The sequence below is a fragment of the Stegodyphus dumicola genome, chromosome 5 (genome assembly GCF_044657685.1).
Source record: "Stegodyphus dumicola isolate Sdum_Otavi_A_Nest chromosome 5, ASM4465768v1".
In the NCBI taxonomy this organism is placed as follows: Eukaryota; Metazoa; Arthropoda; class Arachnida; order Araneae; family Eresidae; genus Stegodyphus; species Stegodyphus dumicola.
In genome coordinates this window covers 203,114,909-203,602,495 of record NC_140772.1, presented here as the reverse complement: position 1 = coordinate 203,602,495, position 487,587 = coordinate 203,114,909, and the positions used below count along the sequence as shown (strand labels likewise).

General features: G+C 33.4%; 2 protein-coding genes, 1 long non-coding RNA gene and 1 other non-coding gene across 11 annotated transcripts; 2 read left to right on the top strand and 2 right to left on the bottom strand.

The window, feature by feature from the left end:
* Nucleotides 1-16,030: 16,030 nt before the first annotated feature.
* LOC146997391 (uncharacterized) lies at nucleotides 16,031-294,541 on the top strand. 4 transcript variants are annotated; one of them, XM_085817566.1, is made up of 4 exons: nucleotides 21,955-27,483; nucleotides 40,732-40,797; nucleotides 160,216-160,378; nucleotides 294,389-294,541. In XM_085817566.1, the coding sequence occupies exon 1, from the start codon at nucleotides 21,996-21,998 to the stop codon at nucleotides 27,156-27,158; it is 5,163 nt and encodes a 1,720-aa protein (XP_085673692.1). In that variant the 5' UTR covers nucleotides 21,955-21,995; the 3' UTR covers nucleotides 27,159-27,483; nucleotides 40,732-40,797; nucleotides 160,216-160,378; nucleotides 294,389-294,541. The 4 variants fall into 4 exon arrangements, 3 of the variants coding, with proteins under 3 accessions (XP_085673692.1, XP_085673690.1, XP_085673691.1); XM_085817564.1 differs by lacking the exon at nucleotides 294,389-294,541 and adding an exon at nucleotides 192,476-192,627; XR_015041389.1 differs by lacking the exons at nucleotides 21,955-27,483; nucleotides 40,732-40,797; nucleotides 294,389-294,541 and adding exons at nucleotides 16,031-16,283; nucleotides 192,476-192,627.
* Nucleotides 32,407-32,479, top strand: TRNAA-UGC (transfer RNA alanine (anticodon UGC)). The gene has a single exon. It is a non-coding gene; the product is annotated as a tRNA-Ala (tRNA).
* On the bottom strand, nucleotides 64,953-267,899 carry LOC146997392 (uncharacterized). Its single transcript, XR_015041391.1, has 4 exons — nucleotides 267,659-267,899; nucleotides 261,801-261,886; nucleotides 128,189-128,249; nucleotides 64,953-65,062 (listed from the first exon to the last, which is right to left on the bottom strand). It is a non-coding gene; the product is annotated as an uncharacterized LOC146997392 (long non-coding RNA).
* Nucleotides 294,542-412,147: 117,606 nt separating the features above from the next.
* Nucleotides 412,148-451,459, bottom strand: LOC118205513 (voltage-gated hydrogen channel 1-like). Of its 5 annotated transcripts, none has more exons than XR_015041390.1 (6): nucleotides 451,282-451,456; nucleotides 450,604-450,780; nucleotides 446,889-446,990; nucleotides 431,217-431,448; nucleotides 418,009-420,112; nucleotides 412,148-415,101 (listed from the first exon to the last, which is right to left on the bottom strand). XR_015041390.1 is itself a non-coding variant. In XM_085817570.1 (6 exons), the coding sequence occupies exons 2-5, from the start codon at nucleotides 450,763-450,765 to the stop codon at nucleotides 418,018-418,020; spliced, it is 546 nt and encodes a 181-aa protein (XP_085673696.1). In that variant the 5' UTR covers nucleotides 450,766-450,780; nucleotides 451,282-451,459; the 3' UTR covers nucleotides 412,148-415,101; nucleotides 418,009-418,017. The 5 variants fall into 5 exon arrangements, 4 of the variants coding, with proteins under 4 accessions (XP_085673696.1, XP_085673695.1, XP_085673693.1 ...); XM_085817570.1 differs by having other exon boundaries at nucleotides 418,009-418,067; nucleotides 451,282-451,459; XM_085817569.1 differs by having other exon boundaries at nucleotides 412,148-418,067; nucleotides 451,282-451,459.
* Between the last annotated feature and the right edge of the window lie 36,128 nt (nucleotides 451,460-487,587).

Here is a 487,587-nt window from a genome sequence, read left to right as displayed (position 1 = left end):
AATTTGTGCTGAATATTGAAAAGAATAATAGTTATACGGTGAGATTTAAACTGAACATTATTGAATATGCTGAAAGAGAATGGAATGTAAGTAAAAAATTAATAAGAGACTGAAGGAAATCCAAACAATCGCTACAAGAGACAAATGTAAATAGCAATGCATTCAGAGGACCAAAGCATGGAATTATCCCAATGATAGAAAATGAACTTATGAACTTCTTTCTTAAGCTCGTGCAACTACGAAATTATGGATGTGTGGTTATCTCCAAAGCTTTGAACGGAAGCGAAGATGACATTTTATGGAATGACGGAGATTCTTCAGACAGCGATTCATATTACATCAGTGATACTGATACCTTCAATGAAAGGGATTTATTACGAATTATGTATTATGTTATTAGAATATTTTATCAAAATTTTTACAAAGATTATTTTTGAATTTTATGTCCATAAAAATATTACCATAAAAAGAAAAATGCCTCTTTTTTGTGTGCAACTGACGAACGGTTTATTTAGTAAACAGCAAATCATCTGGAAACATTTGGTAAGTTACTAATTTTATTATAATATATTTTTTTACTAGTAATGTTTTAGCGTTAGAGTGCACAATATTGTGTACATTATAGCCGCACCTAGACTTTCACAATGAAAAACTGGCAAAAAATGTACGATTGTTACGTGAGTAAACACGGTATTTGCAAAGAGAGGCATTGAAAAGGGGATTTAAAAAGAAAGGATTTGCAAAGAAAGGAATATAAGAAAGCTCCTACCCCCTCCACTGGAAGACAGTTTGAAGAAATTGAAGAAACAGTTTGAAATGAGAAAAAAATAATTCAGATGCATGTTTCTGTTCCTTTAAAGGATATTTGTTATGCATGCTTTTAGTAAAAGTTATAATTATTTAGAGGAGAAAATGAGTATGTCAATTTCTATGTATAAATATTTCAAATATATACCAATTTAATCATATATTTTCTCAGTTAATCAAAGTGTTCTTCTTCAAAACCTATTGTTCTTTTTCATTAAACAACTTATTAATAATATTCAAAAAACTAAGTACAAATTTAGTGCTAACAGTATAATTATGAGATATATATGTACAGTACAAGAGTTATGAATATATATGCTTATGTTTCGCGAGGTAGTATGATAAAAATCCTTCAACCAGGCATAATAACTAGTAGGATTTTACATACTAAAAGAAAGTGATACTAAGTATTTTGGTACCGCAGTGAAAGAAATCTTCAAGAGGTATTATTAGATGAAATTTAATGCACGATAAATGCAGATTAGGTTAGAACTGTACGTTTATAAATTAACGAGTTGTAAACAACTTGAATGGTAAGTGAAAAAATTAAGAAAGAAGACCAGAACCATTTTTAGATTTAAGAATCCAAACACTGAGCTAAAATATCAATTAGCTTAAAAAAGTTACCAGTTTCATAATATTTGTCTAAATAGCTTTAGATTTAGAGTTCAAAAACTGAAGAGAGAGAAATTTCTGCTAGCTTCGAAATTTCACTAGATTTATAACATTTTTTCATGACACCAACATTTACAAGTTAAAAAAAAACACCTTGCTGCATTGTAAAGCCATTAAGTTTTTTTTGGAGGGAGGGAAGTAGAAGATGTGAAAAATTTGCAATGCCCTCGAACCCGGACCTCTCGCATACGCATCGAGTGTGCTTCCAATTACACCACGAAGAAAAGGAGGGAGAAAATATCTTAAACTATAATAACTGTAGAACAAAAATTGTTAAACAATTTAATTTGTAACAAAATGCATATTTAATATCCAATGTGGAAATATTTTTCCGTTTGGTTGTTTTATGCATCATTCGAAACAATATCAACATTCTATAATGGATTTGGGTATTGCTCTCCCTTTCTGAATGTTGTGAAATATCACAATGTTTTCTTATGCGACGTATTCGTATTTGATTATGCTACGTACGGAATTATGATGCACCGGTTTCATTATATTTATATCAGAAATTTGTTTTACTGTACATTTTCGATGTCACACTCGTATATGCTATTTCAGTATAACGAAATCTATCTCTTGACACATCAGAACTACTATAGTGACTTACAGTCAAGTAATAATGTTTAGAAACTGTCAGAAAGGCAAAATATCGTGTTGCGGCGTGTATTGCCTTGTGGCGTGTATCAAAATCTGTATTGTTATCAGCGTTTGAAACTTCCTGGTTGAAAAAATCCTTCAACCAGGCATAATAACTAGTAGGATTTTACATACTAAAAGAAAGTGATACATACGCAGTGTAACACTGATTCATTACACCTTTCTGTACAGTGATCCTTGCCGCAAATGACGCAAACAGAGGTATTTGAACAAAGCTGACTATGTTGTCCAAATTGTTTTCATTGTTTTCTCTATGCAATATGGGCAACGGTCACGATCAGAAAACTAGAAATATCTTCTGGTACGCAGATAGCTGTTAATTAAATTATCTAAATTTTTCAGTGGGATTCGTGGGCGTATATTATTCTATTCAAAAGTTGAAGCTAAAGTGAAGAAGCCCTATATAATATACCCTGGTACAAATATTGGTTCTCCAAAGACTTATGTCCATCCTCGAGCTTGCTGGAGCGTGGTTCTCTGATCTTTAGAGTATTCGCTAGGGATGGTTTGATTTTCTTTTCGCATCAATTCAGTGTAGGTGTTTCTCTTTGCAACGTATTAGAAGCACTTTCGGGAGACTGAGACAGACTTTTTCGACAGAAATTCTCAACATTTTTTGCATTCATTGACACAGTAAGATACTGACGTATGTTTACGGGCATTCCTTCCATACCTGTAGCGTGAATCAACAGCACGGTGGCTGAGTGACTACATACTCCAGAAGGAAAACAAGGAAGGAGTGAATTTGTCTTGTCTTTTTTAGGATTTTTGATTTTTTTTTTCGATCAACCATTTTTATAAAGCATAGTTGTGAAATCGAAGCTGCATTAGCATGGAAATCGAAGTACTAGAACATTTTTAAGTTCATAATTGACCTTTTAGACTAGCAATGTCGTACAATGTTCTATAAGAACGTAAGAATCTCGACTTTATTATGTCTAGTTCTGAAAGCTCCGAAAAAAATTCCTCCTACAGCTTAGAAGATATATTTTCTCCAAATATCTAGAAAGACTTCAAGATAGCGAGAAATCGCCTAGTATCACCAGTTTGGCAACAAAAAGTATTTTCGAAAACCTGTCAGAAGAGTTTCTGGCTGTATTATGTGTACTGGTTGAGGTATTTTCAAAATTTAAACGTTTTTTGCATTCAGAATCACAAGATGTATAATTCTTTGTACGAAATAATGCGCTTATATAAGAAATACATAGCCACAAATTCAATTACACAAAAATACACCCAATTCAGAAAATAAATGAATCAAAAAGCAGACACTACTATAATAATATCCAAACAACAATATAATCAAACCGACTCAAATATATACAGGAATTTGAAACAAAGTATTTAACCCTATTTTAAGATTATTGTAAGAATTTCTCTGAAATCTAGCTTTTGTTATTTTATTCTCTCTCGAATGGAAACAACTGCATTTACATAGCACTGCAGTACTATATGTACTCATATATGGTGATTCAGAACGTATTTGTAACTATGGCAGTTGTCTTTCCATGTAAAAAAGTTAGAAGCCATTATAGCACAGAGCGTTTTTCATTCCTCATATGAATGTGTGTGCCACGGACATAGCCAGCTGATTAATTTTCACGTTTACAGAGTATTAAGTATAGCCATAATTTTTTTTTTCATTTGCTATGATATCTGCTTTTGGGATGTAAATTTATGAACGTATCCGAATGATTTGCTCCGAAGCTGCACAGAAATAACTAACAGAGTTGGTCGGTATTAAAGACCACCGGCGAATACTAGCAACACGTAATAATAAAGCCGAAAAGTTTAGACTTCTAGCAACAACGTGGCCAGAGGGTTTGGTTTGGTTCGGTTTATTTAATTATGGCAAAGCACACTAGGGCTATCTGCCTAAGAGGATGGATGCCTTCGTGGAGGACTTTCTAAGGGGAACTGGCTCGTATACATGTTACACATGGGGAAAACCATGAAAACGCCCATGCAGCCAGCCCGTTCGCGGGATTCGAACCTCGGACCGAACTACCAGTGTTCAGCGACTTTACCGCTCGGCCGCTGGTGGGCCGTGGCCAGAGGGAAGAACACGCTCTCATAACGCTCTTGTAGACTCTTCTGAGCTCTTCTAGTGAAATGACCGAGACTTCAACTTAAATGCTGATTTTATCTCATTTACATAAAACGCAATTCTGAAAACTCATTTTGGTAGAGAATCGTAGGTGGTAAACAAGAAAGTAAAGGAAAGGCTTTTTCCAAAATTAGACAGTTAAAATAAGCCACTACAAATTATAACACTGAAGGTCGTGCAATGAATTTTATGTTGTAAAATTCTTGTTACGCTTTTTTCAATAGCTATTTACAAATTATTTTACATATTGCCTAAGTTATAAAGATTCCCAACAAAATTTCTAAACTAAAACACTGTTTTAGGTATGTATAAACTACTATATTCGGTGCTAAGAATTGAAATCAGAAAGTTAGAAAGAGTTGCTTAATTACAATGAGTTTAAAAGGGACGATTTAGATTATCCCATTTAGTACGTAGATAATGCCGTTTGAAATTTAGATTTTTGTCATCTAAAATTTGTGTGACTCACACCTGAATCAAATTTTTACCCTTATTACCGCGAAGTGATTCACACTCACGCAATTGCATACATTCGTATGATTTTGATACAACCTTTTCAGTGACAATATGATTCCCTTCCGGGACTTAAATTGTCGCATCTTATACATTGCTATGATTTCTTGTTGCTGGCAGTAATAATACCATTTTATGGTATTATTACTGCCAGCAGCTATCTTACGGGATCATTGAAAATTCTATCTTACGTTGATTATTTCAGCATGATTAATGTATGTCTAATTATCACAAATTTATCAAATCTCAGATGCGATTTTCCTTTCTGTGCGATAGGTCCTATAGTATCAATATTTTCATCCCGCAGAAGAGCCGCAAAGACGTATTAAAATCTTACGATCCAGTAAACAGCCCCTAACCTTGTAGGATTACTTTCATATGAAGTTCCGATAACTTTTCCGATAAAGCTTTTAACCAATACATTTTGATCAGAATCTTATTTTCCTTGTTGAAGCCAAGTACCGCTGTCATCTAAGCCGTACGTTTTACGATCTCGTTTAACAATCCACTGGTGAATGTAGCAAGAGAGTGTCACGTGTTCTGGAAATGGAACTCGTAAAAATATACTGCCTCAGTGTTGACAATAAACTCGGGATATGGGAAAGACGGAACCTATTACCTTTCAATATCATTTTACCACTATTTTTCAAATAAACATATAAAGCTCTATAGCTAATTGTGGCTACGAGTGGTTATAGAAATCTGGTCCACTTAATAAATACCGAGAAACGGAATATATTATTTACAACTCTAAATAATGAACAACATGTAGTTTACTGCGATTAAAAAAATAGATTTTGGTGCATATTAAAATATGAAATCTGATCTCTCTTTTTACTATCATCCCATCAAGGGTTGAATGGATAAGATCGCTGAACAGTGTTAGGTCGACACAGGATAGTACTAGGTTAACTTCAACGATGTACTGATGTTTTGAGGGTTTTTATCATGAATACGAGATAGCTCCCTCAAAACATCCTCCACGAAGGCATAGCGCACGAGTGCTCTTCCATAAATCACTCCATTACAATCTTTTAATACCAGATAAGAAATACCTGCAACAAAACTTACAGAAATACTTGCAATGTTTATATTTATCGCATTCTCCTGGACAATATTTTGTTTTCTTCAAACAAATTACTAATGAAAAAGAAAATCACATGTTTGGAGTATTTAATTAAGCAAACTAAAAGAAGGAGGAAAAGGGAATGGATTAACTTTCATTTTATTCTTCCTGTTTTTTATGATTTTTGCTCATTTTCGTAAATATTAATAGCAAATCTAATCATAATTTAATAGTTAATATTCAACGTGTATTGAAACTTCTCTGCCGCAGTACCTACTTATGGCCCAGTGACTATAACCCCAAAAATTACAATTCTCGGCAAATAAACAGGTTAGTGGCGGGAGTTTTCCGTAGTGTTCCCATATGTAACATGAATACGAACTAATAATTTCTCATATCCAAGTTACAACTGACTTCTAGAGTAAATGTTCTCGGTAAACTCAGAATCACAATGCATAAAACATTGCTAAAAATCCTCATTCAGTACAGTCTTGACAGGGTCTCTTTAATAACCGCAGATCACAAATATCCATCTTCCGATATAACTTTACAAATTACGCTACAAATTTTAATATTGTATTGTTCAGATATTTTTGGATAGGCCTAACGACAGCATAATGCTCCATCAATTGAGTACAAATGATGATAAGCGATAAGCGATAAGCAACGGAGGACGTGGGCACTATCCCTTTACCAAAAGGTTAATCGGTATAGCACCACGTCCACCTATATCTAGAGCCTAAAGAGGAATCACAAGACGCCACGCGCCGGGCGCCCAAACCCAGAGCCAAATTCAACCCGGGGGCAGTCCAACAGACCAAATGCCCACGAAAGACAGTCCCAACAACCGCCCAGGCCCCACATTTATTAAATAAAATAACAAAAGCATGCAGGGCCAAAAAGGGCGAGTTTGGACAATAAGCAAAAATTTTACAAAGGTGTAATACACACAAATATAGAATATACATAAGCTAAAGTACAGTCTGATGTTGGGCAGCCCAATAATATACAATGAATAAAATATAGACAGTAGAATTAGACTTAATGACAATATAACATAAAAATAGAGAACATAGTGAAATAATGAATGTAAATGATTACAGCAATACAGAGAGGATATACCAAAAGAAATAAAAATAAAAGAATACAATGTAACAGAATGCAATAGCGGTACAATACACTTGATCACGTGGTATTGTGGGAAAAACATGCAATAAGGCTAATTATACGATTATGAGGAATAAAAATAACATATTTAGCCTGCATAAAAGTTAACGAATATAAGATACTATACAATACTATACAATATTACAATACAATACAATACAAAAAAAAAAATTAACATATTTAACCTGTACTAAAAGCCAACTGATATAAGATACTATACAATACTATACAATACCACAATACAATACGATACAGTAGATACAATACCACAATATAATACGATACAGTAGATGCTATACAATACTATACAATGAAAATACAAAATACATTCAGTGTTGGTGACACAAAAATACATTTAAAATTGTCATGATACCAGTGATCCTAATGCAGCAAATAAATTGATGCAGTTACCTGCATAAAAGATAACTTATATAAGATACCATACAATACTATACAATACTACAATACAATACAATACAAAAGCTAATTAAACGATTATAATGAATAAAAATTAACATATTTAACCTGTATAAAGCCAATTGATATAAGATACTATACAATACAAAAAAAAAATACCATAATACGATACGATACAGTAGATACTATACAATACTATACAATAGAAATATAAAATACATTCAGTGTTGGTAACACAAATATACATTTAAAATTATCATGACACTTGTGATCCTTATGCAGCAAATAAATTGATGCAGACAGTTAAATGTGTTACTATACATTTGCAAAGGATGAAATATAGACTTAAGTATGCCACAAATTATGAACATATATTATACCGTGAAAAACACAAAATACATTCAATGTTGGTATAAATACAATGGATATATTTAAAACAATGGATAATGGTTGGATATATTATACAATGAAAATCTCTAGCGACCCCAATACATTCAGTGTTATTATTACACAGAGAATTAAATGAATGATATTACATGGGCAATTGATGAAAAGAAGACAGTAACAGTATAATGTATAGCCAAATATGCAAGTATATGGTATACCGATGTTTAACAGCAACTGGCAAACAATGTACCATTAATACGCCCAACTAAATATGCCAAGATATTATATACTATTATACAGTGAAAAACGCAAAACACGTTCAATGTAGATATTATCATAGTGCATTATGAGGGAATACAGACAGTTATATGTTTGATAATACATGGGCAAAAGATAAAAATAAAGACAATAACATTATTATTCATAGGTAAATATGCAGATTTAATATATTCAGATATTTAACAGCACCTGGTAAAAAATGTACCATAAGTACATTGATAGCTGCTATGGACAACAAAGAGACTATTAGGACAATACATATGCAACAGATAAATATGCAAATTCAATATATACAGATATTTAACAGCACTTGATAATAAATGTGCATATGCAAAAGATAACATTATTATTCATCGGTAAATAGGCAAATGCAAGATATACAGATACTAAACAGCACCTGGTATTAAATGTACCATAGGTACAAGGACAGCTGTTATAGACAATATTACCTGGTTGCACTTAGAAAAAGATGCTGAGAGAGAATATACAAATATTTGACTGCTGCTATACACAGCGACTTATAACAGATGGATTACAATAGATTACAATGGTTACAAACACTTCAGAGCATAAAAGTAGATGGGTTATAATATATACAAGCAGTTGAAGAAGTTGAATCATATGTCGATATTATAAGGCACAAAGATCAAGTCCCAGATTCATCAGTTTGTCAATTAAACGGACTACCTTTTTGACTTGATGCCGTTGCTTAATCAAAAAACGACTAAAGGCAGTCCTATCCGTTGGTGGAAAAGGAATATGGAATTCAGTAGTAAGTGGACAATCGATTAGATAGTGTTCTGGATTGCCCAGTTGTCCACAACTACAGAGTGCTGAGGAAGAGAGTCCATGTCTCTCGAAATATAAGGGAAAAGGCCCGTGGCCCGTAATGTAGAAGATCAGCTGTGGTGGCATGATTAATCGGTCTAAATCTACTTTAGGGACATGGGCAAATGCTCGGCGACCAGTTTCCTCCGAACTCCATGCATTTTGCCACAAAGAGATGGCTGTGAGAAGTAAGTGACGCTTTAGATTAGATACTGGGCGTGAAACCGTCAAGGTCTGTGTTATCTCGTGATTCTGTGCTGCTTCTTTAGCAAGCCTATCGACAGTTTCATTACCGTAGTTCCCCACATGAGCTTTTGTCCATTCTAAACAAATGTGTAGATTTTTATGTCGAGACAAGCTAGTTTGAATGTCCACAATAATGGGGGATGAATGCAGAGGATTTAAAATGGCATACAATGTGGAGAGACTATCGGTAAGAACATAGGAATGTGAATATCGATGATTAATGATTGTTTGTATTGCTTGTCGAATAGCAATAGCCTCACTCTGGAAGACGCTGTTAAAAGAAGACAGATGGCATTTCCACTGGTGAAGAGTTGTCTGATCTTGCAGTATGGCTATATATGCACAGCCAACCTGATCTTCCAATTTAGAGCCATCAGTATAAAAGACCAGATCAGCATGAGAAACTTGATGACTCGGTTTGAGATTAACTTTAACTCCCGTACCATAGAGGGAGGGGTGTTGGTCTTCTCTGTTTATTGCTGCTTCATAATCATGGGAGGAGAAAGAGTGATCTCCAAACTGAACTGAACAGCCAAGTTGTCTAATCAACTGATAAGCTGCGTCCTTTTCAACCGCAATAGGTAAAAGCAAGACTCCAGCTGCAACTGCGAGGGCGTTAGTTGGTGATGTGCGGAAGGCACGAGTGATATTTAAGAGAAATGGTCTCTGTATACTATTTAAATGTCGGACTTTGCGTCCTTGCATTGGTGCTGCCCAAATTGCAGCACCATATGAAACAATCTTTTCAGTTACTGTTGCATATAAAACTTTAAGAAGATGTGGATTTAAGCCCCAGTGGATTCCCTTCATAAGTTTAAGGCGTTGAGCAATCACAGCAGTACGCTTCTTGAGATCTAACACATGGGGAATCCAATTGAGTTTGTCGTCGAAAATAATTCCAAGGTATTTAAGTTCACGTTTAATACGAAGACGCTTGCCATTTATGGTTATTCTCGGCTGACGAGCCATAGAACCACCCTTCTTAGGAATGATCAGAATTTGCGATTTCTCTTCAGAGATTTGCAATTTAAAATCTTCACATCTAGACTGAAACAAAGAACAGGTCTCCTGTGAGTTTGCTTGAAGTTGATCACGAGTCCTACCTCGCACTATGAATGCGGTATCATCGGCATAAGTAACCACAGTTGTATGTTCAGGCCATGGCTGCTTAAGGATAAGATTGTATGTCACATTCCAGAGAAAGGGGCTCGCACATGAACCCTGCGGGCACCCTCGAGTCTGACATCTATGTACCAGGCCTCCATTATAGGAAATGATCAAATGTCGATCGGACAGATAATGTGCAAGAGTATTATATAAATTGTGGGGGCAATTGGCATCTCTTAATGCATATAGAACTGCCGGCCACCACAACGTATCGAAGGCGCTCTTTAAATCCACTGAGATAAACGCTGTGTGGTGGCCGGAGAACTTATTGCGCAGGATGGTATCTTGAACTTCCTTTAAAGCGTGCAGTGTTGATCTTTTGGTGCGAAAACCGTATTGAAAAGGACACAGATAATTTGTTGAGTGCAAATGAAATCTCAATCGTCCCATAAGAAGTTTTTCAAAAGTTTTGCCAAAAGCTGACAACAAACAAATAGGGCGATAAGAATCGGCACGGGCTGGATCACGGTGTTTCTTTAAAAATAAGATCACCTGGCCAATTTTAAAACATTGAGGAAAAGTTCCACTATTGAATAGCTTATTAAACAGGCTTTGGAAGAGACTGAGATTGGTGCTAATAATCAATTTGACAATACGATAGTCAACACCATCTGGACCCGGTGCGCGCTTATTAGGGAGTTGGCGTAAGACTTGCCGAATTTCTTGAGTAGTAAAATAACATCGTCTGGTGTTTGAAGACTAGAAGTTTGATTTCGAATAGTCTGATGAAAGGAGGAATCAGTTGAATTATCATCTGTAGAAAAAACCGTATCAAGGACTTCTGATAGAGTTGATTCAGTCAGGTGACTATTAGGACTAACTGTAGGTAAAAGATGGAAAGTTGCTGGCTTAAACAGCTTGTCGGTCGCAATCTTATGATGAATACCATAAACAGATGTTGTCTCAGAACAAAATTTGCGCCAGCTAGTTAATTTGGCACGTATAATCATTTGTTTGTAACATGCTCTTTCCTGTCGGTAAAGAAGCAGAGTATTGGAGCTGATATTATTTCGACGCTCTTGCTTTAGCCGACGTCGAAGAGCTCTACATTTTTGTTGTTGAGTACGAAGCTGAGCATTCCACCAATTTAATGTACATAACTTCTTAGTGGTACGAATAGGCAAAACACTATCACATACTATTCGAATGGTAGCCATAAGATCACTAGTAAAATTTTGTAGATCTTCACGAGAATGCAGAGATTGAAGACGAGAATGATAAGAGGCCAAATTGGCTTGAATGGCTGCAGTAAACTGTCTGACCTTTCGGCCAGGTAAATTATAACGCCATATGATTGAGGTGGCTGTAGTTCCCGCGAGTGAAAAACGTATATAGTTATGGTCTGATAGACTTAGACCCTCAATTACTCGCCAATCTTGAAGAAGAGAGGCCATAGGCAAAGTAGACAAAGTCAAATCTGGCCAACCATGTGAATGTTGACGATCAAAAGTCGGAGGAGCATCATGTGAATTATGTTTCACGAGATTAAAACTGGATATAAAATCTTCCAGAAGTCTACCCTTTACGTCCGTAGTAGCATATCCCCACGAAACATTATGAGCATTAAAATCACCAGAAAAGAGCAAATTTGGAATTTGAATTGAGGTCAGTAAATCTTGCATCGCAGAGAGCACAGGTTCGATTTCTGAGGACGGTGAGGAATAAATGGAAACCAGAAGGACTGTCAGATGATGAACTTCCAGAAGAACAGCAACAATATCTCGCTGCGCAGTGACAAGTAAAGGAGACCAGGAAGAATTACAATTGACAATAATTGCACGGGGTGGAAGTAAAGGATCTTCCTTTTGATATAGTGTCCAGTGCAGTGGAAAGCCAACCGCCTTACCATTTAGACAATACGGCTCCTGGATTAAGATGAAGTCAATATGCTCAGAAGTAGCATATTCTACAGTCTGTGCCGTCGCAGCTCGAGCATGTTGAAGATTTATTTGTAGACATTCCGTCGGTAAAGTTCGTTGCAGAAGAGTGGTATTAAGATCTTTTTGTATATGATCCAATGAAGAATCAGATACTAAGTTACCTGATGCTAGACTATAAGGATTGAAGTTAGTAGTCTGTGTTTGCCCTGATGAGCTGGACGCGACGTTGATACTCTGGACAATCGGGGTGGTAGGCGGGATGGGCGAAGTCATATCTGGTACCGTAACGATTATTGGCTTCGCCACAGTTGATGCATTCAGGTGTTTGAGCTGTGCAATCTTTGAGCCCGTGATCTCCTGCACAGTAGGAGCAGTATTTTCGCTTACTCTTGCATTCTGTTTGCACATGGCCATATTGCTGACAGGAGTAACATCTTTTAATTCCAATAAATTCAGTGGCTCTGTGAGCTTGCCAGCCGACGAAAATTTTTCGCCGACGCATGACCGCAGCAAAACCTGGGGAGTCACATTCAACAATCCATTTAATGTATCCCTTCCGTCGCTCCCTGAGACGGAATCGCATCGTGAATGCTGTTTCTGGCAATCCCGTGGCTCCGCTGAGTTCTGAAAGTACTGTTTGCGGTGTGATTGATTCCGGCAAGTCATGGATAGCAATTCTTGGTTTTCGTCTGATTGGTCTACTGACATCTGCTGGTACATCAGAGCGCGTGAGTTCTTGTTCGAGTATCGCAACATCATCAGGTGTTTGACAGAAGACCTCCAAACCTCCGTTATTTATTTTAGTAATACGATCTATTCCAATTTTAAGTTGTGAGAGCGGAACTTTGGTATTAAGTTGTTCTTTAAGCGTATCACTAGTAGTGTCAGCTTTAGGACGAATAATAAGGCTAGGCTTTTTAGGTCGTCGAACAATATCCGCAAAAGATGGAGCAGGAGCCAAAGCCTGATCAGCTGTAGATGGGAGAACAGGTGACTGGAAAGAATGTTGTCGAACCGCTTCACAGCAAACTATGGTAGATGTATTGACTTCAGCGTCCACCAATTCTGGAATAGGTAAGCCCTCAGGCCCCTGTAAGGCCAAAGTTTGCAAAGTTGTCAGAGATTGTAACAGATGCTCTCGAAGATCCGAAGATAAGAGGATTCTGCCACCTCTGCTGGTGGTAGCTACTTTGCGTATATCAGCACAGAGTAGTGTAATTTTATCCGCATAAGGTAAGTCAGAGTCTAACAAATCGGGTGCGCTAGTAGCCCCCTGTGCTGTTTCTCTGGCAGTTGTTAAAACAGATTTACGGGACATTATAAAGTATTAAAGAGCAATAGTAAAACATAGACTAAAAGTGCAATGTCCAAAAGTCACTAAGAACGATCAGATTAAAATGTATATGTGACACGTGATAACAGAGAATAATACAAGCAAAATTCCTGTATAACTAATCAATATACACAAAGTAATGTTTAGACAGCAGAATGACTAAAATTTTAACTGACTCAAATACATATCGAGGTATATTATCAGCAGTTATAATAGCAAGACACTAAATATAGGCAGAGATTATAGATTTCAATCTTCACAATATGAAACAACTAAGTCCAGTAAAATTAATTAAATTACATAAAAAAAAAAAGTGAAACAATGCTTAAGGAATATTATAAGACAGTTGAGAGATCAAGAAATATACTTAAAACACTATTTTAATCAATACAAATGTCAAAAAACGAAAACCGAACACTTGTCGAGTGAGATTCGACAATAGTCTAATGACGAGAACTGGATCTCGACAAAAAGTTCAACTTCTCGACAATGTTAAAAATTTCGCGAAAAACAACTGCCAAAAGGACAAACCCTTTGGAGCAAATACATATGAAAATACAGTTAAGCCTATTTAAATACAGGGTGAAATTTAGCATAAGTGCATAAAAACATAGCTATTATATACTAACTCGTTAAAAATCAATACAAGATTATATTAAGTAATACAAAAAGATAGAACTTAAAATTTAACACATTTTGAACAAAACCCGGTGTGAAAATCACTAAAATTTGAAGAGTTATGGATTTTTGAAAACAATTGTCTAGTCTCTGGACTTAGAAAATTTCAAGCAAAAAGTTAAGCCTACCTCGGTGCCACGTGTTTGGCCGGCGGGAACCTTCCGTAGGGAAGGCGGCGAGGTAAGTGAACAGAAGTCCGCTGAAATTGCAGCAGCCTATAATCCTTTGTTATTGCACTAAAACACTTATATCTCCGTAAAAAATGGTCACACACACATAAACAAAGTATCCACGCATGTAGCAGATATTCATACACACTTTAAAACCAACGGCGCACTTTCGGCGGCAGAATTTCCAATAGAAAATCTTGAAAAAACAGGAGCGAAACGACACACGTCCGTTCTCTCAAACATATCCGGTTCTCCTTTTGTACAAATGATGATAGTCATTAACAGGCGATACAGTAGTTCAGCTAGTGGTAAATAAGTAAGGCATCCGTCTTTTTCAGATAACCTTTGTGCGCTTTGGCGCTCCAAGTTTGCATGCTCTTTCAGTACAATTAAAACTAACTTTAAAACTGACTTATTAAAACTCAAACTTAATGTAAGCTGCTAGAAATAGTGCTATAAAAATTCAGGATATTTGAGCAATCTGCATTGGTACAACGATGTCACGGTAAACTGCGTAACTTATATTAAAAACACTGTTAACTTGCATTTAATAATAGAGTATAATTTAGTAACGTCAACAACAATGCTTTCTGTTAATGAAGATTAAAGCAAGATAGTTACAAGTACAAACATCCTCCACGAAGGCATACTTAAGGCAATATTAATGAAATGTTAACATTGTAAACGAGGTTATCAACTCAAATATCCTGAGAGATTAGAAATTCCATCTAATGTCACAGAAGTAAATCAGATACTCAGGTAATATTCCCTCTAAAAGTACGGTTATTCAACTCTTTACATAAACAGGACCAAAAGGATCTTGTTGGTTGGAACTTCAGTATTCAATTTGATTGAAGTTCCACCTACTTCTCTTTATTTAAATCAAGCTGATTTCCTCGTTTTCCGAAAATTCAGGCCCGAATAGCAGCCGAGTGGCTAAGACCACTGAATATTGCGGGTTCGACCCAGGCAAACATATTAACTGCATTTTGGGTTTCGTGGTTTTTCTGCATGTAACTTGCATACGAGTCAGTTTTTTTAGATAGTTTTCAACGAAGGCATCTTTCGACTTATGCAGAAAGCCTTCATGAGCATCGCCATATTCAAACAACCTAACTTAACCTAAAAGTCAAAGTTTTTAAGTTTAGTGCAGGCTTCCCACGAAGTGGCAACGCCATGAGGCCCTATATGAAACCTTGGACAGGAAGGCACAGACGATTGCGTGTGTTTTAAGAAAAGCAACGGAAGAAACTTCCTGAGATTGGCAGTAATTATGCTGAAATGTATTGAAAAATTAAATTTAGAGTAAAACATTTTCAATTAGGTTTCTGAATTATTTTTTCGATATTCAGCAGATCATATATATATATGAAATGACATGATTAATTAATAGCTACTTTCTAAAGGAAAAAAAATGCACAATATTTTTGCGGGTATGTCCATTATAGCAAATGGAAAAGAATAAAGCTGATAACAAAATTACGAATTTATAATATTAAGCATAATTGCCACAGCATTTAAGGTTGGATTTCGTCTAGTGATAAAATCATCTATTATCGAAGTACATCTTTTATATCTATTATGTTCTAGATTACACATTTTGCGTTTCGTTTCCTCTTGTCACATTCTTGCCACTAGGTGGCGGGCATCTCTTCCTTTACTTTTGCTGTAATTAAGTTCCGAGAAGCAGTCGAGATTGGAACCGCTCGGAGGAGCGTAAAGACTCAGAGTTAAAAATGTACTGTCTTAAAATAATTATCACTTACCTTGTAAATAGTGTATATTAGCGTTTTCTTTGAATAAATAATTAAAAGACAAGATGGCCTGCTAATTGTAATAGAAACTCTTACTGGAAAACGTGATTATTAGAAGCCTGGCGTCGAGAACACTGAAGATGCAGCAGGTAAGGAATTTTACATTAATTTTATTGTAAATAGAAGAACCTGATGCAACACCTCTCTTGCATTATCATCTATTGCGCCAAAAGAAAGAACATTTTAATTTAAGTAAACAACAGTTTCCCGTTTTCTTTATGTTTACAGTAATACTCTTAATAGAATTATGCTGTTTCAACTGCATTCGGCTGCATCAATAGACCTATAAGAAAATCCCATTTTCAATTAGTGCTGGATGAAAGATCACAAGGTCTTTACAGTTCCTATAGAGGTTGTCAAGTAACAAAGGCAATTTTGGCAAGCGAAAACACTAGCACAGAAAGTATAGCTGTATAGAATTTAATAAGGCTAAAATACTATCTAAACAAACTGTGATTTTAGACATTTCTGTGGACGGAAAATTTCGAAACAAAACGTAGGAAGTGCAAATAAAGTTAATAATGCATTTAAACTAATATCTTTTACTAAAGGGTGTCTTTAATTGTCCCGTTTCCAAATTAATTTGTAGTTACTGACATTATTGTTGAATGAAAAATGCGAAAGCATGTCAATACCACAGCATTCGCAAAGATTTGTGTTTAATATAATTGGATCCCAAAGCAAACAGGAAGAAAGTACATGCTAGAGAAGACAGAGCACATTAATTACCTTTCTGGTTGAATAAATACAAAGCATTCATGTAAGGCAAATATTTCCATTCCTCCCTTTTTTCTCCCCCCCCCCCCGAGAAGAAAGAAAGGAACATCTTTAATTACAGTAGTATTGTTAGAGGATAGAAAAAGCCAGCATCAAAGATATTATAAAGAGAAAGGTGAAAATCGAAACAAATGAGAAAAAATTGAAAGAAAATGAGTTCTGAATATTAGGAGTTATAAAAACCAAAAACTCATAATAAAAACAATTTAAGCAATTTTCAGTTTCAATTTAAGAAAAATTTCCGCTTGCAGCATTAATTTTAAGTGGTTCTGTTAATGATAATCAAACTTACTGTATTCTATTTTAAGAAGTATATAGACAGCCTTTTATGATTTGGCCTATTTGATTATGGCAAAGCACTCAAGCACTACCTAAGAGGAGGGATGCCTTCGGAGACTAATTGCCAGGGAAATGGCTCGCATCCTGTTGGTCATGAGGAAAACTACATAAACATCAATGCAACCAACCATTAGCATGGAATCGAACTACCAGTGTTCTGAAACTTTACTTGCTCGGTCGTTGGTGGGACCATCCTTTCATGGAAAATACCGATTTGTTTATATCTTAATGAAATGTCAAAGCTCTCTATATCTCTGCAACACAGTCCGTCATTAATCTTGTTTAAGTTCAAATCATGAACCTATCAACCCCTTGCTGCCAGACGGAAAGAGATAAACAATTGAAAATATTAAAATGATGTTTCTAGACGTCTTTGAGTGTTAATTACTATGTCAGAGGTGGCCTCAAGACAACTCTGAAAATCATTTGTTATCGACTTGATTGTTCTTAACTAGAGACATCGTTCGTGATCTAAGACATTTATTACACAGATAATTTGTTGGTGAAAGATTTGTTCGTGATCCGAGGTTTCACTGTACTTTTAATTATTTAACTATAGGTATTTCTTACTAACATTTTTTATTAGTTCCTGTCAGTATCGCTCTTGTATAACATTTTTTCTAATTTTATGACTTTGAAATCTAACCTGATACAGGTGACGAGCCATTTAATTGTGGTTGGAATAAATTATATTAGTAAAAGTTTAGGCCAGATCTTACAAAGACAACAGAGATATGCTTTTAATAGTATAAGAAGAATAATATTTACTAAAAATGTTGTAATATTTAGAAAAGGATGTTGTTTTTAATGTTGTAATTAAAAAAATAATTACAGCATTTACTGTCTTCTTGAATAAGGTCGTGGACTTTAATTTTCAATATGTAAAATATCCATCAATGACAAGAGGTAAAATGTTTGAACTCTTATATTCGACTAAAGTTCAATTCCCAAAAAACAGGAAATTACGGTCTACATGAGGGATTTTGTGACTTTCTTCGTGTGTAATGTAAATATGAGCCAGCTTCTCTCAAAACGTCCATCACAAAGGCACTCTTTCCCTTGGCAAATATACGTCGTATGCTTTACCGTAATACTGTAGTCCAAATAAACCGATCAAATCCAATGTGTATACAAAATAAGTATTTTAAAATTTAAACGTTTTAGGTATGCAGTTGAAATTTATATAATATTCGATTATATTAATTCTAAAAAGATTCTTTTGAACAAATAAAGTCTTCGTGTTTATTCAGAATTATTTTTTTTATGTACTGCAGAAGTTCCATTGCACTTTTATCTTGATTCCTTATAAAAAACTTTCGGAATGAAAAAGCCCACCAGTGGCAGAGTGGACATAATCGCTGTACGCTGGTAGTTCAGTCTCGGTTCGAGTACCGGCCAATGGGCTGGCCGCGAGTGTTATTTTGTAATTTTCCTCATGTGTGACGTGAATATGATGTAAAGCTTCCTCTACAAATGCATTATTCCCTTTAGGGAGATAGCTCTCATATGCTTTGCCTTAATCAACTAAATAAACAAACTCAGAAACATAAGCTGTATAACGTTCCTCGCCAGATGGTTGAGATTATTTAAATCTTTCATTTTCCCTAATTACATTTCATACAATTTTCAGATAGAGAATCTTCCTATGCATATTTCAAGAGCAAAAACTATTTAAAAGATTAACAAAAATATATTCTGCTAATCTATGAAAATATTAGTAGAATACAGAGGTCTGGATGCACTCATAAAAAATAATTTTTTAATGTGTAGTATTTTACATACATACTTTATTTTCATACGTAATAACAAAATTATACTTTAATCGTACAATCCGTATACTAAAAGATCGGGTACGCAAGTGGCATTTACATATAATCTTCACTTCACATGCGAACATTCACATCTTCCTACTGTAATAAGAAGATATTCAAACCAAAATGACCGTAAATCTTAAAAGGTCATTAAACTGTCGTTAGTGTAATAACAAGTCATTCGAAACTAATCAAGACTATGAACATAAATGGGAAGCATGAACTTTAAGACCTCGTTAGCGTGATTATACTGTTATTCAAAATTATTCAGTAGTAAGATTATGAAAAGAAAAACTTGATTAATCCAAACTTTTGCGTAAATAACTTAATGAAATAACTTTTATTTTCTACTATTCTCAGCGCTATTCATTTTTACAAATGCTTTAAATATATTAACACACAGTAACTGTGTTTTGCAAATTTTAATTTATCTCATTTTAATTGACTATTTGAAATCTGTGCAAATACGCGATTTTAAAGATGCAAATTAAAATTTAATTGAGTGCTTTGTAAAAATTCTGCTTATGTGATGGTAATGGTTTCGAGGAAGGCAGGAGAGGGAACATGTTGTTTATTTGAGTTTTACAGCTGCTATTCTGGAAAAGGATTACTGAAAGAAACACTTGAGAAATAGACTTTTAAACTTGATTTTGAGTGATAACTTATACTTCTGTTTTTATGACGCCAACTAGAGAACATATGCACGGTCAGCCGCAGTTACATAGAAGTGTAGTACTACCGACGTCAAAATATGAGAAAACACCTGAACAGCGAACGGCTTTCCGGATCATAGCCGTGATCGTTTTCGTGGTCGATGAGGTTAGGACTGCGAGACAATTTCTCTTCGAAAGTCCTCCGTGAAGGCATTTTTCCCTTAGGCAGATCCCTCGAGGGATTTTTCATAATCAAATAAACCGAACCGGATCTCAGCAAGAAGAGTTTTCGAAAAACTATCAGCTTAACCTTATTCGGAGATGTCTGCAGCTACAATTTCGACCATAATCTACAAGCTAGCTGTTTTGTGAGACTCTGTCTGATTGATTAAATTTCATAGAATGACAGTACGCTCGTGTAATATGAGCGCTCATGTAATGTCCGCATACCAATTTTATAGATAAAATTTATGCAAAAAAAACTCAAACAGTGTCCGAACTCCAAAAACTAAAGAATTTCTTACTTTAAAATATATTCTTTTTAACATCGCCTTTTACCCTTTAGTCATAAACATATTTAAAGGAAGAATATGCATTTATTTTGTCTTTGGTTGGCGCGAAGATGGAAAGCAGAGACTTTCCTTGCATTCTGGTGCAGCTGTTCAGTCATAACATCGGCGCCAGCAATCCAGTCGGCAGACGCGATTATAAATGAAGGCAGTCCAAATAGGTTTTCACCACACTGGCTTCCAGGAAATACTATTTTGTAATGAAATTACTTTCCTTTCCTTCCACCTTGGAGCATTCGCATATTTCAAACTTTCTCTTTTCATTCATAGTATCATTTGGAATTCGTGGTAGTTAGCAAGTAGCGTGCTTGAAATGGAAAAATACAGCAGCTATACAGTGGCTTTTAAACTGAAGGTCGTAGAATTCGCGCAGAAAAATGGAAAAAGAGCAACAGCAAGAGTATATAAGGTTGACGAAAGGTGTGTGAGCTATTGGATCAAACAGCGTGATCAACTGGCAAAGAACAAATCAAGACGTGCGTTTCGTGGTTCTAAATGTAAGTTTCCGGACTTAGAAAAAATGCAGTTGCGTATTTCGTGATATGCGTGCTGAACAGTTACGCAGTAACACGGGAAATGTGCCAACTAAGAGCGCTTCCTGCAGCACGAGAAGAAGACATTACTACATCGCAATTCAAGGCGAGTAAAGGCTGGTTGCTGCGAATGATGAAACGAAATGGATTTTTATACAGCGCGTCCCAACAGGTTTTTTTTTAAACTAATGTGTGCAAGATATTGAAACAACCAACGTTTACTTAATTTGCGTAAAAGTAAATATTAAAATTGTAAGTGTTGGTTAATTTTTGTGTCTCTATTGTATCGTCCCTCCTCTGCGCATTAATACGCGGTGCGTGTTGATAAAGTAAACAGGGTAATTTATATTATATATGTGGATGGGAGAAAGTGAGTTAGTAAATTTTAGGTAGCTATTAAACAACGTTAAATTTGATACTTTTATTACTTATGCCATTTTCTTCCACTTAGAACTTAACTTGGCGGTTTGAAATAAAATTTACATCCAAACGTTACTCACGAGACAAAGCGCGTCATTGGAACGACCCGTGTAATGTCCGCACCTGCATTTTAGTGATGTAATTGTTGTGAAACTGATTAGCTGTATCTAACAAATATTAAAAACAAATCTCTTCATTTTGATGTACGAGACACAGATGGCGTTGGCTGTCATTGAAGTAGGAAGAAAAAAAGGGTTTTTCCCTTTTCGACCTCGTGACGTGAACTGATTAAGGGTGTAATAACTTTCGGGGCCAGAAAAATTTCCCGACAATTGTTAAAAAATGTATATATTTTGTAGTATAGAGAGAATATAATTAAATAAATCAACATATTAGAGTTTTTATTACAGATTCAACATCACACTACCCAGGTAAGTGAGCAAGTTTTGTCTTTAGTTTTTCTGGATTGCTCGGTATCTGGGATGAGTGAAGGAAGTATTTTTATTTTAATGATATTTAATGATAAGACTATGTTTTAGTAATAACAAAAAGTGGCGTCCGTGACAGGACTCTTAAGAAATAAACTTTAAAAAAAATATTTTAATGGTTATAGATAGTTTTTGATGTATTAAAGTATAATTAAGTTTAAATTCGAAACTATTTTTTGTAAAGCAGTTTGTTTTATTTTGAAAGTTAACTATGGAAGCTTTAAAGGCTCTGAAACTTAAACGGGCAGGTTTACGCACTTCTTTTGCAAAAACTGCTAATATTTTAAAAACGGAATTAGTAAAAGAAGATTTTTCTGTAGATTTAGTACGAGATAAACTTACTAAACTACAAAATGTATATTCAGATATAAAAAATGTAGATAATAAAATTCTTGATTTGTTAGCCGAAGACGGGAAAACTTTAGAGGATGATGTTACTAAAGAAATCGAAAGTCGCGAGGTGTATCCTGATGATTTCATAACACTAACTCGGCAAATTAATGAAAAATTGCAATTTTCAGATGAAATCAATTTAGAAACAAGACCAAGTGATGGTGCTGGTATTTGTTGTAGTAAGATTAAACAGTATAGACTTCCGAAAATCGAACTTAAGAAGTTTGATGGGGAATTGATAAATTGGTTACCGTTTTGGTCGCAGTTTGAGAAAATTCACACTGACTCTGATTTATATGAAAGTGACAAATTTTCCTATTTGATTCAGTGTATGAAGCCCGGATCACGTGCTAAAGAATTCATTGAAAGCTACCCGGTGACTTCGGAAAATTATGATAAAGCTGTTTTAGCTTTGAAGGAACGTTTTGGGAAACCTGAATTATTGGTAGAAGTGTATGTTAGGGAACTAATTAAATTAACTGTTTCTAATGTGAAGGCAGATCAAAAGGATAAATTACCTCTTGATAAACTGTATGATAAAATTGAAGCTCAGTTGAGAGCCTTAGAGTCTTTAGGTCTTAAATCGAGCGAAAACACATCGTGGTTATTTCCGATGGTGGAATCGTGTCTCACAGAGGATGTTTTAAAGGCGTGGCAAAGGAGTTCGCTCTTTAACCAGCCTGAAGGAACTGATCTTTCTCGCCTTTCCAACTTAATGAAATTTTTAAAGTCTGAAGTGGAGGGTGAGGAGAGATTAAAATTGGCGCGTAATGGACTCGATGGTGTTAGTCGTAAAGAAGGATATCATGATAAAGCAAAGAGGGAAACAAAAGGTAAATTTAAATTTAAGAAACAGGGAAATGTTCCCACTGCCACAGGTTTTCTTACAACCAGAGAACATGCATGTATTTTTTGTGGTAAAATGCATGATAGTAAAAATTGTTGCGATGCGCGTTCATTATCTCTTAATGAAAGGATTTCTAAAGTTAAGGAGAAAAAATGCTGTTTAAAATGCTTGGAACCAAATCATATGGCAAAGTTCTGTAAACAGTTTGTTAGGTGTTTTGCTTGTGGTAAATCACACTCAGTTATTTTGTGTCCGGACATTAATAATGAAACTGAACTTCCTACAGAAAAATCAGAAATAGACAACATACATACGGCTACAGCCAGGCAAACTTGTACCGCTGACGTAGCTTTAATGACTTTACGCGTAAGAGTAGCTGGTGTCAAAAAGCATAAAGATGTTAGAGTACTCTTAGATTGTGGTTCCCAGAAATCGTATATTTTGAAATCATTAGCCACTGAATTGGGGTTACCAATTATTTCCAAAGAAAATGTTGCTCTTACTTTATTTGGAGGTGCCAGAACAGAGGCAAAGATGCATAACAAATATTTGGTAAAATTATGTTCAGCCAGTCCGCGTAAGTATTCAGATCTAGAATTTGAATTTTTAGATCAAGACATAATATGTGGGGATATACCTCGGGTACCCAAGGGTCCAATATTAAAAGAATTAAAACGAAACAACATTTGGTTGTCGGATCTGGGAGCAGATTGTCCAAAAATAGAAATGCTCATCGGTAGTGATATTTATGGAAAAATTCTCACGGGATCAGTAAAACAATTAAAAGGAGGACTAACAGCAGTTTGTACAAAACTTGGTTGGACAGTTTGTGGTGTATCGGAGGAATTTGTTAATCACAAAGATAAAGATGCTTCCATTTTGTGTGCAAGTTTAGTGGGTCACGACTTTAAAATCTCCGATCTTTGGAGTTTAGAAACGATCGGAATATTAGATGCTCACCAGAATTCAACTAACGCTGCTGAGGAAGAAATTGCCCACGAACAATTTTTAAACTCTCTTTCCAGAAACGAAGATGGTCGTTATTGTGTCGGATTACCTTGGTTAGTATATAACGCAGAATTGCCATCAAATCGTCATGTAGCAGAAAAAAGATTGTTCAGTGTCACCCGAAAACTCAAGTCTTTACATAAATATGAAGAATATGATAGAATTTTTAATGAATGGATGGAGGAGGGTGTAATTGAAATAGTACCAGACAATGAACTGAATTATAAAGGGCACTACTTACTGCATCACCCAGTATTTAAACCAGACAGTGTCTCAACTAAGATAAGACCTGTTTTTGACGCATCATGTAAAGTTAATAGATCGCCCTCCCTTAATGATTACTTAGTAAAAGGACCAAATTTAATAGAAGAAATCCCTTCAATTTTGTTAAGATTTAGAGAAAAATGCATTGGCGTAACCTCTGATATCCGGCGTGCATTTTTACAGATTGAATTACGGAAAGAAGATAGGGACTTTTTAAGATTTTTATGGTGGGAGAAAGATAATGTACTGAAGGTTTTCCGCCATACGAGGGTAGTTTTTGGAGTAAGGTCTAGCCCTTTTCTATTAGGAGCGGTTATTTCAGTTCATTTGGCACAAGTACCAAAGGAACAAAGTTCTATTGCTCAGAAATTAAATAAATCCTTTTATATTGATAATTGTGTGACTTCTGTTGATAACGAAAAGGAGCTTGTGAATTTTGTGAAATCTTCTACTGAAATATTAGCTGAAGCAAAAATGGACTTACGTATGTGGACCTATGGCCCAGTAGAAAAAGATGTGGAACTAACCCAAAGTACTTTGTGCACTGAGTCCACAATGGAGAATTCTGTACCAGTTTTAGGAATTATGTGGGACAGAATAGAAGATAACCTTTATATTGAAATTGAGACTGTATTGGTTTCGGATAATTTGTCTAAAAGAGAGGTTTTGTCAGTAACGCAGACAATGTTTGATCCTTTGGGTTTCTTGACACCTGTTTTATTGCCTGCAAAGTTACTGCTACAGGAAATTTGGGCGATAAAAGCAGACTGGGATACTCCATTACCAGATAGTATCAAAAGTAAATTTTCGAGGTGGTATAATAAATTACAAATTTTGAATAAGTTGAGAATACCGCGACGTATAGGTTTTGGAGATAGAAGTTCCTGGACACTTCATGTATTTTGTGATGCTAGCCAGCATGCTTATGCCACGGTAATATTTTTGAGATGCGAAACTAAAGAAGAAACATTAGTCAGTTTTGTAATGGCTAAGTCAAGAGTCGCACCCTTACAAGAACTTACTATTCCCCGTCTAGAACGTATGGCCTGTCTTTTGGGCGTGCGTCTTTCCAAATATGTGACATTGGATGACATCCCGAAATATTTTTGGACCGATTCCACCACGGCCATATCTTGGATTCAAAGAAACGATGCGTGGGGGACTTTTGTGGGCAATCGCGTGAAGGAAATTTGCGCTTTCACTAAAGCAAATCAGTGGTCATATGTACAGGGTCATTCTAACCCAGCTGATTTACCTTCTCGTGGTTGCTCCCCTCTTCAGTTTTTCGAATTAAATTGGTGGAGAGGGCCTGTTTGGCTCAAAGACCCTAGAGATAGCTGGCCAAAATTAGAGGTTAAGCCAAATGAAACTTTAGTTTTTTCAGAGCGCAGGAAAGGCATAAATTTAAATGTAAATCTTAGTATAACTACAAAAGCGGATAAAGTTAAGTGGTGTGAGAAGTTCTCTAAATTTTCAAAAATGTTAAGAGTTTTAGGTTGGATAAAGAGATTTATGAAAAATTGTCAAAAGAAAATTGTAAATAAAGAGCCTTTTCTGTCTGCTTCCGAGATAAAGGAATCTAAAATTATACTTCTTTCACTTGTTCAAGGGGAGAGTTTTCCAGAGACTGGAGACTCCATCAATGGTCTTTTGACCGTACGAGATCAGAGTGGCTTAAGAAGAGTAAAAACGAAAATCACCGAACGAGATGATTCTTATGCATTCCGGTACCCGATTTTATTACCTTCTAAGCATTATATTGTTGACTGTTTAATTAGAGATTACCATTTAAAGCATTCTCATGCCAGCGTACAAGCATTAACTGTTATAATTAGAGAAGAATTCTGGATCATTGGTGCAAGACGCCGAATTAGATCGGTGGTGAAACAGTGCGTCCGTTGTAAACGATTTTCAGCAAAACCTCCAACTACTGCACCCATTCAATTACCATTAGACAGAGTTCGAGATGCGTTCGCATTTGAAGTTACCGGCATAGATTTATGTGGCCCTCTGATTCTCAAAAATAAAAACAAAACCTGGGTAGTACTGTTTACGTGTGCTGTATATAGATGTGTACATTTGGAACTAGTGACATCCGTAAGTACCGAATGCTTCATTCAAGCGTTTCGTCGGTTCATACCCAGAAGAGGTCGGCCATCTACAGTTTATTCAGACAACGGCACAAATTTCGTCGGTACATCTGCATTGCTGAAAAAGGTTGACTGGGTAAAGGTAATTGCTCAGGAAACTTTGCATCCCATCACTTGGAAGTTCATTCCGCCCACTGCTGCTTGGTGGGGCGGATGGTGGGAGCGTCTAATCCGCACAGCCAAGAATTTGATTGTGAGAGTCTTAGGACAAGCTGCAGTCAATTACGAAGAGTTACTCACCGTCATCTGTGATGTGGAAGCCATAATAAACTGTCGACCACTAACTTATGTGTCAAATGACTCTGAGGATCTTCTACCATTAACGCCTTCCATGTTCTTACAGGACATTAAGGTTTCAGGTATAGCAGATTTGGATGCTTTAGATCGAAATAAACTCTTGGCTCGTCAGCGTTTCTGCCAGGAACTTCGAGAACAATTTCGTAGCCGTTTCCGCAAGGAGTACCTTGGACAGTTAGTACAAAAGCATGGACAGACGGACTGTGAATTAAAATTTGGAGACATCGTGCTAATAGGTTGTGAGAACCTTAAAAGAGTGAACTGGCCAATTGCTCGTGTCCAAGAATTTTGTACAAGCAGAGATGGACGTGTAAGAGTTGTAAAAGTGAAAACTAGAAATGGCATACTGATTCGTCCTGTACGTAAACTGTACCCTCTAGAAGTGTGTTCCTGTACTAAGGATACCATTATTTGATTTTTGATTTTCCTTCTGAAAATCAAAAAGGTGGGAGTGTTGTGAAACTGATTAGCTGTATCTAACAAATATTAAAAACAAATCTCTTCATTTTGATGTACGAGACACAGATGGCGTTGGCTGTCATTGAAGTAGGAAGAAAAAAAGGGTTTTTCCCTTCTCGACCTCGTGACGTGAACTGATTAAGGGTGTAATAACTTTCGGGGCCAGAAAAATTTCCCGACAATTGTTAAAAAATGTATATATTTTGTAGTATAGAGAGAATATAATTAAATAAATCAACATATTAGAGTTTTTATTACAGATTCAACATCACACTACCCAGGTAAGTGAGCAAGTTTTGTCTTTAGGTTTTCTGGATTGCTCGGTATCTGGCATGAGTGAAGGAAGTATTTTTATTTTAATGATATTTAATGATAAGACTATGTTTTAGTAATAACAGTAATTTTAGCAAAACAATTGCGAACATTACGTGAGCGTATACGGTAAACTATTATACTATATACGGTAAACATTCAATTGAGGATCTGATTCCGAATGACTATCAAAATATCTACAAACCAATAATAGAGAAACTGAGACAAAAGAATTAAAGACTTATCTGCATATCGTTTGACTTTCTAACAGTTATCCCGTTCAGGAAAGTCTTTAGATTAATTGAGTCTGAATGCTACTTGGCAGAGCATCTCCTTTCGAAGTGAGGATGAAAGGCCAAAATGAAGACAGTTTCTCCGAGCTTCATAATTATTCTTGCAGATATAACTTTAAGCAAATATTTGACGAAGAATATACATACAGCCATCTACAAATGGAATTCTGCTGTAGCGAACTTTAAGCAAAGAGTAATGATAAACATTGCGGCGAACCACACAAAGATTAGAAATTCATGTGTGCGGTTCTCTTACAAATCGATGTCTTCGAGTTGTCGCAAGGTGTGAGACCACATGCCAGGAGAGTGCAGAAGCAATAACTTGTTCAGAAATTTCCTCATTGACATTACTGGAGTCATAATTTCATGACAGGTGTCAAGAAAGTTTAACTATCTGCTCTGTATCTGGCATCGAAGTCTTTCAGTTTCAGGGGCTTACGTACCAATGATCTTGTAGGTCTTCTGACATCGTTTTCAAATATCGGAAGTTCAAAACGATATCGCAGGATTTAAAGAATCAAAAGATGTAAAATAGAATCGAAAAACTAAACAAGCATAGACTAATTCAGTCAGGACAATTTTTATGCCTGGTCTACTATTGAAAGAAAGATGCGCGATTTTTTACTTCTTTTCGAAAAAAATTGCAAGTTGTTCGATTTCAACCAATCAGCTTGTTTGTAATGGAGTACCAGTTTCTCTTTACATGTTAACCCCTAAGTGATCTGTGGTGATTGCCTGTTGAGACAAAACAGAAAAATTGTTCCATACAGTTGTCCTTTCGTAACAAACCGATGTATGATAGCAGCCTTAAGCACGCCCAAATTTCACACCGAGTTTTAGAATAAAAGTAGTATAACTTAAATTTTGATAATTAAAATGGTAACCAATTTTTAATTTAGTATTTTTATGTGTGGATATTTAATATAGCCAGGCTGTGGAAATGGCGAAATATATATATATATTTTAATATTTGTATTGAGAAACTGAAACCTAATCATTGTAAAATGTAGTGGTGGTACTCAAGGTTTTTCAATTTTTGTTTAGATGATATGCGTTAGTCAAAAGGTTGAGAACTGCTGATCTAAATTATTCCTGATCTAAAGGGAATAAAACTTTAATTTACTCTAACTTAGAAATAAAAGTAATTGCACTTCGGTTGCTGCTAAAGGCTACGAAATTTCCGCGAAAAGACGAAATCAGTAAGATAAATATAGCTTTTTCCTCGTTTTAGAAAGCAGAGTTTTCATCTGAAACTCTTAATAGGCTGAAGTGGAAAAAGAGAAGCAATTATATTATCACATGACACAGGAAAAATATCGAACGCTTTGAAATCTAAAATAACCATATCAGAAAGCGTACAAAACCCAATATTTCATACTAACATATAATAGAAATAAAACTGATATAGTGAATTTATTTCTTGTATATATAATAAAAATTTTAGGGTAGTATATGATATTGAATATGTTGGATGTGGTGCGTAGTATCACTTCATCACTAACGGTTTATAGAAGTTTCGATTTGGTACAATCGAATAAAAAATTATACTCTCACGTTTGTTATTATGTAAATACATGCGTCATCAGCGTTATATAATAATCATATGATAGAGATTAGTATAGAACTGATGCAGTTCAGAAAGTATGTGTCAGAAAAATGTATTACAAGCATTTGACTATTTTAAGAATAGAAAACAAATAACCAAATTAAAAATAAAGCCCACTGAAGTTAAAATTTTATCTTTTGATACGATGCCCCCCCCCTAAATGGAAAAGATTTTGAGGGGGGACCAAAGCAGTAGAAACATGAACACAAAATCTATATTATATGAGATACTATAATAATTTATATTATGCTTAAATTCTTAAATACTTTTACATAACTTCGGAAAATAAAATTTAAATTTTGAGCATTATATTTTGTAAAAATAAACACAGTTATTATATTTAAACATCTTGTTCCAATTTCAACAATGAAATTGAAGAAGTTCACATTTTCTAGTGTTTTTCGCTTTTTCAAATTCTTTTTATTTCAAATCCTAATGATTGTTTTAATTCTTTCGAAATCTTTCGAAATGTTTCCTAACTTTATCTCAGATGCCACAATTTTAACACTGTTCTAGTACATGTTTTTACACATTACAATATATTATAAGAATAAATTAACATTTAGTGTTTATATTTATACCTTCTTTTTGTAACAATTAAAACATTATTGAAGTTATAATTTCGTTCGTAAATCATTCCAATTCTTAATTATACATAAATAGAAGGGTGTACAGATTTTTAGAAACGAAGCGCATTTTTCATATTCATTACAAACCGTATTCAGAATTTTTTTGTATCTTTCACATTATTATATTCAATAAAGTTAAATTTCATCCATGCCGAGATGTTTCTTTCTGCTTTTCATATTCATTCTTCAAATAAAATATTTTTATTCAAATAGAAAAAATTAAAAATTTCCTATGGTTCTTCAAATGAAATTATCATTTCTGTCAGTTTTAACAAAATGTTAAGAAACAAACCAACAGCTATTTGCAAATAGATGTTGATTTTGTATGCAAAACATGCAAGAAAAAATTAACAACATGTAAAGTATAATTTAATTTTCAAACTAGTTATTTTCAGTTAAAGTACCTTTCCTTCGGTATCGCAATCATGCTTCCCTATATAGTCTGACTATACCTTTTGGACTATACCGTCTGAGAGGTTCTGTCTCGGCTCTAAAATCCTTCATTTGCAACTTGTTTCGTTTCAATGCGTTACAACTTGGTCATTTTGGGTTTATCAGAAGTACCAACGGCGATACTAATAATTATCTTTCATTTTTCCTACCATGAGATTTATAGTGTTCTCATTTGTTATACTTCTTTTATTTTTATTGGACGGACTAGTTCTTTTGACGCCGTTTTCGTACCCTTATTTGCGACATCTTTGTTCCTCACATTACTTGCAGTCTAAGCGTTACAGACTTCCGAATATCATTGCTCATCCGTTCATGACTTTCAGAAAGATCACGTCTAGTTAGTCGCTCGATAGCGCAGATGCTCGGATGGCTACCTTGTTGCTAGCACGCTTCGACTTCCTGAACCAACGGATAAAACACAAAACTTTGTATCTGCTTCTACACGGCGTTTAACGCAGGCGCGGTTTTAATGCGGTGACTATGAGATCTTACGGAGCAAATTTATTAAATTTAACTAATCACATCAAATCATCATCAGTCTTATTTATTTCTTTAAAGAAAATGTTTTTAAAACAAAATGTATTTTTGTATTACGTATTCTCATAAGTTAACCTAGTAGGTTATGTAACATAAATCAGGAACATCAACAGTATAATCAGTTCATAAAAATACATAGGCAATATGTAACCAATTATTGAAATGCTCAATTATAGCATTTCCTAAGATTCAGTTAGTTGAAATGCAAGAGAAAACCAACAATAAAAAAGGTATTAAGTCAGGTCCGGGAAATAATTTTTAATTAATCTTTAGAAGCAAATGTAGCTTTGTAATAAAAAAAAATTTCAATTCTACACAGTATATACAAAAATAAGGAGCTATGAAATCTCAGCGTAGAAGATGTTTAGTATCTACGCAGGGTGATTCAAAAGTCTTGCCCATGAAACTTTCAAAAGTTGTAGAAACTCGAAGGTGGATATTAATGGCGATTTGTTTTAATGAATAACATTCCTAGTTTGTTACAAGTAATACTTCACTCGAAATCTCAGTTGCAATTTATGCATTAACTTTTAAAATTGCTTTCTTGGCGCAAGATGGAAAAGAGCTTTTCCCAGTCAGAAAGAATTTTTATGATTGAGTATTATTTGGTAAACGCATTCTTATGAAAAATTTGTTGACGCGTTTAAAGATAGCTTCCCAAATGTTCGTAAGCCTAACAAGAGAAAGATTTTTTCCTTCAAAAGCTTATTTCGACAAAGTGGAAATGTTCACCATCAGGAAAAATGTGGCTGCCTGCCTGCCTCTTCTGAATTTGGACAGAATGGACGAAGTCGAGAATAAAATGTTGCGATTTGAAACGGAGAATGTGTGAAAAAATTCGCAATAAAATTTTTACAGCTAACAGCACAAACTGGAACTGAAATTTTAAGTGATTAATTATATGTAACAGGCTAGAAACTGTGTAACAAAATAGAAGTGTCACCCTTTGAAACAATATTGCACTAATATTCATTTCCGAACTTTTGCAGTGCTTGAAACATTAATTTGTGCGATCCTTGAACCGCCCTGTATTGCTGATCAAAGAGTGGTACGACATAGCTGCTTGTAAGACCAACGAGAACGAAAACAGACCAGTTCTTACTTTAAGTAACACAAATATATAACGCCATTTTAATACATTATAAGGTATTTCTCCCGCCTTCGTAGTGTAGCGGTCAGCACACTCGGCGTGTATTCGAGAGGTCCGTGGTTCGAGTCCCGGCGAGGGAATTGTTCAGTTTTCATATCTTCTAACTATAACAGGGTAGTAGATGATGATTATCCACCACCAGGATTTTGCGATTGGGGTCCTCTTATCTCCAGTCGCCCTTTAAAAGGGGAGTATATAAGGTATTTCTTTCACCTTCTTAGCATGCCTTCGTGGTGTAGTGGTCAGCACACTCGGCGTGCATTCGAGAGGTCCATGGTTCGAGTCCCGGCGAGGGCAATGCTTATTTTTCATCTCATGACGCCTGCTTAAAAAAATCCTTATGTCTCTACAACATTAATAAATAAGTGTAAACGTGTTGTAGCATAATTTTGTTTAAAAATATTTTACCCACTTATTTCTACCTTTAACTGTCGAAAATCATACCCCCCCCGGAAAAAAAATAGTTTCCGAAATGGCTTTTCCTGTATACTTCACACAAATACAATTCTGTTCCACGCTCAAATAATTGTAAATTGTGAGATATTTAGCATCGAAATTATTTAAAATTATAGACTCTTTCTTTTAAACTATATACGCAGAAGACGACACTATCCTAAAACAAGCGCAGAAAAAGACGCTATGTCGTACACAAATATAACTTGCTTCTAACCGCCAAGAAAAATGGAAGCTCGTGACTATGGTGACGGCTCGTCTATTCATTAATGCTGACCGTTTTCTGTTGACAGCTTCATTCACTTTGTGCAACAGTAACTATACTCGCTTTGTGCAACGGTAACTAATTGAGCTCATTGCTTCCTCTTGTAGAAGCACTTCATTAAAAAAGAAGTATTTCTAATCCCTCCAAATTAACATTAAAGTTTTTTCGGAGGAATGTTAAGCTTCGCCAACGTTAAAGATTAATTATGGATTGTTTAAGAGCGTGACCGTGCCGTTAACATTCTCTTAGAAGATCGAAGTTTCATTCCGACTAATTAAACTCTTAAAAACTGTTCTGTCTTGTTTCACGAAGATAGCAAATGTCACGTGTAAATACCGTTAAGGAGAGTGTTCTTTGAAAACTGATGCGGAAGACATATTTCACGATGTAGCCGAGCTTTCTGAGTTATGACTGTGTTTCGTTGTTAAGGGAATATTTAAATTATCCGCAAATTCACGAAAAGAATAACGCGAATTTTTGTCGACGATGGTTTCGATGAGATAGGTATTCATTGTCGATGGACGCCTCAACGGTCTTCTTCTTCCAGATTAAATATATATAAAAAATTTTTAATTTCTCAGGAAGAAGTACTTAGAATGTTACTCAAATTATCATTGCAAAACCTTAAATTACATTACGAAATATCCCCTTTATCTCCCAAATACATCATTTCGGCAGCGAAAAGCTACATCCTGGAATATCTAAAAGACATCCTTAATAGATGCCCAGAAGTGCGTGTCTTAAAGGTCCTATTAGCCACTTATCCGAGATATACTCAGAACCAGCGTTGCCAGAAAGTTTTGGACTTAAATCGCAGGAGTAGATTCGAAATATTGCAAAAAGTCGTACACGGCGTCACAGATCACATGATTTGGGTGATATCACAGCTGCGCATGTTCACATGATCTCCGACGTCATCACAAATTTAGTGTCCATGGGTTATGCAGGTTACGGACTGTAACTTGATTCTTAGTAGTTTCAATAGCGTATCTTAGTTTTTAAAACCATATTGCTAATGATCCATAGTTTAAGCATTCATGTTTTTAATTGATTCCCAGGTTTTTATTATATAAGGTATTTCTCCCGCCTTCCTAGCGTGCCATGGTGGTGCAGTGGTTCTGCACGCTGCGCCGGTATTTCAGAGGTCCGCGGTTCGACTCCCGGCGAAGGCGTTGTTAATTTTTCATCTTGCCTACTTCCTTTAAAATCCTATTGTCTCTACAGTGGCGCCCGAACTAAAAGGGCGCAGGATGATGATTTTCCTCACCCAGGATTTGGCGATTGGGTCCCCTATAAACCCCAGTCGCCCTTTAAAAGGGGGGAGTATATAAGGTATTTCTTCCGCCTTCCTAGCGTGCCTTTGTGGTGTAGTGGTTCTGCACGCTGGGCCGGTATTCCAGAGGCCCGTGGTTCGATTCCCGACGAAGGCGATTGCTCATTTCTCATCTTACCTGCTTCCAAAAAATACCTTATAATTTTAAAATTAATTTATTCATATCCCTTCTTAAGTTTTTCCTCACTTTTGAATTGTTAGCGCTTTTGTACCAATTTTTTGAGTTGGCAGTTCCATTTACTAATTCATTATTTTTTACTTTATTTTAGCTGTTAAAGTTCTGTGAGTTTCCCGTTCTGCTTTGATGGGGTATTTATCTCTCTCTCTCTCTCTCTTTTTTTTTTTTTTTTTTTTTTTTTTAAGTTTATCTTATGACATAAATTTCAGTATTTCCTCTCGTATTTTTCCCTTTACTTACTAATTTTATCGTCCAAAAATCAAGAGAGGAAAGTCATATGAATAATTTAATTTCCAAAGGCCGCGGTTAAAGTGAGAACATAAGAAATGAAAAGTAATCATGGATAACCTAAGGCCTCAAATCGTAGGTATATAATTAGAGAAGGTGAATGTGCAGCTGATTCAGCAAATTCGTAGACTGAATGTGAGTCCATGTTTGTTTCGTTATGACTGGTCCGTTCTTGCATTACGTTAAGTTCAACAATCAGAAGGGAGAGGTTCGACGTGACTTTTGAAGGTATTATGCGAGGGTTTGTCTTTGTTAGTAAAACTAAAACGATCACTATGCGTACAAATCTATTTTAAAATTTATGGGAGCTGCTTCTCTGAGCTCAATGAGGAAGAGGAAAATTACGCGAATAAAATTTAAAATGTTTGCAAATCTGGAGGTAAAAAACTAGAAAGAAAATTCGCGACGAAATAGGGTACTTGTTATCTTTGACAAGTCATGCAAAAGTATTTCTCATCTAATGTAAACTGCTCAAAACAATTAAAGGATATTGTAAGTTTTATATAAAATAAAGATATAAGCGAAATTTTTTTTTGCCGAAAATGGAAGAAGAGAATCACAAATGCAAATTTTTCTGATTTTCAAACTGTGGAGTATGCTAATTTTGAGTTCGACGTCAAAAACGTCGCTTCAGCGGCAGCGAATGAAATTTGACTTTTAACTGAATAAAAGACAATGAAGACAAGGATGATCGGCATTCAGTGACTGCTTTGTTTCGATGAGTACGATATCTTAGCGAAGTCATTTAACCGCTTCAGAAGCTTGGAGAGTGGTTGGTAGGTTAGAAGGGGGCCAAACTCAAGCCGAAGTAGCGCAAGCCACTGGAGTGTCACAAAGTGTGATTTCCAGGATCTGGAAATGTTTTTTGGAAACTGGAAGTGCAGGCCGAAGACCAGGGCAAGGTCGTAGACGGGCAACAACACCCAATGAAGATCGTTATTTAGTGTTAATGTCTCGGAGACACCGAAATATGAATGCTACTCTTCTCCAACAACACCATCGCTCGGCTATTGACACCACGGTTTCAACTCAGACTGTCCGAAACCGGCTCCATGGTGTAGGTCTGTATGTTCGCCGACCGATGGTATGTGTTAGACTAACATCAAGGCATCGTCGCGACCGCAGGAAATGGGCAGCAGAGCATGTGAACTGGAGGAGAAATGAATGGAGCAACGTTCTTTTTTCTGACGAGTTCCGTTTTTCTGTTCATCCTGATAATAGGCGTATTTGCATCTGGAGGGACCGTGGCAGTAGGAATAATCCTGCGTTCGTGCACGAAAATGTCGGATTTGGCGGTGGGGGAGTCTTGGTGTATGGTGGTATCTCCATTGACGGGCGAAGAGACCTCTACATCATTCGAGATGGACCTCTGACTGGTCGCCGATATAGGGATGAGAACCTGAGACCTATTGTAGTCCCTTACGCTGCAGCAATCGAAAAGACTTCATTTTAATGGACGATAACTGCAGGCCACATCGTGCTAACCTGGTGGAGGATTTCCTTTTCGAGGAAGGAATCGTACGAATGGAATGGCCAGCGTGTTCTCTAGACATGAATCCAATAGAGCACGTTTGGGACACTCTAGGAAGACGAGTTGCTGGCCGCCAACCAACCCCCACAAACTCTCCAAGAACTGGAAAGATCTCTTCTGGAAGAGTGGGACAGAATACCCCAACTTGTGAGCCTCATTGACTCCATGCCTCAAAGGTGTTCAACGTTGCTGGCCGTCCGTGGAAACCACACCCCCTATTGAAAATGATTTCCTTTGAAAAAAACACCTTTTCTTATTTTTTTTTTTTTTTTTTTTTCTCATATGCACAAATTGTGTTTTTTTCCTTTTGTACACAAATGCGCAATAAAATGCATTTTTTTCTGCCGAACATGTGTAATTTATTCTCATATAACCTACTACGTCTGTCGACCATGTATCAATCAGCTAAAAAACTTTCCAGCCACAAGATTCACCTAAAACCGCAATATCCTTTAATTGTTTTGAGCAGTGTATTTTTATATGGGCATTTAACACACTAATTTTAAATACATAACAATGATTGAAATCCTTAACCCAAATAATCCGAACAATATTAAAAATCCTATTAAACAGAGCAGAAAATTCATTGTATCAATTCCTAATTTTTTAAGCAAAATGCATTATAATGTTCAGTATGTTCGAGACATAATATAAAATTTTCGAGCGAACGAATTTGATTTCATTTGTCTTTGAAATATTTATTCAAGCTTGGTTTGGTTTTATGTGATTACGGCAAAGCCTCGAGGGCCATCTGCTTAAACGAAGGGATGCCTTCGTGGAGGACTTTCAAAGGGAACTGGCTTGTATATATGTTACACTTGGGGAAAACAACGAAAACGCCTAGGAAGTCAGCCCGTTTGCGGGATTCAAACCTCGGACCGAATTACCAGTGTTCAGCGACTTTACCGCTCGGCCGCTAATGGGAATACATTTATTCAGGAATAATATAAAGCGCAAAAAATGCCTTTTGAATATTCCATTGAATACAATTCAATAACTTCCCGCCATAAACTACTGATCGCTTCCGTGAGCATTAATTTTTATTGCTTTATTATTCATTTTCTTATTTAAACAATACGAACATTACCTCTCATATAACACACAGAAAAAACTTAGACAACATAAACAAATCATGTAAATTATAATTTAGAATGTATCTGTAAAATGTCTGAAAAAAAAACGAAATAATGTATAACTGAACGGATTCATCAACAGAAGAAATTATACAAAATAACAAAATTAACAGCATTATTAAACCTACCATCCTAGAGTACCTAGAGGCATCAAAGTTTTAATAACGTAGTTCTCCACCCGAATGTGGGCGCCTGGAATTCTGAATTTAGAATATGGAATTTGTTGTATTGTCTGAAAATATTAGGAAATTTAGATGTTAGTTGCCTTTAGTTTTTTAGTACAAAAGAAGTATCAATATTCAAGCGTTTCATTAAATGTTGCAAATGCTACACATTTTGCATTTTACGAGATAAGCTCGAATAATTCAATAGTACTATCTCTCCTCGCTAAATAAATCAATTCTCTCTAAAGACGACAAAGTATTTCATCAAACTAAAAACGTTTTTTTGGCTTAGTTAGCATAAACAGGAAGTGTTTGTGTCGCAACTGCATTTTGTGCCTTAACTTAGTTTACTACGTTTCTTAAATTCATATATTTCTATTTAGCTTTCAAAAATAACTAAATAATCTTAAAAAACTGCGGCTATTCCCATTTTCTCTTATGTATTAAAATATTGCCTTATAAGGATACTATTTTCGGTTCATCGTTTCTTATCCTATTAAGATTGGCATGTTGAGAGGACGGCGTGCGCTCACTTTCTGTTACTCAATAAATTTTAAATGAATGTATTTTTGCTATTTCTTGATATTTTGTTCTCTTCTACAGAATTCTGATAAAGATAGTTCTCTTTTTCCTAAATTAAATCTGGGCAATACTCTTCAGTGAAGACTTTTCACCCCAAAGAGCATTAGCCCAGAAGGGCATATTAGTCTCAGAACGCCCTTTTACGTTGAATCACTAAAAGCGTTGTATCACTTTTCAAATTGTTGCCACCAAATAATATCTCCCTGTGTTTATATTTAAAGAAATTATATAATGAAAAATCTGCATGAATGCATGTATGTTTTTAGCATTGTGAAAACACAATGGTACCTAGAGCCATCAAAGTTTTAATAACGTAGTTCTCCACTCGAATATGAGCACCTGGAAGGCCGAATTTAGAATATGGAATTTGTTCTATTGTCTATTTCATATTTTGTAAAACTTTAGAGAATTTTCGCTCATTGATTACAAAATGAGCAATGGCAACGCTGTACGAAGAAAAAAAAATTTTTTATCTCCAGCGCGGGCGAGACTGTCTATTGGAAATTCTAAAGATATGCCGCTTTTGAATATTTTTTGCCCAAAGGGACTTTGGCCCAGATGCTCTCGAACTTGTATATGTGAGTAAATGTAAAAAATGCCCATTTCGACGTAATATAAAATCTGAAAGCTTTCGGATTTTATTAATTTTTTTAAGTACCGTCAGCTTTCGATTAACCTCGGCGGATTAACGGAGCCATCGCCTAAACTTTGACTGCCGTATCGAAGGGCACAGGTTCGAATGCCGGAAAATGCATGGATGGGATAAAATGACCCAGGTTCGAATGGCATAGATGGGTATTCGATTCGTGGATGGGATAAAATGACACAGGTTCAAATGGCACGAATAAGAATTCGATACATGAATGGGATAAAACGGCCCAGGTTCGAATGGTATGGACGGGGATTCGATGCATGGATGAGATAAAAATGGCTTAGGTTCGAATGCCGGAAAATGCATGGATGAAATAAAATGGCCCACGTTCGAATGGCATGGATGGAGGATGCATGGATGAGGGTGTAGGTTCGAATGCCGGAAACTACACGGATGGATATGTTTAGAAATTTATGCGGGAGTGGAGTGGAAAACCCTCGGACCGCTTCCCGGGGTGCTGTCCCTCAGAACTGAGGTAGAAGTCCAACTTCCTCGAGGTCAGAAAACCATTCTTTTATGAAACTAGAGTCAGCAACAAACCTTAGCCAAGTCATGTCTAAAAACTGTTCACTTCATTACAAAAATGCAAAAATTACAGTCTCAAATCATCAGCGTAAATTAACACCATCCACGAAAAATAAAAAAAAAAAAAAAAAAAAGTGCGTAAGAACACTGTGATTAAAGGTGATGGCACAGTGTATGGCAGTTGTTTCTATCCACAGTAATACGTAATTTAATTTGACACTATGCGAAATATATAAAAATTATTAAATCATCCTTTAATATTTCATTTTTTCATTTTAAAAATAAATCACATGTACACATTGCCCCTCCCCCCAAAAAAAGCTCTATATCTCCCAATCGGCTAGGCCAGCGGTTCTCAATCTTTTGATTAACGTGTACCATCTAAACAAAAATTGAAAACCTTTAGTACCACCACTACAAAATACTACTACCACCACCACTCATGAACAAAGCTCAGATCGCATAAATTTACGAGTGTTGGAGAAAAAACTCAATCAGGATGTTGGGAGTTTTAATTTTTGAATTTAATAGTTAAAAATACTTTGCTTTTTTGCGTACCACCGGTTGAGAACCTCTGTGCTAGGCCAATTAACGAAATTTAACTTGAGTTTTTCATGTTTCGAAAGCGTGACTTAGGATATATATTAGATTTATATACGGCATTGTTCTAACATAGGTATTTTGACACAAAATTGGACTTTTTCTGAAATGACCTACCGATTTTTCCATATTTCGATTCTACGACTCAAATTATTATTAATATATAATAAATATTAAATTTTATAAAATTGGTGAGAAACGTACCTAAAAATTAAACCTTTGTCTCGGCGCACTTTTCTTCAGTTTGCTCGAAGAATAATTCACTTAGCGAAATACTTAATCTATAGCAGCCTATTTCCCTTTCGTTTATCCTTGTGCACGAGCGGAAAAAAATTGCATCGTTCATTCTTTCAAATAATTTTAACAACGTGTTTAAACAAAATTTGGCGTTATTATTGCTTAGAACAAATATGCCAAATTTCGAAACGCGCCAATATATAAATTCATATATATCTTTGGAAATTTTGAATAACGAACTCTAATCTTTTTGGTGGTATGCTTAAAAATGCATATACTTTAAAGTGATAGTAAAAAGTTTATAGTTTATAATTTTAAAAATTTCTAAAAATAAAAAAATTACTAAAATATTACAATTTAAAAAATAAATCAGAAAATATTTGCGAATGACATTTGGATTGAACTAGAATTTCTGAAAGTTAAATGAAGAATCAGGTAAATGCTGTTGAAAGTGAGATATTAATAAATATATACCAAAATCAATTAAAATTGAGAAGCTAAAATGTTGAAAAAAAAAACTACTCGTGCGATTTTTAGAAAACTTTCTTTTGATAATATCCTGAGTTGAATTTAACATTTTTTTCCACTCTTCTTATATTTATTTTCAGATTGTAAGAGAATCTTGTGATGGTCATAAATCCGTTACTTAAACATTTTTTCATTGATGAAGCCAGGTTTGTATATTATTTTTTCTTTTCGTTTTGGATAATAAACAAACCTTTTTCGTTGCACTTATTAGGTTAGGTTGATATAATTCCTGGTGCAAAAAAAAAAAAAGCCAACAAAAATGATTTTGCTACGCCAAAATGCGAGTAATATTAATTCTAAATAGTTAAATCCATATAATTAAAAATCAATGAACTGATGAATACAAAAAGATGCTTAGATAAATACATGATTAAAACTCGGTAAACGAATGCAAACATAAAAACAGATAAAATCACAAAAACCATGATATTCAATAGAGATATATTAACACGCAATATCCCACATTAAAATAATTTTAAATCAACCTAAATAATAATACCTCGTTTCTTTTAGGTATTTAAATAGATTAGTAATGATCTCTTTCTCAATTAAATGGTCAAGAGGCAAGTCATAGACTTTAAAATACTTTAAGCGTAGACCCATAAAATATGAACATCCTGATTGATTGTCATCCTGATCCTGATTGACAACAAGAAACATCCTGATTGACAACAGATATCTGATATTGATTGATTGTTAATAAAATATGAACAAAAATGACATTTATTAATAATTTTGCTCTTGAGGATAGTTTTAAATCTCTTATAAGAACAAGTTGGCTCGATATTTCCATAGCTGACTTGAAATTTTTATTTATTAAACCTTGCTACGATATCTGCCATCTCATTTCCCTTAATTCCTACATGTCTAGAACCCAACAGTTAAGAATACAGTATTCATAATTTCTCAAATTTAAATTTAGCTTTAGAACGACAAATAAATTTTAGGTATGTGAAACTATTTCTTAAGCTTTTAACGCGCTAAACGAGTCAGAATAAATTATGAATCTTCTCTGCTTAGATATAAATACACGAGCATAATACAAGGCAGTTAACTCAGAAGTGAGTACATAGCAAGCACCATGAAATCAACTCCCTTCAATATGATTATCGATTATGAACGACATATCGTAGAAAGGTACGATCAGCTGATTTCGACCATCCGTATGACAGTGACTTGCGCGGGCTGTGTCTTCTGCCTGTGCTCTAAAACGTTGCTGATAAATGGTCCATTAGTATATATTTTTTGTCAAGATTGCTAAAAACACAAAGAAGCCTAATTTGCGTATTCTCTTAGAGTGGTATTTCAAGATGCTTTATTGCCTGGCTATGTACAACAGACATGCAGTACTCTTCAACAACAAAGTGAATCCTCATAGAAAATGAAGGCATACAACATGGTGGTGCTTCAAACAGAAGGTCACACATGTCATAATGCAAAAAAACGATTGGTAGGATGATCAGGTTGAGATAATATGTTGTATCTCACACCTCAAATTGAGAAGTGGCTCGTGTGAATCAACATACAAACACTCTACAAGTGAGTTGTTCTGAAGGCTCCAGAACAAATCCACAAAACCTGATGATGAACAAGATCTAATTTCAATCATATCGAAGAACTTGCTGAACATGACGGTGCTAAGCCAAAATCAAGTCTAGAGCGGATTAGCGTTCCGTAAATGTGAAGTATTATGCTACGATATTTAATAGACACTTCTTCATGTATAAGGCATGAGGAAGGTATAAGTCGGCTTGCGGTCGAAAATCACCCCTAAAACCTTACTTTAGGAAGCATTGATCCATGAAGCTGTAATTCAGGCTCAGACAGCAGATTCCGCTTTGTACGAAAGTGCACATAAACAGTCTTCTCTTTCGAAAACATAAATCCTTATTTATCTGATCAGTTCTGGATCTTGTTCAGAGCGATCTGTAATTACCTCTCTACATGTCTCATATCTGCCTCTTGGCATCTAATTTGTCTGTCGTCAACATATAATGATCCTAAAACGATGGGAGGAAGTTCCTTTAATACAGAGTTATATTTTAGCTGAACAGAGTAACACTCAGCACAGGCCTTGAGGCACATCATCTTCCTGTTCGAAAACTTTTGACAAAACAGACCCAGTCCCTAGCTGAAAAGTACTGGCATTCAAAAGTTCTGAATGAAAAATGATAGGTTGCCGCGCCAGTAACTGTCATGAAGATCACGGAATGTACCATATCTCCAAGCCTTTTCGTAAGCTTTCTCGATGGCAAAAAAGACAGAGGCAAGGTAGTTTCTTCTCGCAAAGGCTTTACGAATATATGTTTTCAAAAGAAGCATGTTATCTATGCTCGCCCATCCCTTCCAAAACCTGTTTTATAAGGCGAAGTTATGCTATTCGTTTCCAAGAACTAGACTAAGCAGCTGTTTACCAATTTTTTCAAACAGCTTACATACACAACTCGTAAGTGCGACTGGCTGATAATTCAAGGGATTCTTCGGGTCTTACCCAGGCTCAGCTCTCTGGGAAAAGGATTTTACTTCCACACCCGATTGTAAAACGAGAGAAGGGCACAGTTAGTGACTTATAGCACAGATGCTTCATCGTATCCTGATTCGCGCCATCTACAGCCAGACTAGACCTTTGTGTCTGAAACAAATCTCTTTTTATCTCAAATATTGTACAATCTCTGTTATGAAGCTCAGAGTTGGAAGAGTTGAATCCAATAAATTTCTTTCAGAACGTAGCTTGAGAGAAAGAAATGAGAATGAATAATTTCTGATGGAAGAAACTGCAGCAAATACCTCACCAATAGTTTTCAAAGTTTCTTCTATGGAACAAATCACTCGGCCATCCTTTTCCAAAAACGGAAAGTGTATAGTCATTATGTATAGCGTATGCTTTTCTAACTCTTTCCAAAACCCGCTTACTTGGCGTAGAGAACATTATTGATGTTGTGTAGCGAATTTAATTTAACTAAGTGATTAATAAAAATCAAAATTTTAAAGTTATAATTATTCAAAATTTGAGCTACACAAGTTTGGTTATATTCTTTTTGGGCCTATTAATTCTAGTGTAATATATTTTGGCTTTCCGAGTTTACGCGAACTGCGTCTTCAATCTTGTACACGCAGACAATGGATAAGTATTTTGGTTTCTGCGTAATAAACTCAGTTTTTCATGTCAAAAATTAATTTGATTCCTTAGTATTTAATATCATTAGTTGCAGAAAAATTAGCTCTTTAATTTGGCATAACTTTCATTTTTCTAACTTTAATTGCATTTCAGTTATGAGCTTTAATTAGTAGATTTTCTTCGTTTCGCTTGTGATTTAGTTAAAGGGGGATGAAATGCCTTCTTTCCGGTTGAAAAGTCACTTTTCGAGAGTTTTCAGCGTTCTTTCGTTGGGACCCTTGCAGGGTTGTTGAAATTCCTAATCTCCCCCGGTTGCAGGTGGCAGTTATTTCGCGAGGGTTTGGCGACTTGGATTTTCCGTTGAGGTTTCAAAATAGTGGTTTTGGCGAGTTTGATAACATGAGGGTATGCTGTGGTTGCAACTATTTCAACTTTCGGCGAAAAAATGGGTTGCGCCAACTTGGCAGTCCGGCGCTCTCCCTTTTAACGGGTTGTTTTAGGGGACGAGCTGACCTTTTGACACTTTTTGCACTTTACTTCTGTTGCCCTTTGAATTGGCCGGAGGCGACAGCTGACTACGACGAAGAAAATGGAGCTTCTGCCCGATAGGCCTACGGGCCTCTTGGCTAAGCGCTGTGAGCGCGGGCCGTAGGTATGGGCATCTATGTCTTCAAAAAAAAAAAAAAAATACAAATCGAAATCCTTTTATCAGTTTTTGTTGTGGGTGTTTGTATATCTCAAGGAAAATATACAGAAGTAAATTTCTAGAAAAATGATGCGCACCATTGATTCTTCGCTTCACTCGAGACCAGAGCGTTAATTAAAAACCATTGCTTTTGGAACCTCATTTGCTCATCCTAAATTCTACTAGAACTTCAAGGCTACCATAATGAATAAATTAAACACGTTGCTTTTGGAACCTCATTTGCTCATCCTAAATTCTACTAGAACTTCAAGGCTACCGTAAGGAATCCATACTGTTCTACGAACATCTTTTTCCATTCAACAGGCCGCCAGCACTGTATTTCACTTATCTTGCCGTAATGGAAACTCAATTGTTCATCCTAAAATCTACTAGAACTTCTAGGCTACAGTAATTGAATCCAAACTGTTCGACGAACATTTTTTTTTCTTTTCATTCAACAGGCTGCCAGCATTCCTCATGAGCTTCGATGGATTTCTTTTGTTTGATGATCCTTAACAGATAAGTTCCTTTTTCTTTCTGGTTAATTCTTGGTTAGTTAAATATTATAGATTTCTGCAGTTAAAATGATTGAATTAACTTAATTTGTTAATTTGTTGAACCCTAAATTTTTTTTGTAGTTGATTACTTTATCCTAACTCTATAGAAATCATTTTTCCTTGGTGTATCAATCAAGTAAAAGCTTTAAATGGAATAAAGATTTATAACCTTATTAAAATTATTGTAACTTAACTTAATGGTTAAGAAAATTAAGTTCTTCAGGAAATTATTTACCTTAATATTTTTTTTTGAATTACTCATTGGTGAGGATGATTTGAAATAGTGCTTGTATTAGAGCCTTCTTGTGTCTCAGGACGAACTTGTTTGTAGAATAGTAAATGTGTCATTACTTATCTTATCCGGTTAAAACCATATTTAATTAATCTAAGAAAAAAATTGAATAATAAAAATTATTATGTGCAATAATAGATTTAAATGATTATATTGAGTGCAATATTAAGCAATAATTTTTGTTGTATAGATGAATTCTGTGTGAAGTAGAAAGTGTAGCTTGTTAATTTTTTTTTATTATTTTCTCCCCAGGGAGGGTAGTGTTTCTTAAATTTATAGTTTATTTTGGTATGTTTTACCAGATTTGCAATATTAAATGTCATAGTAATTACAAGGATGTAAAATGTGTAAAACAATAGTTCAAATTTTGTTGAATATATTTTGATATTTTTTTTTCAACTAATGGATAGATATATATATTTATAATTGGCATTAATAATTAAATAAATAAGTTTTTCTAGATCATTCAAAGGTTAAATTTTTGTGTGTGTGCTCATGATTTTCACCCGTCTCATTCTCAAGTGATATCAGGGTTAATCCGAAAACACAACGCAAATGTACAGGGCTTATTGATATTAATATATTTATGTTAAAAAATTTTAAGTGTTATGTCAACAGAGTAGGATACCATATTGATTTTTCTATAACAATTATTGGTATCATGATTTTTCACCATAACATATTGGTGCCATTGGATTTCAACATAACATTATTAAATTATTAATATGTGTTTTAAGTCATTATTATTCTAATATTTTTATTTGTATTCATGTGTATTTTAATCTGGAAAAAAAAGTATTCTTAAGCTCTTAAGGTTTTATTTAACTCGTTGTTCTTAAGTGGGAATTGTAACAAAGGCGAGAGACGGTTGCGAGGACACACATCTGGTTTATGGCCTTTTCACTAACAATGTCGCCCTTTTAGCTCATGCGTGTGAAACGGAAGTTGTTTTCTTGTCGCTTTGTAAGTTTGCAGTTTTATTACTTCAAGACAGTGGGGGTGGCTGGTAATTGGATTTTCGTAAAAGCTTAGTTTCACTTGTTAGTTGGGGGGTCTATTTTTTTTCTCACGTTATAAGTGCAGATGTTTTTCGGATTGCATTGTTAGATTTTCTGGTGTTTGATTCGTCATGGGTGTGTCATTTTCTCAATTTAGATAACATAAACTTCCGGGATTGGTAAGATATAATTTTATGATTTTTTTGAAAGCCTATGAACTCACAGAGGCGGAGAAACCGAGTTTTCCTGGGTGCTTGCACCAGGCTAGAGTTCATTCGGATTCTGATTTACAAGAAGAGTAAGAGGAGAAAAAGTGGGAGCTTGACCCTTCGGGTCTTGCTTCTCGCGAGCCGCGTGAACAGCCGGCAGAGGGTATGATTTTTCTCTCGGCTTTTAGCTGGCGAGAATTTGCGTTGGTATAAGGCATAGAGCTCAGCAGAAGAATTTCGATTTCTCTTATCCCAAGAATTGTTCGGCAGATTCTCTTGGTGATCCTGACATCCTGATGCGGTATTCCTGTTTTTACCGGCTTTGACTTCCTAATTAGATTTTGTTCCAAAAGTGCTCTACGCTTATGGTGAGTTTCGGGGCTTCCGGAATGAAAGAGACTCGTGTAGGACCCTTCTAAGGTGTGCATTGCTGTTTATTCTGCCTGTTCCAGCTGCGTCGATTTTGTTTTCATCATTCCATGCTCTGGAATTTATTTATTGTAAGGACAGCTTCAATGGTGTTGCAACCAAGTCATCTTTAAAATTCGCAAGAACTGTCTGCCTCCATTAACGATGATTTTGTGAATAAAGGACAGCAGGAATAATGTGGTGCTCGAGTAAACTTTGGACGCTGGACGATCTGTTGAACTCTCTAAAACTCCGTATTAATCCGTCGATGATGGCATTCTCGATCTCTTCGAATGGTCAACGCAATGAGTAGGACGATCTGTTGAACTATCAGCACTCCATATTAATCAGTCGATGATGGCATAGGAGTTGAATGTATGAACTTCACCCTGTGAGTGAATTTTTTTTCTGTCTTTTGTATTTAAATTGCAACCGAGTAATGATACTATATTAATATACGGTACAACCGCCTAAATTGTGAGTTATGTAATGTTAAAAAAAAATTAGTACACCTAACATGAGTATAAGATTTAAAATAATATATATGTTAATTTACATCTTAAGGTTAATTTGTAGGGGACTGATCAGTTTACCTAGTTATCATATGTTTGAATATTCTAGAAATTAATAAATGTGTTTGATATGTATTTTATGTTTCATTTGTTTAATTTAGAGTAGTTTCTGTGGTCTGTCATGTCCCTCCATTTGTTTGAGCCGGGGGGCTTTTAAGAAACATGGAGTTTACTTGAATATGGAGTTATTGATTTTCCCTTTACATAGGTTACTCACAACACAAACCTAAAAGTTAAATTGTACTATACCACTATACGATTGATTGATAGATACGATATACGAATATTTATAAGAATGTCGAAATGATATATGAATATTATGAAATAGTTTTTGAATGTGAATTATCTGATTTTGATTTTTTTTTGTTAATTTATCTGGCACCACAGTGAGTCAGTTAAGTTTAAGTTATAATGGAATAAGGTATTTAAAATAGAAACATAATTTCTTTTGGATATAACAATGGGATGTTGTGTAGCGAACTAAGTGATTAATAAAAATCAAAATTTTAAAGTTATAATTATTCAAAATTTGAGCTACACAAGTTTGGTTATATTCTTTTTGGGCCTATTAATTCTAGTGTAATATATTTTGGCTTTCCGAGTTTACGCGAACTGCGTCTTCAATCTTGTACATGCAGACAATGGATAAGTATTTTTGTTTCTGCGTAATAAACTCAGTTTTTCATGTCAAAAATTAATTTGATTCCTTAGTATTTAATATCATTAGTTGCAGAAAAATTAGCTCTTTAATTTGGCATAACTTTCATTTTTCTAACTTTAATTGCATTTCAGTTATGAGCTTTAATTAGTAGATTTTCTTCGTTTCGCTTGTGATTTAGTTAAAGGGGGATGAAATGCCTTCTTTCCGGTTGAAAAGTCACTTTTCGAGAGTTTTCAGCGTTCTTTCGTTGGGACCCTTGCAGGATTGTTGAAATTCCTAATCTCCCCCGGTTGCAGGTGGCAGTTATTTGGCGAGGGTTTGGCGACTTGGATTTTCCGTTGAGGTTTCAAAATAGTGGTTTTGGCGAGTTTGATAACATGAGGGTATGCTGTGGTTGCAACTATTTCAACTTTCGGCGAAAAAATGGGTTGCGCCAACTTGGCAGTCCGGCGCTCTCCCTTTTAACGGGTTGTTTCAGGGGACGAGCTGACCTTTTGACACTTTTTGCACTTTCCTTCTGTTGCCCTTTGAATTGGCCGGAGGCTACAGCTGACTCCGACGAAGAAAATGGAGCTTCTGCCCGATAGGCCTACGGGCCTCTTGGCTAAGCGCTGTGAGCGCGGGCCGTAGGTATGAGCATCTATGTCTTCAAAAAAAAAAAATAATACAAATCGAAATTCTTTCATCAGTTTTTGTTGTGGGTGTTTGTATATCTCAAGGAAAATATACAGAAGTAAATTTCTAGAAAAATGATGCGCACCATTGATTCTTCGCTTCACTCGAGACCAGAGCGTTAATTAAAAACCATTGCTTTTGGAACCTCATTTGCTCATCCTAAATTCTACTAGAACTTCAAGGCTACCATAATGAATAAATTAAACACGTTGCTTTTGGAACCTCATTTGCTCATCCTAAATTCTACTAGAACTTCAAGGCTACCGTAAGGAATCCATACTGTTCTACGAACATCTTTTTCCATTCAACAGGCCGCCAGCACTGTATTTCACTTATCTTGCCGTAATGGAACCTCAATTGTTCATCCTAAAATCTACTAGAACTTCTAGGCTACAGTAATTGAATCCAAACTGTTCGACGAACATTTTTTTTTTCTTTTCATTCAACAGGCTGCCAGCATTCCTCATGAGCTTCGATGGATTTCTTTTGTTTGATGATCCTTAACAGATAAGTTCCTTTTTCTTTCTGGTTAATTCTTGGTTAGTTAAATATTATAGATTTCTGCAGTTAAAATGATTGAATTAGCTTAATTTGTTAATTTGTTGAACCCTAAATTTTTTTTGTAGTTGATTACTTTATCCTAACTCTATAGAAATCATTTTTCCTTGGTGTATCAATCAAGTAAAAGCTTTAAATGGAATAAAGATTTATAACCTTATTAAAATTATTGTAACTTAACTTAATGGTTAAGAAAATTAAGTTCTTCAGGAAATTATTTCCCTTAATATTTTTTTTGAATTACTCATTGGTGAGGATGATTTGAAATAGTGCTTGTATTAGAGCTTTCTTGTTTCTCAGGACGAACTTGTTTGTGGAATAGTAAATGAGTCAATACTTATCTTATCCGGTTAAAACCATATTTAATTAATCTAAGAAAAAAAATTAAATAAATAAAATTGTTATGTGCAATAATAGTATTTAAATGATTATATTGAGTGCAATATTAAGCAATATTTTTGTTGTATTGATGAATTCTGTGTGAAGTAGAAAGTGTAGCTTGTTAAATTTTTTTTTATTATTTTCTCCCCGGGGAGGGTAGTGTTCTTAAATTTATAGTTTATTTTGGTATGTTTTACCAGATTTGCAATATTAAATTTAATAGTAATTACAAGGATGTAAAATGTGTAAAACAATAGTTCAAATGCAATTAAAGTTAGAAAAATGAAAGTTATGCCAAATTAAAGAGCTAATTTTTCTGCAACTAATGATATTAAATACTAAGGAATCAAATTAATTTTTGACATGAAAAACTGAGTTTATTACGCAGAAACAAAAATACTTATCCATTGTCTGCATGTACAAGATTGAAGACGCAGTTCGCGTAAACTCGGAAAGCCAAAATATATTACACTAGAATTAATAGGCCCAAAAAGAATATAATCAAACTTGTGTAGCTCAAATTTTGAATAATTATAACTTTAAAATTTTGATTTTTATTAATCACTTAGTTCAATTAAATTCGCTACACAACATCCCTCCGATGATCGTGAAAAAAATTTTTTTGGCGAAGCCAAAAAAATTTTAGGACCACAGACAATGGAAAAGTTTTACATAAGTTACTAAATACGAAGAGGAAAAAAAAATACATAATGGTACCACATGTTAATTGCCAAACTAATAATCAACTCAAAACTAGTTGTCACGGAGAGCAGTGATAAAAAAAATTAAAATTTACTTACAAAGCACAAAGTTTAAATCAATTAAATTCAAAATCTAATTCCAACTCGAATAACCAATTAAACAGCAGCAGGAGTGAAGTGTCAAAAAAAAATCCATTTGCAAAACAAGTTAACAAAAGTACAGAAACCACAAAAAAAAAATCACAAGTGAGTGAAAATTACACCTTAACAAATCAGTCAACCAACAGTGACACAAAAAAGGAAATCCTAAAAATTACACACTGAACTGAACCAGAAGCTGAAACAAACGGAGAACACCCCTAGGAACGGAAAAGAGAACGTGACCAAAAAAAAATTAAGCCGAAAAAACTAGAACCCATCTAGAAGCCAAAGGGAAAAATTTAGACAAACTTACTTGGAAACAAGGAAATTAAAATTCGGACCAGCCGAAAAATCCTTAAAAACAAAACACTATTGGGTCAAGAACTCGAAACCGAAACTAAAGAAATTCACCAAATGCAGACAACTCCTAGAGCAAACCAGTTGAAAAATGTGGAAGAAAAACCTTTAACTAATCTTTTCAAGAAAACAAAACTAACACTCTTAAAAAAAATCAAATTCATAAACAATTCAAGCTCAAACCAAAAAAAAATCAAATTCCGAAAATAGCCAAAATGAATCCAACAAACCAGAACTGAAGCAGGTTACACACAGAATTTACACGTAAACAAGAAGGTGCCCAACAAAAGGTTTGCCACAATTTTTAAAGAAAACAATGCTGCCCCAATGTTCTCAAAGTCTAGATCCTGGAAAGTAATTAAAGAAAAGAAGAGTATGCATTGCACTCTAGGTAGCAATCGTAAGCATGACTACTTCAGAACAAAACTACAAAACTGCAGGCACAAAAATGCAAAAGCGGACAAGAGGGAAGTGTTTACACAAAAAAAAATCTCAACTCAAAATCTCAAAATCCATAAATCTCACAAAACCCAATTCTATATTTCTCCTTAAACCACTTCAAAACAAAAACTCCTTGAAATACACTAAGCCTCAAGAGCAATCACAAATTTTTCAGTAACCACACAGTATAACCAGAAACCAGAAAAGAAAAAGTTTTTGAAAGACAACCAACTTGAAAACAGAAACTCAATACTAAACTCAGTGGAGTTAATCACTCTTAAAATATGAAAATCGAATCAAAATACTTCTCAAAACTTTTCGCTTCCATTCGTATCAAAGTTTAAATTCCCAAAACACATTTCACATCCACTTTTAAAGTTACTGCAACACTGCAACAAGTTCAACCAAAGAAAAAAAAAATTAAATTCAAAATCAAAACAATAAGCTATTAAGCTCAAAAATTGACAAACCAAAAAAAAAAAATCACTGTTAAAACCAATGTTACACCACTCACTAGGAAACTCACTATGAATCAACCTTTAAACTACTTGAAAAGCCAAATCTATGAGTAAGAATAATATCTTTTAACTACATTTCCAAAACTTCAAACAAAACCAACTCTACCTTTCCAAAAAAAACTTTGTTTTTTCCAAAATTCACAATTCAAAAATTTTGTAAAACGCACAACTCACTATTCTACTGTTTTCAGACATTTCTCTGACAGCAATAAATGTTCACAGAATTCTCAAACTAGGTAGAAATTCAATTACTCAAACTCAGAAAAGCTAAACAAGAAACTTCACTCCCGCTGAAAACTAACTTCCAAAAAAAATTCAATCAATCCCTAAATAAACTATCACTGGTCCCAACGAACTTTACAAATCTAACCAAATTTAACCTTAAGAAACCAACATTTCAGATTTTTCAATATTTCAAATATCCAAATTTTTAACTCAATTCAATTAGGAACTGACTCCATGGAAAACAAATCCAATAACACATCTCAAGAAGTTTTAAAAGAAAATTACTAATTCCTGAACACCAAAATACCGCTCTGACACTAATTCAATTAATTAAAATTCTTCAAAATAATCACTCAAAATGCAATAAGCAAAAAAAAAATCAATTCATTAACACAAATGCAATTCTCACCAAAACTTAAAAGTGATGATAAATGGATGTCAGTAATTGCAAGCATATAAAGTAGGGATGTATCCCAATGTGTGATTAACACGCGTGCCTTTTAACCTTATGTTGCAAACATACAGTTGCAAAAGTGTGAAACAGTAATCCCCAAAATCAATATGTAAATATGCAATACAAAATTTTGCGCAAAACAAAATACTTAACTAAACAGGTACTGCGTGAAAATGTTTGTGTTGGATACAATAGTTTTAAAGTCCAAATGTGTATCAGTAGTACATATCTGGTATGCAACCTCAAACAATAAGTATAAAATAAGCACAGTAATACGACCACTGTATAGGCCTGTCACTGTAACTAACGAGTAGGGTTTCAGTAAAAAGCCTAGACATGTGGAAGAAAACTTTCACATAAATATGCAATAGTGCACATGACAATCACCAGTCTCAAGTCAAAATTAAGTTCCACTATAAGCGCAAGCCAAAAGTGATGCAAAAATAAACAGCACAACAAAATTGTTACGTGCTAAAAAAATTGGTTCGAAAGTTCACGGCACCAATAATGTTATATCTAAATCAAATGGCACCAATAATGTTATAGAGAAAAAATCACGGTACCAATAATTGTTATAGAAAAATCATATGGTTTCCTACTCTGTTGACATAACACTTAAAATTTTTTAACAGTAATATACTAATATCTATAAGCCCTGTACATTTTGCGTTGTGTTTTCGGATTAACCCTGAAATCAACTTGAGAATGAGAAGGGTGAAAATCATGAGCACACACACAAAAATTTAACCTTTGAATGATCTAGAAAAACTTATTTATTTAACTATTAATGCCAATTATAAATATATATATATCCATTAGTTAAAAAAAATATCAAAATATATTCAACAAAATTTGAACTATTGTTTTACACATTTTACATCCTTGTAATTACTATTAAATTTAATATTGCAAATCTGGTAAAACATACCAAAATAAACTATAAATTTAAGAATACTACCCTCCCCGGGGAGAAAATAATAAAAAAAAAAATTTAACAAGCTACACTTTCTACTTCACACAGAATTCATCAATACAACAAAAATATTGCTTAATATTGCACTCAATATAATCATTTAAATACTATTATTGCACATAACAATTTTATTTATTTAATTTTTTTTTCTTAGATTAATTAAATATGGTTTTAACCGGATAAGATAAGTATTGACTCATTTACTATTCTACAAACAAGTTCGTCCTGAGAAACAAGAAAGCTCTAATACAAGCACTATTTCAAATCATCCTCACCAATGAGTAATTCAAAAAAAAAAAAAAAAAAAAAAAAAAAAAAAAAAAATATTAAGGTAAATAATTTCCTGAAGAACTTAATTTTCTTAACCATTAAGTTAAGTTACAATAATTTTAATAAGGTTATAAATCTTTATTCCATTTAAAGCTTTTACTTGATTGATACACCAAGGAAAAATGATTTCTATAGAGTTACGATAAAGTAATCAACTACAAAAAAAAATTTAGGGTTCAACAAATTAACAAATTAAGTTAATTCAATCATTTTAACTGCAGAAATCTATAATATTTAACTAACCAAGAATTAACCAGAAAGAAAAAGGAACTTATCTGTTAAGGATCATCAAACAAAAGAAATCCATCGAAGCTCATGAGGAATGCTGGCAGCCTGTTGAATGAAAAGAAAAAAAAAATGTTCGTCGAACAGTTTGGATTCAATTACTGTAGCCTAGAAGTTCTAGTAGATTTTAGGATGAACAATTGAGGTTCCATTACGGCAAGATAAGTGAAATACAGTGCTGGCGGCCTGTTGAATGGAAAAAGATGTTCGTAGAACAGTATGGATTCCTTACGGTAGCCTTGAAGTTCTAGTAGAATTTAGGATGAGCAAATGAGGTTCCAAAAGCAACGTGTTTAATTTATTCATTATGGTAGCCTTGAAGTTCTAGTAGAATTTAGGATGAGCAAATGAGGTTCCAAAAGCAATGGTTTTTAATTAACGCTCTGGTCTCGAGTGAAGCGAAGAATCAATGGTGCGCATCATTTTTCTAGAAATTTACTTCTGTATATTTTCCTTGAGATATACAAACACCCACAACAAAAACTGATGAAAGAATTTCGATTTGTATTTTTTTTTTTTTTTTTTTTTGAAGACATAGATGCCCATACCTACGGCCCGCGCTCACAGCGCTTAGCCAAGAGGCCCGTAGGCCTATCGGGCAGAAGCTCCATTTTCTTCGTCGGAGTCAGCTGTAGCCTCCGGCCAATTCAAAGGGCAACAGAAGGAAAGTGCAAAAAGTGTCAAAAGGTCAGCTCGTCCCCTGAAACAACCCGTTAAAAGGGAGAGCGCCGGACTGCCAAGTTGGCGCAACCCATTTTTTCGCCGAAAGTTGAAATAGTTGCAACCACAGCATACCCTCATGTTATCAAACTCGCCAAAACCACTACTTTGAAACCTCAACGGAAAATCCAAGTCGCCAAACCCTCGCCAAATAACTGCCACCTGCAACCGGGGGAGATTAGGAATTTCAACAACCCTGCAAGGGTCCCAACGAAAGAACGCTGAAAACTCTCGAAAAGTGACTTTTCAACCGGAAAGAAGGCATTTCATCCCCCTTTAACTAAATCACAAGCGAAACGAAGAAAATCTACTAATTAAAGCTCATAACTGAAATGCAATTAAAGTTAGAAAAATGAAAGTTATGCCAAATTAAAGAGCTAATTTTTCTGCAACTAATGATATTAAATACTAAGGAATCAAATTAATTTTTGACATGAAAAACTGAGTTTATTACGCAGAAACAAAAATACTTATCCGTTGTCTGCATGTACAAGATTGAAGACGCAGTTCGCGTAAACTCGGAAAGCCAAAATATATTACACTAGAATTAATAGGCCCAAAAAGAATATAACCAAACTTGTGTAGCTCAAATTTTGAATAATTATAACTTTAAAATTTTGATTTTTATTAATCACTTAGTTAAATTAAATTCGCTACACAACATTGATGATATAAATGTTTCTGAAAAGTTTGTTAAAATATGAATACCAAAAATACATAATTATCTCATGATAATTCCTTTCCGTAGATGACCATCTCAGAAAGAAAGAAGTACTTTTCAGAAGGTAAATAAATATTGGTTCTAAATATAACCTCGTTAAGGCGGTCACCTCTTCAGAAAATCAAATTGTTTGATACTATGGATGATGTTTCTAGACAAGTTTAACTGTAGTTAATGCTTGTAATAATAAACAAAATTTTAAATACAAATTGAATATCATATGCTGATGTCAAAAGCTTTATTTATGTTAAGAGTATATTTGCGATGAAATACGATTAAACAAATTGAAGTGTGTGTCTCGACGACTTTATAATGTATTCGAAGGAAAATATCACAGAAAATGAATAAAATTAAAAGAAGTGAAGTAATGTTTCTAAAGAATTAACCTCTTTTTTCATGCATATCAGGCCTAAAATGGACGGCTTCTGATATGTTCTGAATATGTGTTCCCAGCATTTCTCGTCTGACCAACCCTTACATATTGAATACAGCAAATGTAAAATTTTACTAACAGTTATATCCATTAGACAAGCCTTTTACATCAGAATTTCTACTATGAGGTTTACGTTTCAGCTATCAATGTCACATATGTATTATGTAAACCTCTTATAAACTGCCTCCTGCGTAGCCTAGAAGAGTGGTTTAGAATTGAATTTTCAGCATTCATGTAGGATGGAGCATCATCCCCATATTGCAGGATGGTTCAGTACCACTTCATAGTGCTGTAATAAATATTCTTAATGCTTTGGAAAGGTATAAGCAAACTTTTCCAACATGACTGACATTATAGAGACCTGCAACTGAAATACCGTGATTATCAGCTGGAGCACTGTCTTAAGTCACATGCAGATAGATGTAGAGATCACGAAGAAACTGAGACATCAAGAAACTAAGAAATGCTTGTTTTGCTGTCTTTTTATAGCTTCATCTTAACGTAGTGTTCACTAGTTAAGCCTGAAATGCTAAACATTTATTATTACATCGCTTAGGCTCTTTCCAGATGACGTGCTGGCCTGAGGACTTAGTCGTCGTAAAATCTGCATAATAGAATTGCTCCTCCTTGTTGATTCTATGCATTACTAATCTTCCGATTTATATTACTATGGATTACTACAGCCAAATTCGCTTAGTTACAATTAAAAAAAAATATTTATTTATTTTTAGATTCCCGTGTATAATATAAATGAATTTAAATTCATCTCATCACATCATGGTAAACCTTGATGAATTTTCTGAACCCGTTTGTCATTCCAAACGAAACAGAAAATCTTAAAAGTGCTTTTGCAATAAACAATCTGAAAATAAACCAAGTTAAGCTTACTTAAGTACTTATGAATATGCTTTTCCCCCCTGTTTGCTTCGAAATTCTGTCTTTACGTTTATAATAAAAATTTAAACCAAGTTTAAAATAAAATGATTTTGTATAAAGCATTGAAAACTACACCGAACATGAAAAACTATCTTCCTCTGATTGATAGAAAAATACACAGCAATATACTTTCCAGTTCAATCATTTTACGATGACTGAAATTTCAGTTCAACATTCCATATTCAAACTGTTGTATTGAATTCATTAATCATATCCTGTGACATTAATATGAAAGCTCCAAGGTTAAATTGATCAGCTTCTAGTAAATGCTTCATCCCGTGTTCGTATTTATCCTTTAATTTAGTTGATTACTTCACACCACCCTATGCATCGTTTCCTTTAGGCTTAGCGATTTGGATGCATCTCTATTCATATTCTATTCGATCTTAAACAGCTAAATACATCTAGTGATTTCCACAGTTAGTAAAATGTTCGAAATTTGGAAATTAAGTTAAAATGATATAAAATTTACTGTTCAATATATTATTTAATTTATTTCAGAATGAAATATTTCTTATTATATATATATATATCTTAGCTCTTTCACGATGCACAGTAAAATATGGAATCGAAGAATTTAGCACTATAGCCTTATAAACTTGTTTCTCAGAAATTGTTTTAAAAATTTAACTAGTTTAACTATTTAGAGAAAAGATTTGAAACATTAATCTCTAAATATTTTTAAAAACGGTTTTTTAAATAAACCAGCTCAAAGTATAAGATATTTTCTCCCTTCCATCCCCATACCTCCGAGGTGTAATTGGAAGCAAACTCGACGCATATTCGAGAGGTCAGGGTTCGAGTCCCGACTACAGCACTGCATATTTTTCATGTCATCAGCAAACAAAAATCCTAGTGACTTTACAGTGGTGCCCTAACTAAAAGATGCTGAACAATAATTTTTCACAACCAGAATTTGGCGACTGGACCCCTAATCTCTAGTCCCCACTTATATGGGGGAGTATATAACGTATTTTCTCCCTCCTTCCAACATGCATTTGTGGTGTAATGGTAGCACACTAGGCGCGCATTCGAGAAGTCCAGATTCGAGTCCCAACGAGGGCATTGCTCATTTTTCATGTCTTCTGCTTCAAAATAACCTAATGGCTCTACAAATGCTTTTAGGAAACGTTTTAAAATAATAATAATAAATAACATAAATAATATAAATGTGACATAAAATATAATATGAATTTTATACACATAAAAATCAGCACAATGTTTCTTAGATGCTCCATATTCGCTCATGTTAATTTTTGTTTTCAAGATTTTCTGGGATTTGGGTGAATTAATTGCTAATAGGCTGTTTATTTCGTTGAAGCTCCATGTAGTTCAAAGTCAAACTGGCAAATGTATTATTTCGGAAATACGTTATATATTAAATGATATTATCAAATGAATTGCTAAAAGTATCGTAGGTTATATATACCTGTTCCTGAAGACATCCAAGAAATGAAGTTTTCAAAAGCTAGTCTTTTAAACTAGCATTGAAATAATTCTTATTCGAGCCAGTTAGTTTAAAAGTCCATTAAAGCAGAGAGTTTATCTAACTTGCCGAACAAATCTAATTCGAACTGCCTTCTCAATTAAACCATTTAAATGTTGTCATAAATTCGGATGTTATTCGGAGTGACAGTTTCTAACGTTAAAATTCCTAGTAATAAATCGACTCTAAACTTCAGTCAAGAAATTTAAATGATTTCGAAAAATTTATTTCGTTCTAAACTTATAGATTTATAACTCAAACATAAAAGCAAATATGTGTGTATGGAGAAATTACGTATAACTGTTACAGTCTCTAAAATGCTGTGTTCTATAAAATAATTGTTGGGTAATGACAAATTGTACCATTCTATTTTCTTATTCGCTTTAATGTTTGGGATAGGTGATGCTAAAGTAAACCCCTCGGGCGATGTATCTGTCTAAGCATTTAAAAGATAAAAAAATATGAAAGGAAACTTCTAAATTTAACTGGCTGTAACCTTTTTTATTTTTTATTTAATTCGGGGATTTCTTTTATCTATCCTAAAAAATAGCGCTATAAATCTAATTCAAATTAATCATGCGAACTTACGTAAGCCTTAATGCAGATATCTCTTGCCCAATCAAAGTAATTTGTAAACCAAAAGCTTTTTTGACTCCCTCCCTTCTTCCTCTGAAGTACTGAGACACTCTTTCTCTTTTCGCTTACGCTTTCATCCTGTTAAGACGCTGCTGCGATCATCTATATCCGCTTCTGTAGCTAGGCACGATTGGAGTGCCAAGTGAATTGTGACCACCAATATGAATTTAAATAAATATGGAATGTAATCTGGCTCGACTGTTTATTCTTCAAAATGGATACACGCTCTAAGAATCAAGTATCTACGCCATCAGCATTTCTGCACATCTACATCTCAGTGTTTTTCCCATCAGTACTTCTAAATTTGTGCTTTCATTAATTTTTTCGGCCAGTTCTAATTATGAAGAGATCTACATGGGTTTGTTATTCTTAGTTCACGGTGAATCATGAGAAAAGTCCTATTTCAGTGAAATTTTTAATGCAAGTTTATGCCGCAGTCATAATTAAATCATTCACGTCGTGTCATCAAAGCACAGTTTTATTATATATACATATATATATAATATATACATATATTGAATGATCTAAAATTCATTGAATTTGAAAACAATTTTTTCTAATACTTGCGCAATAGCTGCAAAGTAAGATAATAATAATTTATTTACTAAAGAAATATTGATTATATTATCTCCTAATATAAATTTAGTATAATGTATCAAAATGAGGGAAACTCATAACTAGGAAGTTTAATTCCGAAAATTGTTTTTAAAGAAACTGGAATGTCAATCAAGAAAAAAACTTTATAAGGGGACTTGAATTTAAATCATGAATAACAAAATTTCAAACTCTGAAAAAGAAATTAAAAATTAAAACAATAAGTAATTATCGCTATTGATCGGAAGTTAGTCGACTTTTCAAGGGGAACAAATCAACTCCCGTTCAGTGAACAACAATTAATAAATGCGATTGTGTTTCTTCTTTTACTCCAGTAAAAATGATGATGCCAAACTGGCATATAAGTTAGGGCAAAATTGTAGTTCTGTGAAGTGATGGGATTTATATCCAAAGTAGAGTATTAAAGAACTCATTCTGAATAAAACATATTTGCTAATACAAGATTCTTTAGAAATTTTGAGTGAAAAGTCAATTTATGTAGTAAAAGTTACAAGATAGAGTAAATGACCCCCGACACCTTCGCTTTTATGCATGTTAATTGAAGACTACTTTTTATAAAAATAAACATAATGAACAGTAGAAATCTTAACTGGAATTATAAAATAGAACTCAAAGTAATTGAAATAAACATAAGGAAACATAACTATGCGAACTTTGCAAAAACAAATCCAATAAAAGTTGAAAAATTGAAATACATATAAAAAGAAATAATGAAACATAAAATGTGAAATGTACATGAAATATAAAAGGCCAGAAAATGCATTAATTAACTTACGTTCTTTATAGTGGGATGTCGGTAAGTGCTTTCTTCTGTGTCTGACTCAGAAGGGGGGGTGTCCGAAATTCCTTTATCGGCAGTGGGGATTCTTTGGATTATTACAGGCGGTGAAAATTTGAGAAGCTATTTTTGGTACGTGGGAGGGACTAGGAAAGTTTGAGGGTATTTGATTATTTTTGGATTATTTTATTATTTAGATTATTATTATTTAGATTATTAGATTATTATTAGATTATTTTTATTATTTTAGGTATTAGATTATTTTTGAGAATTTTAATAAGGACCATAATTTCGCGTTGTAGATCTATCGTATGTGTGCAAATATTTTTAATATGTTGCATTTGATTTAAGATAGTATTACTAATAACTTTTTTTGGAGATGTTGGAAGTCCAATTTATTAATTTGTTAGTATTGAAACTTGAAGTTTCTTGTTTTGTCAAACAGTAAAATTTTTTGTAGTTTATTATTTGAAGATCAAGATAGTCGATATTATTTTGCGAATGATTAGTTTTATTGAGTGTAAGGCATTCTGGATAAATCTCGGAGCATTCAATCTTATTAAAATTATTAAATGTAATAAGATCATTTATATATCTGTAAGTGTGCTTGTAGTAATTCAATACTTGCTGTTGTAAATTTTTTTGGGAAGATAAATTCTTTGATAAATATAAAGAAATTACTGATGGAAATACTAGAATGTGCGCCCATTGGAAGTCCTTTGACTTGTTTAAATATATAGTTTATATCCTCTTTCTAGGACCGAAAATTTAATTTTAAAATGCTATACAAAATCTGGTTTGTTTCTAAAAATCGAAGGGTACAGATTCGAGTTCCAGCAAGGGCACTACACAATTTTGACATCTCCTAGATAAAAAATAATATAATGACGCTACAGGTTCATGTGTATGAATACAAAATACAACTATTTATGAATAGGAAATCAGCTTGTATGTAATATATAATTTCCAAGTTAAACGCGATAAATACGATTAATACGCGCATGTTATAAATAGTATGCGAGTATTTCCGATCAATCGTATGATTTATAGGAATTCTGCGCGATTTAAGACCACGCAGAACGGCTTAAATTTATTATGAAGTTTATCGAGTTCTGTTTCAAATTTTTCCTTTGCCATATCATCCACACTCAGAAAATAATTTTTAATTCAAGGAAAATATAATTGGACTCTAAAATATTAAGTAGCTGAAGAACCAAAGCATGATTATCAGAGAAACTAAATTTTCTTTTTTTTTTTTTTTTTTTTTTTAGAAAAAAAGGCACGCAGAAAGTATACTTCCCCCCCTTTATATAGTGACATATCTAATATAACAATACAGGAGTATCTTATTGTGTAATTGACATTTTTTGATTACTTTACAAGGTATTTCTCCCGCCTTCTTAGCATGCCTTCTTGGTGTAGTGGTCAGCACGCTCGACGCGTATTCGAGAGGTCCGTGGTTCGAGTCCCGGCGAGGACATTTCTCATTTTTCATGTCTCCTGCTCCGAAATAACCTAATGTTAACTAAATCATTCATCGTAAAATATATTTCATTCTCTTGCCGACATAATTGAAATAATTAATATCAAACCTCCATTTATGATTAAATTAAATTAATTTAGTACATTATTGATCTAACTATAACTTGTAACTGAAATGTTCTAAACTTAATTGCTGTTCCTTTTGTTTTATAAAATGGCAGTTTTTCAACGTTAATTCAATTATCTGTTGAAGTATACAAAGATCATTCGTCAGCAATATGTTTTACTATAATTAACTGACATATGAGTGCAATACAGCAGTGCACTGAATTTGATGTGGGAAATCATATAGAAGCAGCCATCAACCAAGCAATGGAGGTGTCATATTAATTCAGATTCCATTTCGAAATCATACAGAAACAGCTATCTTCCAGGTAATGGCGACATAATATTAATCCAGATTCCATTTCGAATGCTTCGGTACTAATATGGAGTTCTGTTATATGTCAATAATTTGATGCGATTTCACAGTTAATTTCAGTAATTCTAATATTTTTACTGGTTTCAGAAACCTGAGATAATTATTTCCGCTTTTATTTCTTCTTTGTTTGGATTCTTATCATTTGCTCATAGGCATAAAAATTAATTTAGCGTAAAAAAGGAGCTACAGCCTAGTTTAACAGTTAGATATCAGTTATTTTGCGTTTTGTTCTTCTTTTCTATTATGTTTCAATTTAACAAGTGCATTTCAAGTCTAGAAAATGTAACTACAACGCGTGTTTAAGTAGATGCAGCAGGTGTCCATATTAACTGCTTGCAGTGTGTCTGCTATGAAAGTTCTTGCAACAGTTCTCTGTTCTTACCAGAGATGAATAAAAAAAATCTAATATGTATACATGACTTGAACGGAATGTTAAATTACTCGCATTTTTTGCTGCATTTCTTTTAAACTTATTTCCACAAATTTCATTACAGATATATTTGCCATTCAATTAATTCAGCTCTGTATTCGCGGTAAGGCAAAATTTCATGAAACCTCAAAATATTTCAATTAAAAATTGAAAAATATAAAACACCAAATACAGTTAAAACAATTAAAAAAAATTTTTTTTTTGCAAATAAAGTTAGAATTTCTAAGCAAAAACCAGCAGTTCGGCCAAAGGGGAAAAAGGCAGAATTTTCGGTGCACAAAACTCAAAGTTTACGTTTGGTCCCACTCGGCAAAAAGACACTGAAGGTGCAGAAACTGAATTAACTATTAGGCTAAGTTCCAAACGTAAACAAATATGGCTGCTTTAGTAAAATAATTAGGCTTAGACAATTTTTAAATTGTGATAATTCTACAACTATTGCATGCAAATTAACTAAAGGCATAAAAAAACCTTAACCAGAAGATAAGAACAACACAATTAAATCATTTTGAAAGCAAAAATGCAGATTTTACCAACATATAATAATAAAAAAACTTGTGCTCACGCAGGCGAGTAACAGAGTGGGCACTTCAACATTCTGAGGCAGCCCGTTTTTGAGTTATATGAGATACATACATACGTACGTACATATGTCACGAAAAAATCTCTTCGGAATCCACTTCTTTTTGTAACCCGTTTTGGGAAATAGAGTCCAAAACATCGTTATATTGCATTCGATAGCGGTAAAAATGGATATTTTCGTTTAAAATATGATATCCGAAAATTTTCGCGATTACAATACTTCCTTTACCTAATACAAGGAAGTAAAAATAGATCAGAAAAGACATAACGTAAATATAACAATAAAGTTTTACAAATTTTAATAGTTTCAAAGGAACATGGGCTATAAAGTGTTTATTTTCGTTAGCAAATCGTTTGACAGTTATTCAACAGAGTGCCGAGTTTCCTGTATTCATATCTGCAGTACATTTCGAATTTCGATTCTACACTAGGGGAATTTCGGCTCTTCAGCAATATTTTGAATTTTGGTCCTTGAAAACTATAATTTTAATTCTGTAAGTCTGCAAGCAGCAGATCTGAATAGATTATTTAACAGTAGGGCCGAATAGATTATTTAACAGTTGGGCCATATAAATAGTTTGCATCTTATGTTTACTTCGAAATGTTTCTGCAGTAAATTAACAATTTAGCAGCCCTTCAGTAAATTAATAGCCAGTGATTAAAAAAAGGTAATAAGGTTGAGTCTTTGTAACTTATGTGTATCTACTCCATGTCATATGGTCAGAGATTTAAAACGTAATCTTTAAGTAACGAAACCTCATATCATTTAAAGTTTTTTAAAATAAATTTTATAAGTTTAGAGGTAGGAAATTGGAGGTTTCAATAAATTTATTTATCATAGTAGTTTCACCCATAAATAAATTTATTTATCACAGGACTTTCAGCGGTCCTCAGGAGACAAACGTACGGTGTCTATACTATTAAAATCTGTTCGCGTCTGTCTGTCTGTTTGTTTGCCACATCATCTTCTCCGAAACGGGGGAGGGGAGGTTGAAGTTGAGTTTTGCCAGATTTTCAAAATTTGTGGAAGTTATTTCGACCATTCTCATCTTCTTACACTTAAATCAGCTGAGATATTAATTAAAAACTCTAATTTTCAAGTGGTAACTCTAATTTACGAGTGGTAACAATCTTGCTCGCTGGAAATATCAAGGTCATATTCTGAAGCTAGAAAAAGCACGCGAAAACATGTGACGTCAATGTATGCCGAACATTTTTCGTTAATGTTAGCATTTTAAATAAATAGCTGCTGTTGGCAACTTTTTTTTTGTTCAGGTTAGGATAACTGGCACGATATATTATTGCCACTTTAATTCTTATATTGTTTTTAAGAAAAATAAATCTTATATCACATTAAATTTAAATCATGGCGTCATGTGCACACCTGAAGTGACAAAAGATTGTGTTTCCTGGTTTGGCAACAAAAGAATTATTTACGAATTGGTTATTGCTTGGAAAGAACTGATTTCATTTATATTAAAAATGTATTCATACATTTTCTTTTCAGCTGTACATAGAACTTGAAGTATTATGATAAATTCACTCTAAATATCAGCTCCGTACTCAGCCAAGCTAGAAAAAAAAATAATTTACACATCAGTTATAAATCCCATATATGCGTGTCCTACATGTGCAAACATAAAAGACAGTAATAGCCGAAATTTACAAATACTTCAAAACAAATATCTCAGAAAATCAATGAAATGTCATATTTCATTAGAAATAAGAAATAAGCACCTTAACAATCTTAAGGTTGCATATTGTGCGAGACTTCTCAAACAAAATCAGTGAGAAGTTCTTCTATAAGGTTTCCAGCAATGAAACTGGAAACAGTCCGTTCAAAATGAAATCACCACCAAATATTACTAGACGACTCTCACACTAAACTAAATGCATCTCATCTGTTGAGGAAATTAAACTTATTTGGTAATATAATATCTATAATTAGATTCCGTAAAACTACTAGATGTATCTCTTTTAACTACTAAAGCTAGATGTATTTTATACCTTTCTGAATTCCTACTATTAGCTCACACTCTCCCGACATCTTGTTCAAATTTTCAATAGTTAATAAAATACTTTTTATTTATCCACACAAGTTCAAATACATTTTTTAAACTAGTAATGGATGACACTTGATGTTGATACATTCTAAATAATGAAAAATTAATTTAATTATATAATAATAGATTTTAAGATCTTCATAAAATAATTATATAATTATTATGATTATATAATACTATAATTATAATTAATATATGAAAATTATAATATTCATATATTAATATAAAACAATGATTATATTATATTATATGTAATATAAATTAAATTCACAAAATAAATTATGAATAATAATTAATACTAAAAACAAAGGAAATATCACCATTTATGAAATTAATAAATTGTTAATTTATCATTTTATCATTAATTACTATATTTAATATTAGTTATTATATTTTGTTTTTGTTATTATTTTTATTATTACCTAGGTAGGAATTGACTTTCAAAAAATTATATTACTTGTTATTACTAAGCTAGATGTATTTATTGTTCTATGTTTTATTTACTAGCTAATGTATCTCTTTTTTACTAAGTTTATATTTACTCGAGATGCTTGTTCTAGCTACTCAGTAAGCTTTGCTCATTTTCATGTCATTAAAAATAGTGTAAGAAGGATTGTGAATAAAATCTGTAATTGTATTAAAGGAAATTCGACAGTGATTTTACACACTTGTAGAGACATTAGGTATTTTTTGGAAGCAGGAAAGATGAAAAATTACCAACGCCTTCGCCAGGAATCAAACCGAGTACCTCTCAATTACACGCTGAGGGTGTAGACCACTACACTACGAAAACTTCTAAGAAGGCGGGAGAAACACCTTACGTACTCCCCCTTTTAAAGATCGTCTGTGGTTTTTAGGGGACCCAATCGCCAAATCCTGGGTGAGGAGAATCATCATCCAATACCTTTTTTTTTTTCTTTTTTAGTTCGGGCGCCACTGTAGATAGTTTAGGTAATTTTTGGAAGCAGAAGAAGTGAAAATTTAAAACGCCGAGCCACTGACCTCTCAATTATGCTCTGAGCTTGCAGACCACTACACCACGAAGGCATGCGAAGAAGGCGAGAGAAGTACATTATACACTTCTGGAACTTTAAGTGACACACGGATACATATAGCATATTAACTACAAGATTATTTTGTCTTCATTATGCTTCGAAAAATTAATTTCAAATTTTTGTAAAAAAATATTAAATTACATCAACAGAAAATTTCAATGTTTTTACTCAAATTTTATTTTTCTTAAACTTTATTTATATCCAATGGGTATCCTAATGAGTTATTTGATGATGAAATAAATATTTTTAAATAACGAAGAATCTGTATGTAGACATGAATACTCCTCGCAGTGTGAAAAAACGGTATTAGCTAGACCAAACTAGTTTTTGAATACACGTAATTCTACACCCAAACATATGCACCTAGAAGCCCAGATTTTGAATTCTGAATTTGTTTTTCATTTATTTCCTTATTCTGTGCGAATTTAATGAAATTTTGATTAACATACTTGAATATTAAGAGTAATGTATTGCCACTCGGCATACCGTAAGATCGTAATGTTTCATATTTAATCAGAAAACTCAGTGATTTTAAAAGAAATATGTTGCCACTCAACGAAGATAAAGATATTTGTCTTTCTTATATAATAAAAAAAACTCCTCAGTTTAAAGGAAACGCCACTACTCGGGGAAAAAAATTTTTTTTTCTTCCACATGCCAGTATTGCCAATGAGCAAAGCGTAATTTATTTAATTTTTTTTTTCAAATATAATCTATCTGTTACTGATTAAAAAACTCAGCGATAAACGAAATAAAGACAGTTATTCTTCTTCTATATTATTATTAATTATTAGATGGAACAGTGAACTGATATTAATTGGACTTATCAAAATCATTATATTTTTTACTTTTTTATAGCAATTACTTCTGCTTGATATTTCCATTCTTAACAATACAATATCCACTAAAGAACGGACGCAGGAATGCTGCTTTTAAATATTTGAACAGCCAGCGAAGCTGTTAGCGATGAAAAGAGAGGGATACAACTGTCGTCGCGATGTCGCCAAATTTATCAACACTCCTCGCCGATGATTCATTTCACCGTACAAACTCTCCTCGAGAATTAGTTTGCGATGACATACAAACGGGAGTACTTCAGACAAACTGCGCACAAGGACAAATAGCCTGAGTGGTGTTATGTTATTCAACTATTTGGTCAGGTGCAAGGAAATATTCCGAAAATTTACATAACGCTTTAGAATGTAGAGAATGATATTTATAATTGTTAGTTCAATGGTAATGCAGTGATGTGAAAATTTCGAACAGGTTTCGAAGGTAATAGTTAGGCACAAAGTAAATTGATAAGAATTTAAATAGTGTACTAATTGTTCATTAGTAAGGAATTTAAACTAGGAGCAGGTTTATTGAAACCTTTATGAATCATTTAACTTATTCAGAGACAAATGTGCTGATTTTCTTCTAATGTATTAATTGTATCATAACATACTTAAATGTGCTTTTAAAGCGGGTTTTACCTATTGTTTCGCTATTTGTTTTATAATATGTAAAGACTGTGAAAAATTACTTTATAATTATTTAAGTGAATTTAAATAGAATATGAAGCGTTTTCTCCTGCATGCTTTCGTGGTGTAATTGGAAGCATACAAGAGGCGTATTCCAGAGGTCCAGGGTTCCAGTTCCGGCGACGGCACTGCACATTTTACACGTGTCCTGCTTCAAAATATCCTAATTACTCTACAGGGGTGCCCGAACTAAAAGGTGAGGGATGATAAATCCTCACAACTAGGATTTGACGATTGGGTCGTCTCCCAACCAGTCACCCTTTAAAAGGTATATAAGGTATATAAGGTATTTTCTCACTCCTTCCCGCATCCCTTCGTGATGTCACTGGCAGCAGACTCCATGCGTATTCCAGAGGTCTAGAGTTCGAGTCCCGGCGAAGGTGCTGCGCATTTTTCACGTCTCCAGCATTAAGAAACCTAAGGGTCTGCAAGGAAAAAATAAGAATTAAAGAAGAGCTGAAGGGAAATCATTGCCTTTTTGTAATTTCGTATAATAATGATGCGATGTAGTTTATCCTAAACGTGCATGAAAGTATTTAAATTTATGAAGTAATTAATGTGATCCTTGGTTGGCCAGCCCCCTCATTGGAAATCGATTGTTTGATGGGATTTCCAAGAATGTACGTTTTACTTGATTATGCATTTAACGTGTGTAAAAATAAGAAGCAAAAAATAAATGTACGTTTGTAGAAGCTTTTGGATTTTTTAATTACGAATAAAACATTTGTTCTGCAGTTTAAATTAATCTGTTGTTAAACTGTAGGAATCCATGGGATTGATGTAAATTACGAGCCTTGGTATAGTTAGTTTTGAACTAATCATCAACACATTCTGTGACAGAACTTGAGAAATCTGTACGAAACGATGCTATCCCAAAGTACTTAAATTAAATTTTTTTGTTGTTGATCTAAGTAGGAATTGACTTTTAAAAACTCTTTTTATATTAGTTGTTTTTAATGCAATTATTTAAAACCGTGTAATCAAAAAAAATTTCATATATTTTATGTCATTAGATAGAGAGTTTAGTCTAGAAATAGCAGAAAACTAATAAAGAAAGAAATTCCCTGAATAAATATAGATGAATTGGCCTTTCTAATCTAGCGTAAAAACTGCGATCAATTCATCTAAATTTCTTTTGGATTTAGATACCAGATCTCGTCGTAAGTTAAAATCAGGAAGCTTCTAATAATGAAAGATTAAATCTTTTGATTTAGAAATCCACCGTAAATGCACAATAAATAAACGCTCGTCAGCAATTTTTGAAGAGCCGCCGAAGTTCAGAAAATTGTAAATAGTTCGAAACAACCGTCATTTAAAATATTACTTTTCGATCTATCCGAACGTGTACATATCAGAATTTTGCGATGATTAATTTAACCGTTGAAAGAGGATTTGTGGCAAAATTTCAATATTATAAAATGTCTATATCTAATTTTGATACAATTCGTGTTGAAAAGTAAATTTTCATTACAAATACCAAGAACGTTTATTCCAGGAAGGGCAATGCACATTTTTTACTTTCCAGCACTGATATATTCTAATGATTCTACAATTCTCAACTCGTTACTCATCTTGACATTGTCCTTTAATAAAGCAGACGAAGAGAATATTTTAGCAAAAATTATTATTATTTACTGGTATGATAAATAAAGGAAAATAATGAAAAAAAATGGATTAGATTGGATTATTTAATTATGGCAAAGCACACGAGGGCAATCTGCCTAAAAGGAGGGATGCCTTCGTGGAGGACTTTCTAAGGGGAACTGGCTCGTATATACGTTACACATGGAGAAAACCACGAAAACGCCCATGCAGCCAGCCCGTTCGCGGGATTTGAACCTCGGACCGAACTACCAGTGTTCAGCGTCTTTACCGCTCGGCCGCTGGTGGGCCGGGAAAAAAAAAAAAAAAAAAAAAAAAAAAAAAAAAAAAAAAAAATGATGAAAAAATGAAAAAAAAAAATTTAAAGATGAAAACTAATAAAAATTGACACTGCTATTTATAGCTTGCCTAAAAAATCAGCGAATTTATTTATTAAATTCTGTGGATATTCTAGGTGCGTTCTATACTAAATATAAACTATCGACTTTTCTTTAAAGTTGATTGAATAAAGTCGTTCTTTACTTGTATAAGATTCCTAGTTTTCTTCAGTTTATTCAACATTTAGTAATATATACAGTATGCAATTTCTATTATCTTGTTCCAAAATCCTATTATCCCAATATATTGGGACTCTATGGCGCTATAGATGCATTAAACTATTCTTGAATTTGTACTTCATACAAGTTCATACAAGAAGCATTATCATTCTAATACCGGTTACACCTCAAACCGTAGCAGATAATCTTCGGCAAATAATGTTGTTTTCTTAAGTTGTGTCAGTATAACTCGAAAATACTGCACTATATTTTTTGAATACTGCGGTTATTGTTATTCTATTGTATTATTATCTTGGTCTTTGAATAAGATAATTGTATGCCATTCCATATCATCATGTGCACTCATCCCAAAATAGCGCTTATTCTGTGCTTTTCATCCGAAGGTTTTTGCCTTCCTTTTTTTTCTTGCTAAAAGGCAAAAGCATAAGGTTCCGGCGAATTGAGGATGCCCCGCCGGATGTTCTTAACGCCATAACGCGAGGGGGATGAAAGACGCAGTGATGTCACATTGGGTTCGTTTGAAAGTTAGAAGATACTTTGGAAGTTGAAGGAAGCTTGTGTAGTCCTCTTTTTTTCTTTATAATATTTTCGACGTATTTGAGATGTGCTAATTCTTTCATGTCGTTTCTCATTATAATGACAGCTTATTTAGCCCAAAGGGCGTTAGCCCAAAAGGGCTATTAGTTTCGTTTCGACATTTTGTTGAGTTTCACATATTAGATTGTTTCTACCAAATATAACCGCCTTGTATTACATTTAAAGAAATTAAAAAATGAAGAATATACATTATTAAGAATGTATGATAACGCATTCTCGCATTGTAATAAAACAACGGTACCCAGAACCATCAAAATTTGAGTAACGGGCTTCCATAGAATATGGGCATTTGGAAGCCAAAATTTGGAATTTGTTTTATTATCTATTTCTTATTTTGTAAAGCATTTGTGAGTTTTTGATTAAGAGGCTCAACAATTTCAAAGCGAGCAACAGCAACACTGAACGTAAAAATATATATTTTTATATTTTTATCTCCATCGCGCGAGAGTGTGTATCGAAAATTCTAAAGATATGCTCTTTTTAAATTATTTTGTGATATTGCTGTTGAATTCAATTTTAGGGTTTAAGTGCGAAGAGCATAAATAAATAAAGGTAACACACAAAGCGCTAAAAAAGGGCCCTTTGGGCGTAATATAAAACCTGAAAACTTTCAGAATTTTTTTAAATTTTTATTTTTTTAATTATTAATATTTATTTGTAGTTATATTTCAATTTCTGTATGATTTTTATCATTTCCTAATCGAGGGTCATATTAGTTTGTTTCAGAGGTGCATATATTTTGCGATAAAGAGAGATAAAAAAGTTATATATAAAAGTAAAATCCTTTTATTCATTTTCTATAATTTTGTTTTAATCTTTTTTAACTTTTCTTATTTCTCTTCGGAATAATATTTTAAATTCAGCTATTTTTACTTCTTTCCTATTTAATCATTTTTTACCTCTTTCCACATTATTTAATTATGTAGTTAAAAAAATTTCTTTCATACGATCTCGTGATACTTTAATTCAATTATTTAATATTCATTTATTTATTATTTGTAAAATGCTTCACATTCTAATTTCACTTCTAACTGTTTCGCTTGTATTTTATTTAATATCCTACTTTTTTATATTTCTTATACATTTATTTAATCTATTATACTTTCCATCCTATTTAATTGAGTTCAGAATTAATTTTTTTTCATATCTCTCAATGATGAAAACCATTTTCCTTTATTCCAGTTGATTTAGTTTTTCCCCAAACTCAACTATTTCTTTTCAATTTCTAGCTATCCTTCCAACTTTAATTTGCTTTTCAATCTACTTATTTCTATGGCGTTTATATTTCATATCGCTGTCTATTCATTAGTTTTTATAAAGGTATAATATTTGACTACACATTTTATTTTTAAAAAAATTATATTCTAATTTATTTCAAATTGTTTGTAATTCATAGTTTCCTTCTTAATCTGGCTTATTTCTTTAATTCTTTCTTGTGTACTACTTGTTTTCAACCATGTGATTATTTCTAATACATGAACCTTAATTTCTGAATAGAAAGCGAACATTTATATTAATATTTCTTTCTGGAAGAGAACATACCTTTCTCCAATCCACCCTGCCATCAAACACGATCTTTTACAAATACAGTAGAACTCCAATTATCCAAACTCCGACTATCCGAATCGCTGATTATAACCTCATTCCACCTTAGATAATTTATACCTGGCTACCTTCATTATAAACAAACCCTGGTTTCTATATTCTAGCTAATGCTTTCAAGATGGTGGCCTCCGAAGCAATTTTACGCAGTCTGCGTTGACATTGCCACTAAAATAATGAGCATTATTATGGTAAGGATTCGAAGAAAGGTTTTAGATTTTAAGGACTTTTGAGTCTCGTATATTATTTGAATTAAGATTAAAAATGAACATGAGTTACGCCTCAGATAATTTGCAAATTGATAATTGATTTACACTGTGATGTACACCTTATTCAGAGATTTGAACAAACAGATTTGATTAACATCTATTCGCGCTTGTCAAAATATGAGGTGATTCTAAACTGTTTTTACAAATTAAGAGAGTTGATAGTACTCATCCAGATGAGAAATAATTACCATAGAACATAGGGTCGCATTCCACTCAGAGAAGCAAAAAAGAGGAATATTAGAATTCCAACCTGAGCTTACATGGGAAAGCGAGTGAACAAGACCAAAAGTTGCCCAATCAGTTTAGTAAAAACCTCACACTGCACAAAACGGACAAAACCGAAAATTGGCGTTCGAGTGTTAATTCGAACTCTGATGGCAAACACTCAAATGCACATCTTTGATTCGCAAGGTCTCAACCTCGCAAACTATCGCAACAAGTTAATTAATTATCTAATCAAGGGTTGAATATTATCCTCAGCTTAAATACAATAAAAGCTAATTTGCATTCTGGTGAGTAATATGAAAAGAAGAATTTAAAATCAAAATCATAGTAACTGGATAATTAACATAAAATAATGTAATTTTGATGTTACAGCAATCAATGTCCATCTCATATTTCATTAAAATCTATCCCTTAGTTGTAGAGATAATAGATGGAATGTACAGTTTTTTTTTTTAAATTTGAACTCCAGTTTATTGTTGAGATAAACAAGCATCTTTCGCATTATGCTATTTTCTTGTAATTGTTCTCCAGTTTGAAAAGAGAGCACAACCAAAATATTAGAACACATAAGGGCTTTTAACTCCTAAAAATGAAGTTGAGCATTGATGGCATTCCTCTAGATATAACTGTTTTTTAAAGCATAAAAGTATAAATCCAGGAAAACTTCCTTATTCAGCAAAATTACTTTCTTGGTATTGCCGCCCAGCCAGTATAGTGGTTAGTAACCGAAACGCCGTCGCATGGACCTCCGATCTAAGGTTCTACACCAATCAGAGTTATGTCCATGCGACAGAAAAGAATCTACCATCCACCGCCGGCAGCATTCATTGAATCAGTGATAGTAATATTACAATGCTAAATTGCCAATGTGATCTTTACAATAATTGTGACATAATAATCCATATGAAAAATAAATATACAATCAATTAATCATTACATTGTTATGAATAGGATTTATGCTGTGGAGAGTGGAACTTATATATTCACCAGTCTCTAAAAATATGTCTACTTCAATACGCCACAACGTCATGTTCTTATCAGTTATACACACCTAATGATGTGTGTCCGTAGCAATTTGCACACTATTGTTGCAATTACTGATGTGACTGGCGTGAAAACAACTATCCGAATCTATTTTATGATGTTGTGTAGATTATTGTATGTTACTATAAATTGGATTTTCAGTTAAATTTTGATAAATTCAAAATACACTTTTGTTAAATTCATTGTTCACGTAAATACTTGTCCACTTCGATACATCATAACTTCGTGTCCTTAGCTGTTTGCACACCTCATTATGTGTGTCCATAGTAATTTGCACACTATGTCGCAGTTATCCACAAAGCAGTAAAGAAATTACGGTTGGGAAGTTCATAGTAATATGTAGACTACTTTACTATTATACACTGAAGCAAATATTGTGTAAATAATAACTTGGCTCACAGATAGAGGGCGGAAAAAGACTAATTCTTAAATTTTTGCAACACAATTCTAAATTGTGAAGAACGACAAATTTGTTATACAATTCCAGTCTATACAGATTGACAAGTATTTCAACAATATAAAGCACATATTCCGAAAAATGCTATAATTTATTCCATTACATGTAACATGTTTAATTGTGCTTATCAAATGGCTACAATATTACACAATTTCTTCAAGTAGTTAAAAACATCAACAGAAAAACAGGAACCAATTACCAATTATAATAGATATGAAATACAAAAATTATTCAGTGCATATTATTTACCAATCAATTATTACCATATAAATGCACGTGTTTCAAATGCTGCAACTAATTTTTCATTACAGTTAGAATATTTACCAATCAGTCATACTATAAATGTATGTTAAGTTTTTGCTATAGCGGTTAGAGACCCTAACTACCGTAGCGATGGGCCCGGGTTCGAATCCCAGAGAAGGCTGTATGGTTGTAGCAGCCCTTCCCTTCATAGGAGGCAACAGTCCCCACCTATTAGGTGCTTCCATAATGAAATGACCCCTACCCCCAGTCGTTGTAGTGGCGCAAGGCTAATGGCTATTAAATAAAGCGTCCAGCCATTTAAAGAAAAATTTGGTATTATGAGTGGCTTTGACACTGTCGTGGGTATCTCGTTAAATGCTCTTTGTATCGAAACATTAAGACATATTACATAATATTTGTAAAGTGTAATAGCGATAATAGTAAATGTTCAACTCCCAGAAAATAAGAGCTAAGACTATATAACTTGACTATTAACTTAGTAATGATACCAATTTATCAAAGATAATAATATTTATTGGAGTAGATGTTAATATAATAATCAGAGTTAAGATATTAAAACATTTTAATTTTCTGTATATTAGCCGCAGAAGATACGATACTGCTAATCATTTGTACTGATGCAAATTTTCCAGTATCCCAACAAGCAGTTCTGGCGCTGCAGTTTCAGGTTCTCTTAGAACAGTTTCTGAAAAGATCAATAATCTAGTTTGATTTTACTTTTCACAACAGCCTAATTAAAAAAAAATCTGAAAGTTTTCAGATTTTAAATTACGTCCAAAGGACCATTTTTTTTTAACATTTTGTCTGTTATTTTTACTTATTAAATATCACGTTCTTCGCACTTAAACCATAAAATTCAGTTCAAGAGCAATATCGCAAAATAGTTTTTAATTGAGCATATCTTTAGAATTTCCGATGCAGAGACTCGCGCGTTGGTGATAAAAAGTTTTTTTTTTTTTTTTTGTACAACGTTGCCATTGCTCGCTTTGAAATCTTTGAGTTTATTAAAATAAAAATTCGTTAAAGTTTTACAAAATATGAAATCGATAATAAAACAAAATTCAAACTTCAAATTTGGACTTCCACATGCCCATATTCGCAGTAGGATTACGTCATTCAAAATTGGATGGCTCTAGGTACCGTTGTTTTATCACAATTACGAGAAATGTACATACATTTATGCAGATTTTTTATTATTTAATTTCTTCAAATATAATGCAGGACTCTAACATTTGCTGGCAACAGTTTGAAAAGTGAAACTGACATTTATAGTGAACCAACGCAAAATCGTAAAACGAAAAAAAAAAAAGTACTTAAACTTAACACGTTAAAAAAAAAGTTCTTTTATACCTTTCCATCTAAAAGCATTAAGCATCATTAAGTCCTCTAATATGTTATGTTTCGAAGTTTTCCCAAACGTTCATTAATCGATTTTTATTCCTAATTCACATTAAAGTTCACAGATACAAATTCTGCCTGGAGAAATATTAAAAGCCTTTCATGTGAGAAATTTTAACTTTTTATGCACTTGCTAAAAAGAAAATTGTTTCATATCCTCTCTCCGTATCTCCATATCATGATGACAGCATATTTCTATATTTAATTCATGATGCATTTTGAGTGCTTGATTTTTGTACATCTACTGCAGGGATTTCTTTTTATATTTTTTAACCAAACTGCAGCTTACGGCAATGCAAAGCAAAAAAAAAAAAAAAAAAAGAGTAGAAAAATAATTTTATTAAATTAAACATAGTTATTGCTTTTATTTTCGTGGAAATCTATACATAAATACAGAAATATTCGCTTCAGAAACGTCTTCCTTTATAAGCAAGTAGGATATATGAATGAAACCGTGTTACGAGACATAGGAAGTAATATTTCTTTCAATATGATATTTCATAAATAACGAACTGTGTGGGTATTGAAGAGAAAAGAAAAGAAGTTAGCAGATAGAATTATAATGATTAACTCCAGGCAATCTGTCATAATAAAATCTGTCACTATATGACACTAAAAATTAATCTTTATTTTGATTAAATCATTTGCAAATTGATGGCACGGTGCGTTCCGGAAGCAATAAAATAAGCATTATTCTCGATAAAACGCTTTAACCTAATAGATTTGGTTAAAACTATAATAAACGTGAATAAATACTGTATTTCCTCGCGTTCTTTTCAACTGATTGTTATCTTCCGAAAGTTAAGAAAGGAAAAAAATTCCAGTAATTTTATTTTCCGAAGGACGTGGTTACAGAAGAACATAACAAATGAAACGTAGTCATGAATAAACGACATGACTGCCACAACATTATTTCTTTAAAAAAAAACCTACATTCTAATAAGAATACATAGTTATATTAACATTACATAACAGTATCTAATAAATTAGCTTCATTTCTAATTCCCTGTACCTTGAATCTCGCCCTATCGTATTGTTGTCCACTGCTACTTCTTAGATATCAAATCATTCAATGCTGTTAATGCTGTTTAAACTGCTGTTTGCGTCGTCTGCTACAGCTCGCAAGTTGTCACCATCATCATCATTTTCGTCACCATTAAGTCTGTCTTACCATGCGTAATGATCCTCAAAAGCATCGAAAGCTTTAGACATTCCCGAATTCTTGAAGCCCTTCCTTGTTGTTTTGTCAGTCATAGCCCATGCATCCAAAATCCACGAGCAAATGAGTTCATTGGAGGATCTCCGGATTTTTGCGGTTCTAGTAAAATTGTGTGAACCTGCTGGTATCCGTTCATTGTAAAACTTTCGGAGATAGTCTGTGAACTTTTTATTCTCTGATATGTCCATCCATTGATTGCAAAAGAGATGCAATCCCTCCTGGAATAATAACAGGAACAGTGTTTATTAATTTTTTTAACATCTCCCGTAAAATCCCCGCGGAAAGTGTTTAAGAGTAAAAGTGTCTTCTTATGCAGAAAAGCACCAAGCCAACGGTTCCATACAATTTTAAGCCACTCTTCCATTCAGTCAGATTTTTCTCAGGTACCCTAACTATGATATTAAGAGGAAGATTTTGCTTCAGCATCGTCTTCTGTTTAAGAAGCACGTAAGGTGGCAATGTTTTTAGCGTCAACAGTCACTGCTAACATTACTGTGCAACATACCTTTTCAGCTCCTATAGTTTTTACTTGCTCAAAAGATGCTCCCCTTTTGCTTCAGCATCGTCTTCTGTTTAAGAAGCACGTAAGGTGGCAATGTTTTTAGCGTCAACAGTCACTGCTAACATTACTGTGCAACATACCTTTTCAGCTCCTATAGTTTTTACTTGCTCAGAAGATGCTCCCCTTTTTAATAAGTATAGTGCTATTAAGCAAGTCAAAAAATACAGGACTTTGATCTGGTTTCCTTTATGTCCAAGACCATAAACGTAATTTTTAGCAAGAGGCAATAGGCTTATATAAAAGACTAAAGTTACGGGATTTTAATTAAAGGTATTCAGCATTAAGAATATGTGTTCTAGTAGTTTCATAACTTTTTTATTATATGTGATAAAAATAACATCGCGGCTCTGCTAACGAATCTTGACGTATTTTAAATCAAGTGTTTTAGCGGAAAATCGTATTGCTTGAAATTTTTGTATACAGCATTTCTATATTATTGCATCTATTGATCCTCAGATTAATGTAAATGTCTTGTAAATTCTTATATAAACTCATAAATTTACTATAAAAGCTCATAAATTCTTATATGAACCTCTCAGATTTTATTTTTAATCATATATGACGAAATTTGTGGCAGTTAAATATTTTCCTAAGTTTTAATGCGTTTAACTAAACCTGCATACCTTTGGAGGTAATATATAACTTGATATAGATAGAGCTTATTATATAAGGGATTACTGCAAATCAAAGTTGTTTGCATTATGTGCGTGTTGTGTATATATGTGTGATGGAAAAGACATAGCATCGTTGATGACGTAAAACGTAGAATGTTGAATCCGTAATAAATAGCAAACTTGGCAGTGGAGGGAGGATTAAATATTTATCTTTATTACAATTGACATTTTCAGCCAGAATTTACTCGGCACTTTAATCGTGCCTATTCAAGAACATTTGATAGTATTGAGTTTGTTAGTGTTGCGATAGGAACCTAGCATAGAGAGCACAGAGGCAGGATCGTAGCAATAACATGAGTAGAAGCAGAAGTGCGCACAGTTATCCAATATGGAATCTTACCAGGAGAAAGGTTTCAGTTCTCAAAATTTCGAGTTCAAGTTCCGAATTAGTTAGGTCAAAGTTTTAGTTTAGGTTCCGCATTAAATACGTCATCAGCGTTATTAAGTCATATGTATGGATTGATCTAGAAATGATTTTGATTCACTGCAGATGCTGGGAGGAGGACATATAAAAATCTAAAGCAGAAATTTAAAGCGCTGTTGCTAATTAAGTGTTTTGAAATAAGAAAGTTTAGGAGAGCTTTTTGAATTACATTTAATTCTCATTCTTACACTATAGACAATGCCTCTGGTCATCGAAAGACCCATTTCATAATTTCAAATGACCTCCACTTAAGAAGAAAAAGAAGGCGTTGTATTTTGTTCTCATTCGGTCCAACTTACAAATGCAAACGAATATTTTTACACGTAAAATTTACCTTTAAGTAAGAACAGGAACAGCTTAACTACCGAATTTTAGCTATTTATATTCATCTTAATAGAACTAACTATAAGCTAGATTTGACTAAACTGACGTCAAAAGTTCAGCATCAGAGAAACCATTGAGGTCAAAGAGAAAAATACGAGTACTAAACAATATTTATTCATTTATGTTGGTTTTTATAAGTATTAGAATTAGAATTTTTATTTTTATTTTATAATTCAAAGTGTATTGTAATTATTTTCTCAAAACTAATCTTATTATTCACCAAGAAAGATAGTTTCACTATGAAAATACCACTGACCCGAAACGTCTTCTTAATGCGCGTATTTGGTTTGATTTTGACTCACAGGCAAAATAGTTTGCTGGCGCCTGCTATTGACACTTGCTCTTGCCATTGCAGCTCATAGATCCTTGTCCACATTTCTGGGGCTGATATCAGCACTCTAAATATTAACATTACTAGCAAGGATATAAATTTTTCGTGTTCCCTTTGGGCATTATATAGGCTTGTTTCCTTTTAGTTTATGTGATTACGGCAAAGCCTCGAGGGCTATCTCGCCTAAAAGGAAAGATGGCTTCGTGGAGGACTTTCTAAAGGAAACTGGCTCGTGTACATGTTACACATGGGGAAAATCACGAAAACTCCCATGCAGGCAGCCCCCTTGCCGGATTCGAACCTCGGACCGAACTACCAGTGTTCGGCGACTTTACCGCTCGGCCACTATAGGCCGGGCATTGTACAGGAAGCCTAGAAAACGTGAGAAATATTAAGGCGATTAATACTTTGCTATTTAAGGTATACGATAGATTTTCTAGGTGGTCTGTATATTACCTCATTCGAAAACTGACGGTTATATAAGTACTGAGCATCGTGCTCATAAATTATCATAAAAAAATTAATCGTAGCGAAATTTTATGTCAGTCAAAATGAAAAATTTCTTAGTTTTTTGTAAAATAATTTAATATTAGCTGGAGAGCAATATTTATAGATCTTGCAACATAACAGAACTTCATTTATCATTTGAATTGCATTTAATTTTGTGTGATTTTTATCACTGTACTTCTCAGATGCCTCAGGGTAATAATATAAACTACAGAATCAAATTTAATAATGTAAATTAAATTTATAATATAAAATAAATTTATCCGCATATTTATTCACAATATTTTGCATTGCTCTTGCATCAAATTTATTTTGCCTTTCATTGTTTTGTTGCTATGCCAGAACTTGTGCATTTCTTATTCCATCAATAAAAAATATTTATTTTCTTTCCTTCCTTTTTTTTTTCTCTCTCCTGTTTGTAAATTGCAACTGGTTATAGAATGGCTAATGATTATCGACATCGAATTGAAAACAAATTTCAGATTTGTGAATTATTCAAAAGTTGCTTCCCTTTGTGGGGAAAATATTCATAAATTGAACAAAAACAATTTAAGAAAAATCATGTATGCAGATGGGATTCGAAATTCAATTCATAACATTGCTCTTCTCTCAACTTCTTGGAAAATTATATACCACTTTCTTTAACTCCTGTTTTATGTTTGAGATTTTAAAGCAGACATTTTTTTAGAGATGCATGCGGTATAGTTTATGTTCCTTCATATTGAGTAATTAGTGGAGATTTAGATATTACCTGCAATATTCAATGGATTAGACTGGATTATGATTAAGCAAGTAAGGGCTAACTGCCTAAGGAGAGGGATACATTCGTGGACTTTCTTAAGGAAACTGAAGGATATTTAGGTCTACCAGCCGCCGAGCGGTAAAGTCACTCAACACTGATAGCTTTTGTAATAAAAATACTAAAATATACCATGAATCGTTAAACTATGTTAATACTCCTATAAAAGAAAATAAACCAACTTAAAATAATACATTAATAATAAAAGTGTAATACTACTTAAAAATAATACTGATACAAAGAAACATAGTACACCAACAGTACAAAACATCAATACATAACATAATTATACACAGTTAATACCCAAAATAATACAATGACACATAAAAGATAAAAGTCCAATCATATAAATAATAATAATAATAGTTCAAAGAACAAATAAAACTGCAGAGGGCTCGTAACTCCTAACAAGATCATAGAAAATAAGAGGCCAGTAAACATAGAGCTGCTCTAAATTCACTTTAATGCACTTCTGGCAGTCACATGCAACCTACAATGCAATACAACACGTTTCACATCTTTCACAGCATCGCCGAAGTACAGAGTCCACTAATAACAACATTGAAACGACGTAAGTAAGTTCCAAAATTCCCATAACCGGCTAAATCTGAGTACGTTTATAATAAGCTCAGACGCTGGGCTTGAAAAACTGAACATACATCTGAACAGTTACATTCTCTCTGCCATCTTCATAAATTACAAATGCAAGGCCAATCTTTCCATTTAACTTACTACCATCTATGAAACAAATAATAATATATTCTCGAAAACACTATTATCATAATAACAACTCTTACAGAGTTTCTGTCTGAAGGGTGAGGTAAACCTGTAAAAGAAAGCATCTCATTCGAGGAATTGCAAAGGTTGTCATTATGAAGTCTATTTCTAACATCCAGATCATTTCAGACCATTAAATCAATAGGCGGAAGTCCAGAAATAACGAATGCTGTCTCACAACTAGAAGTCCTGTAACCACGAATAATGCAGAGGAGAAATCTTCTTTAAACCCTAAGAAGTGTATAGTTAATTTTCTTCCTTAAAGACCAAGCTTTTGAGGCATAGGAAAATGGCCTGATTATAAATCAGTTTCAGAGCAACACTTTTACATCCAAACCTTTTTTTCGAAAAACCTACACTAAACGATTTATGTACGCAAATAAGCCTAGTATTAGCATTAAAAATAATTCTCATATAACATAAACATAAGTCTTCAGAGCACTTTTATTAATCCTGACAAGTATATCTGTATTTCAGTTCTTGCTTTTCTGAGATCTTTTCCGGTATAGGAAAGCACACGCAAAAAACAAGATACTGTATAGATATTATGTATATTTTTGGAAGAAGGAGAATTGAAAAATTAGCAACGCCTTCGCCGGAAATCGAACCACGGAGCTCTGGAATATGCGCCCAGCGTGCAGACCACCACACGACGAAGGCATGCCAAGCCAAGAAGGCAGGAGACACCTTATATACTCCCCCCTGTTAAAGAGCGACTGGGGTTTTTAGGGGATTCAATCGCCAAATCCTGAGGGGGGAAAATCATCAACCACCACTCTTTTAGTTCAGGCGCCACTATAGGGACATTAGGTATTTTTTGAAAGCAGGAGAAATGCAAAATTTGGAACGCCTTCGCCGGGAATCGAACCGCGGACCTCTGGAATACGCGCCCAAGCTGCCACTACACCACGAAGGCACGTGAAAAAGGCGGGAGAAATACCTTATATACTTCCCCTTTTAAAGGGCGACTGGGGGTTTTAAGGGACCCAGTCGCCAAATATTGGGTGTGGAGAATCATCATCCACCACCCTTTTAGTTCGGGCGCCACTGCAGAGACATTAGGATTTTTTGGAATCAGGAAAGATGAAAAATATGCAACATCTTCGCCGGGAATCGAACCACGGACCTGTGGAATACGCGCCCAGCGTGCAGACCACTACACTACGAAGGCATGCCTTATAATACTACATCCGCTAACGTTACCTTTTGGCATTTAATTTCTCTGAATTTAATGGCGTTGTTTTTACATCTTTCGGTGTTTGCTTATTGAAATAACTAGAATACGAGATATTTTGTGCCATGTTAGAAAACGTTTTGCTCCACTCGATATGAGCTGATGATTACCGTATGTTTTCTTGCTGGAAATATGTGTCAAATCAGTATACATGCTTTTCTGCAGAAAATCATTTGGCGCGTGTTGTCCTATAACAGAAAAGATTTCTTTTCTGTATTAAGCATGTAATCTGCGTGAAAACGTTTTCTTCGTTGGCTTACGTAAACTTTTACATCAATTGTGACTGCAAAATATTAAGTACAACTAATTTTGTCATGAGATTATTTCAGAAAGCAAACGGTTGAATTATATAGAGTTTCTCTCTATATTTAACATGCAAGTTAACTTTAGTTCAGTGACGTATCAAAATTCTATTTTCAATCGATTACTTAGGCAGCTGTAGAATTTGAGCTCTAACTAGAGTTGATCACCGAGAGTGACAGTTTAAAAGACGATAAAGTCAAATGGAAGACAGTAAATCGTTTAAAATCGTCACGCAGGCTTTGGAGAAAGATTTAAAATGGAAACTTTCGCAAGATTTTCCTCTCAGTAAGTTTTAAAGCTATCAAATAACAAAATAAAGCTGGGGGAGAATAATTTCTTTTGATATTTCATGGAACTATACAATATTTCATTGCTAGATATATACATTTCTTGACAATCCGTTTTCTCGTCTTTAAACAAAACTATTTGCGAATTGTCAGATAGATAATGTTTTAACTGTTTCAGAGAATAAAAAAAAAAATCCGTGTTAATTTTCATAGAAAAAAGAACGATATTTTTGATATTTGGTATCAAAATTTTTTCTCGATTTACGGAATCATCATAAAATAGAAATTTACTAATCAAATAGAGGAACTCAGAATGAGTGAGCGATCTCCACGAACAAATACCAACAATAATGCATTAAAATACTCGAAATAAGAAAACGCAGTTTGTTATAATTTTCGGTTTATAACAAAGTGTTAGAACACTGAATGCGATAATTCGGTCGCAATTATGGATAAAAGTTAAAAAGTTCCACAAATAAAAGGTCTTTGTTGAAGCAATCGTCGTTTGGGCAGGTTGCTTCGTGCACTTTTCGTAAATTACAAAATAATAATAATGATCAGCCAATGATACTGTAATTTAAGCATAAATCTTGTTACCTATGCAATTAGTATGAAGTACAGTGTAAAGTATTTGTTCTTGCTGTACGATCAAAACTAGGATAGAAGTAAAGAGAAAATTTTCATATTTTTTCTATGAATGAATAATTTTAATCCTAATTAATTTTTTATTATGTATGTTTCCTGTCTTCTGATTAAAATTTTTGTCTCAAACAAAATCATCAGACTTCAAAACGTAAAATTTAAAAGGTGTTCGAACTTGGGTCCTTAAACTACTTGTATTTGTTTGTACTACATACAAAATTGTTGAGCCAAAAAAATTGTCTTCCTTTTTTTAAGAAAAATATCGCAGATTTATCATTCTTAATCATCTTTCATATATAGCGTAATGGGTAAAAGCTGGCTGAATCTGGGCTGTCAGCTACGGTTTTTGAAAACTGAAAAAAGTACTTGCAGGCAAATTTCATGTGTGACTTAAATATCAACAAAATTAAAGAAAATTAATACATTATACATACTTATTTATATAATATATTAATTATGTTCTACGGAAGTATTAATATTTCTTCTACGAAAACCGTATTTGTAATGATTAACTTTCATGATCAGGTATTTCTCCCGCCTTCTTTGCATGCTTTCGTCATATAATAGTCAGCACGCTCGGCGCATATTCGAGAGAACAGAGGTTCGATTCCCGGCGAGGGCATTGCTCATTTGTCATGTCTCCTGCTTCGAAATGCTCATTTTCATGTTTCCTGCAATTGATCCTTTTTTTAAAACTTCAGCTCAGTTGTTTTTTAGCTATCAGCTATGAACCTACTAAAAGCCAACTGGTTTTGTTTCTTTAATTACGACAAAGCACTCGAAGGCTATCTGGATAAGGGGAGGGATGCCTTTGTGAAAACGTTTTAAGGGAAACTGGCTCGCATCCACATTACACATGGGCAAATCCATGAAAATGCTCAAGCAGTCAGTCTATTCGCTGTTAATGAATGTGGAACTGGTAGTGGCTTCTGAGCACTGGTAGTTCAGCTCAGGTTCAAACTAGGAAACGGGCTGCTTGCATGAGCAGTTGCACAGTTTTGCCCATGAGTACTATGAGTCAGTTTCCTCTAGAAAATTCTCTTTGAAAGAACTTACTCTTAGAGTGCTAACCTTAGCGCTCTTTGTCACAATAAAATAATCCAATCTTATAAAGTGCCACTAATTGTCAAGGGTAAAAATTAATTCTATGCTGAGTTTAAATGCAATTTTTGTTTTTTTCGTAGACAGTATCTTTTAGATCCTATAATTGCCTCCAATGTCAGGCACTTACGTGGTAACTATCTTAGTTAAATTTGTTGCTACTTTCTTTACTCTAGAAATCTTGTATTATTTTCGGGAATTTTTTCGGCTTCACTCAACAAATGAGCTACAGAAAAAACACCTGACGCTACTGCAGTTCCATATCTTTAGAGAGCAGCTTCCACAAATTGCCGCCATTGCAAACGGATGCAGATGGTCCTTTCTTATTTTAAGTCACAGTTTCCTTCGCATTCTTTTCCCTAGAGATGAAACGAAAATGCCAGATTTGCCATTGTAACTGGAATTCAAATAGAAGTCCGTAAAATGTTTCATGAACTCAAGTTTTTACTTCGTGTTTCTTTTGAGGTTCTTCTTATATTTATGCATGACTTCCTTCTAGCTATTCTAATATTATACGCTTTATTTACAGCAACTTGAGAAATAATCTCTGTACTACATTCTTGAAAATTTCTGTACTTCCAAACATAGCTATGTAGCAGTGATGCTCAGTTTCACTCAACAAATTTAATTTTATTTAAAATTTTGGGGATTCCAGTACTACAGGAATTTTTAATTTTTTTAAATTTTTTTATAATAAGGAATTTCCTTAATGATGTTATGAAAAACAATAAAGTACAAGTTAATTCGTACAAGTAATAAATCTAAAAAACCAATGGATATTCTTGCTTGAAAATGCACTGGTTATCAATGCCTTAAAAGTCACTGGATCCTCAGTTCACTAGAATTTGGCCAAAGTTGACAGAAAAAATTTTTTCTTTCTAAAATTTTAACTTCGACGCAATACTTTATTAACATTTAATAGGCAGAAAGTGTAGGGATTATTTTCCTAACAAACAAATCATTTTATTGAGAGATTCTGAAGGATGTTATTGAAAAGGGAACTTAAATAAATTATTAACACATAAATAATTTTTTAATCGGCTGATGATAGTGTCTAGAGCAGCGGTTCTCAACCATTTGACTAATGTGTTCCATCTAAAAAAAATTGAACAAAGCTCAAATTGCATAAATTTACGAGTGTTAGAGAAAAACCTTAATCAGGATGTTGCGGTTTTAATTTTTGAATTTAACAGTTACAAATACATTGCTTCTTGTGTACCACTAGTTGAGAACCCTGGTCTAGAGATTATAAACTACAAGTACATGCAACTGGCTTTGTAGACATTCTATCACAAATCAAAGATTTTATATTATCAGCGCTTCTCTGCCATTCCATTGTGTTCAGAAACGAGTTCAGATAATAGATAAACCAGCTTATGCGGGTTTCATTGTAGATGATTTTGTTTTAGAAAGCAATATCCTAACAAAGGATGTCTAGAATAAAACCTCAAGATTTTCTTCTGAAAGCCCAGACTTCTGGTGTCAAGCTATCAACATAACAGCCATTCAAGATAAACACTACCCGTCAGTTCTTTATCTCGAATACACGACACTATATTTATAGGCTGTGTCTTCGAGGAGAGATTTTATATTAAAGCGATTGCTGCACGTATGTAGGTGGCTTATTTAAAAGATGATAACCATAAAGAAAACATTACGAGGGTAGGATGGCGAAAGCTTAAAGCAGATTCCTTGCTCTTAAGCACCTGATTGCAGTGGAATTAAATGTTCATGAAACAGGGAAACTTTAAATATCACTGATATTATTGCAGTAATGATTTAGCTTCTGCATCCAACAATGTGCGCTAGAATCCGAAGACCAGTCAGGAAAGTAGTTAGTAACTCTGACTGCAGCACCGAAGTGTCCAGGTTCAAATCCCGGAGAAGGCATGGATGTAAAATTGTCTGTCCCTTCATAGGATGTAACAGTGACGACCAATTAGATTCCTCCATAATAAAATGACCGCCGCTTATGGTCTTTGTAATGGCTAAAGCCAAAAATGACTAGTGCCCGCCATTAAAAAAAGTGAACTTCCAATAATCAAGTAATCCTCATTATCAGCGGCCCCAACCAATGGCCGACTGGATAAGAAACTGAATACTGAGAATTCGACTTCGGTTCGATCATAGACTATATAAGGCTGGTTTGGATGAGGACATAAATTATGATGACAAAGTCACCAAGAACACTTAAATCCGGCTAGGCACGAAATTTGTCTTTATACGGATGGTTCCAAAACGGAGCTTGGCACAGGTAGCGGCTTCTGCGTCATGCGAGGCAATACTATCAACTACACCTGGTTACAGAGGCAGTCAAACTACATTAGTGTATTTCAGGCGGAACTTGTAGCAATTAAGGCAGCATTAGATTATATTAAGCAAACTCTAACAGGACCAGTCAGAATACTGAGTGATTCAGCATCGAGCCTACTGTCCATTAAAGAACTAAGCAGCAAAGCGAATTCTGTCCACATTATTACGGATACTCTACTTCAGATCCATGAGTCCCAACGACCGTACCTGAGCTGGTTCCAGCGCATGTAGTCTTTGCTGGAAACGAAGAGACCGATAGGCTTGCTACGCTAGCAGCTAACGACTTGAATATGCCTGAAACACCCATAAAAGCACCAGTTTCTTATTTAAAAGAGATTACCGAACTCAAAATGTTAGAAATTTGGTAACAGAGCTTGAACAACTCCACCACAGGCCGCAGAACCTTTCGTTTCTTTCCCAAAGTTGGTCTGAATCTGGTCACCAGTAGTGCTCATCTTACACACTTCTTTACTGGACACGGACCATTTCCAAGCTACGTACGGCGCTTCAGATTAGCTACTTCAGACAGTTGTAGATGTGGAACACTAGGTGATCTGGATCACTTTGCTTTCGAATGCCCTCTCGCGACAACATTTCATTTAAAAAAACCCACTGAAGCACACTGGTCCGGGTGGTCAGCCACCTTCAAGAGAAATAAGCTCACATTTAATGAGATTCATCGAGTGATAGACATTTGTGCTAGTGAATTCTGTTGAACGGAAGTAATGTCAACGGCAGGTACAGCAGGTAATTCTAAACCAACAACTACAGAAGATCAGTAGCCTTCATAATTCTTACTTTACAGATTTGGTTTCTTACTATATACGATAATGTTCAACTACTCAAATTAGGACAATTTCAGACACTCTAATGGCATGCTGTTGTACCTATATTACGTATATGCATGACAGGCATGTTTAGTGCAGAATAACTTTGCTGGAGCATGTTACCTCCTAGATGCAGATTACCACAATCAATGTCTGTCTATTTGTACTTCAGTGTCGCTTCTATTCATTATTAATCTTTAAATTGTATTGTGTTTACCTAATTTGTGTATTGTATTCTGTGTATTTCAATTTACATATTGTCTTAGTGTATTGACCTGTTAAGTAGTAAGTGCGTTGTGTTATGTTTACAAATACGTTTGCGGTATAATAGTAAATACATATAAAGAGCTCTCGGCTAGTACCATGAAATATTGGATGCAAATGTTTTGTTACTGTTTCTATCATTGTGCAAAATGTAACAGTTTCTAATAAATATTCGTAGCCGTAGAACCAACTTTCTATAAGCCCATTGTATAATGAATGTTATTTTGCAGTATTCGCCATTTCATTTCAGTGTATGTACAGTATTCCATTAAGTGTGTTGTATAATTTATTTTCTATTAATGTGGAGTATAATAGTTAGTTTAGTTTTGTATAATGGTAAGTAAATGTGATGTTTAATAGTAGTATTGAACCAGACTTTCTTGGTTGTAGAACTTTGTAAATATGTATTAAAATGTGTTGCTGGATTTAATGCTTTGAAATGATTCAGCATTCTAGCTCTGCTACAATATATTATCTTCCTAAGTTTCACTGTGACTGCTTCCAAAGGTTATTGTCTAGTGTTCTTTTCATTAAATTTAGCGTTACAGTACAGCGTCATGTACAGAATTGTCTACTTTTCTGATACGAGCAGTGTATATGTTGTGTTTTATTTGTAATATCAGCTTAACTATGTCAGTGTGTTGTTCAGTATTCTAGTAATATATTGCATAATATTTTTTTGTAATGTGTGGAATAATAGTAAGTGTATAGTTGTATAATAATAAGTCAATGTGATGTATAACTGCAGGCTTGAAATTCCATTGTTAGTCTTGAATTTTACTATTTTTGCGTTACCCTAACCAGTTTCGTATCAATGCAGCTCTGTACTTCTAAGTATTTTTTTTAATCTATGCAATCAAGAAGGTCATTTGTATTCAAGGTAGTCCTTTGTATCTCCTATCTAAATGTGACTCTGTAATCTTTTTTTTTTTAATTTAGACTCAATAAACGCCGTTATGGCTTCTGCAGGGCGGACATCATACTGCAAGGGCTTGTTCCCGGTCAGTGTGTAAAATTAAAAAGGCCCAGCCAGACCTTAGCAGTGTAAAAGTAAAAAAAAAGTCTTGTGTGCTTTTACATATTACAATAATCCCCAGACCACTACAAAAATTCGCATCAAAAGTGAGGCTGTTGAAATCTACCCTGTTAGCAGAAGTAAAAAATGCTATATAAAACTCGTTGATGTCAAGTATGATTAAGAAATCATTGCACTCAAGAGTGCATGGAAGTTCTTAAACTTGCATTTAACGGGAATTCCTACAGAGGTGTAGAATTATTCGAAAGCGAAACAGTGTAATCACGTAATTTATAAGAAAAATGAAACTTGTTACATTAACTACACGTATTATTAGTTTTGTAGATTAAAGAAGTTAACATCGCCAGGTGTCTTACTGATAATGACCTCATCCACGACTAGAATCAGAGGTAGTAAGAGAAACTTACCTTTTATGTTACAAACCATCTGTTATTAGAAATCATCAATTTTTTTTAGCCATATCCAGCGAGGAATAGGGAACAGAACTGGTAGGTTTCCTTCAATCTGTTATTCATTTCACCTCTCCTATTATATACAACTGTTAATTAATACTAAAAACTATGACACGGTTAGTTCAGAAAAGTACTTTTGTGTTTTACCAAAAATTTATTAAGTTGCTATATGCTTTTTAGTGGGGAGCTTAAGATGCAATTATAAATATTAATTTCATAATTCAGAAGCGATATCTTTCCGTCTGGCTCAGGAATATCATTCAAGCCATAAAACTACTATTATTTGCATTATGGGGAATTCGCTGGAGTTTTTGAATATTAACTGAAATTAAAATTTAAGTCGATGATGAAAAAATCCAAAAAATAATTCATGCTATAATTTTTTAAAATTATTTATCGCCGATGATCTACCAGCAGCAGCATGGATAATATCATTAAACACTGATGGTTTGACTTAATTCAAGTACCGCGATCTAGCTGGCTGTTTGGGAGGCCTCTATGAGTTGTCCATGTGTAACGCGAATAGAGCCAGTTTACCTCAATAGCCTTCCTCGGAAGCATCCCTTCCCTTAAGCACATAGCCCTCAAGTACTTTCTCATATTCTAAATTATTCTCTTATAAACGATATCCTTTAACTGTGTGTTTCATTCTTACTGCATAGGATGTAAATACTATTATCTTCTGTGATCTTTTTAATCATCTGTTTTCTACAGATTAATCATCTGTTTTCTACAGAACTTACGTATCTTATTTTGATGGCAAACGTCAGGACATTTTTGTTGAATTACAACAAGTTAAATTATCCACCGCTCTACTTATTTTAAGTAAGCAGTAATTATATCTTCAACATTTGGCTTGTAATCAAGAGCAATATACGAGTCTTCATATTTAATATGTAGAGAGATTCAGATGGGTGTTACCCGATCTTTTCTTTTTCGAGGATGCTGCCTCACTCTGAAAGTTTCGGAAACAAAGCTAATTTCCCTGAAGGTAGATATGCTTTTGCAGAAATCGACAAGAACTCTCCGGTTCACTCTCTGAAGTTCACAGAAGAATTAATACACATGCTTTCGGAATGGAGTCGTCGACTGTTTAACAGAAATTTTTAGAATATGGCTTGTAAACTTTAACACGCATCCATATACTGTGCTGCTGTTGCCAGTTTATGTGATTGAATATAATGGCACTCAGATGCAGGCTCCCATAATTTGAGAGTTTGATACTGCTTCTGTTCGTTTTTTGTATTCTTTCGGGGGACTCATGGCACTTAATCATTTGGACGGATACAGCGCAGATTTTAAAGTAAAATTCAAAGGAATTTCAAAGTTCAAGATGATTGGAAACCTTATGATCTAATATGGCATAACTCCCTGAGAACTCGCATCTGTAAATGAAAAAAGAATCAAAATATATATGGTCGTGGAATAAGTGCTGATACTGTATACTGATCGCTATTATTAAGAAAATTATTTATAAGATTACTTTTTAAGAATAAAATTACAAGTTTTTTTTAAGAAATTAGTTAGAAAGTTGCGAATGGTCGTAAAGAACGCACGTATCTGACAGCATTTTCTATGAATACTATGATATTAAATTTCTCATTTTCGTATATTTAAAAAAGTTTTTTAGTCTCCAGTGGACTGTTCTTCATCCGACACTTAACTAACGCAACCACGCACAACGCAAAAATAAAGTAAAGAAAACATCAACCTGTGACGTCTCAAGAAATCATATAACATCAACAATTTTTATAATATGATTAATAGAAATTCTAACGCACGACCAAGCTGATATTTTTTTGTCTCGGACATGGCTTTCGGACTCAGAAAGGATTAGAGCGAAGTGAAAACAATAACACCTGAAAAAAGTTTCAGGCATTAACCAGTTACAAAAGTAATACAGTCAGAAGTCGTTAATTCGGACACCCATAATCCGGAATGATCTATAATCCGGACCTCAAAGCTGCAAACTTTCTGCGCATGCGTCGCGTTGACGCTTGCGCGTAAAACCTTTACGGCTGCGAATATGCGTGTGCGCATGCGCATAATACGTTTACGCATGCGCGTTTAATGTATAACGGACGGTATAAGCTAAGCTAAAATTATTTAATTCAGTTAATATTACAGATTGCGTTGTTCCTTAATCTTCGAATTAGATCCGGCTTATTAATTTTTGCAGACTGTTAGAGCAATTTTATAAAAGTAAGCTTGAACTTTCGATTATATCAAATAGAATTTCCGATATATATTTACTAATATGTAAAGGATCTACAAAGCGAAAGTATGTTTCGAAGTCCATTAAACAAAAAGTGGAATTGCTGCAAAATATGGATAAAGGCATATCTTTCGTTTCTCTAACCATTCCAAAATCTGTTTATCAATTTCACGCTGCTCTGCGGCGGGGAAGAGGGGGGGAAACGCCGCGGCACGCAATGAATTGGAAGTTGATCTGTCAGCACTATCCTTATCTTCAGGGCAGATGTTTTTATTTTATTTGGTTTATAATTCCTTACTAAATGTAGTACTTCATCTCGATGTACTCCGTCTTTGATATGATTTAAATCAAATTCCTCGTCATTATAATTCGCTTCCGATAGCGAAGAAAGTGACACAGAGGTTATTGAAAACGAAAAAATTTCGATTGACAAATTAGTCGGTATTCTCGACACAGCAATTATAGGACTTGAACAGCAGAACTTTGTAACTGAAGAAGAAATTATGTCTGTTTATAGAATTAAAGAGAAAGTATTATCACATAAAACGAAGCAACTTAAACAACTTACATTGAAAGAAATGTTTAATAAAGTAAACAAATAAATATTAAGCCTTTTTTTTTTGTAAATTTTGATACCCTTTAAATCATAATTGTTCTTTATTTCATAAATTACGGTTTCATATTTTTAATTTTATAATTTCTGCATGCCATCTTACCAGATTTAAACTGATGGTCTATAATCCGGAAAAATCGATAATCCGGAAGTCCCGACGAGTCCGGATTAACGACTTTTGACTGTAATTCTTTATAGCACTCAAAACAAATTTTTTCTTTTTCACTGCTATAAAGAAAAATAAACAACATTTAAGGAAATAACAGATAATAATAGTAAAATATGTCGCCTCATAAAAAATAAAAAATTGATGTTAGAAAGTTTTTGAAAACATAAAAGGGAAAAACATTTCAATTTATGGCTGGATCTGATGATTTAATTTAATATCAGCTTAACATATCACAGTTAAAAAAATAACAAAAGGCTGTGTAAACAGTAAATGTAATTAGATTCAGAGACAGGCGTGCCATTTTCTCGCCTCTTGCTTAGCACAAGCAAAAAAGAAATCGCAACTAAATATCTTTCTATCATTTTATTTATTAACGTCTTTTCATTTCGACAGCTTCAATTTATGTAAAAGATATTAAAATATTAATTTTGTAAAATTCTGAGGAGATGTTTGAGAACTTGAAAATACTCCGTACAAAACTCATATCTGGAGCAATTTTATTATGACACGTCAGATTCCAATTTAATAACATCAGAATAATTTTGATTTTTCTTCATTCTTAACTGAGAAACATTTGCATTTAATTCTATCATTTAATGCAATGATCTCAAACTTAAATTGCATAAACTCTCTGAAAATAACTGTCGAGGAAAAATATTTCTTTTTTACAAAATGCAAAATTTTACTAATAAAATAAAAATATTTTAAATAAATTTTAAATTTCCCTTACTAAATATTTAATTAAATGTAACATAAACAATAATAGCATCAAAAAGAGAAAAACTCAAATTTTCTATATGAAATCTAAAGTTTGGTACCTGCAAAAGATGTTCGTTGGTTGCATTTTGTAATTCAAGTATACTGCTAGCTAAATATCGAATTCTTAGATTGATATTTCATTCAAATAACTTTGGTAGGATGCGAACTGCGCGAAATTTAATTTAAGACCTCCTTCTTATCTAATCCACGAGCTGCGTAACGTTTTCCTGCCCCCTTTTTTAAAAACCTGAATTCCCAAGAAGATGGGTGTTACAAAATGTCATTTATCGCCATTAATGGGACATTTTATTGAGAATACAAGCCTCTGATTTCGTTTATCAGATATTGTAAAAATTGTGCATACAAAACAAATATTAATTTAAAATCTGGTGTGCGCTAAAGTAAAAATGAATTTCTTTTACACTCATTTTAAAGTTTTATGATTTAAAATGAGTGTAAAATTAAAAATCTCATTATTCTTAAAAGAATAATTAGCCAGATCTTTTTTATTCTCTATAAGAATTAAAAATAATTCCAAGTTGTAGATTCTAGCTGCTGAGATATATATATACCAGTTTTGAATAATAAAATTGATAGATTAATGACATGCATAAAACTGATACATAACCAACTTATCAAATATCGGATTTGTAGCGCACCTTAAATAAATTTTCTTGTCTAGATAAATATTAACAAATCTTCTTAGATAATTGAATGAGGAGTAGAATGGTTTTAACTTTCAAATTTACCATTTTAGGTAAACAGTTCTAATTTAATTAAAAAAATTCACTTTATTAAATCTAAAAATTAGATTTCTTAAGTGGTTCTAAATTCACACTAATATTATTGCAATGTGCCGTATTAAGCTTTCCATTTTTAATCATTGAAGTTATTTGAAAGTTATTTAACTTTCTTACAAATTCCATATTTTAATATTAGAAACGTTTGAATATTTATTCTGTTTTCCAGTTACTCTACTTTGCCATACATTTAATTTATAATGCACATTTATTTAACAAATTGATAATTATCAGCATCTGCAGAATTTTCATAATTACCAAAAAAATAAATAAATAAATAAATAAATAAAATTCGAACTCTCTTATATTCAAATCTTGGGATTTTTAGTTCCCATTTAATCCATCCGTGTTTCACATATTGTTGCCCTGTATTCAAATTTTCATGTATGTAGAAATTTATATATTTTGTATTGTATTTATACCAATTTATATTTAAATAATTTTTATGAATGCTTGCATAATAACTCTAGTAAGATGTTTCTAACACATTGGTAAAGATTAATCTTCAGCATGCAGCTTATTTTCCAATTTAGTTTCAGGCTGAATTATTTGTAAAATTAATTATTTGAAATTATTTGTAAACAAAGATGGTCGCTAAATCCCGCTAATAATATTTCTAACTGTCGTAATTTATAATGCAACGAGTTCTTGTGATTTATAATACAGTTCATTTATAATTTTTTCACGTTTTTTTACGAAGTCACATTTTTTAAGAAATAAATCTGAAACACTTATTTCCTCGAATAAGTTCCAGAATGGATTAAGCATGATTTAATTCGCAATAATGACGCCTTATCTTTATTGCTGCGAAGCTTAGTTTCCCTAGATTGGCAACAAATCCAGTATTCTGCTAAGTTTCGAATGTAAACAAATATGGCAGCTATGGTAAAAATAATTAAGCTTAGCAGCACTTAAACAATTTTTAAATTGTTGATAATCCAACAAATATTGCATACAGATTTTTTAAAGGCATAAAAACCTTAACCGGAAGATAAGAACAACACAAATGAATCATTTTTAAAGCAAAATTGCGCAATTTATCAACATATAAGAATTGAGCTCACTCATATGAAAACTGAGCTCACTGAGCCGAGTAACAGAGTGGGTATATATAATATATATATTTATATACTTTTGGTACGGCCGATTGCAACCAAAAAAGGGAAATGCACATTTACATGTTATAGCAAACCTATATACGAGCAAACCTCGTACAAAATTTCAACGTTCTTGAGGCTACGTACACTGCGGAAAAAAAAAACAATAAAATGGACAGTTCTATATCTCCCGTTCTACTGAACCGATTGACGAAATTCAACTTGCGTTTTTCATGCGCGACTTAGGATATGTATTAGATTTATATATAGCACTGTTCTAATATAGGTATTTTGACACAAAATCGGACTTTTTCAGAAATCACATACCAACTTTTTTTCCATGTTTCCATTCTACGACTCAAATTAAGCCAAACTACCAAGTTTTCTAAAAATAGTTTCTTTCAGTTTTTTATTCAAAATTTGCGAAGCTATACATGAATTTATATATTGGCGCGTTTTGAAATTTGGCTTATTTCTTGAAAGCGATAAAACATCAAAAGTGGTTTAGACATTTTGCTAAAATTATTTGAAAGTAGGAAAGAGGTGCCTTTTTTATGCTCCGGCATATAATGGAAAGGAAATTAAAATTGGTTTCCATATATATTCGCCAAGTGAATTTATTCTCGGCGCAAACTGAAAAAAATGCGCCTAGATAAATTTTTGAATTTATCCGTAAATTTCGCATCACATTTTACAAAATTTAATATCTAGGCATAATTTGAGTCGTAGAATCGAAATATGTAAAAAACATTTGTATGTTATTTCAGAAAAAGTCCGATTTTGTGTCAAAAGACCTGTGTCAGAATAGTGCGGTATATAAATCTAATGTATATCCTAAGTCGCGCTTTCGAGACATGAAAAACGCAATTTAAATTTTGTCAATCAACCAGGTAGAATCCGCAGTGTACGTACAGACAACATGAAAAAAAAGTCTGAATCCATTTTAAATCAGTTTTATGATTCGTTTGGGGAAAAAGAGTCCTTTATTCCGTTCTTACGTATAGATATCACGCAAAACCATCGTTAAATTACATTTGATAGCGGTCAAAGTGGATCTTTTTGTTGAAATATGGTACCCAAAATTTTTCGTGATTACAATACTTCCTTAACAAAGAAGTAAAAAGCATAAATTAAAACGGCTTGCTAATGTTATTCAGATATTTCCAAGTATATTACATAAACTTTTGCATCTCAATTTTTAATTTTTGGTTAAAAAATAAGCTTTTATTTATTGACAAGACTGGTTGATTATATTAATTTGCAATGCTGTTTATCTAATTCTTTTCTTCTAGATAAAATTTAGAAAAATCTTCTTAGTATAATAATTTAAATATATTTAAAATTTATACTTCAGTGTTCCAAACAATACATTATAGTCTTAGGGATATCTTTAGGATTTTATTTAGCAAGCGATTATAAAATATCGTATGTTTTATGTTTTGTTGTTACATTTTTTAGTATTGGAGAATATTATTCTGCATAATTCATTAGTCAAGCTAGTTTCTGACCAAAGGAATGAATATATTGTATTTGAACAGCATGTTTAACAGAGTTCGCTATTAATCGTAGTTTAAAAAAATCCATGTTAAGTGTTCCGAAGTATTACTAGCGAATACAAACACACTGTTGTAAATCCATTTTTCATCCACGTCCTACGGGGCTCACCAGCGGCCGAGCGGTAAAATCGTTGAACACTGGTAGTTCGGTCCGAGGTTCGAATCCCGCGAACGGGCTGGCTGCATGGGTGTTTTCGTGGTTTTCCCCATGTGTAACGTGTATACGAGCCAGTTTCCCTTAGAAAGTCCTCCACGAAGGCATCCCTTCCCTTAGGCAGATAGCCCTTGAGGTTTTGCCGTAATTGAATAACCTAACCTAACCTAACATCCACGTCCTACGACTAAGACTGGTAAATTGCGGATACTGGCATAGACGTTTCTAGTTTTAATGACTACGAATTAAGGGGAAAAAGTAAGTTTGGTTAATTCAGAGGACAAAAGGTTTATCTTATCAGATTAAAGACAGTCCATTCCCCTTTCATGGAAATTAATTGCTTAGTAAATAAGACTAAGAAGATAACTAGGTTTGGGTCAAAACCAGAATCCAAGTGATCGTCTGGCACCATCAAGGCTGATCGTCTGGCTCCAGCTGTTGGTCTATAAGGCAATAGACATTTGAGGATCAGTTTCGAGATAAGAAAACTAATCGACATGAATCTCGTTTCCTCCACTTATTGTATATTTGTTTTGAGATTTCTATGCAATTTTTTATACTTTTTCTAAGAAGAGATATTAAAAAGTATCCCTTTCTGTATAGAAAGCTCACTCTTCTTTCTGAAATTACTAAAGGTGGTGAAGACTGAAAAGAATCTACTAAGTTTTGGTGGTGTTGCAGAGACTTTAGGTGGTGTGTGTGTGTGTATTTAATTATGGCAAAGCACACTAGGGCTATCTGCCTAAGAGGAGGGATGCCTTCGTGGAGGACTTTCGAAGGGAAACTGGCTCGTATACACGTTACACATGGGGAAAACCACGAAAACGCCCATGCAGCCAGCCCGTTCGCGGGATTCGAACCTCGAAAGCAACGTTGATGAAAAATGAGCAACGCCTTCGCCGGGAATCGAACCATGGACCTCTGGAATACCGCCTATCGTGCAGACCATTACACTACGAAAGCATGCTTAGAAGGCGGGAGAAATACCTAATATACTCCCACTTTTAAAGGGCGACTGCGGTTTTTTATGGGAGGCAATAGCCAAATTCTGGGTGTGGAGAATCATTATCCACCACCCTTTTAGTTGAGGCGCCACTGTAGAGAAATTAGGTATTTTTTAAAGCAGGCGTGATGAAAAATGAGCAACGCTTTCACCGGGAATCGAGCCACGGACCTCTGGAATAAGTAACCAGCGTGCAAACCACTACACTACGAAGGCCTGCTAAGAAGGCGGGAGAAATACCTTATAGTGTATATTTATTTAAGAATGTGTCACTAAGCGCAAGCATGAAACATGACTGAAAACAAATCTGAAGAAGATATCTGCACAACTTCAAGTATTGTTTAAGATTTAAACTACTTTTTTGAAGTATAAATTGATTGCATTGTTTAAATTAAAAATTTAAATACGGTTCATTTTTATTTTCTTCTGATAACAAAGCTGGCTATCAAAACAATTAAAGACCTCTTAATTTGGTGGCTGAAACATATGCCGACTACAATTAAGATTACTGACTTATGATAGGAGTAAATTATGTACGTTAGCTAAGCTAGACTAAGCTGCCAACTAAGCTACGCTGGACTTCCTATCAATGAAATATAAATGATCCACCTTAATTAACATATGGCGCTAATTAAATCAGCCTTTCACTGCTTCAATTTAAGGATTTAGAATTTGGTAAATTGTACATAGTTTCTGCTATACACTAATTCGCTCATATCTTTGTTTGATTCAAGTTTTAGATAATTTTATATTGTATTTACTGAGTTTTGGTAACGTTTAGGAACTAATTACCAGTAATTATTTCAGTTAATGTTTTTATTAATTAGTAATTTAATAATTAATTATCAGTAATTTATTAATTTTCAGTTGTGATTTATCTGTGTGTTGATTAAATAACTGCAAAGATCTGTGACAATGACAGTCGTTTGGTAAGATGCTACGGTTAGTCAACAGACAGCACAGAAAGTATTCAAAGTAGTTAACAACAGAGGTTTCTAATCTGTGCTGTGTTTCTAATCTGTGCATGTCCCATGGGCCACTTCAAGAGAATTGAATAAATACAAAGTGAATGAAATTTAAGAATACGAAACAAAACTTTGAATTAAAATAAGAAAACTAGGAACTACATTTTGAATAGAAATTTACTTAGCTGAATTCCCTACATCCTCATGAAAACGACGCTTGGTCATTTTGATGCCACTAGGCCAAATTTGTTCTATTGCGAGACAGACAGACGAAGAGGCTGTGCGGGATACCGAGCATTCGAGCATAATCTTTGGTGGGCGACATTTAATGGTGCTGCCCTGAAATGAATGTCTAAGCCAGTGGTCGGCAAACTTATTAGCCAAAGAGCCAAATATGAATATTACAACAATTTAAAAAAAAATTGGGAGCCAAATCTGCTTATTTAGTAAACTTTTATTACACTAAATGAAACTAAATTTAATACTTAATAAATATTTATTAATGCGAACAATGTGCTTGCATCTCCTTGTAAAGTTTGAGTAAGTTAGGTTTGTATGTTGTTTTAAATTTTAGGCATGATTCTAAGTTCTCATCAATAAGACGACTTCTCAGTTTACTCTTGATAATGCTCATGCTTGAAAAAGATTGTTCACATATATATGTAGAACCGAAAAGGGAAAGAACAGAAAACGCGAGCTTTTTCAGCTGATCGTAAGAGTCAGGAATACTATTCGAAGCATTGAAAATGATCACGTCTTCCTTCTCCAGGTCATTCAAACCAGACCACTTGCTCTGCTGTTTTTAAATTCCTGAAACCTGCTGAGAAATGCTTCCCTCATATTTAAACTTATTGTTTTAAAATTCTTTTTATGAATAGAGGAATTATTTTCTTGGCGATGCTTCAACAGGCTTGTAAAGGTGAAACAATGTTTCCCTTTCAAAATTTTGTGCAAAAATGGGTAATTTGTTTTCGAATGTTTTTACTTCTTCTAACATCGAAAAAAATTAAGTTTCCTTTCCCTTGTAGTTTACGATTAAGCTGATTTAGATGAAACGTAACGTCTACCATGAAATAAAAGTTTTGAATCCCCTGATCGTCTGTTAGTTCTGGATAATGAACGCCCTTCTCAAGGAGAAATGCTTTAATTTCCGGAAAAAGGGATGCGAAACGTTTTAAGACGTTCCCTCTTGATAACCAACGTACCTTGTTATGAAGCAGAAGATCAGCGTACTCACTCTGCATTTCAAATGGCGATGATTAAGAGCTTTAGCTAAAATGGAGTTGATAATGGTAATCACTAATTCCATAACTTTACAAATTTCTTCCGGAAATGTTTGCGCACAAAGCGCTTCTTGGTGAATGATACAATGGTAAACAGTTATCTCGTTATTAATTTTTTCTTTCAAAATAGCAACAACCCCTTTTATTACGCCGGTCATTACTTTTGGCCCCATCTGTTGAAATCGACACAGTTTGATCCAGGGAAATATGACGTTTATCCATACATTCAATTACAGCATTGGCGATATCTTCTCCACGCGTCTGACCTTCGAGTCGCAATAATCCTAAAAGTTCTTTCTTCTTTAGGGCCTGAATGAGACGTAAATCTTACAGAAAGTGAAACTTGCGCTGTATCATTTATGTCACAAGACTCGTCAACTGCTATTGATAAAGCCGAAACGAATTTCAGATCTTCGATATACTGGGTGTTTATATTCGAACACATTTTAATTATTCTACCTTTAATGGTTTTGGCACGCAATGGTAACTCTTTAATTCTTTTCAGAATGTCTGCTTTTTTCCTAAAATCCCGAAATAACTCTTCGGATGCATTTATAAAAAAACTTTTTAATGTATTCGCCGTCTGTGTACGGTTTTCCTCTTTTAGCAATCTCTTGGCTACAAACAAAACTTGCCATATTAATACTGTTGGAAGATTGCATCCAGTTATTAAACACAGAATTTGACGACTCTTGACTCTTCTGAAGTTCCTCAACTGCTTTCTTCCTTGCATCACCGGTAGGATATTTAGTGCTAAATGACGCGTGCTTTCTTGTAAAGTGTCTCCCTAAATTTGACTTCTTGTTATGCGCAAATTTCTCCTTACAAATAAGACATGTCGGAGGTCCATTCAAGTTTTGAATAAACGCAAAATTCTCTGTCCACTCAACTTTAAATTCGCGGTTTTCATTTTTTTGGGGGGTAGCCATGTTAATTGGGGTGCCTATAATAGTATTTCAAATATATTTTTTTCTAAAGCCACCAGTACAAAATTATTATCATTATTAAATTGATGAAAATAAAAATTAAAAAAATCTTTTTAAAAAATACAATTTTATTAATATATGTAACTGCACTTTTTAGTGCAGTTACATAATAATTTTTCCATCATCAGAATAACAAAACTTTTAATATGACCCAAAATGGAAGAAAACTTCCAATATTTGGACAAATAGAAGTTATCAAAAAATTGATTACAAATTTTGTACTGGAACCACAAACATACATAGCAGGTGTAATAAAATCGTATAAAAATACCTGTAAGATGTGCAGCTAGATTAAAAAATACAACTTTTTAATAAGACAGGACAACGGCAGACACGGTGGATAAGATAAAACTATTCACACCGCAACTACTGCTCTGTGATGCCAATTTGTACCTTCACTACTTTATAAAAAGCATGAACGCGCATGCCGGTAGCTTGTACATGGTTTATGTTTACGTTTACGAAAAGTAATCAAATTAAACTCGATGTTCGATACGTATTTTTACATCAATATAAAATTTTAATTACCTATCTATCTTTTTACTCAAACAAAAAATTATACATGTTCTCAATTTATAGAAGAATTTTAATTTATCAAAATAAGATGTAATTTTTTTCTTACGATTTTTTTAATGAAAATATTATTGCGCCTTCCGTGGATATTTGTACCAGAGTCGAACTTAAGGAGCCAAAGAGCCGCACTTTGCCGACCACTGGTCTAAGCAATTTCGTAGTATTGCATACTTGAGAAGTTTTCCGTTCATTCTTGTCCATTTCCGAATTCCTGAAATACATTCAAAGCTTTCGAAATAGAGTTCCATATAAATAGGAGTTAGCTAATCGATTTGGACTCATTTCGCAGAAGTAACAGTTTTAGTAGCAATAACAGTCTGATTTTTTTAGCGAGTTTTCCATGAGATTTCTGGGCGTTTAATCCTCTTTTTGAAAGGCTTAGTTGTGTAGTCTACAAGTGCTCATTAATAAAGTGTGTTTTGTTCTACTAATAAACGTTGAAATACCAAATAACTACGGTACGTTTATGGTGAAAAAAGTTGCATTATTTACTCACTCCTGTGATTTTATTGAAGTAAGTTAGGTGAGTATATGTATCTTGTTCTAATTTTTTATTTGTTTTATTTTGTGTTTTGGGTTATGAAAGAAAAAATTGGTTATTCTCATATTCCTGCGAAATTTTCTTTTAAGCATGAATTGGTAAGTTCGAAAAGTACTTTGAGCAAAATAATGTTTATTCCATTACTTTGCCAGATAAACTAACCACCACACGCGCTCACACACAGACATACACACACATGCAGAGGGAAAAATATATAGCTAAGAAATCCATTTCAGCGTCTGATTCAGCGACACTAACTCAATCATTGATCGTAAATCGTGATAAAAATTGAGCAATGGAGGAAAAAGATCATGAAAAACAGAAGTACGAAGAAGAATATTTAAATATGTATCCTTATGACTATTTGAATGATGCCTTAAAATGTTAAACTATGAAAAAAAACGCAACTTCTTCAAAATAGACTCTTTAAACTAATGAGGGAAAAATATGAGAAGCAACTTTGAGTCTGTCTTTGCTGCACACAAAAATAAGATGACTGTTTTGAGGAAAGGCAGTGACCGTTTACTGGAACTGCATGCAGAGGAAGAAACGTTCTCGATGGACAATAATGTTATGTTGGTGACAATTTTAAAATTGCAAAGACTAGCTGCGCAGACTGGCATAATTGACCTCCATATGCTACAGTTTCCTGATATAAACGATAAAAGCGTCTTCTTTAGAAAGAGGAAAGTTATGTTTTTGTTGGAGTGCAGGGAAAAGCAAGATTTTAATTGCTTTACATTTATAAAACGTTTCTTTAAAGAATATAAGATTCAAGAAAAAATACAACAAAAACAAATATTCATCAGATTACGAAAATTTGAATACCTCTTTTGAATTGTAATGCTTCTTCAATTTCAGAGATAATTTTTGATCTCTTTAAAAGGCTACTAATTTACAGCAGAATTCAAGGTTTTCATACAAAAGTATGCAAAACTTGAAAAACAAATTCATCTTTCAACTTTCAAAATAAAACCAGGAAGATGTTGAAAAGGGCTTTTTGCGAACAGTGCAATGAAACGCCAACTCAGTAGAAAGGTGATGCATATGCAAATATCTGCATCATGACGTCAGAGGACACCAAAAACGCAAGGAGTCAGAGCGAGCAGCGCAAGAGAACTTAAAAGAAGAAAGAAAGGCGAATTTGGCAGACATTCTTCTGCAAGTGAAACTGTACGTGCAGTATGGCTACAAGAAAATATTAGAGCACCTTTGCACGTAGCAAAATGATTAGCAAGCTTCAGGAGGGCAGTAGTTTAAGTCTGTCGCCCAATAATTTGGAATTGATGAAAGTGATGTTTTACGAGTTAGGCTAGCCTTCGAAATGACAGATAAACCTATAAAACCTATAAAAAAAGGTTTGTGGTGGTCGGCAAAGAAACCCAATTGTGACTGATGACCCATATAATAGCTTGCAGGCGAAAAGAGGTCCGTACCAGATAGGGGGCATCATTGCTGAGCAGTCGCGCTACGGGAAGCGGGTGACCGGTGCCCCAGTTTACTGTGGTCAGACGACATCATAAAGGTGGATTATTCTTCCGCAGTTCTGAGCACTGCATATCATTGACAGTCGGTCTAGAAAAACCATAGGGCAAGCTTGGGCTTGCCAGGAGGGTGGACCGCGCGGTACCTACCTACCATTGACAGCAACCCAATGGCGCCACCGTTTAAATGGTGTATAGAGCACAAAGGCTGGGCACCTGATCAATGATATCTCCTTTTCTTTACCTATTAGAGCTTTTTCAGTTTGGCAAACTATACTCAGTGCTATTTGATATGGAGAAAAATAGTGGCACGCTCTTTCATCCCACTAACATCAGTGAAAGAGACCGTTGAGATGTTTTTGGCGTGCTTGTATTGGAAGACATTATGATGAACGGACGGATGGTGCTGTATACTTTCAACGAAGGTTCACTTACCGGCGATATCTTTATTACTTAAAGTTATCCTCTCAGTACGTCTTTTTCAGGGTACCATTGGTCTCAACTTTGTTTTATGTTTGATGATGCACTGGCACATATGATTCATGTTGTTAAGGATTCATGTTGTTAAGTAAAGAAATCCATAGAATGGATCTTCCAGCATGCTCCCTTAGTTTAAATCCCTTTGAATATGTGTGGGATATTGTCGGCACTATCTGACCGTTCGTAGAACACCAGTCCACCTGTCCAAACACATGCTGATTGAAGAATGGGAACTCTTACCCCAAGAACTGTTAGATAATCTGGTGTTGAGTATTGACAGATAGTGTAACGCAAATATGAGTTAGGGAAGGTCATATTAAGCGTCTTTTGTTTGTTGCTCTTTCTTTGGGGCAGACGGGGCAGACAATGTTTTTGTTCCAACGTCATTTTGTAAATAAAGCACTTTTCTGTTTGTTCTATATTGTATGCGTCTTATTCATTTTTTGCTGCTATACTTTCCTCATCATTTAAGTACTATATTATGCTTCTATAGTATGAATTTCATGTCTTTCATTTGATTGTTTGCGGAGTTACGGCCAAAATCCGAAATTCGTTTACGCGTCGCACACTAATGCAGACCAGGCTCACTCGGTGCGTATTCGAGAGGTCCAAGTTAGAGTCCTAGTGAGGGCACTGCTCTTTTTTTATGTCTTTTGCTTCGAAAGTAACCTAAAAGATCTACAGTGGGGCCCGAACTCAAAGGGTGGTGGATGCTGATTTTTCACCACCTGGATTTGGCGAATGGTTATTCTAATCTCGAGTCAATCTTTAAAAAAGGGGAATTATATAAGTATTTTCTCCTTTCTGCATGCCTTCCTGGTGTAACGGTAGCACACTCGGCGCGTATTCGAGAGGTCCAGGATCGAGTCATGGCGAAGGCATTGCTCAATTTTCGTGTTTTCTGCTTCAAATAACCTAATAACTCTATAATATAGAAAATTTATTTTTATTATAACAAATGTTCGTTATAACTGTAATTTTCTACAGGACCTTAAAAGACCTGTACAGGACCTCCGAATGTTCTCTGGTTAATGAATGAATATCTCAGTTTACACCAAACTGGATGCATGAGGTCCCCAGAGCAATTTCATGCTCGAATGCATTCCAGTTGCGTGGTTCCTGAAAATATGGTGCTGCAAAGATTTAAAAAAATTTACTTATTTGAAGTCAGAGTTTACATTGTTTTCATTATCATTAAAAACAAACATAAATATCGCACCAGAAAATGCATAAACAGAGATAATTAATCTACAATGTAACATAAAACTTATTCAAATATTGGGATGTGTTTTATTAGCTTTTATTCGTACTTGTTGAAAAGTAAATATGCTCAATTGCGAATCTTTGCCCAAAAACCAATCGCTTTATTTGGGAATACATTTATACATGCACTCACAGAGTTGAAAATATTTCAGTTGAAAACTAGTAAGAAATGATCCCGATTGATCGATGAGTATCTATAATTCGTTATGAAGTAAATTTCTAGTTATTTCTCTCTAAGGTATTATCTCTCTGATTATCTCTCTATATTATATTTTGAATAGTTTCAGGCTTTTAGAAATGTGGTTTTGACAACAGTTTTTCCTTCAGTGCTTTGCATACTGGACTGCTGACTGTGGAAAATATGAGATAAAATATGTATTGCTTATTTCACTGTTTTCAAGATACTGAAAAGTTTAGCATGATTTTTTAGGAAACAAAGTTATTAACTTACTTTTATACTATTTGAATTCTTAAGGTTTTGAAACGGAAAGTTGGTTAATCTGTAGAGTAAAATTCCGTGCAGTTTTTAAATTTAATGTTTGGTGTTCCGTTTAGGCATTTTTCTGGTACATTTAAAGGCCAGACTAGGGCTGGCAGCGTAGCGGCTAGTCAATAATAAAACAAATTCCAAATAGGGCTTCCGAATGTCTATATTCGGTGAAGAATTACGTTATTCAAAATTTGATTGGTCTAGATACCGTTGTTTTATCACATGCGAAAAACATACATACATTTATGCAGATTCTTCATTATTTAATTTCTTTATATATCATACAGGGATCTAATACTTTACATTTTCTAGGCAGGATGCAAATTTCAAGTTAAGTGGAGTGAGTATTTGAATGGGTGAATCTCTGAATTTATTCAGAGAGTGTTTTTGCTAGCCGGAGAACGTTTCGTTGCTATACCGTTGTTATGCTAGCCTCTTGTCTATTTCGGATTATCGTCACGCCTGTTATGATTTTATTGAATCAACCTGTTAGGCGCAATTTAACGAGTTAATCCAGACCTATTTTATTTTAGATTTGACTTTAATTATATTCTACGCTTAATTTCACTGCAAGTTGAAGGTGCCGTTGTAAAGCGCGAAGATTGTGCCCTTCTGTTAATTATTTAACTTGAATAAAGGGTTATTTTCACCCATCTTCTGTGCTTGTAATTTATTCACGCTTGTGGGAGAATTGTAGGATCTAATTTGGTTTATATGGAATAACAGGGACAGATCGTACAAGGTTACCAGCATACATGTAGAATATTTAAACATTTTACTTACTGTAAAGCACTTTGCAATTTTCGAAACATGCAAAATTTATTTGCAGTTTATTACTGTTAATAAATTGCATTTATTATGATTAGTATCTTGAGAACTGTGATAGCAATCTGAAGTGAACAATAAGTATCTGAAGATCTATGTTTACGTTGATTTTCATCACTGATTGCTATTTTCAAGGCTCATATGTGGACATGTTTTTTCTACAAGAAAATATATAAATCATACTTAATCTTTTTACCCTTTTATTTTTATTATTGCAAATGTCATTGTATAAATCATTTTTCATATAACTACGGTATTTGGAATGGAAAAAGATGTGACATTGAAAAATGATTCTGGTTTTCACTTTTATGCAAAAAAAGAAATACATGTCGCATCTGGGCGCATTGTTTTGTCATTTATATGATCGATTAATACGTCTTACTGAGATGCGAGTAAAGAAATGTAATTTGAAGTCTACTTAACAAAGCATTGATTAATTTAGACTCTTCTTAAGAAAGAGTTATGTTTCGTAGTAAATACACTTAGTTGTTTTATTCAGATGAAAAACAATCGATTGTTTCCGTTAAAGAAACATAAAAAAGCAACGAACGAGAATTATTATGAATGCTTCACTCAGATACAGTTTCAGACCAGTTTGACTCATACATATTTTAGAAATTTCTTGAAAACTACTACGTTCTGCCTTTAACTGTTAAAGGCTATAAAATATTTCTCCCACCTTTTTAGAATGCCTTCGTGGTGTAATGGTCAGCATGCTCAAAGCGTATTCGAGAGGTTTGCAGTTCGAGTCCCGGCGAGGGCATTATTTATTTTTTATGACCTCTGCTTCCAAATAACCTAATGTTTCTTCAGTGGCGCCGAACTAAAAAAGGCGGTGGATGATAATTCTCCCCCACCAGGATTTGGAGAGTGGGTTCCCTAATCTCCAGTCGCTCTTTAAAAGGGGGTGTATATAAGGTATTTCTCCCGCCTTCTTAGCATGCTTTCGTGGTGTAATGAGCAAGTTCGGCGCGTATTTAAGAGTTCCGAGGTTCGAGTTCCGGCTAGGGTATTGCTGATTTTTCACGACCTTTGCTTCAAAATAAACCTTGTGTCTCTACAAGGCGTTTCATTAACTTCGGTTTAAATCAGTTCATGCCTGGACACGATTCTTCTCCGTCTACTACTATGAGAAAAATGTCTCTTCCTCAGACAACTATGTTTGCGGCGGAAGAGGAATACCAGAAAACTACCTCTTTTAACGTCCATTCATACAAGCACATGGCAGCATTGGAGCAACAACAAACGAACTCCAATTTCGAAAAGTAATACAAAATTTTATCACAAAACCTATTGCCTGTCAACCTTTTGGAACAGAGTCAAGATATTTGTGAGCAATAATCGTAACAAAATAATTCGTCATTATTTTAGTATACATGCTCTTCTGAATAACTGCGAGAAAATGTTTTAAGAAGATAGCACAAAGCCTCTATAGAAATGCTTCATTGGATTTGTGGCATCTCGGGACACATATTTAACAAGTGCACATCAAGGTAGCCACTGAAGGAGGGTTTTCGAAAATAGACCAATGAGTTACTTTTGCTCTTGTGACGCTAAATCTTCGTGCATGTGAGCGTATGTTCTTTACGTTTTAATTTGCATTTGTTTCGCAGTTATAAATGTATGGCATAAAAGTAGAAACTCTCGCAGTGCTTTCGTTTTATGTGTTTAATTAATCGCTGACATTTCACTTTCGCGATTTTTATCACGCATTGATATTTGGATTGATGTTCACGGCATATTATCGCTCTTTACACCGAGAAAATGACTCAAGCTACAATTAGCCTCGAATATTATGCATTTACTAACAAATGTTGATTAAGAGAATTCATGTGTATAGTTTTTTTATTTTTTATTTTTTATTGAGCTGAGAAGGACTGGAAGTGTTACAATGAATGCATTCTTTTGATTTTGAAAGTGTAAGATTCAGAATACATATTGTGTATGATCTGATTATATCCACTGTTAACATTAAAAGTTATATGTGAATAAATTGAATATAGTCGTTGTTAATAGATAAATTCATTCTGTTTGATGAGCATTTCTTGTGTAGTATTTCTTGTGTATTTAGGAGCTGTTATTAAATGTAAAATTTAACACACTAAATGCAAATTAATGAATTACGAATGCAAATTAGTGAAGTTCACTTTGAATAAAATTCTGCATTGGCTATTATTATAGAACATCTTTTTCATATAGACTGCAATAAAAAATGCTGACCTCTATTTACATATATAACTAGTGTAAATATTTATCTCATATGCATAGTTTTATGTAAAGATAGCATTTGGGCTCAGATATGTATCACATATTTCTTTTGTCTTATTTATCACTTATTATGTAATATTTCGCATGAATATTTTTTAGGAGTATCCGACATGTGTTTGAAGTTATTTCAAATTCTTTCAACCAGGTAGTGAAAACTTCATTACTGCTTATATTTGATCTAACTTCACAATGAAAATTTTGAGAAGAAATAGACGATGTACAGAAATTTGCGTGGCAAAATATTTTCAACCATCTTGCTTAAATCTTAAAGCGTGCGAAAGGTGATGTGGCATGACAGAAATATTACTGAATGCTCAATGGTCCATCCTAGAAGCCACTCCCTTGGTTGCTACACAGATGTGCACTTGTGAAATATGCTGTCGGGACAGTACCTGTATTCTGGTACTGGTTAAGTCCTGGTGCTCAGTATGCTTATTCCTATCCTGTTCTATCCGGCACAATCCTTTTATTACTAATACTTAAATGCATAGCACTTGTCTGCAGAGGATACACAAATTAGACTATTCGGCAAAATCATTTTGGATCAGAAGCGTAAGTAATATTTGGCTAATACATTTGCAAAATTCCTGAAAACTGTAATTCTTAAACATGTTCAAAAATTCTTAAAATAATTATGAAAAATATTTTTGACGAGAAACTTCTACTGCGATAGGAAGTAGCTCAGCTTTAGAACGTTACTAAATCTGTAACGGTTCGAAGCGAGGCGAGTCGGGATTCCGGTCTAGTTCACTGGTCTCAAAGTCGTGACCCCGAAGTAATTTTATACAACTCACGAATACTTATTAGTAGCATATTTGCTGTAAATATGTGGTCAAAATTTCCAAATGCATAACGTTATTGAAATTACAATCAAAATAGTAAATTTTAGCTGGGAGAAGTTCTGAATTATCGAGTTTGTTGCACTGCTTGAAGAAATTGAATGAGAGTACACAGAAATTATATAATATAACAAGTTATGTCGAGGAGCTGTATAAAACATGTAGGGAATTTTACGTTAATTAATCCGTTAGTTATGATTTCAGCCTTTACTATAACTTCTCTTTTACAGAATCCTATGAAGGGACGGACACTTACAACCCTGCCTTTTCCGGGATTCAAAACCGGGCCCATCGCTGCAACAGCCAAAGTCGCTAACCACTATACTCATTTGCATCCTTACCAGAATGCAAATGAGTAACCAGTATTTCAGAGGTTCTTGTATTTTAAGATAGAGTGTATTTCTTGAATCGCGTCCGCGCTACGCGTTAGTCTGCTGCTGCTCTGATAGTTGTAATTATTCGGCTTTGCGTTCTATCGCTGTTGACAATTTATTCTGACTCTCCGGTAGAATTAGAGAGCCAGCTTTTAGTTGTATTTAATTGTGAGGTCCTTGAGAGCTATTCAATGTCAGAATTACTTTGTTTTATTTTATTTTATATCATTACGAGTTAGTGAAATAGTAGCAGAAGAGTGTATATATCTTATAAAATCTATTTAAATAAAAAGGTTACTTTTAAGCTTCTTACGACTTTGTTGTTGTTTCATTCAGACTTAGCGAAAATTTGATAATTTTTCTAAATACTCTAGCAAGAGAATAGCACCATCATTGTGTAAGCTAAGAATATTTTGCGGAGAAAATGTACGATTTCCTGAACTGTGGGATAAGGAGTTATGTAGATTATTATGTATATTATTTATTCATGAATTACTTAACGCCATACTGTCCATATAACATATTTCATCAGGTTGTGTAGTAATTAAATTAATTAAATCTTATTCTAAATTCTTGCTATATACCAAATTGTTTGATTAATTATAACATTCAATTTGCTCAGTTAATTAATAAGAACACTAACAGTTTTAAATTTTGTAAGTTAATTTGTTTCTCTAAATCTGACATACTTAATTTTAAAAGCAAACTCTCATTTCATAAACTCTTTGCAACACGATTTTTCCATTGGAACAGTCTGTGCGCCTTAAGTAATATTAGAGTATTATTAGTAAAATATTAGTAATTAATTTTTCAAAATTTAATTTATACGCAGAGTGCATAAAACTTTTATTCTTTTAGTGAACTTGATATGTTTAGTCTAGGTCAATTAGATGAGGAATTATTTGCATTTAAGTATATTTATAATGCTTTTTTTTACTAGTTCACTTATGGTTCTTCACTATGATCAAAAGTCTGTCATCTGCTTCTAAACCACTGCTGCCCAGGCGGTATAGTGGTTAGCGACTTTGGCTGTTAAAGCGATGGGCCCAGTTTCGAAAACCGGAGAAGGCATGGTTGTAAGTGTCCGTTCCTTCATAGGAGGCAATGGTGGCCACCTATTAAGTGTTTCCATAATGAAATGGCCTCCACTTTCTGTCCTTGTAGTGGTGCAAAACTAATGGCTATTATAAAAAGCGCTCAGCTATTATTTTTTTTTTCCTAACCTATTTCCCAACAAACTATCCAAATCGAATTTTCTACGCAAGTTAAATTTAATTTTTAAACAATTTTTCGCACATATGGCCATTTAACGAACAAAATAAACAATATCAGAATATTACTAATTACACCAAGCGATAGAACTAAAAAATGTTTTTCAAATTAAACTTGTATAAGATTTGTAAATTTGTTTCTCAATTTTGGGCAATTGTTCGAAACTTTTCTTCCATTCTCTACACTGTTTTATTTTATACCCAGAAAATCCCTTTTTTACACTGTTTGGTGTAATGATATTAAATTTCAACATCTAAAAATATATAGGATATTTTTTTCCAATGGCAAATTGTGAACAATTACAAATGTAACTCAGTCCATTAATCTATACAAGGCCGGATGAGGTGGTCTCTTTATTATGGAGGCATCTAATAGGTGGGCCACCATCGTCTTTCCTATGAAGGGAACGGACAGTTACAACCATGCCTTCTCCGCAATTCGAACCCAGGCCCTTTGAATCCCTTAAAATCTAACGTTATACAGTTAACACATAATGGGCTTTAGTGTCCCTCCAGCAGTCACACAGCTCTCACAACGTGACTTGATGTGTAAATGAAGCAGTTTATGAATCATTGCTCCAGTCCACCTCCTGCAGCAGTGTAGTTTTCAGGTTCTGCATAGTTCGGGCAGGGAGGAAGGTGAGCTCCAATTGCCATCCCAATACAATCTTGAAAATATTCTACAGGATAATTGGTTTGGCTGGCTAAAGAATCTGACTAATATCCTCACTTTCCAGACAATTATCTAGTAGATTACCCCTTCGTGGACGAGATATTTCGTCCATGAAATAAACTGAGGATCAACTGCATCCTTGAAAAGGCGAACAGAGGGCTCTAAGATCCCTTTACTATATCCCGCAGCAGTCATAGAGAGCCTGCCAAAGACATGAGCATCAATGTGCCCGCCCAACATGATACTTTCCACACCATGAAACTTTCACTACTATACTAGTCCCATTCTTGGATGTTGAAGTATATGTAACTCATCCCTGGTTCTTTCCAGAAAAAGTGTTACGGAGATCCAACGCTTAGGCTAAATTAGGGCCCACCGTGAAGAGAACAGTTCCCCAGATAATGCTTGGCACAAAGTTGATGCTTTCAGCACCATGTTAAACATAGCCTCTTTTGGGAGCAGTAAACGGGATGAAAACAGTGTAATTTTTCTTCAAACAGGTGTCTTTTCTGTACCTCTCTGAAAACAGTAATTTGTAAAACTCTGTATCTGCACAAGATGTGTTAGGAGAGTTACAAGAGAGGTTAAAAGCTGTTGCTTTCCTGTTACGACACGGTAAAACCAAAACATATCAGTCTTCGTTTGTCATGACCGCTTTTGGATGACCTTACCTAGGTTTTTTTTTTTATGAATTCTACTCGTATATCCTTAAAGTGTTTCCATAAGGTGCCTATGACGCTAAACGTTACATTCACGTCTCTATCACACTGCCCTGCTTTCACTCTAGGGACCATTTGTCACTTCATTCCGTCATCCAAACGACAGTGGTTACTCAATTTAAATGTCTGCCTTTGAATTTCAACCCGCTCCAAAAGAACACCATAGAAGTCGCTGAGGTGTGCGAAAGGACGAAATGCTGAAAATGTCACGTGCGTTTTTAACTACCGTTTCCATAAATACCCCACCCCACGCAAAAGTAGGCTTGCATATTCGACAGTAAATATTTCAGGTTTTTGTTAGGAAGCATAATTTATACCTTTCACAGAGTACATTTATACCGATAAATATACAAATTTTCTTAACGTTGAACACCAGTTTAGTTCTAAGAAGAGAGACAGCAACATATTTCAAATTATAAGCCATACAGAAACGTGGCTATTATGATTTACAAAGCTGACCACTTTGGAGTTTTAAAGGAAATGATTCATTAATATGAACCAAACTGTGGAATGTATAGAAAGTAATTCGGATAACGATGTTAGTGTAAACTGTTCTCAAAAGCAAACTTCTGTGAGTCCATTCCATTTAACTTTTTGTTTCAAAATGCCATTAGACAAATTAAAAAAATTCCTTCAACATACGGATTTAACTACACATATAGTGTAATTTCTACTAGTAAAGGAAAAAGAATTTTTACAAAAATTAAAAGTTCATGTTGACGCCAGAGGCGCCATCTGTGAAAAATATGTAATATTTGTGTTCTAAAACGATGACGCTGATGTTTTTATAGCGCCACCTGCCGACCACTTGTATTGTGTTTGAGTGTGTTCTGAGATACCGCCGAGAGATGTGAACAAACTATGCGGCTTTTTGAGTAATTGATAAATTTTAGTATACAGTCCATTTTTGAGTTTTTGTGTAAAGTAATTTATTTAGTTATGAGTTTTACTGAGCTATTGACGAGCCCATTGTTGGTCCTTACCGAGCTGGAGTACGAATTGTGTGTCAAAGTCGGAAGACAAGTGTCGTGGAAGGAAAATTAGCAGATTACTCTTATATAAAAGGTACGTGGCCTTAATTGTAATAACTGTGTAATTGAAAAAGTAGATTCAAAATGTTTAAAAGTGCAAAAAAAGAAGATTATCAGCGTATTGCTGTAGAGCTGAATTTAGACATTTCAGAAGCGAAAACTATATCAGATTTAACTGATATAATTAAAAAGAGTGAAAGCTATAAGAAGGATCCTGTATTAGTTGAAGGTATAGCTAATAATATTATAGACGAAAGGAAAAGTGACGAGAATCGATTGCTCAAACTTGAGAAATTGAAAACAGAACGAGTGAAATCGGAACTAGAACTCGCGAAGTTGCGAGCAGAATCAAAGAGTGAAAACCTCATAGAATATGAGAAAAGAGAAAATGTAGAATCTCTTGAAGCTCTTATTAAAAGTATACGCACATTAACAACTAAAATTCCAATTAGAACGGAAGGTTGGAGTTATTTCTTTTCATCGTTAGAAAGGGCGTTCATTTCAAAAAGTGTTCCAGAGAAATTTAAATCGGAAATTCTTCTAAATTTGTTGGGAGAAAAAGCCACAAATGTTATTACATACATTAAAGACGACGAATTAGGAGATTATTCGAAGGTTAAAGAAATAGTGCTAAGAGAATTCGAACCATCCCCACAAATGTGTTTAGAAAATTTTAGGAAGACACAACGAATGACAAATGAAACTTATGTGCAGTTCGCGTCTAGATTAACCACGAGTTGGGATTATTATTTGAAACTGAGAAAGGTAAATGACTTTGAAACATTAAAACAATTAATGGTTTCTGATAAAATATGTCAAACACTTGATAAATAAGTTAAGTGTTTTATAAATGTAAGGCAAGGAAATTCTTGATTTAAATCTGTAGAATTGGCGAAGGAGATAGATTTATATTATACATCAAAGGGAAAACCTGTAGTGGATAATTCTAGGTTAAGTAATAAAAACAGCTATCCTAAACATATGTCAAATTTTTTCTAACTGATGTAAAAAATTCGAAATGTATTTTATCATGCAATGAAATTCATCCTTTGTACAAATGCCCTGTTTATAAAAACATGAAAGTTAGGCTAGTGAAATCGAAACAGCTATGTTTCAACTGTTTAGGAAATCATAAGGTGATTAATTGCAGCAATAAATTCTCGTGCGGTATTTGTAAAAAGAAACATCAGCAATAAATTCTCGTGCGGTATTTGTAAAAAGAAACATCACGTGACTCTTCATTTCTCTCACGAACAAAAAATAAACATAGTTGAGCAGGTGGTGAGTCATGAAAATAAAAATATTCCCTCGAATTTGGACGCTTCGGCTCCATCATTTGAACCTCTGCAAGCTAAAACGAGTACTGATGAAAATTTATTATCAACAACGCGCAATCTCGCGAATGAATTAAAAGCTGTCTTACTCAGCAGTTTTGTTTGTTTAATTAAAGATGCATCGGGTAACTTTTTTAAGGTTAGAGGTTTGTTAGATGGTGACGCTAATTCAAATTTTATGAGCAAAAGGTTAGCAGATTTGCTTCAATTAAAGGGAGAAAAGAACAACATTTCTGTTTAAGGAATAAATACTTTGTCTTTGAATATAAATCTAGAGTTAGTGCAACTATTTTAAATAGGTGGTGTATTCAATTATGGCAAAGCACACTAGGGCTATCTGCCTAAGGGGAGGGATGCCTTTCGTGGAGGACTTTCTAAGGGAAACTGGCTCGTATACACGTTACACATGGGGAAAACCACGAAAACGCCCATGCAGCCAGCCCGTTCGCGGGATTCGAACCTCGGACCGAACTACCAGTGTTCAGCGACTTTACCGCTCGGCCGCTGGTGGGCACTATTTTAAATAGAGACAAGAGTTTCGATTTAAGTTTAAATTTTTAGTGGTTCCTTAAATAACAGAATATACGCCCTCTGGGCCTCTTGAAATTAATGTTTCATCTTTAGATAATATCAGTTTAGAAGATGACAAATTATTTGAGCCAAGCCCAATTGAATTTCTGATAGGTGCAGAACATTTCTATGAGCTTTTAAAACCAGGTCAAATTTCCCTTCAGGATTCAAATTTGATTACAAAATTGTGTTTCCGGCTATGTTGTAAGTGGGACTCTTCCTGCTAAAGGGGAAAGTAAATTACATTGTGGGCTTATTACAGATAATTTGGAGTTAGAAAGAGCAGTAAGAGAGTTTTGGGAAATCAAAAACGTAGAAAGAGAAATTTGTGAATTTCAGATTTCTAAGAGTAAAGAAGCAGAAATTTGTGAACAGCATTTTCTCAAAAACTATTACAGGACTGAACCTGGAAAATATGTAGTCAAGATACCGTTTAAGGAAGATCCAATGTGTTTAGGGAATTCGAAACAAATCTTGCTTAAGAGGTTGAACTCGTTGTGGACTCGTGTAAGGATGAAAATTGCTTATTATTATACTCTGATTTTTTACATGAATACAGTGAACTAGGTCACATGACTAAAGTGAAAGATGAAGGGGAAATATTATATTCCACACCTTGGTATTTATCGCCCTGAGAAAAGTTCGACACCTTTGAGAGTAGTGTTCAATGCTTCGACTGCAACGTCAAAAGGTAATTCACTGAATTCCATTCAGTATAATGGTGGTGTAATTCAAGAGGACTTGTTTTCAATTATGGTACGTTTCCGAAAACATATTTATGCTTTTACAGCGGATATCAAAAAGATGTACCGAATGATATCGATTCATCCTACTCAACGGCAGCTACATAGAATTTTGTGGAAAGAGTCAATTAATGGTTCAGTTAAAACTATGATGTTCTAACAGGGTCCAGTTCATTGAATTCGGCAAAAGAGCTACAGCGTGAATTAATTGAAATTTTAAAAAGTGCAACTATGACTCTGCACAAATGGTGTAGCAACAATCCGAAGCTTGCAGTTAATGTTGATGATGAATACACATTTCAGTGCGCGAATGAAGTGGTAACAAGTAAATTCAAAGTTTCCTTTCTCCTATAAAGCAAGTTACCATACCAAGATTAGAGTTATGCGCAGCTGTATTGCTTGCGAAGTTAATGACTCGAGTAATATCTGCTCTGAAACTTAATGCGAATAATGTATTTTTCTGGAGTGACTCTTCGATAGTCTTGGCTTGGCTGAAATAGGAGCCCTGTTGTATGAAAACGTTTGTTGCTAATCGAGTTGCGGTGGTTCAAGAAATGACGGAGGTGCGACAGTGGCATCACGTCCCATCTAAACAGAACCCTGCGGATCTCATATCAAGAGGTGCTGATCCGGTCAAACTTCAACTGTGTGAACTGTGGTGGTATGGTCCCCTACTTCTTCTTCAACTTGTGATGACTAAGTGCCAAGATGATATACTTGAGGAGTCCGAAGAACCGTATCTTCGCGAATTAAAACCACCAGCACTAAATGAAATATGTGCACTTATTAACACTTATGAGCCATTAGATGTCATCAATAATTGTTCATCTTACAACAAATTGCTAAGAGTAGTGGCTTAGTGCAAAAGATTCTTGCATAACACCAGGCATCCATTGCATGCTACACGCGGAACGTTGACAACCAGTGAACTTTCTAGTGCGTTATTGTGTATTGTGAAAAACGTTTAAAGGACTTCATTTGTGACAGAAATCCAGTGCTTAGAAAAAGGGTGCTCCTATTCTTAATAGTCGTAAACTATTGAGTTTGTGTCCATTTTTAGATCATGATGGAGTACTCAGAGTGGGTGGCAGACGGAAAAACAGTGACTTATGTGAAATGACAAAACATTCTATGATTCTGCCAAATAAACATAATTTTACTGTAATTGTGATTAATCATTTTCATGTTCTTTATTTCCATGCAGGTGCTGAAACAACCCTATCACTTATAAGGAGTAAATTTTGGATTGTTTCTGCAAGAAATGTAATTATAAAAATTATATTTAATTGTATGATTTGTAAAAAGATAAATTCTACGTCTGCGCAGCAACAGATGGCTGATTTACCAGCTGCGAGTGTGACGATATCAAGAGTTTTTGCTAGAACAGGACTCGATTTCCGCGGTCACTTGTGATAAAAAATTTTGTAGGTAGAAGTAAACAGGTAAAAAGTATTTGTATTTATTTTTGTATGTTTCACTACGAAGGCCTTGCACTTTGAAATTGTAAATGATTTAACAAGTGCAGCATTTATAGCTTTATTGCCAGGCGACGTAAACTCTCAGATATTTTCAGTGATAATGGCAGAAATTTTGTGGGTGCTCACAGAGAATTAAGAGCGATTTTAAAATCTTTATTTAAAGATAAAAGTGAGGAAGAAATCAAAGGTTATTTGGCTACTGAAGGCATAAATTGACACTTTAATCCTCCCTCTACTCCTCACATTGGAGGTTTATGTGAAGCTAGTGTGAAATCCCTTAAATATCACTTGAAACGAATGGTGAGAAAAACAATTCTAACTTATGAAGAATTTTATACTCTAATTGTTTAAATTGAATATGTACTTAATTCTCGCCCTCTTTGTCCCATATCAAATGATCTAAATGATGTAAAGGCATTGACACCTGATCACTTTCTTATTGGTTCATTTATTGCATTGCCTGAACCTAATTTTACAGAGATTCCTATAAATCGGATAACTAGACGGCAAATGGTTCAGAAATTAAATCAAAATTTTTGGAAAAAATGGTCGTCTGAATATTTAAACAAGCTTTTAAATAGACCTAAATGGTATAAAGGAAAAGTAGAAATGAAGGAAGGAGATTTAGTTTTAGTAAAAGACTCGGATAATTACTCTCCTTTAAAGTGGCATTTAGCACGAATTATTAAAACCCATCCAGGTCAATATAATATTATTCGAGTTGTGACACTTAAAGATAAAAATGGAACCTACAAAAGGCCAATGACAAAAATTGTACCTTTGCCTTTTGTTAATGAAAACGTTTCAGTTACTTAAATTTTATTTGTAGTTAATTATCAAGTTTGAGTTTGTACAATTTTATAACCGTCATAATTATTACCTTACAACGTTGTGTTTGTATTTTATAGCTTGTGTTCTAAATTTATTGTTGAATGTAACATTCAAGGCCGGGTGAATGTTGACACCAGAGGCGCCATCTGTGAAAAATATGTAATATTTGTGTTCTAAAACGATGACGCTGATGGTTTTATAGCGCCACCTGGCGGCCATTTGTATTGAGTTTGAGTGTGTTCTGAGACGCCGCCGAGAGATGTGAACAAACTATGCGGCTTTTTGAGTAATTAATAAATTTTAGTATACAGTCAATTTTTGAGTTTTTGTGTAAAGTGATTTATTTAGTTATGAGTTTTACTAAGCTACTGACGGGCCCAGTTCCTTTAAAATTTGAAGTTACTACATTTACTTTTCCCTAACTAATGATTTTATCAGTACTTCGAAACCTTTTGAATCAAAACTGAAAGCAAAAGTTCGTCAGTTCGTATGGAGCGAGTCAGGAGTGAATGATAGAAGTCGAAGACAGATTAAACACAATAAATAATGCGAAAATTATCAGTTACTTTCTTGTTTTGATTTTTGCCCAAAACAAACTTTTAATTAAAAAGATTTCCCTTTTTAAGTGTTTCTTCAAATAATTGCTTATTTTAATTAACTGGAGAAGAATAACGTTTTTTAAGTTGCTTTTCTATTCTCTTATAAAAATGAAATAAAATTTTTTAAAGAAAATAATTGCGCATAATAAATTAAAAACAAATTACTCTTTAAACATTATATTAAGCTTATGTAAAAGGAGTGTAATGAGTTTAATAATAAACAGTAAAAATAACGTGGGATAATATCAAGATGAGAAAAAGCAATGCTTTATTATTAATTATTGATCAGAGAAAATAAATTTCGTGGCTTTTGTGTTTTAACTTTGGCATCGTGTGTAAACATGATATAGATTATTGTTCTGAAAACATTAATTTGGAAAATAAGTCAAGAAATCCTATATGAAATTTCGAATTCACAGCATTGTGTCAACGTTTCATCTCAACTGGAAAATAAAATTACATACCACGTTTAGTTTTCACTCTTATCTCCAGTTTTACAGTACGTAACAAGGAGCTTAATTTGGGGAAAATAAGGAAAACGTTTAGAAAAAAATTGAGTCGAAAATAATTAAAAGTAAAACATTCTTCGGGAATTTGCGTTTGCTTCACCAATTTCCTAATGCATGAGGATTAATTAATTCTAATATTTTTTCATCGGCAATTTAATAAATCTTCGGTTCGTACATAGTTCTGTGTTGAAAACAATAGGTTTTCTTAAAATTATTCTTTAGCAGTAACATTGTTATATTTCTAAGGAGAAGTAGCCAAACAGAATAAAATTCTCAGAAGTTATCCAAGGTTATAAATATATTTCTCTGTATAACATTTGACGTTTACACTATCACATAGTATGAAAGTTGGATAATGTATAAGACACACACAGGTATTCTTTAACAGTGTCAGATTTCCACATTGCCAGGAACATACAAAAATGCATGAATGTATGCTGTTCAAAAAATGAGTTTTGATGTTATGAATGTTTGCCGTCAAGACCAATCGAAAAAGGCGAAGAATGAAAACATTTTCCTTACAGCTTCTAAGTATTTGATTGACTATATTGTAAAATTTATAATTTGTTAGCGGCTCAAGCGAGCTCTTGTGTTTGCTCGCAGTGGCTCGTTTGTTTTTTGTTGTGTATTATTTTAAGTTATATTCTACAAGTTGTAGCACAAATAAACTTTATTTGTTAGTTAATGGTTTTTTTAAATTATATATTATTCTGTTGGCTATCAATCTCCTTAACGTTTGTGAAGCTAAGCTAAATCGTTTGTTTAAGAACAGTTTGCTGAGGTGAATTTAGGTTTACAGCTGTAAAACCGACAGAGCAGATGAATGCGAATTTTAAATCGGAATTTCGATGCATTTGAGAAGCAGTATACCATGTCAATGATCACTAACTATCAAAAGTTAGTGGTGCTAAATGGAAAATTTTCCTTTTAAAGTAATATTGATGATATTATTGTTATCAATGTTACTTTAAGCAACTGGCTCCTTATCAGACACTACGGTGAGAGAACGTCAGCCCGGATTTTTGCTCAGTTGCAGTGCGAAAGAAAAAAATAGCTAATTGAATTTCGAATAAAGTTTTGGGTAAAAACATTTTTTTTTATATACAAATGGCTTCGTTTCGCAATATGAACTAAAGTGCAAGCAGAGTGGAGCAGATTCCTGAATGAATATTTAACAGCTGCATTCGAATGAGAATGACGAACTACCACAGAGTGGATAAAGTTTGAAGGAAAGTGAATGTAATTCGTCCCAAAATCAAATATTTACCACAGACTAAAATGCAGAAACTACAACCAGCATTATAATAAAACACATGGCTGAAGATATTAGCAGTGAATAAGGCATTTCCATTCACATATGCAAATAACATTACAAACGCGTCATGTGCAAAGAAACAAAAGCCTAAGTAGATATTGCCTTTATTCCAAACATATTTTTCATCGAAATGGAAACTAAAGAAAACCTCCAATTAATGCGACTTAACGTTTTTCGAGAATTTAATGCATAGTGCTTATAAAAACCAGAGCGTTTCTTTCACTTGAAGGTTTTATGCTTGTTTCTGCTCTCTAGTTGGATTTATAGAACTCGTTTAAATAACAACAAAAGCAAGATTTTCGCATTTGTCTAAATTAGTTTTCCGTTAATGCAGTCCTTATAAAGAGGAAAAAAGAAAAGAATGCCTAAGTAATTGAAACTGAAATTTATTCTGCATATGAAGCTTCAAGATCTTTGACATTAATCAGGTTAAATGAAAATTTCTCTAAAATATTGTTATTTAAATAATGCTTCCAAAATATGATGCAAGAAGTGTAAATCATATGAAATAAAATGGGAAAGTTCATTGATGTTGATAATTTCAGATTTAGCCAAAAAGCGTCATAGCAGTATTTACATTCTCACTGTTTTGAATATTCACGCTTAAAGATGCATTACTTTGAAGAAATTAAAGTCAAGAATCAGAGGAAGAGGTCAAGAATGTTCGAATTCTTATAAACGTGAAATATCGTAAAAATATAAATGTATTTAGCAGTCAGACTGGATGCCAATAATTTCTTTTGATACTTTTACAAACAACGTTTGGATATCATATGAAAAAGGAATCATAGTTTATCATAAAATAAACTTTATTTCTAGAATTTTATTTCCGTTTTATCATACACATTCAAAATCAAAACTTAACTGCCAGTTTCCCGTTCTGCGAAAAAAACTAATCAAAGAAAAAAGCTAAATTTTATACATCAAGTTTATGAAACAATTTAAACGTGTCTGTTTACATGATCGTTCTGCAGAAAGGACTGTTGGCAAATTTAAATGAGTCTACGATAAAGGTCATGTACTAATTAGAATAAAGGCTATGATGTACTAGCAAAATGGCTGGATATCACGTTTGGATTTATGCAATATGACGTTAATAGCGAACATTTGTGAAAGATTATGCTTGTGTGAACTTCATGGTCAGCCGTGATTAGTTCTTCAAAAAAAAGTTCATCAAAAAGGATACCATAAGACTCCGAAAGACAGAGTGAAGATAGGTCTCAATACATTGGTGATGGAAGTGAGAGAAAATAATCAGAATAATTTCCAATAATTTTAATTTAGACGATAATAGTCATGGGTCACAATTTTAAATACAGTGGGACAGCACAGTTGTACAGAGATCCGAATATCATTGTTCATCGTTGAAATCCATCATCAAAATTAAACCAGATATGCCTGGAAGGAGGTCACTTAAATATAATTTTTCTTTGCATCCTATGAATACCAGTTACGCATGGATTGTTTATTTGGGACATTGCTGGTGCCAGAACTGACATATAGGACTAAACACGGCTATTAAAAAAGGAATTTAAATTCCGGTTGTTAAATTATTCGCGTGAAATTTCTTTGCTTTGTTAGCTATTTAAACAGAATAAGGACAGAGATTTTTGACAGCAAACGCCTCATAAACCATTTGTTTCCAGCTTAAACCCTGCACTATGCTACACTACCTGAATTGGTATGAAACAATTGCCACAGGGTAATAAAGTTCTTCAAACACATATAATCTTCATTCCTTAACACATAATCGTCGTTTCTTAACTTTATGCCATTTACCAACATCATTTTCACTCACTAATAAGAATAATTCTTTTCGAAATGTCTACATTGGGCAAATGTATGATGCTTCGCGATTCAATGTCAAAATCTAAAGGCGATAAAATCTAATTACGATTACAAGGACTAATTAGTAATAATTAGCTGTTAGAAGCAGATACCAAAATGTAAGATCATGGATGTGCTAAGGCATTCATTTCATTAAAATATCATCATAAATTTTAGGTATACTGGTTACTTACCACGAAATATTTCAGACATTTTAGATTAATAATAGTATCTGGGAATTATGTCTGCATACACTTACTAGTAATTCAAATGGAAATTTTTCGTGTGATATAGAGAATGGAAGAGTTTAGAAATTACAAAGGTAAGCAGAATTCTTGAAACGTTCAAAACAAATGATTAATAGAACAAAATTAATTAGCATTTACTAAATGGTGTATTAATCTGGATTAATCTGTGGGAAATATTTATTAATCTCTATGTATAAGTTTCATCAATTTGATAGTATTACAAAACAAGTTGAGCGAATCGGAAACTTATAAATACAGGTGACCGTAACATATATGTTTTATCAGAATTCCTTGAATAATCCGAGGCATATGATGTTTTCTAATACATAGTAAAAAACGTTAAAGTTTCTTAGAATCATTCAGATGGGTAAAATCAAGTGTCACAACCGAACAACTTACACAGAACTGAAATGTACCACAATGCATAAAACGATTGTACAGCATTTCAAAATCCTACAGACATTATACAACTACCAGTATTTTCATTTAATTATAATTTTGATATAAATTTACAACCTTCTGTAGGACTGACATCTTGCATCATCTTCATACTGTCCTCGGGTGGTGTCTACCACGCAACTTTAATGGAGACCTAATAGCTGCTACAGGAAGACTCATTACCATACCAATTGTCTTCAGAAGATATAGGGAAATTATTTTGTATTCTAGATGTGCAGCAGTTTATCTTCCGGCAAAACGTTTTTTTGTGATGAATCAAATTCAGTTTGACGAATAATTCTTGTCGTAAAAATGTCACTGTGAGAAAAATGCTTTAACATTAAAGAAATAAATCTGTAAAGAGAAGATGGTTTGCTAGTTTGGAAGTATATTGTTGGAAGTACATAATATTAAATAAAATGACACTGCTTTGTACTTTGTACAGAGTTTCTGATATTGATATTTAGTAGTCAGGAAAGAGATTTTAGATCTCATTAGATAAACCAGATGTAGCCCTGGTTTATGTTTTATTCAGCTGTAACAGAATATCAGTTGGTTTTCAAGACGTTGTTTTCGTAATTATTTGGAATTCAGCTTGGTTTGTACGTCTTATAGATTCATTAGACACACGCCTTTCGGACAATAATAGAATATCGGATAATGTTGCAATGATTTTAATATAAATGAAACATTTCTTTTTATATGCTGCAATAATGGCATAATTTAAAAACTCCGATTGAGTTATGATCATTCCCAACTTTGCAAAATCGTCTTCTTTGCAGAGGAAAACTGTTATATATTTTAGTTCATTACCACATTTACAAATGGCAGTTGTATCTCTGTTGCATTATTTGCCTTCTCTCGTCAGTCAACGTCAGGTGCATAGTGGTAGCACTGCAATTTCAGTAACATTTCCTGAGTTAACAATAACGATTCCTGAGTTGTGTCAGTGTTGCTGAGTGATTTAACTCACTTGTTGTGACCCATTTCAGATTGTGTCTTTATTACAGTGATGTGGAAAGAAGAAATGCTTCTAATGTCCCTTATACGAATCCAGAACACGTGTAATTAGCATGATTAAACCAAATAGCTGCGGAGAAATGGATAAATTTGCCTCAATCTCTCATTTTATGTATCATGTTTTCATTTGAGAGTGGCTCTGTCCACACTACATGGAGAAATTTTATTACTTAATAAATCAAAATTGTCCACCTACCATTTCACAATTTATAAATTGAGAAAAAATAGTCTTACTGTTATCTACAGCTACTTTTGGCATGACGGTAATGGAAAGAAACATGCAACTGAAATTGGGACACGCTTGCTAAAGGATTTGGAGAAAAAGCGTCTGAATGCAAAGCAGATGATTTGGAAACAACGCTATATTCTGACTATTGCTGTGAAAAGCAAATATTTAAATATAAACTCATACTGTACAAATTTCTTCTTGTCTGACACATGCGAAATAAAGGTGATAGTACTTGCTCTTTAATTGAAAAAAGTGTAAAAATATCATTTAAATCAGGCTCTATTTATGTTCCATATCAATATTTCTCCTTAATTAGAACGTCAAAAAATACATAATCACAAAAAACTTAATTCATATTCTCAATTTTTTTAAATTGTTATGCGTCATAAACTTCCATTATTGTTCAACATAATGTAAAAAACAAGTCATATATAAAAAAAATTTAAAGTCAATTCCTACTTAGGTCAACCAGAAAAAATTTTATTTTAGCTAATTTTTATTAATATTATTAAAATTTTTTCGTTTCTAATTTGTGAAACTGATGGTGGTCTATAATTTCTCACTCTATCCACCTCGTGTAATGCTTTATTATTAACCTCTCCAGTGAGTTTCGAGCAGTCCACTTCTTCAATTAATATTCCATCTAATGATTTCACACGACTCAAGGCGACATATGCTTGACTTGCTGCGAAGAGTTTTCGTCCTAAGTATATTATTGCATAATCTACAGTGCTACAGTGGCTACAGTCCTTACTGCAGTCTACAGTGCTGTGCAACTTTGCGAAGTTAATGGGACATTACATCCGCTTCATCCAACTCTATAAAACTGCAGTTCTTTAATTCCATGCACTTTAAAAATCTTTAGAACTCTGTCTTACTGTTGTCACTTGTTTTTGTTAAATATTACAATCCCATTTATCACAGTCATGTACTATTATTTATAAGTTCTTATAAAATTAATTTTTACAGTACATGAGAATTCATAATAAACGGTCATTATTTGTTAAGTCTTATAATATATTTAATAAAAGCAGCATATCTTTAGTTCCGATAAACAGGAATCAATAAGTAGGAATAGACTTTAATATGTGAAAAAACTGTATTAACATCAAGTGTTATCCACTAAATTTTAAAAAATGTGTTTTAACTTGAGTAGATGAATAAAAAGTATTTTACGATTGAAAATTTGAGCAAGTATAGGAAGAGTGTGAGCTAATAGTAGGAATTTAATGACAGCAATAATACAGTCTGATAGCATTTATTATTAACTAAAACTAAAAACTAAACTCAGTGGCGCAAACAGCCCTAATGAGCCAGGGTCTGCAGTGCCTCGAAATCTGCTTTCTTGACCGTGGGCCCGGGGTGCGTAAGTATATGCCCTGAACAAGTGGTCAGCTTGTCGCAGGACCCCCAGTGTTTAGTCCCCAAGCGAACTTGGTACTCATTTTATCGACCCAAAGGATGGAAATCAAGGAATGAAAGGCTGAGTCGACCTTGCCCAGCCCAGGGTTCGAACCCCGGACATGTAGTGCTGCCTCTGCGCCTCCGGGCCTCAGCATTTATTATTAAATAATGTTAATTTAAACATTTTATAATTATTTTTATTGCCAAAACTCTTGTGAATATCTGCATGTTGGCTCACTATAAATTTAATATTCTTCCGTATCAGCCTTAACATTTGTCCTAAAACTTAAACTGCTGGGATATTTATTCGATAAATTCAATTCGTCTTAAATATAATTAAATAGTTCGTAAATTTATGACTTTTTCGTGAAAATTAGACGATTCTTAGGTTAGAATAATGAATTACATTTAATTCTCAACACTGTTTTTCTCCTCAATTTCTATTACGTCAACGTATTTGCAGTTTTCCTGCGGTAAACCTAATATTAAGGTTTAGCATCTTTATTCACAAAATTTGTAACTTGTTCTTTACCCTTATTTTTCTTTCTGTTACTTCACTGCTCAAGCATATCAAATTTCGTTTCATCCGAATCATGGTTCGTGAAATATTCATAAGCATAGAGAACATGCTCAACTTTTGGACACCAGTGGTGCATCATGATTTGTTTAGCTACGTGAAGTCACTTTGTGATGAAATACATAAGGCACCTAGGTCACGTACTCTGCGATTTATGGCATGGCAGCAAGGAAATCACTGCAGAGATTCTCTCCTATGAAGTTTAAACATTCATTCTGTTTTTGAAGAGCTCTTCCGACGAGCGGTTAAAGCTTTTGATGTTTCTACAAAATTTTACCTTTCCAACATATATACCTGATAATGTAATGGGATAGAATTTCAATATATTTTAAATAGATAAAAATTCTGCTTACCTCCACCCATGTTGTCATGACGAAAGTGGATTAGTTTTAATCATCATTTTTATCTCCCATGCTAAAATGAGGAAAACTCATATTAATGTAAGTAAAATAAATTTTCCTATCAATTAAAATAAATATCATACAGTAGTAATTAACACTATTGAATAATATAACTAAATCAATACAATAAAAGTATTTTGACAACATTTTGTAATTATTTTGTAATTTACATTAACAAGTTTTATACCAGTATTTTCTAAGGGCTCAATATAATAACTACTTTCAAGTTTAAAGGACGAAAGTTTGCGTAATACTTACATAATTTAGCAAAATGTAATTCCAATTGAATTGTAACTATAATTTACAATTGCAATTACATTATATCTCTAACTATATTATATAATTAATTTGAAGTTACATTATAATTAAATTATACAATTAATTTGCAGTGGCATTTCCAAAGTCATTGCCGTTTGTAGAATGTTCAACCCTAGAATTTACAGCTAAATGTGTAAAATCTTGAGAACTGGTAAGCGAATAATCGCTTTAGTTCAGTAGACAGACACGTAAACTTGAGAAGAGTTAATTACCCTCTATTACTCAAAATAAAGTTCACAGATTGTCCTTTCTTAGAACATACATAAAAGCCTCCTCTGGGGCTTGAACTCAAGGATACTAGGAAATAAAATTTAACTAGTTCTTAACTAAAAAGATATAGCCGAAGCTATCAAAATTCTACAGGAGATGGTCTCTTAAACGCTAACTAAACGGCGAAGCTATCAAGGGCCTGAAATACGGCCAAGCGTAATAATAGCTTAGAGAGAGTGTAGCCAAAAGGCGAACGCGCGGTAGTCAGAATCTCTGGCTCTCTCACGAAGTCAGTGGAACTGCGACTTTAATTACTACTCTTCCTTCATTTGCATTTAACCGCGATTCTGAAAACACATTCTGGTAGAAAATTGTAAGCTGAAATTAGGAGGGATAGGTAAGTAGCTTTAACTAAAAATAACTGTTAATAACTTCGGATAAACATTACAGTAGTATAATTCAAATTAAATCACACAGATATAAAGCATGTAATTCTATTGTAATAGTGAGCATAAATTATGAACTAGTTCTTTATTAAATGATATACATATTTTAAGAAAATAAGTGAAAGAAATGTAGTTAAGGCAGACTATATGTACATGAACTATTTTTAGCCATTTCAATTAGATGTGCCTTAACTAGCAATGCTGTCAGGAATCATGTCAGTGAGAGAGACTTGTTTGGAGCTTTGTCTGCTTGTGTAGACGGGGCTTTATGAGTGATGATCACGACTCTCGATGCAGGCGCCGAAGGCGCCTGCATCGAGACAGGGTTAAACAGGCACACAGGGTTAAACAGGCACAGGGTTAAACAGGCACAGACTTTTGTGGCTTAACTTTAAAAAGCTGTTATTACAGTTGTCTTAGAAACAGTAATAAAATTCTGCCAAGTATTTAAACAAGTTTCTTTTGTACTCTGTTGTTAAAATTCTAAGTCGTGCTTGTAAGGTAACCCCACAGAACAAAGCCCTGTTTAGTTTTGTTTTCTTAATTGAGGGAAATCTTAAGCCATGATAATCGGTATAATGGTTAGCGCTTCTGAGTGTAGATAACATAGACACAATGTATATTGTCTTTGGCATAAAGGGACACTTAAAATGGTGTCTCGGTTCAAAAGTCCTCTCGGGAGGTTGGTTAGAAGAGCATCGAACTCTTGGATCCTATCTCTAAGGCGTTGTCCACCAGAATTGGTGCGGAGCTGGGCAAAAATTGAACCATCACTTTTGCCCAGCTCCGTAAGAAATAATGTATTAAGCACAAAAAGGTTTTAAAAAGAAAAATGTAGTTTACTGATAAATGCGCAAAAAGGAAGTAAATTAAAAGCGCAGATATACTAAGAATCAAAATTAAACAACAGATTAAATTCGCCGAGTACATTATCTTATATTCCATAAAAGAAGTACATAAAAAATAGACGTATGTTTTATATTTATTTTTTTTATTTAAGAATATCTGGACAAAGGAAATTTGTATAATCACTGCCATTTAGGTATCCATTTCCTTATAAGATTTGAGATTCATCAAACTAATAGCACCTTAAATAAGTTTTCCTTCAATAATTTAAATAACCTTTAATGGATGGCACTTGGCATTTTTGAGACTCTTAATCAATGTAAATTACATAGAAGCAAGGAAAGTGGCTCTCGTAGTAGGAAATATTTTTAACACAGAAAATGACGCAACGATATTAAATGAAAAAAAAAAGGAGGGGTTTTCCTTAGAGGGTTTCATTAACTGCAGAGTGAAGATTACGCGTAAGACGAAGAAATTTTATCAATTACGCTTAATAAGAAAACTACTTCCTTATATTTGACATCAGTTTACCAACAATTCCTTATATATATATATCATGAACCATATTTTTAATTCATTTAAAATGCTTAATTATATGTATTTCATTTTAGTAAAATTCATATTTTATAATAAAATATTGTTGCATGTGTACGGATTCGTAATGAATTGAATGCGCAAGTCCGGTGAAAATTGAATAAAATTTATTATTATCACAATAAATAAAATAAAATGTTTAAATTTCCACAGATATGTGTGCAATATTGCACTGTCTCACAGTAGTTATCATTTAAACTACTCAAACTTTTAACGGAACTTAATTCAAAACATAGAAAGCTAATCCGATTTCACCGCGAATTCGCTACAGTAAACAATAACAGTTTTCTAAACAAACTGAATTGAGAGGTTTTGATCCCGCTTTTATAAGCTTTTTAACTGTGCAAGAGGATATTCTGGTATTTTCTCAATTTTTCCCGAAAAGCAAAAGCGTACAGTTACGAGATATCTATTAAAATGTTAAATGCGCGTGCTCCTGCATTTCAATTTTTCCGGCGTAGCGTTCGCTTCAAATAAGTCGCGTGCAGTATACCACAGGAAAATGAAACAATTTAATAGTATTTCTATTAAAAATAGCAAAGTAGATAAATCAGTACAAAAACTGTAACAATATTAATATTATAATAACATGATTAGTAATCCCCGGTATGATAGCTATGCAATGTAAAGTCTATAATAACATGTCAAGAGCAGCACACCAACAATATTTATTAACTATCATGATATAATATGTACTATAATAATATGTACTATCATGATATAATATGTACTATAATAACATGTACTATCATGATATATGATGTACTATAATAACATGTACTATCATGATATAATATGTACTATTATGAAAAAAGAGTTAATGAAAAATACAAAACAAAAAAGTTAAACAAGAAGATGAATATTATAAATAGTGTTGATATAAATCAGGTAGTGACTAATCAATGGGTGTTTCTCGGCTTTTTTTAATCGGTTCCACCTACAGAATAATGATAAATGCTTAATATGTGACAAGTTTGGGGACGTTAGGCACTTCGTCGATGAATGTACACTTACCCGAAGTGCAAGAGAGAAATATAGAAAGAATTTTAAGGAAGATTTTAAATGTAACTATTCAAATGTGAAAGATTTTGTAGAGACAATAATGAAGATTATAAATATGAACAAAGATAGAATTGGAATTCGACACTGAGACTCAGATATTAGACTTTTTTCCCCTTAGTTTAGTTTTTATTTCCGGCCAGTCCAATTTTTTGACCATACAGACGGCTTGTGCCGGCTAGGAGGACCAGACCTGTGCCCTTACAATAATAATAATAATAATAATAATAATAATAATGTACTATTAGTTTGCTTTTGGTAACCATAGATTTGCATTCCAGTGCAATGATATTACTTGTATTTCAGAAACATATGAACGTAACATTATTAAGGATAACAGATGAATGTGAATTTGTGTACCAGTGCGTCTATTTTTTAAACAAATAATTCAACTGCGAAGATGAGGTAGGGCAGCTAGGTGCTAGTTGCAACAATTTTTGAAAAACATTTTATGTTGTTTTAAATATATTTACAATTCCTTGATTACAACTGCTATCTTTCATAGCATTACTGTCCCTTCATCATATCCCGAAAACAAATATTCGGTAATTTTGTTGATTTTAGCACAAAAAAATTTTTACCAAAACTATTCTTTGGTTACAACTTACGCCGTAAATAGTAACAAAAAAAAATTTAAAGAAAATGTGAAAACTTTCATATTTTATATAACGCCCAAAAAAAACGTTCTTTCAACGTTTTGTGTCGCACCTTTATTTATTAAATAACATGTTCTTCACACTTAAACCACATAAAATTGAATTCAACAGCACTTTCACAAAATATTTAAAAACAGCATATATTTAGAGTTTCCTATATACAGTCTCGTGCACTGGATATAAAAGTTCTTTTTTTTCGTAAAGTGCTGCCATTGCTCGTTTCAAAATCGTTCAGTTTCTTAATCAAAAAATTTGTTAACGTTTTACAAAATTTGACATAGATAATAAAACTAATTCAAAATTCGGGCTGCCAAGTGCCCATTGAAGGACTATGTTGTTCAAAATTTGATGGCTCTAGGTACCGTTGTTTATTCACAATGCTAGAAACATTCATGCATGATACAAATTCTTCATTATTTAGTTTCTTTAAGTATAATATATGGCGATAATATTTGGTGGCAACCGTTTAAATTGTGAATTAACGCAGAAAATGAAACAATGCAAAATGCCGTTTTGAGACTTGGTCTGACGCCCCTTTGAGCTAAAATAGAGAGAGAAAGACCATATTTCGGAAATATTTGGCGTTTATTATTATTCGATGTAGTTGCAGTGAGTGATATCAAGTGGTTTTTAATAAAACAAAGATAAAATTATTTAACCAATTTAACCAATCAACATAAAAGACAGTTTTCATAAAAATTAATACAGGCAAATGATAGATTCTTTTTTCTATCACATTATAAGTGTGGCTATGGTTTGAATATTAAGCATTGTGACCATTCTTCCTATCATACTTGTTGCAAACATCTTCTTAAGTTAAGCAAAACATATTTTCTCTTTCAGATAAATTGTTTATTGATAGATTGTTGATAGATAGTTTTTTTCTCACGCATTTAAAATGTGTGCCCATATTTTTCAAATCAAGCATTGCACCATTCTTCTTCGTCAGAGCTGTCGTAAACATCTTCACAAGTTACGCGAAACTACTTTTGCTGTTTCAGAATATGCATCTTAATTCAAAAATTTCATCTTCGTTCATTTTATCTCTTTGTTTCCTTTCCGGTTTTTTTCCTTTAACCTTTCCCTTTTCTTTAGCTTTCTCATCTTTTTTCCGTTTCTTATAATGTATCTTTTTATGCTCTTTTTTCCAATTATTTTTTTTTCGCGTGTGCCAGTTAGGATGGCAGGCTTTCTTTTGTATCGAATTTCGTTAAACTGCTTCCGAAGTGAAGCGTTAGGGGAAGGTCTACTGCTTCATAGGGAAAAATCAACTTTTATTTTTTCAAAAAGGAAACTAAATAGAAAAGAGTAATTAGCTTGTTAACAATTAAATAGGAAAGTCTTTGCTCCATTGTATAGTTTCGAATATTTTGTTGATTATTAAAAAAATATTGATTAGTAAAAATTTAAAGCAGCAATTTAAACTTTATAATAGGAAAAATCATTTTAAGAAGATCAATTAACTTACTTTAAATCAAAAATTTACGAATTACTTTTTTACCACTAACTGGCTAAGACGGAGCCACGTGCACATAAATTTTTACTGCCAGTTTCGGACGGACGATAACTGTGCTTACGTAATAGGGTATGCCATAAAAACATGTTTCGGCGAAAAATTTTAATAGAAACATATAAAAATCACTGCATAATGTGCATAACGTGTTATTATTTACCCCTGTTTCAGCTATATGTTTTTTACGCAGTTACTTTTCTTGCACTCCAGTTTTATTTTCAGTTATTTAAGAATTCCATGGTATTAATATTAGTAGTTTATCATAAAAAAAGGCTATTTCCCGATTTTCATGAAAGAATAGCGAAAAAGAGAATTTTCTCATTATTTCTCCACTTTGCAAAATAGACATACTTTTCTTCTTTAAACATTCCTGTATTTTTTCCTTCTTTATAAGAAGAAAAGACAAAATAATTTAAATCCCGACTTTACGCAATGTTTCGACGTTTTCAAATTATTTTCTGTAGTGCGAAATAACGTAATTTTATTCACCTTGGAAATAACTAGAGGCATTCTTTGGCATGTCAATTAGCATTAAAACATTTTTTCTGTTGTTTTGGAAATAAAGGGAATCGAGAATAAAATACAGCTCATGAGAAAAAGTTTTTTTTTTTTTTTTTCAGAGGGGGAGTCATAAAAGCAATTACAAATGATAAGTGAAAAACGTGAAGCGTTTCTCATTACAGAACAATAATTAAATTAATGTTTTAAATCAGCGAATAATATACTAGTTAATTAAATAGTGACACCACTGCAAATACCGAAAAAAAAAAAGACTTTTTTTCCAGTAAGGCCAGGTAGCTTTAAAACTTATTCCATTATCATTTGGAGAAAACATTAGTATTTTTATAGAAAGTATTCATAAATTTCTAACCTTATGAAATGGATAGCGAAAGGAATGACGGGGTTTTTAAGTTGAATTTCACAGCTAATTAATTATTCATTGAATCTGCAACATTTTTGTAGTTGACTGTGGTAGTAGTGCCGAGACAGATAAGCATCGTTGTATTTTACCGTAGCGTAGGGTTCAGTTGCTTCACACATGTCACCGTCGATCGACGCATAGATGACACCCATTTTTTTGTTTGTTTAACAATAAACTTTAATAAGTAAACAATTCTTGATTATTATACATTATATGTATAAGCATGAATAGGTAAGTCCGGCATGGTCTCCGCCGGATGAGAAAAACAATCTCTGCATCACGAAAGAAAAAATGGCGATCCTCATCCCCCCAAAAAAACTCCGACAACCAGGGTGCAAAGTCCTCTTCGCCCCCCTCGTCTTCTTTTCGTCCTTTCTACTTCCGTCCAACGAACCACCTGCTCCGTCGGACTAATTATTCCACTGGCTAGGCTTTTCCTTCTCCTTCTCGGGTTATGGGCATTACAATTTTGTTCCGAATCCATGAACGTATTTTCATGTCATTTGTGATGATAAAGGTTTCCTTGACTGTATAGAAATTATATTATATGATATACGTTAATGTTTTTAAAACGTGCAACACCGTGAAGGAATTGTCGGAAATGAATGAAATTTATTCTACATATTACTGATAGTGGTACAAATAAACGATCAAATTTACAAGACAAAAAAAGCTAAATGAACATCGGAAATCAGTACTTTGTATCCGAAACGCCGAGCAATGAGAGCCTGTACACGTCTTGTATTGAACCATACAGGTTCTAAATGTAATCCTGGGGAATGACATCCCATATGGCTTCGACTTGACGCCAAAGTTCAATTTAAGTGTGTGCCCCACAAGCTGTACGAACGAGTCGCCGACCGATGAAATTCCAGACATGTTCATTGTGCGACATATTCGGGGAATAAGCAGACCATGGAAGAAGCGAATTTTCTTGTACCCTAAAGAAGGTTATGCAGTCTGAGAAACATGTCCACGGGCATTTTCCTGCTGAAATACAGCTCCTGGAATTCGTCAAAGAATGGGGAGGAACTCTGGCTCCACAACTTCCCTTATGTAGCGATTACTGTTGAGGTTGCTTGCAATCTGCACTAGATGGGATCGACAGTTATATCCAATAGCTACGAAAACTGCATTACCAGGCGTTTGTGCTGGATAACACATTGCTGAACCAGACGTTCGCCTCTGTAACATCTGAATCATACTCTTCCATCATCGTACTCCAGATTGTAGCGAGATTCATCGAAGAAAACAGCTTGTTACCACAGGGCATGCCACTCACAATGTTGCCGTATCCATTGAACTGGGAGGCCTCTGTGATTCAGTGACAGGGAAATCTTGCATAGAAGAACCCTTGAACGCAGTTAATGTTGCAATAGACGGCGACGAACCGTGGAGCTAGACAACACACCTGTAGCCGTGCTTCAACATTGTATTAATAAATGAGAGGACGCTATACAATCCATCACAGCCATGCGGATGAGGTGTCTGTCGTCCCGTGGCGTTGCGCTATTGCATGCCCCACTGCGACAATTTTGCCTTGTTCGGTTCTTCTCTGTCCATTTCTTCCAAACATGAATCACTGTTGTTGCATTACACTGCGTGTGGGCTGCAACTGCTCGATACGAAAGTCCACCCTCTCGCATACCGACGAGACGGCCTCATTCGAACTCCTTGAGTTGTTGGTATGGCACCCTCCGCTAATGACGAGGTATATTGACCACTCATTAAATGTTCACCGCAGATACAGAACAACTTTAACAATTTCAACGTAACTTTATAGTCCTTTATATGATGGAACAAGCGGCCGGTTCTCATTCCATGCATGCGCAATCGATTTGTAATTCTAATCATTCGCATGTCTTACCTCACTTTACATTTCTTGTAAGTTTGGTTCAGTTTGCGTAATTCCTTCATGGTGTTGCAATTCTCACAATCATTAGTGTAGTTTTACAAACGAATCCTTGAAATCAAACATACAAAGGGAAAGATTTCATGGACGAATCAGTTTTCTCAAGTGAAGACAAACACTTTAACATAGCTTACTTCTTCTGTATTTTTCGTCTACCCGATATATTTTGTATTTTAATTTTTCTGGCATATTTATATATTTCGGGAAAAAATTATATCAGAGTATTTTTTCTCTTTGAAGATATAATACAATGTTAGCTGATAAGAATTTAATCTTTTACATGAAAAAATGAAAGACGATGCCTCAAGAAAAGAAATACACATTCTTAAAGTCCTTTATTTTAAATGCACAACCACTTGATGTCTCAGTTCTAAATCTATCAAAGCTAGAATTCAAAATTTTGCATAACGTGTATGACTCCAGATAACCTCAATTTACTGCCTAGTACAAAATTACAGCAACGAAATTTAAAATGATGAATGGATGGATCCATGGAGACATGGAAATTAATTTCCTACATAATAATTGAGAAGAGTGAGTAAGAAAGCTGCATTTTATAACCATGAAATGTTTCTATATACGATTTAATATCTTAAAATGTTTCAAAAGATATCGTGTTGAATTCGCAGCAACAGGCAATGAAAGCGACGCATTTGATAAAGAAAAAAATTATAAATCAATTTTGAACTGATGCAGCGAATAGTAGTATATTTTATTCCAATCAAGCTTCTGTTTAAATCTTATACGCTAATAGACAACTCATAATCAAATGTTAATTTTATTTTTAACAGATTCATATCGAACGAACACTACTCTTAGACTGTTTATTCAGAAAAGTTTCGAATTTTTAAAACTCTCTTTGTCAACTTTTAAAATAGTCAATCTCTTTTCATAAATTTATGAATTTATCTGTCAAGATTTAATATCAGTTTACTCTATTTTCGGAAATTTTCGCGTGTTTTTCTTAGTTAAAATGAAAGGATGGAAAGTGTGAAAAATATGTGAGAAAACTCAATACCTCTTTTTTTGCAGCCCCCGTATGAGCATAACATGGAATAGCACATAAGCGATAAGCAACGGAGGACGTGGGCACTGTCCCTTTACCAAAAGGTTAATCGGTATAGCACCACGTCCACCTATATCTAGAGCCTAAAGAGGAATTACAAGACGCCACGCGCCGGGCGCCCAAACCCAGAGCCAAATTCAACCCGGGGGCAGTCCAACAGACCAAATGCCCACGAAAGACAGTCCCAACAACCGCCCAGGCCCCACATTTATTAAATAAAATAACAAAAGCATGCAGGGCCAAAAAGGGCGAGTTTGGACAATAAGCAAAAATTTTACAAAGGTGTAATACACACAAATATAGAATATACATAAGCTAAAGTACAGTCTGATGTTGGGCAGCCCAATAATATACAATGAATAAATATAGACAGTAGAATTAGACTTAATGACAATATAACATAAAAATAGAGAACATAGTGAAATAATGAATGTAAATGATTACAGCAATACACAGAGGATATACCAAAAGAAATAAAAATAAAAGAATACAATGTAACAGAATGCAATAGCGGTACAATACACTTGATCACGTGGTATTGTGGGAAAAACATGCAATAAGGCTAATTATACGATTATGAGGAATAAAAATAACATATTTAGCCTGCATAAAAGTTAACGAATATAAGATACTATACAATACTATACAATATTACAATACAATACAATACAAAAAAAAATTAACATATTTAACCTGTACTAAAAGCCAACTGATATAAGATACTATACAATACTATACAATACCACAATACAATACGATACAGTAGATACAATACCACAATATAATACGATACAGTAGATGCTATACAATACTATACAATGAAAATACAAAATACATTCAGTGTTGGTGACACAAAAATACATTTAAAATTATAACACGGAATAGCACTGAGCTATTGAACCCTCCAAAACATTCGCGATGGCTTTTCATTCAAGTGATAACAACCGCTCGAAATGGCCGAAATTGTGATGCTGTTTACTTCCCTTCCCCTAAGGTCTGCAGTAGCAGGTGCAGTTTTCCCAAATTCATTGCATCAGTTCATTGCATACAGTTTGTTCTAAAAAGCTAACGGAAGCTTCTTTATTAGGAGGTACAAAGGATGCCATCTGAAATGTTCACATCTCTTTTCACATCTCTTTCTGAGTAAACAGTCTTTATTCTCTTTGTTAATGGACGTGGAGGAAAGGAAATTGCTGTGAATCTCGAAAGAAATTATCAGCGTTTCGGTATTTTAAAAGCATACAGGTTAGCGAAGGCCTCGTTTTTTAAGGGTTAAATTCTAGACCTGCCTGAAGAATAGCGCTTTATTAATCGCCTAATTCAGGGGTTTCCAGAGGGGTCGGCAGTGACTTCAGAGGACTGATGAAATTTTAAAGGGATTAATGGCGGTTAAGTGGTAGAAAGTTGAATATACACCTACAGTTGATGGGTATAATCAAGAGTCCGTTAATTACAAAAAATTTTGCAAATAAATTTGGCAGTTCATTATATTTATATAGAGCTATATCATATAGTAAATAAGAAATCATCAAAAATAAACATAAGGAAAAACATTACCTAAAACTACGACATATATGATCCTGATATTATGATACAAGAAGTGTATTGTGCTGAAGGAGATGTTCAAGCATATATCTTATTCAAAACATATGGGTGAGATAAGTTTACCAATATAAAAGCAATTCTAAAAAAATATACAAAAATAAAAGTTATTATCAAACTAAATATTACTAACTTTCTGTTCTTTTTCGAGTGGAAGCAGGCTTCAGTCTACAAGAAATAATTACAAGAATACAAAAAACTGGTGGAATATTTTTGAATGGGATGATTTAAAAAAATAAGCAATTTAATACCAAATATTACAAAAATTGCGTCAAGACATCAAGTGTAGCAATCACATTAATTGAAATTTAACTTTTTTGCAATTAGAATCTGTGATTTTGTTTCTAAAATCTTGTCTGCGTTTGTAAAATTAAATGTAAAAATAAGCCAAAACCAACAAAACATCAATATAATTTTTTAAAAAAACGTTTGTTCATATTTTTAGTTTCTATTTTAGTTGTTTAATTCCAATTATTTGCAATATGATTTTATTGCATGTTGTACATATTATAACGAAAAATGAAAGGGGATAGATGAAGAAAACCCTTCTGTAAAAACACTAGGTAAATTGGAAAAACCAGACAGATGAAAAATTAGCAACGCCTTCGCCGGGAATCGAACCGAGGACCTCTGAAATACCGGTTCAGTGCGGTGACCACTACACCACGAAGGCACGCTAGGAAAGCGGGAGAAATACCTTAAAATTCTTTTAAAATGTGTCGAGACCACTTTGAGAATCCCTGATCTAAACATGTCCAAAGATTTACCCTGATGACTGCATGTTTCTTCGGGTATTTCAGTCATAGCGAAATCGTAACGTAACCATTCCATGAAAAACCTGAGAGGATTAGTAGACTAAGCAAGAAGACATTTTTGCTGAGCATTGAGAAAATTAAAACTAAGGAAAAATCTATCTCAGATTAGATTCCAATATATCGAATATAATGCTACTTACCCGACAAAATAAAAATGAAAGAAGACCAAAGTGATTGAATAAATTTTTTAAAAGTAAAGCGGAAACCTGTATTGGAACTTCGAACATCAATTGGGGTTGATAGATTTTGAGAAAACTAGAAGGATTTAAAGAATACTTTTTTTGACAAAAAAAAAAAAAAAAAAAAGTCTTTTGGATTTATACGAATAGTTTACTGACCGACAATGATTAGTTGTGAAAGATTTATTTTTCGTTTTTAGAACTAGCAAATTTAGTTTTTAGTCAGTTTTTAGAATTAACTAAGCAAAACATAATTTAGTAGATATAGTGCTGCGTTTTTAATGAACATTCTTTATTGTTCCTTTACAAGGATCAGAACGGAAAATTCTAAAAACATTTATCAATAAAAGAAGGAAATAAACCATTTCAATAAGAACAACTTTTAAAGAACTGTGAACTTGAGCAAGACATCTGTCGGTGACCGAGATTTCTTTGAAGATTTTCTCATTGGAGAAGATCAAGCAGTGTATCTATCCTTCTATTAGACGATATTAAATCCAATTCAATTTAACTTGCTTTTAAAAGTCCTGTGTCGTAATTTATTTTTAGCCCAGAAGGTCTACTAGTTTCGCTTTGGCATTTTTAAAACTTTTTGGCAAACTTTAAATTCTTGCCACCAAATATTATCGCCCTGTGTTATGTTTAAAGAAATTAAATAATGAAGAATCTGCATAAATGTATGTAATGCTTCTCGTATTGTGATAAAACAGCGGTACATAGAGACATCAAATTTTGAATAGCGTAATCCTCCACTGAATATGGGCATTCGTATTTTGCAACACTTATACGTATTTTTGATTAAAAAACTCAACGATTTTGAAGCGAGCAATGGCAACACTGTACGAAAAAAAAACATTTTTATCTCCAGCGCACAGTACTATGTATCTGAAATTCTAAAGATATGCTAATTTTAAAGTTATTCTGCGATATTGCTGTTGAATTCAATTTTATGGTATAATTGCGAAGAACATGATATTTAATAAATAAACAAAACACACAAAACGTTAAAAAAACGCTCCTTTAGGAGCAATGTAAAATCTGAAAGCTTTTAGATTTTTTTAAAAATTGTGTTCTATAAATGTACGTAATAGATTGCTTAAATTGCGTATTATAAAAAATTTGATTTTTGCCTAATTTAATATTGATTTTGCTGTGCTCTTCTGTACATTGAGGATATGCTAATAATCAGAACAGTGAGAATAAGAATACTGCTCTCTTGCTAACATGATGATCAGCAAAACTTCCATAGTAACAGAATGTCCGTACTAATCAAATCATTTCACTGTTTTAATCAAATCAAAGCATAGGATCACTGGGTCGCAGGAAAAGTACTGTTAGTGCAGCACAGTTTTGTACAACACTTGAAAGGAAAGATAGCGCATGGAATAAAATCTAAATTAGATGAGGAACATAAATCATTCAACTCAACAATGCTGTTTCATCACTCTTGGAAACATTTCAACAATTGTGCCGTCTACGATGTAGGCTGAAGAGACGTTGTAGCAGAGAAAATAGACAATATTAATATGCTATGACCTCTCTTCTTCTATCTAACGACCCCTCGTTTATTAATCTGCAAATAGCATTGCTTGTAGGCATTTTCTAACACGTTACAATCGTGAATTATTATAGAAATATTACTTATGTCAATTCATCCCATCTGTGCGGTACGCAGTGTCAAGTTTTTTTTTTTCCCCAAAATGCACTGTAAAAAAAAAATCTGTAAGGTTACTAAGAAAACTCATGGAAACTGGGACGCCATGGGTTATTTGAGTAACAGAAACAGGTGATTTCTTTGTAACATTACAAGAGGTTTGCCTGTAATGGTTACAGATCTTTTTCTTGTAATATCACAGCATATAGTTATGTAAGTAGAACATATTTTTCTCATGTAAATTCCCAAACGATATATCTGTAATGGTTACAGATTATTTGCGTGTAATATTACAGCAAGTAATTATGTAGAAAGAACATGTTTTTCTCATGTAAAATCCCAAACGATATATCTGTAATGGTTACAGATTATTTGAGTGTAATATTACAACAAATAATTATGTAAAAAGGACATTTTTTTTCTCATGTAAAATCTCAACAGATATATCCGTAACCGTTACAGGTTATTTTCTTGTATTATTATAGCAAGTTATTATGTGAGTAGAAGATACTTTTCTTTCGTAAAATTCCAATGGTTGTATCTGTAAAGGTTTCAGATTGTTTCCTTCTAATATTCCATTAAGTAATTATGTGTGTAGAATATATTTTTCATAGATAATACTAAAGGATATGTCTATAAAAGTAATAGATTTTTTTGTATAAAATGATGCTTTTTATAATAAAATATATTGAAATCAAGATGTTTTGAGTAAAACAATATCTGCATGTGTATATCATTATACAGATATATGCAAGTGAAGCATAATAGTTTGGCTTTTTGAATTAGTCAATTTGATCTCATAGCATTAATTTAAAAGATGTGCTTTCAACAGCAATGTTCTTTTTCAAAAAGTAACATTAGTCTGTTGCAGAGTATTTTTGTTTTATGAAGAGAAACTTATGTCTGATATTATTGAAAGGCCTTTCATATTATCATTTTGATTAATTTAAAAGTTCAAATTGATATGCTACTCCTTATATTTGCCCTGTAAAATAGCTGAAAAAAATAGTATGTTTTATTTGTATGTTTTAGTGTCAGTTAATAAGATATGTTCTAGAACTTTATTTTTGGTAATTTTAGCTAAAATAGACACATGTTGCTTTAGATTTAACTTATATGAGTAAACGTGTTGCATGTTGATATGATCATATTATTACAGTAAAAGACATTTTGTGAAATATTTCTATGAAGAACTCAGAACAGCCGTTCTTCATATTTCAAAAATATGTTCTCTCCTTCTAAAAAATGACATTTTCTTCAGTAAATTAAAGAATTCAACATAGCAATGAACTTCATTTTGTTACTACAAGGAATTCAAAATTTTGTTCATACGCTTGAATTACAACGTCTAACTAATCTTTTTATTCTTATCTGCACTCAGTGTTTGTCAACAGTCTGCTATTGTTTGAAATAATGCATAACTTTTTTACTTACCTTCAAATAATTTCCTTTGAATTAACAGATAGAAGTCTTTCATTAAAAACCTAATGTCATGCTTTTTGAATAAGCATAAAACTTTGCCAACTGACCTTAATTTTTAAAGCCTTGTTTCCCTTAAAATTCTTAATACAATTATGCCTTTAAGAAATTTATTTCTAAAATTAATACTTCAGTTTAGCTTAAAATTTAATGCATTTTAATTTTACCTATAATTTTTTACAAACATAATATGTAATAAATCTAAGCTTAATATTTACCATTTCGAAAGTGATACTAAAAAATATTCCTAGTTATTATAAATTCGAGATTCGCATACAAAATTGTGAAATAAACATGTGACAACAGAAAACAAACTTTATGCTCTCTCTATATTACAGCATGTTAATTAAGAAGTTTATTGAATTTATAATTTTATTGTGAAACACTATGAAGCAAATAATATGCTAATTAAAATACAGAAGTAAAAATAATTTATTACTTAATTCATAAACTTTACATAAAACCTGAAAAAAGAATTAATTAAAAAATAACATAATATAATTTAATAAACATTTCATAAAAATTCGTTTCGACTGCTTGGAAAAAATGAATGGTTTTTCCCCTCTTTCTAAACCATGTCTCCTAAATAAAGAAGAAAACATTTCTTTTAAAATCATAATCATGCTCTTAAAAAGCTTATAAAAATTATTTTAATAGATGTTTTAAACATGTGCTTATATAACACTTTTAATCATATTTCTTTATAATATCTTAATTAATTAAGAACAGCTTAAATTCTTTAAAAAATTGGATTACAGTGAACCGTCTCATTACGACAAGCTACCTCAGTCAATCACTTTTTAAATTTAACCAGCATTCCTCATAAAATAACTAATTAGTAAACATAACTTCTCTAGGATGCCCACTATCGTTTAAAGATCAAAATTTTCAGGAATCACGTATAGCTAGCTTAGAGAAGGTTCATTGTAAAATAACAGTCAATATTAAAATATTTTTATAAATTAAGCCACCATAGTTATTAAATATAATATACAGTATACTTATATTCAGAATTCAGAACTTGAATAAATTTCTCGAACTGTTTTAGCATTCGAAAAATATTATATTTATTACCTTAAATTTCTAAAACAATATTACATATTCGTCCAAGGGAATCACTGGGATTCGGTCAACATTTTCCCTCTAGCTTTCTTTTAGCACAGGATTCTGAATATGTTTTAATGATTTAGGTAATGTTTCTCTTCCTTAAGGCGCTCACAAAACAAGTTACCCTAAATGTTTTGTCCGCATAGTGGTCATTTTCATCTTACTAACTGATTTGCTAGTGGATTTTGGGTGCATGGTCTATCATTGATGAAACAATAATAGTGAACAGCTTCAAGAAAATGGGGATATCTAATGCTCTTGATGCCATATTCCCACTTATTTTTACTAATTTTATCTTCCGAAAATTAAGAGGGAAATTTAAACGAATAATTTAATTTCCAAAGGACACAGTCACAGCAGGAATATAACAAATGAAAAGTAATCATGGATAAACTACTACTATCACAATATTATTTATTTAAAAGAAACCTCTATTTCAATAAGAATACACATAATTGCAACATCTAATAAGTTATTGTGGTGTTACGGGCGTGATCGCCAAAAGTGTCGATACTAAGAATACCAAGTACAAATTAATTTTGCGTAAATACTTAAACTAAAATTTGGTGTTTAGTACATTGCATAATCATTACTAAATAGATTAACAAGACTTACCCACTGATGCATGCATGAGCCGAACATTTTCTTTTTCCAATCTCATATTTATTTTAATACACATACGTTCTGGATTAAATAAGACACATTTATCACACACATATACATACTAAAATATCATAACTTAGATACTCGCAATGCGATAACTCAAATGGAATGTCCGTGGAGTGCCGACGCGTGACTATTCGCGCAATCCTGTTCCATCGAATAATTTTGCGGTTGAAACGTCGTCAATTTTATCTTCGTATTATCGCGCTGTCTGGTTACACACTTATAAGCTCTTCTTTTTTCCTTTTACATTCATATGATTTTTACACACGTCGCACGTGGTGACACATTGCTGGTCAAGCACATCTTGAAGTCGAACAGTTACTTATATTCTGCTTGCGCGTTTATTTTATGTTATTCACAAATCAAACATCTACTTTAAGTACTGGATTTCTTCATTCTGCTTCTTTCTCGGCAAAATTAGGCAGGAACAAATGGCGACTGCTGAGTGTGTGTGGGCCACACACTCGCTAAGCTCGACGTCAGGCAGCCCAAGGGGAAAAACGAAAAAAAGAGAGACAAACCAATCCTTCCAGTTTTTATACCTTTCGACGCACGTGCTCGCGCGTGATAACGATACAAGAATCGATGTAGCCACAATGTTCTCACATTCCCTCCGGCCGAAGAAAAAAAAAATTGTCCCATCACTGGACAAATGAAATCCCTCTCTGCTGGACACACTTGAACTTTCGTCTGCATTAGATACACATTTCACATCAATCTTTACATCATTTGCAAAGGCACTGCACTTTATCATTTCGTTGGCACTCCATACATTCCTCATTCTATGAACACAGTTGAGCTTTCGTATGCACTATCACACATATTTCACGTTAATATTTCACATTGCTTGAAAAAAAAAACAGCATTTTAAACATTTTGTGATATATATTTTTTACATTAGTATTATTCTTTTACGTACTCATGCATGTCTACTCTTTCCTAAAATATCACCACAGATGCGATTCCAGGCAATGAAAATTTGGCACTTAAGACACATAATTTACAATTCACATATGATTAAATATCCAATCAATCACTTAAACTAAGAACATTTGCATTATCAATTTTGATGGAACTCCTCTTAACCATTGTTTACCTTATTTCATTCTTTAGATTTTAGAATCACATTCACTATTTCATTACATATCTACTTTTATCATTTGATCATATTCATTTTACATATACATTTCATATACCAATATGTCATGACATTGTTACAAGCTACATTTGTATTAGATCCACTACTAAATTACATACCTTCAATTTGATTCAGCAGTAAGACAAGGAGAATTAAACCACACTCTTTTTTTTTTTTTTTTTTTTTAAATCTGCTACCTAGTAATCAATGAGACCCTGCATAGTATAACTCAATTCTTCTGGTATATGGACCAGCCAACTCTACCAAAATCGTGCAATTAGCGCTTTATTACACTAAATTGATCCATACCACACATGATCATCATTCATTATCTAGCTTGTACACATACTACATTCTTATCATAATCACAACTTCTTTACACTTTTTTTTTTTTATTTGCTGATCGACAATTTACAATTGTGTTACACTCCTAATCCTCATTTTGTGTTGAATCTACTCTTGAAGGCTTTTGTAAAAACAATTTACTTACGTGAACTTTAGTGGTTTTATTCTCTAATTGTATTATATAATTATCATTTCGTAGCTTTTTAATGATCTCATATGGCCCCTTGTATTTTGGATGTAGCATCCTTCGATCAGTAAATTCCTGCATAAAAACTTTATCCCCTGATTTCAATTCTGGAATTTTTCTCCCTTTCAAATATTTTTTTGCACAATTAAAGTATTCATCCTCATTTAATTTTACTTGTTGCTTATCTCTACTCAATTGTTCCTTTATTCTTTTGAAATATTCCCGGAAATCTTCTGCTAATTTAAGAGGATCATTGCTATCTATTGGAGTATTTAATGTTCTACCGAAAAATAGTTCTGCTGGTGAAAATTGAGTTACAGAATGTTTAGCATTATTATAATACAGTTTAAACATCAGTACTTTTTGTGGCCATTCAAATATTTTGTTTGATATTGCTGCAATTGATTCTTTCATTACCCTGTGAACTCTTTCAATCAACCCATTGGACTGTGGATAATAAATTAACTTTTTCTATGTTCTATTTTAAGCGATTTTAAAAATTGAGTAAATTCTGTGGAACAAAAATAGGAACCGTTGTCTGATAACAAAATTTTTGGAATGCCAAATCTGGCAAAATAATCATTTAAAGATTTTATGATGGATTGATAATTGCAGTTGTTTAACGGAACTGTTTCCAAATATCTGGAATAATGATCAATGATAGTGAGTACATAAAACTTATTATCTATGGATCTTGGCAGTTTACCAACTATGTCTATAGCTATCATCTCTCCAGGAGCAAGATCTTTCTTAGGAATTAGACGTGGCAGAGAGTTGTGAGGTCTAGACTTATTTTGTAAGCAATCTGAACAATTTTCTACAAAACTTTTCGTACCGCTGTACATACCTTTCCAATAATACTTTGCCTTTACAAACTCATATGTCTTTTGAATACCAAAGTGAGGCGCATGAACTGTCTGTAATACATCTTTAATTAATGCCTTAGGAATTAGAATTTTATTCTGGATACTTCTGTCTTTCTTTCTCATATTTACAGGTTTTAATTTTATCATTACTACATCTGTATGATTATCAATAAAATATTGTTCTACACTTTCTTTGTGGTTATCCTGTAATTTTTTTATAATTGATTTTATGTCTGGATCACTTTGCTGTTTACTAATTATGTTTTGAATAGACAAATTATCATTGGTCTTAAATATATTTACATTGTTTACCACTACATCCTCTGAAACTCTTGACAAGTAGTCTGCTGGGTTTTTTAAACCAGGAATATGCTCCATCGTGTATTGAAATTCCTGTAAGTATAACAACCAACGTGCTACAATATCTGGCTGTTTGTCAAGACTAATATGGAAAGTCAGAGGTTTAGCATCCGTTAATATTATAAATTTTTTCCCATACAGATGTTCGTGAAATTGCTTTACTGATCTGAAGATTGCATAAAGTTCTCTCCTAATTGAAGGATATCTAGCCTCAGCAGGTGTTAAAATTTTTGAGTAAAATTGTACTGGGAAAAACTTTTCATCAGTTTTTTTGCATTAATATGCCACAAATGGCTGATCTAGAAGCATCGGTTACTAAATATAAAGGTTTATCATTTTCTATGTTTTTTAATGTGGGTTTTTCTAAAATTAATTCTTGTATTTTATCTAATGCATTTTGGCATCTCTCGTTCCACACGAATGGTATATTCTTTCTTGTTAAATTTACTATTGGCTTGACAATTTCTGCATAATTAAAAATTAAGTGTCGAAAATAATTTACCATGCCTATGAATGTTTGAACCTCTTTCACATTTCTTGGCCTAGGAAATTTGGCTACTTTCTGAATATTCTCCTCTGAAGGAGCAAAACCATTCTTATTAACCGAAAAACCTAAATACGTAATCTCTTGTTTACATAACTGCAATTTGGCTGGGTCTAATGTTAAATTAAATTTTTTTAACTTGTCAAACACCTTTTGTAAAATAATTACTAGTTCATTTATACTGTTAGCTGCAACAATTATGTCATCTAGAAAATATTGTAAATTTGGACCCTGCAATTCACCTAAACATTTTGATATTAGAGTATGGAAATAATCAGATGAATTTTTTGCACCAAAAGGTAACCGAGTTGGTTGAAAATTGCCAAGTTCCGTGCAAAAGGCTAATTTTTCTTTATCTTTCTGATCTAACTTTATTTGAAAAAATGCTGACTTAAGATCTAGCACACAATAATAACTTTTACCTGCTATATTATGCAAAATATCTGAAATCTTAGGTAGACATATTTGATATGATTCAGTTATGCAATTTAACAATCTATAATCTACTGCCATTTTAAATTTTAATTTGCTAGGATCAGTATTAGGTGGTGCTTTCTTTTTGACAAAAATTACTGGAAAACTGTAACTCGATGTCGATGGTTCTATAATACCTGCTTCTAACAATTTGGCTATCTCCTCCTGGGCATATTTTTTAGCAATGCGAGGAATAGTGTATGGTCTAGTTTGAATTGGAAAGTTATGTAATAAATTAAATTGTGGCACGACAGCATCAGTCTCACCCAGAGTGGTGTAAGATTTTGAAAACACAGCTGAATTTTTCATGAGCATTTCAATCATCTTATTTTTTTGTTCTGCTTCTAAATGACTTAAATCATCTGGGCTTAATTCCTCCTTTCTTAATTGTTTAATTTCTTTTAAAGTTATATGGTTAATCTGCAAATTTTGTTGCTCTCTAGGTTTTTCAAATTGTTTTTCTTCGACTTTATATACCTTACCAATCTTTTCACCCTTTCTTAGAATAATTGCGGCATTGGAATTGTTTTCAATTATGGTGAATATATATTGCCTGTCACTTATCTCATGAATTGAATCAGTCACACCTATCTTGCCCACTTTTCGCCTGTCTGGTGAGAACATTATTTGCTTTTCTTTCTGCATATTACTTGGAATGCTTAACTTTACTATCTCTGCTGTATTTGGCGCAATTCTGGTATTCAATACTACTCTTGCAATACCCGACTCCTCTGGTCTACTATTCTTGTCTACCTTTTTTGCATTAATATTAGTACAGTTTTTTCTTTTGTCCAAAAGACCAAAATATGTGTTATCAATGATTAACTGACTTTTATCTGCATCTATAAGTATCTTATTTTTTTGAATGAAATCATACCCTAAAATCATTTGATAATTTGTGTTCCAATTATGTTGTGTAACAAAAAATTGGTTGGCAAGCCATTTATTTCCTAAACGAAATTTTAAGTTTACAGCAGATACATATGGGATAGTAGCATTATTTAGCGTATGTATTCTTACAGATCTGCTTAAGTAATGAATCTTTGTGTAATTTTTTATTACTTGCAAGGTGTCTGGCTGTATTAAGCTTAAATTTGCACCTGTATCAAGTAATGCTTCTACCACAAAGTCGCCAAATTTGATTTCTATTACTGGTAATTCTGTGATACTATTGCCCACCAGCGGCCGAGCGGTAAAGACGCTGAACACTGGTAGTTCGGTCCGAGGTTCGAATCCCGCGAACGGGCTGGCTGCATGGGCGTTTTCGTGGTTTTCCCCATGTGTAACGTGTATACGAGCCAGTTTCCCTTAGAAAGTCCTCCACGAAAGGCATCCCTCCCCTTAGGCAGATAGCCCTAGTGTGCTTTGCCATAATTAAATACACCACACCACACCATCTGTGATACTATTAGTCTGGCAAGAAGCTACCAATTTTTGTTCATTACTTTCTTTAATTTTGTGTCGGAATCTTTCATGTGTATTTGGCCTATTTGAGTTCCTTATTTTTTTTATTTTGTCTTGTTTCCCCCAAATTTTTTTATGGGCACTTGAGTAATACTTTGTGTATCTGGGAGATCTGCAAGTACCCTTCATTAGTTTAAATTATTTGTACCGAGTATTGTATCTTCTGTATTGTGGCCTATTTCTATTATTGTTCTGTAGTCTATTACCTTGCGTGAAAGCATACCGACTATTATATCTATTCCTTCTATTGATAAAGTTACCCCTATAAAAATTTCTTCTCTGGTTGTTTCTAGCCTGTCTATAATATTGAAAATTATTGTTTGACGGAAAATAAGGACACTCTGTAGTCCAATGATTCTATTGGCAAATATGACAAGATTCTCTATTACTACTACTTTGTGTAGCATTATTTTCTAGGCTAGTTACATTGTTTACACTACCATTAGGTAAAATTTCATTGAATTTTTTTGACAAATCCTCAATGGCTCTATTATTTTGCATTTGTTGCATAATTAATGTATTTAATTCAGGTGAAAAATCATGTGTCTGTGAGCTATTACCAGAATCCTCCAATGCTTTTTCTATGTTCTTTGCCTGTTTAACAGCAGTAGCAAAATCAATAGGTCCTAGTTTTTTAACCTCCAGTCTTAAATCTGGTCTGAGAGCTTCTAAGAATTTTGAAAGCATTGCTTTTTGAGTGAGGTTATGTACCTCTTCACTCGAACTAGGATAGCACCCAAAATATTTTGTAGCATAAGTATTCACTTTTTCCGCTAAGTCCTCGACTGACTGATCTGGGGTCTGTCTAATTGAGTTAAAGTTATTTTGAATTGTGTCAAATGACTGAGATTTTGCAAATTTTTTACTTAGTAATGCTTTTAAATCATCAAATGACATATCTTTACACGATTCATTATCAATTACAAATTTTAATGCTTTACCCCTCAATTGAATTTTTAACACCAAACTTTTTCTGTTCTCATTCCAGTTCTCTAAATTTGCCATTTGGCATAACTGATCTAAAAAAAAAGTTATATTTTCGTCATGCTCCCCTGAAAAAGTAGGCAGAGCAGTAGCCAGACTCATATTCATTACATTATTTTTCTTAGCCATTCTGAATCAATTTACTATACTTTAGTACCACTCTAAATTACTATTATTATTACTTCTAATGTATAGTACATTTATAAATACACTATTGTAACTTATCGAAATTTTTCACATGGATACAAGTTATTACATACTCCTTACCACACAATATGATATACATTCAGGAATAATTTCTTAATTACTGACCAATTTTGAATTGATATTACCATTTTCAAATATCTATTTTTTATCATTAAATTATTTCACATTAGCAGGAAACAGTCATATGGAATTCTATATGTATATTTTTTTTTTACATATGCAATTTTCAACTTTTTCTTAATGATTCATATCAGATAAACACAAAATTCAAAATTTTATCCAATCATTACTAATATTCACCTATTTGATATCAGACATCATCACTAAGCAATTATCAAACTGGAATCACATGTGTAGTTATATTTTTAGGCATAAGCATAAAATGGTTCTCTACCTGAAATGAAACAGTTAAAACTTAATTTCCCTTTTTTTTTTTTTTTTTTTTTTTTTTTTTTTTTTTTGTCACGGCACCATAAATGTGCCTTTATTATTATAATCCTGGTCACGGCACCATAAATGTGGTGTTACGGGCGTGATCGCCAAAAGTGTCGATACTAAGAATATCAAGTACAAATTAATTTTGCGTAAATACTTAAACTAAAATTTGCTGTTTAGTACATTGCATAATCATTACTAAATAGATTAACAAGACTTACCCACTGATGCATGCATGAGCCGAATATTTTCTTTTTCCAATCTCATATTTATTTTAATACACATACTTTCTGGATTAAATAAGACACATTTATCACACACATATACATACTAAAATATCATAACTTAGATACTCGCAATGCGATAACTCAAATGGAATGTCCGTGGAGTGCCGACGCGTGACTATTCGCGCAATCCTGTTCCATCGAATAATTTTGCGGTTGAAACGTCGTCAATTTTATCTTCGTATTATCGTGCTGTCTGGTTACACACTTATAAGCTCTTCTTTTTTCCTTTTACATTCATATGATTTTTACACACGTCGCACGTGGTGACACATTGCTGGTCAAGCACATCTTGAAGTCGAACAGTTACTTATATTCTGCTTGCGCGTTTATTTTATGTTATTCACAAATCAAACATCTACTTTAAGTACTGGATTTCTTCATTCTGCTTCTTTCTCGGCAAAATTAGGCAGGAACAAATGGCGACTGCTGAGTGTGTGTGGGCCACACACTCGCTAAGCTCGACGTCAGGCAGCCCAAGGGGAAAAACGAAAAAAAGAGAGACAAACCAGTCCTTCCAGTTTTTATACCTTTCGACGCACGTGCTCACGCGTGATAACGATACAAGAATGGATGTAGCCACAATGTTCTCACAGTTATCTCATTTCTTCTTTATAATTTGAACTTCTGTCATTCTCATTGTTGTTCTTGCAAATCCTTAGGCCTCAGATCATACATAAATAATTAGAGAAGGTTGTGGTCCGATGCTTGCTGGGGTGAACATTCAGCTGATATGGCAAAATTGCAGTGAATCGCAGTTGGTATTGCTTTCACTATGATAGATCATTGTTTGTATTAGGCTGACATAATATTCAACAGTTAGAAGAGAAAGATTCAACGGGGCCTTAAGTGTTCAAAAGTTTGCCTTTGTTAGTATGACGAAAACAATCATTATGTTGATAAATCCATTTTAAAATCTTGGGATATTCATTTTCTGAATGCATTAAAAGGGGGAAAATTATGTAAATATTTTTTTAATTTTCAGAATCTGGTTTTAAAGCTGGGTGGGGTGGAATATGCAATGCAATACGGTAATTCTGAAGATCATTGCTCGTGGCAGTACAAACTAAACGGTGATAACTTGCATGCTGTAGAAGAAGACACAATTTGCAGTTCCAGATGCATTAAATGCTTTGAGGTCTAGGGAGTAGCAGTGGGCAATACTAAGAGTGAAATTCAAGGTGTAGGGAAGTAGGAATGAAAATTACTTTTATCAGATAACTTAAATGGTGATGTTACTAAGCGTTCTTATTGGAATATAGGTTTCTTTTAAATAATAATACTATGATAGTTATCAGTAGTTCATTCATAAATATTTTTGATTGGTTATGATCTTATTGTAATCACATCCTTCAAAATTAAATTGATTGCTTAATTTCCCCCTTGATTTTCATACTATAATATAAAAAGAAGGAAAAAAGTCTGCAAGTAAACATAATTCCTCTTTCTCTCTCTATATATAGACATGTATCTTCGTGTATAACTAAGCAAAACAAATGTGACTTTTTCTTCTTTAAAGAAATTGTGTAAATAAATAGGATGAGAATTAAGTTCATTTCAAAGACTTATGACACATGAAATATACATGATCAAAATAAAGTAGAAAATTAAGTTCAAATAAATTTTAAGCTAAATTACGTGTTGCAATGTAAGTTGCAATAATTCAGTTGTAATAATTAATACTAATAAAGCCAAACATCATATTCCCATTCTGCAAAGTATAAAAATTCTTCTGAAAAACTGAAAAAATGACCAACACTTTGGCTTATTTGATAACTTTCAAATTCACTCCTTTGTTTGCATTTAGAATTTATAACTTTAATTTTCCACAGAAATTTGTTTTTGATTTAAAAAAATTTCACTGGCATAATTTCATTCACTTCAGCATATATTAATAAATGCAGAAGGTTTTTGTACCTTACATAATTTTAAATCTTATGTAAACTAACGTAATTAATAACAAAATCAAAACATAGATCAGAAACTGCATAAAATTTAATTAATAATTACCACTAGTGTCACACGAAATGCTATGAAATTAATTAATAAAATAAGAATGAGATAAAAGATATAGAATTAATATTCCACATGTGTGAAGTTTGGAAGTTTTACGTTAAATATTTTTTTTAATTAAGTATTTTTAAAAAGGACCCCTTAAAGCATGGGACCTTTCGTAATTAGAACTTGCAAATCCACTTCGCTAGTCTTTCATAACATTGCTTTTCTTTTATTAACAAGAAATATTTCATTCAGTTATTTAATTTAAGATATCAAAAATAATGCTACTGAAAGGTATGAATACTTACTTAAATTTGAAATTAATTTGGTTGACTTAAAATAATATTTAAAAAAATAAATCTTCATATATACGTCTAAAAATCAGACCTTATTAATTTTCTTTTATTTGAACGATATCTGAATTCTGCCTTAGTTTGGACTAGTAAATCATTGGGCAGTTAAATGCCAAGCTATAAGAGAACTAATGTAGTTTACAAATGCACTGAATTTTATTTCCGGTATTGAATTTCAAAGAAAGTAAAATTTTCTGCATATTTGCATCATTTGGATTGATAGAATATGGCAAAGCATGCAAAGGCTATCAGCCTAAAGGGAAGTATATATTCATGGGCGGTTTTGTAAGGAAAAGTAGCTTACATTTCCATTTATTCATGTGTGTGTATATATTTACATTGTTAATGCTAAAATCAATGCTTCATTAAAAATTCATTATTATTTTATTTTTAATACAACATACAGATACAGAATTGTTTTAAATTCCAATAAACAATAATAATTTATTTTTAAGAAAACTTATTTTATGATTTATATATTATATTACATGAATAAGAGAAATATTTGTCAAGAAATGTATTAAACTTGTATTAGCAGATTCATGCTATCCTAGTAACAAGACTATCATACTTCAAAACTGTATTAAAACTGGGCAAAATAAAATCAACATAAATTCTACATTAAATGTTTAAAAACTTATAAGTATGCAATGGTAGTTATATATACAATATAATATATGTTGTCATTTATAAAATATAATTTATAAAATAATATATGTCATTTATAAAATAATATATGTTGTCATTTATAAAATATTCATGAAATGATATTTTTGGAAATAATGCACAAAATTTTAGTTTTGTTTTATAATTAGTTTAACGAATTGTTAGAAAAATATTTTAGGTCATTTCCATTTTTCCCCTGTTGATATTGGTATATTAAAATATATGGAATAATTTAAGTTGCATCAATGTTAGTAAAACAAAACATTACGAAAAGTATGATACGGCATATTTTTAATCAATATAATTACTTCATTTTGGAATTATAATATTTTCGTAAATTAATACCACTGCAAAAAATATTATTATACTAAAGGAATAAACGACCGCGTTGTTCAAGTTTTGTAATTTTACTTCATAACACACTCGTACATAAACATATTAGACTGAATTATAAACCAGGTATAACTAATTAGGTAATCCTAGAAAAAGAATAAACTAAACCTAGTAAGCAAAAAAATATATACATTACATTCAGAATTCTAAATGTTTATATAAACGTTTCTCGCAAGGCCTGCTGGGAAAAAGATGTCAAACGTTCTTTGGTCAGACGATTGGAAAAGAACGCTAACATGATTAGTTTTGTTTTCAACAACCACATTACCATTTCAATTAAATACCACAAACAGTGATTAAATTTTGGAATAATTAGTTTTAAATAATAATACGGGCAATTTAAGGCGTAATTTATCGGATGCACAATGACAAAATACTACTATTAGATCTGCATTTGGAATAAATATTTTGCACTCTTTCAACTCATTAGATATTACGAACACTGATATTAATTAATTGCAAAGCTTAAACGTTTAAATACTTACTCACTACATATAACAGTGCAAAGTGCATGAGAATAATCTGCATAAAATGAACAAAAAATATTTCAAGCAGTAATTGTAAACATTTTCTTACTTACCTGCGCTATACAACCAACATGCATTCAGCCATGTTTTTTTCTGCAACTAGCTTTCAAACACTTTTCTCCTGATTGGCTAATTTCCAGTCAGTCACGCGATTCTTCCGCGCGGCTACTGAAACATTATCTGTAATGCTACAAGCAAATCAGCTGTTACCGCTACAGTTTGCTTTCAACCTGTTACCATTACAGGAAATTCTTCTGTAACTTTTTGATTTCTGTAACTTTACAAAACTTTTGCCTGTAAAGAGCGAACTTTTTTTTTACCGTGTGGATTATTTTTCACAGCCCTCATTATAATGCAAAATTTCCTTTTTCCACTATGCCATAATGCTTAACTGCAATATCTCAATCAACTTTTGTAGAAGCATCATGTTATGGCATATCGAATTTTTTCTATAGAAAAACACCTACCAATAATAACCTAGATAACCTATAAGGTATTGCTTCCGCCTTCTTAACGAGCATTTGTGGTATAGTGGTTTGCACGCTCAGCGCGCTATTGAGAGGTCCGCGGCTCGATTCCCAGCGAAGGCGTTGCTGAATTTTCATCTTGCCAGCTTCCAAATATACCCAATGTCTCTACAGTGGCGCCCGAACTAAAAGGGTGTTGGATGATGATTCTCCTCACCCAGGATTTGGCAATTCGGTCCCCTAAAAACCCCAGTCACCTTTTAAAAGGGGGGAGTATATAAGGTATTTCTACCAACTTCTTAACGAGCCTTCGTGGTGTAGTGATCTCCACGCTCAGCGCGTAATTAAGAGGTCCGCGGTACGATTCCCAGCGAAGGTGTTGCTAACTTTTCATTTTGTCTGCTTCAAAAATACCCAATGTCTCTACAAACCTACCAGTCTTGGAGGTTGCCAACAAATCCAAACTCTGTTTCTTAAATACGATAATTTCAGTGGTTAAGAAGGCTAGGAAAATTGCAACAAAATATTGTAGAGTTATTTAGTTTTCTTGAAGCAGGAGGCATAAAAAATTATCGCCGGGTTTCGAACCTGGACCTCTGGAATACGCGCCGAGTGTGCTACGTTTACACCACGAAGGCATGCTGGAAGGTGGGAGAAAATACTTTATAATATGAGCAAGTAAATCTTACCGTTTAGATTATTTACCGTCAAATACCACTCACGCACACAGATGTCTACGTTATCTTATTTAGATTCACTTGTTGCCCCTTCTTACACTGTTTAGAATTTTATTATCAAGGAGCTCCCTGATTTATTTCACTTCCTTTTTCTTAGGTGTAAGTCATCCACTTTTGTATAAAAAGTTTGGACTTCTCTAATTTCTATCAGATCTTCTACTATCATATTAATTTCTAAAGAGTGTCATGAAATTTATGTGGAACACGTTCCAACTCAGATTGTGGCACTATACAGAAAGTAAAAGAAACTGTCTCACAACTCCGTCAAAAATACAGCAGCTTGTTCGTCAGCAAATTCCGAACGGTTTTATTTAGCCAGAGCAGACAGATCAAATTTAGGTCAATAACGCATAGATTCAAACCATCATTTAAAATAACATTTATAAGAATTTGACTACCAGTTTGCGTGGTATATCTCTAAATGTCCACTTGCCTGTAGCTTAACAATCTCACTGCAGAATTTTCAATGGTGCTCAGATAAATTACAACACGTGAATGGAAAGGCAGATGTTTGCCATCTTCGGCACGGAAGAAAGTCTTTATATACATATCTTCCACTTTCAAACTGAAAGGGAGTGTGGGAGTAAAAGAAAAATGAGACAGAAGCCTTAGTTTAGTCTTTAACAGGAAACAATAAGGAATTGGCCAGCTCTACTACCACAGGAGTAACAAGCTATCCACTTAATAACGATCTCAAATTCAAGTCCTGTATGAAGCCGAAAGTTCGCTGTCCATTATGAAAGATAGCTAGATGCTACCAAAATACCGAAATCTATAGTTTCCTCATACATCGACCAAGGATGCACGTATTTTAGTAAATACTGTTTACCTGATGCTTTCTAAACGATTAATAAAGAATAAAATAAAAAACTGAATCGTATCGTTTGAATTTCACTGTAATAAATTCTTAGCAAAGTTACACCGAAAAATGATACAAATTCACGGTATTTAAAATACGGTAATTAAAATAAGGTAAATAAAATTACGGTATTTAAAATAAGCAGTTTTCACCAAGTTTCGTAAACTTTAACGAAACGACCGTATCAACTCAAAATTTCAGTGCAGAGAAACACTATCGGGTGAACTGCAAAACAGAAGCAAGCATAGATATTTTGCTGCGGTTCACTTTATTTCGATTTTGTAAAGTGAGCCGAGTTCCGAAATTAAACAAATATGAGGTAAAATAGTTTTGAAAAGGTAAAATATAAGAAATAGCAGTTTTTAGACCAGAAATGCAGCTATAAACTGGGATCTCAGTAAATTTAAGTAATTAAGTGCAATTTATTTTTGCCTCCAAATTAGCAGCAACACGTGCATTAAATAATACTGCCAGCTTTTCTTCCGCTTTTGAATGCAGCGCAGGCAAATTTTATGTTCTTTATACGGCTCTCATAACATAATTTTTCTGCAGCCAATAGAACAGAATGTTGCAATCAGTTTAAAACTTCTGTGATTCAGGAAACTTTCAGCAAAGTAATCAAAATTTTAGTCACACTCTTCGATTATCAGTATTAAAGATTACAATCAGGCTTTATATTTTAAGTGCCTTACAGTTTTCTGCAGCTTCCTAGAATTAAGTTTCCTGCAACTTCTGCAACGCAGTTTGTAATTAATTTTCTGATGAAAGGTATGGTATTGAATTTCTCCTAATGTAAGTTGATCAGAGCTGCAGAACAGGGCTTGCAAACAAAAAAAATGTGTTTTTTTTTAATTAGCGGGAAAACCAAATTGGAGACAGTCACTGAATATGACACCGTGAACGTCATAATCAATTGGCGGATGGGGGAACTCCCCTTTGTAGAGCAGAAAACTTCATGCAGTCTGGAGGCGGACAGAAATTTAAAGAACAATAATTATCATGCAGAATCGTTAAGATAATGAACGTTTTCAACCTTAAGTATTTCTTTTCACATGTTTTAATTTAACAAAGAAACAGAGATGAAAATTAATGAATAAATGAAAACGAAGTGACTGTGCTAGGAGAAGCGTTTCCTTATTATTGTATTTTTAGCTAAAAAGCAGCAAAGACACAATGAATAGTCTTCATTCCTTCCTCAGCAAGGTACCTAGCCTTGTTAAAACAAACCCTGTCCAGCTAATACATTTAGTAATCCAAATGAGCAGCAGGCATTCCTTCATTACAAATGATTTCATCTTGAAACTCATCACTGGATGAATCTGAGATTCATCCAGTGATGAGTTGCAGTGTTGGAGCCAGAAAAGTTTGACGCTTTTGTTAAAAACTTTCTAAGCGTTAGAACCATGTAAATTTGCACATTTTCGATACAGATATAAATAACTAAATAGTTATTGATTATTTTATGTCAATAAATATGAAAATGAGTATTGTAAAATAACATTATTTACAAGAGATCAACCTAATTAATTAAATAAAATAATACATTTTACAATCAAATTGCATTCTAAAACATATAGTTACGAATTTTGTTCATACACAGATGATTTTAATGCAATTATATGTAAAATTGTTGTATTTCTTTTGCAGAATGTAGCAGGAAATATCTAAAGAGACAAGCTATGCCAGAAAAGTAAGAATACGGGGGAAGTCCATGTAATATTGATTAAATGGGTATCTTGGTAGTTTGACGAGATATCGCCAAAAGTCGTCAAACTTGGAAACCTTTCCTGACCCTGCAACACCGTAAAAGGTATCGTAGTTGAATAAATGTAATTAGTAATTGTATGAACTGTAACCGTAATCCGATCCTCGTATTGCCTTCCAGTAATTTCAAGGACAGAAAGTACTAAAAATATCTCGGCGGACGGGTGAAAACTGTGTATAAGGCCGGAGAGCGCATCTGCTGTCAGTTGTGTTTGTTTCAGCCTGAGTTCGGAATATTGAGATATATCTCCGTATTAGCTTTCTCTTTAGATGCGCTTTGCATTGCGTTGTGTTTAACGTTCTTAGTAGTTTGAAGTGTCACTACAGATTGTACTCTATGTTATTGTGAACACATGTACGAGAATTTCTGAGGGAAATTCCAGAACTCTGAACTATTGTTTTGATAAAATATCTATCATCGGACCTGTGTACATTCAGTCTGTTACGAGCCCGTACGCAAGTAACAATATCCTTTCCATAAATACGTTGAGATTCGGGTTCATTGTTTTTGCTTTCAATCAGTTTACGACATCATTGCACGAATGCAACTGTTGCTGTTGCAACAGCTATAATCAGCAACACTAGAATAAAATCAGCAACAGCTAGATCAGCTGTTGTATCATCAGTAAAACAACAACTACAATCAGCTGTTGCTATAGCTGTTGTGATTATAGCTGATTATAGCAACAGCTATAATCAGCAGCAGCTGATAGCTGTTGTTTTGCTCTAGTGTCTCATAATAGAAATATAAAGCTCATTCGTGAAACTGAAGAATAACTGAAGAATGTTTAGTTATAAAATAACTAAACATTTATAAGCCGTTTCAAACTCCTGTACTTTTGGGAATAAAACTGAATACAAAGAAATTGCTAATGTACAGAAGAACGCAAATAAGAATTAATAACATCGTATTACTTATTTAGTTGAAAACAATTATGAAATTTATTTTCTTTTGGGTTCTAAAGAAAGTTTTCAGAAAAATCTAATATGCATAGCTGAAAAAAGCTAAATTTGTAAAAATCTGCCTCTCTTTCCCTTTTATCCTAGTCATAATGAAATCTTCAAATAGTGAATAGTATCCGGTACATAATTCAGAAAGTATAAATGCAATAATTTTAATAAATGAAGATTTCGTGAAATTTTGAAATATCCTTCCCAATCCTACAAAACATTTTTCTTCTATCAAAATAAAATATTTTCTCTCAGACAGTAATACTATAACGTTTCATAATATGATACAAAGTATATAATTCCTTGCAAAACATGTTTCAAACATACTAATCAGATCTGAAGAAACTTCTAAGCATTAATATTCATCGCTAACTCCAAGGAGATAAAAATAAATGTTGGGCAGACTTTTCAAGTTAATTAGTATAAGAGCTATAATTCTGTCTGTTAAAAATGCAGACTCGAAAGCAATTAAATACTAATAAACTACGCCAATCAGATTTACTTAAAATATACTGATGCATACCTTATGTACTGAAGTTATAAGCTTTGTAGAACGCTGCAGTTTCATATTTTCATTCGAAAAGTATTAATTCAAAATGTTAGTCCAACTATTTTTTATGCAAATGAATTGCTTCAGGTGTATACTAGGTAATCAGCGTGATTGTTGTGGGAAAAATGACATTTGAAGGTATCATGCTGTAGAGTCATTGGGTTAATTCGAAGCAGAAAAGATGAAAAATATGCAACCGCCTTCTCCGGGAATCGAACCTCGGACCTCTGGAATACCGGCCCAGCGTGCTACCGTTACACCAGGAAGGCACGCTAGGGAAGTGGGAGAAATGCCTTATAATGTGCATCTCTTTAAATGTATGTAGTTGCCATTTGGCAACATACTCATATTTAGTCATATAAATCAAATAAAACCCCAAATTTTAGCTTACTGCATAGTGTAACCAATTGGATACATACTGTTTACGTATACAGTTTTCAAAGTTTCAGTGTGGTGGCACCACTAACGGTGTAATGGTCATTATTGCCAGTTGATGTGTAGGGTGTGGACATTATTTGTGTTTACAAATGTTTGATTTTTGTGTTTATTGTTATTTTGATGTATTCAAAGTTCTAAAATTGTTCGAACAAGTTTATAAGGATATATTTTACTACATAAAATTGTTATTACACATTTGCCTATCATATGTTTTATAAAACTTAATAATATATTTTCAAAAATTGGAATAAAAACTTAGTTTAAATTTTTTTAGTATTTTTTCCATTTTATTTGATATTAGTTCTAATGCATTTTTAGCTTTAAAAATAAAAATTTTAATTCATGCATTTAAGGGTTAAATATTTAATGGATATCCAAGTGCAAAATAAATAAGTGCAAATATAATAAGGTAATTACATATTATCCCGTCGACCGGCGGGCCCACCAGCGGTCGAGCGGGAAATTCGCTGAACACGGGTAGTTCGGTCCGTGGTTCGAATCCCGCGAACGGACTGGCTGCATGGGCGTTTTCGTGGTTTTCCCCTTGTGAAACATGTATACGAGCTAGTTTCCCTTAGAAAGTCCTCCACGAAATCATCCCTCCCCTTAAGCAGATAGCCATAGTGTGCTTTGCCGTAATTAAATAAACCAAACCAAACCCATCGACCGGTCAAGTAGCGCGATTTAGCGCCAATTCGGGATGACCGTGTTCTTTATACTGTCTGTCTACGAGATGAACAGCTCCCGCCACAGTGGTCGCTATAGCAACAGGTCTAGTATACTTCAAATAGGGACGAACCAAGGGTTGTTTTATTATTATTTTCTTTTTGGCGATTGTTTGCTGAGGGAAAAAGAGTTTATCATTCGTCTTCAAGACACCGCTACGGAAAATGGGTCAAGACTCGTTTCTACAGCAATAGACAGCTGCAAACTAACTGGCGAGAACTTTTCTTATGATAGACAGACTGTAATTCCACAGTAACGACTGGCGATTGGCGACCATATCCAAAATTTCCGCCAGCGGTCGACGGGATAATACGTTGGTATTTATAATAAATTAAAATCTCTATGAAAGTTATAAAATAATTTAGGGAGCGCAATGTTGAATTTTTCTCATGTGTTGAAATCTGTGAATACGGCTTTAATATAATATTTAGTCGATTATCAACGCGTACAAGGTTTATCCGAACTGGAAGGATGCATTTCTAATGGAAGCTAGCCCGCAATTGCGGGAAACACCGCGGAAAACCATGTGAACAGCCGATTGAAACTAACTACCATATTCAATGGTTTATTCCGTTAGTCCCTGGTGGACCTCATCTAATAAAAGAATTTATCTCACAACGCTTCTTAATTGAGGTTTCAAGTTTTTCATTTTAAAGAATATGCAGTTATAGACTAATGTATTCCAACGTAAGAAATCAATCAATGCTTCATTTATCTCATGTATATAGCAGAGAAGAAACTAATAAAAAAGCCGATACAAAATATGATATAGATTGTTGATATAAATGCGATATTGATGATTTGATACAAAAAGTGAATATTTGCTTGCCACATTTCTGTTTCATTCAAGTATAAAATTACAGCAATAAGAATATGCGTAACCATAATTTAATTGTTTATTGTTGCCTACATAAAATATGAACACGACTATCAAAGGCAAATTTCCTTTGCACTTATGAATGTGAAGATATGCGGGATACATTTCTGTTTCATTCAGGTATAAAATCACTGCAATAAGCTATTTCTTTCAACTTGAATAAGCACTTTCCTCTGCCTCTGAATAGCAAAACGAAAATCAATAGTATTGCATTGATTTAGAAAACTCATTGCATTGATTAGAAAAAAAAAAAGTGGGAACAGTGTAAACTTAGGACTTGCCATTAATTTGTTTAAGCCAGCTCAAATGCTGCTGGTGAGATGTTAAATACGAGTATATTCTAGATTAGATTAATTTGTTTGGTATTCTAACAAATTCCCTTTTAAACTAGATTCAATGTTGATTTAGATAAAAGTACCACTGAATCACACACGTAGAAATTGAGATAAGGCATTTGGAATTAGTGTAGAACTTTGTAGGCACGCCGCGCCTTATTGTAAGAAAACTTAATGACTATTCTACGATTATTTCAAAGGAACCGTAACATCTGAAAAGGTAAGAAGTAAGTAATTTTATTTAATACAATGGATCTGAAAAAGTTGAAAAAAATAAGAGCTAGTCAAAAAGGCCAATTACAAAGCTTATCGATAAAATAGATAAGAACATTGAAGGATAAAAGCCAGTGAGTAATTTAAAGACATTATTAAATCAATTGAACACTAAAATTGAAAATATCAAATTAGTTTATAATTCCATATACAGGAAAAAGCAGGTTTAAAGTATTTGTTGCGGAAATTAATTCCGTAGAAGAGGATCACGATAATCTATTAGAGTACAAGAGTAAACTAATTGTTAGAACAGAAGAATTATCCAAAAGTGCTAGAGATATAGTTCTAAAGGAGTAAAAGTGCCCAGTCTATTATATTCCGAATCGAAACAGAAATTTCATCAATAAAATAACCTAAATTGACTATAAATAAACTTTTCGGTGATTCAAGCGACAGGAAGGAAGTTTGGATTCAGTATGAAGAAGTTATCCATAATAATGACTCTTTATCGAAAGTAAATAAATTTAATTACTTAAAATAAATTTAATTAATTATATTAGGCTGGATAGCCTATATTGCCGTTTCCGTACTTTCGCTTACACATAAAAAATCACGACTCAGGTAAAGAATTGTTAACTAACAGGCTTGGGAGAAAAGATTTAGTAATAAATGCTTTGCATGAATAAACTGTTAAATCTTTCCCCTGTTAGAAATATAAGGGGTATAGAGAATCTTATGAAACTGTATTATCAATGTGAAACTCAAATTAGATGCTCAAAGTCAATGAGCGTGATATCAGATACTTATGGCACCTTATTTTGTCCAATATTATTAAAATTAATTCCATCAGAGATTACATTAGAATATCGCAGTAGAAACAGTGACCAAACGTGAAATATTAATAAATTAACACAAATTATTGATAATTAAAGCGAAAGCTGGAAAGTGCTCTGCAGTTAAATGACAGTGAAGAAGCAAAAACAAAACACCGACGGATATACTTCATAGCTGAGAGCAAAAATCAAATGATCCTGTACACTTCGCGCACGATAATGTAAGCAACAAGCGTAATAAACAGTTTGATAGGCTCTCCTCCCCCCCCCAAATAAAACTTATGAATATAGTGTTTCAGTCGCTATAAATAATTGTAACGAACTACATGATTCTGAGCGTTGTGAAAACTGTGGATGACAAAGGAAACATTTTTAAAAATCAGGTTCGTTTATGCCAGGGTTTCTTAAACTGTGGGTCGCGACTTCCTAGGGGTCGCGGGACCTGCAGCAGGGAATCGCCCAAAATTTTAGCACTTTTGATATTTCTTTAACTTATAATAATTTTACAATTACCAAACATTTTTACACAATGTATCTGAAAAATAGATAAAGGACAATGAAAAAAACGAAAACTTTTCAACGCATTCTTTTTATAATATAAACGTTCATTTTCCTTGCTTTGCACCTGACGCTGTCATTTCGTCTGTTACTTATGTAAAATTTTCACATTGTTATATGTGAAAATAAATTTTCATAAAAATAGAAATTAGAATTAGAAATTAAAGATAATTACCTAAAACTTCAATAGTATATTACAGTACAAATGAAAAAACTGAGTTTCACTCACGCATGTGTCGGATTTGCGCAATACTTATGGGGTCCCACAAAAGTTTTGTAAATATTATGAGGTCCTGGGGGTCGCGAAAAGATCTCAGTGATAAAAATGAGTCGCGACTGAAAAACGTTTAAGAAACCTTGGTTTATGCCTTAAACCTCAGCGTATAATAAAAGAATGTAAAGAAACAAAATGTGGGAAATATGTAATAAAAAACACAATAGGTCTATTTGTTTCAAACTCGGAACAAAATCTGATAAAAGTAAAGTCGTGTTGGCAATTTCCCCCTGTAAAGATTTTCAGATTAGTCAACTGAAAACCAAAAATTTTGGTAGTATAATACTACAAACGTACACTACTATACGTCCATTCTCGGATAAGAGTAGTATAGAGCCAATTCGTATTCGTTTAGACAATGTATCTGTGAGAAGATTTATAATTCGGAACATACCAAAAAAGTGTAAATTACCTTGTACCAAATCAATAATACAACAATACAACAATTAATAATACAGTAATTCAACAATTCTTGTAATAAACTTCGAAGAGCTTTATACATTAATTATACAGATGGAAGCTTGTTTGAACTTTCGACCTCTATTACCCATTTTTGCTGATCCAACGGATCTTCTGCCTGCTTTATTTTTGCCGATACCAGAACCAAATGACACTGTAGATTCTTTGTCCTTGTCTTCTAGATAGACCTTAATAAAAAAAAATTTAAAGCTAATTTCTGGAGCCGTTGGAGTGTGGAATTTCTCAAACATTTGTAGACCCATTCAAAATGGAACCAATTGAAATCCAACCTGAAAGCAGGACAAATAGTTTTGCTGAAGGATAAAATCAAGACTCACGTGAAGTGGACATTAGCTATCATTGGAGAGATCTTTCCCGGTTCGAATAGGTGCGATTTCCCGGTACGAGTCGTGGACTTCAGAACATCAGATGGAGTATTTCGTCGAGCCATCTCCAATATGAGTCTATTCCTGTTCCTAAATGACGTTGGACAATCGTTCAACGGGAGACATATTTCACAAGTGCACATCTGTGTAGCCACCAAGGGAGTAGCTTCTAGGATGGACCAATGGGCATTCAGTAATATTTCTGTCATGTCACATGACCTTTCGCCCTTTCAATATTTAAGAAAGACGGTTGAATATATTTTACCTCTCAATTTTCTGTACAAAATAATTAAAGCATCATCGATGTCTTATCAAAATTTTCGTTGCGAAGTTGGATCAAATATAAGCAATTGTGAAGATTTCATTATCTGGTTGAAATAATGTGAAATAAATGCACACACATGTTGGATACTCCACAAAAATATCCATGGGAAATATTACTTAATAAGATGAGGAAAGAAATATGTGATAAACATCTGAGCCCATATGCTATCTTTGCATAAAACTGTGCATATGAGAAAAATATTTACACCAATTACATATGTAAATAAAAGTCAACACTTTTTATTGCAGTCTATATGAAAAAGATGTTCTATAATAATAGCCAATGCAGAATATTATTCAAAGTGAACTCTAGTTTTGTTTCAAATGCATTCGTAGACATTTAGTGTGTTAAATTTCACATTTATCAACCGCTCACTCTTAAATATACTGTCTACTCAAGAAATTCTCATCAAACAGAATGAATTTATCTTATTCACAACGAATATATTCAATTTATTTAGATATAACTTTTAATGTTAACATTGTATATAATCAAACATATGTTAACAATGTATATATAATCATACACGATATGAATTCTGAATCTTAAACTTTCAAAATCAAAAGAATGCAAGCACTGAAAGAAGGAAACACTAGATTCACTGTAATACTTCCCAGTCCCTTTCAGCTCAATAAAAATAAAACTATACACTCGAATTTTCTTAATTTACAGGTGTTATTAAATGCATAATATTCGAGGCTAATTGTAGCTTGAGTCATTTTCTCGATGTAAAGAGCGATAATATGCCGTGAACATCAATCCAAATATCAATACGTGATAAAAATCGCGAAAGTGAAATGTCGGCAATTAATTAAACTCATTAAACAAAAACACTATGATATTTTCCGCTATTACGCCATACATTTATAACTGCGAAACAAATGCAAATTAAAACGTAAACAGCATACGCTCACATGCACAAAGATTCAGCGTCATAATAGCTCATTGGTTCTTTTTCGAAACCCCTCCCCTCAGTGGCTACGCTGATGTGCACTTGTGAAATATGCCAACGGGAGCAGAGATATTCTGATTTCACTAGACACATTTTTCTGCTTTGAATGACAGCACGAATTGATTAGAGAATTGATTTAAAGAAGCGTATTGATTCAGAGAATGCTAAATGACAACAGTGTAAACTTTCTAACTTGCTTTCGATTTGTTTGATGTAGGTCGAATGCTGCTGATTAGATGTTAAATAGATTCTAGATTAGATTAATTTGTTTGTATTATAATAAAATACTTTTTAAACTATAGTGAATATTGATTTTAGATATAAATATCGCTGAGCCATACATGTAGATGTTTAGATGCGGCACAGATTTATTGCAGGACTTCGTTAGCTACTCCGCGCCAATATTGCCTCTATAACGATATCGATCATCTACTGAGTTCTTATCACGTGTCATAATCTGAAAAAAAAAAACTGCTTGTTTTCACTTTTTACTGTGACGGCGGAAATACATAGCGATGAGTTTTTATTTGAAAAGATCGTAATTGTACACATCAATAAAAACAACAACACTGTTTACGGCATCTTCAGTTCTCCGAAACCATATTTGATGAAAATTTTTTCTTCTAATTTATATGTATAATAAATAATATTTAGAGAATAATAATATTATAAGACGCTATACTTATATGCAGATACCTTTACACATACTCCTCCACTACACATCAACAAGCAAGCCAAGGGGAGGGGAGAACTATAAAAAATTATGAAGTTGATTTTCTTATGTGGTGGATGGTGTTTCAAGTCATTCACTTCTCTTTATACACCATATTTCAAAACATTTTTATAAATATTCATTTGCGTATAATAACTGTTTAATCTAATCGTTCTGTCTTGTTAAATTGCTTATTAAACAAAATTTCAAAATAAAACGAACCGAGTGTGATACTCTTGTCCAGCTTCTAACCAGACTACGAAACAGCAGATGAAATGCTTTGAGGTAGCAGCGTTGTGTAAGTGTCACATGATTTTCTTCTCTTCAATAATTAATTCTATTAGCTAAACGTAGACTTCGATCACGTCTTTCTTTGGAGGATGGACATGAACGGCCTATATTTAATACTGACGATGAAGATCTTGAACCCCATATTGGTTTGAGAAAAGTGCATTTGATCCCATGCATTTAGTAAGAAGGGTAACAGTTGAAATTAGCCGATAAATAGAAATAGAAAGTCAAAAAACGTTATTAAATGCGGAGTTTTCGATCAGTAACAGCCAAACTTCTGAAAAACTTAGGAAAAATTTTCGAATTTCGTAAAATCACCAAACCATCGCTACAACGCCAAGTATATATAAAACCAGAATGTTTTGATAAGCCACACAAACGTTATAGTTGTTAAGGGAGCCTACTGCGGTACCGAAAGGGCCGGCTTTGAATCTCGGGGAAGGCATGGATGTTTGTAAATGTACAATTATGAAGTCTTTGCAACATGGAGGCACTCTAAATATGGGGCGAGCCGAAAGTCCTCTCGAGAGGTTGATGGTAAGGAAAGAGGAGTGTACGGACCGCTTCCCCGAAGTGCTCTCCATCAAAAATGGAGGGGGGCACTGAGCGAAGTCGTACTGTCACCTGTATAGTGCTCAAGGCTCTTGCCAACGACAGGGGCGATCTTGCTCTCCTTGCCACGATGAAGTTCGTGGGCTTGTTCTGATGTTACTGTCAGACAAGTGAGATAAATCACAACAACAACAGCATGTTTCAATAACAAAATTGATTTCGTTGCAGTTTGCGTGATAAAGATTCTGATTCAAGGTAGCTAGTTTTATCTTATTCAAATTTGACTTCGAAATCATGAAGCAGGAAGAAACATTATCGTCAAATGGTGCTTGCATGGTTGAGTAATAAGCACCCAGACAAACTTTAAACGTTTCTCATTTTATTAGGACAGAAATAGATTGCATTTGTTGGTTTGTTTTGGCTTTGTTCGTTTGATTATAGCAAAGTACACAAGAGCTATGTGAAGGATGCCTTCGTAGAGAACTTTCTAAGGGAAACCAGCTTGCAGGGATGTTGTGCTGGGGGGACATGAAAATGCCCATGAAGTCAACCCGTTTATCGGGACTCGGATCCAGATCGAACTACCAGTTTTCAGTGACTTTAGGCTCAGCTAATGGTGGGCCTAGACTGGGTTGGATTTCTTAGATTATTTTAAACCATATTAAAACAGTCTGCCTAGGAAAAGGATGCCATCATTGAAGACTTTCTAAGAAAACTTGCTTTTCGGGTAGCGAATAGGCTGGGTGCATGAGCAAAATCATGAAAACCATGATTTTGCTCATGCACCCAGCCTATTCGCTCTCATGTTCCCAGTGAACTCGGTCCGAAATACCTCTGATCATCGGTATTAACCGTATAGCCGCTGGTGAACGTAACTTACTAAGCCTAATTTGTCTACTATGTGAAAGGTGACTTAAAACAATTTTGTCCTAAATTAACCAATCTGCATTTCAAGGTGTCAATTAAGGATCAGCTCATATTAATTTGCTTAAATGGGACTGTATTCTTATTTAAACGTTATTAATGAATGATGTAAGTTGCCCTGTATCTTTTTTGCTCAGATTTTGAGACTGAGAATCAATAGAATTTTCAGGTTAACATCAGCTTAGGTGAGTTTATAACATCTTATTTCACTTTACAATATCATGCTTTGCAGCTATAATAGGATTTTCTAAAGTTCTGATTCCTTTGAGATTTATTTTCATTTCATTTCAACACAGCCCTAAAATGTAGCTTTGCATTTTGTGCGGGTATAATATTCTCTTTACATTTCTCGAAGTCTTTTGAACTAAAATAGGATATATGATTCTGTTTCATACCACCTCGGGATTTTTGTCAAATAAAAAGAAAAGAATGGAACTAGAATCTCTTTTTATTGTACCCGCAATATTTATTATATAGTCTTTGTGAAATTTATCTTCTTTATATATATAGATATATATATATAAAGTTCACTTCAGAAAATCGTCGAACAATGTTTTCCAGTTCTTGATTCACTTTGATATACATGACTGCGCTGTTACGTGATTGCTTGGCTCTCATAACTTAAATATTTAACTTTCGAATCCCATTTGCGATGGCCTTATATTTTCTGCTTGTCTCGTTGGTAAAATGCAGGCAAGAAAATGCTAACTCATTTGTTTATTCTTTGCTGTTTCCAAATAGAATTTTAGAAACGTGTTTTTTAACCGATGATTGGAAACTGCAAGGTGGCCATAAAAACTTTTCCGATATATAAACGATTTCGATCGGTTTTTAGCGATCTATTCGCTAAAAACCAATAGAAATGAAATTTCAAGCATTGTTATATGAAGGTATGCACTCGAAATCGTGATAATGTGTAAGAAAAATAGAGCTTTCACAGTTAGAGTTACAGTGAAAACATTTCGAAATTTTTGAAAGGCTACACCCACATTTTTCCTGCGCGAATTGATCAGAACATTGAAAAACCATAAATGGCTTGGAAACGATACACGTATGACGAAAACTGCCGGCGCAAAACACTCGCAAAAGGACCAATGATAATACTCGTACAAGAGACGATCGGGAAGAAACTTTTATTGGTTTTAACAAGTTTTCAACGTGGTCACCTTTGCAAACGATAACGCATTGCATGCAGGAGATTGCTGTCAATGATGAATGTAATATCGCAAGAGGAATCTGTACAACGTAACTGTATGGCATCTTTCAATTCTGACAAATCTCGGAAATTTGATGTGTATACCTTAGATTTCAGACAACACCAGAACCAGAAATCCATCAGACTGAGGTCAGGGGATCGAGGTGGCCAAGAAACTGCAAAATTACGACTCTGTCTTGATTCGGTGCACATTTGAGTCCGTAGGACCCAACCATACTATCAGCGAATGATGTTTTAACGAAGCAGTAAAAAATATTTTCTTCAGTGAAACATAGAGCAAATTTTATTTGGCATTCGTAAATTGACGAGGCAAATAATAATTGAGATTTTGATAAAATTGTAAAAAAAGTATAATACAAAGCATCGCTGAAATTTACAAAATTGAAAAAGTTGAAGTTTATTAAAAGATACAAAAAACATACCATCTCATGCTGCAGTTTGTTATTGATTTTATGCAAATGCGATACTTGTTTTCGTTTCTTTTATTTAAGTGCAATTTTATCCTTACGTTCAGTAAACTACAATTAAATATATTTATGTGATTATCAGCAATGCACAGTTCTTTGCTCTTGATGCAGAGGGACCTGTACCTGTTTGCTTTCAAAATCTACAGAGTCTTGAATAAAATCTATGCTATACAAAAGATTGTTACTTTGCTTTTTTTTGGCGTATCTTTGTCTTATCTTGATAGTTATGTTCCATAGGGCCCGAGTTCGAATTTCAGAGGAGGTGTGGTTGTAATTGTCCGTCCCTTCATAGGAGGCAAAGGTGGCTCACTTATTAGGTGCTTCCATAAGAAAGTGACCACAACTTCTGGCCTAGTTGTGTCCAAGCTGAAGTCTGCTGAGAGCCCGCCATTGGAAAAAAAAACTTTCCACACCCTGTGAAAACTTGGTGGTACTAGAGCCACCAGATTTTGAATACACATAGTCCTGCACACAAACATGTGCAAATCGAAACCGGAAATTTGAAATTCGAATTTGCTTTCTATTTATTTCATATTTCGTACGAATCTGATGAACTTCTTATTAACAAAGTGATTTAAAAGCAGGCAAAGGCAACACTGCTTCAAATAAATCATTTTTATCTCCAAGCGCTAGACTGTTATTTTTCGATAAAATACAAGATATTTGCTTTTAAGTTTTAATGAACAAACTCGGTTATTTAAAAACATATTCTCCGTGCTCCAGTGGGTTATTACTGGTAAAACGTAAGATATTTATCTTTCAAATTAAATCTGTCTATTGTAGATTAACAAGCTAATGGATTTAAAAGTAATAAAGGCAGTTCTTAAAACAATTTTTCTGCTTTTTAATCTCACTATTTAAGCTAAAAATGCATTTAAATCATGAGATACCTAATCATAAACATTAAATATTTTTATGTAATTACACTAGCTGGACTCATTCAAACCATTATACGTTTTTCGTTTTGCATAATGACTATTCTAGGCGGCCTGATAGTAAAGATAAATTAATAAACACATATCTTCCATGCTCCAGTAGGTTCATTTTTTCTGTTTTTTAATCTCGTTATTTTAGCTAAAAAATTCATTTAAATAATGAGATATCTAATTATAAATATTTAATATTTTTATAAAATTACACTAGCTGGACTCATTCAAACCGTTATACATATTTTTTGCATAATAACGTTTCTATGCGGCAGGTTATTTAATAACAGAGATAAATTAATACTATATTTTAATAAATGTAATCAAGGGAAAATTTCTATTGATTTTGCTTTATTTGCACAATTTATAACGCTAACTTTATTTAGGAACGCGATTTCAGTTACTTTTTAGCTGTTCTTGTCGTAAGCATTTTGCTGCAAGCGTAAATCTATGAATCTTAAGTCGAACAAAGGGCCCTTTTTAAGGAATAATTTCTCACTAGTTAAGAAATCATGATCTAATCGTGTCGATCAGCAAGCTTTAAATCGCAATTTTATCTTCAAGGTAAACACAATTTTGAATTAATAAGTGTACCTGTAAAATTCCTTACCTGCTGCATCTTCAGTGTTCTCGACGCCAGGCTTCTAATAATCACGTTTTCCAGTAAGAGTTTCTATTACAATTAGCAGGCCATCTTGTCTTTTAATTATTTATTCAAAGAAAACGCTAATATACACTATTTACAAGGTAAGTGATAATTATTTTAAGACAGTACATTTTTAACTCTGAGTCTTTACGCTCCTCAAAGCGGTTCCAATCTCGACTGCTTCTCGGAACTTAATTACAGCAAAAGTAAAGGAAGAGATGCCCGCCACCTAGTGGCAAGAATGTGACATCCTCCCACCTTTTGATTTTACCTCGATAAGATGGGAAAATCAAAACAAAATTTATCAATAATCAAACAAAAATTCAAGTACAACTTTCACAAATATGAAAAGTAACTAATGCTCTAAAATTAATACTTACAAAGAAGGATTACACATCTAAACATTTTCTGCATTACATTCATACCATATCCAGATAACATGTTCCAATTGACAACTGTTAGGACAATTAAATTTCTAAAATACTGAAAAGAAACAAAAATTAGTATAGCAATTTAAAATATGTAAGAGGTTTTACAGTTTTACGTCCATATCTAGTTTGATAGTTCATATCACTGTAACACTTATCCGCAGAGTTTTTTATGTTCATTGTGAAGTCACTAAACAAGTTAGGTCTATCAAGTTCGAGAGGATAAATACGTTTCGCAGGTCTTAGGAGTTCACCCGTTGCAGTTTTCACTTTGACAACACGTACTTCGTTGTCTTTCCCAGGATATAGTTCTACAACACGACCTATTGGCCAATCTATTCTCTTCTTGTTGTCGCTGCCGACAAACACCAAGTCATTTTTGTTGATAGTCCGAGTAGATCGTTTACATGGTTTTTGCACTAGGATAGCTAAATATTCATCACGAAATCTTTTGCGAAAATGTTCTCTTAAGTTCTGCAAGAACTTGTATCTTTTTGTCAGATTGATGGTATCCAGGTAGTCTAAGTCTGGTACTCCGACGTCGTGCACATCTTGTAGAAACATTGAAGGAGTTAGTGCCGTAAGATCATTTGGATCTTCTGAAAGGTACGTAAGGGGTCTTGAGTTGATTACTGATTCGATATCACAAAGTATAGTCAACATTTCCTCGTAAGAGACACAGGACTTGCCGAGAACATTTCTCAACATCTTCTTGACTGTTTGTACCAACCTCTCCCACCAACCGCCCCACCATGAAGCAGTTGGGGGATTAAACTTCCACTGTATTCTCATACTTGAATGACATTCTATTTCTTTCCAATCTATCGATCTTAACAGATTTTCAGTTCCAACGAAATTAGTGCCATTGTCGCTGTAAATAATACCTGGACGACCTCTTCTGGCAATAAATCTCCTTAATCCTAAGATGAACGCATTTGTTGATAAACTTTCTATCAGCTCAAGATGTATCGCGCGATAGACTGCGCAAGTAAAGAGCAAGATCGATGCCTTTTTTTCTTTTCTTAAATAAAGAGGACCGGCTACATCGACTCCGGTCACTTCAAACACCAGAGCATCTCGAACTCGATCTTCAGGAAGAGGTGCTGGAACAGTCTCTATATTCTTTGCGCTATATCTTCTACAGCGAACACACTTCATAAGAACTTTACGTACTGTTTTTCTTCCTCTCAGGACCCAGAATTTCTGTCGAATATTGTCTAGTACGAATTGCACACCAGCCTGGGATAGTCGCAAATGGTAATCTAAAATTAACCTATGAACTAAGTCATGATTTGAGGGCAATACAATTGGACAGAGAAAATTTTCTTCTTCCTCTCTTCTTCTAGTAATCTTGGTCTTTAACCGAATAAGGCCATCTGAGTCAAAAAAGGTACAAAGGTTGCTAACTTTAAGTTCTTTGCCAAATGCTTCTATTTGTATTATCTTGCATATTCTCTTTTCTACAGTTTCTATTTCAGGGACCGTGAGTTCTCCTGATTGTTTAGAATCTGGTCTTCTGCAGTTGTTGATAAATCTGCATATCCAAGCAGTTATTCTTAACATTTTATGGTAAGATGAATATTTCTCAAAAAAATGTTCTACCCTTTGCGTATTTAGTGCAGAAATGACTGATTTCCTTTTTTCTGAATTTACTATTTCCATGTCCGGTATTTCCCTTTGTCTTGGCCATTCTTCCTGATTTTTCTTCAGCCAGTCGGGGCCCTCCCACCATCTAACTACTAAAAGTTGTTTAGCGGTGCAACCTCTTGATGGGAGGTCAGCTGGATTTTTTGTTCCAGCAATATGTTTCCACGTTTTTGGATCCGTCAGTTTCCTAATCTCCCTGACTCTGTTTTCCACAAAGACAGCCCAGACAATCTCTTCCCTTTGAATCCATGTCAAAACTGTTGTAGAATCCGTCCAAAAATGCGTTTCCATATTTTGCCATTGCAAACCATTTAAAACAGAAGAGCATAGTCTGGCACCTATCGTGGCAGCTATCAATTCCAGACGAGGGATCGTAATAGATTTTACGGGAGCTACTCTAGACTTCGATGCCAACAGATGAACTTCAACTCCAGAATTCGTCACAGTTCTCAAGAAAACTGCAGCAGCATACGCATTACTACTGGCATCACAGAATGTGTGAATGCTGCAGAACTTCCTATTGTCTTTGCTGGAATGTATCCAACGTAGGAGGGATATTTCTTTTAAGAGAAAAAGGCTTTTATACCAATTCACAAAATTTTGTTTTGTACTCTCGTCAACTTCAGTATCCCAAGAAATTCCTGTTTTCCATAGGTTCTGCAACAATATTTTAGGATACAAGAGAACAGGATTCACAATACCAATAGGATCAAATATTTTGTGTGTTACAGCGAGAATTGTTCTCTTCGTTATTATACCCATTTCAAAATCTTCTAGCCAATTCAGATTCAAAGTTAAATTATCTTTCTGACAGTTCCATAACAGACCCAATACGGGTGAAATAGTTTCCTGTTTCAGGTTATCTCCGTTATGTAACCAACCTCGAAGATTAAACTTTCCTTCATACATTATTTCTCGAGATTTTTCGATGAACTGGATCATCTCGGATTCTTTGTCAAAACTGGCAACAATGTTATCTACGTAGAAGCTACGCAAGAGTTTAGCTATCATCTCCGTATCATATGAAGAATTTTTCATGTACTTTTGTAGATGGAATTCTATAACAGCTGCCAAAAGGAAAGGACTACTCTTAACCCCAAATACTACCCTAGTAGGACAAAATATTTTCGTTTTCCTTTCTTCCACATCATTCCACCAGAAAAACCGAAGCCAGTCTCTATCTTGAGGCCTTACACTGATCTGTAAGAAAGCCTTTTCAATGTCTGCTATAGCAGCAAACTTGCCTTCCCGAAATCTCAACAAAAGAGATGGAATTAGTTCTATCAAATTTGCTCCACACTCCAAACACTGATTTAGAGAAGGAGACGATTGTTTCCTCGCAGACGCATCAAACACCGTTCGAATTGGTGTTGAGCTATTTTCTTTGATCACCGGTCTATGCGGTAAATAATGTCCATAGTCAACCGCAATATTTTCTTTAACTTCTTCGATCACTCCTAAGTTACACCAGTCATTAAAAACTGCATTGTATGAAGAAAATAAATTTTGAGATAAAAGTTTCTGGGTGGTAGATTGTAGACGTTTCAACGCTAAATCCTTGTGGGTGGAAAGTGGTACATGATTCTCCGCCCACGGAAGTGCGACTTCATAACGCCCCTCTTCGTTTAGAGATACAGAATTTTCGAACTGCAATTTTGATTGCAAATCCCTTTCCTCTCTAGCCTTCTTTGTAACTGGATCTTTTATTCCGATAACATCAAGCCTCCACAGTTCTGACAGAGTGGCATCAGAAATATGTAAAGATAACGAAAGCGTGGAAAAGGAATTTTCTATTTCATAATTGTCAGTGTTCGCTTTCCCCATGACTGTCCACCCAAGTCTTGTACTTACAGCAACTAATCTTCCCCAAGGAAGAACTTCGATTTTACCTGTAAATAAATTTGCAGCAACATCTGCCCCTAACAACAAATGAATCTCTTGGGGGTTCTCCTGGAATAATCTGCAATTTCCATTTTCAAAAACATCACTGACGTAAATTCCTCTTCTTCTAAGTTCCCCAATCCAGTGTATATTTTTGATTTTAGGGACCGAAGAACATATTTTTCTTTCATCCAATACATTGATTTCGCAATTATACCGTTTATCTACGCTACCCAATTTTATTCTATAACGTTTATGTTTTTCCGAAACTTCTATGCCACCGAAAAGTCCGTGGGTTACACTTTGTTCACCTAAGCTTCTTAATTGTAACCTTTCTGCTGCATACCTGCTTATGTATGAGTTTTGACTTCCGGTGTCAATTATCGCTCGAACAAATTGGTTATTCCCTCTTCCATATATGCGAACAATTAAAGTTTGCAAATATACTTCTGAACATCCTGCTTGATTTGAAAGTACTTTATTTTCTATCTGTTCGTCTTTTTTAATTTCCGAAACCTCGACAGAAGGATTTTGTTTATTACACATAATAGTTGCATGTTGTTTTTTACAAATAGAACAAGTTATTTTTGTTCTGCAGTTTTGAGCCAAATGGTGTAATTTTAGGCATTTATAGCAAGCACATTTTCTTTTTAAAATGTCCCTTTTTTTCTTGTAATGATAAGCCGGAAACGAAACTACAGTCATAAGTCTTGTGAAATTGATTACAGAAGACGCAGTTCATATTTTCCTCTCTGCCTTCGGATTTTGTAAACAAATCTGTAGCGGTCGGAATCTTTGGTTTATTATGTCTATTTGAGAAACCATATGCGCTTTTCGTTGCAGGGGGGAAAGAAGACTGTCGCCGATCGGATACTTTTTGCTGTTGCGAAACCGTTGACCTTGTGCGTTCGCGGGATGAAAGTTCTGCGTGTAAAAATGACATTAAATCTTTTATGTTATATAATCTGTGCCAACATTTTGTGTTCTATGAAATTCAAGCGTTAATTCTGAAGGCAATAACTTCAAAATCATCGGACACAGCAAAGCGCTGTAAGATTCCAACATCTAACGCTTCGAGACATCTAATCTGCGTTTGTACTTTATCATACAAGTTACGAAATGTTTTTATGTCATTCGCATTTTTTAATGATTCAATATTCAGCAAATTATTCATGTGCGCATTAATAAGAATGTCTCTCCTTCCAAAACGGTCGTGTAAGATTTGAATTGCTGAATCATAATGTTTTGGCGATAACGGAAGTCCTTGAACGCAGCTAGCAGCTGTTCCTCCTAAATATGCTTTCAGGTAATTAAATTTGTCTACTTTGTTCAATGATTCGTTATTATGTATTGAGGACTCAAAACTATTCCAAAAAGTAAGCCATTGACTACTGTTCCCATAAAATACGGGAATCGAAAGTTTTCGTAATTTAACATTAGGTGTGTCTTTTATATTTTGCTGTGTGTTCGGTGCATTTAAGTCATGATTAAGTTCCTTAATCCGTTTCTTAAGCCTAAATTTCCATAACGTTATCTTCTCGCGATATTGTTCTGTAATTTCGAATTCATCTACACTCAGAATTGGTTCAACTTCCACATCGGCATTAGATAGCGTTTCGGTTTTAGCATTAAGCTGTTCTAACAATTCTTCGAGCTCATTAATACTACCTTCAGATTTATTTAATTCACTTTCGATTTTCTTAAATAGTTTTGTAACGGCAGTTCTTAAGATACTTCTTTTCTTTTTTAATTTTTCTACTTCAGCCATTATCTTTCTTAGATTCAAACACTTACACAAAAAATATACGTCTCATGAAAAACAAATATTTAACTCTTACTTAGAAAACAAAATTATTCTTTTGCTGAATACTTCAAGAACAAGTATTAAAATCTTCAATTTTAATATTCAGCTTTTGAATTCACTTTATTAGAACTTTTCAAAAAACCTGGCGTCCCTGTTCGGGCGCCATAGAAATGTTGCATCAGGTTCTTCTATTTACAATAAAATTAATGTAAAATTCCTTACCTGCTGCATCTTCAGTGTTCTCGACGCCAGGCTTCTAATAATCACGTTTTCCAGTAAGAGTTTCTATTACAATTAGCAGGCCATCTTGTCTTTTAATTATTTATTCAAAGAAAACGCTAATATACACTATTTACAAGGTAAGTGATAATTATTTTAAGACAGTACATTTTTAACTCTGAGTCTTTACGCTCCTCAAAGCGGTTCCAATCTCGACTGCTTCTCGGAACTTAATTACAGCAAAAGTAAAGGAAGAGATGCCCGCCACCTAGTGGCAAGAATGTGACAGTACCTAAAGAGCAAGATCGAACCTTTGCATTCCAGTAGATGTATATTAGATAGAGCCGAGCCTTACAGCTAACTCTTTAACTCTTTGAAGACCATAACGCCCCAGACGGCCTTTCATTCAAACGACCACATCCGCCGCAAACGGTCGAAAATCCGATGCTGTTTTCTTTCCACCCCTAAGGTATGCAGTAGCAGGTACAGTTTCCCCAAATGCATTGTATCAGTTTGTTGCAGACAACTTGTTCTAAAAGGATTTATTTGTGATTTTTTATCTTTATTTGTTAGAAGCAGAAAGGATTTCATTTGAAATCTTCCCTCTTCCTTGTGCGTTCGGAGGCGGACGCAAAATCTCCCACATCTTTTTCTCTACTACCAATCTTTCGAGAGGACTTTCGGCTCACCGTGTATTTTAAGTTCCTCCTTCGCGCATAAAGGCTAAATACTTACAAACATCGATGCCATTTCTGGAATTTCTCATCGGTACGGTAATCAGCGTCACTAACTACTATATCATTTGGGCGGTTTGCCTAAAAAGCAGCAGAAATTACTCCTCTACAGTCACTTTAAAAATGTTATAAACATAATGAATGATCATGCCAGAGTCAGTTACTTTAAAATAAGCGCTTCAAGGCGACTGCAAGTTCTCTATTTGCTATGGTAATTCATTTGGCCGCAGCATTAATTTTCTGCACGTCATTTGATACTATATTTCTTCATTTGCATGCTTTTCATGAAACGAAACGCGCTAAACGGAAATGAAGTGTGGGGGGATGAAGTGATTCGATAAGTTGTTGTTATTGCCATGGTTACATGTCAAATGGTGTGGGAGAAAATAACCCTGAAGTTTCTATTTTAAAGTAAAAGATTGTAGTTTTACTTTTCTGTCAGTGTAAATCTTATCAATTAGTTCGTACTTTTTAATCTTTTAAATATTTTATATCTTAAATACAGTTAAATGTAATTATTAATATATCTTTTGTTATATATAGTCTTGCATTTCAAAGTTAATTTCAAAATTCTACAGTATTTATTTTTTCATTTACAAATTACGAAAATATGAGGATGATTTTGTGCAAATTTCTTTTTCATAACTTGAATAACTGATGTTTCTTTTCTGGATGAGAAACTACAGGTTTTTTGAAAATTTTTGTGAATTATTCTTTTTATTATTTAATGCATTTATATTCATACTGGTATGCAATTTAGAGAATAAAGACTAAAAACAGTACTTCTGTTTAGATCATTCTCAAGAATGTCTGAAATGCTAATATCTTAAAATTAATCTTCAGCGAACTCATAATTTTACAGGGTAAAACTATTCAAATGTTTTTCAGCTACTAAATGTAGAACGCATGGCTTCAAAAATGTCTGAAAACTTGAACTAAGAACACTGAAAGAGTATTTTGTCTTCTGGCCTTAACGTTACTATGCTACGATTATTCTTACGAATACTATAAATTTTAACTATCATTTTAATATGTAATGAGCCACTGCTCGTTTTGTATAGTTAAGTTTATTTCTTTTCTTTCTATTAGGAAAATATTCTTCTTTCTATTCTTGATTGAAAAAGCAAATTGTGACGACACTGAGTTTGCCGTTATTTAAATTTTTGCTTCTTAAATTCCTTTGCAACAGAATGGCATCCGCGAATAAAATAAGCCAAAACGAGACGGACATTTTTTTTATTTAAGTCTGACAAATTTTCGCTCTGAAAGATAGTGATTTCTTTTGCGTATAAATTTTCAGATGTCGTTACTTTCTTTGCACTTCGATGTCTCTTCAAAACATTATTTGCTGCATTTCATTTTGTATATTCAAAGAGTTTCTGAGAATTTTTTCTCAAAGTGAACTAACTAAGCTTGACTTTCAAGTGTTTTAACCTTTCATGAAATCTGCATAAAGGAGGTAAGATTTTCTTTTACTTTTTACTACTTTTTCTTTTACTACTTTTAGAAGTGGCGATTACTCTCGACAGAAATAGATTCGCTTACTAAAGAATTGCATCGTGTATTAATAACGAAGTATCACATTAATTCATGACGCAAACAACTAATCTTAGCAATAATATTACTCCTAACATACAGGTGCCTACAAAACAGCAATTCAGAATTTAATACTAGAAGCTCAAATACAAGCAAAAACGTCAGTTTGAAGAATATATATGGCTAATAGGACGAAGAATTGCCATACTTAAAATAAAACGCAAATCCAATTCAGACGACTTTCAAACTCCAACAAAATATGAATATAGATTAAAGCACTGCATGCAACTGCAAGAAAAAGCCAAAAATGGGATATGACAAAATCTAAGGGGGGCTCGGATTCACATTACGCGTAGGGAATTTAAGAAAATTTAGACAGCCAGTTTTCCTGAGTTTGTAACCGGGAAAAACTATCAGTATTCGGTGGTCTTTAACTGGTCAGCCATTGATGGAACCAACGTAATTTAAGAGCCATGTTATTAGCCTCTAATTTATATTTCGATATCTAAATATTTAAAATATTATTACATTCTCATCCACAAAAAGCAGAGTTAAAGTTAATGCATTACTTTGTAAACTAACAAGCTGTAGTGCAAACATTTGCTATTGTTATATTCCTTTAGTGCTAGCATATGCTATAAGGAAATGCTGTGGTACCACAGTCCACTGAGACCGTTTCATTGAACGCAAAATTTCTGATAAACAAAATATCTATACTTGCATATTGCCTGGGAAACTTCTTATTTCGCTTTTCTTTAAGCGAATATTTCATTTTGTCGATTGGTGGCTTTGCATCTGATAGGCGATGTATAGGCTCATGCCTTTGCTTGGGAAAGATGCCATATAGGCTTCTGATAGTCCAGGTTCGTGACTAAGTTATTTTCCATATATTAGTTTCCATCCCCTTCATGAAATCATTAGTTATTGAAATGCTTATCTCGTTTTTGAAAAATTTTGTATAAATACAGTCTATTAGTAAGCGTAGACTAAGTTCTGCCTTGAAAGTGACCATCAGTGGCTAAACGCTGCTCATCGAGGCGCGAGTCAATATTCTCGATCTTTGCGCGAAATTTTCTGACGGCAAACTAGTTAAAAGCCATTTTTTAAGAAATTGGCTACATAGCTGTTTCATTTCGATTGCTCTTCGATTCAGACGCTCATTCAGTTCTTCTTGTGTATCTACAGTTTTTGACATTCTCACTATATTTTAGACTTTGTCTCCCCCTCCGGGGGTGCTTTCCATCAAAATTGGGGCAGGAACTGAGCAAAGTTGTACGGTCACCAGTATGGTGCGCAAGGCTCTTGCCAATGACAGGCCTTGCCTCGATGTATTTCGTGGGCTTGTTTTGATATTCTGATGTTCAGACAAGTGAGATAAATCAGAACAACAACATATAAATAAAATTACACGGCCTTTAAAATTTTGTCCATCGTGGAATTTATTTAGTTTTCACTCCTACACTGGTCGAAGAACCTAATATTCTGAAGTTAGTGTTGTTTCTTGTAGTTATCCTTCCACCATCACTGACATCGCATAAGCTACTTTCCAATCTATCATACTCTAATACTTCAAACTATAGATACTTCACTTTCTTCAGTTTGTTTGTCATTCATCTTTAAACTCAGCTGTCTTCTTCAGCATGCTTCAAAGAATATAGTTTTACGCTTTCTTTTTAAATCTATCAAGAAAATTCAAGTTCTTAGATCTAGAATCGTGCCTCTGTTCATGGGATATTTATAAACTTTCTTGCTCAGTATGGCATACAAATATAAAGCAATCTAAATTGAATATAAAATAAATCCTCAGATGCTTGTCATTCGTAATAAACGAATACATACGATAATGCCATATACATACGGTAGAAGATTTTCAATAGCCTTTTAATGTTAGAATAACAACTATAACTTCCATTTTCCGGAAGTCAAAATAATATTAGTACTTATTCGTTCCAAACTTTGAACTTACTATAAATTTCCGAAATTTTCATGCAGTTTCGTTTACCGTCCATTTTATTTCAAACAGGAGCTTAGAGAAAATCTTCATAATCTAATTCCCTTATTTTACCAAGTACTACAGCTCCCAATTGTTTGCCGCAGTCGACAAAATAAAATTGAATTCCCAAAAATCTACAATCAGCGAGAATGTGTACATTTTTTTTTACTTATTTGTGCTTATTTTTACGTTAACCTGTTCATTTGTCTTTACTTAAATTTGCTACAGTTTACACAAGTGTAGATGCTAAAATAGAATTTCAGTGCAAATTGTGTTTCGGTGAATACATTTTGCATGAGCATACGGATTAGATGAAAGATTATCCATTGAGCTAACTCGTGTTTTCTGGAGGATCAGATTGGCAGGTTCAAGAAACGGTTTTTGGAATGTTACGCAAATTATCGTCAAGGAAAAATAATATTGCCATGTATTTAAACGTAACAAACACAATCAATATTGCATTTTTAAAGAAGTTCAACCAGTGACCGACAAATTAGCAAATCAAAGTGTTGGGGAGAGGCCTTACAAAAGTGTAATACATTGAGCTGACAACTCGCAGATACTGGAGCAGCAGATTAGTGTAATTGTCTTTTGCAGTAATATCCAAGTAACTGAAACAGCAACAAAGATACTCTCTGGATAGGTACTACAACTATAATAGCAGCTGCAACTTTTCCAAGCAAATCAGCTAAGCTACCAAAAAAACTGAGTCACGTAACTCTCTACCCAGTTTAAGCCAGATAGTACTACAACAACTGAAAATCAACATTACAAAAATGGCTCACTCTGTAGAATAGTGACTGAACTTTAAAAGTAAAAACTATTGTAATTTGTTAAAAGTAAAAACTATTGTAATTTGTTAAAAGTAAAAACTATTGTAATTTGTTAAAAGTAAAAACTATTGTAATTTGTTAAAAATAATGTTGTAAAGCAGTTAAAAATGACAAAAAATCCAGTCAATGTGTAACTGAATTACAAGTTTACTTTGATTATCTAAGTAAAAGTATTGTAAATATGAATTCAGATAAATTCGCACATAACTGTCATAATTATATCTACCTATCTCATATAACTTGTACAAGACAATGTCTGTAATTATCATATCTATGATTATACACAGGCCTTGTATGCAAATGTAGTATTTATATTTTTATATGGAAGAAATAATCCCTTCTGCCAGGATGGCTATTAACACTGTAAGACCTTTTACAACAAAGTCAGGTCAGTGTTTATCTCAGGCGGCGCTCAGTGACAGAAAGATCGCTTAATATTAGGACCTCGACTTGTGTTTGATCCCAAGCAAACGAGCTGGTTGCATGGTTGGTTTTCATTGCTTGTCCCAAGCTCCGTGAATAAGAGTAGTTTACCTTCAAGGAGGCATAATTTCTCTTAGGGAAACAGCCCTCATATGATCTGCTAAATTACAATAATCAATCTTCATCATTAATTAAACCATTAATAAAATATTGAGGCTTCATATGTGTATATGTGTTTCTAAATTACTGATTACTGCTACCATTGAAATGTGTCAGGAGAATTTGTGAATCATTTTGCTTACATACCCACTTCAGAAAAAAATTTACCTTTTCTTTCATGCGTGGATGTAATCAGGTAAAGCCTTACGGCCAGGTTTTAATAATATAAAAGCAGAGAATTTTCACGTTTATTTAATATTCTTTCGTAACATATAACAGCCACAAGAATGAAAACTGTTTACGTCAAGCATCCTGTGAAATTCTTTATAATTTAATAGAAAATTGGAAAATGTTGTTAACTTTAAATTGGGTACCTAGCAACTTAATCATGTAATATTATTCATTAATTCTTATAAACTTCAGCAAGCTTCTTTTTATCTTTAGTTATGAGATTTAAAGCCAGATAATTTTCTGTTCAGGTAAAATTATTACAATCCCAAAGTTATCTAAATAAGTGATTTAAAATTTATTTTCCAGGCTTAGCGACCATAAAAAATATATAAATTGTTTCAGCAGAAAATATTATATTTCCATTTTTCTTAAGTTTATCATGTATAATCTTCATTTTAAATTGCGAATTATCTGTTTTCAACCACAAAAATCAGTTTTAAATTAATCAATGTATAACTAGTACTGGCACACAGAATTAGTCCTAAGTAATGTGCAACAGATATACGACTCGTTTGCCTTTAGAAAGTCTTCCACGAAAGCATTCCTTACTTTATGCAGACAGCCCTGTTGTGCACCAAAAAAAAAGTCTATTGTTATATATTTCTGAGCAATACTGTTGAATTACTGACATAATTTTCATGAGACAGCAGCCCAAGGGGCTTACACTCGTCTCCTCTACCAACAAACCACACAAGAAGACTTTCAGCTGGGCATATATTTAAAGGGGCCCCCATGCCGCAAAGACACTATACATTTACAAACATCCATACCTTCTCCGAGATTCGGACCCGGGATCTTCGGTACCGCAATAGGCTTCCCTAACCCAAATTACAAATTAAAATACAAAATGTTATTCTCTGAATAAATTAAATCAGTTAAAAAATATAAAAACATTATACTCAGTTCACAAAAATCAAGTAATAAAGAGAAAACACTATTTGCGAATAAGAATGTCTTGTGAGTGTGAAATTTAAATAAATTGAAATTCGTATTTGAATTCCACACTCACAAGACATCGCAGAAAATCGGATTTTTTTTTACCACCAAATGAAAAGAAACAACTCTCCAGTAATTTAAATTGAATTCAGCTATACTCTTGAGAAAGCCATTTAATCAATTATAAGGCTTTATTTCGCATTGCTCAAATTCAAACCGATTGCTTTATTACAGAAAACATTATGTAGCTTGAAGGCAACTAAATACAAAACCATGCATTAAAATAAGACCACATATAAAAAAATTAAATTAAACCTATAAATAATTAAGAGCTAATTCGAAATCAGTAATCTTCGTTGCTACCAAATTTCAAAATGAAGTTCTTTCAGCTATTAGTTGATGCCCATGTTACAGTAACTATTGCCATTAAAATTTTCTTTATTATTACATCAAAACGCAAAATTATTTTATTTGATTCATTAAATTTTAAAATGTATAAAGAATTCTAAAAGAAATTTAAAATAAAAAAATTACGAAAATAAAACGTCCAGTATAACCTTGACATATACGGTCAAGTATAATCTTCAAACAAAACAAAATTGAATGGAGTTTAACACTGTAGTGTGTAGTGTAGATATACATACAATTCACGATAAATATTGAGTATTTGAAAAATGTGGAAATAGCGGAAGCCCTTTTACTTCAAAACGCATCAATGTAATAGCGGAAAGAAGAAAAATATCTTCTTACCCCAGCCGCACCAGGAAATCCCTGAAAGCATTAGTAATTCTATCGGAACATCATATCAATTGAGTTCTAAATGATATTCATGAAAACGGGTATGTTTGCGGGAAGAAAGGCAATGAAATTGAAAATAGAAATCTTTAGAAGTATTAATTTAACTGTAGGAGTATATTTCGAACTTCTAAAAACGTTCGCTTGGCTTATTTCTTCTATTTAAAAATAGCGCAAAGATTTGCCACTTCGGTATTTGTTCAATGCCGTTATGGTGCAGTGTTTCGTCTGTACTGTTTTCATTGACTATAATACCACTGCGATGCAGATTTGGCAGTTTATAAAGTTCTCATTAGGTTTCATGTTATTGTGACATCGAATTGTCATTTATTCTCTGAGATTCTCGTTCACTGAGTGAAAAACACAAAAACTATTTATATCCTGAATTAAAAGCATCAAATATTAAGACTTTCTGTAGCACGGACTATTAGCTAAGACTTGTGTTCTTCAAAACGAATATCAAACAGTCGTTCTTCTAAGCCGACATTTAAAGATATACACCTAGTGTCTCAGAATATTAAGCGCTACTGAGCAATGAAGTATAAAGGTATGTTTCTCTTCACTCTCATCTAGATTACGAACGCTGTCCTATAAACAAATCCCTTTACTCCCTTGTTTTGTCTTTTTCAATTTATACCTTAAGTGAAAACTCATACTTTTCCCACTGAGTTCTCTTTAATCACCTCGTGTCACAGATTATGTCCACCGTGTAGGTCTTTGCATGTGAACGAAACAAAGATGTCGCCATGCGACAAAAACGTATGAAATACGATATTTTACTGTCTCTTCCAGGCAATTTGAGTTTCGCATACTTATGAAAAAATCCCAAATAAAACTCTTTACTTTTCATTTAATAAATCAGACAAGAATGAATTAAGTATGCAATAAGTTTTGCTAGGGGAGTCGGAACCCCCTATAACGACAATGTTACACTTACAAGAAACACGTTTGAATTTTTTTGTGTAATTAAAGTACACCTATCTCATTATACTGAAATGAACTTTTGAAATGTTTTGAGGTTTAGAGTTATTTACAGAATGATGTATTAGGCATAGTAAAATTTAGCACTTTTCTTACCAAAAACAAAATTGTAAAAATTATTTTTTACAATTTTGTAATTGTAAAAATTGTTTTTCTTAGTTTATCACAAAAAGCTCATTTCAGTAACTATTAGGAAACATAATAAATAAGCCATAAAATGTTACATACCTGTGAACAATAGTTCCTTAGAAAAGGTACATCGAGTATAAAAAAACCACATTCGGAAAAAAACGGTTTTTTTTTTTTTTTTTTTGTAAAAATCCTTATTTATCAAAGCATCGGATGATAAATTAAGACTAGATTTTTTACAATTCTAATTTTCATAGAGTTTTAAAATGAAAAAATCCCAAATTATCATTTTTAAAGGTTTTTGGCTTCTAACACCCCTTGTAGAGTATTAGAATTTTTTTTCGAATTTAGGAAACTGAATAAATCCGCAGTGCCCTTGCCAGGATTCTATATCCGCTCTTTTCGAATATACGTCGAGCATGGTTCTGGTTACGCCAAGATGGCATGCGGAAACGAGGAGAAAATACCTTATAAAATTCCTTCATAAGTTCACAGTTTAAATGTCGAAAATTGAAAATTTATGACTTCTAACTAGAAGAAAGCGAAGTCGATCATTTCAGAAATTTCTTTCCGAAGTATTTTGTTCAAGTGAAATAATTAATTAATTGAAAAACAGCTATTAATAATATCATGGAAAAAATGAAAACATAACTGCGGTTGTTTCAGTGCACAATTCAAATTTTCAAAACATTTTTCTCCCCACCTACAGGAGATAAAAAGTAGCTACAAGTTTTAAACAAGCTAAAAACAGCTACAAGTTACACAAACTACACTTCTGCAGATTTTATGGCATAACTAAAAGAAATTATGATTGTGAATATTAAATAAAATAAAAAAGTGTAAAAATTCTAAAAGATTTCAGATTTTATAGTACGCCCAAAGGGGCGTTTTTAACGTTTTGTGTATTAGATTTATTTATAAATATCATGTTCTTCGAACTTAAACATTAAGATTCAATTCAGCAGCAATATCACAAAATATTTAAGAAGAGCATATCTTTAGAATTTCCGACAGAATACTAAGCTTGTATTTGATCTGCAGCAGGACACATCTTATATTAAGACGTTTTCAATTAAATCTTCCAAAATTATTGATTTTTTTCATTCCTGCGGATTGTTCAAGGAATAGCATATTACTGCTTTAATAGAAACTTATATGATAAAATGTTACTTACGTATTATCTCGTCGATCGTGAAAGTTGGTTACTATAGAACCATGAATGTTGACGGAGATTCTTCAAAAGTTGCGCCAGCCGTTCCTGCAGAATGCTGAAGGAACTGACTCCCCTTTATTTAATTTCCCTTCATTCATAAATGGCACTAAATGTTACTTTCACGATCGACCAAGTCATATGTAAGTATCGATAAAAGTACAGGAAAGGTAACAAACAGTTATCACTGAAATTTGATACTATATTACGTTTTTAATGCAACTAATAAAATTATTTTTGTTCTTTCATTTTTAAATAGAAACGTATTAGATTAATTGAACAATTAAGGTGTCTGAAATTTACACTGAATTATTTCTTCCTTTTCCTGGAATCACGGAATATCACAATATTTTATGTAACTTCTTGGTTGAATGTTACGAGAACATCGCTTAGAATCAAATCTACGTACTTTTCTAGTATTTTCCCCACCCCTTTATTCAAACAGTACCAAGGGTATCAGATAAATCCTCAGATTATATCACAAAACATAGAGAAAGTGTCTGTAGCATTAACTGACTTTCATTTAAAATCCAGCTGTCACGAGAAGAGCTCTGAGTAGCCACGAGTTATCGTTATATTTTTAACTCACTTTCTGTTTTTTTTTTTTTTTTCTCAAAATTTTAATAATTTTGGATTTACGAAGGAGTGCAAACGATGCTAAAAATTAGCATCCTGCTTCTGACTCTTTGCAAGACATAGTGGGTCAAGACATGTACGGTCTTGACGCAGTTTAATTATTGGATACAAGGAAAGAAAAGACGATAATAACAAAAATATGAAAGCTTTCAGTTTTTGCATTAGGTCGAAAGGGGCGTGTTTTTTTTAACATTTTGTATGTTACCTTTATTTATTAAATATCCTGTTCTTCGCATTTAAACCATAAAACTCAGTTCAACAGCAATACCGCAAAATATATTTAAAATGATCCAACAGCAATACCGCAAAGTATATTTAAAATTATCATATCCTTTAGAATTTCCGATACACAGTCTCGCCGGCTGGAGTTAATTTTTTTTCCGTACAGTTTTGCCATTGATCGCTTTGAAATCGTTGAATTTCTTAATCAAAAACTCTCAAATGCTTTATAAAATATGAAATAGATAATAAAAGAAATTCCAAATTCGTGCATCCAGATGCCCATATTCGGGTGGAAACTTACGTTATTAAAACTTCAATGGCTCAAAGGAACCGTTGTTTTATCACAATGCGATAAACATATCTACATTTATGCAGATTTTTCATTATTCAATTTCTTTAAGTGTAATACAGGGCGATAATATTTGGTGGCAACAATTTGAAAAGTAAACTTACAATTATAGTTATTCAACGCAAAATGCCAAAACAAATCAATAGCCTTCTGGGCTAACGCCCTTTGGGCTAAAAATATGAAAAATTCTGAAAGCTTTCAGACTTTACATTGTGCCCAAAGGGGCGCGTTTTTTTTAACGTTTTGTGTGTTCCCTGTTTTTATTAAAAATCATGTTCTTCGCACTTAAACCATAAAATTCAATTCAACAGCAATATCGCAAAATAATTTTTAAATGAGCATATCTTTGAATTTCCGATACACAGTCTCGCCATTAGAGATAAAAATGCCTTTTTTTCCCCATAGAGTGTTGCCATTGCTCTCTTTGAAATACTTGCTTTTGTTAATCAAAAATTCTTTGAAGTGTTACAAAATATGAAATAGATCATAAAACAAATTGCAAATTAGGGCTTCCAGATGCCCATATTAGGTGAAGGATTACGTTATTCAGAATTGGATGGCTCTAGGTACCGTTGTTCTATCAGAATGCGAGAAAACATACATACATTTATACAGGATCTCTATTATTTAATTTCTTTAAACATAACACAGGACGATAATATTCGGTGGCAACAGTTTGAACAGTTAAATGGACATTTAAAGCTTTCGACACAAAATGGAAAAAAAAATTAATAGCTTTTTTAGGCTAATGCCCTTTGGTTAAAAAAGTGCATTTGCTAAGATAAGAGAGAAGAAAAATTAGCAGTCAGATAGAAAATTGCAACATTTTAATAAATAATGATGACTTAGTAGACTCTCAGTAGAGCAGCAAAAGAAGAAACAAAACTAATTGCGAAGATTATGATTCAAAAGCTCAATGTAACTTAAATACCTTTTATAAAAGCGCGATTTACGAAACTTCCCTTAAAATTTTAAAATATTCGCCTTGTAAACTTTATTTCCTTATGTAGATTTAAAATATGTTTCCAGAAAAGAATGTTTTTGAAAATAAATTTTTAAATCCTACAACAAAGAATTTATTACCAGTAAAGATACACAGAATATTTTCTTCCAAGTTCCCATAAATTAATGATCTTTTTATGCTCGAAATACTACATCGAATTTTATCAGCTTAAACGCAAGTTATTGCTATGTTATTAATGCTATCTTCGAACTCGGGAATTATAATTTGCAAGAATAAATCCTGTCTGAGTAAAATTATGGTAAATTGCTTGCATGTATTACTACATAACTAATTTTGTAAAAGAAATCTTCTCCCAAATTTTTGCGCATAATTTATAGATAAAACCTTTTCTTTTTCCTATTAATAACATGCTTCATTTTCAGGTTGCTAGGAAACTTAAGACTCGCCTTCATTAGATGGAATATCAAGTTTGTATTTCATTCAAGCATACAAAGAAAGAACTATGTTTACAGATTCTTAAATTCCTGTAAGATTTACATTTTGTATTTTATTAAACAGTTTGTAATCCTTTCGATTCATATGGTTCAATTAATATTTCATGATGTATTGTTTTAATGGAAATTCTTAAACATTAAAACGTTTGGATATAAGAGCATTTCCATAACAAAATGTAACGGCATATAAGATCGGTCTAACGCTTCGATTTCTAAAATGCATACCGATTTAAAATTTATAAAACAATATCATTTTTAAGAACACTGTAACTTTATTCTTTACCTTTGTATTCTTTTCTTTATTGTAATTATGAAGTTCTTTGAAAACGAATATTTTCTAATGTATCTGCATGGAAACTTGATTTTTACGTAAATTAGCAAACATTTTTGCACAAACTTATGAAAAGGGTCAGAATTCAAACTGTACTCTTTCGTTAGAACGCGTCTGCTTGTATCAGAACTACTAACTGATGTTTAAAACCGCAAATTAATAAAGCAGTATTTGATTAACTCTTTAGTACCACTGTAGAATCATTAAATTATTTTGATGCAGGAGACATGAAAAATAAGCAGTGCCCTCAGCGGGACTCGAACCTGGGCCTTTCGAATATGCACCGAGTGTGCTACCGTTATGCCATGAAGGCACGCTAGAAAGTGGGAGAAAATCTCCCTTTTAAAGGACGACTGAGAATTAGGGAACCCAGTCGCCAAATCCTGGTGTTGAAGAATCATCATCCACCATCTTTTAGTTCGGAGTTCGGGTGTCACTTTAGAGTGATTAGGAGTCATTAGGATTTTTTTAAGCAGAAGAGGTAAAATATGAGCAATGCCCTGGCCGGGACTCAAACCTAGACCTCTCGAATACGCGCCAAGTGTGCTACCGTTACTCCACGAAGGCATGCCGAAAGGAGAAAATACATTATACCACAACAATGATTCGTAAAGGGTTAGCAATATTACTACGAAATTTCATTCTTTTCTGTCTAAAAATGTAGGACAGACTCTTTGCTAAGTCTTGGTGAAATTTGGTTTGGAATTGTAAGCTGCATGAAGGATGCCTATTAAGCATGTAAAACTGATTTTAATTAACACGTTTGGATTATACTAAAAATCTCACCTATATTCCTACTGTTTTGACCATTCCTTAAGAATATGAAATAGAAAGGAGTTTTAAAGAGGAGTAAAAATTAAGTTAAAAAAAGAACTTGTAACTTCAGCCGACTGTGAAACACTCCTGTGGTGGCGTCCGTCGAAGATGATATTTCTCTTAATTGCTACTAAATGTTAGATAAATAGTTAGTTGAATCTTACAGAACGAGGTACTATGATAGCCCTTAACGTGTGCGTTGTAAATAACTAAATTTACATATATCTGTCATTTCAACAAGAAGTAAATTTTTTTTCATTAGGATTAACTTTCTAGTTCAATTTAAGCACAATTAATTTTATCTGTTTCTCTTTCTAATTGTAATCATTTAGTGTTTTAACCCTGTAGTAACACATTGTTAGAATGATTTGTCTTTCAGGCTAAATGTTTAGTTTTAATTCAAGCAAATATAAGTTTAACCTTATAAACAACGATTCAGATCAGTTTCAATAACTCACTACTTCAAAAGCTCTCAAAATTTTGATGATTAGTTATATGTCTTTAATTTAATGACGTATGATCATTATGTTTTCTAAATGTCTGATGACATTCATTCCCTTAACTTTGCAATAGCAATGTTTCTCAAGTGAATTACTTCACAAAATTCACAAACTCATTCTCATAAAACAAAACGCAATTAGGTTTGAAAATGTACCAATAACTCAGCTAACGATTGGAGGAAATGACACTCAAGTTTAAAATACGTCAAATATTCCTTATTTTATCCCATTTATTTATTGTTGCTTCACTTAAATGAAGCCAGTTTAAGAGTCTCTTAACTTCTGTATTCCAAATGGCGCACATAATGGTTGGCACTATATTACATATGCGTCTTTGATGGGCACTTAATAGTAATTGTACTAGAAAATAAATGATTAAAAGGTCAAAAGTGCTCTGTTTCGTTAAAATATCAGCTGAAAATGAAAGAGAATTAACGCAGAAACTAAAACAATGCCAGCTTTTAATCACTTTCCTAAGCATTTTAATTTTAAAACAAACACAGTTTTTTCCATCTTTATGAGTAGGAATTTTTTGCATTTTCCGTGCTTCTTCAGTTTTTCTTTGAAAATTGCATTAATTTTCTGAGTAGTTAACTGAAAGTTGTAACGTTAAGTATGAAATAATTAATGGATAAATGAATCTGTAATCAACCACATCTCTGATTAAAAACACACCATTCTGGGAGATAAGTAGTTTGAAGACAACAATAATAATATAAATTAGATGTATCTGAAACACATTGATAAAATGCCAATCGGAGAGGCAAAATAGTGATGCCTGTATTCAAGATCAAGGAAAATTTTAAATTACTACGAAACAGGCAACAAAACAGTGATCAAATTTAGAAGATATTATCGATATTACGGTTAGAAAATAAATTTAGGAAATTCAGGAGATATAGTTAGTGAAGACATTCTATGTAGTAAACTGTATTTATAAAATGCTTTCAGAATAAGTAACAAAAAACATTAAAAATGTTTTTTTTTAAATTACAAGTTTTATGCATGAAATACGTATTTATGCGTACTGCATACATGCCTAAACACAACGTAACATTCGAAATTTCTGAATGTTTCATCGAAAACATTCAGCAGAGAAAATGATTAGTGAAATGATACATAGTTACTCCAACTTTTCTTAATAGTTAAAAAAATTAGAGTAACCAAAACATTTTCGTTTTTACATCATTTTTTGCATTATTGAATATAAATTATTTGAAGCAAATGTGTAGAGACATTAGGTTCTTTTTTTGAAGCAGGAGTCATGAAAAATGAGCAACGCCTTCGCTGAGAATCAAACCACGGACCTCTGGAATACGCGCCCAGCATGCAGACCACTACACCCTGAAGGCACACTAAGACGGCGGAAGAAATAACTTATATACTCCCTCTTTTAAAGGGCTACTGGGGTTTTAGGGGGCTCAATTGCCAAATTCTGGGGGGGGGGGAGAATCATCAATCACCACCCTTTTAGTTCGAGCGCCACTGTAGAAACATTAGAATTTTTCGGAAGCAGTCAAGAGGAAAAATAAGCAACGCCTTCCCCGGGAATCGAACTGCGGATCTCTGGAATACTCTTGCAGCGTGCAGACCTCTCCACTATGAAGGCATGCTAAGAGGACGGAAGAAACACCTTATATCCTCCCCCCTCTTTTGAAGGACGACTGGAGTTTTAGGGAACCCAATCGCCAAATCCTGGGGTGTGGAGAATCATCATCCACCATCCTTTTAGTTCGGGCGCCACTTGTAGAGACATTGGGATTCTTGTAATTTACATATTTCTGTTATTTCAACAAGAAGTAAGTTTCTTTTCGCTAGATTTAACTTTCTAATTAAAGTTTTAAGCACAATTAATTTTAACTGATGCCGTTTCTATTGTTATCATTTAATCACTCTGTAATAAGGCGTCGCTCATTTTTCATAAAAAAAGTCGTGAAAAATGAGCAAAGCCTTCGCCGGGAATCGAACCGTGGACCTCTGCACCTCTTCTCCGGTAGCGTGAGTCTGCCGAGTCTAGCCTTACTAGGTAACTAGCTTCCAAAGCTTTTTTACTTGAAGTAACAAAACCTTTCATTACTTGCTTACAATTTTTGAACTCCGATAATTTCCTCTTAAAATATTCTTCACATTTATCCTTTAAATTGTGTGCTTAAATTCAAGATGTCTATGAGATGACTTGTGCCCGTCATTAGGAGGGTGTATGATTCAGCATGTCTTTTCAGAAACAATGGTTTCAGAATTTTATCGGATAATAGTTCACCGAAAACAACACATTGAGGCTGAGGGTCCATTTTGGTTCCATTCCAAGTAAACCCAAATGATAAATACCGTATTTGACGGCATATAAGACGCACCCTTATTTAGAAGGCCACACACATGTAGATGTAGAAAAAGTACTGTGTGTCTAGATCTTAATCCGGGCTAAAAATAGCATTCAGTATTGAAAGTTAACCTGTGTCCTTCACGTGTAAGACGCAGGTAAAATGTAGGGTCCACAAAGAACATCGCGGACGAAAATGTTGCAGCAAAAACAATGCAAGGCGAAAATGTCGTCGTACAAAACATTGCGGGAGAACAGAAAGTATCGAAAATTTCAGAACTTTAAAACATCGCGAGATAAAGCATCGCTGTCGAAAATAAAGCGGTTTAAAAACATCGCAATAGAAAACATCGTGGTAAAAAAAAAAGCGCTTACAAATCATTGCATTACGACAGCATGGCGGATGCGTGTTTTTCAGGAATTAAAAGTTGTAACGGTACAGTATAAACATAATGATTTGTGATATTTTTGCCATGATATGTTTCTCCTGTAATCAAAAAATTTAGTAACGTGAAAAACAGGAATAAAACATTGTAGAAAAATACATTGATATAACATTTGGTGGTAATATAATTTTTTTTAAGAAGTGATTCAACACAAAAATGAAACGTACACATTTAAGGGGTGTTGCAACCAAAAATCTTCAAAAAATGGTGATTTCGAATTTTTGCATTTTTAAATTTCCTACACTTTTATCCTTTTAAAAATACCATTCTGTAATATCTATGAAAATTAGATGTGTAAAAAATCTAGTTTTAATTTGTCATCGAATGCTTTGATCAATGAGGATTTTTACATAAAAACGCGTTTATCTCCAAACGTGATTTTTTTATACTGGATGTACCTTTTCTCCGAATCTCCGGAACTACTGCTCACAGGTATCTAAATATTTAATGGTTTATTTATAGGGTTTCCTAATAGTTAATGAAATGCACGTTTTGTGATAAACTATGAAATTTTTTTTTTTTTTTTTTTTTTTTTTTTTTTTTTTGGTGTGTGTGAGAAAAGTGCTAAATTTTACTATGCCTAATAAAATAGTCTGTAAATTAATCTAAAATTCAAAATATTTCAAAAGCTCATTTCAGTATAATCAGATAAGTATACTACTTAAATTACATAAAAAAATTTCAAGCGTGTATCTTCAGCCGGTTTTGAGAAGAGGTACATCGAAAACGGTCAATTTAACATTGTCGGTATAGGGGTTGCTGATACCCCTTAATTGCATTTAATGAATATTTAAGTGCTAATACATTTAATTGCTTCATAACAAGAGTTCATCTTCATAACGAACTTATTTTCGTGGCATTTGGCATAATAGAAGAATACATTTAATGCACATAAATGTAGCATGTTGTTCTCCATGACATACATATTTTAAATGCCAAATTTAAGAAGTTTCGGATTATGATTCGTAGAGACGTATACATGCTAGATAGTCATCTTTGTTTGTTTGTTACATATTCATTTGTCTTTAAATAATTTGAATACGCAATAAATATTATAGTAATTAGAACCTTTACCTTATGATTGTCATACAAAACAATAACTATTTAACGAATTTAGATTGTTTTCCGAAATACTTATTTATTTCTAAAAGAAACTGCAGTTGAAGTTATCTAAGAGCTGCATTTACGAATCTAAAACCTGTAATTTACCTTTCCAGAACCCACTAACTTATTGATTTGTAGTTAGGGAAATCGGTCTATACTTTTCGTCCGTTAATTATAATATTTATCAACTCCCGGGGAAAAAGTTTATTTTCCTTCTTTAATATGATTGGTAAATAACTCATTATGTATGCATGCTGTGGAACGTCCCTGCAAAGATAAACCACGTAGTGAATTAAAGACTTTTCAAATAAAATCTTCGGAACGCAAAATAATTCATGATTTAAGAAATCCAAGCAAATCGTCAAATTGTAAAAGTTTATTTTAATGCAGTTTAAAAATTATCAGAAAGTAACATCTTGTAATGATTTTTCGTGCGTTTTATTTGAAATAACTTTGTCAGGAGCATATTCTTTCTGTACTTTAATTAGAAGGTATTTATCATTTCTTCTTTCAAACACTTTTTTTACTTTTGGCTTATGGTAAATTGATATCACGATTAAAATAATTGCAAAGACAGAAATAATGCAGACTGAAAGAAATAAAGTAAAGCAAACAGTGAAATTTTTTATTTACCCTTTAATTATGAAAGGGCGGCTGACTTTGACTATCCTTCTTATCCGGAAAGTTTTATTCTTCCTGGAATGAATGCACATAATTACACTAATGGGAGTAATCCGATTATACAAGCTGAGTGAGAAAGTTATTTAAATTCGAGCTCTGTCGACTTTTTTCGGTGTGAGTTTTCTGCTAAGCAGTAGGATAACTACGCTAGAGCCCAAACTAAAATGAACAAAAGTAAAGTGCGCACAAAAAGCTTTGATGAAATTTGGAACTCAGATGCATATTTTAATCTGATAAATTTAAAATAATAAATTATTTTCGAAATGCAGTTACACACGATAATGTTTCATGCTTTTTAAGTCATGAAAATCTGAAATGTGACGGATAATAGGAGTTTTGAAGGGCTGACTCGTAGTAGCGTCACTTTTAATTCCTACGGAGATTTCAGAATAGACCCTCATATTATCTACGAGGCTTTTACACTGGTATCTTCACTGACAGCAATATCTTTTTTGTCTGCTTCGATAAAAGCTAAAAATTTCTGATCAAATATTTGAAACACTAGTAATCACTTTCGCTTTCCCCGTTGGCGTTTTCATATTTTTCGACATATTCTTTATTTTGTTTTTGTCAACTGAATTTTATGAATGCGTGTAGTCTGCTTCCCTCGAACATCCGCCTATTTTCGATTTAATGAATTTTTTGAAAAACTCTAATGAAAGTTTGTGATTTACAACCCCCAATATGGTCTTTAATATGGTCTTTTGTGTCAGTCTCGACCAGAAATGTAAAACCGTATTGACCTTTTGATCAGCATTTCACTACTTATGGAGTGCTTTGACGGAAAACCTTATTATTTTTTGGGGAGGGCGGTATATTAATTTAAACTGCATGGTGTTACACTGTGTAATTGTAGTATTTTTCCTATATTTATACTGTCTCTCGAACGATGTATTAAAATCCGAACAGCTTAACACACAACAGGGACAAAGAACGAGTACAATGTCGGTGCATAATTCAAAGTGCAATACAGTTCCTTTTATAAATTTCAGGAAATTTTCTTATGGATGGTATTCCGAAAAGGAAGTTACAAGCTTCCATTTCTTTAAATATTGAACCTAGGTATGTTTTCTGTAAAGAGTCTCATACGGCTGAATATGCTATGAAACACGCAAACAGGAGAGTTCTGAAAACACACAATTTTACTCTTCCTATATTTTTCGTAGAGTAAAAAGGTACACTGCGCAAAAAAGGACAGTTGTTTTCTACGAGTTCTACTGAGCTGATTTACAAAATTCAAATGCATTTTTCATGTCTCGAAAGCTCGATTTAGAGCATATATTAAATTTATATATAGCATTGTTCTAATATAGGCATTTTGACACTAAATCAGACTTTTTCTGAAATGACATACCATTTTTCCCATATTTCGATTCTGCGACTCAAATTATGCCTAGATATTAAATTTTGTAAAATTTGGTGCGAAATTTACGGAGAAATTCCAAAATTTATCTTGGCGAAATTTTTTCAGTTTGCGCCAAGAATAATTCACTTGGCGAACTTCTTAACATATAGAAACCAATTTTCTTTTCCCTTCCATTATGCTGGAGCGGAAAAAAGGCACCTCGTTCCTACCTTTTTACATTTTGCATGAGCGGAAAAAAGTGAATTCGTTTCTACTTCCAAATAATTTTAGCAAAGTATCTAAACCACATTTGATGTTTTATCGCTTTTAACAAATATGCCAAATTTCAAAACGGGCCAATATATAAATTCACGTATATTTTCGGACATTTTGAATAAAAAAACTGTAATTTTTTTCAGGTATGCTTAGAAATAAGTCTACTTTAAGATGATGGTAAAATTTTTATAGATTATAATTCAAATTTTTTTGAAAAATTTATAAGAATTATTTAAAAATACAGATTTTAAAAATATATCATAAAAAATGGGTGAATTTTATTTATAATGAACCTAAATTTCGAAATGTGGAAGGAAGAATCAAATAAGTTTCACAAAAAAAGAGAGATTAATAAATATACACCAAACTCAATTAGCATTGAGGAGCTAAAATTTTGAGAGCTAATTTTTAAAAACTAGTCGTGCGAGTTTTACAAAACTTGGTAGTTTGGCGTAATTTGAGTCGTAGAATCGAAATATGGAAACCCATTGGCATGTCATTTCAAAAAAAGTCAAATTTTGTGTCAAAATACCTATATTAGAACGATGGTACATATAAATCTAATACATATCCTAAGTCGCTCTTTCGAGACATGAAAAACGCAAGTTGAATATTGTCAATCGGCCTTAGAACGGAAAATATGGAACTGTCCCATTTTTTTTCCGCAGTGTGCGTTTAGCAAAATGTTCACTATACTTTTAAAAGCTCATTAAAAGCGTTTCTTTATGTGAAATATTCACTGAGCTCTTAGTAATTAATAGTTTCGAGAAATCAGCTACAAAGTTAATATCCAACACTATTTTATCTAATACGAAAACACTCATCACCAACACGAAAATAATTTGTTTTCTGTTTCCTTCCTAAAACTGATAAAAATTTCGTCGAAATTATAGTGCGACAGGTCTCGAAGAGGCATATATATTAGCAAAACCTTTCTTGAATATTTCCTCTATTTTCACGTACAAAAGTTTGAAACTAACTAACTGATGTAAAATGAGCGAATTACTAACTGGAAATACAACTTGCTAGGCCCTAACAAGAAACCGGATTTTATATTTACACATTCCTCTACCTCCAATGCTGAAATCAAATAAATCATTTATAGAATGTCGTTGATAATAACAGTTTGTGATTTGCTGTTGCAGTTGGTTATAAACAAGCATTTAAAAAAACAAATTACTTAACAATCTTTGTGAGGCACACTTTATTTAGGTCTCCATGTTATCAGCAGTAAGCCTGTAAAATGAATCGTAGCGAGTATGAGGTATATCAAAATAAATAATACTTTTATTATATATACGAGTTTTAAATAAACGAATGACTGGTTTTGAATGATAAATAAATATTTCCACTTTTGATTTCGACTTTTGAATGATAAATATAACTACTAAATATTCTATTTTTATTTCTAAAGTGGCAAAACTTAACTGCAATAGGCAAATGAATATGCTGGGTAGTGCAGCCTTTCCTCGCCAAGAAAATATTTCGTTTGAGACCGACTTTAATATGAAAGTGGTGAGTGAATTGTCTGCGTGGAGGAGGAGCTCTTAAAGTTCATGTGTCAAAAAGTACTTTCCGGAGATTTATCGATGGGAAGAGAGGTGTGAGATTCTCAGATTCCATTACCAGAGAAATTCTCCGGTAAAACTGAGAGAGAGCTCAAATGACCCAAAACTCCCAAAGATTCTGTTACCAACGGCAAATGAACCTATGACTGTTCATAAATCTTTCTGCATCAAATACATTCTACAAAATAAGAATGCATCTATCTATCTATCTGTATATATATATATATATATATATTGTTTCACAAGAATATAGTAAACTAAATTTAAATAATTCTCTTACGCCATTGCTGCAAGGAATGAAATTTGAATTTAACAAATATTCTCTATTCGTATAAAGCTAATATAAATTAAAAATTTAATAAAGAAATTTTAATTGCAAAAATTTTAAAAATAAAATTAATTATTGCTGCAAACTAATTTACAATATCATTTAAATTTTAAGAGCATATGGAAATTAAGTGCACGTATCTAAAACCCTGAAAAAACATATAATATTCCAAAAACTTCATCTAAATTTTTTTAAGGAATTTTTAAGACCAACTAGGTAAGTTAAATTAAAACTTGCTATTTACTAGCATATTATTATTATTATTACTATATTTTGATAGATTGTATATAGTTTATTTTAGGTTTACATGCATAATTCGTGCAGGGGAAGTTTTCAATAGGCAAGAGTTTCTAAATTACTTTGATTTTCTAAAAAATTTGGTTTTCTACTCTTAATTGATATTTTAATTCCTAGTCATTTTACTTGCTAAATTTCTCAAAATTCCTACTACTTTAAATTTCTTTTTTAGTTCTTAACTACATTTGCTTTTACTTTTTGGTTTTGAATTTTACTTTTACCCTTGCCTATATGGATGATGAAACACGAATTGAGTAATTGAAGAGTTAGGTTCGGAGGAAACTTGATAAGTCTGTCTCCTGCCTGCTCAACAATTATTCACTAATGCAATTTAATTTGGTCTTGAATTAATAAAAAAATTGAGATTAATTTTTTGGAATATTATGTATTTTTCCATGGTTTTAGATACGTGCACTTAATTTACATATGCTCTTAGAGTTTAACCGATATTGTAAATTAGTTGGCACCAATAATTAATTTTATTTTTATTTTTTATTTTTTCAATGAAAATTTCTTAGTGAAGCTTTATATTAGCTTTATACGAATAGGGAATATTTGTTAAATTCAAATATATATATATATATATATGTATGTATATGCATTTATCTCTCTCTCTGTATATATATATATATACAAAGAGGAGTGCCCGTTTGTTTTGTATGTGTGTAATCCATACAAATCAACAGTTTTATTCTGATCTTGACGAAATTCTTTAAGCTTAATCTTCAAACCTAAAGGAAGTTCACGGTCTACATAATATTTCGAAAAACCATCCCAAGGACTCCACTTTCCTAATACAGAAATATAAATTTTACAAGAATTCAGTGAATTTTTGAACAGCAATTTGAAAAGTTTAGGTTACCACTTTGAAAAGCGTAAGATATTTATGTTTCAAATTTAATCAAGAAACTCAGTAATATAAAAAAATCTTATTTGTAGACCACATGACTTCCTTCTACGGAATATCAAATTATACGCTATTTTTGCTGCATGTTATTTAACTTATTTCATCGAATTTCATTAGAGATATATTTCTCATTCAATTAATTCTGTGCTCAGTTCGCGGCAAGGAAAAAATGCATAAACCTCAAAATATCTTCATGAAAAATTGAAAAATATAGAAAAAAATTAAACACCAAATACAGCTAAAACAAACAGAAAAACAATTTTTACGCAAAAACAAGCAATTCTGCCAGCAGACAACAAGGCAAATTTATCGGCGCACAACAATGTTTAATTTTTGTCCCACTCGGCAAAAAGACACTGAAGGTGCAGAAACTGAATTCACTATTCTGCTAAGTTTCAAATATAAATAAATATGGCTGCTATGGTAAACAAAACTTAGGCTTAGCCGCATTTAAACAACTTTTAAAGTGTTTATAATTCTACAGCTATTGCATGCAGATTAACTAAAGGTATAAAAACCTTAACCGGAAAATAAGAAAAACGTAATTCAATCATCTTTAAAGCAAAGCATGCGTAATTTACCAATATATAAGAATAAAAAGAACTGACCTCTGTGAGCTGAATAATACAGTGGGTATATATATATATATATATATATATATATATATCTTTTCGATGCTTCTAACTGCAACCAAAAAGGGAAATGCACAATTACATATTATAGCAATCCTATATACAAAATTTGAACGTTCCGAGGCTATTCATTTTTGAGTTAGAGATACATACATACATATGTACGTATACAGAAACTACGAAAAACTCTCTTCTGAATCAATTTTAAATCAGTTTCATAATTCGTTTGGGGAAAAGTGTCCTTTATTCTGTCCTCACGTCCAGATATCAGAGAAAAACATCGTTAAGTTGCATTCGATAGCGATCAAAATGGGTATTTTTGTTGAAATATGGTAATCGGAAATTTTCGTGATTACAATACTTTCTTTACTTCGTACAAGAAAGCGAAAAGTAAGTAAAATAAAATTCTTCTTTTTTAATTCTCCCTCTTAATTTGGTTGCTTCCCTTTTGTATCGTCCCCCAAACGGTATGGGTGTATAATAAACCACTCTAAACTGCGTCATTTCAAACTTATTTTATGTCATATGATTCTTGCTCTGCCAATGATGCGGGTATTTACATCATAGGTCAGCCAATAACAATTTAAAATTTTGCAAACTGCAACTTAATCAATGAAATTGAAGCTGAACGAAAGCTCAATCAATCCTATCGAAGACCATTTGAGTTTAATCGGAGCATTCCTGTTTCGTTTATCTTTCTTGTTGGCTTGTGTCCACTGATACACTTTCTGTCTTCAGATACAGAAAATGAAAAAGATACTGATGTGACTAACAATTCCAGAACAAGAGCCATCCCTTGGGCCGAGGCCTACTAGTGGCCAAACGGTACAGTCATTGAACACTGGTAGTTTGTCTGAGGTTCGAACGGTTTTGGCTGCATGGGCATTTTCGTGTCACACAACTTAGTTTCCATTAGAAAGTCTTCTACGAAGGCATCTCTTTCCTTAGCCAGCTAGCCCTAGTGTGCTTCTCCGTAATTTCAATAAACCAAACTAAGCCCTTGGGCCGACTTAGCTCTGCCTTTATCAAATTTTGTGAACAACTATGCAAAAAAATATTCAGCCGTCTAGGGCTGCTACTACACGTTTGTTTTTGTCATCAGCCTTTAATGTCATCAGCCTTTAATGTTTTATTATTTAATGCATTATTCACCGTAAGACTTGGATAAATGTGCACAATTTAAAAAGAGCATCAAAAACGAGTAATTACCTAAGTTAATGAACTTTGTTATTTCAACCAGACTGAGAAATGAGATTCGACTTCCTTTCTATGAAAACATTACCTTGATTAGTCCTCAACGCGTCACCGATTCTTACACCCTGATCAATTCTAATTCACTCCGAAAAGCGTAAGCAGTCTGGATTAAGTCCCGATCACATTGCTCTCCTGGGTATCATCGATGCGGGATGCCTAATTTATAAGCAAATAAGACTTATTGACCTCTATTACTTCTAGAAACTTTAATTTTAGTCTTTCTTGTAGGAAAAGAGGTCTGATACGTGATCGACTTACAGAAATTTCGAGCGAGTGTAGTAAATTAAGCTTCAATTTCCGTGACACTTTCTTTTTTTTGACAGTTTGTTGAGAAAATTATTTAACCTGGAGTATCGCTAAAGTATCATTGCTCCTAATTTAACTGTTGATGCGGAATTGATGAGCATGTTTTCGGAATTTTAATTCTCGTTCTTGAATGACAAAATAAATATATACTATCTTATAAATATTTTGAAGAATTAAAAGGGTTATTTTTTTGGAAGCATCACCAAAGCAAATTAGAACTAGTCTGATTAGGAAAAGTCTGATGTTTTGCTGCATTTCATTTAAATTTATTTTCTTGATTTATTCTAACTTAATTAACCGATTCCTCAAGGCAAACTGAAAATGACATCCAAAATTGCAAAATTTTGAAATCCTGGTCACTTTCTATTGCTAGGAAGTTACAATTATTGCATTCTTACATTTTCGTACGGATTTATAAAATTTTCCCAAATATAAATAGAGAAAGCGAGAGACTATATTAAAAGTTAGATTTCGTTATTTGCCTAAAGTCTTTTTTTTTTAATTTGAACCCAAACATGAATATTTCTGTCATTTAAAACATTTCCATAACTAGAAGTATATGACTATGACCAATGATTGCGAAAATAAAGCCCGTAAGGGCTATTAAGCCTGGTAAACGGACGGGTATATATATATATAAATGTGGGATTTTAAATCCATAATTTTAAATCCTTAATATTTTTCCTCGCGCGCTGTCTAAATTTTAGCTGTTGACTGCACGAGTGAAATTGATAGCACTCTCGACACTTTGTTTTATGAGATATAAGATGTTGTTTTATAGATGTAAGATGATATAGATATTGTATTAATAGATGAACGGTCTTATAGATGTATTAATGTTTTATTAAATGTGTTTTGTTTGAATATGAATTGTGATTTTGAAACTAATGAACCCACCAAATTGGTATCAGAAGTGGGATCAAATTACAAACAAAAAACAGAGGAATATGAAGCAACATTGGATGAAAGAAGGAACACTTCCGTTAATACTGAAATTGATGCATCAACTGCTCGAATTTTCAGCGACTCGTCGTTTGCTGTGATTGATGAAGATCATGAAGTAAAACAAAATATTAGTAAGTCATCAGTTCGGTGCTACTTTGGTAGACGGTTGCACGGATTTTTGGCGATTTACGTTGGCGCAATTGTTGGCGCGATTTTTACAAACGTCAGTCATCTTGAAAAACGCTGTTTTTACGCATAGTAAAGTATTCAAAACTTTAAAAAAAATAAATATCGTTAAAAGTAATGGATTAATTTTTTGTTGAAAATGTCGCTTTTTAAGATGGCAGCAAGGGTAAATAAATACATTTACTATGAGTATAAAATAGTAAAATAAGGTTACTATTACTTTAATATAGCAAAGAGAATAAAAACACCGCTATAAAAACATTGTGCCAACGTTTAATTAGATTAAAATATTACTGAAACTGAATATCGAATTAAAAACCATCATACCAACATTTAAAAGAATTAGAATATTATTAAATTTAAATACTTTAAAATACGTTATATAGAATATAATTAACATTAAAACATATGGACAATAATTATCTCAGCAATTTTTGAAAATAGTGTATTAATTTTTTCAACAAAAAATTGAAGTATACAATTATAAAATAAAGGAAAAATATGTACTTACATTTTTTTAGTCATTTAACCTATTTCTTATTGATAAGTACCACAAAAAAAATCGGAATCATAATTTAAATAACATCTTTGAAGACATCTTTTAAGGAATTCGAAGATATGAATTAAATTTTAAAACGGCGCGGAAATGCACAAATTTTCAGTAACCAATCAGGGAGCTGATTATAGCTCGTTAATGCACAAATATTCTATAACCAATCAGAGAGCTTATTACATCACGTCTAGAATTAAAATTATTTAAAAATTCATACATAATAAAATCATTTTTTAAAAAAATGCAAAATTAAATTGTATTTTAATATTTAACAGCCATAAATAATGTTTAAAACATTAGATTAAATTTATACATATAAAATCCAATTATTTTTAAAGTAAGGTGACGTCATTGGTTACATCATCCACAATATAAAATTTCATAAAATATGATAAACAATAAAATTTTTATTTCAAATAAAAATGCAAAATTAAATTGATTTTTAATATTTAGAAGCCATAAATAATATTTAAAACACGGAATTTATGCACAATAAAACACATTATTTTTTAAATAAAATGACAACAAAGTATCGGTTACCATAAATAACTTATCCATCAATGGGTTTACCATAAGTTGTATTACTCGCCAAAAGAAAAATCGCCAACAAATCGCCAAAATCCGTGCAACCGTCTACCAAAGTAGCACCATCAGGGTGAATTTCCATTTTCACAGTTTTCAAATGCGTATAGAAATTTTAATGATATTGAGCTTGATTTCTAAATTTGATGGTAATCCGTATAATTCTGTTGACAAATTCATTGAAAACTTTCACGATGTATCTAATTTGTTAAAACTAAATGAATTACAGAAACTGATATTTGCCAAAAGATCTTTAACTGGCAAAGCAAATTATTTATTGAAAGTGAAACGAAAATTAATTAGTGGAATGCATTTAAGGCTCTATTAGTAAATGAATTTGGTATTCAGTATAACTTTGCTCAGTTACACGAATCCTTATCGAAACGTAAAATGCAGCAAAAAGAATCTCTATATGAATATTTTTTTGATAATTAAAAATATGTGTTCTAAAGGTAATATTGAAAACGCCGCTTTATTTGAATATGTTATTAAAGGTATAAACGATTCTGCATTTGATAAAGCTATTCTTTATGGTTGTAAAACTTTGGCAGAATTTCAAGAAAAACTTAAAATATATGAAAAAATTAAATTAGATAATGATAAAAATAAATCCATTAAGCCTAATTCTAAAACCAGAAGCGACCATTTTGAAAGTAAAATAAAAACAAATATTCGTTGCTATAACTGCGGAAATCTTGGTCACGCGGAGAATTTTTGCAAAAATAAGAGCAAGGGAAAAAAATGCTTTCGTTGTAATTTATATTTGGACAGAATATAGCCGCAGAATGTCCAAAAAATAAGACGAATATAAAAGATCTTGCCAGAGTGAATCATATATTTGTAAAGAAGCAGTTAAATGATAAACTGCATAAAACTGTATCGATAGATAATGTAGAAGTAAAAGCTCTGATTGATACAGGAAGTGATATAAAATATAGTATCGGAAAATATTTATATAAAGTAATTGGTTCACCTAATATTAATTCTTCCGACTTGATTCTAGTAGGCTTTGGTAATAATAAAGTAAAGCCTATTGGTTATTTTGAAAGTTTCGTACGAATTGATGATTGTGAAATTAAATCAAATAGTTATATTGTACCTTAAGGAACAATGAAAGAAAATGCTGTTATAGGAAATGAATTGCTTTCGCAAATGGAAATTATTATAAACAAGAACGGCATATCTATGAAAGTAGTAGAAGATGAAAATGAATCGAATTTAATGTATATAAGTGTTGATCAAGAAAATAGATTAGATAATTGTTCGGATATTAATAAAGCATGTAAGTCCAAAGTAAAACACTTAATTGAAAACCACATTCCTAATAAAACTGAAAACCCTATAGAAGAAACAGATGCAGTTGAAGATTAATTAAAGGAAGAGGGGTCTCAGAAAGAAGAAAGATGTTAAAAGCGGGAAAAGAAAATTGCAAAATGTAGAGGAAGAGAAGAACTCCATTCCTAAAGGAAGAAGAAAAAACCCACCTACGAATGTTCAGCAGGTCAAAAAGAGTAATGAAAGAATTAATGAATCAAAAAAAACTCACTTCAGGGCCAAAGAGTTCTAGAAAAAGAAAGAATTCAGAATCTGAGAAACTAGTTGAATATAATGCTGGTGAAACAGAAATATCAACAGTAAGAAAGAGTAAACAGCAAGAGAAACTTCCAGCTAAAGAACTGGATCCTGGTATGTCTGAAAAACTTAAAGGAACACAAGCCAAAGGAAAATCTACTAATACCGAAATGCATGTTATTTTAAAAGATGACCAACCTATTTCTTCGAGACCCAGACGTTTACCAATTATAGACAAAGAAAATGTCCACCTAATACGGGAAAAAGCTATTTTACAAATGGATTTGAATGCTAGATCTTTGGAAAGAAAACTTTCTGTATCAGAACAGACTGTAGAAATGTTACAGAAGCAGCTATCAGAAGCAAAGAATGAAGTAGAAGCTGCAAAATTTCAGAGGAGAACCAAAGATAAAATCCTGTCTGAGAAATAAAATGAAGTTCAAAATGTTAAATTGAACATGCAAGAAATGCTAGCTTTAGAAAGAGATTGCATAAGGGAAATTATGGTGAAGAGATTATTTGCTAAACAAGCAGAACTGAAAAGAAAAATATGTATCACTGATGAAAAATTTCGTCAGTTGCGAGAAATTCTTGATGCTGATGATTGGGAACATTATGGAGACCTAGGTGATGCTGATGCTGTTCCAACAACATTTTCTAGTGCAACTTCAACTTACGAATCAACTAAAGCTAAGACAAGGACATATATGAGACGTAAATCTTTCTTTGAAGAACCTTCGGTCCCCAAAACAAGATTCCCTAAAGCAATATCAGTTAATGTAAATTAAATTACTTTTATTTCAGTCAATGTTATTTTTAAGATGAAAAGAAGTTTTCCAAAAATGTTAAAGATTGAAGATATTTTTCGACTTAAATGGAAATTTCTGAAAAATAGAAGGGACTGTTGACGATGTTATTGTTGCAAAGATGAAGGACAATTAAAATGTTTCCTTTCAATTTTGTCCTTAGCGCACAATTTTCCCCTCTCCCTTCGTATTTCTTTTCAGGTTTCGGCTTATTCCTGATGATGGTTCTTTTACCGAAGACAACGATTATGTAAGATGACCAATGATTTATGATGCCAAGAGTAGAATAATGTCGTCGAGGTCGACGCATAGCAGGAAGGCCGAATGTGGGATTTTAAATCCATAATTTTAAATCCTTAATATTTTTCCTCGCGCGCTGTCTAAATTTTAGCTGTTGACTGCACGAGTGAAATTGATAGCACTCTCTCCACTTTGTTTTATGAGATATAAGATGTTGTTTTATAGATGTAAGATGATATAGATATTGTATTAATAGATGAACGGTCTTATAGATGTATTAATGTTTTATTAAATGTGTTTTGTTTGAATATGAATTGTGATTTTGAAACTAATGAACCCACATATATATATTAAAAAGGAAAGGTCGGAACTAAAATGAAAAATTATTATTTCATCTTTATGAACGCCCTGATCAATTTTTTCCAGGAAAGGAGTAACCAAAAGCAGTACATTTAAAAAGACAGGAAAACATGTATTAATCTCCTCTGTTCAAACGCTTCAAACAGAACTTGTCAAGGAAAAACTGTTTTGAAGCCTTAAACCTTGTTCATTAATTAGTTCCAAATATATGTTTCGTTCCTTTGAATCATTTGATAATCAAAACCGTTTTAATAGAATCAAATCTGCACTTTAAAACCAACATGTTAGTGGTTCTGAATTGCTCAGTTCTTTTCCCTACATGCATTCACAACCAAATAACACCAAAAACAGTATACCAATGGTAAAAACCAAAAATAAAATCATAATAACATTTTGGCAAAAACCTGAAAAATCAAAATGCCTAACAACTTAAAAAGGCCAAACAAACTAATTACAATCATTTACATCTAGAAGAAAATCCTCAAGAATATTAGTAACAAAATATTTTCGAAATTTAAAAACATATTAAGTCTAGTTATTTAAAGCCTTAAAGTTACTCAAAATTATTTATCTTAAATATCTCTCAATGAAGGTAGATATTTTCCTTCTTTATTTCTTTTATTCAAAAAAGGGAATCTACGTCTTGCCTTATGTATTTACGTTTTTATATTGATAAAGTATGAGATAAATGAACGTGCGGATTCGTTTAATCCGTCTAGCAATTTATGAAACTGATCCAGGAATAACCGTTAATAAAAACTTTTGCACTGTTTCGGCCCATATTAAATATGGATGCAACGAGACCAAACTTCGCACCTTGTGTCTCGTTGTTCACTAGTAACGTTTTGAATAAAATTAAATTAAAAACACCTCTAATAATACCCCTAATAATACGGTAGATTTTATTTTGAAGCATCATTATTTCGTCTTTTTATACTATTCCAAAGGGCAGTTTATGCGTTAGGTCTGCTGCGACAAACTGTAGGCGATTTCGCCGCCCTCCATATTCCATTAATAGACACTGGAATTCTTTTTATGGCTAAGCAAAGGGCAGTAAGAGCTATAAGTCAAATTAATAGGCGAATAATAGGGAATTACAAATGTCAATACCATGGCGCTTTCTGTGCAGCTCATTATTACAAGCTTGAATTAGCTTTAATACATTAGTTAAAACAATAAATTTTAATTTCAGAAAACAATATGTAAACTGTTGCAATATATCAGCATTTTAGAGAATTAATAAATGCAAGTATTTTTGTCTTATTTCAGGTGCATTCTTTACCAAACAAAATTATTTTGATGCTTCTTGATATATTCCAAAGTTAAAAATCAAAATTTTTTAAAGCATTTTTAAATTTTTTGTAATTTTTTAAGAAAATTCTTAAGCAGGATATCATTTAACGTGCCGCGGATAAAAGATGGAGGATTCTGGAGGAAGAAACAACTTTCATTCCCAGTTTTCCAAGAAAGACAGAAGTAGCTCTATTTAGACGTCTGATCGGACATGACAGTTTGCGAGATCACCTCTACAGAATTGGAGTGGTGGATTCCTCAAACTGTATTTTGTGCGCGTCCAATCAGTCTATGATTTTTGAACATTTAAATAATTGTATTGCACTTTCTGGGTATGAGAACATTGTTAAAAAGTACTGGAGAGCCCGTGAATAATGGCTTAAGCGCTAATATTTAGCATTTGTAAAATAAAAATTTTTGTACTTTCTAACTTCGCGTCCCTTCTAGGTGTTCACTTACTTCAGCCTTGTCTCAGCTGTAATAAATCAACACTTTAATAATTACACCGCTACAATATGGCCAGGGGAATGCAATATTTCCTTATTCACAAAATATTCTGAAGGAGCTAAAACTGAATTTTATTTACAGAAACGTTTCTGCAAATCCCAGGTATGTCTTGCCCTTAACTAACAAGTTTGGCTTCTTATGCCTTTTCTTGTCATAATAGCTTAATTTGCATATTCCTGAAAAGAATAATAAGTTTCAGAAAAGTAAAGAACGATCGAAGAGAGGAACGAAAAGTTACCTCGTTAATTACATACGAAATAAAATCTTTCAGGTGCATTACTTTTAATTAGAAATGAAGAATAAACGTTTTCTACTGATACTTTCCTTACTACTGACCTTCAAGTTCAAAACAGGCTTTTCTAAAAAAATAAGAATTTTAAAAATTAGCTTATAAAGTTAGTTACTCAATATTTTAAGACTAAGTAATTATAATCAGATTAATTATTAAGGTACCATAACGATGACTGAAATTATAGACTCATATGGAAAAAAGGAAGACCTTTTTATGAAGACATTGATAGTATTAGAACACCTAAAAGCAATAAGAATAGAAAACAATTATTGTGAGAGAGAAGTTTCAAGATTAGTTAAAATTACACGAATAAATTAAAGTTTCTTAAAAGCTAAATTTAGATTTTAATTGTTCCATATATTTAAATTTATTCTTTATATCCACAATACTACTATCAAGTACCGAATTTTAAAATCAGACGAATTGTTTATGCATTGAACTACCGTAAATATTGATTTAAGTTTTAATTTTTTCTATTTAATACACATAAACTTCTCTATCTTAATGATGTTATTATAAGGACCAAATGAATATTTTTCAAGAATCAAGTGTCTTCGAAGAATAATGGAATGTATAGCTCCTCAAATATGTCACAAAAATCATAATTGGATACAGTTTAGGATTCTCAGATCTTTCCACATTCTGTTCTCATAAAATTATCTTTATTTTGTTGTAGTCTTTCAAATACTGTTTTCTGTTCTCTCAAACCACTTCTGATCCTCAAAATCACGTCCGAAACTAAACATTACGTTCGCAGTTAAGAATACTATTCTTTTTTGCATGACAAGCATTTTCCAACTGGTTAGGTAACCTATAAAATCATATTTTTTATGAATTTCAAATTCTTCAATGCACTGTTATAATACATTAGGCTTCTGATTTTTCTTTCTTTTCCATGCATGAATAATCAGGACGTAAGTTTCTTACGTTAAACTAACAATTATTATGATTTTGATCTTTACTTTAACATCTTTCTTTTCCTATTCCTCACCAGAATGCAAATTAGTTTCTAATATATTAATGTACTTAAGCTTAGGGTTTCAGATCTTAGACAGACAGTGTGTGTATATGTTTCTGCCACTAGCATAGTGTTGTTAAAATTCTACCAGCTCCATTTAAATGTCATTAACTTGGTTTTGCGTACTCTGGCAACCGATACTTTAAATTTAAGCGCTGGTAAATTATTTGAGCCAGCTTGTAGCTTAGTTATTTAACTGTGTAGACTTAGACTAATGAATCAATGTTTAAATCGTTTTACTGTTATTATTCAATTTGCATCGCCACAAGTGGTGGTTATCTGTAGCGCAAACCATGTCTTGTTTGTTAAAAGTTTCATAAGCAAATTGTTTAAACATTTCTTTGTCATGCTATTTTAGACATGGCGATAACTTGCTAGTAGTCTAGTAAGGTTATAGAACTTATGTTCCAGTGTCCGATCACGTATAATTCTGGTGGTGAGGAATTTTTGTTCACCACCCTTTTAGTTCGAGTACCACTGTAGAGTCATTAGGTTTTTTGATGCTACAGACGTGAAAATGTGCAGTGTCCTCGCCGGGATTTTTATCTCCGGACAAAACGTCGTCAAATGTTCGCCATGTTTGGCGACGTTTGGAGATATCTTGCTAAATTTGGCGACAAAATTAGTCCCGCAAATCTTTGCCAGCTTGGCGATATCTCGCCAATCTAGAGAGACAGCCATTTACTCAGTGTTAAATACCCTTCCTCCTGTATTGTTACTTTACCGGCACCTTGAACCTGAGAAACCTTTACCTTGAAACTAAGAAACTAACGAAAGAATTGCAGCAAAATGAAAGGAATTTTGCAAGAGGACTTATACAGCATTATAGTTGAAATGTGCATATAACAAAAGAGAAACTTGATGATAAAAAAATAATATATGGACTGCTTACAAATAAAGAGAAATTACAAAAGAAAGAAATTCATTAGAGAAAATTCTCCAACTGAAATTTATGTAATAAATTATGATAATAATGTGAATACAATTATTGTATAGACTTTATTTGTAAATGAGCCACAATATATGGAAATGTAAAAATTTTAGAATTATTAATAAATACTAGACAAGGGCGGGCGTGGGCAGAACCGATTAATCGTAATGGTAGAGGGAATGGTGCCCACGTCCTCCGTTACTACTATTACTACTACTACCACTTTTCCGGCAAAGTATCGCCTCATTAGATTTTCTTGTCTTCATTATAGGAAAAAAAATGCTACAGTTTCCCATATAATTTCACTAAAATTGTTTACTTAGATACAAAATTCGAAACAATATTAAATGATGAGAAACGATCTTAAATTCTTAGTGCAGATTGCAACATTTATCTAAAAATGATCTAAAATTACCTAGTTTGTATTTCTCAATTAATATGTCCCAGAATTTATATTATGAATATATCCTAAGCATACAGTGTTGAATATTGAAATTAAATTTAATTTGTCATTCATAAGATATCATTGCATAAACGTAAAAACTGTTGGAGAATAAAAATACCATTAATAAGTTTGTGGAGAGATAGAAAAGAAATATTTCACTGTATTTGATTAATTTACGTCTAAAATCTTAGATCTTGTTACAAAAAATCCTCTTATGCTAAATTTTTAACCTCTGGAGCAAATAAACTAATCATTTGAAAAATTCCCGATACAAATTTATTTTTTCCCGCAGCAATATTGTTTTACATTATTTTACATTGAATGCAAAATATAAGCATTATAAGATTAGAACTTTCACGATCAGATATTATTCAGATCTTTCACGGAGTTGGAACCCGTATCATAAAGTAGATAGAATATTGCCTATACTGAAGAACTTGGAAAGTCCATGATGTCTCATGACGTGAGAGTATTGCTATGTTATTTCTTATGTAAACAGAGTTTTCTTTTCTGAGATATAGTAGCAACTCTAGAAACTGCCCTAAAATAGGAATAGCCATTTCTAGCATCTGCGATGGTTTATCACCTCACTGAAAACATAGGCGATGGCTGTAAAGTTTGCATACAGGTCCGTGGTGGTTAAAACATGTAATCACAAAACTGGAATTCCACATAGTATTTAAAATTTGAACTACACAAAGCAGTGTAAATTCACAGCATTCAGCATGTGACAACACTTTGAACATCCTACGTTGCCCTAAGGTTTCTTCCTTAACTTCTATTTTATTTACATAGCTGAATTTTAAGTTGAGATGAAAGCTTTTCAGAGACCTTTATAACAGTGTCTTCCAAACTTTAACTTGACGCGAGCTAACTTAGAATTTGAAAGAAGAAATTTGGTGATCCATAATTATATATTACAATTTTAATATTTCAATTGTATATGTACACTGATGTGCAAAACTTAAGCAACAGCAGGTTTTTTGCCATAACTCCACGAAAAATCAACTGAGAGACATGAAATGCAGAAATGAAGGAGAGTATTATGTACGTAAAGGATGCCGAAAGCATCGGAGCTGAAAAAGGAATACAATGCATACGGTATGGAATCAAACAAAAACAAGCTTTATTGAACGCACAGTATCGTGACTCATGATTGTCTATCCAAGGGGAAGAACAACAAGCAGATGTTCCTTAATATGGGATATGCCCTCCCCTCGCTACAATGGTTGCTTCGCACCGTAACCAGCTGGAGCAAGATTTCTTGCAGTAGGAGTGCCCATTCCTCAATCAGCATCTGTTTGGCTTGTTGGGTGTTCTCCGGAAGATGTAAGCGTGCTGCAATGCGTCTCCCCAAAGCATCCCACACATGTTCGATGGGATTTAAATCTGGGGAGTACGCTGGCCAATCCATTCGAGTGATATCTTCACTTTCCAGTAACAACAAGAGTCCGATGTCCTCAACAGCAAGAGTCCGATGTGGCCGTGCATTGTCATCCATAAAAATTAAGTCTGGGCCAATGGCACCTCGGAACAGACGCACATGGGAAAGGAGTACCTCCTCACAATAGCGATTCCCGGTTACAGACCCTCTGTCGAAAACGTGGAGCTCAGTTTGCCCGTTCAGCATAATGCCTCCCCAGACAAGAACTCCAGGACCCCCGTTACGGTGTCTTTCGTTGATGTTACTGGAATAAAACCGGGTTCCGACATCTCTCCAAATCAAAACGCGTTGAGAATCGCTTCTGGTACTGAACAGACTCTCATCCGTAAAGAGGACACGACTCCATTGATCAGTTGTCCAGTTTTTGTGCTCTCTGAACCACTGTAAACGGTGGCGTCGGTGGCGAACTTTCAACGGGAGACAGCGTTCAGGATTGCGGGCGAATAGGCACCCTTTGTGAAGGGGTCTGGCCACAGTAAACCGCGACACTTGTCCCCCGTTGCTGTACAGAGTTGCTGAGCAATGGCGCTTGCTTACTGCTGTCGGCCTCTTTTCGCCTGCAGGACGATATATCGGTTATTAACTGCAGTTGTCGTCCTCGGGCGGCCACCACCAACCTTTCTAACAGTTGTATTTATGAGGTTTAACAGTTGTATTTTCTATGAGGTTTGGAACGCTTTCCAAGCGCGCAAAACGACACTTTTGTTGATTCCGAACTCTGCAGCTACACTGGTGACAGTACGTCCTTCCTCCAGCTTTCCGATCATTCTTCCACGTGTGAAGTCGTCCAGGTGATTTTTTCTAGCCATATTTCACAAACTGACTCACTGCACTTGCAGCGAATATGTTGAATTGCGTCTCTGTCCTTCCGTTTATTCTACTGTTGAGCTGCGCCGACATCACGCGTTTTATGTACGCTCACGTCGCCTCTGACGTTTCGTTCCTGATATTTGCATACGCATGACGATTCTACTGACTTAACATGTTCATTGTACTGATCTCCAGACCTCCTTTTCTGCAATTTCATGGCTATCTGCTAAATTTTTACATTGTTGCTTAAGTTTTGCACACCATTTTATATAATATACACAAACTATAAAAATGCGTGGTATAATACATAGACTGGCCAATGAATTAGAAACATAACATCAATATTTTATTGGACCACCTTTTGCACGGATAACTGCTCTGAATAGTTTGGGCATCGAGTCTACGTGCTTCTGGAGTGCATTTACGTTCAGAAAATACCATGTATTGGCTATGCAGCTTTCTATATCTTGTAAATTAGATGAAAGAGAAGAGTGCTATCGGATACGTCTTTCCACCATATCCCACATATTTTCTATGAGGTTAAGTTCCGGGCTATGCGGTAGCCAGGGAAGGTGTTGGAAGTCAGATTGATGTTCAACAAACCAATTTTGAAAACTTTTGGCACGACGTATAGTTGTATTATCGTCCTTGAAGTATGGTAGGTAAAAATACAACACTGCAGGGTGCAGTTGATCAGCCAGTATATCTTGTTATCTGCCAGTATATCTTGTTATCTGCCAGTATATCTTGGCTTTTGTTTTTTTACCATCTAGGAATACCAGGGCACCACTTCCATGACAGCAAATTTTGCCCCATATCATGATACTCCCACCAGACCCTTGCGATATGCGAGTAAGGCAAGATGGATTTATGGTTTCATGGGGCTCTCCCCAAATTCGATGTCTTCCATCGGTGCAAAATAGTGTAGAGTGATACATCTGTCCCTATTACCCGTTTCTAATCCTCAAATGTCCAGTATCTTCTTTTTAGACACCACTGCAAACAAATTCTGGCATATCGGGCAGAAATGAGTGGTTTTCTCAAAGGCGCCCGGCTATGCATTCAATTCTCTGCGCATTTTTCGAGCTGAAATCTGTTGGGAAGAGCCTTGGTTGGCGATACGGTTTCTTTTGAGAACCCAGTGAAATGTGCTGTCTTCGGAATCGAAACCCCTGCTAAACGGGCGCACAGAATCAGCCTTTTTCAATCGGTGAAAGACCTGTCGCTTTTCTCATTTTACTTCATTCATCGTGAAAAGCATTCTTACATCTTAAAGGTTTGTAATTCATTAGGCAGTGTGTGTATGTTAAAGAAAAAGTGTAATTAAGCACTCTTTTATGCTACTATTTATTAAAAATTCAATACGATGCAAATTAAACATAGCAAAAGCATATTTTAATGCGAAACCGGATATTACAAGTCTTCTGTGAGTTTATTGTACTCTGGTACCATGTTATGGCTAAGCATATGCAGTCATTCAGATATTCTCTTGTTATCCTCGTTCTGAAAGTTGGTTTTAGAGAATTCCTTGCTGAAAACACACTTTCGCGATGGTAAGTTGATCCAAAGCAAGAGTTAAAATCTTTGAAAAGTTTCTTTTAAGAGTGAATATTTTTTCTCATCTATGAGTATCCAAAAGTCTATTCATAATATTCTTGTTTTCAGCTCTAGATAGGAATAAACATCAATTATTTCCATTTCTAATCAGTAGAAATTTTATTTAACGTATTTCCAACTGCCGCGATATTTCAGAAATATTAGTACCTACAAATGGATATGAAATTAATAAAGCTGTAAGGTTATTATTATTTTGCATATCCAGTTAGTTTGTTATTTAGATCTTTATGGTCACTTCTCCTTTCCTTTCCCTACCAGAATGCAAATTTGTAACTAAGTCGATGTTTTTGGATTGTACGAGAGAGCGTGTTTCTGCCTCTCGAGACCCTGTTATCAAGTTTGTTTAGATCTGATAAGATTGTAATTCGTTTGATTTGCATTGCTGCTGCCGATATATAAATAAATAACAGATAAATAACAAATAATTGTTAAGCCGGTGAGAAGTCTTGATCCAACTTCGCGTTAAATTAAATGTGTAGTCCTTGAGTAATAGGCTTAGTTACAATTTTGAATTTGATTCTTACTTTAAGTTTCACTCCACACGTGTTTTGTTAAGCACGAGTTGCAAGTTATTTTTTTCTGATTTAATGCATACGTTTTTAAAACCTTTTTAAGACTGTAGTTATTTTCATAAGAAGCGATAATTCGTTCCTAGTCTGTTACGAGTTTGATGCCAGTTTAGGCTACCAAAGAAACTTAAACTTTATTAAGCAATGAGCGAATTTTACCAAAATCAGAAAATCTAATTTTGAAATTATATTTAAGTTCTATAGATATTCATATTATTTTATTCCATCAATTTTCTTTTATTTTTTATGTGGGTCTCTAAATTTGTAAAATGGTAAAATTTGCATTGCTTTGTAATTAAAAGTTACATACAAAGGTAGGAAAATTACAAAAACTACTAGCTATTATTCAAAACTTAGATTCCTCTCATTTATGGAAAAATGTTTTCAGAAGTTTAATTTTGATTTAAATGCGTTCATAGTTCTTTCGTGTTGATTGTCATGTCTGTACGAAAGTCTTAAGCAGAGAACAAATTATGATAACTAAGTTCTTCTTTCGCGTCTGAATTCTAAAATTTGTTTTATTCTGGTATAATCTTAAAAATTGTTGTTGGACTTTTCTCTGTCTAAGCCATCTAATTTCAGAATGTTGCATTAATGTTATCATATAGGCTACGAAAAGAGGCTGACAGTGATGCTGTAAAATAACTAGAGGTTAGGCCACAGTGATACTCAGAAGTATAAGCGGATGAATACGCAGCATTCAATTCAATCTGAAACAACCCATCGGTGACGTCAATGCTGATGCTTGGAATATTGAGAGGAATTTTACGTAAAATTGCGGATCGGCCCAAAACCTCATGAGGAATATCTGTCTCCAGAGTGCTTTGGTCGGCTGCGCCTTCAAATGTATGGCGTAACTGAAATTCGATTTTTCCATCCTCCCTACGGCACTGGAGAAAGAGTCCTCTTCTCATTTTAAAAGACTGAGAAGAGGCTTAACGTGCTATACCAGCCATATCAAAAGATCGCGCGAGCCATCTAAGGATTGGTCATCCGTGCTTTATAATATCCAATGTAGTAAACCATATCGAAGAACTGTCTAAGAATGAATTCTAATATCACCTTCAACAAATTTACAAACTCTGGTAGGTTGTCGTCGAAAGTTGCTAAATCATTTCCTAAAAGAAATATTTTAAGATATTTCTTCCGCCTTCGTAGTGTAGTGGTCAGCAGTCTCGGCGCGTATTCCAGAGGTCCGTGGTTCGACTTCAGGCGAGGGCATTGCTCATTTTTCATCTCCCCTGCTTAAAAAAATCCTAATGTCTCTACAGTGACGCTCGAATTAAAAAGGGTGGTGATGATTATTCTCCACACCCAGGATTTGGCGACTGGGTCCCCTAAACCCCAGTCGCTCTTTAAAAGGGGGAGTATATAAGGTATTTCTTTTGCCTTCTTAGCATGCCTTCGTAGTATAGTGGTCAGCACGCTCCAGAGGTCCGTGGTTCGATTCCCGGTGAAGGCGTTTCTCATCTTTCCTCTCTCCTGCTTCCAATTAACCTCATGTCTCTACAATATAAAGTATTTCATTGCCCATTGCGATCTCGAAATACGGCCATTTCTGCAAAGTTTTGAAAATGCTCTGTGTTAAACAAGAAAACTGTTAGTTGTAATATTTTTTTCCAATAGCGGGCCGAAACCGTCCACAGACGTTAGCCACTACTAAGGCCATAAGCGGTGGTCACTTTATTATGGTGGTACCTAACGGATGGACCAATTTTCCTGCTATAAGAGGACTGAAAAATGCAACCATGCCATTGAAACCCGGGCCCTTTGGTCTACTCTCCTAACTACTATACCATCTGGGCGGCCGTTGTAATAAATTTAAAAATTAGTTATTTCACTTTAATCACCTGGGCTTATATTAACTCTATCGATTCCTGACCTACTTCTAAACTAAATTCATTCATTTATATCGTAATATTCCATTCATATACACGAGCTTTAAGATTGACCGCAATAATAACAATGAGATTTTGCGATCACGAAAAAAATTATTTAAAGAACCAAGAACATTATTAAAAAAGGAGTAACTTCCAATTTTTGCAGCATTTCAGAATGCAAATTCAGACTGAAGGATATTATCAGTATTATTTGGTTTATAATTATTACAATATTATGGTTTATAAAAAGCTTGACTCATATCTTCCTCACAATAAATAGATGGCGTTTTACAAAACTGAATTAGTTATAGACGATTTCTGTTTTATTTTTATGCGGAAAATGTTATTTATGTTTCATTTTTAAAAATAAATAAAATTCATCATGAACGCATTTTTATAGCGGTTTGCTTCCCTTGCTAGGGAGCTACACACGAACATGTAAATCGGGTTTTCCCACAAAATTGCTTCATCTGCAGTTAAAACAGCATGTCTTTTACCATTGCAGTGAAAACAGCATATCTTGACATTTTCACATCATTGATTTGAGCAGTTTGGTTTAAATTTCATTTCTAGTGCTTCGTAGTAAAATAGAATCCGAAATTATTATGTCTTACCGTTCCACAAGACTAAAAAAAAATCGTAAGTATCTTTGAGTGCTTCATATTTCCAACAGTCAGTAACTGATTCTTTTCAACATTTTTTATTCTGAAATACGTTTTTATGTCTTGATATATTTCTCCCTAGAAAGTAGCCATTTCTCCATCTGCCCATCTCTTTCTGTTATGGAATTGTTTCAGTCGCTTTTACATCGCTTATTCAAACACATACATAATCATCGACTTAGTGTGTATAGAAATTACCTTCGTTCTTTCATCAGGAAAATGCTCCGTTTGCTCAAATTTTTTAAAAATTCCTTAACTTAAAGCCCGTGCATCCATTTTTAGAGTGATTCCTTATTTTGAAGGTTGTATAGTTCCTCACTTTTATTCTGCGAAATTAAATGTCGAGGAATCTAGTGTAAGCGAATTATCGTTTAGTTCACAATAACACGAATCGTAAACTCAAGAAGTGTTAATTACTCTTTATTCACTCTAAATAAAATGAACAGTTGGCTCCTTTCTTCGGACTTTCAACAAAGCCTCCACTTGGGCTTAAACTCAAAAATAAGAAATAAGAACTAGCTATAACCAAGTGAGAGACTTAGCTGAAGCTAACACAAATCTAGCGTAGTTGTTCCGTAATCTAAACTAGCCGGCGAACTATCAAAAGGCACGTAATATACAGCCGAGCGTAACAGCAGTTAGAGAGACTTAGCCCAAAGACAAACTCGCGCTACTGGGGAAGCTCTCTCTCACTAAGTTGAACTTTCCTTTTCACTCATTTGCATTCAACACGATTCTAAGAAATTCATCCTGGTAGAGAGCTGCAAGTTGAAACAAGGAACGATAAGAAAGGTTAACTGAACTAAAATAACTGTTATAAAATTAAAATATACCTAAGATACAATAACACGCCGAACAAATATTAATTTAGAAGTCAAACAATAAAAATCAGCATTATATTTTCAAATTTTCACAGGACTAGTTTCCATGGTTTTACTGAACCATCATCCTCAGCTACAAAAGCGCAAATGAACAAGGTAAGATATAATGATAAGATAAGATAAGCAAGCCTATAATGATAAGATAATTGCATATAATGATAAGATAATTGCCAGCCTGGACAGGAGATAGGCTACTGGCGCCATCTGTTATTCAAAAAAGTTATTCATTTTTCTGCTGCCAAAATTATTCAAAAAACATCTTCCATTGGTGAACTGGATTTTCTGTAGGAATTTCACATTTAAAAAAATATTTCTATTCTAGTTAACGACTCTAATTCCAATCCATCTTTGCCTTCAGCCTTTAAAGAAATTATGTTTTAGTTTTGGTTTCATCAACAGATAGCACCAATAGCTTATCTCCTTCCCAGACTATTATATGCAATTATCTTATCATTATAGGCTTGCTTATTTTATCTTATCATTATATCTTATCTCGTTTATTTGCGTTTTTGCAGCTGACAATGGTGGTTCAGTAAAACCATCGAAACTAGTCCTGTGAAAATTTGAAAATATAACGCTGATTTTTGTTGTTTGACTTCTAAATTAAAATATATACCTTATAAAGCTCATTTGAAATCTCTTAAGCAGAATAACTTAAACGTACAGGCAACACAAAAAAGAAAAATTTCTATATATCCAATTTAGTTGAGGAATTAACATAATTTCATGTTCCTAAAGCGCAATTTTGGATATGTATCAGACTTCTGTATAGCATTTCTCCAGCATACTTACTCTAACACAAAATTGGACTTTTCTGAAGTGACATGCCGATTTCTTTTCATATTTCATTCGATATAATTCGATTCTACATTCCAATTATGCGCATTTCTAAATAAACATTTTATTCAATTGTTTCGGTTGCGTATAAATGTTAAACAATCCATTCTTATAAATCGGTAACTAAATCACGCGCTGAAAACTGCTGTAATTAAGTGTTAATAATTTTAATTTCAAATACAAATCTAAAGTAAATTCAAATAGTAATTAGGAACAGCAAAGTAGAACTAAAGTGAAATTTGTTCACAACAGAGTAAACATCACTGCATAAAAGTTATAAAATTGAAAGATTTTGTAAAAATGAAACGATTTTCTGGTAAAATTAAAAAGTAATATTATAACCGAGAGCAATTTTAAAAAACGCATACATTCAGACAGGTGTATGGAAGAAAGCTAACTTGTATTTATGTTTCGCAATCACGCATTCAAAATAAAATTATAATAATTTTATATTAAAATACACTGCTTAAAATTTTGTTAAAATTTTCCCTATAATGAAGAAAATCGCAAAAATCGCAGGATTCCTCTACCAGGTTTATACAATTCTCTATGCTCGAGTTCCTTAGGCACACATTGCAGTAGGCAAAGGTTGCATTTGAAAGCACGTTTGTGAGAAATTTAAGAAAAAAAAAAAAAAAAAAAAGAAGAAGAATTGTGCTAATTTTAAATAATTGCAAGAAACAATCTTTTGTTTAAATTATTATCTACATATTAGCCCAAAGGTGTTAACCCAAGAGGGCTATTAATTTTAAAACGCATTTTGCGTCGATACACTTCTCAAACTGTTGCCACCAAATATTACCGCTATGTATTATATTTAAATAAACTAAATAATGAAGAGTTTGCATGAATGCATGAATATTTCTCGCATTGTGAAGAACCAAAGGTGTACCTAAAGCCTTTAAAGTTTGAATAACGCAGTCCCTCCAACCGAAGATGGGCACTTAGACGCCCCAATTTTGAATTTCGAATTTGTTTTATTATCTATATAAAATTTTATAAAATTTAACGAATTTTTGATAAATAAACTCAATGATTTTAAGCCGAGTAATGGCAACACTTTACGGGAAAAAAAAACATTTTTATCTCCAGCGCGCGAGACGGTGTATCGGAAAATATAAAGGTACTCTCTTTTAAAATTATTTTGTGATATTGCTGTTGAATTGAATTTTATGGTTTAAGTGCGAAGAACATGATATTTAATAAATAAAGATAACACTACAAAATGTTTAAAAAAAAAATCTGAAATGTTTCAGATTTTAAATTACGTCCAAAGGGGCGTTTTTTAACATTTTGTGTGTAACCTTTCTTTATTAAATATCATGTTCCTCGCACTTAAACCATAAGATCCAGTGCAACAGCAATATCGCAAAATAGTTTTAAAACGAGCATATCTTTAGAATTTCCGATACAGAGACTCACGCGCTGGAGATAAAAATGTTTTTTCTGCACAACGTTGCCATTGCTCGCTTTGAAATCCTTGAGTTTATTAATCAAAAATTCGTCAAAGTTTTAAAAAATAGGAAATCGATCATAAAACAAATTTCAAATTTCAAATTTGGTCTTCCACATGCTCATATTCGTTGGAGGATTACGTTATTCAAAATTCGATGACTCTATGTACCGTTGTTTTATCACAATACGAGAAATATACATACAATTATGCAGATTTTTCATTATTTAATTTCTTCAAATATAATGCAGGACTCTAACATTTTGTGGCAACAGTTTGAAAAGTGAACCGACATTTATGAGTCTGACGCAAAATGCCAAAACGAAACTAATAGTCCTTCGGGATTCAAATCCCTTTGAACTAAAAATGCCCCTTTAGAAGTAATTTAAAATCTGAAACCTTTCAGATTTTTATAGTTTTTATTATTTTTATCTGTTAATATGTACTGTTACCTTCCTAAGACAGTCTAGCAATCACGGAGTAGGTAAAGTCGCTGAACAATAGTAGCTCAACCTGTGGTCACATTTGGGTGAATGAGTTAGCATCATGAATGTTTGCATGATTTAGACAATCCGTAAAGTAAATACGAGAGAGTTTCCGCTAGAAAGCTTAAACACCTGATAAATTAGAGACATTTAAAGGTAGCACTGGAGTTTAAAAGCGAGTTTTCTCAGTAGTAATACTAGTTTATAGAAATGTGTGTTAGCTTCTGGGCCCAATAAAAGTATTAACTTTTTAAGCTTCATACTAAGTTTAAGTTTTTGTTTCAAACTGACATAGTGTAAACTATTACGTTTTAAGTTTCGTACTTAGTCTTTCAAGTTTCATACTTAAATAAAGACTAATATACGAAAGTAAGGGGTAATACAAGAAAGTTTTACTTACTTTCGTATATTAGTCTTTCAAGTTTCATACTTAAAATGGGTATATTAGTGTTTTACGTTTCATACTTCATAAGACATATTAGTGGCATAACTAGAATTACAAATTAATAAAACTAGAATATTTTGTCGTTTTGGCAAAAATCTAGCTCATTTTTGCTAAACAAAAGCATTACGGGTTATGAAAATTTTACTATTAATATCTTGTTTATGACTACCAATGTAGTTAAAATGACCTGTTTTTGTGTAAATGGTAAAATCCAAGTTTACATTTAAAATTAGAGAAAGTTTGAGGGCGATAACACACAGGTTCTTCTTCTTCAAGAACTAAAAATAAAATCTTAAAGCAAAAAATTTAAACCTTTTCTTAAAACAACAGAGTTTTATTCAAAATCTACACCAAACTAAGATTGTTTTTCTGCCTAATTTTAAATTTTACATTTCCATGTTCCTCTTTCAGTTTGAAGCTTGCATCTTTTAGCTAGTACAATACTATTATTAACTTTCGAAATCACTTTACAGCTCCTATATAAACACAGACTACTTGAATGTCAGTGATGATATTTCTACATATAATCCTGCTACATGAGCTTTATTGAATTTATATTTTGAAATTTGTGCCTTAACTAAAATTAATGCACAATGCTCATTGAGTAAGTATGTCCCGCTATTAAAGCATATTTTTCAGGTGAATATTTATCAGTAATAAAGAGTAGATAGAATTCTCTCCTGTTGCATATAAGAACCGAATGAAATTTCTCCATATTTCTAAAGTGATGAAGTGCATGTCGTTTATTAAAATGAAATACGTATGTTACTAAGATTAATTTTTCTTTAGTTAGGTTCAATATTTATATTTACTTCCATTCAAATTCTTGTAATTTGCTTAAGGATTAACTTAATTAACCATTAATAATTCTTTCTCGCTTACTGCAAGTTGATGCAGTTGTTTTACTTAGTTATTGGCCTTATTTGTTGCTTTCAAGTTTTAGGTAACTTAATTTTGTCACAATAACGACCGTTTCCTCCCTGGGTTTCAGAACACAATAAGTAATCTTTATCGTTATCTTCTAGTATTCTGGCATTATTTTATTTCACATTATTTCATATCCAACCACACATTTTACTCGCTATATAGTCGTTTGTGATCCGTACTTAGCAATAGTCCACCAGTGTATAATGCAATTAATGAAAATACTGAGAAGTAAGTAAGATTGTAAGCTCACTAGAATTAATTTTTGCTCTTATTGCTGATAACTAAATCTTGAGATTGATCTTAAGATGATTAAAAATATGAAATTTACACATTTTCGGCAGACCGTCGATATTTCATACTTTCATTATTATTATAAGAAAACTTTGTTAGTTAGTTCGCCATAATTGTTTAAATCAGGAATACTCAACCAGGAGAGGAATTTCATAGTTTCAGTAGAGATGAGGTTAGCCTTTTATTTACCTAAGTATTTAGTTTTGGTTTATGAGCATAAAAAATCACTTTTGTTCAGGTTATGGTATTTATCAACATTTCCTGTACTTTTTTTTTGTTTACTTTATGAAAAGCATTGAAAAATAACCTAAATTTAAATAAATGCATATATATTTTTCTCGAGTTTTGGGAAAGAAAGGGTATGGGGAGTGATAGTCTAGCAGTGGTAAAAAGGGTGCATGGAATGAAAAAGATTGAGAATCTCTAATTTAAATATTCCGCTCAAGATAAAAATAAATAGACTAACAGGTTAACAATCAGGTCGTCATTGCGACTTGATAAACTTAGCTTAAATTTTGATGGGAAAACAACATTTTCACAAGCTTCAAACTAATTTCATGTAACTTACGTTTAACGGTACTGAATAAACATAATCTCATTTTTATTGATCAGAATTTTTTTAAAAAATGAAAGAACTAAAAACTGAAACGTTTTTACGCTTAATAAGCTCTAAGGACTAAATTAAAAGGAAACTGATTACCTTTTATGTTAAACGAAGCTTAAATTGTTTTCTTTTCATTCTTTTCCTTCAACATATTCAACGCAAAAGACAGAGGCAAGCATTCAAAAAGAACTACTTAGTTCCGCTTCATTAAAGTTAAAGCGTACGCATTTTTCATGCATTAATAACTTGTGAAGTTATTATTTTTATATTTAATTACTTTCTCCTTGATCTATTTTTATCTTCTTATTTTCGATCAACACCTTATGCTTTAGAATAAAGGATTTGTTCATACACAAGGAAAAAGTACTACGATTTTCATTTTAGAAACTAGATTTTCAGTTAATTGCTAAATTGATATATTCGCCTATACTAATAATATTGTCATTAAGTTATATAAATATATGTTCGTCTGCACTTGCATAATTATTGTATCATGTCATTAAATAAATATTTGAATTTAAATCTCAATATCTGTCTGGTTGATATGTTTGAATGAAAGTTTTTCTTGATCAGCCTGAACCCGATTATGGAAAAGTATACGAATGCTAAACATTTGTATTTTGGACTTTTTATAGTCAGCGTTAACGGAAAATTGCTTGCAGTTGAGTCATTCATGGGCTTTGGGCGCTTCTGTGCACGCAACTTATTTTTAGTAACATTACTCGGTGAACTTAGGAAATTCAATTTTCGAATAATTGTGTTAATTTGAATTGAATAAAAATTATTCTCTTGCTTAGGACAAATTTTATTTATTATATATTGTTGCAATTTTATGAATTTTTATAATATTATATATTGTTCTCACATTCATTGCTCGGTGAACTTACGAAATTCAATTTTTGAATAATTGTGCTATTTTGAATTGAGTAAAAATTATTCTCTTGCTTACGAAAAATTTTATAAACTGCTAGAGTGAATGTATTATACTCTAAATTTATGTAACATATGTGTTTATTTGACTGCATTTTGATTTTATGCGTTTTTATAATAATATTATACATTGTTTTCATTTTTCTTTTATTTGAGCAGTTTATGAATAATTTATGAATAATTTGTGTTTTTATTTAACCGAAATTCACGGCATGCATGTATTTCTATGTATTTATTTTGTGTATTATTCGGTAAATCAAGTAATTTTTGAATCCAGTGAAGTTATCATTGTCAAGATAATTCAAACAGAAGTTGAAATGTAGGACGAAATACTCCAAATTGATATTGGCGACGTTTTTGACGACATTTTGGAGCTCTTGGAAAACGCATTTTCGGAATTCTAGGAGCGTATTTTCTCGAAGCTGCGGGAAGTGCTGGATAGCCCTATATAGACGGCTGCATTTGAGCCATAGTAGTTACCGAGTTCAGTTAGACAGCTGAATTAATCAGTTCAGAATTACGCGACAATGGTGAGCTATTGTTTTATGGTTACTGCTTTGGAGTTTACTCTGTGAGTGATGTCGGATATCTGAAATATTCCTTGCATTTTAGGGAGAATCTGCTTTATCTTTGTTTTCCTTGTAATCTTTCATTCGTAAGCTGTTATTTATTACAATAAAATGTAAAATTCTTCCTGCTCAGCTGGTGGTGTTATTAAGGAGATCTCTACAAAAACCTCCTAACTCCCAGCAGTATTTCTCCTTTTTTACACATCTTTAAATAATTGCAATAGGTTCTTTTGCATTACGTACATCAAATTAAAAAATGTATTTGTAAAATATTCGGGAGCTAGAAGTTGCATTTTAGATACTATTACCATGTTACATAATTTGACATAAAGAATGAAACAATTAATTGTAATCTTTCACGCGAACCCACAAATATGTAATAGAAAATATGTAAGATTTCAAGAAAACATACAGTCTGTAATTTTCACGCGAGATAATATGTCGACAAAAGGAGGACCAGAGAAATTAAAAGTAACGAGAAAAATTGAAGCAAATGAATACTCATTTTGGCGTTCTGCATCGATAATGGTAATCCGAATCGAGAGTGCCTTCCGTAAGTCCCTGAGATGCCTTTCTGAAAAAAACCTTAATAGTCATCTAAAATCTTCAGCTTCTTTTTAAAAGAAACTGAGTAACAAAATACGTATGTATCTCAGTTACCTCAATAAAAACATTTAAATCACATATTATACTGTGTGATTTGTTCTTCCATGCATTTCGCTCTAAGCTCAGTCATCAAATTCATGGCTTTAGATGTGTACTCCTACGATCTATCTCAATTGACACACTGCTGAGGAAGGGCTTAATAATGTCAAACTTTATCCATCCACGTTTAGGGTATGGTAGAACGGCGCCAGAGTCTGCCCTAATTCGGAAAGATGTGCGAAAGGGAAATGTAACCGAGGAAGAAACAAAAAAAACTTCCTCTGATCAATCTAACCGATCGAATCTGGCATCGTTAAGTCCGAAACGTGAAGTTGTGCTTTGCAGGACCTCAAGATCAATCGATGCTCTCCGTCGACGACCGAAGACGAAAGAAAAGGAGAATGAAAGAACAGTTACGGGTGTGGAACAGGTTAGAGAAGATGTGGGGACGAAGTAATTTGCATGTAATCATCGGTATGGTATTGTGGGAGTTTCGAGATTCTTAATTATAAGGGAATATTTGTGAAAGGAAAGTTAACGGAACTCATAATTGCAGATATTAAACCATTTGAAATAAACTTTTAAGAAACTGAAGTGTACTGGAGAAATATGAGCTTTAAAACCTTGATGTATGGATCCATGTAGTTATTCAAAGTGCTTAAATTTATGAGCGTGATCTAGAGCAGTGGTGCCCAACCTTTGGCCTCTCACGAACACATTTTGGCCTATCGTGAGCACATTTTCAAAACATCAACATTTTTGTTAAACATATTTCCAATCGTATGTGGTACTTCTGAAATACTAATTTCAACAAATGGGTTTGAGATGAATAATAATATTGTTTGAACTTTATGGAAATCAGAGAAGTGGAGCTGAAAATCATTTTTCAGTGCATTTAGGTTTCCAGAGTATTTCTGTTTCAATTGCCTTGTGGTTGTTAATATGGCTTGATAAATTCTGAAAATGGGGGAAATTTTTTTCTTTCATCTGATTTATCCACAAATTTAACTTTATCTGAAAAGCAGTTACAATTCCAGTTAATTGAAAAGGGTTTTTTCTTTTCCCTGGAGATCTTCGTTCAATCTGTTCAGTTTAGCTGTTATATCCGTGAGAAAATACAGATCGGATAACCAATTATTATCGTCCAGTTCTTTATAACTTTCGTTTCCGGATTTCAAAAAATTGGCGAAATAAGTTCTACAAATTGTTGAAGTATTTTTCCCCTGTTGAGCCTTCTAACGTCGGAATGAAGCAATAAGATTCCATGTTCGCTATCAAGTTCATCAATCAGCAATCAATTATTTTATAACGTCTTCCAAGATATCTCTTATGACTATAAATGCTTACCGTATTTTAACAATTAAGAAATATAAATGAAGGATTATTTTTAAACTATTTTCTGTTCATAGTAGCTAATTAGGCTGGCGAGCACAAGATTGGGCACCGCTGATCTAGAGGAAATGAAATTTTTACATCATGGTTTAATATTTTTTTTAATTTTTCTACGTATTCATTAAAGAATGTATGTGTATATATTCATGTTTATATGTGTGCACGCATATGTACAGTATTCGTTGCTTAATGAATGCAATGCTTAACAAACTTAGCCGCTAATTACGTTCAATTTCCCCAAAACAAAAACAAATATATACTAATCAATAGAAAAAACGCAGATTATTAAACTCATCTCCGCCGCTTATTAAACTCAGATTGGTAAAAAACTTATTTTTCACTGCCAGAATATCCTTACTTGTACCTATCAAAACTTTTCATAGTTCAACCATAACGTATTGTTGACAGGTACATAGTGCTTCCATAAAACGGGTTTCACCGAAGTTTTCCTACCCCGATCCCTATACCTAAGAGACACTGTTTCTAGAGTTCTTTCTCAGGGATGGATTTCAGAGGAGCAGAATTTCCTTATCTAGAGGCACCGTAAATGACTGAGGGTTCCTTCTCGAATACCATCTGATAGAAGGTGGAAGTTCAACTTCTCCACCCTGTCTTTTAAGGTTTCCGCTTTCGAAATCTTCCTTTTGGGACAAACACATTATATTCACATAGAGTTGTGCAAACAATTCATAAAATGCGTCATGGCATTACCATGCATTAAGAGTCTCTGAATGGAAAGGAATTGGTAACTGCCGACTAAGAAAAATCAAAGTTTTTTATTCTGGCAAAGCACTCGAGAGTTATCTGCCTAAGGGGGCGGATGCCTTCGTGTAGGACTTTCTAAGGCCAACAGGCTCGTAAACCATTTACACATAAGGAAAATCACGATAACGCTCATGCAGGTGACAGGTGACGGAGGACGGGGACGCCTGACGTATAACATAGGTAAACAGGCATATGTCCCACGTCCTCCACTATCTCGAAGAAGCAACTCGCTGGAGCCCCGTGAGGCTGCACCAGGAGTTTACATGGCCATACAGGGGCTAGATGTCGGGTAGTTTTTACATAGGACGTTGTTAATAACACAAAGTAACTTAAAAAGAATATAAAGGATAGCATTAAAACACTAAAACACTCATATAAGCTGAAACACATAGATATACAAAATTAAACGTAAAAGCATAAAAACACACTCGTAATTACGTAACATAAAGACATAAGAACACACACGAGAATACATATCATGACACATAGAATACATATGGAAACACGTAGAGCACGTAAATGCAAATATTACACTCAGAAGAAACATATGAGACATAGTAAGGTGTGCGTAAAGCAGTAGTGCTGTGCGGAAATATGCTCAGTTCCCATAATACATAATGTACATAATTTCATTAGGGGCTTCTGTTGCATGAATTACATATTTCGTTGCATACACTACATTCGTGCATTGTACGGATATTATATAGTTCGATTTACGATAACACATCATTCCATTGGGTGCCCAGTGCTTTACACTGATAAACATGTCAGTAACATTATTTCTGCAAGTTGGTGGCTATTGAAAGCAGATGTTAACACGAGGCTCGAAATTGAATGTGGAATGTGTATTACAGAATGTGTACATACTGCGAATATCTAATAGTTGAGTACATTGTCTGCAGTACCATGCTACTGTGGCTCGCAAATGTCTTGCCCTAGGGCGTTGATTTGCTGTACAACTGCGCAGATACTCCTTATAGCTGGCGGGTGTTTGATTATGAAACGATAGTAAAGTGTTCTATCATTCGTTGGATGTGGTAAGTGGTGGTTTGTTGTTAGACCGCAGTTAAATAGGTAGTGCTCGAGAGAACCTAGCATGCCACAGACACAATTGTCAGATGCTGAGATGCCACGACGCATAAAATAAGATGGAAATGAGCCATGACCCGTTATGTACTGTGTCAGTGGGGCTATTGTTATAAGACGTTCCGTGTCTACCTTTGGTAGGAAGTTATACGTCCTTCTCCCTGTGTCGCCACTATTCCATTCTTCTTGCCACTTTTCTTTACAGATATTACGTAGAGTTTTCTTGAGGTGTGAGACGGGGGGTAGGGGCTCTTATAGTTTGAGCGTGGATGTTGTTGGCAGCCTCATTAGCCAGTCGGTCTGCGACGTCATTCCCTTCGTTGTCGGAGTGTGCTTTCACCCATACCATGTTAAAGCGGGCTTGATGATTATTGCGTAAAAGTTGCTGTATATCTATGATGATGGGTGAAGTGTGGTGATGATCCCTGAGTGCGTGTAGCACTGACATGCTATCTGTGTAAAAAGTCGCATTGGTAAGGGAAAGGTTGAGGGCATGTCGTAGCGCATTCAATATTGCTAGTGCCTCTGCTTGGAAAATACTATTGCTGTTAGTGAGATGTCCTTTCCATTCCTTTACTAGTGTGCCATGTTCGTAGTGAGCAAACGCGCAGCCCACTCCCTGATCATGTTTTGATCCATCAGTGAACAGTTGCGTAATCGCACAGAAAGTGCGTTGTCTGGAGTGCGATGGCTGATGTTGGATTTTGACATGGATCCCTCTACCTTTGATGGCAGAGTGGATGTGTTGCACACTGCCAGGGAGTTCATAGTCTGTTGTTCTGAACGTAATTCCTGCATATGTGGCTTCTTGTCTGTGATGAGTGATTCGTACATAGGTAGCCTCTGCCTCTGCCTTTATGTGTAATGGCAGCAGGCCTGCAAGTATCGTGGCGGCGCTGGACGCTGTTGTGCGATAACCTCCGCAGATGTTTAATGCAAACGGCCGTTGAATTGTGGTCAGTAGCTTGGTCTTTCGGCTGCTCATTGGTTGTGCCCATATGACTGCTGCGTAGAGAATTATTCTCTCTGCCACAGTCAGATATAATAGTTTCCTGATATGGGGGTTTTGTCCCCAATTTCGCCCTTGAAATTGCCTGGCTTTCCTTGTGATGGTCGATGTTTTTGTACGTATTTCTTGGAGGTGCGGTAACCAGGTGAGTCTTTGATCCCAAGTGACTCCTAGATATTTAATCGTCTTCGTTATTTTTAAGTTCTTGCCCAGTAGCTTTATACATGGACGTCTTGTGGGATTTGTGCCAGGACGTGGAATTACGATGGCTGCGGACTTTTGCCGAGAGATGGTTAACTTAAGTTTATTGCATAGGTCCGTGAATATCGAGCAGGTTTCTGGCATTCCGTTCCAGTTCATCTCTTGTGCGGCCAGACACCAGAAGGGCTACATCGTCGGCGTATGCTATATCTGTGTGCAAAGGCCATTCATGTTGTAGTATGGAGTTAAAGGTGATTATCCAGAGCAACGGACCGGCGCATGAGCCTTGTGGACACCCTCTTTCCTGCCGCTTGATAGTGAGGCCATTGTTGTTGGCTACTATGAGGCTACGTGCATGTAGATAGTCCGTGATGATGTTAAAGATGTTTTTGGGACATTGTGCTTCTCTAAGTGCTTGCTTTATAGCAGGCCACCAGAGGGTGTCAAAGGCGCTTTGCAGGTCCAGGGATATGAATGCCGTGTGAAGATTTCAGCCTCTATTTTGTTCTATGCTATCTTTAAGATGACTCAGGGCATGCGTGGTTGACAAGCCAGTTCGGAACCCGTATTGCCGTGGGCTGAGGAAGTTGTTCTGCTGGAGATGGAATTTAAGTCTGTTTACCAGTAATTTTTCATAAATTTTTCCCAGAGACGAAAGTAGGCAAATTGGCCGAAACGAGCTTGGGTTATCTGGGGACCTCTGCTTCTTCAGGAACAGGACCACTTCTCCTTTTTTGAAAGCAGTTGGGAAGATCTGGTATTTTAAGAGCTTGCTGAAATATTTCTCGAAGAAGGTAGGGCGGGATGTGTAAGCCACCTTTATTATAGCATAGTCTAGGCCGTCTGGTCCCGGAGCCTTTTTTATGGGAAGAAAACGGAAGATTTGCTGTATTTCAGCTGAGTCGAAGGGAATGTCGTCTGGTGTGTTAGGAATGGAATGGTTGTCCCGTATCTTCTGTTGTTCTGTTGAGTCATCATCCGGGTTATCTGCTGGGAAGACTGCATTAAGGATAGCAGATGCTGTGATTTCTGCAAGATTGGTGGTGTCTGAGTTATTGGCTGCTTGGGCATAAAGCTGGTCAGGCTTGTAAACTTTATTTGTAGCTAGTTTATGCAGGATTCCATAGACGTTGGTATTAGCTGTGCAAAATTTCCGCCAGCTATTGACTTTGGCTCGTAGTATGCATTTTTTATAATGCGCCCTTTCCCTGCGGAATGTGTTCAGCAATGCCATTTTGGTGGCTTCGTCCATTACACCTCGGAGACGCCGTCTTAGGGCTCTGCACTTTTGCCGTAATTGACGCAGTTCCTTAGTCCACCAGCATATGCCTTGTATGCGTTTAGCAGTGCGAGTCTTCAGGAGCTTGTCGCAAATACATCGCAATGTATTGAGGAGATGATCTGTATAAGTGTCTAATTCCTCTGGGCTATTTATTTGGTCTATTACTTCTTCTTCACTCTGTAGGGTATCCGAGAAAGCCTTTGTTAATGCACGCAGTTTATTGCCTGGGTTCTTGTAGCGCTTAAGGATAGTGATGCTTGTGTCGGTATTAATTGCAAAGTGGATATATTTATGATCAGAGAAACTCTCGTCGTCTGTGACCCTCCAATCTGTTATATTGTTGGCTATGTTACTTGTAGCTATTGTTAAATCAGGCCATCCTTTGTTGTATGAGTTGTCGAACGTCGGTGGGGCATTCTGAGTATTTATTAACTGTAGATTGGCTGTCATTATAAATTCTTCTAACGCTGTTCCTTTCGGTGAGGTATCTGGGTATCCCCAAATGACGTTGTGCGCATTTAGGTCTCCACTTATTATGTGAAGAATGGTAGTATGTTTTCTGTGTATTTCTGCTATACTATCTACTGCATTGCTGATGTCTTCTGGTGGAGAGCTGTAGACGGATGATAGGATAATCTGGGAGTTATTATAATTCAGAAGAATTGCAACATGATCTCGTGCCTGCTTGATAATGAGTGGGGACCATTGTGGATTACAACAAATGATCGCCGCTCTCGGGGGTAGTTCGTTAAGTTGCGCTTTCCGCTGGAAGATCTTCCATGAGACTGGTAGGCAGGCTATTGCGCCGTTTCTGCAGTAAGGCTCTTGGAGAAGGATGATATCTATCTCATGGTCGAGGACATGCTGCACTAGTTGCGTATTAGCTGCTTCTGCCCGTTGGAGGTTAATTTGCGTGCATTTTATGGAGCCTGCTGAGGAATGAGTTAGAATCAGGTTGGCTGGGTTGTCGATATTTGTCGGTAGGATCTCTTGTGAGATAGTGTTGCTATCTTCAGACGCATTAGGTAGTAACACAGCATTGGTAGGCTGCTGAGATGTTATAGCTTCAGTATTGTGTGTTGCAGCGTGTGTTGTAGACGGCTCTCTGGTACATCGGGCATTCCGGGTGGTATGCCGGATGTTCAAAGTAGTAGGAGGTGCCGTTGCGGTAGTTACAGTCCCTGCAATTGATACAGGCTGGTGACTCTGCTTGACAGACTTTGGTGTTGTGCAACCCAGCGCAGAAGGCACAGAACTGTTTCTTGCTGCGGCAGATATCCTGAGAGTGCCCGAATTGCTGGCATCTATAACATCTACGGATTCCCAAGAACTCCGTGATAGTATGAGCCTGCCATGCTGTGAAGAGACGTCTGATGTTGATGGCGATTCCAAAGCTCTCCGTGGTACACTCGAGAACCCATTTGACTCTGTTTGCTCGGCGCTCTTTAAGTCGGAACAGGAGTTTGTATACTCTTGCTGATAGACCTGCTGTTGCGCTGAGCTCTGCGATGAGCTGTTCTGGTTTAACATGTTCTGGAACATTATGGATGGCTATTCTCGGCTGCCTCTTTTGCCTGAGAGGAACCTCTGCCTGGACCTCAGCTTTTTTATGTGCTCCTGTAACTTGAGTACCTCCTCGTTTGTATTACAAAAAACTTCTAGTCCGCCTTTTGAAGCCGGTTTGATAGCGTTGACGACAACTGGGATCTCACTAAGTGGAACCTTTTCCTGTAACTGTGTTCTTAGATCACGTGGATAGATACTCCCTAAAGGGTTAATGATCAGACTGGGTTTACTGAACTGTTTAAGCACTGCCGCAAAGGTTGGTTTCTGGGGCACAATCGCTGATGGTATTGTCGCTGACTTCAAGTGGCTATGCCTTTCCCCGGTGTTCCTGGGAGCCTGCGTAGTTGCTGTTACTGGCAGGGAGTCCGTGTTTGTACTTGAAGTAACCACCTCAGGGTAAGGGGTGTTAGTGCTAGTGGTACAGCGCGGGATTACAGAAGTGTTCACGTCTTTGTTGGCTACCTCTGTTCCACGTAATGCGATGTCCCAAAAGATCTCTAGAGTGGCTATGAGGCGTGGTAATATATTTTTATTACCTCGAACTGTATTGGCTATTTGTACGCTCTCGTCGAAGACCGCTTTTATTTTTTCTCTATATGAGAAGTCAGTTGAAACTAAGTGATTTGGCAAATCTAGATCACTGCTGTGTGTGGAGGTACGCATTTCAGACATACTGCATTGAGTCTATTGTATGAAATCACTAATGATAAAACAAAAAAAAATATTCTGCTATTCCGCAGATTCACTAATTGCTATTGGAATCTTTAAAATTATGCACTAAGTCTCTAATTTCACTGTGTAGACTATCTCACTGAATGCTGTAGAAATCTCTATATTATGGCAATTAGAGGCACTATACTGAGCACTAAATTGTGGCACTATAACAAGGAACTATCTTAAGACACTGTAATCTCTATATTAAAGCAAGAATATGCTGTTGAAGTCTTATATTAGGAAGCTGTTTAGATCTCTATATTAAGGCACTGAGTCTCTAATTCACTGAATACACTAAATCACAAAGCCACTGCGTAACTGTAGTTCACTTGAGCAGTGCTTAAAATTGAGCCCGCAGGAAGAATTACAATGTAAAGTGCACACAAATTATCACTTGCGCAGAACTTGAAACTGAGCACGTAGTGAGAGTTACAGTACACAACACATCAAATGTGTGATGGAAATAATTAATTATTAATGCACAAAAGTTTCAGTAAGCACAATAAATAGCAGTAGTACACATGATATTTTGTAAGTATACACATATATTTAAGTGATAAACACGTAAATCGAGAGGTTGTAGTGGTATGCCAGAGGCCCGAAGAATGTTAATAAGTCAAAGATAGCAAAGAGAAGAGATGAGTGATGAAAAATGGGGGAGAATGTAAGGACTAGCTGAAACGTGAACAGAAGGAGAATTGCAAGTGCAGAAAGAGTAGTAATAGGAGAGCCTGGACCTTAAAGAGGTTGCGGGCTTACAACAGGAAGAATGTGGAGGTGTTTCCACTAGAGGAAACTGTAAAAAAAAAAAAAAAAAAAAAATCTAAAAATACAACAAGTGTATAATTGCAAAAATTGCTCGGAAAAAAAAGGATTAATTAAAATATAAAAAAAAAGTGTGAGGAGGGGGTGGAGTGGAAAGAAAGAGGGGGTCAGCCAAAAAAAAAAAAAAAAAAAAAAAGAAGGTAAAGTGTCAAGAGGGGAAAATGAAAAGAGGGCGCTATCTAATGTAGTTAAGGAGAAAACTTAGAAATTAAAAGGGAATAACAGGATAACAAGGGGATGAAAAGAAGAGTTTGAGGCCGCTAAGTTATATAGAAGCGAAGTTATCAGAGAAATAAAAAGAAGGGGAAGTCAGTTAAAGGGGGAAAGGAGAGGGGAAAAGGCTTGAAGACAGCTTAACTAGAAAGTCATAGAGGAAATAAAATTAATGTCGGATTGAGAACTTATACTACCTGTAACTTAAACCACAAAATACAGACATTTTAGTAGGAGAGAGAGAGAGGAAAAAGAAAAAAAAAAAAAAAAGGTTAGAAAGTACAAACACAAAATTATTAAATTTATATCAATAGTCAGTAATTTGTACATAATACAATCACTAAATTTCATTAATCAATAAATTTACACCTATAAAGTATAAAAAGATTGTAACATAAACATGAATGGGCGAATAAATGACAAAGTTGAAGTTCGAAACATAAACAAAGCCGCGCGGTAAAAAGTTCTGTCACAGGTGTCAACAGGTTCTGTGCCAAGCGCGCATGCGCTTTGTAGGTGGAGGGGAAAGGTCGTTGTTAATATGCTAACCCTGAGGGGCTTCTTGAGAAAACAACAACCTTGCAACCCCTGCGTCGAAAAATTCGAAGAAGTTAGTAGGGGGAACACGAGTTACGGATTATAAAAATAACACAAAAGTGTGCATAGCAGATGAACTAATAAACATAAATTCAAAGCAAGGGTACCAAAATAAAGAGTACAAGAAGACCTACTTTGCCGAGGATAAATGATGATGATATTCCAAATAGAAGCCAAGATATCCTAGACGAAATCCCCAAAAATGACACTTTATGGACTCTAATTAAAATAATTATAACTCTGCTTAAACACACACCACAAACACAATTCTTGCACCGTTAGAAAGCGGAATGCGCCAGCTTTCTCCAGATATCTGTCTTGAGAACAGAAGGCAATTTGGTCGCGAGTAATCACTTAACAACGACGGAGCATAAAGCAGCACTTCATTTTCTTCTTCCGGTTCTTCATTCAAAAACATAGGCTCATGCGTAGACAATGGATGAGAATTTAAAAATTTCAATAACTCTGGAATTATAAGACGTAGGAACACAAATCAAGCATCACAATTTGTAGCTTGTTGAGACCTTTACGATGTTACTAACTTTGTAGACACACGACAAATATTACCGCGGTTATAACTCGTTCAACGAGGAGCTCCTAACACACTGCTGCAGCGTTGTCACGGGAACAGAAGTTCTGATGATAACGCTCATGCAGCTAGCCCATTCGTCAGTGTTCGAACTACCAGTGACTTTACCGCTCGGCCACTGGTGAGCCCGAATAAAGCAACAAAAGCTTTGGCTATGCTTGTAATCAAAGCTGCAGTTAAACTTGATAGGCAAAATTATATCTCTGCTAACTTAAAACGTGAGTTTTGAAATTGTATAAATCACTGAAAGAAACATTCTTTTAATTTATTGTGTGCTTAGTTTATTACATGACAAAAATGCTTGAGCAAGAAGATTTAAGAGTTAAGAAAAAAGAATTTACTTAAAAGATCCTGATAGTGTTGGTAAGTGCAGTCCTCATCCCTCCTAAACAAAAAAGCTGCATTTAAACTGGGAGCTTTTCAAACAGCACTGTGCAATTTACTTAAACAAAGAAGTATTATGAAGAACTAACAAAAACGTGCAAATGTCTCGAGGAGCAGCTAAGAAGATAGGAAACTGAGAGACGCTTAAATTGTTTTTCTAGAATGATTTCAAGTTAAAATCTAAGCTAAAACTAAGAAATGTTTCTGGAGCTTTTCTCGTTAATTCGGTAAGTATAAAGAGAGAATTTTATATCAATTGACATAAGTCTCAAAAGATGAAGAAAGAGAAATCCAACATTGTTCATCAGAAATTGCATGGTGAGAGGAAGAAGCGGATCATCATGTAGCTGATAACTCGATAAAAGACATTTTACTTAGGATGCTAAATGAATACAATCCACACGAAACTTATTATGCATAGGAAACTGGACTACGTAACAAAACATTACCAGAACATTCACTAAAAGTGAAATAGCATTTGGATTACGAAGCCGAAGGAATAAGTCATTGTGTTATTAAAGTATACTATGCACCAGAAATTAAGAAGACAACACTGGTTACTAACAAAAGCAGAAACCTCAATCTTTGAAAGGAGCCAAGAATTACTTCTAATATGTCACAGAAGCAAGAACTCGTGAATGACAAACAGTATACGATGCCCCCAAAGTCCCTAAACAGATTCAGACTACTATTATGAGCACCTTGTGAGAAGTAATGCTGTAAATTTTTGTGGTGTTATTACACGTATATCAAAGTTTTCCCTCCAAATTTTATATGAATTCTGCCTGAGAAGATTTTAGAACTATTTTTCTTCAATGAACAAACATATTTTAGCAGAGTTTACCTCAATACATTAATTAAATTTCTCTACAGTTGGAGGTGCTCTACATCAATCAGAGATTTCTTTGCTTATCTCTACGAGCACAGGCAACGTTATTAAACAGGAAAATATACTTATACTGCACTTTCGTATTATTTGCATTGCAGTATTTTAATACGTAATTATTTTTTAGATAATAATATAAGTTCTTTCATGATAGCAATTTCCTGGCGGGAATTTCATAGTATACTATATTGCGCTTACCATATGTAAAGGTCTTAGCGTAAAATATATTTTTGTTTCAGAAGACAAGAACTAACAGAAAATGTTGATTTGAATAAACGGAAAACGACTGCTTTTCAACCACAGTGGATTGACGATATGTTTTTTCATTTAAGTTAGATTTTAGATATATTATTTTCCTCTTCTTTCCGTCTGGGAAATATCTTAAGTATAGTTTTAAAAACTCAGCTTTATGGAAAATATATAAAAATCTGCTCGAGACACTAATTCCAAGAACAAAAATTAAACTTTACTTTATTTCACGAAATTTTGGTAAATTTATGACCAGAAGAACCTCGATTTACATATCAATTATTCAACAGCGATACCATCTAAAGAGCATTCTTAAGTTTGCTAGTTTACTTGCCTCAAATAGTGACCCCCTTCCCCAAATGAATAGAATATCTGCACAAAAGGGTCCCTACAGGTATGGACCAAGCGTCATAAGAAGAACCCTTTTTACTTAAAAGCAAAAATATATTGCATTGCTGAGATTTCAAAGCTACAGAATTAAGGAAAATTTAGCAACATTTTTAATAAGCTTAAAGAATTAAATTGGTTTGTAAAATGACTTCTATTACCTTTTATGATTTCAAACTTGTCATGAGTTTCAACATATACCGTTCGTAATGAAATATAATGATAAATATCCATATTATGCATACCCTAAATTATATCCATTTTATTTCATTCAGCAAATTGAAATTTACTATTATATTTTAAGCTTCTTTGCTTGTTTGTTATTTTGATGCTATAATTAAAAATAATGTTTAACTTTATTAGCATTAATGTTAACATAACATGTCTGTAGGGTTTCGATATTTGAATATACTTTTGTTTTTGCGTACAATGGATTACTTATATTTGCAAGTTTTGTTTTCAGACTCAGTCTGCTCATGATTATATTTTTACATTTTTATACGATTTTTAAATTTTTTCTAAGTTTCTGAAGTTATTTTGCAGGTGCACTGCTCACTTACACTAGTAAACATAGATTACTTTTTCTAATATTATAATGAGATTAAAATTTTAATTTCTTTGCTGGTTCAGAAACAGGCTAATTTATTTATTTATTTCATTACATCAACCTTTCGATGACGATGCAGCGAAGGACGTACATTTCTTATTTCATTTTTTGGTTTTGGCATGTTTCGCCCCCTTTATTCTTGCAGTTTGCCACTGTGTTTCTGGTTTTGGGATTTCTTGTTTTTGCTTATGTTTGTTTCGAGGGAACAAACATAAGGAGGAGTTTGTTGAATATGGGATGAATTTTAAAAGAATTATTTTTCCATTTGTTCTGAACTGTTACAATGCTTGTTTCTGCTTTAAGCATGCCACTGGAATTGCTTTTTACGTTTCATCTTTTCATGTTTCCATACTTAAAATTTTACACCTGTTAATTTTAGAAGAAATCAAAACTACAGAAGCAATTATGAATATGTACTTCTATTTTCTTTCGTATGACAATTAATTGCACAAATAATGTGAGAAAAGGCTTGATACTACCATATACATTAGCGAAATAACTTTATCCATTATTTTTCCATCTGTAATGGCTGCCTTCTTCTTTTCTGCACGAGTTTCATATTTCCCAAATAGTAACACCGGTTCACATTAGTTTGAATAATCAGCATTATATCTTAATTTTTTTAATTTTATAGGAGATACGTAAAACCTTTTAAAAGCTCCAATACAAATATGCATATTTATGAGTACTTCTGCATGACCTTCCCAAGCACTGAAACGGCTAGAGCTAATAGATAGAAAAAGAATATGTTTTGTAACAAATATGCATGGAACTTTCTGAACAAATATGCATGGATTTCGAAACATCATACATCTGTTAAAAACTTAAATCTAATACTATAGCTTACCTTTAAACTTTTTTTTTTTTTTTTTGTCTTGTGCTTAGAGAAATATAGTCAATAAACTCCAATAAGATTGACGTTTAAGCAGCGCAACGCTTGAAGTTTGTAAATGATGGTATAAAGGATCTTCCATTAAAACTTGCACCACATAGCAATTCTTGCATTATAAAAAATATACATTCTCAAGCCCATATATAATGGGCTCTTCTGTACAGAAAAGGGAATAACAGCCACTGAGGATTTGAAACTAGATCAATGGGCATATTGGCTACTTACATTAATTACTAAATGGAAATACGGCGGATGCGATCTTTTTTACTGTAGACGTCAGTTTTTAACATATTTTCAAAAATTTTGACATACTCCAAATAAAAGGATATTTTACTTTAATTTTAATGTTGTGAAAGACGTTCTTTCCATTTCTGTAAAAACAATCATAAAATTGCTTTTACAGAGATGAATTTTAGAATACAGAATTCATAAGAAAAAGTTTTTGTATTGTTCCAATAATGCCGGAATGTATTGTGCAAAGTATATTACGTTTGTTATCGAAATGTATTGCCGAATAATGTATTTCTGAATACATGTATTGCTGAATAATATTTATGAATTTAAACACAATAATTATAATTTTAAAAAATTCTAATTCGAAACACCTTTCTTTTTTAAAATGGCGCAATCTATATTCTGTTCGCGGAGCAATTATGAATGCTTACTCTAGGTTGAAACTGTTCGAACCAAAATTAAACGGAAAAGAACAGGAAACATGAAAGAGTGCAAACTGGGTAAGTGCAAAATTATGTTTTCACAGCTGACGTCCAACGTAGTGGCTTCGACCACATTTTTAAGCTAATTTATGTAGTTTAGATGGATTGATTAAGGTGGAAATAATGTTCTTAATGCGATCCATAATTTTTATTGTATTTTTCTAAAGTTACGTTTGAAAGATTTTCAACTGATTTTGTTGTCCGAAATTTATACTCTTGCGGAAAACACTATTAAAAATTCATATATATATATATATAAACCTTCATATTTCATTTCTTAGTTAAGCTTAGATCATTTTATGAGCTACCATTTCGGAATAGTTTTATAAATTACATGTAGGATAATTTCAGATGTTCCGGACTGATAAGGAATTTAAATTATTAAACGTGTTAGTAGTTTATGTAGAAAGAGTCATCGGATTTCAATAATTATGTATTACCTACACTTCTTATTGATAAATTTTGCCCTTCATTAAAATAACCATCAGTGAAAGAGCCTTCACTTTCAGCTTACAGTTCGAATCCGCAGTTTCTCTGCGCATCTGTCTTTGAATTATCTTTGGGCATGAATTTCAGATTTATTTTGAGAACACCTTTCGAAAGCTGATAATATAGAACACTGTAAAAATACTAACATAAGATACTGTAATAAAGCGCATTCCAAAAAATCCTCTGCCTTCTTTTTCTCAAGACAGGCTTACGGCTGTTGCCTTATCCACATTATCCATCATTTTAATTATCGGTACTTTATTTCACACTCCACTTATAGTAAATAACCACTAAAAAAAGAAGACAAGAATCAAAAATTAAAACTTTTCAGGGAAAGGAAATTTCTCGCTGTGAAATATTGTGTTTAACAAAGCGAAAAAAGCTTAATCTTTTTTTTTTCTGGTTTATAACTCTCCATTTATGATGGTATAAAAATGAATTACCTCCAGATGGCAAGAGTAAGGATTTATTTTTGATGTTCGGTAACGAATCCCTCCTTTCGAAAATTTCTGTAAATGTCGTTCCATAAATGTCAAGATCCTAATGATATGAACTAATTGGCTTATGATGTTTTTGTTACCACAATTTAAAAATACGTGGCATATGAAACATCAAGCTTTGATCATAAACGTCTTGCAGGAAATGTTGCTGTTTACTAAAACTAAATATGATATTTCATGATGTTGATTATTTGTGGTAACGTAACCAGATTTGAAATTAAAATTTACCCAATTCATCTATAACAGAATGATACTGCGAATGAACTTCAAAACTGAATTACAGAGGTTAGAAAGTTTCTATTAAGCAATGTATGGTCTCTCTCTTTTTCTTCCAAAAAGCAAATGCAGAAGTGTATAGGATAGTTCGAACAAAATAAAACTGTTGTTTCTGATAAAATGATCTATGAACAAATTTTGGCAGAAATTTACGACCTGTTATTTTATTAGTTCTATAAATAGAAATTTAGTTTATAGTAAAATCATTATTAGGCTGTATATTCTACTTCTAAATCTACCCCTTTCCTAACTGATCGAATATAATTTTTGCGAAACAGTTTCAACAAAGTCAGGCCAGAAATAAATCGGACAAGTAAAAGTATTTATTGTTGAATGTGTAACTATTACTGCTCAATAAATTCTATTTATTGTTCAGTATAGTATATTGAATTATTTTAAGCTGAACGTATGAAATATTTATTGTTGAATATAATAAGACACTTAAGCATTTACTTCCCTTTTAAATCTCAAGTAAAATGCATGTCGTTGCCAATAAAATTGATTTCCTTTTCAGAGAGGACTCGACCATTAATTGAAATCCTCACTAGACTTTTATAACTGAGGGTAATATACCAGGTACCAACTCATTGGTAGCTGGTTATACTGTAGCAAGCCATTTTACTCAAACGGCTCTTAGATGCTGATGCATCTTTACATTTCCTGTGAATTCTTCATTTGTCATGAAATGTAAGTATATTAGTCAGCTGAAGACGAGGCAGAAAGAACAAGGCAGCATGTATATAACCTATTTGTGAAAATTTAAATTCCTAATATATAGATATTTAACAATGCATGAACAAATAGTAAACCCCAATGATATTTTTTCTTTTATTTTAACTTAAATACAGGAATCAGTTTCTAATATGAGGAAAAAATCACATAAATTTAGCAATTAACTTGCCTCAATTCTAAAATTATTTTTCGCAGCTGCTGGACGTATCGTTGCTGTTTATTGCAATAAAATGCATATGTAAAACTTATATTTAACTTAAGACGTACTTCGATACACGATAATGATGTAAAACATGTAGTAGAAAAGTAAACGCCACTATGAGCAAGCAATCTTCTTATGCGGTTTAAACTTCCTATAAAACTTTTGTTGCTTTTTGCGCGACCTGGAAAATGTTTCCTCTCTCTCTTAACAAATGGCGTGTTGCAGTAGCTATGACAAATGACGTGTTGCAGTTATAGTTAGGTAGAAACAACGGTATGTGCTCTATATTGGGATACAAAATTCTCCCGTATGATCACAGAGTGATCCAAAATCTGAGCCAAGACCTTTTTAAATTAACAGCTGGAGTATATGACATAGGGATCACATTCTGATTCCAATTTAGATGCCAGTTTACTCTTATGTAGTAATAATAATAAGTTATACTCTGCAATATTCATGTCCTCCAACAGTTAAATATGGTCCTACAGATTGCATTTTAAATCTGAAAAAATATTAACATCAGTCATTGACGGTCTTAGAAAAAAAAATTCCAACTTCTTTTTCAAAAAGCTTTCTAATATTTTTTTAAAAAATAAAATACATCCTTATTACAAGCTTAACTTCCCGGTTACTCTCCCCCAAAAAAACCTGGGTTTAACAGATAGTTATTTATGCTATGCAGGCTTCCACTTTGGAAATAACGGAATTCGGGATCCAAATATAATTCAATATTCAATTCGAATATTGTTTATTTTGAAATCAAATGCTGTCAGCTCAACTATCATGGAAGATTGTAGAAAAATATTATAATAAAATTTTATCGAACGTCCTCCGCCTGTTCGGCCCTACATGGACCTGCCTAGCTGAGTGGCCCTCACGTTAGGCAGAGTTGGGCCATGCAGACTTGTACGTAAATAAGGGAAGCTTCCATAGACATAACGTAAACCAGGTTGATTACTTCGTCGCTATACGGTGGAGGGACAAATTCTCGTCGCCCAATCGCTAGATGGACAGGAAGTTGAGGAATACAATACAAATTCTAAGAACTAATACGATTCGTTCTTTGACAAAAACTTTTCGTGATAAGTTAAACTAAGATTTTCGTAGATTTTATTAATTAAAAGAAATAACCCATTAATTAATCTACTTGCGCGGATCATTGGCTTGATTTATGTGGATACGGTGAGGGAAAAATGTATTACAAAACTCGAAATGAAACCAATATTTTCTTGCAGAACGTAACTTTTGACATTTATTTCTCGCATGCTTGCAAAAGGATATTAAAGCTGGATCTATTTCGACACCGGTTTGACAGCTATTTCACGCATGCGCAAAATAATATTAACGCTGGATTGAAGGTCGTGTTTCTCTCTGTGGTCTGAAGGAGCCATCCTTGCTTTGGCGAAGATTTCGTTCTTAACATGTAGAGTCATTAGGATTTTTTGGAAGCCAGAGAGATGAAAAATTAATAACCGCCTTCGCCGGAAATCGAACCAAGGACCTCTGGAATACCGGCCCAGCGTGCTACCGTTACACCAGGAAGGCACGCTAGGGAAGCGGGAGAAATACCTTATAAACATACATATTCTTCGGCGGTTAGATGCTGGAGGACACTATGCATTTCTTTTCTTACGTCTCCATTTGCAGCACAGAAAGTAGGGCACTTTCATGCATACATAAAAAAGCGCTGAAACGTAGTTTAGCGTAGCTAATCAATTGAAGACATTATGTTTGAGGCTTTTAATTCATAGTGGCCATTAAATTATCTCAAACCACGCATTAACTTTTGGCTAAAAGAGAATGATTTCACTGTTTTACCCCTTCCTTTAGCATTCCCTCAGAGAGCGATTCGGCTCTAGATTTAACTAGGTCGTGCTTGTTAATTAATCTCTTATTCTCACCAAGAAGGACATGCCATAACTAGTACGATATTCATTACAAAAACTTCAGGTTCATAAATTGCTATTAAAGATTTGGATCAATTCACGAATGAGACAAATATTGTCATTTGTCTCTGTGTTGCAAAAAACATCAAATATAGGGTAAGGAAAGCCCCTTCCGGTGCCTCATTCCTTAAAGTACTACCATGTGTTTTATGATGAAAAGTGATTTTTTCCCTGTTTGTTCCATCAGCCTTTTAAAATTTGTTACGTTAGTTATGATATACCTGATGCATTCTTCCCCTTGAATTTGATTTGATTAACAGATTAGAACACATCCTGTTTCATCACGAATCCAGGACCTGACACTAGGCGAGGTCACCTCTATTATGCTTCATTATGACTTGGAAATTCTAATCTCAACTATAGATGACGCTATCAATACATGAGACACCTACAGCTGGCCGCATGTGCCAAACAGACGCAGAATGCCAAAGACGTGTATACATATTATTTATACGAGTATGAATGGGAAAGCAGGAAAGCTGTTTTAACTTACTTAAGTATCTCAGTACATTTTATGGAATTTTTAATCGAAATATCTGTATCAGAATACAATTAAAATATTATTTTAAAACTGATAATACCGATTTATGTGTTAAGAATTGCTACCACCTTTTGAATTCTTCTAAGCGATTTCAATTATATTTTTAAAAAATTAAATAAATAAATATTCAATATTTTAGTTTAATATTTTTTAAAAACGGCAGGGTCTAAAATTTCATTCTCAAAATGATGATATTTATGCTAAATATATTGTTTTGTCTTTTTGTTATATTTGGGATAAATGGTATATCATCTATGTGAAAAAAGAAAAAGCTTTGCAGGTGATGAAATTGTCTTAGACTGGAATATGTCTATGGCAGTGTGACTCGAAGAAAATAGGTTAAAAAAGAAAGTTTTATGGCCTTCAAAGTTTACTAAATTGGATTAAAGTGCGACGAAAATGTAAAAATTATGTTTCGCTTTGTGCAGTGGTTAGCACTTACCACCCGAATATTTCCAATACGCTGTTGATTCCTAGCTTCTGAAAATCTTTTTGAAAATTTTCTTTTAACTTGTCCAAAACTAAAACTGTTATCAATAAAACTATTCAGTTCTTTTTCAGGAAGTGAAAGTTGGAAGTGAGATTTTCCCTCAAGGCTAAACATTTCATTTGTTTTATTCCCTGAAGAATTTAAGATTTTCGTCACGGAATCCATTCGTTTAAACTTGAGGCAGGCAGCAGTACTTTATTATTCTAGCCAAACAGATGGCTGTAGAATTCTGAATTAAGAATTCCTTTTTCAAATTTTTTCCTATCAGTTAGATTAACTTAAGAAAATATTAGAAGATGCAGACTAAAAAACACCATAAAGTGATAGTCTATAAATGAAACAAGGTCTTTTGTTTGCTATGATTACCCATGCAAAATTTACCTGCAAAGCTGCTGAAAAACAGTGCAAACAGTTCTAGTTGCGTTATTTTTGATAATATTCTCTACTGGTAGTACATGCGAGAAATGCTTAACATCGTGAACTTCAACAGTAATCAAAAGGTTTTGGCGTTCGCCTGTGCATTTTGAGATATAAGCGACATTTTTTTTTCCAGGAATGAATTATTCTGCACAATAATCTGCAATAATTTCAATTTGATGAACGCATCTACGCTTTTATCAAAATTTGTCTACTTTTCTCGCAATTGACAATTTGGAAGAATGCGATCTTCAACGATTTTCAATGGTATCCTCCCTATTCAAGAGTTTTTGTAAACTTTCTTTCATACATTTATTTTCTGTCAGTTGGCTCTAAATTTCCTCAATATATCGAGATACTAACTTGACATTCTTCAGTTTGCTTATCTGTTAAGTAAAATTATTTTTTTCTCTCGTACACCCTTAGTTTCTCGTCGGAATAGATATGCATATTATTTATGCTGAAAATGAAACCAATATTGCTTTTTATAGTTATATAGCAGCATGTCCTTTAGTTCAAGAGAGATTAATTTATCTCCCTTTGTTTATCTGTTTGTCGTAGGTTTCTCTTTAGGGAGAGGAATATAATTACTATGATAAGACAAAGCATGATATGTAGAAACAAAGTACAATAGGTGGAACAAAATATTGTTTTAGTCTACAGTTTCTGCACTCGTCTACCGTAATTATTTGGCATCCATTCTCCTCCTTCAAATCCCTATCGCTAACAACATACGCATATGCAAACAATATACACAATGCAATGTAAACCTAGTGAGGATAAAATTTTTCATCCAATTCCAGTGAAGTTGATAAACGATAATTAGTACTGTGTGTACTAAAACATTTCAATTTTCTTCTATTAAAATGTCATCCTCTTAAGAAAATCTATTTGAATGGAATTATTTCGCTTGATTTTACGCTGATACTTTATAGCTTTAATGTCAATAGAGAAGAAAGGGATAACGTTTTCTACGCACAATTACAATGATCATCAAGTAGCTTAATGAAAGCAAATTGCAATTGCTAATTATCATCTCTCTCACCAGCTATATTTAGAACCTGAGGATTACTTTCTATTCCTTAAGAAAAACTCTACATTAGGGTACCATTTGTTTCAGAAATTTAAGCCATAATGAAGACACAATAATTTACATAGGTCATGTTCAATAAAGAAAATAGCAATTCTGTGAATGAACCAATAGTTATACAATGGCTTCTTTAAATCTAGACATTTTGTAAATTCCATTCAAAGATATTATAATGCAGTATGTAAATATAACAGAAAAGAGGCTACAGCATTGTTTTTGTCAACATATTGTACTGCCATCAAAACCTTACTGGGCTAAGTAAATATCTTTAGCAGTCTACTTAGTGGCTGTTTTTTTATCGCTGTGCTGGGAGATTAAAAGATTTCTTTGTTCTTCATACATTGAGTTTAAATACGCTTCGTTGTAGTGACTTGAACTCAATTTTTAAATTCAGTCACATAAACAGTCGTACACAGTAACCAACCAGATGACACTTTTGCTGAAGAAATTTGTTTTGTTGGAATAATCTTTTATAATTTTTAGCCCAAAGGGGCAATTTGCCCAGAAGGGCTATTAATTTCGTTTTGGCATTTTGCGTCGTCCACTATAAAACGGTGTTTCACTTTTCAAATTGTTGCCACCAAATATTAGAGCCCTGAATTATATTTAAAGAAATTAAACAATGAAGAATCTGTATGAATGAATGTATGTTTCTTTCTCACATTGTGATTAAACAAAGGTACCTTGAACCATCAAATTTTCAGTAATGTAATCCTCCACCCGAATATTTGTTGAAGTTGAAATTTACAATTTGTTTTATTATCTACTTCATATTTTTAAACCTTTAACGAATTTTTGATTAACAAACTCAACAATTTCAAAGCGAATTCTTCTTGAAGTATTATTGCTTTGTTGACGACATGATTTGTTGACATTATGTAAATGCTTTAAATCCGTAATTTGACAGCTTAAACCCTTCGCGACATGTATTAATAAGCAGTTGAAGCAATGCAATTAAAGAAACGTGATCCAATATTCGTTCAAATTTTGCTTGTAAATAATTTTTATTTCTACTCTTGAATCTCCTGTACGAAAGTGCTTTTACACAAAATGATAAGGTAATTATGAAAACAGCATAAATATGAAATTCCTCCTGTTCAGGAATAAGCTACTAATACTCAGTCGAATTAAGAAATTTGTCATATTAGCTTTCCTTCGGCCCCTTGATCATAGGCTGACGAATTAAATGAAAGGGAATACAAATCGCAAATTAGAAGAGAAATAAGCCATTGTAAAATCTAAAATTGCACAAAATAGTAACCTTATTTTCATAGAATCAACTCTAAGCCAAACCCCCAACTGTGATATCGAAAATATGGAATTTCTGAGTTAAAGTGTATAATGCAACTGAATTAGTGAAGTATATAGGATTGTAATAATACTAAAAATATAGAAATAATTTATATATAATATGCATTACACCATCATATTCAAATGCATATAATGGCAAACATAACGTATTCAGTGAGAACATATAATAAAGAAATAACTTGAAACAGTATTAATGGAATCGTATATAAAGGACCAAGCTGTAAAGTATCGATGTGTCAAATTACACTGTGCGCATGGCAAATGATGCAACATTTGATGGAGATCAGATGTGATTGCACATCGGAAGTAATGTTAACAATAATAATGCACTGTTCAATATTGAAAAAGGAAGTCCCTTCCAACTCTCAGTGGGATAAGCAATGTGAGAACAAAGGAGTCATCACCAACATCAACTCATCACCTCTTCCATTCAAACTTAGCATAGAGAACTAGTAGTTCCATCATGGAGTTAATTCTAAAGACGGTTAATGTGCTGGAGTGCTACCTGTGCGATCCATGCGGAAGTTTCTGATTTCCCACTTACTTTTAGGTACCTGCTGAAACTCCAGGGTGCCATATTACTATCTACATTTTTTGTCTATATTTCGAACTTTAAGCCTAAAATGTCTCCAAAAACGCGGTTTTCGCACATGCAAAAACCAAGTTTTGAACACACAATTTAAGCTAAAAATCAGAAACAAAAACAAAAAATTTAGATAGCAAAAACGTAACGTTCTAACCAAAAATATTTGACTAGAATCCATGTACACAGCGATATGTTTTAACTTAAAAAAACATCTAGGAATTGCACAATCTAGGCAGCGAAAGAATCAACGAACTACGCACACCTCACTTTAATAAATTAATATAACAACAATAAATTTAAAAGAATACCATTTACACAGCATTCTGTTTAAACTTTAAAAAATCTACGAATTGCACAATCTAGGCATTGCGCACAAATCAACAAAATATATTAAAATAATTAAAATAAATTACAAACAATTCAAATAACAACAGAAATTCATAGTAAAAAAATAATGATCTACAAAATATTTTACAAAACATTATACAAAATATACAAAACATTCTACAAAATAAAAACAATAAAATAAAATGCACTTACCATAGTACATACGTGAATAAAATTTCGCCAGTCACACAACGTCTGTGAACAAAAGTGCCACGATTTTGCTATATCACATGTCTTTCTGTGATTCAAAATTTCGAAAGTAACGATAAAAGCTTCCTCCAAAGTTAACTTACTACACGAAAACCACAATCCAAATCTTAAACTCCGCTGACAGCCACATACTTTACCAGCAACCATTTGGCTGCAAACCCACACAAGTCTATCAGAAACACCATTCTTCGTCCGAGTTCTCATATCAGCTCCGCATTTCGGACACGCCAAACTCCGTTTTAAAAGTCCTGACTCCCACAGAAATTCCAAAAGTGCACTTCAATCCGCATAAATACACCCGTGAACAAAAGACTCGTTAACAACTCCAACATCGTACCTTTTAATACTAAATTTACTTTGCACAGAATCTAAAATACACGACTGAAATCTTGCAATCACGTCTCTAAGTTTCAACGCCAAAAGGATTGCCATACAAACAGCATCGTCCACCAAACCATCCCACAGCATGGAATCGCGCCAAAAACCAGCACAGAACACATATCGCCACATTTCGTGATCTTAGGGCGCATATAAGAGTAGAGCCCAGTAAATATAAAAATAGTACCATAATTTGTTAATAAATATAAAATACTGCTGCAATCTTTGTATTACAAGTGTTATAGTTTTTCATAACAACGTTTTAAGCTCATTAACATCTAGTTTTTATAATATATATGCAATTTATACATTTTTTAATTTTATGCGTAATTATTCGTCTATTATCTCAATGCAGTACAAATTATGAATTACATGTGAACTTGTTTCAAATAAAATTGCTTAAAATAACCTCAAGTCCCTTTTTTCTATTTCTTGAATATTGTTTAATTATGTATTAGAATATATGTATATTTATAATTTTCGGGTTAGAAGGTGTCTCCCTTAAAATTGTGCAATTTTTGGACTAATAATTTTTAGCTATTTATTTTAATTATACATTTGCCTAACTAAGCTCTAACTAAGCTTTTTCTTGTTTAATAGTAAGTTTTACATTTACAATTTAAATTACAGCGCGTCCGTAACTTTTTAGCTATTTTAATAATTGTACTTTTGCCTACCTAGGCTTTCTTGTATAGCTTTTTCTTGTTTAACAGTAAGTTTTACATTTACAATTTTAATTTACAGCCCATCGGGAAAAGAAGCGATATAATTGAGACTTACTAAACGTTTTTAAAATATTAAGTTGGATTACTCTATTAGTGAAATTACGTTTATAGTCTCAATTATTATCGTTTGACAAAACGCGCCATAGGTATTAACTTGGTTTGAGTTTTCAGCTGCTTTTACCTTGATAAATCCGGCTCAAACCTCGATTTGAGCTATTTACCATTTATTGCAATTTTTTGTACATATTCACTGTGAAATGTTTAAAAATATTTGAAATGTATTTAATTCTTATAAGAGTTCATTTTCATTTGTGCGTTAAAATTTCTTAATTTTTCTCACCCTTTTTGATTTTGAAGTCATCTCGATTTGTAATTTTTACATTTAGTTTTTACGAGATAGCTTACACTACTTTAATATTGTTTCTAGTTATAACATGATTTTACATTTTTGCTAAGGAACTATAGTGTCAAATTTATTTTTAGCATTAGCTTTTAAACATTCCTCTTGATTATAAAATTTAAAAAATTTTGCAGTTCAATGTGCAAAATTCTTGACTACTTAGGTCTCTCTAATTCATGTTGTCTTGATACTTTTGTATATGTATATATATATATATATATATTTTCCCAAATATCTATGATATCGTCTCATTAATATCACAAAGGCTTATGAAATATGCAGTTTTATACAAATGATTATTCATTACGTAATACAATTAAAAATAATACAGTTTACACATTTTGTATTACATACATACAGTATCATTGCGTAATACAATTAAAAATATTTTTCTAAATTAAACCAGTATTCATCTCAGATTAAATTTTGAAATGTACACATACGTAACATAAAATAATTGCAATACATGGAAAGTTTTGAATACTTTTCACTGTTGTCTTTAAATGATTTATTTCGCAAAATAATGTTTGAACAGCACATATAGCAATGTACAAACTGTTAATTCTGTGGTATATTATAAGCAAATATTATATGAATACAAATTTACCTATGTTAAGGCCGTATCAGTTGTTTACTGAAATGTTAGAATTTAAATTATTTAAGAAATACAGGTCGACTTATTTTTACTAAGCACGTTTTAGAGCCTTTCAAGAGATATAATATCAAATAAAAAAGTGACCGCTTTTTTTTACAGAGATTTCCCATCATGGTTTTCTGGTGCCTTGCTATGATTAGCAAGAAAAAAACAGTAATTGATTTTCCAAATTATGTTTGAGTTTTACACATAAATGCTTATTTAATAGTATATCTAACTGCTTTATGTCGCACTGAAGTTCGCGCATTCGAGAATTTAAGTAAATTTGATTTGCAAGTTGTTTCACTGTAAAAATAAAAGAATTGCCGCATAACTATATAAGAGTTTTTGTTTTGACTCCGACGTTGCCTGCTGTGGTAAATTTCTTGTACAGCGAATTCGCTGCTGATCTCGGACTAAATGGGATAATGCAAAGATAGATTTGATTTGATAAGTTGAGATTTGAATCACTGTTGCAGTCTTAGGTGAAGGCTGTATTAGAATAAATTAGACTGTTTAGAACAATTTTAAGGAAGCTTGAGTCCAACCAGATCCAGGTGACTGGTAATTTTTGTGTTGTATAATTTTAATTTAAGCCTTATAAGTGTGAGGAAAAATAAATTTAAAGTTAACCTATAATTGTGTCTGTGTGTTTTAGGAGTTTAAAAATTCTAGAGGTGAGAATTCACTCACCGATTCTACGTATACCACGTCAGTTAGATTGTAAATGAGCTAGCTAACTTTAGTTAAACCAAACGAAGGTGTTATATCTGACACCCAACTGACAGATTTTAGAAAATGCTATGACAGAATGATACAAAAAGTTGGCTGTTGGGTACAATTTAATTTGTTGGTTTAGCTAGGTATGAAAGTTAAATAAGATTGGCGCCAGAGGAAGCTGAGGTGTTAGACAGACAAGTGCTGACCTCAACGAGGTTTTATTCGAGGTAGTGACGAATGGGGACGGTATCGACGAGACTTCCAAAGTGATGCTTTAGAAGAACTTTCTGGTTAACAGATAATACGTTCAGGGCAATGGTCAAGCCTAATTAAGTAGTCGAACGAGTTCATACTGCAGTTTTTAGAACAAACTGAGATGCATTTTGCTTTCCATGCTGTGATGTAATTGTAGAAGGCAATAAGTGTTATCAGTTTTAAAAGGTCAAGCTTCGAACAGCTATAAATTTGTTTAGAAGGCGCTGTTAGGTTCTGTCAATGCACCAAGTTGTTTTTATGAAGCTTTTAAGCAAACTCAATTGAGAACGTTCCGTATCATTGAGTGGTTCCGTATCATTGAAGCTTTGATACCATTAAAGAACGTTTCGCTCGTCATAAAACAGGCATCCATACTGTGGAAAGCATAACTTTTGAGAATGCTTTTTTCTAGTTTAAGTTATCACTGGTATAAGCATTGTTCGAAGTGCCATAATCAGTTAATTGCAATGGGATATTAATGACCTACGTATATATTTATTTTGATGAACCAAATATATTTTTGTTTATTATTCAGCCTTCTTGGATAGTAATAAAGCTCAGTGCATCATTGAGTTTTAGTACTTCATAACTCCCCCTGGATTGTGTTATAATTGCGGAGGCTTACTGCTAGTCCAGACTCCAGAGCTTCGATTCGTATCCTGTGTGAGGCGCTGTGTGTTTCCTTTCCTCTTCTTGCTGTTGTAACATTGGTCTATACACTGCGATGTATTCTGAGAAATGCTTTGTGTGATGAGACAGCTAAATAAGCAATGGGTTCAACCATTCATAACAAACGCTTGAAGAGAAATTATTCGCATATTTGGAAAAAAAGTGTTTTGAATATAATATATTGATGCATTTTGTTACTTTTCAGTACAAGATAACGTTCTTAGATAAAATAAGTAATAGGATTTTTTTTCGCAATCGGTACTTTTCTGATCATTTTAATCAACTGAATTTAAAATACACCCAAGTTTTCGTTTATTCTATATTAGGTGTTATTTCAAAATAATTATCTGAAAATTAAAATCTGAAAGGAAACTTTGAAACTTTTCCTCTAATTAATAGGTAGAAGTATATTTCGTTTCACTAGACATTTTTTTATCTTATTTTTCTAAATGTCTCAGACGAAAATCCTGAAGTTCCTTTTTATTATATACTACAAATATATATTATTTTATACTAGAAATTAAATGGAAATTCTAAACCTTTCCCTTCAAACGAAATCATTATAGCAATACATTGTAATCCATTCTTCAAATATTATTATGCTTTTTATTATATATTACTCCACTCCCTTTAATTATCTGCCAACGAAGCCAACATTTTGAAATGTTGAAATTTTGAAATGTTTTCAGTTACTGCAGAAAATAAAATATAATTAAATTTCGTTACTCGTTCCCAGACACAATTTATTATGAAGAACAAAGTTATTACTTATTGCTACGTGGCATTGCAATTAAAAAGAAATATTCTAAACGTCATTTGTTATATTTGCTACATTTGAAAAAGCAAAATAAAATATAGAGGTGCTTTTTTTCTAGTAAATCCTTATCTTACCAAATGGCCTCTAGCGCTTTAACTCAGTGAGTTTTCTTTAATATTTCACATATATTCTATGTATTCCTCTTTTATTTTATTTATTGATAATGCAAAATTATTTTCCAGGAAAGAAGTGGATTGAAAAGAAGATACACTGCAATAATTACAATAATTAGTAAATAATTATCTGAAAAATGAAGAAGTGTACTTTCATCAATATTAATTAGTAATAAACTACAATTATCCTTTCATGTTAACATGGATTACAAATCTCGGGTTAAAATTTCTTAAAATTAATGTCCGTACCCTTGTATTACTCAGACCAACTCCTTTTCTTCTTCTACACTCGAACTCATCGTTATAAATATAAATTAATTTAGGGAATAACACGGATTTAAAATAAAATACTGAAGCACACAATGCAGGATAAACCAGAACTTATCTTACTGCATTGTCTTCAATCTGTTATTCAAGTTTAAATAACGTCAGTGTCATGGATAAGTACCTGAGCTACTGATTAGCTCCAGATAAATCAGCTGATAAATCACTACTCTTATCCGACTCAATAGTCTTATCACTACTCATCAGTTCTAGATAGCACAATTATTAAATCTCCCAGCCGAGGTCACCAAGCATTTTTTCTCTCTCCTCTCTTGCGTTGCTATTGGTCCTTTTCAATGCTCTTGTTTGCGAATGTTTATGCCACCAATTTTCCTCATACGTTTACCGTTCCAACGCTATTTATGGTTTTTAGCACTTCTTCGCACATAGGTCGAATAAAATTAAATGCATCGGCAAAATCTCAAAACATTTCAAAACAGAATATCTTTTGAATTTCCAATACAGAGTCATACACATTTTTATAGTTATATCGCTATATTATTTCTTTAAAAACTAGAAACCCGCCACCTAAAATAGTTATAAAAAAATAAAGTATATAATGATTTTAATGAGTCCAGCTAGTGTAAATTCATAAAAATAGTTAATATTTCTAATTAGACATCTCATGAATTTAATATACAGGGTGGTTATAATTAAAGTTCCACTTTGAAATGATCATAACAGGAAAACGACTGGACCAAATGTTATCAATTTTGGTAATCTTGTAAAGGAGGGCATGGGAATTTATTACTCCTGAAAACAAAATAGTTCAAAAATTACCCTCGGGAGAATGGCGCTGTATTCAATATTGTTAAACGAAATAAGGGTCACAATGTAACTTAATCTTTTGTTACACGGGTTTAACGTGCTGTATACCCTTGAGAAACGTTAACCTAAACAAAATTACCATTTAAAGGCGTTAAAGACGATAAAAGTCGAGTGCGCCACTATTAGTGTAACGGAGAAGTCAGTCCGTGAAAACCACAAATTAGCGATATCATTTTTTACAGATCGCTAATATGTGATCTTTGAAGCCTGAATTTGGGCCTAAGACTGAAGATATCTGTTTAAAACGTTTTTAATCTTTCTAAAACGAAACCATTTGTGGGAGCCCACCAGCGGCCGAGCGGTAAAGTCGCTGAACTCTGGTAGTTCGGTCCGATGTTCGAATCCCGCGAACGGGCTGGCTGCATGGGCGTTTTCGTGGTTTTCCTCATGTGTAACGTGTATACGAGCCAGTTTCCCTTAGAAAGTCCTCCACGAAGGCATCCCTCCCCTTAGGCAGATAGCCCTAGTGTGCTTTGCCATAATTAAATACACCAACACCAACACCAACATTTGTGGCATTATGCAAAATCTCATTGGCTTGTAACTGGCCTTACGGAAGCACTGCTTACGGTGATATCTAAACAGTTTGGCGGAATTGAAAGATGCGATACACGGACATGTCCGTAACATTCCTCCTGATATGCTAAGAGCTGTTGTTGAGAATGCAGTTATACGATGTAACTTGCTTTCGGAAAATGGTGGACACCACATAGAACCAGCTTTGTAACACGTTTCAGAAACGATTAAACATATTTTAAACCTATGTTTTCATGTCTTATTTCGTTTAACTTTATTGCATACAGCGCCATTTCCCCGCCCCCTGATGGTGAGTTTTTGAACTTTTATTTTTTTTAGGAAAATAAATTCCCATGACCTCCTTTACAAGATTACCAAGCTTGAGAGCATTTAGTCCAGTAGTTTTTCTTTTGTGACCATTTCAAAGTGGAACGTTAATTATAACCACCCTGTATGGTTATTTAAATGAATTACGTTAAAATGCAAAAAAAATATTCTTAAGAACTGTGTTTATTCTTTTAAATGGTAGAAAATTAAACATCCAATCTAACATGTATAATAAAAATCTGAAATATCTGATTTTAATGGTCGTCTAAAGGTTTCTGTTATATATATTTTTTTATGTTGTCGTTGAGCTCGCTGTCTACCAGTCTGCTATTGCTGATAACTTTTTTTTCGGGGGGGGGGGTGTCTTTTCAGCTTTAGAATTTCAAAACTGAATTCTAAATAAAAAACACAAATACTTACATCATGCATGTATATTCTTGAACGTCAAAAGTAAATTAGTACACATTATTCATATTTAGAAAATCTACTCAGGTTTCTAATTTCATAATATACCTGTCCTCATTGTATACTTGCCGCTAAACAAATTAATTTCATATAAAGGAATGTATTAATCAAATCAAAGTAATCAAAATACTAACTTTTTTATGTGATAAAATAAATAGCGAAAATAAAACCTTTTTAAGAATTACGCTCTCTGTATCGATCTGTATCGATACGATGCACTTTATAACTTTAAACAAATTATTGCATTTTACAATTTATTTCTCAAGTTTGATGAATTTTAGTCTTTTCCAAATAAATCCAATCTTCTCCGAGAGGAAAAGAAAATAACTCATAAATCGATTTTCGCTATAATCTAGTATAACTTCTAAACTCATTTATATTTTTTATCGATTTCATCGATTAAAGGTTACCTATAAATTGTTACAAAGACTAGGAAGAGAAAGGGTGCATGAGATAGCAGTAAACCTTGTGTACTAAATAATGGCATATTTTAATATATATGAAACTTTAAGGATTCTCAATATGCTGGAAGTTTTGAAATACTATCCAACCTATGAGCAATATGTAAATAGCGTGTACATTATTGATATGGTAGTATATAGAATTTTATTAAAAGATATAAATTTAACGTGTATTATATACTTTAAATACATACCTCATCGTGTGCATAAATATCGGGATAGAAAATTAACTTCCTTTTCTTTTTTGCCTTAAAGAAATGTCTTTTCTAGCTTCAGGAAGCTAGAAAATGAAATATAAATACAAATTTTAATTTTAAAGACTTTATTGCATTCTTATTTAACTATGTTTTGGAAACAGTAATTTGCTTTATTATTTAATTTGCGTTTCAAAAAATTCAAAAACTAATATAATTAGACCATTTTAAAATTTAAATATAAAAAAATTTTGAATATAATTTTAAAAAACACCTTTTTTAATTTGATTTCCAAGGTCACGACTGCGATAATACGCACTGAAGTTGAGAAAACTTTTTCTGTTTTTCAAGTTTTATTTCCGTTAGTCTCGTATTAAACAGTTATCTGAAGTTGAGAAAAGTCTTTTGAATATATTGTATTTTGTTATTATTATAGCCAATACGTTAAAAGAAAACGGAACGAACTCTTTTTAGCCGAAAAGGGACTATAAGTACCGAAACGAGATTTTGCGCTGGTTCACTTGTAAGGTGTTAAGTTAAACTAACCAAATTTCTTTTTATTTTTAGTTACCCTTTCCTGTAAACTCTTATTTCAACTTCCCTTCAGAATGAGCGCACGGTTCAGCTTTATGCTGATTTGTGTTGAAGCCAAGTTCTGTATTTAATGTTAGTGAGAAGTTTCTCACTAACAGCTTTTAGTCTCAGACCATGTCGGTTAGAGAGCTTTTAGTCTCAGACCACGTCGGTTCGGTGGACGTTCTCCAGAATAGTTAGTATTTAAATTCTTACGCCTTAGTGCTATTCCTCAAATACTGATGGAAGTGATTTACGTGCGTTAGTACTTAGCAAAGGTTTGCTACGCACCATAAATAGGCCAATCTCGCGTTTAAGCTCTGTGACAGCAACTATTTAAATGTCTGCTCAAGTTTTACTTTTAAATTGCTTGATTGTTTTAAGATCCAAGCGCGATTATTATTTCTTCTGTTATCACTCCCGAGTTGGGAGTTGCTGTAAATAGTGATTTCAATAAAAGGGTCTTTTACACCCTTCTTACGTTATAATTTTTCTAGCACTCTTAAGAACATAGCTGCATTTAGCTCACTGTTCGAGTCAGGACATAGATACCAGCACCATTATGTTTGCCAAAAGTATGCATAGAACATTAAGTCCTGATACACTGTAAACTGCGTATCACTTATAAATTAATTTTACCAAATATTATTATAGAATTATATTATTTTTATCTAAGTATTAATATATGTATGTTCCGAATTTTTGATTAAGTATCTCAACGATTTGAAAGCGAGCAGTGGCAACATTGTTCGAAATAAAACATTTTAATCTTCAGCGCGCAAGACTATTGCCATTCGTAAAAACATAAAAATGTAATCTTTCAGGTTTAACCCTTTGCGGCACAGTGTGTCCGGTCTGAACACACCTAAAACTTTCCTTCTCTACGCACAGAAAAATTGAATGAAAAAGGATTTATAGGTTACTATAGGTTACTCTGAACCTTCTTTATTTATAGTAGATGGCAGCTGAACACAAACCAGTCCATATATTTTTAGCCATGTTTAGTTTTTTAAGACCCTCATTTTTCAAAGAAATCTTCCAGATTTTTTTAGGGTATAAAAAGATTTGTTTGAAAAGAAATTTCTATATTATTTCTATTATTTATTTCTGTTATTTTTTGGCTGTATGCTAATCTCCTTATTCTATATTAGTTTTAAATTTGTACCTTGAAATCTTGTCTACCTTGAAATCTTGTACCTGAAATCTAAATCAAACGGCGAACCCTAGGTGTGCCCAGACCGGGCTCACCGATAATCTAGGTCAACTGAGAGTCTGCATTCTTTGTTTCTCCGCATCTCATCCATCAGTTCATTGACAACGATGCTCGTTTCAGCACTCTTTTCGAAGCTCTATAGAATGAAAAGGATAACTGCTATCTTCACAAAATTTTACTTGAGTACTTCTGTAGGCCTAATTAGACTGCCTACCTTTTTTTTAATCAAAACTCCGACTTTAAAAGGTAGCGTGCCGGAAAGGGTTAATGAACAAACTCAGCTGTATGAAAGCAATGTGTTGCCGTGGCTGCAAATAAAATACTTTTATCTTCTATGCGCCATCATGTCGCCATTCAGTAAAGCTTAAGATATTTTCAAACTTAATCTGGAATGTTAATGAGTTTTTTAAGATAGCTATTTTAGGCGGCTGGCCGCACAAGTGGCTAATATTTAAAGAAATAATATAGCGAATATAAAAATCTGCATGGCAACATTATAACACTCTGTCGGTAATTTTAAACATAAGCTGTTTTTAAATATTTTGTGATTTTGCTGTTAAATTGAATTTTATGAATGAGTTGTTTGGATGAATGTATTGAATTATTTATTTAATATTATTGAACTGTGGCGTAAGTGCGAAGAACGTTATATTTAATAAATAAAGTTATCACATAAAACGTTAATACACTGTTGGCCATTAAAATTGCAACACCGTGAAGGAAAGCAGATACAAAAAAGATATTTATTATACTTAAACAATATGGCATTAAGACAAAATGATTAAATTTTTAAGCAGTATGGGGGTTTACAGGGGTGCAATATTAGTAGAAACAGCTGCCCCCTCCCTGAAGCTAAAACGGCCCTTACCATGTTAGGCATGATGTCGAACTGGGCTTGGATGACGGGGGGGGGGGAACGGGCCACTAATTCCGTGCTGCTTCAACTAATTCCATGCTGCTTCTACACGGCAGAACTAGAAGATAGGGCACAACCACTGGACGTAAGACCTCAGAAATGTACCGATCTGCGTTCAAATTAACGTCGATCCGAACTAGAGATGTGCATGTCGGGTACCCAGTGGCTGTCCAAACCATCACACCAGGTGCAAAGGTACTATGCCGATACTGAATGCAAGCAGGTTTCTTCGGAACACGAGACACGTATACGGCATCAAAATACTGCACGCAAACCCGGGACTCATCCGAAAAGACGACATTATGCCCCTCCTGTAGCCAGCCTTGTCGTTCAGCGCACCAGAATCGCCGTCTCTCTCTCTGGTGCACTGTCAATGAAAGCCGAAGTAATGGTCACCGTATTGATGGTCCATGCTGCTGCAAACGTCGACGCACCATACGAACGGATACTGTGCAAGATATGAGCACTCTAAATATGAGGCAAACCTCGAAAGGTTGATGGAGTCCTCTCGAAAGGTTGATGGTAGGAGAAGAGGTGTGGGAGACCCTTGTATCCGCCCCCCCCCGAGGTACTCTCCATCAAAATTGAGGACGAAACTAAGCAAAGTCGTACTGTTGCCTCTTTGATGCTCAAGGCTGTTGCGAAAGACAGGCGCAGTCTTGCATTCCTTGCTACGATGAATTTCGTGGGTTTGTTCTGATTTTGCTGTCAAGTGATATAGGTCATAACAACAACAGAATAAAACTTTTCAATAGTTAAAATGCCTTTCTCCTTAGCCCCCCAAAATGCTGACAGATGGCTCTTGCCTGTATTTTTCATTATTTTCAGTTCCGTGATTTACAAAGAAGTAAGGCTTAATCATCTAGCCCTAAATTTGCCCAAAATAAATAAAATTTCATATTTTATTCGCCTTCCTTATAATGAAATATAGGCGAAATGGCGGACGCAAAAAGCGGATTGCTGTTTCGCTCTTATTTAATAAATCAATCCTTAGACAATAAATAAAAGGTTACTATTTATTTTCATTAATTTATAACTTAATTAAAAATTTGCCTGAACAAGAATATTAACTCATTGGACAACATATATTACTGTAAGCTATGCGAATAAAATTTATTAATGTCTCGTATTTTTTAAATAGTAAAATTTTAAAAAAATCCTTTTTTGAGTTTCCCCTTAAATAAATTTACTTCTGTTTAGTAATGAATTCAAAAAACTTTACTGAACTTTATACCAATAATGAAATAATATTAGTTAATTCTATTAATTCTATTACGAGTACTAGTCTATTTAATAAATGTTTAGTTTGTGCCGCAGCAATCCAGACAGCTTCTTAATAAGAATTATACACAAAAAAAAAACTGAAAGGTTTTGTTTTAACGTCCCTGTAAAAGGTTTTTTTACGCTATCGCTCAGCTCGCAGTCTATCAGTATGCTCTTGCACTCTCTGCTGCTAACTTTTTTTTTTTTTTTTTTTCTTTGTCTTTTTAGCTTTATTATTAAGTGTCATTTTCTTTGCGCTTTCACCACATACAGTTCAAGAACAACAAAAAAAAATCACAAACGTTTTAAAAGATCCATAGCAGCATATGCTTAAAATTCCCGATGCGAAGCTAAGTGTTGCCGTATATTTTTATATTTTTCTCAGTTCGTCATATCAATATTCTGGTTTCTTAGTAAAGATGGCTGACAGAACTTTTTTTGTCTTTTTATTATTAACTTTTTATGTGTTAACTTAACAGCAAAATCACAGAACATTTAGAAGGAGCATAGCTTTAGATTTTCCTGTAAAATGTCATATATATTTTTGTATTCGCTATAATATTTATTAAAAAATTAGCACCGGAGCAGCCAACAGCCTAAAATAGCTTTCATAAAAAAGAAAATTACATAATAGTTTTAACGAGTTCTACTGTAATTTCATAAAAATATTCAAATCGCTGAGTTTGTTAATCAAAAATTCATTAAAACTTTACAAAATATGAAATAAAAATAATAAAAGAAAATCGAAATTCATTAGTTCGTGCTTTCAGGTGCATATGTTCGTGTGGAGGACTATGTTATTCAAACTTTGATCGCTCTAGATACCGTCAGTTTCTCATAGTGCGAGGAACATACATACATACGTGCAGATTTTTCATTATTTAATTTCTTTAAAAATAATGCAGGGAGATAATATTTGGTGGTAACAATCTGAAAAGTGATAAGACGTTTATATAGAGCTGATGCAAAATTGCATTTAGAGACTAATAGCCCCTTTTAGGCTAATAATAAAATACTATTTTTTGTTATATAATTGGCAACAACTGCGTATTAATCATAATTTATTTTCGTAACATACTGAAAAGCAAGTACAGGTTAATAAGTTCTAAATCCTCTCCCCCTCCTTCAAATGAACCTGGACCCGCTTTGTTATCTTAATACTACACCGCTTCTAGATTCAAATGAATTTAACCTTCAAGATTTATGAATAAATATTATAAATTATATATAATAGTATTTAAATAAGCCCATTTCGATTTACGCTGCTAATTTCAGATTTAATTGCAGAGTAGCTGCTAGAAATGATATCAAATAATTTTAACATCTAAAATTTAAATTTATTGGTTTACATTCTGCAAATAAAAAACGGTCAAGAAAACTATTCTTTCAGAAATAAAATTTAACGAATTGCTACGTTTTGATGCCTTTAATAATAATTTACAAAATGTAGGCAAGCACTTCTCTAAAACATTCAGGAAACATACTTTCTCAGGAACTTTCTTCGCAGTAATAATGCATCAATGTACGGTTTTAAATATTTGGCAAACGTTATGAAAACGTAATTTTTTCGTAAGATTTTGTTTAAAAAGAAAAAATATTCTCTGTTTCGAAATAAATTTCTGAAACTTCCCATTTCATACATAATAATAATAATTGTTCTCCGAAAATAAAATAATCAGATTCGTATTTTTCAGTTAAATTTTTAATCGGTTGTCCTGTTTCCAACGTACTTTTGAAATATTCAAATACAATACTTTGCAATACAAAAGGTGACGACATCCATTATTGTCTAAGGAACATTTAACAGTCTGGTAGCCTAACTTATTCCCATACAGATAATTTTTTTTACTTTAAACTTTTTTCTTCAATAAAGCGACAGTAACAAACACTCACCGTTGAATCTCCCAGGAACGAATCTTAGAAAAAGCTCTTTCTTCAACTTTGTTCAATTTTAATCAACAAAGTTCTCAAATATTTACGCCAGCAAAAGTTGTTGCTTGCTCTTTTTTTCCGCAATTCTAAATATTTATCAGCTGTTCAGAAAAACTTGAAAATTAAAAAAAAATTAAATACTAATTCTATTACAGCATTATCGACACAACACCAGACTGATCTCGATTTCAGCTCTTAGAAAAGTCGGAATTCTTGGCACCGAAGTCACGTGGGTCCGTTACGTCACGCGAGCTGTGTTATCACGTGATAGTCGATTTAGTGAAGCGGGGTCGTCATGGAAACCGCTCACAAGAATACAGGGAGTTAGGCGCTTCATTACAATAGGCTGTCATACCAAATAACGAGAGAAAAAACATTTCCGATAAAATAATAATAAAAGAAAAGCATTTTTATTTTCCCCCTTTTGATTTCCACATTTCCCCTTTTATTTCTACGAAAATAACTTCTTTTTTATTCTCGCAGAAACTTAAAGTTTGAGGAAATCGTATTCAGCTAATTTCAGCATATTGCACGGAAAAGATAAATATTTTTTTTTTTGTCTTGAGAGGAGTTTAAAATGTATCGAATTTAATTTATTTGCTTTATTCGTGAAACTTTAAAGTTACACTTCTCAGTTTATAAAATAAACTACTTTAGGGTTTTAAAGCACTGCGCTTTTCAAATTAATCATGCCCTTGGGGTAAGTATTTCCTTCATCTGAAATTCAATACATTAGATTCTAACATCATTTAAAAGAAAGTTTTTCGAAATAACTTAAAAAAAGCTTCATTAAGGATATTATTTTGTTCAATCTTTTAACTTTAAATCCGCTAAATTGTTCAAATAAACCTTTTCAGCTGGCGAATTAAAAGTTCTTGAAAATTTCTTTACTCACTACACACTAACATTTTTTAAGAAATTGAGTTCCATACCATGTTTCTCCATAAGCACCTTGATAGCCCTATCTCCTAAGTTATGTTTTTTCCTATTTTGTTTAAAAGGGAAGTCGCCATTGTTAAAAATGTCATTTTTGTTACCCAATTATGCTTTCCAATTGAACAAAGATATTCTTTCAAAATGGAAAAAAATATATTTTTGCTTGTTGAAAAAAAGACATACTATACTCCTTCGGTTCGAATTGATTACATCTGTATAAAACTAACATCATATAAAATTAAATTTAATCCAATTTTAAAATTCAAGTTGGCTCGCCGCTTGCTTCAGTTGGCGTTCAGTAATTAGTCCCCTTGCAGAAAACCTGTGTAGAAGTTAATTTATTTAAAGAAAGTGCATAAAATGTACACTTTGGACAAAAGGGGACAGTTCTATAACCCCCGTTCTACTGGGGCGTCTGACAAAATTTAACTTGCGTTTTTCATGTCTCCAAAGCGCGATAAAGGATATATATTAGATTTATATATAGTAGTGTTCTAACACAAGTATTTGGATACAAAATCGGACTTTTCCTGAAATAAATATTTTTTCCATATTTCGATTCTACGTCTCAAATTATCCCTAAATATTAAATTTTGTAAAACCTTACCGAGAAATTTTTTAATTTGTCTTGGCGCACTTTTTTTAGTTTGCGCCAAGAATAATACACTTGGCAAAATTCATAATTTATGGTAACCAATTTTCCTTTCCCTTTCACTGTGCGCGAGAAGAATAAAAGGTGCATCGTTCATTCTTTCAAATCATTTTAAAGAAATGCGTAAACCACCTTTGGCGTTATTATCGCTTATAACAAATATACCAAATTAAAAAACACGCTGATATATAAATTCACGTATATCTTCGGAAATTCTGGACAAAAAATTTTAATATTTGCAGGTGTGCCTAGAAATATATTTACTGTAAGATGATGGCAAAAATTTGATTGGTTATAATTGACAAATTTTTCGAAAAATTTATAAAATACTAAAAAATGCAAATTTTAAAAAATTCAGAAAATAGTTGCTTATTTGGATTGAAACTAAATCTCGAACTGTGAACAAAGGAACCCAGTAAGTTTATAAAAAAAGAGGTATTAAGAAATATATACCATATTCAATGAATCCATGAAACATTGAGGAACGAAAGTTTTGAGAACTATTTTTTTTAAAACTACTCTTGCGATTTTTATAAGACTCGCCACTGTGGCAGGATTTGAGTCGTAAAATTGAAAAATGGAAAAAAAATAGGTATACCAAAGTCCGATTTTGTGTCAAAATATCTATGTTAGAAAAATTCTAAGTATAAATTATATATATGTCCTAAATTGAACTTTCAAGACTGGAAAAATGCAAGTTTTGTAAATCAACCCAGTAGAACGGGAGATATGGAACTGCCCCCCTTTTTTTGGTGCAAAGTATACACACACTAGGACAAAATCGAAAACTATGGTGAGAACTGTCCCATTTTTTTGTGTGCAAGATGTACACTGCGAAAAAAAAAAAAAAAAAAAAAAAAAAGTGAGAGGAAAGTTCTATATCTCCCGTTCTACTGAGCCGATTGACGAAACTCAACCCGCGTTCCTCATATCGCGAAAGCGCGGATTAGGATATGTACTAGATTTATATATATTGCTGTTCTCATATAGGTATTTTGACACAAAATCAGAATTTTTCTGAAATGACATGCCATTTTTTTCCATATTTCAATTCTGCGACTGGAATTATATTAAACTGCCAAATTTTGTAAAAATCGTGCGAGTAGATTTTAAAAAATTAGCTCTCAAAATTTTAGCTCCTCCATGTTAATTGAATTTTGTATATATTTATTTAATATCTCTTTTTTTATTAAACTTACTTGATTCCATCTTCCAGAATTCAAAGTTTAGGCTTAATCCGAATAAAATTCACCCACTTTTTATGATTTATTTTTTAAATAATTCTCATAAATTTTTCGAAAACAATATTATATTATAACCTAGAAAATTTTTACCATCATCTTAAAGTACGTGTATTTCTAAGTATACCTGCAAAGAATCAGAGCATTTATTCAAAATTTCCGAAGATATACGTGAATTTATATATTGGAACGTTTTGAAATTTGGCATAATTGTTGAAAGCGATAATAACATCTAATGTGGTTTACGCCCTTTGTTAAAATCATTTGAAAGTAGGAACGATGTGACTTTTTTTCCGATCCTTCACAATGGAAGGGGAAGGAAAATAGGTTGCCATATATTAAGAAGTTCGTCAAGTAAATTAATTATTCTTAGCGCAAACTGAAAAAAATGCGCTAAGCTAAATTTTTAAATTTCTCCGTAAATTTCGCACCAAATTTTATAAAATTTAATATTTAGGCATAATTTGAGTCGTAGAACCGACATATGGGAAACATATTTGGTATGTTATTTCAAAAAAAGTCCCATTTTGTGTCAAAATACATATGTTGTAACTATGCTGTACAAAAATCTAATACATATCTTAATTCGCGCTTTCGAGACAGGAAAAACGTAATTTGAATTTCATCCATCGACCCAGTAGAACGGGAGATATAAAACTGTCCCCAGCCCCCCTTTTTTGGCGCAGTGTACATAAATATTACATTATAAGGAAACGAAGTTTTAATTCCTTCATAATTTCATCAATTACGATTAAGTCATATAAATATTAAATTCATTTAAATAAGAGAAATATTCGTTAGCTTTTGATCAAAGCTTCATAGCAAATTATTCGTATTTGAAATGATGGACACCAAAGAGCTTATATTTCAACAAAAGCTTCCTTACAGTTGAATGCTAAAGAACAGGTACTGGGAAATTATCAACCACACAGAAATAAGTGCTTATTCTGCTCGAATATGCTATGCATCTACAGAATATCCCAATCTGAGATACATCACTTGAATGACTTTGGGTGGCTAAAGCCATGAAGCTGCGGGAAATCATCTAGGATTCGATTCTAAATGCGTGAACAAGATGACTGCGTGTTATTACTGTGCTTTCCTTCTCGAGTAAGAAAACACCAATCACCCATAAAAGCAGTCATCCTCTTTATATTTCTGTACCGTTTTCTATCCTTAATAAACAATTCAGCCATTTTTTAAACGCGATATCCATTAAATCTAGAATTTCCATCCCCATTAATTAAGACTGTGCAGAAAGTTTCGAATTATCATTTCTATAAGCAGGAAGTAAGTTGCCGCCCAATCAGAATAGTGCTTAGTGACACTGACTGCCATACCAAAGGGCCTAGGTTCGAATTCGAGAAGGCATGGATGTCTGTAAAGTGTCTGTGCGGCATGGGGCACTATAAATATCCAAAAGGTCCTCTCGAGAGGTTGGAAATAGGGGAAGAAGGGTAGGAGACATTCGGACCTGTCCCCTCAGGGTGCTGTCCATCAAAATTGGGGTCGGAATTGAGCAACGACGTGCTGCCACCTATATGATACTAAACGACAGGCCTGGGCACAATGAATTTCATGGGCTTGTTCTGATGTTACTGTCAAACAAGGAAAATAAGTTACAATAAAAACATATAAATAAAAAAACATGGCCTTTACAATTTAGTTCGTGATATTTTGTTTGAAATACTACATAAAGCTTCTCTGAAATAATACTTAACATATTTTTGAATAACTGGGCCATCAAGAGAATTGTACGTCACAGAGTAATTAATAGCAAAGAGAGCGCAGTTTTAATAAATTTATGATCCGAAAGGCCAAATACTGACCGTATGTTTGTCGTATACTTATTCAAAATTGCTACGAAGTTTTTGTAAATATCAATATCACAAATATATTCTTCTGGAATTCTTTAACTTAAATTACTCATACAAGCTTGGACACATAAAAAAACTTGAATACACAAGTCTACAAACTCGTAAAAGATCAGGTGCAAGCTTTACAAAATTAGAAAAGGTTTCAATATAATTTACACTTAATGAAATATATTTAGCATTTTAAAGATGAAGGCAAAAATTAATGTCGTAATTAAGTGTAAGAAATTCTACTCACTTTTCAGTATATTACTGCTATAATTGTCAGCTGTCATCCCATCTTAGGAGAAAATTACCCCAGCTGTCATAATTTTAAGCAATTAAATAGTTAGTAATGGAAATTATACACCCTAATACAGTTTTAAAGACGTAACTTTAAAACCATTTGTTAAGCAATAGCTTCTTTAAGCATTTCGATCTGAGCATGTTAGCTTTGTGGCGGAGTCACATTAAGTTTTTGAATTATTACAAAATTTATGAAAATAACTTGAGAGATTGCATCAAATTATGACGCGAACAGCTTAGAGACTTCAGTTTTCACGGGTGATAAAGTTATTCGCCAACTTCCATCTTGTAACATAAGCAGTTTCATGAAACAATAACTCCTTTCACTTCTCTGATAAGCAAGAAGAATTTTATGTTTAATTGGTCTTCTCACTGTGGACTTTTTTCATTAGCCAAGATGACTAACTTTCTTTGCTTAACTGTACTACGTATAAAATGTGGTCATTTGTGGATCTCGAGGTCTTCTTTTTCAGTTGAAAGTGCCATTGCGGCATTTGCTATTGTAGTCGCGTATACATGGGGATACTTTGTGATAGCTGCTGCCTTTTTTATTCCTGGAGTTGCGGTTTGGGAATTTGAGAAGCCAAATTTGTAAAGTGCCTTCTTTTCCTACCTTCGCCAGTGCATCTTGTTCGGCTTTGATCATGCTCGAAACTGCTGAACAACAGGAGTAGCGTCGATTGCTGTTGCTTGTTCTTTTGATCTCTGGAACCTACACTCAGAGGTTAGAATCTAATGCAGTGTTTATCATCCGTATCTTGGTAATCTTCTGTGACTGGAAACTTTCATCCTAAGAGGCAAGCCACGTCATATTTCCAATCATGTCTTCCATTCCTGATGGTTTATAAAAAAAATTCCATGTTAACGTGAAAAAATTATAAATAAATTGACTGTGTTTAACAAATTCGTTTATTGTGCGTCATCTTTTCTCACGATGGCCAGGTACAGACCAGAATCAGCCACTTATAAGATGGTAAGCCACTTAAATAAATCATTATTACTGTCGTTATAACATCACTACAACAAACTCATGCACCACTATGTTTTCATAGGAGTTATCTACATGCCAAATAAACGTATTTTTGCAGAAACTAGAGTTTGAAACAGGAGTGGAAAAACTGAGCGTTTGTCGGTGATAAATTTTAATGATTTTTGTTTAAAGTGATGTTAGATTTTGTTTGAAGTGATGAGATACTTTTCCCTTATTATAGAAAAACGAATTAAATTTCATTCGACTTCCCATAAGTTTTATTTTTTGCGGAACATATTCCCGTTAAGTGTACTGTCAGTACTTTACTGCGTACTATCCATGCTGCTGCAAAGCCTAAGTCCCAAAAGGGTCTAAAACCAAGATGTCTCTTCTGGTTGAATAAACTCGCTACCACTGCCCACAATCAGCTTCGGATAATTTCTTCTTGGTCTGATGATTTTTGTAAGTAATTTCCTCCATTAGCGGCTATGGATTGATTGGATTGGATTTATTAAAAAATGGTATATCAAACTTCGACTAAAGATGAGGAATTTCCAAAATTAAATATTGAAAAGGAATGAGAAATTTCTCTCCATTTGTTTCATATTCTCTCCTAAGAGAAACCACACAGGCCAAACGCAACATCGGTGGGCGCTACCAATACCTTTTAAGTATTCTACATTAGTCCAGTTCCAATACAAGGATCAAAGTGCTATTCCTCTATGCAAAGATAGGTACTCACTTTACTGGGAAGCGTCGTTAAAGTTACAAACGTTTTCAGATGATATGTTCCTGAAATGAAGAATAATATCCGAGAGATTTCTTCTTTCAATCTAATCGGTGAGTTAATTTGATTTGAATACATGTGTCCTTCCTAATTTTAGATTTTTTCACTCATTGCCCGATTAATTCTGTTAACTTCTGTTAAAATTTTATGCCACTTTTTGAGTGTGTAGACATATGCAATTTATTAATACTAAAATTACACACACATGAATATATTTACTTTCATTCCCATGGTTGTACTGTGAATAAAATATTATCTGCCTGTATCAAGGATGCACAGTAATATACCCATTTCCATAGGATACATGAAACATAAAACGTTACAGAACCACAGCATTAAGTTGTTAACATAGTTTTAAAAAGGATACGGAAGTAGTCAAAGAAGGGAAACATTTAAAATTGTTTAATTTTTTAATCCGAAATTACTCCAGCTGTTGTCCTTTTATCCGAATTTATATTTATTCTAAAGATCACGGGCTCACATTATATGGAATAACCAGTGTTTCTTAATAGAATGAACTCTGATTATCTGAAGTGACACTGAAAAGCATATACTTTCCTTATATTAAGATGTTAATTTCTTGCTATCAGAATATCAGAAGTCAGGAATATCAGAAAAGAGTCAAATTTGAATGCAAAATACGGATACTTTTCATGCAAATATTTTATAATTTCTTTATTATATCTTATGTGTACTTTCATAATGAGAAAAAAATGTGTTTTAGGCCTTAAGTTTCTTTCCATGAAATTCTAAATTAAATGGATATTCTTTCTGCTGACCCTATAGATTTCATAGAAACGATCTATTTTCTGTATATTTTCTTGAGAACTCTTATTTTTACCGATTGATTTCCTATAAGATGATACTATTTGAAATCGTCTTTGGGCTCTATTCTATTTCTCTGCAATAGGTCATTTTTTGCAATATTTTACTTATAGTCAGTTTAATTAGTGATACTTCACTCCACTTCACTACAAACAGGATTATAAAATTAGAAGACACAAAAAACTGCGTCTTCTAAACCTATAATCCTGTTTGTAGTCTTAAATGAGAAGTTTCTTTTTTGTTGGTATTGTAAGTTTTTAATTTTTTTCCACTCTTCCGGTTAGTTTTTAATAAATTTTTCAAAATGGCTAGGAATATCATGAGGTCTCATCGAAGAGAAAATTTAGGATATTTAATAAAATAGAAGATGGCTCGGATTAAGAAAGTGAAGTAGTTAATATAAGAGATAAATCGGAGTTAATAAATTAACAATGCGGAAGAAAGATACAAGTGTTAATAATACAAATTTCAATGCTATCAAACATAATAACGTTTACTAACATTGTAATTTGTATTATTAATACTTGGATAGACATAAATAGTAATTAAGCAACAAACAGGAATAGTAATTAAACAAGAATATAAATGTTATTAGAGTGGAAAATTCCTGTTTTCAAATTTTTTTTGAGGTTGTTTCATATAAAGGTTTAGAATTTTTAAATATAAACTTTGGACATTTTTTACAATTTAGCTGGTTTTTATAACGTGTAATTATTGAAATTACTGTAAATCAATCCTCATTTGTACCATAACATATCAGTGGTCTCAGACTCAAACTGAACGTGGGCCGAATGCATGATCTGAAAGCACCTTATGGGTTGGAATTTTTTTGCCAATGAAAGGGTTACTTTTACAATGAAATGAAATTTTTTGACTAAATTAAAAAATTTTGATACATATTTGACAAAACATGTATGGCCAATAATAATAACAATGATCCAAAGGAAAAATTCAAATTTACACTTATTTTATGTTAAAATTCTGCGAGAAATTTATATTAGCAACCGTTGAAATTAAAATGTATTCACAGCTAAATTTTAAATTTTCAGGCTGACATTTATTCAATTAATTCCAATATATTGAGTTAAATTAACTTACTTATCCTAAAAGTAAGCAAACTGCCGAAATTTTCCAAGAGGGACATAACTCGAGAACAAATAAAGACACGCCTTCTTCTATTTATTTATTACAAGTTTTATGTATGCATCAAAATGAATATTTCTGTGTAAATAATTATAAACTTCTTTATCTGTTATTACAACATTCATCTATAACCTTATAGCGGTTCGATTTTGATAGAATTTGTTACCTTGGAAAATAATTACCAGACCGTATCTTTATCATGAATTGTAATCGCGAATCTGGTTTGTTTCGTTGACTTATTCATTTTCGTGCGTTACTCTGATATTTTTGAGATAAACATGGTTTTTATACTTCAGAAATTTTATGAGTGTTCAAAAAGTGTCTCCTCCAGCATCAATGCATTTCTGTAGGCGAATTTTCCAAAGATTAAATGCTTCAAGCAATTTGCTTCTTGGAATCGATCAAAAAAATGCATTTGTAGTCTCATCAATCTCATCTTTGGCATGAAAACGACGTCCACGTAAGTTCTTTCTTAGATTGAAAAATAGCCTCGTATTTATCATTTACCGAATAGGAACAAACATTAATCAATTTGTATCTTCAAATCTTTTAACAAGATTTACAACTCAGAGTAAATTAAATAGCTCTATTTGTGAATATTTTGACGTTCATTTTCATAATCAAAATAATGTTCGTATAAGTTCATTTTTGGTAATCAAAATAATGTAAAATTCGACTCTGAATCATTGGAATCATATTTTTTCTTTAAATTCTTGTCAAAATAATGCTAATTAATTTATGTAAAATGTATTCGGGAGGGTATAAAATTGCGTATGGGACCGAATAATTACTCGCGGGGTTCCTGTCTGAAAGTACTGATCAATGTCATCGAATAATAAATACGTTTTCGGAATTTCAATAACGTAAAAAATGTACGATAATTTAGGCGCCGTCCAACCGGCATAGCGTCACTGACTACCCGGAGACGGCATGGATGATTGTAAATGTATAATGTCCGTGCAGCATGGGGGGCACTCTATATATGCGTGGTGCCGAAAGTCCTCTCGAAAGGCTGGAGGTAGGGGACGAGGAGTTGGAAACCCTCGGAATCGTCCCCGCAGGGTACTCTCCATCAAAATTGGGGGCGGAACTGAGCTAAATCGCACTGTCATCTTAAAAGGTATTTCTCCCGCCTTTGTGGTGTAGTGATCTGCATGCTGGACGCGTATTCCAGAGGTCCGTGGTTCGATTCCCGGTGAAGGCTCATTTTTCATTTATCCTTCTTCGAAATAACCTAATGTCTCTTCAGTGACGCCCGAACTAAAAGGGTGGTGGATCATGATTCTCCACTGGACTGTGGTCATTTTTCATCTCTCCTGCTTCGAAATAACCTAATGTCTCTACAATCTATAAGGTACTCAAGGCTGTTGCCAACGACAGGCATAATCTTGGGCTCCTTGCCACGAGGAATTTCGTAGGCTTGGGCTGACTATACATCAGACGAGTGAGCATCAGCAACAACAACAGATAATCTATTTAGGTAAAAGGATTTTCTTGTTTTCATGCAAATATTAGAAGTTACTTAATTGCATTCTCGTAATTTATATATCTATCAAAAGATATGTGTATGAATATTATTTCAGAATTGCGACTAAAGAATAGATTTAAATTCATTATATTATTGCAATGCACACTAGCTTTATTATGTCTCTAAAAAAAAAGAGATACCCTCGTCGAGGAACAGTTTTTATTTATTTATTTATTTATTTATTTATTTATTTATTTTTATTTTTATTTTTTTTTTATTATTATTTTTTATTTTTTGTGACAGAGCATGTCCGATCCAAGTGAAACAAGAGAAAATCTTCCATTAATCCTGAGACTTTGTGTCACACGCCACTGTAAAACCCAGAATGGAGTTCAGAATCTTCTTCTTTAGTCTGTCAGGCGTTTTTTAATAATGGGCTACCAGGTCCAGTTTCTGTTTTGGATAATTTTCATTTAATAATGAGATTCGATTTAACGACATTGGCAATATGACCTGCATGACGTTAGAAGTTGAACTGTGTAATTTGTTTAAATACGGTTTTTATAGCATTCAGCACAATTTACTTAATTTTATTTTAATCCTATTCACTTAATTGTGCCTTCTTCTTAGTTGAGAGCAATTTCAATTAATAAATGCGTATTTAACGTAATTGATTTTTATGAATATAAAAAATGATGTCGTTTTTCTTCCGAAATATCTCTTTAAAATATTCAGAGCAGCTATTTCTCAATATTCACTACATCACTTAAAAGCTAATTATGAATGACCTTGGAATTATGGATCTTTGTTTAAATTTTGATTAATTTTCATTTTATTACCGTAATGTTATCATAGTAATCACCTTCATCTTGTCCCTTCACTAATGAGTTTAACATTTGCAGTGTTCCTTTCTGTAGATAAATCTTTGCTTAACAAGCAATCATGTATTCACCAATTTTTTGATAATATTATTTACCGTGGAAGATGCCAAGTAATTATTTTCGTGACGCCAAACTGTTCCTTCATTTGCAACATATACATTTAAATAGAAGTTCCAATTCATTACAATTTCAATTTTTTAGAACAGCTGGATATGATTGGAATAATTCTGCCACCTCTCTCATTCAATAAATTTATTTCATCTGGTATCAGTGGAGGCCATAAATGTGTATTATCTTTAACTGATTAAATGCAAACCAGAAATCGTTTATAAAACGCTTTCAAACACTAGATTACACAAAGATGTTGCACTATGTACACTAAGCAAAAAAAAAGGGGGGAACAGTTCTATATCTCTCGTTCTACTGGGATGATTGAAGAAATTCAAATTGCGCTTTCTATTTCACGAAAGCGCGACTTAGGATATATATTACATTTATATTTAGCATAGTTCTAACATAGGTATTTTGACACAAAATGGGTCTTTTTCTGAAATAACATACCATTTTTTTCCATATTTCGATTCTACGATTCAAATTATGCCTACATATTAAATTTTGTAAAATTTAGTGCAAAATTTCCGGGAAAATTTAAAAATTTTAACTTGGCGCATTTTTTCAGTTTGCGCCACTTGGCGAACTTCTTAATATATGACAACCTATTTTCCTTTCCTTTCCATTGTGCAGGAGTAGAAAAAATTTACATGATTTAATTCGCAATAATAAAAGAAGGCGTTATCTTTATTAATGCGAAGCTTAGTTTCTCTAGATTGGCAACAAATCTGCTATTTTGCTAAGTTTGAAATGTAAACAAACATGTCCGCCGTAGCAAAATTCATTAATCTTAGCTGCACTTAAACAACTTTTAAATTGATGATAAGCCCACAGATATTGCATGCAGATTTACTAAAGGCATAAAAACCTTAACCGGAAGATAAGACAATATAATTCAATCATTTCTAAAGCAAAATATGCACAACTTACAAACATATAAGAGAAAAGAAACTGAGAAAACTGAGCCCGTTAACAAAGTATATATATATATAAATATTATATATATATAAATATATATATATATATACATAATATTTATATACGTTTGGTGCTGCCAATTGCAACCAAAATACGAGGTGCACATCTGCATGTTATAGCAGGCCTATATACAAAATTTCAACGTTCTGAGGTTACTTGTTTTTGAATTATGCAAGACACGCACGTACGTACAGACGCCACGAAAAATTCTTTTTAGAATTCATTTTAAAGCAAGTTTATAATTTTTTTGGGTGGAAAAGAGGCTATTATTCTGTCCTTAGGTACAGATGTCACGCAAAAACATCATTAAATTGCATTCGATAGCGGTCAAAATGGATATTTTCGTTGAAATATGATGCCTGAAAATTTTCGCGATCAAAATACTTCCCTTTTAATTCGTACAAGGAAGTATAAAAAGAATTCGTATAAAATAGGCTGAATAATTATATAAAGGATTATATTTATCAAAACATTTGCTATAATATAAAAAAGTAATTTTTCAGAAGATTCAGTGTTATCTTATAATTATATAACTATAATTAATTTCTACATCTGTTATTAAATAATCAAGAGTTTGTATGTATGTATAGATCTTCCACGCACTGTGGAAAAACTGAGGCCCAGAGATACCAGATTTTGAACACACAATAGTTCTACGACCAAACATGTGCACTTCGAAACTTGAATTTTAAATTTCGAGTTTGCTTTCCATTTATTTTATGCAAATTTTATAAGTTTTGGGTACTGAACGATTTAAAATTAAAAGCGTAATATTTCAAATTATTCTATTTCAAATTAATTCGAAAATTGAGATATTTAAAAAAAATGTGTTTCCGCTCTTTAAAATAAAACATTTTTATCTTCGCACACGACAGTTTGTTGTCACTTTTCAAAGTGTAAAGCAGATATATTACCTTTAAAATAAAAATTCTCTGTTACTTATTGATATAAACTAAGTGATTTAAAAGCAATACATGCATTACTTATTAATAATTTGCTTTTAAATCTGACTGATTTACATAAAAATGGATTTATGTAAATCAGTATATATTAAAACATTATATTATTAAAACATTAAATGTTTCATGAAATTACATTATCTGTACTCGTTAAAATTGTTATATTTTTATAATAACTATTTTAGACGGCATTATTTATGTATTTCTAAACTATTATATAATTTAAAGACTGATAAATGCTTATTGTTTACTAACAAAATCTTAACAACAAAAAATATTGGTCCAATCTGTATCACTAGTAAATGTAAAATGAATAAAATTAATTGGATTACGAAATCTGCAGACACATTGGATACACTTTGTCTTTGAAATTTTCCCCAACTAAGGAAAACAACGTAAGGAGTTCTATAACATGATAAATTCGAAACAAACTATCGGTGCGAAGCTATTAACCGTTCTTTTTAAATATTTTATTTAAAATATTTTTTAAAGAAAAAGCTTATTACGTCAACAAAGATTTTAAGATTAACAAAATATTCCTACAATATCATCATGTTTGCGTAACTTTGCAAAGTATAGCTTTTCATACTGCAGTAAAAAGATCATTCAGATTAAGTCAACAAAGGTTCGCAAGTCAATAAAATTACATAAAAAAAATAATCTGATGATAACGTAGCGGGTGGGCAAAAGACATTTTCCTAAATTTAAAAGAAAAATTAAGTATAGAATTTGTCGAGCGAATATCCTGAAACTATGCTAAGCTAACATATTATATAGAATGAAGTACAGTCTATATTGTCTCTGTAATCAAATGTGCCAAAATATGAAACCCACAAATCAGTATTTTTTAAGAAATTATGAGAATTGTTCAGCTAGGAAAATGAATCTTAATTTATGAAAACACAATGAAAGAATTTTTTTAATTAAACAAACATATTTAAGTATGAGTGCTCCTCCTGTGAACGAAAACGAAAAATCTGTCATAAACAAGACATATCTTAAATGCATTATATTTGCTTCCTAAGATCATACAATGAAATTTATCTATGAAAGGTTTTTGAAATATGTTCGAGCGCTCTATTGGTTTTCATAAACATAACTAAGACTGACTCTTACAGATTCTAAAATCATCTCACAAAGCACATGAAACTTATACCATTTAGCAACGAGAAAAATGTAAACATCTTTGCTCTCATTGATTATGCACACTGAAAAGTCATAGCGGTGCTTAAATTCATTGGGAAAATTGCATAAATGTTTACAGATATTTGTTTTCACAAGCAAGCGGTAGCGTGTGGTAATATACGAGTAATTCACAGAAAAACCAAGGAATTGGAGACCCATACAAGCTCCGAATATTGTGTGCAATCAAATATTAAGCCGAGCTGCATAAATACTATAGCAAATTTTAAGAATAAAATAAAATACTGAGAAAATATTGCAAATCGAATTAGTGAAACTACAGTTGAAATTTAGAAAGGTTGCCACCATTTTCTGTTATATTACCGTTGAGCTCAATGTATTACATACATATCGCTAAAACGTTTTAAAACAACTAAGAATTACAATGCTTTAAGGAATTATCGCATTCCTATATTAAGTTCTCATGGAGTAATTGGTTTTGAATCTCGACAAGGATATGCTGATTTTTCATATTTCTTGGTCCAAAACGTTTAATGGTGTCGATAGTGGTGCTCTAACTAAAATGCACTGGATGATAGTTCTTCACTACCTAGATGGTAGGCCTTCAAGAATGTAAAATACAAGGCATTATCGCACTCGACTGTCATGTTCTAAAGTGTAAGAAGTTAGTCTATCATTATAGCATTGGAAAATCGGTGGCCAAGGTATATGGTGGATTTTTCATGCTCTCTGCTTCAAAATGACTAAGTTTCTATAAAACATCATTTAAAGTTTACAAACTAGTAATCACTAAAAAGTACGCTTTATAAAATACTAAAGTAATTACATATCGATGGATGAACATTTACTATTTTATGATCCATGATGACCATTATCCCAAAGAATACTTTCAAATTTAGATTCGTGTGTTAGATCAAAATTAGATTCTATCTTCGTAAAGACAAAAACATGTGCTATTCTTAATAATAAAATTTTATTCTCGCTCGAGATCTCAAACTTAAATAACTGGTTTAATTTTAGACTAGTGAAAAACTGTCATAAATTTACTTTAGATACATTACTTATGCTTAACTTTTACGCTGCAAGAAGTACCTTTTTCGTCTTATGTGAGTTCCCAGAACATCTGAAACCCTATTTTTCTCTAATAATAACAAACGTTTGTGGCTTCTGGAAGTCTGCTTTCTCTTTAAAATATCTAATGCCTTCCTGATCGGTACAGCAGTCGGTACCTGATCGGTACACTGCTGGCTGCCTTATCAGTTGGCTTTGGTTCGAATACGGACAAGGCTTGCAAGATTGTAAATATGCAGTGCCTTTGCGGCATGGGGTCACATAACATACATTGTAACTGAATTTCCTCCTGAGTATTTTTGTGGTAGGGCAAAAAATGTGGAAGGTTCTTGGACCCGTCCCCCGAGAGGATAATCCTTGATAATTCGGACTGAAGTACGCAAATGTACTGTCACCTATGAGGTGTCTAAGGCCTATGCTAGCGACGATCCAATTCTGCACGGATCGCCACGAAACGTTCGTGGTCTTCTTCTGATGTTTCTGTGAGACAAGTGAGATAAGTCATTAAAATTACCCGAGGCGTTTTTAAGATGTGCCATCTATAATTTAAAATATAAATAAAACTGCATATTAATTCCTCCCAATATTGTGAAATATTGCTTCAAATTCCTGACTCGTTCCAAAAGCCAATTTATACATAAGTGTGAAATTGACCTACTTACCTAAATCCTCAGTCATAAATAATGCTATATTATACAAGAACAGCTAAATCGTATCTGCTAGTGAGTAAACTGTTCTTAATATGAAGCTTAGGCTGAAAGTATGGCAGCATGGCATGAAGCAGGTTGACGTCACAGCGCTGTATTGTAAACACGAATCTACAGCAAAACTGCAAAAATGTCTATAGTTTGAAATTGTGTTTGGAATAAGACAATATTTTAGAGCGTTAGCAAATAGTAATAATAAAATAATAATAGTAATAACTGAGTTAACGCCAGCACTTCCCATTGATGAGTTTCTACAATTTTCGATTACATCTATTGCCCAGAAAAACTTCAAATAATTCTTTCTTTTCGAGCCGAATCCCCATAATCTAGTTTTTGCCTTTCAATTGATTAAATGACCTTCCGTCTTGACTGGCTAAACCTCGGTAAAGAACTTACTAAAATTCATCCTGTGACTCCAACAGTATAGGAAGGTTAGGATAGAATACGTTGTACTCGTATGATTGAAAAGGACAAGGAATAACATTCGTGGACATTGGTTTATTTAAGTATATCTCCAGGTTTTTCAATGAAAGTTTCCCCATGTTTTCCAATGAAATTATTGGAATTCTTTTAATAAGACAATATTTCAGATATGAGATAATCTTAAATTAATTTCTAGTGGTAATAGTTGACTACATTTAAAAATGACTTGAAATAGTTCCCGTAAGACGAGCGACTGCAAAATATGCTACACTCAAATTGTCCACAAAGCAAGTTAAGAATATTTTCTTATCGATAATAATTTAATAGTTCAGAACGGGTAAACAATATAATTAATTTAGCCATTAGTTATATAAAAATCTACCATTTGCTCTCTGATCGTTGCGTCAATGAACTCTTCTAGGAATTCCAATCGCAAAATTGGACACAACAGGAAAAACACCCGAAGAAATATTTTTAGGCAGGAAGTTCGATAAATTATTCTTTGTGAAAAGAAGAAGAATTTAAAGTGAAAAATATTCAGATATTAACCGATGAGAAAACTAGCAATTCGGATAAAGCGGGAACTAAGCAGAAACTATTTTTAAAAAATCTCCCGTGGACACCACATGACCTCCTTGTACGGCGTATTAAATTACACTTATTTTTGCTGTACTTCAGTTAAACTTATTTCCTTGAATTTCATTAGAGATATATTTCTTATTCAAGCAATTAAGTTCTCACTCCGCGATAGATACAGAAAAAAGACAAAAAAAAAAAAAAAAAAAACCTCAATATCTTCATAAGAAATTGTTAAATACAAAAAAGAAACCCTAAAACGCATAATGCAGTTAAAAACAATTAAAAAATCGGTTTTTGCAATTAAAATTACAGCCAAAACAAGCAATTCGGTCAGCATGTAGGACGATAAAATTTTAGGTGCACCAAAATTTTTACTTTCGCTCCCGCTTCGCAGAAAGATCCTTAAGTTGACGAGCCAATTGATTTAACTCACTACACTACTAAGAGTTTCATATGTACGCAAATTCCGCCTCGTTAGGCTTTAGACCACTTAATTTTTAAACTGTGGTAATTCTACAACTATTCCATGCAAATTAACTCAACGCATAAAAACCTTAACCGGAACATTCATAATTTAACAAGATATAAAGAATAAAAAATAGTGAGCACAGAGCCGGGTTATGAAGTGGTTATATATATATATATAAACGCGATATACACAACTAGTTTTTGTTCAGTCTAGTTTTGTCTTATCTTTTCTATCTTCTCTCATTCCCATTTCCTGTCAGAATGACATTTCAGTTTCGCATGCTATGCAAAGTAAGGTAGAAAGATGCTATTTAAGCTGGTGTCTGAATTACTTCAGATAGAGCGTGTTCTGCAGTTTGGTTACGTTTTTACACTGATTTAAGCTTGCTATTTTACGGCCGTTCATATTTAATTGGCGGTTTGTGTACGCCGGTAGTAGGGTTAAGTGCCAACTCGCGTTAATTATCTCGGCTTCGGCTGATTATTTAGTTTTAATTTTATATTTCTATTTTGAGTTGCAGCCAAACATATTGGTTAAGTTTTTAAGCACCAAGAGTGTCATCTGTAAATTCATTCTGGAGTTGAATCAAAAGGGTCTTTTCACCCTTCTCACGGATACAGTTCGAACTTAACGAATAGTCGCTTCTCAGTTCAAGTAAGTTCATGTATATAGTAAGTTCATTTAAAGTTTCAAAGTAAAGTTCATCTAGCTAGAATCTTAGAATGTTCATTATGTTCACAACACAAATCAGATTGGAAAAAAAAAAATTCCCAAGTCTGAAGTTCCTTTTGTAATTGACCGGTTACGATCTGCTGTAGTTTGCCTCAAAGAAAAAGATTGTTCTGTTGTTACGGCAAATGACGATCAATTAAAACCTTTCCTATGTCCTTAATAACGGAAGTTTTGGAACAGCTATTAAAGAGAGTCGATTAGGATCATGTGGTATGTTTCCGTCGAGAGAAGGGTCAGATAAAACAGCGAGTGGTTCTAGGTCTGGAGCAGGCGTTCAAAAAGAAAAAAAAATCAGTCTGGCATAAAGAAAAGAAGAAAAGAGCAAATCGGCCTAGGACGTAACAAGCAGTGCTGTCGCTGCTGGCATCATTGATTCCGGCTCAATTAAGGTTCAGGATTGCTAACATGGGTGGAATAAAGTGCAGATTTCTTTTTCTCTTGAATGATGGTCAACAGAAATACAGTTCCAGACTATTATTTAAAAGATTTTGGAAAGGGAGGAAAAAACGAAAAGAAAAGAGATATAATCATGTCAGCTGTAGCTTGAGAAAGTCAGTGATGTACAAAGGATGCGTCTACCTACTGACTACGGTATTTCTGTATTTAGAGATAAGAAAATGCTGTATTTCTGTGTTCCTTCGTTGATTTCGCCTTTGATGGCTCGGAACTCCCCTGAGTGAGGACTATTTAACGATGAACTCGTGAACAGAGAACTCGCAGCTCTATATAATCTATTATTTCAGGATTATTAGAACCGCGTAACAAGGTGGTGAATGATAGAACTATTGTCTCTTCGTAAAGGCTTCACTAACACACGGGTCCCCTAAAGACGGGGTCTACAAGTACCGTCATTTAGTTCTGATTGAATATCTAGGAATGATGGTACATTATTATTATGATTGAATATTTAGGAGGAGAAAATGTTGGTAAATTATTATTCTGATTGAATACCTAAGAGAGAATGATGGTACATTATTATTCTGATTGAATACCTAGAGCCCACTCAAGACCATTATCTCAAACTGATTCTGCTTCTAAATAGGTCTAGGTTTTATTAACTTATGTTTACATACAATGGAGGAATTGTCTATCCCTTTACAGGAGGCAACGGTGGACCACCTGTTAGGTGTCTGCATAATAAAAGGACCACTTCTTCCGACCTTAAGAAGTGTCCAAAACTTATAACGACTAGTGCCCGCCATTGGGAGAGGGAGGATGATTAGTTATAAACTCTTCATTTGAATGTTGTTAATTAAGACTTTTTAATGTATTGAAATTATATTGAAAATTGGCATGGTTATTAATTTTAGCCCAATGTAACGAGTATTAAGTTAAAATATATATGAATAAAATCCATAATTTAGGGGAAATATAATTTCTTTTTAGTCCAAAGGGATTTGAATCCCGAAGGACTATTAGTTTCGTTTTGGCATTTTGCGTCGGACTCATAAATGTCGGTTCACTTTTCAAACTTTTGCCACAAAATGTTAGAGTCCTGCATTATATTTGAAGAAATTAAATAATGAAAAATCTGCATAAATGTATGTATATTTCTCGTATTGTGATAAAACAACGGTACATAGAGTCATCGAATTTTGAATAACGTAATCCTCCAACGAATATGAGCATGTGGAAGACCAAATTTGAAATTTGAAATTTGTTTTATGATCGATTTCCTATTTTTTAAAACTTTGACGAATTTTTGATTAACAAACTCAAGGATTTCAAAGCGAGCAATGGCAACGTTGTGCAGAAAAAACATTTTTATCTCCAGCGCGTGAGTCTCTGTATCGGAAATTCTAAAGATATGCTCGTTTTAAAACTATTTTGCGATATTGCTGTTGCACTGGATCTTATGGTTTAAGTGCGAGGAACATGATATTTAATAAAGAAAGGTAACACACAAAATGTTAAAAAACGCTCCTTTGGACGTAATTTAAAATCTGAAACATTTCAGATTTTTTTTTCTTTTAATTTAGATATGTATTTTGTTTATCTGCCTTCCACGGTTGCTAGTTTAAGAATCCAAAATTTTTTTAAATCTGAGTATAATACTGCAAATTCTTTTAAAGAGATAGGTAGGGATTTAAGAAATAGGCAAACCGCTCCTCTTTACCACTTCTTTACGTCAGAAGGCTTCTAAACGTGGAGCAGCATATTAAGTGATTTAGAAATGCATTTATTGCTTATAAATTGCCACTGCAAAGCAATGCAGCTATAATTTAAAAAAATAAATTGAAGATTTTATGCCATTTTGAATGACTACTGTCTGGCAATTGGCTATTTCCCAGTCCGCGTGAATGTTAAGTTAAATCTTTTATTGACTGGTGCAACGGAAACAGTTTTCAGTTTGTTCATACATAGTTATGTTAATAGTTTCATGGAGTGATGAAAAATGATGTCGTATTACACGTTAAAAAATTTTACAAATACGGTTCAAAGAATATATTTTACATCAAAAGTACTCAAACATTCATCGAATTCCAGCACGAACCAAATGTCATCAGTCTGGAGAGTTTAAGTTATTCACACTTTGCGAGCAGAAATAATAAAGAAGTAAGATATACAAAAGAGTAAAGAGAGAATATTTTAACTTGCAAATTTTTGATTTTTTAGGAGGATTTTTATCAAGCTTAATTAATTTATTGTACCTTATTAACTAATTTCGGAAATGCACTTTTTTGACTTAATTAGTCATAAAAAATTCCAATGCTATTGTTTTATGACATTCTAATGTATTAATACAAGCAATTTAAAATATAAAATTAAAAAAATGTTGGAAAGTTAGGAAACTATTGGCTTCGAAATAATTTAGTTTTTATAAAGAATGATTTAGAAGAACCATTAAAAATAAAGAAACTTAATTGATGATTGAATTAATAACTTATCATTATTGAAAATTGGGTACATGGGAAATAAATACGTTCTATAATTTAATTCGCATGCACTACGTTTTCTTAACTCTCTCTGTCAATATTTTCTTTCAGCTATTCTAGCCATTAAACATATTCTTAGATATTCCTGTTTTGCTTTCTATTCTTCATGATCGTTAAATAGAAAAATTATTTATTTTTTCGTTCGATAATGATATCCCCCCAATAAAATGTTTTATTTATTACCTTGAATAGCTGATGTTCTAAGACATAAAAAAGACGTAGTTTCAGAAAGAAAAGGAAAAAAGAGAGACATTAAAAAAATTATCATAATTTAATAAACGTTCGTTATGCTGACTACTATGTATTTTTTTCTTTAATGACAGAAAACACAATTCACAATTTTTCATCAATTGAATTCACTTCAAAAATTTCATATTGCGAAAGCGAGTTCAGAATATTTATCATTGATCGGACAGTAATCATACTAAGAAAATATGAAAGCAAATTTTGAGCTTTTTTTAATTTTCAATGTGTTCATTTCCTTTTCACGAATTGGGGCTATTATAATCCAAAGGAGTTAAATTTTATAACTCACATGGAATTCGTATATGAAACTGTTTCACCTTCTGCTGCATAATGCAGAGGATACACGAGGAAGGAGGTGTCATGATTAAGACAAGGAACTTCTGCCATGTGATTTTAGAACTATTTCTGCCGTTAATAGACGACTTGCGTTTTTGAGTGTTGAGTACCGCTGACGCTTTAGACCTTTAAAAACTCTATCGCATAATTTGGAACAAGATTATTATTAGTCCTTGTTTTCTAGACGTTTTCTCTTAAATAAGGTATTTAGTTTATCCAACTAGTTGCTTTATGTTTATTAGCTATACTGTCAGTTCTTCCTTTCCGTTTTCCTGCCAGAATGTAAATTTTAACTCGCACGTATTCAAATGAGATTATTAGGTATTTCTCCCGCCTTCTTAGCATGCTTTTGTGATGTAGTGGTCAGCACACTTGACGCGTATTCGAGAGGTCCGTAGTTCGAGTCCCGGCGAGCGCATTGTTCATTTTTCACGTCTTCAGCATAAAAAATCCTAATGTCTTTACAGGGGCGCCCGAACTAAAAAAGATGGTGGATGATGATTCTTCACCACCGGGATTTGGCAATTGGTTTCCCTAATCCCCTGTCGCATTTTAAAAAGGGGAGTATATTATAACGCAAGTATTTCTCCCGCCTTTCTAGCACGCCTTCGTGGTGTGGTGGTCTGCACGCTGGTGGCGTATTCTAGAGGTCCGCGATTTGATTCTCGGCGAAGGCGTTGCTCATTTTCACTTCTTCCTCTTTCAAAAATATTTCTACAGTGGCGCCCGAACTAAAAGGTGGTAAATGATGATTCTTCACCACCACGATTTGGCGATTGGGTCGCCCTTTAAAAGGAGGAGTATATAAGGTATTTCTCCCGCCTTCTTAGCATGCCTTCCTGGTGTGGTGGTCAGCACACTCGACGGGTATTCGAGAGGTCCGTGATTTGAGTTCCGGCGAGGGCATTGCTCATTTTTCACGTCTTCAGCATAAAAGAATCCTAATGTCTGTACAAGGTAGAAAGAGATAGTTTTCAAAATTAAGTTTTAGATTTCTTAGACAGAGGGTGTTCCTCCTGGTGAAGGCTACGTTGCTAGTTAAATTTCTAAGAAAGCGATCTGTCTTCGGCGTTCCGTTATCCTTGTCAATAATTCTTGTCACACCAACTTGCGCGTTAGCAATTTCTGCGTAATCGTTTTGCTAACTTAAGATTTAACTAGTGTAAAATCTGAATTCCTTTCTTTTGAGTTACGCCATAAATTCTGGTTGGTTTTGTAAGCACAAAAGTGCCTTCTGTTCAATTATTTGAGTTCTAAAATAAAAGGGTGTTTTGCACTCTTCGTGTGTTTCTGTTGTTTATCTAAACATAGTGATAATTCGCTTGTAGAATCTACAAGAGTCTTCATGCTACAAGCTTGTAAGTTTCCTAGAGTCTTGACTAGGAGACTTACAAGATGCTACTTAAGAAACGAAGATTGTATAACTTAAATGATACACTTGCATGATATCTTACTAATTATAATATGTCCATCACTTAAAAATTGGTATAAATATTAGGCTTTTACTAAACATGGACGAAAAGCTTGGCTCCATTAGATAGTTGTTTCGAGAGATCGACTAAAAATACGAGCTTGTCATAATATCAATGTTACATTTTATGGCTTTGTGACACATGGTTTCAGGGAGAAAGTACCTGAATTTTGTTTAGGTATAACTGCCGCTGAAAGAAGAGAAACTTGGAAACGTGTCATCAGTGTATAAAGACACGTTCACACTGTGATGTAAATATCAAAAGCAAACATAAGAGCAACTCTGTTGCTAGGCAACGACACGGCATTAAACCATGATACAAGGCGTAAGGTTTTCTTTTGGGGGGGACAGAGCGTTTTCATTTCTGTTTTTAATGCCGAGAATAGTCAGTCATAAATGAACTCAAGCCAGACAATTATGATGACAGAACGAAATCACTTTCACTGGCGATGTAAATATTCTTACTTGAATCTTCTCATTTGTCTTAAGTACCTACCCCGTTTTTATTCAAAAGCACTCCAAACTTTTTTTATGCTTTATTTTTCTTTCATTTTTCCTATGAAACTCACGGCAACTTTCAGATTGAGTTGCGATAATATTGCATTTTGTTGATTTCATGTGGCCATGAAAATTTAACAGCGAATATTTAAGATTCGTACGGCAATGTGGTATGCAGAACCTTGCGTTTCATTAAATAACCAAGCCATTTATCTTCGAAGCTTTCGCTAGTGCTGACAGCTCTGATGCTTGATATAGAGCATTTTTGTTGCTTAAGTCACAATTTAGATGTTACTAAGATATCAAACTCTGGAAATTCGTGATTTAATCAAAAAATGAAAAGGATGGAATAGTGCATTCAGAGATTTCTTGTAATAAAAACATATTTATAGCTTCCTGTAAAATTTCAAAATCGCGGCTGAACTATTCATGACTATTGGGTCAGTCCATAAATTCGCGAGCATTTTTTTGGTAAATTTTTAAAAAATATAAAAAACACAATTTAACATTTTAATCAATTACATATTTTCTTCCATTATATACAAAGTCTCGCCATCTCACAGGCTGCTTTTTTATGCCATTGCTGTAGAAAGACTTGATGCAAAAAAACTCGAAAGTTCATTGTGTACATCCTGTTTAGAATTTAATTTTTTCCCAGTAAAAAATTTTACAAGGCACGAAATAAGTGGAATAACTTGGGGCAATATTTAGGGAATAAGCAGGTTGAGGCAAAAGCTCCAATTAAATTCACTATTTTTTTGCAGCGTTGTTCGAGCAGTATGCGGTTTAGCGTTATTACGATGAAACAACACTTTCTTGCTATTCACTAATCGTGGGCGTTGTTTTGATCAATTCTGAGTTTAGACGGCAACGTTGTTCACTATAAACTTCTGAATTAATCGTTTAATTTGGTTGTAACAGTTCAAAACGTCCTGAACGGGGTTCATCATCAATGCTGCTTTTTCCAACTTTAAATTTTTAAACCATTTCTGGGTATCTATATTCATCTTCTATGGGTACTAAAATGCGTTCGATATTTACGAAAGTTCGTGATGAGCTGAATAATATGTTCGTCAAACGATAACAAGTTTCAACAGGTTCAAAATTGTATTGTTTTAGTAAATGCGTCATAGTGAATTCCACGCATACTCTTAATGCGCACAAACTATGGACTCAATGCGCACGAACTATGGACTCAACCGATAGTATAATGATGTTGGATGCAGCTTGTAAATCCCTGAAATGCAATCTATTACTTCTTTTATTTATTAAGAGAGTAAATTAGTTCATTAATTTTAATATTTTATGAAATACAGCATCGCCATACAGACAGTAAAAATAGATTCAAGACGATAGAGAAACGCATCAAAAACTTTATTTATAGTATTTAGAATATCATATTTATTCGCTTACATGCCAACCATATTTTCAGGGATCAAAGAATATCCTTCTGCGTAGAATAGTGCTTTTCACGCCAGCTTACGTGTAAGCTTTTTCTGCATAGCCTTTTAGCTAACTTCAAATTTAACTTAATTTTAGTTTAAAATCTGAATTCCTTACTTTTGAGTTACGTCATAAATGCTGGCTTGTTTGGCAAGCACAAGATGGACCTTCTGTTCAATTATTTTAATCATGAATAAAAGGGTGTTTTACTCCCTACGTGCGTTTCTGTTGTTTATCTAGACAAGGATAATTCGCTTGTAGAGACTGTAAGAGTCTACAAGTCTGGACTTAATGGATGCTGCTTAAGAAATTGAGACTATTTCTAATTTACTAATTGAAACTACAGTAACTTAAATGATATATTATTTAATACTGCCGAACTTATTAACTTATTTATTTTATTTTTTTAATGTCTTGGGGTTGGCTTGCAATCATTCTCAGTTTTTAGTCAAATATATATAGTGATCAGTTTTCTCACTACATGGTGTTGGTTGACTCTTACGGCAAAGTATTCAAATGCTGTCAAGTTAACAGAACACGACAGTTAAAAAGTTTTAAGAGAAACTGGTTCTTGTGTATATTAAGTCCGTTAAAACCACGAAACAAAACAAAACATGAATCCGTTCTGGCGCTGGCGATTTGTCAATATCTCTGGATAAGTCACAGCTAGCTGCCTTTAGGTGGAAGCATAGTTCTAACAGACATTTTCAGTTTGACCTACCTCATAAGCAGTGTTGCAAGATACATGAATTTCATTCATTGAGTTTTTCAGCAAAAAACGTGTAAAAGGAATAAATAATCAAAATTAAGCAGCTAGTCCACTTGAGAAATCAAAACAAAACTGGAAATGTACCTCCCTACGCATCAAACTTTTCAATAGTCTAAATTTAAAACTATTTTAAACTAATTTAAAACTTGGCAACACAATAGTCTAAATTTAAAACTATTTTAAACTAATTTAAAACTTGGCAACACAATAGTCTAAATTTAAAACTATTGTGTTGCCAAACGATGAAAATTAACTTTATTGAAAACTTACATTTATAGAACCTCTGAGTTGCTCGCGACATCTCTTTCCACCTTTTGATTTACGGTGGGTGGAGCATAAATCATAATACAATAGACTTAAGAAGGAGGCTAATCAGCAGTGTATTTAGTACAATTGAGCAAAAAAAATTATTATGACGCTAAAGTTTTGCAATTGTCCTACCACATCTAGTTTTAATTACCTTATCAAATTTCCAAAGACTACAATTGTTACACAAGACGGATCAGTTAACCTGCAGCTGTTTTCACCTTTGCAACTCTAATACATTTATCTTGACACTCGAATAGGTTAATAACTCATGCCAATGGTTAGTTCAATCTATTTTCTGTTGTTTCCTACAAGTGCAACATCTCCTAAAAAGAATTTGTCTTTGAATGGCTTTACTATCTTGGGACTGAATCAGCAAACTCGAATACTCGTCTCTAATTCTTTTTCTGAGACCTTGTCGTAATTTCTGATGATATCTCTATCTCTTACAGATATTAGCTTCTTCTATATGGTCCACTTCTAGAACGTCCACCGTTCTTATATCCTGACTGAATATTGAAGGTGCTAAAAACATTAAATCTTCGGGGATCTTCAGAGAAGTAATTTAACAGTCTTGCGTTGATTACAACTTATAGCAGAGAATGGTAAGTAGCTCTTTCTTAATATTCTCTATATTTTCTTCACCATTTGAATAACACGCTTTCATCAACCGCCCCACCAGTCAAACTGAGGGGGATGAATTTCTATGCAGTCTAAAAAATAAAACTTTCTTGAACTTCCCCGACTTCGACAAAATTCGTACCATTGTTACTATACCCAGTCCCTTATCGTCCACGTCTAGCTATGAACTTTCTGAACGCCAGTAGAAATCATCGGTGGAAAGGCAAAGAAGTCCAGCTATGTCTACTCCAATTACCTCTAAAGCCAAGGCATCTCAGACGCTATCTTCAGCCATCGGGTATAGAATAGGTTCGATTTTCTTTACATTACATCTTTTTTTATACCGAGCGTGTTTTGGGATTACCCTATAGATTCATTGAGAGTTTTGATGCAGGAGATTTAAAAAATTTGCAATGCCCTCGCTGGGATTCGAGCCTGGAACTCTCGAATACGCGCCGAGAATGCTACCATTATACCACGCCTTATGCTGGAAGGAGGGAGAAACTACCTTATAACTATTTTCACTGTTTTGTAAACAGTTAAAATGGTTATAAGGTATTTTCTAGTGTCCAAAGTCGTTAACGAATATTCGCCAAAACAATTTGAACTCCAGCATGTAAAATACTGTATGTCGTCTGAAATATCATTTTTCTACAACTTGATGATCGGAAGTTAAAATATAGGACTGTAGAGACATTAATTGTTTTGGGGGGAGGTCGGAGAGATGAAAAATTAGCAATCGCCTTCGCCGGGAATCGAACCACGGACCTCTAGAATACCGGCCCAGCGTGCAGAACCACTACACCACGAAGGTACTCTAGAAAAGCGAAAGAAATATCTTATATACTCCCCTTTTTAAAGGGCGACAGGGGTTTTTAGGGGAACCAATCGCCGAATCCTGGGTGAGGAGAATCAACATCCAACGCGTTTTTAGTTCGGGCGCCACTGTAGAGACATCAGGTTATTTTTTTTTTTTTTTGGAAGGCCGGAGAGAAGAAAAATTAGCAATCGCCTTCGCCGGGAATCGAACCACAGACCTCTGAAATACCGACCCAGCTTGCAGAACCACTACACCACGAAGGCACTCTAGGAAAGCGGGAGAAATACCTTATAGGACAAAGAAAATTATCTGCATCTTCTCTCCAAAATATTTTCGTCTTCAATCTTATTAAACCTTTTTCATCAATGAAAAAGACTACTGACTATAAGGAGATAGATTCTAAGGAAGTAATACTACAATCAGTTTCGGTCTAAACATTTCCAGAATACTGGAAAAGCATAAATAAATCAAATATTTGCCGATTTCTGATGTGTAGGATGTATGAAAAATGAACTTAATTGAAAAATGCTGCATGCATTTCTTTTATGTTATATATATGAATTGGCAGCGATGAATGCACTACCATTCAACTGAAGCATTTTTTTTTTTTTTACTAACCGAAGAAGATCTGTTAAATTCATTGCACTATTTTCCCTTAAATTCATAAAATGCTTCACCGTGTGCATTGTACCAAGAGCATAGAAATCCTACGCAATATTTCTCTTTCATACAAATGATTTCAGTGCTAACAGAACAATACTTTTGTCTACTAAATAACAGATGAATGCCGTCTACCGATCTTTCGAGCTGAAAAACCATGGCAATAAGGAAAGAAATGAGGATTATGAAGCAACGCTTACCTAAAAGGAATGAAAAACTTTACAACAGCGATTTTCAACTGGTGGTACGCAAGAGAAAAATAGATGGTACGCAAAGAAATAAAGTATTCTTAGCTATTAAATTCAAAAATTAAATACCCCAAAATCCTGTTTAAATTTTTCTTCAACAGTCGTAAATTTATGCCATCTGCGCTTTGTTCAAGGTTAATAGTCGCTCATAGACTTAAGCAAAATAATCCGTTTTTATAGTTTCACAAATATTCGTATAGCTATAGACATAAAACAATTTGTCATAAATGATGCTTTTAAAAGTAGTAATAGAAACGGATGTTGTGTTTAACCCTTTCCAACATGCTACGTGTTTTAAAGTTGGAATTTCGACACAAAAAGTAGGCAGTTTAATCAGGCCTACACATTTAAATTGGCCCACAAGTAAAATTTTGTGAAGATAGCACTTATCGTTTTAATTCTGTGGGTGTGCCCGTAGCGGGCACACTGAATGAATAGAGCTTCGAAAAGAGCGCTGAAAAAATGCAGAGAAACAAAGATACAGTTTCCTCTTAGTGACGTAGTCTCACAGTGAGCCCACTCTGGGCACACCTGATGTTCGCCGTTCGATTTTAGGCAAGATTATAGGTAAAAAAGATCAAGGTAAAAAATTAAAACTAATATAGAATAAGGAGATTATTATAGCATACAGCCAAGAAAGTAACATAGAAATTTCTTTTAAAACAATTCCTTTTATATCCTAAAAATATCTGGGAGGTTTCTTTAAAAAATGAGGGTCTTTAAGAACTAAACTTGGCTAAAATATACGGAGTGGTTTATTTTGGCTGCCATCTACTATAAATAAAGAAGGTTCAAAGTAACGTATAAATCCTTTTTCATTCAATTTTTCTGTGCGTACAGAAGAAAAATTTTAGGTGTGCCCACAAGGGTTAACAGCAAATAAAAATAAATTCCTGTAAAAAGATTATAGTATCTCATTAATTCTTTTAGATTTGATCGATTTATTAGCATATCTACACTTTATATCGCCACCATTTTCGGGCTCATATTGCTATATTTTCAATTAAAATATTTTTTGCGTCAATTTGCTGTCTCTAACAGCAGATATTTTGTCTGCTTGTTGCTTTGCGTTCCTTAATTTTCTACGCGATATGAGAATATCGTCGTTTGTTTTTGATGAAATCGTAATATATTGTGAATTTAAATATTTGTGAAAAATCATAAAACAAATCTAGGTTTTTCAAAAGGGAAAGGATTGACTAAGCGGAAAAGTGATGATTCACAGGTGATGGATCCAGAACTACCTACTATCACTAATACTGAAGAGAAAAGAAAAACTATTTATGAAAAATATTGTTATTGTGCGCACGAGTTCGTAACAGACTGAACGCACACAGATCCTACAATAGGTTAATAAAATTTATTTCATCCAAAGAAACACTTCTTCAACAACACAAAATTCTGGAACTTTCCACAAAGATAGTCGTACAACTTTTCACAATATCACAAAGCCCAATCCATAGTTATATTTCAAACTACTATGAGCGTTGAACATAACGCAATGCAAAGCATAGCTAAAGAGAAAGCTACCCGGAGATATCTGAGTACTCCGAACTCACGCCGAGCTAACAACTAACAGAAGCAAGTGAGAGAAGATGCTCTTTCCGTCCTTATATAGTTTTCGCCCGGCCGCGGAGATATTTCTAGTACTTTCTGCTTCTCGAAATTACTGGAAGGCAATATGAGAGTCGTCTTACGGTTGTAGCTAATATAGTGATCGAGTACATCTATTCAGTTACAATACCTAATACGCTGATACAAGGATCGGATCAAAATGTCGCCAAGTGGTCGCGAAGTTTAGCAATTTTGGCAATTTCTCACCAAATTACCGAGACATCCTTTTACTTAATGTTTAATAGACATGCTCCTGTATTCTTATTTTTCCGACGTAGCTTGTCTCTTAAGTTTTTTAGCGTTACGATACGCAGAAAAATCCAACAATTTCACATATAATTGCACTAAAATTACCTATCTATAAACAAAATTCGTAACAATATAATGAAAGTTATTTATCATTTGGGCTTGCTTAGAAGAGACGAAATGGACCCTCAACCTCTATGTGTTGTCTGTGGAGAATTATTAACTAATCAAAGCATGAAGCCGATCTGAAGGGTAAATCTGAAGAATATTTTAAGAGCAAATTATTGGAGTTCAAAAATTGTACGCAAATAATGAAAGGTTTTGTTACTTCAAGTGAAAAAGCTAGTTACCTACTAAGCCTAAGAATTATCAAGATTAAGCAGGCCTTATATTACCAGCAGCTAAAGATATCGTTATAACATTATTCAACAAAAAGGCAGCTAAGGAAATTAATAATGTTTCGTTATCAAATGAAGCAGTATGTCGACGAATTCATGAAATGGAAAATTCCATAAAAGAGACTCTTATTCAAAAATGAAACAAACTGAGTGTTTCGCATTGCAGTTAAATGAAAGTACTGATACAACGAACTTTGTTGATAATTAGTTTACATACGTTTCGAAGAAGATTAACGAATTGCTTAAGAGTATTTATTTGATGAATCTCTTCATGGTAGAGCAACTGCAAATGAAAATTTTGACTGACAATTTTATGTCTGAGAATAATATTCTTTGGAATACGTGCATTGCCGTATTTAATGAAAGAGCTCGGGCTTTAACAGGAAAACATACCGGTGTTATTTCTCAAATAAAGAAAGTCGCAGCTGAAACTAAATTTATCCACTGTTCCATTCATCGCAAAGCTTTAGAAGCTACAACAATCCCCAAAAACCTCAAAATCATTTTGATTCGAGCAATGAAAATTGTTAATTTTGCCAAGCTTTAAATTCAAGAATATTTACGATTTTATGCCAAGAGATGAACACTTAATATGAAACGCTCTTGTCATATTCAGAAGTAAGATGGTTATCCGAAGGCAAAGTTTTAAATCTTTTTTGAACTTCCACCAGAAACTCAAATTTTCCTCTGGACTCAAAAGTTAATTGTTAATTGTTTATTTAGTGAATTATGGTTGGCGGTTTTGCATATTTAGATGATACATTTTGGAAGTTAAATGAATTAATTTTAGGATTACAAGGGCAAAGTGTTAATTTGTTTATCATCAGAGATAAAATAAATGCAATGATAAAAAAAATTCGAGCTAATAATGAAAGAACTGGACAATAATATTTTAAGCTTTTTGCCACTTTTAGAAAGTTTCGTGTCCGAAACTAATTTGAAAATAAAAGAAGAATTATCATTCGACATTAAAAATCTTTGTTTTTCATTGACAAATATTTCAACATGTATTTTCCAGAGTGTTATCTATTTTGTTCAGATGTACCTGAAATTGTATCTCGTGGAGATAAAGTACAATTGATAGAAATTTTCTGTGATCGGTCTCTAATTGAAGATTTCAAAAATAATGCACTCATTAACTTTTGGCACAACCGAAAAAAACAAAGAGAATTTAAAGCCATTTCAGATAAATCTATTTAATTTTTATTACATTTTTGCACAACCTATTTGTATGAACAAAGATTTTCTTCCCTGTTATACTATTTTAAAACTAAATAGAGAACAAAATTAAAAGTGGATCCTAATCTACGGGAAAACTAAATGACTAAATGAAATAAGACCAGACATATAGAGATTCGTTTCTCTTAAACAGGCCCAAATTTCACACTAATTTTCAAAGTATTAAATCTTAAATTTTAATAATTAAAATGGTAACCAATTTTAATGGGTGCATATTTAATACAAATACAAATAGCCAATGGGTTACAAAAATGGCAAAATATATTTTTTTAATATTTCTATTGTGAAATTGAAAAATGATCATTGTAAAATGGTTACTAAAGTTTTTTAGTTTTTGTTTAGACGGTACGCTATAGTCGAAAAGGTTGAGAACCGCTGCTTTACAGGATACTTTTAAGAAAATTTAGAACGGTCACATATACTTTGAAGTGATTTCTCACGGGTCTGTATTTCGAAGAGAGATTTTTTTCAAAGCTTCTAGAATTATTTACCTTCATCCTTGAGAAACTCTTTAAAACGAATACTGTGAGCAACCGTAAATTAGTTTGTTTAGTGGCGCAGTTCAAAGCCTCATGGCTATACGAGCTTCTCCTGGGTGTTTTAGACGTTGCTTTGCGAGTGACTTTAGTGATTTGCGATTCTCCAGTATTATAGAGAATTTTCCCTCGAGTTACTTATGTTTATGGTGTTATAAGAGCTGTTATTTTTCTCAAAAAAGTTTTATATCTTCCTGTATATATGAACTGTTATCTAAAGAGATATCTACGATCTGTTCTGCATGACGATATGTCATTATTCTTTAAATAACTGCACGTGTTATCTGTGTTTGATACGATGTACTGCAAAAGAGGAATTAACGTGTGTTGTTTTTATTTACTTTTACGAATCATTGAATTCACTAATTTACAGATTTAAAAATGTTGTTGTACCAAGTAAATTGATAAATTTTTTTAACAATTAATTTAATAATCTTAAGCGGCTGCATCTCTCCATTTATCGAAAATTCCAGGTACGCAATATATCGTTTCTTATTAAATGGGAAAATCTGAGCTCTGTTGTGCGTTGAATATATGTAGAACTCTTTCAAATAAATAGATCTGAATACAAATTTAACTTTTTTAATTTTCTTTATGAACGAATTAGGCTATATACTTTACAGTTTTCAGAAAGTAATTGTATATCTGAATTTGCCCAAAAGGTAATGCTTGAAAAAGGCTTTAAAGTCCAAAAATTAGAGATAATATTTTCAAAATTTTTATATTTTGCTTAATACGCTGTACAGCAGGTGCATCATAATGTTAACAATGTAAATATTGACTTCTGAACTGGTGTGCTGACATTTTCAGAAATGACATCGCTTTAATCCACTTCATTTTATGAACAAATAAGATAAACTTGTAGAGATATTATACTATTTTGAAGCTGAAAGACGTGAGAAATGCCCTCGCCGGGACTCGAATCTGGACCTCTCGAATTCGCGCCGTGTGTGCTAACCATTACACCTCGAAGGCATGCCGAAAGGAGGAGGAAATACCTTATGTACTCTCCCTTTAAAAGAGCGACTGGGGATTAGGGGACCAAGTCACCAAATCCTGGTGGGAAAAATCATCATCCACCACCCTTTTCAGTTTGGGCGCCACTGTAGCCTTATTAGATTATTTTGAATCTAAACCACGTGAGAAAAGTGCAGTGCCCTCCCTGGGACTCGAACCTGGACCTCTCGAATACGCGTCAATTGTGCTAACCATTACAGCACGAAGGCATATTGAAAGGAGGGAGAAAATACCTTATAAACTAAGGTCTTGAAATTACATAAAATTGTATACTTGAATTATCAAATTCAAACTAACTGAGTAAAAACGTTTCTGGATAAACGAAAATTTAGAACTAAAAAAATAAAATCGTTCAATGTATGTTTCTTTCTCTTCTATCTCATAGAGACTACTAGAATGAAATTGACAAAACGATAAGATTTTAGAGATTGCAACTTTTAAAACTATTCAGGAAAGAATAACACTCAAAGTTAAAGTGGAAACCAAAGCTATTTGGCATATATTTTTATTTTAGTAGAAATGCTATCGGCGATTCAAACACTGTCTTCTTTTTCAGCTGTAACCGAAGATGCAGCTTCATGTGCAGCTGATGAAAGTAAGATGCATGAACTGAGCTGACGAAGAAGTTTCGGCTAAAACAAAATCGATGCCGGCTATCGATAGTTTACTTAGAATCAGTTTAAATCTTTATTTGGCAATCATTACCGCAAAAGTAAAATTTATGTTTATTCGTATTTATACGTCTCTATTCAAAACAATACTGCGTTAAGTTTTTTTGTTCATTGCTAGTTTCTCTTCAGGTAAAATATTATTAAACACCATCTAATTAACATATATGAAAAAAGATACATTACAGTAGCGTACTAGATTATGGACTGTGTATTATTGAACAGAAAAAGAAATATGAAAAAAATGTACAGCTTGGATTCAACTTTCTTAAACAAATTAAAGAAACAGATACTAAAAGAAAACCTAATATGATTTGTCAGCTAAAGCTTACAGCAAGTAGTATTGTAACCACCACGACATACTCAGTCTCAAATTTACGATGTATAAAAATGAAATCTCTTCTAAGCAAACATATTGTTTTCCATAAAAATTGATTTATACGGTAAGTTAAAAATTATAACTATTTATGCATTTAAAAAAGAGATTAACTTTTATTTTCGCAAATATTAGAGCACTTAGTATCTCTTTCTCTCTGTCTTCTATGGGAAATATTTCAGAAGTCTGTTACCTTAAAATAGACATTAAAACCGTTACCAGCCTCGATCGTAACTCGAGTTTGATTTGCGATCGTTACTCATATTGTAACCTCCCCCCAAACAACATTTATTTTCTCTACGTCATTTGAGACTGTAGTTAAAGTCAGCCGTCATTCATATGCTTTTCGACAAGCGAAAAACACCAAACAGAAATGAAGGGAGGCATTAAGGGGACGGTGGACTTTAAAATGGCTAAAAATCAACCAAAATATTAATTTTTTTTCACTCTTGTAATATCCCACATGCGGAACTACATCGTATGCAAAAAACCGAGTTCAAATATTCTAATTTTAAAGAAGTTACAAGCATTTAAAATGTGTTAACAGCGTAAACTTTGCCCTTTAAATTTTGGAAAAAATGTAAACAAATGTATTTCAACAGTTATTCACTGATACTATAATTTATACATTTGCTCACAAAAGAAGTGTTTATTTCTTTAAAAAAGGCTTGAAATGTTAGTATTGACAAATATTAAGGAATTTAACTTTGGTTATGTAAATGAAAGAAATAATAAAAAATATTGTAAAGCATTTAGAGATAATGTAAATGTAACAAATAAAGGTAAAACATATGATGCGGCGAATTTTAAAAGTTTTCATTTCATACGTAGATTGTTTTTACCTCTAACTTCGAATCACATACATATTTGCGATATGTTTATTTTTCTCAAATTTAATATTATGAGATTAAAAATAGTTAAATGATGCGAACATGTCATTTAATGTCTACATATTCATATTTAAAGTTAATTTGCTGTTTCTCATGACCATATATTAAAGATAAGTTTGAAAAAAAACTTTAAATTCGGTTTTCTCAAAACAAATTTTTCTGCTTTCAAATTTTCAAATGCAGTTTGTATGGCTTGAAAATGCTCCATGCTTCTCATTTTTAATTTAAAAAAGAATGATATTTGGAAGAAACTATCTTTTTACATGTTACATTAGATCTGTATATGCATTTTGGATATGAGGTTATTAAAAAGTTTAAACTTATGATAATGCTTAACAAAAGGTGACATTTTCCCGAAAACTTGGTTTAAGTTCACAAAAATTCTTTTTAAACATTTTTGATCCATCATATTGAATAACGGATACTTAAAAGCTTTTGTCAAGCCTTTATAAACTAACTAACTAAAATAAAAAAATTAGGAAAAAATATCGAAAATTATCGCGCAAGGAGAATTTTAAATATTTAATTAAAATAATTATAATTATTTTTTTTAATTTTAATTTAAAATAAATTCAGATTTATATATGTATGCGTCTAAAATTTTATATACATACACATATATAAATAATATATATATATATAAAATTAATATGTATATGTATAAAATTTCTTGTTAATAACACAAAAACTTAAAAAACTAATTTTCAAAGTCCATTGTCCCCTTAAGCGAGTCGATCTTTTCTCCGCACTTGCTGTTCCCATGGATATGCGTAAAATCGGACTGCGTAAAATAACCTTGAAGTTCCTATTTTAAAGAAATAGACTATAGTAAACGATCGTTAACCGCATGATTCCTTACTTCTGCCTTGCATGTCCAAACTCTCCTGTATGAAAAGCAAATGCAATAAAACAAAGCATGTGAATTGTAATAAAATTTAAAAAAATCCTGCTCAATGATAAAAGAATCGTGAAACAAAAAACAAACCCAGGTTAAAAGAGCAATAGACTTATTCTACAACATTGCAAATATTAAATTTTTTTATCCTATACTTTAAGATTTTCGTTAAATGATTGGATTTTTCAATTACCTCTAACGACAGGGGTAAGGCAAATTTTTTCCCTTTGACTTAAGACTTTTATTCTAGGTCCTTCCATTCCTTTTTCTTGTATTCTGAATCTTCTCGACTTTCCATCAATTTGCTATGCGTCTTTCGTACTTTTTGTTCTTACTACTATTTTCTGATGTTTTCCGTTGATCTTGTTAGTTGTTTGTTGTCAGTCTGTTTGATGTCTTTACTGTGATTTCTCGTGAATCTATCTAACTATCGATCTATGCATATACATGCTACGAAAATGTATGTAAGTGTATGCCTGAGATTATTTAAGCTGTGTTTTTGATTAAAGAATTTCTACGAGCAAAACTGTAGACTTAAAAGGAATTCATTAAATATACAAAGATACTATATTTTCCTGCAAAATTAAAACGTCCATTTCACAGCTGACATTTTTTACCACGACTTCAGTGGCGAATCAAACTAAAATTTGTGTGTTCTTCATTTGTTTTACATTTTTAATGCAAAAATGATTAAAATGAACAAAAAAATATATTTCAAGTGCCTAATATATAGAGGTTTCTGTTACTACAAAATTTCGTGCTTTTACGATAGTAATATCGCTTGCTCTGAATGTTCGAAAATTTGTATTTTCAGAAATTTACAGATCGGTGTTTTCGGTAGTAGAATAAAATCTTATAAATGAATTTTGTTAGTAATTCAGAAGAATAATAAAGTGGAAATAACAGTTTATAAGTAGAACATTTTTCTTTTACTTTATTTTGAAATGTTTAATTCTGAAATTGATCGATTTCTTCTACAAGTTCTCCTGTTGCAATACTTAATTGATAATGGCTTAAATTGAAAACTATCATCTGATCAGTCATGTTTTTCACCATTTTATATTAGTCTCTACCGCTTTTGCTATAAATAGTAAGATAGGTATAATTAAGCAATTACAGGGCATTTCAACTGATTTTGATAGCGACATACAGTTACATACAGCTTCATTTCAGTGCTAATGATTATTGTTATCATTAATTACATTTTTCCTTGATTTACATGTTCTTTTTGCAATTACCTTTCATAATTTCGCCGAAAATAAACATCTAGTTTCGGTTTTTTTTTTTTTTTTTTTACCCAAAGGGTGTTAGCTAGAAGGACTATTAATTTCGTTTTGGACTTTGCGTTGAAAACTTTAAATGTCGGTTCACTTTTCAAGTTGTTGCCACCAAATATTAGAGTTGAGCTGAGTTGAGTTGAGAGCAGAATCTGGTCACCCGTGCGGCTTACTAAGACTATTCGGGTCTAGTCCAGGTTTCATAACTATCCGGGGCAAAACCTCATGGGGCCTGTAAGGGCATACATTGGTCCTGTATACATGCTTACATAGTTTATAACATATGCTTATAGTTACATAGTTCATAATATATGCTTACATAGTTACATAGTTCATAGTACATAGTACATGCTTATATACAAGTAGTTCATAATACATAGATCTTTCATAATACTTGCTTACATGGTTCATACATATGCATGCTTACATAGTTCATACTTGCTTACATAGTTCATAATATATTGAGCCTGTTACATAATACATACATAGTTCATAATAATTTTCATTGGCCATAGTACATACATGTTTCATAATATATACAGTGGGCCGTAATACATACATGTTTCATAATATATACAATAAAAAAAAAAAAGATAGAAGAGAGAGAGAGAGAGAAGAGAGATTGACAGGGAACTATTCCACACTGCACAAATCTGTTCCCAATTCCTCCAGTTTCTGCATTATCTTGCATATTTTGATGTGAAAAGCTGGCTGTTTGATCAGATAACGCTTATGAGAAATTGCCTATTCCGGATGCCACTGAACGGTTAGAGGGCATTGAGTCAAGTAATGGTCTGGTTTACCAATGCCTCCACAGACACAACTTTCGGTATTTGCAATTCCTCTCTCATAGTAATAGGAGGGGAAAGGCCCGTGCCCCGTCACAAATCTCGTTATTTGTGGGGATGACTCGAGACGATTGAGCGAAACTTTATGGTAATATTCATAGGTCTTCCTGCTTTGTTCGGTACAGTCCCATTCCCATTGCCACTGGTGCTGAGCTGCTGTCCTTGTCACGTTTTCGAGGTGAGACCACGGGAGTTTGGTAATTACGCACTGTGCATCGATATTGTGAGCTGCTTCTTTTGCTAGCCTGTCGGCTTCCTCATTACCTTGAATGCCGGCTTGCGCCTTTATCCAAGATATGAGATCCAGGATATTCATTGCCGACGAACGCTCCTTCAGCGTGTCCTGAATCTCCGCTATGATAGGAGAAGGATGTCTGGGATTTCGTAAGGCATATATGACCGAGAGGCTGTCTGTAAGAATATTAATAGGGGATCCTACTGGGGGGCTTGTTAACTCGATAGCTTTGCGAATCGCAGTTGCTTCAGCCTGAAAAACTGAATTATTCTGTCCCATATGACCTTTCCATGTTATCAGCGTTTCCTTGTTCTTAGTTACTATAAGGCCACAGCCTACTTGTCCGTCAACTTTTGAACCATCCGTATAAACATAATATTGATCCTTTATGTCAGAGTCATATTTCCATGATGTGTGGGCCGAGACTCCTTTTCCGTAGTTAGACGAATGGATTACATTTACTGGCCTTATTTCTTCATGGGGGCTGTGCTGAGAGGTGGTGTGTGCTATAACCCCTTTTCCATGATGTGAAGGATGGGTTGCATTTATGAGACATTTTGTTTCATACTCCTCTGGATCATAGCATAACGGTCCAAAAGTAGTGCAGAGATGTAACTGGAGAACAGTCGTTACTGCTGCTTCTTGTGCTGCTCTAATATGTAAGGGCAAAAGTCCCGCCAGTATTGTGGCTGCCGCTATCGCTGTTGTACGGTATCATTTTGTAATAGCCAAAGCAAAGGGGCGTTGTATGCTACTGAGCACTTTCCTTTTCCTTTCGTTCATTGGAGATGCCCAGATTGACGCTCCATAGAGGGCCATTTTTTCCACGACGGACTGATAGAGGATTTTTAGGATATGTGGTCTAAGGCCCCAGTCTGAGCCTTGAAGCCTCCTTAAGGTATTTGCAATTGCGTATGTCCTCGCGCGGACTACTCTGAGATGAGGCAGCCAGGAGAGCTTTTCATCGATTATAAGCCCCAGCAGTTTCAGTTCCCGAGTTCGTTTGATTGCACGGCCCTTTAGTTTCAAAACTGGATTTCTTGCAAGAGTTTGACCTGGTTTGTGTACGATGCTTTGACTTTTGCTCCGAGATAGTGAGTTTTTTGCCTTCACAGAGCCGTACAAATTGTGCTACGGTCTCATTACTGTTACTTTCCAGCTGGTCTCTCGATTTGCCTCTGATGATAAATGTCGCGTCATCAGCAAAAGCAATCACCTTTGTGTGGGTTGGCTACAGTGCTTTGAGAATGGAATTAAAAGTTGCATTCCATAGGTCAGGACCTGCACATGAACCCTGAGGGCAGCCCCTGGTCTGCTTTCTCTCAACAACTCCTCCGTCATGCACTGCTACAAGAGTGCGATCAGAGAGATAACTTTTGCACACCTGCAGCAGATTATCAGGGATCTGAGCGTCGTGAAGTGCCTCCAGGACTGCTGGCCATCACAGGGAATCTAACGCACTTTTCAGATTCAGACTGAGTACGGCTACATGGTTGTTAGAGTCATACCCGGCATAGATTCCCTTTTGTATGGCACTTTGAGCGCTGCTCTCGAAAACCATACTGAGAGTCCTTTATCTCACCCTTAATCTCCAAATAGTGCTTTATTCTCTGAACTAACAGTTTCTCATAAATTTTCCCTATGGCGTGCAGGAGACAGATGGGCCGGAATGAGGCCGGATCGTTGGGGTCCTTTTCTTTCTTTTGGAAAAGAATAACTTGCCCTGTCTTAAAGGGTTTGGGAAAATAACGCTGTTGGAGCAATTTAATGTAAAAATTTTTAAGAAACGTTGGTTTTGCCTGATGCATCGCCTTGACAATGTTGCAGTCCGACGAATCAGGGCCTGGGGCTTTGTTCCTCGATAGATTTCGCAAAACAGCCCAGACTTCAGGCTGCGTGAATGACACGTCATCTTCTGTTGTGGAGTGTAGAAGATAAGCTGGATGTTCTGGATTGGAAGCGTCCAGTGTATCGTCGTCTTGAAAGACTGCATCAAGAATCTTGGTAAGTGTTGCCGCAATAGTGCTCCTATGCTTCTCTGTCGGTTGCGGATTATTGGTGCCGTCTACGTAGAACTTGTGAATTGCAGGGGCAAAGACCTTATTCGTTGCGATTTTATGCATTACCCCATAGGGAATTTTATTGTTTGTGCAAAACGCCCTCCAGCTGTATAGCTTGGCTTCTAGAATGGCCACCAAATATTAGAGCAAAGTATTATATTTATTTAAACAAAATTAAATAATGAAGAATCTGCATAAATGTATATATGTTTCTCGCACTTCTTCGGCGGTACCTAGAGCCATCAAATTTTGAATAACGTACGTTTCCACCTGAATATGGTCATCTAGAAACCCAAATTTGGAATTTCGGATTTATTTTACTATCTATTTCATTGTAAAACTTTAACGATTTTTTTATTAACAAACTCAACGATTTTAAAGCGAGCAATGTACGAAAAAAAAAATAAATAAAAAATTTCTATCTCCATCGCGCAAGACTGTGTATCGGAAATTCTAAAGATATGCTCATTTTAAAATTATTTTGCGATATCGCTGTTGAACTGAATTTTATGGTTAAAGTGCGAAGAACATGATATTTAATAAATAAAGATAACACACAAAACGTTAAAAAAACGCACCTTTGGGAGTAATGTAAAATCTGAAAACTTTCAGATTTTTGTGTATATATATGTATATATATTTGTATACCATATGCGTGAGTTCCACCGGTTTGATACTACACTTAATAATTTTTACAAATTCAAGATGCCTTTCTGAGATTACCTAAGCCCCCCAATATTTTAATACAAAGCTTTAGTAATTTTCATTACCTGTGAAAGTATTATCCAGTAAATCGACACTATGTACCAAATAAAACAACATTACAGAAACTTTGCCAACTTTTTTTTTTTTTTTTTTTGCTTTATATACGTAAAAATATAAATTTTTGTTTATAAAATATTATAGCATTGTTCAGTATTTTCTCTGTATCACGAATATTATGATTTAAATTTATATGTTTGTCATAGTGCAGCTCAGACTTGGATAATTAGCGTCATTAATTGATTGCAACATATTTAGTTAAATAAAATAGCTTTCTAAAATTTCTTAATTGAAATCATTTTTGTATTACTTAGTGCTGAGATAAGAGTTGTTTGAGTTTCCTTTGTTCATGCTCTCCTATGACGACTAAAAATGATTTTTTGATTATGGCAATGCACGCGATAGTTATGTGCCTACGGGTAAGGATGCCTTCATGGAGGACATTCTAAGGGAAACTAACACGCATACATGTTACAACAAGGAAAATCACAGAAACGTCCATGCAGTCAAGCCAGTTCGCCAGTCCTTGAGCCCCGGACTACAACAGCAGTCTTCAGAGACATTAAAGCTCGGCCGCTAGTCGGCTGACAAAGACAACTTAAACGCCATTGTTCCAAAAAAAGAAGGAAATAATATAATAGTCTTTAATTAAAAATACTTTCCTGCATGCCCGAAACTGAGGCATATGTCAAACTCTAAAAAAGAGGATTCCAAATCTTTCATTTAAATTCAAATTTATTAATGTTTACGTCTGAAATCACAGTGAAAGCTACAATTCAAAACAAATTCATGAAATACAGATAACGTTGCCACACAAAAAAATCTAATCACTAAAAGTCTTTAGAATCTATTTTCGTTTTCAAGAGTGACGTCATATTTCACGTAGCACGCAATAATTTTTCCTTACAGCCATCGTTGTTCTACAACAGCGTTTCTCAACCACTGTGTGCACTTTTGTGTGCCTCCAAATTCTTAAAGTGTGCCGCCAAATTTTAGAAATGTATATAGTAAAAATAGTAATGGGTTTAATTCTAGTATACGTTACACATGGGAATTGGTGAAATTCGGTTTTTAAGACATTAATAAGCGCACTAATTGTGGTGTGCCGAAGACCTTTTTGAATTAACTTTGAACGAGGCGGAAAAACTAATTTCGCTTTCTAATAATCGAGATTTAGTTTTAAAATATTCGGAAGAATCAGTTAATTCATTTTGGATTAGCATTAGATGCTATTATCCCATGATGGCCAAAATATCTTTAAAAATATTATTACATTTTCTACATCTTATTTGTGTGAATTCGGATTTTCAGTATTAACCAACATAAAAACGAAAAACGATAGAGACCGTTAAATGTAGAAGACGATATGAGAGTAGCATTGTCATTTTTACGACCAAATATAAATGAAATTATCAAAAACATCAAGCCAAATTTCTCATTAAAAGTATTCTTAATATTAACTTGTAATTAATCCCATAATAAATGTACTGCTGTTCTTGTAGTACATATTATTTTATTTTATATTCAAAATTATTATCATAAACTGTTTTACACAGTGTATTATAAGTAAGTAAAGAACTTTTAAACATATCTTTTTCTTTGTGTGCTGCCAAATTTTGAAATCATTAAAAGTGAAAACGACAAAAAAAGGCTAAGAATCACTGTTCTACAGTTTTACAAATGCATTTTCCTACAGTTTCCAGTCTTTAAATTTCTTTTAATTTTTCTTCCTTTTTTTCTTTTTGTCCCCTATGAGGAAGATAATTTGATTTACACGTAATTCAAAGAACCTTTAACTATATATATAATTAAACTATAATGCTTGCTGATGTAAAAAAAAGAAAAAATTGTACATGCTATATGATGGAGCATAAAAGCTAAAATTTTAAAATAAATCAAATGTAGGCAATTTTAAAAGCCTATGTTGTCGGAAGAGAGGTCAGTGCTAAATCGCTGTAAAACTAATCCTTAATAAATCGAAAACTGATAATATGTGAATTATAAATAAAAATAAAATAATAACATACACATGAATTTGAAATTATTTGTCACGCGCCATTACATCATAAGACACTGGCTGATAAGTAATAAAACAAATTCTAACCAATAAAAAAATGATAGACTTAAGAAAATCTCAAATACTTAAGAGATCGGCTGAAATGTTAATCATAATGTTTTATAGTTGGACTTCGCAACCCCCACGTGACCAGACGTTAACAGAAACCCGCAATAATACTGAGGATGAACTTAAATATTAATTAAACGCTAAAACTGCAATCGAACCGATGTATTTTTGTTTACTATAACGGAACATATATGAATACTATTGACAACGACTGAGATGTACACATTTATTAACAACAAAATAGTGCCATTAATGTGTGGATGTAATGGATTGCCACTGCTTACTTTAGGTGGTTATATTTGAATCGTTATCAATACTCACATCAAAATACGTGGCTCGGATACCTTTTTTAAATCTTAATTATTAAAAGAATTACTGTGTTTCTAATTTAATAATGTTAATATTTTTCATGTTTATTGGAATATTATACCTTATTTCAAAATGATTTCAGAATAATTAAACTTTTTTATTTGTATCTGTTTCAGAAGAAAATATAGAAATTTGTTTTTCAGAAAAAAGAACATTAAATTTAATAATAGGTTAGAAAAATGTTTCTGTAGGAACGAATGAAAACCTGATTTCTTTTATTTGAACTAAACTTTGAAATTATTTAATTTTAGTACACGAACATTGAAAATACAAGATTACTTTTTCTTTAAATTTTAATTGGAGAGAATGTTTTTGCATTTATTAATTAATGATTCAGCAATTTATAGGAAACGAAATAAATGGGAAAGAAAATTCTAAATTTCATGATGAACGACGTTATTGCGAAATACTGCGTGCGTTATTTCAGAAATAATGACGAACAGAATAGTATCAGAGAATTACAAAAAAAAAGTCTGTTATTTTTTTCATTCAAAGGATCTGACAGAAGTGACGACTCCCAAAATGATTTACGAATATGCGGATCATAAAAAGCGCCATTTCTTTCGACACATAGCCAGCAACAGCAATAACCGAAACAAATTTTCAGAGCGAGTAATAAAGGTGATGTTTGCTTGGAATGCTCAAGCACTGAAATCAGGATATGAAATTCTGTTTTCCATAACTGTCAATCTTCTTAATAACCACCATCATGCGAAAGTGGGCAGTAAATCTACTTTACATACGCTACTCTTTATATCCGTCATACGCTTTCACAGAAATCGGTGTAATTCTTTCGAATTTTGTATTTTTTTCCCCCAAATGCATATTGAATGCCAAATGATTCGTGCATTCTGTGCTTTAAAAAGTACCAGTATATATATATATATATGTGTGTGTGATGTACCAGCTTTTGTCAGGAATAAATAGATTGTTGAAGAATCATAAATGTAGTCGTAGCTTAAATTATCAGACGATAAGTTTAAAAAACAGGATCCATTTATTATTAGTCAGGAGAAATAGCAGTTACAAAATCAGATATCCGGTGTAAATAAAAAAGAACTACTAACAATATTTTGTATGAAGTTTACTGCATCGTGACATTTAAGAAAAAGCCCCGATATTCTTTTGCTAGTCCTTTTATAACCTCTGGAAAGGCGAAGCTTCCAAGAAATGACGTCAGCCTCGTCAGCCAAACTGTACGTGTAGAAAAGGCGAGAAAAACAACTTGACTACGGAACTGTGGATTTAATTCCACGTACTTTCAAATAAGAGAACCGTCGCCATTAAAAATTGAAAAGAACATACAGTTAGAATTTTAAGTGTATTCTTGACTATGGAGTTTTGTTATATATATATATAAATGTAATATGCATCCATATTATGATCAATAACCTAAAATATGGGCATAAGGTTGTAGCTCCATTAAGGTTTTTGATGACAGAGACGTAAAAATGTGCAGTGTCCTCGCCGAGATTCGAACTATAAACCTCCCGAATGTGCGTCGAGTGTGCTTCCAGTTACACCACAAAGGCATGCATGAGGGAGGGAGAAAATACCTTATATACTTCCCCTTTTAAAGGGCGATTGGGGATGAGGGTACCCAATCGCCAAATCCTAGTGGTGATGAATTATCGTCCACCACCTTTTAGTTCGGGTGCCACATTAGACTCATTAAATTTCTGATACTGGAGATGTGAAAAATATGCAGTGCCCTCACCGAGATTCGAACTCTAGACCTCCCGAATACGCGTCGACTATGCTTCCAGTTACAGCACAAAGGCAGGAGGAAAGGAAGGAGAAAATACTTTATAAGATAATGTAAAAACGATCGTGAACTCATTTTTACTTCCAAATGAAATTAAATAAGTACATATGCATTGAATAGTTTCATCCACACGAAGAGGAAAGACGCAATCCTAACTCAAACGTTACCATAAGCAGTTTATACGGTATTACGAAAACGAAGCTGCACATAATAACAAGATTTAAATATCCAAATAAATATTATTAAATGTTATAGTTAACGTAATGTATTCATACCATTCTAGATCAAAAGGAGAAATGATGCATCTACTATTTCTTAGCAAATAACAGAAAGAAATTTTAAGATGATTTTAATTCATTTTCTGTATGGTTTAGGTATTCTCACAAAGAATGATTTAGCAATGTATATCGTATTACATTATGAAAAACGATAACAGCTACTGAACTGGAGAGCTCATTTAAATACTGTTTCGCAGTAAGAGTCTAATTAATTTTTAGAAAAATACCTGTAATTATTTTTCTTGGGAAAGGACTCATAAATAATGATATGACTAACCTTCAAAATAAAAGAAATTATTTTTTTAGAAAAAAAATACTTTTATATTAATTACATATAATAATGTTTATTTCTTTTAACTTGTAAAAAAGGGATGTATTTATTTCTATTTGCTAAAATTAAAGTATAGGGTGTTTATAAAGTCCCGGACCCATTTTGATGTTTAATAACTCATAAAATTATAAAGATAGATTAAAATTAATAACATAAATGGTTAGATAGATTCAAAAAGTTTCATGACCCTTGTCAATGAACTTCCACGTGTGCCCCCTTCGTCGCACGGAGAATATCAAGTCGATATTCAATTTCCCGCCAGGTACCGGCAAGCATGTCGGCATCCACAGAGGCTATTGAGGCTGTAATTCTGGCTTTTAGGTCATCCATGTTCGACACTCTCCTCCTGTAAACGTTGTCCTTTAAAAATCCCCAAAGGAAAACGTCCAGCGGCGTTATATCAGGTGATCTTGGGTGGCCAAGGAATTGGACCTCCTCTCCCAATCCATCTTCCTGTAAAATGGTCATTCAAAGAACTACGAAAAATGGTACCCCAATGAGGTGGTGCACCATCTTGTTGCAAAATGACATGTGGCCGAAGCTCTTCTAGTTATGGAAACACCAAGTTTTATAACATGTATAAGTATATGACTGATGAGACCGTCTTTTCTGTAAAAAAGAAAGGCCCAATGACTCGGATGTGCATTAGTCCACACCACACATTAACCTTTGAGAAATCCCTTTGTGCCTCACGGTATTCATGGGGGTTTTCAGATCCCCAATGAGCAAAACAACAAAAAAGAAACAAAAGAGAGAAAAATGCAATAACTAAGCAGACGATATTTAGAAAAGTACAGGTATTTAGACTGGAAAATGAAATTATCTGAAATTAACCACACGCGCAGACGATATTTACAAAAGTAAAGATATTCAAACCTGAAAAGGAAAATATATAGGTCATTCCATCAATAAATGCCGTAACTTTGTTTATATTTTCATTATTTTGTGAGTTATTAAACATCAAAATGCGTCCGGAACTTTTTAAACACCCTGGTCCGGCGATTTCTAAATGGACTGTAACTCTCAATTAAACTAATTAACAAACTACTCTGTAACATATCTTTATCTTTATTATACTAATTTTTGGAAGACGCTCAGGCTCCCACAATCACTCTCTGCTTCGCCACTGAAGCCAACTCCAAAGTAATTAACATTCTTTTTGTAAACAGTAACGATGGCAGCGCCATCTGGCTTCAGAGGGACTTAACACTCCCCCGGATTGAAATTACAAAATTTCAAGAAATTATACAAACATTCTTAAACAAAGTTAATATGCTTATAAACAACATAATATACTATTACTATAACTACAGCTATTAACAATACTATAACAATACATATGCAAAAATATCATTTCAGTTTTCTATCGGAAGAACGGCGATCCTTGTTATCGCTCTTTTTAATTCTCCTGATTTTGTTTTGATTTTAATCGTTCTTACTTTATTGTCAGATCCATGATAAACTTTAATAACCCGACCTAATATCCATTTGCAAATTGGCAAATAATCCTCCTTGACGAGTACCATAGTACCAACAGAAATATTGTCTTTCTCTATCATCCACTTGTTTCTCTGCTGCAGAGTTCCTAAATAGTCATTTGACCATTTCTTCCAAATAATTTGAACTACTTTCGTTGTTCTCTGCCACCGGCTTAATCGATTTTCATTTACGTCTATTATCATTGGCTCCGGAATCGTCTGTATTGATCTCCCTATTAAAAAATGACCTGGGGTCAAAACGTCATAACAATCAAAATCATTGGAAATAAGTGTAAGAGGTCTCGAATTTAGTATTCCTTCTACCTGCATAATTATGGTTTCAAACTCCTCATATGTAAAACGCAAATTTCCTATCGTTCTCTTTAAATGATACTTTACGGACTTTACACCGGCTTCCCATAGCCCTCCGAAATGAGGGGACTTGGGAGGTATAAAGTTCCAGTCTATTCTTTCGGACGTGAAATATGAGGCCAAAGTTTTATCAGGAAAATTAATTACATTGTAAAATTTCTTCAACAGAGAATTTGCTCCTACAACATTAGGGGCATTATCAGTGAATATTTTCGCACATTTGCCACGTCTGGCCATGAAACGCTTAAGAGTGGCAATTAAGGCACTAGAACTTAAATCTGACAAAGGCTCAAGATGAATAGCTCGTGTCACAAAACATATACATATACTAATGTAAATTTTATTTAGCACGCCCTTTCCCTGATTCTTGTAAGTCACATTATCAGGGTCAATGTTCCTTCTAACCTTCTTCGGGAACATGCAAGGACCTGACTCGGAACAGAGAGCTTACTAAAGCTATGTTCAAAACTGTGGGAAGTAAACAGGATACACAAGAAGGGTATACAAAACCCTTTATTTTTCTCTATTTACAATGACTTCCGTACTTCGGAATACACCGACCCGCTACTTGGGGTCAAAACGTAAAAGTATAAAAATAAAACTAAACTCTAATTTAACTTTAAAATAATAAACGTGGAAGATTGGCCTTATATTAACAGGAAGCGTATGTAGTACAGAGAACTGTGAACACTACAATACGTTTAAAATTTATCAAGAGGATTAAAACCTCTGGCCTGGAAGGCAACAAGCAACTGCGTAACTTTTAAGGTAAGCGGCCTGCTTCGACTCACTGCTTCCTCTCTCTCGCTTGGCAAAAAGCCACAACTTAAATACTTGGCGTTCGCCAGACGCCTTGTATTTAAGTAGAAAATAAGAAGAAATAAGTAGAAAGTAGAAAGTAGAAAATAAGAAGTGATAGTAAAGATTTAAAATAAAATAAACGTTAGTAAAACTTAAGATCCTTACATACTTCCCGCCAGAGTTAATTAGTTTGAAACTGAGGTCTAAAACGACCTTGTTGAAAACTTTTAGCTCTAGAATCTAACGCGAGGCCAATCTTTTACAAATAATTTTTCTCTAGAAACTAGAAATTTAAAAGAAAGAAATTTGTTTTTACAATAGCAGCTCCCAGGATACACAATTTTTTTCATCTGTACTGCATCTAGACAGGAGCTTTTATTCAAATCTGGTTCCTTCCAGAGATCTGGAAAGAAAACTAGTTTAATGAAATGTTACACAATGAAATGGCAAGCAACATGTATAATTATACTTCTCTTAACATTCTTATTTCATTCATGACTATTTTAATTATCTCTCCCCGTGCTCTCTGACATGTGTTGTAAAAGAACACCAAACACGTATGTGTTTCTGTCTACGTGTTCCACACTTCCTCCTACAATCAAAACACTAACGTGTTAAAATTCAACATGCCAAGACCTCGTAACACACCCTAATTTCAACTCTAAACCCTGAGGTACTATTCTGAAAGTGTCTAACTCTGAAGTGTAGCGTCAGAGAGCCTAACTACATCATTCAACCTTTAACACATATTCGTCATGATTTAGTCTTTTTACAGTCACACGAATAAGAAGAATTTTAAAATTCACTTTTACCATATCACGGTATTTCTTAACATTTAAAATAACAGTTCACATTGTATATAAGAACATATCAACATGCCGTTAATTTTACACATTTGAAAACATACATTAGTAGTACATTGTTAACTTCTATTCTTTTCAAAGCAAGTGCCAATTCTTTCTACATTGAAATACTACATTTCAAAAAGTCTTTCAGACTAAAACTTCTTTCTTGCTAGAATGTTTTAAATAAAATTTATACAATAACTTTTTACAATATTTAAGTCTTTACACAACGCTATTATACATCAACTTTAGTTTTACGCGCGAGTAATTGAAAAACATAATACCAAAATCGGTAACAACTCATTTCTAGCCCTTTTGGCGATAAAGGTAGACCTTGCATGAGGTAAAACTTCTTGAAATCTGCCTTGAAATTGCAGTAAGAATGAAAGATTAACTTAAGTTTGCAAAGTAACATAAAATTTTACTTATCTTTGTGATATTCGGACATCCTTTTCTGCGCCCAGTCCTTAAAGGTATTGCAGATAGTTGTGTGATTTATCCTCCTTCTTGTACGGGCTCGCCCTTCAGTGCCTTCCTCTGGAAGCTTCCTTTTTTCACCAGTTCGGTCACCCTTGAATACCTTCTTTTTCTCCTCTGCTTGTGGTCTTGGCCGTTTGATGGCAGCTGGTCTTGGCGGAACCGGGAAACTTCTGTCGTGTTCCTGCTTGGACCTCGGTGCTGGCCGTTCAAATTTTCCTTGTAACTTTTCCTCCGCCGCTGATGGCCCTTCCGCAGTTCGGCAACATTTGCTGCGGAGAGTCCTGTCGGATGAGTAGATCTTCCGTTTTAGAGCCGGGTTATAGTTGCCGTCATTTCTCCTAGTTCTCTTCACATACGTCGTCCTTCTCCCTTCTTCATTCTGGGGGTGTTCGTGAACTCTCTTTTCTGGACGGTGGAACGGCTTCTTTTTCTTGCTACCTTCAACATTCCCGCGGGGAAATTTTCTTTTCACTTGCTCCTGCCTCTTAATGGCTTGCCCTTGTACTTGTCGTTTTTCCACCTCTGGAGCTTGTGCCTGCGGTGTCTGCCGTGCCGGATCGTGCAAAAGATCTGAAAATATTTGCATTTTATTACGATCAAAGTAGGGTTTGATTTGATCAATGTTTGCGGAGCAGGTTTCACCATTTCTGGCTTTTAACACTACTACAGCGTGAGTTATTTTTTCTATAACATATGGTCCTTCAAATCGTGGAAAAAATTTGGCAGTCTTATCTTCTGGTGCTGAAGAAAGTGAATGCTTAATTTTTAAAACTTCATCCCCTACTTTATAAGTTACTCCCCGTCGTTTCAAATCATAATAGAGCTTCTGTTTTCTTTGTGCTACTTCCGTATTCTTCTTTGCTTCCTTAATTAGTTTTTCTATATCACCCATTTTAAATTCTGGGGCTCTTTGTTGCACATAAAATAATTTATCTAACGGCGTTATAATCTTTCTGCCTAGAAATAACTCAGCAGGAGTTTTGCCCGTTATATCATGTTTTGCGGTCCTAAGGGCGAAAGCAAATTCATTGACATAGTTATCCCAGCTTTTATGAAAATTTTTAACATAACTACGGATAATTTTCACTATATTTCTATTGACCCGTTCCGCTATATTTGATTGCGGCCGATACGGGACCATTTTTAAATGACGTATGCCCAGTTTTTGGCATATGTCTTCAAATATATTACTTACAAATTGAGGACCATTATCCGATATAACTTTTAGGGGCGCCCCGTATTTTAAAATATATTTATTTAAAATAGAATCAGTAACTAATTTCGCGGAGGCTCGTTTTAAGGGAACAATTTCGGTCCATTTACTAAAATGATCAACCATAACAAGGAGATAGCGACTTTTATTTAACTGACTTTTTGGGAAAGGGCCCAATAAATCGATGCCAATTATTTCATTTGGAAATTCGGATTTAATACTATTTAGAAACCTGGCCGGGCGGAAATTAATATAATTAACTGCTTGACATGTTGGGCAGGACTGGACATACGCCCTTGTTAACTTTTGCAGTTCAGGAAAGCAGACTGCCTCGCGTACGCGTTGGATAGTTTTCCGAATACCAGCATGAGAAGCTAAAGGGCTGTCATGGAGCTCCTGCAGGATATTTAATCTAAGACTAGCTGGGATAACAGGTCGAAATTCGTTGTTGGAATTCGTAGTTTTTGTATAGAATAATAGACCATCTATTAGTTCGTAATGGGCCGCCCTATTTCTTATCGCCACAATATCTTGGTGGCTAAAATTTTCAGGATCCTTCAAATACTCATAAATGCTTCCAAACTCAGGATCCTTACCCAGTTCGGTTATTACAGTTTCTCGGGAATTTATTGTACATTCTGTGAGCATTGCCACCTTTACGGTATTACCTTGTTCATCTATTTTAATTCTTGATAGGGCATCTGCTACGATATTTTACTTTCCGGGGGTATGCTTGATTACCAGATTATATTCTTGCAGCTTGAGTGCCCATCTTATTAACCTGGGGGATAAATTTTTCCCTGAGTACAATCTAGTTACCGCCGCATGATCAGAGTACACTGTTATCGGCGCCTTTCCAAAATAGACTCGGAACTTTTGCACTGCTAATAGAACTGCAAGTGCCTCTCTCTCGGTCGCGGAATAGTTTCTTTGTGTTTGATTTAAAGTTCGGCTAAAAAATGCCACGGGCTGCTGATTTTGCGAAAGTACCGCTCCTACCGCATAATCCGAAGCATCCGCTGAAATTTCTAAATTCTCATCCTTTTCAGGAAATTTCAACACAGGGGCTTGCGTTAATGCTTGTTTTAATTTTTCAAAAGCACTATTGGCTTCGGCCGTCCACGAGAATCTTGCCTTTTTTCTTTTTAATTTTAACAATGGCTCAGCGATAGCCGCAAAATCTTTTATAAAGGACCTATAATATGAACAAAGTCCTAGAAAAGAAGAGAGCTTCTTTGCCGTGTTTGGAGTCGAATACTTTTGTACAGCGATTATTTTTGATTCGTCTGTCTCGATTCCTTTTTGAGATATTTTGTAACCTAAATATTTTAATTCAGGGGCTGCAAATTTGCACTTTTCGACATTAACTTTTAGACCGGCCTCATTTAATAAAGAAAACACCTGTCTTAAATCCTGTACATGTTGGTCGAGATTATCACTAGTAATAATGATATCGTATAAATAGATAAATGTGGACTTTCCAAGAACAGGTCTTAACACAATGTCCATGCATCGCTGAAATGTTGCCGGGGCCCCTGAAAGGCCAAACGGCATACGCAAAAATGCATAAGTGCCTGACTTGGTTATAAACGCAGTCTTAGGCACGTCCTCAGGCCTAACCCCTATTTGAAAATAACCAGTCGTTAAGTCTAAAGTCGTCATAAATTTGGTTGATTTTATGTTCCTTAGAATTTCTTCAATGATCGGTAACGGATATACCGGATATTTAGTTATGGAGTTTAATTTACGGTAATCAATAGCGAATCTCCATCTTTTTGGATGCGTCAAAGGATAGTCATTATTTTTCTTACATAAAACCACCGGGCTAGCATAACTACTTGAGATGGGCGTTATGATCTTTTTACGTAGCATATCGGTGATATGCCATTCTATAATTTTTTCCTTATTCTTATCATACCGGTATGGTTTTTGGCGAACTGGCATTGCATCTCCGGTGTCAATACTATGGTTAGTAACCTGAGTAAATCCTGGAATATCACTAAATAACGAAGCAAATTCACTTACCACTTGTCGGATTCTTCCTTGCTCGTCATTAGGGAGGTGGTCAAGTTTTAACATTGGCGGTTCAGCCTTTTCTGCACGGACTGGTTTCATTGTCAGCTTAAGGGACCCTTCATTAAAATCCAGTGTTGCTTGTGCGTCTGAAAGAAAGTCTCTGCCTAAGATTATATGTGCTTGCAGATTCTTTACTCTAAAAAACATCACCTTTACTTGTTCGTCCTTGATACGGATATACAGAGGTACTTTACCTATGCACTTACATTTTTCTCCTTGCGCCGCTAACACTGTCGTATTATCCGAATTATATATGCGATATTTACGAAAATACTTCCTAAAAAAATCTTCTGCCACACAGGAACACTGCGCGCCTGTATCCAGGAGTGCGGTGGCTGGGATATTATTCACCAACACTTCAATCTTCGGAAGAGTCAAAATTTTCACCATTACTGTATTCAACTTGTAGGAAGAGGGGTTTTCTTGGCTTTCGGATTTCCGCACCCTCCCGTCAGCAGAAATCCGTTTTAGTTTAAATCTTTTTTTGTTTCCATGCTTTCCTTCTTTTTCCACTGGCCTTGAGACTTTTTCCCTGGGTTGCTATTGAACTGTCGACGTTCGCCGGCTGTTTTTGAATGCTCGGGTTTCCTTGCCCACTGATTCGCTTTGCCTCCGTAGCCGTGTGCTTGAGTTTGCTGTAGTCTTGGCGTACCAAATTGGTTTCGCTGTTGATATTGGCGTCTTCTTTCGACGTCCGCCGTTCTTCTACTTTCAAACTGGATTGCTAGCTCAAATAACTTTTCCAGTGTAGTCGGATTTCTCAATTCAATAAAGTCTTGCACTTGGGGCAGTAACCTCGGCAAAATCACTTGAATTATTTCAGGATCCGGACGGTTTCCATACAAGAGTTTGAAGACGTGAATTTTTCTTAAAATAAAGCTTGAGAGATTTTCGATTCTTTGTTGAAATATACTAAAAAGTTCCGTTTCTAATTTCGCACGATCCCTTACGACAGGGAAGGCTTTTAGTAGGGCAGTCTTGAAATTTTCGTAAGTATAGGTGGGACTTCCTGCTTGACCCAAGAGACTTCTGCCTATACATTTGAACCAGTTAAGCGCTTGGCCCCTCAAAGCGCTGGTAGCTAAGGTAACTTTTTGAAACTCGTGCACGGGGTAGAGCATGAAGTGGTCATCCAATTTTTCCAAAAAACTGGTTACCGGTGAGTTTCCATTAAATGTTGCTTCTGGTTTCATCGAAGCGCGCATGGTCTGGACGATGTAACCAAATCCTTCCAGGGCGGCAGCTGGCATTTCTGGATTCTGAGCCGTTTCTGCAGGCAGCACAGGTTCTTCTTGAAACTCGGCCATGGTTATTCTTCTTCGTTGGGCGCCACTATCAGGGTCAATGTTCCTTCTAACCTTCTTCGGGAACATGCAAGGATCTGACTCGGAACAGAGAGCTTACTAAAGCTATGTTCAAAACTGTGGGAAGTAAACAGGATACACAAGAAGGGTATACAAAACCCTTTATTTTTCTCTATTTACAATGACTTCCGTACTTCGGAATACACCGACCCGCTACTTGGGGTCAAAACGTAAAAGTATAAAAATAAAACTAAACTCTAATTTAACTTTAAAATAATAAACGTGGAAGATTGGCCTTATATTAACAGGAAGCGTATGTAGTACAGAGAACTGTGAACACTACAATACGTTTAAAATTTATCAAGAGGATTAAAACTTCTGGCCTGGAAGGCAACAAGGAACTGCGTAACTTCTAAGGTAAGCGGCCTGCTTCGACTCACTGCTTCCTCTCTCTCGCTTGGCAAAAAGCCACAACTTAAATACTTGGCGTTCGCCAGACAAACTTTGCATAAAAACCTTAACGCTTATAATTCTGGCCGGAAGTAGAAAATAAGAAGTGATAGTAAAGATTTAAAATAAAATAAACGTTAGTAAAACTTAAGATCCTTACAACATAAAAGGGACCGCATAGATCCAAACCTGAAACACTAAATGGGGGTGATCTATTAACTCTCTCGTATGGCAAATTGCCCATAATCTGTGAAGACAAAATCGGTTTGCATTTAAAGCATGTCACACAAAGATGTACTGTTTTTCGCGCCAAATCTCTACCACCTAATGGCCAAAATTTTAAACGTACTGCATTCAATAATCCTTGGGGGCCAACATGCAATAATCTTCTGTGCACACTAGAAAAATAAATCTTACTTAGCTTAGAATTTTTTGGTAGAATTGCAGGATATTTCTGAGAAAATGGTAAAGAAGCTTTTTCAAGACGCCCACCAACGCGAATTATTCCTTTACGATCAACAAAGGGATGTAAATTTTTTAAGTTACCTGTTATGTCCTTTTTACAAAATAGAACCTTCTGCTCATGCTTAATAAGCATTTCCTCAGCTATTCTTTCCTCCTCTAGTTGAAGAGGGCCTACCTTTCTTGATTCACCTTTCCTGCAATTACAAATAAACCTAAAAATATAAGAAAGAACATTAATTATTCTATAATAATTGTTACTAATATTCAAGAGTTCGTCTAAAACGTTAGAGTTCATGTCAATCAACATAGTTCTCTCAGAAATGTCATTAATGTCACTAGAACTTTTGCTTTCTTCTACAAAGGACTCCCTTTCATTTGGTGTTAGGTTCTCAACCTCTGGAACTATTGGTTGTAAGCACTTGTAGGGAAGATGCGGCTCTGTAAAAAATTCTGCACAAGTCCACCACTTAGAATTGTTCACTAGAGAAAAGGCACTAACTCCACGCGTTAGAAGATCGGCTGGATTGTCTTTGGTTGAACAATAAAACCATGAATCTGGATTAGTCAACTTCTGAATCTCGTCGACACGATTTTGAACGAAAGACTTCCATCTCCTGCTTGATCCTTTGATCCAATACAGTGTAACTTTAGAATCACTCAAAAAAAAGATATTAGATGAACCTTTACGATCTAAAACTTTTTTAACTTCCGTTCCCAATCTTGCAGCAATCAGTGCACCCAGCAATTCAAGTCGAGGCAAGGAAACTTTTTTGACAGGTGAAACTCTGCTCTTGGAAGCCAGCAAATTCACAGAAATTTTTTCTTGATTCTGTACCTTTACGTAAACGGCTGCACCATACAACTTTTGACTTGCGTCAGAAAAAACATGGATCTCTATATTTTCATCACATGAATCCAAAGCAAATCTTGGAACACTAATGTTACTAAGTTCTGAAAGCTCGCTACACCACTGAGACCACTCGTCGTTCAAATCAGAAGGAAGCTCTTCATCCCATGGTAATTTACGTAACCATAGCTTTTGTAGTAAAAGTTTTATTCTAACAGTGAATGGTGTGATGAGTCCAAGAGGATCATATATTTTTCCAGCTGTTTGGAGGATGAAGCGTTTGGTACTTTTCTTTCTCCTCGAAATTTTCGTCAAACAAGAAGTCTCTGTACTCATACTATCTTCCTGAATGTTCCATTGAATTCCTAATACCTTCAGTATCTTTTCATTTGAGCTTAGAGGATGAATATCAAAATTTTCTTCTTCCCAATTTTTAGCTAAATGATAATCATTCGTCACCCATTTGCGTAGATTCATCCCAGCTCCACGCATAATTTCCTTTGCTTCCTTTGAAGTTTTTAAGGCTTCTGATACATCATCTGCTCCTGTAACAAGATCATCAACATACATACATGTATCAAGAATTTGAAAGGTATCGGGATACACATTTCTGTACTTTTGGATATGCAGCTTTATAGTTGCCGCTAACAAAAAAGGACTGGAATTAACCCCAAAGAGCACACGCTTAAATCTATATACTTCTAGCTGATCGTCGGTATTCTGCAAAGGTGTATCAATATTCTTAACAAATAAAAATCTAACTGCATCTCGATCTTCCTCAGCTAACACGATCTGTAAAAATGCTTTTTCGATATCTCCTAAGATTGCAATTCTATTAAGTCTAAAATATATCAGGAAGTGAAATATATTTTGATTCAGATTATTACCTGGCCACAAACAATCATTCAGGGACAGACTACCTATTTCATGTGAGCTCGCATCAAATACAATACGCATTTTTGTTGTAATGCTTTCTTCTCTATAAACTGCCTGATGCGGCATATAAAAAACTGGCTTGTTTACTGGTTTCGTAGAATCTAATACTCTTTCTATTATCCCTTGATTTAGGTACTCTTCTAAAGTTTCTCTATATTTCAGGTATAATGTATAATCATGCTGCATTTTTCTCATCAGGATTTTTATTCTTTTTTCTGCGACACCAAAATTGTCGCCTAAATGTTCCCAACGTTTCTTCCAAGGCAGGCTAACAATATAACGACCATCTTTGAAACTAACAGTTTTGTTGAATATCTCTAATGCTTTATCTTCATCGTAAGAATTGGGATCATCTCTGATACCAATTGATTCCAAATCAAAAAACTTCTTCAACTGTGCTTCGACATTGTCATAAATTAACCCACAATGCATTAATTGTTTCTCATGTGGTAAATCTTCAATGCTACCGCTTACCAGATACCCAAATGCTGAGTTTTGTAACACTAAATTTGTATTTGGTACATAAATTTGCCCGGATCTTATCAAATCGAAAAATATGTCAGATCCTAAAAGTAACTGAATTTTACTCGGTTTATGAAAGTCTGGATCAGCTAACGTAACTCTTTGTGGAATCTCAATATTACAGACATCAATTTGTCTAGAAGGCATCAAATGAGTAATTTTCGGAATTACGAAAAAATCTAGTTTACGACTGTATGTGTTTCCTCTATTTAAAATAACCGCACTTATTTTTGCCTTCACCGTTGTTGAAATCCCAGATAAACATCCTACTGATACGTTAACATTTTCTCTTTGCAAATGAAGCTTCTCAGCTAATTCCGATGAACAAAGATGAATCATACTTCCACTGTCAAGCAATGTTCTGGCTGGAAATATTTCTCCTTCATTTCCCTTAATATAAACTATCGCTGTCGATAGTAGGACTCTATTAACTGCATTAAAATTTTTGTTTACATTAGCTGTCATATAACACTCGCTATCCTTATTTATAAATGGATTTGCGTGAGCGTTCAGTTTCGCTACTTCCGTAGACGAACTGGCGTCTGACTTTTGATCCGACAGAGAGGCGATTTCGCAACTCTCTCTATTTTGGGAAATCGAAACTTCTTCTCGCTCATAACACAGTAACGAATTGTGCTTTTTTCTGCATAGCCTACAAAGGTAATTTGAAGGGCAATTTCTCACTCCATGATTTCCAAAACAGCAGAAACATAAGTTGTGCTTTTTAACATACTCGACTCTATCCTTTAAGCTGAATTTTTGAAATTTAGGGCATTTAAATAATTTATGTTCCACATTACACAGTTTACAAATTAAAGCACGTTTTTCAGTCACACATGAAACCATTGAAGAAATCTTTGATTGACTTACTGAAGCTTTTGATTTAGACATTACTGGAATTCTAGAAACGTTTAATGTCCTCGCGTGATCCTTTAGAAATTCTAATAACTCTGTAATGTTCGGTATTTTTTCTTTCTTTAAATTCCTTTCCCACCATAACTTAGTATTCTGATCAAGTTTCTGGCTAAGAATAAAGGCAAATATAGCGGATGAAACCCCATCTAACTTTTGTTCTAAACATTCTAACGATCTTACAACTTCACTTGTAACATCAATTAAATTTAGAATCGCAGAAGCTGACTCGTTTTGAATAACGGGAATACTCATAAATCTTTTAAGATGAGCATACATTTGTTCTCTAGGATTCGAGTATCTTTCTTCAAGGAGAGACCACGCTAACTTATAATTATTATCCGTTATAGCTATCGTTTGGATAATTCTAAAAGCATCTCCTTTCAGTGCTGATTTCAAATATTGCAATTTTACAGCATCTGATAAATTTGGGTTTTGATCAATACTCGCTTTAAAAATGTCCTTAAAGGAAAGCCAAGAATGCATTTCTCCTGAAAATATTGGTAATGAAATCTTGGGTAAACGCACAACAGTATTTTCAGAAATTACTGCATTTTCTACTTTATTTCCTTTAACAACGTTCGACAATCTATTATTTATTTCAAATTCTGTATCAATAATACTACTATTGATTTCATCTTGCTCACTGAAGATTTTTTCGATATTTTCTTCACTACTTAAATTGATAATAGAATCAAAAATATTATCAAATTCATTTTGCAGATTGTTAAATTTAATTTTTAACAATTCTAAATCACTAACACTTAAATCTAGCTCACAAAGTTTCTTTTGCAACTTCGATAAGATAGTTTTTTGAGTTCTCTTTTTAGTGAGAACATCTTTCAGTTTCGTAGCCATTTTCGCTACACTTATCAATAACAAATTATCACACAAATTTAATTCAGAATTTACTAAATGCAACAGTTAATAATGAATAGAGTTTCAAGGGTTTTTTACTTACCCCTTTCTTTCAGCAACTGGCTATAATCCACAAACACAAATTCCATTGAAACAAAATGGCAAACTCACTGTTTTACACTAGATTATTTATTTAGCTGATATCTCTCCGACTCGACGGACCACTCAAATGGTCCGGCGATTTCTAAATGGACTGTAACTCTCAATTAAACTAATTAACAAACTACTCTGTAACACATCTTTATCTTTATTATACTAATTTTTGGAAGACGCTCAGGCTCCCACAATCACTCTCTGCTTCGCCATTGAAGCCAACTCCAAAGTAATTAACATTCTTTTTGTAAACAGTAACGATGGCAGCGCCATCTGGCTTCAGAGGGACTTAACACACCCTGTATAATAATTTAGTTAACAATATTAATGAAATTCATTAATATTGTAAGGTTAAGCTAATTTTTCTAACAGTTATTTTTTTAGTTAAAAAATTTCCTATCTTCCTGAATTTCGCTTACAACTTCCGGCCAGAACGTATTTTCAAAATCGCGTTTGAATGCAAATGAGGAGAAGTATTTAACTGTGAAGTTCTACTGACTTCGTGAGAGAACCAATGATTCTGACTAGTGCGCGTTCGCCTTTTTAGGCTACTCTCTCTCTTAATCTATTATCACGCTCATCCGTACTTTAGGCCCTTGATAGCTTCGCCGTTATTTAGCATTAAGGGGCCAACTCTGTTAGAATCTTGATAGCTTCGCCTATATCTTTTTAGTTAAGATTAGTTAAGATTTAGTTTTTAATTTCCTGAGTTCAAGCCCGAGTGGAAACTTTATTGTAAACTCCAAGAAGGAGTCTTCTGTGAAATTAAATTGGAATAATAAAGGGTAATTTAATACTTCTCATGTTTTGTTCTCTGTCTCACGAATTCAAGCGATGATTCGCTTATCAGTTCTTAAGGTTCCTCAACTTTAGATTAAAACACTTAGGAACCTTACAATATAATTTTACATAAGTTGCATGTATTTTAAAAACGCAATTTACTTAAGTTTCTAAACAAGACTGAAAAAAAACATTTATTATCTGTAAAACAGAATATTATGTATTATCACTAATATCTCGTAACTGATAAAGCATAGTAATACAGCTCATTAATTATTAATAGCGTAAATATTTAATCACGTTCCTTAATGCAGGTCAACTAATCTCTGATCCGGAAGCATTAGATGCATTCTGGATTTGGGAATCTATGCGTATTTAAAGCAAGCTTTTGGTTTGGCACCAAATTCTGAACGCAAAATTCATTCGGGTTTCATATAGCACGGCAGAAGGGTACTTCTCAGTAAATTATTTTAAATAAAGTTTTAGATGGATTAACGTTGTGCGCATTGAAGCATCAGAAAGCAGAATTATCTTTACCTCAGCCTACCTATGTGAATAATTTTTATTTCTCCGATATTACCATTATTTCTCAGTCTCAATTCTTACGCTACCAGTTAATGCGGAATTTTGCTCAGAAGAGAAGTTAAATTTAAATATTAAGGCGCAGATGTTATTTGAGTTCATAAATCTGTTTTATATGTAAATTAACTTTCTTTTTAGTCGAGGACTGATCTTTAACTATTGTGAAAAACAGTAAAATTATCTTTGTAAAAGATGCAAAATAGTGTATTTTATTCGTTATACACTTTTTGAATTGAGCTATGAAAAGTAATTTGTTGGTGTACAAAGTGTATTGTATACTGCTTCTTCATTTCCCTTTTAATGATCGGAAAATTTATTTAGTTTAAGAACGACGTTGTTGCTAAATACATTTGTCTAACCTAATCAGAAGTCCGTGAAATATGTCGTGGAGCTTATGATTGCCTCGGTCGTTGGCATGAGCCTTGAGCACCACATAGGAGACATAGTACGATTTTTCCCTTTTCCGCCCCACTTTTGAGAAAGGGCACTCCGGGAGTCTCCCATTCCTCTTCCCCTGCCACCAAACCACTCGACAGGATTTTCGGCTCGCCATGTATTTTGATTGCTCTCAAAATACAGACATCCATGCCCTCTCCAGGAATCGAGCCTCGGCCATTCCGTACGGCAGTCAGCGTCAGTAACCACTCCCCCGTCTGCGCGGCAAACCTAGAATGTTGTAATTCATTAATTACATTTTGAAACATGCACAGAAAAAACGTATTTTAACGCTACATGTTTTTAATATAGACTCCAGGTCCAAAACCAAAAACCTCGCCCTTGAATAACATTTCGATCGAGATGAATAGTAAAGAAATAATTAATATAGAATAGAAATCACTTCATCTGTGGAGAACACATAGGCCCAGAATTGTTACATATTAATAAGATGTTTAACAGCCTTTGATTGAAGTGGATGGGGATATTCGGTCAGGTATGAATTTATATAAACGTAAATGATGTCTTGCTGAATCCGTATTTAGCAGTTCTTTAATTTGCTCAGAATTTTATGCATATTCCAAGATGTCTTTAATTGAGTAACTAATAGGTCCCATTTATCCTTGCTCTGTAAACACTGTCATGTCTAGATATATGACATGCGATGAACATTTATAAGATTTATAACATTAATCAGACATTATCTGGAGACGTTCACCATGCGCGAATAAGTATAATCTTATGAAAAGAGGGCTCGATAGATGCCAGCTCACTGCCAATACAAGTCGCAGGATTATTTGCAGTCAGAGAATACATGATCACAAAAGTTCTCCGGATGTCTGAGGCAATGGTTACCCAAATAATAACGCCAGTAACTATGAGCATGTGCCGCTCCCCAGTGACATATGGGGGCAACGTTGGCGACGAATTCTTCGATCATCCGACAAAGTAAAAACCATGATTCATGTTGAACGCAACATGGCCTAAATCTAATGCATTCAACGAAAGGCTGGCGCATAATAAAGATAAAAAAAATTAATATGTGGATCACCTTAAACTGCTTTTGACCTCAAGAAATGATCACTGTCTTTACAAATTTTTAAATTATTAGTAAACAGTAAAAAATTGTATCATAATATTATACACTGCAAAAGTATTGTGCTCATCCTAACTAAGCAGACCATACATTTAATAGCTTTTATGCTAATTAACCAGTTATTATGATTTGAATCTTTACGGTAACATCTTCTTTCCGTAGTTCTCACCGGAATGCAATTTAGTTGTTTGTGCATTTAAGCTCAGTGTTTTAATGTTTAGAGTTAGACTTCTAGATCCTTATCTTGCTGAACTCTACATTTGGTGCTCAACGCTTGTTGCCAAATGTAAGCTCCTGTTATGTCTAGAAGCTTGTGTTAGTGTCCTCAAGAACCTACTAGACTACAAGCAAATATCTTACTCTGAAACAAGTCAGAAATTCTAAAGAACGTATTTGTTTGTCTTAACAGAAAGGCACAGCCTGTGGGACAGACGAACCTCTGCTGCTTGCTGGTATTGAAGATAACATTGCAGAAAGTTAAATATTAACTATAAATAGCATAGCCTAAGATCACACATAACACAGACTACTCAAGTTAGCTGAAGCTAAATAGCGGCCCGTATTTTAACTGATGGATAGCAAGATGATAAAGCCGAAAATAAATTTAGGCAAAGCTGGCGATAAAATGTAAGAGCAAAACCAGGCTTCCAGGAGCTCTAAAGTAGCTTACGCCATTTGCTGACTTTTACGTGAAACTTTCTTTATTTTTCTCCGGATATTTCTTCAGAAACGTATGGTAGCCTAGTCTCTTGCCTTTAGACAAGTAACCAGTGCTCTTGAACTGCCAATACCATAATCAGAAAGATCTGATGCCTTGGTGGATCTGTGTGTGCCTTCGAAATGTCCATTGTGTAATAACTATGGATTAAACACTTTGCATGTTCTGAACGACAAATATCTTTCTAATTTATACTCACCATTTCAAAAATGCAACTTAAGTCATAAATATTATATATCCTCAAACCTGATGAGTCGTTTGTAATGATATTAAATATTGCCTGCAAGAATACACTGCAGAATACTATGCTGAAGTCGAACAAGTTTTGGTCTACATAAAATTTTAAAAATACATACAAATATTATCTGCGTCTTAATAAGCGAAAACACGTGCATTGTACACCGAATATACGGATTCTAGACTTGTATTGTTATTAAAATATACAAAATTCAAACATTATTCATGACATCATTAACACCTCATCAACAGCTCTTTGCTTTTTCAAATATATCTTACTGATACGTATTTGCAAAATTATTTTATTAATCTACTAAATTTTAGTTGATTAAGTCATAGGGTTCTATTTTAATTAAATAATTGTCTTATTATTTTTCTATTCTATATTTCTATTTTTCGTCAGTTTCCACTAGGATGAAAATTACATTAAAGTATAAATATTTAGTTATCGGATAAGAGTTTAATCTTCCGTATTTCGTTGAGATTGGGCGTCATAGCTGAATCTTACCAGAAGCTTTCTGTAGTATCATAGTACTGCAAGTAGCATTTGCTTATAAATCTCAATTATGACAATGCATGTTTTATTGCGTGATTTCAAATGTTTTAGTGATTTTTACCATTATTATCTGAGGCTATAATTCATCGAAAAAATTTAAATAAAGGTGAGAATTACACCAGTCATTGCATTTCTAGTTCTGTGTCATTTATACCTGTTTTTAAATTTTAATTCGTATGAGTTTCGAGAGAATTCAAAACATGCAAAGGTCAAAATGCATATTTTTCTAATGAAAAGACATATTCTGTTCGTATAATTTCACGGAATTCCCAATCACGTTTGAAAACATAAATAATTTAATAATATAACATTACAATTCTTGATAAATTCGATTATTGCGCCTTCTAGTTGCTGCTACAGCAATATATCTTATATTACTCTCCATCAAATTTATAATATTTGAAGACCTTCTGAACCTTATTCCTTAGACAGAATCCAGAACGTATGAAAACCATGTGCCTTCAATTCAACGAATAATAATTGTAAATGACTTCCCGAATTTCCCTAGACTGTGATTTCCTTTTCAAACAAAAACTTTTAGTGAAATTAGACTAGAAATAAAAGTTAATTCGTGATGCCTCGGTTGCTTAGTTGTGAAACTTATTCGAATCGATGTTTTTATATCGAAAAATGAAGTAATCTTTCAGTCAGTACGAAATCTTTCCTTTTAAATGATTCGTAGCACCAATTAGAGCATTCTATTGCTCTAAATACGTTATGATGTGAATTTAAGCGACAAAAAATATTCTTCTGTATGTTATGAATTTCATTTTACGTGTAAAAAATATCCATACCACAAATTTAAGCTGCAATATGTTCCTATAACTTGTAAACATTGATGCTTCACTTCGTATATATGACGTCTTTTTCCTCTATCGTGCGAAATATTTGATTTTCAGTGACTGTAGTTACCCAGAAACCATTTCAATTATCGACGACGAGTTACAAGTGCCAAGTAATAGCACAAACAACATGTTGTGTAAAACAAGGAAGGTTCAAAACGATCACATGAATTAAACTGCCTTAAAAGATTATTTTGGACCTATTAATCAATACCACAGATTTTTAGACTTCCATAATCTTGACTGCGTCATATATATATATAAATTTTTACATATGCCCTCCCAAGGAAAAACTGTCGATGAGAGAATATTTTTTAAAGCTGAGTTAGTCAAACAAAACAAGTCTGCGCTCATAGGATCAAAATTATTCAAAATGTTACTAATTGATATTTGGAGAACTGGCCTTAAACATTGCAAAGACAATTACGCATTTTACGTTTTCTCATGTAGATTTCCAAAATGCCTTTCAGGCCGGAATAATTAGTCTAAAAGCATAGGATTCAAATTCTTAACAGTAGACATGCTAAAATTCGACATTTTGTACTATAAAATTCCGTTCCAATAATTACTATTTTCGCTTTTCTTTTAATTCCATGAAACTTATTTACGTCAAGTGATTCAAGTATGCATATCGAAACACATTCAAATTTCTAACTACTCCTCCATGAGCAACTGATTTTTTTTTTCCTGCGAGATCTTTAGCAGGGTAAGAAACATGTTATTCAAGAAATTCTCTACTCATTCGTTAGGATCAGTACAAAAAATCTAAATTTTGCATGATTTTGCTAAAAGCTATCGGTCACCAAAAATCTACGTTATATGAAAGCTTATTTATTTGTTTTATTTTTTAAAATTAGAACTAAGTGTCTATCCAGCTGATCAGAAGTTATTTATTGCCACAATTTTAAACGACCTACGTTTCATGAACTGCTACAAGAAAGGCTGACACGTGGGAGTAGAAACAATCTTCCATTTAAGATCACTTAAAAAATAACTTAAAATAAAAGATATTTTTCAAATTAGTTACAATTTAGTTATTTTAATTTCCGACCAGTTATTTTTAATTTTGAACAAAGCCTTCTCTTTACTCTCCTGTTTCCCACCTACGATTCCCTACGATAATGAGTTTCCAGGATCCTATTTTATGTAAATGAGGTAAAAACCAGTATTTAAGTTGAAGTCTCGATCACTTTAGTAGTAGAGTATAGAAGTTCCTAGTAGACATGTTCTGCCTTCTGGCCATGTCGTTGCTTTAAATCTAATCTTACGACTTTTCTGCCGTATTGTTACGTGCCTGCTAGTATTCGCTGGTGATCTTTAATAAGGCCAACTCTGTTAGTTATTTCTGTGCAGTTTCGGCTGGTTTTAGTTTAGTTAGCATTAGAAAAGTTTTATATTTTCTATCTTAACATATAGCCTGTGGATCCTTACTGTAAGACCGAAAAGAGGCCATTTGAGAATCTTCTTGAGTTCGAATAAAGGGTAAATTTAACCCTTCTTTGGACTTTATTTAAGTACGGGAACTCTGAGATATTTCTGTAGAGTCATAAAGTTCTTTTTTTTTTAAAGATCAGATCAAGATAAGAAAATGTGCAATATTCTTGCCGGGACTCGAGCCTGGACCTCTCTATTACGCGCCGAGTGCGCTACAATTACCCTTTTAAAGGATGACAGTCACCAAATCCTGGAGGTGAAGAATTATCATCCACCACATTTTAGTTCGGAAGCCACTATAGAGTCATTAGGATTTTTTTTTGTAAGTATGAAACATGAAAAATGAGAAATACTCTCGCCAGAACTCGAACCTGGACCTTTCGAATACGCTACAAGTGTGCTACTGTTACACCAGGAAAGCATGCATAAAGGAGGGAGAAAACACCTTATACTTTCTCCACACAGTTCATAAGTATGCTATCTTACAAAGACTACTAAATTAGTTAGAATATTACAATAAAGTAATATTCAAATCTTATTACAAATTAGAAAATATCCATAACTAGGCGCTCTCTTCAATAATTCCGAGATTTAAATTAGAGTAATTTAGAGTCAAATAGAATATGAGACTAGGATATTATAAGGCATTTAGAACACGGTTTCCTAACTTAATGGAGAAACCGATGAATATTTCTAATGTAAGGAAATGTAGAAACCCATTCGTTTGATTAGTTATTTAGAAAGCTGTGAGGCATCCATTGGAACGTAGGACATTCAACATAAGCAAATTGTTAATCCCGTGTTCATTTTCTTCTGTTAGGAGAAGTTGAGTGCTTTTCAATCAATCGGCCAAGAAATATTTTCTTTTCTTTTATCGAAATTCCTCCGAAATACTGAAAGGGAAAAAATACTTTTTCCCATCCTTTCCGTGAAAAATAATTAAATTTTGTTCATTGCTCTTCTGCGCTCTTCCTTTGAACATCCCACGCTGATCAATGACTTCCTCAATGCCGCGGATTCCGCCTTTAATATCTTCTCATACCAGAGGTTCCCCCTTTTCCTTCCGTAACCATTTCGCGGGGGGTCAGCAATAAGCACAATGGATAAGCTCCCCTGTTCGTAGTGATGCGCGAATTTCATAATCCCTTTTGATCGAACTGCGCAAAATTATGGTAATGGACAGTGCAGAACCGAGTCATCAGCATCCAGATCTCATTGTCTCTGCCTCTAACACTGTTTGCAAATACGGCGTGCTGTAAAGCATAACTTTTTTTTTTCATGTGATCGTTAAAGTGAAGCTGTGAGAAATAATTGCTTCATCAAGGCCATGATGGACATTAATTAAACAAAAAATATCATTTACTTAGCATCAAGTATATTTGTATGCATTTAAATTTCAGTCTCTCCCAATTAAGTGAAATTAGTTTTGCTTGTTGGGAGAGAAAGGGAAGTTTAAGTTTACTCATGTACACTGCACAAAAAAAAAAAAAAAAGAAGGCAAATGGGACAGTTCTACATCTCCCGATCTACTGCGCCGATTGACAAAATTCAATTTGCGATTTTCATGTCTCGAAAGCGCGACTTAGGATATGTATTAGGTTTATATATATAGCATCGTTCTAATATAGGTATTTTGACACAAAACTGGACTTTTTCTGAAATAATATACCAATTTTTCCCCATATTTCCATTCTAAGACTCAAATAACGCCAAACTACTAAGTTGTGTAAAAGATTAGTTTTTAAAAAATTAGCTCTCAAAATTTTAGCTCTTCAATGTTAATTGAGTTTGGTATATATTTATTAATCTCCCTTTTTTTATGAAACTTATTTAATAATTCACTTATTTTTTATGATTTATTTTTAAAATTTTTATTTTTAAATAATTTTTATAAATTTTTCACAAACCATTTTGAATTATAATCTATAAAAATTTTACCATCATCTTAAAGTAGACGTATTTCTAAGCATACCTGCCAAAAATTACAGTTTTTTATTCAAAACTTCCGAAGACATACGTGAATTAATATATTGGCCCGTTCTGAAATTTCGCATATTTGTTGAAAGCGATAAAACGTCAAATGTGGCTTAGACACTTAGCTAAAATTATTTGGAAGTAGAAACGATGCGACTTTTTTTTCAGCTCATGCACAATGTAAAAAGATAGGAACAAGATGCCTTTTCTTTGCTTCGGCGTAATGGAATGGAAAGGAAAATTGGTTGTCACATATTAAGAAGTTCGCCAAGTGAATTATCTTGGCGCAACTGGAAAAATTTCGCCAAAATAAATTTCTCCGTAAATTTCGTACCAAATTTTACAAAATTTAATATTTAGGCATAATTTGAGTTGTAGAATCGAAATATGGAAAACAATTGGTATGTTATTTCAGAAAAAGTCCGATTTTGCCTCAAAATACCTATGTTAGAACAACGCTATATATAAATATAATATATATCCTAAGTCGCGCTTTCGAGATATGAAGAACGCAAACTGAATTTTATCAATCGGCCCAGTAGAACGGGAGATATAGAAGTGCGCCCCCCTTTTTTTTCGCAGTGTACATTTAAAGGGAATATTTTATACTTAAATTTCCCTCAGCCAGATCTAGTTGATATTCGTAAAAGTATTGTCATTTGGCTCCGATAATATTAAAAATAATTATATATAACCAAACAATCCATATAGATCCCTTTTATTTAAAAGCTCAGTGACAGAGAATGTAAAATATTATAAAAGTCGACATTATCAATTAATAATGAGATTGTACATATATCTAATTAGGAAATAGCATAGCCATCGTGAATTTCATTAGCTGTTTTTCCGTGGTAACTCCATATAAACAGTATAACCTACTCGAGCTTATGGACGATTAACAGTCGCTCTTTAAATGTTCAAACGGTCATGCGGAACGAAACGTGATACAGTTTCCTTGAATTATTTATGTTTTCATCTTCCAGATTATTGCCCCTTGAGAAGTCGGTCTGGAACATAAAACTGTGAATAATCAGTAATGTATTATAATGAATCGTTATAAGGTATTTTCTTCTTCCTTCCAGTGGTGTAAAGATAGCACGCTCAGCGCGTATTAGAGAGGTCCGGATTCGATTCCCGGCGAGGGCACAGCCCATGTTTCACATCTTCTGCTTCAAAAACAAAAAACAAAAAACCCAATGACTCTATAAATGGAGCTCAAACTAGAAGGTATTGGATACGTCACCATCAGGATTTGGCGATGGTGTTCCCTAATCTCCAGTCGCTCTTCAAAAGGGGGAGTGTATAAGGTATTTTCTCCCTCTTTCTAGCATGTCTTTGTGGTGCAAAAGTAGCACACTTGGTGCGTATTCAAGAGGTCCAGGTTAGAGTCCCGGCAAGGGCATTGCACATTTTTCCCACTTCTCTTTCAAAACCCTAATGACTCTACATGCATTCATAATTTTAAAATGCAATATGTTTCTTTATACAATCATAACATCTTCCTGGGATGGTTTAATCTACTTCTACTAAATTATTAACTTAAGTTTTTGATATAATAGATTTTCCTTATATATATGGCTGTGATTATTGTGGTGTGATTTTTGTTTTCGTGGCCAAAGTTATTTAGATAAGCTAATACTAGTAATAAAGTAGAGTAGAGTAGTACTAGTAAATTAGCTAGTAGATGAGTATTTCTGTAACAAACGTGTCCCGTATTTCTTATAAGAACACATTTTTATGTTTTTTAATGTACGAAGTTGGGTTTGGGATTATCACACCGAAAGCAATGCCGTCAGCACAGGCTTTCGGGAATAAGGAACGCTGAAGCAAATGCATGATATTACTTCGAAGACGACTAAGTAATATATTTTATGTTTCAAATAAAACTGCCCTTCAAGCATTTTCCACGAATGATTTCAATACAGACGTATAATCTACACAGTGGCCAAATGATGTGCGATTATAAATTATTGACTAAGATGAAAATACGTGATTACATTAAGGAAGATAAATCTGTATGACATTTTTATTGGCCCTTAAGTTTTTAAACCTAAGTACTTTTAAAAATAGCATATTCTTAATTATTTCCCCTTGTCTTCGTAACAAAGCATTAAAACTCTCAGCTAAACGTTAATTGGATTCGAAAAAAGAACAACTGATCCGGATAACTGCATTTCCGGATAATTGTAATCTTGATAATTTGAGTTCTGTTGTTGTTTATATCAATACTCTCTGTATGAATGTAAACATACTTGACATATGATACTCATTTGAGAATAAATATAGGAGATATATCATATTTAAATACGTTGAGACGATCTTAATGCTTGGATGAAGTAAATTATTGAGTATTCGATGTAGTGTCATTGAGTATTATTGCGAGTTATATGTTATTAATTGCTAGCTATAAATTATTAATTGCTAGCTATAAATTATTAATTGCTAGTTATATGTAATTTTAATTCACTATGAACTTACTGAAAAGTGATTCAAGCTGACTATTGAAGCCGGGTATATCAATTTTCTACGGTGGAAAGCATTTCTGTCATGTGCGACAGTTGGGTTTTCTCTCAAGGTAATTTAATTCCTTAAATTGAAATCACTCTGCATTTGTCATTGATATGCCTCATTTGAAATAGAAAGATCATATCAAATTTCATTATGTTCTCAGCTCAGTCGAACTGGAAATCACATTACAAGATTTTCTCTAAAAACATTCGCGGTAAAAGATCATCGGAGTCGATGATTTAGCTTATTTGAATGAATCTCTAAGCCCGTATCTCGAAACAGATGCTATATTTACATTCCCCTGAAAGCGCTGTCAGCAAATGAGCATGTACTACAGAAGAAATGGATTATTGTTATTGATTTCCAGAAGTTCGTTTGATTGGATCGAAGTTCGAAGTTCGTTATTTCAATGAATGTTTCAATAGAAATCATATATCAAGAAGTATAAATGCTATTTTCACGTGAAACTAAGTATATTTTATGGGGGAAATAAATTATTTTAAGTTGAGGTCTGTTTTGCTTAACGTTTATAAGAGTGCTTATACAGATAAATTGTCTATTTTTGGTTCATGGGTTATAAGGTGCCTTCGTGGCGTAACAGTAGCACACTCGGCGCGTTTTCAAGAGGTCAAGGTTCGAGTCTCGGCGAAGGGGTTGCTCATTTTTCATGTCTCCTGCTTCAAAATAACCTAATGAACCTATACAGTGGCAACCGAACTAAAAGAAGGTGAAAGATAATTTCTCACCACCAGGATTTGGGCGATTGGCTACCCTAATCCCCAGTCGCCCTTTAAAAAGGAGAGTATGTAAGATAGTTTCTCCCTTCTTCCAGCATGCCTTCGTGGTACAACGATAGCACATCCGGCCCGTTTTCGAGAGAGGAGTCCCAGCGAGGCTGATTGCTTATTTTTCATGTATCCTGCTCCAAAATAACCTAATGACTCTGCAGGATGAGCAAATTATCTTAAAATTCATTTAATAAAAGTGTAGAATATCTTACTTTACAATTCAATCCTGTGTAGCTCAAACGCAAGAATATTTTAATTCTTTAATTATTTTACTTTAATTAACTTTTATTACTTGATGTTTTTTTTGAAGAGGTATATATGTATATATAAATAAAAGAATACAAAGTAAAAAATAGTTCAAAACCTAATCTTGTGTTTACAGCAGCAACAAGTGGTAGTCATTAGGTTTAGTTTTACTAACAATTTAATTTCATTTCGAAAGGTTTTTTTTTTTTTTTTTTTTTTTTTTTTTTTTTTTTTTTTTTTGTGTGTGTGTGTGTGTGTGTGTGTATGTGAAATTTGTCTATTCGTTGGTAACAACCAAAAATTTTATGTGTTTGAAGAAGATGCAAAATTTTGGCTTTAAAAGTACTGTGATTTATCTCGTTCTTCTGAATTCAGATCTGAAAAAAATTAAAAGGTGTAAACTAAATTGGAAAATCATATGAATAATTGATGTAACACCAAACTACACTCAGCTCTCTATTAACCGGGGTAACGCGGAGGATGTCGTTGACGGTTAACGCAATGGTTTATCCGTTGCAGTTTGTAACGCGTCATTCATTTAAAAAACGAAGAACCTGTATTGCAATTAATGGAAAACTGTTATTAGAAAATTACCTATACTTTTCAGCAGGTTAAGCTAAAGAACAAATTTATTTGATAATGTAAATTAAATCAGCATGGAAAACAAAAGATACACGCTGTAAATAACGGATGAATACACATGAGGTGTGCTGTTGAAATTAACTAAGTTACATATAGCATGAAACAGTAGTACTTAGAAATAGTCTGGACGTTCTCAATGAGTTCAAACTCGCGTTAAAAAAGTAAATTAGAAGTTTTGTTTCATGATAGCATAATATTTACATATTCAGGCTTATGTACAGTTCAATTGCGTACAGTTGTGGATGATAACAACTTCCAAGTACAGTTCAATTGCGTACAGTTGTGGATGATAACAACTTCCAAGTACTGTGAACCAACTGCTATTCCAATCACTTCGTAATTTTTCCATCTTTCTGCTATAGATGAATTTATTACCCTCCAAGATAACCCGGAGTTGGCTATTTGCATAATCAAAGAGTCCATTTTAAGGAATTATATTAAAATTAGTATTTTCTGATATCATCTTCCATTTAAAGTCTTTCGTTTTGAAAACATTCGACAAATTCTCTTTCACCATGGAATTTTTTCATCTTAAATGTTTTTTCATTTACACTTATTTTTTAATTTTGTCATAATGGAATTACAGAGATCGTTTTTCTTCAAGCTCGCTCTTTATTTTCTCAAAGTTCAAACTGAGTTTCACTTCTGACTGGAAATTGAAACCAGTTAAAAGTATATATTAATTTCCAGTTCAAGAAAGAGAGGTGTTTTATTACACAGTGAAAAGACATTAATGAGCTACAAATGTTAGCCGATATTTCATTAGTTACGAAATGTACTTTCCAAAAAATACAATTGCTTGCATTTGTTTAACGTATTACAGCTGTTAATTCATTTCTTGCATTTGTTTAACGTATTACAGATGTTATTTCATTGCTTGCATTTGTTTAACGTATTACAGCTGTTAAATAATTCTATACGTCTTATGAAAATGAGCACGCTTTTCTTTCTGTAAACAGCAAATAGACCTTTTTCTCCAAACCAAGACGCCTCTTATGTATAATTACAATCGTCTTTAATTTATAAGAAAATTCTAGATAAAATTTTGCTATACTTTTTATTGTTCATTGGCATATATTTGTTTGCCTTTCAAAGCTGACCTGAGCGATAGCAAAATCAATTGATGTATAAGCGTTTTGGCATATTTTATGCTGCATCCTTACAATAGGGAAAGCAAATTTTGTGCTGCCACATGCAGGTTTGTTTTGGTTTATGTGATTATAGCAAAGCCTCATTTTTCATCTGCTTAAGGGAAGGGATACCTTCGTGGGGAATTTTTTAAGTAAAACTGGCTTGTATACACGTTACACATGAGGAAAAGCACGAAAACGCCCATGTAGCCAGCCCGTTTGCTGGATTCGAACCTCGAACCGAATTACCAGTATTCAGTGACTTTACCGCTCAGCCGCTGGTAGGTCTACGATATGTAGGACGTGCTATCGAAGTTACTACGATGGTTATATGTACGACAGTTAATTTAAAACAGAAATTATTTGTCTTTATGTTTGCTTTTATTTGTAGCTTACACTGCTCGTGACATCATCTGAAATAGTCACTTTCAGAGGTCTTAGGAAGGTAGCCGCACAAGGCAGTTAAAAGTGCAAATGTTTGTATGCTATCATCTGAGCCAATTTTAGTCTTTATTGATCTGTTTTTATTTTATGACAATATATGATAAAAACAAATGCTATTTATCATTTAATATTTAAAACGAGTGGCTTTTTCTGCATAAGTATTTGAATTATCTTATATGTATTATTATTATTCGAAATATTATTATTCATAATATTATTCATTTCTTTAGTTTCCTTGTTTCGAAAAATTCTGAGTTACAATGCTATTTTCCTGTTTGTGACAGATGAAATGAGAAATCCTGTTTGTGACAGATTGTCATGCACTAAATCTGGTGCATGAGAATCTGTCACAAACAGGATTTCTCATGTAAGGGCGACCTTTCTACTCATCTTTAAGTGGGGGACAATGTAAGTGATTTTTATCCTTTCTTATACCGTGCCTTCGTGGAAGCACGCCCGGGAAGGGATCGGAAAATCAGGAGCTTGAATCCCACCGAGTGCATTACTCATTTTTCATGTCTCCTCCTCCGAAAATATACCCAATGACTTAGTATTCCAAGCTGAGCTGGCAGCACTTAAAGCAGCAATTAATTATGTGAAGAGGAACAGACTTATCCACATTACTATTTACAGTGATTCTGCCTCTAGCCTTGACGCAATCAAAGGTTACAAAATCAGAAGCCAATATGTCCAAGAACTTAGAAAAATCCTCCTCAGTCTTCTACCATCAGAAAGGCCATGCCTCACGTGGGTTCCGACTCACGTGGGCATTAAAGGCAATGAGGGACACCCTGGCAAAAGAAGCGGCAAAGGAGGTCTCAAGAACAGAACTGCCAGATAAATTACCTAGGTCTCATCTCAAAAAGAACACTCTAAAACAACTGATAGACAGATGGCAAGCCAGATGGGACACAGCAGATACAGGAAGGAGAACATATATGTTCCCCCCAAAAACAACGCTAGAGTTAAATTGCAATAGTCAGACACAGTTTTATACAGGTCATGGCCCATTCCTGACCTATCTGCATAGATTCAGCTTGAGTGACACAGAAAGATGTCAATGTGCAGAGGTGGGGGATCCAGACCACTACGTCTTCCACTGCACAAACACGGCACAGTACCATATAAGAAAGCCAAGTCAAGCTTACTGTCCACAATGGGCGGCAAATATGAGAACAAACAAAACAGCATATAAAAAGCTACAAGCGATAATCAGCCATTGTCAGAGAAAGTATTCTCTAATACGACGATAAGTGTCCCCAAATAGAAATAATCAAGTGCTTAGCTCTCTGAATCATAAAATGTATAAATCACTCTAAATCAATCTGGGCACACACCTCGCACCTCTCAACCCAAGACTAACTTAGATAATTAGGACTATGGCAACAACCTGCCTATATTCTTTAAAATGTTTACTTTTGCAATTAATGTACAGGTCTAGAACTTTCAAGACCAGATTGAGCCAGTAAAATCTTTATAAGCAATGAGTTTTTCCTACACTTACTAATCGTGTATTTAAATTACAAGTTTGTGATAAATAGGTTCAAGAAGGGCAAGGTCAACTTATGTTATCACCTCAACTTAAGTTTATGAATGATATTATTATTGGTATGGCATTTTTGCCTTCTTAATTTTAATAAATATTCAACTTTTTATGTAAATTTTAGGGAAGAAATATCTGTATTTATGTGATCAATTGCATGTTTGAATCTCTTCCCTAGTGATCAGCATTACGTGCTTAATTATGTTTTGTATAAATTATGTGCATGTTCTAAAGTGATAAAACTAACTATGGAATTAATTTAGGTAAGTTTCTCTTTGTAATTATGTATCAGCATTATGTATTCAAGTGTTTGGAATCAGATATCAGTTTTACTGAGTATGGTGCTGTACTTTTCTGTTTATGTTCACTTTAAAGTACTCAAGTCTGTATTTATTCCTTCTCTGCATGTACTATGAAGGTCACTTCGTACTTGGCTAGGATTTAGACTACATAGCATTACTTAATGATCAGTTTTATGTATTATGCTTATCAGTTTTGTTTTTAGTTTTCATGTATTACGTATGCATTTTTAAGTGTTATGTATGCAGGCATTAGGGATCAGCTTTCTGTATTTCTGTACTCAGTATCATGTTAGTTTTTCACTTTAATATTCAGTTTTGTACTTATGTATGTAGTATCCTGTCTGCAAGTACTACGAAAGAAAATGTAGGTGAATGGTTCAATTTGTAAAACAACTACAGTTTAAGTATGCGCAAAGAACGAAACTATGCAGGAATTTGTTATCTTAGTGATAACAGGTACACATTCTTTTAAATGTTCTTACATAAGAGTCAGGCACATGAAAAGTAAACTGCGTTAAATTATGTTTTTGGCGCTAGGATTTTTTTTAATCATCTTTTAATCTCTCTCTCTTTATTTATTTTTGTTTTTTTCATTTTTTATTTATTTTTTTAAAGTTTACTATGTACAATAATTTAATAGGTTACAACTTTTCCTCCATGCAGACCAACGATTTCACAAAAGCCCCATAAATATATGACAGCTGTGTCAGGATAAGCACCCGCTTGTAGACATTTAGCAAGTTCAGAAAATCCACGGCAGTTAATTTTTCAGGCAGAGTCCTCCTATCTTTACTTTATCTAACACAAGTTTCTGTCTATTCTAACAGCAATTCTTAACAGTCTTTTGATTGCTTCTTTGCTTAATTTTAAGTAGTTCCTAATAGGATACTCTTTCCCCGTACAGCAACATCCAAGCTTATATGTATACTTTATGAGGCTCTTAGCCGTCTATTCGGCTGCGTACCCGGAGCAGGATGGAGCAGAGAGTAGATGGTTTCTGCCGGGAAGATAACACACTGTGAGGCTAAGGCCAGATCAGTGGTCTTCCTTGGTGGCGCTCACTCACTCACCCAATGACTTTACCTTGTCAACTACTGTTCTTAAAAGTAGCCACCAAATCTATTTAATGAAAAGATATATATATGTATCTTTTCATTAAATACATTACAGAAACATTCTCTTAAATTAAACGATCTTGAAAGGGAAACGTGACTACACATTGCAAGTCACTTAAATCTTTATGATTGAAGACTATATGTCAATAAAATAGATACATAAAATTGATTATAGTTAAACTTTGGTTACTTTCATTAGGAGAGCTTTCTTAGTGGAAATGTTTAGTGCAGATTTGACTTGTATTGATATAGTACCTAGGATGAAACTCAACCGGAACTCATTTACAACACTGTACACAGTTTTTGAGCTTCAGCAAAAGAACAGCAATACCTCGAATGCGATGAGCTGCAGTACATTGCAAAATACTTGAATTACGATATTAGCAGAAAATTGTGTTGTTAATGCAGCATTTGTTTCAGCTGTTAGTAAAATTGATATTCATACATGTTCACTGCAGTAGTGTACCGTCAGTGAACTAGAGAGATTAAGCTAGTCCCCCAATATTTTAGGAAATAATACTTTCAATTACGCTTGCACGTAACATTCAAAGACAATAAAAGGAACATTTTATGTCTTTTGAAAAACGTGCTTTTCATATATTAATCGGTTTTTCACGGATCGAATATACTCGCTTGTGTCGGCTATACACAAGAATGGACCAGCTATGTTTCCCCTGTTCCCATAACCACATTAAAATGCTATTACCTACCGCAACAGTTTTGATCAATACGGCTTGTTCGGTACGCGATGCTAAATGCCGTAGCAATGGACCCGGATTAAAATCTCGGAGACATCAGGGCACACTGGCGAGGCGAAAGTCCTTTCATACAAATTCATCACGGCAAGGAGTCAAGTTTGCGCCTGTCTTAAATATTATACTTATTGGTTTATTTGTTATTTATTTTATTCATTTAATTTTGTTTACTATACAGCTCGGGAACCAGCGAGGACCAAATTCAGGATGAAATTATCTGCAGACAGTAGTTTTAATTTTATTTATAATGAAATGGCAGAAACAAACTGAAGAAACATTTAAATTGACGTTAAGATAATGGTAATGGTTTTAAAGAGATCAGTTTGATTCAATTAATGTAAGAAAGTAAGTAGTACAGAAAACTAATTCATTGGATCAATTTTGGAAAATTTTAATTTGAAAAAATTAATTTTGTCAAATTTGGAAATTTTTTAATTTAGGAGGGGAGAAAAAGTTAAAAATATATTTTTCTCGACTTAGGTAATACCCATGACTTTGGTTTTGGTTTTACATTCAAGTATTTTTAGTAATAAAAGAAGTCTTATAGAAGAATATTCTTCAAAATATATTTTACTTTCACCAGCTGTACCTCAATTAAAGTTTGGTATTACAGATGTAATGGGTGATGTAAAAATAGACTAAAAGGTTAGCTGCTGAAATAACATGAAGTATCTTTGAAAATAGCACCATTCTTGACTCTCCGCATCTCTCCTAATCTACTCCAAAAATAACAAAAAATAAATTATGATTATATTTTTATCTGATTTGAAGCATATTTTCTTTAAACCTTCAGCTGCTAGTTTTGTATTTCCTAATGCTCAAATATGGAATTTATTTTTTGCGGAATTTAATTTTTTAGAAAAACAGCTATTAGAAAATATCTTGTAAGTAGAACTGGAAAGGTTACGAAAGAGGGCTTAAATTTTGATGATCGAAATGGTTTTCAAATAAATATGTCTTTAAGTAAAAGATGATTTATGTTTTTTTCAGACATTTGGAAACAATATGAGCATCATAGTTCTCCTAAAAACTTAAAGTTAACTAAATTCTGTACATAACTTCGAAATGAAAAGTATGTTTTGTTCAATTAAATATTTTACCTAACTTCTAGATAAAAAACATATTTTGCTAAATTTCATTTTAAAAACTAGACAGTCATCGCATAAATAAATTAAAATTTCCTATTCATTTGATAGTAAATCAACAATCGGTTATACAGTTTAAAACAGACCTTCGATCCCATTTACAGAATATTCTTTTTTTTTTTTTTTTTGTAAAACTGATGCATTTATTGCTGGGTAGTGCAGTTCCAGAATAAAGAACCTAACATCCAAACAGTATTCTTTTTGCCCTGAAAGTATAAATAATATGGTCTACTTGAACTTCTAGATGCTTAGCCTTCTGGACACATGCAATTATTTGTTATCAAAAATTTACTTCTCCGGGAAAGTTTAAACTATAAATGGCAGCTTAAACGTTGTAAATAATTTCAGAATGTATATTTATGAAATAAGCATATATATATCGTTACATAGGTCAACCGCCATTATCTTGACAATAATTTGTATGGCATGGTTCACAAATTCGTACCAGCATCGTCGAATGCTAGCATCGCGTCCTTTCAAATGTCTAGTCACTCTGCAATTTGACCACTCTGCTTCCCTTAGCCCAGCTGAGCATTCTTTCTCAACTGGTGACATCTGCTCCTGTTGTTCTCGAATCCATCTAAGAAGCATTCGTAGTCCACGTGTGCCGAGAAATCACATTCGCATGGAAGTTATGCCTTAGCATTGGAATGCCCCCGCTTTATACACCATCTAGATCCCCTCCGGGGTCGACTCACGTAAATCTGTTAAGCTACTGGCTAGGATCTACACCTAGGCAGTCTCTGCCAGTATCAAATCACGAGCTTGGGAGTTCCCCGTGACCTGTGGGTGTTCGCAAGAGTCCTGTCCTCGTTTATTCGAGTGCTCCACAGGGTCAGGTGGTATAAGCCCGTTGTAAAACCAGTGCGGCATCAGGCGTCCCGCGTAGTACTGGCAAGTAGCAATTAACGGCTAGTCAAATCTCTAGGCCGGCTGCAGAATGAATTACCATATGCTCTCGTTTGAGGAGAAATTTGCCTGACAGACCCATCTCCTGCCTAATATGGAGGTCTTATGTTGGGGTTGGTGTGACTACTTGAGTTCGCGGTACCTGCTATTAACAGTAAACAACACCATCTAAATTATCTATTCCAATGCGCCATAGCTGCAGCTAGTCAGGGGTTAGCCGCTAAATTTGGTTTGGTTTATACGAAATGTAGCAGAACACTTGAGGGCTATGTGCTTAAAGGGAGGGATGCTTTTGAAGAGTGCTAAGTTTTGCAACCACCAAAGGACACCACACGAAACGAATAACATCGCCTGCTTACCTGAGATAGAACGATGCCGAAGACGAGACTGGTCGAACCACATAAGGTGACGATGACTGACTTTTGTTCTGATTCCGTGAGCGTTAAAAGGCGCCAAGTAAATGTAACCAAATAAACTTATAAGGTGTTTTCTCTCTCCTTCCAGTATGCCTTCGTGGTGTAACGATAACACTCTCGGAGCGTGTTCGGAAGGTCTAGTGGTGAAGGAGTTGTACATTTTTCAAGTCTCCAGCATCAAAACCCTAATGACTGTACAAACTGCTGTACTTAAATGCAATATTAAATGTTCTGTAGTGTGAAAGAAGTATCCTCATTATTTACCTAGTGACGTCCCCATGATTTTCCAACAGAATACGGAGGCCTGTCCGGGATACGAGAAAGAAACAGAAAAAGTAAAGTACTTGTTTTTTACTTTTATACTGCTGAGGAGGACTACTGATCGGGAACAAGCCTTTGCAGTATCATATCCGCCCTGCAGAAGCCATAACGGCATTTATTGACTCTAAATTTAAAAACAGATTACAGAGTCACATCTAGGTAGGTCATACAAAGGACTACCTTGAATACATATGACATTCTTGATTGCATAGATTAAAAAAAATACTTAGAAATACAGAGCTGAATTGAAACAAAACTGGTTTACGGTAAAACAAAAACAGCAAAATTCAAGACTAACATTGGAATTTCAAGCCTGCAGTTATACATCACACTGACTTACTATTATACCACTATACACTAACTATTATTCCGCACATTACTAAAAAATCATATTATGCAATATATTACTAGAATACTGAACAACACACTGACATAGTAAAGCTGATACTACAAATAACACACACCATATACACTGCTCGTATCAGAGAAGTAGACAATTCCGTACACGATGTTGTACTGTAATGCTAAAACTAATCAAAAGAACACTAGACAATAACCTTTGGAAGCAATCACCGGGAAAATTAGGAAGATAATATATTGTAGCAGAGCTAAAATGCTGAGTCAGTTCAAAGCATTAAATCCAACAATACATTTTAATATATATTTACAAAGTTCTACAACCAAGAAAGTCTGGTTCAATACTACTATTATACATCACACTTACTTACCATTATACAACACTAAACTAATTATTATACTCCCCATTAATAGAAAATAGATTATACAACACACTTAATGGAATACTGTACATACACTGAAATGAAATTGCGAATACTACAAAATAACAGTCAATATACAATGTGCTTATCAGAAAGTTGGCTCTGCGGCTACGAATATTTGTTAGGAACTGTTACATTTTGCACAATACTAGAAACTGTAACAAAACATTTGCACCCACTATTTCATGGTACTATCCGAGAGCTCTATATATGTATTTACTATTATACCGCAAACTTATTTGAAAACATAACACAACGCACTTACTACTTAACAGGTCAATACACTAAGACAATATATAAATTGAAATACACAGTATATAATACACAAATTAAGTAAACACAATAAAATTTAAAGATTAATAATGAATAGAAGCGACACTGAAGTACAAATTAAACAGACTATATGTCATAGTGGTAATCTGCATCTAGGAGGTAACATGTTCCAGCAAAGTTATTCACGTACTGCACTAAACATGGCTGCCATGCGTATACGTAATATAGGTAAAATGACATGCCATTAGAGTGTCTGAAATTGTCCTAATTTGAGTAGTTGAACATTATCGTATATAGTAAGAAACCAAATCTGTAAAGTAAGAATTATGAAGGCTACTGATCTTCTGTAGTTGTTGGTTTAGAATTACCTGCTGTACCTGCCGTTGACATTACTTCCGTTCAACAGAATTCACTAGCACAAATGTCTATCACTCGATGAATCTACTTAAATGCGAGCTTATTTCTCTTGAGGGTCGCTGACCACCCGTACAGTGTGCTTCAGTGGGTTTTCTTTAATGAAATGGTGTCGTGAGAGGGCATTCGAAAGCAAAGTGATGCAGATCACCTAGTGTTCCACATCTACAACTGTCTGAAGTAGCTAATCTGAAGCGCCGTAAGTAGCTTGGAAAAGGGTCCGTGTCCAGTAAAGAAATGTGTTAGATGAGCACTACTGGTGAGCAGATTGAGACCAACTTTGGGAAAGAAACGAAAGGTTCTGCGGCCTGTGGTGGAGTTGTTCCATCTCTGTTGCCAAATTTCTAACATTTTGAGTTCGGTAATCTTTTTTAAATAGGAAACTGGTGCTTTTATGGGTGTTTCAGGCATATTCAAGTCGTTAGCTGCTAGCTTAGTAAGCCTATCGGCCTCTTCGTTTACAGCAATGCCTACATGCGCTGGAACCCAGCTCCGGCACGATCTTTGGGACTCTGGGGTCTGAAGTAGAGTATCCGTAATAATGTGAACAGAATCAAAGCGGATTCTGAATTCCTTAATGGCCAGTAGGCTCGATGCTGAATCACTCAGTATTCTAATTGGTCCTGTTAGATTTTGCTTAATAAAATCTAATGCTGTCTTAATTGCTACAAATTCTGCCTGAAATACACTATTGTAGTCTGACAGCCTCTGTGACCAGGTGTAGCTGATAGTATTGCCTCGCATGACGCACAAGCCGCTACCTGTGCCAAACTCCGTTTTGAAACCATCCGTATAAAGACAAATTTCGTACATAGCCGGAATTACGGCTCTATGGTGACTTTTCCATCATAATTTATGTCCGCCGGATGTCCCAGGGAACGATGGCAATGATCCTCTTAATCACGAGCGCGGTAATGGGTACCCCACAAGATAAAATCTTTCTTTATGCGTAGGATGCGTGCTTGTCCAGCCTCCCTCTCCATGACAAGATCCAATGGTGGTAACCCAGTGAGCACCTACAATGAATCTGTCGAGGTGGTCCTATAAGCTTTAGTAATCATTAGGAGCTCGAGACGCTGAATAGAACTGAGTTTCCTCCTCAGGTGTCCATTGAGATGAATACCCCATGCTGAAGACCCGTACAAAATCACCCTCCCTGTTATTGTGCGATACCAGATCTTCAACATGCCTGGTCTAATGCCCCAATACATGCCAGTAGTTCCCAGTAGTTTATTCGTCTCATGTTATTGGTGAAAGATACTACTTTTTGGTGTATATTTTGCAAATGTGGAAGCCAGTTGAGGCGATTGTCTATGATGACACCTAGATATTTCAACTGGGAAGCATTCCCGACTAGATGACCTAATAATCTGACCTAATAATCTGATTCCGCCTCAATGGACCTTTACGCCCTATGAGTAATATGTTAGTTTTGGACGCTGAAATTTCCAATTTGTGATTGGCTGCCCATTGTGCAAAGAGATTCAGTGACTGATGTACATTGTCCTGCAGTCTGTGTCTTCCAGCGACCAAAAGCAGAAAGTCGTCGGCAAATGCACTTTGACAGTCTCATCACCATTGTAAAGATCAAATATCGTGTTGGCAGCCAAGTTCCATAAGACTGGGCTCAGGCATAAGCCCTTGGGACAGCCACGCACCAGTCGTCGTTGAAGTTGACCATTTGGCATTGTTATCTGTATTTGCCGATCAGACAAATAGCTGCGAAGAATCCTGAGGATTTCAATTGGGCACTGAATTCGGTCTAGACATTCGATCACATCTGGAAACCAGAGTGAATCGAATGCCCCTTGGATGCCAACGACACGACTGCTGTGTGCAGATCGTTATTTTGGTTTTCCTTAATTGTGTCCAACAGAGTGGTCAGAGCATGCTCTGTTGAAGTACCCTGTTTAAAACCAAACTGATTTTGGTGTATTATATTTCTTTTGCTTAAGAAATGATTGAGTCTGCTCAGTATTACTCGTTCCACTACTTTACTAAGGGCTGGTGGCAGACTGACAGGCCTGTAGGATCTTGGATCATAGGGGCTCTTCCCGACTTTCAGAAAGAGAATTATCTCGGCTATTTTCATAGTTGTTTGGAAATGGCACAGTCTCCAACATATGCCGCATAATTTAACCAACAGCTTTGGACATGCTTGATGCACAACCTTGATTGAGACGTTGTCAAGGCCGTCTGAGCCCGGTGCCTTATTATTGACTAGGGCCTTAACTATTCTGTACAGTTCTTTTGGCGTTGGCAGCTTCGAGTCACTTTCGGTGGTAGTCCAATTACAGTTATCATAGTGTTCCCTGATGTCCGCCTGTTGTGCTGATTCTGTCTCCTGTGTGTCATTGCGAAAGATAGCTTCAAGTATGTTGGGCAAAATTTCTTCGCTACTGGTGCTAAGTTGTGAAGCTGCTAACTGTAGTGGACGAAATACTTTCGCACAGGGTACTTTCTGTACCTTACCATAATGCTCTATGACTATACTGCAATAGTTTTGCCACGCTTCGAGTTTGCTATGAATCATTAGTTTTTGTAACTGGCGTGTTCCATTCTGTAAAGCTGCATTCTACTTTGCCTGGCAGCAGGGCCTATTTTTGCCTGTGCTCTTCTGCGTAAAGCCATAACTCTACTCTGTAAGTTTGCCGTTCCACCAGAATAGAGAGTCAGATATTTTCAATATCTTCGTTTTGTACGACATCCAAGCAACTGCCATTAGATCATGTATTAATTTATGTAGATTCTGTCCATATCGTGACCAGTCCCACATAGCACGATAACATCCTTGCGATATCCCGAGGATGTTGCTTGCGGGATATGCGCACATCCTCAGGACATCCCGGAATATCCCGCGAACCTCCTAAACACCTCCTCCCGAGTGCTTAATGTCACATCCCGGGATATCCTCAGGACATCCTAACCAAGTCCTATTGACAGCGTGCGGGATGTTATTAGGATATGAACTCCTACTTACTACATCCTCAGGACATCCCGGGATATCCCACTAACCTCCTAAACACATCCCATTATATCCTAAAAACATCCTATCTATGTCTCATCGACAGCGTATGGGATGTTATTAGGATTTAAAGTCCTACTTACTACATCCTCAGGACATCCCGTAATAACCCAGTTTCCTCCTAAACTCATCCTCTCTAGTGCTTAATGTCACATCCCAGTATATCCTTAGGACATCCTATCTAGGTCCCACCGACAGCGTATGGGATGTTATCAGGATTTGAAATACTAGTTACAATATCCCTTTAACCTCTTAAATACATACTCTCAACTGCTTAATGTTACATCCCAGATATCCCCAGAAATCTTCTTAATATTCCAGTGAAAGTGTGTGAAGGTGTTGTGATAACCTGAAACTTTTTTATTTTCCACAGACAGTGTAACAGCTTTAAATAATATTAAAATCTTGTAGTTTAAATAATTTAAATAGATGAACATTAAGGTATTTGTGAATGGCAATATTTGAAACCAGACTCGAGTGCCTCGTGCGACTCTCGCACGAAGAATGTAATTTATTTTTAAATGTTAGAAAATGTTTTCTTTTCTTGTTTGTATGTCGCCATTTTTTTTGAGTGTTAAATAAAAGTTATTGCTGTGTTCCATCATTGGAGTTGCTTCATTTCGCCAAAGAAGCATCACAGTCATAATTATTTTGGAGGCACTGACCGAGATCGAATAATCGTGCGTATTTTTATTTTATTAATTCATCACTGAACATAATATTAGTGATACCAGATTATTACTTAATGTTTATATAGAATTGCTTTATGTTATTAGTTCATCACTGAACGCAATATTAGTGATACCACATTATTACTTCCTGTTAATAATAAATTGTCTTATTTTATTACCGTATTTGATATTATATTTAATATTCATTTTAGTTGCCCAGACGGTAGATATATATATATTGCTCTATGTTATTATTCTTATTTTAATCACAATTAATGTGGTACAGAGAATGAACTTCATATAATTTAAATATTTCATTTTTGAGGTATATGCACTTAACAAAGTGCATTTAATTTCGTGATTCCTGACTGCATTAATTAACTAAAGTAATTGAATTGAGCTATTTTGAGGAAATATAAAGAACACAGTGTTCGTTAATTTTAAACATAAAAAAATGTCCTACTTGGGAAGAGCTCGTAAGGAAGATTTGCAAACTGGGAGTTCATGTGACTGCAGATATGAAAATAGTCGATTTAAAACAGAATATTGTTGAAAGTAGTGATTATGATGAAGTATTCGTCAAAGGAGTCTTAGACACAATAATAGAAGAACGGAAAGAGAGGGAGAAAAGAGAAAAAGAGAGGGAGGAAAGAGAAGAACGGAAAGAGAGGGAGGAAAGAGAAGAAAGGAAAGAGAGGGAGGAAAGAGAAGAACGGAAAGAGAGGGAGGAAAGAGAAGAACGTAGGAGACAGGAAGAAGCAGAAGAGCGGAGAAGGAACGAACAGTATGAATTAGAGAGATTAAGACTTGAAGCAGAGACAAAGTCTCAAAATACCGGACAGATCCGGCCGAAAACGGAGCTGCGTCACCTTATGCAGAAATTCGATGACAAGAAAGGAGATATCAGTCTATATTTGCTATTGTTTGAAAGGCAAGCAGAATGGGCTAAAATTGATAAAGAAGAATTTGTATCTCATTTACTAGGACTACTTCCTTACGAAGTAACCCAGTTAATAGCTAGAGAACCCTCCGATAAAGCTAAAGACTATGAACACGTGAAGAATTTATTGTTAAGACGGTTTAAACTAAGCCCGGAAAAGTTTAGGCAGAAATTTATGAAACATCAAAAGAGTACCGAATCCACATGGGTGGATTTCAATTATGAAATAGAAAATTATCGCAAGGAATGGGTGACTGGTCTAGGAGTTGAGACTTTTGATCAGTTGCTAGATTTGATGGTGCTTGACCAACTTAAACGTCGAGTTCCTGCTGAAATTGAGATCATTTTCTTGATGAATGGGTAGAGATGATTTCATCGAAAAAATTAGCTGAAAAACTTGATGCCTATGAAAACGTTTGCGGAAACTTTCAAAAGAGGCCTGTAGTGGATTGGCAGAAAGAAAGATACAATGCACTAACTCAAGGTAAATTTAGTTCAGATAATAAAAATAAAACTGAAAAAAAATTGTCATCAGGATTTAATTCGCAAAGCTGGTTTCATAGACCTAGATGTCCACGTCCAGATGATAAATATGAAAAACGAAAAACGCCACAATGCTATCAGTGTGGGTCCTATCAACATTTAAGACCCCAATGTCCAAAACTTAAGAATAGTACTGAATCTCCTGCTAATCTCAACAGAATTAGTGCAAAACCAGAGGATAAATTTCTATTACCTTATACTAGTATGGGTTATGTAAATGGTCATAAAATTCCTATATTAAGGGATTCAGGTGCTAGTATTGATATAGTTTGTCGCAAATACATCACGCCGGAAATGCTGACAGGAGAAAATGTGTGGGAGCAACAGCCATTAGATTTGAATCCAACCTGTTTACCATTGGCTGAGATCGAACTAAATTGCGATCTTGGACGAGTAATAAATAAGGCTGCCATTATTAGAAATTAACTCGACAAAGGAAGGTATTTATTAGGCAATCGAACTTTTGCACTGTTGAATAAACAAAGAAAGGAACCTGATAGTTGTCCTCACCAGGTTAATGCTGTCTCTACTAGAGCTCAAAAGAAAAGAGAAATAGCAGAAGAGAAGATCTTGGAACCGATGAAGGAAGAAAACAAAGCATCCAGAGATGTTTTTGGAGAAGAAGATAATTTACCGGAGCTAAATTCGGAAGATGAAACTCTCATGAAACTGGTAAACATTGACTCAGAAGAAATTGCACAACTTCAGCTTGCTGATAAGGAACTGTCTAAAATCATCCAAGAAGTTAAAGAAGGTACATGCAAAAATGAAAGCTATAGTCTGACAAGAAAAGAGCTTTTAGTTAAAAAAACGACTGATAAAATGGGCTTTGAAAGACAGCTTGTAGTTATACCTGAAAAACTCAAGTTGTCAATTATAAAGATGTGCCACGAAGGAACTTCTGGTCATTTGGGTGTCAAAAAAACCAAAGACAGACTTGCTAGATATTTTTATTGGACGAGGTGTTACAAAGAAACTGAAGATTTTGTAAGAACCTGCGATGCTTGTCAACGCGCTGGAAAAGGAAATGACAAAAAGAAGGCTCCAATGACATTAGTACCAGTAATTTCCGAAATATTCACTAAAATAAATGTCGATGCTGTTGGTCCGCTACCTATTTCAAAGACTGGAAAAAAATATATTATTACAGCTCTGTGTATGTCGTCCAAATATCCAGATGCTGTTACGGTGACAGACATTTATTCGCCATCTGTGATTGATGCTTTCTTACAGGTTTTCAGTCGTATGGGTTTCCCAAAAATGATCCAAACAGATCAGGGGACCTCTTTCGTCAGTGCTTTGACGGAGGAATTTTTGGAGCGTTTCAGAATTAAACATGTAACAAGCTCTGTGTATCATACGCAGAGTAATCCCGTTGAGCGATTCCATAGAACGCTAAAAGGGCTGTTAAGAGTCGTATGCGTAAGAGCGACTTCTGATTGGGAGAATTATCTACCATCAGTTCTTTTTGCTCTCAGAACAGTCACACACGAAAGCACTGGTTTTACACCAGCAGAATTAGTTCATGGCAAAAACCTACGAACGCCAGTCACTTTACTTTATGAGCAGTGGCTAGAACCGATTGAAGAAAGTAATAATGTTGTCAGTTACGTTTTCGAACTTATTAATCGAATGAAGAAATGCCAAGAACTTGCCGTGGAAAACATGAAAGAAGCTAAACAACGGAGGAAAACATGGTACGATCGAAACGCAGTGAAAAGAGAATTTGCTAGAGGAGATTTAGTTCTTGTTTTATCAACGAATCGTCAAAGTAAACTAGAAGTACAATGGAAAGGACCTGGAAAAATAGAGCAGAAAATTTCAGAAACCAATTATATTGTAAGTTTCGAGGAACAAAATGAGCCAAATCAAGTATATCACATTAACATGCTTAAACCATATTACAAAAGACCAGAAATGATTAATATGATAACTGAAGTGGAAGGAGACTTAGAAATGGACATTCCTCATTTACCTTCCAATCCAAGTATATTAAATTTCTCGGACATCATAGAGGAGAATGAACTCGATAAAAGGTTGAAACCCGAGCAAATAGAAGATTTACGAAAGATTCTTTGGAAATATTCTGGTTGTTTTTCAAATACTCCTGGACTAACAAACTTAGTTTGTCACGATATTGAACTATTAAATAACGAACCAATACAAATAAAGCCATACAGACTGTCACCTCGACAGACTGAAATTCTCAAAAAGGAAATCCAGAAAATGCTCGATCTTAAAATTATAGAGCCAAGAGAATCGGACTATACATCTCCCATGATTTTGATAGAATCTTCATCAAAGGATCCTAGGCCTTGTATTGATTATCGTAAACTCAATGCTGTTACTAAAACTGAATACTATCCTTTTCCTAATATTGAAGAACGTATCGAAACTGTAGCAAAAGCAAAATATATTACCCTATTAGATTTATCTAGAGGCTACTGGCAAATTCCGTTAACAGAAAGAGCCCAAAGATATGCAACATTTGTAACTAGTTTTGGAAGTTTCAGGCCTCTACGTTTACCCTTTGGATTAAAAAATGCCCCATATTTTTTTAGCAAAGTTATGACTAAAGTCCTGGCTGGATGCGAAGGTTATGCTGTACCATACCTGGATGACATTGCCATTTACTCAGAAAACTGGGAAGAGCACCTTAACTTCTGTTCTAGAGAGAATACAGAAAGCAAATTTACGACTAAAACCATCAAAATGTAAATTTGCACAAGATCAAGTGAGATACCTAGGCCATGTTGTGGGACAAGGACAACGAACCCCGGATGAAGTAAAGATCCTGGCTGTAAAGGAGTATCCTACACCTAAAACTAAAACAGAAGCACGTGCTTTCTTAGGACTGGTAGGGTATTATCGCCAGTACATACCGAGATTTTCAGAAATTGCTTCACCCCTCACGGACGCTTTGAAGGGGGTAACAAAAAAAGGAAATATACAATGGTCTGAAATATGTGACAAAGCTTTTAAAAATTTAAAAGAGTTGCTATGCAAGAAACCAATTCTGTATGCTCCCGATTTTGATAAAAGGTTTATTATACAAACCGATGCCTCAGACAATGGCATGGGTATAGTACTATGCCAATTAGATGATGAACAACATAAACATCCTATCTTGTATATAAGCAAAAAATTTACTAAGTTTGAAAAGAATTATTGTACTACTGAAAAGAAGTGCGCTGCTATCATCTACGCTATCAAGAAACTGCATTTTTATCTGGATGGTCAGCAAGAATTCTTGATTCAAACTGATCATAATCCTTTGGTCTGGCTACAATCCAACGCCAAATGTAACTCTAGATTGATGCGCTGGGCACTCTCATTACAACCTTATAATTTTAAGGTCATTCATCGCAAAGGATCTTTGCACAAGAACGTAGATGTTCTGAGTATAATTAAGTAATGTAACTCTTAGTGTATGTAACCACGTTTAGAGTTTATTTTATTATTTAATGTATGTTCAACTAATGTATTTGAACGTTCTCCATTTCTTTCTTTTTAAATGTGGTGTAAAAATACTTGTTTAAAACTTAAAATTTTTGGCCTGAAAATTTGGAAACTTATGAGAGAAGTTATCTTTTCTCTTTAAGCAATTTAGCAAGCCGAGCTTATGAACTTTCGAATTTTACAGAACTTTTCCCTTCGGCAAAAGTCTCTCCGTTGGGGGAGAGGTTGTAACAGCTTTAAATAATATTAAAATCTTGTAGTTTAAATAATTTAAATAGATGAACATTAAGGTATTTGTGAATGGCAATATTTGAAACCAGACTCGAGTGCCTCGTGCGACTCTCGCACGAAGAATGTAATTTATTTTTAAATGTTAGAATATGTTTTCTTTTCTTGTTTGTATGTCGCCATTTTTTTGAGTGTTAAATAAAAGTTATTGCTGTGTTCCATCATTGGAGTTGCTTCATTTCGCCAAAGAAGCATCACAACAGTTTCAAGTCCACCATCTGTGGTTAGTATGGAAAAATAAGAAATGTTAAGAATATTTATACAATTTATTTTCTAATTTGAATTTCAATTTATTTAATAATTTGTAAATATATCTAAAACTGAGCAAGAGACTTGAAATGAATTATTAATACAAAATATTATAAGAGGAAATTTTGTTTTAAAATATTAAAAATCTTTCGTTCATTTTTAACCATTCAATAGCCCAAAATTGAATTCTTCGATATATTCATAATTAAATTATTCTACAAATTCGGTTCTGACTTCAGTAAATTTGTATTCAAAATTCAATAATAAAATTAAGCATTTAATAACCTTTAAGTAGTGGACCAGATGTGTGTAAATTTTGAAATTCTGAACTTAAGTCGGTTACATTGATTGAATCATTATTCATGGCTACAATATGATTAAACAGTTCATGAATTCGTCTTGCTATTTGCTGTAATGGAGCGGAAGATTTTCTAATCAATTTTTTATAGAAGATATATAGCTTTCAAATTTAAATGCACTGTAATTATCTAACGGCCCAAACATTTTTACATCTTCGCAAATATGCAGTAGGCCGTGAACATTATGAGCAATATACTGTTTTTCATAATAAAGCCCAAAATTTACTACGAAGAGTTTTAATAGAGACTGTGCGTATTCATCAATTGCCGTCTGATTCTGTATTTGGCATAAGAGTCTAATCGAAATATGAAGTAGTAAAAAATGATCATGTAGCTTTTTGTTAAATTAAAAAAAAATAAATAAATAAAAATAAGTGGGCTAGTGTACAGTAAAAATTGACGGTATTCTGTAGCTTTTCAGTGTTTCAATTCTTTTAGAGTTGGTTCCTTGGTTTTCTTCCAAATTCAATTGGTACATAAGGCTTATAAACTGGTCATTTAAAAAAAAATTAGTTCAACATTTTTATGTGGTAATCGTGCTTGTAAGGTGCCTCCGCCTATCCTAATAGTAATCATTTTTTGTACTACTCCTAAGCATACAAGGAACATAAAGTCTAACGGAATATTTATTAGTCCTATATTTGGAATATTCCTTAAAATGGGTTTGGTAATCGTCATCAGTCAGTTCTTCTTGAGACATAAAAGTTCTAGCGCGAAAATTCGACACAGTCCTTTTTCATAATTAAATACTACATCTTCTGAAGAATCCGATAATATACGTTGATTTATTCTGCTGTAAATCCGTCTTTTAGATATCTGAGATAATTTTTTTTTAGTTCTGATCATTTTTGTAGAATAAAGGAAACATTTAGAAACTTTTCACACTCTGTCAATGTAACGCTTGCAAGCGTCAGCAAGTCAGTTCGTAACTGAAAGCGAATTTGGAACGACGGCTATTAACGTTTAGCAGAATAGCTAAATTCTGGAAATCAGAAAGTAAGTACGTGTACTTTCCACTTTGTGGGGTTCTTCAAGGATATCACTATTACGGAGCAATTAAAACCGTTGGGGGCGTTCTGCGTCCTTCGTTGTGAAGGGATATGAAGGGATGTTTCCCTTGTAGGGGGATACAAAAGAAGGGAAGGTCTGACACATAAATCTGCCACGTTAACAAAAGAGAAATCTTCTTGGGGCATCGGCTACAGAAAAAGTGCTCAGAGGTGTTACATTCTGAGCGGAGCTCGGTTTCTCAAAAACAAAGAAAATTTGAGAAGCAGTTTTACGAACAATGATAATGATGATCAAAACTTTAAGATTTTCAACTTCAATTGTTATTTATAGTATAAAATAAAGTAATAAAACTGCTGAGTTTAAAGAACGCGTTTAATTTAAAAATTAAATCATTTTAATTTAAAGTTTGAACATCTATTTAATCCGTTATCAAATTTTGAGTTTTCATAACAACATTTAACTTTGTGTTATATACCTTGAAGAAACGTGTTTACTGCATTTTCTGGATGTTACAAATAAATTAACAAAGCAGCAATTATTGTTAAATTATGAGGAGTCATGTAGCATTGTCGGCATAACGTATAAGACTGCAGAGCGCTGGATATATTTTTTTCGCGCTCTGTTTAGCAAAGACCGAATATTTGTATGGTTAAAGAGGTAGCAAAGTGAGGTTTGAGGAGAGTAAAAACTTAATGTTAGTTCTTCCCATTCTCAAACCTTATTTTCCTATTACAGAGAGATAAAAAATAAGTTACTTCTTACCTCAGTCGCTTTGAAAGACTAATTCTCATTATTAAAGAACTTACCAAAAATGAACGAAGAAACTGCAATGAATTTTTTAGCCCAATAAAATTATTCTTCTGTGTATAAATTCAAATTAAAGCAAGTTAAACCTCGTACAGACTAGTTTTTAACTGCGTCAGTAAACTAAAATTTCGTTTGTTAAAAAAAAAAAAAAAAAATATTGTTACTTATTACTGCACAGCACTAAACATCATTCATTACTAATATAATAGTGTAACAGATCAAAAAGTATTTTTTTCTTTTGCAATTTCAAAGTATAGTTATTTCTATGCTAAGAACTATCGATGAATTTAATAGAATACTTTTATAACTTGATATTTCTGATTAGTGCCTCAGAGACGGGTAAGTGATTATAGTGACTGATTGCCGTACTGAGCCGTACAGAAGGGCTCAAGTTCGAATGCCATATAAGGCATGGATGCACATCATGCCCATCTGTTCATAGGATAAATGTCTTCGTAAAAGATTTTCTGAGTTAACCTGTAACGTAAATAATATTTGTGTTCAAAGATATTAGAAAAGTATCTAAAATAATGTTTACAAAATATATTATGCAGCAATTAGAATTTAATCGTAAACACACTTTCAATATTGTTGCGTGCGTACGGATTCGTTACTAAATGAATGCACAAGTCCGAGAAATAAAACCATTTAATTTATAATTGAACTAACATTTGCTTTTTAAATACCAAATTCGTAACACTGCCCCCTTCCCAAGGACTGCACGTCCCGGGCAGTACAATCCCTGGATAGGAAGCTAAACTTACAACTGTGGCATAAATGCAACTGAGGCATAAACATTACATTACAATATCAAACAACATGAACAATAAATGCAATAACTAACTTGAACAAATCAAATGCTATCAAATACTAAATATAAAACAAATACTAAATACAAATCAAATACTAAATACAAATCAAATCAAATACACATTTAAAAACAAAAAGGACCATGGTCTTATACTATTTACAATTATTTACATTATGTACTATGGCCATAGTAATGAGCTAACCTGTCGTAATGAACGACTTTAGGTTTAGAGTTCGAAGACTTACGAATCCGAACCACGACGTCATTCAGCCTGTTTAGGACTGTGCCCATCCCAAGGTGACTGTAATTTCGGACAAAGTCCTTTCCGTCGAGTCGGATTCCACAACCACACCTTGTCTCCTTCGTGGAATTGATGTTCAGTAGCTCTTGTGTCGTATCGGGTCTTCATCTTCTCCGTCGCCAAGTTGACTCGCTCTCGTGCAAAATTGTGCATCACTTCAAACCAGGCCTGGAGATCTTGAATATATTCCTCAGACGATGAAGGAGCATCCGGAGGGCGGCCAAACAATAGATCACAAGGCAGACGAAGGTCACGACCGAAGAGCATCTGTGATGGAGAATAGCCGGTAGTCTCGTGGACAGCACTGCGGTAAGCCAGTAAAAAGAGTGGTAATTTCTTGTCCCAGTCCTGTTGGTTTCTGGAAACCACTAATGAGAGGTTATTAAGGATGGTTTGATTGAACCTCTTTACCATGCCGTCCGACTGGGGATGCAATGGCGTCGTTTGAGTTTTGTCAATGCCAAGTAGTTTGCATAGTTCTTTGATTACTGCCGAGGCAAAATTCCTTCCCTGATCGGAATGTAACTGAAGAGGCACTCCGAACCTGGAAATCCAGTGCTGTATCATTACCTCAGCTACTGTGACTGCCTCTTGATCAGGAATAGGATAAGCTTCAGGCCACTTGGTGAAGTAATCAATGACAACGAGTATGTATTTGTTGCCATCAGCAGTTCGTGGCAGAGGTCCCAGGATGTCAAAGGCGATACGTTCAAAAGGCGCACCTACGTTGTAACGTTGCAGTCTGCCTCGGCTGCGTTTCCTCGGTCCTTTCCGACCTGCACAGGCATCGCAAGATCGGCACCACTTTTGCACGTCATTCTTTGCATTATTCCAGTAAAAGCGCTCACGAACTCTCTGTAAGGTCTTCATAATTCCAAAGTGACCTCCTGTAGGGCTGTTATGTAGTTCTTTGAGGACATCAGGAATCCAGGATCTTGGAAGTATCAGTTGCCATCGGAACGTCTTCCCATCATCCGACTCGAATTTCCGGTATAAGACGCCGTTTCGAATGTGAAGTGAATCCCAGAGTGCCCAGTATTGTTTTGTTGTAGGACTACAGATAGAAATGTCCTGCCATGTAGGTTTTCTGTTTGATGACTCTATTAAATCAAGTATGGGTTTAATGTCGCGGTCTTCCAGCTGGTCTTTCCTGACTTCATCATCACTCCACGGGTCTCGATCAGCCGATGTTGATGTTGTAATTTGTCTTTCGACCGGAGTCAGCAGCTCGTATTTCGCTTCCACCCTGGAACAATATCCGCAGCTTCCTTGGCAAGGTCTTCTAGACAGGGCGTCGGCGTTTCCGTGTGATGATCCCTTACGATGACGGATAGTGATGTCATATTCTTGGAGTCTCTGTATCCACCTGGCTATTTGACCCTCAGGATTTTTGAAATTTAAAAGCCAGGCCAATGAGGCATGGTCCGTGCGGAGGAGGAATTTTCTCCCGTATAGATAATGATGGAAATGTTCTACAGCTTTGACTATGGCGAGCAACTCTTTCCTTGTGACACAGTAATTCCTCTCCGGTTTAGACAGGCACTTGCTCCAGTAAGCTACTACACGTTCTTGGCCGTCTATTTCTTGGGACAAAACAGCACCCACACTTTCATTGCTCGCGTCGGTGTCGTTACTAAATGAATGCACAAGTCCGATGAAAAATGAATCAACAACAGTAGTTGCAACTACTGTTGTTGATTGTAGCGAATTCGCGGATTAGCGTTCTTTAGCTGTTTTGAATTACGTTCTATTGGACATTTGAGTAGTTAAAAGAAAACTACTGTGAGATATTGTAATACTGCGTGATAATTTGAGAAAATTTAAGCATTTTTGTTGTGATAATAATAAATTTTTGTTCATTTTTCATCGGACTTGTGCATTCATTTAGTAACGAATCCGTACGCACGCAACAATTTTTGGTGTCAGAAGTGGGATATTCTATGATGCCGTAGCGGAAATTTCTATTTTCGGCTATGGATCCAGGAAGTAAAATTTCTGTTCTTGCCGGTATTGTGATATAGTCTTGTGCTATGATTTTATGGACAGATTTAACTTCTTCATCATTAACGAGAAATAACGCTATGTCCTCAGATGTAGAATGCAATTCGTTATTTTTAAAATCCAAGGAAAAATTGTATTTCCTTAGAAAGTCCAATCCGAGTATGCAAGAATCAGTGATCTCTGCTACATATGCCGTGTGATGGTAAGCGGCACTTCCAAACGTGATGTTAACATTTACCTTTCCGTCGATGTCGATCTTCTCACCGGACACAGTCTGGAGGGTAACGCAGGGCGGCGTCCAGATAAGTTTGTTTCCTAGTTGTTGAGCCAAATCTTTTTGGATGATAGTGACGTTGGCTCCTGTATCTATAGTCATATTGCACGGAACTCCATTAATATGTCCTATTATGAAAAGTCCATTACTGCCGCCTCTCATTGCAGAAATCTGAAGCGCTTTAAACGGGGGCTTTTCATTATCTGGCAACCTCCGCCCCGCGAGATGGCCACTAATTAGTTTCCCTGCTGCTTGTTAGAAGCGGTCTTAACATCAGTACCCTGGGGTGTTTTGCAGTTTCTTCGTATGTGTCCTTCAGCACCGCAGTTCCAGCACTTAACGGTCGGTTTCTTCTCACCAATATTCCGTCTCAAGGCGTTCAGTTGTCTAGTTAAATCGTCAAATCGAGCGGTGACTTGATCCCCTGGCTCCTGGACTTGAGCAGCTCTGACTGGGTGGCTGTCTCGACGAGTGGCTTGCTGGGCTGCCTCAAATTTCATGGCGTACACTAGAGCACTTTTTAAATCTTTTACATCCGCCATTCGTAGAGCTTTCTGTATTTCAGTATCTCGGATGCCGTCGATAAAGTATTGCAAGGACAGGATTTCCCTTGTTTCTGTCGGGCATTCCGAAAAGGCGAGATGGGACAGCCTTTCAACATCCGCGGCGAGCTCCTGAAGTGTTTCGGTAGGCTTCTGTTGACGAGATTTTAATTGGAGCCTGCTGTAGTCTTTTAAACACTTCTCCCCAAAGCGCAACTCCAAGGCGCCGGACAGAGCTTCGAAATCTAAAAATCTAACCTTTTGTTTTCGGGAAGAGTCTGAAGGATATCCGCTGCGTCGGCTCTTAGAGAAGCGGCGAGATGACAGGCCTTAGTTTGGGAATCCCATCCATTCGCATCCGCCACGATAGAAAATTGTGTCTTATACACCTGCCAGGAGGTCTTCCCATCATATGTGGATAGCTTCAGAGGTGGACGAGCAGGCATTGGTAAGAATTTAAAATCATCACTCCTGCTCCCTGCCGACGCTACGAATTTCTTTAAAGTATCCATTTCTTTGGCAACTTCAGAAACTCTCTCATCAATTTGTTGTTCGATTTGGTGTTGGACGGCACAAACTCTTCCTTCAATTCGTTCCTCCACAGCAGAAACTCTCCCTTCTATATGTTCTTTTACAGAAGAAACTCTTTCTTCTATTTCTTCTTTCACCGAAGAAACTCTTTCTTCTATTTCTTCTTTCACCGAAGAAACTCTTTCTTCAATTAGTCCAACTTTATTTTCAACTGTGTCAATTCTGCCTTCCATAGCTTCAAATTTATTTTCTATTATGCAGGTAATCTCTCTTTTCATTTCTTCTTGACCTGCTTCAATCTTTTCTTGACCAGCTTGAACGGCTTTCATTTCGTCCTTAACAGAGTTGACGGCCCCTTCCATCTTTCCTTGGCTAGATTTCATCTCTTCTTTCATTTCTTCTTTAAACGAGGCAAAGGCTGTTATCAATTGCCTTAACTGCTCTTCCATCGCTCTTGTTATTGGCATTCAAACCCCACTCCTGACACCAAAAATTGTTGCGTGCGTACGGATTCGTTACTAAATGAATGCACAAGTCCAATGAAAAATGAACAAAAATTTATTATTATCACAACAAAAATGCTTAAATTTTCTCAAATTATCACGCAGTATTACAATATCTCACAGTAGTTTTCTTTTAACTACTCAAATGTCCAATAGAACGTAATTCAAAACAGCTAAAGAACGCTAATCCGCGAATTCGCTACAATCAACAACAGTAGTTTTCTAAACAACAATAAACTAAGCAACTACTACGAACTGAGATGTTTTCCTCCTTTTATAACATTTTAAAATCACGCGCTAGAATTTTCCAGTACTTTCTCGAAATGAAAAAGAGTTATTTATTTATTTAATGCACGCGCTCTTGTATTTTCAATTTTCCGGCTTAGCTTTCTTTTAATATTCGTCACGCGCTGCACTGCGCGAGAAATAAAACCATTTAATTTATAATTGAACTAACATTTGCTTTTTAAATACCAAATTCGTAACAATATGAAACTCAAAACGGATGAAAACACGTTCCTATAATTTGTAAGAAAGTTCTCTGATCAATAGGCACTGTGAAACAACAACAAAAATTTGAAAATATTATTACTTAATACGTACAGCCAACATATACAAGACGAAAACCAGTGTAAGCATAACAATTAAATTTTCATATGCAGAATAGGTAATCCATAGAGTAAGATTTCGATTCTTATAACATGACTTGCGTGTGGTACAAGGTTACTTTAATATTTTCAGATATGAGCTTCCATAAAAAGTAAGTACTGAAGATATCTGAGAAACAACATCCTCAGGAGATCTTCATATATCCCGGGACAATTAACGTCTCCATTCGCTAAGGAATTGCAAGGTATGATATTTGTCCAATGCAATCTGCAAAGGGCGCGAGCAGCCACATTAAATTTTGCTGATCTATTGGTAAGATTTAAGGCCACAGTTTCATTTATACAGGAGTTTTATACTAGTGGTGAATGCATTCCTGCTCTTCCAAGCACAGCTAAAATCTACTTGTCAACTTTAAAACTCGCAGGTTTGATCTATCATGGTCCATTGTTACCAGTTCTAATCCGGAAAACAGGACATAAGATGTTGATTTACGAAGTCCTCAGGATATCTGAAAATCAACATCCTGAGGAGATCTTCATATATCCCGGGACCTTGAGACTTGAATAGGATATCCTCAGGATGTTGACTTAAGAAGTCCTCAGGATATCTGAGAATCAACATCCTCAGGATATCCTAACTGCTTCCCGGGACATTGCGACTTAAATAGGATATCCTGAGGATGTCTTGTGTTATGGGGGGTTGTACAGTTGTCTAGTCCTGTGAGGTACTGGGACAAAATCAGCCTGCACTGTTGCAGGAACTTGGAATGTCCGCCCTATTTCGTCCTTAAGCGATGTGTAATATATACACGGCAATTGCACTTCAAAGATAATGAGCCTGTGATCACTGAACGTCGGTTTATCACTGACTCTCCAATTGCTGATAGTGTGCTAGTGGGGGGGAAGCTAAAATCAGATCCGGCCATCGCTCCGCCCTAGTGGTACGGAAAGTGGTAGGGGACTCCTCAGAGTTGATCACAAATAGCCGACTTTCCGAGATAAGGTCCAGAACCTTTCGGCCTCCCTCATTTTCTTCCCGTGCTTCCCAAAGAGGACTCAAGGCATTAAAATCCCCTGCTATGATGTGAAACGGATATGTGGCAAGATAATCTGGATTCAGTTCCTACAGAAGATCATCCATATAACCACTGGGAGGCATATAGACGCTCGTGAGGGCTAGAGAGGAAGTGTGTAGTTCTAAAAGGATTGTAACTGTATGTCCGGTTTTTTTAGCTGTGCTTGGAAGAGCAGGAATGCATTCACCACTAGTATAAAACTCTTGTATAAATGAAACTGTGGCCTTAAATCTTACCAATAGATCAGCAAAATTTAATGTGGCTGCTCGCGCCCTTTGCAGATTGCATTGGACATATATCATACCTTGCAATTCCTTGCGAATGGAGACGTTAATTGTTCGCCTGAGCGCGACGCATCAGACGATCCATATGTTGCTTGTAGATGGGACATTGTGTGTCACTTGCCGTGTGTTTTGTATCTAAATTCAATTGCTGAGAAGCGTTTGCCCTTTGACAGTTGACACAGATTGTTAGATCACCATTGCAATCTGTGTGGCGATGGGCGCCCCACACGTGCTGCACGGTACTTCTTCTCTACAATACCTGGCTAGGTGCCCAAAGCCTTGACACTTGAAACAACGCGTAATGCGATGATATTCCTTTAGAGCACAGAAACTTAGGCCAAGATACACACTTCTGAGTGAAAGGACTTTATCTATAATGTGAGCATAAAACTCTACGATCCAATTCGTGAGACCCAATTTACTCTTGAAGGAGCGTGCTGGGTGTATACCTTCGTTTGAGGAGCGCCCGAGTGCTTCACGAAACGCTGTCGTAAGATCTTTTTTAGCTGTGTCTTGTGGAGTAGCGAACACAATAGCGGAGCGTCTTGGAACTCTTGGGTCTCGAACTTGCAGATTGCTTAACTGAGAATTCGCAGTAATGGTGCCTCTTAGTCTTGCTAGATATGCCTTCTCCCTGCACCTTACCAAGAGTTCACGAGATCGTGTGGATCTTACCTGTACTACGTGGACACCTAGCTTAATTGGATTGATAACAGATTTTAAATGCTCTTTAATTCTCTCTGGAGTCCTCTTATCGTCTTTGTCCTTAATTACTAGTACGTGCTCCGAGAGAGGAATCTGAAAGGGAGCTTGTTGCTTTTTGCGGGCGCGTTTGTTTAACAACGGTCTGGAAAGCTTCTTCCACTATCTGGTCGCGGTTCACTTCTTCCTCTGTTCTGAGAACAGTGTCTGGTTGAACAGAGGGGGTGGGCTGAACAGTGGCAGAAGCTGAGCAGTACGGAACACTAGTTGGAATTTTATCCTTAAATGCCTTTAATTCATCATGAAGTTCTGCAATTCTGACCTTTCGGTCGTTCAAAACAATCCTTATATTAGCTAAGTAATCTTCCAGGACATAAATTACTGATGAGGTAAGTTTACGTCCACCTCGGTGCTTTTCTAGGTGTCTCAAAAAATTGTCTATTAAGGAATTCACCTTCACAGTTGACGTCTGTACAGAATCCTCTGAAGTCTGTGCCCCTTGGCTAATGACTGGTGGCTGATCTAATTTAAACAGCAAATTCGGTGAATCGTCTTTGGTTGTCATCAGAGATTAGTACTGAATGGCAAAATATTCGTTTACAGAAGATAAACAATGTTGTGCTTACACAGAGAATAAAGTATAATGCAATATAAAGTCTTTAAAAATTTAAGTTAAAATCATAACTTCTAATGCTAATTATAACCACAAGTAGAATACGCAGAAATATTAAAGATACGCACCACTAAGTACATTAACAGCGCTATATGCTTAGTACTCGTGTTACAAAAAGCAATACTTAAACAAGTAAATGTAAATACAGTCAACAAAAAACCATAAAAAAACTGAGTGTTTGGTGTAAAAGTCGCAAGAGAAGAGTAAAACCTAGATAGCAATTTCAAATGTTGACAGTGTTACAGCAAAAAGAAAATAATTACAAAATCATTGCTAAGTACAATTCTAAAAATTCAGGAAAAGAATAGAAAACCTTACAAGAAAAAGAGAAAAGAGGCACAAATATATAATGTCAATGACCTAGTGGCCATACAACGAACGTGATATGGAGATGGTCTAAATTTAACGCCAAGGTTCTTCGGTCCGTACCTTGTAACAGCGAGAAAGGACAAAGATCGGTATCAGGTGGAAACAAAAAGGACAACATTTAAGATCCTGATTGTACAACTATCGCAGTTGATCATGCGAAGCGCTGGCCTGCTTCAACTTAGAACTGTGCAACTCCTGTGTGCTTTTCCCGCTTCATTTTCCTTTGTTTTCTTATTTATTTTTCAGATGCTTTCTTGGTGTACCAGCGTCGCAGATCTACGTTTTCGAGGCTAAACCCGTTGATCAGGATGTCGAGTTGTAGGAGCACTGTTTTCAGCTACCAGAGGGCATTTCAGACACGAATAACATCCCCTGCTATCTGAGACAGAGCGATGTCAACGAGGAAAAAGACCAGTCGAACCAAGTCAATGTGATGACGGTTGATTTTTCTTTTGATTCTATGAGCGCAAAAAGGCCCCAAATAATAACTATGATCAAATGTCAAGTGATGCAAAATTTTTTTGTGTTTAAATAGCGTCAGGAGACTCTAAACAAATATTTTATTTTAATCTGCTATATTAAATGCAGTATTAAATGTCCTGTGGTGTGAAAAGAAGAATCCTTATTATTTACCAAGCGACGTGACTCTGATTTCTCCTCACACATACATACACACACACATAGCTGCATATATAGATATCTGCGAATTTGTAACATGCAAAAGCATATATATATACTATAAATAGACAAAACATTATGACCACCTACTCAATAACGCGTTTCTTGCCCTCTGACCTGCAAAACAATAGGCAACTTGCCCTGCTCTTGGTAGAAGACTGGAGACAGGTTGTACCAAACGCGGTCAACTGATGAGGTAAGTTTACGTCCACCTCGGTGCTTTTCTAGGTGTCTCAAAAAATTGTCTATTAAGGAATTTACCTTCACAGTTGACGTCTGTACAGAATCCTCTGAAGTCTGTGCCCCTTGGCTAATGACTGGTGGCTGATCTAATTTAAACAGCAAATTCGGTGAATCGTCTTTGGTTGCCATCAGAGATTAGTACTGAATGGCAAAAGATTGGTTTGCAGAAGATAAACAATGTTGTGCTTACACAGAGAATAAAGTAGAATGCAATGTAAAGTCTTTAAAAAATTTAAGTTAAAATCATAACTTATTGTATTATTTCATATTGTATTATATTTCATTATATTTATTTCATATTGTATTATTCATTATATTTATTGTATTATTTCAATATTTATCCATTTTGCATAAATACTAACAACAGAAGACCGTAAAAAATCTACCAATCATGCAGTTTCGGAAATACTCGTTTCGAGCCTTCGGGCCATACCAGTCTGCGCTCTGTCAAATTCGCTTAGATCAGTAGCCTTTGCCACTACTAGTGAGTGTAAATGAAACAATAATTCCTTACCTTCTCCAGCAGCAGTTAAGTACCATTCCCACTTAATCGCGTGCCCTCCACGTCATCTAGACGAGTTCATTGAAAAATGTGGGGTTTTTCGTAGTGTTTTATCGCGTCACTGTATATATTTATACAGACAGAGAGATATATAGATATAGATATAGATACAGATATGCTGTTGCATGTTGCAGATTCGCACAAGTAACAAGGTCTGATGATCTAAAAAACTTCAAACTTTATTTCAGCTTGAGACGAATAATTGTTCTGAAAAATAAGATAAATAGAACATGGAGTACAATGAAAAGCTGTAATTCTTAACACAGGAGAAATATCCCAGATCACAAATCGGTCTCAGAGTAAATTCTAAACCAATAATTATCTAGTTGTAAGCTTATAAGCAGAAGAGTCTGTAACAGAGGAACCCTGAAGTGAACTGCCTTAGCAGCTCTTGAGAGCCGTTGGCTTAACCCTCTCAGCGTTACGGCCGGAAAATTCAGCATACAAGGCTGCCTTCTATATTCATGATACATGAAAATTTCTGCTAGTCTTTAATGCATCTGATTTCGGTTTGGATGTATATTGGAAGAAAAGGAATCAAGGTACAAAATGAGAGAGTCATTTTTTAATTAAAATCAAGAAAATACCACTTATTCATGACATTTTGAGGAACTTTGAAAAAATTTCAGGGCTAAACCCGTAACGCTCAGAAAAACTGTAACCTTCAAGAAAAATAGTTCTTGCGACTTAAGTTAGATTGACAGAGAGATTCATTTCGAAAAACACTCGAGAGCAATCTGTCTGAGAGGAGGTGTGATGTCATTATTTAAATTTATTTTTTATTGTAGTACACCTTATGAAATAAAATAGAATAAGCATTTCCCACAGTGTCGTCTTTCATTGCTTAAATGTATCTCATATAATGAACTTAGTAGACTGTGTTACACTGATCTATCAATTAAAATTACAGGTACACTTAGTACTGGTATAAAATCCTAATCCTTTCGAAAATTGTTTTATGATAAATGTTGCAAACTAGAAAATACTTTTTATAGACAGACTATAACCTACTTAGAAAGGAAATATAATGTCACCTTTTAAGACAAAAGTACAACACTAAAAGTAAGTTGTAAAAACATAAAATCCATATCCTAAACGTGCATTTAAATTCTGATAACCAGAATTCTGGAATCGCAATTTTTGGAATATTTTCAGGTCTGATGTTAGCGTTGGTTAAATAAAAATGAAAATGCTAGCACGACATCAATTCTGAACACCAACCGATAAACACGGCTTTGTCTCAGTAAACGAAATCATGGCTGTAGGTACTTCACGAAATAACTTTTTAATGAAAAACGTATATCACTCTTTTAGAGACAAACAAAGATTTTCTGGGCTAGTAAGCTGCCTTTAGCCACTAGACTTTTATTTTACATCTTGGACATTTTTATAGTCATTTTCCTTTCTTGGTAATCCCAAAGATCTTGGCGATCCACGGGTTATATCTTTCTGGGTTATAGCATTTGAATTTAAACTAAGCACATCATTAAATGCATTACCTGATTCCGAGCTCAGGTGTCTAAGGCTTAAGCAGAATGGCGAAGGCATTGCACATTTTTCATGTCTCCTGCTTCGAAATAACCTTATGTCTCTACAGTGGCATCCGAATTAAAACAGGTAGTGGAGGATGATGCTCCACCACCAGAATTTGGCGATTGGGTCCCCTAATCAACAGTCTTTCTTTAAAAGGGAGAGTCTATAAGGTATTTCTCCTACCTTCTGTGCATGCCTTCATGGTATAATGGCCAGCACACTCGGTGCATATTCGAGAGGTCTGACGTTGAGTCCCTGATAGGGCATTGCACATTTTTCATGTTTCCTGCTTCGAAATAACCTAATGTCTCTACTTTTGTTTTTCCTTTTTGGACAACAGCGTATGTTGGAGTGTTATTTGAAATTCAGTTTAAAAAATTAAATTATTGCTGCTGGCTAGTAAAAATAACACTTATCGGCTAGTAAAACATTTATTGGCCAGCAAAAAGACAATTGCAAATAATGGTAGCAAAATTGCTACCATTACTTGCAATTTTCTTTTTAAAATGCCTTTCGCTCAAGCGCGTATTGTTTCGAAATTAAATTACATGTGCATTTCTTTTAATTTAATTTAGCTTTCATTTAATCAAGTACGTACTTGTTGCATCATTCTTAATAGATCTAGCATTGTAACTGTTGGCTGTGCATTAGCACTGAAGGCGTAATGAATACGTTTCCTCAAGCACAGTTTTCATTAAAGAATCATAAGTCAAAAAAGATTAACTACGAAATCTTTATTTAATAAAATAGGATAATTTTGCTTAACTTAAGCATAACAATAAAGTAATAATCTTCACGGACATTAAAACACTGAAGTATTGAAAAGGAGATAACTTACATAGAATCTTCATCAGTCCTAAATATCATCAGGCTTACCTGTTTTAGGCAATAAGAAAAAGAAACAAAAAGAACATACTTTAACACCGTACCTGAAAAAGAGAAAGTACTAACTAATTAGACCTTTGGCCGTGGTACACATAGCTAGGGTGAATATCGAATGCTTTGCATTGCACACGAACGTTACTTTCTCTCGTCAATATATATCTTGGCGCACGTTCGTTTCGTATGCCTTTCGAGTTTCATTATGCAAAATACCTAAATTTATGCTAACATTGCCCCTGTTTTGCTAATGAAACTCATACTAATTGCAATTCATTCCTTCAAAACTGAAATTTAGCTTTAGGAATTGGTTTAGTCATAATATCAGCAACCATTTGCTCTGTTGAAAGATATGCAAGTTTTACTATTCCTTTGTTATTCAAGTCGCGTATATGATGAACTTTTGTATCAATATGTTTTGTGCGCGAACTGAATTTTTCAGATTCTACAAGTCTTATAGTAGACTGATTATCTTCAAATACCTTTACCGGTAGAGTTTCGGGTAGATTGAAATCTTCTGTTAATTTTAATAGCCATAATAGTTCTTGCGTAGCTTGCGATAGTGCAACATATTCAGCTTCTGCTGAGGATAAAGAAACACAAGTTTGTTTTCTTGAAAACCAAGAAATACAGTTTTTTCCTAATAAAATAACACTTCCTGATGTAGATTTTCTATCTTCAATATCTTGTTCCCAATCAGCATCTGAATAAACTGAAATATTAGGTTCTTCACTCGACGAAATTTGTAAGGATAGATTCTTTGTCGTGTTTAAGTATCTAATGATTCTTTTAACAGCATTCCAGTCCTTTTGACGTGGATTATTACACCTTCTACTGAGTATGTGAGTTGAAGCTGTGATATCTGGTCTTGTGATAGACGATATATACAAAAGACTTCCAATAGCTTGGCGAAATTTATCATTTGAAGTTAGGAGATTTTCTTCCTTGTTTAGGTTATAATAGTTTATTTCCATTGGTGTACTAGCGGGTTTCGCTTCTTCAAGTTGAAATTGCTTGACAAGTTGATTTATTTTATTTTTCTGTGATACGAGTTAACTTCCATCTTCCTTGCGATTTATTTCCATGCCTAATATTTAGCTTCACCAAGATGCGTTATTTGGTAACGTTTCTTTAAATCATTAATTGTTTGAAGAATTAGTCCTTCTTCTGTAGAACTTTTTAAGATGTCATCAACATACACTATTAAATTAATTCTTTTATCACGAACCACTTTTGTGAAAAGACACGGATCTGCTTTGCTTTGACTGAACCCAAGATTCTTCAATGTATTTTCAATTTCTGCATTCCAGCACCTAGCTGCTTGTTTGAGACCATAAATCGACTTCTGTAATTTACAAACTTTATGTCTTTCTTCCGGAACCACGAATCCTTCTGGTTGTTCCATATATATTTCTTCATTTAAGTTGCCATACAAAAAAGCTGTTTTAACATCTAGTTGATGTACCTTGGCATTATTATACGCTGCCCATGCTAAGAAAACTCTTATCGTAGTGTGTTTCACTACTGGTTAAAATGTTTCATCATAATCACTGCCGTATTTTTGAGTAAATCCTTTGGCTACTAAGCGTTCTTTGTATTTTATATTTTTACCAGTTTCATCATATTTTGTCTTAAACACCCATTTACTGCCTACTGCATGTTTTCCTGGTGGTAATTCTGTAAGTGTATAGGTTTCATTTTCTTTTAGAGAATGTATTTCTTCTTGCATAGCCTTGATCCAAGCTTCTTGTTCACGTTTTGGTAAGTTTAGAATTTCTTCAAAGCTTTCTGGATCTTTATTTTTTAGGCAAGATTGATTCTTCGTCTTCTGCTTTATAAGAGAATCTTTCCGGTGGGACCCCTTTGGTTGATCTGCTAGAAACCCTTCTTTCTACATTTTCTTCACATTTAATTAACTCTTCAGAACTTTTTTAATCTTCTGTAAAATCATCGCCAAGAGATGTTTCTTCATTATTTTCTTCATCTTCTTGCGAGTTATTGAAGTGAATTATTTCTAAATCTTCAGCATTATTTTCTGCATGTTTGTCAGATAAAGACGCGTTTTCTGAAAATTTAACAATTCTACTTACTATTATTTTCCTTCCACCTACATAAATCCTGTATCCCTTACTTCGTAAATCGTATCCTACGAATATTCCTTCTTCAGCTCTGTTGTCGAATTTACGCAGTTTTTGTTTATTCACATAATAAAATGCTTTACAGCCAAATACTCGTAAGTGACTTAAGTTTGGTTTTCTACCATTCCACAATTCATATGGTGTTCTATCTGTGGCTTTAGTTGGTAACCTATTTTGAAGATATGCAGCAGTAGCAGCTGCTTCAGCCCAGAATCCTTTCGGTAATTTAGAGTTTATTAGCATAGCTTTTGTCATTTCTATTAAAGAGCGATTTTTCCTTTCTGCGACGTCGTTCTGTGCCGGACAATAAGGAACCGAAGTTTCATGAAAAATGCCGAGTTTCTTTAAATAACTTTCAGTAGTTTTGTTACAGTATTCTGTACCGCTGTCGGATCTGAGAACCTTTATTTTCTTTCTAAATTTATTTGTTGTCGATGCAACATACTGTTTAAGTTTGTCGAATACTTCATCTTTTGAAGTAATAAAATAAATTTGAGTATAACGCGAATAGTCATCAATGAAAGTTACGAAATATCTTTTCCCTCCTAAGCTGTTGACTTCAATTGGCCCACACACATCTGTGTGCACTAAATCCAGTCGATTTTTAGATCGAAAACTAGTTTTGGGATAAGGTTTTTCAGTTAGTTTCGCTTTTACACAAGTAGAACATTTCACACTATGACTGCATTTGCCAAGTTTAATGCCGTCTGCCAAATCATTTTTTTCAAATGTTTTTATGGCATCTATATTTCTGTGGCCTAATCTTTGATGCCATTTTAATATACAGTTCGCATTAGAACATGAAATATCATTAGCTAAGTATGCTTTCTCGTCAATTGAGTTTACGGTCAATTTATATAAACCTTGCTGAGCGTTGCGGTCGGCTACGAGTATATTGTTTCGCTTTATGTAACACTTATTACTATCAAATGTAACAACGCAACCTTTATTTGTAACAGATTGAACAGAAAGTAAATTACTATCTAAACCTGGTACATACAATACATTTTCTAATTTTTTTATTTGTGTAACCTGACTCTTTAAGTTTTGAACTTTAAAATAGCCTTCACCAATACCATAAGAATTTAATTTAGCACCATTGGCTACAGTTACTATTTGTTCATTAGAGTCATTTAACTGAGAGAAAAAATTCTTATCACTCATCATATGAGTTGAGGCTCCTGAGTCGATAACCCATTCTTGCGTTTGCGTGTTTTCGTGTTTATTTTCCACTTTTAGAACTTGATTAAACTGAATCTGCGAATTTTCAGTTTCAATACTTTTAAGATACTTATTTTCTTTAAGTTTTGTTATGTTTTCTACTTTTTGCGTATTTGCTATTTGGCATGCATAACTTTTATAATTTTGAGAATAATTTCTTACTTTACTGTTATTTACATCTATTTTCAGGGAAGTTCTAGCGTTTCGTTTTAAATGAAAACGGTCATTTATCGTATGGTTATTTCTCTTACAATAAGTACAATATCGTGATTTATTTTCGCTTTTACTTTTTAAAGCAACTGAATTGTATTTTTGAACTTTCTTAGTTTCCACACGTCTACAATACTCATCTATTAATTTGTTTTTAACATATTCTAGCGACAATTCAGCTTCCGATTTACTTTCTATTGCAGTTATTAAGGAGTTGTATGAATTTGGTAAAAAACATAGTAATATTGCTATTAAGTTATTTTCTTTAATTTCTTCACCTATACTACGCATCTTTTCAGCCAATTCTAGTACTCCTTTGATATGTTCCTGCATTTTAGAACTTTCATTATATCTAATGGAATGTAGTTTTCTAAGAAGAAATAACTTGTTTGTTAAATTTACACGTTCATGGACACATTTTAACTTCTGCCAAACTTCTTTTTGCAGATTTACCATGCAAAACATGAATAATTTGCGAATCCGAAATGTTTAAGCATATTAGAGCTTTAGCTTTACGATCATTCTTTAACCAAATATCAGTATCCGGTTTTTTCCTGTTTTTCTTCGAATACAACATCATCTAAACCTTCTTTTATTAGAAGTTGTTCTATTTTAAATTTCCACACTGAATAATTTTCGTCTGTTAACTTTTCTATACAAATTGTTTCTTTTAGAATAGACATTATTATTTGTTACAATTATTCTTATAAACTTTGTAACTAGTATTTTCAACAAAGAGTTTTTAACACTTTATGCCCCTGGAATCTTACAACATTACAAAATTTCAATTTTAGAATTTCATTTAAAAACATTTCCACAAGGCAATTTTCTCAAGCTTATTAACTTAATCAGTCTCATAATCTTTTGTTGATTGTGCATTAGTACTGAAGGCGTAATGAATACGTTTCCTCAAGCACAGTTTTCATTAAAGAATCATAAGTCAAAAAAGATTAACTACAAAATCTTTATTTAATAAAATAGGATAATTTTGCTTAACTTAAGCATAACAATAAAGTGATAATCTTCACTGACATTAAAACACTGAAGTATTGAAAAAGAGATAACTTACATAGAATCTTCATCAGTCCTAAATATCATCAGGCTTACCTATTTTAGGCAATAAGAAAAAGAAACAACAGGAACATACTTTAACACCGTACCTGAAAAAGAGAAAGTACTAACTAATTAGACCTTTGGCCGTGGTACACATAGCTAGGGTGAAAATCGAATGCTTTGCATTGCACACGAACTTTACTTTCTCTCGCCAATATATATCTTGGCGCACGTTCGTTTCGTATGCCTTTCGAGTTTCATTATGCAAAATACCTAAATTTATGCTAAAAGTAACAGTATTTTTTCAAATCTTACGTGAGATTATGTTACGCATATTCTTAAAGTGTATCACTCAGACTTATATATGTATGACAGAAACCCCTCTTCTATAAATACACATAAACCTTAAAAGAAAATCTCTGTCAGAGAAAGATGTGAAGTAAATACTGACTGGATATATATGCAACATTTTTTGCTCCTCAGCTTCAAATTAGATCCTGAACGAAATCCATCTAGAATCCATCACCCCGAAAACAGGCTCTTCATTCAAAAAGTTTTTCCCACTTCTATTTCCTTCTACTTCTACATAAGAGTATTTTCTTCCTCACAACATATCCCAAATTTTCTCTCATGATATTTCAAAGGGAATCGGCGGGTGAAGGGAAAAAAAGAAGAAGAAAATCCAGAATTTTTTTCTCTGCTCTTCTCATGAGCTTCCCATTTACCTGGAAGCCCACTTTTCATGCAGCCTGACAGAAAATGAGTAGAGCGGAATCCCACAAATTTATTTTACTTCTTCGACAAAACTAGAAAGTTCAGCACTTCCACATACGAAAGGATGAGAATGATATTATCATATCTCGTTCATGTATTTCTTAAAATAAGATTTCTCAACGAATAATTTAACATATTTAAATGTATTAGTTCATTTTCAGTAGAACGACAAATATCAGAACTATTACCTGAGGCCGAAACCAACCAGAAATTTGCAAAATATAATTAATACGGTTGCCTTGTTATGTAAAACAAATTAATCTTTACAGTAATGTAAATTAGATAGCTTCAATTTTTTTTTTCATTTTTGCCAGTAAAGTACATAAACTATATTAAGGAAATTATCTTTCCTTTCCCTAAACACACAACTTTTTCTTATCTCAACTAAAGTAAAACAATTAATTTTTTGTTATATAAATTATAAGGAATTTTCGCAATATTCATTGCAGTCTCTTGTGGTGTAACTGGTAGTATGTCTGACTAGCAAATGAAAGATTCAGAGTTCGAATCTCGGTGAAGGCATAGCTGAACCTTTAAGTTTCCCGGATATGTTCTGCGAACAAACAGTACCAAACAGCGAATGTTGCGGAAAATTCATCCTTATGACTATACACCATTTTCGATGACATCATTTCTCCTCTACTGCAGAAAGCCTTAATGTTGTTGTAATGTTCGGATGCCGTATTTGGAAACTCGGTTCATATTTGCCCACGTGTAACGGCAATTTCCTTTTACATACAAATATTTCTGAGGAAATTAGGAATTAATTTATATTAGGAATTAATTTCCTCGAAAATGTGTCTACGAAAACATTTTTCTGTGGACAAACGTTAACTCATGCTATACTATCTTTAATTAACCACTCAAATAATCACTTGGTACGTTGAATAATCTCTTTGAGAGATTAATAATAATAAATAATCTCTTTAATCTTTGTAATCTCTTTAATCTTTAATCTTTGTAAGAGAATACGTTGAATAATCTCTTTGAGAGATTATGGTGTAATGTAAGAGAATACGTTGAATAATCTCTTTGAGAGATTATTCAACGTATTCTCTTACAAAGAGATTATTTGAACTCAAATAATCTCTTTGTACGTTGAATTTTAATTTGTTATGATTAAGTGTCCTGCAGAATATTAACAATTAAAATATTCAAAAATGTCTTTCCCCTACTAATTTTTAACTTATATAATTATGCTATTTACAATACATTTTTATATAATTATTATAAATAACAATACATTTTTTTATAAAAAAGCAACTATTTAATAACAAATTTTTTGCATCTTATGAAATGTAGGTGCCATTGTTATACGTCTATTTCGGAAAGTATAAATAGAAAAAGTATTACAAATACCCTTTAAGAATTTTAGAGTGTGTTCTTTTACGTAAGTAAAATTGCTAAAGTCATGATAATCCCTACTCTAATAAAACTCATGAGTGTTAATTGTAGAAGAACCATCTTTTTTTATATTTAACCTGACGAAATATGCTATAGCTAAAAAGGTATTTTAAAACTGTTTTATTTAATTTCGCGTAGTATTTGTATCCTTGGGTAAGTTCTTGAAAAGAATTTTTGAACCCTTTCTGCCGATCCTATTTTCCTAGAATTTTTCACGCATATGTATTTATAATTAGTTATAAAACAACATTAATTGGGAACTGTTTCCAAAATTTGAAAATTTGATTACTTGTTTAGAATTGAGTTATTTTCGCATACTTTTGCTTACAGTCAGCTTCAACGAATAGTTCAAAAAATAATCATCTGAAAGAAAAATTTTCGGAATTCCTGAAATAATCTGGCAAATTTTGGCAAATTCTGAAACATTCTTCTTCTTCTTAATAATATTATTATTAGGGTTAGAATTTTTTAGTCTTTGGATGATGTCTGCTAAACTAATTAAATAAAATAATTTTCTCGGACTCAAAGGCAGTTATTTACATTAGCAATTTTTACGCATTGTATAGGCCAATGGCTCTCAAATGTGCATTGCGGCTCCCTGGAGAGCCGCAACCTCTTCACAGGGGTGCCGCGAAGTATTGTAAAAGCTTCATAATTATGAAGCAAGACGTTTGGCCTAACTAAACAGGTGAGAACAGGTCCGGACACCGGGACGGCGTGCAAAAACTAAACGGGTATAGTCCAGAATCCGGAACAACTCATTGCTACACATAATACACTACCTATATTATGCTGAACATTAATTACTCTTGCCAATTCAACATAGCTTCTGAATAATGTAATTGATTATATAAGACATAACTTGATTATATAGTACATAGCTTGGTAATATAAGCCATACTTTTTGATACAAGAGTAAAGTGAAAACTAAAACTACGCTTTGCAAACAAATTACACAAATACAGATAACAGATTTGAGGAAACAGTACAGCCCATACTTCTTTTAATGAAATAACACAGTGCTAAAAGTTCACTGTTTCATAAATTTTGCTGTATTTTGAAAGCATACCAAAAAAACACTTTGTAATTAAACATTCTCCTAGTCATATTGCACGTTAGCACATAGCTATGTATAAAAAACTCATAACCTTATAATCTTTATAATACATATTATAAGGTATATCTCCCGCCTTCTTAGCATGCCTTCGTAGTGTAACAGTCAGCGCACTCGGCGCGTATTCGAGAGGTCCGAGACTCGAGTTCCGGCAAGGGCATTGCATTTTTCTCATGTCTCCTGCTTCCAAATAACCTAAAGTCGCTACAGTGGCGCCCAAACTAAAAAAGGTGGTGCATGATGATTCTGCACCACCAGAATTTGGCGACTGGGTCTCCTAATCCCCAGGGAAGTATATAAAATATTTCTCCCCCCTTCTTAGCATGGCTTCGTGGTGTAATAGTCAGCACACTCGGCGCAAGTCCGAGAGGTCCAAGTTTCGAGTCCCGGCGAAGACATTGCTCATTTTCGATGACTGCTGCTTTGAAATAACCTGTTGTCTCTACAATATTACACTGGAAACTGCACTAAATTTAAGATACCGTACAAAACTTATTTTTACACTTAATACACTGTGAGTATTAGGTATATATTGCATTGAATATTACTCTTGATTATGTAACATAGACACTGCCAATAATTCTTGATTATATGTAACGTAATTCTTAATACAAAGAGATTTAATAACTGTTAAAATGTACACATTGAAACACACAGAAAAAGAAAGTATGTCTTCAATTAGGGCACGACTGTGAAAAAACGAAAATATCGTAAATGTTATGACGATTAGAGTTTGGTTTTACGTTAACAGAAGTGAATGGTGAAGAGAGATCACAACATGTATTGTATATGCTTCCAAGTAAACTGAAGCCAAATTTAGAACCTAATCACAACAGCCTGGTTAGCAAGCCTCGCGATTTTTTATTAGGAACTTAAAAGAACTGAAACAACAAAAACTTTTAAGACTGCATCAATACAAAAAACGCTTCGGTAGCGTCTTATGAGGTGGCTTACGTCAGCGGTTCTCAACCTTTTGACTAACGCGTACCAACTAGAACAAAAACTGAGAAACTTTAGTACCACCACTACATTTTACAATGATCATTTTACAATTTTTCAATAGAAATACTGAAAAAAAAATATTTTGCTATTTCTATAACCTATTTGCTATGTTAAATGTACACACATAAAATATATTAGATTAAAAATTGGTTACCATTTTAGTTATCAAAATTCAAGTTATAATACTTTAATTATGAAATTTAATGTGAAATTTGGGCCAGTTTAAGAGAAATCGATTTCTTTATGTCTGGTCTTATTTCACTTAACTTTAACAATAAATTAGGATCCAATTTTAATTTTGCTCTCTATTTTTTTCAAATAAAACGCAGGAGAAAATACTTGTTCACACAGATAGGTTGTGCAAAAGAGCAATAAAAAATTAACAGCTTTATTTTAAAAGCCTTTAAGTTCCTTTTGGGGGGGGGAGTTTCTGCCGAAAGTTAGCAAGTGTGTTAGTTTTAGAATCTTCAGTTAGAGTTCGATCACAGGAAATTTCTATCAATTTTACTTTTCCTTTATGATACTTGTGTATTTAATAGTTAAAACTGCTTTGTTTCTTTGCGTACCACCCATTTTTCTCTTGAGTACCACCGGATGAGATTTGCTGGCTTACGTAATCGCGAAATGTAAGAAGCCTCATACCATCGCAGAAAAACTTTTTCGTGGGCTCAACATATAGCAGAGAATATCAACAATCAGTTAATTGAAAATCTTAAGGAAGTACACTGACTACCAATAAGTATTTGGACACCTGTGATAAAAAAGAAAAACTAACTTTATTCAAAATCAAAAGTTGGTAGAGCCACCACGAGAGGTAATTACAGCGTGGACTTTCCGGGGCATACTTTCCACAAGTCTTTGTATGACAGCTAGTGGTATTTTCTTTCACTCGGCTTGGAGAAGACATTTAAGTTCCTTCACCGATTTTGCACGGGTAGTGCACCCCTGAATTCGGCGATGCAACTCGTCACAGAGGTTCTCGATAGGGTTCAGGTCTGGCTCACTTGATATGCTATGCACGGTTTATATATGGTACTAATATTGAAGAAGACCTGTTTTCTAAAAATGCTACTGCAAGAGCGAAAACTCAAGACGTGTTCGAGATTCTTGATACATTCATATCTGAAAATAATTTTGATAGGTTGAAGTGCGTTGGTGTTTGTACTGATAGATCTTGCTCCAAGTCGCGTTGGAGGATTACAGGCACTTATTCGAAGCAAATTACCAAATACTGTAGGCCCATTGCGTTATACATAGAGAAGCGTTTGCGTCAAAGCATCTGAGTCCTGCATTGAATCAGGGTGTCAGAATGGGTGGAAATATTTTTTTAAGAAATATTTTTTGGGTGGAAATATTTTATTTAAAGAAATATTTTTTTTTAAATATGAACATTTTACATCATAAAAGGCAATTTTTCTCTTTTTAAAACCGAATCCCAGTTTTTATATTTCATTGGCGTCTTCTATAACATGATTTCCCAGAACGCGGTATTTTCAAGGAACGTATCTAATCGCGTTGCAGAAGGCATTCCTGTATTAGTGAGATCGTCTGGTGACAATGTAGGACCGTTCTATATACTATTGCGTCTCTTTTTTACGTTTTATTAATTACTAACATGCGTCACTACCTGTTGTTTATGGTATTACACTACGAAAACCCCTGTCGCATTGCGCTGTAACGACATGAGTTTTGACTGGGAATTGAACACTGGGCATGTTCTGCTTAGGTGTGTTCCGTAATCAAAATATTCTAACTTGCTGAGCTCATAGCCATGATTTATCTATGATACAAACACTAGAACTCAGTTTTTGCTAATAAATTCAATCCTATCAGACAACTAAAGAATGAAACTATGATATTATTATACAAAGCTAAAGTCAAAATTTTACAAGGAAACATTTTATTGGATTCACCCTATGCTTTGAAATACAAATATAAAACTGCAGCTTATTATTATTCAAAATTATTTGTTACATCTTTCTCTTGACTTATCGTATAAATACATTCCTCTTCGTTCGATCTACCACAAGCAATTGAAGAATCAGAACTTACCATATATTAGTTAACAAACAGGGCTACCAACAAATTTCGGGAACTTTGCACTGGCATTTAAAGAAACAAATTAAAATCCTAAAGGGAAGGCTATCCAAAGCCTGCCCACATTTTCGATGACGGAATGAGATTGGTTGCACAACAGTTGACTTCTTTTTTTCCCTTCAGCTTTCTATTGTGATCGTCTAAAGAACTTGTCCAAAACGGAGATCTAAATTCGTCGAAGCTAAACCTCCTTCCGGAATTTCACGCTTGGATTATTCAGCTGCGACTTCTGATTTATAGCTGGGAATGACAGGGTGTTTTTGACTCTGAAATGGGAGATCGAGCGAGGCATTCTGTGTTATGAAGGCCGTTCGAAGTCGATCGATAAATTCCACTGATAAATTACCTTTCGAACCATATAGAAAAGTCTTCAAAATTATTTTATTTTTATAGACCAACTCTATCATTTCAATACTTTTTTGTTGTCTTTAGGCTCTAAACAAGCCCCGCAGTGAAAATAATTAAAAAAGAACAATTTATTAAAAAAAAACTTCAGAATTAGAAAATAATTCTGAAATTGTTAAGGCCTCTTGAATCAAATTTTCATTTAAGAATTCGCAACTTCATTATAAAAATAACATTTGAAGCATTTAATGTCTTTCTATTTTAGAATTGCAGTAAAAATATTAATAAATAAATACCTTGGAGTTTTACTTAAAAACATGTCACAGAAAAATGACTAAATACCAAATTATTGTTATTCAAATTATCTCTGTTTTCTTTAAATTTTTCTAACCAGTATAATAAGATTTCGTTAGATTTCATGAATGAATATTTGTTTAGCTAATTTACGGTTAAAAACTGTTTTCATACAACAGCATTTAAAATTAATTAGATTTAAAAGGTTTAAAATAAAATTTAATTGAGAATGTAACTAAAGAACTAACATAATTTTCGTTTCTTTCACGAAAATGTATATCACTGATACTCAACGAAATGATATCACTCTTCATAACTGCAAAGCACTTGGTGCTTGCCTTCGCAAAAGGCTTTGCGTATGAAACTGGATAATATTTTCATTACACTTGAAAAACATCAAGGAAACCTCCTGCAGCTAGCATGTTCTATAAGATAATATATGTTCTATAAATTCATTTACAATGTGAAACAATATTAAGCGATAAAGTAGTGGTTTGTTTTCAATGAAAAATGACTGGAATCATCAGTTGAATGTGACATCTATACACTAATAAGAAGCAAACGCAAGTAGGATAAGATTGTACTATATTATACCACTAAATGTCGCTATCAACTCATACTTCAACCAACACATCAGGCTGTGGGATTTTTCTAGCTGTTACATCCAAAGGCTTTTATTGACTTCAGATTACTTCTTGGTTGGCTCACCAAATAGTATATCAAAGCTTGTAGGGCTGTTTAAGAGGCAGATGTCTTCATGGGGAATTGTCTAAGGGAAATTGGTTCGTATTCATGTTACATGTGAAAGAAACTATGAAACTAACCAGCAGCCAGCCTTCTGCTTGGCTAGGGCCTCCAGATTTCAAAATTAAAGAGCAAAAAAGCAAAATGTTAAAAAATCTTGGCATTATTTAGATGATGAATTTAATTGGATTTCCCATATACAATACCTGAAAGATAAAACATCTCGGCAGTACAGCAGTCTATTCCGGATGATAATGAAAACCTGGGGCATCTCTTCAGCATTTCTAAAATTGTGGTATCACACGGCGACAATGCCAAAGCAATGCCATGCAGCATCAGCTTGTTGTATCGCGTTAAATGCATATAAAGTCAAAAACATTCTCAGCGTTGAAAGACGGGTAGCTCTCTTAACCACCAGAGCATACAGGACTGTGTCAACAAATGCAATACTCGGTCTTGTAGGCTTCAAACCACTGTATCTAGTAGCTCAAAAGCATGGCATAGCGACAAAAGTCTCAAATGTAGATATCATCACACACGATGTGTCCTACCTGAACACTGAGGATGAGAAGACAGTAACATCGGCAAAAACGCATCCTGGACTGCTTTTTTATGAGGCCTTTAATGAGCGATATAGCAGAAGGGGTTGCAGAACTCAAAACATATATTGATGGTTCAAAAATTGAGGACGATACAGCCAGTGCCTTCTGAAAAAAGATAGAGAATAATTATATTTTTCAATAGTTAAGTAGATTGAGAAACATTAATTCTATCTTTCAGACAGAATTATTTGCAATTCTCAAAGCAATAAAGTAGACTTTAGGAAAACAGTTATGCGCATTGACATCATGTCTAGTATTGAAGATATGTCTTTAAAAGGTAAATGGCCCATGCTTATTAAGGAACTTCTACTCAAGAACGATGATCTCATCACTCTGCAATGGATCAAAGCTCATGTAGGGCACGAGTGAAATGAAAAGACGAATATATAGGCAAAGAAAGCAACAACATACATGTTCCTGATTAAGGGACTTATTTGCAACTCGGAGTCAACACTGAAACAAAAAACTCAAAATGAATGCGGGCAACTCTGGTAAAGGCAATGGGATACAGAGATAAAGGGTGTATCACCCATGACTATTTTTTGTTAGTCTTGTTGTAAGATTTCCTCCTCCTCGCTATCATGCATATAACTTGATCTTAGTCGTCGAAAGAAATTACTCTACGGCAGAAAGAGAAGACCTTCCTGTTGTATGGGACTTGAATAAATTTCGTGGCTACATTGATGGTCAAGAGATTACTGTGGCATCAGATCGCCAACCGTTGAAGGGGATTAAACTTAAAGTCACCTACGAGCAGACTTGCTAGGTGGGCAATGCAATTACAGTCTTATAATTCGAAGATGGAATACATTCCTGGAAGAGCTAATTTTGTAGCACATATGTTGTCACGCCCTGTGTACAACCATGAAGGAGAATCATTTGCAGCAGAAATTCGTGGAGAACATCTGGAGGGTACAGATCTTAAAGTAATCATAGAATCTTTTCAAAGTGAAGTCAAAGGTGAACATTTTTCTAATTGGACCAGACGAGGTTATATAATGAATCAAGGAATTTTGTATTACTATTCCCCAAACTCTAAATAAGAGGAAGCTCAACTAGTAGTGCCCATACATGAACGAGAAAGAATTCTTAAACAATATCATGGTGCTCCTACAGCAGGCCCAATGGTGCTGAAGGAACATACCACAGAATTTCCCAGAAGTATTATTTCACAGGAATGCACAAATACATTGCATATTACATAAAAAGCTGCGAGGAGTGTAACCGTTACAAACTTTCAAATCAAAAGCCATTCAGTCTGCTCCAGACACCAAAATATGGCCAACGCTTCGAAACGCTTGCTATTGATTTATTTGATCCACTACCTGAAAGCAATAGTGGGTAAAAAAGGATTTTTATTGTTGAAGATTGCAAAACGAAATAGGTGGAGCTTTTTGCTTTACCCACTGAAAAATAATGTGCCATTGTATTAATCGAAGAGGTTTTCTTGCGGTATGGATTGCTGAGGAAGATAATTAGCGATAATGGAACACAATTCGTTATACCTGTCATGCGGCAAGTGTGTTTTCGTTTTAACAGTGACCCAGTGTGCACTCCAGTGTATCACCTTCAAGCAAATCCAGTAGAGAGAAAGAACAGAGATTTGAAACCCAGATTAGCCATACTTGTGGGCAGAAAAGCTTCCGACGATTCGGTTCACAATGAATACTCATAAATACGAAACCACCGGTCAAACTTCTGCAATCCTCCAATTTGTTAGACATCTACGTACGCCGGACAATGTTTCAAATGATTTTAAGCATGTTATTGCCAATGGTAATTTTGTTGCAGAAATTCCCCCCTATTTGAAGAGATTTGCCACCACAGTTAACCAGGTTAAAGAACTAGTTGAAAAGAAACAAGACTACCGAAAACAATATGCTGGTGCAGATCGAAGACCTAGATACCAATTTAAAGCTGGAGATCGGGTTTGGATTTCGAACGGAAAACATTTATGCCCCGTCGAGACGGCCCTTACGTTATTATGACTTAACGCTCACCGACTACCTATGAGATTTCAAACTTAAGTGAGCCACATACTCCATTATCATTCCTCCAGTCTTGAGAACTTGCTTTGACTCGAGTTCATCACCTCTTCAACTTCTCCGCAGAAGAGGACGTCCCAGGAAACATACTGCTGGTTCCTCCTCGGGATGACATCGGAGCCAGAGGGGAAGGATATAACAGACGGCACGAGCCATTCTTAAAACGGAGCATCTGCTATGCGTCACGTGATGCGAGATTCGGCAAAATATAAACATTCTTTTTCCTTACAGGATACAGTGAAACTTAGAGTTAGGACCTGGAACGATTCCCGCGAGTTACGTAGCTAAAACCTTTTTCATTTATATTATTTCTTTTGCATGTTAACTCTTAAATAACTAGTGTTCGATGTACCTAACTCTCTTAATTATTAGCCCTGAAATTCTTAGATAATTGATAAGAAGAAAAATGTGTTATACTTAGAATTTGTTCCTTATTCAATTATAATCTAAGGTAATAAGAGGGGTAAATATTCTGTTTGGTACGCTGGACATGTTCTTATTTAAGAATAATACACATACTTTTATATTAATAATTTCCTTCATACTGTGCATTCTTATATCTAATGTGAAGAATGTTATTAAATAATTATTTGGTAATTATTAGCCCAAAAGGGACGTTAGTCCCGAATGGGATATTAGTCTCGAAACGGCATTTTGCCTCGAAACAATTTAATGCGTTGTATCAGTTTTCAAATTGTTGCCAAATTCAAATTATCTCCCTGTATTATATTTAAAGAAATTAAATAATGAAGAATATGCATGAATGTATGTATGTTTCTCGCATTGTGAAAACACAACGGTACTTAGAGCCATTACATATTGTATAACGTAGTCTTCCACCCAAACATGGGCACTTGGAAACCCGAATTTTGAATTTCGAATTCGTTTTATTTTCTATTTCATATTTTGGGAAGCTTTAACAAATTTTTTGGTTAACGAACTCAACACTTTCAAAGCGAGTGGTAGCAACACTGTACGGAATAGAGCATTTTTACCTCCAGCGCTCGAGACAGTCTATCGGAAATTCTAAGGATATGCTGTTTTTAAATATTTTGTGATTTTGCTGTTGGATCAAATTTTATGTGGCGTAAGAGCAAAGAACGTGTTATTTAATAAATAACGTAAACACACAAAACTTTAATAAAAAAAAAGACAAAAAAAAGTTTTGTAAGGCCGACAAACTGAGAGAAGACTGAAAAAATCAGAAAAATGTATGCCAACAATTAAAGCTGCATCGGGAATTCTAAACTGCCATTTTGTAATTTTGATGTTCAATTCTGTATGGTGTAAGCACGAAGAAAATACCGCTTAATAATAAAGCTAAAATGAAAAAAATTGGTTAGTAGGAGCGAATGTAACAGTAGACCTATCGGCACATTATTTAATAAAATTTGTATCACAACGGACAAATTGTTTTATTACCACCGCATTTGAATGTAATTTAGATGGAGGTGCGGGGTAACTGCACCCCCCTTTCGGTATCTCGGCTTAATTTAACAGTTGTTTTCAATCTTGCAGCCTACTTCGGCGATCATATAAACTTTTCTTCTTAATCCTAAACATTTTCCCCGCTGCTAAATTTTCGAGTGTGTTCTGAAATCGGCCTTCTAAACTATCCGTTCAGTCTTTAGCCGTAACCTATTGTACTCGTACTTCCAGCTACCTTTCGGCTTTCAAATTTAAACCGCCAGCTCAAGCAATTGTTCCAAGGTGTTGGGGGTTCCTCAATTCCCTGAAGTGTTACATCTGCGGCAACAATTGCGGCAAAATAATCTGTATAATTTCGCTATCGGGCCTTTTTTCCGCAAAATAACGTTGTGATTTGAACGTTGCGTGAAACGAACTCATTTAATTCCTCGACTTTAAATTGGTATTTGCCGTACATCTCGGCTTCTGTCTTTAACCACAGGGAATACTTTCACAAGGACAGTTTTGAAATTTTCGAACGAATACTTTTGGCTGCCAATTTCACCCAGTAATAACTTTCCGTTCCCTTTAAACTAGCTTAGTGCCTGTCCTCGTAAGGTGCTCGTCACTATAGTTACGCTTTCTGCAATTCTGGGAAAGGGTAAGCAAAAAACGGTTGTTCGGCTATTCCAGGAAGTTGATGGCCAACGCTTTTGCATCGAATGTCACAGCTGGTTTCACGAAGGATCGCACTGTCTCTGCCAGAAATCCAAATCATTCCATTATGTTTACAGGAGCTGGTGGAGTCTATGATGTGGATGGGACCAGGTCAAATGTTGATTGCCTTTTTGCAATTGTTTCGGATTCTATCTATTCGGGCGTCACTTGTAGGATCGTACACTTTAGGTTAACATGCAAAGATACGATCTTAATAATAAGCCAAACGACTTCTCGCACAGGCGTGAAGAAATAAAATGCAGGAAAAAGGTTTAAATTGTCCTTTTATTTGATTAAACTTTTTAACAAAAATGCGCATACTTTGTGCTCACAATAACACCGACTGCTTGCGGTGGGAACTTAATTTAACAATAAATGGCAAAGAGTAGTGCTGGACTATCCATGACTACCAAGCTGACTTAGCAACTTACACCGTCTATAGACTTTAAATAAACGGCCAAAAGACGTTCCAGTAACTCAGGATAACAGCAGAAAAGACAGAATAGCAACATGCGCTAGCTAGCGAAATCATGCTCTGAGTGACTTTCTCTTTTCGTCGCTTTAAATACTTTTCTTCATTTTGACTAAATGGCATCCTGGCGAGAAAATGCGAGAGAAATTAAGAAGACCAGGAATGATAAAAAAATTAGAATAGTTCGATATTCAAACTAAGGGAAACCAAACAACGTTTCATTTAACTAAACCTTTCAAATGGTGGAGTTTTAAATTTGATGACAGATGCTATGCAATCTGTTGAATTCAAGCTTAAATAGAAAGATTATTTAAAACATTCTAAGAGCTTCTTTGACAGAGCGACCGAAAATTCGCTTAAAATCTAAGTAGGGTTAAATATACTTAATTTTATTTTAGATTTAGACAGCTTGTGATTTATAACTAAAGGTATACATTCAAACTTTATCAAAAATTAGAATCCTGGAAATTGTAAATCATTTTTATGTAATATTTCTTCACCGCGTCCAATCCACGTAAAATAAAAAAAGTGTATTAAGCGAGAGAGCGGTAGCATCATTAAATAAGCCAAACCGTGTAAAATTTGAATATGTTGCCAAGTAAGAGTAGCTGAGTAAAACTCCAATATGCAAATTAGTGGCGCTGCACTCGGAATACGTCATATGCGAGGAGCATAAAAGTCCATGTTTGAGAGCAAGCCCACATATTTCACTGTGATAGTGACATCAGAAATCCGAGATAGCCAATTCGTAACAATGATCTCCAGGCATCATTTGCCTGCAGAACTACGACAGAAAGCCATTGGGAGACCAGAGCCAGGACAAAGTCAAACAGAAGTGGCCAGATGGCTAAATGCGAGTCCTTCTGTGGTTCATAGACTTTGGAGGCAATTTCAAATCAAAGATTCGGCACCTAGGAGGTTCAGCCAAGGACGGCCAACTGCTACAACGAGCGCCGATGACCGACATTTGACATTATGTGCACTCAGGAATAGAACCGCTACTCCGAATCTTCTTAGGTCCTCCCTTGCTGCAGCCTCCGAAAGGTTGGTGTCAACGTCAACTGTGAGTAGAAGGCTTCACAAAGGTGGTCTGTATGCGAGGCGAACAACCATTTGCGTGCTGCTCAAGTCACGTAATAGGAGGGACCGTTTGCAGTGGACACGACAACATATCCACTGGACGCCTGAGCAATGGAGGGCTATTCTCTTTACGGATGAGTCCAGGTTTAGTCTAAAACGCGATAGTAGGCGTTATTTGATATGGAGAGAACCTGGAACCCGTTATCATCCGTCAAACATCCGTGAAAGAGATGCATACGTAAAAGGCAGTGTCTGTGTTTGGGGTGGCACCTCTTTGGGTGCACGCACAGACCTACATGATTTTCCAAGGGGAAATAGGTGATGCTTTCCTGTTACAGGACGACAATGCAAGACCACACAGAGCTCGCATCATATATGATTATCTTCAACAGGAAACAATTATGCGCATGGAGTGGCCAGCTCGATCCCCGGACTTGAATCCTATCGAGTACGTTTGGGATGCTTTAGGGAGACGTCTAGCTGCTCTCAATCGCTCCTTAGACCCTTGCGGCGCTTGCAACTCCTTTGCAAAAGCGATGGCTCTAGTTTCCTATAGAACTGATAGACCGCATAATTGAAAGCATCACACATCGCTGTGCTTCTATTAGAGGCGATTATATTCCATATTGAAGGTACTTTTACTATAACAAACTGACATCTTCGATTTGTTCATTTTATACATGTGCTAATTTCTATACTACTATAATTTTCTGGTAACTTCTTTTTATGTTGTTTGATACCTTACTATGTGTTATGTATTGTGGGTAAGTTTCATAAAGTTCTACATGTAACTTTTTCAGTAATCGTGATTTTTGTGATTTTTCCTTAATTTATGATAACTAGTGTATGTAGGAATATGCAAACTTATTATTTAAATTTCTTAAAAACACTTTAAGTTCGTTTCCTTTAACATAGTACATTTTTAACTGGTATTTAAACAATTACCGAGGATCTTCATCAAATGTTTAAAAATAAATTATTCCACAATTTTTTTATGCTTATGCTTCACCAAAATGTTTCTTTGCGTAAGTTAAGTAGGTACTACAAAATTTAATGAGAAATAAGGAAAACCCTATATGTTTTTAATAAGATGAATAAAAAAATATTAAAGATTTTTCTAAATGAAGTGAAATCTTATGTTCTATAGAACAAGGAATAATAAGTGAAAAACATTCTCAAACAAATCTTAATATATGATTTTATTCTGAACTCTTCCTAATTTTGAAAAAACGTACTCTAAGAGACTTGAGAAAAAACATTAAAACTGTGCAATCAAACGTATTTCGTTCAATTAATTTTTTTCAAATATAATTTCAAAATGAATTTTTTTTTCTTTGTGGAATTTACTAGTGACACATATTTGATATACCTAACAAAGACAAAATAAATGCTTCATTTCTTAAACAAGGTTCCAATGCAATGTCCAACACAAATGCCAGTGATATACAGAGAAAGAAAAAGAAAGGCATGCCTTTCTGTTCCTTTACGAATGACATTTTTTCTTCTAATAACAGTGTTAACATAATAAGGACAAAAGTCTTTTGAAAACTTTCCTTTAGGTTCTGTTTTCGGAAGATTAGTTTCGAATTGTTCCAGATATTTGTCGGCAGAAATATCCGTACTACTTTGTTTTTCGCTTCTTGTCATGCACAATCCTTTTTCTTTGCAAACATGTAAAGTCATACTTAAAAGTGATTTTTGCTCTGAATCCTTCGGGTAGTTGCCTGCATTAGTATAACCAGTTTCAACGCTTGAATTATTCGCATTCTTGTGACCTTTAAGAACATCACCGCCAAAATCTGGCAATATATTTTAATTTTACGTGGGTGCTGTTTTCGTTCATCTTTACTATATCGCTTCCAAAAGAGTCATTTCCACTATTCGTTGTAAACTGACTAGTGTCAGAGGAACCCATTCTAAAGTGTTCTTTCCGTACGTCGGCTACATTACTATCATCTTTGTGCATATTTCCATTAACTGTGTTGATGCTGTTCTTACTTCCTACAAGGAAAATCATGCTTTCCATATTAGATTCTATCTTAGCGGAAGTTTCACGTTCTGCGTCCTGATTATTAGGTAATTCACAGTTTTCAGCATCTCTACCAGCGACTGCTTCTGATTCAGTATAGTCAGATCCATGACAGGAATTATTCCCGAATTCTTCACAATTGATAACATTTTCATCAAAGTTCAGTACTTCGTCGTAAACTTGACGTCTGATGTATTCTCTAGTCGTTGTTAATAGGCTTGTTTCAGAACGTTCGCTCTTGCACTTTGGAGAAATTTGACTGTCTGCAGAAGACTCAGTTTCTTCGCATTCTCTCCACAGATCCATTAAAGTAATGTCATCTTGCTGGTTCATGTTTCTAATGCTGATGCTGCTCATGCTTATCTCGACCTGCGCAAATCGATTCCAACATTGGATACGAGATTTATTTTCATCTGAAATTTCCGTATATCGCGCTTTAAGTGCTTCCCTGCTTATTTTCAAAAGGCTGCTTCTGCTATCATTTGCCTCAACATTAATTAGTTCTTCACTTTCATGAAATTTCATTTCGTTCACCCACTCTATTTTCTCAGAAATGTCTTCATTATTATTAACAGCAGAAATTTCGTGAGAGATATTTCTTTCTTGATAACACACATCAACATCCGTAGAAACGCCAGAGAGGTCAGTATCGTTTTTTCTTCCAATAGTTTTCTCAGTTGGCAACGTTAGTATATCCATAATATTATCTCTTCCATCAGAATCCTTTTTCTCATTGGGTTTCAAATTGTATCCATTTATTTTATTACTTCTATTTGGACAAAATGATAAGTAAAAAATTGTCATATAAAACAAAATAGTTATGCAACTTGCCTTGAATCCAAGATAATTGAAAGCAATGGGAGCCAAAGCATTTGTTGGTAAGGAAACGAAAATCGCTGTTGTATCAGGAAAAAAGATACGAAAATTATTTTACTCAGCAGTCCATGCATTATGCACTGCAATCTCCGTTTTACGGCTCCACCTCACCACCTAAAACAGTTTCTAATTATCAAATCGCTTTTCTATAAAGCTTTAAATTAGCAAACTAAATCCCTTTCTGAAAGCAGTTCACTCCAGAAAGAAAATAAAACTTTATTTCAAATGCATTGTTCAGATTACATTTCCAACAATATTGGTCTCTTTCTTACGTAAGAATAAACCTTAACAATGCTAAACGTTCTTGGAAACTTTATGAAGAAAACCTTTCTGTTCATCGCAATCTTTTATGTATAATAAGTATCGATAAATATTTTAATGTCTTTTTCCTAAGATTCTATTATTACAAGGGAGTTTTCAGAGCTGATGTATAGAAATCACGAATTATAGCTGTTACCGCGAAATTAAAATTTACAGAGATTTTTAAATTATAATTTTATAATTAAAGACATTTCATTGATGTTATAGCTTACAACGTTTTTCAAGGCAACCCAGATAAAGAAATATATGTTATAAAAATCTAAGAAAATTTGAAACAAAACAATTTAAAGATTGGATTGTATTTCTTACTCTTTCATTGATTAATAAAATATTGAGGGTATTTTAGATCTTAATAAATCGTTTTTTCACGAGCAGCTTAAGCGGCGCAAAAAATGGTAGTTTTTAAAGATAGAATGTGTCCAGAACGTGATATATAAGTTATAACCGGGTCCCTCTTTGAATTTAAACTAAATTTTTACTAAATAAACTAATTGGAATTCTTCAATAAATTGAATTAAATTTTTAATACTTTTCCAATAAATAATATCAGCTCCCTTTGCATTCCTTCCTTTTAAATGATAAATTTCATAATTGTGTCACATAAGAGGGAATTCAGTATTATTTTAAATACTCTAAAAATTGACGAACGTTTTTCTAAAATGTCTTGAAATATCTAACATTTACTTCAATGTCCCAGCATCTGTATTTATATTCCGGAAATATGTATACTTATAATGAAAATAAATATATTGTTACGAAATGTACAGGCGCGGTAAGATGGCTTCCCCGCAAAGCAGGATTAGGGTTGCCATAAAACGGCAAGAGAAATCAGGGTTGCCACATTTGGCGAGAAATCGCCCATTTGGCCACAAAATTGGCGATATGCTATGGACGGGTGGAGAGAACCTTCTGGAACGAATTCTTACCGTTTTAGCGTGTTTATAACCGTTCGACGACTGTAAAAGAGATTTTGGAGCTGTCCTGATTAATACTGGCTAAATATAGTGTGTTTCGATACGTCATCAAGAGTGTTGTCCTTATTCACTCCAAATCCGCACGAATCCCGTATATACGTAACGCAACAATATATAAAAAGTGTTTGATACCATGGGACAAAAATTGACCAGGACATTTCAAAATTTGCAATTTCTGTTGTGGATTTCAACTTGTCTCGAGGGAACGATTAATTAAATTAGAACAACTTAGGGAACAATTTGAAACGTAGTGAAGCGAAAAATAAGAAGTAAAATAATAATAAAGAATAAGAAGAAGTAAAATTTACTAGGCCGTACAGTAAAGCCGTGTGATCCACATCAGATATTTTTATAAAATATTTTCGTGTAAGGTATAATTACTGATTTATGCGCAGGTCTTGGCAGTGTTTTATATCGCCGACATATGATTATATACAAACAGTTCAAAACTTGATCGCGGGACTGAATCTGAAGGCTTTGAATTAGGCTATTTTTTATGGAATATTTTATCATGAGTTATTTGGACCTGGATTATTTTGTCAAAAGCTATTCAATTTGGGCTTTTGGTCTTGTGATGTTTTGTCATTTCTCAAATTAGGTATTTAAAACTTCTTCGAAGAGAGTCCGTGAAAATTTTTCCAGATTCATTTCTAAATAAATTAATATTAGAATTTGGAGTTCTTTCGATAACGTTCAGCAGTTAATAAGTGATCAATGGTTGAGGTTGCTAAGTGACCAACTGTTTCCCTTCTCGATCGCGGTCAAATATTTCAGAGAGGGTAGATAGAGATATAGTTACTACTGTTAGCAGTTGTGTAGCAAATTATTATCATCAACGGTGGGGGCAGTACTTACATCTAGGTCTAAAGAAACCGCACAGAATAAATGCAAGCTTGCCAGTAAAGTAAACAAAGCAGAAAATCCGACATATGTTATAATTTCCAAAAGGAAAGCTATAGACCAGGTGGGGAAGTCGAAGAGAGCATGAAAGGTTCAAAGAAGGTAAAAAGGATTCAAAGTCTAGAATAAATAGTTGGCAGACGTAACGACCACTCGATTAAAAGTCCAAGTCAACTTGAAGAAGAAAGACAAGGAGGAGTGAAAGGCCAAGGAAACTGTGATGCCAGGAAAAACGCAAAGCTGTTGAAACATGTGGACAGATGTTTCGAAATCTAAGATCGTACTGAACGCTTGATCAAGTGCGGGAAAAATGGAAACAATCCTGCTACCTAAAAGAAGGAGATGGTCAGCTGAGATGGTGGATGAAAAGGCGGTCGCGAAAACATTTTTCTTGCATTGAGTCTTGCTCTTTGCATTATACATCTCCGGAATGGAATCTGTTAGTACTTGTGGTTGCAAAATTGGTTTATTTGCTTGCGACATTGTACTTCGGCTTATTGGTCTAAATATTTACAATTTCGAGTCCAGTATACACAATTCAATTCGGAAAATTGAAGACCTTATCTGCTTGTTGTAAAGAACCCAGTTATACCTTCAATCTACAACTGGGTTCTTCACAACAAGCAGACAGTTGTGTAATTAAATTTCCCTAAATGGACATCTCCTACACTGTGAAAGGAATCCCAAGTATCTTGGTTTTGTCTTTGAAATCAGGTGTAATAAACATAGCGATCTACTGGTATCTAGGGCTTGAAAGACACTGAATATTTCGAAATTGTTTTCAGGCTGAACCTGGTACGCTGACCCCCAAGACCCTAAGGACAACTCTTATCTGTCTTATTGGGCAGATCTTGAATATGGTTATAAAATCTATCGTGTAGCCTCAGAGCCAAGTCTTCAAAAACTGCGAATGGTTTAACTAACTGCCGCACGCATTATTATAGGACTTCGTTACAGTACTCCAGATGAAATCGTTCTTTTAACACGAGATGCGACTTTAGATTAAATAAGAGCTGTACGTACCTTTGTTGGGAATGCATTTTTTGCCTTTTTTCCAGCGAGATAAAAACTTTGACATTTCTGTCCTCTGTCCTTTCAAATTAATTATGTCACTTGTTTTAAGTGTAGAAATATTAAAAACCATGCTTTTCACCTCTTTTTTAATACTTAAATAGAGTATTTCTCTTTGGACAGCGCAAAAGTATAATCTTCGATTCACTGTTTATTTTTCAGCGATATTTTTTAGAAAGGAATATTTTTAATGCTAGAGGCTATAATTAAATCTTATTCCAATTTGATACCAGTTACGTTTGTATTTTAAAGTTAATATTTAAATTTAATTGCTAAAAATCAAAATCTTTACAAAAGTTATTGAAAAACTCAAGACCTTGTCCCATTCTTCAGTTTGCCATCTACAGTGGATACCATCTTAATCTAAAATATAAGATAAAATATAGACTAGCAAAGAAGAGTACTTCCGTGCCTCAGGTTTATGCTGAACATTTGACCTACCTTGACCTATGCTTGAGAAAAAAGGCTTTAACTAACAATTATTGGAGACAATTTTCGACTCACTCATGGTATCTTAGTACAGGTCCTGGTACCGTTATTGACTTCAAAGGTTGACAGAAAGGATAAAACGCCTCGGTTTTGCATTATTTTTGTTAATGTTATATTGTAGTCTCAAATAAAGTATCCATTTAAATTTGTTTATTTATGTTTTAGAATCGTACCCTTTTCGTTAAGACGCAAAGATACGATCTTAGTGCCAAGCGACTTTTCGCACAGGCATGAAAAAACAGCACACAGGGAAAGAGTTTAAATTGCCCTTTCATTTAATTAAACTCTTTAACAAATTGCACGTACTTCGTGCTCACAATTGCACCGAATACTTGCGGTGGGAACTTAAGAATAACTTAACAATAACTTTAAATGGCAAAAAGTAGTGATGGACTAATTAAGACTAACAGGCTGATTCAGCAAACTACACCTTCGATAGACTTTACATAAACGGGCATAAGGCGTACCAGTAACTCAAAGTTAGAGCAGGAAGAATAGAATAGCAACGCGCGTTATGCTAGTGAAGTCACTCACGTACTCGCAGGAGTACTGGTGAAGTAAATTAAGATAATTTGCATATTTGATCTACGATCTCCAGAACTACTGGACGGATTTTAATAAAATTTGGTGTGAACATAGGTTGATATAATACATATAAAATAAACATTCAACAGATATAATAGGCACACATATTCGTATGTAACACTCAGGGGAGTCTGACGGTCTGAAACAGAGGTTGCAAAAGACCCAAAAGAAATGGGTTAATAGGGGGCATGGTTCCCTCTTACAGCCATAGAGACCTCGCAGCGTGATATCATACCGGAAATAAGACAGTTTATTAGTGTCTGTGGCAATTGGTCCCACTCATTCAGCAACGCTGTTTTCAGTTCCTGGATGGTTCTCGTAGGGTGGTTTCGAGTTGCAATTGCCCTTCCCAGAGCGTCCCAGACATGCTCTATATATGTCTGGTGACCTGGCTGGCCAATCCATCCGGCGAATATCCTCAATCTCGAGAATTTCGTCGACCAGAAGAGCTCTACGTGGCCTCGCGTTATCATCCTGTAAGATGAACTCGGGCCCACTGCACCCCGGAAAAGGCGAACATAGGGCTCCAAGACCTCATTCCTATACATCACACCAGTCACAGAGCCTCTGTCAAAGACGTAGAGAATGCTGCCTGCATCATGCTGATCGGACTCTTCTGCCCGTAGACGTGAGCGGGACAAAACAGCCGATCTTCTGGCAAACAACCCTCTCTCATTCAGTCTTTTGGAAACAGTCACCTTTGTTACACGGTTTCTTGTGGCTGCATACAGGTACAGGTCCCGAGAGAGCTGAGAAGCTGTAGCCCCTCTATTACGCCTCGCTAAAATGGACAAATAGCAAACTTCTCTGGGCGTCGTGGCTCTTGGACGACCTTGCCCAGGCTTTCTCTCGATGGATCCAGTATCCTGGAACTGTTTCCATACGTTAAACACAACGCTAGGCGTTAAATTAAACTCTCTGCATATCTGGACTTGCGATTCGCCCCCTCATTCCATCATCTAAACGTTGGTGGTTACTCATCTTTACTGTTCCGATGTGAATTTAACTGATTGCTTCAAGATAACACCAAGAAATTCGTCGAGATGTGCTAGTGAACGCAATTCGTCTTACCCTCCACGTGCTTATAAGGCATGTTTTTCTGCTGGCTGCGCCTACACACACGTGTACGCTTACGTATTTGCCGTACAAGCTTTGCATTTTTATCTAGAAGCAGTGGTTTTTTTCTTCAGTTCAGTTCTTTTCATGCAATTCGATAAAATATACAAATTCTCTTAATTTATTTCACCAGTGTGACTGTGTTGAGAATCCTCCCGCTGCGGAGAATTCACAAAATAAGGTTAGTGTCGCTACCCTCTCCAACATTACACCCGCTTCAGTGGTCAAATGTAAAGAACGTGTTCCTCCGATCGTGTATCCGCGACCAGAGATCTCCTAGAATGAAGGCAGAGCCCTTTTCATCAAATACGATGTAAAAAGATACCTACGAGGGACAAAATTCTGCTAGTCGCGAATTAACAATGGCTATTTTCCTCAAGAAGAAGTTCCAGTGCAGCACTTTCCGACAAAAGAAAGATCCTCCCCTCATCGTTATTATAGGCTTACTTGAAGACTCGGATATTGAAGAAATCCGTAAAGAACTCAGCAATGACGGTTTTCTGATTTTCATAGTGGTTCCATTAATTTTCGAGCAAACTAAGTTACTCAGTTTATTCGGAAAATTAATGGAACTGCTGCGAATCTACCTGTTTTCTTTGCTTCTCTCACGCGGAATGATGCAAGTAGAAGCATCTATAAAATGAAAACAATTCTGAATCTAAATATTACCGTCTGCTGATTCAGACCGAATCGAATTATAATGATGTGCTTCCGCTGCCAAAGATTTGCCCACGGACAGCTATTTTGCAACAATGCGCCGAAATGTCTCAAGTGTGGACTTTATCATTTAACCTGCACTTGATGATGAAAAACTCACCTGTGTAAGGTATAAAAAATGACATATTGCTTCTTATAAGGGATGCCAATTTTATCCGAAAATTCGCAGTAGTTCAACTGATCATAAAACCGCTTTTCGGCTGTCGAAAGAAAATAAGAAGATTGTCAAAAAAGTCTTTAAAACCTGTTCCTGATGTTTCTGCAGCTCAAAAGGCTAAATACTCTAATTCTTAGAACTTTGATAGATTTTTCTGATGTGCACTTTAAACACTCTATGGACAACTTTGCTGGCTTCTTGGCAAAATTTTACATGTTGCTAAAATAGTTAAAGACTTAAGCTCTCAGGATGGACAACTTTGGTGGCTTCTTGGCAAAATTTTACATGTTGCTAAAATAGTTAAAGACTTAAGCTCTCAGGAAGATATACTTCAGCTAACTCTGCAATTTATTGAATTAATTGAAAAGCTGAGCATTTAATTTTATTCTATTTTCTGCTTCACTGAAAGATGACTGTGTATAACTTTTACCTTGCTCACCACATGGCAACACGTCCTAGAGGAATGACTATTCTACTATGACTACACTTCACTGTTTTTCGGCCTGTGCTGTATTTGGCCACTTTTCTTTTCGTCTTATGACTGTTTATTTTTCTGTCATGTAATCTCTTACTTTCAGGTTTCACTACATCATGTCAACTGACAAAAAGCTTGTAATCTATGCAAGCTACGTCCAGTATAACAGCTAAAGTAAAATAAAGGTCTGAGTTCGGTTGCTTAGTTACTATTGTTGCGAGTTGTTATTTCCGCGTGAATTAAGAAATCCGAGTAAGCTTTCTCTTTAGATACGCTTTGTATTGCGTCGCATTTAACGCTTTTAGTAGTTTGAAGTATAACTACTGATTATACAGAGGCTGTTCGCACATTTTTTTGACGATTTTGGTAAGCGGTAATAAAAAATCGTTTGCTGCAAAAGAAGTAATTGCAATTGTACCATGTTTTTACAAATTATCGTCTGTGGCTTGAAAGTTTTGTTTTTATTCAAAATGGCGAATTTAAAAAAGCAATGGTTCGAAGGCTACATTTACGCTCTTTCCGAAGAGAAATATGCATACTCCGTTATCCAAAAACGATGTGAGAGTCATGGTTTTGTGATATCTAAAGCGTCGATAGGTAATATCATCAACAAGAAAGGAAAAAAACGTCAAATCGGAGCCTCAAGTGGGACAAAAATTCAAAAAACAAGTATCCAAGGATAAAAAGGACATCTTCGACTATTGCAAAGGTACGTTGTTTAATGTTAAAAGAAAATCCCCCTAGTCAAAGGACAGTTGCAAAATCATTAAAATGCTCGGTGTCCACTGTAAACAAAATGATAAACGTTGATTTAAATCTTAAGAAAGCAAAAAAACGCAATGTGCATCGTCTTCTTCCAAAGCATATTGCTCAACGCAGGACACGCTGCAGAATTCTATATGAGAAACACATATCCAAAGAAAAATGGAAAACAATTGTCACAATAGATGAAGCATGGGTGTATTTAAATGAATGTAACAAGAAAAGAGCCATTTATTATCATAAAAGGGGAGAAACAAATTTAAGTACATGGTTCAAAGAATCGAAAGAAAGATTTTCTAAGGGATTCTTGATTGTTGCTGGTTTTTCTTATAATGGCAAGTTAAAAATAAAGAGAGTGCAAAAAAATGTAAAGATTAACTCCAAATATTATCAGAAACATATTTTATCGCCACTTTTTCTGAATGAAATACCATCGCTATACCCACAATGCCATCAATCTGTGAGACTCCATCAGGACAAAGCTAGCAGTCACATGCATATTCACAAAGCCTACAGACCATTTCACTACGGTCTGCTCTCATTGGATGAAACATCTGCTTGGCGGATTATTTGGAATGACGAGTTATCGCCCTGTAGGCGTGGTAATTAACGCCAAACAAACGAAAACAGCGTTTATTTCATTCGATAATTTTTTAGTTTATGAATGAAAGCTTAGAGGAATTGTGTGGAATATATTTTAAATAACTTACTGATCTTATTAATAGTTTATTTGTATTTTAATTTAAACTTTTAAAAGTACGTAATTGTTTTACAAGAAAAAGGTGTTTACATGGAGATAGCATATGCAATTTTTTTGTCATTTCTGTTAGAAAGAGTCTATTGTGTAAATTTCCATAGCGCATTAATTTATACAAATAAAGGAGTATTAAAAAATAAACCAAATGAAAACATTTAGTAAACATTTAAGGGCGTCGGATACCTATTCTTTTTTACCTAAATTTTGAAGTAAGTATAACTAAAATTATATTTTACTCCATTATGCGCTATTTCTATTGAAATGCTTTTCGGAATCTTGGATAGTAATCTTCCTACTGGTACCTACTACAAAGAGTACAAATAAGTAAATAAAAATAAGAAAAATTAACATTATCAAAAATACAGAAAATAAAGGCGTTTAATTTTTAACACTGCACCCTAAGGCGAAAAGACAAATAATGACAAAGTCATTTAATAAAGTTAAAATAAATCCGTGTAGAGCAGAGCTTATGAAAGCTACGATCGAGGACAGAACTGGCGATCTAGAAGTCTGAGAATTTGTTCCGCGCTCGTTACTGCTGAGCTGCAGTTTCTTCGGTAGGTTATGCACAATTTTTGATACACGACGCTCAAATACAAATTGTAAAGGAGATGAACCAAAAGTCGCCAAGCACTAGGTTCTGTAACCCTACGTTTCCTGTTTTAACCAATCGGAGCAAACAGCAGATGAAACGGTCTGTAGGCTTTGTGAATAAGCCAGTCGCACATCAAAAACCACTGTAAATTTCCTAAAAGAAATGGAATAAAAAACTGGTATCAAGGCCATACCCTTCATTGATATCCCTACTAAATCTCCCGATGTGTCACCTATGGATTTTTGTGCTTTCGGACTTTTAAAAACTGCATTATCCAAACGTTGTCCCAAAACCCTAACAGGACTCTGGAAAGCTGTTCGGGAGCAAGGGCTAGAATATCTCTTCTGCCACTTCAAAAGGCATTATTATCCTGGAAATTGCGGTGTCGAAAGATAGTTCAGAATAAGGGATGTCAAACAGAACATTTAAATCACAAGAATTTTATGTAATTTCGTTTTGTGAATACAATATACATCTTCTAAAAAATGTGTGAACAGCCTTTGTATTGCGTGAACACTTGTACGAATATTTTTGAGCAAAATTTCAGAGTTCTGATATATTTCTGTTGACAAGAATAAATTTTATTAAATTATTATCGAACTTGTGCATTCAATCTAATACGAATCCGTACGCACGTGACAATATTTACACCTTTCTTCCAGTATATTACTCTTAGTTTAGATCTGTTTATTGCGAAGTACATTTCTCAGTCTTATATACCATTTTATCTATAAAATGCGCATAATTTTCTTTACGTTGTCTAAACCGTTATTTTATAAATACTATGCAAATATTTCTGTGAATTATTATTTTGATACTTGCATGTTTTCAATAAAGAGTTCCTATGATATCTGGCACAATGTGTGATTTTATGAAAATTGATGTAAATAATCGTCTAATTTATGTAGTGCAACTTTTAAACTTACGGGTTGTTCACTTATAACAGCAATGTAGGATTCCAATGTATTTCCTTCAAGGGCCTTGTATGTCCATGTAACTCAGCTACAATTGTTTAAATTATGTCGTTTGTTCTCCCAAGCTTTTGCCGTGGTGCATAGATAATAGATTTTCTCCTCCAGAGGACAATAACAGCTTAACCAGTTAACTGTGGCGCTCTCGTTTAAGAGTACGCACCGTTTTGTGTCGCCAGAATCTAGCCATGACAAGTAAGTTCACAGAGTAAGTTGCGCTGGTAAGATATTGGATGAAAAAAATGGGTTTATTTTATAAAATTGTAATTTTATTACTAATATTTACTTATTTGGTTAACATTTCTGAAAAGCAAACAAGTAAAATTACAGTTACAGATAACATAGTAGGCAATTACTTATTGTTACGGTTTTTGTATTTAGTTTGCTATTTTTAGTTGAATTGTAATTAAAATTGTTTCATTTCCCTGTGCAATGCAGCGCGTGACGAGTTTTAAGAGAAAGCTATACCGAAAACGTATAAATACAGGAGCACTCGCATTTAATAAATACATATCTCGTAATTGGTTTTGCTTTCCAGAAACCTCGAGAATATAAATTACATGAAGCTTCTCGTGACTGATTAAATATTACATACATATTAAACTAAAAACGCAATAAATTAAATTAAATATTATACATATAAAAGTAAGAATTTAAATTCCTGCTGTGGAGTGATATTCAGCAAAACAGGGTACTATACACAATAGGACTTTGCAAATCGAACACCAGTAATGCGATTCTTCCTGATCTTACGTTTGTAGCAATGCGAACACCTTCGCGTAGGGTTTTTTTTTTTTTTTTTTTTTTTTGTTCGATGCTCCGGGTATTTAATTCGGAACATGATTCCCGCCTAATTGGCTTATATTAGTCTAAATGGCCGAGTTTATGTCGATTTATTTCTTTCAACTGGATACGTCGCAAAAGTCTCTTCAATAAATTTGAGCAAAAAGTTGATACGCCATAATGTTCCATTTTTTTTTTATATAATATGAATGCATTCAAACACATAATGTCTAAGAAATGGTAAATATCCTTTTTATAGTACTTTTTGAGTCGTTTTCTTGCTGTGGAGTACGCTATGATAATTCCATCGCTCATATCCACTCCACCCATTTTTTTATTATAATCAATCACTAACTCCGGTTTCTTTGTTATTATTTTTCTTTTCTCTGTTTCTATTACGTTGTCATTATGTACAGTACTTACTAAATAAACCTCCCTCTTATCTTTCTATTTCATTAACATAATATACGTATGACGAGTATACTCGTCAATACACAAAATCGTGTCCTTTCTCCATAACGAGTATATTCGTCAATCTCAGTTAACTGGTTAAGCATAATAGCAGAGATCTTGACCTCATGGGGTTGAAGAGGGCAGAGATAGCTTTCTGCTTAGAATAGAAGTCGAGACGCATTAAGAGTATTCAACGATTTTACTCTTTTGACTATTCATAGCCCAGGTTCATTCACAAAGCAAGGTTCTTATTCGGAAGTTCTTATATCTCGAATATTATATATTGGTGATTTTCAACGATAATGAGAGCAAGGACTACTGGTACAATAATTTAAATAATCTGCGTACCACTACCCGCCATACGTAGAAGAATTATTTCCTGCTTCAATTTTATTTCTCGGTTAATAGCATAAGAATTTAACAACAGCCTATAAAATCCAGAATATTAAAAAATAAAATATTTTTACTTTTTAAACGAGATTCTTAAGTTGTCATGTCTTTAAGTCTCACAGTAATATTTGGATTAGTATTACTAATCCCTTTGGAATATTGTTGCGTGCTTACGGGTTCGTAATAGATTGAATGCACAAGTCCAATAAAAGGATAATAAAATTTATTCTTATCAAAAGCAATATAACAGAACGCTGAATTTTTCCTCAAAGAAATTTGGGCTCTAGTGTAGAATTGGGTGCCCCTTCGATTGGCGACAATTGTTTTAAAATTTTGGCGATAAAACCTCACTTTTGATTACCACGATAGTTTTAACTTTGTTTCAGCTTCCGGATTTTATTTAAATGAAAATAGGTTCATGTGTACATGGACATATTTAAGGCAGTGCGCAATGCCTAGTTTGTGCAATTCTAGGATGTTTTAAGTAAAAACAGATCGATGTGTACATGGACACAGATGTTGTGCAATTCTTTGACTTCTTATTTTGGTTTTGTGCAGCAGCCATCTTGAAATTGTGCTTACCTCGCACCGATCTTGGCGTCAAAAAAGAATCGCCAATAAACAAGGGGCACCCAATTGTAAACTTTTACCGAAATTCGTATAATAACACGTAATATAATCAGTAGCTATGCTTAAAACTACTAAAATGCTAAATAGAACGCAATCCACAGCGCAGAGAAAGCTAATCCGATCAACGATAATAACAGCACCTAACTAAACAACTGAGATGAGATGTTCTCTGTCTGGCTTTTTATAGCATTAAATCAGTCGCGAGAGATTCTAATAATTTCTGCTTCTCGACATTTCTGGAAAGCAAACGAGTAGAATTACAGTTACAGCTAACATAGTAGCCAATTACTTATTGTTACGGTTTTTGTATTTAGTTTGCTATTTTTAGTTGAATTGTAATTAAAATTGTTTCATTTCCCTGTGCAATGCAGCGCGTGACGAGTTTTAAGAGAAAGCTACACCGAAAAAGTATAAATACAGGAGCACTCGCATTTAATAAATACATATCTCGTAATTGGTTTTGCTTTCCAGAAACCTCGAGAATATAAATTACATGAAGCTTCTCGTGACTGATTAAAAAACTTATAAAAGACGGAGAAAAAGATCTCAGTTGTTTTAGTGAGCTGTTGTTGTTTACTTAGCTGCTTTTAATTTTGATCGGCTTAGCTTTCTCTGCGCTTTGGCGGATTTGTGCATTCAATCTATTACGAACCCGTACGCAAGCAACAATATATTCAACTTAAATATAAATTACGAGATATATATTTATTAAATGTTAAATGCACGTGCTCCTGTATTTTTACTTTTCCGGCGTAGCATTCTCTTAAAATATGTCTCGTGCTGCATTGCATGGGGAAATAAAACAATTTTAAATATAATTCTACTAATCTAACTAAATATAATATTTGTAACACTGGCCCCTTCCCAAGGACTGCAGCCGAAGCCGCTTGAGCTATTCGCACCAACATTAACCACGCATGCGCATTAAGTTGTCGGATCCGTCATTTGAACCAGTTGGAGGTACTGTTTGAACCTAATCGAAAAGAACGAATTCTACGTACGCGAACTGCCTAAGTGGTTGTAGTGAATCTTTTTTTTAAAAAAGGCGGCTTACTACCTTGGCGTAGTTTATCATTTTTTAAGCGTTGGCGACTTTCAAAAGATTAGAAAGGAAAATGGGTTCCTTTTCTTATATATATAAAAAGAAGGAACACATTTCTTTTTATTAAAGCATATATAAAAAAGGGCAGATTTTTATGTTCGCAATGTTTATCGTTTTTGTGAACAGTTGGAATAGTTTAAATGACTGATTTGGGGGGGGGGGATCTTGTTTACATTTTTTGTACTTCTTAGAATACATTTACCTTCAAAGATGTGTTTTGCACAATCACGACTTTAATTCATTCGTTTTTGAAAATTTTTATCTGAGAAAAGATTTCGCGAGATTTTCGCGCTTATTCACTGGAATCTCAGTACTGAGTTTTCGGACTGAAAACATTACCTCCCTTACCTGCATATATAGGTTGGGGAGAGGTGAAAACGTTGTTTTGAAGCTAATTATTTTATTTTAACAACATACACATGTAATAAATGTGTAATGAAAATGTATTAAAGTAAATCAGCATTTGAAATTTAATAAAAAAATTTTCATGAATATTTAAAAAGTATTTTACTTATAACAAGACTTTATTCATTTTTACTTTCAGAAATAAAAGGTACATGCGTTTGCATACAGCTGGAATGTCACTGCTACGGTCACTAGAAATGCAATGGACATTGTCTTTTTTCTCTACTAATAAAATTTTTTCTGTGGTCTCTTGAACAAAACGAGCATAAATCTCCTTTGGGGTTGATGTTTCATCAATTTCAAGAACATATTCAGTTGGCTATGCTGTTTTATAGGCTTCTGTAAGAGCCTGTCATGTTGGAACTTGCCATCACATTCCTCGTTACGGCCATGTTTGACAAATGATTACCAGATTTCCTGGCCAGTTTTAAATCATCTTTTATTAAATATGCACATTTACAGTTGGATAATTTTCTTCATTAGCACTTTGTTGGAATTAGGAGTCTCAAAAACTACTCCTAATATTTCGTTTATGCTTAGGGGCTTTGCTAACTAATAATTCATCAATATCTTCAAATGACAGATCATTGAATCATCTTCCATCAATTGCAAATGCTGACATGTGTTAATGACGCTGGAAAATTCGGGCACATTAATGGTGATGGAATTTTTGCACTTCACACATTGTGGTTAAACCACTTTCTAACTTGTATTCAAAGTTGCTGGATACAGGCTCTTTCAGACGAATCCCAGTTCTGCATACAGCAGCATGGTGGTTTTAGGCATGTGTGGAGTCACCAACAGAAACGAAAGTTATCAGTTTGCATTCACTAGTGTCATATGCAGCTGGCGTGCTGGTATGGGGTTGGTTGGTAGTGATTGCATATCCCAGTCATCTCTTGTTCACATAGCCGGTATGTGGATAGCCGCTGTTACATTTCTAACGTTTTAAGGCCTGTAGCTTTGCTTTATATCTTTGAGGCCTGTGTGATGCTATCTTTCAATAAGACAATGCATGATTGCATGTTGCCCATGCTGTCCTGACCTTTCTCAATAGAGAGGTTGTTCAACTGTTGTCCTGGTCAACTAGTTTTTCAGATCTCTCTCTCATTGAGAACATCTGGTCATGAATTGCCCAACAACTAGCAACTATGACTGAAGAACTCTGACATTGAACAGAAAGTTGCATGGAATAAAGTACCTGCATCTGCTGTCCAAGCTCATTCAACTCGATGCTCAGCCAGATTACAACCATTGCTGCTGCCAGAGATGGTAGTTTCGTGTTCTGAAATCTGTACGCTGTTTACCCCAAACCACCTGCAATTTTAATCATGTCTTCCTCACATTATAGTGTACATGTACAATAAATAAAATTCTGCTATTTTCTTTCCTTTCCCTGTTGTAACAATTTTAATGGCCAGAGTGTATTTCTCACAGTAGCTTCATATACCCCAAAATGCTTTCCTACAAACGTAGTACCCTGTCCTGTTACAAGACGATCAAAATTTTTGTTTTGGTAACAGGTGAATTAGGTTACATCATATAAGGGCAAGTGAAAAATATCACAGTTATTATTAATTAAAAAAGTACGAAAAGTCTGCAAACTGAATTTATTAACTAGTAATATGCAACATTCAGCAAAATGCAATTTCTGTGTGCACATATTTCCCTATGGTTCCTTTCCACTATGGTTGAAATAGAGCTAAACAGGTAATATCATACAAAGATACAAAATAACGATTTTAATTCCAAATTTTAAATAGCACACAACTTGGAAATAAAAGATAAAACCATTATATTTAGTCACATGATTTATTACTTGCCATGGGGAGGTGCTTCATTCTTCTCCACTAACTGTTGTGCAATATAAAAATTGCTTTCATAGAATTTAAGCCCCTCCCCTCCAAAAAAAATCTCAGTAAATGGTTTAGTCCACTTGTGTTAAATCAAACTTACATGTGTAAAAAGGAAACAGAACATTTATTTTGAATTCAAGTTAAATCAAATTCATGTAAAAACAGAATTAGGTATAACACATTTATGGAGTAATAATAAATTTAAAGAGTAATCTCCATAAATTTATTATAAAAAGACGATAATTATAATCATTCAAGTACTAAAAACAACTCTTAAAATGTAAAAATTCTTTAGACTAATATCAACAATAAAAATATTTATTGCTTTCTATGAATTTACATATCAGAATTTTGTATAAGATTAATTTTATATATAAAAATGTAAAGTTTCAAAAAATTGCTGATAGAATAACAATTTTAAAACAGATGAATACAAACAATAATATAATAAAATACGATGAAAAATAAAATTCTCCAACAACAAATTTATATAACTTTAGTTTTAGGAAAATATAATAAAATGTATAGAAATCTCATTAGAATATTATATAAATATGATTCTGTGAATTATTTGGTTCTGTAATACAAGATTTATAAAATATACTTTTCAAAAAATACATCATATGAATTACAAAATATATCAGATTCCATTGCAGCATATACAGTATATGTAGCTTATATATATATTTCTTCAAAAATATGTTTGTCACATTTATGCATTTCATCATAACACTTAAATAATATGTTAGTTTCCAGTTATCTTTTCAGGTCAGTAGTCAAAATTCTTTTTTTTTTTTTTTTTAAAGGAAGAAAGAAAAAGAAAGCAACATAGATATAGTGAACTCTACAGTAAAACCAATCTCTAAAAGACAACAGACAGACAACACGATGCTAGCTGCAACGTTTTCATAGCTAGAACACTGTCTAAAAATGAAATTTGCTCGTACATAATAAAGAAATCCGTTAGTGATCATACTAACGTAAAAGAGTATTGTTCATCCTCTGATTCCTCGTTGATTAGTTAAGTCAGCACAACTCAAAATTAGAAGCAACATTTTGAATCTTGCAACAAAATAATTTGTTTTAGAATGACTCCCTCAATATGTACTACATCGTTTCTAAACACATTTTCAACTGGCTCAGAGTTACCTCAAATGTTATTGAATCTTATACAGGTTTAACCCATAGAAGGCTAAAATTATCTGGAACTGTGGGTGATAATCATAAAAAGGTTTAATTCTATTTGCATTTAATATGTGAAACAGATATAGAGATAATTTAATAAAACACTTTACTGATTTCAATTAATTATGTAACTTATTTTTTCTTCATGGATATGTCAGAAATTTGATAACAAAAAGAACCATGAAATCACAGTTATCATATCGACATGGGACATATAATTAATGACAATGAAAAAACCATTTACTAATTATTATCACTTTATAACAGCAGTAGTGTTTTAAAATAATATAATTATTCATTTTATATGACAAAAATATTTTACAATTCCATTCATATAAAAAATTATTTTTAAAAAATCAAATTATAAAAGAAACTTTCATGATCAGGTTATGATTAATTCGTGATTAAGTAAACAATTTCAAGAATAAGTCAAATTAAATTTAATTCAGACATATTTATGTTAGCAAACAAAATGTCTGAAATGTACAATTTACTAGTTGCTTTCAAATATCAGAGTATTATTATACACTGATCATATCTGACATGACTGGTACATCACTTTACTGAATTGTTTAGTATATGAATATCATATAATTTGCCTGAAGCTATATTAAACCAACAAGAATAGCATCCAGTAACAAACAGTTAAAACTATTTACTAAACAATTTTAAAGTAATAAACAGAAACCACTTACTAGGAATTAAAATAAATCATACAGAAATCTTTACTTTCATTGTGATAAACAGGTAAATTTTCTCCTTGGCTGAAATTTTAAACCATCTGATAAAAATGCAGGAAAGTCCCCCCCCATTTTTTTAATACAGTCAAAAGTCGTTAATTCGGACACCCATAATCCGGAATGATCTATAATCCGGACCTCAAAGCTACAAACTTTCTGCGCATGCGTCGCGCAAAATACGTTTACGAATGCGCGTTTAATGTATAACGGACGGGATAAGCTAAGCTAAAATTATCTAATTATCTATTTTAGTTAATGTTGCAGATTGTGTTGTTCCTTAATCTTCGAATTGGATCCGGATTATTATTTTTTGCAGACTGTTAGAGTAATTTTATAAAAGTAAGCTTGAACTTTCGATTATGTCAAATAGAATTTCCGATATATATTTACTAATATGTAAAGGATATACAAAGCGAAAGTATCTTTCGGAGTCCATTAAACAAAAAGTGGAATTGCTGCAAGAAATGGATAAAAGCATATCCTTTGTTTATCTAAACTTTAACGTTTGTTTATCTAAACTTTGTTTATCTTTAACGCGGCGGTGGCGTGCAATGAATTGGAAGTTGATCTGTGAGCACTATCCTTATCTTAAGGATAGATGTTTTTATTTTATTTGGCTTATAATTGCTTACTCAATGTAGTATTTCATGATTTAAATCAAATGCCTCGTCATTATAATTCGCTTCCGATAGCGAAGAAAGTGACAGAGGTTATTGAAAACGAAAAAATTTCGATTGACAAATTAGTCAGTATTCTCGACACAGCAATTATAGGACTTGAACAGCGGAACTTTGTAACTGAACAAGAAATTATGTCTGTTTATAGAATTAAAGAGAATGTATTATAACATAAAAAACGAAGCAACTTAAACAACTTACTTTGAAAGAAATGTTTAATAAAGTAAACAAATAAATATTAAGCTTTTTTTTTGTAAATTTTGATAACCTTTATATCTTAATTGTTCTTTATTTCGTAAATTACGGTTTCATATTTTTTATTTTATAATTTCTGCATGCCATTTTACCAGATTTAAACTGATGATCTATAATCCGGAAAAATCGATAATCCAGAATCGCCGAAGTCCCGACGAGTCCGGATTAACGACTTTTGACTGTACTACCTTTTCCAGGTTAATAATTCAGTTAAAATAAAGCACATTAAAAATAGATTCTTGGAGAAAATTCACAGAGATTTCTAATTAATCACTTTACTTTAGAATAAATATATAATTACCACAGTAAAAAAGTTAAAGATTTCTACCATTGCCAAACTAGCTATCAGAATAATTTAGAAATATTTTAGACTGCAGCAATACACAGGGTGTGTGCGTGTGTATATTAAAATTCTCATCTTAACTAAAAAGAAAAAATTCTTAAAAAAAACTCTGATGAAGTTACTTTACAAAAGTGATTTACTATATCTAATATTTAAATTTAAAGGCAACACACATTTCTTGTTTTTTAAACAGAAACTTTCTCTTCACACAGAAGTTATATGTGCAGAATGTTAAACTAATCAGCAATTCAAAATTTTAATGATAAACTTTAAAATTAATCACAAATAAAAATTTTGAAACAAAATTCTGATTCATTGCAATTTAATTATCCAAACTGATTGGCTGTGAGCAATTAGCAATTAAATTTATCACATGACAATCTAGACAGTCACAACATAAAAGGAGATTCTAAGAAAATTAAATAAGATTCTTTTCTCTAATTATCACAATATCATCCCTAAGAGTGGAATTACAACAATGTAGTAACAGACAGGCTGGACACAAGAATCTCACATGAATGTAGAAGTTACTGGCACTGCAAAAAAAGTATATTTATAGCTATTCTACAAAAAACTCTCAAGACTATATATTCTTAACTTTTGTAATACATAAATTTTACATTTAAAATGGACTACAAGAAAGCTTTAAGGAAGAATAAAAATAAGGAATATTTGAACTCAAAGCATGATTGGTTCTAAGACTACATCCTTTCCTTTATTTAATTATGGACGGGTGCTGAGATCACTTTAAAAAAAAATAAACCATACTTGATTGCTTAATTGAGATAATGTTCCATAAGCTTTACAGGCTTTAAGCCTATTTAAAAATGGCACTGCTACATAAAAGTGCCAGCATTCTTATGCAGGACAGCCGGTGTTCATTTCTCATTAATTAAAGTTCTGTACTTTTACAAAGATTTTTAAAAGCTCTTTTTAAAGGTGTTGTCACTTTTACACCGTGGCACTGCTGTGAAAATTTCTTGCCTTGATGAATATTGGCTGACTTATATAAAGGATCAGTGTTCTTATAAAGTCCTTGAAAAACAACACATTTACAAAGAAAATTTACATAAAAAAATAATATGAAATGGACTGTACATTTCTTCACTGTTTGTTATTCATAAATTAATTTTAGATTCAACAAAAGTCTTATTTTTCCTGATAAAATCCTAATGCAGTTTTTAAAATGTTTTCTCTACCACAGATAGGTAATGCTTTTTTTTTTTAATCCTTTACAAAAATTTTGAAAAGATTAGTGTTGATATTTAAAACTGAGTTACACCTTAAAAACACTGAGAGATATGCATAAAAAACTTCAAATAATGTGTCACAAAACACAAACATTGAATTTCTGTGCAGTACTTAAACCCAAACATATAAAGAAAGATGAGTAAAATATTGTATAATCAACTACAAACTTATAAAGCAGCAACTGAAAAACTTTCATTTATAATTTTTTGAGTGTGCAATAAAATAAATGCTTAGAAAATATTTTAAAAACAAAAATAAGTGATATTCTAAAATAATTTGCCTTTCCTACTTCCTTAGAATCTGAAATTTATGACAGGGATCTTGCTTGCGTTATCAATAGTTTCAGACTTCACGCACATAGCATTTAGCATCATGTGAGATGGATTTGCAATTTTAGTTTCGATTTGCTAACACAGAAAGTAAAATGTTTTATTTGTCAGTAGAACTCTATTAATATTTCTTTAATGAATGTTATGATAAAAATTTACATAGTTTTACATTCCCCTCACTTTTATTTGATACTGAAGGTAATTCTTATAAAATAGTTTGGATTAATCTCTACAATTATTCGATTCTGTATAAGTCACATACTTTCATACATCAAATACATACTAAAAAAATATCTTCCTAATAGTAACAGAAGTACACCAATTCAAACTTTAAAATGAAGGAAAAAATGTATCTCAGACTAGATTACTCAGTTTAAGCAATCCATGAGTCCTATCCAATCTCCATTCCAATGCTGGCTGAGAAAAATCAAGGAATAGAATCCAAGAGTCCCTTTCCCTACCATCAACTTATCAAATGGACTTCCGGACTGACAAATTTTAAGTGTATTCATTCTGCAAAGATATTACAGTTACAAACATTGATACCTGGTGTAGAACCCAAATTTAGGCCAGCAAGTACAATCAGTCTCAGCTAATCAGTATGTCATCTAGAATGACTGACCTCAGTTTGACAGTGATTTTAAATAAAATGTTTTATTTATGTATTGTAAGTCAAATGAGCATTCAAAAGATATCAATAAGAAAAGAATTTTGCATTTGATGATTATAAACTCAAAAAAGGTATCTTAAATTCAAATAAAGGGTTTATCCCAAATCAGATGCATTAACTTACAATCAGTATCAAACTAAAATTTGGCCTAATTTTAAAATTTCTTTTTTATTTACTTATTCATTCTTAAAATAGTTTTTAAATACTTTGCTAGAGAGGACTCAAACTTGTGCGCAAACTGCAAGGAATTTAATTTTTTTAACAGGCAAATGTTTCAAAATTTTACGTGCATAATTTTACTTAAACATTTCCATATTGTTAATTTTTCTGAAATTTCTCATCATACAGACAGAACAAGAACATAAGTGCATTACGCCACTTTCTCAAGGTAAAACAAAAGATGAACATTTGACATACTACTAGAAAAACTCGTACTATGTATTAGACATGGCAAAAACTTCTTGAATTTTTGGAAACCTTCTGGAAATTGGGATGCAGCTGGGAAAAACTATAGTCACCATTAGTGCAGAAAGTCTTTTATGGACATCTTTTGATTTATATAGTAATCATAAAGTTAGACATTAGCAATAACAGCAGCTCCACACCAAAGTCTTAGTTAATTTTTTGACCAAAAAAGAAGAAACGCAATTTAGAATTTCTGCTATTGTTACATGAAGATTTCAAAATACATTTTAAATATCCTTTTTATTTTTTAAATATCCTTTTCATACTGAGGGTGTTTAAACATCTTCAGAATGATTTTAATAAAGAGTGCAAAATAAGCAACAATATTAGTAGAAAAAGGGGAAAAACCATCAATCATTACTTCTACATAGAAAGAAAAATCCAAATGAATATTGAAAATAGGTATACACTGTTTTAAACATTTTTTAAGTTAAATCGTTAGTAACATGAAAAATGACAAAGCAGAAATCAGTCAGTTGCTACAAATATCACAATGAATAAAATAATAAACCAAGATTTACAACTTAAAAAAAGCTTAAAAAAGTAATGTTCAGCAGCTTCTGCTAAGGCATGTGGCTCAATGCAGAACAATTTGTAGAACCCTATATGAAAACTATTTAGCAGGAGATAAACGAAAATGCATAATGATCCTTTATGAAGCATGGATTTACTTAAATAACTGCTTTATATATATGTTATCAAAAACAAAAAGGAAAAATTGCACAAACCTCGTTCCATCAATGCCAAGAAAGTTTCAGAAAGGTACTTATTACTGCCACAGGATTCTCTGAAATTGAAAATTAAAACTAAGAGTGGAAAAAATGTTAAAATCAACTCAACGCACTAGCAATGGAAAGTTTTATGTCTGATATTTACATAAGAAATTCCATTTCTTTATCATAATGATTTTCAGAGTGAAATTTCATCAAGACAAAATAAGTCATACTTTAAAAATACCACTGCATTCTTTGAAAAAGTGAAGACTGATACAGGAATTGCATATATACCTTTTCAACATATTTCTGCAAAGTCCCCTGAAATTTCACCTATTGACTATTGTGCCTATGGTCTTTTGAAAAGAGCTCTTTCTAAGCAAAACCCTACCACGACTGATGGACTCTGGATAATAGTAGAAGAGGAATAGGATGGATATTTTATGAAAAATTCTTTTATCATGGAAATCATGATGCATACTTATAATGCAGAAAAAAAAAAAAAAAGGGCTATCAGACTGAACATTCAAAAAAAGACACTTCATATTTTAAACATTAATTAACAGACACTACAGAATCATTCTAAAAATGTATAAACACCCTCTATGTATACAAATGTCAGCTTTTGATTCCCCACACACACAACAAAAAAACAAAAACAAAAAAATTATTGAATACATAGGCATATGCAAAAGCTTGACTGTTTTGCAAGAAACTGGTTGTTGTCTTGTCTATGAATTTCATGGAAGAATTGTTGTCAGAGCCTCAAGGAGGTTGGACTTCTACTTCCACCCCCATTTTGAAAAGGAGCAGCCCGGGGGGGAAGGAATCCAAGATCTTACCCCTCTCCCCTTCCACAAAACCACATGAAAGGACTTTTGGCTCACCATATATTTAGAATGCCCAAAGAAAAAAAAAGAGCAAAATCTCTTTCAGTAGAATCCAAATTAGGTCATGCTTTAGATACAATTTTTTATTTGCCAAAGAATTAATAAAATACACAAACAATAAGGTAAAGAAAACATAATGCAAATTTTGTTTGCTGCTGTATAATCATGTTTTTGGCACAAGAAGAGAAGATATAAAAATGGTATTACAGCTTTGAAAATAATTGATTGATTAAATAATTATAAATTAAGTAAAAATATATGTTAAGATATATCAAATTTTAAGAGAAAATGTTACTTTGAATAAAATAACGCAATGTACTGAATGATTTCATTTTCTGTTTTTGCTCAGCGGTAAATATTACATAATCAGTCGTTATTTCACAGAACTACAGAATATTTTTTACTCATCAAAACCAGTTAATATTTGTAAAATAACATTTAACACACATTGTGACAATGAGTTTGTTCACACATTATTACAATCCCTTTTTTAGGGAGGGGCTGATGGATAGTAGCAAAATGCATTATCAACAACTGGAAAAAATTCTAAGCTTCGAAAAGTACTGCATTATATTTTTATCAAAATCTTAAAAATAAGTAAGTCTCTTACTGCATACACAAATATATTTTGTACTTAAAATTTATTTTATAGAGACTCTATAGCACTGTATGAAATGAAAAAGTGGTTCAATCAAAAAGTGTATAGTCTTTTATATGCTTTCTTAACTTATTGATCAGACTACGTAACAGAATATTTGGCAAAACAGTTTATACTTTTGACAAAATGGAAAGTATATGCATTCTTTTAACTTAATAAAAAAAAAAGAGTACAAAATCTACATATTCTACTTTTTACAAAGTAATGAAAAGTCTATGCAGATTTTTCACTGCTCTGATCATTAAGTATGCAAGAAAAAATATACATATATACAAAACTTATTATGAGAAGGATCCAATGCATTTGAAAAGAGAATGTCATGCTGACTGCACTTGATTAACTTCAGCTATAACACTGATTGTGTTCTGCTCTGGAATCTTTTCCTCTATAACTGAAGGAGGTACTTTATCGATCCCATGCTTTTTTAGAAGTGAACGCAACATCTCAACCTCTTGTTCCAGTGCATTGGTGTACAAACGACATTTGGACAATTCTTGCTCTATACCTTCTCTCAAATGTCTCTCTTTTTGAAGTTTGTGTTCTGATTGTGTTTTGACTGATAGAACTACACCTTTAAAAAAAAAATCATATGGTTTTTAAAGGAATAATTCAAGGTTTTTAATGCTAGAATTTTAAGATACAAGATTAAGATTTTAAATTCAAGATTAATAGTTCATTACATAAACAATCCAAAGGTTCCCGAACAATCTCCAACTAAATGTTTTCTATTTAAGGACAAGAAAGATAAAACACTTATGAGCAATATGTCATGTTTGTTTATGCAAAATATATTCTGCATATCATTGAAAGATTCTTCTTCTGTTTTTAATTATTTAATACTTACGTGAAATATGTTGAAACGATTACTGTAACAAAAGTTTCAAAATAATCATTTTCTGCTGCTTAATAAACACCACACACACAAAAAAAAAAAAGATAATCAAGTTGTTTGGCCCATTTCCCAAAACAAGAAACACATTAACCTTTTAACTGTCATGCCCGAGATAATCTCGAGCATAGCACTGGTGTTCGAAAATGTCACGCCCGAGTACTACTCGGAGTAATTTTTTTTTGAGTGCATCGTATTGTTATACCCGAATATATATCGGGAGACATTTATTTCGGCTTCATCTCTTTGTCAAACCCGACTGTATTTCGGGAAAAGTTAATGCGCGCTCAGTTCAATAGATGACAGCACTTTACTGACTTTACTGAAGATTTCAAAGGTTACAGGTTATTTGGTTCAAGGTGCATGGGATCTTTTTGTTGTAAAATAGCGTCCAGTTCTTTGAAACGTTATATAGATGATTTAGATTCTTCAACCGAAGATGAAGGATGTGTGTTTGATGAGCAGTATTCATGATACTTCCATGGTCAGCCTCAAAAATAAAAAATGGCGATATACTCTAGCCGAAGATTGTTTCTAATTACGGTCTAACTATGGGTGGTGTAGATCGCTGTGATCAGGAAATATCCTTTCATCCAACAATCCAAAAACGTCAGAAAAAATATTATAAAAAGATATTTTTACATTTACTAGACAAGGTACTCTGGAACTCATATTTGCTCTATAAAAATGTAGTTGAGAAACGTATTACATTTTTAGAATTTCGAATCCAAGTTGTAGAAGAGCTTTTACATAAATATGATGATGCAGCTTCTGGACAAAAGAATGTTGGCAGACCACCTACAATAGATAACCCTGCCTGTCTTACTGAACGACATTTTATATCCCATTTTCCTCTTATTCCTGCGAAACGTGAGCCTACAAGACAGTGCAAAGTGTGTTGTTCGAAAAAGGATAAAAATGGGGAAAAGATAAGGAAGGAATCACGATTCTGGTGTAGTGATTGTAGAGTTGGTTTGTGCTTGGAAAAGTGTTTCCAGTTGTACCACACAAGACTGAATTACTGGACTACTAATAGGTATTCACTTATATTTATTTATATTTTAGAAAATAGTTAATTTTTTTCATTTTTAGAAAATAATGCTCCACTAGAAGCGAACTTTGCAACTGCCATGTTGAGTGACAGCCGCCTCAAAGAAAATATGCTGTGGCTACAAAACTTTAAAAATTTTACCCATGTACGTCAAAATATCAATTTTTAACTACTTAAGTATATTTTATTTTGTACTAAACATTTGGTTTTTGCAATAAAAAAATTTGACAATTTGTGTACCCAAATCATCAAAATAACTTGACAGTTAAAGGGTTAAACTGTACTATGGCATTTTAGTAATTTGAATAATGTAACAGGAAAAAGAAAATAGACTGGAGGTTTAACTAAAGGTTGTTCCATTGTCTTCTAGATCAGCGGTTCTCAACTTTCTGACTAACGCGTACTCTCTAAACAAAAATTGAAAACCTTTAATACCACCACTACAAAGTACTACTAACACCACCACTCTTGAACAAAGCTCAGATTGCATAAATTTACGAGTGTTAGAGAACAAACTCAGTCAGGATGTTGGGGTTTTAATTTTTGAATTTAATAGTTAAAAATACTTTGCTTCTTTGCGTACCACCTATTTTTCTCTTGTGTACCAATGATTGAAAACCCCTGTTTTAGATGATAAATTTGGAATAGCATACAACCCATTAAAATTAGTCAAAAATGCAACCTTAGATTGTCCTGTATTCTGAATAAAACTCTATTGATTTCTAGAACAAGAAGCTAAATTTTTTACGCATTATTTAAAAAGAAAAAGATACAGGACATTAGGGCAACAGAAAAGCATTAGAATTAGGACATTAGCAACATCATGTACAAACAAACATCCCAGTTTTACCAAAAAGTACAATGAATCTGTTAATCTGTAACTTTTATTTAAAAAAAATAATAAAATGCATGTGGTAAACCATTGCATAACTAATGAATTAAAAGATTTAACATTAAGTGTGAGCTTCAAAAGCTGATCTTCATATAGCAAGCATTAAACTAATATTTTTCTGGAAAAATTCGAGTAGGCGATAATTTGTTTTAAAGTAATTTTGGGAAATCATCTAAAGCTCATATTGTCTTATCACACTTCTTTTTTCCTAGAGAAGTGCATTAAGGTTAAGAGTAAGGAAAATTTGCTAAGGTTATATTTTAAATTATATAGTTTTATTTCAATCAAATGAAAAGTATTTTACATTATAATAACATCTATACTCCTTTTAATTTTAATTCAATATTAAATCAATCACATAAGGATTATCATAAAAAAAATATTTCAAATCAGAAGGTAGAAGTTTTCTAATTGAAAAAAAAATATCACATAAATTACATCAAACAGCACTGCAATTCGTATAGTACAACAAGATACTACACTAAATACAAAGATACAAAGTTATCTTATACTATATTAGAAAAAGTGAAGAGAAAAGAAAATCTGTATAGTGTGGATGCACTCATGGTTTACTATAATACAGCAACATCAGAGGTAAAAAAAATCAGCCTCATTTGGCCTTTTATTGCCCTTTAGTGATTTTTAATTCAAGAGGTACTCGATTCTGGAATTATGTCCAATAAAACTGAAATCATTTTCCATTAAGTTTTTTTTTTTTTTTTTTTTTCCTTCTTTTTTCCCCGATGAACATCCTTCTTCTCTAGAACAGAGTGGTCCCTAAATTAGAGTACGAGGAGCAATTATTATAGTGCATGGTTCAAGTTTATCTCAGCTTATAGTTCAAGTCTTAACTCATAAATAGTTTAAATTTTCAGCAGTTCAAGTTTTAAATCAAGTTTTCATAAATAGTTCAAGTTTTAAATCATAATCAAAAATGATAAAATACAAATTAATCTTTGGTACATTTTAGTAAACATTTTATAAAAACTAATGTTTTGTAAAAGTTTGTTAACTAGACCAGTAACTTATACAGTATTTGCTCTGGATTACATTTATTAAAGTTTGCAAAATTTAATTTTTAATATGTATTAAAATTATTATAATTTATATTTAAAATTTAATTTTTAGAATTTATTAAATTTAATAAAAATAGTATTTATTAAACATAATTTATTGTAAATATCATAGCAATTTAAATTCATTAATTAGTAATATACTAAATGATACATCAATTGCATTATTGATATACTGTAAAACTGCCATCTTAATTAAATACAATATAACTGTTATTTATTAATAACTATTATTTTCCTAACATAATTTATCTTATATTAGAAAAAGGGGAAAATGCATGGCCTGAACATACTCAACTGACAGTTAATTGTAAAAAAATATTTTTACCCAAAACATGGTGAGTGCACCTTGAAGTTCTTCATTAATTTCATGAGTTCATTTATTTTGTTAACTTTTATTTTGTTCACTGTTGCCCATAGTCTGAGTATTGTTAAAATAAAACAATAAAATAACTGATTCACTTTCATTTAATTTCATTTGGTGTTATTTATTTGTTATTTAATTTTGATTAATCTTCATTTAATGTTATTGCCAAGTTCCAAAATACAACTCTGAAGTTGGCATTTACTTTTTAATTTTTCCCATTCTTATTCCCATGACATTCATACTGTAGTGAGTTTCACATGTTTGCTTATTCAAATGATTAGAGAATGGGGCCTTACTAGTATATTTATAATACAACCATATTAAATAAAAAAAATATGCTATTCTTGTTTATTTACATAAAATATCTATTTTTTCAGTTCAAAAATTGTTTTACTGCTTCTAAAACAATGCAAATATCTTATTCTTCGAGAGATTAATAAACAAGTAATTAATATAATAAAAATAATTTTTAATATATTTATCTCCGCATTCAATTTTTATTACTTCCTAGTACAAAATAACGGAAGTACTATAATCACGAAAAATTCCGGGTTTCATATTTCAACAAAAATATCCATTTTGACCGCTATCAAATACCATTTAATGATGTTTTTGCATGGCATCTGTATGTAAGTACAGAATAAAAGACTCTTTTTTTCCAAATGAATTTTAAAACTGATTTAAAATGGATTCAGAAGAGATTTTTTCATCGCATATATATCTATGTATCTTGCATAACTCAAAAACGAGTAACCTCGCCTTAAAATGTTGAAATTTTGTATATAGGACTGCTGTAACATGTAGTTGTGCACTTCCCTTTTTGATTGCAATCAGCCGCACCAAAAGTGTATATATATATATATTTATATATATAATCAAAATAGAAATTGAAAAGCTAACAAGTAATGTGACGTAAGACCTATTTGGTCTTAAAAATTTTTTGCGCAAAGTGCTGCAAAAATATGAAATAATAGGAAGAAATATTGTAGTGAGCTTGCTGAAAAGTTACCAGGAGCTGTGGCTCCATGAAATAGTTTAACGCAGTATTTTTAAAAAATTAACATAGAAGTAATTTTTAAAAAAATATTAACATGGGAAAGTGAAAAAAACAGCCTACACGTGAAATAAAACTGTTAAAATCAATGTTGGGAAACATGTGAATGCACAAATAAACTAATCATATATATATATATATATATATATATATACTCTGTTACGTGTATACGAGCCAGTTTCCCTTAGAAAGTCCTCCACGAAGGCATCCCTCCTCTTAGGCAGATAGCCCTCGAGGCTTTGCCATAATCACATACACACACATATACTCTGTTACTCAGGTTGGTGAGCTCAGTTTTTTTATTCTTATACTTTGGTAAACAGTGCATTTTTTGCTTTAAATATGCTTGAATTATGTTGTTCTTATCATCTGGTTAAGGTTTTTATGCCTTTAGTTAACCTGCTTGCAATAATTGTAGAATTAATAACAATTTAAAAGTTGCTTAAGTGCATCTAAGCCTAAATTTTTTTTACTATAACAGCTATATATTTGTTTACATCTGAAACTTGGCAGAATAGTAGATTATATCTTTCTGCACCTTTAGTGTCTTTTTGATTAGTGCGGCCAATACGAAACTTTTAGCTTTGTGCACAAAAATATCCGTCTTCTTGCCTGCTGGACAAATTGCTTGTTTTTGCATAGAAATTGTATTTTTTTAACTATATTTGGTGTTTTATGCTTTTCTATATCTTTCAATTTTTAATGAAGATATTTTAAGTTTTAATGTAGTGTTTTAATGCCTTGCTGTAAAGTGAGAACTGAGTTAATTGAATGAGAAATATATCTCTAATGAAATTTGAGGAAATAAGTTTAAATGGAATGCAAGAAAAAATGTGTATAATTTAATATTCTGTACAAGGAAGTCATGTGATGTACACACATCAGATTTTTCCTATTGCAAAAATAAAGCACCTGGAAGTAATGCATTGAAATTCTTTATCAAGAAGCAAGAAATCAAAATGTGGGCAAGACTTTAGTAAATGGGAAGAAAATTTTGCATTTACTGATCCTTCCTGCTATTCACAAAACTATGGCTGTAAATTTTAAAACTGCAATATATACACCAAATCATCAGCAATTTTCAACTGTCAGAAATGTAACAGGATTGATTAGATGCATACACATAATGGATTTACTTATTTATCACTGAACACTTTAAAATCTTGTCATTACAAATAAAAGACAAATTATCTTTTTTTCAGAAAAGAAATTTTTAATCTTAAAACACAGGTGACAAAGTCCATATGGAGAAGAAGGAATTCATTACGCTGCATTTAGAAGTGGTTAAATACTGCAAAACTGCATATTGCACATTCCAGTAGTCCTGCGTCACTCACCTGAATTTCATTACATTAATTAAGGGTTTTGAAGCTAATCTGAAAATGATTAGAGAAAATATACAGCAATCTGTCACTTTCTGAATGAATCTATATATATATTTAAGTTCTTCTTCTACCCGCCATTTTTTTACCATTATATTTCTATAAAAGAAGAAAGACTATATTTAATAGCATTTACCAAAATCTTTGACAATATCGAGAATGCATTTCCTACAATACCGAACATTTTTGCTTGTGCTGCTTAATCAACTTGTAGAAAATGCAAAATGATAGATCTCCTGCATTGCTAGATAAAAATGTAAGTAGTTTCTTATGTGATCCTAAAACTGAGTAATTCATATCTCTTTATTGCCTCATTTACCATAAAAAGTTTGTAGCTAAATATTTAATATGTGATAATATTATGAGAACTGCTTTACTCATGGTAAATTGTGTTCACACAACACAAAAAAATCATAAATTTTTCCAAATAATAAAAATTCTTCAAATGACATAACTTTCTACTGCATTGTCAAATCACTATCAATTTTTTATGTTTTAATACATGATTGTATTATCAGATTCTTAAAAATAGTAAAAAACCTTAGGCACAACCAGATGATGACAACAGGCTATGAGACTGGATATCCACAACTGATAAAATGCGAAAGGTAGAATCTCTCAATTTAATATTTCAAGGAAAAAAAGAAGTTAATGCATTTTTTTTTTCAGACCATATTCAATTTTCAGAAAAAACTTTCTTTTTAATAAGAAAGCTTTTCAGAAATTGTCTTAATACTAAAACCTTCTATCATTTTCCTCATCTAGGACAGAACAATTTTCTTTAATTTCAAAAGAAATAAAATTTTATAAATACTACAAAAAAATGAGAAAATTGATCTTTTTTCCAAAAGCTTTTTTTCATTAACATTATTAAGGGCTGTTCTCTGATTTCAAATATTAGTCACAACAGAGGCAGCAAGGAAAACAAAATTGTCAGAAATTGAACAACTGCATATATATAATAGATTTACTTCTCTCATAGTATTCTAGATATTGATATCTCAATCAAAATGTCCTCATTTAACAATAATTACTTGTTCACTTATTTGAGTTTAGAGGACAATGTAAGTTTCTGATATGCTCTACTCACGTATAGAATTTGTGAAGACAAAAATCCCATACAAATCGCAAATCGAATGTTATGGAACCGTTATATACTGCTTAAAACATATGCAAATGCATAAATATAATAAATAAATCTTACTCAAGTATTGATACCCATATACCTTTCTGTTTATATTAATAATAAATAATTATTAATAAACTGATGTTTTTATAGTAATATACATTTTTAGGTACTATTCCGTTTTGAGGACCGTAAAAAAATTGCAGCGAAATTGTATAGAACTAACTTAATTGGTGCTCAAAAGCGCCAAATTTAGCAAACGCGCATTTAACAGCGCGCCAAATCTAGCGTAGGCGCTGATTTCAAATTGCGTAAGTTTAGAAACTTCTATATTTCTTAAGACGCCATTGAAATACTAGTTGAATTTTTAAATCCTTTTTTTGATTTAAAATCCTTTTTTGGTATCCTTTTTTGATTTAAAATCCTTTTTTGATGGATTTAATTTGGAAACTATCCAGGAGGAAAAGTCGGCAATAAAATTTTTTCAAAGAAAAGGCATCATTCATTATAGAAAATTATGTTTGAACAACCAATGAGATGAAAATATGCTTTAGCGATAACTCGGTAGCGAAAAAGCGATACAGGAATCAATTCAGTTATGTTTAGCCTTTTCTTTATATAAATTATAATAATGATCTGAAACAGTTATTTACTCTTATGCTTCCATTCAGTTATGTTTAACTTTTTTATATAAATTGTAATAATAAAAAAGTATTACACGAAATTAACCTTTCATCTAAATTAAAACAATAATCTTAGTTATTTACTATTATACTTCCTTTCTTGCATTAGGGTTGCCGGATTTATTTTTGGCAGCATTGGCATCAACAATAGTTAGGCGATTTTTTACGGTCCTCAAAACGGAATAGTACCCATTTTTATTAATTGTATATTACTACAAAAACATACAATTAATAAAAATGTCTTGATTTTGTTTATATTTAATACCTCAAAAAAAATCTAGTAATGACTCTTGAATGTTTCTGAAACCTTTATATACAGCTCCTACTGACATGAAATTTGGCCATTCCTGATCAATAGTAACCTCAAGAAAAGTTGCTGCTACAAATGCATAAATATATGTGCATAAAGTTCAAAGTAATAATAATAAATTTCTCAGGAAATATAAATTAAAAACTTGGCTTTGGTCAAAAGACAAATGGTAAAATTGGTGTTCCCTTTATTTTCCAAAATGTATATCAGAAAATTTTAGCTAGTTGTCAATTCAAAATATTGCTCTCAAAATGAACTTCACCATTACATTTTCAAATAATACATTAATTCTAGATAAAAGAATATGCTTTTTCTACAAAACTTAAAATATACTTATTGCAAGAATTCATAAAAATATTTAAATAACAAATACTTAAAATGTTTGCATAGAGATGTTCTATTATGTTACACAAACTTCATCAAACAAATCCTTAAAGTAATTGCAGTTATTTTATTTTATTTTAATATTCTTCTTCACAAAAGCGTTCTTTGGGGAAAAAAGTCAGATTTCTTAAAAGTAAATTAAACAAATATGGAAATGTCATAACTTCTAATTACTTCAAAAATCAATGATGATATTTAAAAGGATTTATGCAAATTAAGTTAGTTATGAATAATCTTTTCAAAATATATAACAAATAAATTTAGAAAATGGACAGCTTTCAGAATTAAAAAAAAAATTAAATGATATCTTATAAATAAATTCTACTATTTAATAATAAAGAGTCTGTATGTACGCTTCTCGAACCTTGGGAAAATGGCAGCCTCTACAGCCACCAAATTCTGAACACACAGTTTTCCCCCTGATCATGTTTTGATTTTTTTATACTTATTTCATATTCTGTACAAATTTAATGAATTTTTACATAACCAAACTCAGAAATTTAAAAGTGAGAAATGGTAATACTGTTCAAAATAAAGCCTTTTTATCTCCAGCATACCAAACAGTTGCCATTTGGTAAAGTATAAGATTTTCATCTTTCAGTTTTAATCAACAAATTCAGCTATTTAAAAGCAATAAGTTGCCACTGACTGAAATAAAATACATTATTTATTTCCCAAGCATGTATTGCCATTCAGTAAAGTTAACTTTCAAATTTAATATGTCTAATAATTAGTAAGAAACTTTTTAATATGACTGATCTAAATAAAAATGCATTTAAATCATGAGCAGTTTAATAGAAATAGGAAATGGTTTTCATAAAATTACACTACATGAATTCCTTAAAATCATGATATATATTTTTTTCTTTTTTAATTACTATTTTAGTTTACTAGCCATAGAAATTGCTAGTTATACAAAAGGTGGACTTGTCCCAATCCTAATTTTCAGAATCAATACTTCATTTCTTATGAATTTCATCCTGTTTTAATTCTTGAGAAAGATGTCAGTAAAACTTTTACCAGAAACCATACTCCTTGCTATCTTGTATATTACATTTTCATTTTTCAGGTGTGGTACATTAATGAAACTCACAATATGATCAAAATAAAATTATTTGAGGTTAAAGTGACTGCATACGTTCTGTTAAGTCATCCTCTATACAAGCTATATTTAATCCTACAATTTTCATCAAGATGTATAGTTATGTATCTTTGTTTTCCATGAAACCAATTTTAATTTAAAATTTCTTAACACAATTCACCTTATGCTTAATACCAACATTTTAATTTTTTATTCAAATGTTTCAATCTTTCAAATCTTTCTGCAACTATATATTCAACCAGAGTGATCATTATACACAGCTGATAATGAGGAGTGATAATAAACCTTCCAAGATAAGTACAGCTTGAATTTGAAGGCTATCCTTTCATTTTGACAACACTGTCTAAATTAAAGCAAAACAGCATCATATGCTGAATTAACCATAATTAATATATAAACAAACTTCATAAAGATACCAATATAGCTGTTTACATCTTGAATCAAGGCAAAAAAAAAAAAAAAAAATTGAGGCTAACTTTCAAGAAAAGTGTAACCCTGCATTAGGCACATATGTTTGTACTGCACAATTACGCATGTGAGTAGTAAGTGTCATCCACCTATTAAAATGTTACGTAGAATAAGGAAAATCATTTTTATGCTACTGTTGCTCCAACAAACACCATAAGTGTTCAGCTACTAAAAGGCATAACTCTGAAAATCAACATACAGCATTGCAAACTTGTAACAAATTTCACTGGGGAACATCCCTCACACGCGCACTTAACCTAAGGTTAGGAAAAAAAAAGAACTGTCTCATGTATTCATTTTATCCAAGGCAGAAAATTACAAAAACTACCATTCAAAAAATAGTGAATTTTAGATGGATCTACAGGCATTCACTTGGTTGAAAAAGAAGGAAACAGTCTGATGGTGTTAAATTGAATTATTTTAAGTCTGCCAAAGCCCGTAAAAGATGCCAGTTCAAGGGAATGCATTTGTGAAGACCTTCTTAAAGAACTAGCTAACATGTTACACATGAGGCAAATCCCAAGAACTCCCAAATACAACCAGCTCTTTTACTTGGATTTGGACCCAAGCTGACCTAGAGTGTTTAGCATTCTTAACCACTGGTGGGCCATAAACAATTTAAATAAAACATACTAATAATATTACACTAATATGATATGTCATGATGGATCTACTCTATAAGTTCTTATCTAAAAAAGCAGGCTTCATTAAAGAACATGGAACATAAAAGTAAATCAAAAAGTGTTTCAAAATAATGTTTGGTACATTTATGCAAAAGCCATTTTTATATAGTATCACTTAATATTATATTAGATATTACTTAACTACACTTAAATTTATATTACATATGCTAAATCTTAATTTTGAAAAGAATCTACAATTTACTTTGCTAACCATTTAAAATACGAGCAACTCTCCAGAGTCGGAGTATGATAATTAAATCAATTCCGTTTGAAACTGTTTCTTGTTCCTGGAAGCCTATATCAAGAGCAAAGGATAAAAATACAACAAAGGCATCAAAGACTTCCAACTTGTGACGGAAGAATTCTGTTCGGAAAGCATAGATTTTAAGTAAAATTTCAATAATGAAAATGCTCAAAATTGCGATGCTCATATAATGAAGAACCTGAAAAGAAAACAAAAACATAAAAAAAAAAAAAAAAAACACTTTAATACACAATAATGTAACTATGTTGAGTTCTAATGCCTAAAACCATGTACAATTTTATTATACTCTGCACTGACCAGAACAAAACTAATAATTTTACAAAAATCTAAAAACGAAAATACAAAAAAGTGTTTAAATCGATATTTAAATATTCAATCAAAAGAATGAAAAGATAAATATTTTAATTCCATATTTAAGCAACAGTCAAAATATAAAAATATTTAAAAAAACCACCATGACAGCCTACAGAAAGTATGTGCACAAAAACAGGCAAATATCAGGGGCAGCAGAGATGGAATGATAATAATCAATAAAATACAAGTTGATTTAGAATTAATTACAATAAAAAGAGGTTCATTGCATTTTAACTAATAATCAACAGCTTTAGAAAAACAAAATTCTGCCAAAACACAAATTGAAATCTATAAATACTGTGCTAAGGACATTTTACTCACATAGGATGGTAAACTTACTCTGATAAACTTATTCTAGGAAAATGGTAGTATTTGATGTCGGCCTTAGAAAAAAATCCCTCCAAGGTATATATTCTATTGAGAACTGGCTGGCATTCATACTGAACATTATGCCATTCACATGGCTGATTGACATTAGAATTAATCGTCACAGAAGCATTTTGATGTAAGCAAAATACCTCACAAAAATCTGATTAACTATATTTTTTAGATACTTTCAGAAGAAATGATAGGTACTTTTCCATTTTGCCAGTGCAAATCTCACCAAGCAGACTTTATTGGCGACAACATACAATATAGACAAATAAAAAAAAATTTTAACGAATGTTAGTTCTAAGAATTTTTTTATTTTGAAAGCATAAACATTTTAATACCATTTAAAATTTTGTAAAAAGCCAATAAATTTGTAAAAAGACATTAATTTAAGAATTTACTATGCTATGGTTCAACATTCTGATTCGCCGGTTCATATCACTTGACCCCGAGTGATCTCATCTCACGTAAACTACGTTACAAAAATCTAATTCTCTTAGCAATTATCTACATTAATTTCAAGTTAAATCTTAATTTGGAATATAAATTTAAATGCAAGAATTATTTCAATTTATACAAATAGCTTACTCAGAAATTATGCAAAACTGCAGTGCTTTACTTCGCTAGTGCATTCTCATTAGAATTGATGAATTTAACCCTTGACTTTGCCTTTTCTATATTTTCGCCTTCGGGTGAGCGGTGTGTCTGCATTCTAGTTGACTTAATTACTGCGAATAGCCTTAGGACATAAAACTGAACTATCTGGTAAAAATTCTATGTAATTGTATGCTAGTATTGAAAGAAACAATCAATCTGATAAGAAATGGCTGCAACTTATTTCTCGATTCTTCTTAACTCTTCTCGACATAAAATTTTCATGACCTTCATCCCCTCCCCACACTTTCACTAAATAGAACTACAAGTAAAAAAGAAATGCCCAAACATTAGCCTACAATTTCTTTTATTTGGAAGCTCACTTCGTTCCGTGGTTTAAAAATAAAATTAAATAAATAAATGTATTTATAAGCTTCTTAAGATTTATTAGAAAAAGAAATAGTAAAATATTATTTTAAAATATATTACATATATGTGACAAACAAAAAAAATTTTCATTCAAAATAATCACAATATATAAACATCATAAAAAGTATATGTTATTATTATAAGTATAAAGAGAAAAACTCAATTTCTCACAGAAAAAATATTACCAACATTTAAACTATACTATTAATGAATTTGCTCTTAAATTTCCAATAAGTCAAATCACGGCATACAGTACTAAACATGGTAATAACATAGTTTTTAAGAAGAAAGGAGAAAAATGAAAATTAAATTTATAGAGAATCTATGTAATTTTGCAACTAAAAAAATAATAAATAAATAAATAATATGAATTAAAAATAAGAATGAAACTAGAATTTCTGTATCATGTTTAGTAAAAGAAGTCATTAATCATGATGATTTTTTTTAACTAAAAGTTTTGAAATTTCACATTCAAAAGTAACCTTTTAGCTAAGATAATGACACTGTTATGAATTTTGTATATAGGAAAATAATGAGAAAATTTTATGCAAAACTAATATTTTTTGTATAATGAAACATTAAATGCTTGAAATAGATGAAGTTCTGCCAGAAAAATAAGAATACAGGGAAAAGACTATTTAACATTGAGTAAATGACTATCTTGCTAAATTGCCGAAATATCGGCAAGTTGGTGATGGGTTTAGTAACTAATTTTTGTCACTAAATTTGGCGATAAATTTCCAAATGTCGTCAAACTTAGCCACCATTTGGTGTCATTTCGGTCCTGTCCTTGTACACCTGCAATTGATAGTGTAATTGAATAATTGTAATTGATCCCTATATGTAACCGCATCTACCTTTATATGTAACCGTATATGCCTTCCAGTAATTTTGAGAAACAGAAGATATTACAGATTTCTCAGCAGCTGGGGGAAAACTATATAAGATCAGAGAGAGTATCAGCTATCAGTTTTTCAGTTCTGAGTTAATTTAGGAGTACTGGGACATCTCTGGGTTAGCTCTACTCTTTAGATGCAATTCACATTGTAATGTATTTAACATTATTAGTACTTTGAAGTATAACTACTGATTGTGCTCTGGGATACTGAGAAGAGTTGTATGAGTATTTTTTGTGTAAAGTTCCAGAACTGTTTCTTTTGGTAAAATAAATTTTATAACATTATTATATATAATAATGTTATAAAATTTATTTTAAATATTTATTTTAAATAAATTTTATAACATTATTATTGATTCTCTGTGCATTCAACCAATTACGAACCTGTATGCAATACCAACAATACCAACAGATCTTGATTTATAAGCTATTTTGTTTATCATTTAGTAAACTTCTTTTTTGTAAAAGTTTATTTTAAAAATTTTAATTAATGAATTAAATTCTTTTAAAGATTTTAAATTCATCAAAATTCATTAATTTTAACTAACAATGTGCAGCATATACATAAAAATTTAGGACAGCTTACATAGAAAAACAAAATGGGAAGAAAACAACTTTATGACTGTTAAGTAATCTTAACTATTATTTTAATCTTTTACAAAAATTCCACCTGATGCTACAGACTTTTTTGTAGCTTCTGCTTTGCAGAAGATAGTTTTTATTCCACCTCTGTCGTCACAATTTTTCTGAAATGCTCTGAAAAAGGTGTCCTTTAAAGGGCATTTCACAGTCCACGGGCATCAAACACAGCTAGAAAAAGGAATGATTAAGTTCACTCATGTAGCATACCTCCAAAAAAAGTCTGAAAGGGTTTAGATTTTAACAGTAGCACAAAAGGGTTCTTTTAAAGTTTAATGTGGTTTATCTCTAGAGATTATCAATACAGATGGCTCAGATGGAATAGTGAAACATTTTGTAGGATACTATATGAATATAGATTTAGATTAACATGGAATATATAAATTGTCTGTACAGTTGAAAAGTATACAAAAATATATAAAATAATTCTATAAAATGTTTAATATTTTAATAGATAAATCATGAATTAAATGCCTTTTTATTTAAATCAATCAGATTAGCAAGTTAAAAAAATATATGTATATTCCTAAGAATTGCATCTACTGCTTTTAAATAGTTTTTGTTAGCCAATAGCAAATAGATTAAATCTGAAAGAATTATTATTATTATTATTATTATTTTAATCGAATGGTAAGCATTTGCCTTTTTTCTTGTATTCATTACAGATTAAATCCTTTATTATGTTCACTAAGTGTTCTTATTCAACATGCATGATTTAGATAATATTTAAATTTCCATTTTAACAATGAAAAAACAAATCTCTATAAAAAAATCCAAACTTCTGTAAATCTGTAGAGTAATAATCCAGAGGTATGTAATCAGTAGCATTCCAAAGAACTAAATATAGTCATAAACATAGTATGTTTTTTAATTCAGAAAATAAATGACATTTAATATTAAATTTAATCAGACTTTCACTTTCAATATCATACTTCATTATTCGCCAAAAAAAAACTTAATTGCATACTGATTAAGTGATTATGTGCAAACATCTCCTCTGATAATAAGAATTTTTTAATGATGTGTTTTTTAATTGGTTGCAACACCCAGAAATTAATTCTTCTTATCACTGATAATCCTGCAATCAGATAATTTTGAAGATCACTGAAATTAACATTGGCATGTTAATTTCTCACCCACTCACCTGATCAATTATAATTTTTGTTATATAAAAGGGATTGAATGATGTTTGAAAGTTCAAAAACAGACATAAATCATTTACACATAGTAACAATAATTGTATTTAAAGAACTAAAAAACAAGAAGATAAGAAGTGGAGGTAGAATTTATTACATAGTGAAGAATCTTATACGATGGCAAAAATTACACACTTCAAATAAGGTTTTAAAAATTCCCAATAAAGGGAAATTCCCTAAAATATACAATGTTCCTCAGTGGCAGCTATCAGCATTTTTGAATTGAAGTTTATGTTGAGTGAATTTATTTACTTAGGCTTTGCAGAAATAATTTACACTTTTCAAACATCATAAGAGAAAATAATTAATGGATAGGGTAACTGCTAGAAAAAATTATGGGATTTTTTTTATTTCCTGGAAATATTCTGGAGAGAATTAACCCATTTTAGGGGAGATAATCCAGTATATTTAACAAAAAATTAATTTTAATGCTAAAAGTATCTGCAACTTTTAAGTTTAAGAACTTGCTCCTTGCATGGCAAGTGAGCAAAAACAAATAAAAAGAAATAATAATGTAAAGAGTTTCATAAACAAAATATTGAAAAGTAAATTACATATATTTTGCAGTAGGTTTATGTTTATTGTAAGATGCAGATGACTTAAGAATGTGTTAAAAAATTACTTGCCAAATTTTCAAAAGTTAACTGAATTTATCCAAAAATACCTGAATCCCAATAAAAATATTACTAAGATTTCATGAGATTATTCCCTTCATAATGGCATGCCATAATTTTCTCTAAACTTCATAAATTTAATAAGTGACTAGGTAACAAGAAAAATTCTATAACCATGGTTCCATAAAAATTTGCCTTCGGTGGTTATCTTAAGAGGCTATCACTTCCAGGGACGCGTGTGGCTACATGGGACAGTTTTGAGAAACGAGATTCTAGTAACACTGCTTTAAGCGGGAGGCTTCCGAAAAATGTTTTATCTAGCTAGGAGGAACATGTCCCGGCTATGAGCAACATTTTCAAACTTTCCCGAAAATGTTCCATATGGAGACGTGGTCCTCGTACGTTCAACCAATCACACGAAAGTTCTGCTTCTGAAGGATCACGGGTAACTTTCAATATGGTAATGGCTCTCACTGTGAAGTCATGGACGGTGGAAATAGGGGCCAATTTAATTATTGCTGTTTTGTTGTAATATAACTGCCAGAGTCGTTTTTAAAAGGTTTATATATTCATTAAATATTTAATCGTGGAAATTTCAGAGTTGACAGTATTTTACGACGTTCTTGCAGTTCGGATTTGTTTACAAATTGTTCGTCGCTAAAAGTTCGCCAAATTTGTCGTAATTCGTGCCGATCGTGTATTATCACTGTTATGTAATAGAATTTTATTTCTTAAATTTAAGTTGAATCATTTTTTAAAGTCTGTTTGTATATGTGCAGCTTATCTCCTAATTACTTATCTTTGAAATTGTTAACTACATAATCAGTGACACATTTTAAACAGCATAAAAGATGCACAAAAAAGGAAAAGCATAGTTTATGTAATAATGAAAATACTCATGAAATTTGTCTATTATTTTCATGTTATTAATGAAATACTTTTTGAGTTATAAATACATTAGAAACTATACTTTTATTGTAAATGCTACATATTGAAACGTTGGTAATTTATGGATTTATTATTATGCATGATGAAAAACATTTGTACATACATTCATTAATATAAATCTTATTCATTACATTAATACTAATAATTAATACTAATAATAAAGATATATCAACAACTTCTAAACCATCGCATCTCTCTATCTATATGTGAATATATGACTTATTAGATTGTGGAATATTATAGAATATATGTAACATAAACATGAGTAATAAATAATAAGAAATGTAACAGCTATGCATTTGATTACTTAAAACAGTGCACAACTGATTATCACCTTCATGTGTGTTTATATAATGAATTGTACTTTCCAATTATGTGCACAGGCCTACTAGTGGCCGAAGCATCGTTGAACACTAGTAGTTCTGTCCGAGTTAGAATGCTGCGAACGGGCTGGCTACATGGGCGTTTTTTTTTATTTTCCCCATTTGTAACTAATATACCAGCCAGTTTTAAAAAATCTTCTACAAAAAGATCCCTCCTGTTAGGCAGATATCCCTCGAATCTTTGCCGTAATCACAAAAAACAAACTCATGATATGCACCTCCTAAGTTCTAAAGTTGGTATAATTAATGTGTTTTAGGTATATAACCGAGTGTTCTATGGGACAGTAAACAACTCAAACATATTTGATTGCTCATGTATTCATATGCTTTATTTAATCTTCGTTTTGCTGAATAGTACCTGCTGGCTGTCAGGATGTAAATATCAGCCATATAGATTTTTGTCATAGAGTTTTATTTTTTTATTTTTTATTTATTTTTTTTCTTGTCTGTTTGTTTATACTTATGGACAGAACAGTAATTATGAGCCATAAAGTTAGTCAAGAAAATGCTTTCACCAGGTCAGAAATTTTCCAGTGAGCCATCAAATTTTCACTGGAATGCAGACATCAGAAAATACACATAAGTAATGTCTGATAAACAGGCTTATCCAGCACACGTTTTAAACTATTCTTAGTGTATACAGAATTTGGCTATTACTGATATAATTGATTGCTATGATATAATTGATTGCTATAACCAGAAGTGTGTTTATCTGTTACTTGAAGTGCCAGAGTGGAGATCAAAGTGACTAACTTGATAGCAATCACCTTTCTATTATCTTCCATAACTAACAATAAAGTTTAAAACGAAAAGAGTGTGAGCAATACAAAACAACACGAAGAAGCAAACGTCATTTGAAAGGAAACGTCACTTTCGCCAATCTGAGTAATAACTGATTCTTGTTTGGCTTTCAGCCTGTTTACCAAGTGAAGATGGTAATCCGATTTCGCAGAAAAGCAATTCTCAGAACTGTTGCTTCAAGCATTTCGTTCTGGCAACAAATATCATATATGATAACAGTTTTAGAGAGATGATGTTCAGGGTCAACATGTTCAGAGTCAGTGGTCACTTAAGGAAAGTGGTCCTCATGATATAGTTTACTATATTTTTAATAAGAAGACTAACAGGTAAATAATTTTTAACAGTACTTTTCCATTAAAGCAGCATCAGTTAAAAATGCACCATTTTTGGGGGGCCACCAACTGTTGCCAAGTATAAAATTATGAAATAATAATAGAGTTCAAAAGACTAAAAAAAATTATTTCTGTAAAAGGTAAATTTTTTTTAGTTTCACAATTTTTCTTTTTAATTTTTTAATCCAGAGTATTCTACACATACATAGACTCCAACCTTCAGCAAACCTTGTCAGTAGTCAACGCGCGAACGACATTTTTACAACTTTGAAAATGTGCGCGTAGCGTATGTTGTAATTAACCATTCATTAATTTTAAATAATTAATTGTAATCAATTTTATTACATTTAAAATCCATATACATATAAAACTGAATAATTAAAAATATACCTTGTAAATTATATGCACATTTAATTAGAAATTTTCTTTTAACTCCTCAAGCATTCACTAATAAAAAGTACTTCAAATCACTACTAATCATAGAAAAAATCAGAAGCTATAAATCATATCTTTATTCTGGATATGATTTCTATAGGGAAATAAAATTTAAATAACCAAGAATGATACATATAAGTATTAAACAAAATATGCATAATTTATGAATGCAAAGATTTATATGTAGCATGCTTAGCAAGCTTAAGTTCTGATTTTGAGAATGTTTTTTTATAACACAGTTCTTCATTTGCCTGCATATTTATTTTTTCAATCAAAACTGCTTCAAGAGTTTCAAGACCTAAATTTGGTCGAAATTCCGTCTGATTTTTTTTAACAATAGAAAAAATTCTTTCGCAAGCTGCATTTGAATGAGGTATTATTAGACAGCAAGCATTACAGAAGGCAATACTTTGTATTTAATACACCCATTCATATTTTTTTACTTTGGCAATTTCTCCCCATGCTATATCAATACGCAAATCTACAATTTCTTTCAAATCATCTACTTGATACATGGAAAATTCAATTTCTACTTGATTAAGACATTTTTCATCAATAATGGATGGAAAAGTATTCATCAAGTAAAGAACAGATGAAAATGAGACTTCAGTTCTCAAGTTGATGTCAGCAACTTCAGCATGTTTTAGAAATGGATCACTCAGTGGAAATTTATCAATTATATATGAACATGCAGTTACAAAAAAAGCTCGCACAGAATTGAAAAATGATTTCACTTCACTTTCATTCAACTTGGCATTTTTTAAATATAGTCTTGTTTCCGCACCAATCACTAAATTTTCATTTTCTTTTTGTTTACTATACTTCTGAAATGGAATAGACGTTAGAGTAACATCTTCATTTTCTTTAGAAATTACTGATGGTTTTACGAATCTAACAAATAAATTCATTAAAAGTTCAAAAAGTTCTCTTCTCAATTTATGTATATAAGGAGCTTGTTGTTGCAAATTAATATTTACTGTTATAAACAAATTCAAAGTATTTTTCAAAAATAACAAGTACAATTTGGTGGTCGGTGACTGTAAAATTTTTTTAATGTTTTGCAATCTCTTTCCTTCATTCTCACTGTTATCTGGTTTATCTCCAAAAAAATTTATCACAGCATCCCACTGTTCCAAAATCCTTGTTATAGATTCTAAAAGAGACAACCATCTCGTACTGCAATATTTCAAAATTTTATGAGATTTTGCATTCTGTCCCAAAATTTGTTGAGCAACTTTGAAGCTATGCTTCCGTTTCAAACTTTTCTCCAAGTAAAAATATATATCTATTATCAACATTTCAATTTCTGAGCCAATTAATTTTTCAGTAGCTTTTTTTGCAGCTACATGCAAGAGGTGGCACGGACAACCTCGGGTGATTATACTTGGTTGATGCATTTTGATAAATGATGCTACACCTTTAAACTTTCCAATCATATTACTAGCATTATCTGAAGAAAATGATAAGCAATTTTTCCATTCTAAACCTTTGTTTTTAAAGTTTTCATTTATACAATTAAAAATACCACCTTCTCCTGTATTATTCGTGCATTCTAAAATAGAAATCAATGAAGTAATTATCACTCCCTTTTCTTTACTGTAGTATGTTATAACCAATGGGTACAGTTTATTATCATTACTTCCATCAGTACTTAGAGAAAATGATGTACTGCACACTGATTTTATAATATCAGCAACAGTATTTTCTGCAAGCGTTTTCACAATAGCAGCAGTTTTGGTATGACCGCAGCTAAATTTTTTTGCTATGGCAGAATCCGGAAACATTGCTTTGAAAAGCTCTTTGGAATGATCCGAAACAGAAAGCGGTAGATTATGTTCAATTAAAAAATGAACAAAATAGCATTTGGCTTTTATAGGATCTGTTTCATCATCTTTTATTAAGAAATTTGTTATTTCTTTAGATTTTACGGTGCCAAGTTCTATATGCTTTTGAGAAAACACATGCCGTTTACAGTCATCTTTTCCGCCATGAGCAACTGAGAAGTCTTTGTTGCATACACTGCAGTGTGTGTGATTCACAGAAATTTCGGACGCTTTAATACATGGAAATTCTGAAGAATATGAATCTTTAAACTTCTACTTTGATAATTTTGGCTTCTTCGTTCGAGGCAGCATTATGATTAAAAATCTTTCACCTGATTCACAGTTCACAAGACACACGCTAAGCTCTCGCCGTAAACTACACAATGCAGCCGAATGCAGCCTAAACACGCATCAGCGAGGAACCTGGGAGACAGACAATTGGGTGGAACTATTGATAAGTCGTTAACGGTTGGAGTTACTGATCTACGATTGGCTAATTCTTCAAAACTAGGAACGCACTCAACACGTGATATATGATAACACGAGTATTCAGCCAATCATCGGATGAATTAGTTGGTTCCGTTTTGCGTACTGGTTTTCCTGCTTTTGTTTCTGTAAAATCCGTAGTTTTTTCCATACTTTTCAGAGCTCGTAGTTTTTCATGAATTTCCGTTGAAACTACGGAGAATCCGTAGTAGTTGGAGTCTATGCACATAAATAAAAAATAACAAAACAAAACGAAATTTAATCTAAACAAATGACATAAAGAATTGTCTACACATAAAAAAAAAAATAATAAAACAAAAAGAAATTCAATGTAAATAGGTGGCATAAAATTACAAATATTCAATATTATAGGAAAAGTTCAGTTTTTGAATATAACTGATACTGCAAATAGACAATATAAATTCTATCAAATATGAATCTAAATGGTGGTGAGCAGAGCCCCACTGAAATTTATTTCTCGCACTGCCTTACAATTCCTCCATATTTTGGATACAGCATCTAGTTTCAAGGTCTAGAAAATTATAACTGTGATTCACAGTGAAATGTTCAGTATTTCTTAATTCCTCTTTCTTATATCCTTCCATCAGTCTGAAAATATAACGCTGCCATCCGCAATGTTTTCCTGAATGGCAGTCAACAATGTTGTAACACAACGATCGAAAACGGTGACCAGAAAATATTCTTTGCTTTCCCAGCATAAAGCCCCAAATACACATTGTTCTGGAAGAGCATAACCAATGTTGTTTTTTCCTTTTTGAGAAAAGAATTCGTTGATTTCTACAATTTATTTGGCTCCGCAAATTTTATTTCTTTTACGAGACATCAAACTATTTGCACATACCTCAAGTAGTTATTCTAATGTACTGTCCTATTATGTCTGATTTCTAACTAAAGTCAGCAAAATTCAATTGATGTCAATACCTGATACTGCAAATAGATAAAACAAACAATACTAAGGAAAGAAAGATGCAAGCCTTCAAACCATGCTTTAATTCTCAATCCATTTTTTTACAGCAAGAATGTATGTAACAACACCATATAGGAGCTTAGTTTGAGTCAAAAATTAATTTCATTAAATGATTTTAAGAGCAAAGTCAACTGCTGCGAATTATTTCTTTGTCCTGAAGGAATTTTATGACAGCATGTTCGTCATTAGGTGCACCAAAACAAGTGCAGCACAATTTCCAAATTGTGCAGTCCATCGTACTAAAAAATGGCAAAATATAGCAAAATAATAATAATAATGTGTGATAATATTTCAAACGAAAACTGAAAATCTCGAGCCACAATATTCAGTGTGTTATTGTAGCACTGTTTTCTTCTCATTTTTAACTGATACTGCTCTAATGGAATAGTACCATAATTTGATACTTATCAGTTATACCAAATCATATTTTCTTGGCAAACATTTTTTGGTACCAAGAATTCTTTTGGTGACACAACATCTCCACTGAGATTTTGATAACCCAACCAAATTCTTCAACTGGATTATCAGATTACGGCAAAGCATACAAGGCATACAAAGGAATAGGCAAAATATGCCTTGGTAGAGAAAAACTGGCTTATATTCATCTTATACAAAGGAAAAACTATCAAATATGCCACACATCCAGCCCTTTTCCTTGTATTTGAAGCCAAGTCAAACTATCACTTATTAGTGGTCTTATCACACAGCAAAGTGGTGGGCACAAAACTCCTGAAAGATGGTTATGACAATATTAATTAAAATTTTAGGAAAGAAAGGTAAGTGGGGAAAAAGTAGTCAACGAAATGGATACACTGAAAATGAAAAGAAAAATTGCAACTGATTAATCTCCTGGGATATATCTGTAACAGACATAAAAAACTAAACAAAAGAAACCCAAAATGTCCAAAATGTCATTGGACATGCATTGTCTCCAAAAAATGATCTGCAACAAAAATCTGACTGGGTATAAAGGATAATCACCAATCATTTTCTTTTCATCTGGGATGTCATAAAAATAAATGATTCATTAAAAGCACTTCTATCTCAAAGTAATAAGGCCAGCTAAATGGACTACTTTTCAATTTGCAAACTGTTAATTAATTTAAAACTGTATAGTATTTCACTTTGGGAGACAGGTAAAAATGAGAATGAATGGCATATCTTTTATGATTTATTTGCTTCTCTTGAAAATATGCCCAAAGGATTTAATAGCCAGTCAATCATGTCTGTAGGATTATGATCATGAACCTGATCAATGTGTTTTCACAAAGCTACTTCACAGCTTACTTGCATGTGCTCTATAATGACATTTTCTGAGAGGACTCATTTTTTGGGTTACCTCCTTTTCTAAATTTTAAACTCAGAATTATTGCATTAACATGTTTTACTTCAAATTCTTTCTTGTATTTCAAGAACACTTTCATAAGCACAAACTAAAACATAGCAGTAAAATTTAAATTAATTTTACTTATAGAATTTGAGAAAATTCAATTTTTTATAACCTACTGTCAGTAGTTAACAGCAAGTATAAGGGAACTATGGGAATAGGCAAAAACTAGCTAGTTCTTTCTTGTGCAGACCAGATGCAACTCGACAGAATTCCATTCACATAATCTAATTACACACGAATGGCTTGCATGCTCAAAAATGATACAATATGAATCTCTGGTATTTTCTTATCTGTAGCCTTCTCTAGTTCAGCATTCAGCACAGTTGCCATATTTTGGCATACTTCTGAGAGAGAATGCAACAATAGCAAACCCATAGATGTTCATACCACAAAAACGAAAAGATTATTTCAAAAGTTTGAGGATCATAGCTGAACAGTTTGACTTAATGTAAAAAAATGTAAATACAGTCAAAAGTCGTTAATTCGGACACCCATAATCCGGAATGATTTATAATCTGGACCTCAAAGCTACAAACTTTCTGCACAGCGTACGGCTGCGACTATGCATGTGGGCATGCGCATAATACGTTTACGCATGCACGTTTAATGTATAACGGACGGTATAAGCTAAGCTGAAATTGTCTAATTCAGTTAATGTTGCAGATCGCGTTGTTCCTTAATCTTTGAATTGGATCCTGCTTATTATTTTTTGCAGACTGTTAGAGCAATTTTATAAAAGTAAGCTTGAACTTTTGATCATGTCAAATAGAATTTCCAATATATATTTACTAATATGTAAAGGATCTACAAAGCGAAATTACGTTTCGAAGTCCATTAAACAAAAAGTGGAATTGCTGCAAAAAATGGATAAAGGCATATCCTTTGTTTCTCTAACCATTCCAAAATCTGTTTATCAATTTCACGCTGCTCTGGGGGGGAAGGGGACCACCGCGGCGCACAATGAATTGGAAGTTGATCTGTCAGCACTATCCTTATCTTCAGGGCAGATGTTTTTATTTTATTTGGCTTAATATTCCTTACTAAATGTAGTATTTCATTAATATTCCTTACTAAATGTAGTATTCCTTACTAAATGTAGTATTTTCATAAATGTAGTATCTCGATGTACTCCGTCTTTGATATGATTTAAATCAAATTCCTGGTCATAATAATTCACTTCCAATAGTGAAGACAGTGACACAGAGGTTATTGAAAACGAAAAAATTAGTCGGTATTCTCGACACAGCAATTATAGGACTTGAACAGCGGCACTTTGTAACTGAAGAAGAAATTATGTTGTCTGTTTATAGAATTAAAGAGAAAGTATTATCACATAAAATGAAGCAACTTAAACAACTTACATTGAAAGAAATGTTTAATAAAGTAAGCAAATAAATATTAAGCTTTTTTTTTTCGTAAATTTTGATACCCTTTAGATCATAATTGTTCTTTATTTCATAAATTACAGTTTCATATTTTTAATTTTATAATTTCTGCATGCCATCTTACCAGATTTAAACTGAAAAATCGATAATCCGGAATCGTCAAAGTCCCGACGAGTCCGGATTAACGACTTTTGACTGTACTGTCTTTTGTTTCTTGTCATAAAATTTTTGTTTTTCATATAAAATGCTTCTTTCTATTATTATTTATGAACAGTTTGGCAATATATAAGTATTATTTATGAATACTTATAGATAGCCAAATAAACATTTTTCATCAATTTAAAAAAGTGGCAGTAAAAAGTTTTTTTTTTTTTGTTTTTTTGTTATTGTTGTTGTTGTCTGAGTTTCAATGTTAGGTAAAAATCTGCTTCAAAGTGTCACTTAAAATGCAAGGGGACTAGCCTAGTCCTTCTAATCTACTGACAGCATGCAAATGCCTCCTGTGTTGTTCTACGGATTAATAATTTATTCCTTAACTTTTAAAAGCATTCATTTAAAATTCCCATATTTATTACAATCTAAGACAATTATGAACCCAAGACTGTCTGGCTCAATCCCAGAAATCTAGTACAATGTTTACTCAAGAATAACTTTTAGATCAATAAGTAAGAAATAATGTTCAATATATATTGTTGGCATCAGAATTTTTCTCTTACATCCACTATGTGTATCTTTTTGATTTTGCATTATTATTTAACAGGACAGAAATTCACAACCAACATCATTGAAATACTTTATTCTAATGCTCTTTTAAAAAGTGCATGAGTAATTAATATTGTCTGTTGCCGTGGTTACATTCCTTACCTCTCTCTTTTTTTTATTTTATTATTATTACAAATGCTTTGATTATCTTTTAATCTTGATTATCTTTATTTTTAATCTTTTAATGGGACTGTGGAGTTTGTTAGCAAACGAAAAAGAAAGCATTGCATTTCTACAGAAGCAGTACCAAATCTGTATAATTCTCTCACTCTTTTTTTAAGTGAAGACACTGCTGCATATGCATGCACAATGGCAAATTTGTGCAATTCTTTATCGTCTTTAAAAGTAAAATCAAATCATTATGTACATCAGGAGAACAACAGTGTCAAAAAAATTATAAAAAGGTTTCTTGAAAGGATAAGTTACAGATATCCCTTGATTTTGAAAAAAGTTTTATTACAGCAATTCCTAGGTCTTTTAATTTTATTGATTTAATGCTCTTAGTCCACTGCTACTTTAAAAATGGCTGTTGTCTTTCAGGTATTAACTTGGCAAAAAATTAGTCACCAAAAAGTTAAGACTTATCACAGCAGGGTGCAGATAATCAAAAATAATAATTTTGTTTAAAGCTTATTCAATCATAAATGTAATGGCATAGTGATGCAAAAAAATAAGATACTGCAATTCACAACTAAATTTTCCTATGCATAACATTAACATTTAAACTTTGAACTTTACAACTTTAATTTTAAACTCAACTTTTGAAATCATATAAAAGCAAACACATACATGTGGAGCAAGACTATCATGTAGTTCATGATGCTTAACTTCCAGTATCAGCTCGGCAATGACAATCAAACAATCTATGACAACTAATGCCACAATGCCAACCTGCGAAAATGCAAATACATAAAATATATTAAAATCTGTCGGAAAATATTACTATTATTACAATGAAGATTTAAAACTAGGATGGTATATACATAATCATTTTTGCAACAATACACATATTAAAAAATTTAGTAATTAGAATTAAGTGTGTGTGAATGTGTATACAGGATTAAATTACTTAAACTCCAGATATCTACAGACCACCAGCAGCCAAACAGTGAATTTGCTGAACACCGATAGTTCAGTTTGGGATTCACATTCCAGCAAATGGACTGGCTGTAACAATAGCAAACCCATAGATGTTCCCATAGGTATTTACCCATAGGTATTTTCATGTTTTCCTATGTGTGACATATATACAATCTAGTTTTCATAGAAAGTCCCCCATGAAGGTATCCCTTTCCTTAGGTAGGTAGTCCTTGAGTGCTTTGCCATAACTGAACAAACCAAACTTGAACTTGTAAATTTATTTGAGCCTTTTTAATTTTTTAGAACTTAAACAATGTTGAGAACAGCAACGGTGTTCTTAATAATTACAGCAATACAGTCCTTTACAAAAACTATTAGTTTCATTCAGATAAGTATGTATGACTTACAAATTGGCCCGCAGTATTCAGTAAATATACAGTCTGTAAAGATTAATGGAAAAAATATTTGTATATAGATCTAAAGAAGGGGGATCCTTTAGATCTATATGCACATAGATCTAAAGGAGAAAGAAGAAAATGTTACCAGATTTTTTTCTATACTTTTTATTCAAATATTTGAGCTGCAAAATTATGATGCAGCTTAAATATTCAAAGCAAATAATTTATAGCTTATCTGTTAATCTCTCAAAAGTAATATATCTGAAAATTCTTACATAGATAAGTTTAATTTTTTTTTTTTAATATATATTTTAGTGCCTAATATAAGATCATTTTCATTGTCGATTTTTTTCAAAGTTTCTAATTTTAAAATCCTAATGCAGCATAAATTTGAAGTAATATGGCAATATAATTTCAACTGAACTGAAACTGGTTGTACATTTTCTTTTATGCTCCCTATATTCCAAATTTTGCTGCCTTAAAATTCTGCTGTGCATTGCAATTCTAACAGCTCTGACACTGGCCCTGATGACAGTATAAGTTAATGATTTAAAAATTCATTTTATATGGATTTCTTAGCACCGTTTCTTTCACAATAAGAGTTATTCAACACAATGAACGTTAGGTTTCACAAAACTGCTAACTATGCTTTTTGTGTACAATAATATCATTCAAAATTAAAATCTAGCACTTATGAAGATTTTTTCATTCCTTCTGTTTGTAAAAATTCCCATTAATTTAAAAAATTTTTGAAAATGCTGAATGATACAAATGTATGTTCAACTCAAATTTCAAGAAAAAATATACTGTACTGAGTTTTGGGACTATAAAAAGACTCTTTTTAACGGAAAACTGCTTCCTATAGAGCATAATAAAGAGCTAATAAAATATTACCTTGCCTGTGATAGCTTTGTTCGTTTAAAATTTTTCCACACAAGAATTTTCTGTCAAAACATTTATTAACTAGTCTATACTTTTTTCTGTATATTGTATTTATTTACATTATTTTATTTAAATATCTGTATGCAGTATATATTTGTAAGATCCAGGATAAACTTTCAAACTAATCTATATGCTTTGAAAAATTCATTACAATTATTTCTTTTGAATGAAATTCATTGGTATGTACACAATACAAATTAAATATTTGACTGATCTTTGGAATATGGTAACTGGTAGTTTGGCAACATTTTGGAGGCGATAAAGGTTACTACCTAGGACTTTGGTAATAATGTGAGAAGTACTCAGTTCCGATTACGCATTATTTTGTGTGAGGGAAATGAGAGATCATGAGATAGTGAAGAGTGTGCGCAATGCCATTTTTGTGCAATTCTGGGATGTTTTTTAGTAAAAATAAGTCGACGCGTACATGGTTTAGTGATATTTTAATTAAATTATAAGCTATTTCGTGCATTTTATGTTTGTAGGAATTTGGTATACGTTTCAGTTGAAGTAAACGTGTATGGAAATAATTTAAATATTTGACACTAAGTATTTGTAACCATTTGTAATGCTTGCGGTATGAATTCGTTGGTGACGTTTATAATATAATAGAAAATTTAGAGGTAAAAGGTTTTGGATATTTTATTTATTTTATACGTGGAAATGTTCATCCTTGGAAAGGGTATATACTTTTTCGCGATCAGGTAATTTCATATATGTGCTTTTTACCGAATTTAAAGATTCACAGAATTTTTTTTGCATTTTCGTGCAAATTTTTGTAATTTATGAGAAAATAGCAGTGTAGATGGATAAAGTTAAGAGTGTGCAATGCCATTTTTGTGCAATTCTGGGATTTTTTTCAAGTAAAAATAAGTCGACGTGTAAATGGTTTATGTGTATGTGCTATTCTGAAAAACGCGCAAGGAGTTTGCGATTGTGCACTTTTTCCCATTTTTGCAGTTAATATTTGTCATGATTAAGCAGTTTTGTTACATAAAATTTCTAGCATAAGTGTAATTCGGCTAGTAGATTGTTGGAAAAAGTGTTCAGTAAATAAAAAGAAAAGAAACATGTCTTTACTTCGTGAAGACAAAATGGCGGCGAAAAAAAAATAGTTTTTTTTTTTTTTTTGGATGCCATTTTGTTTTCACAAAGTAAAGGCATTTTTTTTTTTTTTTTTAAACTCAACATTTTTTTTTCCAACAATCTGCTAGCCGAATTATGCTTATGCTAGAACTTTTATGGAACAAAAGTGCTTAATCATGACTTAGATTAGGTGCGAAATTGGGAGAAAGTGCAGAATCGCAAACTGCTTGCCGCGTTTTTAAAAATTGCACACGGTATCATCCATGTACACGTCGACCTATTTTCACTTAAAAAAAATCCCAGAATTGCACAAAAATGGCATTGCGCACACTCTTGACTTTATCCATGTACACTGCTAAATTCCTAGCTAGTAACCTTTATCGCCTTACCAAAATGTCACCAAACTACATGTTACCATATTCCAAACATTCGCGTACTTCACATTTATTTTTTTAGATTTTATTATCTTGACCTCAGCACTTTTGGTGTGTGCGTGTGTGTAAAACAATAATGCATTATCTGTTGCTATATTTTACTTTAAAAAAAGCCTTGTTCTTTCTCTTTGCAATACATATCATAAATAAGGACAACTTGAGACAGCAACTTGTCATAAACATTATGAAAGGCAAATTTCTACATGATTACCTTATAAATTATTAATGTTAATTTAAAAGAATTTTTAAAAAAACACACACACACACATAAAAAAAATGTCATCACAGTTCCATCACCCATTCAAACTATGTACTGTAACTATACAGAATTTTCTTTTACCTATCAAATACAAAACAGTGTAGTTATTATTTATATTATGCAAAGAAACATAAACAGCCACCAAACAAAACAAAAAAAAAAAAAAAAAAAAAAAAAAAGAAAAGAAAAGAAAAGAAAAGAAAAGAAAGGAAGGAAGAAAAATAAAACATCCCACTTCCTATACCTTATTTAAAAAACAAAGAATAATATAACACTTATTAAAATAAATTTTGAAAATGTCAAACCTGAAACTTGTGGGATTCAAATAACTTGCATAGTCTTTCACGGAATGTTAACAAGGGACGCAAAGATGGATCTTCTTCAGTATCAGACAGAACTGAACTTGAACCGTCATCTTTGAAATTTAACTGTTCAATGCTTTTGTTCCCATTTTCAAATTTCTCCATTTTAAAAATTTGTATCTAATGAAAACACATTTTGAAAATAAAGGCCTTTAATATTTAACCCAAATGAAAATCACTGGGGTGGGAATATATAAATAACATATCTACCTATTACAACTACATATTTTTCAAAGGATTTATTCAACAAGATATCCATTTAAAAAACTGGTTATGGATTACATATTAATACTTCAAAGAATGCTACTTATATTCCGTAAACTAAATTAACTGATTTTTAATATTAATTAAATGAAAATAAAAAAATATTTAGATTAGGTGCACATTCAATTTACTAATACAAGATAACTTGACAGCGATTCTAGGAATATAAAAATATTATCTTCGCATACAGTGGATGGTAGAAAATAAAATAAAAAGCCATATATAAAACGTCAACTTTTCTAAAAATTTCCAAGATCTACAGTTAGTAAAGTAATATTAATGAACTTTAAAAAATCCCGACAAAACGCATTCCAATGACATATTTTACATACTATTCGTACAATAAATAATGCTTACAAAAGTTGATTATCTAATCTAATTGCTGTGAATACAGATAACGAGATCCACAGTGAAAAGACATATTTCAAAAACGCCCCTTAACAATTTCATTTTATCGGTTCCTGGCGGAAGGATAGGACGTCTTCCAAACGTCAACAAGAGCATCCTTATTCACGTGTTTATTTTTTTATTTTGTTGCTGCAAAAGGTGCGGAACCAATGCCAATCCTTCTTTTATAATTTGGGTAACTGCTGAAGTTTTTGCTGGCATTTCATTATTGCTTAGATTTATAACCTTTTCCGTTATTTTCAACCCTCCTTTCAGTAATTTCAGAAAGAACGAACATTTCCTTTTAATTTATTTCATTTATTTACTTCACAGGGTTTCTCCCTAAGAAGAAATTGCATAGTTTCAAGAAGATGAGGTCAGCAATTTATTTATCTGTTAATTACCATATACTCTGGAGTATAACGCGCACCTATGTATATCTCGCATCTATAATTTTTTTAGTACTCGCCGTATAACGCGCACCCTTTTCTTTACGAAGAAACCTGAAAGATAGATTTGCGATGCTTCTTATCTTTGAAAGTCATTCATTCAAAGATCTTTCCCTGGCTTTGGAGCAAACATTCCATATATTCTGTTCCTCAGGTTGAACCGCCAACTTTTCCCTCTTGACGATAAACGAAAAGCGCGCCAATTTTGGCGTGTTTATCGCAGTCACTGGCTAAATGTCTGCTGCTTTTTAAAGATGGATTTTATGGACGGCGGAATTCCCAGCATAAAACCTTCACGTATAATTTATTAGTTCTCGAATAATATATAGACGTTTTCACTTAAATAAAAACTCCACGTATATTTTGTAAAACATATTCAAAATAACTTATGCTTTAAATGTTTCAGTTTAGTTAGCAGAGTAAAATAAATAAGATACGAATAAAAACGTTCAATAGTGTCAAATGAGAAAATAGTTAGAATGTGCAAATAAGATCATCTTAATGATATTGTTGCCTGCGTACGGGTTCGTTACGAAATGAATGCACATGTTCGAAGAAGAATAAACAAAAATTTATTATTATCACAACAAATATGCTTTAATTTCCTAAAATATTCGTGCAGTATTACAATATCTCACAGTAGTTATCTTTTAACTACTCAAACGTTCAACAGAACTTAATTCAAAACAGCTAAAGAAAGCTAATCCGTGAATTCGATACAGTCAACAAGAGCAGTTTTCTAAACAACAAACTACGTAACTACTACAAACTGAGAGGTTTTCCTCCTTTTATAAGATTTTAAAATCGCGTGCGAGAATTCTCTAGTACTTTCTCGAAATCAAAAAGAGATATGTATTAAATGTTTAATGCACGCGCTCTTGTATTTTCAATTTTCCGGCCACTGTGCGGGAAATAAAACCATTTAATTTATAATTGAACTAACATTAGCTTTTTAAATACCAAATTCGTAACACTGCCACCTTAACAAGGACTGCACGTCCCGGGCAGTACAATCCCTGGACAGGAAGCGAAACTTACAACTAAGGCATAAGTGCAATAATAAGCATTACATTACAATAATAAACAACATGAACAATAAATGCGATAAATAAAACGAATCAAATGCTATTAAATACAAATCAAATACAAAATACGAATCAAATACTAAATACACATTTAGAAAGAAAAAGGACCATGGTCTTACACTATTTACAATTATTTACACTACGTACTAATGAGACAACCTGTCGTAATGAACGATTTTAGGTTTAGAGTTCCGACGGATCTGAACAACGACGTCATTCAGCCTGTTTAAGACTGTGTGGTGACCATTCCAAGGTGACTGTAATTTAGGCCTGACTCCTTTTCGTCGAATCTGGTTCCACAACCACACCTTGTCTCCTTTGTTGGATCTATGTCCAGTAGCTCTCGTGTTGTACCTGGACTTCACTTTCTCCGTCGCCAAGTTCACTCGCTTTCGTGCGGAACGGTGCATCACTTCAAAACGGGACTTGACATCTTGGATGCGTTCCTCAGGCGATGAAGGCGCATCCGTGCGGTGATCAAACAGGCGGTCACAAGGCAGACGAAGGTCTCGACCGAAGAGCATCTGCGGTGGACAATAATCTGCGGTGGTAGTTTGGTGTTTCTCTCCGACCCTAGTAGGATTTCGGCAGCTTTCTGAGTAGGGTCTTTCACATGAGACGTCGGCGTTTCCAAGCGATGATCCGTTTTGAAGATGGATCGTCATGTCTTCAGATGCTGAGAACAGCTTATTGTTTTTGAAGTCTAAGGAAAAATTATATTTCCTTAAAAAGTCTCCAATTCGAGTATACATGGATCTGTAATATCCGCCACATATGCCGCGTGATGGTAGGCGGCACTTCCAAACGTGATGTTCAGGTTTAACTTCCCAACTATGTCGATTTTATCACCAGATGCAGTCTGAAGGGTAACAGAGGAGGGCGTCCAAATAAGTTTATCTTTAAACTGTTCAGCTAAATCTTTTCTAATGATGGTAACATTACCTCCTGTGTCAATGATCATATTGCAAGGAACTCCATCGATATGCCCGTTGGTGGATAGTCCGTTACTGTTGCCACTCACTGTAGAAATTTTAAGCGCTTTAAAACAAGGTTTTTCATTATCCGGCAACCTTTGTTCCTTAATATGGTCATTAATTTGTTTCCTGCGTCGTTGCTGAGAAATGGTCTCAATTTTCGTACCCTGGGGTGTTCTGCAATTCTTCCGTACGTGGCTTTCAGCTTCACAGTTCCAGCACTTTAATTTCTTGTCAGTCCTTTTCCTTCCCATGGCATTTATTTGTCTGTTTAAATCGTATGCCTTATTTTCCGTGCTCTGGCGTGTTCTACAGTTCCTTCGTAGGTGGCCTTCAACATCGCAATTCCAGCACTTTAGGTTCGGTTTCTTTTCACCACTATTCCGTCTTAAAGCATTCACTGGTCTTGTCAACTCATCCGTTTTATTATTCGTGCCCTGGGGTGTTCTGCAATGCCGTCGTAGGTGACCTTCAGAACCACATCTCCAACACCTTAAAGCCACTTTGTTCTCACTGCTACTCCGTATCAAAGCATCGACTTGCCTGGATAAATCATCTAAACGAGCCATCAACTGATCCACTGGCTCGTGGACTCGCACAGCTCTGACTGGGTAGCGATCTCTGCGAGTTGCTTGCTGGGCTGCCTCGACTTTTACGGCGTACAACAGAGCGCTTTTTATGTCCTTCACATCTGCCATTCGCAGAGCTTTCTGTATTTCAGTATCCCGGATGCCATCGATGAAATATTGCAGCGACAGGATTTCCCTCGTTTCTCTCGGGCACTCCGTAAAGGCGATGTGGGACAGCCCTTCAACATCCGTGGCGAGTTCCTGGAGTGATTCGATGGGCTTCTGTTGACGGCATAATAATTGAAGCCTGCTGTAGTCTTTTAAACATTTTTCGCCAAAGCGCAGCTCCAATTCGCCGGACAGAGTTTCGAAGTCAAGTCTTTGGTTTTCGGGAAGCGTCTGCAGGACATCCGCTGCGTTTGCTCTCAGACAAGCGGCAAGATGACAGGCCTTAGTTTGGGAATCCCATCCATTCGCATCCGCCACTATAGAAAATTGTGTTTACACTTGCCAGGAGGTCTTCCCATCGTAAGTGGATAACTTCAGAGAGGGAAGAGCAGGCATAGGTAAAAATTTAAAACCATCTCTTTTTTTCCCTGCTGTCGCTACGAATGTCTTTAAAATATCCACTTCTTTGGCTACTGCAGAAACCCTATCATTAATTTGTTGTTCGATTTGGTGTTGGACGGCGCAAACTCTTCCTTCAATTCGTTCCTCCACAGCAGAAACTCTCCCTTCTATATGTTCTTTTACAGAAGAAACTCTTTCTTTAATTTGATCTTTTACGGAAGAAACTTTTTCTTCAATTTGCCCAACTTTATTTTCAACTGTGTCAATTCTGCCTTCCATAGCTTCAAATTTCTTTTCTATTATGCAGGTAATTTCTCTTTTCATTTCTTCTTGACCTGATTCAATCTTTTCTTGACCAGCTTGAACGGCTTTCATTTCGTCCTTAACGGATTCCTGGCCCAATTTCATTTCTTCTTTAAATGAGGCAAAGGCTGATATCAACTGCCTTAACTGTTCTTCCATCGCTCTTGTTATTGGCATTCAAATCCCACTTCTGACACCAAAAATTGTTGCGTGCGTATGGGTTCGTTACGAAATGAATGCACATGTCCGAAGAAAAATGAACAAAAATTTATTATTATCACGACAAATATGCTTAAATTTCCTAAAATATTCGTGCAGTATTACAGTATCTCACAGTAGTTATCTTTTAACTACTCAAGCGTTCAATAGAACTTAATTCAAAACAGATAAGGAAAGCTAATCCGCAAATTCGCTACAGTCAACAAGAGCAGTTTTCTGAACAACAACAAACTACGTAACTACTACAAACTGAGAGGTTCTCCTCCTTTTATAACATTTTAAATCACGTGCGAGAATTTTCTAGTACTTTCTCGAAATCAAAAAGAGATATGTATTAAATGTTTAATGCACGCGCTCTTGTATTTTCAATTTTCCGGCTTAGCTTTCTTTTAATATTCGTCACGCGCTGCACTGCGCGGGAAATAAAACCATTTAATTTATAATTGAACTAACATTAGCTTTTTAAATACCAAATTCGTAACAATATTTTAATTAAAATTTCAATAAAAACACTAAATTCATACTCAAAAAATAACTTTCGAACTTGTTGTCCATTAAGTCTGAGGTAAAACAAGCTTACAATCACTTTCATTTATGAAAATAATTGTATAAGACTTTGAAGAAACACTTTCTTTTAAATGTATGAAATATTTCATAAATATAAGGAAGAAGAAAGTACAGCATTCTGAGTTCAGGACCCTTCTGAATATGTAGGCATTTTCTTATTTAGGGATCACAACACAAAATACCGCTTCAGAAAATATTATTTATCATGTCTAAAAATCCATTTTTTAACACAGATCAGTAATAACTGTTTATCAGTATAATGAGGATTTAATTTCATTAGATTAAAATTCTTTTCAAGTATTGAATTCATGAAATGATTTTGACGTAGCCTTTCAAATTCATCATTACAAGCAGATTTATTTGATTGTTATGCATGCCTTAAAAACGCCATAATTATTTTACGAAAAATGCACATGCAGATTTTTCACAAATTTAATGGGCTTATCTGAACGTTCGTTACACATTTGTAAATTTTTACTGCATTACCAATTTGAGTAATAAATTGATTACAAATATATAATACTTGCACAATCCTTGCAATTATTGAAGGCATATTACATATATTTTGCCCCACATTATTAAATTTATTCTATTGACTTCAGACCTCAATTTCAATATCCTGGAAATTGTTTTCACCAAGAAACGGTAGTGAAAACCATGCATAAACACCTCATCAAACTTTTCAACAACAGTGATTATAAAATTTAAGTTATACAAATTCGAAAATTATACAGGAATTTAACTTAAATTATACAGAAAATTCTGACTGCTGGATATTGACTTTCATATCGGTAAAATTAAAACTACTCACATAATTTTTTTTTTAACTTAAAGCAATTTAATATGAATTTAAGGCGGTTTGTTGACAAATGTCTGCCGATTTGTTCAACATAAGCAAATTTAGCGCTCTATTAGCTCATAAAGAAATGCAGTGCCGTACTGAAAATGTCTGCTGCTACATAGAATACATCCTCGAAATCCTGCTGAATTAAAAAAATAGCATACTTTATCATGTTATTAATAAATATTTTGCCGAATATCACTTTTGTTTTTTTAGCGATTTTTCGATTATTATCAATATTGAAAAATAGAGGGCGCCACACCTCCATTTGGGCGGATAGTCAATTTTCATTTTGGAGTAATATTTAATTTTACTGCATTAAAATGGTTAATATTTTTATCTTAGGAAACGAAGTAACATTTGCAGATTCACCATGACACGTTTCATTCATCAAAATGTTATTTCTACAGCACGAAATGTGCACATACATATGTAATATTCAAATACTTTGCAAACCTAAAGGTTTCGGTAACGTCATTGCATCTTTCGCCAAGTAGGAAATTTGGCGAATTTTTTCACGCCTGTGTTGTAGATCGTCTGCAGAGTTGAACAGGTTTCGAATGTATGTAACCCCCTGCAAAAAGCAATTTAGGAGGACAAAGCGTTGAAAGCTTTCATTAGCCAATCAAGATAACAAAACGTTGAACGCTTTCAATAGCCATATTCAGAGTCTGGAAACCATAACGAGTTAGTGCATTCAACGAAAAATTTCTTAAGAGCAAAGTTTCGCTCTCCGCTAAATATAATTAAAATAATTAATTATTTGACTAATACTATTAATAAATATTCAGCTAAGGGTTATGCGCTAACGTGGAAAGATCATTCGATATTTTTTCAGAGAGCGTTAGGGATATCTTTAAAACTTCCTCAGTTACCAATTTTCAACCATTATACGTAAAATCTTGAATGCTGAACTGATATTTACATGGAGTAATTTATAGAACTTAATCATAGTAAAAGAATGCGTTCAAATTATGCTCATATTTTTTAATAATCTCATTATATATTAGGTCAGCACTTCATTGAATGCATGGAAATTAAGTATAACTAAAACTGATTTTAAAAGGTCTTCAAATATTAGATATAGTGTGTTATTTTATATAAAGATTCGTTAAATTAAATTTTGCCCCTTCAATATTTCAATATTATTTTCTTGCATCACGTAGTATAAGTTATTTCATCGCCGGAAGGATGGCATAATTGGAAATTAAGGAACATCTCGAGAGATAAATCGTGAAATTTGGCGAATATTTCGCAGCCGAGGATTTTACACTTTCTTTCAAAGAATCTGTTAGATAACGACGCATTAAGCAGGGGCGTAGCTAGAGGGGGCAAGTGGGGACATCTGTCCCCAGGCGCAGCATACAACTTGCGCCAAACTGATGTTAAGACATTTTAGAATTAAATGTTTTCTGTCCTTGGCAAGCAGTAGGAGGCGCAAAATCTTCAGTTGTCCCTGGGAGCTGAAAACCCTAGCTACGACTTTGGCATTAAGTTATATTTATTTTCAAACAATCCAGCTTTGCCAGTGTTGATAGAATCGTTACAAGAGATCAAGATCTTGATTTAAGTTGATAGTATAATGTAATACGTTATACCCACTACAGATTTGTTTTATTTGGTATCTGTTATCATCATTGGTTTGGTTATTTATTTCATTACGGCAAAGCACACAAGGGCTATCTACATAAATGGAGGGATGTCTTCGTTGAGGACTTTTCTGAGTGAAACTGGATTGTACCACGCTATATACATGGGGAAAAATCACGAAATCACCCATGCCACCAGACTATTCGCTACTATTTGAACCCCGCTCGGTCGTCGGTGACCTAATCTGCTATCATGTAACGTGGTTTGTATTCGAAATTGGATTGTTCAAGGATGCCGGCAAATATTAAAAGCATTTAAACAGTGGGAAACATCTCGAAACTTCAATATAAATCAGAATGATTCGGGATTTTTTTATTTATTATGTGGCAAAATTACGAAAAATCTTTAAAATTGGCGGAAATTAGCTCAGTAAAAATTGGGTCTTGCGGAAGAATTCAAACAATGGATAACAACTTTACTTTGTAGGTATTTTGTCTGCTTTGTCAGCTCTTTGATTGTAAATCATCAAATAATAATTAGCGGTAAAGCAGATGAAAGGTCTTTACCTAGGTAAGCATGTTTACCTAAATTTCAATGATCATTTCGGCTTGTCGCTGTACGTATTAGATGTAAATAGGTGTCAACAGGATTTTCCTACGTCATCGTCAATTTTTTAAGATATTGTTGCGTTTTACGGCTTCATATATTTGGAGTAATTGATGATCACGTGATGAAGGATGAAAAACATATATAAAATATATGGTTAAATTTAAACAAATTTAAATTTAAATTTTAACAAACACATATAAAAGTAAAAAAGCAAATTTAAAGCCAAAATAAAGAAAAAAAGGCAAAATAATTTTTTAAAAAAATTTTTAAAAAAATTGCAAACATATAAAATATTTAATTCTCGAACTAATCTACAATATCATTTAAATTCAGAAGCATAAGCAAATCAAGTGCAAAACCAATCCATGAAAATAAATTTACTAATTTAGTAAATTAAAATTAAACCAAACATTTTTTTTAAAAAATGCATAAGTGAATGACTGTTGAGTAGGCAGGAGACAGACTTATTAAGGGGAAGTTGCCTGCAAATTATTAAACACAGCAAAATTAAATTATTTGATAAAAGAAGGAATTTCCATTTTCATACTATTAAACTAATCAATTGAAACTCTAATATCTCTAGAAAAGTAATAGAAAACACGTTTCATAGCCAAATAATCAGAATAAAAAATATATGTACTGAAATAGACGATTTAAAGGAAGAAATAATAAAGTTAATTAATGTTCAAGTTGATAACCAAGTACCACCAAAATTTATTAATTTATATATTAAAAAGGCAGGCATTGGCTTTATAATTTTTTGGCTCTTTTTGATATGATAACATTACCTTAAACCTTAGCTGGAGGGTAATGAAGGATACAGAAGAGTAAAGAAATTATCTTGTAAATTTTTATTGTAAATAAATTTGTAAATATGTATATTTAATCAATACTGGATTCTTTCCTTTTACTAATAAAGGGCCAACTCTTTTCAAAAGTCTCAATTATAGCCCGAATTGAGTGAAGATTTTAATCTTCTTGTAATTTTCCATATTTTAGCTAGTATTTAGTTAAGTTTTGATATACCAATTGAAATCAAGTTCATTAAACTTTTAATATTTTCTTTCATTAAATATAACTTTTAATTTACTTCCTTAAGGAATTTTTGGGAAATTTCTGGGAATTTTTTAAGAGGTTTTTTAAGGACTTCGTTTTAAAAAAATTTTGGAAAATTTTTTGACTTTTTAAATTTTACTTTAAAACTTTAATTTTAAAACATGTCTATTTTACTTAATTACTTTAATTATTTGCAATTTTCACACAAAAAAATTTTTCACTTCACGTTATTTACAATATTTACACAATTTTTCAACAGAACACACATTTCACATTACAAACAGTTTACATTTTTTAATTCACAATACCACTTAACTTTATTTTACTTCAAGCAAACTTACATCTCTTGATTGGCTCAGCTACTTAACTCATTAAATAATTGATAATTACTACCTTTAGGATTTTTAATTTTTAATTTAATTTAATTTTTATATATTTTAATATTAATGTTTGCAAAAAGTTTTTAATATAACAAAGATAGCAGCTTGACACTCAACTTTACCTACATAAGCGCCATCTATATAATTTGAAGAACACACTTACTTCTCTTTAAAAACACTTTTGCAGACACCCAATACTCATATAGTAGGTAAGTTAGAATTAAAACTTACTATTTACTTGCTTTAAGTATTTTTTAAAATTTTTTATGTAGTATTTAAGTATTTTCTAAATATGAAATTATATTTTTAAGTATATATTTGTTTTTTTAAAATTGGGGATTAGTTCTTTTTGTTTCTTATTGGTTTATATGGATTTATGTCTAGTTCTTTTCTAGTTTCTTTTTATTGATATGCATATTCGTGTCGGGGAGGTGTCTGTAGATAAGGGTTTCTAAAATACATTGGTTTTTAGATTATGTTTTATTTTTTATTAAAAAAATTAATTTTTTAAAAAATTTAATTTTTTTGAAAAAAAAAGTTTAATTTAATACTTAACTTTACTTGCTTGTTCTCAAAGACTAGTATTTTCCTTTTAGAACTTTAATTCTTAAATGCTAATTTCTAAGGGTACCACTTTATTGGGATTTCTTTTTACTTTTGGTTTTGACTTTTACCCTTGCCTGCATGAATGACGAAACACGAATTGAATGATTGGAGAGTTAGGTTTGGAGGCAACTTCCCCTTGATAAGTCTGTCTCCTGCCTACTCAACAGTCATTCACTTATGCATTTAAAAAAAAAAAAATGTTTGGTTTAATTTTAATTTGCTAAATTAGTAAATTTATTTTTATGAATTGGTTTTGCACTCGATTTGCTTATGCTTCTGAATTTAAATGATATTGTAGATTAGTTCGAGAATTAAATCTTTTATATGTTTGCACCTTTTTTTTTAATTTTTTTAAAAATTATTTTGCCTTTTTTTCTTTATTTTGGCTTTAAATTTGCTTTTTTACTTTTATATGTGTTTGTTAAAATTTAAATTTATATTTGTTTAAATTTAAATTTCATTCCTTGCAGAAATGGCGCAAAGAATTTTTAATTAAATTTGTATTTAAATTAAATTTATTTAATTAAATTCAATTTATTCTTATAAAATATATGGTGGCATAATAACAAAAAGCTAACAGGAGCAATTTGTTAAAGTTTCAGTTACTTTTGTTTTTTAGCCATTAATGTTATTCCAATTAATTATTATAAATTTAATTGAAACTGTTTCTTGTTCTGTTTGTAGCTTTTAAACATTGCTTTGGACTTTGATTATTTTGGTTACAGCAATGAATACGAAAGCTCTTTGCGTAAAGAAAGGAATATCTTCATGAGATGCTTTCTAAATGGAACTGGCTCATATCCACATTACGCGTGAGGAAAATCACGAAAACTCCCATACAGGAACTTCTTTGGGGATTTGGACAATGGTCGATCTATCAATTTTCAGCTATTTTAACGTTTGGCCGCGAAAACAAATTGAAAATTGTTTTAATTGTTAAACAAATGCCAGGCCATTGACCATCAGGTCATGAGGCGACGAGCTCTCCAATACTTTTAAAATGCAATAAAAAATATTTAGTGCATAACACTCGCCCAGATAAGCATCAGTCACGCCTTTTCTGGAGTCATACCTCACGTATTGAGGGGAATTATTCAGTTAAAATCGAAATAAATAGGTACTAAGACAATCATATCCGCTCAGAGTCCAAAGTGGTCCACAGCGGCAGATCCAGAACACTGCAAGTACTACAAAGCACACTCGAGGGCCTCCAACAGCGACTGCCGGTTTAAGTTCGATAATGAAGGGAGTATATAAAAGTGGAAAAGGATTTCAAAGTTCAAATCTTAGGTTATTTTCATTTTGTATGCTCCGCAGTGGATGGAATTTAATAATTGAAAGTTAATTTAACCATACAACCACATTACACAAAAAAGAGTGGAAAGGTTAGGGTAGGTTATTTAATTACGGCAAAGCCTCGAGGGCTATCTGCCTAAGGGGAGGGATACCTTTGGGGAGGATTTTCTAAGGGAAACTGGCTCGTATACACGTTACGCATGGAGAAAACCACGAAAACACCCATGCAGCCAGCCCGTTCGAACCTCGGACCGAAACTACCACTGTTCAGAGACTTTACTGCTCGGCCTCTAAAAATAAAAAATAAAAAAAAAAAAAAAAAAAAAAAAAGTGGAAAGGAGGAAGGGAAAAAGATGGAGATAAACTGTAATCCTTGAAAGCATAACGAATAAAAATTAGATAAATAGATAAATATAAAAATTACACAAAAATTACGAAAAAACGACACAAAATTATAATAGGTTTGTCTCAAGTATAATTTTATTGTTTGCCTCTCTTCGAGTATGCGCGCAAAATGAAAATAATTGTATAAAAGCGATTTCTGTAGGTCAGTTTTCAGTTCATGCAATAAAATACTTTCCTCTCTATGGTTTAGATATTTTACCACAGCTGTAAAAAGTCAATCTACTACTCCTTTTGGAAGAGGAGGAAAGGGCAAACACAGCAGCTTTTACCGTAAGGGAAGGCGTTTTTGCTTAACGCTCTAAACGCCACTTAGGTACCCCAAGCAGGTAAGAATGAAAGGAGGGGCCGAGTGCTACGAGTGAGGAACTGCTCTCAGACTTTGGTCTCTAGAATTTTTGTTTACATTCAGAGCTTCTTTTACAGGCTTTCATAGTATTTCCACACAGGACAGTTTCATACAAATCGAAAAGCGGGACACTTAGCATAAAACAAACATTCATTGTTGAATGAACAATAGAAACTTCTATAGTTTAATGAAATTTTCTGCAAAAATCACATCTTGGTTATTTTTCGATAACTTTCAACAGCGATTTTGCGGTAACTTTAAAATTGTACACGTCTTTCGATACGCTTGATTCGCTACTTTTAATTTATGTTACAAACACCAAAATGTTTTAAATAAAATACATGTTTTGTCATCCACATGTTATCATTTTACTTTTATATAACTGAAAAATAATCACTTTGGGTTAACTAAATGAAAAAACAAAGTTCTGTCTCTCTTTCTTAAAATTTTATTTAGCAACTTGTTTAATTGATGACTAAATGTAATACAAAATTATGAATTAAAAATCTTTGTTATTTAATGCATATTCTTGTCCCACCAGCGGCCGAGCGGTAAAAGCCGCTAAACACTGGTAGTTCGGTCCGGGGTTCGAGTCCCGGCGAACGGGCTGGCTGCATGGGCGTTTTCGTGGTTTTCCCCATGTGTAGCGTGGATACGAGCCAGTTTTACTTTAAAAAAGACCTCCACGGGGCATCCCTCCCTTTCCGGGGGCGAAGCACATAATAAGCATATTCTTGAGTAGTGGTTTGTTATTTTTGAATGAATTTCAAGACAATGAAATTAATATCATCAATGTTATTAATCGATATATAAATATATACTTTACATATTGTTACCTTCTGGATTACCTCGCAGTATGAAAATGCGAGGTATTTGTAAATTTCGATGAATTAGTTGTTTTAACTGTTTTAAAAAATGAAGCAATATTATGTAAAGTCAAACAAGATTGCGATCTGATGACAGCGAGGTTAATTTTTAAATGTGAAATTTAAAGTTATTATTTATTATATTTTCACAGAAATATTAAACTGGGTAAAATCGCTAAAAGAGGTATTGAATGCTCTGCCAAAACATATTTACTATAAAATTTGAGTTTGATAATGAATGTATCCTAAAACGTCTTTAAGTCAAAAGTTTGAAACTTGATGGTTAGATGTAAATATATAAAATTATGCATGTTAAACTATTTGTAATTAAGCACATAGGTCAGTAACATAGGTAGGTTTTTATGAAATAGGGTAAGGCATGCAAGGACTGTCTGCCTAAAGGAAGAGTTGCCATCGTGGAGGAATTTCGAAGGAAAATTGAGGGGGTATTAAAAATAATGCATGTAATTTTCATTCGAATTATGTTTATACATATTTCTTATGTAAAAATTTCTGATAAATGCTAAATTATTGTAAATTACTTTACTCGAAAAAGATTGTGAATGCACAGAAATTAAAGATTCCCCACGCTGAAAATAAAAAGTATTAAATATATATGGGTTTTTATGCATATGCTTGCAAAAAGCATGTATCTGCCTTTAACAAAATACGTAAATATTCATTAAATTATTTATAAATGTATTTGGAAATGAATGATTTATTCACTCATAAACTCCTCTAAAAGTTACTGTGAAGAAATCTAGTTATCATATAGAGATATATCTAAATATATAATAACATTTAATTGTAAACATAAATTGAAATTCTGTTGACAAAAACGTTTATAAAACTATTTAACCAAAAATTGTTCTCACTGGAAAGTAATCTGTTAAAGGAAGGAAGGAAGTAAGTGTGTGATTATGGGAAAGCCTTGAGGGCTATCTGCCTAAGGGGAGGGATATCTTCGTGGAGGACTTTCTAAGGGAAACTGGCTCTATACACGTTACACATGGGGAAAACCACGAAAACGCCCATGCAGCCGGCCCGTTCTCGGGACTCGAACCTCGGACCGAACTACCAGTGTTCAGAGACTTTACCGCTCGGCCGCTGGTGGGCCAGCAATCTGTTAAAAAGGTATTATAAAGCAAATTCTAAGAAAGTAGTAAAAAAAAAGTTTTTAGAATATGTATTGTTGAAATTAAGGGTAAAAAAGTATCGTAAATATTAAAAGAATTATTTCCTTAGATTCTATAATAACTCAGTTACAGGTTTTAAATAATATTAAGGAAAATAATCCGGTTTTTTTTTTTTTTTGTTTGTTTTGTTTTGTTTTGTTTTGTTCCCTTTCAAAAATATTTATATAATGGAAATCAGCACCAATATTTAACATATTTCACTATTAAAAATAAAAGGTGAAATGAACCGAAGAGAGCATTAATTAGAAATTGACTCAGATTTTCGATTTAATGATGCCCCAGGAGCTAAAAAATCATCTCACATTTGGGAAAATATTTTAGGAAGAAGCTCTGTAAATAGAAAAGAAATAATGCGTAATTTTAATATTAATAATACAATAAACTTTGATCTTACTTTTTATAATCTTTAATCGAATAAAATCGAATTACCTTATTTTTTTTTTCTATTGTAATTAACAAAAACTTAGGAAAATATTTCATTCAAATTAAACTGTTCTGAGCAGACTGTTCTGGAAAAAGGTATAGCATTTAATTTCGTTCAAAATGAAATGTAGCTTAAAAATGCATTCTTTTCACATACTTAGAACTCTGAAATATTATAGAAAAAGAACTATATTTTGCTGTCTACGAAGGTTTCGCCACTGTTTCAAAGCAGTGAAAGGGGAAAACCGGTTAGGACCTCTCCCAAAGAACATCTATGTCTATACATATTCTTTGCCTCTCTTCTTACTTCCTACCTCCATGGGGGTGACACTAATAAGGGGGTGAAGGGGCAGTTCAAGTAAAAATAGAACTTGTAGAGAAATATTCCGTTTTCAATTTATAATGCACCGATCAGTATGTATGGCAAACTCAAACACTCTACCTGGAATTCTAAAAATATACTGCTTTTTAAATATATTGTGATTTTGTTGTTGAACTGAATTTTACGTAAGTGAGATGAATGTGATACCTACTTAATTAATAAATGAAACGCATAAAAAGTTAATAATGAAAAGACACATACACATACACACACACACACAAAAAAAGGTAGCCATCTTGTTGAGAAAACTGAATATTGATATAATGAACTGGGAAAAAACTGAAACGAATATAAAAATGTACGCCAACACTTAACGTTGCATCAGGGGTTCTAAACATGTGCTGCTATTCAGCTTTTAAAAATTTTGTGATTATGGCGTTGAAATGTATGTGGCGTAAATGCGAAGAAAACGATGCATAATAATAAAAAGTAAAAAAGACCAAAAAAAAAAAAAGAAAGTCCGGTTAGCAGGAGTGCGACAGTAGACCGATAGACTGCGCACTCAGCGCGAGAGCGTAAAAAACCCTTTTGGATGGTCGTTAAAATCTAAAATCTTTATTTATTATTATTATTATTATTTTGAGTATCTAAATTTTGGGGGGTGGGCTCAAGTTTTTGCATAGGGGCCCAAGACTTCTAGCTACGCTACTTATACTAATGCATACTTTTGAGAAGTAATATGAATGAATGTGTTACTTAGATAATGTGCAAGTAATGAATTGAGTTTCAATTTGAATGGCCTTGATACTGAAAAATGCTAAGCCAAGGTGGAAGTAGCACTTTCATTGGGACCGAAATGAATTAATGTGATAACGATATGGAAATTTATTTCTTTAGTCGAATATGGGAAAGCACGTGACTTTTTGATTAATGCAGGGTTTCGTAAACTTTTTAGGCATGGGGTCCCGCTAATATTTACGAACATTTTGCGAGACCCCATAAGCATTGCGCAAACCCGACACACGCGTGAGTGAAGCTATCAGTTTCTTCACTTGCATATACTATTGCAGTTTTAGGTCATTGACTTTAATTTTTAAAGTAAAATGAAAGTTTCTATTATAAAAAAAAAAAAAAAAAAAAAAAAAAAAAAAAAAAAAACATGTTTCGAAACGTTTTCGTTTTTTCTTTGTCGGTATTGTCTTATCTTTATGTATTTTCAGGTACATTATTTAAAAGTATTTGGTAATTGTAAAATTGTTATAATAAGTTAAAGAAATACCAAAATTGATAAATTTTTGACGACCCCCTACTGCAGGTCCCGCGACCACAGAAACTCTGGATTAGTGGCAGAAAGAAATCTTTATACATAGTTTTCTAAAAAAAGCAAACTCATGTTCACATTACACATAGAGGGAATCACGAAAAGCCAACCCTTTCGCTGGAATTCGAACTTCAGTTAAACTACCAGTGTCCCATGATCTCACCTACTCGGGCCAATTGTGGGTTTTGGATTTAAATTTATTAATAGTTTTGAAAATAAGACATCATTACTATACCCGGGCGGAGATATCTAGGAAAAGAGGAGCACTTTGAAACTAAGGATAAGTCTTTCTAAATGAGCTTTCTATTGACAGTAACTGACGGCGGGAATTGCACTGCGTGCTAAAGCAAGGTAGATGCACTAGATGATGCTGTTTTGTTCGATAGACTCTGGTATAAAATTTAAAACAGTTACTCTTAATAGTTGAAATATAGCTTAAAGAGATTAACAGGCCCGTAATTTTAAGTTAAAAACACAAACTGTTTTTGAAATATGCTTAGTTCTTTATGTCATCGAAAAGATTGTGGTGAAAGATAGAAAACGATTTATAAGTAAGTCGAGAATTCTTTTAGAAGCTATTATCTTTAATGAGATCACTTTGAGTGAAAATTGAGCAATTAACATGGAAAAGCACATAACATAGAAATTAACCTGGAGCAATTAACAAGGAAAGCATTAATATTGAGAACTGATATTAATGAATATTATTTGAACTCTTGCGTGGAAGTTCGTGATTAGATAACGAACGGGACGATTCTCGCAGGTTAGGTTATACAGATATAGCATAGGTTAGGTTATACAGATATAGAAAAGCACGCAAGAGCTATCTGCCTAGTAGGAGAGATGCCTGTGCAGAGGACTTAAGGGAAAGGGGCTCGTATTCACTTAACATAAGGATAAAACCTTGAAAACCAACCCTGCAGCTAACCCATTAGCTTGAGATCGAACTCCCAGTATTCAGCGGTTTAATCTTTCGGCTACTCATGAGGCTGTTAGTTTTCAGATTATTTTTCTGAGTACAGTATTTTTTATTTATCGTTAAATTAATATATTTTAAGGTGCGTACTATGGAAAAATGTGAAAACTTACGCCTCATAGTTCTACACGTTTTTTGCTATCACATGAAAGATTTATTTTAAAATTTATTTTATTTAACAGGATAAAACCTGCATGAATCATTTTCAATTAAAACATAATGACCTTAATACATGTTTGAAAACGTAAAAAAATAGCTCGCTATTTTTTTTTTTTTTTTTTTTTTTTTTTTAAGAATGAATTTTCGAGGAAATATATTTAAAGTTCCCCCAGTGACGGGAACAGTCTCTGGCTACGTAACGTTTAGAATGCTGAACTATAATTTGTTTTAGGTAATTCAATGAACTTTATCATGAGACGAAGATGCAATCAAATTGGGATGCCTTCATAACGGTGCAACAGCAAGAGGTAACCTGCGCAAACTGAAGCTCAGTTTCTCCTTGAAACTGATTATCGCCACCCTTATGCAAGTACCATTTTCAATTTCAGTTACTGATTCATTAAATAAAGAAGGTATTATATAAATCTTCGGAATCTTTATGAAATCGAAAATATCTTTATGATCTCATTTATACTTCCAAAAAGTATCATATACGAAACAATATGTCATACCTTTTTTTAATACTGTTTTTTCCTCTATAAAACCAGTTCAATTTTGCTAATGTTACCAGACTCGCTTCAAGAGATCCTGGTTGTATTTTTACACGTTATAAAAGAATACATCTTTTCTTGAGAAGGAAACAACGAAAAACTCCCATACAGACAGCTTATTCGCCGGGATGTGAAATGGAGTTGATCTAGCTGTTTTCAGCAATATTACCGTGGGCCGCTAATGGATCTTAACAATAAATAGTTTTAATACTGGCAAAAATTTTAAGCTAATGCATGATTTGCAACACTGCTCCTTATATTCTTTATGGTGCATAAGTTGATGTATATTGCATATCAATAGATAATTGGTCAGCGAGTTCCTTATCATATCTATTATAGCATGTGGCTTAGCAACGTTTCCTATTTTAAAGAGAACCGAGTTTTAATTTTCCCATTTGAGTAAAAATTGTAAGACCTACTTCCAAGTGCTAATAAAGAGCTGAAATGCAGAAATCAGAACTTAAATTTAAGTATTCATACAGGACTTAGAAGAGAAGGGCTAGCTCATAGAGCTTTTTCCCCTGAAGCAGAAAGTGAGAAGTGATGACGTAGTCATGATGACACTGAGCGCGCAGATACAATTCATACCTTGGAAATTAGCGTTTTTGAACCAGCGTTTAAAATGAGCTATGTGTGAAAGATAGCTATAATTTGGAAGAAACAATGTTACTGCTTTAGACTGAACCATTAAAAAATTTAATAATACTTACTCAATTTTAAAATAATAGATAAAATGTGCTACTCTTTTTAACATAAAGTTCCGTGGGTTATTTTTATTTTGATTTGCAGGTTTTTTTATTTAATGCACATTTATTTCTAATCATTTCTTTATCTACATGTTAACTGAGAGAATTTTTATACTGCTTCTAAGATAACTATAATAGCAGCTATTTAAATTTACTCAAAAAAACAATTTTACATTGACATAGTTGTAAACATATATGACATATATGGCAAAATTTCTGCTAACCTACATTTGATATTTTGCCTAATTGTAAATTTTACATTGTTATAATTCTCTTCCGATTCAATATAATAATAGATATTTTTTAAATAATTTTGTAATTTATACTTATATCTATATTACAATTAAATAAATATATGCAAGATTGTTACCTTAATTTTGACAAAATAGCTTTACTCAGAGTACCTAATACAGCTATTTAATTTTTCAAAACCGTGAGTAAAGGAAGCAGTTCTTTTTATGCCAATTACTTTGATGTTTTACACTATTATATTTTATCTAGAATGCTAATCTAGCACAAAATCTAATCAATAATTAGTTACAAAGGATACAATAAGAATAACTTTAACAAGTACTTAACAAAATTAGTTTGTTAAATACTTGTTATTCTTGTTGGTACTATTTTGGTACTATTCATAATACCGAAGATATTATCGATTAACTCATAGAAGTCAGATGTTTTTCGATTTCCTGTGGGGTGAAGTATACCTTTTGCGGTACTTTTTGAAAATAATGTTTTTTCTGGAGCGACCTTTTGTATCTCGTTTCCCTTGACCATTAAATAATTCGGTTTTCGTTTGTGACACAATTTGATTTCTTCTCAATCTCTATTTAAAACCTCTTTAATAATATCAAAATTTAAAACAGTTCCATCTTCTAAAACAAATCCTTTATCTAAAACGTGGTTTCTCAGTAATTTGAGGCAGAGCGCGAAATGAGACCTCTGGTTAAAACAAACTGCACATTTTGAAAAGAACCGAGAACTTGGTCCAGTTTAGAGTCATAGCAGAATTTTCAATCTATATGCATTTCGTCGAAACTGAGAACGAATATTTTTTCTACAGAATTCAAATATTCGCCTCTTTCCTTCTTTATAGTAAGAACATCACTTTGAATTCTCGGACTACACTAAAATTTAGCGCACCATTTCTTTAATCTGCTAATACTAGGTAAAGATATTCCAATTTTTTTCTTTCCAAAAATCATAGCTTTAAGATGACAGAGCTCTTATGATAATGCAACGTGAAATATCTTCACTAGTCCACCTGATTTTTTCCTTCTTTTTCAGTAATACATTAATCTGCGTCTTTATAAAAATAGGCTTTAGACATTTTTCCAAATTCGGAGGATTTCTGCTTCCCCTCCCCCAAAATTTCACTATTTTGAGATTTTAATTTCTGATACCAATTTCTGTCTAGATGTCGTCCACCTTCTTTGCCGCTGAACAAACATTCTACAATTTTTCTTTTCTCTATTTTTCAATACTTTAATACAATTTTCTAAGGATATTATTTTGTTCTTCAAATTATCAATGCATTTTTGTTTATCCTTAAACTTAGGGTATTCAAGAATATCTAATTTTCATTTGTGAGTTTTATTTCAAAATCATTAAAATTTGATTTATTATTGTCATTATAATTTACTTTCGGCATAGCATTCCATTTCAATGGTTTCTTTTTGTGGCTATCCAAACAAGCGATTTTTCATATCATCTTCATAAACACTGCATAGAAAATGTTCGCTGCAAATTTTTCCGCTCTTCACATTAATAGAATCTTGCCTTTGACATTTGTGTATCCATTCTTTCGTCAAAAGCAAACTCTCATTTGGATCCTTTGGTCCCATGAAATAAAATATCTCATCCTTTCATACTTCTGTAAGTGCTACGGCACGTTACTGCAGCGCAAAAAGCCATATTACGTAAACGATACTTTACAATATAGAATTTAAAATAAAAACTGACTAAAATTACATATATATAAATTATTTTAAATATATACATTATTAGAAAACAGATATATATATTATTAAAATTATTTTAAATATATACATTATTAGAAAACAGATATATATATTATTAAAATTAATTTGGGATATGTAACCTCTAGAAAATCGTCTCGCAGCTCAATGAAACTACTGTTTTAAACGCGGGAAATCAGGACAGGTGGCATCACAGTGACGTCAGATTACTGCCGGTTAAGTCCCCCCATTAGGCTCGCTTCGGCGAGGAGTCGAACAAAGAAATGATCTAGCCCTTTCTATTTATCCCTGGTATTCATATATCTTATAATTTATAGACAGACATTTTTATTCAGATAATTTGCTTCCATTTTCTTTGTATTTTTCTTATAAAGTTAATTAAGGTTTTTAATTATATACGAAAATTTCATCTTCATTTCTTTAATTCATGTGATGTCAGACACAGTAGCGTAGCTAGAGGAGGCTAGTTCGCCCCAGACGACATAAATTGGAGGCGCCAATTTCATGTGAAATAATATTTGATGGAGATTAGTCCTTTGGATCTTTCAAGCAAATAAAGAACAAAATGATTCTGAACTACTTTATGAAATTAATTTAAGAAGAAAAATAATTTTTTATGTAGATTAGTATCCAAAGGAATCACCGCTAGATTTCAACAGCTACGCACTCTTATACCCTTTTTATTCATTCACAACTTGAAAATTACGAATATCAACTAAATTGTGATCTCGGTGCATTAAACCTACGGGAGGGGTAGCGAGATTAAGCAAAAGCAAATCTTTCTTTCCAAATACGAGCGATATCTGTCAGACGTCAATTTGTAATACGAGTTGCGTTTATTTGCGCCCACTGCAGTGCGTAACAGGAATATAAGCTGAGCTCGGTTGAGGACTATCAAAAGGTTAATAAGGAAGTATTCCCTCAGTTAGAGAGAAGTGTTTCAAAGTTTTATTTCCGTTATTATTACTAAAGAAAGAGAAACGGGAATATGAAAGGTGGGTCCTATTGACGTTTTACTATTTGTTCTAAAACACAGTTCTTCAGATAATGTAATTTTTTACTGCTGAGAATGTTTTTCACAATTGTGTCTCTAGTTGTGATAAGTGTTTTTTAAATAAACATTTTTAATATATTTTTCTCTTTGTCGTTTTTACATTCAGTCATTTGCTTATACCAAGAGGAGAGACAAATTCAAAGACTGCCTAGGCGGACACACTCAGAGTCCTCCCCGGGCTGCAAATGTTCTAGCTATGCCGAATATCATTTAAATTGAAGAAATTTGCAGAATAGATTATAGACTTTCCAAGACAATCTTCAACATGTCTAATAGATTTGGTTTTCTATGAAGACGATTGTTTAAAAGCAATGTTATATATATATTTTCAGAAAGACTGATCATTTTAAGAGGTGGTCGTCTTAAGTTATCACACAAAAAATTTGGCTATAAAACGATTGAGTTATATTTTTATTTTACAGCTCCTACTACTTTTTAATGTGGTAAAAATTTTATAATGTCCGATGCAGAATAGACAAATCAAAATTCCTAAATAAGACAAGAATAAAAATATTACCAATGCAACACAAGGGAAAAAAAGGGAAAGAAAGAAAGATAGCTTTGATTATTAATAATTGTTATCCTAGAGTTTATAATCTTATCGAAAAGCGAATCAGCGTTTTTAAATATTTGAAATGAAATTTACTAAATCTACAGAAGGCAATGAAAGAATAGAAAGTATTAATTCATTACAGCGCTTAATATTGCACAAGTGAAAGACGATCACTGAATGTATATCCTTTCTGCTTTGAAAAAAGCCTATAGACCCCCTATGAAACCTTTTTCCATTCTAAACTATTCCAGATGGTGTTCTTAGCTTAAGGTTCTTAGCTATTCCAGATGGTGTTCTTAGCTTAAGTTATTTAAATCCTAATGCGGTGTTGCTGTGGTTACCCGGGTCATTAGCGTCAACTCTCTTTGGCAAAAAATTTCATTTTCACTTCGGCGAGAATCCTGCCAAAGGTAGCAACCAACGACTTCATATAACAGGTAGACGGCTCACCCACAGAGAATTCGTCTGCTAGGATGTCTCCAACATATACCACGTGACTTAAGCTCTTGGGGAGTGATAGCTTAGGCTGTTTAGCGCCAGTTTTGCGCGCTTCTGATATGGCTAGTAGTGCTTTTTATTTCCGTTTGCTGGCAGTCGGCAGACAACGGCCTCGAATTAGGTTATTCGATTTTTTACAATTATTTTTAGATATAACTTAACCCCTTTTTTCCTGAATATTTTATCTATATTTTTAATAATCGCTTTAAATTATTTGTGCCATTATTTAAGATGTTTAGGTTAAATAACTTTAGGAAGAAAATCTAAAATAAATAATAAAAAATTGAGAGGAAACTTTAATTTTGAATAATGTTTAAAAATTAACTGAACTACTGTTATAATATTTGAGAAGGTAAAAAAATCTCGTTTATTTTTAATGCATTTCATCCTAAAGAGAAAAGAAAATCACATTGTATGTATTTATGCTATTCATGAAATATATCCTTACAGACTGTTAACTTTCAGCTGGAACTATAAACTATTACTATCCAAAGTTATAATATAGTTTATGATACAAAAAGATAAATTATACTGAAATCTTATTACAGAAAAATATTTTACTTTCTTATATTTAAGTAAACATAATTTTACTTAATTTAAAGTCAGAAATAGTTTTCGGAACAATTTCATTTACCTTTGACCTTTCAGTGTTACCAATAGTACTTGCATTTTGGAAATTTACGATAGTAAATAAAATGTTTAGTTTTAAAAAAATCTTTCACTGATTGTAAATGCCCCCCTTTTTTTTTTCTTTTTTTCTTTCCAGTTACTTGCATATTGAAGTGCTTATAAACTTAGCAATGTCTAGAAAATAATTTCATGGAAACTTGGAAGCTACTGCCTTAACTGTATGCTGCTATACATTAAATTTAGTAAGATTTCATATTTTGCACATCAGCTGTAAAATGTACATTTCCAAAATAAAATTTTATTACAGAATTATAAATTCAAACATGACTATATTTTATTCCTCTATCCCAATTAAATAAACAGATTACAAAAATGTGCATTTAAATATAGTATTTACTATAAATATATCGGGAACAAATACCAAAAATCACCTACTCAAACTGGTAGTCAAGTATATTCCAAATTTCCTATTTTTGATACGTGAATAAGTAATGAGCTTTTTAAAACAAAAACACACAATTTGGCTGAAATATAGAAACTACACATTATTATATACTACATGAAGAACTTTATGAAATACAATACCCTATATAAGGCTCTGATATCAGAAATTTGACCTTTTTTTTTTTTTTTTTTTTTTTTTGAGATAATATAAATTTTTTTAAAAAAAGTTAGCTTGTAAAACCATGGAAATCTTTATAGATATATAAAGAATGTGATATTTACTTTTAAAAAATCAATACATAAAACAGTGTAAATAAAATACAAACTACAAATTAAAAATACATGCTTTTATTTTAACAAATACAGGGCTTTAATAAAACTGACTGTTTCACAAAAAAGGAAAAAAAAAAAAAAAGCTTTTATGAATAGAAAGTAAAAACTAGTAAAGATATAATGATGAAAGCCTCATTCAAACCTGCAAAAGTTCACTCGGATATAGTTTTGATTTTTTTTTTTTTTTTTGACAAACTATATATATATATATATATACTGTTTGTATGCAACAAAAAGTTAAGGCCTGTTTTCAAGAATTTTTTTATTTATTTTTTATTTTTTTTTTAAATTTAACTCCTACTAAATATCTTAATACACACGTAATCCTCATCATAAATTAAAGAAAATTCTATAGTTATGATATATTTATGTTGCTAAAAAATAGTTTTAAAGGAAAAGGTTTTTAAAAAATCTTAAATTAAACAAATATTACTATGAAAGCAAAAACTCTGCAATCAAATATTGAAGTGATTAATTTATAAATAGGTGGCACTTTTAAGTATACGCAATCTGTTGACATTAACGAGTTAATACCATTTTATTCCTTATAATGTTTGGTAAGTTCGAATTCACTGCCATTTTATTCCTGCTTTACCAGATCATTCTTATGCATTAGCTAAATTAAAAAAATTTAGGATTTATTCATGCATTATTAGCTAAGATATACTAGTATACAAATTTTCAGCTCATTTATAGATTTTGAATTAGCTTTTCTTTTTTTTCAACAAAGTAAACATATCGCACAATCTTATCTCAATAATTTAATAATAATAGCATTTTTCTTTCTTTTTTTTTTTTTTTTAAATTGCAGGCAGTACTTGTTTATGAAACCAAATCGCGTACGATTTGGCGAAAAAAGGTTAGCGCCAATTGGCGCAGCTTTTTATTTCAACGGAGTACACGGAAAAAGAACATAAAATGCAATTATTTGTAAAAGGTGATTCCAGTAAATAATATCACAGTATTTATTACATTTTGATGCTATTAATACATACTGAAAATGTCATATACAGCGGCAATTTTCTTATACAATATGGCTGAAACATTCCAACCAATTCAACAGAGATAGTAAAATGACAAAAATATTGGAAATAAAATAATAAATCATGCAGTTTTAACTTAGCTATGAAAGGTTACAGGTCCCCCTTTTACAAAACTTTCTTTACATCCATAGGCGCTGCAGCGGGTAACCATTTTTTATTAAATTTTATGTGACCAAGCAGAGCAGGCGTCTCTCGTCCATAGAAATGAATGTAAAGTATTTCCGGACTTTCGGAATTCGACCAGCAGTCACGTGACACTAATGTTGGAACCAGTCGGAGGTTGCTATAAGCTCTCTACCAGTATATATCTCGTTGGTAGCAACCCGTTATTCTGACGTCAGAAAACAGGTGCAACGGTCAACGCCATCTATTGCCAAAAGGCTACATCCATGCTTCTCAAAATTCACTCTTAAGATGTGATAATTTGAATATATACTGCGAATATATGCGGCGACTTGCCTACTAGAACTCAACGCTGCCAGTCTGGTAACCCATAGCAACCAAAAACAAAATAATGTTTATTCTATTATTATCCGAGATTCTAGCGCTCTGATACGCCATCTAGTGGCTAAAAGGTGGAAACATTAAAAATCGGTATTTACATTTGACAATGCTACGTAGTTTGTGAAGCGTGTTGTGATCGACAAGTAATTAAACGTTTATTTTTATTGTTATGGGCATTATGTATAACTTAGAAAGAAGTACAGATCACACGTTTTGTTGTGTACCCCAGCGTAAATCACGAGCTTGCAAGGAACCTTAGTTATGCTTCCATCGCATTCCTGGTTCGAAAAATATCGAACAAGATAGCAAAACGAAGAAAGGAGTGGATTTGCGTATTTCGAATTGGAAAGAAAGTTGGACGTTATATGAATGTGCGTCCTAAGCATTTAAAAAAAAACTTATCACATTTTTTTCTGGTATTTGAATATGGCTAAGCACATTGGTTATCAGCATGAAGAAGAATGCCTTTTTATGAAGAACTTTATAAGGGAAACTGGTTCGTATTCGCAAAACACATGCCCCCCCCCCAAAAAAAAACTGTACAGCTAGCTTGTTCACAAGGATTTGAGCTGAGACTAAACTACCAGTATTAAATCGTTTAAACCACTCGTAGGACAAATCTAAAGAAAATGCTTGTAATATCATGTGATCAAAAGTTAACTACATGTTATATGCCAGGATTGCTTTCTCAAGTACTGAGATAGGTAATACTTAATCTGTTTTTTTTCTAAATGTTTGGTCATGGTATTATTCATTGCATGTATTTTCTATAATACATATAGAATACTAATAGTTCTATAACAAGTGTCTTTTTTTTTTTTTTTTTTTTCATTTTTAAGTGCTTTGCTTGTTGGTATTCGCAAAATTGTATCTGATAATTTGTCATATTATGTATATAAATAAATACAATAGATGCATATAATAGATCAATATATTTTTAGTATATAATGATTCAATATCATTTTTATGGGGGGAAAAAAAGACACTTTTGACTGCACAAACTGGAACACTGTTTTCTGTAAATCCCAAGTTAAACACATATGAAATCACAAAATTTCATCAGTGAACGTTATTCATCATCACAAAATTCAGTGAACATCACAAAATTTACAATCAGTGAACGTTAAAAACCAGCTACCTGTCGCAATACAATAAAACAGCGACACAATTTCCTACAACAGCCAGCAGTTCTTCCTTTACATGAACAAGAAATTAAAAAAAAAAAAAAAAATTATTTCTCCTTTTTCAACAATGAAATGTCCTTCGATTTCATGCGATCTGGACGCTATAGAACGTATCCTTAAATAGAAAGCCAAAATTTTTACATTGGATTTCAAGTAAAATTCTGTGCATTACCAAATGATCAGCTTTTTAAAATTATCTCTGCTTCAATAATACAGCAAGAATTTACACCTCCTTGAACAAAATCAAACATTTGGGAAAACCTAAGCAACTCCATTTTTGAATGTACGAAGTCAGATCACAAATAAAAATACCGGCTTTTTTCCGCCACACTAATGTGTGAAAGCGCCACCTATAGGTGAATTGAATCACAGATTATTATAAACGATCTGTCTCAAATATTGTTCTACTATAATAAAAATTGTACTACCATATGTATTACATTTTTATACACTACAAATTCAAATAAAAGTGGAGGGAAATATATTATAATGTAAAACATAAAATTTCAAAATTTATAAATATCTGATCAGAACATGAAAATAACTAAATATTAGTTTAAAAATTACAATTTCAATATAAAAATATGCATTCCTTCTTTTTATGTCAAAAAGAACATGAAAATAACTACATTAATATTAGTTTAAAAATTACAATTTTAATATAAAAATATGCATTCTTTTTTTATGTCAAAAAGGAAAAGAACCAAATATATTATTTTCACTAAAATTAAATAAAGGAATTGCTTATATGATAGATCAATAGCCAGAAGCCTGTAGCATACAGATATGAAAACAAGGGAATTATTCGTACCTTTAATTCAAGAGTTATTGCTGTCTTTGATGTGGATGCTCCCGTAAAGTATGTTCCTAATTTATTGATAAGTTGGTCCATGCTATAGGTTTGGTAAGTCGACATAATCCAGTAAAAGTAGAATGGTCAGCATTAAATGCGTTATTTCTATTGCGAAACACTCGAGTTCTTCACAAAACTTAAGAAATTAAAATATCCATTAAGTACACTTCAAAAAACTATCCGTGAATTCCGCGGTCTTCAGTTTAGCTTTAGATATCTGTCTATTTTGTCTGTCTGTCTGACAGTCAAAAAGTTAAACGCACGGAGAGTAGTAACCGCAGGTAACCGGCCGGCGGAAGTGACGTCACAGAAAAGGGGCGTGGGCAGTATCCATAGGGGCCTGCAACGGGAAGTGACGACACCAGCGCCATCTTGTATCACGTGATGGAATGACATCATCAAACTTTCGTTTTGATTCTGTGGCAACGATTTTATGTTTTCAAAGTTTTTATTTTTTGTGGCAATGACACTATTTTTTATGTTTATGGCAACGAGCTCTTAACCACGTGTTTGGCAGGACACCACTTTTAATTTATTGTTTTTAATTATTTAATACGTGATTAATTATTTAATACGTCATTACTTTTAATTATTTACTCATTTTTATACGATTCATTTTAATTATTTAATCCGTCATTAGTTTTAATTAGTTTTAATTGATTCCATTATATTTTAATCCATTTTTAATGAATTTAGTATCATTTTCCCTGTATTTTAAAAATAACTCCACGGCTGAGATTGGAACTCGCTATCTCTGCGATGGGAGTCTAGTGCTTTACCGCTCGACTACCCGGTCCTCTTATCAGACTTGTTATTTGAAACTCTATTTGGCCCTTTGACTTTTTGCACCATTGATGACATAAGGCTGAAAGTCTGCGCATGCGCTTTGACATGAAAACCGCGTCACACATTTGTTTTTACACGACGGCTAGGATTTCTTTTGGCTTCTTAATCATTACTTTATTCATTGCTGTTTTAAATGTAAGATTTTCCCACAGTTTAATTTTTTTTATTATTAAGATATTTTTAATTGTTTTCATTTTTCATCTTATTCTTACTATTTTTTAGTTAATTTATTAATTTTTGATTTAATTTTTTTCCCTTTCCCAAACATAAATTTTATTTTTAACTTTCGCAAATTGACGTTTACTTCCACAAAGTGAACTTAAAATTTTCTTTTTACTTTTTATCTTGCAAAGTTTATTTTTTTATATTTAATTTTCTTTTTGGTTTTACAAAAGTAATATTTATTTTTACGAATTGAATTTTTCCTTTTCACTTTTTTATTTTGCAAAAGTTTTTTTTTTTTCCCAAATTTTTTTCCTTTTCGTATTTTTATTTTACTTTATTTTAATTTTTTGTTTAACTTTCTTTTTGGTTCTACAAAAGTAATATTTTTTATTTACGAATTGAATTTTTCCTTTTCACTTTTTTATTTTGCAAAAGTTTTTTTCCAAAATTTATTCCTTTTCGTATTTTTACTTTACTTTATTTTAATTTTTTTGTTTAAACTTTTTTTGGTTTTACAAAAGTAATATTTATTTTTACAAATTTAATTTTTCCTTTCCGCTTTTTATTTAAAAAAAAAAAAGGTGTTACTACATTTTTAACTTAATTTTTTTTTACAAAAGTAATATTTAGTTTCATAATTTTAATTTTTTTGAGTTTTTTGTTTACACAAATGCAGTTTTTTGTTTTTTCCCTTATGCATTTTACTTCCAAAAGTAAATTTTATTTTTTTTTCCCTTTCCCTTAATTTTTTTGTTACACTTTTATTTTACCCTTAATTATTTTCCCCCATGTTTTAAATACAACATCATGTTACACTTCCATTTCTCCAAAAGTAAACTTACCTAACTTTCTCCGTTTTTGAAATTTTAAGCTGGAATTCCCTGCTAAAAATGCCCCGTAGAAACCCATAAAATATTTTACGGGGAATTGGCCTACGGTTACCCGTAGGCCAAATCCCCGTAAAAAACCACAGACAGAAACCCATACAACTGTACGTGTACCCGTAGGCCAAATCCCCGTAAAAACCCATAGAAAGAAACCCGTACAGTTGTACGGGTACCCGTAGGCCAAATCATCGTAAAAACCCACAGACGTAGGCCAAATCCCCGTAAAAACCCATAGAAAGAAACCCGTACAGTTGTACGGGTACCCGTATGCCAAATCCCCGTAAAAATCCATAGAAAGAAACCTGTACGGTTGTACGGGTACCCATACGCCAAATTCCCGTAAAAACCCATAAAAAGAAACCCGTACGATTGTACAGGTACCCAAAGGCCGAATACCCGTAAAAACCCATAGAAAGAAACCTGCACAGCTGTATAAGTACCTGTAGGCCAAATACCCGTAAAAAACCTGTAAACAGAAACCCGTACGACTGTATGGATATGAGAAGGCCAAATCTCTGTAGAACTGTAGGCACTATAAACAAAATCCCAGTAAAAACCCATAGCCAAAAATCAAAACTTTATATGCATATTCATTGGCCAAATTTCCATTAATAAAATGGATATTCCGTAGGTCTATGCCTTGTAAAAACCAGTAAACAAAAGCATGTACACCTATACAGGCACCCATACGCCAAATCCTGTAAAAACCACTACACAAAAATCCACAGACCAATAAAGGTACCTCTTGGAAAAATTGCTGCACAAAACCCATAAACAGAACCAATAGCATTATACCATAGTGGAGTATCCATACATAGAACCGTACATAGAACGGATATCCATATACAGAATCCCTATAAATAACAATACACAAAAATAGAACTGTAAATCAAATTTCCATAAAAACATAAACCAGCAGAAGTACATAATTAGCACTGATGAAATGTACAGAACTAAATTGCGGAGAAAGCATGTAAAGTAATTTTAAATAAAACTCAATGCGAATAAATAAAAATTTTAAAATATCTAGAAGCCTACGAGATCGTCCTTCTTAATGCACATCAATATCTATAAACACATTACAAAATATTTGTATAAATTCTCTTTACAAAATTTTAAACTACCTTTATATAATTCTGAAAATAAAATGAATAGAAAGATAATAACCAAAGTCATGATTCACAACCATCGAATGATATATGTACATATATATATGTAAGAAAAATAAGGAATATGCAAAAGATTAAATTAGCAGTGTAAAATTAATTTTCCTTCTCTATTCTAAAAACAGTAATCTTTCTGCACTGCATCATTTCGAGATTAATTCATGTCATATGACTCTTACATAATTTGATGTTGTAAAAGAAACTAAAATTCAAACAGCCAATAGTAATTTTACAGCAGTATTAACTATCAAAGACGAGTAAAAATGCATCGAGAACCAAAATTAACTCGGTCTGAATTAAGATTTCACCCTTAACATAACGCATTTGCTTTTTACGCTTTGTATTAGCTGGATTGCAGTCTGTCTGCTCCTTGTTTCTTACTACACATTTATCAAAAATGTTAATTTTTGGAATAGGCATAAATAATGTGCCAACTTGTTTGTGGCTGCAACATATTTGCTGAAAGAAAAGTTGAATTAAATCTACCTCGACTGCCAAATTTCTTATTCATTGCGGATTGGAGTTTCAACATCTCTAAGCCATCAAAATTCTTGCTGTTCATTAGGGATTCAGCTGCTTGTATTCGACTACAAAATCTATTACATATATATATAATATCATTTCATTTGATGGTTGCGAATCATTACTTTGACTGTATATATATTATTGATTTCATTATAAATATATACATATAGTACTGTACCTCACTGCATATATTTGTATTTCAGTTCTTTAATTGGGAAATCAAACAATTCTATTTAATCACATCAGCTTGTTTAACAATTTGATACCTAATGAGAAATGTATTGCCAAAGGATGGTACTTTCTAGCATCTGCTTAAATTTTAAGTTACCTACAATGCACTAAACCAAATTAAAAAACAAAACTAGAAGAAACCCAAATTTTCAGGAAGAGAAACATTATTAACAAGCAAGCAAAAAGAATACGGGACTTGCAAATTAGAAACTTAACATAGAGTTCAAATTTAGCATACTTGCTATTCCCTTAAAGCTCGCTTACCAATGATAGTAACACCCTGTAGCTTATTATGACATGCATACACATAGATGTTTTGCGTGGAGGAAAGGATGAATCCAAGAATATAATGTAGTGAAGAAATAATAATATACAAACACTGTGTCGACCCCTTATTACAATACTTTGAATGTTACCTGTATCTCTCAAAAGATAAATGAAACATGAAGATAACATATAATAAACTTAATAGTACCCAAAATACAATAAATTATATTGTAACAAAATGAATTTAAAAAAAATTACAAGTTTCAACAAATACCAATTCTCAACGCACAGTTCGGGAATTAAGAAAATATCTCATAGCGTATAATGTTTTATTCCGTATCTCACTTTTAGTGCTATATAATCTTCCACAGATTTTATATAAATAAAATCTATAACATAATGGGTATTTATAGTATATGTAGTTCTTGATGTAAAAAAGATCAACTTTTGTACTGTAAAAATTCCATCTATGTGAATAAGTATGAATATACTCATATACACATAATTATACTAAATAACTAATTTAATGAAACTAAATTCCTATAGAAAAATGGGGAAAGTGTAGAATCGCCCACTGCTTGGCGTGTTTTTAAGAATTGCACATACTCGGAATCCATGTACACATAGACCTATTTTCACTTAAAAAACATCTCAGAATTGCACAAAAATGCGATTGTGCACTCCTTTGACTTTATTCATGTACACATCAACCTATTTTCACTTAAAAAGTCAAAAGAAAATTCACAAAAATCCAATTCCTTTACTTTTGTACAAAGTGCCAAATAAATAAGTGGGCGATTCTGCACTTTACCCGAAAAAATATATAAAAATACCATTTACCTATATATATATTAATAATTTATTATTACACAAGGTTTTTCATATATCATTTCAAAGGAACATAAATTTAATTAAAGAGATGCATTATTGGAATAAATTTGAGTCAGTGGTTTAGGTGCAAGTTATTTAGATTTCTATTGTAGAAAGAATACTTGAAATAATGTATAGAAATATTATTTTGAACCATAAAAATTCTCAATAGTAAAATTTAAAGTACTGAAAAGGTAGCTATTGTTTTTGACAGTAGATTATATAATATAAAAATACCTCATGCTGAGCATTTTCTGAAATTACAATGCTAAATGAAATTGATATAGTGCAGTATTTAGCAATAATAACTTTTTGTAAACAAATGTAGCTATATTCGCTTAATTGTAATGACAGTAATTTTAACTGCATTTGTATAAGGCTGTACAGAAGATTTATTTATATGGGTTTTCATCCGCAGAGAACAACCGGATTCCCTGTGGAAGTGCTTCCGAAAATAATGTTTAAATATTACTCTAACTATATTTGAAAGCAATGCTATAACAGTGCCCTTATAATTCTCATGATCTGAAAAGCTTTGGTTTTAAATGTCTCGTAAAAACTTTTAATTACTTCTGCAAAATTCATACCCACGTAAAAATTCCCACACCAAAGTCAATTGATTATACAGCAAAACGTTCCTAAAACAATCAACTCCACAATTCGAGATAATGCCAGTTTCCTGTAGCCTGACAAAACTATGAATGATTTTTAAGTCCTGTTATTTAATTATTGTCCTGACAAATGTGCCATTATCAGAGGTGGTCATTTAAGAAAATAACCACTATATGAGGTTTCAACTTAATGTAATTTTTTTCAAATAAATAATTCACTTTTTATACTCCCAAGACTAGTACATTTAATATTACATAAATCTTATTCACAAATCTATTTCTATTTCAAAATTAATTTATGAAAAACACATTTGAAATTTTCATCAAACTAATAATGATGAAAATTAAAGTATGCATAAAAATGATTATATGTGTTTTAAGAAAATAGCACAAAATATTTAATGTAAAAATGTGGTTTTAATCTCATACTTGTAAAGAAAAATAGACCAAAAAGAAAAAACAATGTAAGCTACTATGATCATCTAAATTTTCACATAATTTTAGTAGTGGAAAAAAGATTTCTTAAGCTTGTATGTCTTGTCTACCCCATTCAATAAGTAATAAACACATTAAATACTTCAATGTTTATTTCATTAATAAAACTTACCTTTTTTGCTCGCGAAATATAATTAGTACATTTTTTAAAACATAAAAAAACATTCTTTTTGCTCGGCCATATCACATTAGTCGAAAAATCGAAAATTCAATCATGCAAGATCATTTTTAAGTAAGGTATGCTCAAATTTATTGGTACATAATATTCAAATGATAAAGCAATCTACATGAACAAGCTTTAAAAAAGTATTTCTAAACTGTAATTAAAAAAATAAATTTTCCAAAATACAGTTTCAGTAGAATGCAAAAACTACATTTCTGCATCTGCACACTGAAACAAATTATCAAGCCTGAAATTATCACTTTTCAGTCTTTAAGCACATTGTTTTTCAGGATAAAAGTAAAGATGGAAAATCAATTTCACGCTCAGAAACTCCATTTCACAACTAGTCAGTTATCAGCAACGTTCTCTCAAACATTAGACACGATTACACGTGCATCGCTTTAGTGGTATATTCATAGTCAGTGCTGGTATTTTATTATTTATTACTAATTTCTAAACAGTAAAACATAGTCAAATTTGTAATACAGTAAATCCTAGTAAATAATATATTGCATTACTACAACCACGAAGAAAATAACACCACCATCGCACAACAATAACTAGAGCGGCGCCATATTGCTTGTTTGGGAAACTTCTGAGAGTGGGGGAGGGAGGGGGAATTTTTTCTTCACGTCAGCGTTAAACAGGGAGAAAAGTTTTGCGATTGTGAATGAACTTGTTCGCGTTAAAGAGATGTTGATTGATACCGGTGTTTATTTGTAATATCAGAAATGTAAGTGCTTATGTGTGTGTATTCAGAGAACCAACTCGTAACAAAAACTACCTTCCTAAGACGACCGCCTCTGAAAGAAACCAGTATTTCTGAAAACATAAGTATACTTTGGTATTGAATATTCCCTCTGTAAGGCGACCATTCACAAAGAAAATTCTGCAAGTGTGTCTGGTCGCCTTAGAGAGATTCATTCCGTAGATGCAATCTCCCTAAGACGACCACTTCTAAAAGATAAACGTATCTCTGAGAACGTGAGTATCTATTGGTATTGAGCATCATCTCTCTAAGGCGACCACTTGCAAATATGAATTTTTATTTGCGGCTGGTCGCCTTGGAGAGACCTCGTTGTGTGTGGTGTATATGATTACTGTTATTGTTTCCGAAAAAAAAATTAAATCAAATAAATAAGCATATTTAGTAAAAACCCTCTCTAAAACGACCACCTGCGTTTCCAGGTTACTCTGGTGGTCTTAAAGAGATCATATTTTCATTCTGTTAATTTTATTGTTTACAAGAAGTATATTAACGTCAGATAAAAAAATAGCATAAACCCATATAAACCAACAGAAGATTTATTATTATATTGATACCAGTAAGAAAACCAGTAAAAGTCAATATAAACCTATACAAACCAATACAAAGTTCTGCCATTGATGTTGGTTGTCTGGGTGTCAATTGATACCAGTAAGAAAAACCCACAGAGATCAATAGAAACCAGTAAAAGTCAATAGAGACCATCAAAAATTCTATAGGTACCAGTAGAAAGTTTTACTGGTTTCTATGGGTCATTTTGAAACCAGTAAAAAAAACCCACAGAGACCAACAGAAACCAGTAAAAGTCAATAGAAACCCATAAAATCTTGTGGGTACCCATAAAAAGTTTTACTGGTTTCTATGGGGCATTTTTAGTAGGGTTTACATGCATATAACTTCACTAAATAATATTTTCTGTAATTTTAAACCAATATACACAATGTTCCTTCTATATAGTTTAACTGGAATACTACATTTCTTACTTTTTTACTACTAAGTTGGAGATACTCAGAGCTTTTCCTTCTAATGTATTTTACTAACTATACAAAACTTTGTTGATTCCCTTTTACACGTCTTACTTTTATTCAAAGGATTCACCAAACTATGTCTGACAAATGTAATTTTTACACTTTCCATTTACACATTTACCCTTATATTTAACTTATAAAACATATTCATGCTGTATTTCTGATTCCTCTTCCCCATAATAAATACAGACTTACACATGTTTCTTTATTGTAAGACCTACTGACTTTAAATAAATCTTATAAGGAGCAATAAATTTTCATGGTATAAAGCCACTCAAACCAATGCATGGAACATTACTACCCAGTTAAGTTTAGATACATACCAATAGTACTTCATTTCTTCTTATTTTACTCTACAGACATTTATACATATATATTCAGAATACTCCCTTTTATTCAGTAAGATTCATTTATACTACTAACACAAATTTTGCTAACTCTTTGAAATATTTTACAAAAATATCTTGTATTTTCTTGCACATATCCTACTTAAATCACCAAACATACACTGAAACCTTGATTTTTTCCTTCATGTGAAAACGTCACTCGGATTCTTAATATGATTCCACCATTTACCGCAGAACTTTATAAACACTACTCTATTTGAACTTATCACAGCCTAACTCTCTTAACAAGGTACAGAAGATTGAATTATATTTTAACTACAGAGAAGAATATCCACATTGTAACGTATTATTTTAAATTTGAATTATAGTCACATTTTGTGAAGGAGAACTTAAATTCTATATAATACAC

Bases quoted from the DNA above. Each gene is read 5' to 3' on its own strand.
- LOC118205513 (XM_085817567.1), bottom strand. From the start codon at position 450,765: ATGGAGAAATTTGAAAATGGGAACAAAAGCATTGAACAGTTAAATTTC. The intron at 446,991-450,603 runs GTTTGACATTTT...GCATTTTCGCAG, and splicing joins TTGAATCCCACAAGTTTCAG to GTTGGCATTGTGGCATTAGT. The intron at 420,113-431,216 runs GTTAGCAAAGTA...TTTTTTTTAAAG, and splicing joins AGTTGCTCGTATTTTAAATG to GTGTAGTTCTATCAGTCAAA.
- LOC146997391 (XM_085817566.1), top strand. From the start codon at position 21,996: ATGGAAGCTTTAAAGGCTCTGAAACTTAAACGGGCAGGTTTACGCACT.